At 46.0% G+C, this 544,792-nt stretch overlaps 9 protein-coding genes, 2 long non-coding RNA genes and 4 pseudogenes across 29 annotated transcripts; 8 read left to right on the top strand and 7 right to left on the bottom strand.

Moving 5' to 3' along the window:
- Window positions 1-7,232: 7,232 nt before the first annotated feature.
- On the bottom strand, window positions 7,233-16,696 carry LOC143683723 (uncharacterized). Its single transcript, XR_013175626.1, has 3 exons — window positions 16,559-16,696; window positions 15,368-15,489; window positions 7,233-7,391 (listed from the first exon to the last, which is right to left on the bottom strand). It is a non-coding gene; the product is annotated as an uncharacterized LOC143683723 (long non-coding RNA).
- Window positions 16,697-75,874: 59,178 nt separating this feature from the next.
- COMMD7 (COMM domain containing 7) lies at window positions 75,875-103,329 on the bottom strand. 4 transcript variants are annotated; one of them, XM_077111530.1, is made up of 9 exons: window positions 103,156-103,326; window positions 95,154-95,207; window positions 94,952-95,054; window positions 86,670-86,726; window positions 86,551-86,588; window positions 86,014-86,104; window positions 85,679-85,728; window positions 85,199-85,247; window positions 83,949-84,724 (listed from the first exon to the last, which is right to left on the bottom strand). In XM_077111530.1, exons 1-9 carry the CDS (start codon window positions 103,237-103,239, stop codon window positions 84,648-84,650), a joined length of 603 nt encoding a protein of 200 aa, XP_076967645.1. In that variant the 5' UTR covers window positions 103,240-103,326; the 3' UTR covers window positions 83,949-84,647. The 4 variants fall into 4 exon arrangements, with proteins under 4 accessions (XP_076967638.1, XP_076967629.1, XP_076967645.1 ...); XM_077111535.1 differs by having other exon boundaries at window positions 95,154-95,204; XM_077111523.1 differs by lacking the exons at window positions 83,949-84,724; window positions 85,199-85,247 and adding an exon at window positions 75,875-76,089 and having other exon boundaries at window positions 95,154-95,204; window positions 103,156-103,329.
- A 17,716-nt stretch (window positions 103,330-121,045) lies between these two features.
- On the bottom strand, window positions 121,046-121,916 carry LOC143680185 (small ribosomal subunit protein uS5 pseudogene; annotated as a pseudogene).
- A 9,672-nt stretch (window positions 121,917-131,588) lies between these two features.
- DNMT3B (DNA methyltransferase 3 beta) lies at window positions 131,589-163,369 on the top strand. Of its 6 annotated transcripts, XM_077111452.1 has the most exons (21): window positions 131,705-131,907; window positions 132,824-132,885; window positions 134,372-134,476; window positions 135,425-135,562; window positions 136,244-136,453; window positions 137,522-137,680; window positions 147,840-147,947; window positions 148,922-149,069; window positions 150,683-150,808; window positions 150,934-150,978; window positions 152,129-152,208; window positions 152,511-152,623; window positions 153,116-153,299; window positions 153,894-153,978; window positions 154,631-154,776; window positions 155,094-155,184; window positions 155,509-155,657; window positions 156,100-156,185; window positions 158,917-158,986; window positions 159,726-159,844; window positions 161,732-163,369. In XM_077111452.1, exons 1-21 carry the CDS (start codon window positions 131,751-131,753, stop codon window positions 161,871-161,873), a joined length of 2,523 nt encoding a protein of 840 aa, XP_076967567.1. In that variant the 5' UTR covers window positions 131,705-131,750; the 3' UTR covers window positions 161,874-163,369. The 6 variants fall into 6 exon arrangements, with proteins under 6 accessions (XP_076967553.1, XP_076967595.1, XP_076967560.1 ...); XM_077111438.1 differs by lacking the exon at window positions 135,425-135,562 and having other exon boundaries at window positions 131,589-131,907; XM_077111461.1 differs by lacking the exon at window positions 159,726-159,844 and having other exon boundaries at window positions 131,704-131,907.
- Window positions 136,029-171,778, bottom strand: LOC143642740 (uncharacterized). The gene is made up of 4 exons (XR_013155835.1): window positions 170,985-171,778; window positions 166,849-166,971; window positions 143,170-143,250; window positions 136,029-136,495 (listed from the first exon to the last, which is right to left on the bottom strand). It is a non-coding gene; the product is annotated as an uncharacterized LOC143642740 (long non-coding RNA).
- Window positions 171,530-224,396, top strand: MAPRE1 (microtubule associated protein RP/EB family member 1). Of its 2 annotated transcripts, none has more exons than XM_077111493.1 (8): window positions 171,530-171,663; window positions 179,117-179,240; window positions 195,477-195,622; window positions 198,082-198,289; window positions 200,849-200,970; window positions 205,152-205,304; window positions 207,235-207,326; window positions 223,925-224,396. In XM_077111493.1, exons 2-7 carry the CDS (start codon window positions 179,120-179,122, stop codon window positions 207,322-207,324), a joined length of 840 nt encoding a protein of 279 aa, XP_076967608.1. In that variant the 5' UTR covers window positions 171,530-171,663; window positions 179,117-179,119; the 3' UTR covers window positions 207,325-207,326; window positions 223,925-224,396. The 2 variants fall into 2 exon arrangements, with proteins under 2 accessions (XP_076967608.1, XP_076967613.1); XM_077111498.1 differs by lacking the exon at window positions 171,530-171,663 and adding an exon at window positions 171,870-171,982.
- Window positions 224,397-224,553: 157 nt separating this feature from the next.
- On the top strand, window positions 224,554-369,897 carry EFCAB8 (EF-hand calcium binding domain 8). Of its 6 annotated transcripts, none has more exons than XM_077111428.1 (27): window positions 224,554-233,676; window positions 237,533-237,581; window positions 239,806-239,989; window positions 250,759-250,877; window positions 252,363-252,466; window positions 261,589-261,724; window positions 267,107-267,212; window positions 270,731-270,815; window positions 271,364-271,488; window positions 273,670-273,746; window positions 275,574-275,704; window positions 282,012-282,079; window positions 282,420-282,568; window positions 283,983-284,117; window positions 285,476-285,586; window positions 289,038-289,265; window positions 293,085-293,155; window positions 293,912-294,169; window positions 295,428-295,596; window positions 297,073-297,210; window positions 332,093-332,314; window positions 332,878-333,039; window positions 338,086-338,254; window positions 363,595-363,727; window positions 365,020-365,224; window positions 365,314-365,412; window positions 366,449-369,897. In XM_077111428.1, the coding sequence occupies exons 1-27, from the start codon at window positions 233,588-233,590 to the stop codon at window positions 366,911-366,913; spliced, it is 3,987 nt and encodes a 1,328-aa protein (XP_076967543.1). In that variant the 5' UTR covers window positions 224,554-233,587; the 3' UTR covers window positions 366,914-369,897. The 6 variants fall into 6 exon arrangements, with proteins under 6 accessions (XP_076967543.1, XP_076967516.1, XP_076967524.1 ...); XM_077111401.1 differs by adding an exon at window positions 235,315-235,355 and having other exon boundaries at window positions 233,603-233,676; window positions 237,533-239,989; window positions 293,912-294,116; window positions 295,399-295,596; XM_077111409.1 differs by adding an exon at window positions 235,311-235,355 and having other exon boundaries at window positions 233,605-233,676; window positions 237,533-239,989; window positions 293,912-294,116; window positions 295,399-295,596.
- On the bottom strand, window positions 367,375-371,271 carry LOC143680174 (rho GTPase-activating protein 29 pseudogene; annotated as a pseudogene).
- Window positions 371,272-389,840: 18,569 nt separating this feature from the next.
- SUN5 (Sad1 and UNC84 domain containing 5) lies at window positions 389,841-416,848 on the bottom strand. Of its 5 annotated transcripts, none has more exons than XM_077111357.1 (15): window positions 416,660-416,848; window positions 414,579-414,634; window positions 414,302-414,367; window positions 412,873-412,939; window positions 411,937-412,010; window positions 405,730-405,779; window positions 404,596-404,630; window positions 403,886-403,994; window positions 397,783-397,861; window positions 395,981-396,096; window positions 394,066-394,233; window positions 393,465-393,551; window positions 391,998-392,210; window positions 391,677-391,915; window positions 389,841-389,989 (listed from the first exon to the last, which is right to left on the bottom strand). In XM_077111357.1, the coding sequence occupies exons 1-13, from the start codon at window positions 416,728-416,730 to the stop codon at window positions 392,079-392,081; spliced, it is 1,110 nt and encodes a 369-aa protein (XP_076967472.1). In that variant the 5' UTR covers window positions 416,731-416,848; the 3' UTR covers window positions 389,841-389,989; window positions 391,677-391,915; window positions 391,998-392,078. The 5 variants fall into 5 exon arrangements, with proteins under 5 accessions (XP_076967472.1, XP_076967479.1, XP_076967460.1 ...); XM_077111364.1 differs by having other exon boundaries at window positions 389,841-389,970; XM_077111345.1 differs by lacking the exon at window positions 391,677-391,915 and having other exon boundaries at window positions 389,841-389,970.
- A 2,990-nt stretch (window positions 416,849-419,838) lies between these two features.
- BPIFB2 (BPI fold containing family B member 2) lies at window positions 419,839-438,376 on the top strand. Its single transcript, XM_077160001.1, has 16 exons — window positions 419,839-419,951; window positions 420,699-420,842; window positions 424,552-424,645; window positions 426,312-426,416; window positions 429,335-429,481; window positions 430,583-430,643; window positions 432,286-432,346; window positions 433,684-433,775; window positions 433,923-434,108; window positions 434,314-434,367; window positions 434,847-435,017; window positions 435,576-435,643; window positions 435,824-435,869; window positions 436,736-436,799; window positions 437,297-437,373; window positions 438,032-438,376. The coding sequence occupies exons 2-16, from the start codon at window positions 420,734-420,736 to the stop codon at window positions 438,152-438,154; spliced, it is 1,458 nt and encodes a 485-aa protein (XP_077016116.1). The 5' UTR covers window positions 419,839-419,951; window positions 420,699-420,733; the 3' UTR covers window positions 438,155-438,376.
- A 7,100-nt stretch (window positions 438,377-445,476) lies between these two features.
- Window positions 445,477-457,064, top strand: BPIFB6 (BPI fold containing family B member 6). Its single transcript, XM_077159989.1, has 15 exons — window positions 445,477-445,573; window positions 446,886-446,985; window positions 447,937-448,041; window positions 448,503-448,652; window positions 448,776-448,839; window positions 449,314-449,374; window positions 450,099-450,190; window positions 450,997-451,173; window positions 452,116-452,169; window positions 452,550-452,723; window positions 453,464-453,531; window positions 454,957-455,002; window positions 455,815-455,878; window positions 456,276-456,352; window positions 457,001-457,064. Exons 1-15 carry the CDS (start codon window positions 445,477-445,479, stop codon window positions 457,031-457,033), a joined length of 1,362 nt encoding a protein of 453 aa, XP_077016104.1. The 3' UTR covers window positions 457,034-457,064.
- An 8,627-nt stretch (window positions 457,065-465,691) lies between these two features.
- Window positions 465,692-483,171, top strand: BPIFB3 (BPI fold containing family B member 3). Its single transcript, XM_077159966.1, has 15 exons — window positions 465,692-465,803; window positions 466,801-466,957; window positions 469,218-469,322; window positions 469,634-469,774; window positions 471,134-471,197; window positions 473,064-473,124; window positions 473,904-473,995; window positions 474,127-474,315; window positions 477,119-477,172; window positions 478,592-478,762; window positions 479,523-479,590; window positions 480,767-480,809; window positions 481,404-481,467; window positions 481,978-482,054; window positions 482,885-483,171. Exons 1-15 carry the CDS (start codon window positions 465,692-465,694, stop codon window positions 482,912-482,914), a joined length of 1,428 nt encoding a protein of 475 aa, XP_077016081.1. The 3' UTR covers window positions 482,915-483,171.
- Window positions 475,666-476,680, top strand: LOC143683706 (eukaryotic translation initiation factor 3 subunit M pseudogene; annotated as a pseudogene).
- A 7,679-nt stretch (window positions 483,172-490,850) lies between the features above and the next one.
- BPIFB4 (BPI fold containing family B member 4) lies at window positions 490,851-517,082 on the top strand. The gene is made up of 16 exons (XM_077159959.1): window positions 490,851-490,956; window positions 491,765-491,827; window positions 492,536-493,055; window positions 494,114-494,218; window positions 494,978-495,121; window positions 497,671-497,734; window positions 498,096-498,156; window positions 499,180-499,271; window positions 500,820-501,023; window positions 503,057-503,110; window positions 505,361-505,531; window positions 506,399-506,466; window positions 509,363-509,405; window positions 511,140-511,203; window positions 514,167-514,243; window positions 516,942-517,082. The coding sequence occupies exons 1-16, from the start codon at window positions 490,851-490,853 to the stop codon at window positions 516,963-516,965; spliced, it is 1,860 nt and encodes a 619-aa protein (XP_077016074.1). The 3' UTR covers window positions 516,966-517,082.
- A 3,459-nt stretch (window positions 517,083-520,541) lies between these two features.
- On the bottom strand, window positions 520,542-521,263 carry LOC143683684 (centromere protein H pseudogene; annotated as a pseudogene).
- Between the last annotated feature and the right edge of the window lie 23,529 nt (window positions 521,264-544,792).

Genomic DNA, 544,792 nt, shown 5'->3' with positions numbered 1-544,792 from the left:
GGACGCCCCATCCCTACCCCCTGGAGGACCTAGGCTGGGGATAGGGCAGAGTGGCTCAGGCCCCTACATAGGCCTGGGAGGGATGGTTTCCACTGCCAGGAGCTGGTGCCACTTCCATTGAGCGCTTGTGCCACCACCTGCCATCCCTCCTTCAAAAGTTTCCCCTACTCCTGCCATGCCAGAGAGCTGGGTTCGATTCCCAGTGCCTGCCCATGCAAAAAAAAAAAAAAAAAATCCACCCCTGCAGTCTGCCCAGCCACACCCCCCTGCTGCCAAGGACTTGCCCCACGCCTCCTCACCCCAAAAGCATTCCTCACCCCCCTCAGGTTAGTATGGGGGCTTCCTCTGGTCATTCACAGACCTGGGCCTTTCCCGTTGTGACTCTGACCACGTGCTATCCTGAGTGCCTGGTTACCTGTGTCTACCAGTGCCCAACACAGGGGCTGAGGGTTTGAGAAATAATTACTGAATAAGTGAATAAACAAGTGAATGAATGAGCAGACAAGCGAACAAATGAATGAATGAATGAAGTGGCTCGTTCTCAAAATGCAAGCCTCAGACTACAGTCCATAATGTTTTTCACTACACTACTCTGCCTCCCCCAAATCAACCAGTCTGTGGGCATTTATTGTTCTCCTCCTAACGGGCCCTGCTGCCACATGACCTTGCATGAGCTGCTTAACCTCCCTAAGCCTCAGTTTTCCATGCTGGTAAATGGGGATAATAATTATACCTAACTCACAGGGCTGTTATAAGAATAAGTACTTAATAAATATTAGTTCCTATTATCTTTATGTCCAGACACCACACCTGGTGTTGAGAATACAGCAATAAACAGGAGGGCCCTGGAGCTCAAGGGCTAGCTGGTTTTTAAAAGATTGTGAGCAATGGGGTGCAAGGGTAGTTTGGTGGTTAAAATGCCAGCCTTCCATGTGGGAGACCCGGGTTCGATGATTCCCTGACCATGCACCCAAAAAAGAAAAGGATTGTGGGAAATGGATTGAGACTGAGAAAATAAAAAGGTGCCCTGAGAACACAAGGCAAGGCGGGGAGCATAGGCGCACTTCTGAGGAGCCCTTCCCTAAGGGGCTCCTTGGACAATAAGATGGAAGCATTCTGGGCAAAGAGAAGGAGAAGAAGAGAAGTTTCTCTACCCACCCCACACCCCACCTTTGCCTGTGCTACGGTATCTTCAGAACCACAATCAAATGGAAAACAAATTCTACCCACTGCACAGAGTTCAAGAACTGGGGTCCACCCCCTTAAGCCCAGCATCTTCCTACCCCAGACACTAAAGTCTAAAGAAATAGGGTAAGTTGTTGGGAGATGCCTTCAAATGTCACCTCCTCAGAGGAGCCCTCCTTGATTGCCTCCATCATCACTCTATCCCTTGCCCTGCTTTATTCATCTTCACTGACTCAGCCCCATCTATATTATAATATTTGTTTACTGTTCCTCCCACTCACTGTAATGTTTGTTCCAAAAGGGTAGGGACTTTTGTCTCGTTTGCTGCAGTATCCCCAATGTCCAGGACAGTGCCTGGCGCACAGTAGGTGCTCTACACACATATTTGCTGAATAAATGAATGAATTAATAAATCCTAAATGTGTGTGTGTGCCTAAACTGCAATGGGATCCAGGGAGATTTATGCTGATTTGAAGAGGATATTGAAGAGAAATTTCTTTCTGATATCAATTTCGTCTGTTGCAAGTCCCTTCCCTTTACTGAGTCTCAGATTCCTCATCTGTAAAATGGGGTCAGTACCTACTTTGCAGAATCACTGTGATGCACCAATCAAATATAGTGTAAAGTGCCCGGATGGGGCCTGTCACACAGTAGGTGCTCTGTGAGCAACTGTTGTTACTTTCATGGAGCCCTTGGTGGGCGAGGCACATAGAATGGGATCCCCTAGGCCTGCGTCTTCCTGCAGGACACAGAAGGAGCTGACACTGGATCTGTCCTGTCACCTGAACTTGCCAGTAATTTATTGATGCTGGATGCTGGCACCCAGCAGCCTGCTGGGTCAGCCTAAGGGAGCAGGTGTGGGGGCATCAAGGCCTACCCCTGCCTCACCCAGGCAAGGAAGGGGTAGGAGAGTCAATCTGCCCAGCCCAGGAAAATGGATAGGTCAACCCTTACAAAGCCCCTACTATGTGCCAGACACTGGGGGAATGGGAGAGACTGTGTATAGTCCCTGCCTGGCCTGAGCAAAAGAAGGTGTGACAGGCATAATTCAAATGACAACAAAAATAATGAGAGCTGTATGAGGTCCTACTATGTGCCAGGAACTTTGACCATGTGGTCATAGTGAAGTCTCATAAAGAAAGTCCTTGTGGTTCTTATATGATAGGTCATAAAATTTCATAGGAGCGGTCAAATAACTTGCTTAAGGCCACACAGTAAATGGCAGAGGCAGAATTCAAACCCTGATCCGTCTGGCCCCAAAGCCCAGGTACACCTGTCAGTCTGCCTGCCATGCAGTGGTGGGCTAAGGCCCATGTAAAACCCCGGGGGTTAAAAGTGAGAAGAGGCCCACTGCATTGAAGGCTTCCCGGAGGCCAAACTGTTTAACCAGACTTCAGAGAATGGGGGAAACTAGCAAGGAGAGAGTGTGTTCTCGGCCAGGGAAACAGCCAGAAGAAAAGTTTGGAAGTAAGAAGGGAGAGGTGTGTTTGGAGTGTGGAGGGCATGTACATGTGGGTAAGCAGAGGGCGCTGTGAGGGGGCAGGGGGTACACTGAGGCCTTGCGTGCCTGGGCATGTCAGGCCTCACTGGGTGGACCATGGGGAGCCATGGATGGTTGCTGAGCAATGAAGCCACTGTTTACCGTTGAGTTGTATATTTCTTTTTTCTTTTTTTTCTTTTTAACATGGGCAGGCACCGGGAATCGAACCCGGGTCCTCTGGCATAGCAGGTAAGCATTCTTGCCTGCTGAGCCACCGTGGCCCGCCCAGAGTTGTATATTCTGAGAGGCCAGCCAGTTAGGCCAAAGAGGGCCTGACATCCAAGGCCCTCAGCCATCTACTTCCAGCCTTGCCACCCAACACTCCCCGTCTTCAGCCCGCTGGGCCTGGCAAGAGCAGCTAGCTTGGGAACACCTTCTGCTCATTCCCATCTGGCTCTCTCTTCCCAGAGTGCCCTCTTCTTCTATCTAGACCCTACCCATTGCCTGGCCCATCTCCTCCATGGAACCTACTCCAGCCACACCAGCCGTCAGTGATATGCTTCAGCCTCAGAATCGCCGGGGCCTGAGCTAGACAAGGGTCCGCCCTCCACTCACAGTCGCGGCAGTCACCACCCACAACTGTTGACTGTTGGTTTCACCCACCCGGCAACTTTCCCTCTGGTAACAGAATCCTGAAATCCATTTCAGAAACTGCCCCTTCCCCATATTCAGAACACCGAGCTGGAGCAGTGACCCCAAGCCCACTGAAAACCTCCCATCCCCTTGACCACAGTGACTGCAATTAGATTTCTGGTAACACTGGTGGTGCTCCTGGATCCAGCCATGCCTGAAGCCCCCTTTTATTTTCATTTTGGCTTCTTTGTGCTGGATTTCTTGCAACTTCTTGCAGTCCTTGTCAGATATACCTTCTGTTCAACGTAGGTGGGGCCTCCTCAAATGGAACCCAGATGGCTGTACCAACCTTCCTACTGGACTCCTGGCCTCAAGGCTTTCTCCCACCCCAGCCTAACCCATAAGTTCTCTTCCCTCAATTCTGACATCCGTAATTTCCCAGTGAAGCAGAATAAAGCCCAAACTCTTTGGCGTGGCATCCAAGGGTTTTCACTCTGCACCAGCCAAACTGACTTCCCTCCATTCCCCTGAACGCAAACGTTTTACATGTCTAAGACTTTGTAAGCCCCATTGTGACTGCCCTTCCTCCCTCCACCCACTGCCCAATTCCCTTCCTGGAAAACTCCTACTTATCCTTTAAGAACCCATTTGACTGTTACCCTGTCGTCTGTGGTTCCCTTGGCCCCCAGGCAGGGTGATTGTTTCTCCTCCTAGCACCTGGAGCAGACAAGCTGGCCTCCTCCAGAGCAGTGCCCAGGCAGGGTGGCCAGGCAGGGTGGCTGTTCTCTTCTACCGGGTTGTCTTCTCCCCAGGTGAGTTGCTCCTCAAAGGCAGGAGTGTGTCTTACTGGTTCTTATCTCCCAAAGGGCCTGTAAACAAACAGTTGTCAACTGACTGACTGACAAGGGCTCAAGGTCAGACTGCCTTGAGGACTCCTGACCCATTAGGTAATAACTTTTGCTGGTCATTTTTCAAGTTAACCAGTTACTGAGTTGACTTTATTTCAGGACTTTCATCTGAGCCTTTAACATCCTCATGGGCTCTGTGACCCCCCCTGAAAGGGGGAGAATACCAGAGCGTGGCCTAGGAGCTGGCTCAAGATCATTTTACCCCAGCTGCTCCACCTCAGGAATGGGGAAACTGAGGCCCAGAGTAGCATAAGGACTCATCCAGGCAGCTGACAGCAGGATTGGGGCTGGGGTCCAGCCCCTGCACCCTCAGCTAGTGTTACCTCCATGACACCCCATTGCCTCAGGGTCCTTACTAGGCACTGGTCACTACTTAGCAAAATGTTAAGTGCGAGGGCTCTGGAGTCAGACTGCCTGCCTTGGAGTCTTACCAGCTGTGTGACCTCGGCCAGGTGACTTAACCTCTCTGAGTTTCCATTTCCTCAACTCTAAGATGCTGACAAAAACAGCACCTACGGCACAGGTTGTCGTGAGGGTTCAAGTGAAGTAGCTTCCATGGGCACATTTAGCACAGGGCCTGGCACACAGCGGGGCCTCAAGAAAACACCACCATCATGTCTCTGGCCTCAGCTTTCTCAGGAAACACCGGGCAAACAGAGCTCTCCCTATTCCCATCACATCTGTGGGGAGCTGTGGGTCTCTCTGGAGAAAGATGCCAACTCAGCGCTAGACCCAGGCCGGGCTGACCTCCACGGGGTGTGACGTCGACGCCCAGCCCAGGGCCTGCCTGTCTGGATGTCCAGCTGTCAGACCTTCCTCCGCTCTGGTTTGAAAGGAGACATTTTTGTATTGTTGTTTAGAGGAATTTCCCCCCTGTTTTCGTATGGCTCTATAAATTGGATTTTGCTGAGTGGGTTCTGACAAGCAAGTCGAACATCATGTGTGTGGAGGAAACGCACGGCCGCCTCTGGCCACGGGGGCGGACCTGAGGCCTTGGGTTCTGCCAGCCGCTGGCCCCAGCTCTGGCCCTGGGCAGCTGCTGCCCTGGGAGAGCGTGTGTCCTTGGGGTGATCGGGAAGGGCTTCTTCCCTGAGGAATTGGTTCCAGAGCTTTCCCAGAACCTTCCCCGATGGCCCCAATGGCAAATGGCCTGGCCACCCACCTGCCCCGCCCCAGGAACCACACCCTGGGTTCAGACTCATGGAGAGGGGTGGGGGGCCCCCAGATCGCCTCCCCCCAGCTCAGTCCCCTCCAAGATGGACAGTCAGGGAGCCTTGAGGAGGTTCACAGTGCTTTTCCATGTCTTCAGACGCCCAAATGAGGGGAAGCAGACATATTCAAGCAGGAGAGATCCCAGGTAGACTGCCAGAAGGAATTCTCTACTGCCGGATGGCTAAAATTGAGCTATGTGTGGCTCAGGAACGAGCACTAAAATAGGAATCATAGAGCGGCTGCTGGTGATTACTGTGGGACTTTAGATCAGCACCTCACTCTCTCCATTCCTCAGTATGCTCATTGGCAAAATGGGGATTCTGATTCTTATCTGCCCCAGACAGCTTCAGATGAGACGCAGGGGGCTGGGTCCCACAGCAGGCGCTAAATTAATGTTTGGTTTTCTCTCCCTTCTGTCAGGCCATGTGCCAGATGCAGAAAGAGCCCTGGACGGTTACCCCAGTAACCCTGTGTCTGTCCCTGACTTCCTCTGACCTTGGCCAAGTTCCTCCCCCAACTGAGCCTTGGTTTCTCCATCTGTGCCACGTGGAGTTGAGGTGATGTCCGAGGCCCCTCCTCTCCTGATGCTGTGAAACCCACGGTGGGGTCTGACTCCTGCCCACCTCCCTGGAGGCTTCAGATATACTGACCTTGTTTTGCCTCCTTGAATTTGCTGACTCCCCCTACCCCAGGGCCTTTGCACAGGCTCTCCCCTCCCCTTACCGCACTTCACTTGATTTACTCTAACATCCTTATAACTCCCAGCTCAGTCATCATCTCCTGAACACTGCCCCCCTCCTCTAAATTCAAGCCCTGCTGTCATTCATTTTTATTGCGTCCTTGGTCTCTCCTTTGCATTGCTTTGAGATACTTAACCACCTATGCATTTCACATTTAGGTGGTTTTTTGACTGCTATCTCCCTCTCTTCAGATTGCGAATTATACAAGGAGAGGGACTGGATCTGTCTTAGTCCTGACCATGTTCCCAGTGCCCAGCGCAGGGCCTGGCAGAACAGATGCTCAACAAATAGCTGTTGAATGAATGGCTGATTGAACTTCCCATTCTTTGGGGGCAATTGGGGAAGTAAAGGGCCCCCTCGGCTCCCCAAAGGTCTTCTCTCCGGGCACCCACGTGGAGCAGAGCCAGACTTGGGGAGGAGAAGAGGGGAGGCTTTTGAGGACCCAGCGTGTTCCCTCTCTTCCGACAACCGGTTCTGCCTTCAGAGGTGGGCTGGCAGGTGCATTGGGACCCCCGATGGGTGCGTGCTGTTTGCAGTGCACACCTGCACCTCTGCTCTCCCAGCCGTCCCCAGCGCTCGAGAAGGGCAGGTAGTGTCAGCTCCATTTCCTCAGACAAGGAGGGCAACCCCGAGAGGCATGCCTGCTGGAGGAAGGTCACACAACACGTGCATGGCATGTGCTGGGTTAGGACCCCAGGATTGAAACAGCTGGAAGGGTTTTCTAATCTCCATGTAACAGAGGAGGAGACTGAGGCATAGGGGGAAGAGATTGGCCCTAGGTCCCTCCAGAAGTCAGCAGTGAGATGTGGATGGGAACCTGTGGTTCTTGAACTCCTAGACCTTTCTCCCGCTGGGATGGGGGAGAGGACCCCTGGGTTCGATCCCAGGATTGCCCTGTGCCTTTGGGCGAAGATCACACCACGGGACACACTCTGGGAGAGGATAGCTCCGGGAGGGAGTGCCCTGAGGGTCTGAGGAGCTGCAGAACAGCACCAGGCCAAGTGGGTTTGAATCCCAGCTCTACCACTCACCAGGTGTGTGAATTTGAGTGGACCACTTTACTTCTCTGTGCCTCAGTTTCCTCCTCCGTAAAATGTAGAAAATCCAGTTTGAGTAAGTAGAACAAAGGGACAGAAATATTCCTTGAACTAATAGTTTATGGCACCATTCTCAGCACCGGACATCCAGGAGTGATAGAACAGACGTGGTCTCTGTCCCTCATGGACTCCACACCTAGAAAGAAAGACAGAAGCTAACACAAAAACGTTCCTATAAAGATGATCAGTGATCATTGCAGTCTGTAACAAATTCTGTCAGGAATCTAAGCCAGAGTGACAGCATAAAATGGGACATGGTGGGTGCTGAGGGTTTAAACAGAAGGTCAGGGAGGGCCTCTCTGAGGAGGTGGCACCTGACTGGTAAGAAGCCAGCTGTGCAAAGTCTGGGAGAAGCGAGTACCAGGGAGAGGCACAGCAAGTACAAAGGCCCTGAGGCTGGGGCAAAGTTGAACTCAGGCCAGAGCTGCTGAAGGGTAAAACGAGACTGGAAAAGTGGGCTGGGGCCAGGCCAGACAGGGGTTCTGGGGGCCAAGGCAAGGAGTTGGATTGGAGAAGTCTAGAAATAATCTGATTTAGGTTCTTAAGAGATCCTTCTGGCTGTCAGGGCTGACTGGCCTGCAGGAGAGTGGGATGGAAATGGGGGACCCAAGGTGGGGGGCAAGCTGATGCCTTGTGCCCAAGCCTGGACCCTCCCCAGACTTACAGACCTGCCCACCCACCTGCCAAGTCGACCTACCACTCAGACAGCCGATGGGCATCTCAACAGAACGTGTCAGCAACCCAAGCTCCTGGTTTCCCCCCAAGCCTGTTCCTCCTGCTGCCTTCCACATCTCAGAAAGTGCGACCCTTCTTCCAGGGGTACAGGCCAAACACCTTGAAGTCATCCTTGGCCCCTCGCCTTTCTCACCCCCTACATCTGATCTATCAGCAAACACTTTTGGTTTCACCTTCAAAATATAACCAGAATCTGACCACATCTCACCACCCTCCATTCCATGCCACCACCAGGATTGTCACACCAGCCCGTTCCATGCTCTGCTTGAGAGGGATTTGGCTAAAATCAGATCACGTCCTCCCCCTGCTCTGAAGCCTCCCGTGGCTCCCCATCTCCCTCGGCAGAAAGCCCTAGCCATGGCTCTCAAGGCCGTCTTGATCTGGCCTCCCTTGTCCCCATCTGGTCCTCTGCCCCCCCGCCTCTTGCCCTTGCTCCCTCGGCTGCAACACACTCTCCTTCCTGCCGTTCTTCAAATTCCTCCTGGGTGTCCTTGCCTCAGGGGATTTGCACATGCTGTTCCCTCTGCCTGGAACACCCTTCCACAGATGTCTGCAGGGCCGGCTCCAACACCTCCTTCATGTCAGCCACGTCCCCTTCTCGCTTCTCCTGAACATCCTATTTAAAATTGCAAGCCCCTCCTCCCATCGCACACATCCCTTCTCAGCTTCATTTTCTCCCTAATTTGCATCACTTTCGAATATACTATTTAATCGACTTATTCATGCCGTTTATCCTTAGCCTTCCCTTCCCCTTCTCACCCTCCACTAGGATTTCAGCTTTCGGAGGGCAGCGCTCTTGGAATCGCCAGTGCCGAGATCAGCCCCTGGTGCGTGCTAGATGCTCAGTGACGATGTGCTGCTAAACTCAGTGGAACCTTGCATGATTCTCAAAGCAGCTCTTGGCAGGAGGTCACCTTAGTCTCTGATCACAAAGAAGGAAACTAAGGTCCAGGAAGGGAAACTATTTGCTTGAGGTCAGGAGGTCGCGATGCAGTGGGGCCAGGACTAGGACCCCGACCCGGACTTCCCACCCTGTGGGGCCCAGGCTGGGGGTGGGCTGGGCACAGCAGCTGGGAGCTGGCATGCAGCGGGGAGCCGGGAGGAGGCTGGCAGGGCAGCAGCACCCATCGGCCCCGCTGTGGTCATCCCCGCCCCAAGGAGCCAGGGTGGGTCCGGCTGGAAGAAGTGGCAGCCCCAGCAGATCCACCCACTCCCGGGCAGTGGTGTAAGAGGGGCATTGGGAAAGGCCCGGGGGCGCCGGTCCATTTTACAGTTGCCCTGTACTTGGAGCCCGAACGGCCATGGGGGAGAAAGGAAGTCAGCGGGATCCAAAATAGGCCTGTGTTTTGGGAAGTGAAACTGGGTGCTGGGGACACTTGGCCTGAGGAAGACCTGGGCCTCCCAGGTTGAGGCTGATGGGGTGGAGGGTCTTCCCTGGCCTCATTAGTCTGGGGACGGTGGCTTGCCAGGGCCTAGGGAATGGGTTCAGATACCTGTCATAAAGCATGTGACCCTGGGGTCACTTCAGGGCTCATTTGTAAAATGGGGTGATGTCTGCATGTTTTGGGGAGCTGGGAAGATATGATGAGACGATGTCCCAAAGCCCATGGCTGTTGCTCAAAAACGGTAACAGCTACTTTTGCTCTCTAGTTCCATCTCAGCTGCCTCCTCCAGGAAGCCTCCCAAGATTGGAATCCCATCTGAGTCTTCTTGGTGTCCCCAGGGCCCAGAACAGGGAGGCACTGAACAGGGGAACTGTGGGCAGAGGTAGTTGTACCTTCTTGAGGATCTGGTGTCTGCACCCTGAGAGCCAGCTCTTCAGGGGGCAGGGGGGTCACGGCGTGGGCTGGAATTGTGGCAAGAGAAGAGCTCTGAGGGTAGGTGAGCTATGTTTCCTCTCAACCTCAGACTGCTGATGTGTAAAATAAGGACACTCAGAAAATGGGACCCCCGGCTTCTCTGTCCCAGACCAGTAAAGCACAGGTCACCCGAGATGCCAGGCTGGGGCGAGCCTGGGGCAGGAGGGACCCTTCCGACCATGGTTACTGCACTCTCCGCCTGCTCCTGCCCCGTGGGAAGCAGGCCTCCCCAGGCGTAGCTGAGCACGTGCTGGCTCGTGGGATCAAGAAGTGCCAAATGCTGGCACACCAGGCCGCGGGGGGACCTTACCTCAACCTGTTCACACAGCATGTTAGAGCACAGCTGGTCGGGGGCCTGTCCCTGCTGACTCAGCCCCAGCACTCACTCGTGCCACCTACCCGGGTCACTCAGAGTGTATGTGGGGGTGGGGGGGGATGGGTGTGTCCTAAGTTTCTAGAGCTCCCAAAAGTGAGGACAGGACACCTGCCCTATAGACACAGCCCTCAGGCTCACCCAGGGCCTCTCCCCTCCCTCACAGGCCCCCTCTTAGAGTTTCCTAAGGCCCCTGGGGTCCCCTGAAGGCTAAGTCTTCAACTCCGGAGCTGAGGCTCCTCCAGAAGGGCCCCGAAGGCTCCATGTGGCCCGAGCACACCACCAGGCCGGCTCCCGGACAAGCCGGCTGCTCGAGCACGTGTTTGTGTGGAAGTCCCACTGCCCATCCGACCAGACAGACTTGGAATAATGAGGACAAGCTCCTTAGGTGGCATTTACTGGGTGCTGAACCCCATTCCAAAAGCTTTATCTACGTCATCCCGTTTGAGCTTCATGATGGCTCAGTGAGGTCGGCCCTATGATTAGCCCCATTTTGCAAATGGGAAAATTTGTGCTCATCCCAGACTGAGCTCAGTGTCTTCCCTTCAAAACCTGCTCCTCCTCTCAGTTCCCAGTCCAGGGAGTGGCACCTCCAACCCCCCAGACAGCCGCTTTTGACACCTCCTACTACCTCTCCTCCCACATCTAGCCATGTCTTGTCAAATTGACCTCCTGACTTGGCCACCAACCTGCCTGTGACCTGAGACTAGTAGCTGACCCTCTCTAGACCTTATTTGTCAAGCAAGGTATCAGCCCAGGCTGAGAAGTGCCCTCGGTAGAGATGCCAAGATTCACTGTTACTGCCCAGCTGTGTGACCTTGGGCAGGAGAACCAACCTCTCTGGGCTGCAGTTTCCCCAGCAGTAAAGAAGGGATAATAACACTCACCTCCTAGGCTGTGGCAAGGATGCAGTGACCCCTTCTCTTCTCGCCCACCCTAAGACGTTTCTCCAGCAGCTCTCCCTGCTCTCAGAACTCATCAATGTTTCTCACTCTGCCAGATCAATCCTAACCATGTACAAACTGCTAGTTCTTATTCATCTTAAAAAGACACTTCTCTAAGCCCATATCCTCCTCTAGCTGCTGCCCCATTTCTCTCCGGCCTTTTACAGAAAAACTCCTTGAAATGTTACTTCTCCTGCTGTCTCCAATTTCTCTTCTCTCTTGAGCCCACTCCATTTTGGCTCTCCCCCCACCCTCCCCATGAAACCAAGGTCCCCTGCAATGCTAAATCCAAGGGCCATCTCTCTCTCTCAGCCAACACGACAAGCAAGCTCACTGCCTTTCCCTCTCTACGTGGGACATGACTTCCTGGCATCGTGGGACAGAAATCCTAGAATGAGCTGGGACTCAGCATCAAGGGATTAAGAAAACCTTCTCAACTGAAAGGGGGAAGAGAGAAATGAGACAAAATGTAAGTGTCAATGGCTGAGAGATTCCAAACAGAGTCGAGAGGTTATCCAGGAGTTATTCTTAAGCATTAAGTAGATATCACCTTGCTATTCAAGATGTAATGGAGAGGCTGGAGGGAACTGCCTGAAAATGTAGAGCTGTGTTCCAGTAGCCATGTTTCTTGAAGGTGATTGTATAATGATATGGCTTTCACAATGTGACTGTGTGATTGTGAAAACCTTGTGTCTGATGCTCCTTTTATCTACAGTACAGACAGATGTGTAAAGCATAGGAATTAAAAATAAATAACTAATGGAGGAACAAATGTTAAAATAAATTTAGTAGCTTGAAATGCTAGTGATCAATGAAAGGGAGTGGTAAGGGATATAGAAAAAGATAGGGGAAACAAAGGCTAAATTATATAGGGTAGATGGAAATGCGAGCAGTCAGTGAGAAGGAGGGAAGGGGTATGGTATGTGTGAGGTTTTTTTTTTCTGTTTTCTTTTTCTGAATTGATGCAAATGTTCTAAGAAATGATCATGGTGATGAATATACAACTATGTGATGATATTGTGAATTACTGATTATATACCAAGAATGGAATGATCGTATGGTAAGAATGTTTGTGTTTGTATGTTGTTTTTATTTTTAAAAAATTAAAAGATTAAAAAAAAGAGAGAAGAAAAGAAAAGCAAAAGGAGGCAGCAACAACAAAAATTCAAGGGCCAGCCCTCGGTCCTGTCCTTAACCCACTGGCAGTTTCCAACGCCGTTAGCTGGCTGGGGCCCCCTCAGGTGCCTTCTTCCCCCGGCCATCAGCAGAACCTTCTGGTTTACCTGGTTCCATCTGACTGCTGGGACTTGCCCTTTGATCTGCCCCACCTTTCTCATCCCGTGATGGCAACTCCATTCTTTCCACAGCTCAGGCCAAAGAAAGTGGTTACATCTGAGCTCTGCTCCTCTCCCTCCCACATCCAATCCGTCAGCGTGTCCAGCCAGCTCTAACTATAAGCCCACGCCGCAGCGCCATCCCCTCGGCCTCCCTCGGGCCGGCCTCCACCTTCCCTGGAGCTCCCTCCAGCCCCATCCCTGTTCTCCAGCATCAGACCCTAGAGAACTTGCAGGCCCTGCCCCGCCCTGGCCACTCCCGCCTGCGTCCCACCCCTCCCTGTCCAGCCCTCCCCTGGTTCCTCACCAGGAGTGTCAGGCCCACTGCCGCCTCGGGGTGTCTGCCTTCTGGAATGTTCTTCCCCCACAGCTGGCCCCACGTCCTGCGTTCTAGGTCTTCATGCAAAAGTCTCCTTCTGGGGAGGCCTTCCCGGGTGGCCTAGCCAAACTTCCAACCTGCTGCCGACACCTCGTGTTTTCTCCTTAGCACCCCCACTTCTCACATCCCCTTGGGTGATTTAGTGATCCCTCCCCCAGGCAGGATTTCTGCCCTGCATTGGTGCCCCGTCCTGGCCTGAGCATCTGGTAGGTGAGCAGGCGGATGGGGCAATGGATGGATGGGCGGACGCGCAGGGCTGGCCCCGAGTCTGAGGACCTCGGCCTTCTCCGGCCCCAGGTACCCTGCGGACCTTCCTGGTGGCCCTTCCGCTCTGGCCAGAGCCTTGCCTCTGCTTCTAACTCATCTGCCTGCCTCCCATCCCTCTCTTGGCCCCACCCAGAGCCACCTCCGCTCTCCACAATGGACAGGACAGATGCCAGAGGGGTCTTTTAGAACCCTTGACCCTGCCATGCCCCCCTCCAAGCCCTTCCAATGCCCAAGATGGCATGCAAGGCCCCTGCAGACCAGGGCGGCTGCTCCCGTCTCTTCCTCACCTGCCCCGTCTCGCCACCATCTGACCCCACAGAACGCTGCCCGTCTCTCCAGGTGCCCTGTGTTCCACGACACGTTGGCTCCCAGGCTCCCGGCTACAGTGGGTGTGTTTCCTGCAGGCCCACTGCATGCAGGCCCCATGCGAGCAGCTCTGTGCGCATCCCACAATCCTCCAAGCACCCACCAGGAAAATGCCAGGCTCTTGGAAGCACCTACTATGCGCTGGGCACCATACCGAAGACACACCTAGTGCTGCCTGCTGGAGGCACGTTCTCATGGCAGGGGCAAAAATACCTCCTGCCTGCCCCTTCTCCCCCAGAACCCTGGACCCCTGCCTCTTGCGTCTTCAGGTCTCTGCTCAGACGTCCCCTGCTCTGCGCAGCCTCCCCTGACCACCGAGATTCACACTACCACCTGTCCGCAAATATCCCCACCCCTCTGCTCTGCTTTGTTTTGTTGTCCGCCTCGCCCACCTGACATGCCCTCTGGGAAGCAGAGGCCAGGGCCTGTCTGATTGTCTCTTCTGTCCCCGGCTCTATCCCGGGCACCTAGGGCAGTGCCAGGCACACGGTAAGTGCTGAATAAATGAATGAGCGCTGTGAGTGCTTTGGATAGTAAAGCAGGCTAAAGAGATGCAAAGTGATAGGGCGGCGGCCCCAGGAGGCGGTGGCGTTTGAACAGAGACTCGGGAACTCAAAGGGCGGAGCGTTGGAGGGAGAGCGATCCAGAGAGGAGCAGCCGTTGCAAAGGCCCCCAGATAGGCCTGAGCTGGGGGTTTTCACAAACCAACAAGTGAGGCCAGAGTTGAGTGAATAGGGAAGAGCCGAGAGAGGCAGGGGTTGGAAATGGGGTGTATGTGTGGGGTGGGGGTGGGGGGATCTTACTAAGCCTTTTTCCAGGAGGGTAAACTGAGGCCTAGGGAAGCATAACGACTTGACCAAGGCCCCCAAACCAGGAGGTGGAAGAGGAGGGGCTGGGCTGGAGTCTGCTGGGATTTGGGGCTGGAGACTTGGGGGTGCCCCACCCCCTCCGGCCACTCTCCCAGGCTCACCCAGGCTCTGCTTATTAATCACTCACCCAGCTGGGGCCCTGCTCAGTCAGGAGCCTCTGGAAACTGGCTCAGCCCACTAGCCATGGGGCAAAGCCCAGGGAGCTGGGGCCCCTGCGAGCCAGTGTTCCCTGCGCCCTTGGCTGAGCCACTGGCCCTTGGGGGAGGCCCTATTTGCTGGAGTCAGGCTGACCGGCTGGGACAGGAGATGTCGCCACTGGAATCAGCCAACGACCCGGGACCAAGTGTGAGTCAGACCAGGTCGCCCCCTGCTCAGACTGTTTGCGCAGGGAGAATGAAATGCAAACTCTGCAGGGCCCTCGAGGGGCGCCGCATGATGGGCCAATGCTGGGACCCCAACTTCTGCCCTGCTGCTCCCTCTGCGTTCACCACCCAGGCTTCCTCGCCGTCCCCCAGATGGCCGAGCACATCCGCCCCATCCATGGCCTTTGCCACCCTGCCCACCCCCCAACCCCACTCTCTCTGCCAGGATGCTTGACCCCAACCCTCGCATGGCAGGCTCCAGCTCAGCCCAAATGTCACCACAGCGGGGGCATTTCCAACTACCCTACCCTCTCTCAAGGAGGCTAACCCACCACCTTGCCCTTTCAGGCTCCTTTGTGGCCTGGAACAAAACTGACCACCACCCAATGCTTGTTTACCTGATATGGTCAGCACCCTCCCCCCACAGGCATGAGCCCTCCATGGAGTCTCCTCAGGGCCTCACGCATAGAAGGGAATCCGTAAATATTTGTGGGACAAGAGCATGTGAGCCCAGCCCCCTCCTTATACTGAGGCAGCAACTGAGATTCAGAGAGGGCTAGTCACTTGCCCAAGGTCACAGAGGAAAGAGAGGCAGAGGCAAGGCCAGAGCCTGGCGTGGCTCACCTGACTCTCCGTCCTGCTTCAGTCTGCTCTTCAACCTGCCCCAGAACTCGTACTCGGGGCTCAGCCAGTCTCCCTCCAGCCATTCAGACACTACCTCCACCACTCACCACTGTCTTTTAGTTCTGGGGAGAAGGAAGAAATGGGTTGCATGGGTGGAAGGGGACAAGCAGAGAAGAGCAAGCACCAGAGATAAAGGGGTCCTCGGGAGTTACCTCGAGGCCCAGAGAGGTTGGGTGCTTGGCCTGGGGCCTTGAGGCCCACCGTCCGGCTGTGCCCTTGCCTGCCTGGGCTGGAAGGGGTTAAATTTTGTGCTTGGCTCCTGGCTCACTGTGGACCCTGGCTGGGACAGAACATCTGTCTGTTGCTATGGTTGCCGTACACTTGAAGGGGACGGCTGGATAATTATGGCAAACGCCGCCAAGCAAGTGAGCGGGCTGCCCGGAAGCAGCTCAGGACCCTCGCCCACCCACTGTAGGGGCAGACCACCGACCCTGCTCTGGGGCGTTCCCAGTGGGACCCTGTCCCTAGGCTGTAGCTCCTGGGACGATGGAGGGGAGTCAGCCTGAGCCTGCTGGCCTTTGCATGATAAATGGGCCTGCCACGGAGCTCCTGGGAGACTCTGGGAAAAAGCAGACACTGGCAGCCTCGGGCACCAGTGCTGACAGGCAGTGGGCCTGCGGGCATGGGTGGTGGGCACTGATAATGCCCCAGTGCCTCCGTGTCCTCTTCCCAGGGTGGAGCCCTGTCTTCTGTCCCTGGCCCTACGGGTCCCTGGAACCCAAGTGGCAGCAGGTGGACAGTCTGGCTGTCTGGTCTTGGCCTCTTGGCCCTGCCCACTCACTGGACCGTGAGTTGGCCCATGGGTCCACCCAAGTCTCAGTTTCCTCATCTGCCCCTGGAGACCGAGAACAGCTCCCTGACAGAGCTGATGGAGGTCTTCATGGGGTGAGGCCCAGGACAAGAGTGGCTTTGGGGCAGGAAAGGGTTGTCTGGCCTTGCTCGTCACGCAGCTGGGTGAACCTCCAGCTGTCAGGTGCATGTATAGCCTGCAAAGTGAGGGCCTCTGGAAGGGCTGGGAGTCAGTCAGCACAGGGGCCAAGGGCTTTATTTGTCCTTGGATCTGCCCCCTGCACAGCCAAGCTGTGGGCAGGGCTGAGGGGCTCGCTCTTGGGAGGCCATACTCCCTCCCACCTCTAGGCAGGGAGCGCAGCTGCCTGGAGGCTCTGGGCGGATGCCCAGCCCGGCTGACCCCAGAGGCCAGAGTGATGCCAGCTTCTGTGAGACAGAGACCAGGCGTCCTCCCCAAGGTCACCCTCACAGGTGCTCGGCTCCTCCCCAGACTTCTGCCCCCTCCTCCCAGCACCCTCTCCCCCTAACCCCTCCCCACCCATCTGCCACCTCACTGGCAATTGCAATTGTAATAATAGCCCCCTTGTGTCAGGGGCTGAGCTCCCTCATTCACTCCTTCCAGCAAATGAGGCAGGGGTCTTCTCTAATGCTGTCTTCAGATGGGTGAAACTGAGGCCCAGAGCAGTGAAGGGATCTCCCTGAGCTCACCTGCCCAGTAGCAGGGTAGCACAGAAGCTCGTAACGGGGCCACTCTGGGGTCCTGAATCCTCTGCTGACCCCCCTTGCCAGGAGCTGCCCCTTAAGGGCAGACACGGGTCTCGTTCTGTTTCCCCAGCTCTGTGCAGAGGAGGCACAGATGCAGGTTTATGTTTCCATTCATTCATTCATTCATTCATTCATTCAATATGCACTGAGTCCCAATTACATGCCAGGCCCTTTGCAGGGGACATCTGACCCCAGCGCAGAGATTGATTCAAATGAAGGATCAACGTCCCTGTGGCAGCCACTGTTTCCCTGGCCTCTCCCACTGGCCTGGGGGCAGAGTCCTCAGGCTGAGGAAATGGATGCTCAGAGCGATCAAGGGCCCTGGTCCAGGCCACCCAGCTCTGATGCAGTGGGGCAGCCCCTGGAGCCCAGGGGTTCTGCACCCCCAGAGCGTGGGCCGCAGAGAAGGTCAGCATCTCTGGGTGCCGCAAACGTGGGCTCCAGGGTCTGGCTGCCTGGTGCGGCATCCAGGCTCTCTCCCTTCCTAGGGGGGTGCCCCGGATACAGGAGAGGCCTCTGAAGCTCAGGAGGGGCCTCTGAAGCTCGTTTCCTCCCTGCCCCACCCAGAGACCTGTGGGGCCCTCCCTCAGCTGCCTGACAGGTCAGAGTCAGTGGGCCTCTGCCAGGGGGCCATCAGGTCTGTTCTGTTCCCCAGGGACAGGCTCGCCGACTGGGCAGGGAGGCCTGAGCCCTCCTTAAAAGAGACGGGCACTGGCCACAGCCAAGCTCTGCGGGTTTGACAGGCAGCGCCTGTGAGCCGTGCATCAGCATCCCAGGGCCCTCTGGGCCATCACAGAAGTACTTTCCCAGCCAGGCCCCTCTTGTGCTATTGGGGAAGGGCATAAGGAACAAGGAGTGTAAGGGGCTGTGGGCCCAGGAAAGCTGCTCCCCTCCCAGCTGCAGCGCCTCCGTGGGGGGCTGGGTCCTAAGCAGTGTTTCCAGGAGACCGGCAGAAGGCGCTGCAGGGGGCAGCCAGGGGGCCTGGTCCTCCTGCTGCCTGGCTGGGGACCTCACACGGGAGCTGAGCTCCTCTGGTCTTAATGGCCCTGAGCAATGGTGCCTGGCTCCTGTGACCACTGAGGTCTCTTCCAAACATGCTGAGATCTTCTAACTGAACTCGGACTTCCAGATTCTCAACGACAATGGCTGAATCAGGCCTTTCTTTTCCCTTGGTCGCAACATTGGGTCTGCTACACAGTAAATACTGAGGAATGCAGAATGGAAAAGGGGATGGATGGATGGAGGCATTCCTTCATCATGGCTGGGAGGGTGGATGGATGGATGGATGGATGGGTGGGTAGATGGATGGGTGGGTGGATGGATGGGTGGGTGGATGGATGGATGTAAGGACTCCTGGGCTAGTGGGCCCAGCACAAGGACTGCCTCCTTCCACTTGTATAAGGGGCAACTCAATGGGTGGATGGATTCCTGGCTCCTCCTTTGCTCTCAGCCCTCACATCCCCTCCACTCCAAGACTCACCTCTTCTACCTCTATTTCTCTCCATTCTCCTCTGCCACCCCCCTGGCTAAGGCCATGCCTCTCTCTAGCCTGGTTGACTGCAGCAGCCTTCTCAGTGGGCTCCCTACAGCCTCCTTCGCCCCACTTCAGATCAGTTCCCAAGGGTAGCACAGGGGTCAAGATGTAAATTCGCTCCCACTTTTCCCTGCCTCAAATCTTGCATGCCTCCCCACCCCCACCCCGGAGCAACTTAGCTTCAGCCATGGGATCTCACACAACCAAGCCCCCAAGTATTTCTGGGAATCCTCTTCCTCACCCCTCGTCCCTACCTCCTACTGTCTCCATGCTCTCACATACTCCTAGCATCTGCCCACCTCAGAGGTTTGGCAATTGCTATTTCCTCTACCTGAAACACCCTCCCCTCAACACACGCTCTGGCCCCATAACCAATGCACCCATATTCTACCTACTTCCTACTCCCCTTCAGATCTCAGCTCAGGTGTCCCTTCCTCAAAGAAACCCCCCTTAGCCCCCAGCCTGTACCAGGTACACCTGTCGTATGCTCCCATGGCACCTGAATCTCTATTTTATAGCTCTTCTTATAGTCACAGGCATGTGCTTGCGTGAGTACTAACACCTGCCCCCCCTTGTACCTCTGTGGGAACTGTCTCATTCCCCACTGGGTCCCCAGAACCCAGCACAGGGTCCAGCACTTAGTTGAGGCTCATTGAGAATTTGTTGAATAATTTGTTGAATAAATGAATGAAGCGATGAAAGGATGGGTAGATACGAGGAAGCAGCATAAGGAACCGGAAGGGAAAGGATGAGGTGCTGTTTAGACAGGGTAGTGGGGCCAAGGGAGCCTCTTTGAGGAGGGGACAATTGGGAAGGGGGTGGCTGTGGCCATCCAGGCAGAGGGAAGAGCATTGCGATGACCTGACCTGAGGTCAGCATGTGCCCGGCACCTCCAGAGGACATGGGGTGGCCAGCGCGGCTGAAGTGGAGGGAAGGAGGAGGAGGTGGGGCCAGGGAGGTTGGAGAGGAGGGGAAACAGGGTCAGCAGCGCCTGGGGACTGCGGAAAGATGCTGGCGCTTGTCCCACGTGAGACGGGAGCTGCCCAAGGGTCCTGGGCAGAGCAGCGGCTTCACCTGCTTTTCTCTCCCCCATAGAATATAAGCTCAGTGAGGGCAGGCCCTGCTCCGTCTTGTTTGCCACTGTACAGCAGCTAGCAGTGAGTGCGAGTTTGGAGGGTAAATGAGTGCATCCCACACAGATTCGAGCATCCGATGACAGTGCCAGCCTGTTCCCTTGATATTGGCCATTTCCCAACCAGCAGTCACGGGAATTCTATTTTATTTTAACTTTTTATTCTGAAATACTTTCAAATTTAGAGGATAGTCACAAAAATAATACAAGCCCCTTACAGGGAATGCCGATATACCATTATCCCCACAGATCCTCAGATCTGCCCATTTTAACGTTTTGTCGCATTTGCTGTAACGTTCTAGCTATCTAACCATCATTCTATCAGTCTGTCTGTTTGTGTAACGATCTGTCTGTCTGTTTGCCTATGTATTTATCAATCCATTTTCCAAACATTTGAGTGTAGATTGCACACATTATGTTCCATGAACACTTAATACTGCCATGTACATTTCCTAAGAACAAGGATATTCACTATTGTGTTTTAGTTTGTAAAAGCTGCTGGAATGCAATATTCCAGAAACAGAATGGCTGTGAGAAGGGGGAATTTATTAACTTGCAGGTTCACAGTCCTAAGGCCATAGAAATGTCCAAACTAAGGCATCCAGAGAAAGATATCCTAACTCCGAAGAAAGGGCCAATGAAGTGCAGGGTTTCTCTCTCAGCAGGGAACGCACATGGCGATGTCTGCTCGCTTTCTCTTCCTATTTCATAAGGATTCCCCAGGAGTATTTTCCTTCTGCACCTCCAACTGTCTCTGGCTGTGTGGGCTCTGTTGGCTCTAAAGCTTTTCCAGAACGGGTCCCTCTTTAAAGGACTCCAGTAAGCAACCCCACCTTGAATGGGTGGAGACGTATCTCCATGGAAACTACGAAATCAAATGGTACCACCCACAACCTGGTGGGTCCCATCGCCATGGAAACAATCAAAGAGCTCCCACCCAGCAACATTGAATGAAGATTAATGGATATGGCTCTCCTGGGGTTCACAACAGTTCCAAACCGGCACGCTATGTAACTACCTTAAGTGCAGTTATCAAGTTCAAGAAATTTACCATTGTTATAAAGCTTACAGTCTATATTACATTTTCTTTATATGTCCCAATAATATCCTTTAGAGCCTTCTCTGCTGTCCAGGATCACGTATTGCCTTTAATTGTCATTGTCTTTTTAGTTGTTCTTTCTATCCTTTTCTTTTTTATTATGGGAACATACATATAACATAAACTTTCCCATCTCAACTACTCCCAGGCAGACCATTCAATGAAATTAATTGCCTTCACGATGCTGCAATACCCTCACCGCCTTCCATTACTAAAACTTTCCCATCTCCCTCAACAGAAACCCTACACTCATTATGCCTTAATTCCCTGTTCCCCTCGCCCCCTGCCCTGGCAACCTTTGCCCTAATTTCTGTCTCTACGAACTGCATATTCTCTGATATTTGCTTTGTAGTTACAATGGGGCTTAAATTCAGCATCTTAAATTCATAACAGTCTCGTTTGCTTTGATACCAAGTTAACTTCAACAGTATACCCAAATGACGTTCCCAAACCCCTCTGTCCTCTCCCCTGCTTTGTGTAGTTCTTGTCACAAATGACATGTTTTATACGAGTCCAAAATTTTATGTATTTGAAACTTTTAGATACCGCAGGAAGTAAAATAAAGCAGAGTTACAAACAAACCCAAATTACGATAATCCTGGCATTTATATTGACTCATGTCATTATTCTCGCTGGAGAGCTTGATTTCTTCCCATGGTTTCAATCTGTTGCCTTTGGTCCTTTCCCTTCAACCTACAGAACTCTCTTTAGCATCTCTCGTAGGGCTAGCCTAGTGGTGACACACTCCCTCAGCTTTTATTTATCAGGGGATGTCTTGATCTTTCCCTTATTTTTGAAAGATAGTTTTTCTGGATATAGAATTCTTGGTTGGCAGTTTTTTGCTGGCAGCACTTTAAATATATCATCCCACTACGTTCTTGCTTCTGTGGTTTCTGATGTGAAACTGGCATTTAATGTTATTGGGGCTCTCTTGTACATGACATGCTGCTTGTACATGACATTCTCTTGTGGCTTGCAGAACTCTCTATCTCTGGCATTCAACAGTTTGATTATAACATGGCACGGTGTGGGTCTATTTGGGTTTATCCTGTTTGGAGTTCATTGAGTGTCTCAGATGTGTATATTCATGTCTTTTGTTAAATCTGTGAAGTTGTCAGCTGTTATTTCTTTGAATGTTCTCTCTGTCCCTTTCTCTCTTTCTTTTCCTTCTGGGATGCCCACAATGCATAAATTAGTACACTTAGATAGTGTCCCACAGATTCTTCACGCTCTGTTCTCTTTTTAAAAATTCCTTCCTTTCGCTCCTCAGACTGGATGGTTTCAATTGTCATATCTTCAAACTCACTGATTCTTTTTTCCGCAGCTCCATTCTGCTCTTGAACCCCTCTAGGAGGAATTTTTAATTTCTGTTACGTGGTCTTCAACTCTGTTTTGTTCCTTTTCATAATTCCCATTTCTCTATTGATACTCTTTTTGTGTTCAGTTGTCATTTTCCTGATCTCCTTTGGTAATTTGTCCAGTTTTTCTTTCAGCTCTCTGAGCACATTTGGAGCCATTTTTTAAAGTGTGTGTCTGGTATGTCCCAGGTCTGAGCCTTTTCATCGATGGTTTCTCCTGCTTCAATTTTCTCTTCTGTCTGGGCCACAGCTTCCTATTTCTTTGTATGTTTTGCAATCTTGTACTGAAACCTGGACATTTTGATATTTTAAAGTGTCCTTGCTGGAATTTAGACTCTGAGGCTCCTGTTCCTTAAGCTTGTGTCCAACTCGTGTTAGGACAGGGCTTTACCTTGATTGAATGACAGGAGGAGGGAGGAGGAGGAGGGAGGAGGAGAGAGCGGGGGAGGGGGAGGGGAGGGGGAAGAGGAAGAGGAGGAGGAAGAAGAAACCTCCTTTCCCAGTCCTCGCGGTCTGACCTGGGTGAATGCTCCCCTTCAGGACTTAACCCTACAATGAGTTTATAGAACAGCCCCAGGCCAAAGCATAGGGACCTCTCTGGTCCTTTCTGCACATGTGCCTTGTCTTGGGCGTGGCCCTAGGAATTCCCCGATTTACAGAGATACTAATGTTCCCTCTTCCTTAGAGAAACAGTTTCCTCACAGCTCTGGGGACGTTATAGCCTCCAGCCAGCAGTCCCTGCCCCAGGCAAGCCGACGTGACTGCTCTCCCATAGCAGAGTTCTTTGAGTCTCTACAGCAGGGCAAGTTCAGGGACAGCGAGTCCCTCAGGCCACCACCGTTGTACATGCACCCCGTGTGTACATGAGGATTTCTCTGCTCCTTCCCAACCGGGACCAGGATCTGTGCCCTTCGAGCAAGGGCTGGCCTTGCAGGGAGTGGGAGAGGGCTTGGGAGGGCCAGCCCTGGCACCACGAGATCCCACTGCTTTTCTTTTTTTTTTGGGTGCATGGCCTGGGAATTGAACCCGGGTCTCCTGCATGGAAGGCAGGCATTCTACCACTGACCCACCATGCACCCAAGATCCCACTGCTTTTTGAGAAAGATGTTCCTGTCAGTTCTTGCTAGTTGTTCAAAGCTTTGGTGGAGGGACAGAGCCCTGAATGTCTCACTCCACCATCATGATTGGGACGGGGCTTACAAGAATTCTCTTAAAACCTCAGGCAGGGTGGGTACAAGGGTGGTTCAGTGGTAGAATCCTCGCCTGCCATGCGCGTTCAATTCCCAGCCCATGCACCTCCCCACAACCCCAAAATTCAACAAATGGTGCTGCAGTAATGGGATAGTCACATGGAAAAAGAATGAAACGTGACGCCCACCATAAAACATACAAAACAAACCGAAACAAAACCCCAGGCGGGTCACATTTTCCCTCTGCTGCAAACGCTCTCGTGGCTCCAGGATTACACTCAGAATTAAAGCCGAAGGCTCTGCAGCAGCCCAGGGCATTCCAGCTGGGCTTCCTCACCTCCGCACTGGTGACATCTGGGACTGCGGTCCCCTGGCCTGGGCCCCGGAGGATGTTTCATAGTATCTCCAGCTTTCCCCATAGGATGCTGGAAGCAGTGCCCCCTCACTATCCCCACCCCGCCCGCTGATTATATCCTGGGGGCAAAACTGCTCCGGGGGTGGAGGCGGTGAGCCACCACCCTACCAGATCAGCCCCTACCCAGCCCCTCCGCTCTGACCTCTGCCGGACCCACACGGTTTCCTCCGCTCTCTCAGGTCTCTGCTCAAATGTGACCGTCTCAGCAGGGCCCTCACGCAGCCCCTTTTGAACACCGTTCCCCACCACACAAGCCCCTGCCCCACCATCAGCTTTATTTTCTCCAAAGCTCTGACCAGCACCTGACGTATCTTTGGTTTATTTTGTGCTTTTTTCTGGCCTGACTCCCGCCCTAGGGTGAGTTCATGAGGTAGACATTTGTTTGGATCCCCAATGCCCAGTATGGGGCACAATCTCTATTTTTGTTGAATGAATGTCTGACTGTCTCTGCATCCGGGTCCTCACTCCTTCTTTATGGATAAGAAAATTGGATCAGAGAGGTTTGGTGACTTACCTAAGGTCACTCAGCTGAGTCTGTGATGTGGCCAAAACTAGAACCTAAAGCCTCTGCCTCTAAAAGCAGGTGCATTTGTCTCCATCTGGGCCCCTGACAGACCAGGCCTGGGACAAGGTGGTTAACACAGGGGCCAGCATACCTGGCTCCCAGAAAACAAAGCATCCACTGGATGCTTTGAACCCAGGACATCTGGATATGAAGCAGATATGTGCTCTCCCCGCCAGGCATTACAGTGTGAAGCTGAGGGAAAGGGGTTCTCACTGGGGGGTGGGAGCAAGAATCTTCTGATGATTAATTCATCCTAATTGACAAGGTCTCATTGAATTCCTAAAAAGCCCCAGGCTGGGCGTTTTGGAAAACACGGTTGCAGCGCCTCCCTGGGAAATGTTCTCCTCTATCAGGAATGAGCGCAAACGCTCTTTAAAGAGAAGAGTTGAGCTTACCTGGTAAACATTCCGGTGCGGGGGTGGCGGGGTGGGGGGTTGGGGGAGTTCCTTAGGAGAAGGGGGTGTGATTTCCTGAGGAAGAGAATGCGCTTTTCATAAATTACCAGGAGGAAAATTGTGTGTGTCGGAATAAACTCTGTTAAGAAATATAGCAGGGCTGCCGGATAGTTAATAACTCAGAGCTGTTCCCCAGCACGATGCAGAATTTAAAATATATATCCTTGGGATCGTTGTTTAAAAATACTGCTCACGGCCGGGACCCTTCTTGTAGAATTAGATGGCGGAAGGCAAAGGGCAGGGACCTGGCCCTGGTTGGGGGAGTAGAATTCCAATGCTCCACCTGACTCGGGGTAAGGGACTCCTCCTCTCCTCATCTCAGTTTCCTGCTCTGTAAAATGGGTCCGTTTATCCGCTCGGCCAATGACTACTTACGGCGTACTTGTTAAAATCAGGTGTTGGACAATGTGACTCTGTGATTGTGAAAACCTTGTGTCTGATGCTCCTTTTATCTACCTTGTCAACAGACGAGTAGAACATATGGAATAAAAATAAATAATAGGGGGAACAAATGTTCAAATAAATTTAGTTTGAAATGCTAGTGATCAATGAAAAGGAGGGGTCAGGGGTATGGTAGGTATAATCTTTTTTTTTCTATTTTCGTTTTACTTCTTTTTCTGTTGTCTCTTTATTTCTTTTTCTGAATTGATGCAAATGTTCTAAGAAATGATCATGATGATGAATATGCAACTATGGGATGATATTGTGAATTACTGATTATATATGTAGAATGGAATGATCATATGTTAAGAATGTTTGTGTTTCTTTCTTGTCATATATATTTTTTTAATTTAAAAATTAGTAAAAAAAAAAAATCAGGTGTTGGGGCCAAGCGGGAGCAGGTTCAACTCAGCGCACCCTTCCACGGAGGTGACGAGGAGCACATGCATCTCACTGCAATGGCCATCGGCGCCATCAAGGGCAGTAAAAGAGAATAATACATGGATGGATGGGGTAGGGGCTCTTCAGTTAGGGGAACAAGGCACAGCCTCTCTAAGCAGGAGACAATTGAGTAGAGTGCTGAAAAAGGGGGGTGGGGCATTGAGGGGATTTCTGGAGGCAGAAGGCAGAGGAAGCCGCAGGTGCAAAGGCCCTGGGGCAGGACTGCGCCTGCTGTGTTGGAGGAGCAGCAAGGAGGTCAGTGTGGCTGGAGCAGGACAGACACCGGAGGTGAACTCAGACATGATAGCGGCAGCCCCATCACGTAGAGTCCTGTAGAAGTTTGGGTTTATTTTAAGTATGATGGACAACCACAAGAGGGCTTGTTTGCAAGGGGGTGCCTGGTTATGTTGTATGTTTTTAAAAGACCCTCTGAAAGATCTCCAGGGTAGATAGTTAAGTGAAAAAAAAAGGCTTGGGGCAGACCACATGTGTGGTATGCTACTGTCTGCTTAAAAAAAAAAAGAATATAAAGTTGTGCTTTGGCTTATATATGCATGAAATTACTTCTGGAAGGACAGATGAAAATTGGAGGAAACAGTGCTTGCCTCTGGAGAGACCTGGCTGGCAAGGATGGGGTAGGAGAAATACTTTGCTTTCTCTACACTTTCCCTCGCCCCTTTTGAATTTTGAGCCAAGCAAATTTGTTACTTATTAAAAAAAAATAAATGCATACTTTTTTTGGAAGGAAAAGAAAAAAGGAAGAAAGAAATGAAGGAAAGGCCCCTCTGGCAGCTGCGTGGCTGGTGGGTTAGGATGCGATGGGGCGGGGGAGGGGTGGAGAGGAGACGTGGTTCGGGCGAGAGGGTGGGCCTTGGCTGGTAATTTTAGCTCCACCTTTCAGACAAGGACTGTGAGGCTCAGAGAAGGCAGGAGCTGAGCCCAGACCACACAGCTAGGAAATGGAGGCGGGGCTCAGGTGAGAACCCAGGCCCACCAGGCTGTCACGGCCTCCCTCTTCTTCCTTCTCTGTGTCCTCGGCCTCCCTCTTCTTCCTTCTCTGTGTCCTCGGGTCATCTGCCCAGTGGTGTCTTCCTGGAGGCCCAGTAGGGAGGGATCTGGTTGCCAGTGCTGATGGTAGGCTGTTGCTCACAGTAGGGGCCCATAAATGTTTGCCGAGTGATTCATTCATTCATTCGTGCTACAAATGCCTCGAGGGGCGCTCTGACGCTGGTCGCTGGTCGCTGCGCTAGGCCAGGCCCCTAGGCTGTCCTCAGGGCTGGGAGCAAGACAAAGCCCCCGCCTCCAGGGAGCTCATGTTCTCGGGGTGGGAGGCAGGAGCCGTCAAGATGTGCACACGAAGATGCAAGTGCAAGGGAGAACAACAAAGCAAAACAGAGGGATAGCGAGTGAGGGGGGAGCCCCCCCCCCCGCCCTTTAGTGGGTCCCAAGGGTTTCTCCAGTGATAGAAGCTTTGGTCAGAGACTTTAAAAAGTGTGGGGCTGCGCCCTGCGGGTATCTGGAGAAGAGCAGTCTAGGCAGAGGGAACAGCAAGCACAAAGGTGTGAGGAGGACTTAAGACAGCAAAGAGGGGGGCACAGAGTGAGTGCCGGGAGCTGGCCAGGAGACAGGTGAGAGAGGCAGCTAGGCGAGGCCAGGCCAGGCAGGGTCCTGTGGGACAAAGCAAGGGAGCCAGATTGATCCGAGACAATGGGAAGCCTTTAAAGGGCTCTGGGCAGGCATTTGACATGCTCCGGATTAGACTTAAAATGAACAAAACTGCCCGCACTGTGCTGTTAACCGGGTGGGGACGGTGCTGCTCTAAGCTGCGTAGGCTGCCTTTGCAAGGGATTCTGGGAGGAGAAAATCCCAGCGCAGGAAGGCCAGACGGGCCCGAGAAGGGCGTGCTGGCAAGGGCCTGGGGGTTGTGTCCTAGCTTTGCCATATCCCAGACATAGGCGCTCCAACCCACCTGCTCCTGGAGCCTCAGCTGTCTGCCTGGTCACAGGGGGCCGGGTCCCGGCGGGAGGAGGGCTCCTGGGGCCTGGACACGCTTGGCGCCAGGGTTAGCAGTAGATCAGCAGTGGAGACTGACCGGGAAGGCTGAGGCCCACCAGGAGGCAGCAACGGCCTGCAGGCCAGGAGCCGCGGCCGCCTCTGTGGCCCACCGAGGCCCTGCCCAGGCTCCCAAGCCCCAGGTTTGGCGTCCTGTGCCACCGCCATCTGTGCGCCACGCGGGCCAGGCGTGCCCAGCTCTGGGCTGCCCATCTGGACGCCAAGCTGACAGCACATTCGGCTAGAGCAGGGCATCTCAGAAGCAATGTTTAACAGATTCGTCTGGCTCCTAGTGATTTTCTCGTCTTGTTTTTTTGGCCCATCTCCTCTCCCAGTTGCAGGGAAAGGGAGGGGAGAAAAGAACTCCACTTCCTGAGTGTCTGCTCCGGGCAGGAGCTGGCTGGCCTCGACATTCGTCATCTTATTCTGTCCTCGACCACTTACAGGTGAGGAAACCGGGGACAGGAAAAGAAGGTGACTTCTCCAAGGCCGCCTAAGTGTGAAGTAGCAAAGCCAGGATTTAAGCACAGGTCTGTTGAATTGCAGGCCTCTACTTCCCACCAGATCCCATTTTCCACTGGCACCAGGGGCCTGGAAGAGGCTTGGGGAGGGACGGTAGCAGGGCAACACCGTCATCCCATGATCTGGGCCCCCCTCTGCCCACAGCGGCGCCCTCCTCCCTGTGGGGTGGCCAGACTCCAGCTCAGGTGACGTGACACCTGCAGCCCGAGCCCCACCTGCTGGCCTGCTGCCTACAATAGTCCCAGAGCAGCGGGCAGACCAGGGGTCTCAGTCCACGGGTTCAGTCTCGAGCACCTCAGAGACAGAGGTCAGGAATGCCGCTGCCAGGTTTCCAGAAGCTTCTCCAATTTCTACAGCCCGAGTCGCGTCTAGAATGGATCCAGAACAGCCCGACCCCTGCCCACACCCCTTCACAAATGCCTGCTCCCACGTGCACACTCGAGTGGTGCCTTTGGCCTTGGCTTGCTGGGGGCGTTGGAGAGTCTGGGGCAAACCCACAGCGGTCAGGTGTCCTTGAACCTGAAACTCCCCCTTCGGCCAGTCATCATTTGGGGTGAAGCACTGCCCTGTTCCAACTATTTCTTCTTCTTCTTCTTCTTTTTTTTAAATTTTCCCATAACTTTAGAAGGGAAAGAAAGCTTTTGATACATCAGTGAAATAATAGCTGGCAGGAGAGGAAGAAAGAGCATCAAATTCCTATTAGATGTATTGGGCTTGAACTCTAACCATTACCTGTGTCTTCATGCCAGTACTTTTCTCTACCACCCCTGGCCTCACGTTTGCCTTCCTGCCTCCTTCAGAGGCATCCCTTCCTTTCCTTCCCCAACACCCCCTCCACCTTGGGGGCAAGTCCTATTGTCCCTCACCAGCAGCCTCCAAGTGGGGCTTGCCACATCCACTGTCCTCAGAGGCCACCAGCGCCCACTCTGTCAGGCATAGCTCTGACCCTCTCCTCTTCCACTGAAGGCCCTAGCACGGTTCTCCAGAACCTCCAGGATTGAGTCCTGACACTTTAACTCAGTTTTCAAGGCCCTTCTGTCTAATTTTGCCCTTTACTACTCCCTGGGAGATTGAGAGCATGGGCTCTGGGGTTGCTGTGTGATCTTGGGCAAGTTACTTAACTCATCTGAACCTTCAATTCCTCATCTGTAAAAGAGAAATAGTACCCGTCCCTGCCACCGAGGGGACAGGGTTTCAAATGTGTTGTTTTGATGAGCTCATGCATGTAGCACTGGGCTGGGCATACAGTCAGTGCTCAAAATAGGTCGCTGTCCTTATTTATCACCGCCCCTTGTGAAACAACTAAAAATATCCCCTAACATGCCGTGCTGTTTCCTGTTTCTGAGCCTATGCAGGTGCCGTATCCTCTGCCTTGGCAGCCTAGTGAACTCCTATTGATTCTTCAACACCCAGCTTCTGTCAGCTCTCCTTCCTCAGAAGACACCTGCAGATTGGCTGTGTTGCTGAGCTGCAATTTTCCCATCAATCCCCCACCCCCACCCCACCGGACTGTGGGCTCCCAAGGAACGGGTCTGGCAAATCACTGGACTAAAGCAGCCAGGAAGGGCTGGGGTGAGGAGGGGGTGGGATGAGAGAGGATGGAGGGAAAGATGGGGTAGGAGAGGCTCTGTGGTCCGCCAACAATGCAAAATAAAGCTTGCATTCAATCAATCGTTCGTTCGTTAACTCATTCACTCATTTAACAAACACATATTGAACTCCTTCCATATGTAAAACCACTTGCTAGCTTTCCACAGCTTTTGGAATCACATCCAAAATCTCTCCTCCGTGGCCCAGGAGGCCCTTGGGATCCAACCTCAGGTGAACTTGTCAACCTTGGATTCTCTCTGTCTCCCTCGGTGCTCCAGAAAGCTGGGCGAGCCGTCAGTATGACTTCAGTGCCTCAAGCAAGGCCACGTACTGGAATGTTCTCTTGACCTCCCCAGGCCGGCCCCTTCGAGGGGCCCTCCCTGGTCATTCCGTCTAAATGGGGTCTCCCCCAGGCCCCAGCCCTGGTTCCATTTCAGCACCGTGTCTGTCTCCTTCCTCCTCTCACCCAGCCCACACCCCAGACTGGGAGACAGCACCCGCCTCCTCTCCAGGCTGCGAGCTGCCCGCTTCCCTGCACGTCCATCCCGACCGGTGCCCGGAGAGGCCCCACCTTCAGAAAGCGCCTGGAAGGCCCAGGGAGGCACGAGCCAAAAGGGGCCGTGGGGAGCGTCTAAGTCACTGCCTCGTGTTGTAACAACATAAATATACCAATTCCAACAATAACAGCAGCAAATGCTTGCTGAGCACCTGCCGCGTGCCAGGCGCTGGGCTTTCCATGCACCGTTTTCTTTAATCCCCGCAAAACCCCATAAGAGGTCAGAATGCCATCCCCATTTCACAGAGGGGAAAACTGAGGCTCAGAGAGGTTGACTCGCCTCCCCCCACTTCCACCCCAATCACGGAGCCTGCATGCTTAGCTAATCCCTGGGCACGATGGATGGGGGAGGCAAGCTAGGATCCTGAGGGATGAGCTGGGGTCCCCAGGGGTGAGCGAGGGTCTGGGCTAGCCAGGCAGACGTGGGTTGAGGCTCTACCCTTCTTAGCTGTGTGACCTTAGCCAGAGCACAGACCCTCCGGGACCTCAGTTTCCCCATGTAAGACAGAGATAAACACAGTGCCCTTCATTGGATCGAATGTTGACATGAGGGAAGCTGTGGGGGTGGGGATGAGTGTCACGAGGCAGTGGGGTCCCGGAGGTTCTCTGGATGCTACCCTTGGGCCCAGGGTCTCCCCATAAGCGAATCCCACCCAAAGCCCGTCCTGCCCACAGCTGCTCCGTGCCTGGCTCCAAGGGGTGGGTGGAGTCAGGAGCACCTTTCCTGGGGGCGCCCAGCGGCAGACAAGCGCAGCACTGTGGGTGATTAGACCCCCGGGCCGCGCGGCCCGCAGCCAGGTGGGGACGCCAGCACCGCCCCAGCCGAGCCTGAGCCACAGGGTCCCGGGTGCCCCCAGCCCACCGAGCACCTGCACCCCTTGCCCCTCGGGGCCTGGCAGCAGGAACAGGGCGTCTGCCGGAGTCTCCCCTGGGCCGTGCCAACCCCCCTGTGCCCAGATAAAGCCCCTTTCCCCCCGCCCCCCCCCCCCCCGGCCTCCGGGGAGGGGGCGGGCCGGGGCGGGAGCTGACAAAGGGAGCCAGTGGGGCTGAGCCTGGCGCTGCTGCCACCCCCTCCCGACCTGCCCAGAGCGCCCACGTCCCCCTCCTGCCACTTGGCCGCTCAGCTGGGGCGCCCGGCACCGTTGCTATGGCGGCGGCTCCGGGGAAGCTGCAGCTGGGTAATTATTGTGAACATCCATCCTGCCTCCTGCTCGCCCTGGAGAGCCGGGGAGCCGGCAGCCGGGGCAGGGCCGCCCCTCCTCGCCCGCCGGGGTGGCCGCGCCCTGGCCTGGCACGACGCCCACCGAGGTACGGCAGGGAGGAGGGGCGGCCAGGCGGGGGGCGGGCACGGGGGGGCCAGGAAGCCCCGCTTTTGCCCCCCAGCCCCCCACCTCCGGCCCACCCTCGGAGCTGACCAGCCAGCCCAGGACTCATTTTCTCTTCCTAACTATGAAGGCGCGCCCCGCACAAAACCGGCCCGAGAGCCTCCTTTGTTCAAGCCGAGCCTCTGCTGAGCCCTTCCGGGGGCGGGTGGGGGGTGGGGGGCTCTGACCCCCAGGCCGGCGCCATCCTCAGATGCGGGCATCCCTGGGGTGCGGCCGTGGGCCCCGCCACCTCCCCGGCCCCGGAAGCTCGTCCTGGCCCCGTGTCGAAGCAGAGCCCGGCCTGGCTGAGCGTGAGGTGATACGCACTCCCCACCGCCTGGGGTGGCCGCCACCTGCCCAGGTGTCCGGCGAGATTCCCGGAGCCTTGGGTGGTGCCCAGAGCCCCTGTGGAGAGGCAGGTGAGCCTCGGCCACCGGGGGCTCCCAGACACCTTAGAGAGCCACCTGGCTGGGCGGCTGTGACGTGAGGGCCACATCACTCAGACCGGAGGTGGCTGGGGGAGAGGGGCGTGGGAGTGAGGCTTGACAGAGGTGGGGGGCTGCACCAGGCAACGGGGGGTGGGGGGAGGAACAGCAATGGAGAGGGGGAGGGGCGCGGAGGAGATTCCCATGGGTACGGGCTTGGGGGGCACCTCGGGCAGAAAACGGGGCTCGGGGACCACGGGCGGGCCCTCCTGTCGGCTGGGGGTCAGCAGGCTCTGGAGAGCACAGGGACCCCCCTTTCCTTGGCTTTGGGCCCCACCACCCCTTGGGGCCCCCACGAGCCAGGATGGCACCTGGCATGAGACATCTGCCTGGATCCCCAGTTTCCAAAGATCCCCTGGTGGCCAGGGGACCGTGGGAAGGCAGGAAGCTGGAGGGGTGAGGGCCACGGGCAGGCGGGGGCACCCTGAGGCAGTGGGTTGGAGAAGAAAATGAAGAGGAAGGCTAGGCAGGACTTGTGGGGGGAGAGCGAGGGAGGGCCTGGACTGCATCCCTGGATTTAGGTTCCTGCCCGCACCCCCTCCCCGCACCCTGGTCATCTAGGTACTGACCAATGCCCGCGTGGAGGACAGACACACTGAACAAAGGATGTGTGTTGGAGGCTCGTCTGTTGAAAGCAAGCCCAGCTCGGTCTGTGGCCTGGACGTCAGGGCCTGGGGAGGGGAGCTCTGCTGGAGGCGAGGCAGGCCCGGGCAGGCCGCAGGGCCCTCTGGGGAGGGGCCACCTACCCCGATGGCCTCTGGACCTGACACTCACAGTCACAGCCACAAATCTTCCCAGTGGGCCAGAGTTTTCCGTCAGCACCTCACGCTAGCTTCCCACCGCCTTGGAGCCAGGCGGCCTAGAGGGGCAGCCACTGCAGCCGCGAGGAGAAGCTCTGAGAAGGGAGGTGCCTTGGGGTTTGCCCAGGAAAGGAGCGGGGAAGTGGGGGCGCGTGTTAAGAGCACCCACGATGGGGCAGGAGCCATGCACGCAGCACTCGGGACAGCAACTAGAAAGTGTCAGGAGCAGAGCTGGGACTCCGGGCCCATGTCCTGGTGCAGCGGTTCTCTGCCCTCCTGCGACAGAGGCCACCCGCAGCCCAGGCTGGGCCAGATTCCCCTCCCATCCGTGCATTCTGAGTATGGAAGGTGGAGGGACAGGGCCTGAGACATTCAAATTATTTGAGTCAGAAAGGCCCTTAGAAATTATGCAGTCTGACTGCAACTGCCTTCGCCTTACAGAGGGAAACTGAGGTTCTGGCCAGGCAGGGAATTCCCTTGATCCGCAGTGCTCTTGTCGGGTCGGCCGTCCACAGGACATGCAGGTCCTCACGTGGAACGTGAGGCGGGGTGGGGTGGGGACTCTGGGTGCGAAGTCGGGAGAGAGGGTCTGGGTCGTCCCTGCAGCTAACCTGAGAGACCCCCGAAGGGCAGCCCTGGGGACCCGCAGGTCACGGAGTTAAAGCAACTTGGGCCCAGAGAGCCGAGAAGGGACGCGGAGGGGCGTGCCAGCGCCAGCGCCAGCCACGGCACTCATGGCGTCGCTTGGGGGTGGCGCTGTCGTCGAGAAGGGAGGGGGAGACTGTTGAAAAGTACCCGGCTTGTGGCGAGGCCTCACACAGCCGCCGTTTTATTATGTTCTTGTCCCTTGGCACCATCTCTGTTCTGGTCTTCCCGTGTGTTATTCTCATGTCACCCTCAGAATGACTCTGAAGGAGGCTCTGGTATGATCCTCACCTCAAGACTAAGAAATGGAGGTTCAGAGATGAGAGCATCTGTAGGAGTCCCAGGGCTGGAAACTGCAGAGGAGAGAGCAACCCCACCTCGCTGGCTCCAGGGCCACTGCCTGCCTCCAACCGGAGGCCACAGCAGACACCCCGCAGCGCCCCACAGTGACTTCTCCATTTCCCCCCAGTACCTGCCTGCCTTCTTTCCTTCCTTCCTTCCTCCCCCTCCCTGCTTCTTTCCCTTCCTTCCCACAGGGCATGGGGCATACAGAGCTGAACCACTGGGCCTGGTCCCCCGTGGAGCTCACACTCTGAGCTCCTCATCTGTAACATGGGTGTCACCCACCTTCTGGGGGTCAGAAGAGTGAGTCTGCGGTGGGGAAGGACACACCATGCAGCTGTGCATGAGGTGCCAGTCGTGGGAGATGACAGTGCGACTGGCTGATCAGTTATGACAGTTCCCTGCCTGGCATCGGAGTCCCCAAGTCTCCCGCAGCTTCCAACTTTGCAGCTTCCAGACCAGACTTGACTACTGTCAACATGCCAGGCTCACTCTCCTCCTCGGTTTTTTTTCAGGCAGTTCCTTCCACCTGGAAGGCCCTTCCCCTCTTCCCCCACCTCTCCAGCCTTCACTTATCTCAGGCTTTCCAGACTGTGGTCAATCAATACCGCCTTGCAGCACATGTGTTAGTTCCTCCAGTTGCAAGGCCTGGGCTCAGAGCTGTATAGACCTGACTTTGAACCCTGCCAGCCTCTCCTTCCAAGCCTCCGCTTCCTCACCTTTCGGACGGGGATGTTAGAGTGCCCACTCTGGGATGCCTGCATCAGGCTTGGTGTGATGATGCCCACAGCACAGGGGGTGTTTTAGAAAGGATGGGTGATTATCACGGTTCTATTTCTTTTGGTACCCTCTTTGCTTTCAATCTCCTGACCCCTTCCCTTCTTTGCCTGATGCTGCCTGAGGCCTGACACAGAAGGCACTCAGTAAAGGAACTGCCAGAGGGTGCAAGGCCATCACCAACTGCATCCTTCATGGAGGAATTTCAGATGTGTGGCATGTGGGTGCAGAAGTTTGGAGATGATGGAGAAGTTCCTCCTTTTTGCCCTGAATTCACCCCAGCCTGAAGGCCATATCTTGCACTCACAGGCAGGGCAAACCAAGGTGGCTGGAAAGCTTTTTTTTAGCCTAAGCTGAAAAGCCAATCTAGTGAGCCAACTGAAAGCCAAGGAAGTATGGATTGTGCTGTTCGTTGGGACCCATCACACATGTGAGGCACATTCCCTTCAGCAGTACCAGGGTTTAGCCAGGTCCTATCCTGGAGAAATTATTCCAGCACACAGTGAAGTCTGCCCAAGACTGTTTGTGGAAGCTAAAAAATGGAAACAAAAGTGGAAACAATCAAGAGAGGACTGGGAACAGGCCATGGTGGCTCAGCAGGCAGAGTTCTCGGTTGCCATGCTGGAGACCTGGGTTCGATTCCTAGTGCCTGCCCATGTTAAAAAAAAAAGAGAGAGAGAGAGGGGACTGGGCAAAGAAATGAAGGACAGTCATACATTATGGACTACGATGCAGCTATTAAAAAAGAGGAAGTGGATCTATGTGTACTGGCATGAGGAACTGTCCATGACATGTTGTTAAGTGAAACCTAAAGTATCATGCAGAGCAAAAAATACATAATGTTGCCTAATCTACTCTCAGTGGGGAAAGAACAGTCTCTTCGACAATTGAGGGTGGGACAATTGGATATTCACATGTCAAAGAATGGAAGTGGACCCCTACCTCACACCATATACAACAATCAACTCAAAATGGATCAACAACCAAAATATAAGATAAAACGATAAAACTCTCATGAGAAAACATAGGGGAATATCTTTAGGACTTTGTATTTGGCAATGGATTCTTAAACTTTACACTAAAAGCACAAGCAACAAAAGGAAAAATAGATAAATAGAACCTCATCAAAATTTAAAACCTTTGTGCACAAAGGACATTATCAGTAAAGTGGAAAGACAACATACTGAGTGGGAGAAAATATTTGGAAACCACATATCTGATACAGCTTGAATATCCAGAATATGTAAAAGAACTCCTACCACTCAACAACAACAAATCACCCAGTTTAAAAATGGGCCAAAGACTTGAATAGATGTTTCTTCAAAGAGGATACGCAAATGGCTAAAAAGCACATGAAAATATGTTCAACATCACTAGCTATTAGGGAAATGCAAATTAAAACCACCATGAGATATTTCACATCCACTAGAACGGCTACTATTAAAAACAAAACAACAATGGGTAATTGAAGCTGAAGGGATACAGACTGTGCAACAGGACTAGATACAAAAACTCAAAAATGGACAGCACAATAATACCTAATTGTAAAGTAATCATGTTAAAACACTGAATGAAGCTGCATCTGAGCTATAGGTTTTTGTTTTGTTTTGTTTTGTTTTGTTTTGATTTTACTATTATTACTTTTATTTTTTTCTCTATATTAACATTCTATATCTTTTTCGGTTATGTTGCTAGTTCTTCTAAACCAATGCAAATGTACTAAGAAATGATGATCATGCATCTATGTGATGATGTTAAGAATTAATGATTGCATGTGTAGAATGGTATGATCTCTAAATGTTGGGTTAATTTCTTTTTTTCCGTTAATTAAAAAAAAAAAAAAAGAGAAGGGATAATTGGAGATGAAGGGATACAGACTGTACAACGGGACTGGATATAAAAACTCAGAAATGGACAGCACAATACTACCCAATTGTAATGCAATTATGTTAAAACACTGAATGAAGCTGCATGTGAGGTATAGGTTTTTTGTTTTTGTTTTTTTTTCTTTCTATTATTGTTTTAATTCTTATTCTGTTGTCTTTTTATTTCTTTTTCTAAATCGATGCAAATGTACTAAGAAATGATGAATATGCAACTATGTGATGTTATTAAGAATTACTGATTGTACATGTAGATTGGAATGATTTCTAATTGTTTTGTTAATTCTTTTTTTAATTAATAAAACAAAACAAAACAAAACAAAACAAAACAGAAAACTATAAGTGTTGGAGAGGATGTGGAGAAATAGGAACACTCATTCATTATCAGTGGGAATGTAAAATTGTGCAACCACTGTGGAAGACAGGTTGATAGTTCCTCAGAAAGCTAAGTATAGAATTACCATACGACCTGGCAATCCTGCTACTAGATATATACCCAGAAGAATTGAAAGCAGGGACTCAAACAGATATGTTCCCACCGATGTTCATAGCGGCATTATTCACAATAACCAAAGGATGGAAGCAACTCAAATGTCCATCAACCAATGAATGAATAAACAAAATGTGGTCTATATACACAATGGAATATTATTCAGCCGTAAAAAGGAACGTGTTCCTGATGCATGTGACAACATGGATGAACCCTGAAGACATCATACGGAATGAAATAGATCAGACACAAAAAGACAAATATTGTTATATTCTCATTGATATGAACTAAATATAATAAGCAAATTCACAGAGTTAGAGTCTAGGTTATAGGTTACCAAGAATTTCTATTTAAGTGGATTGTAAAGATTAGGAAATGGATGGTGGTGATGGTAGTACAATATTGTGAGTGCAACTAACAGCACTGAATTATATAAGTAAATGTGATCTAAAGGGGAACTTAGGTCATTTATGTAACTAAAATAAAAATAAAAAGATAAAACATAGGGCTGCACAACACAGTGAGTCCTATTATAGACAATGGACTAAAGTTAATAGTACAAGAATGTTCTTTTATAAATTATAGCAAATGAACAACACTAATACAAGGTGTTTAAGGGTGGTATATGGAAAAAATACTCCTAATGGAAACTATGGATGATAGCTAATAGTACTATTCCAATAGTCTTTTATTCGTTGTAACAAAGGTAACTATTATTTTTTTTTAAGGTACAATTATTAAAAAGTGCTACCATCAGTTGGAACAATGCAAGGTGTTGGGGATGGAGCGATGCATGGGAATCCTGTATTTTATGCATAACTGTTTTGTAAACTCGCAACTTCTCTAAAAAAATAGACAAATAGATAAAGCCAGTGGAAAAAAAAACCCAGGAATATCATCAGGTCTTTGTACTAGAAAATGGATTTTTAGACTTTACATCAAGAGCATAAGAAACAAAAGGAAAAAACAGATAAATGGGACCTTATCAAAATGAAAAACTTTTGTGCATAGAGAACATTATCAAGAAAGTGGAAGGACAACCTACTGGGAAAATATCTGGAAACCGTATATCCGATAAGGGTTTAACCTACAGAATATATAAAGAACTACAAGTCAAAAACAAAAAGACAAACAACCCAATTTAAAAACTGGACAAAAATGAAGTTCTGATGCAACATGGACGAACCCTAAAGACATCACATTGAGTGAAATAATCTAGACACAGAAGGACAGCTATAGTAGGATTCCATATAAATTTGTAGAGACAGAAAATAGACTATAGATTACCAAGGGTGGCAGGAGGGAGAATGGGGAGTTAATGCTTAATGGGTGCAGAGTTTCCATTTGAGGTGATGGAAAAAATTTTGGAAATTGATGATGGTGATGGTAGCACAACATTGTGAATATAATTAATATCCTGAATCATACACTTGAAAGTGGTTAAAATGGGAAATTTTATGTTGAATATATATATGTCAACACAATAAATTTTCCTTAATGGGCAAAGGACTTGAATAAACATTTCTCCAAAGAAAGATACACAAATGGCCAATAAGTCCACGAAAAGATGCTCAATATCATTAGCCACCAGGGAAATGCAAATCAACACCACAATGAAACGCCACTTCACACCTATGAGAATGGCAATTATTAAAAAAAAAAAAAAGGAAAGTAGAAGCGCTGAAGAGGATATAGAGAAACAGGAACGTTTGAACATTGTTAGTAGGATTATGAAATGGGGTAGCTTCTATGGAAAACAGTTCGGCGTTTCCTTGAAAAGTTAAACATAAAATTGCCACATGTCCTGGTAACTCCACTCCTAAATATGTATCCCCCAAAGAATTGGAAGCAGAGACCCAAACGGATCCTTGGGCACCAGAGGTCACAGAGCATTATTGCCAACGGTCGAACGGTGGAAGCGATCCACCAACAGTGAGTGGGTGAGCAAGCTGTGGCACATGCAAACAGGGGAATATTGCTCAGCTGTGAAGAGGAACAAGTTCTGACACACGTGACAACATGCATGAAAGCCTATGCTGGGTGAAATGAGCCAGACACAAAAGGACAACCAGGTATGGCCTGACTTAAATGAAATAACTAGGATATGCAAAATCATGGAGACAGAAAGTAGCTTACAGGTTACCAGGGGCGGGGGTGGAGGCAGCTGAGAGGACATGGGGAGTTAATGTTTGTGGGTGTAGAGCTCCTGTTAGAGGGGATGGGAATGTTTTGGTAATGGACTGGCGGCCGTGGTAACACACATTGCGAATGTAATTAACACCCCGGAATTGTATACTCGCAAGGGGTTAGAATGGGAAATTTTATGGCGTGTAAATCTAACCACGATAAATTTTTTTTTAATACAGAATGCTACCATTTATGTGAGAAGTAAACCTAAACACCATGCACATGTCTAAATGCAGAGACAGGGAGAGGCACAGATACAGCTGATAGAGATGGAGGCATGGGTATGATTGCAGACGATACAGGTAGAGAGATGGATATGGACACGGAGAGTGATGCTATAGGTGTATGCACACAACAGCAAAACATTTGGAAGGACACCCAGGAGCTGACAACAATGGATAGACTGGGATGGGGTTTGGGTGATTCAGGGGAATTCCTTGCGCTTTTATTCACTACACTTTGGTAATGTTCGGGATTTTACAATAAGAATATTTTCTTTAAATATGCATGTGATGCTAGACATTTTTAAAGAAAAGAGCTTAGCTGTGCAGCTGGGAGCTTGAGGCAGGACTGGGCTGGGGAGCTCCTGGCGGCCTCCTGGCGGCAGGGTCTGAGGGGCTCCTTGGTAGCCTCAGATGTTCCTGGGGCCTCTTCCTCCATCCGCTCACGGCTCCCTCTGCCCAAGGCCAGAGCCAACCAGAACAGGCCCCAGCGGCTGCACGTATGACGCCAAGGACCATGCGGTCCAGGCGTGCGTGTAACTGGACCCTCGCCCTGCAAAGTGGGCCCCTCTCTGCCCTGGGAGGCAGGGCTGCAAGGGGACCCTCAGACTGGTAGGCAGAGAGCTGGGGGAGCGACCGTGGAGGCCTCCAGGCCTGTGGAGGGATGCCGCGTGAGGCTGCAGCTGTGTCTTCCCAGCCTGAGTTTGCACCTGAGCCTGATGAAGGCGGCGTTAGAGGAGGTAGGTGGCAGCCCACCTGCGGCCACTGCACGCCCAGTGGGTCAAGGAGGCCATGAGTGGGAGAGGGGAGGGGGCCGTCGTGGAGAACCTCCTGCAGGCTAGCTCCCAAGCCGCATCCTTTATCTACACTGTCACTTTAGCCTTTTAATTTTGCTCTGGGCGGGGTTTTTTTGTTTTTTTTTTCTTTTTGCATGGGCAGGCACCGGGAATCGAACCCGTGTCTCTGGCATGGCAGGCGAGAACTGTACCTGCTGAGCCACTGTGGCCCACCCTCTGGGCGTTTTTTGATACACGAAGCTTAGGGTCATTTTTTGTTTTCTGACTAGGTAATGAAAACCAAGGGTTAAAATAATTCAAATAATGCCCAAGGATTTATAGTGAAAAGCATGACCTTTCCCCACCTTTTCTCCAAGGCACCCAGTTCACTCCTAGAGGTAAGCAGCTGCATGAGCAGGTTTTTTGTGTGTGACGCTTTCCAGAGAGGCTAAGCACGCACAAGCATGTATGTCTATTCTCCCCCCTCTTCTAACATGAACAGAACATCACACAAACCACTGCGCACCTTGTCTTTTTTACTAAAACTATGTAGCGCAGAGCTTCTTCCGTAGTAGTATGTTTTTTTTAATGCCTGGAATTCTATGGCATATAAAAATCCTTAATAATCAAGTAACCAACACTGGAATTCCAGTTCCATGGTTTTCTGCCTTCCGTGTACACTAACTTCCGTTTTGCCCTGGGAGGCGGGAGTGCCGTCCTCCTGTTACAGTGGAGAAAACTGGAATGACCAACCATCTCGGTTTATCGGGGACTGTCCTGGTTTTAGCACTGAATGCCCCACAACGCTGGAAATCCCCAGTCCTGGGCAAACCAGGATGTTAGTCATCCTAAAGGAAACTGAGGCTCAGAGAGGGTGAGGACATTTGTCCAAGGCCCCATGGTTGGCCAGGACAGGTCTGAGAGTGGGACGATGCGAGCAACTGCCCCTAATGAAGTGTTTCCTGTTTCCTCTGTGCCAGCACTGCATTTCACCCTCACAGGAACCCCAAGAGGTAAAGAGTGGGGCATCATGAATGGAACTTGTTGGCATACAAACCCAGATTCCATCTCAGGTGCAGGGCTTGCTTGATGTGTGACCATGGTGGCCAGCTCACCCTCAGCCTCTCCTTCCAGGTCCACAGCAGACATGCAACACACGTGCACTGAATGCAAAATGAATGAATGAGTGAGGTATGAGCATTTATTATCCCCATTTTATAGATGGGGAAATTGAGCACAGAGAGGCTACGTCACTGGTTCAGGGTCACATAGTTCATAGACAGCAGGGTCAGGATTCAAACCCAGACAGAGGCTCCAGTGCCCATGACACTTTTTCCTCTTCTAGAACTTTCTTGTCTCTATCACTTATTGGCACTCCCTGCCTCTATCTCCTTCTATAAATCCCCTAGCTAGCCTCCACCCCTCACCCACATTGCACTGCCCAGCCCCCCTGGTCCCCAGCCTCCTTTCACCAAAGACATGCCTTCCCTGTCTCCCTAATACTGACCTGGGGGGACCTGTCCTGAATCCCACCCCCCACCTTTGTCCCTCTGGACTGGATGTTTGTCTGGGGCCTGATGTCTGAGCCTCAGCTTTCCCCCATAGTCTTTGTTTCATTTGTTCATTCATTTGTCCGACTCCGCATTCTTCTGCTCAACAAACATTTACTGAAACCTAAATGAGCCAGCTCTACCGTGGTGCTGGAAATTCAAAGATAAATCCAGCCTGGGCCTTTTCCTCAGGGACAGGAGAGAGACAAAGAAATGGGACTTATAACCCAGAGAGAGCAGCTCTGACAGAGGGAGCAGCTCTGAGGGAGCAGCTCTGACTGATGGAGCAGCTCTGACAGAGGGAGTAGCTCTGACAGAGGGAGCAGCTCTGACAGAGGGAGCCCAGGCATGGCTGCCTCCCCCCATGGGTTGGGGGTGGGAAGGGCTACTCTTAGGCTGGGGCACTCAGAAAGCTTCCTAGAGGAGGGCATGCTGGAGTATGAAATGATGAGAGAATTAGCCAGGTAGAGAGAAAGGGAAGGTGTGGGAGAAGAGATGGTGTTAAGAGGAAGTGAGAGAGAGATGGGGGTGGGGCTGCGGGTGAGCAGGCAACACTGTGGACTGAGGCCTGGAGGTGGGAGAGTGCACCAGACCTTCCAAAAATGCCAGGAGTTCCTTCAGTGGCCCCTGATCACCCTTGGGTGCAGGCAGCCCACCCCCTTCCCTGGCTACTCAGCCAGCGCCAGCCCAGAAGGGCTACCAAGACTCTCACTTCCAGGCATTTATCAGAAACAAACAAAAACCATCAGTGAGGGTGGGCAACGGTGGCTCAGTGGCAAGAGTTCCTGTCTGCTGTGCCAGAGACCCGGGTTCGAGTCCCAGTGCCTGCCCATGCCAAAAAAACCATCAGTGATGTGGACGGGGCCTTACTTGTGTGTGGAGAATGTTCATTGCTGTGCTATTTATTATAGCAAAAGAGTGGACGCAGCGTTCACAGCCAGCCTTGACAAAGGCCACCTGAGCCAAGACTGCCACAGGCCAGAGGTGTCTACAGCGCTTAGAAGTCAGATTTTCCAAGGCTGTTTAACAGCGTTAGACAAAGCATCTGGTGCACATTTAGTTCAAATTTAAGTAAAAAACAGTAAGACAAGAACTATTTTATTATTCTAAGTTAGTAAATACATGCACACGCACGTATAAATGTAGGTACATACACATAGGAAAATACTAGAGAGAAACATACCGAATCTTCACGGTGGTTTTCTCTAGGGATGGCTGACCTGAGGGTAGCATTTCCTTTTTAAAGGTAATTTCCTGCGTTCTCTGGTTTTCTAACAGCAGACCCGCCTCCCTTCTATTTGCAGAGACGGATTCTAGGAGACTGCATGAGGCCGAGGCGTCCCTTCCCTGCCTCCTCCTGGGCTGAGCCTCCAGCCCACCAGCCACCCTCCCCGAGCACACTGACCCTCCCGCTCCCCAGCCCCGTGGGTCTCCAGCCACTTGCTTTTGCCCTGCTGTTCCTCAGTCTGGGATGCCTTTCCTCGTTTCTCTCCATCTGGCCAAATTCCCGCTTCCTGGGCTCCCTGAGGACTCCGGCACGACCTGGCCCCCAGGACACCTCACCTGACCGCACGCGACCCCTGCCTAAACGCCCTCCACCCCATCTGCTCCACACAGGGCCTGGAACTTGTTTTTACTTTCCCTCTTGAAGATGTCCAAAGCCATGGAAAATAGTACAGTGAACCCCTCTTCCCTTCACCCAGACGTTTCACTGAATACTTTCCCACATTTGCTTCTCCTCTGCAGCTCTCTGTCTTGCTGAACCAGTGCAGACACCTCGACACCCCGGCGGGGCTGGGGATTTGAAAGGGGCGAAGGTGCTCAACGCCCACTGGAATGAGCAAAGGAAGGAACGAGGAAACGGCCTTGTTCTCCTCTCCATCTGTCCCAGCCTAAGGCCTTGCCCAGCAAAGCACTGGTCCTTCTAAAAGGCAAACCCCGCCAAGTCACTCACCTGTCAGAGGCGGGTGGCCCACAGTTCATGCCACCCCTTTGCAGGCACCCAAGACCCATTGTCCCTTCCTGCCTCGCTGCTCACTGGCCCCTGAAGATGGCCTTGTCCCCACTCAGGCCTGTGTCCCCCTCCACGCTGTGGTGGGTTGGACCTCCTTGCCTGGGGGCTCACCACCCCTCCCCACGATGTCACATCCTCAGAGAAGCGGAGGTCTCCGCTGACCTCTCCTCGGCCCCCGGCACCGAAGGCAGCCTCTGTTATGGTGGCCAACTCGCCCTGGCTTGCTTGGGACTTTCCTGGGTTTTGCTCCGCAAGTCCCATGATCTGGGAACTCCCTCGGTGCTGGCCAACCAAAACAGTTGGTCACCCTAGACTCTGGTGCTTCTTCCAAGGTGGGCCTGGTGGGTCCCCACATCACGGCTGGAGGCAGCAGCCTGTGGGCAGCTTGGGACAGGGCCTGCGCCACTCTGTCTTGACCTTCCCACCCCTTGCTAAGCCCAGGCCGTGGGACAGGCCCAGAGAATGTCTGCGGATGCGGTTTCACTGCCTGAATGAATGAATGAGTGAATGAGTGAACACTAACCTCACCTCTTCTGAATCTCTTTTGAGATATCACCTTTTCCATGGGGCCTTCACTGGCCACTCTGTCCAAATGGCAACCCCACCCGGAACCCCTTCCCCCCACCCCTCCCTGCCTTACTCTCCCCACCCCCTGCCCAGCATTTATCACCAACTGACATTCTATGCATGCCGCTCAATCATTTTCTTTAGGGCCTGTCCTCCCTCCAGAGTGTCAGTTCCACCAGGGCAGGGGTTGTGTCTCCTTTGTCCACTGTTTTATCCCCCGTGCCAAGAACAGAAGATGTCCGTTCAGTATTAGTCAAATGAATGAATGAAGGAATGAACCCTGCATTTTCTGGCAAGAGGTAGAGCCTCGTGGCCTTCTTTCCACACATGAGGTCATTTGTTTAATTCAATCAACGGACATTGGCGCCCACTGTGTCACCAAAGCACAGCGCCCAGTCCGATGGCCAGGATAAGGACGCAAAGGGCCAGCAAACTGGTGGGTGGGTGAGGTGAAGGACCCGGCGTTTGGGGGTCCCTGGGGCAGGACTTTGTGCTTTTTGCAACAACTCTGAAAGGCTGAGCCCCCAAGCATTGTTCAGAGTCCTTTACACTTATTTTCTCAGGTAATTCTCACAAATCCTTGACATGCAATTGTCATCCCCTTGTGCAGATAAGAGGCTACAGAGGCTGCGTAATTTGCTCAGGGACCACGGTGAGTACGTGGGGGGCTGGGCTGACTCCAGAGCCCGCAGGTGGCCCCACGCTGACGCAGAGACAGACAGGGACGCCTCGTCGGAGGTCACCCAGCTGGTCAGACGAGGATCAGCCGGTACCTCAGGAGTCTGAAGCTGGCTAATGTCCCGCACGGAGGATGTGCCGAGGGTGACAACGGGAGGAGAATGGAAGGCAGGGGTGGGGTACCGAGGCCCCAGTGCCAGGCAGGTAGGGAGCGGCCGGGACCCGGAGGCAGGGACTTGAGGCCCGGCTGGGGAGACCTGAGCAGGCTTCTCGGCGAAGGTACGCTCCTTCCTCTCCCCTTCTGATAAATGGATAGGGAAACGGTGAGCCACGGTCTCCAGGCCTTCACCTCGGGCCTGGAGATGAGCATGCAAAAAACTGGACGGGTTATACACAAATGTTCATCACAGCATTTGTCACGATAGCCAAAAGGTGGAAGCAAACCAAGCGCCTATCAACAGATGAATGGATGAACAAAACATGGTGCATGCATCTGACGGAATAGTATTCAGCCATGAAAATGAGTGAAGTTCTGATAACTGCAATAACATGCATGAACCTGGAAGACAGCATTTGCAGTAAAATAAGCCAGACACAAAAGGACAGGCACTGTGTGATCTGACATGAAATAACTAGAACATGAGAATTGATAGAGACGGAAAGTAGAGTACAGGCTACCAGGGGCTGGGGGAGGGGAGCTCGGAGTTAATGCTTTGTGGGTACAGGGTTTCTGGTCAGAGCGATGGAAAAATTTTGGTAATGGATGGTGGTGAGGGTAGCGCAATGTTGTGGGTGTAATTAATACCACTGAACTTATTCCAGGAAGTGGTTAAAATGAGAAATTTATGTTGTGTATATGTTGCCGTAATAAAAAAGGACGAAGGGTAAAATGAATTGGGTAGGGAGAAATATTAGTGGTCAATGAGAGGGAGGGGTAGAGGGTATGGTATGTACGAGTTTTTTCTTTTTTACTTCTTTTTCTGGAGTGATGCAAATGTTCTCAAAAATGATCATGGTGATGAATACACAGCTATGTGATGAGATTATGAGCCATTGATTATACACCATGTATGGAATGTATGCGTGTGAAGATATCTCAAAAATATTGAAAAATAAATAAATACATAAATTTTTAAATTAGAAAACAAAAAACAGGTGCACGGGGAGTTCAGTGGTTAGAATGACAGGCTTCCATGTGGGAGACCCGGGTTTGATTTCCAGACCTTGCACCACCACCCCCCAAAAAAAACCTGGGCTGGGCAGCGGCCCCTCTTCTGGGCCACAGGTCTTGGGTTCCTGCGCCCATTGTCCGACCTCTCCCTGGTGATTACGTGTCAGCCGCTGCACTGAGCCACTGAACTGTCCTAACTTACTTAATCCTTGCACCCACAGATGGGGAAATTGAACTCAGAGCAGTGAGGTGACTGCCCAAGGCATCGACCAGGGCAGATTCCAGCCCCAACCGTGGTGCCCCTGAGCCTGTGCCCTAAGCCCTCCCCAGGGCGTGGCCCCCGCTCCCTGCGTGCACCCCGCTGGCCCGAGTGTGCATGACACGGCGTCCGGACCCTGGCCATGGCTCCACAGCCAGAGGAGGGCTCAGCGCACAGTAGAAAGTCCTTCTTATTTGAAATACAGGAGCATATTGCCTTGTGGACACGCCCCCTCCCCCAGGTCTGGGGGAAAGCATGATCCCTCATCTGAACAGAACTAAAGCCTTTTCAAAATGGTCCCTTCCTCGGTGGGTGGAGGAGTGACGAGAACACGGGCTGTCCCCCTGGCAAGCGTAGGAGTGCAACCCATCCATCGTGGGATGTGGGCAGCTGGCAAGTCCCTCCACCTCCTGGAGCCTCAGTTTCCTCATCTGTAATATGGGGTTGATTCTGGCCCCTGTGAGCCAGTCAGTGCCAGGCATGCAGTGGGTGCTCAATAAGGGTGGCTTCTTTCCGATGAGCATCACCCCTTCCAGGGCTCTCCCCCAAGGTCTCTCCCTGAGCCCCTCCTATTTTTAAAATCTGGAAGTTTAAATGATAATGTACTTGAAACATAAAGCAAAGTCCAGAAATGAGCTGCCTCCAGCTTGAACGCCCCACCCAGCATGTACTTGTAATCGGCCCGCGGCCCCGGCTTCCAGAGTGTTCTCTGTGGACGAGGTTCTGTGCTGGGGGCCGCACACATGCGGTCTCCTCCCCTCCTCCCCCGCGGTTCCCCCAGCTCACAGACGGACAGGCCCGGGCTCTGGGAGGGGGTCGCTTACCCAGAGCTCACACACACAGCGAGTCGTGGAAGTAGGTTTTGTTTTCTTACGGAGATATGTATTTATTGATGCGGAAAGATGTTTACAATTTATTATTAAGAGGAAAAAGGAGGACAAAGGGCTATAGAACATGGCTTGGGAGATTATCGTTAACATGTGAATGGTAGGGGTCTCTAGGTGGGGGAATTAGGGCCTTATCATTTTTCTTTTTCTCCTGTTTCTCTGTATTTCCTTTTTTTTTTTTTTTTTTTAACATGGGCAGGCACCGGGAATCGAACTCGGGTCTCAGGCATGGCAGGCGAGCACTCTGCCTGCTGAGCCACCCTGGCCCGCCCTCATTCCTTTTTTTAATGCCAAAGGTATTCCATTGCATGGATAGGCCGCATTCTATCTATCTATTCATCAGCTGATGGACATTTGGTTTGTTTCCGCTTTTTGGCCTTTATGAATAATACTCCTGTGAACATTTGTGTACACGTTTTTGAGTGAACATATGTTTTCAGTTCTCTTAGGCATATACCGAGAGGTGGAATTACTGGGCACATGGTAACTCTCCATACAACCTTTGAAGAACTGGCAGACTTTCCAAAGTGGTTGTCCCATTTGCATCCCACCAACAATGGAGGAGGCTTCCAATTTTTCCATGTCTTCACCAACACTTGTTATTATCTGTCTTTTTTATTCTAGCCATTCTAGTGCATGTGAAGTGGTATCTCTGTGGTTTTGAACTGCATTTCTCTGATGGCTAATGATGTTGAACAGCTTTTCATGCGCTTATTGGCCATTTGCATATCTTCTTTAGAGAAAGGTCTACTCAGGGCCTTTGCCCAATTTTAAACTGGATGAATTATCTTTTTATTACTATGTTGTTGGAAATAAGATTTGAACCCAAGACTGGTGGCTCCTCTACAGTTCACCAACAGGTCCTGCACGCGCACACACACACACACACACACACACACACACACACACACACACACACACACCAAGGCCCACTTCTCTCTTCTCAGGAGGTTACCTGGATCTTGTCCTAACCTCTGAGCAGGTGAGGGCCAGCTGGTGGCTAGTAAGCGTCCATGAATGGACAGATGGATGAACAACTCTGTGTCTAAGAGCTGGTGAGCCAAAGGGGAAGAAAAAACACAGACTGAAAAGTCCACATCCCAGAAGGAGGAAACGGCTGGGTCTCTGCTCCATGAGGTGGAGACAAAGCTCTGAGGGGGACCCAGAGGCCACCATGGCAACTGCTTTTGTGTCCTTGGCAGCGGTGACCCATCTGGCCTGTTTTTACACTACTAACTGTTGGTCCGCCCAAAGCTGGCAAGGGGAGGCCTGGGGAGATTAGCAGGGAACCTGAGAGCAAGTCTGCTGGAGGGGAGACCGTTGTGCAGGCCTGCAGGCAACGGGGCTGGCAGAAGAGAGCAGGTGCGCGGTGGGGCGTGGCCCTGCAGGCGTGCCCCCGCCCTGCCCCCAGAAACCCACTGCTTCATCTCCAAGGGCAGCTGTACCCTGACCATGGTCAAAAACCTCCTGGCTCTGGAGTCTGACTATTGGGTTCGAGCCCCAGCTCCACCTTCTACTTACTCACTCTGTGACTTTGGGCAAGTTACTTCCTCTCTCTGAGCCTCGCCTGTGGAGGGGCCAGACTGCTGGTGGGGAGTTGTGGCCAGCTGGGTGGGAAGGCTCACCCACCGGGCATACCCAGGCTAAGAACACAGAGCCGAGGACTGTCACCCTGGGGCACGGGACCCACAGTCTGCTCTACAGACACTTAAGAGCAGCCGCCTGCAGGAAGGCGCCTACACTGGACCAGAGGCAGCTCCCGGAGCCTCCACAGGGAAGACAGGCTGTGCGGTGGTCACGGGACAGCCCTCGCTCAGGCCTCAGAGCCCAGCTTTACCGCTGACTAGCTGTGAATCCTGGGCAAGGTCTCAGTCTGCTCGTGCCTCAGTTTACCCTTTGGAAAATGGATATGAAAATAGTGATGACCTTATAGGGTGGTAGTGAAGATTAAATGGGTTAATACAGGAAAAACGAGCGGTTAAAATCTTAGCTTTCCAATAAAGTTTAGAGCGCCTCTTAAATCCCTTTAACTTCTTTGGACCCCAGATCACCCCTGGGTTGTGATGGGGCAGAGGAGGGGGAGGGTTTAGACTATTTTCATATTTCCCAAAGTGGGTTCCACAGACCTCTACATTCACAAGCTGCTCCAGAAAAATTTTAAAAAAGGACACCATCATCAAATAGACCCGGCGCAGGGGTAGAAAGAGGCCCCTCTTGGAACTTCGCACCATCCCTAAGGCTGGGACAGCCTGCAGTGAAGAATCCTGCTGGATGCTTAGGTGAGTGTTTCCCACATTTATTTCACCGCGAGCTCCCTTTCTGCCTAACATCAATTTAACATCCTCCTGGCAAGACACGAAGGGTCACAGTTATTTCTAGCTTGTAGCCTCTGGGACTCACGTGAAAATGGGAAGGTTTTCTAAAACTCAGTGTTCCTCGTGTGTGAGAGGCAGTTACAATGCACTTTCACATTCACCCAGGCCTCTGCGAGGTGCACTAGCCCCTGCTCTACAGACCAGAGAGGTTCTGGAAGGGCAAGGCCTTCTCAGGGAGGCCCAGCATCCGTGACAGTCCAGCTGGAACTGGCCCTGGCCCGGCTCCCTTTCCAGCCCCCTGCAGCCGCCTCCAGCTCCCGTAGCCCAGACGGAACACCCAAAACGGAGTCAGCACAGAAGGCGGCGTCTGCCTGTGAGGAGCCTTCTAGAAGCTGTTGTGGGCTTAGCCAGCCCAGCCTCAGGCAAGGGAGGGACGTGGGAGGATGTGGAGCCTCCAGGCCCCTGCAGAGGAGGCCCGATGACCACAGGCTGATTCCAAATAGCCTCTCCCATCTCCTTGTAAATGTCTCAGCGAGTCTAACATTTGACAACAAAATTACATCTCCCGGATGGCCTCCTGAATGCAGGACAAGTGCCAACATTCTCCTCTAGGCCCTGCAGGGTTTGGAAAATGAGATTAACCAGCTAGTCAATGGAGGAGAGTGACATTTATTGAGCACCTATTATATACCATGTATTGTGTAAGCTTTATCTGTATGATGAGATCTCATTTAATTCCGATAATAACCTCATCTTACAGACGAAGAAGCCCTTGGTGAGCTGGCATGCACAGAGCTGCGGCGGAGCTGAGACTCAAACCCCGGGTCCCAGGGTCCTCCCTCCGCTGTGCTATAAGCTTCCGTCTGGCAGTCAGCGCCCCTGAGCGCTCCCCCAGCCCCTGCTCACTGCTGACCCGGGCTCTCAGGTCCTGAGGAAGGGGAGCAGATGGCAGACAAACGGAATCTGGCCCTTAACGTCTGGCCCACATTGTAGATGAACCAACTGGCATTTGTCGGTCGATGTCCCAGAGAATCTGGCAGTTCAGCCCCCAGGAACCTGGTCATCCTTGGCCAGCCACCCCCCAGCCTGTGATGACCCTGCTGGAGTGAAGACCTCCTTGGAGACCTATCCTGAGCTGGCACCCGGGTTGGGCACCTTACCTCTTTGTCCAAACCTGGAGCTAATTTCTGGTGGCTACTGGCTGCAGCCTCCGCCCCAGCGTCCCGCCCCAGCGTCTCACCTGACCTCGCAGGGTGCTGGCGCTCAGCCTGGGGGTGGAGGTGGGGCTGTGCCGGCCATTCAAACCTTTGGAAAACCCCTTTGCCCTCACCTTGGTGACCTCTTCCCCCTCATCATGGGACATCCTCCCCATGTGAGATGCCAAGCCCCTAGAATTTCCAGAATTCCAGAAGACTGTGGGGGTCCAGGTTAGGCAGGGGGTGGAGGCAGGGGCCAGGGCTCTGGCCACCCTTCCCTGGGGAGGCCCCTCACCTGCCCAGGCTGGTCCTGAGGCTGCAGGGAAGGAAGACCTTGAGCTGCCGGCCGCACAGGGACGCCCCCCTGGGGGCGGGGAAAGCAGCAGCCCCAGGCGCCTCCTGTGCCAAAGGCCTCACCCCTCCCTACTCCCATCCGAGTGGGCAGCCAGAGGCTCAGAGATGAGTGGTGAGGTGCTCTGGGCCCCTGGGCGAGGCCTGGCTGGGAGTCACGGTCGGCTCCGGCTGTTTCCCGGATCAGGGTCCTTGTTCCCAGCGCAGTGCGGGGTCAGGGTCTGGGAGCCACATCCCGTAGCGACGGTCATCAACCTCTCAGACCTCAGCGTCCTCATCTATAAAATGCTATTAGAGACCCAGCGTCCAATCTCTGCGGGGAGTGACCGTGCCTGGATTTCCCACGACTGAAAATGGAGGGGGCTTGTCACACACGCGCCAGGTCTGCTGTAAGTGTTGAAGGAGAAAAGCGTGTGCCGCGGGCTTCCCGGCAGGTCTGCCGCTGTGCCCAGGCTCCTGCCGACCGGCCTCCCTCCAGGAGGAAGCACAGGGAACAGGCCTCAGGGCCATCCCTGGGGAGGGAAATGGGGTGGGTGGGAACAAGCGTGCAGGACCCTAACTTGCCCTGTATGTCGTCTTCGTCCCTTTGGGACCGCGTGCTTTGTGGAGTGTTGTTATCATTGTTACTATAACCTGCATGACCATGGTGTGAAGGGGCGCCTGCCCTGACTCACGGGGCCCCGGCGGCCCAGCCAGCCTCGATGACCTGCTCGGCCGCCCCCAGCCCCAGCCCGGCCTCGTCCAGGCCCTGCCTTCCGGTCACATTCTGACCCCCTGCAGGACCCCCATGCTGCCTCGTGGCCCACGAGGGTCCCTCCTTCCCCGCACAGGCCTGTCACTTGCGTGGCTTTGGCCTGTAAGTGGTGGGGACGGTGGCACCTCCCCCACGGGGTCACTGCAGGGTTCCAAATGCGGTGCTGCATGGAAAGGGCAAGAGAGGAGGGCCCCGCCTCCCTCCATCCTCTGAAAGGACAAGATGACTCGGGGGTAGGTGACTGCTCAGGGGAAGGTGGTCACGTCTGGGCATCCGAGCATGAGCACCTCCCAGCCCTGCCCAAGCCCGCTGGGCAGCGCCCCAGCCCCACACACGGCAGGGGCTGGCATTTGGATGCCGTGCATCCACCCCGCCACCCTCCAAGGTTCTCCATGGGGGAGGGGGCTGGTCCTCTCTTCCCCGCAAGGCCCTGATGATGCCTGGCGCAGCCTTGTTGACTGCAGGCCCCTGCCCGCCTGCCTGCCCGCCTGCCTCTTGGACCTCATCTCTGCCCACCATGCCCTTCACCCCTTGCTCACCCATCTGATGTGCCCCAAATACCCCAAACCTATTCCTGTTTCCGGGGCTTCGCACCTGCCATTCCCTCTGCCTGGAAGGAACTTCCCTAATTTTCTTTTTAAGAAGCATTTTATTTTGGAATAATTCTAGATTTACAAAAAGTTGCAAAGATAGTACAGAGAGTTCCTATATATCCTTCACCCATTCTTTCCTAATGTTACCCAATTACCTAACCAGGATACATTTGTCAAAATAAGAATTTAACATTGGTGCATTATTTTCAATCAAACTCCAGGCTTTATTTGGATGAAATTGCATTTTTCCTTTATTTATTTACTTGTTTTCAGCTCCCTCCCCATTGGGATGTAAACTCTGAAAGCAGGGAGGCTCTCTCTCTTATTCACCATCAAATCCCTCATACCTGGCAATAATATTGACTGGATAAAAGAAGGAAATAGCTAATGATTACTGAGGACTTCCTTTGCCAGGTACCGTTCGTTCTAAGCGCTTTAGACGTGGCAAATCATGTAATCCGCACAACAGCCCATGAGGTAGAACTCACGGGGAAACTGAGGCATGGTACAGTTCAGCAGCTCGCCCGGGGCCACACCAATGGCTAAGGGCCTGGCGGATGGGCCCAGCACACCCCTGGGCCACAACATGCCAACTGCCCCCAGGGTGGCAGAACAAACATCGGTCCCCCACACCCTGAGTCCATACCAGGGAGGTGACCGGAGCAGGTGGGCTGACATCCTGCTGCCACACGGGCTCCAGCGCCAGCCGCGAGTTGCCCGAAGTCCCAGAGTCGTGGGGACGCGAGCTTCCTGCCTGCAGCTGTACCCTGAGCTCTGCAGCTGGGGTGGGGGGAGGCGGCCTCCAAGGACCACCGGCCCTGCCCTGCCTCAAGGGGACAGGAGGCACTGTTCCCCTTTGCCAACAGCCTGGGTCTGAGCCTCTGGGATTTGGCTGCCGGCAGGGTGGGGGGTAGGTGGGGATGGAGGGGTGGGCAGGGGCCTGCGAGGCTGGCTGTCTGGGACAGAGAGGAGGAGGAGGAAATGGTTGTCCCTTTCGGATGTGGGGTGGGGTTATTACAGGTGTCTTCCCCAGCACCCAGGGACCCGGCTGGAGAGACCTCCCAGCACCTCCCGAAGGGCAGAGCCGTCTGCGAGCGATGAGAGAGGACGGCAGCCCGCCACCCCACCCCGCCGGGCTCCGCCCGCGGCCGGCCTGCTGCTGCCTGGGCCCTGGTGGGGTTTGCTGGATGCCGTGAACACAAGCACCGGTGCCCAGAATCTCCTTGAGGTTTCAGCCAGGCGTGCCCGCCCCCACCCCCCCGTTCCGGGGAGCAGAATAAGTATGGAAGGGTGACAGGGGACAGCCGTGGGGGGGGGGGCAGCCGCAGCGAGAGCAGCAGGCAGCTCGGCAGAGAGTTGGGGGGCGGGGGTGCCTCGTGCGGGGCTAATTAAACAGTGACTGTGATGAATCGGGGAGAGGCTGCTGCTTGCTAATTAAAGGTGCGGGCGCCTTGCCTGGCAAGGCCGAGGCAGGAGAAGCTCTGGAGCCATGTCGGGGGACAAGGCCGGCCAGGAGAGGGCTGGGGGAGAGCCCCCACCCTGACGGTTCTGGGCATTCCCCCTCCCCCCCCCCCCAACAGGGCCCCTCGGCCCCCTCCCCACTTCCCTATCTCTCCTACCCACCTTGCCTGAGCCTGGGGCCTCTGACTTCCCCACCCCTCCTCCCTACCAACCCAAATCTTTTTATGATAAAGGCCCCAGGGGGGTGGGGAGGAGGAGCCTGCTGGCGCCCGGGCCGGGGCTGGTGGGCAGGCAGCATTCTGAGCCTGCAAGGGCCTCCCTCCCATGCCTCCCGGCCCCACTCTCAAGGCCCGAAGTCGGCTAGACACGTCTGTCTAACCAAGGCAGAGGTTGCTGTTGGGAACGAGACCCCACAACCGCTTTTAGGATCTTAGATTCTGAGACTTGCCAGGGGCTTTAGGCGTCGCCTGATTTGGTAACCTCCTACCCGAGACTTGATGTCAGCCCGGTCCTGCTTCGCCCGGATGGTGTGTGTGAGAGAGAGAAAGAGAGAGATGGGGAGAGAAAGCACCTCTCTGGCCTCAGAGGCCAGTCTTGAAAAGGGAAGATTGGACCAAATGATCTCTGACTTTCCTGTACAGCAGACGGAAAGTCCCCAAAGCTGCCTGCCCCTACCCCATGCCCCTTCCGGGTAATGGCAGAGCTCAGTGGCTAAGGGCATGTGCTGTTGAGGCCAAATACCTGGGTTCAAGTCCTAGCCCCACCACGCAGCAGCTCTGTGACCTAGGGCAGGGCAGGGCAGAGCTGCAGGGCAGAGCTCCAGGCCCGCGGCCCTGGGAGGAGGGAATAACCCAGGGAAGCACGTGGCACGGTGTCTGACCCAGAGCAAAGGCCCCGTCCCTGGCCACTGCTGCTCCCTGAGGGCTCTGTGCACCCCTGAGTGAGAGAAGATGGGGTTCAGGAGCCACATGCTCAACATTTGTTCAGCTTGTCCTGGGTGCAAAACCCTGGATCAACCACTACAGGGGGTAGGGGTGTGTGTGGCAGGGGGACCGGGATGAATTTGAGACTCTGCCTTCAAGAGAATCCCTGTCTGGAAAGGGAAAGGAAACATGCACAAATCAAAAGACAGCACAGCAAAGAAGCCAGGTGACTGGGCTGGGAGACCCACCTTCCTCCGTGGAAGGGGGCTGAGGCTGCCTCCTGGGCAGGAGGTAGGGGGAGAGATGCTGCTTTGTCTCAGAGCTCAATTTGCAAAACAATTTTCTTTTACTTGAAGGTTTGGGGGCAGCAAATTGGGGAAGTTTAGGGGGGTGATTCCTGATAGAGCCTTCTCTGGTGTTCCCAGGGAAATCCTTCACCAAGGGTTTCTTTTGCTTTTAGAATTCTAAGTGGTCCCTGCAAGTCTACGATGCCTTCATCTGTGGTTTTGGGGTCTGTGATCGAGGTATTTGGGAGGCCCCAGGGCCATGGTTTCAGCACCTGCACTGCTCTAGAACCTCCCAGCATGAATCCATCCACGTCCACCCAGGCTGCAAAGTCCCTCTTTCAGGAGCCCAGGCACCCACAGAGATCGGGCAATGGGGTGGGGTGGAGGTGGGGCTTGAGATGCAGTATCAGGAGAGGCCCAGAGACAGTGCCCACAGTTTGAGTTTGAGAAACACAGGCGTTGGCCCTGACTCTGTGATGCCTGGGCCTTGGGCAGCCCACCCAGTGCAGGCACGGATGAGGGCAAGTTTTCTGGCCTTAAGAGTGATGCCTCCACCCTCCCTCCTCGGAGATTGGGGCTCTGCCAAAGGAACAGGCCAGAAAGCCTGGGCAGGTCAAGCCACAAGGAGGCCTGGGCAAGCCAAGCAAGCAGCTCCTGGGAAACACGCCTTGCCGCTGAGCCTCCCTGGGGCCCCTTGCACTCCAGCTGGGCCAAATGCTGGACAGGCGCGCCCTCTGGTGGCTACTCTTGGCAGTGGCGGAGGCAGAAACTGCTGTGGGTGGATCATCAGAGTTGGGGAACGTCAGCGGGGACCACCACTCCCACTGCACAGATGGAAAAACAAAGCCCAAAGGCAGTAAGTGACTTGCTTAAGGTCACACAGCAAGTCAGTGGCTGAGCCAAGAAGGCCTCCCTCTACATCAGTGACTTCCTTTGGCGGATCTCAGGACGGCCCCATACTAGGGGAGGAAGGGCTGAGAGTCTGGGAGGACCCTACTCATTCCCCAAAGAGTGTGGCAGCTGTGTAATGAAACATGCATCGCTCCCCTTCCCAGGGCCTGGATTCCTTACCTCTAAAACCTGGGGTTACTGTGTCAGTGAGGGGAGGGGAAAATGGGTCTCCTAGCCGTGAGGATGTAAACTGGCCAGTCTCACAGGAAGCATTTACATGAACCTGTCTACAGCTAGGATCATACTTAAAAGTCAAAGACTGGATGCTTTTCCCCAAGGTCAGGAACAAAGCAATAGTCTCCGCTTTCTACTCAACATTGCACCAGAGGTTCTAGCCAGGGCAGGTAGGCAAGACAATGGACATCCACACTGAGAAGGAAGATATAAAAATATCTCCTTTTGCAAATGACACAATCTTGTACATAGCAAATTTTAAGAAATTTACTAAAAATCTATTAGAACTAATGAACAAGTTCAGCAAAGTTGCAGAATACAAGGTCAATATGCAAAAATCCTAACTAGTTCTACACACTTGCAATGACCAATTTGAGAATGAAATCAATAAAACAATTCTATTTATAATAGCATCAGAAAGAATAAAATGCTTAGGAATAAATTTAACAAGTACCAAATCCATACCCTGAAACCTGCAAAACGCTGTTGAAAGAAATTAAAGACCTAAATAAGTGGAAAAGCATTCCATGTTCATGGGTCAGAATACTTAATATAATTAAGATGGTAATACGTCCCCAAACTGATCTATACTTCAAGTGTAATCTCCATCAAAATCCCAGCTAGCTATTTTGCAGAAGTTGACAAGCTGCTCTTAAAATTCCTATGAAATGCAAGGGACACTGAATAGCCAAATGCTCTGCCGCTACCCGGAAGGGGCATGGGGCAGGGGCAGGCAGCTTTGGGGACTTTCCATCTGCTGTACAGGAGGGTCAGAGATCATTTGATCCAATCTTCCCTTTTCAAGACTGGCCTCTGAGGCCAGAGAGGTGCCTTCTTGGAAAAGAATAACAGGGTCAGAGAACTCACACTTCTCAATTTCAAAACTTGCTACAAAGCTATGGTAATCAAAACCAGTCTTCGCCTGCCATAGAACTGAGAGTTCAGAAATAAACTTTCACATTTATAGTAAATTAATTTTCAAAGAGCGTGTCAAGATAATTCAAGGGGAACATAGTAGCTTTGCAACAAATAGTTGCTGGGACAACTGGAAATCCAAATGCCAAAGGCATGAACTTGGACCCTTACCTCACACCAAAAGCATAGCAACAAAAGAAAGAATAGACAATGAACTTCATCATAATTAAAATCGTTCATGCTGCAAAGGGCACCATCAGGGAAGTGAAAAAATGGGGGGAAATTGGAGAAAGCTTATACATGTGGAATATTATTTAGTCATTAAAAAGGAAAGAAGTTCTAATACTTTGTTACAACATAGATGAACCTGGAATACATCCTGTTGTGTGAAATAAAACAGACACAAAAAGACAAACACTATATGATCTCACTATAAGAAATAAACAGAATATGCATATTCATAAAGTCAGAAACTAGAACAGAGGTGACCAGGGGCCGAGTGAAGAAGGGGAATGGGGACTTAATGTTTAATTGGCATGGGGTGAAGGAAAAGTTTTGACAATGGAGTATGAGGATGGAGGCACAACTTTGGATATATAGTTAACACCACTGAATCGTACATTCAAAAATGGTGAAAAAAGGAAAATTTTAGGTTGTATGTAAGTTACGCCCCACATACAAACCCATAGAACTGCACAACACAATGACTAAATCCTAGTATAAACAGGGCACTACAGTTAATAGCGTAATTGCAATAATATTGTTTCATGAACTGCAACAAAGGTACTACACTAATGACAAATGTTAATAACAGGGAAAACTGATGTGAGGGAGGGCGTATATAGGAATTCTGTACTTTCTGCATGATGCTTCTGTAAACTTACAACTGCCCCTGTGAAAAAAAAAATTAACATGGGAAAATTTTGCAAATCATATATCTGATAAGGGACTAGAATATATAAAGAACCCTTACAGTTCAATAGTAAAAAGAAAAATAACCCAACTCAACAATGGGCAAAAGTTCTGAATAGACATTTCTCCAAAGAAGATATACAAATGGCCAAGAAGCATGTGAAAATCTGCTCAATATCATTAACTATACGAGAAATCCAAATCAAAACCACAATGAGATACCGCTTTACACTTACTAGGACAGCTATTAAAAAAAAAAAAAGACAGAATAACAAGTGCTGGAGCCGATGTGGAGAAATTAGAACCCTCATCCACTGCTGGTGGGAATGTAAAATGGCACAGTCACTTTAGAGACCACAGTTTGGCAATTCCGCCATGTAGGCAGAAAGCGTACACTTCATGACACTGGAGCAGCAGGGGCAGGTGCATATATGGGAGAAGACAAAGAGTGATTGCCTGCTGGCACCCAGCCCCCAGTGCCTGGCCAAGACCCCAAGGCCTACCCCCACTGCAGCTTACTGGAGATAGCCCCATCAGAGGGGCTGGGGGCAACTGCTGCACAGCCATCCCACATGGGGGCCTTTACTCCAAAGATGCTGGGAGCTTGACGGAGGTCACCCTGCCCATCTGTATGATTCCCTGCTGTGGGCAAGGAAGGGAAGCCCTGGGCAGGTGACAGGGGACCTGGGTTCTCATCCTCTGTTTGCTGTTCTAAGCAACAGATCATCACAGGGCAGGCAACGGTGGCTCAGTGGCAGAGTCTTCACCTGCCATGCCAGAGACTTAGGTTCAATTCCTGGTGCCTGCCCATGCAAAAAAAAAAGACCATCTCACTAGCTAAATGAGCAGCTTCTACAAGCCGGGCACTCAGGCTACAGGAGTTACATGGCTTGTTAGATGTAATTCTCCCGACGGGGGTGATCGTCAGTATTATTTTACAGATGGGTAAACTGAGACCCAGGGAGCCCAGGGACTGGACCAAGGTGCTGGGTAGTGGGAGTACCTGGAGTAACGACTACCTCAAGGCTGGACCCCCACCAGGCCCCTCGTGCGTGTGACCTCAATGAATCCTTCCAGAAACCCAGGGAGGAGGTGGTCCTTGGTTCACACATGAAGACGCAGAGGCTGAGAGAGGGAAGCCAGCTGTCCTACTCTGTCCTGTCCTGCGTGGCAGGGCCGGGAGCCGAGCCAGAGCCTGTGGTCTCAGCCCCACACCAGAGCCACGTGGGCAGGGGCCCGCGCCCATGGGCCGGCTCCTTGGAATAGCAGCAGCGTTGCTGCGGCACAGCGTGGGAGCGCGGGATGGTGGACGGAGCGCTGTCCCATACCTATCTCATTCACTACTCTCTTGAAGCCTGTTGAGCCTCAATCTGATTTCATTTCCCCCCATTTTAAGGCTTGGAAATTGGAGATCCAGAGAACTGAGTGATGGGTCGAGAGGGCACGAGGCATCCATCACCGGTCCCTGCCCCCACCCTGGGCAAAGCTGCCCGTGCAAACGCTCTGCAGGTGACACAGTGAACTCGCTTTCCATCTCCGGGACGATGCACGAGCAGCTCTGCCCAGGAGTGGGCCCAGCTCCCAGCTGAGCCCCCCAGCTTTGGTGTGTGTCCTTCCCAGGTGGGAGAGAGGACACTGAAGGATAGAGTCAAGGACAAGTACCAGGGACAGCTGCCAGGGTCTCAGGGGACCTGTAAGCCTCCTCTGCCTCCTCAGCCAGCCCCAGCCCAGGACTACCCATGCCCCTCCACCCGTCAATCGGCCAGGTGGCTCATGGCACAGACAGAGGGGCTGGCCAGTGCCCACCACCAGCTACTGCAGCAGGCAACCCCCACACCGAGCCTTCCCCAACTGCTCCAGCACCTCACGTCGGCCCTGTCTTACGGAAAAGGCAAAGCAGGCTCGAGGAGGACAAGTGATTTATCCAAAGTCACAGAGCCAGGAAGCCTCAGAGGTTACCTGTGGCCAGTTTTGATCCAGGAGAGAAGGAGGAAGGGACCGCCCAGGGCTGACTCTCTCGGGATGTGACGTACTCATCCATCTGTTCATTCTCCCTTCATTCACACATTCCCAGGCCCTCTCAGTGTGCCAGCCTCTTTGCTGGGCCTTGGAGACTCAGAGGTGAATCAGGCACATCTTCGCTCTCACAGGTCTCACGGCCTAGAAAGACAGAATGGAAAGGGAAACTGAGGCAGACAGCAGCCACCACTTGCCTTGGTCTGCTAGACACTGGGTGTCTACTGGAGGCCAGGCTCAGTGCTGAGCAGAGGGCGCCAAGTGAGTGAGACTCACAAGGCCCCTGCCCTCCTGAACCTCTGAAAGCCCTGCCTTCCTGACCTGAGCCCTGACTCTGTCCCGGGGACCTTCCCCGGGAGGCCTGGGGAATGCAGCAAAGTAAGGGCTCTACCTGAGTCATCCCCACGCCTGGTTCCAAGCTGCTGCACAGGGATCTGGGAAGGGCGGGGAAATCTGGTGAGTGTCTTCCCCTGGGACAAGACCAGGGCCCTGGGGGGGCCAGGGCTGGTAAAAGGGGTTCTCTGGACTCCTACAAGGGCAGCAAGGAGCCAGTCGTTCAGGATGCACCCATTGACTCCCGGGTGAGGACACCCACGTCCTGACCTCAGGCAGTCTCAGAACTAGAAAGGGCTCTGGGTTCCTCTCATGGCCCAAGGCCCCCCAGGCCTGCCCGTGCCTTTGCCCCTTTGCCCCCTCGCCAGCAGTACAGATGCACACGCACTGGCGCTCCCGGGCCAGCCCAGGAGCAGCACCTTGGGAGGTAAATGTGCACAGCTGAGGAACAGAGCGGGGAAGTGAGGTGCTCGGCGTCACACTGTTCACTCATGGCACAGGCAGAGGTGGAACTTGGCGCTGCCCGACTCTTCCCGCCAGCAGCTCACCCCGAGGGGCCTCCCGGCAGGATTAAGAACCGCGGCCCCGATCAGGGGCAGGCACGCCAAGCAGAGGGGACAGCACGAGCCGTGGCACCCAGGGAAACTCCTGACTGACGCCTCCCAGTGTGGTGTCTGTTGTTGTTTAATAACCTTCACCGTCACCCCGAAATGCCCCTCCCGGAGGGAACGGCAGACAGGCCACCAAGAGCAGCAGCGTGGCAGCCGAAAAGGAACAAACGGCCTGATTTATATATTTGAGTGGAATTTTAAAATCTGCTAAATTCCCCTGGTAAAAAAAAAGAGTCAAATAGGAGAGAGAGAAAAAAAAAAGGAGAATGGTTAAATAAATTATTTATGGGATATTATAGAGCCATTAAAGTAATTTAAAGAAAATGTTAATGCTTGGAGAAAATGCACACACTATAATGTAACGTGGAAAAGGCACCGCGAGTGTATGTGATCCCAGTTAATAAACACACACGTATACATATGTATGATCGATGCAGAAAAACAGGAGTGGAAAGAAATACAACAAAATAGCAACAGCAGTTACCTCTGGGTGCTGGGAAGACAGATCATTTTCATTTTCTCCTTTCTACCTTTTTTGTATTTTTTAAATGTTACAACTATGAATTGCTTTTATAATTAGATATTAAATGAAAAATACAAGTTGGGGCGGGGGCTGGGTGGGCAGGGCAGCACAGCCATCCTCTGACTCCTCGCAGGGAGCACAGGGGCCGCTGGGCTCTGCCTCGCTGGGCCAGGCTGCTGGAACACGCGGGGTGCACCAGCCATCGCTGCTCCAGTCCTGCCTTGGGTCCAGATGGGTCACTTGCAAGCCATAAATTTCCTGGAGACCAGGGGACGATTCTCTCAAGGGCTGAGACTTGGAACATCCATCATCCCCCATATGAGAGAAGCCATCTTCTTTGTTCCTTCCTTTTCTTTTGGAGCTGCCGCGTGCAGCGGGGAGGGCTGGAGGAGAGTGGCCTTTGTCACCGTGGCCTCAGGCAGGCTCTCGGCTTCCCTACGAGGGAATGCAGCACCACCCCTGCCACTCCCAGCGTTTCCTACCCTAAAACTCTGAGTTTCTTCTAACCTGGCTCGACTTAGAAAAACCGCTCGAGTTAAATCAAGGGCAGTGTTTGAGAAAGACCTGATATGAAAACCCAGCATTTGTCATCTGAGTTCTGTGCTCTGGAAGAGACTCTATCCTGCCTCAAGGTCATGCTTTCTCCTGCCCTGCCTTGTTGTCACCCACAGGGTGAGAAGCCAGCGAAGGTCTGGAGGCCAAGGGGGGCGGCGGTCCCAGGAAAGGGACCCCCTACCCCCCGGAGCTGGTAGTGGAGCTGGGCCCTCATTTTCTCTCAGCCCCCCTCTAGCCACCGTGGAAGCTTCTGCCCTCTTCCTGGGCTATTTTAGCAATCAGGTCACCCGTTGACTCGCTCTGAGCTTCCGGCTGAAAAAACCCACAGGCCTTTTTCACAAAACTGCTGGTGCCTCCACCTCCTCCCGCTCTCGCCTCAGTCGGGGCTCTGGGAGTGAAAACAGAGAACTTGTCGGCCTTCCCGGGACGTGGGGCCCCTCATCTGGGAACCAAGACCACGCAGGCCCTCTCCCAACCCTAACGCGGGGGGCCCTGCGCACACGGCTGGGGGCGGGGGGTGGCCGGGTCACTAGGATTGTTAGGATGGCCTCCGGACCTGGCTGAGCCCCACACAGGGCTGGGGCTGCGGGACCTACCAGGAGCCCCGAGCCGAGAAGCAGGGCTGAGCTGGGTGCAGGGGCTGCCCCAGCAAAGCCCAGGTGGTCCTTGGGCAGTCACATGGGCGTTTACCGAGGGCCTGACACCCAGCTGCAGCTCGGGGCCTGTTGGCTGACCGCAGGTGCCCAGAACCTCACATAAGTCCCAAAGTCCCTCTCTAAACGCCCGCAGGCTCTGTTCGGAGCTGCCTGAGGATTCTGACCGCCTACTCCTGCTTCAGCTAAACCCCACCCAGCAGAAGGCAGAGCCCTCAGGCTGCGGGGCCGCTGAGGAATGCGGCCAGCTCCCACCGTTCCCTCCCGCAGGCATCGCTGACCTGCCCTTGCTGGCCAGCCTGGAGCCAGGAGCCAGGCAGAAATCAGAGAGTCTCCCGGAGCGCCCGCCCTCCCCAGGGCAGACCTGCGATAAACATGCAAACAAAAGGATTCCAGGCCGGAAACAGGAGTAGCTGAAATGGGGTGATGTGAAGAGCTGTGGCAGAGGGTAGCAGGGTGCTGCCCGAGGCCGGGAAGAGCTCAGCGCGTCCAGTGTGGCTAGAAGGGCGCTGTCCAATGGAAACAGCACATTTTACATTTTCTAACAGCCACAGTATTACTAGTCACAATATTAGACTTTGACAACTGGTATGTGTTTCAATACACGGCTCTTACCAGGGAAGTGGGTCAATCAGCGTTGTTCCAGAAATAATCCACAGAAAGGTGAAAAGAAACAGGTGAAGTTCATTTTAATAACATGGTTTACGGAACCCAATCAATACATCTAAAATACTATCATTTCACCATGTGATCAATATAGAAATTACTAATGAGATTGTTTGGCATCTTTTTCTCATCCCAAGTCTGAGGCCCGGTGGCACTTGACGTGGGCAGCCCCGCTCAGTCCTAACTGGCCACATGCCAAAAGGCTCCGCAGCCGCGTGCGGTTACTGGCCACCATGTAGGACAGTGTGGGTCCAGGCCTGGGAATGAGAAGGGGATGAGGCCAGAGAGGCGGGCAGGAGTCACCTTGGATTTTACTACAACAGCCATGGGAGGGTTTTAAGCGGCAGTGTGAGTGGGCTGCCTTCCATCTTCAGAGCAGTGAGATGGCTGCTGGGAGGGGCACCCGGGCAAGGGCCGCTGGCGACCCGGACCTCATAGGTGGAGGCGGCGGGGCCGCAGGGAATACCGCAGAGGCCACAGAGAGGCAGGGAGACAGGGAGACAGCCCTGCCATCTGCTTTCTTTCCCCTTCTCTGGCCAAAATTCCACCCAGGTTACCCCATCCTTACAATTACTCCCTTCCAAGGAAGAGATAGTCACTGTTTCTATTTAACAAAACCCAAAGGAAATCAACCAGAAAATCTTTGCCAAGAGCCCAGAATTGGAACCTCTATCACTTTCTGCACCTCATAGAATCTCTACATTTCTGGGTAAGAAAAGATAAATCTAGACATAGTACCCTATAGTGATTAGGCAGTCTCTGCCTGGGCTTGAATTCCTTGCTGCTCCTCTTACTAGCTGTGTGACCTTGGGCAAGTTACTTCACCCCTCTGGGCTTCCGTTAACTTATCTGTACATTGGAGGCATCAGGGATATCTATTTCTTGGGGTGACTCAGAGGAGTAAATGGTATTATACAGATAAAATGGCTTATAAAATCCAACACACAGCAGCTGCCCACTCAATCTATTATTATTATTATTACTAACAGACGGGATACCTGAGGACTAGGGAGCCGAAGGGACCTGTCCAAGGTCACAATGCAGGAGAGACAGAGCAAGAAGCAGAATCTAAATTTTCCAACTTCTGGCTCTTCCATAGAACTGCTTCTCAACTGGATTCACTGGTTATTGGGGCATTTATGATGTTCTCGCCAAGTGGCAGGCTCCACACCAGCAGTGTGGGGGAGATGCGAAGATGACACATGCCCAATCTCTACCAAGCCAAGACTCTGCAATTCAGAAGAAAATGCTTTCTCAGTCATTTTGGGCTCCAGGCGAGGAAGGCTCAGTGCAGGCAGAGTCACGTGATGATAAGGGGGTCCTCCAGACAGGGCTGGCTGGAGAGTGGGGGGGACTCTGGGGCCCAGACCTGCCTCTGTCTAGCCTGCTCTGTGACCCTGATTCCGGATCTCAAGGTTCTTGGCTGCATGGAAGGGAGCAAAAGTTAACTGAACACCTACTCTGGACCCAGCCCCTGATTTTAAAACACTCAGTCTGACTAGGGAGGGAAATGGAAGCAGGGAAGGAAACCCAGGCAGCCTGAGGGGAGGGCTCCGAGGCTGTGGGCCTTGTGGGTTATTTTTGGGACAATCCTGATTGACCCACTTCCCTTATAAGAGCCTAAACACATACCAGTTTTTAAAGTATGATTGTCGCTATAATAAAGTTATGAGAGGCTGGTTCACAGGATTTCACAGACCAGTAATATTTGCAAAGAAACTGTGGGGAGCCTTCAAAAAGGACTGGAAAACTGTCATTCTGCCAAGGAAGACCCTTAAAGCAAACAACATAGGATCTTCTGGAAAGGAAATTATAACACCAAAAATTAGGAAAGGCCATCATCTGAGAGATAAAGAACAGCTCTTCAAATTAAATTACTTTATTTTTTTATTTTTTGGGGGGTGGGGAGGAACTAAACCATAGCACCGTCTCTCTCCCCCTACCCCCAGTTTCTCATTGTACCAGGTCTTGTATTGGGAAGGTCAGGGGAGGAGGCATGGCCTTTTCTTTCTCTGACCATCTCCACTCCCTCCTCCTTCTTCCAGACCAAGGGCACTTCCTGTAGTTCCAGAAAAGTGCTTCTCTCCCTCAGTCCTGCCCTTGTGTCTGGCCTTGCTGTCTTCCCACTGCGTTGTGAGCTCTGCAAGGCAGGGACCATGTCCCACCGCTCTGTCTACACTGTGCACGAGCCTGGCGAACACCGCCAAGTGGAAATGGATTCTGAGACAAGGGGAGGTGTCCTGGAGGAGGTAGTGCTGGAGGCAGGCCCTGGAGACCCGAAAGTACTCGAGAAGAGGAGGAAAAAGGACCCAGTGAGTACAACAGGGCAGGAAATGAGTGTCCGTGAACGACGCCTCCTCCAGACCTGAGAGCCCTGGGTAGTCAGAGCGGGGTTACCTCTCCACGTCTCACCTCGCAGCCTTGGGGGAGGGGGGGAGGGAGGAGGGGAGGGGGAGGGGAGTGGGGAGAAGCCCAGGAAGATTTCCTCCTGATAAATCCAGGGCAGGAAGAGGCTGAGCTGGGCCCTCAGAACCACAGTTGAGCTGGACGTTAAAAGGCCTTGTGGTCCTTTCTGAGACAGCCCAGCTGCCCCTTGCCCACTCCTCTCCAGACTGACCTGAGATGTCTCAGCCCCATCTGCCAGCCACAGGGAGAGCACAGGGAGGAAGTGGTCAGCGCTTCAGACCTTGCTGCCAGAGGTGGGCTCAACGGCCACACACTTTCACTTCCTCAGGTGGGACTCCAGGGGACGGGAGGGTCAGGGAGACAGAAACAGCAGCCTCAAAAGCACACATCATCTTCCTGCTTGTTCCTCCATTTAGTCCCCACGCCCTGCTTACAGCCCTGCCACCGTCACCCCCAGCTCCTCGGCTAAAGAGAAGTTCTTACTGAGACCTACAAGGCCCTGGTGACCTGTGCCCACCTGACTGCAAGCTCATCAGGCCCCGTGTCCACCTGGGTTTCCCGTGCCTGCCTTTGGCTCTGCTTGTAATGAAGTTCATTTGTGAATTCTTCAAGTGCACGGCAATGCACCTGCTTTTGTTCACCGTGGCATCCTGACACAGAGCAGGGAGCTGGCCCCAGTAGCCCCTCAGAGCCGTTCGTTGTATTTGGATTTATTCATCTGGTAATCAAGAAATAAAATACAATACACCGCTTTAACAAGGGCAGGGAGGCAGTAGGAGAGTAAGCCAGAAAACCTTCCGTATGTTTAGAACCAACCACCAGGAGGCGCCCTTTAGTCAGGGGCTTGGTCATGTTGGCCCAAAGAACCCGGATTTACCTATACAAATCTTTAGAAGTTTTTTCATGAACTAGGGCAAATGTATGACACTACTACAAAGAGTTAATAATGGAGGGATATATGGGGGGAAAATGTACCTACTGCAAACTACGGAACATAGCTAACAGTAATAATTTTAACATTCTTTCATCAATTGTACCACACCAATTCTATGGTCAATAATGGGGAGGATAAGGGGATGGGAGGGGGGGGTTTCTCTTTTCTTATTTATTTTCTGGAGTAATGAAAATGTTCTAAATTTTATCATAGGGATGTATGCACAACTATGTGATGATAATGTGAGCCAGTGATTGTACACTTCAGATGGTTTGTATGGTGTGCGAATGCATCTCAGTAAAGCTGCGTTAAAAAAAGGTAAAACAAAACATAAGGGTAGAGTTTGAAATCCACATATCAAATAACAAGAGCTTTTAATTTATTTCCCAATAACTTTCCAGTCTCTTACTTCATCTTATCCTCAAAGCTTTTATTAGAGACAATACCTACTTGTTTTGCATTGTCTGCCCTTCTTTCCAAACAACCCCAAATCCGCCCCTAGGGAAGCCCAGTTTAGAGGCTTGCAGAGCTCTGAACGGGTTTGTGTCTGTCCAGTTCTTGGTCTCTCAGAGCTCCTCGGTCAGAACTCAGTTCATTTGAATTTTGAACTTGACTTGTACAGTGTCTTTCTAGGGCCTTGTGAGGAACGGATGGTATAAATCTTATTATTCCTATGAGCAGGTGAGGACACAGGCTTTTAGCAGCCAAGGACATGAAATAGGCAATGGCAGAGATGAATGAGAGAGAAGTTGGGGGCCCGGAATAAATAACATAGTAAATAAAATAAACCCTGACCTCAGACTCCCGGGGCATTCTTTAGCCCTCTCCCTCCACCCGGCTGCCTCTTCTCTCTGCATTTTTGCCTAATTCCACATCTCTAAATCAAAGCTTTCCTTCCCATCTTCTGTGAGCATGCCACTGTCCCTCCCACCCCAGGCACCTGTTTCTGGGTCCCCTGCCCGCCTCGTCTGGGGCCCTCCTCAGAGGCCACAGTGCCTGCAGCCCACCCCACTCCCGACCTGTATTACTGCACCTCCACCTGAAGGAATCAGGCAAGGACTTCTCACCTCCAGAGTGGGGGTTCCTTCCCACCCCCACATCCTCTGCTAAATAACTTGAAAAAGGACACTGAAGTTCAGAGTCTTGTCTGAAGCTACCTAAAGGGTGAATGAATACCTGTGCTGGGATCAGCCCTATCCCCACCCAGTAACAGGAAGTCACGATGCCTCCTCACGTGCCCCTGTCTCCCAGGAAATACTTTTTCGGCAGAGGCATGGATAGGGAGTCGAACACAGGTCTCCTGTATGGCAGGCAAGCATTCTACCATGGAACCCCAGTGCAATACTCTTCTTGAGTTTCTGGGCTAACCACTGGTTTACCTCCTTCTTGTCACCCCCAAAGGCCGAGCACTTCCTACGGCACCTTCCTTTCCAACCAGCATGTTCTCTGTCTGATGCTGAGGACACTCACTTTTCCAATTTCACTGGGGCATCGAGTGCCTGGTGAGAGCCAGAGCGTCACTCCCTGGACTGGGACTCAGAAGCTGAGTCAGCCGTGACCTCTCTCTGGGCCTCGGTTCCTGGTCTAGGGGACCCTGCGGCTGCTGCCTCAGCTCAGACACCCTGTGCTCCTCTCTCCTCTCCTCTCCCAGTGCAGATTTTCATTAAGCTAGTCTTTCAAGGATGAAAAAGAATACAGAAGAATCCTTTCTCCTGGCCTCCTGGCTGTTTACAATGAGAGTTCATGGAACTGGGCTCAGAGTTGTAAAGCTTTGGAAAAGGTGAGGCCTGGAGGGAGACAGGAAAGAAACCCTGGGAGCCTCAATCCTGGTATTCTGCTTCCAGTCTCCTCCCCCCAGGGCGTGACACGAAGGCCTTTTCACAACACAATCCATCCGGGTCCTCTCGCTGCTGGCCCACCTACCCGCCAGGAGCAGCCCTTGGTGTGGTGAGCAAGGCCCCAGGGGATCCGGCATGGACAGCCACCTCTTCAGTTTCTGCTGTCCCCACATCACTCTACCTGGCTGCTCTCAGCACCGGGGGCCCAGCCTATCCCCTATGCCAGGCCCATCTTTCACCTTCCCCACCAGCCTCACCCCCCCAGCTCAGGAGTCGGGTCTTCTGAGAAGCCTTCCTGACCTACTATGGGCAGCTGGCTTTGGGGTCAGGGCTCCAAGTTTTCCTCACGCCTCCCCTCTCCCTCACCACCCTGCCACAGAGGGCTGCAAGGGGAGCAAGGACACCTTGAGACTATAATGATGGCTCAGAAAGTCCCGTTCTTGTTCTGGGTTAGAGGCATAAGGAACTGCCCAAGCTCCCAACACCCTTCCAAAGCTGAGAGGGATCTAGTTTCTCTATGGGATTCCCTGGTTCTGGCCCTTGGCTTAGGAATGAATTGCCTACAACCCGGGGCAATAAGTCACAGCTGTGGCATCACTTGGGTCCCCAGTACACCTGTTCATTTGTTCATTCATGTTTTCAACAAATATTTACTTAGTCCAAAGCTCTGTCCTAGGGAAAGACGGTAAAAAGATAACAAATATTTATTGCTGCAAATAATATTAAGTGTTGAGAAGATGTGGAGCAGGGTGGTCAGGGAAGGTTTCTTGGAGGAGGTGTCATTTGAGCTGAGACTTAACTAAGGAGGAGTTAACCTGAAGGGACCACAGGAGGCCAGGGCAGCCGAGGGAATGATGGAGAGGCTGTCAAGACAAGAGGCAAAGGGTGCACAGGCAGTTCAGTGGTAGAATGCTCACCTGCCATGCAGGAGACCCAGGTTCAATTCCCCACCCATGTACTGACCCCTGCTGCCCCCACCACCCCCCTAAAAAAAGGCAAGAGATGCAGAGGCTCACTCACACAGGACTGTCTGGCAGACAGGGAAACTGAGGTGACTCATAGATGACCCTGCAGCTAGTTAGATGCCTTCTTCCTAACTGCACCCCAATCCAGAGCACCCAACCCTTTGTTTAAATGATTCCCAATTATCTGGTGTGAGCCTTGTGTCCACCCCAGGGTTTCTGTGGGCAGGGGCTGCAACACATCTGTCTCAGGACTCAGGACTACACAATAGGGTGCTTAACAAATGTTTGCTGCAGGATTTGGTGTCCAGATGCTGCAGGCCGATGACTAGGGTACTTTAGGGGCTTGGGGAGCATGTTGGCTGAGCCCAACTCTACTGTTCTCAGACACAGCCCTAGGCCCCAGAGTTCCCCAGAGTTCCCCACATGCTAACTGAGCAGAAAGGCTCAGTCTTGCAGCATTGCATCTCACACCCATCATACTTTCTGGCTCCGCTGCCATCAAAGAAACTAGGGGTCTTGGCAGGGCTGAGGCATCCTCTGCCCCCAGAGAGATCTGAACACAGCTCCTCGCCTTGGTTTTGCCTCCAGTTTTTACCCCTCTAACACCAGAAACAGCTCCAACATCAATGGTGGAAGCTTCCAGAACTCTATCTCAAGTCATCTTTGGCAAATGAGAGTATTACTTAATTGGCTCTTCTACATCCTTCCTAGTGCCTGGAGGAAGAAAACCCAACCCAGAAGCATTTATCTAACAAGCCACATATCAAGTACCTCCCAGGCTGGAGGCCTTGCTAGAAAACTAAGCTGGGGGTGGTACACTGGGGAGTGGCTTTGGTCTGCCTCTGGGGCTCACTTATCAGCTCTCACAGAGAAGCAGAAACCACGAGTTCAGGATGTGGCAGGTGTGATGGGAGAGGAAGTGCGTGATCTTCAGCCTGGTTATTTCCCAAGGGAGGCTGGGTACCATCCCACTTCTCTTGGTGTCAAAAGGCTTCTGAAATGACCACACCACCCCTACTTTCCCAAAGAGGTATCTGAAGCAGAGAGGAAAGCAGAACAGTGCCCTGGGGTTGAGGAGATCCCTGCTCCCCACCTCCTGCTTCAAAGACTTTCAAAACATCCATCCAGACAATAATGGTTGTTTGCTGTGGGCTGAGGGAGTCTTGGAATTCCAGGAAGTGCGGTACTCAGCACCCTGATACTCACCCTGGTACTCAGCACCCTGGTACTCAGTGCCCCGTTGGAGCACTGTGGGGGAACAAAGGAAATGGTCACCGCCTTTGGGGACAGCACCCAGCAAAATGAGAGGCTGGGTGAGGCATAGTGCTGAGGACAATAACAACAGCCACCAGCTGTCACTGATGGAGGCTCATGGTGGGTGCTAAGCACACGCTTTGCTTCGTTTGGCCCTCCAACAGCCCCAGAGTGCACACTGTTCCCATTTCAGAGATGGGAAACCAAGGCATAGAAAGATGAATAACTTTCTCATCTTTCTCAAGGAAGGCTCAGAAGGAGGAAACTGGCACCCTGGTTCCAGAGGAACCAGCCTCAGGAACACTGCCCGGGGCTTCTGGGCATCCTGTCTTTAAGTTTGCCAACTCATCCAAACTGCTGTCAAATAATCTTCACTCTTATTTCCAGCATCACCAGCTACCCTGTAACACCTGTCCAGCTGGTGGGGTGGGGGCCCCTTTGCAGAGCCTGCGCACGAAGACCAGGACAAAGGGAGCAGACTCCACTTGGTAGAAGGAAGAGACCTTGACCCAGATCCACCCCAGCAACGAGATTTTCTAGGTTCTCCAGAGGCTGCCTCCTCCCATCTGCTCTCATCACCGCCTGCTGCCTGCAAATTGCTTCCAAGTGTTGATAATTACAGCAGGCAAATCTAATCAACACCTGAGAGGATGAACCTGGGGGCTCCTGGAGGGGCTGCTGCCATCTCCAAGCGTGTCCCAGAACACTTTGGCACCCATCATCTCCTTGGAGCTCCCAGGACGGAGGTGGGACCTGGGCCATGGCTCCATTCTCTAAGGCCTGGCCAGGCCAGCAAATTGGCTGAGGTTACACAGACCCTTCCAGACAAAGCTGGGGTTAGGGCACAGCTTTTCCACCTCTCAGTTCAGTCCCGTTTCCCAGCAGCTGCCATTCCTTTTAGGAGTGGAGGGAGCCTTAGAGGGTGAGTGAAAAAAGAAATGCAGGAAGCTGCTCTAGGAGGTGGCAGCCTGTCGAGATTCTCCAGGCAATCCAGGGTCCAGTCCCCTTCAAAGCTCTGGGCCTTGGTCAGGAAATCTCAGAAAGAACTCTGGCACTGGCAGGGATATAATTAACGGTGTCTAGTTTAAAGCTTTCATGGTATAGCTGTGGTACAGGGGAACAGGGAAAGGACGTAGTTTGCCCCAGACAACGTAACAGGTAACGCCCAAGTAACTGACTCCCCCGCCCCACATCCCACGCTTCTCTTCAGAGGCCCAATAAGAGGGGATCTTCCTCCAAATTCACCTTCTGAAACACAGGCTTCAGCTCTGAAAGGAAGGGAGGGAGTGATATGTAAGAAACAGCTTTGGGGCCGGACAGACTCGGTTTGAAGTTGTGTGTGTAACCTTGGACAAACAAATGCTGTGTGACCTTGGACAAACAAATTCCCTTCTCTGAGCCTGTCTCCTTATCACAAAATGGGGGAAATAATTGCTTTTTAAGGTTGTAGTAAGAATTCAATGAACTCTCAAGAGCTCCAGGGGACTGATGATGGCATTCCCAGTACTGGTAGGGGGTCCAACATTTCATTCCCTTCCCCTCTCTCCTTCTCTGATGGCAAATACAACTGGGCTGAAAGACCAGGCTTACTTCTTCTACCCAGGCTTTGAGACAGGCCCCAAAACCCTCCCATGTCAGTCACAAGCACAGAGTTTCTTTCTGGAATGATTTCTCTAACCCTACAGAGATGACAGAGCTGGCACTGGAATTCTCTGGGGAGTAACCCCCCAGACACTGGTGTATGGCTGAAGGCAGAATGCAGAATCCCTCTCACTTCTACCTAGCTGGTTCCCTGAGCACTCAACGGATCCCCTCTGGCCCCCTACGTGCCCCCAACCCCAATCCCTACCCCCTGCCCAGGAGCCTCCTGGTTTCCAGGCTTGGCTGCAGAGGCCTGCTCGGTGGGTGAGGTTCTTGGGGAGTGGCCTTAGCCCCCTCCCACAGACACACGTCTGCTGAAATCGGCTCAGGGGTGAGGTGGGCAGTGGAGCTGAAAGCTGCTGACAGCAGGCCTCTGAGGAGGAGGGGGCTGGGAGGAGGAGACGAAGGAGGAGAAGAGGCCGGGTGGGTCCTACACCACCCCCGGCACAACTCACCCCGGACAGAAGAGCTAAGAAAAGCTCTGGGGGAGAAAAACCACCAAAGATGCACGTTTGCCCTCCCCACCGAGCTGAAGGCCCTTCCTTCCCTCGAGCCGGCTGCTCCGGACAGATTAGTATTCAGCTCCGGAAGAGCCGGCCCCGCACAGCAGCCCACGGGAGGCCGGGAGGCTGCTGGCTGAGTCAGCTTCTCTACCTGTCAGGAAATCATTCATAAAAAATGACACCTTCCCAGTGCCCAGTGCCCGGCCTTCCCCCAACCACTGCCCCCAATCCCCCCACTCTGCAGCCCCCTCCCTCCCGCCTCTCCCCCAGCCGCGGCAGCTGCTGCACAGAGCAGACTTCTTTCTCTTTCCCCTGGGATGGAGACGAATGAGACCAACGTGAAAAAAAGGCCAGCTCAGCCTCAGTAACTCAGTATTTACTGGTCGCCTGCCCCGAGGACAGCAGCAAAGTCAAGAAGAGCGAGAGCTACACTCAGTTATGAGCAAACGTCAGTGACACAGCTTCCAAAAGGCTTTCATCGCCGTGCACGTGGTGGTGCCCCCCTTCAGTTTGTGTGTGTATAGCCAGAGTCTCCCAGGGCTCCACACCCAGCCAGACACACGTTCCCGGGGCCGGTCCTCTACAAAGCAAAATTAAGGTCTCCAGGGAAGTGATTTGCCCCAGGTCAAGTGTGTATTCAAACTTTTAGCCCACGCCCCCCAAATACAGATGACATTCCATGTTCTTCTCATTTCCCATCATTCAAATCCTGCTGCCCTCTCGAACCTGGGAGATAAAACATAGGTTGTTCTCCTACGGAAGAATGTAATTCTCTATTACAGCCCTGTGGGTCTGGCCCCTGCCAACCTCTTCTTCAGCCACTCTAGCCTCCTTATTTCTCAACTCATCGAACAGGCTCTCGCCTCAGGGCCTTTGCATGTGCCGCTCCTCTGCCTCTTCTGTATGTCAACCTCTTTATCATCCCCCAGGCCTAGGCTCCTGTCACTCCCTCCGACAGACCTTCCCTGGCTACCTTAAGAAGCAACCTCCCCCCTGCTTTTCTCCCTATCCCTGCATGAAGATGTTTACCCTTCCTAACTTATATTACAAGTAAATTATTTACGTCTTTATCTGTCTACTATCTGTTTCCTCAGGTACAGTAATCCCACAAGGTTGGTTTTGCTCACCATGGTCTCCCCGAACCCTAGCACAATGCCGGGCACAAAGCAGACCTGTGGTAAATGTGTGTAAAGTGAATACCTGAGGGACTGCTGCCTGTGTGGAATCAGAAGTCCTCGGGCAAGCTCTCAAGGCTCTCTGTCCTTTGCTCATACCCCCAAGCCAACCAGGCAAATGGTCAGAGCACAGCTCCTCCATTTGGTTCTTTTCTTTTTTTTGTATGCTGTATGGAGGAGTCACATTTCATTCACGGGATACTGTGTGAGTATCCCGTTATCGGGGTACCATTTGTTGAATTTTGGTTTGGTTGGTTTTTTGTTTGTTTTTTGAGGGAAGTGCATGGGCCAGGAATCGAACCCCGGTCTCCCGCATTGCGGGTGAGAATTCTACCACTGAGCTACCCTTGCACTCCTGCCGCTCATTTCTTTTTATTTGATGTTCATGCGAAAGCAGCTCAGAAGAGCACTGGAGAGTGAGGGTGGAGCTTGGAGTGCGGAGCCCAGGTGCACGGCTACTGTACCCCACCCACCCAGGTAAGCTCCCTGACTGTAAGTGCCCTTCTAGTGCAATATCAAAGCACTCTGTAAAACCCTCCACAAACTGTCATTATTTCTATTCTCTGTGCCTCCATAAGTGGCAGAGTCATCGAATGCTGCTTCACGAGAAAGGCTTCAGCTGCTTCTGGGCCACCCTTTTGATAAATTTCTCATCAGCATTTACTGGGTACCCACTAGGACTGAGACATACATTAAAAGTCAGGAAAAATTATCCAAATTGTAGGATCAAGGATATCAATATTTATATGTATGTTGCTATTACATGGGAAGCCTAAAAATGCAGCCTCTCTGACCACTCCCCCTTCCACCCGAGGTTGATTTCACAGGGCTGGGCTGGCAAAGCAAGCTCCCAGGGTAATTCTGACTGACCCCAAGGACTGAGAAATCACTGGCCTAGGTGACTTATTCCAAACCTTGCCCATGCATTAGAAGTGCCTGAATGGCTTTTGAAAACTCTGATGCTTGGCCCCATTACTATGAGAGACTCTCATTTAAAGGGCCTGAGCTGGTGACCTGATGCTGCTGCTTTACAAACATTCCCCAGATGATCGATTCTGTGGTACAGCGGAGGTAAGACTGGCCCCAGTGCTTGCTTTCTAGACTATTCTAGCTAACCCAAGTCAGAAGACCTGGATCATCTCGTGGGAGGTAGATGTGTGGAGTCAAGACCACCCAACTGCCACGGTCTGCCCCATCAGTGAACACTGACTGTGCCCCTTGCCGTGAGCTGCGCTGAGCACACAGTCCCTGCCCTTGAGGCCTTCACTCCCGGTCCAGCTGGGAGACAGCCAGGATGAGGGCACGGCTAGAAAACAGGACAAACATGCTCCAGTCACTCTTCTGCTTAACATCTGTCCATGACTCCCTTCAGGATCAAATCCAAACTCCTTAGCCTGGTAGGCCCCTGCCATCTCCCCAGACTCCTCTCCTGCCATCCCCTAGCACTCACCCCAGGCCTCCATCACTTTAAACGCCCTCTAGTTTTTCCACAAGTGCCAGGCTCCTTCCCACCTCCCTGCCCCTTCCAAAGCTGCTCCTCCCCAGGAATACCACCACCCTACCTCACCTGCTGGCTTCTGTCCTGGGGGACGTCGTGATGAGCCTGGGCCTCACCTGGCTCTGAGACAGCTGTGGCTCCGTCTGGGCTGCTCCATACATTTTCTGCAGTAGCACTTATCACACTGCACTGGAACCACTATCTGAGAGCCAGGCTCCGTATTCCCAGCACTGACCACAGAGCCCAGGACACAGGAGGTCTGGGGAGCAAAGCAAGGTCAGGGTGTATTTTCAGGTTTTTTCCTGAGAACGGAGAGCCTCAGGTAAGGTAGTCACTGAGTATATAGTACCAACCTGAAGTTCTAGAAGATTGCCAAGGGTGGAAATCCAGGAATTGACAGGTTAGAAATTATCAAGAGATGCCTAATCACATGGTTAAAATGCAGGCTGTACTGTATACCAGCTATGGGCCTTTGGGGGAAGCTACTTAACTTAAGCCTTAGCTTCCTTATCTGTACAATGGGGATAATTAAAATTCTAACTCAGGGTTGCTAAAAACCATCAAATAAGCAAACATATATAAAGCATTTAATGTAGTGCCTAACATAAGGAATAACCTGGTAATGTTGGCAGTTATAACTACCATTACTACTCATGGAACACCAGAGCCGAAAAAGCTTTTAGAGAGCCTCTCAATTCCTGCATCTTTTAGTTAGGGAACTGATACACAGGAAAGAGGAAGGTCTCTCTGGCAACTTCTGTCCAGCCCTCACAAACCCAGAGCAGAACTATGGCAACTGGTTTTCCTTCAGAACCACTAGGGAAAACTTGTAAGAAAACCACTGGGAATCAGCTGATGTACTGGAAGAATTCCAACTTGGAGTTTCTAACGACTTGGAGCCTGACATATTCCTAACATCCCGGCTGTTTCAGACAAAATTACTGGGCATATTTTAGGATCAGCAAAACCCCACAATGACTTTGGCCAAGCACTTTCCCTCTTCTTGTTGAAGCCCAGGGGTATTTTCTAGGAAATTGAGTCCATCTGTTTCTGATTCACTTGTACTTAACTCATCACCAAGCTTTTTGTAAAAGCCCTTTGATGTAAAAGCAGCCTTATTCCATAAGCCTCTCTAAGCCTTTATTTAGTCAACAGTAGGTAAAAGGGACTCTCCAAAGAAGTCATAGGCAGTGTTCTGATTTCCCTCTACACACAGGCCAGGTGAAGGGAAAGTTGGGCCCAAATGGCCTGCCCCATGACCCCTGAACTCCTCCTTTTTGGGCCTCTCAGGGCAAAGCAGACAACTCCCCAGAACCAACCCAGCCTGCAGGGCTCCGCTATATAGCAAGCCTTCCCTAATGACCCCCACCTCTCCTCCCTGGACGCTCTAACTCTAGTGTCCTCCTTGTACATACCCACAGCCTGTCCAGAAAGATTTATGATTTCCTGTGTGTTGCTCAAGTTTCTTAAACTTGATTTTAAGTTCCTCAAGGATGAGAAGCCACCCCTGGCACCATTCCTTGTACACAATTACAAGGACCATTACTTCCAAATCAAAAACCTGCAAAAAGATCTGACAAATGCAAGGATTCTCCAAGGGACAAACGGGTACAATATTTTAAATTGGGGCTGCCTATTCAAAGATACACGGCTGCCATGTACATAGTGAACAGCTCAAAGAACCGCAGATTGAACTGAACTTACCAGGGCATGAAGGGAAGAATCTGTCTCTCCTTTCCTCTGACACTCAGCCCAAACTACTCCACTGCATTTCAAGCCTGCCCTGCTTTGTACAGCAAGATGAAAAAATCGAAGAACCCCCTAAGCTAAGAGAAAAGATAAAACCCTTCACTAATATCAAGGGTGACTAAGTCCCAAGGTGTTCCTGGACTGGGGCAAGCCAGAGTGTTTTAGGGGACATCCCTAACTACAGGATGATTCCAGTACTCCATGGTCTACCAGGGTGCCTCTTCTAGAGGAATAATCTTGGCAGGGTTCCCACCAGGCTAGTCCAAGTCTGTGCTTATTAAAGACATATTTGGGGTCCCTCAAAGGCAGGGGATGGTACAGCTTAATGGTTCTCAAACTTGAGAATCACCCTCAAAGGACTGGCTGAAACACAGATCATTGGGTCCCACCCCAAGGGTTCCTAACTCAGTAGGTCTAGAATGGGGCCCAAGAATTTCTATTTCTAGCAAGTTCCCAGGTTGGTGTTGATGCTGTTAGTCGAGGGACCACACTTTGAGAATCACTGGCCTGGCCATTCACTTAGTCCTGGGGCGAATATTTCAAGGGAGGTGGCTACCTACTGTCAATGAATTTGTCTTTTCTCAGTACTCAGTGTCTTAGTACCCCAAAGTGGGTGATGGTGGTGCCAATGCCCCACTCTGAAGCAAGCACTGGGCTTAGTGCTCAACAGAAACTACCACATTTAATCCTCGCAATTAACCTGTGAGGTAGATACCATCCTCATTTTGCAAATAAATAGCAAAGGTGAAGAGAGTGAAGCATACCTCCCAAGGTCACACTGCTCATCACAGGACCTGGTGCACAGGGGGGAATCAATGCAGTCTCACTGAATGAATGTGTCTGTGAATAGACGTGTCAGAGGCAGAGCTGAACTCAAGCCAGACTCCAAAGTCCAACACTTTCTATCACATTAGTGGGAAGCACTAAATGAGGCAATGCAAGCCCTGGGAAGGAAAGGATTTAAGTCATACTGAATCAGATGTACTGTCAAGATGTTCAGGGTCTGCAATAGAGGTGCGTCAAGGAAAAGAAATGGTTAAAAGCTGGTTCCAAAGGGACTGTGAGAGAGAAGTGGGACCCAGGTCAACCCTGGGGAATTACGGCATCCACAGAGATAAGGCATCTGTAAATGATTCAGGTAATCAGTGGCAAGTTCAGCTGATTTAGTTGAAAACAAAAATTCTGTACAAAAATAACAGATGTTCTTAACATAAATAATAACTAACAAAATCAGAAGGTAGAGGACTATAGTTCATATACCAAAAAATAAAAGGCATACTCATTTATGTAAATGTGAGAATCGAAACATGGACAGCAACAGCTCTGGGGAAGGAGGAGGTTGTGTTTACTTTTCATTTTGTTCAGTTCTATAATGCTTTAGTTTGTATTGAACATTTCTCATGTAGTAGCTCTATAAATATAGCACACTAATATATGCTTATATTGAAAAAATTTAGAAATTACAGATAGGCTGAAGAAAAATGTAAAAACCTGTAATTCCGCTGTCCAGAATAACCAGATATTTTCCTTTATAACCACTTAGATTGTTTCTATGTTAACAATTTTTTTTTTACAAGACTAGGTTCACTTTGATCTTACTGTTTTGTAACCTGAATTTTCTGCCTAAACATCATGACCTTTTCTAATCCTGTCTCTTTGGAGGATTCAATGGCTGCATGCAATTCCATTATATGCAGACACCCTGTTACTATACTGTATATAACTAATCCCATAATAGCTGTTATCAACTTTAGTTTATTTGTAGACCATTATGTGTTAATCCTCATGGGAATCAGCTATGGTTCAAAAGAGTCCCATATGGATCAAGAAACAATGTTTTAATATTCCTTCCGTTTCAACACAGGGTGAGAAAAGAAATATAAATGGAGAGATGTTTCAATGGGGGGTTGATTTTATAAAACTTCCTAATGTATGGAAGTTCTCTTAAAACCTTTCTATTTGTTGTTAAAATAAATTTAGTTTGAAATGCTAGTGATCAATGAAAGGGAGGGGTAAAGGGGTATGGTATGTATAAATTTTTTTTTCTGTTTTCGTTTTATTTCTTTTTCTGAATAGATGCAAATGTTCCAAGAAATGTCATGATGATGAATATGTAACTATGTGATGATATTGTGAATTACTGATTATATATGTAGAATGGAATGATCAAAATAGGAATGTTTGCGTTTGTTAGGTGTTTTTTGGTATTTAAAAAAATAAAATAAAAAAATTTAAAACAATAAAAAAACAAAAACCTTTCTATTTGGAATTTATGGTATGTGAATTATAGCTCAATAAAAAACAAACACAACATCCCTTTCTGATTGGGAGTTAGAAGGCAAGTTTCCAACTATTGTCACATAGCCACAGGCAAGTGTGACACTCATTTTCCTTGGGTGAACATGGTGCTTCAAATGAGATGACAATGTGAACGAATGAATGTTGAAAACTATGGTGCTTTCCTTTATTCATAATCGCCCAAACTGGAGACAACACATGTCAACTAGTGAACAGGATAAAAAAGTGATGTATCTATCCACTGGAATATAACACAGCCATAAAAACAAGGAAACTATTGATGTGTCAACGACATAGGTAAATCAAACAAACATCCTGAGTGAAAGAGGCTAACCACAAAGATTGCACCAAATGATTCCATTCATATGACATTCTGGAAAAGGAAAAATTATGGAGACGGAAATCAGGTCAGTGTCTACCAGGAGTAGGGGTAAGGGGAGGGGACTGATGTATGAGGGAACTTTTTGAGGTGATGGAAATATTTTATATCTTGATTGTGATGGGAGTTACATGATCATAATCATTTGCCAAAACGTATTAAACTGTACAATTTTAAAAGGTGAATTTTACTGTATGTAAATTCTGCCTTAATAAACTCAATCCCCCTCAATAAGCAATGGTGCGGTCCAAATATAAGACATCATCTGTAATAGTTTTCACAGAAATTCTGAAACATCTTTGTGAAACACGACAAGTGTAAAAAAAGACAATCCAGGAAAAGACCAAATATCCTTCAGGAATATATCTGTTGTTATCTGCCTTTTGGAAAGGCCATTCTATGTCCTAGTAATGCCCCTGCGTGAGGCAGCTGGTCCCACCCAGCAGCACCCAACCATTGGGGATTTTCCTTGTCATCACTAGCTTTTTTTTTTTTTTTTAAACATCACCAGAATAAAAAGAAACGACAGTGTCAGAACTGAACAATGAACTGCCCCATCCTTCCCATTCTCTTTTCTGGCCCCCTGCCAACCAGAAGGATCCTTTTTCCCATGGGCAAAGAAAACTGGTATTTCTGGCTGATCTTTTCTTGGCCTAGCCTTAACTTAAAAAATAAGAAGAATGAATATTCTTCCTCAAATCCAAATAAAATATAAAATATGAATAACCTTTAGCCAATGGACTGCAGATTTCTAAAGATAACAGGAACAGTGAATCAATGCAAAAATGAAGTGCTAATAGTAAGAAATAAGAAAGATCCTGCTCCAATCCCCCAGCATTGTAGCAACCCCCCTGCCTAACACTCTACAGGCCCAGATCAATAGCCCTTGTTCAATAGATCACATTTGACAAAATTCCAATACAACAAAGGGATTGGTGTAGCTCCTGGAGTTCACAATGGGATGTGCATTATGAAAATGGGAGTGAGGCTGAAATTTTCTCCTGTGGAGAAATAGGGTTACCCAGCTCATTGGCTCTCCTCCCACAGGATCCCGCAGAAACCGTGCCTGTAGAAGGCGCTCCAACATTTGTGGACTTGGAGCAAGGTGTTCAACTCCTCTTGCAAGATGGCCCCAGAGAGATAGTACAGCAGCCTAGCCATAGGCCTAGCCTAGCCTACGCACGAAATGGGTTTGAGTGTAGGCTATACAAAAATTGACCAATCAACAAAACCAACTTCCCAGCAATTACTGCCTAAAGACAGTTAGGTTTCCTAACAGTCCTGCCACAAAGGCTCATCATCAGCCTGGTTTCATTTCAACAAACAATAGGACCTGTTACAAGGTGGGGGTGGTGGAAGAATAGAGCTGATTAATGCTAAGTGTTAGGCTACTGACCTGAAAAACAAGTCTCTATTTTCAAGAAGCTCACAGGTTAGTGGGGAAGGGAATCCTGGAAACAAATAATTACAATAATGTGATAATTAATAGCTCAGGCATTGTGTTAAGTGACCTTCACAATACCACAGTGAGGTGAGAACTACAAATCTTCAGGAGGGTTAAGGAGCTTGCCCGAGGTCACGGAGCTGGGAAGCAGAGCGGACAGGACCAGATTCCCAGCAGTCTGACACCAGAGCCTGCACTTCTGACCCCTACAGAAGAGGTCGGAATGGGGTTCTATTTAGGTCCAGGGGGCATTTTATATGGCCGGGAGCTGTTAAGGGAGGCTCTCCGAAGTGCCCTAGATGCTCCTTATTGAAGTGTAGGGAAGCAGTACAAGCCCAAAAGTGGGAAGAGGCTGAGGGCCTCATGGTTCGGCGGATGTAAGCAGTCTGGCAGACTAGAAGCTCTGGCTTAGGAGGCTGGCTGGGAGGCAGTGGAGATGGAGTGGGGTGGAAGAAGTAGGCAGGGCCAGACGGTCAAGGACTTGATGTGCTGAGGAGTTTGGACTTTACCCTATATAGACCCATGAACCTTTGGATCTACTCATACTCTGCTTATGAGTCTTGCCCATAAGAATTTTCACTCAAGAAAGAGACTGTAAAGGGATGAGGCTAAAGACTGGGGTAGAGCTATCAGAAGGTCACTGCTGGAGAGTCTGAAACTGGGCAGCACAAGAAGCTCCTTGGTCAGAATCTGTCCGTGGACAGCCGTCACGGTGTAACTCTACGAGCACCCTGAACAAGACCAGCGCTGAAAGGTCTGCCAGGCTGAAGGCCCTTTAGATCTGTCAGGATCCTATTTCTGAATCAAACAAGACCCCAAGAATCACAGGACGGTACTGTCTGACCACTGGCCAGTGACCACAGTTTTTGGCCTTTGGGCCCGTTTCCCCATATCTGTAATCTGAGTGGATTTAACTGGTTTGTATTTTAGTGCCTTCCTGTTTTGTGAATTCTTGTTACATGATATTCTCACGTTCTCAAGCACCTGAGGTCCTTAGAAAGCTCATGAACACATCTGGACATTCTGTCCAAAGGCACCACTTGGCTCTTTTTAGGGACTGGTGGAGAGCAACCGTGCTGGTGGAAGTGTAAGTTGGAACAATCTCTGTAGCGCTCAATTTGGCACTATTTATCAAAATTACAGATGCTGGCCATGGTCCAACCGCACATCAGAATACTCTGCAGCCACAGAAAGGAATGCAGGCTTGTTATATACTGATATGGAAAAGATCTCCAAGATAAGAATCATTTCTATAGCGTGCATTCATTTGTGCAGAAAAATAAAAAAAAGTGAAAACACGTATCTGTATTGCTTGTATGTAAAAAAAGAAAAAAAAAACCCTCTGGAAGGATTCCTACGACACCAATTACAGGGGTTAAGTACTGGAGGGAAGCTAAGTAGGGGGACTGAGAAGTGGGGGCAGGTGGAAGGGACCTTTTTGCTTTATTATTCCTATTTCTTGGATAAATGTACATATTTTTGACCCAGCAGTTCTATCTCCATATATTTACCTTATAAATATACTTTTACACGTACAAAATACAATTTTTTTGTGTAGTCTGCGTAACAGACTAGTTGTGGTATTATAAGAGAAAAACAAGAAAACCAACCTAAACACCCATCAGTAGGAAACTGGTTAAATCACTTTTAGGAAACAGTGTATTTGTTACAAAGAATGAAACAGCTCTATAAGTTCTGATTGGAATGATTTCCAAGTTAGGTGGAAAAATGCAAAGAGTAAGATAGGAAGTGTGTAGTAGGCTCCATTTGCATGGCAACAAAAATCACACTACATGCATATATATATATATTTGCAAATGCATAAAATATCAGCAGAAGAACACAAAATACTTACAGTGGTTGATTCTGGGAATGGGAACTAGTTAACTGGAAATGGGGGTGGGGAGAATTACTTTACACTGTATCTTCTGAATCACTAGCATGTATTTTCTGTTCAAAACTTTTTAAAAATTTTGGAGGGGAGGGGGAGTTAAAGAAAAAAAACCTGCTAGCCAGGCTATAATCATCTGAACACAATGTATTCATAGGCTATGCTTTGTAATGACGTTTTAAACCTGAGGTTCCTCTGATCTGTTCTTACAAACTCTAACTTTGGACCACAGCCAATCTCACTGAAGATCCAGGGCCTTCACCAGGACCGGAAAGATCAATTTTGGAGATAAGAGAACTAGCTCTCTGCAAGGCACATGACTTTTTTATTCATATATAAAGACAACTGGATTCAGACCTTTTCTTCAGAACCTTTTTTATTCATCACTTGCCAACATAGAAGGCCAGCTTCAACCAAATAAACTAGCCTCAAAAGGCCCCCCTTATTATAACACAGTAGGGCAAAATCAGAGCTGGGGACAGAGTTTAGCCTGAATTCTTTTCAGAAAGGACCAATCAGATGTCCCACTAAAAACCGAATAGCAATGCACCAGCACCACCGCGAACGCAGAGTGTGTAGGAAGTCACTGGGACTCCTATAGGTGTCATTTACATAAAGGGTGCCCCTTCCCCAACCATGAATGAGCTCTGGTTTTACTCGGGGTGGAAAGTGGTCTCTGTATCTCTCTAGTGATGGCACCGTTTGCTTACTCTGGAGCTTTCACGGTGAGGTGTCAAAATGACCAACTTATTTTCTCTCCTGAATCACAGAAGCAATAGCCTGTGTGAATATCTTAAAAAGTATCTGGGGCTTAGGTGGTAGCTCTCTTAATAGTGGAATTTACGGTGACTGTACAGGGCTTTTAAAAGGACTTAATTCTGTTGATGTATTTTGTCATTGTCATCTACCTCCCCACCCCTAAAACTTTTGTACCTGGGTGCCCAAGAACCAAGGTAGATAAAATGGAACACCCAGAAGGCCTGAAAATGAAGTGCCTCTCAGAGCTGACATAAAGGGAGGAAAAGGGGACAAAGTAGAGATGTAAGGTGACAGAAATTAGCTGAAATACTCCATGCTGGTTCTGACTCGTTCCATCTCATGCAGGAAGCTGTAGAACTGAGGCAAGGTTAATTCTGGGGAGAGAAAATTCAGCTTCAGGTAAATGTTTCCAACTCCACAGAAACATCCAAGAATTATTTTCTACCTGGAGACTTTTTTTTTTTTTTTAACATCTAAGTAGCTCTTGGAGGATAACAGATCATGGTAAAGAATTGAGAGCCTGGCTTCTAAAAAAAGGGAGTGGGGGTCTAAATGGCATAACTCTGTAGGAAAGAGATGATAGGGCATTACTCAGGATCCTCAATGCGACTTCCACAGCAAGAGCTTCTGAAACCTTGGATCTCAGCTATTCCTTTCTTCCCTTTCCCCCTTCTCAAAAACATTCTTCTTAATAATCCTTGCACAATCTTTTATGAGAGGAAAAGCAACGGAATGGCTATTCCATAGCACAGTTATGACTTTTTTCTGATAAAAGTGATTTGAGGTGGGCTTCATGAGTCTACTGACAGAAAAAGTGAAAAGGCTCTCAAATGAGAATTTGGACTCACCTATATACAAATTTTCAGTTTGGTTTCCTTTTTTAACAACCAACTTTAACTGATTTTAAAAAAAGAAAAGAAAAAATTTAAGTTAAAAATGACAATTGGGAAAGAAATTCTTGATACCCTTTCACTCAAACATCAAAGCATCCGGCTCTAATTTTAAGAGTTATATGGGAACAATCTGCATTGTCCACCACCAAAAAATTCTAGCAATTGCCATGATTATAGGAGCAATCAAACTTTTCATTAATAATATCTGGATTTTATTAATAATAGTAGGCATATCATAAAATATTATTTTATTAATAATAGTGGGCATGTCATAATAATAGTAGGCATGTCAGCGACCACATTTCTCTGAACTATACAAGGCACTTCAGTGGACTACCTATTTAAATGGACTTACATGGACCCAATGCAGATTTAATAATTTTTAACCAAGGCAAAAATCTATCTATTTTCAAAGACCAGGAAGAGAAGACTTACTTGTAAAAAAATACTTCCCACTTTCTCCAATTCGCTGCTCCCAGATGTCACTGTGACACAAAAGAGAAAAAATAAGTGGTTGAGTGAGGACTTACCCTGAAGACCCCAATCTTTCAGCCTGTCCAGAAGATGCGTGAGGGAGAATATGAAGACAGCAAGATGTGCTCTTCAGGACGTCAGCCTATCAAGAGCCACGGATGAAAACAGCAATACAGAGAAGCAGCTGCAGACCCCAACAACTCTGAGGACTAAGGACACATCTTCCCCACAGAGGCGATCAAAAATCTCTGCAACCCAACCTGTTAGCCAAACGACCCAGGACTTCAACTAGTTACCTCCAAATTTCCACTCCATATCTATAAGCTGGTTAATCATCAGAGTCTGACCTATGGCCCAACGAGCAAGGGTGGGACAATTCTGTTTCCACTGGAACAAAAGCAAAAGGCCAAAGTCATACAAATGCCCCCAGACACCTCTCCAAACATAGCAACATTTAATGTTTATAAAGACAGAGAGAAAACTGAACTGAGGACTCATTCTATAGGCACATATCCAGGGGAGGGGGGAGTCTAGAAGGATGGAAGACAATATAAATCTTTTCTGTCATTCTAAGATTTAATCCAAGTTGGAACAAAAACTGTACGACACTTACATTCATTCAAATCAGAAGGAAAAAATAGAGATGCGTTAAACAGTGCTGGTTAAAAGCTGTATGTATGCCATTTTGTAAAACGAAATGAAAAACACTAAGCCAGGGAAATGACGCATAATGTTTGATGGTTTTTGCCTCATTCAGCATTTTCCTTTCTTTTTCTTTTCATGAAATAAAAGTGAGCAATCGTAATTAACTTGATTAAAAGGAATTATGATACCTTTTCAGAAAAGTAAGTGGCTTTGTCCTCGCTAAGACCTATAACAGAACAAATGGAGACATTAACATAATAAAAAGCCCCAGAGGCCTTCATGTGAGCAACCTTGGGAGATGACCTACCCAGAGTTATGAAATCAGCCCGGACCTGTTCAGCTGTGAGACTTCTCTTCAAGGCACCTGGGAAGCAGAAGAGAAACTGGTTAAGAAAGGCAAATCAGTTAGTCAGCAATATGTATATCTCGGGTACAAGAAATGTGACATGGATGATAAAATGAATACACAAAGGCTCAGCAAACTCCATGAAGATTCCAATCTAGCTAGGGAGAAAAGGCACATCCGAACCAATTGAAGAATAAGAGGATGTTTTATTTATTGTACAACACAATTATTTACAGCCCTCCGGACAGTATAGGAATAAGAGACAGCAGAAAAGACTTGCTCTGAGAATGAGTGAGGCTACACATTTCTGGAGCAAAGACAGAGGCTCGACATCAGGTAGGACACAGATGCAACAGCCTAGAACTGCGCTGTGCAGTATGTTGCGACTAGCCACTCGATTATTTAAATTTTAATTAATTGAAATTAAATAATATTTAAAATTCCATTCCTCAGTTGTACTAGCCACTATTTCAAGGTCTCAACAGGCATATGGGGCCAGTGGTCACCCTATAAGTGCAAATTATAGACCATTTTCATCTGCATTCAACAGTTCTACTGTCCTAGAAATTCAGCTTTCACGCAGTACACCAAGAGGGTCTAAACAGCTTGGCCTCTACAACTCACAAGTCACTTCCTGAGAGGCCATCAAACCTTCCCCTCAGAAGCCCTGAGAACACATCCCTACCGGGGCCGCTTTGTTCTGCTCATAGGCTCCAGTTCCTGAAAACAAAGTGTTGCCAGCAATCTGGGCTTCTAAATGTTCAAACTGCAGGCTACAGTCTAGAGTCACAGTTTGGCAGCTGCTTTAAAATTTTCCACTTCTTAGTCTTCCAGAAAATGACTGATTAAAGAATAAGAAGACATTTGCCACCATTAAGGGAGAGGCCTGAACTTATATCCCAAACCCAAGTCCCCACCCCCACCTCACCAGAAAAACAACCCTAAAAGCTGTTGTCCCCTGTAAAATAAACCATGTAAACAAAGGCAGGAAATCTTTTATCTCCAAAATCAGACCGAGCGAGGAAGCCACAGGGAAATTAAAAAGTCGAGACCCCAGGAAACCATGGCCATAAAGGTCCTTCAAGAAGAGGGCTACTTCTTATCCATCCAACTAAATGATGACCACCACGCATCTAGCTCCTTAGTTTATATCCAGTTCAAATCCAATACTTTATCTGATGATCCCCAAATCTTGTAAAGTGGGGATTATTATTGTAATCTTTAATTTACTAGGAAACGTAAGATCAGAAAGATTAAGCTTTTGGATGAGAAGCTGGCAGATGCACACAGTTAGCAACTGCACTGCCAAGAAATCACCCAACAGATAAATGTTCCAAAAAGCACACTGAGAGCTCATAGGAAGCTCGCTAGCAGTGTTCGAAGTATGGATACAAAACCATCAACGGGGGCTGGTTTTGGTGTATCCACCCAGGAAGGAGGCTGGAAGCCAACTTCGATTTTGTTAAAACTTAAGTTAGACCATGTCTCTACTCTAAATAAAACCCTCCAGTGGTTCCTGACACTCATCGTAAAATGCAAACTCTTACAAAGCTCTGTGTGATCTGGCCTCCTCTGGAACTCCTATGTCCTCTCCCTTACTCAGCCCACAGTTCCTAACTCTGGGCATCAGTCCTTGCTGTTCTCTCTGCTGGGAACACCCTTCCTCACATCTTCACCTGGCTCAATCCTTACCCTGATTTAGGCCTCAGTTTGAATCTCACCTACCCCAAAGGATCCCTGACCACTCTATTTCAAACTGTGCCACTTCTCCTTTATACCCTGATGTGGTGTATTTTCAACATTGTGTTTATGACTACCCAATTTTGTATTACATATTTACTGTAAAATTCTTCTCTAGAATGTCAGTTTAATGAGAACAAATTGGTCTGCTTTGCCTATAGCAACTAGAACAGTGCCTGGCACTGTTTAATGACTGGCACTCAATAAATGGACTTGGAATGAAATAATCCAAACAATGGAATACTATGCAGCCCTTAAAAAGAATAAGGTAGATTCTGATGTACCTATGTGCTAAATATAACTAAAAGAATAAAAGAAAAGTAGAGAACAGCCTGCACAGTATGATCCCTTTGGCATGAATAAAAAAGGGTACATAATTTATCCTTATTTATATCTTACTTATATCCTTATCTGATAGCTAAGTTGGCAGATGCAAAAAAAACAAAAAACAAAAAACATTTTTTTTTAACAGATCCACAAAAAAACTTAACAGTGGAAATTTCTGAAGAAAAGGACTGAGTGGGACATCTTTCCTTTTTATTTTCTTCTTCTTTGTCATTTTTGAATTTTCTAACCACGTGTGCTGTATTTTTTTAAATGTGAAGATAGAATTGTGGACCACTGTTTCCTTTCTTATACTTTGTGATTAAATAATAAATGTTACTTAAGAAAAAAAGTTCAACAAATTGCCCAGGGCTACAATGGCTAGTATGTGACAAAGCCAAGCAGGTTCTAGGCCAGAAGGTCCTAAAAACTAAGCTTTTTCTACTCCAGATTATTCTGAGATGCTGCCCTGGTGAAGGAGTGAAAAGCAGTGTCTCAATAGTGACCAAGGAAGGAGGCTACTGAACTGCAAGGCCAAAAGCAAGCTTTCCGTCTTGGGGTTACTTTGGGTAGACGGAAGTCATATTTTAAAAATATATTCACATCATGTTAGCCCTCATGCTCTTAGCTTTTCTTTCAGCTTTTTCCTTTGGTAATTCCTTTGCTGTAATCAAATGCCAGACACAAGATAGGCCTGCAGCCTCGACCCTAAGTCAGACAGAAAGAAATTGTGTAGACTCCAGGTCTGGAGTTACTAGAACATGTCACTTGGGGAAATGTGAGGATGCCCTTCTCTAAACAGATAATCATCTGGGATGATTTCTAAACACCTGAGTAACAATTTTCACTGGAACAGCTGCCTTAGCCAAATCCTCGCTGCCATGAAATAGTATGAGGGATAAGACCAAGGGGTAGGTGAGGATGAGAATTTCAGTTTTGCCAGGAAACAGTTGGAAAATTAGCAAACATCGTTCTTAGCCAATAATCTATGTAACTTATTCAGTGTAATAAGGGAAGCCCAGGGAACAGAATTAAGCCTTGGCAAAAAAAAACTCCCGCAGGACGAAGCCACAAGGCAGAGGACGGAGAGTTGCATTCATTCTATAACTACTGACCCTGACGCCTGACCAGCTGAGTCCACCCTGAGAGGCTCGTTGACAGCAGAGGTCACAGTCACCGCACATGGACTTACTGCGTACCTGCTGTGTGCCAGCACTCTGCTCACCTGTGGGAAACTTCGCTGAACTGAACAGACAACAGTCTCTGCCCTAACAGGGCTTGCATTCTATTAAGGGAGAAAGACCCTAACAATATAACAAATAAGTAAAGCATTTGGAGTATAAGGTGAAAAGTGCTAGAATAAAATCCTTGGGGAGGGAGGAAGGGGAGTCATCATCTCTTCATGAAAAACATACTGAACCTGGAATCTTGCTAGGAGCTTAATAATAAACACAGGCTTAGAGAGTGGCCTTGCCTCCAAATTATCTGTAATCTTGTCTAGGAGAACAACCCATAATGATAATGAGGATAATAATCATAGTAATAGTAGCAGTGCAGCTACCATTTATAGAAGTGAACTGTTTACATTTATTATCTTGTTCAATGTCTATAGCAGTATACGAGGTACAATTATTAACTTCATTTTATATCAGGAGAAACAGATTCTCAAAGAGGCGAAGCAACCTGCTCAAGGTCTCACAGTTGTTAGGTAGCTATACTGACAAGAATACAAGACAACCTAGCAAACAAATGGAAGGTAGGGACCCTATCTGGATCCTGATGAGAACAATCAACCACAAATAAAATGCATGCTATAATCTGGAAAATTTGAACACTGTATATTTTAATTTCCTTTTTTTTTTTTTGGTGGTTGTTTCTTTTTTTTTAATTTTTAATTTTCTTTAAATACCAAAAAACACCAAATGCAAACATTCTTAACTTCTGATCATTCCGTTCTACATATATAATTGGTAATTCACAATTGTGTATATTTTAATTTTAGATGAGATATTTTGTGGTTATGATAAGGGAGAAAAATTATTTATTTTTTAGAGATGATCTAAGGTATTTATTTAGGAACGAAATGATAAGACCTCTGGATCTGCTGTAAAATAATCTACTTTGGAGTGCAGTGGGAAAGAGTGGGGTGGGGTACAAATTAAACAATTTGGCCATGCTGATGCCTGTTGAAACAAGGTGCGTTTTAAGAATTACAATACTAAATAGTGAAAAAATGGCACCAATTTATACAAACCCACAAAATTTTGAGTCAGTCAAGTGAGTGATTAGCCCCAACTCTTTCCCCATACAATCTTAAGCAAGTCAACCCCCCTCTCTAGGCCTCAGTTTATTCATCACTAACCCAGAGATTAAACTGGATGAGCACTTTACAAAGCTTCTACTTGACCCTTCCCAACCCTAAAAAAGAAGAGCAGCAATGTTCACAGATAATGGTTAAGCAGGTTTCTCCACTGAAAGACTTTTAAGGACAATGATATATTAATGTGTGAATAAATCTTCAAGGTTCCAAGACTGGGGGAGGGCAGGGATAGAATTTCCCAACCTTGTCTGACCTCTAAAGCTTTTCATTGATGGAAAAAACAATTTGGGGAAGACTGATCTGGAAGGTTCTTAAGGCCCTTCAACTCTAACAAGTTGTACTTCAAGCTGAGGTCTTAACTGCACAAGCAGAACAAGGATATGGGAAGCAGAGGGGATAAGGATCTAGCGGCCATCACATTTCAGATTAGATAGTGAAAGGTCTCCAATGACAAACTAAGGACCACAAGTTTCATTACGCATGAATAAGTGGTAGAGAGAAGCAGCATAGTCCAAACTGCGTTATAGATAGAGTAGCCTGCAAACTGGAGTCTGAAGAGGGAGAACAGAAATGGGGATCTGAAAAATCTTACTGCTATAATAAGCCAGGAAGGGCTAAGAACTTGTTCTGCAGTGGGACGAAAGGACACACAAGGTCAAGGGATAAGGAAGAGGCCAAGGGGTAAGGAGGAGGCCTAGAGAACTACAAGTTACAATCTCAGATGCTCCGGAGACACGTTGGAAGAAAAGGTGAATTCAAGCAGGAAAACTTCTGCAGGAAGAAAAAATACATCAGAATCCGATGCATTTTTGCAAAACAAAAGAATGAAACAAATAGAAATTACTGTGAGCTAGCTGAGAAGTTTTGCAAACCAGAGACCTCAACTCTAAGACCTGAAAAGCTTTAGGGCATTAAATGATTAAGAGATGCATTCAGATCTTCTCTATTAGAAGAAGGAAATTTTGTTTCATAATTTGATATCAAGCAATAGGGCTGAAAACTAGCTAAACTATCAGAAATTAAAGGTGACAGCTGAGCAAGGATGTGCTTGACATGTATTAACTCACTTATTCCTAACAATACCACCATGTTTTTCAGATAAGAAACAGAAGCTTCAATAGGGTGACTTGTCCAGAGTCAAACAGCTGCATTCGGTGATGTGGCCAAGATTTGAATCTGTCCTTATGAGCCTGCAAAGCCTCTCCCTTGATCGGTGTGTAAGGAGTTCCCCTGTGTTCTCTGCATCTACAGAAAATGAACTGCTATAAACACAGATAATCAATCCTGCTTGAAAAATGTAAGCCCAGTATGCCCTGGGAAGGTCACAGCATCTCCCAAATGCAGTTCAAACCACTCAGTGTGTACCAAGCACCAGCTTTATGTCATCACTTTTACTGGAACCGTGCTAACAAGAGAAATATAAAACCTGGCCCTGATTGCGAGAAACTAACAGAACTATGAGAAAGACATATAAAAGAACACGAACAAAAGAAAACTATAAATGACATTCGCCCAAAATGATAGCTGTCCATAAAAACATTATCTCGGGAGTTAAGAGAAGGGGTGGTCCCTGAGCACTGAAGCAGGAAGCGTAGGCAGGCTTTGTGAAAGACAGTACAGGGGCTGGCACTCGGGGCTGGGAACGACTGAAGGCAGTCTAGAGTGAGGTGGGCAGTAGAGGGGAAAGACAGGAAAGAACAGAGGGAACGACACCAGGTACAGGTCTTCTGAAAGTTAGTGCCCACAACAGCTGCTAGGCAGGCAGGCCTCCCACCTCAGACATGCCCATTACCAAAGGTATACGCCAGAGAAGGAGAATGAAGACTTCTGATTTCCTACTCTGGGCAACTATCCTACAGAAATATTCATGTAAGTGATTACAACGTGTTGTAAGGATGTTCATCACAGCATTGTTTATAAGAATGAAAAGTCGGAACTAAAATGCCGAGCAACAGAAAAGGATTAACTAAGAGAAGATATATTTGTTCTATGGTGTATGCTATAACAATTAAAAGAATGAAGTTGAGCAATGTACACTGGTGTGGAAAGATCTCTATGGCATACCAGGTATGAAAAAATGCAAGTTAGAGAGCAATTTTATAATATTCAGCCATTTATGAAAAGCAAAACTACATGAATGCATATGCGTATGTGTGTAAAAGTCCATGTAAAAATTAAAGATATTCACCGATATTATATTATGATTATCTGTAGGTATGAGAATAGGATGAGTTGGGGAAATGAGAGTAAGAGATTTTCAAATTTGACTCTCCATAGATATGCATTGTTTTAAATGTCGTTTACAATGAAAATTTATTCCTGCATTAAAACAGGCTTCGAGATCCCATCCAACCTGTGATTCAAATACTTTTAACCTGCCATGAGGGCAAAGAACGCAAGAATCAAAAACAAAAAAGAATCAAGACAATTTCACAGCTGGAAGAAACTTCAAGGGTACAAACAAGAAAGAACAAAGACAAGGTTCTTCACCGAGATATGAGTAAGCGCCCCACAGGAACAAACAAACTAAGGTCCTCGCTTGTATTACGCCATTGGGCTGAGAGCTTAGGAAGATCAGCTCATTATTCATTTTTTAAATGTGCAAAACATGTCTGAACCACCACCTGAGCTACTGTTTTACTTCTGCTCAGCCTAATCAACACTTATCTACTCTTTAAGACTGAGCTCAAATGTCACCTCTCTCTTTAAATAAAATTATTTTTAAATTAAATTGTAAAATTAATACTAGCAACATTTAGACAACACATAGCCAAAAATCAACAATTAAAATAATCTGCAGTCTTACCACCCACATATATAACCAGTTAATTTATTTTTACAAAAATGGGACTGTGGTATACAGTTTTGTAAACTACTATTTTTATTCAACAGTATATTATGAAAAGTTTTCCACATCATTTTCTTTAACGTCTTTTAAAAACACCACACAATAGGAAAGATAAGAGCAACCTTTCATTGAGGCACTAGGCAAAGCATTTTATTACATTATCTCAAAACAAGCCCCCACCACCCTAAAAATAGCTTAGATAACCGGGGGTGTGGGCAGAGGCTGGAAAGGAGGGATAGCTGCTAGGGGTTTAGAGAGATATCTGCCCAAAGTCACAATACTGAGCACATGACAGACGGGGATTTAATCCCAGGTCCACCTAACTGATGCATGAGCTTTTGATTACCATGATGTCCCCCTGTAAGGATGTCACTACACCTTGCTTCACCAGTCTCCTGTTCCCGGGCAATGTGATTGCTTTAAATTTTTCTCTAATATAAATAGTGCTATGAAAAACAATCCTACATAGAAGGTTTTGTGACAATCTTCATGCTGAAAACTTTTCCTGGCAGCTCTAGGCAAACTCTGCTTCTCAAACCCTTTGTAGTGAAGGACCCATCTTTATTCAATCCACTGTGAACCGATTATTTTTGTAAAATACAACGAAAACGAATTCCTAAAAATATGAGATGAAAAAAGATACACAACACACAAGTCCCATTTTAAAAATTGGATATAAAAACACAGTCAATTTGCTATAAAAGTTTCTGAATGCATACTCTCAATTTTGGTTTCTGTACATATTGCATAGAAGACAAGATAACAGTTTGGTGACTGACCTCGGATGTCGACTGCACTTTGGGCTGAGCTGCTCTATGCAGCCCCTCTATCACACTGCACTACAATAATCTGATTACCTGTCTTCCACCCTGGACTGTGAGTCCCGCCCGTGTCCGGCTCATTTCTGAATGCTCAGTGCCCTGAGTAGGCTTGTGGACTCTTGACTGAACAAATGCTCAAGCAACTTCCCCAGCCAGTAAGAGAGGTCAGCTGTTAAGAGAAGCTACTCACCATTTGGAACCAGAAGGAGGCTTTTCACGATGCTTCTGAGGGGGCCGAGACTGATCTGATGGGTGGTGGCAAATTCAGAGAGCTGAGCCAGAAACCTTTCCACCTGCAGGGAGGGAAGAGAAAAAACCAGGCCTTCACTTTTGAAGCATCTTGATACCATAGACCCACACTCAGGAATGTTCCTCATCACAAAATGCTTTACCTCTTTTGGCTCAATTAAGAAGTGGAAAAGCACTTCTGTCAGGGCTGAGAACTGCTGTGAAGAGAGCAACACAGAACATCAGTAAAAGTACTATGCCCGGGTCAGTGCCCCACACCCCATCCAGCTACAGACCCTCGAGAGGAAAGAAGCAAAGACACCCACATCAGCATCTCACAAAGAGGCACAGCCATCAACCCTGCCAGCTCTTCTCTTCGCCTCTACCTGCTGTCACAGTGGCGCACTCAAAAGTTCAGGAACTTCTCAACAGCCATAAATTGATTCTACCAAGTTCACTTCAAGAAAATGTTTTATTATTACCCAAGAGCTAGCACAAGGGCTTCAGAAACAAAGTCACTGCATAATGTTGTTATGCTATCAAATGATGTCAGAACTGGGACCCAGACTTAGTGCAATCCCAGATCACAAGCTTACTGGGAACAAGACCAGAACTATACTTCTGTTTCCACCCTACGTTTGCTGTCCTAGCATAGAATTAGCACCAGGTGGAGAACATGTTTTGAATGAAAACTTGTGAGGAAAAGAAGCGGATCTGAGCATGGATTTTGGAGTTGTATTTAGTTTGAACTGTCTCCACTGCCTATAACCAGCTGTGTCACTGGGCAAGTTAGGAATGAATAAGGAGATGGAGCTGTCACTGGACACACATACCAGGCCTGACAAAGGAAGGAGTACACAAAGGTTATAAGGGACATGGAACCTGCATCCCAAATCTGTGGTATTAAACAAAAACAGCAAGGGGAGGTCAGATATTACAGACAAGGCAAGCATTGAGCCCAACCCAGTCATTCAAAGAGAAAACATAATTATGTCCCAGAATACAAAGCATAAATTTAGTTAGAAATAGGATAATTAAATCATGGAGGTAAAACATCATCTGTACTTGTCTCATACTTTTAGATCGCAGTCATACTCAACATTTGAACATTTAGTGACACAAAGATAGTCGTGATCCAGTACACAAAAAGTTTAACATATGTATGAATAATATGTTCCCATTGTTTTAAAGATGTACTTTTAAACATATAGTACTCCTATAAAACATATATATATATATATCTTAATAAGAAAGAAAGGTGTTGATACCTGTTTTGACATCTTAAAATCATGCATGTTCAACATATCTACCACCGGGGTGGATATATCTGTCACTACATTGTCTGGAAAACATTTATGTTTTACTGGGACACCCGGGAGATATATATTTGTGTGTATGTGTCTACACACACATTCCCATGGTTCAAAAAGAGACACACACCCACAGAAAAAAGGCCTTAAAGTGGAAATCACCAAAACATCAGTAGCAGTAATTCTGTAAGGCAGAATTTGGGACGATTTTTATTTTCTTCTGTTTTACCCATCCATATTTTCTGCTTTCGTTTTTTCACAATGAACACATTGCTACTTGTTACTGCTTCCCTTTTGCCTCTCGCTTCTAGTCCCCTCCCTCACAGGTAGTTACTCCTAACTTCTAGCCATTTTATCTTAACTTCTGTTTTTTTTTTTTTTCTCTCTAAATACAAACGGGATCACTCTGAGCTCACTTCTCTGCATCTTGACTTTTTTCCCACTCAAGAGATCAATCCATGTCAGCAGATATAAATCTACCCAGTTCTTTTCACAGCTGCATGGTACTCCATTGCAAAGACAACATAATTTAACTTGTTCCCTAGAGAGGAACATTAGAATGTGTTTGGGGGGTGGGGAGTGACTGTTGCTGTTATTATAAACCATGGTACAGTGAATATCCTCCCATATATTTCTTTGTGCATATGTACAAGTATGTCTGTAGATAAAATTCTTAAAAGGTCTCCTGAGTCAAAGGATATATATGACCCTAAATTCTGAGAAAATGTTGCTATATAGCCTTGCAAAGAGGTTGCGCTGATTTACACTCCCATCAGCCAGTGGCATATAAGCGTCTGTTTTCCCAAAACTTCATCAACATTCCCTGGAAGCATTTTAACCAAAGCTTATCCAGGGATTGTCTTTCTACACTAATTATGGTAATTGGGTACATAACCCTATATAACTGCTGATTCTATATCATTAAAACAAGAAGAGTTAAGACTGGTTTAAGAATGTGTTCTGAAATGTTTTTCAATTTTCCTTTCTTTTTTCTGCTGCAAATCTATGGAATTGCCAGATTTATGGCCAGTTGTATTTCCTATGCTGCCTGAGGCGTTTTTAAAAAAATATTTTTATTGAGAAATCTTCATACACGCACAGTCCAGACACAGTATACAATCAATGGCTCATAATATCATCATATAGTTGTTTATTCATCATCATGATCATTTTTAGAATATTTGCATCACTCCAGAAAAAGAAATGACAAGAAAAAACTCATACATCCTATACCCTGTACCCCTCCCTCTCATTTTTTGAACGACTAAAAATTTTTGTCCACTAGTATGTCAATCTACTCAATTTTTTTTTTTTACCCTTTATTCCCCGTATTATTTATTTTTCCTTATTTTTTTACTCATCTGTCCATACTGCCTGGGACCTTTTAACAAATGGAGTATTTGAGAAGTAAATCCTTAAATTGGTATTCGGGCTCAATTTCTCTCCTCTCCTCCCCAACCTCTTCTTTCAAAAGAAACCTCAAGCTAATCCGGTCTGTTGGCTGTTACTGGCTCTCATCCTTATTTCCACTTTTCCAGACCCTCCTTATCCTTCAAAACCCTGCTCAGATACCACTTTCTTCCCAAATTCCATGAGATTCCCAGAGAGAAGGGGTTCTACCCAGATTCTCCATTCCTGAGGCTCTCTCTGAGAACTCGGCACAGGGGCACTTAGAATTTTCACCTTGATGAGGAACTCAAAGAAGCCTTAGCAAAGAGGATTCTTATTGGCTCTTCATTATCACAGCACCAAAATACAGTCAGTGCGCAGTAAATATCCATTGGAAAAAACTTCCCCACACATAAATAGCACTTTCCCCCATTCTTTTCACCAGTACACACATGAAAGAATGCTTAAGATCAAAGAAATGTAGATGAGAAGAACAAACACCATTTTGACCTATCAGAACAGCAAAAATAAGTTTGACAACACTAGTGTTGGTGACAGAATTTAGAAACAGAATGCTCACACTGCTGACGGCAGGATAAACTGGGCAACCTTTTCTAGGACAACTTGGCAATATGTTGTTGTTGTTTTTTTTCTTTTTTTTGCATGGGCAGGCACCGGGAAACAAACGTGGGTCTCCAGAATAGCAGGTGAGAACTCTGCCTGCTGAGCCACCACGGTCCACCTGGCAATACATATCTAATTTACAAATTATCATATTCCTTGATTTGGTAATTCCACTTCAAGAAGTATACCCTTCAAATGCACTTCGAAAAGTAAGTACATTTACACAAAGCTATTTGTTGAAGCATTACTTTATAAAAACAGAAATCTGAAAGCAATTTAAGTGTCTATTAATAGGGAACTGGTTAAATAAATTATAGTAATGCCCTTCAAGAAATATTATGCTACGCTGCTGTCAAAAAAAAAGCAACCCCCCCCCCAAAAAAAATAACCCACGAAGTAGATCTATTCGTGCTATATGGGGGAAAACATCCACAATACATTAAGTTTTTTAAAATAGCAACATTATAAACATAGAACTACCATATGATCTGACAATTTCACTTTTAAGCATATAACCAAAGGAACTGAAAACAGAGACTCAGGCAGATATTTATCTCCAATGCTCAAAGCAGTACTGATCACGTTAGGTAGAAGCGACCCAAATGTCTCTCAATAGATGAACGGATAAAATGTGTGATTAATATAGACTGGAATATGATTCAGCCATAAGAAGAAGGAAGTTCTGATAAATGCTGCAACATGGATGAAAATATTAGGCCAAGTGCAACAAGTCAGACACAAAAGGACAAATATTTGTATGATTTCACCTCTATGAAATCACTAGAATATGCAAAACCATAGAAACAGAAAGCATATACAGGTTACCAGGGGTAGTGGAGAGGAAGGAAAATGGGGAGTTAATGGTACAGAAATTTTATTTGGGGTGATGGAAAAGTTTCAGTTATGGATGACAGTGATGGTAGTACAACATTGTAAATGTAATTAATGGCTGAATTATATGCTTGGGAGAGGCTGAGATGGGGAATTTCATGTTATATACATGTTACCACAATAAAAACATAAAATCAAGGTAGAGAAATAGTATAGAAAGAATGATCCCTTTTGTGTAAATGTTTAAAAAAAGGATACCTACATATATGTAAGAAACCACTGAAATGGTTATTAAAACAAGCATTTTAATTTTATACCTTTGTATAAATTTGAATTTTTAACAGTATGCGTTGTTTCTAGTTAAGTGAGAGGACTGTGGGCCTTTTATATATATATAAAAGTATATATATGTATTGTTCTAGTTTGCTGGCTGCTGGAATGCAACACAACAGAGATGTGTTGTGGTGTGGCTTTTAATAAAAGGGGATTTATTTAGTTAACGTATAGTTCTTCAGAGGAAAGGCAGCTAACTTTCAACTGAGGTTCTTTCTTACGTGGGAAGGCACAGAACGGTCTCTGCTGGCCTTCTCTCCAGGCCTCTGGGTTCCAGCAGCTTTCCCCAGGGCGATTTCTTTCTGCATCTCCAAAGGCCTGGGCTGAGCTGCAAGTGCTGAGATGAGGTATGCTGAGCCGCTTGGGCTGTGCTACGTTGGGCTCTCTCATTTAAGCACCAGCCAATTAAGTCAAACATCATTCATTGCAGCAGGCACGCCTCCTAGCCAACTCCAGATGTAATCAGCAACAGATGAGGTTCACATGCCATTGGCTCATGATCACAGCAACAGAACTAGGCACCTTCACCCAGCCAAGCTGACTCCTGAATCTAACTACCACGTGTACTTTTGCGAATGTACTCTCTCCTAACCATTCAAAAAATGGCTCCTTTTTAATACTATCTATTCTCAAGGTTCCTTATTACCTAGGACCGACCACAGGCATCATCGTGATATGCTGATGTGAGCACATCAACATAAAACTTAGTACTGAATTGCCTCTCCATTTCATGACCTGTCCTAGCAGATTACAACTTCGCCAGGACAGGAGGCCATGGCCTTGAGCTTCTGGAAACTTTACTGGTTTAGTGGCCATTTAGTATATAGTAGACATTCACATAAACAACCACCGAATGAGTAATAAATGACCATGTGAATGTTAATATAATTTTGTGATTGTTCTTTGAAGCTGAGGTCTCAAACTTCAAAATAATTTTGGTTAATAGAGTGTGTACTCGGAAGTTTGATCCTCAGACAAAAAGGGTAAAGAAAAAAGGCCCAAACAACTCCAGTAATTTGCTTATTAGGAGAAAGCCTTCAATAGCAAAAAATAAAGGTAAAGGAAAAAATATACCTTATACAAACTATGGACTATAGTAATATTTTAATATTCTTTCATCAATTGTAACAAAGGTACGATACCAATGCTGTCAATAGTAGTGGGCATAAAGGGGTATGGGGCTTTTCTTTTTGGAGCAATGAAAATGTTCTAAAATTAATTGTGGTGATGAATCCACAACTCTGATTATACTGACAGTCACTGATCATGTACTTTGGACAGACTGTATGATGTGTGACTAAAACTATCAAAAAAAAAAAGTCAAGCAGGGAAAAACAATTACTTCTTAAAGGGGAATTCATCTCCTTATCTGTATTGTTCGATTTTTTCGTATGTTTGTATTTTTAGTTACTTGAACTAAAAGTGAATTAAAAAGTCAAACTAAATAAATGGTGAGTAAACAAAATAAAAATTAAAATAAAAAAATAAAGGTTTAGAGTGTCTTCAAGGTCAGAAAATCAGTCAAGATCTGATCTTAAAGGAAGTGGTTTATATTTTCCTTGAATACCAAAGTTGAAGGTAACTTTAGGGATTATACAATCCAGTGGTTTTTAAAAGTCATAGTTTTCTTTAGTAGCAGAATTTTTTTTATTCTCCAAATGGAAGTCTTCCAGAGAACTCCAATGCAGAAACCAGTCAAAGATAAGTTATCTGGTTGGAAGATCATCTACGAAGCTCCATTCTGATGTTTTTCACTCACCAGGCTCTCAAGTCAGACTCCCGGGACTGAACTCCTGGTTGCCTAACCTGAATTTATTTCCCTGAATCATTTTTCTCATCTGTAAAATGGGAATAATAATAGCACCTTACCTTTTAGAGTTGTTAAATATAAAGCATTTAAAGCAGTGTCTGGCACTGTGATTCAGTTTCCTCATCTGTAAATGAGGATAAAATAGTTCTTACCTCCTAGGATGGCTGCAAAGGATCCAATGAGTTAATATACAGAAATGTGCTTAAAACTGATAGTGGCTGTCAACAGATGAGTAGAACATTTGGAATAAAAATCAACAATAGGGGGAACAAATGTTAAAATAAATTTAGTTTGAAATTCTAGTGATCAATGAAAGGGAGGGGTAAGAGGTATGGTATGTAAAATTTTTTTTTTCTGTTTTCATTTTTCTGTTGTCTTTTTATTTCTTTTTCTGAACTGATGCAAATGTTCTAAGAAATGATCATGATGATGAATATGCCACTATGTGATGATATTGTGAATTACTGATTGTATATGTAGAACGGAATGAGCATATATTAAGAATGTTTTTGTTTCTTTCTTGCAATCTTTTTAATTAATAAAAAATTAAAAAAAAAACTGATAGTGGCATTATCTGCTAGTGAGCACTTGATAGCCAGTCTATCCAACCTGAAATGTGCAGTAAATATAAAATATACATAAAATGCACATAAATCTGCATTTAGAAGACATGGTAACCAAAAAAGTCTCAATCAATATATTTTATATTGATTATATGTTGAAATGCTAAATTTGTACACACTGGATTAAAGAAAATACATTAAACTCAATTTCCTGCTTCTTTTTAATGTGGCTAATGGAAATATAGATAGCTACTAGAAAATGTAAAATCAGAAACATGGCTCGTGATTTATTTCTACTGGATTCCACAGATTTAGATTAGAACATGCCTAGCACTATAAGCATCATCCCCATTGCTTTAGGAGAAAAGAGGTTTTTATTCAACAAACAGGCTTACTACATTTGAGGGAAGCTGTGGCAGCCTGAGATGAGAAGGCCCCACCTCCTGGGACTTTACAACTCAGTGTGGGAAACAGATGAGCCTCTACAGTGGTGGAGGGAACGTCATTTTAACCTATTTAGGCTGCCGTTGCGGTATGAAAACGGCACCCCAAACCGGCAAAGGACGAGGAGGAAGCCTCCGAGGTGGATTTGGCTGGTACCTGCCAGGGCCACCACGGGTCCTGCACTGTATATGTATATATGTATACATATATATGAGGTTTCTCTCCTCGGGGATTTCCTAGCATTCCCCTTAATTCGGGTCAGGCCCACGTCAGGGCTCATAACACCCTGGATTGGCCATTACTGCCACCCTTGTTCGACGCCCAGATTACCTACCCCCACGCCAGGCTTCCCCAGATGCTCAGACACTCCTCCGTCCCCCCACACCCCTTGACCATCCTAAGAATCTCCGAGTTCCTCCCCGGCCTACCAAATTCCACTGCTCTCCATAACTTCCTGGGCCTCCCTTAGTCTATTCCTTCAGTTCTCCAAACTCCCTAACTTCCTCTTCTAGAACCCCACAAACTCTCCTCGGCCGCAGAAGCCCCTCGGTCTTCCCGGATGTCCCCAGTCTCTGGGTCCCCACAAACCCCGTAGGAAGGCCCAGCCTTCCCTCAGGCCTCTCGAGATCCCTTGTTCCCCCCAAGCCCCTCCGACCCTGAGCCTCTCCACGAAACCACGTCGCACGCACCCAAACGCACACGAGCACCAGCACCCCTCGGCATACTGCCCCGAAACTCCTCTCGGCCCTCCCAGAACCCCCGGACCCGCGCCCTCAACCTCCGCACACCCCGGGAGCCTCTCCCGTCGTCGGCCTGAGGTCCGCGGGCCCAGCGCCCTCCGCGGCCTGAACGCCGAGCCCACCTGCGCACCCAGCTGGTTCAGCTGCTGCATGTCGCTGCCCACGGCCTCGGGCACCGGATCCTGCGTGCAGTGCAGGCGGCCCATGGCGTCCGCCCGGGCTCCCCCGGCGCCGCAGCTCCCGCCGCCTTCCTCCGCTTCCTCCCGCGCCGCCGCCGGCCTCCCCGCGCTTCCGCAGCCGCACTTTCGCCACGGGCCGCGCCGCCGCCGTAGGCGCGCTCCTCCCCTGGCTGTCCCCGGTGCGGGGCGGGGGCGCGCCCTCGCGGAGCCGCGGACACGCGCGGAGCCCTGGGGAGCCGAGTGGTTCGGTCGCGGGGCTCCCCGCCGTGTCTCCCGCTGGGTGACTCAGGCACAGAGCTTGGTCTCTGTGAACCTTAGTTTTACTGTCTGTAAAATGATCCCCGGGGTGGCTGCTTAAATTAATCCCCCTATAAAGTCTAGAACCGAGCCTCGCACGCAGGAAGCGCTTGCTCAATGTCTAGCTGCTGTCATTATCATCATGCAAATATTTGCATTCAGCGAATATTTACTGCTTCCTCTACTAGATGCCGGGCACTGGGGGAATAGAGGAATGAATTGACAGGCCGGAGTGTCCCTAGGAGAGCGTCCATCCGAGTGTCCCTAGAGCTTCCATCAGAGTAGTGCAACAGTCTCGGACACAGGCATCTGTCAGCACCACCTGAGGGCTCTCTAAAACACATCTTGCCGAGCCCCACCTCCATTGGATCTGATTGGAAAGGCCTGGGGTAGAGCCTGAGCAGTAGCCTAATTCCTATGGACCAGGCTTTGAGACCAGCAGGAGTGGAGGAAACTGATGGATCAAAGGTTACACAAAGAAAGATAGTCTGTGATGGTGGGCAGGGGGCATCTCATCACCGCGGCCCTTGAAATGCTTTCACTTCCACGTTTTCACTTTTCAGGAATCTCTCCCAGTGCCCAGGTGCGGCTCACTCACCCAACAGATGAGGAGACTGAGGCAAGCTGTGGCCTGTAAGACTACTGGAGCCCAAGCCCCAAAACTTCAACTAACCCTGAGTTCGACTTTTTTTTTTTTTTTTTGCGGGGAGTGGGGTTGGTGGGGTGGCAGAGTTGTTGCCTAGAAACCTAGGGTGGGGAGAATGTGAAAGGATTGGCTCCCCCTCCCCATGCTTTCTTTTCCACCTCTTCCCCTAAAATCTCCTCTGGAGGGGTATGAACAAAATCTCTTTTACTTAAAGGCCATGCTCACCCCCTTTGATCATTATTTCATTCACACATTCTTTCAACAGATAACACTGAGTGCCTCCTGTGGGCCAGACACCATAATAGGTACTGGGACACAAGTGGCAAACACAGATGGGATTCCTGGCCTCATAGAAGTCAAGAGTTTACTAAGAGACAGACACACACACATGAAATGAAATTTACCCATGTGAAATTATGTCGTGATGCAAAGAGGTACAAGGGACAGTGGGTGCCTGTAAGAGAGTAAACCTTTAGCTCACTAGCCGACGAGAACTGAACTCAGATCCCCTGACTCGCCATCCAGGAATTTTTATTTTACTCATTTTATTTATCTATTTATTTTTTGGGGGGGGGGTAGGCCAGGAATCCAACCCGTGTCTCCCACATGGCAGGCAAGCATCTACCACTGAACCACCCATACACACCTACTCAATTTATTTTAAAATATTTTTTAACCTTTTAAGAAAGATCCCTGTCAGGGCATAATGTTTGTTTTTATCTTTAAATTTTAAGTAAACTTTGTTGAGGTATAATTTACAAACAATAAAATGTACTCATTTTAATAGATTTTGTTTCTAATTATTTTTAACCTTTTTTTTTTTTTTTAATTTCCTTGAGGAAACCACTGGATTTCCTTCATTTCTGCTCCCACAGTGACTGGTGCTAAGACGCTCAGTAAATATTTGTGGACTTGAATTAGTCTACTGACAAAAAAGTAGAAAAAAGAAGGGAAATTGCTTAATATTGCTGCAGAAATAATGTGATTATCTTATAGTCCAGTGTTTTTCTGCATAACAGCGCATGGGAGGTTTCTGTTACTTGTCTTGTTTTTATATATTTAGTGCTCTTCCACTTAGCCAAGCTATATAATCCCTCCTATTTAAAGTGTGTTCCCTGGACCAGCAGTATCCTTATCACTTTGTTAGTGATTTTGTTAGAAATGCAGACTCTCAGGCTGGACCCCAGACCTGCTGCTACACCATCTGCATTTTAATAAGATCCTCAGCTGAATCTTGGGCACATTAAAGTTTGAGGTGAAATAATAATAATCACGATTTTTAAATGCCTACCACGTGCAGGCTTTTACTTTAAGCACCTGAATTCCCACTGTGTATGACATAGTTTGCATTTTCTACCCATTGCCACTCCTAGTACTTCTAGTTTAGTGTTTATCACATTGTGTTATTGCTGTTGTTTGCATATTGTCTCCTCCACTTACAAATTATGCTATCTTGGGCACATGACTCACCACTCTGTGCCCCCCTTTTCTTTTGCATCCTTATAATGGAGAAATAATATAACCTACCTGATAGGATTAAATTAGGTGATGCTTGTAAAGCAAGCGACTGGGCACATGGTAAGTGCACAATAAATGCTTATTAGTAGTAGTAGTCCAAAGTTTCAATCTTATAAAAAGAACGTGGCAGTAAGCATTCTTGTATATAATTTTTCCACATTTGATTATTTCTTTATGAGAAATTCTAAGGAGGTCAAAGATACTATATTCAGCCTTTCTGGGTTCTAAACAGCAGCAGGACGGACAAAATTATGCCTCTCAGAGAGGGCACCCAGAAATTAGCACTTCAGCCTGAACGGGGACCTTGGGGCTGGTTCACTTTGTAATAAATCCCCCTGCTGAGTCTCTTGGAGGACCCTGTTCTGTTTCCAACCCGCACTCCTTTTACCCCAAGAAGAAACCCTAGTCCTCTAAAAGATACATCAAACTCTCGGACAATGCCATTCTTGCCTTCAGTTATAAATGCGATATGAACATTATAAAACGCTGCATAATTTGTCATCAAAATAAATGTCTCACATCATAAAAAGGAAATCTAAGTGCTTAGATGAAGGGCCAAAGGGCCAATGAAACATTTCCTTGGGGACTTCTCTGCCTGGTTTTATGTGTTCTGCTATTCAAACAAACAAAAAACTTCTGAAACTTGCTAAAAAAAGAAAAAAAGTAGACCAGGAGTATGATTGAAAGTGGGAGTCTAGGGTCATATATGTCACTAGAAGGAAAGCTAGGGGATAAAAATCTGGGACTATATAACAACGAAATCTGCTATACATGATGACTATGGCTAATTGTACAAACATAATAAAGTTCTTACATGAACTAGAACGTGGTAATGGTATATGGAAGAAATACACCTATGCAAACTGTGGACTGTAGTTAACAGTAGCATTGTAATATTCTTTCGTCAATTGCAACCGAGGTACTATACCAAGACTAAGCATCCATAATGGAGGGGGGCGGGTTTAAGAGGTATGGGATTTTTTTTTCCCTGGAGCAATGAGAATGTTCTCAAAATGATTATGGTGGTGAATGCACAACTCTGTAACCATACCAACAGCCCTCGATTATACACTTTGGATAGATTGTATGATGTGCAACTAAAGCTGTTAAAAATAAATAAATAAAACCTTAGTTCAACAGCGGCAACAACAAAAAACGCTGCATACCATTCTCCTGGAGAGGATATGATAATGCTCGTGATCGGTTTCCATGGTTGCCTATTTAAGTCTTCACAATTTTTCGACTTTATTAAGAACTTCGCCACTAAAAGCAATAAATAAAAATGCCTTTCCAGTGTCCTCCTTCCCAATCATGAAGGATGAAGTGGCGATCACTGATAATGGGATAAAACTTTTAGCAGGAAATGCAGGTCAGGCCAGGCCTCCCTTCTGGAGACCCACCCCCACTCCCACCCCCGCCCCCAGCAGATCCTATTTCAGCCCTAACAAGGGACCCAGCTCCCTTCTTTCACTTTAAAATGTCTCTGTGAAGGCCAATGGTGCACCCCCTGCAAGTGAAAGGGGTTCATTAAGAAGTAGTTTCTCAGGCGGGGGGGGGTTTCCTGCAGGGAATTTCCCCAAGAGGTCAGGTCCTCCTAAGAGGAAGGAGGCTCAGAAATGCCACAGTTTTTTTTTTTCTTAATTAAACTTTTTATTTTGAGATCATTATAAATTCAACACAGAAGACATAAAATAGAGAGATCCCTTATGCTCTTTAGTTGATTTCCCTTGATGGTAACATCTTGCAAAAATTATAGAGCATTATCATGACCAAGATATTGATACTGATACAGTTAAGGTACTGTATCATTTCCATCATCACAGGGATCTCTTATCATGCCCAAAGGGCAATTTAAAAAAGGACAAACTCCTGGCCCCCTTTATATCAAAATCTGAAAAGAAAAAAAAAATCCATTATAAACGTTTTCATGTTTCCATTTATTAGTCATCATCATCTTCCATAGTCACTTCTTCATTATAAAAACAATGAACAAAAATGCAAACATATAATTGACCTAGACTCTTCAAAAACACATGCTATAAAGGACAATGATGAAGGAAGGCTGAGGAATTGTTTCAGCTTAACAGAAACTAAAAAAAAGGGAAGACAACTAAATGCAACGTGGAATCCTGGCAGGGATAAACAGTATCGCTATAAAAGATGCTATTGGGACAAATGATGAAATATGAAGAAAGACTATGGATTAGATGATATTGTATCAGTGTGCATGTTCTTAGTAAACATTCGCTCAAGTATTTCAGAGTAAAGGGAGATAAAACAGTTCAGGAAGAAAAAAGTGAGTGTCTATACAGAGAGAGAGATGAGAGTGCAAATATGGCAAATGTTAACAATTGGTGAATGTGCATGAAGAGGATACAGGGATATACAGGTGTTCTTTGCACTATTCTACTATTCCTGCAACTCCTCTGTAAATTTACAGAATATATATATATATTTTTTTCAGAATGAATTTTTAAAAGCTTTTTTTTTTTTAAGTTAACCTTTGTTCCCTTCATTCCCATCCCATCCACAAGGGAAACGATTTTCTGCTTTAAGGAGATATATCTTTGAGTGCTCATGCTGGGAGTAGTGACAGCATTTATATGCATTTCCCCCCTTAATCCTCTCAGAAACCCCACCAGGAGGTAGCACCTCTTATCCCCATCCTATAGAAGGGGGGGATGGGATTCAGAGGCGAATGGTGTTATCCAAGGATAAGGGGAGGACTCAGATTGGAACCTCCCAAATTTTGGAAGATTTGGGAAAAAAAATTATAGTCTATAATGGTGTATTAGGCTTTCTTCCTCCCTTTTTTCTATAAACCATAGACTCATATATCCACCATGCACACTATTTTAGCCCTTGCTTTTATCACCTAGCAATCTCTGTTTTAGTACTAACAGATTTGCTAGTTCTTTTTCACAACTGCATAGTATCTCACTGTATGCATGAATTCCATCTAATTTAACCCATTGATGGAGATTTAAAGTTTTCTCAGGGTTACATTATGACAAACAATGGGACTATTCCTATGTATACATAAAACTATGTATACACCTGCGTGTACTTCTAGAATAAATTCTTAGAATGGAATTGCTAGGTCAGTGCAGTTTCTAAACTTTCTGTTTGGGCAGGAGTTGAAGTGAGATTTGTGGATAGATTTGTCCATTTATTCAACATGTCTTCATTGAACACCTATTATGTGCCAGATACATGCTGGGTTCTGGCATAGAGCAGTGAGCCGGACACAGACTTCACTTGTTGTGAGGTTAAATGTCTTCCAGGGGAGATTTTATCAGGAACCTGCTTTATTCCAAAAAGGATTATTGGCAGAGGAAATAACGATGCCTATAATAGGTTAAACACACGCATACCTCCCCCGTCCCCCCTCCCCCACACAGTAAATCAAGACCAAGTAAGATGCAAACTGGCCAACACATCTGGCAACAGAGAGATTATTGGTAAATTTCCAGGTTGGTGCTGAGTTTACTGGAAGCTAGGGGGAGAGGAGTCAATTCCACTTTTAGTTATCTATCCTTATACATGCCAAAATTTACGTAAATAATCCTCTTGTTGGACTTTTGGACAATACCAGTTCTCTGGTTTTGTATAGAATGTGGTGATGATCTTGCTTGCCTGTCCACAAATTTCCCTCCAAAGCTCAGGATTTTTCCTTGAGATGAACCTTTAAAGTGGAATCCCTGGGGTAAAGTTTAAACCTTCTTAAGATCCTTGTGCCTAAACTCCGATGGACATTTAAGCTGTCCGCTCTAGAAATTTGCTTTTTAAAGGGCCCTTTGGCAGTTCCTAGTTTGAGGGTGGGGGTGATAATGTCTCCACCTTTTGGGAATCTCGCCCCTTATTTCAAATTCATGGTAGGAATCACTTTGCCTGAGAAAATGAGGCCTTGGATCTCTATTGTCTGCTTTGTTTTCTTCCTCAGGACGATTATAAAGTGAATGACCAGGCTGGCTCCAATTTAGAACAACTGCAATGCAAATTGCAGCTGGGTGCTGTGATCTCACCCAGGGGTGTAGCCTTGACTGTTTGGTGAAGTTTCATCCTTCTGAGCTTCACGTTTTTCATCGGTTGAGATGGAGGGCTGGTGAGGTTTCCAAGAGATGCATGTCGTCACGTGTGTCCCACGCATGTCATCGCAGAACTCAGCGCAGAGTTTTCCCTGAAACAATGTTAACTGCGGGTGGTGGGGATCATGGTGACAGGGAAACGCAGGTCCCCTGTTACCAGGCAGGGTCCGCGCTCCTTATCCCTCGTGCAATTTTCAGGCCCCTGTGCCCACGCCAGTGCCATTCTTTTCATGCCTCTTTCCTTCCCCAGTCTGCCTCAGGTTCCTGAGCTGACAAAGGGGTCTCTTGGATTGTAAAGCAATTAATTCCCTCCTGTGCACCCCAAACCTCTGCTCAGAAGTCTTGCGCAGGTTGCTATCAGGTAAAAGTAACATTCCTTGTTTAAAAAATTATGGGAACATATATATAACATAAAATTTTCCATTTAAACCATTTTTAGATATACAACCGAGTGGCATTAAATACTTTTACATAGCTGTGCTACCATCACCACCAGCTACAGACAGGTTTGAGGCCATGCTGCAATCTATGTCCCTGCATTAGTTTGCCCTTTTTTGATCAACCCAAATGGACAAATAAATCTAAGCCGGTGCCTATGACTCTTTATCATCCTTTTGTAACTGCTGCATGGAATTCCACAGCATGAATGGACGGTAGTTTATTTAACCATTCCCCTAGTAAGGGACAATTAGGTTGTTCATGACTTTTTCTCATTAGAAACCCGGCGGCAAGGAATATTCCTCTATGTGCCTCCTCATAGGTACATACATTCCTGGTTTTAAGACAATGCAAAATTGTTCCAGATGCTGTATTTTATTATAAAATGTCCAAATACAGCAAAGTTGAAAGAATTTACACAAAACACTCTTCTATCCACCACCTGGAGTCTACCAAGAACATTTTATCACACTTGCTTTATCACATATCTATCCATTTATCCTTCCACCCATCCTACTTTTTGAAGTATTTCAAAGTAAATTGTGTACATCAGTACACTGCCCCCTAAATATTTTAACATGCCTATCACTAACTAGAGTTTAACATTTGTTCGCATTTTTATCTTTGAAGTAAAATGTACATTCACAGAGAGGCACAAATCTTACGGGTACATTTGTTGAATTTTGACAAATATACACCATTGTATAACCTGTAATTCCTATCAAAATACAGATTATCACCATCATTCACAAAGCTCAATTGGTGTCCCTTCCCAGTCCATCCCTGCCCTCACTCCGCTAGGGGCAATTCGTGTTCTATTTTTTTCCAACATAGATTGCTTGTTCTAGAAATATTTTTTTAATAGAGCAAATGTAACCCATGCTGCTCACCCCACATACCTTTTTTTCTACTTCTTCATTCCAAATGCAGAAAAAAAAAAAAAATCCCACCTCCTCTCTGATGCTTAAAGGATGAATTCCATTCCTCCTTGAGCACCAATAAGCAATTAATTTATTCTCTGGATGTATTTTAGCCTTGGGCTTCCTGAGAGCAGCGACCACATCTATACCATATAAGGCACTCACTGTTTGTTCCCCCGAAGCCCTCTCTCATTATTCGCTTATTTAAAGCCTTCCGACAAACCTGCAAGTACCCCTGGACCTTTATTTTTGGAAGCTCAGGCTTAACTCCAGTGGAAGTTAGAAGATAAAGGTCAACAGCTTGCGGTTATAGTCTTCTTTTCAGGAGAACAGGCTGAATGACCTTGGGCTAGTGTCTTCCCCTCTCTGGTAACAGCTTCCTCTCCTGTCAAATGAGGCAGATGCCTGTAGGGTGGAATGAGGCCAAAATCTTGGAGTCATCCTTGACAACTTTCTCTAATGCCCCCATATTGAACCCATCAGCAAATCCGACAGTTCTTCCTCCAAATCATACCCAAAATCTGACCCTCATCACCCTTCTACTGCCACATCTGGTGCAAATTACCATCCTTGCCCCACTAGATTCCTGTTGCAGCCTCCTCCCCGGGCTCCTGGCTTTCCCTTGCTCTCTGTGGTGGAATGTGTGTGTACACACACCAGAAAGTACCACCCAGATGTTGGTGTCCTTACTGACCATGGCTAAGGGCGCTGGTATCTGATACTTGTCTTGACCTTGGGCAGGTCACTCAAGTTCTTTGGCCCCTACTCTGAAAAGTGGGGATGCTAGCACCTGTCTTAGAAAATTACCATAAGGATGAAATGAGAAACCATGTGGAAACTGCTTCGCACAGTGCCTGATACAGAGTCATAATAGTAACTTGTCATTGGTGTTGAGAGACTGCAAGGAAAAGATTTTACTTGTTGGATTTGCTCAGGGTCCAGATTTTGCCAGCTTACTGTTCTGGGATAAACAGTGGGGATAGATCCTTCCAGCCCAGACATGTCTTTATTTGCTCTGCGCAGGGTCGCTGCCCCCCCTCCCCCAAGCTTTGTGAGGTCCATATGCAAAGCATGCTGATAACCCCATCTGTGAGCTGGACTTTGGAAAATGGTTATTGATTATGCTCAGTGATAGTTACACTAATACTAGCATTAGCTGATATTTAATGAGCAATTACTAGGCGCCATGCTAAGCATTTTATCATAGCAAAGTGGTTGAGACCACAGAGTGCCAGCTCCTGGGCACATAACTTGGCTGTATGACCTTGGTTAGTTATTCCCCTTCTGTGGGCCTGGCTTTCCCCATCTGTAAAATGGGGATAATAATCCCTCCTATCCTTAGACTGCCACTAGGAGTCAAAGGCTGCTGTGAGGAATCAATATGTAATATACATAAAATGCTCAAAATAGTGCCTGGCAGGTGGTAGGTTCTCAATGCCATCATTAACATGCTTATTTAATAACACTGAATAATACCTGACCAGCCTCAGTGTTTGTCAGGTTAGGTCCTTCTAAAGCAAATATTTCAATGGTCCACTTCTTAGTTATTAAAAAAAAAAAAAAGGAGAAAAGATTCCCTTCCATGGATCAACTGATACAGAAAGATGTCTGGGTGTTCCTGTTGAAAATGAATGGTCAGGCTCTGTGATTGTGAAAACCTTGTGTCTGATGCTCCTTTTATCTACCATATCAACAGATGAGTAGAACATATGGAATAAAAATAAATAATAGGGGGAACAAATGTCAAAATAAATTTAGTTTGAAATAGTGATAAATGAAAGCGAGGAGTAAGGGGTATGGTATGTTTAATCTTTTTTTTTCTGTTATTGTTTTATTTCTTTTTCTGTTGTCTTTTTATTTCTTTTTCTAAATCAATGCAAATGTTCTAAGAAATGATGAGTATGCAACTATGTGATGATATTAAGAATTACTGATTATATATGTAGAATGGAATATATGTTAATGTTTTTGTTTGTTGTTAATTTTTTAAAATTAATAAATAAAAAAAGATAAAAAGACAAGCCACATTAAAAAAAAAAAGAAAATGAATGGTCAGGAACCCACTTTGCAAGTGAAGGTGGTCTCTAACGACACCGCAATTAAGACTGAGTACTTTACAATGGGGTTCTTTCACATACATGGGCAACCCCCACAATTGCTCAGGAAGTAGGCATTACTATTATTATTATTATTCAATTAGATGGAGGAGATGACTGAAGCGCAAACTCCTTAGCATAGCGCACAGGGAGTGGGGGGCTAGGTTGGGAGTCTCTCCATCAACTGCCTCAGCTTCCTTGTGACCTTGCTAGGCCTCAGCTTCCTTGACTGTAAAATGGGGCCCATCACAGTGTAAACCCAGAGGTGAATTTGGCTTGCCTTAGCCGCCGGGAGCTGATTGGTGATTGAGGAGGGGCAAAGGGACAGGGTTGGCTGATGCTAAGGAGGCAGGGAGAAAGATTGTCTCTGTACCTGCCAAGAGCTGAAGCAGTCGTGAAAGCAGTGCATCATTAGCAATGATAAATTGTTCAGTTTAACAAGCACTTTTATGGTGTTTCTCATGTGCCAGGCACTGTTTTAAATTCTTTGCATATATTAACTCATATGATTCTCATGTAACAGCCGTGTGAGATAATAGGGACTATTATTATCTCCATTTTACAGATGAGGAAATTGAGGCACGGAGAGGTGAAGTCACAAACCTATAAAATTATCTACCATATATTGAGTACCTATTAGGCATCAGACACAGCGCTAAGCACGTTACACATGTAATTAAAAATCAGTTGCTTCTCCAAGAGCTGAAGTCATGCTATAATTGAACACAAATATAATATTTAATCACAATGTAGGTACAAGTCCATCAAGGTTTTGATTTATTACTATGAGGGCTTCTAGGATGTATATATGTGTGGGTGGCTTTTCTTTTTAACCACTTTCATCCAGGTGCTCAAGCCAAAATCCCAAGGTCATCTTGATTTCACTCTTACCCTTAATCCCCAAATCATCAGCAAGACTTGGCTGAACCTCCATGATCTTTCTGAAATCCAGTCACTCCCCCCCCCCCCCCAGCTGCCTGCACTGTGCTCCAGGCCACACTCCTCACTCCTTATCTCTCAGATTAGGACAAGCCTCCTTGCCCCTCAATATGTATGTAAACATCTGAGTCCTATTATGGCTCCAATGAATCCTCATCTCACTCTGCATGAAACCCAGAGACACCCCAACCTCAGTCCTGCATGACCTTCCCCACTCCTACTGCAGCCACACCTGCCCCCTAGCTGCATGCCCACAGACCAGGCAGGTATCTGCCTCAGGTCTTCCCTTGACTGCGTCTTTATCACCTGGATCGCATTCAAAGTTCACCATTACCCCATGGTTGTCTATGATGTCACTCCACTCTATCATCTTCCCAGTGTTGAGTTTACTATACCTGATGTTCACTTATTTGCTCATTTAGATTTACCTTCTGCTACTCCCCCAGCAGCACCTTAGCACCATATCGTGTTCAGAGTTCTTGGCCCCATAGCATGTGCTCAGTCAGGGTGTGATCACCTTGAGCAAGCCCCTCCCTTCTCTGGACAGAGTACCCTTATCTCAAATGGGTCTCCCAATCTTCCTTGCCCTGCCTCCTGATAGGGTGGCTGTGGGGATCACATGAAATGGTAACTGTAAATAAACTCTGTAAATTTTAAAGTTCTGCACCTTGGAAAGATCATGCCATTTCTTTTCCACCCATCCTTCCCACATTCACTCTCATTCCCAAATGACAGAACTGAGACCACCTGCGCAGTTCATGCCCGCTATACCTTTTTCCTGGATTTGGGTTGCCTGCTGTCCCCAGAAATGATCGCTATGTTGCAAAAACCCAGCCTTTTGTAACTGTGCCACAAGGTACAAGTTAAGTGGACTTAAACAACAGAAATTTATTGTCTCCTGGTTCTGGAGGCTAGAAGGCCAAAATCGAAGTGTCAGCAGAGCTACAGCCCTCTTAGAGGGGAGAATCTGTTCCATGTCTCTCCCTGGCTTCTGGTAGGTGGCCAGCAGTCCATGATGTTCCTTTGCTTGTGGTATAACTCATGCTGTCTGTCATTTTTCTTTCTGTCTGTGTGACTGTGTCCAAATTTCCTCTGCTTATAAGGACACTAGCCATATTGGGTTCAACTTGGCCTTCTCAAAATAAGACCTTCAAAGAGCCTATTCACAAAAGAGTGCACATCCTCAGGGGGTGTGGTGTGTTGGGGGGGGACTTGAACATGTCTTTGTGGGGGACAAGATTCGGCCTACCACATAAGTGTTCCATAAATGGTCATTATTATGCTGATGAGTTTTATAAATATGGTGTTTCTCATTTGGCAATTCAAAGGGCTTAACTTCCTGAGTTGGTAACTGAGCTGTCATCTTAAGGAACCTCTTCAAAGATTTTACTTAAAAATAAGCTTGTATTCGTGGAACTGGGGGTTAGTGAGCTAAAAAAAAGTTGTCTAAAAAAGAGAACTCTTTTAGAGACACAATTCAACCCATAACAGCATCTGAATTAGGTGTCCTAAACTTCCCTGGTGGTGGCACAGAAAACTTTTGCCAAATGGCACATTTTGCCTTCTGATTCAGAAAATGGAGGTTTCAGCAGTCCTCCCCACAGCCCTGCCAGTTCATTTTTTTTCCCTACCCATAAAGGCATATCTCAGATGATGGGGACAAGCCACAGGGCCTCCCAAGGATTCCTCTTCTTTCTGCACTAACTGAGTGGAACCTGATTTTGGACATTTGTGCCAGGACATTTGTTCCTGTTGTTCATTCACTTATTAAGGTGTCGGAGCTGAGCCATTTCTCTTTGAAGTCCCCTTAGTCTCCTTCTAGGTTCCTAGGTAGAACAAGAAGCAGTAAGTATAGAAACTTCCGCAGCTTCCAAAGAATTTGCCATTTATTCATTTGCAATTACCTGATAAGAGATACAGAGATTAAGATGTGGTTTAACTCAGACAATTGGACCTCGGGAGGCAGGAAACTTATGCTCATTCATTCAACAAACTTATATTGACCCTTTTGGGTGCTAGACCCTCCTGTGGGAATTGGAGGCATATTGGTTTCTGCCCTTGTGGAGTTTACTGTGTGTGTGTGGGGGCGGGGGGTTAGGGAGAGGAGGGCTATAAATAAGATAAGGAAATACACAAAATCAATTTCAGATCACTTTAAGTGCGATGAAGAGATTGAAATATATTAGGAATGATGATAAGGGGATATAATCAGTTGGGGTGGTCAGGAAAAGCCTCTCCAGATGATGACGTTTGGAAGGGAACTGAATGCTAAGTTGGCAGAGTAGAGATCTGGGCAACAAGGCTGTCCAGCAAAGTGAGCAGTGAGGGGCCGAGGCCTTGAGGCAGTAACATGCTTCCTTCCAGATGGCTGGAGTGAGGTGAGAGGGAAGAGAGGGTAGGGAATATCTGAAAACTCGGCAGCGACTCATAACTCCTATAGGACGTTGTAGGCCACCATGTTAATCTTTCATTTGTTCAATCATTCATTTATTCAACAGATTCACTGAGCATCTGCACGTTAAGACACGCTGGGCCCTACCCTCACAGTTCAATGTATGGAGAGACCTATAATAAGCAGGTAAACAAACAAATAAATATATAAATATAAATACAGTGTGTGATAAGTATTAGGAAGTGCCATTGTTAAATAGTTCCAGGCCCATTTAAGGACGGGGGTAACTGAGACCTGCTAACAGAGTGGAGCTTCTCCCTCAGCTGGTCGATGCCAGCAAGGCTCCAGAATGCAGGAAGCCAGGGCCTGATTACCTTCCCTTCTCTTTCCTCCCCTCCTCTCAAAATGGCTGACAAAGGCTGAGCCTGGAGGAAAGACGGAAGGCTTAGGCAGAGGGTCTGGAGAGGGGTGACTGGTGGGGACACTCTATTGCCCAGGTGACATTGCGACTGGGGTGGGCGTATAAAGGGGAGACTTGGTTGCTGTGTGACTCCAGTGGGGGCCCGACCCTCTCTGAGCCCCCACACTCAGACCGGTGTGTAGCTATAGGTGGCGAGGGTGGGGGGGTGGGGAAAAGGCCCCCGGAGGAGTCTCCAATGTTGGGAGATGTCTGGGAGATTCCGGCAGCGCAGATTATTCCTGTTGGTGGTTTAGCAGGCCCCGGGGAGGACCGGAGGCGGCGCCTGTGGAGGAGGGGCGAAGGGGGAGGCTCCCGGAGTGATTTCAAATTTCCCTCGTCCGCCCCCCCTCGGCTCCCCGGCTCCCGGGGCCGGGCGCTGAGTGGCTGCGGCGGGGGCGCCCCCGGGCAGGGGCGGGGCGAGGGCCGGGCCCGGGTTACAAGGGGACTCGGCACCGCCCCCGGCCCACCCACTCCTGCCGCCCCGTCCGGCCTGCGCGGCTTCCCCGCAGCAGCCGCCCCCCTGGGTCCCGAGGCCGCACCCCGCGTGGCTGCCCCCAGCGCCCCCCGACGGACCCCCGGACCGACTCCCTGGCGGGCGGGAGAGCAGGCGGCCGCGCCCGGCCAGCAGCGCCGGGGCGAAGCGGCCCAAGTAAACGTAGCGCCGAGATCCGCGCCGGAGATTCGCGAGCCCAGCGCCCTGCGCGCCCGCTCGCCCGCCTCCCGCCCGCCTGTCCCGACCCGCGGCTCCACAGCGGGGCCGCGCCCGAGCCAGCCTCTCGGCAGGTGAGCGCCCCATGCCCGGGGGGGCCGGCCGGTCGGGGCTCCCGGGTCTGCAAGGGAGGGAGCCCGGCACGGGGGCGTTGCCCGGGAGCGGCTCCCCTCGGGTTGAGATCAGCCTTGTTCAGGGGGGCGAGCGGAGCGAAGGTCCCCTGCCTCTGGGCTGCTGTGGGGGGAGAGGGCAATCAGGATAAAATGCAGGGGGGCGGGGGGCGGGCGCCCGATTTACGCGGCTGCGAGGGGAGGGGACGCCTCTGCCAACCCGGAGGAGAGTGGTCCACCCTTAGGGTGAGGGCTAGGGCGGCCTTTCTGCGCTCTAGAGTCGAGAGGAGGAGAGGAATGAGCGAAAAGGGGTTTTGCTTGTAGGAGGGGCGCCCTTACCTGGCTTCTTGAAGGGAGCCCCCTTGGCGGGGTGTGTATGTGTCGGGGCTGGTAGAGGGAGTTGTGTCCATGGCGGTCGTCATCCGTCCCTTCCCTTGGACCTGGGGACCGGGTAGGGGTGGGGTTCGGCGAGGTACCGTTTCTTTCTCCCAGGGTTAGGGAGCTAGCAGTGGTGGGTGCAGGAGAGAGCGGGTGGGCCGGGATGTGCGGGCGTGTCGGGGGCGTGAGACTGAGGGCCGGGCTCGCGGGGTTCTCCCTAACTGAGCTACCGAAGGCGAGGCGCAGTGGAGCTACCGGGACGCCCCCTGCGGAGGCGCGGCACCCTCCCAGGGCACCACACCTGGTTCTCGAGGAGCCGGCGCCTCCTCGCCCTGCCATGCCGCCTGCCCCGGGGGCTCACCTTTCATTTTTCCTTTCTTCCGGGATGAATCCGGCCGTGCTTCCCGAACTGGCAAGTCGATTCCTCTACAACCACCGCGTAGGAAACAGGCTCTCAAGCCCTTGTGATCAACTAGAGGGGGGTGGGGGGCTGTTGCCCCATTTTACAGGGGAGAAAGTGGAAGCCGGGAAAGCGCGGATTTAACAAGTTATCCAAGCTGAGCTGCCCTGGGGCCCAGACTTTCTCGCAGTGATCACTTAACCTGAAGGACTGCAAGAGTCCTGCCTGGCTGCCTTAACCCCTGACTTGGAAGAGGGCCCGGCAGGACCCCTGTCATCCCCGCCCCCTCAAATTTGAGATGCATATGAATTATTAGGACAGTATGAACTTTGAACTGCCTCCTGCATTCTGGATGCTTAGGGTTTTGGCCGACTGGTAGTTCCGTGGGGCAGTTCCCTGCTGGGACCCTCGCTTAGGGGCCCTGGATGCTGACCTTGCTTCTGCTCTTCGATAGACCTCTTCAGCTTTTTGCACCCTGGCCCTTGGAAACCAGGTGGAGACTTGAGTTTTCCAGGTTGCGATCATAGTACCTATTTTATAGAGCTGGTATACAGTGAGCACTCAATGAATGTTTGCCATAGTTGGCACTAATCTAGTATAGCTTGCTTAAGGCTGCCCTTTCTGGGGAAACACAGGTCTTGGGCATGTATTTAAATCCTGTCCCAGCAAGTCTTTTTCCCTCTCTGAGCTGTAGCTGTTTAATCTGTGAAATAGGAGCAATCCTAAATCTCAGTGCAAGAATAAAACCAATTTTATGTGTGTGACCTCTCTAATCCTTGGTTTTTCTTAGACGTTCCATGGGTGTAATAGCCACTGCCACATTGGGCTCCTGTTAGGATTCAGTGGGATCGTGACTGGCCCCCAATCAGCACGTGATAAACGCTGATATCTGTATTGATCAGTAGCCACCCTTTTGGGTGGCTGGTAATGAGAGTTGGGGGTGGAGGCACCTCTGCCAGGCCCTTTCCTGACTGACGTGAAGGTGCCTCTGTTCCTCTCCCAATGATGAAAGCTATTCCAAATCATTGTCCTTGACTTGGGAGCTGGCAGGAAGGAACGCCTTTGTTCCCTTTTAAAAGGAGCCATGGTTTTGTTTTATGGGTTGGGGCCATTTTTAGCCCCCACCCCCCACCCCGGCTTGGGGCCTACTGCGAAGATGTAATTGCAGAGGTAAGTCAGATCCATTACCTTTCCCCACTGAGGGTGGAGAGGGCAGTGACAAAGGGGCCTGGCTGGGGCTGCTGCCTGCTCCTTCAAATCATAGGTATAATCTCTACCCTATGCAGAGGTTGGGGGGAGGGGAGCAGAGCCACAGGGGGCAGTGGGAGGAGCAAGGAAGGTGGGGATGGGAAAGGCTGGTTTCTCCTCATTCCCTTCCTCAAGCCATGAGGGGTCTGGGGCCAAGACGTGCATGTCATCCCTCATTGCAGCTCCAAGGACCTGCTCCCGTGGAAGTCCAAAAAAAAACCCTTGAGTTTCCTTTGTCCCAAACTTCCAGGTCCAATTGCCCTGCCTCTGGCTTAGTCACCTTTGTCATCCATCTGGTGTGGTCATTGCCAAATATGAAGCTCCTCCTGGGTGCTGATGGTTCCTGTCCCCCTCCCCCTCCCCACAGCCCTTCTTTATGCTTCCGGCAAAGCTTTTTTTTTTTTTTAATTAGAAATTTAAGGTGAATTTCAGTTTTATGTGGGTCCAGGGCTAGGGAAGTATGGAATTCCTTATTTCTTTTGTAGACCACCTTCTTTAAAGTGGCGTGGATTTGTCCTCCAGAAGGGAAAAACCCAGAGTAGGTCTCAGATGTGGCTGGAGAGAGTGGCTAATTGCAGAGGGAGCCCACACTTAGGACTGCCACTGTGGATTACCTTTCTGAGACACTTGTTGCCATCTGTGAAGTGGGTACAAAAAAGTGACACGATAGGGTTGCTGTAGGTTTTTTGTTTTTTTGTTTTTTCATTTTTTTTCTTTTTGCTAGGAGGTTTGAATGAAGTCCAGGGATCTTTCTGCTTAGCAAGGCTTAGTTGCTCATTCACAAAATAAAAATAGTGGGGGTCTGAAATATCACGAAAAGCCTGTTACCTGTCAGGCCATAGGCAGGTGAGACATGAGAGAAAAGGAGCTCTGGGACTTTGTAATCCAATGCCTGGGTTTACATTCTTGCTTGCCGGGTGACCTTCACTGTCTCCATCTGTGGAACAGGGATGCATTGCTGGACAATTCTAGGAGAGGAGATGTTTAAAACCAGTTGATACAGATTTAAAAATTTGCCCATTATGAAGATTAAATAAATGTTGAAAGGCACTGGCAAATTATTTATTCCTGGGAGAAATAATAATCCCATTAACATTCCTGAGTTTTCCCAGGGAATAAGCAAAGAATGAGAAGTACCAATTTTTTTTGTAGGCAATTGGAATATTTCTTTAAAATGCCACTTTTTAAAAAAACTCAAACATGTCTTTTTCTCATGAAAACCTGTGCGGTGGCCTCCGCGGGGGCCTGGGTCTTCGCAGAGACCCTCGTGTGGGATTTCACAAGGTGGCTGGTGAATACAGGGAGACTTGGTGAACACAGTCTCTTTCCAGAGGTTGGGAAGGAGATGGCTGCAGGACTTGGAGATGGCATCAAAAGTGGCCTTGGCAAAGTTGTCCCTAGCCGAGGTGTGGCAGTTGTCCATGGCAGCCATCAGCAGCAGCTTCTTAGGCACAGGGGCCGAGAGGATGCCAGTGCCCCTGGGGGTGGGGTGAGACACCAGCACCCAGCAACAGTGTCCCTTCCCCTCGCAAGGGACAGAGTGGGGCTTACCAATCTTGTTCCCCCAGTAGCCCCGGGGCACAGGGACGATGGAGAGCTTGACCAGAATGGTGGGTCCCTCCTTGGAGCGCTTCACGCCCAGACCCACGTGGCCGTTGTCCCCGATGGTGACAAAGGCCTTGCACCTGGTCCACAGCCAGCGCGGGTCTGCTTTTTACACAGGCCTAATTTCCAAAACTGCACCCTGGCGGGATGTCTCCAGAGTCGATGGTCTCCGACTCCTGGACGGGCAGAGAGAACACAGAGATCTCTTCCAGGGACCTCATCTTCATGCCCTTGACCCAGCGGCCCAGCCTGGTGACCAGGAGCCGCTCCTTGGCCTTGGCCTTGGCCTTGCCTCAGCGAGCTCCACAGCCTCGGCCCCGGACCCGACCACGGCCGCGACCTCAGCCGGGGACCCCGCCGCCAAAGCCTGCCCCGAAGCCGCCGCCTCCGCTGCCGCCGCCGACCCAGCCAGGGCCCCGAGGCCTCCCGCGCGCCCCGCAGCACCGGCGCCCTCCGCCATTGGGTGCTTTGTTGAAGAAGGTATTCGCTGTTTTTGATATGAGTGAAAACCAAATTTACCATCTTCACATTTCAAGAAGAAAGTAAGAATTACCCATAATCTCACCAGCCCAAGGGAATCGTGAGTTGGCCATTTGGGGCCTACTCAGGTTCTCCCAGAAATGGAGAACTGGGGAGGCCTGGGGAAGGACAGGACCCAAGGAATGTGCAGAGGGCACTGGGGTCGCGGGTGGAGCTGCTTCCCCAGGTGGACGGCCGGTTCTGGGGAGCAGGAGGAAAGGAGAGTCTTTGGAATCCCCAGAACGGGTTCTGTTCTCCTTGTCCTTCCAACCAAGTCACTTAACGTGCAGCGTTTCTTCATTTTTCATTTAAACTGTCTAGTTTGTGGCTGCATCCCTGGGGGCAACTCCTGGTTGAGCTTAGGTGGATGTGCAGGGCAAGGGGTCACACTTTTCTAGAAAATTATCTACCTTTCACAGCCTTTGAATCTGAGAGGGGCTGATATTGACAGGTTTTGAGCAGGAAATGCATTAAAAAAAAATAGCGTTGAAAGGTGGGTGATACAAACAGTGGAAAAAGTTTTTTAATTTTGGGGGAGGGGGGCTGGTGCAGATACGTACAGTGTGTGGGGAGCTAAGTGGGGAGGATGAGAGGCGATTTCTCAAGCTGAATTGGAGGGAAGAGATGCCTTGGATCATGGCCTTCTTTGCGGATTTCTGTTTGTATTCTATAATCAGTTGTTGAGTCTCCCAGTCTGACTGCAATTTTCTTTGACCATTTGTCCTTATGTTCTGCTTTGTGTGGTGTTTTCAGCTTCCAACCTCTCTTGAATGTCTGCCTTTTCTGTTTCTATTCTCCAAATTTCATTTTAATGTCTTCATCTTGCTTTATGGATGTAATTCTTTTATCGCTCTGAGAATAGTAGAGTATTAAGTGTTTTCTGCGATATTCTGTGTGTCTTTTTTTTTTTTTTTGGTCTTTTTGAGCTTTTCTCTCCATATTTGAGAGGTACAAAAACTGTCTGCCAACGTTTTTTGGGGAACGGTAGGAGTCAGGGGCTTGACAAGTGGTGGGCTTCCTGTGGGGCAGTGACTTGAACTTGTACTTGCATCTCCCAACTAGCAAAATCTGAGGGACGTTCTCTCTGCTATCAGATCTGTCTTCCCAAGAGCGGAGAAATCTCTCAGGTATATAGACCTGGCTTCAGGAGAGGGCAGCTGGGATTTTCAGTCTGGCATTGTTTCCTGCCCTCGGCCCAGGTCTGGATTTTCCCCTGTGTAGACAGGTGCTTGCCTTCAGAATAGGCAAGGAAGAGTTGGGGGGAAGGACCTGTGGAGCTGAACTGTTCCTCTCCTTCCCTCCCTGCAGCCCCACCTTCTGAGGTGATGAGGCCTCTGCCTGGGCCTTCCTGGAGGCCAGCAGCATTTGCTTTCTGTTCCAAGTAACCATGCCTGGGACAGAGTTGTGGCTGGGACCCAGGCTTCCACTGGACGGCAGCTCCTGGAGCAACGACCATACCTTCTTGGTCTGTGTTTCAGTAAACCAGGGCAGGCCTGTGGCATCCCAGCGTCATGACTGTGGCATGTGACTTATCTGAAGGAGCAACCGCAAAGCACCGGGCTTTGAACATCATGTAGTAGCATCATTGGAGGAGGTATTGAGAGGCAGCTCCCTGAGGACAGGGCTGTCCGGTTTTTGCCTGCCCGAATTCTTGGTGCTTAACATGGTTCCTGAATCACACATAGCAGGAACTTATCCATCTGATGAATGGATAAAGGAGTGGCTTTTACCCTCTTAATATCATGCTTGTGGTTTGTGGGGAGAGGGTCATTGAAGAAGATGCCACAGAGCCCCTTACAGGCCCACACTCTAGAAAGGACTGAGTGCTTTGTTACTGCTGGATGTGCTGTCCCCCTTTGTCCTCACTGACTCTTTGTACCTCACCAGAGGTGCAACTCCGGTATTAGGCCTTGGCTTCCCCATAGAGCCCTTGGGCAAATTTGCAAATCTCTAGATCCCTAGTGACCTCATCTGTCCTAGGATGTTACATCTCAGCTGTAAATACAGGACAGACTATTGCTCAATATTAAATGCAGTTGTCACCATAACCTGAGGCCACCCAACTAGTAAGGAATGGAATCTGGAGCCAGCCGTGGTCATGGTTTCCTTTAAGCTCCTCTGCCAATACCTGGCTTGAACTGACAACTGGCAGGAGGTTCCAGGTGGGCTGGGTTCAGATGCTCCAGAGTGCCGACTGCCAATTGCTTTGTCTGCATGACCATTTTGAGGTGGACAGACCTGGACGTAGGTCATTGTGGACAGTGTAAGGGGTTTATATAAAATATCCTGGACTCTTTTTTTGCCATGTCCTTATCTGTGAGTCTCTGTTTTAACATTTAAAAAAGGTTTTTTAAAAATTTTGATTATAACATGCTTGTTTTGAAATTTTTGTCTTTCTAATTATAAATAGTACCGGAGGACTTTTTCTAGTTATGGTGGAGATAATCTGAAAGCCTTCCATAGAAATGCTGTCTAAATTGTCTGTGCAAGTTCTCTAGAAAAGAAATCTAAGGGCGAGAAGAGGGAACTGAAAATGTGAGTATACTAAGGAATAGTCAAGACACCAACTAGTCAAGATAACTGAAACTTGTGAAGAAGTTTGTCAGACTTGCCTTAGACGGTATTAACATTTATTATAATGCTACAGCGAACGGAAAAGAGCCCAGAAACAAGCCCATGTATGTATGGGACTAGATAGGAGAAGTGAAGTTAAAGGGTACTAGTAGTCATTATAGGTTTTCCTTATTGGGAAAAATTAGATCCGTACCTTACAACATGCACAAATGAAGTAGGTTGATTAAACCTGAACAGCCAATTTCAAGGAATGAATGTTTCTTGGACAATGTTGTGTTTTCTCTCTCCTTCCTGAGAAATGACTACATGTTAAGGAAAAAAAAAACTGGAGAAACATGGCTTAATGAATATACTAGCATATTAGCAAATGTAATATTGTAAAGTACGGCTGCATTGTAAAGTACTTAAGCAGTCTCTTATTTATATAAATATTTATATACTTAAAAAACAATAGCTTACAGAAAAGTCATGCAGCCTTCCCATATATTGCTGCTTGTGTCTTACCGATGATCATTTATCTGCACCTTGTACTATGGCACTGCAGCAAATAACTGTATGTATGAGGGCTTTATGCTGTGTAGATCACTAGCAGTAGAATTACTGTGTAACAGGCTATGGATTCTTGACATTCTACTGTTGGAGTGCCATCCTAAAGGCTCTTGTCCCCACTGTATTAAGATTTAAGGCATTCTTTGCTGTCTCAACAGCCAGGCAGTGGTCCTGGGTTGCAGCCTCCTGGGAGGGGCTGAGGCTGAGGGTGGCTTTCTGGATTTTTGGCTTCTTTCCCTTACCGTTTGGGAGAGGCCACCTTGGCTCTGCTGTTGCAAAGGGCCTTCCCCACTCCCATTCTCTGCCTACCCTCTCTATTCCTGTACCCTTCCTTCCAAGGGCAGCTGTGTAGAGGAAGGGGGCTGGTTGCTTGCACTTTATATACATTTTGTGTAAATATGGTAAACTGTTTGGGCTCTTTGCTGCTTTTATCCCAATCCTCCATTTTAATTTGTCATATCTTTTCAGATCTTTATGTATGGTCCAGGTTTTATCCTCCTGAAAATTATCTAAAAATTTTCTTTCAATCCACAACAGTTTCACTAGTATGAGCAGTGCTGTAAGAAGCAATCTTAAGTAGTCATTTTTTTGTGCTTTCTAATTTTCCCCTATTTGGATCAATTCTTTTGCTAATTCCTAGTATGACAGACAAGGCTGGCTCTTACTGTTGGCTGATGGTGGTGGATATGGTCAGGACCCAGAGGCACTGGGGAGCTCTACAAACTCCTGAGTCAAAGACAAAGGGATGCACCTCTTAATTCCTTGGTGAGGGCAGCAAAATGGCACATGAGATGGCATAATCTCCAAGGCTCTGGATTGTGTCATCTACTTTGGGGTCCTTGATACCAGCTACCCAATGAATTAGATGGGGCCACTTCAGTTTCACAGATGAGATAACTGAGGTTTGGGGAAAACAGTGAGGGCCTTTTCTCTTTTCCTGTAAATCTGATATCTTCCGGAATTTAGCCAAGTTTGCTTATCAGGTAAAGGCTGGGATCTTTTGCTCTGCCCCCCGGCCAGGTGGGTGGCCTGTTTCTGGCCCCTTTTCTTTTGTACACGCTGTCCCCGCTGCCTGAGTTCCTCCTCTCCCCTTGTCACCTGGGTGGGGTGTCCTTCCCTGAGTTTAACTTTTACAGCTACATTTATCACATTGTTTTAAAGTTGACCTATTGCCTGTCCCCTAGCTTATACCTAAATATCTCTATTAGCTGTGTACCTGAGCCAAGGAATCTGTTTCCTCTGAGCCTTAGCTTACTCATCTTTAAAGTGGGGATAATAGTAGCTTGCTCTGGTTTGTGGTGACGTACATAGAAATCACTCCATCTCAACTCCTGGAACCTCGGGCAGTGACAGCAGCTAAGAAAAACTTGAGCAATTGGAGGGGAGAGTTCAGGAGGCTAGATTCCCCTCTCATAGCCTGTGGAGAAGGAATTTTAAATAGGGAAGGCAGGAGTATCTTTGCCTTTTTACTTCACCAAATTTCTAAGTCCTAGGGAGCTGGGGGTGGGGCAGGGAGGCCAAAAGGAGCCTCTCTTCCATCAAATGCCCTCCTTCCCCCTGCCCTCCTTCTTCCCTCTTACCCCCACCCCCAACTTCTGCCTTGTGAGGTTTAATTAATACAATTAACGTTTACTAGGTGCTGTGAAATAGCTCTGCTGCTGATGCCAGCTTGGAAGAAATGAGTGATGTCAGTTCTCAGGTTTTATAGCTGGGTTGGGGGGTAGTCCTTGAGTCTCCTCCCTGAGTCTAATTGGGGTGCCACCCACCCCCCTGTCTGCCACATTACATTTGAGCATGTCTGACCTGGTTCAGTTGGGGCTTAAGCACCTTGCACTAATGAGGCAGGGCCTCGTGGGAGAACCTAGCGGTGGGACCACCCAACGCTGCTGCCCACTTCTGAGCTGCATGCTGGACCTCAGCCTCTGGGGAAGGGTCAGAGCTCATGCCCTCATCACAAGGTTAGGCACCTGCGTCCTGTGAAAGCAAATATGCAGGAGGTTTATCATGGCAGTCAGTCCTAAAGCTGTCTAGCTCCTGGGATGAATGCTTGGTTCATAGCTTTTGTAATTCTTGCCTGTAATTGGGCACAGCAATTACAGATATGACTGGACTGCCTAGGCACGAGTCTTGGCGCTGCCACTTTGGTGACTTAATTAACTCATTTGAGCCTGCTGAAAGCAGGTTGATAACTGGATGTTCCTCCGGATGGGGTGGGCTCAGATACCTGTACTGCATTCAGCCTAGAGTGGCGACCTGGTCACGATTAGCTGCTATTGATGTTAGGACAGCGGGTGGCAGGTGTACACGCTGGAAAAACCCCTGAGGAAGGTGCTATTTCTCAGGGAATTAGGCTGGCCAGTTTATCCTCCAGTCCTGGAATGATCACACCAGATAAAGCAGTTGGCTTGTGTGGGGGACCATGCCATCTAGGGAATGCCAGTGTTGACTCACTAGAAGCCAAACCAAGGTACCTGGGAAAAAGTGGGGGCTGGAGATTTGTATCTGCCATTCTGCACCAAACTGGCACTTGATCTTCCCAAGAGCATGTAGTTAGCTTTGTGTGTTCTGATTTCACCATACTGGACATGATTTGAGCTGACAGTGTTAGGCAAGAATGTATTATGTTGCTTAACCCGTGCCTCAGTTTCCCCAACTGTGAAAAAGGGGTAATTGGACACCACATTTAGAGATCATGCACAGTAAGTAATAAGCATTGACAAGAAGTTGCTTTTGTCACTGGGTGTGAGGAGGTGTGAGGACGTGTCTGCACGTATATGGGGGGAAAGACCATCCTTTTTCGAGTAGTTTTAGGGGAGAAGGCTGGAGCTGGGGTTTTTACTAAAAAAGAGAAGCTGAGTAATAGAGGCCTGTGGTAGAGAGATGGTAAGGCCCGGTGTGGCCGACGCCGTGGGGCTGGGTTTGTTTCGCCAGAGTGTAGCTGGAGTAGAGGAACTGGTGGGGCTTCCTTCAATGTGGTGCGTTTCCGGAAGCTGGAGAAGCTGGGGAGCCCTGGCAGCAAGGCAGTGAAAGTAGTTAATTTTATCACAAATCCAGAGTGTGACAAATGGTGAAAAAATATACAGAAGGAACTTTTTTTTTTTTTTTTTTATTAATTAAAAAGAATTAACAAAACAATTAGAAATCATTCCAATCTACATGTACAATCAGTAATTCTTAATAACATCACATAGTTGCATATTCATCATTTCTTAGTACATTTGCATCGATTTAGAAAAAGAAATAAAAAGACAACAGAATAAGAATTAAAACAATAATAGAAAGAAAAAAAACAAAAAAAACAAAAACAAAAAACCTATACCTCACATGCAGCTTCATTCAGTGTTTTAACATAATTGCATTACAATTGGGTAGTATTGTGCTGTCCATTTCTGAGTTTTTATATCCAGTCCCGTTGTACAGTCTGTATCCCTTCATCTCCAATTATCCCTTCTCTTTTTTTTTTTTTTTTAATTAACGGAAAAAAAGAAATTAACCCAACATTTAGAGATCATACCATTCTACACATGCAATCATTAATTCTTAACATCATCACATAGATGCATGATCATCATTTCTTAGTACATTTGCATTGGTTTAGAAGAACTAGCAACATAACCGAAAAAGATATAGAATGTTAATATAGAGAAAAAAATAAAAGTAATAATAGTAAAATCAAAACAAAACAACACAAAACAAAACAAAAACCTATAGCTCAGATGCAGCTTCATTCAGTGTTTTAACATGATTACTTTACAATTAGGTATTATTGTGCTGTCCATTTTTGAGTTTTTGTATCTAGTCCTGTTGCAGTCTGTATCCCTTCAGCTTCAATTACCCATTGTCTTACCCTGTTTCTAACTCCTGCTGAACTCTGTTACCAATGACATATTTCAAGTTTATTCTCGAATGTCCGTTCACATCAGTGGGACCATACAGTATTTGTCCTTTAGTTTTTGGCTGGATTCACTCAGCATAATATTCTCTAGGTCCATCCATGAGAAGGAACTTTTTATGAACTCACTTTTAAATTCTAAAACAGGGAGGTGTATTTTACACACACACACACACACACACACACACACACACACACACACACCCTTCCTTCCTGAGCTGACTGCTTTACCTGAATCTAGTCTGCTTCCGGAGCAGGAGTTTTTTCATGAACGTTGATCTGGGAAAGGTGCTTTTTCCCTGGCATGGAGGCACTGCTGAGGCTCTGGAGAAGGCCTGAGTTAATGATTGTCAGCTCTGGGATGCAGGGCCCACCTGGGCCTGCTTAGGAGGGGACACTCCTGTTGGCCTCTTGTGGCTGCAGTTAGGGGTGAGCTGGGGGACTGGGGTGGAACGCTGCCTGAGGAAACCCACCGACGGGAGCCCTGGGACCCAGCTGAGGAAGTCAGGTCCAACATTTTGGCCTCTGACCTGCCACGAGCCCCTGTCCTTACCCTTCCCTCCAGCCTCTTCCCCCAGCCCTGTCCTGTCTCCAGAGGGGGCAGCTGCCTGAGATAAAGCCCTCCTCGTGCCTGGCACCCCACAGGCTGGCCTCCCTTCCATCGCTGGGCTGTCCAGGTTACTTAGTTCACTGGTTTGGCCTGAGGCGAAGTGCTCGAAATTAATTATTACTCTGAACCACGTTCCAGTTTTCCTGGGTTCTGGGTGCTTGGCCTCACAGGAACTGGCCATAGGTCAGCTGGCCCCGTTCTTCCAGGCAAGGGCTTGAAAAGAGGCAGAAGAGCAGCTGGGTGGAGGGGGGTGGGAATAAAGCAGTTTTTAGGGGATAAAAAAACACCCTAATATGTGTTGAACCAAAACCAGTTGAAGGGACTCGTGTACTTCTGTTCCGGGTCATGTAGGGAGATAAATCACTGCTGCGGTGAAGTGCTGTGGATCAGTGTAACTTCATAACCAGACATCCACTTGTAAACCAACGCGCATCTATTAATCATCCAGGAATCTTGTTAAAATTTAGATCTTGATTCAACAGGTTTAGGGGTGGTGCCAGAGGTTCTGTGGTTCTGACCAGCCCCCAGGGTGAACGGGTACGGAGGAGGCTGGAAGCTGGGCTGCCCGGGGGATAGCGGTCTGGTGGCCCTGCCCCACACCGGGGTATGGGTGCTGGAGAGACTGGAATGGGGACGCCAGGGGAGCCCCTTGGAAGTTCCCTTTGAGCGCCAAAGCCCACCTCAGACCGCGTACCACAGCGCCCCCTTGTGGGCGCAGTGCCGCTGCAGCCAGTAGCCCAGCAACCCAAGGACCTGCTTGGAGAAGGAACCCTGGGGAGTCTAAGGAACGCGAGGAGGCTGGCACAGGCCATCTGGGCATGGCCTGAGAGTCCCCGGGATGTCAGTACTGGGGGCACAGAGCCAGCTAGCACTGGGGATGGATGGGGTGGCTGTTGCCGGGAAAGCTTTTCCTGGGCCGGGTTCCAGAACCAGAGGGTGTGGTGCTAATAACCTGTAACTGTTTGGGGGAAGCTGGGTGATGGGGGATTGGGGGCCTTACCCTGAGCCTAGACGCTCATAAACTGAAGGGGGGTCAAATGGCAAGGGCCCGTAACTTTGGGCATTAATGGCTGACACTGGCATTCTATGCCCTGGGATTATCGATCCTAGTGTATTAGGCTGGCCCTATCTTTTAGACAACGTGATCTTGGGGGTCTACCCTGGTCTAGGCATCTGTTCTGTAAAATGGACACAGTTGCATTTGGAGCACTAGTCTAGAGAAGGATGCCTGTCACATGTCGAAGCACCCACGATGTGCCAGTAGTAGCCCTGGCCACTGGCACCAGGCCCTGTGCCACCCAGCCGGTCAGCCACAGACGTGGCCCACGGGTATAGCAGATTTGCCTGGTGACCGTGCAGTTCACAGACGGACAGCAGTGGGGAGACCAAGTCTCAGAGATGGGGGTGAGCTTGGAGCAGATCTGGGGCGTGCCTCTCCTGGTAACTGCCCCAGTCCTGAGCCTGTGCCTCCCCCACCCCTTCCCTTCTTGGGAACTTGGGACTCTGAGCCCCAGCTGGTGAGGGAGGAGGGGAATGAGTGACAGGCCAGCAGACCAATAAGCCCCCGAGGATGGGCTGGGGCGGGGCTTGTGCTGCCATGGAGAGCAGAGAAGCGGTTCTGTGGGGGAGGAGGGGACTGTTGGGAAGAGGACCTGGAGATTGAGGGGAAGGGAGAGAGCAAACAAAGGGGTCAGGAGGGAAAATAATGCACTGGCTTCCTGAGGCCCTGCAGAGGCTGGGCAGAGAGAGGGGGCCAGGGGCCGTGGGGGCCGAGGCTGGAGGCAGGCAGGACGGGGCAGGCGGGTCCTAAATGGCATTGTTTGAAGGGGCCGCTAATTGCACAGAGCAGCCTGAGGCTGAGACCCCAGCCCCAGCCCCCTCCTCTGCCCTGGGCGTGGGTGTCTGAGCCATCAGGGTCGCCTGGCCACATGGAACCAAGTGCTGAGCCTCCGAGTTTGGTGAGGGGGCAAGCTATGGGGGAAGCCTGGGTGGGGTCGCTGGGCAGGAGCATCGCCCTGAGAGCGATTGGGGCATGGCCATCTCTTGGCCTGAGAACATGGAGTCAATGGTGGGAGGTTTGCTGGAGCGCTGCTCTCGTACCCCTGCTTCCCTTCTACCCTACCCAGCCTGGCCCTCACCTGCAGGAAACAATGAAGGGAGACACCGGGCAACTCAACGGAGAGGATGACGCAAGCGGGAGGGAAGACTCCATCATCGCCAACGGGGCCTGCAGTGACCAGTCGTCTGACTCCAAGGACGCCCCCTCGCCCCCCATCCTGGAGGCTATCGGCTCCCCGGAGATCAGAGGTGGCCGGGCCTGTGGGGGGTGGGAGGCGGGGTCAGACGCTGACGGGGTGGACATCCTCCGATGACCACAGCAGAGACAGGAGCCTCCCAGCAGGCTTGGGACATTTAAGGGAGAGATTCTGATCTCTGACAGCCTCTGCCACACACCCCTGGGAAGGGAAGGAACAGGTCCTTTTCTTCTCCCTTCCCAACTCACCTCTACTGGGTGACACTCAAGAGGAGACCCTGAGAGGTGCTGTTGTTGGCCCTCATCCTTTTCCAGTCCTGGTGGGGATTACAGCACAGGCCAAGGTCCTTAAATGCCCTTTTCACTGGGACACCTTTTCCTGTGGAGCTGGGCCTGGGGGTTGTGCCAAGGGGCTTGTGCCAAGGGGGACTCAGGAGGGGAGGGTCTTGAGGCTTGCCTCCTTCTCCCTGTCCAAACCAGGATACAGGGCTCCTACCCATAGTGATTTTCACCCAGCTGGTGTAGAACCCCCATACTGTTGGGCTCCTAGAACCAGGCCATAGATCTTTCTGCAAGGATGAAATCATTCAGTTTGTACCCTGTGCACTCCAACAGTCACAGGCCACACCTGACTCTGAGCCCTTGAGATGCGACTAATGCAGCAGGCGCCTAGTTATTAATTTAAATTTTAATGTGGCTGCTGTACTGGACAGCACAGTTCTGGAATGAGTTTGATGCCTTCCCTGGGTGCCTTCAGTATTTGGGTTCTGTGAAGTCCTGTCGTGCCCTGTTGCCTTATGAGTCAGACCAGGGGAGCAGGGGAGATGAATGACCCTTCCAGATGCCCGTGTGTTTGGTACATGCCTGGCCACAGTCTTGAGGTGGCAGCGGCCCTGCCAGGAGGGAAAGCATGACTGGACCCTTGCCCGGGCAGGGGCCTCAAGACACAGGCTGGGGTTTCCTCCACAGGGCGCAGATCAAGCTCACGACTGTCCAAGAGAGAGGTCTCCAGCCTACTAAGTTATACTCAGGTACGCTCTCCCCCTCCCCTTTTCAGAGTGCCGGGCACTCTTCTCTTCAAAGAGAGAGCCAAGCCCAGGTCGGTGGGTACCATGCAGTGTGGAATGCAGAATTTGTGAACACCGTTCAGCACAACCTCAATTAAGGTGGCATTTGCTGTTATAAAAGTTCTCATTTCTATTTTTTTTTTTTTTTACTTAAGTAAAAACAAATTGTTCCCTGCATATTTGAAATTATTTTCTTCTGAATCTGTGGATCAGTTACATTTATAAATTTCTAATATAACCAACTGACTGTTCCTGAAATAAGCCCAACTTGTTCATGCTATGTTTTGATTTTGATTTACTTCAGCAATTATTCATTAATAGATGGAGGTATGATTTGATTTCTTATATGTCTGGTTTTGATATCAGGTTAAATGCCCTCATTAGATGCATTTTAGAAACATTTTTTGCAACTTGGAGAGAACTTGCACAGCCTTGCCTTGTGTTTTTTTTTTTAAACAGTCACTGCAATTTCTTTAACTGTCAAGGTTTCTATTTCTTGAACAGTTTTTTTCCAAAGTTCTATTTTTCCATGTTGTTTTGTTCCTTACATTGATGCCTTCTATTTCCTAATTAATCTTAGTGGAGGTTTGTCAATTTGATTTAATTTTTTTCAAAGAGCCAGCATTGGACAAAGTCACGAACAAAAGCCATGGAAAGCTTCCTAATATGGCTTCCATCCCCTGGGGGTGGACCAGGCAGGAGACACATGATGGAGAACAGCCGTGAGAATTAAGATAGGATGCTGAGCGGAGTCTCAGGGTGCCTGTTTTGGGATGGTTACCAGTAACAGTAGTGAATGCTCACATTTGAGCATTTGTGTCGTACTGGGCTAAATATGCGTAAATTCTCACCACAGCCCTGTTGCCCTATAAAAAGAGGTACTATTATCCCAATTTTGTAGACAGGGGAATGACTTAAGGCCACACAGTCGGCAAGTAGAGAATCAAGGTCTTAACACCCCAGCTAGACTTCCCGGCCATTCCCTACTGTTTTTTGTGGCCAGTTTGTGTTGGGTTGCTGAGTCCGAGTTGGATTTCTGAGTCTGAGACATGGGGACGGTGCAAGGCTTCATGATGTGTCTCTGGGCCCATGGCATTGCTTCCTGGTCGTTGTGTCTTGAGCTGTTGGCCTGTGTTTTCTCCCAAATGCTGTGAATTGTGAAAATTGGTCTAACAAAGATGTAGAAATGCATCTCTTCAGGAGGCTTATTTTGCATTTGCACATTCCTCAAGTTTTCTGAGTTTTACATTTCAATCCTGTTTTGAATTCATGATCTCATTGTAAGCTGTTATATAATCTTTTTGTAACAAGATGAGCTATCTGGAAATATTCTTAGATCTATTAGGTCTACATTATGAATGGTTTCAATATGACTGACCGTTCATTTTAAATGTTTGGCTAGGTGGCTTTTAAAAAATTATATTTAAGGCCTAATGTTTCATTTTTAAAGGACCTGACAGGCGAGGGAGAAGACGGGGATGATGGGGATGGCTCTGACACTCCAGTGATGCCAAAACTCTTCCGGGAAACCAGGACCCGCTCTGAAAGCCCAGCTGTAAGTTCCCCCGGCATGAGCCTGTAAAAACACGTCATGGCTTGGATCTCCCTGGGGGTGGTTTGAACAGAGAAAATGAACAAATGTTCTGAAATTGGCTTACAGATTGTCATTGCTAGAAGGTTTTATATCATGGAGCAGATTTTAAACTTTCTTAGAAGGACTGTTTTGGAAGTGCCCGAGGGGTAGAGTTTGCAAAGTGGGTGGCCTAGCCACCAGTGAACCATTGGAGTCACTTCCCTCGGTGGATTTCTTGGTCTAAAGAAAGTTTGTGGTTTGGATTTGGGAAAGCAAACACAGTTCATGGTCACCCAGCCTGTTAGAGACCAGGCTGACGCTTGATGTCTGTCCCAAGAATGGTTTATGATCTGACCTCAGGAATCTTGTGGGATATGTATTACCCCCTTTTTACAGATGAGAGAAGATTCCAGTAACCTACCCAAGGTAAAAACTTAACTGTTGGATGCAGGATTTGAACCCAGATCACGCCTTTTGGAGAAAGATCAAAAAACCTGAGGGCTTCTCATCTCTCTTGATCCAGTGCGTTCCTGAAGAATCCAATAATTGGGCCTTAATGCTTCCTTTTGGAAAAAATTTGGTTTATAATAAACAAGGGTTTTATTTTTCAGTCTAATTTGCAGGTACCTGTTCCAGCTGGCCAAACCTCCGACTCTGTGCCAAACCCCCTGACTGGGAGGGTGGGGTCCACTGTGCATTGCCCGTCAGCCCTGCTGCCCACACCACCACCCTAACCCACTAACCAGGGACTTTCTGGGTGGGGTGTTACCAGTCCAGCAAGCCTGGCTACTTACGACCTCCATCACTTACTGTTGACCTGAGGCCACTCGGTCTCCCAGGGGACCTCAGGGCCGGTCCTCCAGGTCTCCTGCCCCAGACCCCATATCTCCAGTCACCTCAGGCCCCGTGCTTACCCTCTCTTGCTTCCAGGTCCGAACCCGAAATAGCAACAGTACGTCCAGCCGGGAGAGGCACAGGCCCTCCCCACGTTCCACCCGAGGCCGGCAGGGCCAGGGCCAGGGCCGCAGTCACGTGGACGAGTCCCCCGTGGAGTTCCCGGCTACCAGGGTTGGTTCCCAGATGCCCAGACCCCACCCCCCATTCCCTAATTGGTGTCGGCAAGGTCTTCCTCCCTCACTGAGTGCCATTTTCTGTGGCCAGTGCATAACCTGCTTCCTTTCTTCACACTTATCTCATTTTCAGGTTCTTGCTTTTCCTTTCTCTCCTGGGTGTTACATAAGCTTGCTTAAGCCTGATGATTTCTTTCCTGGCCTGATCCTGGATGGAACTGTGGTGGGAACACGAGACTTAGAGTTACCTGTTGACCAAGTACTTGCCCCACCACGGAAACAAGCCAACAAGCTTGCAGCCGCTGACTTGAAGACCTGTTTTGCCTCCCTAGTGTCTTTGTCTTAGGCTACCACCCCAGCTGTTGCAGCAACACAGCACTCCTCCTGCAAGGTTGGGTGCCCAGTCGGTGCTTAAAGACACCAGTGGCCCTCTCTGAGCTTGCTGTTGGAGCATTATCCGACATTATGACTTTGTCTTCGGGCTCTGGAAGTTTTTACTATGACTTGCTTCTACTTCCTGCTGAAGGCGTAGTTGTTCATGGAAACCCCGTCTCAGTGGTGTCTGTTCTCCTTGACTTGGTCTTTATTCTCTGTTGGCCTGGGAAGCAGTTGGGGTTCTATTGGTCTGTGTTCACCCACCTGCTTTGCAGTGGCCCAAACTGTGTCCTTCTGCCCACAGTCCCTGAGGCGGCGGGCAGCAGCATCTGCAGGCACTCCCTGGCCGTCCCCTGCCAGCCCCTACCTCACCATCGACCTCACGGATGACGATGTGGCACCCCAGAGCAGCAGTACCCCATACTCACGCCTGGCCCAGGACAGTCAGCAGGAGAGCTTGGAGGCTTCGCAGGTGGATGCAGAGGGCAGAGATTCAGATGGCTCTGAGTATCAGGTATTATGACTGAAGGTTTCCTGCCAAGGGCAGCCAAAAATGCTGGAAATAGGCAAAAGAAAACAGTTGCCCAGAGGTGACTAATTGCTACTCTGGTGTCTGCCACTTTATGTCCCATATTTGAAATCACTGTACACATCTTCCACATGTGGTCCTTCCTTTACCCCTCTGCCTTTCCATACGTAACTCGAGCAGTCATATTCTTGGTTTTCTGAACATTTATACATGGAGATGTATGTACCGTGTAGGTATAGAAACACATGCATACAATTTTACAGACTGCCTTTTTTCACTTAGTAGGGAATTATAGCTGCCTCACATTTTCATGCCTGAGATTGTTATCGTACATTAAATTAATTAACCAATTGAACCTGATTACTTTCCACTCAAGCAGAGCTATAGTAAACCTCCTTACACATATAACTTTTTTTTTTTAACATGGGCAGGCACTGGGACTCGAACCCGGGTCCTCGGGCATGACAGGCAAGCACTCTCAGCACTCTGCTGAGCCACCGTGGCCCACCCCACATGTAACTTTGAAGACTGGGATAGGATCCCTTTACATACTTAGAGTTTTATAACTTAGTGTTTACATGGACATCTCCACAGTTCAAAGCAAGCTTTTCATGATAGTGCTATCTGCATTTGGCCAAAAAAATTTGATGCATTTTAATGGCTTGGGAATTGCGGTTCCCAGTGCCCCATGGTTGGAATTGTCTAGTTCATGTTTTATTCTGTTCTCATCCATTGTGATCTTCCACTTCCAGATGCCAGGTGAGATGTCACGGATGAAATTTAATAACCCAGATATGACAGATTTTGCCCAGCCACTGCCCCTCATTTTGAAACAATTCTCACTCCTCTTACTTTTTCATGCCCCAAATGCTGGAAAGTGGGCAGGCATTTTGAGAGTGACATCGCTTTCCAGTTGTTTGTCTGTCTGAGCAGAAATTCTGGAGTACTTGCTCTGGGCTGGAGGTTGTGGCCATCACTGGGGTGGGCAGCAGTTCTATAACGCTGGGTTGGCGATGTCCTTGGAATTCATGCACCTGGATTTTCTTCCTCCAGGATGGGAAGGAGTTTGGAATCGGGGACCTCGTGTGGGGAAAGATCAAGGGATTCTCTTGGTGGCCCGCCATGGTGGTCTCCTGGAAAGCCACCTCCAAGCGCCAGGCCATGTCTGGCATGAGATGGGTTCAGTGGTTTGGCGATGGCAAGTTCTCAGAGGTGAGTAGAGGGCAGGTAGGACTCATGTGCTCATAGACTGCCAGTTCTTTGCTTCCTCTTTTCTTTTTAGGCCCTTCTCTCTCTTTCTTTATAACATACATCCAAAGCAAAGAAATTAAAAAATCAATAGTTTTCAAAGCACTCCTCAACAAGTAGTTATAGAACAGATCCCAGAGTCTGTCATGGGCCACCATATGATCCTCTCAGATTTTTCCTTCTAGCTGCTCCAGAATATAAGAGGCTAATGTAGCCCCTTCTCTTTTGCACTTGGTGCATGACCTTTTCATTTTTAATATTTTTATTATGAACAACTAACAAACAAATATTCTCGACATACATTCTTGACATGGTTACAATCAATGGTTCACAATATCATTACTTAGTTTTGTATTCATCACCATGATCATTTTTTTTGAACATCTGCACCTCTCCAGCAAAAGAAAGAAAAAAGAAAGAAAAAACACATACATGCCATACTCCTTACCCCTCCCTATAATTGACCACTAATATTTCAGTCTACTCAATTTATTTTAACCTTTGTTCCTCCTATTATTTATTTCTTATCCATATTTTTTACTCATCTATCCATACTGTAGATAAAAGGAGCAACAGACACAAGGTTTTCATAATCACACAGTCACATTGCAAAAGCTATATTATGCAATCATCTTCAAGAGGCATGGCTACTGGAACACAGCTCTACAGTTTCAGGTACTTCCCTCTAGACACTCTAATACACCTTAAATTAAAAAGGGGATATCTATATAATGTGTAAAAATAACCTCCAGGATAACCTCTGAATTCTGAAATCTCTCAGCCACTGATGCTTTATTTTGTCTCATTTTTTTCCTTCCCCCTTTTGGTTGAGAATGTTTGCTCAAATCTCTTAAAAAATTTTTTTTTAATTTAATTTTTTTAAATACCAAAAAACACAAAGCAAATGCAAACATCCCTATTTTGATTATTCCATTCTACATATATAATCAGTAATTTAAAATATCATCACATAGTTCTATATTCATCATCATAATCATTTCTTGGAACACTTACATCTGTTCAGAAAAAGAAATAAACTGAAGACAGAAAAAAAATTCATACATACCATACCCCTTACCCTTCCCTCTCATTGATCACTGGCATTTCTAACTAAATTTATTTTAACATTTGTTCCCCCTATTATTTTCTATTGTCTGTTGACAAGGTAGATAAAAGGAGCATCAGCCACAAGGTTTTCACAATCACACAGTCACATTGTGAAAGCTACATCATTATACAATCATCTTCAAGAAACATGGCTACTGGAACACAGTTCTACATTTTCAGGCAGTTCCCTCCAGCCTCTCCATTACATCTTGAATAACAAGGTGATATCTACTTAGTGCATAAGAATAACCTCCAGGATAACCAACAAAATCTCATGTCCTACTCAAGGTTCCAAGTACTTATGGTGTTCAATCAATGTTTGTTCAATCTCTTGATGAGTCCCAACTCATTCTAGGATTTTGTTGGTTTGTCCAGAGTGATGCCCCGATGAATCCCAGAGTGATTTGATCAGTGAGTGGAAAAGTATTTTCAAAGTCCCCTTCGGGGAATGGTGAGAACGGGGAGAAATTCAACCTCCCCCAGGATTTCTGTCCCATGATGCCAGGGAGGTTTACACCCATGGGAGTCATGACCCAAGTAGGGTGCGGGTGGGAAGGCAGTGAGTTTGCTTGTTGTGTTGGCTGGAGAGAGGCCACATCTGAGCAACAAAAGAGATTCTCTTGGGGGTGACTCTTAGGCCTAATTTTAAGTACGCTTAGCCTGTCCTTTGCAGGATTAAGTTTCATAGGGGTGACCCCCAAGATTGATGGCTCGGCCTATTGATTTGATTCTTCCCACGGTGCATGGCCTTTGAAGATGATGGCATGTTGCTGCTTGCTACAAGTGGATGAGGTCATGCTTTGTGTCTGGGAAGAAGTTAACTTTGAAACAAAATTAACATCTCTAGACACTTAGGGTCTTAGTGGTCTGGTGCTCAGTCTCCTTTCAGTCTGCTGCAAAGTTCTGGATTCCCAGCCACTTGTGCTTCTTGTTTTTATTTCTCCTTGTCAGGAGAACCCACCTGGGCAGAAACCATTAAAAGGTGCTCAGTGGAAGAGACAGGAACTAGGGCGTTCTGAGCATCTCTCAGCCCTGCAGGGAGGTGTTGGGATGAGGTCCTTTGCTGTCTTGGAGATAGCTTTAGGTCCTTTGGTGTCAGTTATAAAATAATCTTGGCAGGGTTTTCAGGAATAGATTTTTTTTTATTCTTTTATAACTTTTTATTTTCAAATACATTCAAAGGTCAATCACAAAAATAATACAAAGCATATACAGAAAACTCCAGCATACACCCCCAGACCCACTGATTTTAACATTTTGCCACATTTACTATATAATTCTAACCCATCAATCTATCAATTTTCCGTAGATATGAGTGCAAGTTGTATGTCATGCTCCTTGAACCACTAACAAGGAAGTGCAGGTATAAAGTTCAAGAAGTGGACCACTGATATAAAACTTACTCTATTCCTTATTTTATACTTTTTGAGTCTTTCCTCCCATGTTAGATCCCATTCAGAATCATGCTACATTTGTCTTTGTAAAAATTGGGAACATGTACAACACAAACCTTCCCATTCTCAGCCGTTCCCATGCATGCCATTCAATAGGATTTCTTACATGCTCAGTATTTTTGGTACCCTCATCATCTTTCCCATGACCTTAAACAGAAACCCTATACCCATCTTGCATTAACTCTCCATTCTCCTTGCCCCTACCCCTGGCAGCCTGTACTCTTTTTTTTTTTTATTATTTATTTATTTATTTATTTATTTATTTATTTATTAATTAAAAAAAGAATTAACAAAACAATTAGAAATCATTCCAATCTACATGTACAATCAGTAATTCTTAATAACATCACATAGTTGCATATTCATCATTTCTTAGTACATTTGCATCGATTTAGAAAAAGAAATAAAAAGACAACAGAATAAGAATTAAAACAATAATAGAAAGAAAAAAAAACAAAAAAAACAAAAACAAAAAACCTATACCTCACATGCAGCTTCATTCAGTGTTTTAACATAATTGCATTACAATTGGGTAGTATTGTGCTGTCCATTTCTGAGTTTTTATATCCAGTCCCGTTGTACAGTCTGTATCCCTTCATCTCCAATTATCCCTTCTCTTTTTTTTTTTTTTTTAATTAACGGAAAAAAAGAAATTAACCCAACATTTAGAGATCATACCATTCTACACATGCAATCATTAATTCTTAACATCATCACATAGATGCATGATCATCATTTCTTAGTACATTTGCATTGGTTTAGAAGAACTAGCAACATAACCGAAAAAGATATAGAATGTTAATATAGAGAAAAAAATAAAAGTAATAATAGTAAAATCAAAACAAAACAAAACAAAAACCTATAGCTCAGATGCAGCTTCATTCAGTGTTTTAACATGATTACTTTACAATTAGGTATTATTGTGCTGTCCATTTTTGAGTTTTTGTATCTAGACCTGTTGCACAGTCTGTATCCCTTCAGCTTCAATTACCCATTGTCTTACCCTGTTTCTAACTCCTGCTGAACTCTGTTACCAATGACATATTTCAAGTTTATTCTCGAATGTCCGTTCACATCAGTGGGACCATACAGTATTTGTCCTTTAGTTTTTGGCTGGATTCACTCAGCATAATATTCTCTAGGTCCATCCATGTTATTACATGGTTCATAAGTTTATCTTGTCTTAAAGCTGCATAATATTCCATCGTATGTATATACCACAGTTTGTTTAGCCACTCTTCTGTTGATGGAGATTTTGGCTGTTTCCATCTCTTTGCAATTGTAAATAATGCTGCTATAAACATTGGTGTGCAAATGTCCGTTTGTGTCTTTGCCCTTAAGTCCTTTGAGTAGATACCTAGCAATGGTATTGCTGGGTCGTATGGCAATTCTATATTCAGCTTTTTGAGGAACCGCCAAACTGCCTTCCACAGTGGTTGCACCCTTTGACATTCCCACCAACAGTGGATAAGTGTGCCTCTTTCTCCGCATCCTCTCCAGCACTTGTCATTTTCTGTTTTGTTGATAATGGCCATTCTGGTGGGTGTGAGATGATATCTCATTGTGGTTTTGATTTGCATTTCTCTAATGGCCAGGGACATTGAGCATCTCTTCATGTGCCTCTTGGCCATCCGTATTTCCTCTTCTGAGAGGTGTCTGTTCAAGTCTTTTTCCCATTTTGTAATTGGGTTGGCTGTCTTTTTGTTGTTGAGATGAACAATCTCTTTATAAATTCTGGATACTAGACCTTTATCTGATATATCATTTCCAAATATTGTCTCCCATTGTGAAGGCTGTCTTTCTATTTTCTTGATGAAGTTCTTTGATGCACAAAAGTGTTTAATTTTGAGGAGTTCCCATTTATTTATTTCCTTCTTCAGTGCTCTTGCTTTAGGTTTAAGGTCCATAAAACCGCCTCTAGTTGTAAGATCCATAAGATATCTCCCAACATTTTCCTCTAACTGTTTTATGGTCTTAGACCTAATGTTTAGATCTTTGATCCATTTTGAGTTAACTTTTGTATAGGGTGTGAGAGATGGGTCTTCTTTCATTCTTTTGCATATGGATATCCAGTTCTCTAGGCACCATTTATTGAAGAGACTGCTCTGTCCCAGGTGAGTTGGCTTGACTGCCTTATCAAAGATCAAATGTCCATAGATGAGAGGGTCTATATCTGAGCACTCTATTCGATTCCATTGGTCGATATATCTATCTTTATGCCAATACAGCAGCCTGTACTCTTAATACCTGTCTCTGAGCTTGCATATTCTCCAATATATTCTTTGTAGCTATTGTGGGGCCTAAATTTATCCTAAATCTGTAACAGCTGTGTTCGCTGAGATACTAATTTACTGTTCTACATAAACTTACTCAGCTTCAATCTATTGTCTAGTGTCCTTTTCTTTCAATCTGCAGAACTCTCTTTAGCATCTCTTGTAGGGCTGAACTAATAGTGCCAGGGAAAGAATTCTGGGCTGTCAGTTTTGTCCCCCACTGCCTTCTTGCCTCCATGGTGTCGGATGAGAAATCTGCACTTAGACAAGCCTCAATAAGATTAAGATGACACATTTCTGTCTTGGTGGCTTTCAGAACTCCCTATCTTTGGATTTAACCGTTATTATTAATTATATGCAGATACAATGCGATGCAGAGTGGGTTTAAACTATTGAACATCTTGGATGTATATACACATTCATTAAATTTGGGGAGGTTTTCAGCCATTACTTTTTAAGGTTTTTAAATTTTAATGGGATAATCATTTCATTTTAATGGGAAAAATGAAATGTGACCCTAACCATACAAAAAAAAAAGCAAAAAATTGTTTTGTTAAACATACATACAGAGCAAAGAAAAAAGCAATAATTTTCAAAGCACAATTCAACAGGTACTTACAGGACAGATCCCAGAGATTGTCATGTGCTACCACTCCAACACTTCAGATTTTTCCTTCTAGCTGCTCCAAAACACTGGAGGCTAGAAGAAATATTAATACAGTGATTCAGCAATAATACTCATTTGTTAAATCCTATTTTCTGTTTTAACTCTTCCTCTTCCTCTGATCCCTTTCCCAACTTATAAGGATCACTAAGCAATACCCTTTCTGCCTTTTTCATGTTGAGAAGGGGTGTCAATGCTATAAATAGGGGGATGGAATTAGTTAATAACCTTGGACAGGCTGGTCCCTTTGGATTTCAGGATTTATCTGACCTAGAAAGCCTCTGGGAATTACAGGTTTCAGGAAAGCAAACTTAGTGTTCTTTAACTCAAGAGTCAACAGGAGTGTTACTGGTTGGGCTTTAAGCACACAATGGCAATTAGCAGTGTCTAACTGAAGCTTGCATAAGAGCAGTCTCCAGAATAGCCTTCTGACTCCATTAGATCTCTTGGCCTTGGATTAGCCATTACTTTAGACATTCTCTTTTTTTCAATTTATTTTATTTTATTATTATTATTTTTAATATATTTTTAAATTTATTTATTAATTATAAAAATTAACAAATGAAATAAAAATTAACAGATAACAGTAATTCACAATATCACCACTTAGTTGCATATTCATCATTTCTTAGAACATTTACATCCATTCAGAAAAAGAAATAAAGACAATAGAAAAAGAGATAAAAAGAAAACAGAAAAAAAAAGATTAATACCTACCGTACCCCTTACCTCTCGCTTTCACTGATCACTAGCATTTCAAACTACATATTTTATTATTATTACTTTTTAAATACCAAAAACCACGTAACAAACACAAACATTCCTCTTTTGATCATTCTGTTCTACATATATAATCAGTAATTCACAGTATCATCAGAGTGGCATATTCATCATCATGATCATTTCTTGGAACATTTGCATCAATTCAGAAAAAAAATAAAGACAACAGAAAAATAAAATGAAAACAGAAAGAAAAAAAATTTTATATACCATACCCCTTACCCCTCTCTTTCATTGATCACCAGCATTTCAAACTGTTTATTTTAACATTTGTTTCCCCTATTATTTATTTTTATTCCATTTGTTCGGCTCGTCTGTTGACAAGGTAGATAAAAGGAGCATCAGATACAAGGTTTTCACAATCACACAGGCACATTGTGAAAGCGATATCATTATACAATCATCTTCAAGAAACATGGCTACTGGAACACAGCTCTGCATTTTCAGGCAGTTCCCTCCAGCCTCGCCATTACATCTTGAATAACAAGGTGATATCTACTTAATATGTAAGAATAACCTCCAGGATAGCCTCTTGGCTCTGAAATTTCTCAGCCATTGACACTTTGTCTCATTTCACTCTTCCCTCTTTTGGTAGAGAAGGTTTTCTCAATTCCTTGATGCTGAGTCTTAACTCATTCTAGGGTTTTTCTCAATCCCTTGATGACTGAGGCTCAGCTCATTCTAGGATTTCTGTCCCACATTGCCAGGAAGGTCCACACCCCTGGGAGTCATGTTCCATGTAGACAGGAGGAGGGTGGTGAGTTTGCTTGTTGTGTTGGCCTCAGAGAGAGGCCACATCTGAGCAACAAAAGAGGTTCTCCTGGGGGTGACTCTTAAGCCTGATTTTAAGTAGACTTGACCTATCCTTTGTGGGGTTAAGTGTCATAGGAACAAACCCCAAGACTGGGGGCTCAGCCTATAGCTTCGGTTGTCCACACTGCTTGTGAGAATATCAAGAATTCAATTTGGGAAGTTGAATTTTCCCCCGTTCTCACCATTCCCTGGAGGGGACTGCACATACCTTTTTATTCACTGTTCAGATCACTCTGGGATTTAAGGGGGCATCACTCTGGACAAACCAACAAAGTCTCATGTCCTACTCAAGGTTCCATGTACTTATGATATTCAATTAAGCTGTGTACATAAGTTATATTAGGAAATGCACTAGTCAAATTATAAATTTTATACCAAATAAACATTTTTTGATTTAGTCTCATACATAGGTTAAAATTTTAAAATATTACCATCTATTTTCAGCACCCTGCAGTAATGACTTTCCTTTGTTATTCCTCATGCAAAAACATTTTTAAAATTTGTACATTTAGTCACTATCATTATATACTCTAGGCATTCCTAGATTATATCATCTCAATCTTTATCGTTTTTGATGGGGCATATAATCCATTAACCTTTAGTGTTTTTACTATACAGGCATGTTCCATCTTATTTCCCTGACTTCCTTTATCTTTGCTCATATTTCCTTCAGCCCTTTGAGCATATTAAGAACCATTTTTTTCAGTGTTTGTCTAGTATATCCTAAGTCTGGTTCTCCTCTTTGATGGTTTCTAATGCTTTAATCTTCCCCTTTTCTTGGATCATCACTTCCTATTGTTTTGTAACCTTTTGTTGAAACCTGCATAATTTGATAATCAAATATTTTGATGGTGGAATTTAGACTGAGGCATTCTAGTCCTTAAGCTTGTATCCAACTAGTGCTATGACAGAACTTTCCTTTAAGGGCAGGAGCTAGAAAAGAAAAGGGAATAATAAGAACCTTTCCCAGCTATTGCAGAGCGACCTGCTGTGGTTTTCAATCTAATGTTTAGAGAATTGCTCCAGGTGAAAGTGTCGGAGCTTTAGATCCTTTTTGGGCATTGGCTTGGCCATTTACAAGGTTTCAGATGTCCCTTTCTTAGGAAGCGGTTTTCTCACAGTCCTGGGTGCTGCAGTACATGTCCTGCATCTGGCGACTCCTTTGCCCCGTGTAGCATGACTTGACTGCTTTCCCGCTGCATTCCACAGAGAGGTCAGTGCGCTGCCCTCTGTCTTCAGGGCCAGTTCTGGGATGGGTGGCAAGTCCTTCATGCCACCACCAGGCATACATGATGCCAGCATGTAAGAGGGGCCCACTGTGCGCATGGGGAACTGGTGACGGGGAGGGGGCTGGCCAGGGTCCCATGAGATCCTTTCCCTTTTTCTTTTTAATTTTTTTAATCACTGAGATCATTTCTTAGAACAGTTGCATCAATTCATAAAAAGAAGAAAGAAAAAAACTCATACATATCATACCCCTAACCCCTCCTCATTGACTGCTAGTATTTCCATCTACCCAATATATTTTAGACTTTTAAACAGCCTTTTTCTTGAAGAGTTTGATGTGCTGTTACTGCAGCTCTTTTAACTATTTTGAGAAAGATATTTCTGTCAGTTCTTAGTGACTGTTCAATGCTGGGGTTCAGAGCCCTGAAGTGTCTTATTCCATCATTTTGGTCCCAGGGCTGGGGTCTTGATTATTGATGGAAGAGGGGCTGCTGGGGGAAGAGATCTGTAGAAGGCCAATGTGAGATTGCCCAAGATTTTGCTTGAAATGGTATTCTCTCTCCTGGAAATGTCATTCCAGCGTTTACTAACCAGAGGCCCGGAGAGGTTTGATGAGCTGGGCTGAGATAATCTAATACATTCCTGGGATTTAGCTTCACGTTTTCAGTGTATTGAGCCAAGAATAATCCAACCTGGAGAGTCTGCAAATGCCCTCTCTGAACAGCAGAGGGCGCCGAGGGACGAGTCTCTTGGTTTCTGGGCAGTCCCCAAAGCCTCTAATTCCAGGGTTGTGGGCAATGACTCCTATGTAATGAAGAAAGGTGAATTGAAGCCTCATGGTTGTGATGGCTTTAGCCCTGTGAGCAATAAAATGTGGCATTGCTAGTCGGCGGCAGTATGGGACTCAGCAGTGGGGGATTGCTGGGTGGAATCCCTGTCTGGATTGGGCCCTGCTCAGCACCTCCATGTGCTGTTGGAGGAGTTGGTGGTGAAACAGCCCCTGCATTTCAGTGCTCAGGAATCTTGCCTTTTAGTAAGGTCCTTCTGGTTCCACGAACAACTGTCCCAGTGTCTTCACAGGTTAAATGGATGTAACACCTCTCTTGGGAGATTGGAGTATGAAATAGTGGGTAACAGGAGAGTGAGCCCTGCGGATGGCACTTGGCACAGCTTTCATTTCTGATGACTTTCCCTGGACCGTGCTTCCATCACTTCTCACTGGAGCCCCATGAGCCTGCCTGTCTTGGGGACTTTGGGGAGGGAGTTCAATGGAAGGCAGGCATGAACAAGTCACAGTGACACAAAATGCTTCCTCTTTGCCATGCACTGTTCTCTAAACACATGAAAATTAACACAGTTAGTAAAAGGCTGACCACAGCCGCTGTTTGTCATGCTCAAGAAGGAGGAAGGAGGCCAGCAGAGGGAAGAACATCTGTCAAACCACCACTAGGAGTATCCACTGTGGATTTCAGGTCTGAGCCTCCAAAGGGCTTTGTTGGTGACTCTGCAATGGGGGATCATTTGCTCTTAACATATGCACAAACACTGGATGCATCCAATTCTCTTTATTCAGCATATCATACTTTCCCATATATCCTCTGTCCTCTCAACCATCTTTCTGGCTGTTTCTATTTTCCTTTTCTTTGGAATGGCCATCTGAACCGTATCCCAAGGAACAGGCTCTCTATGAAAGGGTGTGAGAACCTTCCCTTCTGACAGGTGTTCCTGGGAGAGTCATCTTGTACTTCAGACACATTCTGTTGATGGGTGGTGACAATGTCCTTTTTTTTTTTTTTTTTTTGTAGGTCTCTGCAGACAAGCTGGTGGCACTGGGGCTGTTCAGCCAGCACTTTAACCTGGCCACATTCAATAAGCTGGTCTCTTACAGGAAGGCCACGTACCATGCCCTGGAGGTAACAGTGGAATGGGAAGAGGGCTTGGCCCTGACACCCGGGTACAGCCACTCAAGGGTTAAAGCAAGAGTCCCCCTGAAAGATTGCTCAGGCTACACTGTTGCCAGAGATGGCATAGAGGGGGCAGGTGAATGCTAACGTGGTGGCCTCTAATGGGTCTGACTGGGAAAGAGCCCATAGAAAGGAATGAAAAGATTTGTGGCTTCCCATGACTTTCCGGTGCAAGCCTAGCTTCTGTATGGGTGGCTGATGGTATTGCCAAGGGAAGGAGGAAACTGGGGAAGCAGTAACAATATTCATGTTAATAGCGCTTCCAGAGACCTCAGTCTCCTGCAATTTTAAGCCAAGATAGGACAGCCCCAGAGACCTGCTGCCTTTTCCTTTATCTCTGGGCCATGTTATCCTTTGTAAACCATCAGGCTTTTGTCCCTCCCTCCACCTTGACTTGGAGCTGGAAAGACCCATGCCTTTGTCCGGCATGTAAGATCCAACCTCTGCTAGGTGCTGTTCCTTCTGTTCTGAGTTAGACTTGTGAATCCTCCTGGTGCCTCTACGACAGGGCTTTATGGTTGACACCTTGCTGTCTTCATTGAGAAGATAAAACAAATCTGGTGCTGTCTCTAAGTGCAGAGGTGGTAGGACAGTGCTGGTCCAGGCTTCTCCTATATCTAAAAGTCCCAGAGTTAGATTTGATTCCTGAGCCCTTGGAGAGGGAGCTTTTCACATTCCCTTTAGGGCAGAGACCGTATATGGAGCATGCACAGGAAGGTTTCCCTCCCCAGCTCCTACGTGGTCTCCTCCTGACTCCCTGTCCAGCCCCTCCTCCCTGTTGCATACCACAGCCCCAGACAGCTGTTTCACTGTGAAAGGGCCCCCTGTGATGGGGAATGCAGGCCCCAGCCCAGGGTCCTTGGGTGCGGCCCAGCAAGCACCCACCCCTCCTGTTCATCACAGACTCGCCTTTATCTCGGCAGAAAGCCAGGGTGCGAGCTGGCAAGACCTTTCCCGGTAGCCCTGGAGACTCGTTGGAGGACCAGCTGAAGCCCATGTTGGAGTGGGCCCATGGGGGCTTCAAGCCCACTGGGATCGAGGGCCTTAAACCCAACAACAACAAGCGACAAGGTGGGAATGAGTCCCCAGGGCCATGCGCAACTGCCCCTGCAGGTGGGAGGAGGCTTGGGAGATGCAGCCACCCCTTACTCCTCCCCATCTTCCAGCAACCATAATAACCCTGAGGACCCCCTCTCCCCCCATTATGACCCTATGAGCCCTAGGGCTATGGGAAAACATCTTGTACGGCCTTATCTAGGTTTCCTGGTCACTTTTCCTGCAAAAGGTCAAGTTCATTTAAAGTAGCCTATCCTGGAAACTTGAGTCAGAGTCTAAGATGGAATCATCACTTTTTTTTTAGGGTAAAAATATCAGCCATATTCATTAGAGAAAAACTTGGAAAGCAACTCCTCCATCCAGAAAGAGGCATCGCCGTTGTTAACATTTTAAGCAATCCCCTGTTTGCTTCCATGGAAGCCGTGCGTGGTCTCACCTGAGATTCAGGCTGTGTCTTACAACCTGTACATTTAATGTAGTGTTTCTATTTTGTTTTGTTTTCCCCCAAAAAAGTGATTAATAAGTCGAAGGTGCGCCGTGCAGGCAGTGGAAACTTAGAATCAAGGAAACACGGTATTTCCTTCCCCTCTTTTGTCTATGCACTTTCTCTATGATGCACTTTCTTTCCATGTCTTTGCACATACAGTGATTACTAGGAAAGAATCCAATCTCTGAAACACCCGATCCCCACACACCTCACTCCCCTCCCTCACAGCTGCCCCCGAGGTTAACACTTTTGGGTGCACATCTTTCTAGCTTTTTCTGAACACTAGTTGGATTCTTGCTATCCCCTTTATTTCTCAATATTAATAGACTAAGCACTTTCAAATGTCATTCTGTCACCAAAGAACCTTATGATTTTTAATGGCTGCATAATTGATTTTTCTAGGGGCAGAGGAGAATGGATATAATGGAATAGATGATCTAATGTATAGATAGAAATATACAAAGGAGCCACATGTAATTTAAAATGCATGGAACTAATTAATACATTTAATTTAACCAAATATACCTAGAATATTAGCATTTCAGTCAGTATGAACTTGAGGTAGTTCACTTTTCCTTGTGTATTTTACTTGTAGCACATCAATTCAGATGCTAAACTATTATGGGAAATGTATCATCTATATTCATAAAATTTAGAGTTGAAGTAAATTCACATGTCAACGTTGTCCCAAATGTACTAGAAATTTCCACTAATTTAATCAATTGTCAGTTCTTAATTTAAATTAAACATTAAATGAAAATTGATTTCCTCATTCATAATAGCAGCATTTCAAGTATTACGTAGCTACATGTGGCTATTGGCCAGCAGGAGGGGCTCCTCAGGTCTAGAAGTTTCAGGGTTTTAGCTAGTGATCAAGCTTGGTTGAATGTTCAAGCTGGATCTAGAGGGATAAATTTTCCTTTGTTTAAAGCCATATAAATACGGGTTAAACAGGAGCCCTGGGAGTGAAGGGTTTTAATATGAGTTGTCCCCACTAAGGGGACATCTGACACCCAGTATGGATATCTTGTCATGCCCCAGATGAAGCTGGCACCCAGGCATGGCATAGTCTTGTCTGGTGCTGACCATCTCCTTGGAGCCTCCTACCAAGCCACGATTGCCATCCTGTTTCTTTTCATAGAGAACAAGACTCGAAGACGTACAGCTGATGACTCTGCCGCCTCTGACTACTGCCCCCCACCCAAGCGCCTCAAGACGAATTGCTACAACAACGGCAAAGACCGCGGCGAGGAAGAGCAGAGCCGAGGTAGGGTACCCGCCGCCGTGCATTGTCACCTGGCCTGAGGCTGGCGGGAAGGGAGGGTCACTCAGCTTAGGGATCTGTGAGACTCCCTGAGCCCATCTCACCCCATCTCCCTCTTTTCTAAACAGAGCAAATGGTTTTGGATGTTACCAACAACAAGAGCAGTTTGGAAGGTAATGTCCTCTCCCTTCTCGGTCTTCCCATCTCGTCCTGGGGAAGTGCTTTAGGCCCAGCTGGCCTGCCCTGCCCGGGTTTAACCCAGAGCTCTGTGGCTTGACCTCAGGCTGAAGAGTAGATTGGGATGTTCCTGGTTCCTTGAGTTGTCCCTTCATCTTACTTGCTACATTTCATAGAATGCGCAGCCTAAGTTTCTATGAGATGTTCTGTCCCTAGGAGAAGTGAATGGGCAGGGCAGGATGGAGGAAGAAGCTGGATGCTGTGGTCGAGAGCCAACTCAAAACCAAGGTCAAGGGTTCAGTTTCCCAAACAAGAACTGGAAACAGTTTTGAGGCAAAAGACCGCTCTTTCACCATTGTTACCCTCTAATGGGAACTCAGGTCTACTTTTCTGTCATAGTATTTGAAACTCTGCCCAGATTGTATAACAGAGTTCAGGACATGTGAGGAAGGATTGACTCCCTTGCTTCCTCAGCTCAGCCCAAATGTCCTTTAGTCAAAAATTATTTATTCAGTGCTGGATAAGAAAACGTGGCTCCTGACCCAGAGAGGCCTGGAGAAAGCTAGAGATTTCCCCACTGGTAGCTTTGGTGCATAACCCTCCTGATCCCTCTTTAAGACTCTTACCCACCTGGCTAGGAAATTAGGCATTCTAAAAGTCCTTTCCATCTGGTGGATGATGTGAATCTGTTCTGGCTTGGTGATATGAAAGGAGAGGCTAGCTGTGTTAGTTAAGGACATGGCCAATGAAATTACAGTTATGTGGTTAATGCATGTCCTTTCATGATCAGACACCAAGCAACTGGAGTCACCAAACTGTTCAAAGTCCGTTTTTAAAGGGCTTCAAAGATTTTCGTACCAGGTCCTCACGCAGGCTCTCAAAGTAAATCTGTCTACTGGAAGAGCCCTTGTTCTAGGGCCAGCTCACATCTCCCTCCTGGGAGCTTGCCCTGACTTGTGGCACCTTCTACGCCTTGTTGGCTTTTCCCATCTCTGAAAAGGGCATAGCATATTTTGCAGCATTATTCAGCCATAAGTGGCATAAATTATGAAGTCCTTGCCATGAAGTCCTGGCTGTTAGCCCCCAGGTTTCTGCCGCTCCTGTTAGATTTTGACTGCCATCAGTGCATCCTTGTCTTTCTTACAGATAGCTGCTTGTCCTGTGGTAGGAAAAGCCCCGTCTCCTTCCACCCTCTTTTTGAGGGTGGACTCTGCCAGATATGCCAGGTGAGTTCCCCACCTCCCCTTTTCCCCAAACCTTCCTGCCTTATCCCTTTTTCATGCCTTCCTTCCACTTCCCAGTCAAAGCACCTGTCAACATTAGAGAAGGCTCTGTAGCCCTCCCCGGGCTCTTCCTCTGTAGGGGTGGTGCTGAGGACAGTTCTTAGCGTCCATCACAGAAGGCTCACAGCCTGTGGTCCCTGTCTCTGACACCAGTTCGCCAGGGACGTGATCTATAAGGCCTCAGGCAGCAAGTGAGGGGGGCTTGATAATAGTCCCTGGTCTCCACCTTTGTCTCTGGCTGCCAGGATCGCTTCCTTGAGCTGTTCTACATGTATGACGATGACGGCTACCAGTCCTACTGCACCGTGTGCTGCGAGGGCCGCGAGCTGCTCCTCTGCAGTAACACGAGCTGCTGTCGGTGAGAGTGTGTGGGCCCCAAGGCTACCAAGTTGAAACTGGGATTCCACGGCCCACAGGTCGTCTTTCTGAGCCCTGTTTGATGGAACCCCGGCATGGGAGTTAGGACCTGGAAGCAGGGCCCAGAGGCAGGCAGAGGATCCATATTGTGCCTGGCTGTGGTTCTCATGGCCGTAAAGTCAGATAAGGTTTGGCGCACTATACGCATGTCCATGGGCCTAAAAGGAGGAAGTGCTGGAGGGTCAGGGCAGCCTTGGTTGGAGATTCGCCTGACGTCTGTACGAATTGGGGTTTGGGGTAGAGATCATCTCTGTAAGGGCATCAGCAGGGGTGGACAGCTCGGGGATGTGCAAGGAAAGAAGTTAGTGCTTTTCACATTCCGCAGGACCTTTGGGATGTGGGAAGAAGCACCCGGAGTCCCCCAGTGTTCTAGGCAATAGGTCACTATCTTCCTGGCATGATCATGAACATTCTCCCCTGTCCCTGGATGCAGGTGCTTCTGTGTGGAGTGCTTGGAGGTGCTGGTGGGGGCAGGCACGGCCGCAGACGCCAAGCTGCAGGAGCCCTGGAGCTGCTACATGTGTGTGCCGCAGCGCTGCCACGGCGTCCTGCGGCGCAGGAAGGACTGGAACACGCGCCTGCAGGCCTTCTTCACCAGCGACATGGGGCATGAATACGTAAGCCCTGGGCGGTTTTCCCAGAACCACAGACAAGCTCAGGGCTTCAGTGGTGTGCTCTGAAAGCAAACGTTAATGCAAATAAAGATGCATTATATGGCTGCACATCTCAGCCTCAAAGGTTGGAGAGACTTGGCTAAATGACAACAGTACCTGTGTATAGTTCTTCCCTTCTTTTTGGGCCTTCCTCACTTGTATGGATTTTCAAGGCTTGGTGAAGAAATGGTTGTAGAACCAAGTCGTGATTAGTAGAGCTGAAGAAGAAAGGTGACTTCTGCGCTCCATTTTTCAGTTCCTAGAGGGAGGCTCCAGGACATTTTTGTCTAGCCCATGAGAATGACCAGGGATAATACAGGTTTCTCAAATGTGCATCTATGTCAAAGTCATCTGTGTTCCATTGCTAAGGCTCTTCTGTGCGGAATGTAGGGCTGACAGGTTACCTGTGTTCTCTGGCCCCTCCCCATTGCAGCTTCCGGTAGGGTCGCAGCTGAGAAGTTTCAGAACAGGGTTTGAGTCTGTGTAGGAACAGCCCTTCCTACAGGGGTAGCCTCACATTCCTGCTGCCTGACCTCCAAAAGCCCTCTTTCCTGGCAGGAAGCTCCCAAGTTGTACCCTGCGGTTCCTGCTGCCCGAAGGCGGCCCATCCGAGTCTTGTCCCTGTTTGATGGAATTGCAACCGGTGAGTTTGGAGTTCCCCTGGGAAGGGGCTGCTGTCCCCCTGCTGCTTGATGGGGTGTCACGGTGGTTACATTCTTGTGAGAAAGTCCTAGGGCCTTGTCCAGATGCCTGTATGCTGCCAATGCCTGTATCTCCGTGGTTCTGGCTCCTTTGTTTTTACCTTCTTACCCACCTGCCACATTTTTGATCCTTTGTAAAAGGACGCAACTCATCCTAGGCATGAGTCACAGTCATTTCTACAAGGAATGACTCATAGTAGGAATGAAACTATTTCCCCCCAAACCTTGGGGTTTTTTCCTCCAGCGTTTTGCTCTTCCAATCCTGGGTGCAGTCATGACTGGCCACGTGACTGTTGGTGTGTCACCGTATGGGTGGATGCTGGACGTGTTGGGGCATTGTCTCTGTTTTAAGGGATCCTGCCAGGGGGCTCTACAAGTTGTCACATGAATTTTTTCATGGTGTCCCACAATCCAGAGAGCCTGCCCTGCACCTGAGGGCAGTTTCCTTGCTGGCGGCAGTTGCTCCCTGGGTCACTGCTAAGTGGCTGCAATTACGGGCCTGGTGTGATCCAGGGAGGGGCCCAGGCAGGACAACCCTGAGTAATCCTATTCCTCAGTGCATTTTCTGTCCTGTGCTTCCCCACTCCCCAAAAGGGTACTTGGTTCTGAAAGAACTGGGCATCAAAGTAGAGAAGTATGTCGCCTCTGAAGTGTGCGAAGAGTCCATTGCTGTTGGAACCGTGAAACACGAGGGGAACATCAAATACGTGAATGACGTGCGGAACATCACAAAGAGAAATGTGAGGGCCCCACACCCCGGCTTGCCTCCGCTCTGGGAGCTCTACACTATCCACTCCGTCCTCTTCCCCACCCTACCCCCGGAGATCCCCCATAATGCTCCCATCCCACTTCCAAGTTCTTGCAGTAAGAGCCATGACTTAGGTCTTGGCATCAGGGACATTAGGTTTTCTGGGGCCAGAAATGGAATTGAGGGACTAAAGTGACCGAGCCACATTTTGGAGCAGGTGTTCTCTGAGAGGGTTTTCTAGGTGACACGAAATCTGGGTTTTCCATCCTCACCCCACCCATGCCCTGAGGCTTTATTTTTCTCTCTCAGATTGAAGAATGGGGCCCGTTTGATTTGGTGATTGGTGGCAGCCCGTGCAATGATCTTTCAAATGTGAACCCTGCCAGGAAAGGCCTATATGGTGAGCACCCCTGGTCTCTGGTGACCCAAGAGTCCCCCATGTCACCTGTGTACTGGCCCACATGGTCTTAGCAGGAACTGTGGGCTTCTGACCAGCCTTGGAGTCAATAGCTCAATCTGCCCTCTTGCCAATCCTCAGCACCCTGAAGGAAAGGGTCTAAGAACCATGGATGTCTTTCCAGTCCTTCCGGAGGACAGACCTGGAGGCGCTGGTATAAAAGCAGGTTGACCATTAGGAACCTGTTGGTTTGCTAGGGTGCCTTAGGAATATGGAGAGTTGTGCCAAGGGGATTCAACCCTGCTGTGCTTTCTTTCTCAATCTTAGAGGGCACAGGCCGCCTCTTCTTTGAGTTCTACCACCTGCTGAATTATGCGCGCCCCAAGGAGGGAGATAACCGGCCCTTCTTCTGGATGTTTGAGAATGTTGTAGCCATGAAGGTTGGGGACAAGAGGGACATCTCACGGTTCTTGGAGGTGAGAGGGGACAAATGGGGATGACTGTCATTTACTGCTGCCAAAAACATTACAACTTAAATTCTTGGAGGATCTAGTTTTCACTGTGTGTGAACCTGGCAGATAGGTACTAAGAGATAGTCTCCATATTGCATTTCCACAACGAGGACCTTGATGAAGCCAAATTTCTATCTCAGGAAGCTTTGACCACCTCTGTGTAGCACGTTCTGTAATCTGGTGCATCTCAGGGTATATATACCCTCTCTCAACCTGCAGCTTGATCTGGTCTCCATCAACATGGGAGCACTAGCTGTGTCTTCCAGCCAGTCCATGATGGCAATTGGTCTGTCCCCTAGCTGGTAGGGGCCATCTGTCTACACTCAGGGGATGTCACCTGCCCAGTTCCAGCTCCACTCTGCTATCTGTATTCCACCAGCTTTCCTTTTCTTTCTTCTCCTTGCAGTGTAATCCTGTGATGATCGATGCTATCAAAGTGTCTGCTGCTCACAGGGCCCGCTACTTCTGGGGCAACCTGCCTGGGATGAACAGGTAACAAGGGGATCTGAGTGGGGCAGCCAAGTCACAATGAAGGTAGCAAATGGTGTCAGACCTGAATGCAGAGCCACGTCCAAGCCTTCTCAAGAGTTGGGTCTGAGGGATGGTCAGCATCCACCTGGAAATGTAGCCCACATTCCTCAGATCTGACATTGTTCACGTTCTGTACGTGGCCTGGTTCTTAAAAGCCCCTTGCAGGCTGAGTGCCTAATCCCCAGCTCAAGACCTCAGGAGGCTCTCTTGAGAGTTGTTTGTTGATGCTGCTATGCACTGTCTCCTCCCAGCTGTAGTAGGGATACCCCCTGGGAAGTAGTTGACTACTGAAGTGACACTAGTCCTATGGTGACCAACCTAGCAAAGCTGAGGTGATAAACGAGCTCAAAGCCCATGGATTCCTTGGCTTATTTAACCAAGACTTTTCCAATGCTTTTTCACATATGAAAGATATTGAAAGTCACAAGGCAAGTGGCTTTACTGAGGACTTATGAAGAACATTCTGCTAATTAAGATTCAAGATGTGATAGTAAAGCAACACCCTAGACTGGGAAATAAATTTAAAATTTCCTCCTTTGGAAGGAAGTAATAGAAGCTTCAAAACTTTCTGGCATTTAGAAAGAGTGTGGACAGAGGTGGAGAGGCTGCTGAAATAGCTTGGTGCATTTATTTGTGTTGGATATCTTGCATTTCTACTTAGCTAACCAGCCAGTCAAATAGTGCAGTATCTGGCTGGATTTAAATGGACTTCTTCACTCAACAGACTTGCTCCATGCCAGGCACTGTTGTATATGCTGTTGGTACAGTGGTGGACAAAGCAGACAGAAGTCTTTGCCCTCATAGAGTTGCTACTGGGGTTTGGGGAGACTGTAAATGATGTCAAGCCTTTAGCTGGGGGGAGGGGTTGTGCATTATTGGAAGAGTTGATTGGAAAGATCTCTCATTCAGCAGGTGTCTCAATGAAGGGATCAAGCCATATAGTTAGGAAAAGAACAGAAGGAAGAGGGAAAGGACTAGGTGGTAGGGCATTCACAGCCCAGCTCAGAGAATAGTGCTTGTGGAGTGGTTGGGAGAGAAGGGTAGAGAGCTCAGCGGAACGTGGTGAAATTGTGTGGGACCAGTGGTCATGGCACCACTTAAATATTTGGCATGGGAAGTCATGGGAGGTTTTAAGTAGATAGGATTCATGGTAGTTTCTAGATGTGGATTAGCAGGGACAAGGGCAGAAGTGAGGAGAACTGTAAGCAGGCTGTGTTGTTTAAACAAGGGATGAATGATTACTGTTATGGTCCAGTAGGTACCATGATGTGAGTGGTGGCCCCAGTATGAGAGTCCTGTGGACTTAGCGAAGTGAGCAGTCAGATTCAAGATATATTGATGATAGAGCTTGTAGGATTTGCTGTGTATCAGATGTGGGGTATGAGGGTTCCAGGATGGGTGTATCCAAGCATTGAGCAAGCATCACTCACCCAAATACAGCCTTCACAAGAAAAAACTTTGGCTTGTTTAGATCTTAATCCTAGAATTTGCAAAAGTTGGGGCTCTCGTTTGGAGGTTCCATAGGTCTCTCAGCTCTCTTAGGTCCATAGAAGGCGGGTGTGTGTGTGTGTGTGTGTGTGTGTGTATTGGGTGTCATTTGCAACTTGGACCTCATCTTGGATGAAAGGAATCTTTGACAATCTAGGGACGGGTTTTGTGTGGTTCCATGCCCCTCTTATGAGCTGTTCCGTACTCATGTCTGGCTTCTTTTTTCTTATTTTTTTGGTATGGGCAGGCTCTGGGAATCGAACCCAGGTCTCTGGCACGGCAGGCGAGAATTCTGCCACTGAGCCACCGTTGTACCACCCCCCGGCTTCTTTTTGATGGTCTTGAAATTGCTTACACAGGGGTTGGTGTGGTGTTCGATTCAAAAGGATGACATTTCTGAATTGGATGTGGGGATTTGGGAATTCATTCTTAATCTGATAGATTAAAATGCACTAATGACTCTATTTCCCACGATCAAGAAGGCACTGAGTATCCATGCAGTGAATGGCAATAGAGATGCAAAATTTCATCATTGGATTTTATCTCATCTGTGCATTTGGACTTCTTGCCAGTTTTCTGCTCTGGAACTATGCAACCTCTTCAGTTTCAGTTTCTGTTTGCCTTGCTCTATTTGCTTCTGCATTTGCAAAATAGATTTCAGTGGTGAGGGTTGAAAGTGTCTTTGTGTTGGCCACTTCCTGTCTGTCCTACCTGTACCCACCTTCATTCCTTAGGCTGTATCCCAAGCTATAATAGCTACCAAAATATCATGGATTTGATATACAAGTTATATCAAGGAGATCCACAAAGATCTAACTCCTTTTAAAAAGTAAACATGTATCTCAGAGAGGTGACTCAAAGTTACCCAGCCAGTGAGCACTGGGGCTGGGACCAGATTCTATTCTAATGAGCTACTGTCATTATTCTCTCCTTAACGGAAGCCTGGCTTGGATGAGTGTTACAAGTCATAAAGCATTGCCTTCTGGATATTGGATTGCCCAAGGGGCAAGGCTATCCACTGGCTTGGGCATACAGGCTTGTGCCCAGACCAACATCGTTTTTATCCTGTGTTTGTGGCAATGTCCTGCAGTGGCAAGTTTACTGCCAGTACACTCTCCTTGCAACTTAGGCCCCCACTCCCACCTTGGGAAGAGCCTGGCCCCTTTACAGATGATAGAAAGTAATGGGTTTTGGCTGTTCCCAGGCCTGTGATAGCATCAAAGAATGATAAACTCGAGCTGCAGGACTGCTTGGAATTCAGTAGGACAGCAAAGGTAAGATGTGCTCACAAATGTGCTGCGGCCCTCCGGGAAATGCACTTGGTGACCTTCAAGTGGGGACTTGATGACCTTGGCTGTCTAATTTTTTCCTGCTCCTCTCTCCATGGGCCTCCCTGGTGCTGGGCCTCTTTCCCTAGATAATATGTCCCTCCTCCAGTCCCATCTAGTACAGAGAAGTAGGAGAGGTTCTCGATAAACACTGAGAATTGGCAAGTAGGCTTTAATTTTAATTCTAGACACAGAGACTCATGAGATAATTTCAGCTTATCCTCCCAGGAAGAACAAAGTAATTTGTGTTTTTGTAAAGCAAAAGAAACAAAACTATAATTAATAGATAATTATATTAAAATCTCCATAAACCAAATTTTCAATATTTGAGTCAAGCTACATTTCATTTGTTCAAACTCCAGTTGACCACTCTATCTGGGTGGTTTTAACTTTTTACATAGCCTTCCTTTATCAGTAACTCTAGTGTCTTCTTGGTACCCACGTGATCTTTCATGGTCACATTTTTATCTCATTCTCTCTGAGGCTGGTCCTTGCTGTTTATTAACTTTGTTTTTGGGAAGCACAAAATGTTCCTGTCCTTTTCTCACTCCCTCTGCGAGAGCCCAGCCCTGCCATCCTCTCTCCCATACCTGTGCTCCCTCCCTCTATTTTCCCTTGGGGCTTCTCAGCCTTTACTAAGAACCCTGCAGTGGTGCTTATCCCATGCTATTGTTTTATTCTCCAGTTAAAGAAAGTACAGACAATAACCACCAAGTCGAACTCGATCAAACAGGGGAAAAATCAACTTTTCCCCGTTGTCATGAATGGCAAAGAAGATGTTTTGTGGTGCACTGAGCTAGAAAGGTGAGCAAGGCCGTCCACGGAGAGGGGACAGTACAGATAGGACAGAAAGGGGAACAGCATGTGGCCATCTGCAACAATGGGCAGGTGCTTTCCTTAATTCTTGATCTCACTGACCTATGTTTGCGAAGTGGAAGTAATAAATACCTCTTCAGAGTCAGTCCTTATTTCCTGTCTGAAATGGCAGGAGAAATAATCTGAAACATGAAGTCATTCGGCAGCACCATCTGTCTGTGTTGGCTACACTGCCCTGGCATCTGCCTGCCCCAACTTGCTGGGGCATCAGTGTGTCAGAGGAGTAAGCCAAAGAGAATTCCCCAGACATGCCCCACTGCTCTTTCTTGAAGTATTTCTTCTGTTAAGTTCCGTTCTGCAGCTGAGTCCTGCTTCTCAGTCCATCTTCTCCCTGTTTCCTTTGTTTGGTTTATGTATTTTGATTCAAAGAACCAGTTTTAGTTCTTTTAACCTATTCTGGTTCCAATTTTTTTTCTTTCATGCCTTTTTCATGTTCGTTTTTTTTTTATTACAAATGAAGTTGTCTTACAATTTTGTTTTACAAATTTACCATTTTGACTGTCCTAAAGACTGATGTTGGCTGTATTCTAGATATTTCAGTTCTATAACTGATTTTATTTCATCTTAATAGCTTTCTTAGTATAAAAGTACATTTTGGTTGAAAGAAAAGCCGGTGGGTCACCTTGCCCAACTATTAAGGCTGTGGATTATTCTGCATCTTGAGACCCAAATCTACCATGCTGGGCTGGACCTGTGACATTGTGGTTGGTGCAAATGGCCAGTTCATTATGAAGATGCTAAAGTAAAGCCATAGCCAGGCCACAGATGTTGCATCTTTGGCAAGTTTCTTACTCCGTTCTGCCATTGGCCCATTGGTATGATTTCAGTATTTGGATTGTAAACCTTAAGTAAGACCGAGGTTCAGTGTCTATAGCCTTTGTACCAGGCTCTGGTAGAATCCCATAGAGGTGGCACTTGGTAAATTTGGTTGCTCTCTGCCTAAAGCACAGCTTGGCTCTTAATCCAGCAAACTGGGTTTGAAGAGTGACAGGAAAACTCTTGAGTTGAGGAAAATTCTTGAGTATATCCAGGGTGAATTACCTGGGCATCTGATGTTTGAAAACCTGGTCCCATTTTTGTTGAGTGCCTTTTCTTAAGGAAGTTGCTTAACTTCTCCCTTCATTGTGTTCTTTATTTTATTTTTGTAGGCTTTATTTTTTAGAGCACTTGAAGGTTTATGAAAAATTTTGTAGGAAGTAGAAATACCTCCCCAAGTTTTCCCTATTAATATTTTGCATTAGTGTGACTTGTTACAATTGAAGAACCAACATTATTGTAATTATTGACTAAAGTTCATAATTTATATTAGGGTTCACTCTGTACAGGTTTTTTTGGTAATTTTTATTTTAACTGCTTTCAGGTATACAATTCAGTGGTGTTAATTACATTTACAAAGCAGTGCTACCATTACCCTCATCCGCTTACTCAAACTTCCACCACTGTATTTTGAAAACAGATAAACATCTGGCTTGCTGGCCAGTGATATATTCATTCAGGAGAGGCCCACTGAGCACCAACTGTATTCCACAGGCACTGCAAGCACTGGGGGAACAAAGCAAGTGCCCTCAGAATATGCCTTAATTGTGTGATCATTTGTGGTCAAGTGAGTGGGGGGAATTGACCTCTGGGCATTGGGTTGGGGGTTGGTCAAAAAAGGGCTCATGTGAAGCCTCAGTGGGCCTTGTGGAAGGGAAGGGGACACATCCAGGCATGGCAGGAAGCTGCTACAACCACGGTGAAGATTTGCAGAGCCTCCAAGCAGGCTGGAGTTGGCCTTGCTAACTCCCTGTCTTTTTTACTCTGGTGCCCTCCCAGGATCTTTGGCTTTCCTGTCCACTATACGGATGTGTCCAACATGAGCCGTGGTGCCCGCCAGAAGCTGCTTGGGAGGTCCTGGAGCGTCCCCGTCATCCGACACCTCTTCGCCCCCCTCAAGGACTACTTTGCCTGTGAATAGTGGCTACCCAGGCGTGCTGGGGGCACCGCTGAGAGGGGCCAGAGCCAGAACTCAGGAGTGGGGTCCCTCAGGAGGGGGGATCCCTGGGCTCTGGCCGTCCTTAGCCTAGCTGTATGTGGTCACCATGCATACCTCAGTTTCCCCCACTTGCTCTGTGGGAGCACAACCACCCAACCCTTTCTCTTGCAGGGGGAGGTTTGTGTTGCCAGCACCTCCCAGGCCCCCTCATTGTGCACAGTTCAGACCAGGCCGCTCATATTGGCCAAACACGGTGCTCATTTTTTCTCCTGAAACTTTAAAACTTGAAGTATACGTAGTAAGATTGCTTTGTTTTTTTCCCTCCTGGATTTACCACTCAGAGAAATGATGGCTGAGATACCAAAACCACAGTGCCCAACAGCTCTCCAATACTCAGGTTAATGCTGAAAACCCACCCGAGACAGTTATTGCCAAGACTTTAATTTGTTTTAATGTCTGCTGCTCTACGTTTACAGGAGTGTGCAGTTGGTAGACATGTAGCTAAGGGAGATTTTAAAGGCCCAGGATGTTTTTTGTCTCTAGGGCTAGCCGAAGGTGAAAATGATGTGTATATGTATGTCTCTTAATTTTACCTGGCACATTCCCCTTGCCTCTTTATAAGGGCAGAGTCTGCTCTTGGGGGACTGTTTAGAATATTTTCCACAATGATGACGATATCAGCAGGGATGATGTTGTCATCACATTCAGGGCTTTTTTTCCCCCACTCACCCAAGGGCAGGGCCACCCTTAGTAAATCCCTCCCAGTGACTGCAATAGCTCCCTGGGGAGCTCAGGAAGTGGTGGGCCAAGTTAAAAGCTGCCATGTATTATGTAGTGTGGCTTCTCTATCTCTATCCCCATGTGAGGGGAGTGAAGGAGGGAGCTTAGGTAAGAACTCCTCTCCCAAAAGATGCACAACCCCCCCCAAATCCTCCTACTCAGGCACAGGTCCCCAGATTAGAAGTATGTCACCCCAACCAACTCCTCATCCCTTTTCTATACTCAGAAGCAGTGACAGCCAGGGGCTGAAGCACATTCCTCGCGCTTTACCCTCATCTAAGAGATGGCAGGGAAAAACTGCAATAAAAGCCCGAGCCTCCCTCCAGAGATTTTTAAATCCTTTTTTATTCCATAAGTCGTTTTTTAAAGGAATGGGAGGTCGGACAAGGTGCATTTCAGAAATGCTGTCGTAATGGTTTTTAACGCCTTTTACTCTTCTTACTGGTGCTATTTTGTAGAGTAAGGAACAAGGTTGACAAGATTTTTTTTTAAATACTCTTTTATTTTAATCTCAGACTCCTATTTTTATGTTTAACAGTTTCATAAATTTTTTTTTTTTTATAACTGGAGCCACGTAACAAGTATGGGGAAAAAACTGTGCCTTGTCTCAACAGTTTTGCTAATATTTAGGCTGAAAGATGACAGATGCCTAGAGTTTACCTTATGTTTAATTAAAATCAGTATTTCTCTATGACAGCCTGGTGTCCCTTTTGTTCTTCTTGTTAGATGAGTAGGGCATGCAGGGCATGGTCCAGGTGTAAGGTTCAACAAGCACAGAGTGGGAAAAGTACGTTACACAGAGCCTGTCCTATTGCACACAAGCAGGGGCCCTTAGATTTCAGCATCCAGAGCACAGATTTCTGGACTCCTGGATTTTCGGATTCAATAAGGCTGAGTTGGGGTCGCTTTTTCCAGGGGCCACACTGGGATAGTGAATGGGTTTCCACGGGTTCCAAGTTATTGAAGGTGGCTGGCACGGTTGAATTCATTTAAAGGCCAGATGTCTGGAACATTTATATCTCTTGGGTAGCTAATCAAACAGCCCGAGTTAAGAATCCCAGGGCTGCTTCCCGCAGCTCCCAGTTGTCAGTGTGCACATCAGCCAGTGAGAGGACTGTCTGAATGGGTCCATGGTTTTACCCTGGCTACCAGCATCCTAGCCTCCCTGGGTCAATTCTCTTTCTAATGGAGTGGAACAATTTTACATATTAAATGCCTAACAACAGGTCCTTCTATGGACCTGTTGCCCTTCTAAGCCTAACATGGCAGCTCCCTCTGTTTCATTTTATACTTTACTGAGGGCTACCTATCAACACACCAGTGGTCTTGGTGTAATCCTAATCTCACTACCAGCCTTTGGATGGGGAAAGGGAGCCAAGGGAGATCTCAGGACACTAAAGACGGTGGTGCATGCAGAGGGAGGAAAATGTGCAAGCAGATGTCTTGTGTGTCATTGAAGCACCTGCGTAAATTGGGCAAACTGAGTTATAAATGACCATCTGAACAGCTCAAGGTGAAGTTCCTAAAGTTTCCCATGCAGGAGGTTTTGTACCTTTCTTAACTGGGGGTTGGGGGATGGGGATGGAGAGTGAAAGGATAAGGCACTCAGCTGTTAATAGAAAGGTGCAGCTGGGTAAAGCAGTGCAGGTGAGCATTGTCATGGCAAAAAGTTGGCATTAGCAACCTGGGCCTGTGCTCCTTCCTCTGAGAATAGAGACCCCAGGGGCCTTGTCTACTTAAGTCATGTTAAGTACAGTGCTTCACCTAAATGCCAAAGCAGGATGAAGCAAGATAAACAGCCCCGACCTCGGAACCACAAGAAAGGAGATGGACTAGCCCTCCAGGTGAGGAGCCTTGGGCTTCCTTGCCCATTAGTGTTGCAGGCTGGCATGAAACCTTGGAGGGGCTGTGGGGGCAATTCCTCATGGAGAAAGGCGATTCCTTAAGATGGGGACCAGTCTCAAATGTGAGTGATACTGGGTTCAGTGGCAAGGGGAGAATGCAATGAACATTCTGATCTGGGGGAAGGAGCTGGGCATTTGTCTCAAAGGGAGGGCTTTCCTGAAGTCATCTTCCAGTTGCCTGGGTTTGTGTCTGGCATCTGGTACATAGTTGCCATGTATTTTGGGCAGGTGACTTAACCTCTTGGAGTTTTTAATCTCATCTAAAAGGTGAAGATAATACCTACTTCTTAGGGCTCCTGCAAGAGGACAAGGGCATAATCTGGGCAAATGCTTGGCCTGTTGCCTGGTAGGCAGTAAGTCTTTCTTCCAAGTTAGATGCTGTTCTAGTTTGCTAGCTGCCAGAATGCAACATACCAGAAATGGAATGGCTTTAGAAAGGGGGAATTTAATAAGTTGCTAGTTTACAGTTGTAGGGATGAGAAAATGTCCCAATTAAACCAGGTCTATAGAAATGTCCAATCTAAGGCATCCAGGGTAAGACACCTTGGTTCAAGAAGGCCGATGAAGTTCAGGGTCTCTCTCTCAAGTGGAAGGGCACATGGTGAATACAGTCAGGGTTCCTCTGTCATCTGGAAGGGCACATGGTGAACACAGTGTCATCTGCTAGCTTCTTCTCCTGGGTTCCTGTTTCAGGAAACTCCCCAGGAGGCATTTTCCTTCTTTATCTCCAAAGGTCACTGGCTGGTGGACTCTGCTTCTTGTGGCATGCTGTTCTCTGCACTCTCTGAATCTCTTTCATTCTTCAAAATGTTTCTTTTTTTATAGGACTCCAGAAACTTATCAAGACCCACCCAAATGGGTGGAGGACATGTCAACACCTAATCCAATTTAACAACCAGTCTTGATTAAATCACATCTCCAGGCAGATGATCTGATTACAATTTCAAACATACAGTGTTGTAATAGGGATTATTCTGCCTTTACGAAATGGGATTTTGATTAAAACATGGCTTTTCTAGGGTCTATATATCCTTTCAAACCAGCACAGATGCCATATTTAATAATTTAATACTCAGTTAATAACATTAGTTAATACAGTGTTAATGAGCATGACCACTGGATGCTGGTAATAGTAATACTCAATATAAATGTTTTAATAATTGCCCCAAAATGGAAGGGTAGAGTAAGACGCACCAAATGTTGCACAGCAGCTGGGCAGACTGGGGCTAGTTGCAGCAGCTATGACAAGTGGTGTTGTGTCCCTCACCGCCCCCCACCCCCCTCCATGTGCTGGGAACCTGTTAGGGAGAGTGGATGGCGGTGGCTTTGGTATCAGAGGCCTTGTGCGCAAGGGATCTTGTTTGGAGCTGCAGGAACTGGCCTCTGGGCAGTCCCATGGCTGCAGTTTGAAGTTCACTACTTCATCTCTTTGCAACTGGGATACAGTTTTCCTCCCTAACTTCCTCCCAGCCATATTTCCTCTTATTCCTTTTTCCCTTTGTTCTTTCCCTTTTTCTTTCCTCTCTTCCTTATTTCCTTCCATTTAAATTTATTGATTTTTAAAAAAAAACTCTACAAATAATTTCAGTCTTACAGAAAGTTGCAAGAATGGGACAAAGACTTCTCAAATACACATCATCCAGATTTCTCAAATGTTAACATTTGCTACATTTACTTTGCCATCTAATTTTTCTTCTGAACCATTTGAGAGTAAGTTGCATGTGATACATAATTACAGTACATTTATCACCAGGAAATAGTCAATTCTTTCATTAAGTCTACAGGCCTTATTTAAATTTTGCCTGTTGCTCCAATAACGTCCTTCAGAAAGGACGAGAAACAGATACATATTTTTCCTGGTCCATTATCCATTCCAGAATCCCACCTTGCATTTATTTATTTATTTTTTATTAATAAAAGAAAATTAACAACAAACAAACAAAAGAATAAATATCATTCCATTCTACATAATATAATCAGTAATTCTTAATATCACATAGTTGCATATTCATCATTTCTTAGAACATTTGCATCGATTTAGAAAAAGAAATAAAAAGACAACAGAAGAAGAAATAAAACGATAAGAGAAAAAAGTTCCTTGCATTTATTTTTGATTTTTAAAACTTTTAATTACAAAATATACAAATGGAACACTGCATAATGCCTTGTGCTTCAGGCGTGTAACCTACATGTGCTGTCTGAGCTTTGCTTCATTCTAAGGTCTCAAATGCAAAGCAAATGCAGAAAGAAAGCCCAGGTTAGTGAGAGCTTACCCCGAGTCCTCACACAAGCTGTCCTGTGCTTGCAATACCCTTATCTCCTTGCCAGCTAGGTTCCCACTTCTCACCTCGACGACGCAGGCTGCATTAGGAGCCTTTCCTCTGAGCCCTCCTTACCTGAGGATAGAAGAATCTATGTTAGCACAAATTACTCCGCATTGTAATTTTCTATTTTTGTAGCTGTCTCTTCCATGAGCTCCTCAAAGGCAGCTAAGATCTCCCTATACCATTTTTCAGTTAAGCGCATTCACTTAGGAGACTCAGGCCTTGAAGTCATGGGGTTTTGTCTTGTTTTGGAGGGGAGACTCACAATTTCTATCTGTGGTTTCCAGAGTGCCTCTCACATAATAGTTGCTTAATGACATTAAAAATTTCAAAGGTATTTCTCAGGTTAGAGATTTTCTTTATACATTTTATTTTTTAGAGGACTTTTAGGTTTATAGAGAAACCGCTCAGAAAGATACTTTTTAAAAAAGGCAAAGATTTCCTTTTTACCCCTAGCTATCTTCCCCAGGGAGAACAGTGACCTTTGAATAGGTTACGTGTCCCTCTCTTATCTCTTTGGGAGCTGTTCTGGGAGGGTAGAGGTTTATTTCAGAGGTCCTTGCTTGGAAACCTCTGGCTTCCTGTTTCTGCAGAACCAGGCCCAAACTCTAGTTTTGAGCTGGGTTTTTTTTTTTTTTAAACATTTTTTTATTGTGAAACATATATACAAAAACAAAACACATAGTATATTGTAACAAATAGTTATAGAACAGATTTCAGATTTTGCTATGGGTTACAGTTCCACAATTTTAGGTTTTTCCTTCTGGCTGCTCCAACATACTGGAGACTAAAAGAAGTATAAATTCAATGATTCAGCTGTCATATTCATTTGTTAAATCCTACCATCTCTGTTAAAACTCCTCCTTCTTTGATCTTTGGTCCAATCTTTAGGGTTATTCTAAATTTTTCATTTTGGAAGGGGCTGTCAATAATATGGGATGGGGGATGGAACTAGTTGAAGTTCTGGAGAGGTTGGCCCTCTGGGTTTCAGGACTTATGTGGCCTAGGGATCCATCTGGAGGTTGTAGTTTTCTGGAAAGTAATCATAGTGCATGGAACTTTTGTAGAATCTCAAATGGAGCCCTTGGTGTTCTTTAAGGTTAACAGGAATGGTTTTGGTTGGCGTTCGGCAAACGATGGTAAACAGCAATATCTAGCTGAAGCTTACATAAGAGGAATCTCCAGAATAGCCTCTCAACTCCATTTAAACTCTCAGCCACTGATACCTTATTTTGTTATAATTATTTTCCCCCTTTTGGTCAGGAAGGCACTGTTGATCCCACGGTACCAGGGAGACTTTCAACCCTGGCTTCCATGTCCCATGTAGGAGGGAGTGTAATGATTTTACTTGCAGAGTTGGACTTAGAGAGAGGCCACATCTGAGCAACAAAGGAGGGCCTATGGAAGTAACTCTTAGGCATAACTATAGGTAGGCTTGGCTTCTCTGCTACATAAACAAGTTTCACAAGAGCAAGCCTCAAGATCAAGGACTTGCTGTGATAAGTATTTTCCAAACTGTCCTCTATATGTACAGTTCAATTTAACCACTGATTGCCTTCTTATTTTCTTACTAGTTTGTTTTTGAGATTTAAAAATAAACTTGCGGTTCAAAACCAATATGCCTAGTGAGTACGTGTCCACTAGCCATAACAGGCTAGAAAAGAAACAGGGCAACACAACGGGTAGCAACGGGACTGCTTTGCTTGTGAGGTGATGTAGTATTATTTTTGCAGATTCTTTGCTGGGTTCAATGTGCTGATCCAGACAAGCTGTTTTTCTGCTCCTTTATGGGAAGGTGGTTGTGACTGTATAGCCTGGAAGGGTACCATGAAGGGCTTTTGCATTCTTTTCACTTAAATATTACATATTTAATAATGTTCTCCTTCTAAAGTTCTGAATACAGGCTTGTCCTGCTGGAATTTACTGTGCAGAGTCATAAACTTCCCATTTTGTTAGGATCAGCTAGGCCAGTAGGAATGGACTGGGACCTTGTCTCACACGATGATACCCCAGATGTTGGTCAGCTATATGAACTGCCTATTTCCTATTGCTGGACTTGTTCTGAATTTTAGCTACATGCAAATCTGTAGATTATTCCCTTCTCCATCCTCCAAAATAAAATGTTTTGAAATAGCTTCGAGGATCATTAGGTGAAATGATGGTACTATCCAAAATTCTTGATTTCAAAACATGACAATAGATTCCTTTAACATAGGCTCAAGGTCAAAACAACGTACCTTCTGTTCTAGTTTGCTAACTGCCGGAATGCAAGATACCAGAACCAGAATGGCTTTTTAAAAGGGGAATTTGATAAATTGCTAGTTTACAGTTCTAAGGCCGAGAAAATGTCCAATTAAAACAAATCTATAGAAATGTCCAGTCAAAGGCATCCAGGGAAAGATACCTTGGTTCAAGAAGGCCAGTGAAGTTCAGGGTTTCTCTCTCAAGTGGAAGGGCACATGGCAAACACAGTCAGGGCTTCTCTCTCATCTGGAAGGGCACGTGGCAAACACGGCGTCATCTGCTAGCTTTCTCTCCTGGCTGGTTTCATGAAGCTCCCTGGGACGCATTTTCCTTCTTCATCTCCAAAGGTCGCTGACTTGTGGACTTTCTCATTCGTGGCGCTGCAGCATTCTCTGCTCCCTCTGTATCTCTTTCATTCTCCAAAATGTTTCCTTTTTTATAGGACTCCAGAAATTTATTAAGATCCACCCAAATGGGTGGAGACATGTCATCACCTAATCCAGTTTAACAACCACTCATGATTAAATCACATCATCCAGGGAGATGATCTGATTACAGTTTCAAACATACAGTATTGAATAGGAATTATTCTACTTTTATGAAATGGGATTTTGATTAAAACATGGCTTTTTTAGGGGGCATACTTCCTTTCAAACCAGCACACCTTCTAAGGTTTGACAGACTCACTGTTGACTCCAAGGGTTTTGATCAACACCATAACAAACCTTTTCTCTCTGACATACTCTAATTTTTGTTGTTTAGGGGGAGGGTGTGTGTTTGCAGTGTCCAGTATCAGCGCCTGCCTGAGTTAGGAAAAGCACATTCCTGGTTAAATATGAGGAGATGGGTGTATAAAGGAAACATGAAACAATAGCCCTTATTTTGTCTTAAATTACAGACTAATGTTGATCGCTCTCAGAAATGGATTTTTTCCTCAAAATTAAAACAGCATTTTTTCTTTTGGATTTAATGAAGTATTGCTAGTTGAAGCCAGTTTGACATGTCGAAAGATGTCAGACTGATGAGAGGTATGTAGCCTGATTAAAACCAAACCCTTACCCTTTTTACAGAACAATGAAACATGTCACATGCTCAAAAAAAAAAAGAGCAAGGGCTATTGACTTGGGAGTCCCCAGTATTGAGACAGTATCAGGAGTTTCCCCGGTGGTAAAGCTTAATAGTTCCACATTTTTTCTCTCGTCCCTCAAGGGACTCTGTTTAGGCTCTTCTTGACTTGGGTTTCTCTCTAGATCTCATATCCCATAGGAAAGCCCTCACCCCCATCAAAAATGGCCTTTGGGCAATGCTAACATCAGGAGTCTTATTTTGACCTTAATCAAAAGGGCTGAGATTAACACTAACATTGTGCAGATACTATGTGCTATCATCCTAAGGTATAGGAGAGTTAGGATTTGAATCCAAACTTGCTGGACCTGCCACCTGTGAAAGTCATTTAGGGTTATCTTATTTTTATTTTTTGGGTGCATGGTCCGGGAGTCGAATCTGGGTCTCCCGCAGGATAGACGAGCACTCTACCAATGAACCACCTGCCCATTTAGTTTTAAAGTCTTGAAAACTCAATGTTCTCATGTATAAAATAGGGGTAACACATACTGTCCCAAAGCACTTACCAATATCTTTACTCAATCATCCATGCATCCCATGTGTTCAGTGTAAAGCTAGAGTAAAGCTTTTTACAGCTTCCTCTTGTGGGTTTACTTGCCCTTTCCTATCCCTACTCTTGCTGAGTTAACTCCTCATCTTTTAGGGCAAGTGTCACCTCCAGGAAGCCTTCCCAGGTGAAGTCTAGATGAGGAAATTGGCTGGAAACTTAGATTTACCTTTGATATTCGGCATGACAGTCTATTCGCCTCTGTGAGTCTGCTTTCCTCTTCCATGAAGTGGGTGTAACTCATTCCACATAGAGAATTGATAGATTAGGCATTGGGGACACAGGTGAGAACAGAATTGAGCAGGCCCTTGTTTCCGTGGGAAAACACAACGGTACAAAGTGACTTAAAGAATTCAGAAGAAAATAAATTAACGAGGCTAGAGGGTCATTATAGATAGGGTGATCATAAAATGTGTTTCTGAGGTGACTTTCCTGAGCGCTCATCAATTATATTATCAAAATCCCCAATTTCGTACAAATTCACTGTAACGCCAAACGTTTTTTGGCTACAGCTGAGGACCATTTGTAACCAAATCGCGCCTTCTGGGCGGAGTCACGCTCTCTCATTGGCTGCAGCCGACCACGTGGCTACAGTCTCCCGGCAGTAGGCCTCTCGCCCCTGGGTGACTCATCTGCCTGTCAAGGACTGGGCCCCACCCTCTGCGCGCGTCTGAGTCCCTCTCTATAAAAGGAGCCGGCGGGCGATGACGAGCGTTTACGTCGACGCGTAACGGGGGATGCGTGTGAGGTCATCGCGCGGGAGAGCGGGCGGGGTCGGACGGTTTGAACGAGACGGAGACGGAACCGGAGCCGGGCATAGGCAGTGGTTGCGGCCACGCTGAGAGCCGGTGAGCTAGCTAGCGGACACGGGGTCGCGGTTCTTCGGGTAGCCGGGTGGGCCTCGGGCCGACAGGCGCCGGTGGGTCCTGCGGGCGGTGCTGGGACCACTCCACCGGGCGGTGTGGTTCGGGCCGGGTGGGGGAGGGGCGGGGCCGTGACCCGGCGCGCGCATTCTGGTCCGGGGGGCGCGCACTCCGTTCTGCTGTGGGGCGGGGCCTCGCGCCGGAAGTGGGAAATTCTCCTCGCGGCGTGGGGGCTTCTGGGTTGCGGCCGAGGTGAGGAACCCGGACTGCTGCGGCCGGCGGTCTCAGGGAACCTAGGCCCAGGGTAGGTGTGGAGGGTTTGTGAAGTGGGCGCTGTTGGGACCTCTGGAGACCCCACTGTAGAAGGTGATATCGTCTCATGAGTTTTGGGTTCAGACCTCCTGGGTTCGATTTCCTGCTGGGCGACCTTGGGCGGTGCTTAACCTTCTGGACCTCGGTTTCCTCATCTATAAACGGGGGGTGATGATAATACCTCGTAGAGAAAGCTCTTACCATGGTGCATGACAGAGTAATTCAGCTTTTCGGACTCCTGCCTTCAATATAGATTGAGCTCCTAAGTGTAAGGTACCGCCAAGTGCAGGGCATACATTCGGGAGCAGCAGGGCATGCTCCCTAGGAGTCTGTGTTGTGGTGGAGAGACAGAAAGTAAGAAAATGAATAAATGGACGAGATGATTTCATATAGTAATAAGTAGTAGGGAAACCATACAACGGGTGAGGCGAGAAATGCCTTTCCAGTTCCAGCTTTACAGTTGTTTTCTGGTACTGTGGCAGAGCTTGGTGCCTGTTACAGTTTAGGCATGAGAATTCTGAGTCCTTTCGAGGGGAAGTAACCCAGGCTCTGAGTCAAGCTCTCCGACGGGGTTTCTCTAGCAGTAGTAATAATAGCAGCTATTGGTTAATTAGGTACTTCCCATCTGCCAGGCATTATTGTTAAGTGCTTGGCATGGCATTATACCGTTTAATACGCTATCTCTAAAAGGTATTTTCATTTCATAAATGAGAAGAACAGTAGTGACAGGTGAAGTGACTTTCCTTATGCTGCCCAGCAAGTGGCTGAACCCATCTCTGACTCCAGAGTCCAGGCTGTTAATCCCTGTGTTACATCGTTTTCCTGAGGGCCAGAGCTAGAGAACATGTTTCATTTGTCCTTTATGTGCCTTCTCCTGATGTGTCAAAGTGCTTAGCAGTTTCTGGCACATAAGGAGGCTTAGGAATGATATGCTTTTACAAACACTTTGTGAATTGTTTTCATGTAGATTCTAATTTTTAAAAATTAATTTAAAAAAATGACAAAAACATTCTTAACATATGATCATTCCGGTCTACATATATAATCAGTAATTCACAATATCATCACATAGTTGCATATTCATCATCATGATCATTTCTTAGAACATTTGCATCAATTCAGAAAAAGAAATAAAAGACAACAGAAAAAATTTCGTACATACCATACCTCTTACCCCTCCGTTTCACGGATCACTAGCAATTCAATCTACTAAATGTATTTTAACCTTTGTTCCCACTATTATTTATTTTTATTCTGTATGTTTTACTTGTCTGTTGATAAAGTAGATAAAAGGAGCATCAGACACAAGGTTTTCACAGTCACACAGTCACATTGTGAAAGCTGTATTATTATACAATCATCTTCAAGAAACATGGCTGCTGGAACACAGCTCTGTGTTTTCAGGCAGTTCCCTCCAGCGTCTCCACTACATCTTTTTTTTTTTTTTATTAATTAAAGAAAAAAAAAAGAAATTAACCCAACATTTAGAAATCATTCCATTCTACATATGCAATCAGTAATTCTTAACATCATCACATAGATGCATGATCATCATTTCTTAGTACATTTCTCCACTACATCTTGACAAACAAGGTGATATCTATTTAATGCGTTAAGAATAACCTCCAGGATAATCTCTCGACTCTGGAATCTCTCATTCATTGACACTTTATTTTGTTTCATTTCACTCTTCCCCCTTTTGGTGGAGAAGGTTTTTTCAGTCCCTTGATGCTGAGTCTCAGCTCATTCTAAGATTTCTGTCCCACGTTTCCAGGAAGGTCCACACCCCTGGGAGTCATGTCCCACGTAGACAGGAGGAGGGCTGGGAGTTTGCTTGTTGTATTGGCTGGAGAGACAGGCCACATCTGAACAACAAAATAGATTCTCTTGAGGGTGACACTTAGGCCTGATTTTAATTTAGGCTTGACTTATCCTTTGTGGAGTCAAGTTTCATATGAGCAGACCCCAAGATCGCGGGCTCAACCTATTGCTTTGGTTGTCCCCACTGCTTGTGAGAATATCAAGAATTCTCCTCTTGGGAAAGTTGAATTTCCCCCCTTTCTCACCATTCCCCGAAGGGGACTTTGCAAATACTTTTTTACTCACTATTTAGAGCCCTCTGGGATTCATTGGGGCATCACTGGACAAACCTCCAAAATCTTATGCCCTCCTCAAGGTTCCATGTACTTATGGTGTTCAATTAAACTGTCCACATAAGTTAGATTAGGAACTGCACTAATCAAAATATAAATTTCGTACCAAATAAACATTTTTTGCTTTAGTCTCACATGTAAGTTAAAGTTTTAAAATATCAATTATCATCTGTTTTCAACACCCTGCAGTAATGACATTCCTTTGTTCTTCCTCATGCAAAAACATTTTTAAGTTTGTACATTTAGTCACTATTTTCATGTAGATTCTCGTTTAATCCTCATACCACCTTATGCAGTAGATAGTATTCCCATTTTACAGGTGAACCATTTGGAAACCAAAAAGGTGAGGTTTCTTACCTAGATTCATATAGCTCTTTGTGGTGGCACCTCCTTCCCCTTCTTTTTGTAAGTCCCAATATAGTGCTTTGAAAGCATTAGGGTGTTCATCAGCTGGCACTGAATTAGAATGGGTTTGGAAACCTGCTAGAACTGCAGGAAGAGAGCCCTGGGCAAGCAGTAGGGAGCTCTTTCAGGGTTGTGGAAACATGGATCATGGAGTCTTTTAAGGCTGAGGTTTGTGTGGTTGTCATGGGGTTGCCTATTTTTATTTTATTTTTTGTTAATTTAAAAATTTTTTTTGAATACCAAAAAATACCAAACACAAACATTCTTAACTTTTGATCATTCCATTCTACATATACAATCAGTAATTCACAATATCATCACATAGTTGCATATTCATCATCATGATCATTTCTTGGAACATTTGCATCTATTCAGAAAAAGAAATAAAAAGAAAACAAAAAAATTCATACATTCCATACCCCTTACCTCTCCTTTTCATTGATCACTAGCATTTCAATCTAAATTTATTTTAACATTTGTTCCCCCTATTTATTTTTATTCCATGTTTTATTCGTCTGTTGATATGGTAGGTAAAAGGAGCATCAGACACAAGGTTTGCACAATCACACAGTCACATTGTGAAAGCTATATCATTATATAATCATCTTCAAGAAACGTGGCTACTGGAACACATCTCCACACCTTCAGGCAGTTCCCTCCAGCCTCTCCACTACATCTTGACTAACAGGGTGATATGTTTTTTTTTTTTTCATTTTAACATTTTTCCCCCTATTATTTATTTATTTTTCATCCATGTGTTGTACTCATCTGTCCATACCATAGATAAAAAGAGCATCAGACACAGGTTTTCACAATCACACAGTCACATTGTGAAAGCTATATCATTATACAATCAACTTCAAGAAACATGGCTATTGGAACACAGCTCTACATTTTCAGGCAGTTCCCTCCAGCCTTCTCATTACATCTTGGATAACAAGGTGATATCTACTTAATGTGTAAGAATAAGCTCCAGGATAACCTCTCAACTCTGTAAGGAATCTCTCAGCCATTGACACTTTGTCTCATTTCACTCTTCCCCCTTTTGGTCCAGAAGGTTTTCTCAATCCCCTGATGCTAAGTCTCAGCTCATTCTGGGGATTTTCTCAATCCCTTGATGGTGAGTCTCAGCTCATTCCAGGATTTCTGTCCCACGTTGCCAGGAAGGTCCACACCCCTGGGAGTCATGTTCCATGTAGCCAGGGGGAGGGTGGTGAATTTGCTTGTTGTGTTGGCCTCAGAGAGAAGCCACATCTGAGCAACAAAAGAGGTTCTCTTGGGGGTGACTCTGAGGCCTAATTTTAAGTAGGTGGGGTTAAGTTTCATATGAACAAACCCCAAGATTGGGAGCTCAGCCTATAGCTTTGATTGTCTGTACTGCTTGTGAGAATATCAAGAATTCAACTTGGGGAACTTGAATTTTCGCCCTTGGGTTTTCAATTTTCAGATCAAGTGATGGAATTCTTAGGGAGAAATGTGAGCTATAGCTGTTTTTCTTAGTGGCAGTCTCTATTTTGTCTCCCTGGAAGAGCCAATTAATCTGTTGAGTCATTAGATTTTATTGTATATCCACAAGGTGCCTAACTTCACGTATTTAGTGGCTGCAGATTTCTCAGAGCACACAGGACCATGTGTTAATGTACTGCTAATAAAAGAGTTTTGAATTATGATGAAAGGCTATTAATGTTTTCCTGAGCTGGGGTGTGGTCAGTAGACACACGAGGTTTTACCAGATGCTTTCATTTTATGATAGCATGACACACACAGTACTTGATGTATGAATATTGCCAAAGTAGATATCAAGTGCTTAGCCTGGGACCATGTTTTTTGCTTGAATGTGTCTCTACTTGGTACCTGATAAAAGCATTTTGCTTACTGTGTGCATTTCATTTATTCATGCACTCGAGGGATTTTAATTAAGGGGGACACTTAATCTGATTTGTGGTTCAGATAATTCTCTTTGGCTGCTTTGTGAAGAAGAGATTGAGACTGTAAGACTAATTTGAAAACTTGTAGTAGATTCAGATGAGAGATGATGGGTGGCAGGCACTGTTTTTGGTACTGGGGATATGAGTATTAGGATGCCCTGGACCTTGTTTGTTTAGTATCTATGTGTCAGACATCATGCCAGATATTTTGTATATCTTATAATATTTATCATATTATTATATTATTTATATATTATGTCATTTAAATCTCAGCATGATCCTTTTCAAATAGATGGTATTGGTTTTTTATTTGCTTTTTAACTTGTAAGATAGCTCAAACATGTTGATGATAACTTGCCCAAGGTCACCTCCCTGATGAGTGACAGTCTCACATTCAAACCCAAGTCCTCCTGGCTCTTTGAAACCCTTAGTTCTTTCCTTAGAACTAATTGCCATTTGGTCCAGATCCAGCCTGGTAACAATTTAGAAATGAAGGGAATTACAGTCTAGTGAGAAAATGCCTGTTGCTGAAGTATGAATGAAGTGCTGTGGGAACATAGGAACGATGAATTTTCCAGTGGAGTCAGGAATTAAATTGTGTTGGCCTTTTGTAAGGTATTAAATCGTGTTGGCCTTTTGTATAACTTAGTTTTATTGACTGTTTGGGAGTACAAGAATGTGGATGGTTTGCTTTTTCTGAAAAAAGTTTATATAGATACGTATATCTTTCTTTGATACTGTCCTGCCAACCTGAAGATAAATAGCATTTATTGATTGTCCATTGTGTGGAAGGTACTGTTCCAGTGCTTTTGGAAATGTAAAGACTTAGACCCAGGTGAGTCACTTACCCCTCTTAGACCTCAGTCACCTCTATCTTAGGCTCATAAAAAGGGTATTGGATGTGTGGATCTCAGTTTCTTCCAGCCCTTACATTCTATAGCTGCATGAGTGAAAAGACTTAGAGCAGCCTAGTGTAAGCAGCCTAGTGTAGGAGACAAATGTGGCAAGACCAGCGTGTATACCAGTGTTTTAGGTGATGGGAATTAAGTGCCGTAAGATAGCTAAGGGTTGAAAACTCATGGTTGTTCCAGATTTGCTCTGAGGTCCCTCCCTGCCTGTCCCCCACCCACTGGAAATATTGGTATCTCATGAAATGAGGAAAATGAAAAGTATCAAGGACATAGTTAAATCTTTTTTTAAGGTAGACATAGTGACTGTCCAGGAATTTCATTGAGATCTGGATTAGCCTGTACTTGTCTTATGTTGCTGAGTATTATTTCTACTACAAAACCCTACAAAGGATTCTTTAACAGTTAGAATAATGTCCAGACTCCTTACCATGGCCTGTGAAGCCCTAACATGATTAGGCTCTGCTCACTTCTGTTCCATTTCTTACCACCCTTCCTTTTGTTGCTGGACTATCACCACGGTTCTTCCACATCTCTCTGACTGCTTCGTTGTGATTCTTAAGCTGAAATGTCACCTCAGAGAGGCTTCCTGACCACATCTCCCCACCCCCCAATTGCCTAACTGATCATTGTGAAACATCTGTTTGTTTATTTTGTCTGTGTCAGATTTCCACTTTAGCATGTGAGCTTGCTGTGTACAGACATCTTTTCTCTTGTGTTCATCTCTGTTCCTGGTCTGTAAGAACAGTACTTAAGTATTTAACAGACATTGTTAAACATTTTTTAAGTAAATAAGGAGTAACTGAACTGGTATTTGAAAATGCTGGCACCGACATTTACAGCAATTTAAATTAAATTTGTTGCTGTGTGTTTGTTGTTTTGAATTTGACTGTCTGACATAAAGTTGCGAGGCAGCATTTTCTAGGTGAGCAGAAAGACTAGATGGTAGGTCTGGGCAGGCCTGGGTATGAACCCCCAGGGCTTCTATGTGCTGGCTTTACCATGTCTTGCCTTTCTCTCTTTTCATCTATGAAATGAGGAGAATGAGGTGAATTTCGGAGGGCTGTCATGGTTAAATGTCAAGTGTCTGTGAAGCTCCTGGCTCAGTAGCTGGTCCTTAATAGGTTCTCAGATGCCCTCCCTCTCCAGAAGGCACAGCAGAGAAATTAGTATCAAGGACTCTGGTACTGTGAGGTCATTAACTACTATTAGTACCTTTTTAGTACTTAGGTTATTGAAAAAGCTTACTTTTAAAATTAAAACTGGAGATAGTCTTAAAGAATGGGAATTAGTGAGAACTATAAAGAGAAATTAATGAAGGCCACCATCTAAATAAAATTGCGATAAAAATTTTGATGTCTAAATGGTAGCTTGGACTGACATTTTTCAAACTAAGAACATGTTTCTGCATCACCTTCCCTTCATAAAGCCTCTAATCATCCTTTTAATTAGTATTTCTTATAATATAAAATTTTATATTAATAATATTAAAATGTGGTCTAACCTTTTGGCTTGCTGATATGGGGCAGTTCATTTCAGATCCTGTTTTTGTATGGAAATCCAGTCTTGTGGTTGAAATCCTAGCTTCTTTGGTTTGACCTCTCTGGGAGAAGGTGAGGCTTACAAAGTGTTATTCTCAGTGGTCTGCTTTGGCTGACTCTCCAGGAAAGGTTTGCTCTCACTTGCATACCTTATATAATATGAGCCCTTTTCTTTTCCTCATATGCTGTAGAAGATGGCTGTGAACGTATATTCGACATCAGTGACCAGTGATAACTTAAGTCGACATGACATGCTGGCATGGATCAATGAGTCCCTGCAGTTGAATTTGACAAAGATTGAACAGTTGTGCTCAGGTAAGAGAAATCCACAAGACCACTTTTCTAGGAAAGCCTGCCAGTTCTTTAGGAAAGCTCAGCCCCCATATCTGACTGCAAAATCCACACAGAAAGTTCATGGTTTGTGTTCAGTCTGCATCCTTTCTTCCTCAGCCCTCTCCTATTCCTACTTCTAAAAGGAACTGCTTAACAAAAGTGGGCGTCTGCCCTCCTTGTCCACCATTTCTTGCTGCAGAGACTTCATTCTGAGGCCCTTAGCTTAGCCCCAACTTCTTGGTCTGTGCTCTCTGGCACCCAGATTTGAAGTGTCTTGTTTGGGGACAGTAATTTTATATTACTTGTTCAGTGGCATTCCTTACTCCCAAGAAGCACAAGACTAAAGTCAGACAAATGCCATTTCAGCTGTGATTTTCTTAGGCTACTACGTAACAGCAGAAGCAGTTTGGTAGAGAGGTAATGATTAAAAAAAAAAACCCAACAAAAATGTGTTTTCTTTCTGCTAAAGTAAGTAGTATATACTGTATGGCATTTAGAATGCCAGAAAGGAGAAAAAGAATGGATGTTTGAATGTTTTTCTTTTTATACATATATATTTGTATATATTTCAACCTTTTTCTTCATTTAACACATCGTAGGAATTCTCCAGTGTCATTTAATATTGTGGAAATACTTATTTTTAATGGCTCTAGACTATTTGTTTGTTTTTTTTTTTTTATGTGGGCAGGCACTGGGAATCGAACCCGCGTCCTCTGGCATGGCAGGCAAGCATTCTTGCCTGCTGAGCCACCGTGGCCCGCCCTAGACTATTTCTTTTTGTGGATATGCTGGAGTTGTTTGATTTCCACCCAATTTTTGAATATTAAGGTGATTTCTATTTTTTCCATTTTATGAATAATGACTGGATTGACTATCCTTTAACGTAAATCTAATCTGTGTTTATTTCCTCAGTGATCCCTAGAGGTAGAATTACCAGATCAAAGGCTATGACCTCTAGGCTCTTGCTAAAGGTATTATCAGCTTTTACTTTCTCTAAAGTCTTACCCTAGAATTCTGCTGACTGCCACTGATATCTTGACATGGTAAGCAGAATGTTGGAGTTATCAAAACTGGATCTCCCATAGTTGGGAGATGAAGTCAGGAATATGCCCGAAAAATGATGAGATAGATGTCCTGCTACTACTACTTAAACTCTTGTCTTGTTCTTGGGGTAGAGATTAGAACCTGCAGCCTCATGCTAGCTAATAAGAGTAGCACTCATTTAATTGAACACTTCTATGTCAGGTTTCATGTAAATGCTTTATGAACATCTGTTCATGTAATTCTCACTGTACCTCCATGAAGTATTTATGGTTATTATTTCTTTTTCTTTTTTTTTCTTTTGTTGAGGTAGTTATGGTTATTAACGCCATTTTACACATGAGGAAACAGTCTTAGAGGAATTATATAACAAGACCAGGATTATGCAACTGAGAAAAGAAATGGGATTTAAACCTTCGTTTAAATCAGGAGTCTATGCTCTTCAGCCACTGTACCCTACTGCTGCTCTCAACTTTTCACCTTTCCTGACCAGTGTCATTTGGATTGATTGAAAATTACTGCTATCATTTATATGATTTTTCTTCTGAGCACAGTTCAACACTTCTGTATTTTGTAGTTGGGTCTTAATTTCAGTTGGTCTTTAATCTCAGTTTAACAGACAGAAGGAAGCCACATGTGAAGTTGCATAGTAAAATAGTGGTGTCCAAGAATCGTGCTTATTAAACATTAATTACTTTTTTAAGAGTAGACATGAATTGGTAGCCATGGATCTGTGCTACCTTTTTACCATTTTCTATTATTTTTTCAGTTCCATCTCTATAACCCCATTTGTTTGAGGCTTTTTTTTTTTTTTTTTTTAACATGGGCAGGCACCGGGAATCAAACCCGGGTCCTCGGGCATGGCAGGCAAGCATTCTTACCTGCTGAGCCACCGTGGCCCGCCCAAAATTTGATTTTTTTTTTTTTTTTAACATGGGCAGGCACTGGGAATTGAACCCACGTCCTTTGGCATGGCAGGCGAGCATTCATGCCTGCTGAGCCACCGTGGCCCACCCTGAGGCTTTTAAAACATTCATTTGCCCTGAGAAACTGTGACTGATATAGGAGGTCATCTTCGTTTTCATTTGAGCCAGCTTTTTTATCAGCAATTTTTCCCTGAAATTTACCTATTTCTATAAGTATACTCCAAAATATATTTCACTTAATATAATTCACTTAATTACCTACACATGAAAAAAATGAGATTTTTTTTTCATGTGTTGATAAGTTGTACATGTCTTGATCAGGCTTATCTCATTCAGGCAGGGAGCTATCATGGACAGGATTGGTCTTCATGAGGCTTCAGTTTGCTTGAGCCATCTGACTTTGAGTGAATCCCTAGTGTTTGTTTTCTCATCTGTAAACAGGGGTACCTGGTCTATATGTTGGACTGTTGTATCAACTGTAATAATAAATATATTGTTTCTGTGCCAGACCCAGGAGTGAGTGTAGATCCTCTTTAAGAAGGATCCTTCTTTTACAGATGAGGAGACTGCTTATGCCTGATGAAGCCTGTTTTGCATACAGATCTGTCTGACCACACAGTCCACATTCACTCTGCTGTATATATTTTATCTTTTAAAGAAACATTTGAAAGAGAGTTAATTTTAAACTGTGTGTTGTATATAATCAATTGCAATAATAATTAGCACATTAAAAAAACCTGTGAAGCATAGCAGCTCTGCCTGAAGCATAGCAGCTCTGCCTAAAGCCTACCACTTTTCTTATCCCAGACAACAGTGTTTTTCCCCACCTAGTTCTGATTTGTAAATAAACTTTTATTCATTCATTACTAGTTCTCTAGAGAGCCTTGTAGGACCTCTTTGGAGTATGTAGATAATTGTATTATGTTTCACATTAATGTTTAGAAAACAAGGTCTTGGCTTCCAGTATGAGAATAAATAGGATGAGCCACAGACACTGCCCCTGAACAAGGTCTGATGCTAGGGATTGTTGTCTTAAAGAAGGTGAAGCTCCTCAGCTCCTTGTGTTTACTGAGGTCTGTGTCAAAAGCCTTTAGTACCAGTGCCTGGTCCCTCCTGATCTTATCTCATATAAGGAAAGGCTCAAGCAGACAAGAATTCTCCATCAAGTGCAAGCTTTAAAAGGGTCCCTTAAGAGGGAAAGCTGTGAGGAACTCCATTGTTAATGTGCTGGCTGCCTGTGAAATGTCTGAGTTTTGTCAGCATTGTGGGTTCTCTACAACAGCCCCCACCCCCACGCCATTCTCTCCCAACAGTGAGAAGACCTTTGCTTGGTGAGGATCACTTTCACTGCAAAGTTGGCGTGTTGTTTTCAGATTCGCTATTACATCTGTAGTCCCCTTATTTTGAATGCTAGTCATTAAGGGAAAAACCCTTATCACAGAGAATGATGTTGATGAGGGATTACTTGTGTCAAAAAGTGGAAGCTGGGCGAGATTCTAGCCGACTAAGATGGTGGCTCAAGATATTCCAGGATTGTTGCCTTACAGAATCTTTGAACAACTAGCAAAAACTGGTAGTGCCCTCTTCTTCAAAACTTGAGAAAACAGTTGAAGGGTTGCAGTAATTGGATGAGTACAGAACCAAGAAAATACAACGTTGAAAATGGTAGGAGAAGTTTGTGGTACCCTTTTTGGTCCCCATTTTCATCCCTATCCCCTCCCTGGCTTGTTCCCAAGCTGGCCTGCACTCCTGTTGTGGGTCCTGTTCCCTTTTATGGAACGAGCAGAGTAACCCCTATCTGCATGTCAGTGTCAGTCTTTTGAGTGGCAGCCTTAAAGACTGAACCAGGAAACTCCTCTCTGGCTTGCCCTTCTAAAACTTGCCCTGCCAGCACAAGCAGCTTGCGGACCTCGAGAGCAGTGTAAGAAACAAATCACGGTGGCCTGGGGCAAAAGATTACCAGCTTCAAGACACATAATGTATCCCCTGGGAGGGGAGGCAATCTTGTTTCATAAGGAGTAGAGGGAACATTGGGATGCCTACAAATGGAGAAATTCCTAAACCCACAAATGAGGACAGTCCAGAAAAGATGAAGAAAATCCTGTACTTTGCTTTCTTCTTGGGGTCCTCTTCCTGACTGGTGGAAAACTGAATAAAACTCTGGAGAGCTCAGCCAACACATAGCCAATATGCAGACTGCTAGAGGTCTTTTTTGCTTTGGTTTGTTTATTTTTGTTAGTTCCTGGCACTCAAGGAAATCTCTCTTCTGTCATTAGCTGGGTACAGACTTAAGGAATAGAGGTGCAGAGACTAAACCCCAAGGCCAACACATTAAAATATTAAAATGTTCAGTGTACAGCAAAAGGTTGCAAGACAAAAAAAAAAAAGAAAAAAAAATAAGAAACGATGGCCCATCCAAAGAGGAAGAAAAAAATTCAGAAACCATCAAGAAAGAAGACCAGACTTTGAACATACCAGACAAAGACTTCAAAAAACATTCATGTTCAATATGCTCAAAGTAATAAAGGGAAACGGGAAAAAACTAATGGATATCAGGAAAATGTTGAATAATGTAAGAATCCCAATAGAAGTTTTAAAAAGGAACCAAACAGAAATACTGGACTTGAAAATAATAATAACAAATAAAAATTTCCTGGAGGGTTTAATAAGCATATTAGATCTGGAAGAAGAATCAGTGAACTCTAAGACAAGACAATTCAAATGATTAAGACTGAGGAGCAGAAAGAAAAATGAATGAAAAATATTGAACAGACCCTAAGAGATCTGTGGGACACTATCAAGCATCCTAGTATATACATTATGGGAGACCCAGAAGGAGAAGAAAGAGAGAAAGGGGCAAAAGGAATATTCAAAGAAATATTCAAAGAATGTCTTCCAAACTTAATGGAAGACATTAATATACATACTCAAGAAGCCCACTGAACCCCAAACAGAAAAACCCAGAGAAGTATGCCCAGACATGTAGTAGTCAAACTGTTGAATGCCAAGGTTTAAAAAACAAACTCAAATCAGAGCCCAACCCCACAACTGGAGAAACTAGAAAAACAAGAGCAAAGTGAGCAGAAGCCAGGAAATAAAGATTAGAGCAGAGATTACTGAAGTAATGAAACCAAAAGCTGATTGTTTGAGAAGATCAACAAAATTGACACATTTTTAGCTAGATTGAGAAAGATAAAAAGAGAGAGACACAAATAACTAAAATCAGACCCACAGAAATAAAAAGAACTATAAGAGGATAGTATGAACAACTGTTTGCCAGAAAATTGGATAACCTAGATGAAATGGACAAATTTCTAGAAACAAAAATTACCTACTCTGACTCAAGAAGAAATGGAAGATCTCAATAGACCAAGAGAGCAGGTTAGTATCCAAAAACTTCCCAGTAGAGGAAAGCCTAGAACCAGATAGCTTCATGGTTGAATTTTACCGAACAGACCAAAAAGAACTAATACCAGTCTTGTTAAAACTCGTCCAAAAATTAAGAGGAGGGAAATTTTTGGAGATCACCATCACCCCAATACCAAACCCAGATAAGGATACCACAAGAAAACTACAGACCAGTATCCCTTGTAAATATAGATGCAAATAACCTCCTCCACAAAATATGAGTAAACTGAATCCAAGAGCGTGTTAAGAGAATTATCCGCAATGATAAAGTGGAATTTATCCCAGGTCTGCAACCAATACCAAACCCAGATAAGGATACCACAAGAAAACTACAGACCAGTATCCCTTGTAAATATAGATGCAAATAACCTCCACAAAATATGAGTAAACTGAATCCAAGAGCGTGTTAAGAGAATTATCCGCAATAATAAAGTGGAATTTATCCTAGGTCTGCAAAGGTAGTTCAACATAAGACAGTGATAAGTTAATAAAATGAAGGAAAAACAAAATAACACATGATCACCACCACTGATGTAGAAAAGGTGTTTGAAGAAATCTGCATCCCTTCTTGAGAAAAATACTTGGAAAACTAGGAATAGAAGGAACTTCTCAGTATGATAAAGAGCATCCAAAAAAAAAAAAAATCACAGCTGATATCATACTCAGTGATATAAGACTGAAAGCTTTCCCTCTAAGATCAGGAATAAGACAGGAATACTCATGATCACCACTTATGGGTAAGATAAAGAAGTAAAAGGCATCTGTGGTGCTTTAGAACTGTGTGTACTCCAGAAAATCATGTTGTTGAAGCTGGTCCATTTCTGTGGGTGTGGCCCTATTGTGAGTGGGAACTTTTGATGAGGTTGCTTTGTTGGGGTGTGGTCCAGGGTAGGTCATAATCCTTTTAGTGGAGACCTTTGTAAATGGGATGAATTTATATAGCGAAAGCCATAGAAGCAAGAGGCCGAAAGCAGTGAGATGCAGGAGAGAAAGGAGAGATCAGTTGACACTGCCATGTGCTTTTCTTTATGGCAGAGGATCCAAGGATCTCCAGCAGCTGGTATTTAGTAAGAAGGCATTTTGTTGATTTGGACATTTTCTCAGCCTCAGAACTGTAAGCTAATAAATTTCCATTATAAAGCCAGCAGATGTCATAGTATCTGCTTTCAGCTGCCTAGGAAATTAAAATAGCATTCAAATTGGAAAGGAAGAAATAAAAACTGTCCCTATTTGCAATGGCATGATTCTTTATGTAGAAAACCCTGAAAAATACACAACCAAGCTAGTAGAGCCAGTAAACAAATTGAACGAAGTGGTGGGGTATAAGATAAATGTGCAAAAATCACTAGTGTATACTAGTAATTAATCGTCTGAGAAGAAAATTAAGAAAAAAATTTCATTTATTTTAGCAATTGAGAGAATTAAAATCTAGGTAAAGTTTAACATGGATGTAAAGAGGACCTATATACGGAAAACTAAACATTACTAAAAGAAACTAAAGATGACCTAAGTAAATGGAAGAATGTTCTATGTTTATGGATTGGAAGACTAAATTAAGATGTCAACTGTACCTAAAGTGATTTACAGATTCTGTGAAGTCCCAATCAGAGTTCCAACAACCTTTTTTATTTTTTTATTTTTTATTAACACAACAAACAAACACGAACATTCTTAACATAACGAACATTCCATACTTGGTGTACAATCAACAGCTCGCAGTATCATCACGAAGTTGTATATTCATCACCATGATCATTTCTTAGAACATTTGTATCACTCCAAAAAAAGAAATAAAAAGAAAAAAGAAAAAACTCATGCATAACATACCCCTTACCCCTCACTCTCATTGATCACTAGTATTTCAGTCTACTCAATTTACTTTAACATTTATTTATTTTTAATGTATGTGTTGTACTCATCTATCCATACCATAGGTAAAAGGAGCATCAGCCACAAGGTTTTCACAATCACACAGTCACATTGTGAAAGCTACATCATTATACAATCAACTTCAAGAAACATGGCTACTGGAACACAGCTCTACATTTTCAGGCAGTTCCTTCCAGCCTCTCCATTACATCTTGAATAATAAGGTGATATCTACTTAATGCGTGAGAATAACCTCCAGGATAGCCTCTCGACTCTGTTTGAAATCTCAGCCACTGACACTTTATTTTGTCTCATTTCTCTCTACCCCCTTTTGGTGGAGAAGGTTTTCTCAATCCCTTGATGCTGAGTCCCAGCTCATTCTAGGATTTCTGTTCCATGTTGCCAGGGAGGTTTATACCCCTGGGAGTCATGTTGCACATAGACGGGGGAGGGTAAGTTTGCTTGTTGTGTAGGCTGGAGAGAGAGACCACACCTGAGCAATAAAGGAGGTTCTCTTGGGAGTGATTCTTAGGTCTGATTTTAAGTAGGCTTGACCTATCCTTTGTGGGGACAAGTTTCATATGAACAAACCTCAAGATTGTGGGCTTGGCGTATTGATTTGGTTGTCCCCACTGCTTGCGAGAATATCAGAAATTCTCCAAATGGGGAAGTTGAATTTCCCCCCCTTCTTGCCATTTCCCCAAGGGGACTTTGCATATACTTCTCTATTTACTGTTCAGCTCACTTTGGGATTTATCAGAGCATCATACTGGACAAACATGCAAAATCTCATGCCTTAAGTCAAGGTTCCATGTACTTAGTCCATCCATATAAGTTATATTAGGAAATGCACTAGTCAAAATATACATTTTGTACCACATAAACATTTCTTGCTTTAGTTTTACAGATAAGTTGAAGTTTTAAAATATGAATGACCATCTATTTTCAACACCCTGCAGTAGTGACATTCCTTTGTTCTTCCTCATGCAAAGACATTTTTAAATTTTTACATTTAGTCACTGCCATTGTACACTCTAGGCATTCCCACCTCAGTCTTAATCATCTGTCTTTCATTCTGGTTTCATATGTTCCCCCAACCTTCCTCCCTCTATCCTTCTCACACTCAGCATACTTATATTATTGTGCTTCAATCAGGTAGTATTGTGCTATTCATTTCTGAGTTTTTACAGTCAGTCCCAACAGCCTTTTTCGCAAAAGTGGAAAAGCCAATCATCATATGTATGTGGAAATAATCATCAGATTTACTAGGGGTCCCTAGTAGCCAAAACCATCTTGAAAAAGAAAGAAGTTGTAGGATTCATACCGCTCGATTTTTAAATCTTACCATAAAGCACCAGTATTCAAAAATTATAATACTGATGTAGGGACAGACATACAGAATAATGGAATTGAATTGAGAGTTCAGAAATAAACTGAATTTTTGACAAGGAAACCAGATACCACTCAATAGGAAAAAAATAGTCTCAATAAATGGTGCTGGGACAACTGGATGTCCATATGCAAAAGAATGGCAGACCCTTGCTTCACACCATATACAAAAATCACATCAAAATAACTCAAAGACCTATATATAAAAACCAAAACTATAAATTCCTAGAAGGAGACATAGAGAAGCAGCTTCTGAACCTTGTGTTAGGCAGTGGTTTCTTAGACTTTACACCAAAAGCATGAACAACAAAAGAAAAAAATAGATATAGGACTTCATCAGAATTAAAAACTTGTTTACCAAAGGACCTTATCATGAAAGTAAAGAGCAACCTATAGAATGGGAGAAAATATTTGGAAACTACATCTCTGATAAGGGTTTTAACAGGATATATAAAGAGATTCTATGAGCAACAAAAAGATAACCTGATTTAAAAATGGGCAAAAGACTTGAATAAACATTCCTTCAAAGAAGAGATGCAAATGTCAATAAGCACATAAAAAGATGCTCAACATCATTTGTCATTAGGGAAATGCAAATCAAAATTGTTCTATTTTATATCCACCAGAGTGGCTGCTATTAAAAAAAATGGAAAATAACCAGTATTGCGGAGTGTATGGAGAAACAGGAACACTCGTTCATTGTTGGTGCAAAATGGTACATTCACTGTGGAAAAGTTTGGCAGGTCCTCAGAAAATTAAGTATAGAATTACCATTTGATTCAGCAATCTCACTTCTAGGAATATACCCCAAAGAATTGAAAGCAGGGACTCAAAGATTTGCACACTGTTATTCTTAGTGGCATTATTCACAATTGCTAAAAGATGGAAGCAGCCCACATGTCCATCAGCAGATGAATGTATAGACAGAACGTGCTGTATACATAGAATATTATTCAGCCATGAAAAAGAATGAAATTCTGATGCATGCAACAACATGGATAAACCTTGAAGACGTGTTGAGTGAAATAAGTTAGATGCAAAAGGACAAATATTGTATGACCTCGCTGACATGAGATAATTAGCATAAGCAAATTTATTGAGTCAGGAACTAGAATACAGATTGTCTGGGACTGGGGTTGGGGTTAGGACGGTGAAGTTAATGCTGACTAACTTGATAGAGTTTCTGTTTAGGAAAAAATTTTTGGTAATGGATTGTGCTGATAGCACAGCATGGTGAATGTGCTTATGAACACTGGATTACATTTTGAACGTGGTTAAAAGGGGAAATTTTAGGTTATATACATGTTACTAGAATAAAAATTAAAAACAAAACAGAACCAAAGAGCTGTATAGCACAGTGAATCCTAATGTAAACTATGAACTATAATCGTGTAGTTAAAATAATATTGTTTCATCAGTTGTAACAGGTAACATACTGATACAAATTGTTAATAGGGAAAACTACCTGTGTAAGGATGGGTATATGTTAACTCCATGATTTTTCTGTAACCCTACTTCTCTAATTAAAAAAAAAAAAAAAGATGCTGGTTGCTGTTGGTGGACCATTCCCCTGTTCTCCCAGTTCCATTCCCTGTTCAGGCATCCTGCAGTTTTCCAGGAGCTTAGCAGGGTGCATTGCACACGTAGGGATGCATCACTGACTTCTCAAAGCTCTCTTTCTCTAAATTTTATTCATCCTCATTGAATGTCCTCAGTGACTTCTTTTTTGTCTTTCCCCTCCAGCCTGACTTCCTTCCTCATTCCTGTGCTCCAAGAACAGGAGAGGTGTTCAGATGCCCCCAAACAAATGTTAGATTTCCTTATTCCTCAGTTTATTTTGGGGCCTTGACAGTTCTTGAGGTTATAAAAAACAGCTCGTCCGCTTGTCCTTGCAGCCTGGTTAATGGCCTGCTCCCCCTACACCTCTAACTAGGCTCGCCGTCTTTGATGTGGTGTGGTGTTTTCTGTCATATTTATAATATACTTTTCCACAATCTTAATTACCTAACCCCTGGCTTTGTTTTCTCCTCAGATATGCTCCTTTTTTCCAGGTACTCCTCCATCGTTCTTCTAGTATCTCAGACCTGAGAATCATCTTTTGAAGCTCTTCACAAAAAAGTTCTATTTTGTCTTCTAAAGGGTCTTTTGGATCCAACCCCTTTTTAGTTGGCTTACTGCTTCCCAGTGACATTCTAACTAGTTCAGGCCTTTAGGGCTGCAGACTTTCTCAGGAACTGTTTTCATTAAGTCACTTTGCTGCCCAAGGATCTTCACTTAACTTTTTTCTTCACCCAACTTTTTTGCCGAACTCCTCAAGCATCTCCTTGATTTTTCTTGACTATTTGAAACAAAACGATACAAAAGATGACAACTTATTTTCTTCTGATTATATAGTCCTTTATCAAAAGTTAGTGATAGGGCGGTGCGATGGTGGCTCAGTGGCAGAGTTCTTGCCTGCCATGCCAGAGATCTGGGTTCAATTCCTGATGCCTGCCCATGTTAAAAAAAAAAAAAAAAAGTGATGGTCATTATCATCTGCTTGCTGTTTTTTTTTTTCACCCTAATTATGGCTTCATATATGAGTGCTTATCATAAGGAGGCACTTTTAAAGTGCTTTACATATATAATGATTCTAGGGCAAAGAAAGGTTAAACGATTGCTCTAGATTACTCACTTTAGCTGTACTTTCTTCCATTTTCCTATAGTTAAAAATGTAATTGATACACTTTTTATTTTTTGAATATACAGTTTTTATTTTTTGAATAACAAAACTCAAAATGTTTTAAAATTGATTTTAAAATTGATTCTCCGGGGTATGTGTTCTCTTTTCCCCCTTTTTATACAAATAGTAGCTTATTTCATCACAGTATTCTGGAGAATGTTTCATATCCAAATGTGAAATGCTACTTCATTATCTTTTATGACTGTCGTACCATAACTTGTTTGGGTCAGGCCTCTATCAGTGGACGTTTAGGATGTTTCCAATCTATTGCAATTACAGACTGTTGCAGTAAACAACATTTATAAGTACACGTGTATTGTACAGTTTATTCTCATGTTAAATATTTTAAACCTTTTAATGTGTATGGTAATAACTCTTCACAGCCCTCTATTTCCAAATCTTATTCATCGTTTAAGACCCAATTCAAGCCTTACCTTCTCCCCAAAGCCAGAACTCTTATGTTTAACAGTTCATTTCCTGTGTGTTCGTATTGAAACCCTGGGAGTTTTTAATCTGGGGTCTTCTGAGAGGAGAGCATCTATTCTGTGCAGAATGTTGGCTCTAACTCTCATCTAATTTTCCAAGAGACCCTTGACTGAAAGGTTTGAGAGCCAGTGTACTTGAGAATACTACAGCCTTTTGGAGTAGGGGTTGCATCATGTACATGTTTTGTGTTCTCTGCTTGCAGCATAGACAGAGCCTGGTAGAGAGGAGCCAGGGTAGTAGGTGGAGATTTGGTAGTCTGCATAGTGATACACCCTAAGTCTGTCAGCCTCAGGCCACAGATGACATGGACCTTTTCTGTTGCACATTGTTGGGTCATTGGCTGCCTCAGATAGCCCTGCTGGTACTGTTAACTTTTGTTTTGGTCATGGCCACATGACCTAGTTGAGGCATTATAATATAGGCCAGAAGCTTACAGCCTTTTTCCTTAAAAAATGTTATCTTTTCTCCTGTTACAATTTTATCTTCTTTTTTTGTTTTCTGATTATAAAAGTATTACGGTAGTACATAATTATTTTAAAAATGGAATACCTTAGTACTGCCACTCACAGATTGGACACTATTTGACTATTTTTAGATCTGCAAAAATTAATTTTCATATGGTTTAATCTGGTACATTGTATTTTCTTCTAGTCTTTTTTTATGCGTAAATATTAAGATAGATTTTTTTTACATAAAAGGAAGCCACATATCTATATATTTGTAACTTTTTAAAATTATGAAATAGGACATATATACAAAAAAAAAACCCAATGAATTTCCAAGTACATTTTAACAGGTAGTTATGGAACAGATTTTAAAGTTTGGTATTGGTTACAGTACCATGATTTTTTTCTTTTAGCTGCTCCAGGACACTGGAGACCAAAAGAAGTATCAGTATAATGATTTAGCAGTCATATCATTTGTTAAATTCTATCTTCTCTGTTATACTTCTCCTCCCCCTTTTTTGTGTTAAAAATAGCATATATACAAAACAATAAATTTCGAAGTACATTACAACAATTAGTTGTAGAACAGATTTCAAAGTTTGGTATGGGTTGCAATTCCACAATTTTAGGTTTTTATTTCTAGCTGCTCTAAGGTATGGGAGATTAAAATATAAATAACAGTGATTCCGCACTCTTACTTATTTGTTAAATCTTACTTCTCTATATAACTCCACCATCATGATCTTTCTCCCATCCTTTAGAGGTATTTGGGCTGTTGCCATTCTCACTTTTGCATGTTGGAAGGGCTGTCAGTAATATGGGATGGGGGACGGAACTAGTTGATGTTCTGAAACGGCTGGCCCCTCTGCATTTCAGGACTAATCTGGTCCAGAGACCCATCTGGAGTTTGTAGGTTTCTGGAAAGTTACCTTAGTCGATGGAACCTTTGTAGAATCTTATATAATGCTCTAGGTATTCTTTAGGATTGGCAGGAATGGTTTTGGTTGGTGTTTGCAAGTTATCATAGGTAACAATGTCTAACCGAAGCTTGCATGGGGGTTACTCAGAGGAATAGTCTCTTGACCCTGTTTAAACTCTCTCAGCTACTGATGCCTCATTTGTTACACTTCTTTTCCCCTTTTTGGTCAGGAAGGCATTGTTTTTTTTTTTTTTTTTTATTAATTAACAGAAAAAAAGAAATTAACCCAACATTTAGAAATCATACCATTCTACATATGCAATCATTAATTCTTAACATCATCACATAGATGCATGATCATCATTTCTTAGTACATTTGCATCGGTTTAGAAGAACTAGCAACACGACAGAAAAAGATATAGAATGTTAATATAGAGAAAAAAATAAAAGTAATAATAATAGTAAAAAAAAACCCTATAGCTCAGATGCAGCTTCATTCAGTGTTTTAACATGATTACTTTATAATTAGGTATTATTGTGCTGTCCATTTTTGAGTTTTTGTATCTAGTCCTGTTGCACAGTCTGAGGAAGGCATTGTTGATCCCATGGTGCCAGGACAAGACTCATTGCCCATGCCCTCAAGGAAGCTTTCACCCCTAAATAGGTTTTTGTATCTTGCTTTTTCTTTTTAACATTAAATTTTGAGCTTTTTCCCCCAAAACAAAAAATACAGGTTTGAATGCTTGCAAAATATTTTATCTTGAGGATTGGAATGGTGTAGTGTATGTAATTGAGTGTTCCTCCTGTTAAAGATCTGTCTTGTTCCAGTTTTTCCTGTGAATAAAGTTGTGATAACCATTTTTGTGCATAAACTTGTCCTTTTAAAAATAAAAATCACTTCCTTATGCTGTACACGCATGTGTTTATTAGCCATTTGTATTTCTTCTGTGAATTGTTCAGTTGCTTTTACCCATTTTTATTGGAGTCTAATGTTTTCCTTTATATGTTAATTTTATTTCAGCCAATTCAGAGTACACCTGTATGGCATATTTCTTTTTGCCCTGATCCAGTAACAGCTTCTTTACTCTGTTGTAGGATATTATAAGAAGGAGTATAATGATGTTGGGAAAAGAGCACTGGATTGGGAGGATGTCTGAGGTCTGGTCCTAAGCTTGGTCTCTGGCGTTCATGGACTTGACTAAGTCACTGTACCTTTGGTCCTCTGGTCAGTTTAAAAATTTGTAGTGATTGTTCTAGCTCTCAGATAAAAACTGTCATAGTTCTTTAAACAGGTTTTTTTTTGAGAAGCAGATAATTCATGCTTTTATGTGGTTTTGATCGACTTTGGTAGTACCAAGGATGGCTTGAGAATAAATAAATGCACATTATTTTGCTGTTACAGAAAAATGTCTTTTGTTTAACACAGTGCCATAGGTATGGATACTTAGATTTATCTACTATGTGGGTTTTTCTTTTTTTCTTTTGAAGTTGGTTTGTATGTCTTAGGATCCAGACAGTTTGATATATTATGACTGTTCATTCTTTTTAAAAGCATAACAGTTTCTCCCCTCTTCATGCTGTTAGATTGTTAAAGAATCTGGGTCATCATTCCCTAGAATTTAGAAAGCTATTAAAGTGTCTCTATGGTTAAAAATATAAAAAAAAAAATAAATATTTTTAATCATTGACTGATGCATAGAATACCATCAGTGTTTTTTTATTTTATTATTAAAAATCACCCAGTAATTTTTAATAATTTAAAAATTAAAATTAAATCAAAAAAATTAAATAATTTTTCTTATTAAAAAATCAGACTTCACTTTCTAAGGATCCTTTCTACTAAGAATGTCACCTTGGTCACGGAAGTGCTTTTACTCTTTTTGCACCTTCTTTTCAAAAATGATAATGGCACTCTTTAGGCTGAACTTGGCAGGAAAGTAGTTTGGGCTGGTCTGAAGTAAATTGAATATACATTCTATGGTGGTCTTGAATGCTGCAGAACACCTACCATTTAGTCACTGGATTGTTCTTTTGGTAGTAAGTTCATAGTGAAGCTTGCCCTGTATTCAGAGAGTTTGGTTTGGTAGGTATTAGAAAAATAACATTCCAGGAAATTTTAAGCACTGAGAAAATCCTTTCTTTGGCATGGTGGTGGAAAAAATGGGCTAGTGAGGGAAATGAGAAATTTGGAGAGCAAATGGGATGAAATATCTGAAGTAATTTCTTAAAGTGGTCTTTAAAGTAAAAAAATATATATATATATTTTGTATATATATATAGTAAAAATATATATGTATTTTTAAGGGAGGAACATTGATATACCTTCTATTCAATTTTAACAAATGATAGATTAAGTTTATTTAGTGATATAAGAAATCAGGGAGAGCGGGCCACAGTGGCTAAGTAGGCAGAGTTCTTGCCTGCCATGCCAGAGACCTGTATTTGATTCCTGGTGCCTGCCCATGTAAAAAAAAAAAAAGAAAAGAAAAAAGTCCAGGGAAACAAACATCTTAGTAAAAAGAAAAAAAATTAACCTAGGTGAGAGGATGGATTGTGGAAATACTTGGGAAATATTCCCCTCCATCTGTTCCCACCCCTGAGTGAGAAGTAGGTTATGTTCTTGTGAAAAATCAGAAAATCTTACCTCTGGTTTTCTTTTTTCTATTCTATACATTTACTTTTCTAGTTGTCATTTTATTGACGTGCTGGCTTTTAATAAAGAATAGGAGTTTTAAAATTTCATAGAAGCATTCAATTTCTCTTTATTGTAGTTTTCCTAGTGCAAGTATCTTAAACAATTTATAAGATTAAACCACAATCTTATTATAGATTTTTAAAAATTGACTTTGAATTCGGGTGGTAAAGAAGCTTTTGGGCTTTGTAGGTCTGCTTTATAACTTTTTAAATTGTACTTGAGTTAAATGAATCAGGGGAAAAGTTTAGCCTGTTTATTTAATAGTAGCATGAAATGACTTAGTATGACGTTTATTCTTTTGTTTTTGTTCCATTCAGGGGCTGCCTATTGTCAGTTTATGGATATGCTATTCCCTGGTTCCATTGCCTTGAAGAAGGTGAAGTTCCAAGCTAAGTTAGAACATGAATACATCCAGAACTTCAAAATACTACAAGCAGGTTTTAAGAGAATGGGTGTTGACAAAGTAAGTTTTATTCTTTCATTTAGTTTGTTACTCAGGATACAGATGTTAACCCATAACTTGGGACTTTTTCTTTTCTTTTACCATTTTTAGAGTTAAGATCTTTCCCCCAAATAGCACAAAATTTACTGGGAACAAAATTTCCCTCTGTCCCCTAATTCCCAGGCCCTGTCTTCTTTCTTCATTTTCTGAAGTTGGTAACTATCTAGATAAGTCAACTTGTAAATCTGTTACATGTTTTTTGTTTTTTTTTTTTAATTTTATTGTTTAATCTCTGTTGGTCTGAGATTTAACTCTCTAAATCTCTGAATTTATTTCTGTGAAGCATCCCATATCTAGAAATAAATATTGACAATAGAGAATATTCTAGAAATAGCTGCGCTCTCAGATACTAGGAGAATCCCTAGTTGGTGCTGGGAAGCTCCCTTTTGCCTCTAGGTTTATTTGAAGATACGAGAAACATGGTCCACCAAGTCTCATTGGGGCAAGTATCACTTTTGTTTGAGTAGATAATAGAATGAAAAATTAAGTAACTGTTATTTCCCCTTCATTAAAAGGGTTGATCCTTTTAATAAGGCATTTTTTGGGGGTTGATATTTTTGTAAAGCTTATAATCACCCCTTAATTATCTTGTTGATTTTTCTGGCTTCATTTACTTTGAAGTCATTCTTAACTTTATTTTAGTTGAGTTTTGTCTCTACAATATATTAAAAAAGCCTTTGTATTTTAAGAATACCATTTAGATGCTAGGCATAGTTTAAACTACAGGCATTTTTTTTTTCAGGAAATTAAAATTTATTTTTTTGAATATGGAAAACCTTTATTTTTAATACAATTTTATTGAGATATATTCACACCCCATACAGATCATCTGAAGTATACAATCACTGGCTCATGTATCATCACATAATTATGCATATATCCTTATGATCAGTTTTGGAACATTTTCATTACTCCAGAAAGAAAATAAAACCCAAATCCTCCCATATCCATTATCCCCCCGTTCCCTACCCATTGACCGATAGTAATGGTATGCTACATTTGTTAACTGTTAATGAAAGAATATTAAAATATTATTGTTAACCATGGCCCATAGTTTGCAATAGGTACTTTCCCCCATGTATCCATCTATTATTATTTTTTAACATTTGTTTCCCCTATTATTTATTTGTTTTTAATTCATACGTTTTACTCAGCTGTCCATACTATAGATGAAAGGAGCATCAGACACAAGGTTTACACAATCACATAGTCACATTGCAAAAGCTGTATCATCATACAAGTTATCTTTAAGAAACATGGCTACTGGAACACAGCCCTGCAGTTTCAGGCACTTCCCTCTAGTCTCTCTAATATACCTTAGACTAAAATGGGGAAATCTATATACTGCGTAAGAATAACCTCCAGGATAACCTCTCGACTCTGTTTGAAATCTCTCAGCCACTGCCGCTTTGTTTTGTCTCATTACTCACTTCCCCTGAATATGGAAAACTTTTAAAGTATACAAAAGTAGAGAATGCTCCCTACTTGTAATGATTCCCTGTAGATTATCAACTCACAGCCAATTTTGTTTCATTTATACCCCTGTTCCACCCCTTGTGCTTCTAGTTTTTTGCAAATGTTTCAGCCTCATACTGATTAATTTTTAAAAATCATATTTACTTGCTGAGAGGCATGGCTGTAGTTCAGATTATTACATATTTTTTTTATAACAAATATTGCAACCAGTGTCCTTGAAGAGTTAAAAGATAAATAAACTCTGATTAGCAAGTTAACAGTTTGATGTAATATCTCGTAACACAGTATTCTTTTTTTTTTTGCTTGGGCAGGCACGGGGAAACGAACCGGGATCTCCAGCATGGCAGGCGAGAACTCTGCCTGCTGAGCCACCTTGGCCCGCCCAAACACAGTATTCTTGTACAATAAAAAACTTACACGGTCTTTGAAGTATGCTTTAACATGATTTGAATTATTTGAAAAACATGCCCTTTTGTAGGAATCTGTACTAGACTTGTTTTGGCACTTTGACCCATCTTCAAGACAGAATTTCATTTCAGTTCATTGTAGATGCCTGCGGTTGGTTTGTACTATGAATTTCATACTTTGCAGTAGGCCCTGTGACCATGGAAGTAACATGGGGATTTATTTTTTATAGTGGAGAGACTATTCATATCAACATTCAGAATGTGTCTAGATGTGTATATGTGACTTTTCTACAGATACTTGTTTGGTTTTTGACTTTTCATAAATTTGATAGACTTGGAGAGGACTTGACAGGTGTAGGTACTCTGTAGAAGGCAAACTGAATGAAGCTAGCTTTATAAATTTCTAGGGACTTAGCAGTTCCTACTTCTAAAATATTTTTTTCTCTTTTTTGGCAGGGCTATGTACTGATGCATGTACAAGTTTGCTTGCCAAAAGCCTCTAGCTTTGGACTAAACAGTCTTGATTTTTCTCTGCAGATAATTCCTGTGGACAAATTAGTGAAAGGAAAGTTTCAGGACAATTTTGAATTTGTTCAGTGGTTCAAGAAGTTTTTTGATGCAAACTATGATGGAAAAGACTATGATCCTGTGGCTGCCAGACAAGGTCAAGAGACGGCAGTGGCTCCCTCCCTTGTTGCTTCAGCTCTGAATAAACCAAAGAAACCTCTCAGCTCTAGCAGTTCAGGTAAAAATAAATAAAAATCAGTTTCCAAATAAAATTAATCTAGATATTAATTTATTCATTTATTCAGCATTCTACCAGAATTTATTAAGTAGCCATCCGTTCTGCCTTTAGAGAGCATAATCCCAGCCTGCCTCCTCCTTTCAGGAAAATGTGGCTGTGTGACAAAAGCATGGATTGTGTTTGTTCTTAGATCTCTGTGGCCTGCTGTAACCCATTTCACCTCTGCTCCAGTTTCTTCTGTAAGGATTTCTGTAGAAATTCCTCACATAAATAAAGATCTTTAGCTTGAATACAAGGGCATTTCATAAAACCCTTGGGTGGGAAGTTACAATGAGGCCTGAATTCCCAGGAACTGAAGGAGCTCTCTAGGTCTCAAGGATGCTCTTGCTGTTTGCATCACCATGCTTTCTGTGCTTACTCATGTCCTTCCTGGCATTGGTTGACTTTAACTTATAATTAAGCTAGCAGGGTCTAAAAAGCAGGGGAGGCTGTTTATTGAGACCATCTCTAAAAGATGTTAGTTTGGTTATGTGTTTATGATGTTATGTTCCAAAATGTGTTTGCAGTAGTATATTCATAGACTGTATTTCTCTTTGGGCCAGGTTAGATGCTCGAAAAATGCAAATTCTTCCTTTTCCAGAAGGTGGCAAGAGTATTAGTTAAGATCTCATTGGTGCCTTGAGAGAGGTTGATCAAATAGATAGAGGGAGATACTGGGTTCTTTTTAATTTTTAATAGCACCGTCAAGATATGTAATTCACCCATTTAAAGTGTATAATTCAGTGTTTTTTAGATATTAATTGAGTTGTGCAGCTATCATCACAACTTTAGAACATTTTCATCACCTAGAAAAGAATCCCCATGCCAATTACCAGTTACTTCCAATTTCGCTTCAGGTCTCTTCTCCCATCCCCAGCTCTAGGCAACCACTAGTTCATTTTCTCTCCCTCTTTATATTTCCTGTTCTGGACATGACATTTTATATAAATATGTGGTTTTTGTGACAGACTTTTCATTTTCCATGTTTTCAAAGTTCATGCTGTGGTATATATTAGTAGTACTTCATTCCTTTTTTTTCATTTGCTCTTAAATTTTTATTTTAATAACATATAAACAACTTAAAACTTCCCTTTTAACCACGTTCAGACATATAATTCAGTAGTGTCAGTTACATTCACAGTGTTGGCTGCTATCACCATCATCCATGACCAAAACTACATTCCTTTTTATTGCTGAATAATATTCTATTGTATGGATATTAGCATCTTTTATTTATCTCTTCATTAGTTGATGGGCATTTGGGTTGTTTCTACTTTCTTGGTTGTTATAAATAATACTGCTAAGAATATTCATGTTCACATTTTAGTTTGGACATATATTTTCATTTTTCTTAGGTATATACATAGGGGTGGAATTTGCTGGTTTGTATGGTAACTTTGTGTAACCTTTTGTGGAACTGCCTGAGTGCTTTCCAGAGTGGCTGCACCATTCCGTTTTATGTTCTTACCAGCAGTGTATGAGGGTTTTGTTTTGTCCAGAAATTGAGTAGTTTTATTTCTTAGCTGTTAAAAATGGGGAGCTATGTATGCTGCTGACATTCAGGTTGAGACTTGCATGAAGCACTTAGTTCTCTGGATAAACGTATACTAGGAAGAGCCATTCAGAGGAAATGTGTGTTACTGCGGGTAAAGGGCCTTACTGTTATTGAATTTGGAGTGTCAGGAAGAGCAGAGATTTCTAAGACTGGCATGTAGCACAAGCTTTACAAAATAATTGCTGAATGTATGAATAAAGCTGTGAATACTACATTTACTTTGAAGGTAGGGCATTCTTGATTATTTTAACTTGTAGTTAAGTTGATCCCTTTGCTGTTTTTTGCTTGTCTTCACCTGTCTGGCTGTTATCACTGAGAAAAGTACTAATGAGTTGCATGCTTTTCTTTCCGCCCTTCTAGATTTCTTCTAAAAAGTGAGCAGAGATAGGGCTTTGAAGTTATTTGTGGTAATAGCAAACTCTGACACCCTTATGGCTTCCTTCCCCCTTCCTAATCCAGGAAGCCCAAAGTTATGGGTTAGGCAACATTTTACTTTCTAAATAGAGAACCATGGGTACCCGACAACAGCAGGGCCTGTGATGCGCTCACTGCTGGCATGAATTTTCATTTTAAACGTGAAGTGAGTGCTCACTCAGGCACTCTGTGCAGCTGCCCCATTTGTGGATTTGTTTGGAGCTGGGTGAAAGTAGATCATTGTGTACCAGAACAACTGTACCTCTTGCAGACAATAGTCCTGTTCACTCACTCCAGTGGAGGAAAGCCCCATGGAAAGACTTATTTCCAGCACAAAAGATCATGGCAAAAATTGTTACTTAATTCTACTGTCAGGATTAGAAACTACTTCAGGCAAATGTGAGACTATCTTACATGTTGGGCTCACCATCATTGGTTCCCTTCACTGAATGCCTGTGAAAGGCAGTTTGTCACATTCTCCCCTGTCGTCTTGTGAATTCTTTTTTCCCTTTGAAATTTCTCACTTCAAAAAACCTCTCCTCCTTTCTCAGCTCCACAGAGGCCCATTTCAACACAGAGAACTACTGCAACTCCTAAGGCTGGTCCAGGTGTGGTGAGAAAGAATCCTGGTGTGGGCAATGGGGATGATGAAGCAGCTGAATTGATGCAGCAGGTAGGCAACTCCTGGGTCCAAGACATGAGTCACTTCAGAGGAAAGGACACTTGCTTTGATGGCCATGGGAGGCTTATCTGTGGTCTGCTTGCCAAAGCAGTCTTTGTGATTCTTGAGCACTGCAGAGAGGAGGTGGAGGAGAGTTCAGGCATTTGTGAAGCCTGTTAGTTCGGCAGAAGCCTATGTCTGTTTGGAAACTGGTCAGTAGACTACAATCCTGTTGGATATTTCTGGAGCACTGTGAAGGTTTTGTGGGAATCCAGAGAATGTCTCTTGAACTTTTAGCTCTAACGAAAGATAAAGGGGAATTCTCTTTCTGAATACTACTACTACTACTAATAAATCATATGACAGTCTCTGTGCTGAATCCTGGGGTCACTGGACGTTTGAGTTGGGAGTGAAACTGGTATGAGAAGTCTGTTGCTATTCTGTTCTTACTAGTTCAGTGATTTGAAATGACTTGCTTCATGTTAAGTAATCGTAAGGTATTTATTAGAAGTCTTTTTCGATTAGAACAGATTTTAGACTTTAGAAATTTTTTCCCCCGTCTTTACCATTGTTTTGTTTGCTTGGTTTTGGATGATTTTCATAATTCCAATGTTTAGGGATACACCTTGATTTCATTGAAATTGGGATTGATCCTTTTTATTTGCCTTAAAGTCAAGTCCTAAAAACTGGAGGTAATGACCCTAGTTTAATCCAGAAACTCTTGGGACCCAGATCTGTGCTTCTAGGAGATTGGGAACGCTAGGCCTGTCCAAACTTGTTTTTCTTTAGCTCTCATGTTTCATTTGTGTGTACCCCTATGGTCCTAGGCCCGTTGGGAGTGTTGGTGACTAGATCACTATTTCTATAGTTTGGCTCACTTGAGCATCCTCTGGGTACCTTCACTGGGGGGAGTACAGGAGTCCTGTATAGATTAAGGAGACTTTCTTGTAACTGTGTTTTGAAGAATGGATGTACATAGGAAGCAGTTTCTGAGAAAAATACAAGAGCATAAAGAATTGTTATTGCCAAGGCTAGGGTGTCCACTGAATGATTTTGTGTTCCCCAGGAAAGGATACACAAGGTCTGTAGGATTGCTGCTCTTGGCTCAGCTCTGTGTCCTTTGTGACGGACCACAGGCTTTGAGTTGTGTGGATTTAGGGATTGTCCTGGCTCTGCTGCTTACTTCTACCTGAGGCAAGTCAGGTAACCTCTTAGAACCTATTAACCTTAAATGCAAATTGGGGCTAGTTCTTTGCTCCTAGTAGTTGAGCAGATTTCATGAGCTGATGATGTCAAGTGTCTGGAATTGTGTTTGGTACCAACACCATTGGGATAAATGGGAGTTAGATTTTTAGGGTTTTTATCTGCTATCTTAATAGACCAGAATAGTTTCTGAAGTGTTCTTTAAAAATTCACAGGGACCAAAAGTCTTGTCTATGATATAAAGTATTTTATATAGTATTTTGTTTCTTAACAAAAATAGCTAACATTTCAATTTTACTTTTGCAGCAACCTTGTCAAGTTTTATATATGAGGATGGTGTGGCTCAGAAAGGTCAAATAACTTGAGCTGGGATTTGTGCAGGTATATCTGGTTCCAGTCAGTCACTGCTGAATGGGGAGTTGAGTGGAGGAGGTTGTGTGGCTTATCTAAGGCATTTGGAGAAGGTTCTGCTTTTCCTTGCACCCACTGATGTGGCTCATGGCTACCATGTTGGCCAGTGCAGATCTAAAGCATTCTTACATTTTTTAGGTGTGTACCTGTAACCTTATAAGAGAGGTTTCTAAGAGAAACTTGATTACTAGCAATAGATTTTTTTATAATCTAATAAATTAGCATTTAGAGGAATGGCAGATGAAAGCCAGGGACCTAGTGCATATTTACTGAGTGTTTATTGTGGGTAGGTACAGCAGTTCACTAGGTTTTACATAGTGATAACAAGGAAGACACTTGTTCTTCTGGTTTGAGTTTGTGGTCTTGTTGAAGAAGTCACACTAAAATTTAACACAGTGGCTCTCAGTTGACTTGTGCGTTTTTTTTTTTTTTTTAATTTATTGTACCAACACGAAAATTGTCATTTTATTGTTTTTGAGCATACAATTTAGTGTCATTAATGCATTATCCTTTAACATTTGATTTCTTTTTGTTCGTTTTGGCACGGGGCAGGCAGTGGGAGTTGAATCTGAGTCTCTGGCATGGCAGGTGAGAACTCTGCTACTGAGCCACCGTAGCCCACCAAACATTTGATTCTTAATGTTGTTATTTAGAAATTAATCTATTGCAGAGTATAGATAGTTTGGTAGCAGATGTATGCCTATATGTAGTTACTGCCCAAAAACCAGGAGTTGCTTGGGCAATTACACAGGAAGTCAGAAGGTATTCCTCCCCTGCAGGAATGCTTGAGTGGGATCCAGAAGGTTGGATGTCTTACTTTGGTGCCTTTGTTAGCTATTTTTGTTAAGAAGCAAAATACTGGATTAAATGTTTTATTTCATATACAAGACCAGAGAAGTTTGCAGTGGGTTTGTGAGAGTGGCGCTTAGTAAAACAGGTCCAGATAAACTTCAGTCTAGCATTGTTTTTTGAGTTCGCTTTCCTCCTTTGACATTAATGCCACTAGGCGCATGGTTAGAAGGCCTCTTCTTTGCTTCTTGGATTGTGGAACTAAAGCTTACAGTTAGCTTCCTACAGCTGGGGTTGGCCAGCTTTTTTCATTCTATACCCTTTCATTTCCTTCTTTGGGGCTAGCTGATAGTTTAAGGAAAGGCATCAAGCAGAATTAAAAGCAAGGTTAGGGAGAATAGGGAAAATATAGCTTTACTGGTCACCAGGGAATGGTAGTACTTTACTGACGTTTTATTTTTAAAAGTGATTTATCTTGTTGATAAATGAGTAGTGAAAGATGGTATAGAATCTTGACTGATTTGGTCTGTGTAAGACTTTGATGTTGAACTTTTAGTTAAGTCTTTGACAGATTGATCCTGGTGGTCCCAGTCACCTGCTCTTCCATCCCTGGGTACTTCTTGCCTGCAAATTATGAAGAGGGAGCTTTTTTCACCTGTGGCAGGATTTGATCCTCTTCGTTGTATGTGGCTTCTTTACTGGGCTAAGAGCTTGTTTGCTGTAATTTTAGCACCTTAAGTTCAGAAGGTTGGACTAGTTGATTTTCTTGGTACCTTTTGGCTCTCAGAATTCCTTGCTACCAAGACTGTTCTTATCTGCTGCCCCTTTGATTTCCTGGCTTGACTTTCCATGCTGCTCTGTGGCCCTAGCTTTTGAATCTTGTGAGGGTTTTATTTCTCACTATATGCCATGTAATTTGCTTTCAGTAAGAGTTAAAATTGAATTCCCTTGTCATAGATAGGAATGTATTGGAATGAAGGTGCACCATGATTAAAATACGTAACAGACTGTGAGGTTTGTTATGACTAGATAGAGTTCTGGCCTCAGCACTAAGATTTATTTCTTCATAGCCCTTCTGTGGGAATTATAGCCCTTCAATGGAGATCTTGGAGGATCCTGTAGCAAGCATGGTGAGCTGATGAGATGCTCTTTGGAGCTAGTAGTGGAATGTAATTTCATTTGTTCCCTCCCTCTGCTGCCTTCTCTCCATTTTGAAGACTCTGGGAAAGAGAAAGGTACCAGGATGCTCTCCTCGGAGATTACTGGTTTTTTTAAAGAGTCACCGATAGCCTCCATCCCCAACTGTGGGGAGGGAGGGGTAACCTCTGAGTAATATTAGACACCTTTAGGTAATTTTTTCCGTTCTGGTTTACCATTTCTACCCTACTCAGCTATTCCTCCTTTTCAGTTGCCCTCCACATGTAGTCAGACCTGGACTAGATTTCCCAGGCCCATTAGGGACTCAGTTTGTGATTGTCAACTACCTTGCAAGACTGGACTGTGGATTCTACTTCTGTATTTGTCTTAGGACTCTGCCCCCACCCCATCCCTCTTTTTCTTCCCCTTAATCCTTTTTCAGTTTCTGAGAAATTCCTGCATATTTCAAGATGTAATATGCCCTTACTTGGGAGCTATTATAGTCAAGCTTGCTGTGAACAAGTCCTTTATTTGGGGCTAAAGAAAATAGAGTTTGGTCAAAGACCACATCTCGATTTTGGTTAAAAGTTTGTCTGATATGTTACTGGTATACTAATGGCTAGGTATCTTATCCTTTCTAATGTCTTATATAGGTCAACGTATTGAAACTTACTGTCGAAGACTTGGAGAAGGAGAGAGATTTCTACTTTGGAAAACTAAGAAACATTGAATTGATTTGTCAGGAGAATGAGGGGGAAAATGACCCTGTATTGCAGAGGATTGTGGACATTCTGTATGCCACAGATGTAAGTATTGACATGAGGATGTTTTCATTTTGCAACCTAAGGGAAAGTAGATTATCTGGTTGGTTTGGCATACTTTGTTCTGATGCTTGTTGTGTTCCAGTTTATCATTCATCAAAAGCCTTCATTTTTTTTTTGAATTTTAATAGTTTAAAAATTTTTTTTATTAGTTTTAAATTAAAAAAATGATAACAAAGAAACACAAACATTCTTAATGTATAATCATTCTGTTCTACATATATAATCAGTAATTCACATCATCTCATAGTTGCATATTCATCATCATGATCATTTCTTAGAACATTTACATCAATTCAGAAAAAGAAATAAAAGACAACAGAAAAAGAAATAAAATGAAAACAGAAAAAAAAATTATGCATACCATACCCCTTACCCCTCCCTTTCATTGATCACTAGCATTTCAAAACTAAATTTATTTTAACATTTGTTCCCCCTATTATTTATTTTTATTCCATATGTTCTACTCATCTGTTGACAAGGTAGATAAAAGGAGCACCAGACACAAGGTTTTCAAACCACACAGTCACATTGTGAAACCTATATCATACAGTTATCATCAAGAAACATGGCTACTGGAACACAGCTCTACATTTTCAGGCAGTTCCCTCCAGCCTTTCCATTACGTCTTGACTAACAAGGTGACATCTACTTAATGCGTAAGAATAACCTCCAGGATAACCTCTCGACTCTGGAATCTCTCAGCCATTGACACTTTGTCTCATTTCACTCTTCCCCCTTTTGGTCAAGAAGGTTTTCTCTGTCCCTTGATGCTGAGTCTCAGCTCATTCTAGGGTTTTTCTCAATCCCTTCATGCTGAATCTCAGCTCATTCTAGAAATTCTGTTCTAAGTTGCTAGGAAGGTCCACACTCCTGGGAGTCATATCCCACGTAGACGGGGGACAGTGGTGAGTTTGCTTGTTGTGTTGGCTGGATAAAGACGCCACATCTGAGCAACAAAAGAGACTCTCTTGGGGGTGACTCTTAGGCCTAATTTTAAGTAGGCTTGACCTATCCTTTGTGGGGTTTAGTTTCAAATGAACAAACCCCAAGACTGGGGGCTCAGCTTATAGCTTTGGTTGTCCACACTGCTTGTGAGAATATCAAGAATTCAACTTGGGGGGGTTGAATTTTCCCCTGTTCTCACCATTCCCTGAAGGAGACTTTGCAAATATTTTTTCACTCACTGATCAAATCACTCTGGGATTCATCGGGGCATCACTCTGGACAAACCAACAAAATCTCATCTCCTACTCAAGGTTCCATGTACTTATGTTGTTTAACCAACTATCTACATAAGTTATTTTAGGAGATACACTAGTCAAAATATAAATTTTGTACCAAATAAACATTTTTTGCTTTAGTCTCACACATAAGTTGAAATTTTAAAATATTAGTTACCATCAATTTTCAGCACCCTGCAGTAATGACATTCCTTTGTTCTTCCTCATGCAAAAACATTTTTTAAATTTGTACATTTAGTCACTGTCATTATACACTCTATGCATTCCTAGATTATACCATCTCAATCTCTATCGTCTATTTTTCTTTGTGATTTCATTTATGCCCCCAGCCCTCCTCCCTCTATCATTCCCACATTCGGCTTCATTCAGTGTTTTAACATAATTGTATTACAGTTAGATAGTATTGTGCTGTCCATTTCTGCTTTTTGTATTCAGTCCTGTTGCACAGTCTGTATCCCTTCAGTTCCAGTTACCCAATATCTTACCCTATTTCCATCTCCTGATGGTCTCTGTTACCAAGGAAATATTCCAAGTTTGTTCACTAATGTCAGTTCATATCAGTGAGACCATACAGTATTTTTCCTTTTGTTTTTGGCCAATCTCATTCAGCATAATGTCCTTAAGGTCCATCCATGTTGTTACATACTTCATGACTTTATTCTGTCTTACAGCTGCATAATATTCCATCTTATGTATATGCCACAGTTTGTTTAGCCACCAATTTGTTGATGGACATTTTGGCTGTTTCCATCTCTTGGTAATTGTAAGTAATGCTGCTATAAACATTGGTGTGCAAATGTCCATTTGTGTCCTTGCCCTCATTTCCTTTGAGTAGAGACAGCATACAGATGGGTCCTGTTGTTTTTTTTTTTAATACAGAAGCATTTTTATTTGTTTCAGCCTCAAGGCTGTAATGTTTTAAATCTTAAGTAATAGAAATTGGTTATGAAGGCTTTGCAGTGAGCGTGATAAAATGGGGAAGATATTCCTGTTTCTATTTGGTCATTGTGTTCAGTCAGGCAATGAACCACCCAGCCCCCACTTTTTCTTAAACTCTGTGTTGTGTTTTTTATCAATCTCCCGCTGCCCCCTCTGACCCTCTTTGGACAGTTGCTTGAGCTGGACTTGGCAATTGGTGCCCAATCAGGGATCTGATAGGGGAACTTTTTTTTTTAAACTTTTTTTTATTAAGGGTCCTGTTTTTTAATCCATTCTGCCAGTCTATGTCTTTTGATTCAGGAGTTTAATCCATCAACATTTAGTGTTATTACTGCACGGGTAGTACTTTCTTTTACTGTTTTGCCTTCTGGATTTTATATGTCATATCTAATTTTCCTTCTTTTTGCCTTTACTCATAGTCTTCCTTTCTACACTCTTCTCCACACCTCTCCCATCTGTCTTTTCGTATCTGTCTCTAGTGCTCCCTTTCGTATTTCTTGCAGAACTGGTCTCTTGGTCACAAATTCTTTCAGTGATTTTTTTGTCTGACAATGTTTTAATTTCTCCCTCATTTTTGAAGGATAGTTTTGCTGGATATAGAATTTTTGGTTGGCAGTTTTTCTCTTTTAATAACAAATATATCATCCCACTGTCTTCTCGCCTCCATGGTTTCTGCTGAGAGATCTATGCATAGTTTTATTGGGCTTCCCTTGTATGTGATGGATTGCTTTTCTCTTGCTGCTTTCAAGATTCTCTCTTTCTCTTTGACCTCTGACATTCTGATTAGTAAATGTCTTAGAGTACTTCTATTTGGATCTATTCTCTTTGGGGGTATGCTGCACTTCTTGGATCTGTAATTATAAGTCTTTCATAAGAGTTGGGAAATTTTCAGTGATAATTTCCTCTGTTAGTTTTCCTCCTTCTTTTCCCTTCTCTTCTCCTTCTGAGATACCCACAACACGTATATTTGTACGCTTCATATTGTCCTTCAATTCCCTGAGTCCCTGCTCCTATTTTTCCATTTTTTCCCCTATATTTTCTTTTTCTTGTCGGATTTCAGATGTTCTTTCCTTCAGTTCACTAATCCTATGTTCTGTCTCTCAAAATCTACCATTGTAAGTTTCCATTGTTTTTTTCATCTCCTCTGCTGTGCCTTTCATTCTCATAACTTCTGTGATTTGTTTTTTCAGACTTTTGATTTCTTCTTTTTGTTCATTCCTTACCTTCTTTATATCCTCCTTTGTATTAGTTGGGGTTCTCTAGAGAAACAGAATCAACAGCGAACACTTGCAAATATAAAATTTATAAAACTGTCTCACGTGACCGTAGGAATGCATGGTCCAAAATCCACAGGGTAGGCTGTGAAGCTGATGACTCTGATGGAGGGTCTGGATGAACTCCGCAGGAGAGGCTCACCAGCCGAAGCAGGAATGGAATCTGTCTCCTCTGGGTCCTCCTTAAAAGGCTTCCTGTGATTAAATTTAGCATCACTAATTGTAGGAGACACTCCCTTTTGACTGATTACAAATGGAATTAGCTGTGGATGCAGCTGACGTGATCATGACCTAATCCTATGAAATGTCCTCATTGCAACAGACAGGCCAGCACTTGCCCAATCAGATAAACAGCTGCCACAACTTGGCCAAGTTAACACATGTTCCTAACCATGACAGTCCACCCCTTGTCAACTTGGCACCTATAAATATATCACCTTAAACTATACGTAATTTCCAAATGAAAACAAATAAGCACACATTTTTTTTTCTTTTACCTGATAATACTCAGCTGTCCTGCATATAACTGGAAACACATTAAATCTCTCCAGAATAGGGTGCAAATCCTTAGGCAACATTCATTCTTAAACTTGATATCTTACAACTTAAATAGTATAACATGAACAAAACAGCATTACAGTCCTCGTTTCTGTAACTGATCATGTGGTTGAAGTTCATATTTATCACTACCTTCTTCCAGTACCCATTCCATGTTCCCTTTACCCTCAGCAAGCACTTCAGCTGGCCATGGTTCTTTGCCTGGTGGGGTGACCCAAACCTTCATTCCTGAAGTTTCAGAGCTATTAGTAGTCCTGCCTGGATTGTGTTGTTGCAGTTTTCCATTGATTTTAATCACAGGGCATGGTAGTACTAATAGACGCCCTAGGGGATCTCCTATATTCCAAAAAACCTCTTCTTTACCTCCATTATGTAGTTGCAGTCCTACTTCTTTCTGATAGTCAGGGTCAGTTACCCCAGACAATAATGTAATCCCCTTCTTGGCTTGTTGATCCAGAGGCATAAGTAGCCCAGAGTGACCAGGTGGCAATCTTAACTTCCAGTTCAGTGGTATCATTGTTGTTTCTCCTGGAGGAAGCACACCCCGTTTTGGAACTAAAACCTGCAGACCAGCAGAACTCAGGGTAGCACAGACAGGAAGCAGAAATTTTCCTAGTGGATCACTAGGGGTAATAGTGAGTGGTACCACACCCATTTCCACCCCTTGGTTCCTGGACCCATGGATCCTGGCTGTGGGAGAAACAGCACCATACAGCGGACGCTAATTCAGAGCATACACAGCTTCCTGGAGAACATTACCCCAGCCTTTCAAGTTTTTTTTTTTCTTTTATTATTTCTATAAATTTAGGGAGTTGAATTTAATAAGCTCTAAGTATAAGGATTAAAGCTCTGATTCTGTAGAGTTTTTCAGAAATGAAAAAGGGGGGACAGAGTTAGAAGCTGTGAAATACAAAAAATGTGTACCATTGATCGTGTCAAATTGTACCATTTGATCATGAAACATTGAATACTCTGAAATTGAAATCATGCTCTGTTCCCTTCCACTCTTTGCTTCTTGAAATATTTGTCTATATTTATTGCCTCTCCTTCTTTATCCACTATTAAATTTTAAACTCTTTTAAACCTGGCTGCTTTCTCATTACTTTATGGATTACTCAAGGCAATAGTCTCTTGTCACTTCCTCCTGACTAATTGTCTTTCCTGTCTGTAACAGCATTGACCCTATGGACATTCTTTCCTTTCTTTGTTCTGAGACAATATTTTCTCCTTCTTTCAGTTTTAAGAGCATGAATTATAAGTTTTTTGTTGGTTCATCCTTCTTTTAAGTGGTGGCACTCTCCTGAATTCTATTGGGTAATATTTTTCTCAATCTAAGTAGCCTACCTGAGTTATGTTATTTTCTCTAAAGGCTCAAAATATCACAATTTAATTTATAATTTTAAAATGATTAAATAAAGTTTTCTTCTGAAATTAAGAATCACATATCCAATTGACAGTGGCAACATTCTTCTCAGATGACTGGCAGGGATCTCATTTATCAACCAATTATTTATTTAATACTTTCCACATCTTGACAAATGTACTAGACACTAGGGATAAAACAGCTAATGAAATGCACAAAATATTCATCTTCTTTCACTTGCAACATAAAATAAGCAAAAAGCAAGTATCCAGGAAAGAGGAAAAGTGATATCTATGCTTAGTTCTAAATGACAAGTAGAAGCTAATTGAAGACTCATGGAACCATTTTCTAGTCAGGGGAACAACAAATCCAAAAACTGGAAAGAGTATAGGTTTTAGAACTGTGCATAATTTAATAGGGGTGTAATGAAGAGTGGGAGTTGAGACGTGACAAAAATAATACTTAGAAGGACTGTAGGAAGATGACAGAGTATAGAGTTCCAGAACTTAGTCCTTCTACCAAAATAGCAATTACAGGGGCAATAACTGTCTGAAATAATTATTTTGAAATTGCAGAGGCCAGAAGAACACTGTACAGCATACAAGGAAGAGCTGGAGGAAGAGACTGATAAATTATGTTAAAAAACAGTAAATTGCTCTTTTCACATGGTGGATACAGATGCTCATGCCTTACTCTTATGGCAGGCTGCCATGGAGTCAAGAATCTTACTAGCTCACAGGTGACAGGAAGGGACATAGAAACCCCTGCTCCCAAGAAGGGGTGTAGGTATAGCTGATCACTGTTCATGGCTTTTAGTTGACAAACTTAGATTGCTGGGGACTTTTCTCTGAGGGAGCTATTGTTTAAATGCATCCCAGACAAAGGTAGAAGTAGCCATTGTTTCAACCCAACCTGGAAAAGGTGACAGTAGGCATTGTTTCCAACCATGCTGGAGAGGGATGTGGCAGTGGAGACTTAAAGATGTTGAGCTTCCTCCAGGCTGCAAAGAACAGTTAGTTGAAGTTCTGCCTTTCAAGTTTTTGCCACCTAGTTGGCACCGTAATTAAGTTTTCAAAAGGCCATTCCACTGTTCTGTCGATCCAGCTCCTTCTGGATGATGGGGAACATGGTAAGACCAGAGAATTCCATGAGCATGCGCCCATTCCCGCACTTCATTTGCTGTGAAGTGTGTTCCTTGATCCGAAGCAATGCTGTGTGAAATACCACGACGATGGATAAGGCATTCTGTAAGCCCACGGATGGTAGTTTTGGCAGAAGCATTATGTGCAGGAAAAGCAAACCCATATCCAGAGTATGCGTCTATTCCAGTTAGAACAAATTGCTGCCGCTTCCGTGAAGGAAGTGGTCCAATGTAATCAACCTGCCACCATGTAGCTGGTGGTCACCTCGGGGAATGGTACCATATCGGGGGCTGAGTGTGGGTCTCTGCTGCTGGCAGATGGAGCACTCAGCAGTGGCTGTAGCCAGGTCAGCCTTGGTGAGTGAAAGTCCATGTTGCTGAGCCCATGCATAACCTCCATCCCTACCATCATGACCACTTTGTTCATGAGCCCATTGGGCAATGACAGGAGTTGCTGGGGAAGAGGCTGACTTGTATCCACAGAACGGGTCATCTTATCCACTTGATTATTAAAATCTTCCTCTGCTGAAGTCAGCCTCTGGTGTGCATTCACATGGGACACAAATATCTACATGTTTTTAGCCCACTCAGAAAGGTCTATCCACATACTTCTTCCCCAGACCTCTTTGTCACCAATTTTCCAATTATGGTCTTTCCAAGTCCCTGACCATCCAACCAAACCATTAGCAACAGCCCATGAGTCAGTATACAAACGCACCTCTGGCCAGTTTTCCTTCCAAGCAAAATGAACCACCAGGTGCACTGCTCGAAGTTCTGCCCACTGGGAGGATTTTCCCTCACCAGTGTCCTTCAGGGACACCCCAGAAAGGGGTTGTAATGCTGCAGCTGTCCACTTTCGGGTGATACCTGCATATCGTGCTGAACCATCTGTAAACCAGGCCGAGTTTTCTCTTCCTCAGTCAATTCACTGTAAGGAACTCCCCAAGAGGCCATAGCTCTGGTCTGGGAAAGAGAATGTAATGTGGCAGCAGGAGTGGAAACCATGGGCATTTGTGCCACTTCTTCATGTAACTTACTTGTGCCTTCAGGACCTGCTCTGGCTCTATCTCGTATATACCATTTCCATTTTACAATAGAGCGCTGCCGTGCACGCCCAACTTTATGGCTTGTTGGGTCAGACAACATCCAACTCATGGTAGGCAACTCAGGTCTCATGGTAACTTAGTGGCCCATGGTTAAGCGTTCAGTCTCTACTAAGGCCCAGTAGCAGGCCAAAAGCTGTTTCTCAAAAGGAGAGTAGTTATCTGCAGCAGATGTTTAAGGCTTTGCTCCAAAATCCTAAGGGTCTGCATTGTGATTCTCCTATAGGGGCCTGCCAAAGGCTCCAGACAGCATCTCTGTTTGCCACTGACACTTCCAGCACCATTGGATCTGCTGGATCATACGGCCCAAGTGGCAGAGCAGCTTGTACAGCAGCCTGGACCTGTCGCAGAGCCTCCTCTTGTTCAGGTCCCCACTCAAAATTAGGGGTTTTTCTGGTCACACGATTAATGGGCCAGAGTAGCACACCCAAATGAGGAATATGTTGTTGCCAAAATCCAAAAAGACCAACTAGGCATTGTGCCTGTTTTTTGGTTGTGAGAGGGGCCAGATGCAGGAACTTATCCTTCACCTTAGAAGGGATATCTTGACATGCCCCACACCACTGGACACCTAGACATTTTACTGAGGTGGAAGGCCCCTGTATTTTTGTTGGATTTATCTCCCATCCTCTGACACGCAAATGCCTTACCAGTAAATCTAGAGTAGTTGCTACTTCTTGCTCACTAGGTCCAATCAACATGATATCATCAATATAATGGACCAGTATGATGTCTTTTGGGAGGCAGAAACGATCAAGGTCTCTGTGAACAAGATTATGACATAGGGCTGGAGAGTTGATATACCCCTGAGGTAGGACAGTGAAAGTATATTGCTGACTTTGCCAGCTGAAAGCAAACTTTCTGATGGTCCTTACTAATAGCTATTGAGAAAAAAGCATTTGCCAGATCAATAGCTGCATACCAGGTACCAGGGGATGTATTGATTTGCTCAAGCAATGATACTACATCTGGAACAGGAGCTGCAATTGGAGTTACCACCTGGTTCAGTTTACGATAATCCACTGTCATTCTCCAAGACCCATCTGTTTTCTGCACAGGCCAAATAGGAGAGTTGAATGGGGATGTGGTGGGAATCACCACCCCTGCATCTTTCAAGTCCTTAAGAGTGGCAGTAATCTTTGCAGTCCCTCCAGGAATACGGTATTGCTTCTGATTTACTATTTTGCTTGGTAGGGGCAGTTCTAGTGGCTTCCACTTGGCCTTTCCCACCATGATGGCCCTCACTGCACGAGTTAGAGAGCCAATGTGGGGATTCTGCCAGTTGCTCAGTATGTCTATGCCAATTATACGTTCCGGAACTGGGGAAGTAACTACAGGATGGGTTCGGGGGCCCACTGGACCCATTGTGAGACGAAGCTGAGCTGAAACTCCATTGATCACCTGGCCTCCATAAGCTCCCACTCTGACTGATGGTCCAGAGTGGCGTGTTGGGTCCCCTGGAATTAATGTCACTTCTGAATCAGTGTCTAATCCCTGAAATATCTGATCATTTCCTTTTCCCCAATGCACAGTTTCCCTGGTAAAAGGCCGTCAGTCTCCTTGGGGAAGACTTGGAGGAAGATTAATTTATAAATTTGTGGCAGTGTAATAGGTTTCTCCCCCATAGGAACCTGGCCTCCCCTTCATTCAAGGGGCTCAGAGTCTGTAAACCGTTTCAAGTCTGGAAACTGATTAAGGGGCCGTGACTCTGTGTTTTTGCAATTCAAGTTAGACTTCTCTTCACTTGACCTAGAACTCTTTTGTTTATACAGCTCCAACAAGAATTTAGTGGACTGCCTTTCTATTGTATTTCTAGGTACCCCATGATTTACTAGCCAGTGCCACAAATCTTTGCTTGTCATATAATTTTGATGCCTCCTTTGAGTTTGCTGTCTATTATAATAGACACATCTACCCTGTCTTTGGTGATGAAGTGCTGCCACCTGACTTCTGCCAACTTGGGATCCTGTCATCCCCATTGTGTTTAAGGATTCCAGCTCAGTGACAGCAGTTCCTACAGTAATATCTGACCTACAGAGAAATGCAACCACAGAGCTCTTTAGGGATGATGGTGCTAGTCTCACAAATTTATTTCTCACTGTTCTGGTAAAAGGTGCATCCTCTGGACATTCCTGGGGTGTAAGAGCAGGCTTTGCATGATAAATCCACTCTAACATTCCAATCTGTCTAAGCCTCTGGATCCCCTCATCTACATTATACCAGGGCAGTTCTGGCATTTCAGCCTCAGGTAATGTTGGCCACCTTTTGATCCATGTTTCAACCAACCACCCAAACAAGCTGTTAACACCTTTTCTAAACGCTGTAGCTATAACATTGAATGCAGAATCTCTGCTTAGTGGGACCATATCAATAAATTCAGCCTGATCCAGACTTATATTTCTCCCACACTCTTAAAATCTATTGCCACACATATTCTCCTGATTTCTGTTTATATAAATTGGAAAACTCACACAGTTCTTTTGGAGTGTAACGTACCTCCTTATGTGTGATACTTTGTACCTCACCTTTAGGGGCCTGTTGGGACTTTAGTCTAGTTATAGGTCTGGAAGAAATGAGGGGTGGTGGGGGTGGGTCGTGAAAAGAATTAGAAATATCTTCCAAGCCGATTGCTTCAGGGCCTTCATTTGCAGTTTCACCTGGTGAAACAGGATTAATAACTCGAGGACCAATCCCTTCAGGAGGAGGTTGGGTGGCCAATTCCTCAAGGCAGGCTGGAGGTGGGGCGGCTGTGTCCTCAGGGCAGACTATTACAGGGTTATCTAGAGAAGACTCAGAATGGCCAAGGGTTTCAACCTTGCACCCAACATCATTATCAATCCATATGTCACCATCCCATTTTTCAGGGTCCTACTCCTTTTCAATGCCCTCAGTTTAACGGCAGACACCATGCAAGACTGAGATTTCAGTTTATGTTGTAAAGTTGCTACTGTAACAATAAGATTCTGAGTCTGATTTTCAAAGATCTCAAGTCTATGGCTATAGGAAATAAGATTTTCCTTCAGGATACTCATAGAAACTTCTACATCTTTCACACGGCACTTAAGCTTCTCGTTTGAAGCCTTAAGCCCATCCCTTTCACCCCTTAATGTAGCCAGTGTATCTAACATCAACCAACCAATATCTCTATAACTCTTATTTCTACAAAACTCTGTAAAGGTGTCAAAAGCATTATCCCCCAGAGTCCGGCTTTGTACAAGTGAAGCATTAGAAGAATCGAATGATGATATTTTAACTGTCTCCTTTGCCAGCTCACTCCATGGCTTGGGAGTGTCATTCTGATTAGGGAATCAGAGTCCTTAGTGTCTCTGAGTCCAGTCAGAGTAGAAAACCATTCATAAAAACCCATTTTTTTAATGTACTTTTTTTTATTAATTAAAAAAAAGAAAAATTAACACATTTAGAAATCATTCCATTCTACACATGCACTCAGTAATTCTTAGTATCATCACGTAGATGCATGATCATCATTTCTCAGTACATCTGCATCGATTTAGGAAAAGAACTAGCAAAACAGCAGAAAAAGATATAGAATGTTAATATAGAGAAGAAAATTAAAATAATACTAATAAAAATATATGTATAAAAAAAGGAAAAAGAAAAAAACAAAAACAAAAGATACAAACAAACAAAAACTATATTTCAGGTGCAGCTTCATTCAGTGTTCCAACATAGTTACATTACACTTAGGTATTATTGTGCTGTCCATTTTTGAGTTTTTGTATCCAGTCCTGTTGCACAGTCTGTATCCCTTCAGCTCCAATTACCCATTATCTTACCCTGTTTCTAACTCCCGCTGGTCTCTGTTACCAATGATATATTCCAAGCTGATTCTCGAATGTCAGTTCACATCAGTGAGACCATACAGTATTTGTCCTTTAGTTTTTGGCTAGACTCACTCAGCATAATGTTCTTTAGGTCCATCCATGTTATTACATGCTTCATAAGTTTAGTCTGTCTTAAAGCTGCATAATATTCCATCGTAGGTATACGCCACAGTTTGTTTAGCCACTCGTCTGTTGATGGACATTTTGGCTGTTTCCATCTCTTTGCAATTGTAGATAATGCTGCTATAAACACTGGTGTGCAAATGTCCGTTTGTGTCTTTGCCCTTGAGTCCTTTAAGTAGGTACCTAGCAGTGGTATTGCTAGGTCGTAATCCATTCTGCCATTCTATGTCTTTTGATTGGGAAATTCAGTCCATTAACTTTTAGTGTTATTACTGTTTGGATATTATTTTCCTCTACCATTTTGGCTTTTGTATTATATATATCATAACTGATTTTCCTTCTTTCTACACTTTACTCCATACCTCTCTCTTCTGTCTTTTCGTATCTGACTCTAGTGCTCCCTTTAGTATTTCTTGCAGAGCTGGTCTCTTGGTTACAAATTCTCTCAGTGACTTTTTGTCTATAAATGTTTTAATTTCTCCTTCATTTTTGAAGGACAATTTTGCTGGATATAGAAGTCTTGGTTGGCAGTTTTTCTCTTTTAATAATTTAAATATATCATCCCACTGTCTTCTAGCTTCCATGGTTTCTGCTGAGAAATCTACACATAGTCTTATTGGGTTTCCCTTGTATGTGACAGATTGTTTTTCTCTTGCTGCTTTCAAGATCCTCTCTTTCTCTTTGACCTCTGACATTCTAACTAGTAAGTGTCTTGGAGAACGCCTATTTGGGTCTGTTCTCTTTGGGGTGCGCTGCACTTCTTGGATCTGTAAATTTAGGTCTTTCATAAGAGTTGGGAAATTTTCAGTGATACTTTCTTCCATTAGTTTTTCTCCTCCTTTTCCCTTCTCTTCTCCTTCTGGGACACCCACAACACGTATATTTGTGCGCTTCATATTGTCATTCAGTTCCCTGATCCCCTGCTCAAGTTTTTCCATTCTTTTCCCTATAGTTTCTGTTTCTTTTTGGAATTCAGATGTTCCATCCTCCAGTTCACTAATTGTAGCTTCTGTCTCTTTAGATCTACCATTGTAGGTATCCATTGTTTTTTCCATTTTTTCTTCTTTGTCCTTCACTCCCATAAGTTCTGTGATTTGTTTTTTCAGATTTTCTATTTCTTCTTTTTGTTCAGCCCATGTCTTCTTCATGTCCTCCCTCAATTTATTGATTTGGTTTTTGAAGAGTTTTTCCATTTCTGTTCGTATATTCAGCATTAGTTGTCTCAGCTCCTGTATCTCATTTGAACTATTGGTTTGTTCCTTTGACTGGGCCATATCTTCAATTTTCCGAGCGTCATCCATTATTTTCTGCTGGTGTCTGGGCATTTGATCAGGTTTCCCTGGGTGTGGGACCCGGCTGGTTGAAAGGTTTTTCTGTGAAATCTCTGGGCTCTGTTTTTCTTTTCCTGCCCAGTAGGTGGCGCTCGTGGCGCTCATCTGTCTGCGGGGCCCACCAGTAAAAGATGCTTTGGCTCCTTTAACTTGCCAATCCGAATCTCGCAGTCGGCCCGGGAAACCGGGTGTGGAGGGGGGTCGCCGGCCGCCGCGGCTTGGGGGAGTGCCGGTCCAAATTGCCCAGCTGGCCCGAGATGCCAAGCGTGGTGGGAGGGCCCCGCTATCCAACGTTCCCAGTCAGACCGGGGAGCCACGTGCGTGGAGGGGACCCCAGTCGCCAGCCGCCCTGGCCGGGAAAACACGCGCCCCTCGGGTATCTCACCGCAGCGGATTTTCCCTGCCCATTCAGCCGTTCCAGAATGGGGTACGCTGTCTTTTTGGTCTCTGTCGTGGCTCTGGGAGCTGTTTCGTATTGTTTCTGTTTCTTTAGTTGCTTTTCTGGAGGAGGAACTAATACCCGCGCGTCTTACTAACCCGCCATCTTCTCCGGAAAAAACCAAAACCCATTTTTAAGATTCTGTTTCTTAAGAACCACTGCCGGTACCAAGATGTATTACTTAGGGTTCTCTAGAGAACAGAGTCAACAGGGAACACTTGCAAATATAAAATTTATAAAAGTGTCTCATGTGACCACAGGAACGCAGGGTCCAAAATCCACAGGGCAGGCTGTGAAGCCGATGACTCCAATGGAGGGTCTGGATGAACTCCACAGGAGAGGCTCACCGGCTGAAGCAGGAATGGATTCTGTCTCCTCTGGGTCCTCCTTAAAAGGCTTCCTGTGATTAGATTTAGCATCACTATTTGTAGAAGATACTCCCCTTTGGCTGATTACAAATGGAATTAACTGTGGATGCAGCTGACGTGATCATGACCTAATCCTATGAAATGTCCTCATTGCAACAAGACAGGCCAGCACTTGCCCAATCAGATGAACAGCTACCACAACTTGGCCAAGTTAACCCATGTCCCTAACCATGACATTCTTCAATTCATTGATTTGGTTTTTGATGAGGTTTTCTATCTGTTCGTATATTCTGAATTAATTGTGTCAGCTCCTGTATGTCATTTGAATTGTTGGTTTGTTCCTCTGACTGGGCCATATCTTCAATTTTCCTAGTGTGATTTATTATTTTTTGCTGGTCTAGGCATTTAATTACCTTAATTAGTTTATTCTGGAGATTGCTTTCACTTCTTTCACCTAGAGTTTTCTTGCTGGATGAATTTGTTGTCTATCTGTTCTTTGACATTCAGTTCAGCTTTTTCTGGACCCCTAGCTTAGGTTTTATTTAACAGAGGAGAATTTTTCAGTTCTTGTTTCTTGCCCTGCTTGTATGGTGCCTTTTTCCCCCCACACTTAGGAAGGTCTACTTAGGTATTAAAGACTCCAGCCAGATTTTCCCAGACCAAACTGGCCTCCTATCAGGAGGGAAGAGTCACTTGCATTGGTTTTCCCCGATGGTGAGACCCAGCAGGTTGAAAGACTTTCCTGTGAAGTCTCTGGACTCTGTTTTTCTTACCCTGCCTAGTATGTGGTGCTTGTCTGCCTGCAGGTCCCACCAGCATAAGATGATGCGGTACCTTTAACTTTGGCAGACTCTTCCTGCTGGGAGCGTGGTGGAGACAGAGAGGTTGTAGGCTGGTTTTAATGCCTTCATATTACTAAGCCCTGGTATCTGAATTTCTTGAGGGAGGGAATCCACCTGAGTTGGGCTTCACCCCTTCCCTTGGAAGGCACAGGCTCCAGACAAGCCCTGAAATGAGCTTGTTTCTGCCTATGCTTGGGGCAGTTGCAGCCTGAGAATTCCTGCCGCTGTATTAGCCTTTGTAGAAACACTGCCACAGAATCCTCTGTTTCCTTTTTTTTTTCTTTTTCCATCAGCCCTGCCCTCTCAGCCCCGGGGCAGAAATCAGCTATCTCTGCTTTGACCAGGTTCATATGAGGTAGGGGCCTATTTTTAGTAGTCATAATTCGTTAATTAATTCCACATTGACTTTTTTTTGGCTCAGCCTCTGCTGCTGGTAAAGTCTCTTTCCTTTCCCCTCTGGGAAGCAGCCTGTGGGGGAGGGGCACCGGCCGCTGTGGCTTGGGGAACTCAACAGTTCTTGGGAGGTTTGCAGCCGGTCCAGCTGGTCCAGACTGGGGTACACTGTGTGTCCGGTCACTGATGTGGCCCCAGGAGCTGTTCTGTCCTGTTTCTGGTTATTTAGTAGTTGTTCTGGAAGACGAACTAAAATACGCACATTGTTAAGCCACCGTCTTGGCCCGGAAGTCAAAAGCCTTCGTTTTTGAACCCTCAACGTCAGCCAAAGGGTACTTCTACACAGCTTCCGCCTCTCTTCTGACGTTTGTGAACCTTTGAGGCAGGAATAGGAAAAGGTCATGTGGCTGGCTTGCTTTGCTTCTGTCATTTGTGGCCATTGATAGATAGTGAGTGCTACAAAATGCGTTTAACCAGGTGCACCCCACCTGTCCAGCCAGATGTACTTGGAGAATGAGGCACAAGGACCTTTCTCTGCCTCCTGCCCCACAGCCTTCAGAGTATACATTTGTTAGCCTTTCCAGAAGCTCACCTGGTTCCTATTCCCTCAGAGTGCTTTGTGGTAAAATTTCTTTGAATCCATGTGTACTACACATCGTGATATGTTAGCTGATCTAGGATAACAGATTTTCATGTATTTTTCTCAACAGTTTTTTTAAATTGTGAAAAATAGCCTATATGAAAAAGCAGTAGGCTTCAAAACACTTGCAGAAATTGCTTATAGAACTGATTTCAAAGTTTGGTATGGGTTTCAGTTCCACAGTTTTAGGTTTTTCCTTATGGCTGGTCCAAGACACTGGAGACTAAAAGAAATAGCAAGTAATAATTCAGCAGTCATACTTATTTGTTAAATCCTGTGTTCTCTGTTGTAACTCTTCCTTCTCTGTTGCTCTTTCCCTAGATAGATATTTAGCTATCTGGGGAAAATAGATAGATAGATACATAGCTGGAATATTGGGGATATTTCAGCTATGCCCTTTCTATCTTTATGTTGGAAAGGGCTGTTGATAATATGGGATAGAGGTTGATGTTCTGGAGAGACTGGCCCCTCTGGGTTTCAGGATCTATCTGGCCTATGATGGAAACGCATCTGGAGGTTTTAGGTTTTTAGGAAATAATCTCAGTGCATAGAACTTTTGTAGAATCTCAGATAGAGCCCTAGGTGTTCTTTAGTGTTGGCAGGAATGGTATTGATTGGGGTTTGGCAAATGATGATAAATAGCAATATCTAGCTGAAGCTTGTGTTAAGAATAGCCTCCAAATACCTGGTATTCTCGCAAGCAGAGGGGACAACCAAATCAATAGGCCAAGCCTTCTCAAATCTTGGGGTTTGCCCCTATGAAACTTATTCCTGCAAAGAACAGACTAAGCCTACTAAAATTTAGGCCTACGGGCCACCACCCAGAGAACCTCTTTTGTTGCTCAAATGTGTCCTCTCTCTCTAAGCCAACTCAGCGTGTGAACTCACTGCCTTGCCCTGCTCCGTGGGACATGACTCACGGGGGTGTAAATCTCCGTGGCAGCGTGGAACAGAAACCCTGAAATAAGCCGGGACCTGGCATCAAGAGATTGAGAAAGCCTTCTTAACCAAAAAGGGGAAGAGAGAAATGAGACAAAATAAAGTTTCAGTGGCTGAGAGATTTCAGACAGAGTCAAGGGGTTATCCTGGAGATTATTCTTTTCTTTTTTTCACCTGGGCAGGCACTGGGAATTGAGCCCAGGTCTTAGGCATGGCAGGCGAGAACTCTGCCTGTTGAGCCATTGTGGCCTGCCCAGCCACTGTGACCTGCCCTTGGAGATTATTCTTATGCATTATATAGATAACCCTTTTTAGTTTATGGTGTATTGGCGTGGTTACAGGGAGTTACCTGAAACTATTGCACTATGTTCCAGTAGCCTAGATTCTTGAAGACAGTTGTATAAAGATAAAATATTTACAGTGTGACTGTGATTGTTAGAACCTTGTGTCTGATGCTGCTTATATCCAGGGTATGGATAGTTGAGTAGAAAATATGCATAAAAATAAATAAATAAATAATAGGTGGGGCAAAGGGTAAAATAAATTGAGTAGATGGAATCACTAGTGGTCAGTGAGAGGGAGGGGTGTGGGGTATGATATGTATAAGTGTTTTCTTTGTTGGAGTGATGCAAGTGTTCAAAAAATGATCATGATGAATATACAACTATGTGATGATATTGTGAGCCATTGATTGTACACCATGTATGGAATGTTTTTATGTCAAGAATATATTTTTGTTAAGTTTTTACAATAAAAATATTAAAAATAAAAAAAAAAAGAGTAGTCTCCAGAATAGCCTCTCGACTGTATTTGAATTTTCTCAGCCACTGATACCTTATTTGTTACATTTATTTTCCCCTTTTTGGTCAGGAAGGCATTGTTGATTCCATGGTGTCAGGGCCAGGTTCATCTCTGAAAATCATATCCACACTGCCTGGGAGACTTTCACCCTGAATTTATGCCCTACGTAGAGGGAGATTTCGTTTCTTGATGTGCCCACTGTTTAATGGTCATATTTATTTATAATGCTCCTGCTTACCTAACAAGTTCTGTGTAAGATCAAATTAGAGTATATATCTAAGTATTTTACAGTTTGTGTAGCACTATACAAATATAAGGTAATATTAATGTTATTATCACTGTTCTCTAAACATATCTTACGAATTTTGGGGAAATAAGACACGGCTGAAAAGTTGGTAATTTGCTCAGTAAATCCTTAACTTAGGGTTTGCTCTGTGCTAGATAATGAAAACCGATAATGAAGATAAGGGTTCTCCCAGACAACTTGGTCTAGTCTGAGTATTATTTTAGTGGAGTCACATGTTAGTAAATGCAGCTATAGAGATTATTATTTTTAAAAAGATGGGTGGTGGAAGGAGAAGCCTGATTTTTATGGTGCAATAATATAATCCTTGCAATAAGTACATGCCAGAATACCCTGGAGTGAGCATGAGAAAGCTGTGAATCTGCTCTCTTGGTACGTGCCCAGTTTCCCCATGCCACTAGTATTGCGAGTGTTTTTGGTAACGCGTGGTTCCTAAGTGCATGCCAGCTATTTCTGGAGCTCTGCCAAAGGAATGCATTAAGGAAAATCTGGCTATATAGAACTTAGGGAGTGGAGAAGGTTTAGTACTGAACTCTTTGTGTGACTTTCGGATTTTGAGGGTAAATTTTCTTCCTTCTTTTTAACAACTTTATTTGGATATAACATATAATAAACTGCATATATTTAGATAATGCAGTTTGGTAACTTGATGTGTCAAATCATTGCCATATTCAAGATACTATGTAATCAGTACAATGTACATATCCATCACCCCTAAAAGCTTGGGGGTAATTTTGTTTATGCTTAGTTTTTGCCTTCTGTGAGATGTGATTCCACTGTCTTCAGAAATAAAATAATGGTCACCTGGCCTTGTGTGGTTATATGACAGGTATGTGGTAGAGACAGAAAGAATCTTTGACTTTGAGAGGTTAAATATAAGGAAGATGAGTCCACAGTAGAAACTGATCCTTTATTCAGCCTTGAGTAATAGCTTTCCCTCTCATTTTCTCCTTTTTAGGAAGGCTTTGTGATACCTGATGAAGGGGGCCCACAGGAGGAACAAGAAGAGTATTAACAACTTGGACCAGCAGAGAAGCATCAGAATTCTTCACTCCAAATCATGTGCTTAACTGTAAAATACTCCCTTTTATTATTCTTAGAGGACTCATTGGTTTCTTTTCATAAGCAAAAAGTACCTCTTCTTAAAAAGTGCACTTTGCAGAAGTTTCACTCCTTTTCCATTAAGTATGAGTTAGGAGCTTTTACCTTGTAGCAGAGCAGTATTAACATCTAGTTGGTTCACCTAGGGAGCAAAGAGGCTGACCCTGGGGCTCACCATGTGGTTGCTGGAAATGCTGATTGCTGGAGAAGGTGTTAATGTAACACATTGAAGTGGAGACCTCAGTAGAGAAATGGAAAGACTGAATTGAATTTTAAGCTATGTGAAATCTTGGCAGAGAACATTGTAATAAATAAATGCCTTAAGAGTATTTAAAATATGCTTCCATATTTCAAAATATAAAATGTAACACGACAGATTTTATGTGTTTGACATTGTGCTTGGGAAGGAAGGGTCAGACCTTGGAACCTTTGGAACCTGCTGTTCACAAGGCTTTGCAGGACTGCTTGAATCCTTGTAGGCTTAGACATTGGCCCAAAATGAAAGTTGCTCTGTATAGCCATTTGGTGTCATTCATCAATTTCATCCCTGCTAAAAAGCAAGAGGCATTGTTGCCTGAATGAATACAGGGTGTTTTCAACCCTGAGATATTTGAGTTTAAGAGCTCGATTTTTATTGAGCACTTCTCTGATGATTTTTCCAATTACCCCCCGAATTTCTGTGTATTGTATTTTTTGGGAAATGAGGTGTGTCCTGTTTTTTAATCTTAACAACTACTTTGGGAACTTGCCCACATCTCTGGGATTTGAATGGGGGTTGTGTCCCGTTTTACTGTTTTTTAAGTTTACATATAACATGTTTCTCTTCTCTGCTCCCCTTGTCCTCTGGGGATTCTTCTTTGGCTCCTTAAAGTTTGCTGCTTAGAGTGGAAATACAGCAGGCAGGTGATGATGCTGCAAGTTCTTTCTGGACCTCTGACAAAGGGAGTGATCAGTGAAGGCCATCGCTACCTTGGATCTGCAAGGCTGGGGTGTTTTTGGTACCTGCTGTCCACAGCTCTCCACTGCTATCGGAATACTTTGCCAGTGCACTAATCTCTTTGGAGATAAATTCGTTAGTGTATTACTAAATGTTAATTTTCTTTTGCAGAAAATACAGTATTGTGACTGATTTAATTATTAATATTTAAATATTTCATTCCTTAACTCTCCCTCATTTGCTTTTGCCCACAGCCTAGCCTATTCAGTCCCTTTGACAAAATTCTGCAAAATGTGTGTCACCCACTACTGAGATTGTTCAGCCCCTGATGTATTTGTATTGCTTTGTTTCTGGTGGTAGCTTGTCCTAAAACGTGTGTAGAAAGCAGGTATTTTATGATAAATTGTTGTGTAGTGCATGCTCTGTGTGAAATTCAGAGGAAAACCCAGATTCAGTGATTAACAATGCCAAAAAAATGCAAGTAACTAGCCATTGTTCAAATGACAGTGGTGCTATTTCTCTTTTGTGGCCTTTTAGACTTTTGTTGCCCTAAAATTCCATTTTATTGGGAACCCGTTTTCCACCTGGTCTTTCTTGACAGGGTTTTTTTCTACTTTAAACAGTTTCTAAATAAAATTCTGTATTTCAAGAGTGTCATGTCTTCTGGAATTTGTCTTGCCCTGGGTATATACTTCTAGGTTTAAGTGATAATGGGTACCTGTGCTTTTATCTTAACTTAGGACTGATTTTATCAAATTTGTCACTTTTTCAAGTGTATCTATTTCTTTGACTGTTTCCCTTTGTCTTCATTCTTCACAATACATGTCCTAACTGTCACTGTTTTATATTCTTATATTCCTGAAAAGTTTCCTCTCAGAAGTTCAAGGCTTGGCCCAGCTGCCCTGAAGCCTCATCAGGCTGTTTCTTCCTGAGAAATATAGCAGGACAGTGCTTGGTGGATGACCATGGGAGATATTTATATATTTTCCTGTAGCATGTTTCAAAGACAGCAATCTTATTTTATAAAATCTATAATTGTCACCATAGATTTTTTTTTACCTCCCTTTGAAAATTCTATGCTTTTTGAAGTTAGTTCAAAAGGAGAATGCTACCATTTTCAGTATGAAATAAAGTTAAATGGACAGAAGGTAGTTATTTGTATATGGTCTGTAGAGTACCTACCACAATGATGGATGCTCTGTGAACCCTACTTGATGATTTTGTCTGGGTTGCACCCATGTTACTTCCTCTAGAAGTTAATGCTATGATACCTTCCTTGAAATGTTACGCACCTTCAGAAGAAATTTGACACCATGTGTATTGGTAATCTATAAGAACATACTTAAAGGAGGGCATGGAGTTTGTGGAAATACTGTTAGGGTGACATCATCTGAGAAGTCACCTTGGTAAAAAGTGAAGCTGTTACTACTGTGTGACTTTTGACTTAGGTTCACTGATCAAAATCTTTAGGCTGAGCAGCATTGTCTTTTTTGTATGCTGTATGGGAAGGGTCAATTTCATTCTTTTTCCATGTGACTATGCTGTTATTGTAGCAACATTTATTAAATTTTTTTTTTTGGTGGGTGAGGGGGGTGGGTGAGAAGTGGCTGGAAACAGACTCTGGTCTCCTGCATGGCCGGCAAGAATTCTACCACTAAAGTAGCCTCGCATCCCTGCATAGTCATTTTCATTTTTTTTTTTTTTTAAATGCTGTATCTGGGGTCACATTTCATTATTTTTCGATGTGGGTATCCTGTTTTTGCAGCACCGTTTGTTGAATTTTTGTTTATTTTTTTGTTTTGCTTGTTTTTTTGGAAAGTGCATAGATCGGGAATGGAACCCTGGTCTCCCGCATGGCAGGCAAGAATTCTACCTCTGAACTACCCTTGCACCCCCACGTAGTCTTTTGGTGTGACTAATTCAGATTAGAACACTGGTGAAATAAACTTGAATAGCCTACTTGGTTTACTTGGCTAATTCTGTGTTGCATGGAGATAGGTTCTCTAGCTCTATTTGGGTTTAGGACTCACACGTGATGGCGTTCCTTAAACCCATGGGCCTCAGAAACATCTGGTCAGTAGATTTCCAGAGTCTATCCCCAGAAAAGTCTGCGTCAGCAAATTGGAAATCTGCATTTTAATAGGTACCTTAGGTGACCTGGGCATGATGTTGTCTTCAGACCTGTAATTTAAGGAATATTGTCTTAGGGTTTTCCAAATACCAGCAGCTTCATATTCCAGCAGAGGAAATGCTGAATTTGAGTTCTTGTAGGTCCCTCCTAGCTGTGATTTTTGAGTTAGTGTACCTCTTGTTCTTAACCTGTAAAATGGAGGTTAAAGTTGTCTGAAGCACTCTCACTGAGTGCTTGTTGGGATCAGAAAGTGCTGACAGACAAAAAAAGCAATCCGAACATTAGAAAGCACAGTACAGCTAAGAGGAATTATTTACTTATGGCACAGATTCTTCACATTCAGTCTGAAATTCTGTTTACAGATCAGAAAAAACTTAAGAAAGAATTTTTGTATCCTGAGGATTCAAGGGGGACATTCCTCAACATAGACTTGGCGTATTTTATAAAATAAGTAGCAAGTTCTTTCAGTGTTTCTTTTTCAGCTTGGCAGTAGTAATAAGCCCAGCTCCTTTGTCTTCAGACTATATTTTCATCTTGTTTTACCCTGAGTTAAGTTGAGGTCTAAATACACATTGCACCTTTCTTTCTTTCTTTTTTTAATGAAAACTAAGTAAGTGATTCAGATTCATTGATGTAAAAATGCTCCCATTTTCTTTGACGTTTGCTCTGTAAAATGTAATAAGGTGTTGAAAAGAAAGCAGTTTTCTTCTGCTAGGTGTCTCTAGATATTTGTCTTTAAAGATGGTTTTATAACATTTTAGTTACGAGAAATTTTTTTGTGTCTAATGTTGACAAACATGGTTCATTGCTTAATCTACTAACAAAACCAGAGCTTTTAAGCCTCATCAACCTAATCAGATTAGATTGCTAGTATGTGTGGTGACCCAAATTGTCTTGCTGTCAACAGAAAAAATGAAAGTAATGACTGTGAACCAAGCCAAACCTGAGCCTGTAGAACCTGTGCCTGTAACCAGTGTTGTTGAATCACCAGCCATTTTGCTGGTTGGACACAACTGCTGTTGATTTAAAATTAGAAAAATGCCATACTTTTGAATTCATACATTCAATTTATGAAATTTTAAATGAGATGACTTCATATTTATTTCACTTATTTATCTTCATGACACTTGCTGCTTCTCATTGTTTTCGTGCGAGTTTATAATTGAGTGTGCAGAGTCCTTCACTAAAAGAAAACCCAAGGAAGGATTCTATATTTATACTGAACTTGACTGTAGTTAGAACCATTAAACCTAGATGACTTCAAGCAGGTTGTTTTGTACCTATAGTTTGTGAAGGTCTGTTTTCCCCTAGGTTAATCTGAATTGAAAAGTAATGTTCCCAGTAGTCCTTGAAGTACAGAAGCTGTCTGTCGAATGAGGTTATAGTCAGGTAGCTTTATTAATTTAGTTATCTAGATGAACAGATCTATCAGCACCATTTGTTGTATCCTTTTTGTTTTTTTTGTAGTGCATTGGCCAGAAATCAAACCTGAATCTCCCATATGGCACACGAGAATTCTAACACTGAACTACCCCTACACCTATATTTTTGAAGTTAAAATTTAAATAACCTGCCTTTTCTTTATTTGAGGCTTTAAAGTTCTGAAATGTAAAATGGATAGTCTTCATAGATACATTCCTAAGGGTGGAGAGAGGCAGTTCTTTGTAATGTTATCATTTAAAAGCAAACCAGAGTACCCAGCAAAGCCTACAGTTTTGTAAGTAAACATCAATAGTTTGAAATTCTGCAAGCTGTCTTGCCTTATTTTATTAATTTCTTCTTTAACCTTTTCCTGATTTGCTTTCAATGTGGTTTTTTAATTTTTTTTTTTTTTTTTTTTTTACGTCTGTGGGAACCGTTAGTACAAATAAGAGGCTGGGTGCATGCATGAGGAAGAATGATTTATTCTATTCACAGATGTCTTTAGTTTGCCTTTCAGTTTTGGTGGTAGAATGAGATTCAGTCCATGAGAGTTTGTCTCAGCAAATGGCTTTATGGTTCTTTCTAGTTTCCAGTGGGGCAGAGATGAGTTTCTAAGATGTAGTCTTAACAGATGATCACAGATTGCAGTATAATGATTAAAGTTAAGTCCAAGATCAAGCATATGAGTGGGTTGACTGAATATATGAAGAGAGTATGTGGCTAGAGCCCCTCAAATAAACGAAGGAGTCAGTGCTATCGTGGGCAGACCGATGACCAGGAGTTGAGTCCAGTGCTTTCCTCCATGCCCTGCATCTCAGGTCTGCAGAGCAGGGTTTTTCTTTGACTCAGTGAGGACCTGCATGTGGATGGTTTCCCCAAGATTCCTTCTGGTTCAGAAAAAGTTCCTTCTGTCTATTCCAGAATACTGGAATGAGGAAAAGTGAGAGAGTGCAGAATTCGGGCATATGTTACCTCTGAAGGTTGATATTCATCAATTGAAAGCAGTGTTGGTTCAAAGAAGGCACGTTGTTTCTCATCAGCTATATATGTCTTACATGTAGACTTTTGAAAAAGGTCTCACTAATGTTGAGAAGCCTGTCAGCTCTACAGAACATTTGTGCTTTACTAAATGTACTCTTGTTTTTGACTCTAAAAGAGAAGGCTTTAACAGGAGAAATAACAAGTGGTTCAGCATGTGTGTTTGACTTTTTTCCCCACATGCTGTAAACTACAGGCAGAGTTTTGCTTATATATCTGTCTATGAATCATCACTTGGTGTAAGAATCTAAGTATGTCTATCAGGGTTTATCCTTATGTAAGCTAAAGTGACCTTCAGATTTCTTTCCTCTCTTGCTTCTCAAAAGTAGTATTATCATGCTCATATTTATATTTAACATAATGAGGCCCATTTATATATTTTAAAGTTGTTCTAGTAATCTCAATATCCAGGGTAACCAAAAGAACATCTGGATTTTAGCATCGTATTTAAATTTTCTAACTTGACATTGTTTTTTTTTTGGCATTTTATGTTTTTCTACAAAATATGAGAGTTAAACATGTATAATTATTTATGACTGCTGTTTTTGAAGTTTTAAATCCTACTGGGGAGAATGGAATAAGCTATTTGTAGTGTTTTTGTTTTGTTTTGTTTTGTTTTGTTTTGTTTTGTTTTTGACAATTTGCTATAGGCTATCCCAGCTTGCCCCTGTGTGTACTCCCCTCCTTGCTAACGGAAGGTTGAAAAAGGAAGTTATAATTGTAAGATTCAGTGTAGATTGAAATAAAATACATATTTTTAATTTCCTAAGTACTTTTAACTCTTTGACTTAATATCATCTTCCCCCCCATCATTAGTAAGTGTTTTTTGTTGGGAGATGGGGAGGTGAGATGGGTAAGCAGCTGCCAAACCACATTGAGAATCTGCCTTTTGCATGAGTCATGGTTTTTGAAATCTTCGGCATTTGAGTATGGAGTTCTCTTTGGCAGTGTGGGGTGGTAGGAAATGCATTGTTTTAAATGTCAAGTGAGCTGGATTGTTGACCTCAATTTAATGCCAGCTAAAGGTATGACAGTAGATAATAATGCCCAAGTTCCCTTCCAGTACAACAGTCAGTGGCTTCACTCTTGTTTCTTGCTTGGAAAGGCGAAAAAGAAAAAATCTCTGTGACTATCAAACTGCATCTTAAAATTTTTAACAAATTATATAGAGCTGAAAAAGACAAGTTGTAACATCTTAAAATCCATAGTGTTAAAGCTTGAGAGGACAATTAGTGGCATTGCTGCTAAGTGGGGATACTTAGCCTTCCCTAGAGAAGTTCATTGTATTTATTAATTGCAGTCCGTTCCCACCTGAGTTGCTCCATTCTGGCAGCCATCTCCTCTTCATAGGGATCAGAATTTCTTCAGAATTGGCTAGTGTTGCCTGAATTAGTCCCAAGTAGGAATTTAACTGTTTTGTATTTTTTTAATCTTAAAAATATTTTATTGTGAAATATAACTTGTATATAAAAAGCGATAAATTGCCAAGTACATTGTAACAAGTGATTATAGAACAGATTTCAGAGTTTGTTATGGGTTACAGTTCCTCAGTTTTCCTTTTAGCTGCCCCAAGACTTTGGAGACAAAAGATGTATCAATATGATTCAGCAGTCATACTCAATTGTTAAATCCTATCATCTCTGTTATAACTCTTCCTTTTTTTGTGTGTGTGTGAAAAATAACATATACAAAAAAGCGATAAATTTCAAAACACATCATAGCAATTAGTTGTAGAACAGATTTCAGAGTTTGGTATGGGTTACAATTTCACAATTTTAGGTTTTTACTTGTAGCTGCTCTAAGATACTGAAGACTGAAAGAAATATCAGTATAATGATTCAACAATCATACTTTTCTAAAGTTATTTTTGTGCAGAGGTTTATTTAGGAGATTTTTCTTCTTAATGACCACCCTCCCATTTCAGTTTTTTTTAAACCCATTTTTGACCATCATATTTTCACTCTTTTTAGGTGATGAGAGTTTTCTGAAACTTTGCTTAACTGAAAAGTGGAATGCATCTTAATATTTCTCCTTTTTCCTTCTATGTGTCTTCCCTGGAGGGAAAAATATACGTGTTAACATATTTTAGGCCATATAAATATTGATTAATTTATTAATCAGTGAAGTTAGGTTATAATGAAAAATATATATATCATTTGATTTGTAAATGTATGCTGTTGGAAAAGTGCAGGAGCTGCTTTAATTAGGAGTGGTGACCTTGAATTGGAAAATGAAACTATTGACCAAAATAACTGGAAAACAAGTCATATTTTGGGCTGTTGGCCTTGATTTAAAATACAAAACAAAACCCTGCTAGTGTCTGATTTAAAAAGCCTTCTGCACCCTTTCCCTCCCCCCCAAATTTTATTGTGGTAGCATGTATACAACATAAAATTTTCAATTTAAGCTGCTTTCAAATATACAATTCAGCGGTATTAAGTGCATTCACAATCTTGTGCTGCCATCAATATCATCTATTTCTAAAAGTTTTCCATAACAAACAATAATTCTGTATCCACTAAACATTCACACCCCATTCCACCACCCCCTGCCCCCCTCACCTCTGGTAACCTTCTTTCTACGAATTTGCATGTTCTAGTCACTTCATTTAAGTGAAATCGTAGAGTTACTGTCCTTTTGTGTATGGCTTATTTCATTCAACATGATGTCTTCAAGGTTCATCAACTTTGTGCATTTTTATAGCTGAATAGTATTCCCTTGAATATTCATACCACCTTTTGTTTATTCATTTATCTGTTGTTGGACATTTGGGTTGCTTTCACCTTTTGGCTCTTGTGAGTAAAGCTGCTATGAACATTGCTGTACAAATAGCTGTTCAAGTCCCTACTTTCAATTCTTCTGGAAATAGACCTAAAGTAGATCGCTGGGTGGGTAATATGGTAATTCTCTGTTAAAGATTTGTCAGCTTTTTCCACAGTGACTGTACTATTTTACATTTCCACCAACAATGCACAAGGGATCCTGTTTTTTTGCATCCTTCCTGTTATTTAATAATAGCCATTCTAGTGGGTATTAAGTGGTATCTCATTGTGGTTTTGATTTGCATTTCCCTTAAGTTTGCATCTTTTTTTTACCTTAAGTACTCCACTTTTTGTTTTACAATATGACAAAATCCTATTCATTATCAATGGAATGGGAGTAGAGATTTTTTTCTCTGTGTTACATTGTTCTCTTTGTTGTGTGGGCCTGTGAAATGTCTTGTTTGGTTATCAATTAACATTTGGTAATTTCTAGTTCACCATTAAATGTTATTTAGCTGGGTGTCCTGTGTGCGTGCGGGTGGTTCTCCCTAGCCCTTCAATAAATGTTGATTGGTGCTAAGAGTGTCTTTTAACATTTTTCTATGTCCCTTGTTGAAATTTCCTCAAGAGATTAGCCTTTCACCAACTCATCCTGCCATATTTTGTCTTGGACTAAGATTTGAATAGTATTGAATCAAGTTCAAGCCTGCTCTGGAGTTGGGATTTATAAGACCCTTTCTCACATGCAGTCCTTTTGTGCCCTTCTTTTCAAAGAATTGGAGCTCATGCAGAAGGCTGGGTTAGAAAGCTCCTGTGCCTTTCTCTGTCCCAACTGTGGGAGCCAGTTGGCCTTTTGGTTTTGATGAAGCTTACTTTATCATGAATTCCCTGGCATTTTCCATGTTTTTCATGAGAAGGGGTTCTCTCTGCCTGTACTTGTTATATGGATCATTTTGTATTCATGTCCTGGGTGTTTGTGCTGTAGCTCCTTTCACTGCTGTTAAGTTCAACATCATCAATAAAAAGAATGCCTCAAATCAGATGAAAAATGGCTGTGATTATGGTTTGTGGGATGGATTCTGTTGCTCCATTTGTGTTCTGTGTATGGAATTCTGTCTCATTTCCCTAGTACTAAATGTAGCCAACTGATTGTGCAGTCAGGTAGAAACCCTCAGAGTTCCACAGTGACCTCACAGAGGAGCTGCCTTGGACTCAGGGACAGCTGCCAAGATGTCTCAGTCAAGAGGAAACTCAAAAACCAATAAGTTGCTGCCATGTTTTGCCAGCAGGATTAGCTGGGGAGATCAGGTTGAGTCAGGGTGAGTAGGGTTTTGGGTTAAAGTCCTCAAAAGATTGAAAATGTCAGCCTTAAGATTCATTTACCTGAGCTCAAAGGTTAATGGGAACCAGGAAAGCATCTGTCCTGCATTTCCAGGAGAGCTTAAACTACTTTTTGCTTTAAATCATCCACCCCTACAAATTTTTATAAACCAATAATTCAACAAACCATTTATTCTCTTCTCATTCCTACTATGCTGTGCTAGCAGCTGTTCCCAGCTCTTTGTTTCTAGGCTCAGTGGTACCCTTCTCTTCTGGACTGGTGAGCTTTAGGGAGTAGGTTGAGGCCAGTGGGTGTGACTTCCTCTCATTTTACCTGCTCTACAATTGTTACTATAAGTTTAATTCTGCATCTAAATCTTTTCTTGTTTCTCTCCAGTATTAGAAAAATACTACCTTTCTCTGCCTGTCCATATTTGCTCTTGCACATTTCTTTTGAGTGATTTCTATTGCCATTAGCCACTATCTTTTTCCGTCGATTGCTTTGCCTTGGTGCATGAACATAGGCAGAACTGCTCTGTCTCTCCTGGTTAAAGATGTATTTTTTCCTCTTATAAAACTTGTCATTTTGAAGTGATTTAAAATATGTAGAATAACTGTAAGAGTACTACAAAGAAATTTCCAGTGCTCAAATTGTTGTGAATATTTTGTCACATTTGCTTTATTTTCAATATACATATTTATTGAACCATTTGAGAGTAAATTACAAGCATCATACTTTATCCCTAAATACTTGTATTCTTAAGAACAAGAACATTCTTTTTTAACTGCAGAAAAATTGTCAAAGACAGGAAAAATAACATTAATAAGATGGTATCTAGTGATCTCTTGTCCATATTCAGATCTCACCAATTTTCCCAGTAATGGCCCTTACAGCAGTTTTTTCCCCCAGTGTGTGGTCCAATTCAGAATCAGGCATTGCCATTAGTTGTTGGGTCTCTTTAGTTTCCCTTAATCCGGAACAGTTCTTTGTTTCTTTGTTTTTCATCAGTGACATTTTAAGAATAAATTCCAGTTATCATGATTACATTCAGGTTATACATTTTTGGCAGTAATACCACTGAAGTAGTGTGTCCTGAGTGGTTCCTAGCATGAGACGTAAGATGCCATTTTATTAGTAATGTTAACTTTAATCACTTAATGATGACTTTAAAACAACACCAAAAAATCGACTTGTTTTCTTTGTATGTACTCATGCTTACCTGCTTTATATAGATATGATCACACACTGGCCTTTTATTAATGCAGACTTAAAAAAATTTTTTTTCTTGGCCTGCCTTTTTTGTGACAGTCTCCAGTTCCTCATTTCAGCACTCTAGTACATATCCTCTATTTTTCTCTGTACTCATAATTTTGTATATACTAACTTTCTCCTTTAAACCGAAACAAGAATGGTCTCTAAGCTTTAGAAGGTCCCATTCTATCCCTTCTTTGGCTATGTCCCTACCTATAGAGTGAGGAGTCTAAAGGACTTAGGGGGGCATGGTCACTCAGCCCACATCCTCACATGCCCTGAAAACTTAGGATCTTGGAGTTCCCTGCTAAACTTGCCTTGAACCTGATTCCAGTGTCTGTGTAGTCCTGTTCCCAAGTCCGTCTTTTTTTTTTTTTGAAGATAGGCCTGAGGTGCCAAGGAGCAGTGGAGGCGCAACTTGGATGTGTGAGTTGGGCACCCATAACATACCACAGAACCCTTTATTTATTTATTTATTTGACAGCCAAGTCTTTTATTTGTTCGTTTTGCCAGAGGCTCCTATAACAGGACAGTGGGTGGAGGGTGGGCAGAGGACTGAAGTTTGGTTCTCACACTGCCGAATTCTGGCACTGAACTCTGAGGAGTGTAAGAATTCTACATTTGAACCTAACCTTCCAGGTTGCTATGAAAGTATACTTTTCAGAATGGGAGTATAGAATAGATCTTCTTTAACAGCATATTAGCTTCATTTATGAACATTAAAATAATTAGACATGGTTGTGTGGGCCTGTATTTGTACCCTAGCCCTAGGCCCCATATAAGGAATGGTCCTATTTACAGGTGTGTTTGTGTGTGTGCACATATGTACTTACATGTAGAAACACATACCCATTTGTCATTCTTTTATAAAAATTGACATCATTTTGTGTACCTTTTTCTGCACCTTGCTTTTTTTTTTACTAGTGCCTCATGGAAATCTTTCCCAGTTATCTGCTGAAGTTCAAATTCATCATTTGGGTGCTTGGGTAATTCTGAGCATAGATATACCAATTTAGTTAGCCATTCCTCTACTGATGGCCATTCACTTTATGTTTTTAATTTTTTTGTATGATGAATGTTTGCAGTAGCCACTCTTTGCAGTGATTTTTACATGGATGGGTAATTTAAATTTGCTACTTACTACTGTGTCTGCTCCACTGAAGTGAATATTAAAGATTGCCAGAATCTAATTTGAATTAAAAAAAAAAATCAAACGTTAGAGATGCCTGATTTAGACTATAAATATCCTTTATATTTTCACCTGCCAGGAATAACTGCCGTTAAATCTGGAGTAAAATCCAGACTTCTTGCTATGTGTCAACATGTACATGCATATATTTTCTCTTACCAAATGGAGTTATATTATAAATATACTTCTGCAGCTTTTTTTTTTTAACCAGTAGTCTCTTTTTTTTGGCCTGGGCAGGCTCCAGGAATCAAACCCAGGTCTCCGGCAACCAGTAATCTCTTAATTGCCATATTCAGGGGCCTTCTCTTTTTCTTATCATCTTGGCCCACTCTCAAACTTCCTATCCTCCTAGCTGTCTGACTCATCCTGTCTTGTGTATTTCCTCCTCTCCCTTTCCCCTCAATATTGCCACTCTAGATTTCAGTCCCCATATTTACAGGTGTTTATTTATTTTAGTTCTTATTGGATAGCTCAGTATCACATGCATTAAACCACTTTCCTTCCTTACTTCTGTTTCTGGAAATGGTACTCTCATTTCCCTCAGTTACCCTAGTACTTGGTTTCCAATCTTCTTTCCCTGAACTCTTCTACCTTTGGTCTTTATATCTGAGCTGTTGTCAAGACACTGTTAGTTGCTTTGGCCAATCTTCGGTCTTCCTCCTCCCTTCATCTTATTTACATTGATGTGTTTTCATCATTTTCCTTCATCCTTTCAGACTCTTCGCCAGGTATTTAAGACCTTACTTTCTGTTTCCAGTTTTTTCTTTTCACTGTTCTTTCTGTTTCTTTCCAGGAACCCTCTGGTCAAGCTAAGCTGGCTCATTCAATTTGTTCCCGAGCATGTCTTGGGCTTACTTATTTCCCTGCCTTTCTAGAGTGCTCTCTCAACTCCTGCTTTGTGGGACTCTGAGGACTTTGTGGCTCTCTCAACTCTTGTTTTTGTGTGATGAGGTGAATTGGCTAGTCCTAACAAAATGCTATCTGCATCTCATATATAGGTGCTGCTGACTCAGTAGAAGTATGCCCTTTATGTTCTCAGAGCAGGGCTCAGTGGAATGTACCTCTCCCATACACTTTCATCTGATCCTTGTGCCATAGTGAGGAGAGTTCTGTCAGCTCTCCAGAAGTGCTGTTGTCAACGGCATTGGAGGAAAGAGAAGGGTTCCCTTCCCATCTGGGAAAGGAAGGATTAGATAATAGGCTTGAGATAAGTACTCTGCTGAAGAAGCCTCTGTGGGAAAAAAAGATGCTCACCAAATGCATGTTGGGAGTGTCCATGGACAAGGAAAGAGCAGCTACACCCAGCCCTTGACCCTGACTTTTTTTCCACTTTCTGTGACTTGGCTAATCAGCCTCACATATAGTCCTTACAAAAATTGGCATTAAAGCAACTGTAATCCAATCCCTATTCTAGGTCAAAAGTGTCTTCTGAGAATTTAAGAGAGAGCTCACATTCTCAAAAGGTAAGAAAATATTTATTGTTAAGAGAGGTGGCATTCTAGAGCCATTAAAAATATCACTCATCAAGGTAGAAGTCTGTTTGTCTCTGCACTAAAGCCAGGTAGGTAACTTAAGTGTGAGCTGCAGCAGTCTGGTTTTTCCTTTTAAAGCACTGCATGGCCAAATGCAACAAAACTGAGGCTCTCAATGTACATTCTCTACATGGATTATACTTAGTTTTGTCCAGCTGATTTGTGGTAATGGTGGAATGGCTGTATGAATTATATCAAGCCCAATAGCTTAGTACAAAGTAAATATATCCTTGCCTTCAAAAAGCAAAGTAATCAAAGAGATGGATAATAATAAAGCTGACATTTCTTGTGTAACTGTAGTTTGCTGGGGCTAAATATACTCAGGTCTCATTTAGATTGCATCACAAACCTGCAAGGTAAATGTTGTGGATCTCTGTTTTGCAGGTGAGGAAACTGGCTCAGAGCAGTGGTGTAATATGCTGGGATAAAATAGATTATAAGCAAGGGAACCAGGCAGATTTTTAACCCAGAGCTCTAGGACTCCACAGCTCTGTGCTTTCCCTCATACCTTGCTTTCTACACATATGGACATATATGCATAATTATGCCATGCAATGGCAGTTAGGAACAAAGAACATGGTGGGGCAGTGATGACTTAACTGAAAATTGCGGAAAAGCTTCTTGGATGAGGTGCTATTCAAACTGAACTTTGAAGAATGGGTAGGAGTTTATCTCTGGAGAAGGTGGGCTGTTTTGTGTATAGGAGACAGGTTGAGTAAAAGTGGAATGCAAAAGTGGTTGCTGAGTTTGGGGTAGAGGGGAGCAGTTGGTGTGCTTGGAATATGGTGTGTGCATTGAAACTATAGAAAGATAGGTCAGGACTAGAATGTGAACGGCTTTAAATGCCATTCTCAGGAGTTAAGAGAGGGGGCAAATAGTCATGGAAAGTGTTAGAGCTGGGGTAAAGACATCAGATTTGCTTTCTGGAAAGAAGCTGGTGGCAGTGTTGGGAGATAGATTGGAAGGTAAGGCCAGAATCTGGTCAGGTTGGAAGGGAAGGACAGAATCTGGTCTTAGTTAGAGAAAGATCATTGTACTTATCCCAACTAAAGGCCAGGGTTCAAGTCATAACTTCCTATGGGAGAACAAAGTTTAGATGTAGAAGATAGATTACCCTAAGAATCAACGAATCAACGACACTTATTATTGGATGGGACGAAGAGAGAGAGCCACAGATTGAGGCCCAGGTAGATGATGAGGGCATTAACGAGCTCATTTGTTGGGCTCCACAAAGGCAGGGACTCTTTACGTTATTTGCTTTTGTATCCATAGTGCCTGGCACTCAATATGTGAGTGTGGACCTTGAATTAATGAATGAAAGCTCCTAGTGGAGGAGCATGCGTGCTCTTTTGGTGGGGTCAGGGTGAGGAGAGAGCAATTCCACCTGTACCTTGTCTTCTGACTGTTTGAACTGAAGTCTTCTTGACTGCCCAAGGCCCAAATCAGCGTGTCCCAAAGCAGCACTGCCTGTTTGCCATTCAGTGGAACACTTGGTTATCCACTAATCCTCATTTAGAGTCTTTTGTGGAAGGTAGCCGAATGTGTGAAGCGTGCTGAATGTCAAAATGAGTAGGGGCTGAGGAGAGGAAGCACTGTTCATACTGGAGGGTTGAGAGCTTCTTGGGTGATCTGGGGAGGATAAGTAGAAGTAGAAAGCTGAGGGGATGCTGCTGGTGGGGAGGTGTCTGTATGAACTTTGGCGTGTGTGTGTGGGGTGTAAGTCATAGAGTAACTGATACAGGGGTATCTGGAAATGTTTGGGATATCTGGTTCGAACCAGATCAAATTGGCTAGTTAAGTATCTGGGTTCCTTGGGGTCTTGAATTTTGACAGTTAAGGATTTGAAACAATTGTTGCAGACTTGGACCTTATGGAGACCTGTTACGTGTAAGATAGGACCTTGACTGTGTCCCTTAAGCTCTTAGAGCCTCAGTCATGGCATCTGTAAGAGAGAAACAATGCTTAATCCCCCAAAATCAGGAAAACAGTCTACATTGTGCTTGATCCTTTTAGGTCTAAAAGTGGTTATGAGTTATTTGTTAGTAAATACCATAAGACTACATATACTGTCCTTCCCCATAGAGTCTTTGTTAATAAGATGTTCTTAAAAATGTTCAGCTCAGGAAATTAACTCTCTCAGTCCTGGTTCTTGTAGTTGTCTTCATTTCAGCCATTCAGCCCACATGGACTCCACAAGAACAAGGAGGTTCTTAGCTCCCTGGCACCATCCATCACCCTTAGCCACACAACTGACTTCGAACAAGAATCTGAGCTGTTTACTGAGCTACCACTGACTCTGATGGAGAAAATGTTTGAGGAGGGTGTTGGCTCAACTGGAGGTAAAGCTACATTGTAGGCTCAGTCTCTATTGCTTTTGTACGAAGTGGGAGCCTGTACCTGGAGTGTATGGAGGGTTCAGACTTGGAAAGCATTTTACAGCCAGTGTCTCCTTTAAAGCTTTTTATCATTATATAATTTAAAACTTTTATCATTATATAAGTTTATTGGAGGCTATTTGGGATTTAGAAAAAGGAAAAGTAATCCTAAACCAAACACCCAAACATAACCATCGTTAGCATTTTGGTATATTTTCCTCCAAATATATATATAAATATATATTTTAATTTATTTATTAACAACAAAACAAACAAAAACATTAACATATAATTCCTATATATATATTTTTAATGTATGGTTTATTATCTATTGCTGTGTAACAGTATTCTGACAAACTTAATAGCAATAATAAATACATATTATTTCACAGTTTCTATGGGCCAGAAGTCAGGGCATGGCTTAGCTGGGTTCTCTGCTCAGGTTTTCACAAGGCTGTTACCAAGGAATCAGCTGAATGTGTGGTATCATCTGAGACATGACTGGGGAAGGATTCACTTCCAAGCTCACTCAGGGTGTTGGCACAGTTCATTGCCTTGCTGTTGGGGCATGAGGACTTCGATTTCTTCCTGGCTGTTGGCTGGAGGCCATCCTTAGCTCCTAGAGGCTTCCCGCAGTTCCTTGCCATGTCGGCAGGGGAGAGAAAAACTCCAGCAAGATGGGTGCTACACTGTTAGGTAACAATTATGTAATCTAGTATACAGAATCATGTACATTCTGTTACCTTTGCCATATTCTTTTGGTTAGAAGCAAATTACAGGTTCTTCTAAACTCAAGGGGAGGAGGGGATCACCCAAGAGTGAGTGCCAGTGAACATCACGGGGGCTACTTAAAGAATCTCTTCATCCCAAATGGCTGTGTGTATTTTCATGTGTCTGTAATAAAACTACATACAGAATTTCATAAGGGCTTTTCCATATTGCTAGGTATTCTTTCAAACCACCATTACTAATGGATGCAAATGTTCCACTAATTTACTGAGCTGTTCCTCTATTTTCGACAGTTTTTTTTTTTGTTAACTAGATTTTATTGAATTAAAATAACATTGTGAAGAAACTTTTATGTGTCCAACTTTTTTGCTCTTGAGAGCTGAATTTTTTGCCCTTGGGATGATACTCTTATAGTCAAGTAATAGGAATACTTAAAGGCATTTCTATTCATATACACTAGACCCTGAGCTCTAGAACTGAAGCCATGTGTATTTGCCCCTTCAATTTCTTTTGAATTTTGCAACCACGTTGTGATGTAGGCAGGAAAGATAAACCCAAATTTACAGATGAATAAAATGAGGCCTAGGAGGATGATTTGTGTCTGACCTGAAGATGCCATGGCTCCTGGGTAGATTTCCTTAGTGATGGTGTTTGGTGGCCAGGAGTTGTAACCACTGAGCCTTGGAGGGTGTTCTAAGATCCTCATGTTTATAGGCAGAGTAACAGCACCGAATTTTGTTAAGGAATTTATGTTCATTTTGAATAGATAATATATTCACAGTTCAGAATTCACAAGTTACTCTTCCTGTGACATCCTTTTGGTATACAAAATATGAGAAAATGTTTACCTCCCCCTGTTTGTGCTGCGTCCAGTTCCTCTTTTTTTCATATCCAGTGACAGCCTACTATCCACATTGTTTTATTCCTGAGTTAAAAAAATACATTTTTAACAAATTTCCCCCCTTTTTATTTAACGTCTTATAGATCTTTTCATATATCAGTGTAAAAAGAGCTTCTTCATTTTAAAAACTTGGCCAGGTTTTAAATGGGAGAAAGAAAAACTCACCTTGAGTTGTTGTAGGCTAAAGAGAAAAAGAATTTTCTTTTCAAAAGTCTTTTAAAAAGAGGTAGATTATGAGCAGGGATTCAATCCCATTTCTCAAGGCTTGTGGGAGATACAAGGGTTCTCTTCCCTCTTTTTCAAGCTCACTTATCTGGGCTGCAGTGTTTTTGTCTTTGATGAAGCTCAGTAGTTCTTTTTTTAAAAAAAAAACTTCATTTTTAATCGTGTAGTGTAAAGCTCAGTAGTTCATAAGAAGGAGTTTATATCAATCTCCCAGGGATAATTTGAAAGCATACAAACCCACAGCCTGTCACCTCTGGAAATTCTGGCTTGGAGCCACCTTTGCCAGTGGGCATTTTACCGAACAATGGCAGGTGTGGGAAAGATAAGCAGCGGTTCATTCAGTTCTCACAAAAGCCCTGTGAAGTCAGCAGTGGTGTCCTGATTGTACATGTGTGGAGCCTCAGCCCAGAACGGTGACTTGCCTGTGCTCAGACATAGATCAATAACAGCCCCACTGCATGGAGTTCAAACCTACATGGAGTCCCCTCTGACTGGCTCTACCCACCTTCCCCTACTGCCTCACTCCCAGCCTTTTCGCCTCAGCACACCCATTGCTCCCTCTTACACTGCAGGACCTCTGCACCTTTGTGAATGCTGTTCCCCTGCCTAGAATTGCCACCCTCCCTCACCTCCTGGGAAACTTCTACTTATCCTTTATGATAGAGGGCATGTGTTATTTCCTCTGACAATAGGAGATAAGTGAGGAAATGGAAGGAAGGAAGAGAGGAAGAGGTTTGTTTATTTATTTATTTATTTTATTTTTTAAGAATACTGTATCATTTACTTTTCATTAAGAGAAGGCTGAATGAATCATATAGTTTCTAACTGAAAAGGAATTGTCTTCTGATTAAAAAATTTCTCAGTAGCAAGCTGGGCCAACCAGATAGCAAAACAATGCAATTACTGAATTATGATACATGTTCTTTCTATCTCACTTAACCCACACTCACGCCTTATGTGAGATAATTTGGCAGAATCATTTAGCCAAGGGAGATAACTCTTTACTCCACGTGATTTTTCTTTCCCAGTAAAACATAAAATTTTTTTCTAAGACCTTAATTATATTTCTTTTTGAAATAAAATATGTCTTGGGAGATTTAAGTTTAAGTTCAGATAATAATGTTTAGCAATTGAGATATTTGGTATCATTTAAACATAATTAATTTGGTATCTGGATTTTAAATTGCTTTTTTTGTTTGTTATTTTTATTTATTATTAATTTTTAAAAAAATAAAACAAACTCAAACATTCTTTTTTTTTTTGGAAACATTTATTCGGTGACCAATAAATTGGTGGTGTATTTTGGAGAACCTATATATTATTTTAAAAAATAATATTATTCCTTTAAAAACCAAAATAACTTATCTGAGTACATTACAGCAAATTTTTAGAGAATTTCCACATTAATTATCTGAGCATTAAAAATAATAAAGGTTATTATTGGTTATTAGTTATTCTTGGCTCATATTCATGTACTTTAATCATTTTCTTAGCTGTATCAATCTCTCTAATATCGTGCCCCTGGTGTTTTTCTGAAGAACTTTTTTTTTTTAAATTTTTTTATTCTTAAATTTTCTTTTAAAAATATGACAAGAAACACAAACATTCTTAACATATGCTCATTCCATTCTACATATATAATCAGTAATTCACAATATCATCACTTGGTTGCATATTCATCATTATTATCATTTCTTAGAACATTTACATCAATTCAGAAAAAGAAATAAAAAGACCAGAAAAAAATTCATACATACCATACCCCTTACCCCTTCCTTTCATTGATCACTAGCATTTCAATTTACTAAATTTATTTTAATATTTGTTCCCCCTATTATTTATTTTTATGCTGTATGTTTTACTTGTCTGCTGATAGGTAGATAAAAGGAGCATCAGACACAAGGTTTTCACAGTCATGCAGTCACATTGTGAAAGCTATATCATTATACAGCCATCTTCAAGAAACATGGCAACTGGAATACAGCTCTACATTTTCAGGCACTTCCCTCCAGCCTCTCCATTACATCTTTTTTTTTTTAATTTTAAAAACAATAAAAAATTAAAAAAAAAAATGACAAGCAACACAAACATTCTTAACATATGCTCATTCCGTTCTACATATATAATCAGTAATTCACAATATCATCACATAGTTGCATATTCATCATGATCATTTCTTAGAACATTTGTATCAGTTCAGAAAAAGAAATAGACAGCAGAAAAAAGTTCATACATACCATACCCCTTACCCCTCCTTTTCTTTTTTTAATTAATTTTTTAGTTTATGATACATAACCACATACAAACACAAAGATTCTTGTCATATGATCATTCCGTTCTTGTTATATAACCCATAACTCACACTGTCATCACATAGTTGTATATTCATCATCATGATCGTTTCTTAGAACATCTGCATCAATTCAGAAAAAGCAATAAAAAGACAGAAAAAAATTCATACATACCATACCCCTTACCCCTTCCCTTCACTGATCACCAGCATTTCAATCTACTAAATTTCTTTTAACATTTGTTCCCCCTATTTATTTTTAATCCATGTGTTTTGCTTGTCCATGGATAAGGTAGACAAAAGAAGCTTCAGACACAAGGCTCTCACAACCACACAATCACACTGGGAGAGCCATATCATCATAGAATTATCTTCAAGAAACATGGCCACCAGAGCACAGCTCCACATTTTCAGGCAGTTCCCTCCAGCCTCTCCATTACATCTTGACTAACAAGGTGATCATCTATTTAATGCGTAAGAATAAGCTCCAGGATAACCACTCAACTCTGTTTGGGGGTCTCTCAGCCATTGACACTTTATTTTGTCTCATTTTGCTCCTCCTCCTTTTGTTTGAGAAGGTTTTCTCAATCCCTCAATGCTGAGTCCCAGCTCATTCCATTTCTGTCTCACGTTGGCAGGAAGGTCCGTACCCGTAGGAGTCATGTCTCACGTAGACAGGGGGAGGGCAGTGAGTTTGCTTGCTGTGTTGGCTGGAGAGAGAGGCCACATCTGAGCAACAAAAGAGGTGTTCTTGGGGGTGACTCTTAGGCCTAATTTTAAATAGGCTTGACCTATCCTTTCTGGGGTCAAGCTTCACATAAACCCCAAGATTGGGGGTTCAGCCTATTGTTTTGGTTGTCCCCATTGCTTGTGAGACTATCAAGAATTCTCCACTTGAGGGGGTTGAATTTTCCCCCTTTCTCACTATTCCCCGAAGGGGACTTTGCACATACTTTTTTACTCACTGTTCAAATCACTCAGGGATTTATTGGAGCATCACTGGACAAACCTACAAAATCTTATGCTCTACTCAAGGTTCCATGTACTTATGGTGTTCAATTAAGTTGTTCACATAAGTTAGAAACTGTACTAGTCAAAATATAAATTTGTACCAAATAAACATTTTTTGCTTTAGTCTCACACGTAAGTTAAAATTTTAAAATATTAATTACCATATCTTTTCAACATCCTGCAGTAATGGCATTCCTTTGTTCTTCCTCATGCAGAAACGTTTTTAAATTTGCACATTTAGTCACCATCATTATACACTCTAGGCATTCCTAGATTATACCATTTGAGTCTTTATTGCCTATCTTTCCTTCTGATTTCATTTGTGCCCCCAGACCTGCTCCCTCTATTATTCTTACATTCAGCTTCATTCAGTGTTCTAACATTATTGTATTACAATTAGGTAGTATTGTGCTATCCATTTCTAAATTTTTATACTCGGTCCTGTTGCACAATCTGTGTCCCTTCTACTCCAATTACCCAATATCTACCCTATTTCTATCTCCTAATGGTCTCTGTTACCAACTGAAATTCGAGGAGGAGGTTTTCACTTTACATTCTGCTCCTCTTTGTGCTGTCTGAATATCTAACCTACATACAACTGTCATTTGTTTCTTTCTTTGTAATGTCAAGAGGTGAAATGTCTTAATACTTTTTAAATATATTAACATAAGCATTTTAAAAATTAAATGCTATAGTCAAGATATGTAAGGAGAAAAATGTTGCTTCCTAGCCTCCCCTCTGCTCCCTCAACACATTATACTAGGCCTTCCTAGACACAGTCACAGATGCTTGCTACTAGCCTGTCCCACACCTGACTCTCCAGGGACTACGTGAATCTGTGACAGGAAGGGGCCTTTCATCATTCATTTTGAAGTCTGTGCTGTGGGTGTCCAAGATAGCAAAAGCTTTGGTGTCAGAAGACCCAATGTGCTGTCAGGCAGGTGACACTTCTAGAGCTGCTTGAGAAAGATGAATTTAGTGCTGGTCAGGTCAGGCAGAGCATGGGAAGCTGGGGGATTGGCTGAAAGACTCTTGTCTAAGCTCATGATGTGATGATCCTACAATCATGTAGTTGTGATTATAATGGTGGGCAGGGGGAAGGCTTTTTTTTTTTCAGACTAAATTTATTTTAGCATTTGTTCCCCCTATTATTTGTTTTTATTCCATATGTTCTACTTGTTTGTTGACAAGGGAGATAAAAGGAGCATCAGACACAAGGTTTTCACAATCATGCAGTCACATTTTGAAAGCCATATCATTATTCAATTATCCTCAAGAGGCTTTTTTTTTAATGAAAAAATAAAATTTTGTTTGCTTCTCCATTTACCTTCACTCCAGTTTTCTTCCCCAGAAACATCCACTGTTTTATTTCCAGATCTTTTTCTTACCCATTTACATGCATAAACACACTCATTGCTTTTTACAAAAATGGAATTATATGTACTAGGCTGCAGTTTCCAACTTGCACTTTAGAATCTGAGCGTTTCTTCCATGTTAGCACATCTAGGTCTATCCTCTGTTCATTTGCTTTTAAACTGCTGTACAATAGTCCACAGTTTGGAATGGCTGTACCATAATTTAATCATTCCTTAATTATGGGCGTATTAGAAGACTCCGGGTTTTTGTTTTTTTGCTTTTAAGGTTAAAGCTCAAATCTTACTTTGTATATTTCCCTTTACATGTATGGGCTTTTATGTAGACTTTGTACAGAGATATGAAATTGTTGCCTGACAGGAGGGAAGGCTTTTGGGAACCAGTCAGGCTGCTTGGTTGCCGTTCCCAGCTGTGCCGCTGTGCACCCTTGGGCAAGTCGCTGAGTCTCTCAGTGCCTTTGTGTCCCCACCTTAAAAAAGGGATAATTAAAATTTGTACATTATAGGGTATAGGAAACTTGTGAGGATTTAGGGGAGGGATGGGTGTTGAAAATACCCTTCAGGTTTTTAGCCTGGGTGACTGGGTAGAGGTGATGCCATTGGCAGAGATGGTGAGTTCAGGAAAGGGGAGCATGTTTTGGGATAAAGATAGTAAATTGAATTTTGGAAATCCTGTTTTGGAGGGGCTAATGGAACACTTGATTATAGAGTCTGTTATCTGGGAGAGAAATTCTCTCCCAAGATGTTAAGCTGGGTGAACAGACACAATCATATGGGCTCAAAGCAGAAGGGAAAGAGCCAATGATGAGAAGATCCTGTTACTGGACAAAGGCCATGGATTCTCTTGCCCGACGTACCCAATAACCAATTCCTGAGATGCCAGGGTTTCAAAGAGAGAAAGGGTTTACTACTAGGCATGTAGTAGAAGAGCATATGGCCTAGTGGCCCAAAATCTGTCTCCACAAACTGCAGTAATTCTGATAGTTTTATTAGAGAAAAGATGGGCAGGGTTTAGGATAATGAGCACAGTGGTCCCAGATGATGTAATTAGAGGTGATCTAATTATTGAGCATCTGCAGATTGATTTGCATGCTTAGTCACAGAACATACATAAGAAAATGGCAGAATGAGATGTAGATGACTTGTAGGTTAAAGTCTAAGTTACAGCTCATGTCACATGGTTCCATTTTTGGTTAGATTCATTCTCCCTTATCAAGATAATTTTTGACTTGGGGTGGATTAGGTTTGGGCTGACCCAAGACCCTTCATTAATCAACATTAGGGGCTGTCTTTAGAGATTACAGTACTCGAAAATTGAAAGACTGGATAACTGGGTACAAATGAAGGTTAGTCACAAGGTTTTTACAATCACAGGGGCAGAAGATAAGAGCTATACAATTATTATCAGAGATCAGGGCAACTGGATTACAATGTAGAGATTTCAGGAATTTCTCTCAGTCTATTCTAATATATCAGAAGCAAAAAGGAATATCTGTATAATGATTCAGTAATAGAAGTCATCCTTAAATCTTAATTTCTCGGTTACAACCTGAGACAAATGCAAACTGTGAGGGTGGCGCCAGCTACACTGAATCAGGAAGGAGATGGAGCCTCTCAGGCTAGGCAGGGCTGAAGGTGCCAAGGGTGTCCCAAAAGCCAAGGAAAGGGGAGTGGCCTGTAGGGTCAGCTGTTCAAGTGATGAGGCCCCATTAAACGAAGAAGAAAAAGCACCATCAGATATGGTTCAGAGGTTATTGGTGGTTTTAGTAGAGTGGTATGGCAGAAATCAGGCAGTAGTGTGCGTAAGAGAAGTGATGGGGCTGGGAATGTCCCTGTTTCTGGGTCTTTGGTGCAGGAAGAAATAGGGAAGTGGGTGGTAGAAGGGAAGCAGCTAATAGAAAGATGGAGGTTGAAGATAAAGAGGATGGAATAATGGTGGAACAGCATTGCCAAGGAGGAAAAGGGGCAGAGTGAACCCAGAATGAAGAGGAAGGGTTGGCTGTAATGAGAACCTCCTCATCTTCCGAGATGGAAGGGATGGAAGTCAAGGTAGACAAAGATTAAGGTACACTTGGAGAAGTGGGAAAAGGAAATGAGAGATCCTACCCAATAGAATTAGGGAGTAATATGTGTATATTTTTAAGTTGAGGCATAATTTTCGTACAGTAAAATGCACAGAACTTAAGGGTACAGCTCAATAAATTTTTCATTTATATGTTCATGTAACTACCATCCAGATCAAACTATAAAGCATTTCTACTCCTCATGCCCATTCCTAGTAGCAGTCCTTGCCCAAGAAAGTAATATTTTCACATTCACATTTTGAGAGTTATTAATCATTTGACTGGAGAAGAGTGAACTCTTCCTTTTAGAGATGGTGAACAGGGAAACTGGCTGGCCTCCACAGAGTGCATATCCTTACCAAAACACCTTTGTCTATTCCCTTATTATTCTCAAAATTTTTTTAACAGTGGTTATAAAAAGTGTATTAAAATCACATGGCAGTGAGCAGTACATGCAGTTTCTTCAACAAATATGAAAGGGCTCTCTATTCCTACACTCCATTCAGGAGGAATTTATTCTTTAAATGCTGCACCAAGGCAGTTTTACTCATAGCACTCTCCCAAGGGAGGCCTCTAGAGCTCATGACTCATCTGATGTTATCTGTTAGGGCTTCTGGCCCATCTAATATGTGGAAGGACCATTAAGTTCCACTCAAAATGCAAAAGCTGCTTTCTTCAGATACACAAGATGGATCCTTTTTCAAGCAAGACATGTTTTGCTCAGGCTTTTATTTGTTCCTTAAACCAGCAATTAATAGTAATAATGACTGCTGGAACACTGCACTGGGTGTTTTAGTGTGGAATAGACTTAAGCATGAATTCTGGAGCTGGATTGCTTGGGTTAGCATCAGGCACTGGCACTACTGTATAACCTTGGGCAAGTGACCAGGTCCTCTCTCATCAGGCAATTAATAGGCATAAAGCACAGAGAGCAGGGTCTGGCCCACAGTGTCATCACCATCACATCCTACTGCCCATAGTAACACTAAGGGGACCTCACAGTGGACAAAACATGCTCATCCTTGCACTCCCAGAGCTCACGTTGTAGAGTGAAGACAGAAGATGGACAGATAATTAAATCATGTGTGTCAGGCAATGAGGATGTCAGGAAGAAAAACAGAGCAGTGTAGTAGGGGCAGGTGGCCTCTTTATCCCTGTGGAGGCAAGGCAGGGACCTGATATCTAGGACAGGGATTATGCAGAGCAAAGAGCTTGAGGGAGATTCTCTGAGAAACGATTTTTTGAGAAACAGTGAGGGAAACACTATGGTTGGAGCAGTGAACAAAGGGGTCAGTGGCGGGCTGTGAGGGCTGAGAGGAGCCAGATAATGCTCGGCCTTCAGGCCACTGCAAGGACTCCAGACATTTGGAGGGTATTTTAGAAGTGCTTTTAAAAAATCCTGTGCTTGTAAAAAAAAAAATTAGGCAGGGGTTATTGACATATTTATAGACCGACCCCCTTAGAGTCACAAAACCTAGCATGGGGAGAATATTTTATTCTTGGCTTCTCCACCTCTTCTCTTTCCCTTCAGCCAAATTTTGTATCTGAGAAATTGTCTTTAAAGATACACTTAATCTCGCTCTCTGTATGTCTCAGTTGACTAATGCTGCTTTGTTATTATTTACTTTTTTCTTTGGCGAGTTTTTATCAGTTTCATTTATTTCAGTGTCTGGTCTGTCTTATTTGTTTAGAAATGGGATCTGAACTTTTTTTAGTAGTCTCTCCTTCACCTGCTACTGGCACCAACAGAGTGCTCACACATGGTACTCTGTGTCTGTGGGATGATTGAATGTTGAGTTGATGAGATGCAGAAGTGTAGTGATGATAGAAATTTCTGGAATCATGCCTAGGCTAGTGTGGATGGGGTGGATGTCAGAGAAATGAGTTTAGGAGAGATGGTGCCAAGTGAATGACTGCATTTGAGGGCTTGGCACCCATCTCTTTTCTGCCTCTCCTGTAGTGGTCCTAGCTGACAAACATGGGGGAGGCTGCAAAGAGACTGCCTCTAAAGAGGGTACCCGGCAAACGTGGTCCTCTGTGTCCCCCTCTCAGTATCTAGATACCCAAGAAAGCTGTGGGTGGTGATGGGGGTGAGTGCCTTATGATCAAGTGGATGCTATTCTTTTTTCTGTCTTTTGAAGGCCTGGACTTGGCAACTTTCCTTAAGGCCATGAAGAAGATTATGAGCAATGTGTCAGATGAAATGCTAGAGGCAATATTTCTGAAGATGGACTCAGACTGTGATGGCTTCGTCACTTGGGTGAGGAGGGTGCCTCTTCTGTCTCAGGAGGGAGGCTGGTGGAGTACAGTCCTTGATGGATTGGTTGAGCAAATGGAGGGTTAAAGATGGGGAGGCGTTGCCACTTTGGAAGACCTCCCCATGGATTCTGGCACAAGCTATGGTACTGGCTGGGTAGAGGAAACTCTTGGTACGTGTGAGGGGTTCCTCCTGGGACTGTTACAATCAGGACTTACTGCAGCTCATTCCCCTTCTAGCATGCAGGAAAGTTTATGACAAGTGTCAGTGACCCCTGCATGAGCCCTACTAAGTATGCAGCAGTGAGAAGCAGGAGCGCTCCTCACTTGCCATGTGACCCTCTCCTGCCCACCAGCTTCCAGTCCAGCTTTTAGGATTCAAGCTGGTATCTTGACAGAAATAAAAATGGCCCTCTCCTGGCCTTTTATGGGCACTCAGGAATGGGCAAATCTGTGACTATTATTACACCCAAGAACATCAGAACTTAATAGCATAGTAATAATAATACCTTTGCTTTTTTTCTCATTCTAAATGTTCTACAATGAGCATATTATAGCATTTAAGCATATAAAAAAAAAGTACAAAAATTGGTCTGACATACTGATGCAGCAATAAAGACAATGATAACTAGCATTTTTGTCAGACATTGTCCTAAACACTTAATATATTATTTTACTTAAATGCCACAGGAATCCCATGGAGTAGATGCTATTATCTAACTCTATTCAATAGATTGGGAAACTGTGGCATAGAGGAGTTAAAAAACTTGGCCAGGGTTGCAGAGCTAGTGAGGAGTTGAGCTAGTATTCAAACAGAGAGAATCTTAAGAGCCCATATGTTAACTGCCCTATCTCCTGCCCTTATCCTCTCCCAACTTGGTTTAGGAATGCATTCTGACATTTGGTGATTTTTTTTGGTTCTAAAACATTTCTCTTAACCATGTTTCTAGTACTCTCTGCCCCTCTACACAATGAATGATCCTTCAAAATCCAACTACTTATTTCTTCTTAGAGATTCAAATGGAGGCTTGCTTAGGTTTGGCCATATTTTCATGAGGCTGGTTAGTGGAATATGGGATTGCCTTAGTAGCCCTGGGTTATGAGTACCCCCTGCTGTTAACTTGATATATGAACTGAGGCAACTTACATGTACTTATGTGGGCCTCAGTCTTATCCATAAAACAAAATGAATAAAGAAATTCAAAGGAGATGCTGATGTGGAAATGATCTGAAGATGTATTCCGCATTTACAAAATAAGTCAAGGAGAGAAGCGCTGCTGTGCTGTTTCATGAATGCTTGTAAAATGACCCTTCACATGCTTAATATTCAAGAAGTCTGTCACATGGCTACTTCCCTTGACCAGTGCTTAGGAAGGGGCTGGGGTGAGATGGGAGAGGATATGGGGAACCATGCTTGGGTTCCCATAGCCAAATGCTGAAGCCATTCTGTTAACTCTCTTCCTCCCCTCATCTTTTCTTTCTGAGACAGCAGAAGTATGTGGATTATGTGATGCGTGAGTTCTATGGAAAGGAGTTGATGAGGAAGAGCCAGTACCGCCTGCGCTTCCACCTTCCCATGAGGATTGTCCCCCTGTAAGAATCCTCTTTCCTGGACCTTGAATGGGATGTGTCTGACAACTGCTGGTGTGAGCTGCAGCAAGCACCTCTTGGTGCCTACCAAGTGACTGGCACTTGGCTTGAGTCTTGATGTATTTTAGCTTGTTTCATCCTCACAGCTCTGCAGGCATTCATGAGGATTAAGGCAGATGATTTGTCCCCATTTCATAGATGAGGAAATTGAGGCTCAGAGAGGTCAACTGTCTTGCCCCAGTCACACAACTAGAAAGTGGTAGGGTTGGTCTATTTGTATCTCTCTCCATTCCCATCCCTAGTCCCCTGTAAACTACATAACTTCTGCTTCCTCTGGCAGCCAATCTGTTAACCACCATGTACTGAATGGGTTTGGTGGTTTCATCCATAGGGCCCCATACATTCATATATCTTGGGGATAGGACTTTACTGTGAGGTTTCAGAGAGGAAGAACCATCGCAGGAAACTGTTCCTTGAACTTGCAACCAGGTGTCAGTGGCCTCAACACTGCTGTCCCTCAGGAGTGGTTCCCTCTATTACTCCTGGAGCACTGCGTCTTATCTCTGCCTCACATTCTGCCTGATCTGCCTGTTTGCTTCCTCGTTATGACTCCTACCACCTACTGCATTCACTGGCCTTGGCCTCTTCTTCCTTCTGTGTCTGCCTTGTTTGTCTACACTGTGTGATTCCCCCTCCGGACTCCCTGAGAAAGAGGAGCCCTCCAATAAATCTGACGTCTTGTCTCAGCACAGACCTGTTGCAGCTAGGGTTCTGGGGCTGGACTGCCTCTAGGCCATTAGCTCCTCTCCAGGGGTTGAGCATCAACTCCTGCTTGGAGTAGGTAGCCAGGGCTAGGGAACTTGGTCTGGTGGCGCAATGTGTAATGACCTACATTTGTTGGCATTGGTTAGGAGGGGGCTGTGGGTATATAACAGAGAACATAGTTTATTTTAAAAAACATTCAAGGATAGCTTTTAAAAATTAGCTTGCTTTTACTGAGCCTTGGCCACGCTCACCAAATGTGCTGTCCTTTGACCCAGTCCTCAGAGGCAGAGGGGCTGTCATTCTCTCTATGGCCTCACTGATATGATGTTTCCCTAGGAGCTTTCTTACCTTTTCATAGCTCTCCTACCTGTCGTGTCTGTTCCCTAGTGGCCCTATGAGGTGAGCAATGAATATTATTATTTTTCAAGTCAGAAAATCAGGGCTCCTTGGACATGACAGACGTGCCAAAATTGGAAGTAACAACTAGGGAGTGTATCTGAGAGCATTCATCATGATCCATCCACAGCTGTGGGCTGAGGGGCAGGAGAGTAGAACTGTGTCCAGATAGGCTCCCCCTCTCTTCTGCAGGGATTTCTTCAGCAGTAGAATTTCATGATAATATAGTGTATCCTTATGCCACAGGCCAGATTATGTCAATACCAGCATTTGTAAAGGGCTCTGGAATAGGGGCCAAGGTCAGCTCTAATTCTAGTTCCACTACTGATCCAGGCTATAAACTCCTGGAAAATGGTTATCCCCCAGGACACTTTGAAGGGAGGTCCTGTCCTGCCTGGCCCTGGGGTGTGGGTTGATCAAGTGGGAAATTACGTGTCATGTCATATTGAAAAGTCAAAATGGTGATGACACTTTATAGCCAGATGGCTTAGCCAGCTTTGGGGCAAGAAAGAAACCACTGGAAAGTAGCACTGAATCTTATTGGGAAGGCTGTAAGTTGGCATCTTGCAAAGCCAGGGTGGCCCTAGGAACTGTTTATTGTACTTAGTGCATGACCTTGGAGGTGAAAAACGAGATGCACTGTGCCCTAATTTCTCACTCTTGCCTCGTTCACTTTTTTTTTAAACATATAGAAAACACATTTTTTCAGCCAACGTATAATGATCATTTCACTTCCAGAGCGCCATGCTGATTGTCACAACACCTATATAAGCATACAGTGACTGGAAAAAAATTAAGAAATGAATTGCTTGAGTGCATTTGGGCAGATTATAAAAAATATGTGGTGCTAACTTGTGACATAGAATCAACTACAGGAAATAGTTTAAAGAAATTTTGAAATAAATTTTATACTGGAAGTCTCTCATTCATTAATACATATTTGCCGAGCAACTGTTTTGTTCCAGACATGCTAGGTCCTGGGAATATGGGAGATACATATTGGAAATCTTTCATTCATTCAACACATATTTGCTGAGCAACTATTTTGTTCCAGACATGCTAGGTCCTGGGAATATGGGAGATATATAGGAGTCTTGGACCTGAAGAAGCTCATGGTGAGGAAGGGAGACATAAAGAGGATAATTTCCACAAGGTTTATTAAGGGATATAATAGCAGCATAAACAAAATGGTGAAGAAACATTATGGAGAACTGGTTAAGCTTTATGAAAATTCTGTAGGTTAGTTGACCACAAATATAGTGTGATATTTAACCTCTAGAAATGCTAGAAAAGATTTTTGGGGCTCCCAGGCCCATGCTTTTATTTTGCTAAGGAAGAAACTAGGCACAGAAAGATAAGGCAGCTTGTTCTAGTTTGCGAGCTGCTGGAATGCAACACACCAGAGATGGACTGGCTTTTTTTTTTCCCTTTGATTTTTTCATTTTTAAAAAAAAATTTTTATTAATTAAAAAAAATTACAAGAAAGAAACGCAAACATCCATAATATAAGCTCATTCCGTTCTACATATATAATCAGTAAGTCACAATATTATCACATAGTTGCATATTCATCATGATCATTTCTTAGAACATTTGCATCAATTCAGAAAAAGAAAAAGATAACAGAAAAATAAAAGAAAAAAAAGAATTTTACATACCATACCCCTTACCCCTCCCTTTCATTGATCACTAGCATTCCAAGCGGAATTTATTTTAACATTTGTTCCCCCTATTATTTATTTTTACTCCATATGTTCTACTCGTCTGTTGACAAGGTAGATAAAAGGAGCATCAGACACAAGGTTTTCACAATCACACAGTTACATTGTGAAAGCTGTATCATTATTCAGTCATCCTCAAGAAACATGGCTACTGGAACACAGCTCTACATTTTCAGGCGGTTCCCTCCAGCTTCTCCATTACATCTTGGATAACAAGGTGATATCTACTTAATGCATAAGAATAACCTCCAGGATAACCTCTCGACTCTGTTTGGAATCTCATAGCCATTGACACTTTGTCTCATTTCACTGTTCCCCCTTTTGGTCGAGAAGTTTTTCTCAATCCCTTGATGCTGGGTCTCAGCTCATTCTAGAGTTTTCCTCAATCCCTTGATGCTGAGTCTCAGTTCATTCCAAGATATCTGTCCCACATTGCCAGGAAGGTCCTGGGAATCATGTCCCACGTAGACGAGGGACAGTGGTGAGTTTGCTTGTTGTGTTGGCTGGGTAAAGAGGGCACATCTGAGCAACAAAAGACGTTCTCTTGGGGGTGACTCTTAGGCCTAATTTTAAGTAGGCTTGACCTATCCTTTGTGGGGTTAAGTTTCATATGAACAAACCCAAGACTTGGGGCTCAGCCTATAGTTTTCGTTGTCTGCATGCTTGTGAGAATATCAGTAATTCAACTTGGGGAGGTTGAATTTTCCCCCGTTTTCACCATTCCCAGAAGGGGACTTTGCAAATACTTTTCCACACTGATCAAATCACTCTGGGATTCATCAGGGCATCACTCTGGACAAACCAATAAAATCTAATGTCCTACCCAAGGTTCCACGTACTTATGTTGTTCAACCAACTATCTACGTAAGTTATATTAGGAGATGCACTAGTCAAAATATAAATTTTGTACAAAATAGACATTTTTTGATTTAGTCTCACATATAAGTTGGAATTTTAAAGTATTAATTACCATCTGTTTTCAGCACCCTGCAGTAATGACATTCCTTTGTTCTTCCTCATGCAAAAACATTTTTAAATTTGTACATATAGTCATTATCATTATACACTCTAGGCATTCCTAGATTATACCATCTCAATCTTTATTGTCTATCTTTCTTTGTGATTTCATTTATGCCCCCAGCCCTCCTCCCTCTATCATTTTCACATTCATCTTCATTCAGTGTTTTAACATAATTGTATTATAGTTAGGTAGTGTTGTGCTGTCCTTTTCTGACTTTTTATATTCAGTCCTGTTGCACAATCTGTATCCCTTCAGTTCCAGTTACCCAATATCTTACCCTATTTCTATCTCCTGATGGTCTCTGTTACCAACGAAGTATTCCCAGTTTGTTCACTAATGTCAGTTCATATCAGTGAGACCATACAGTTTTTGTCCTTTTGTTTTTGGCTAATCACACTCAGCATAATGTCCTTGAGGTCCATCCATGTTGTTATATACTTCATAACTTTATTCTGTCTTAAACAGTTGCATAATATTCCATTGTATGTATATGCCACAGTTTGTTTAGCCACCCATCCATTGAAGGACATTTTGGCTGTTTCCATCTCTTGGTAATTGTAAATAATGCTGCTATAAACATTGGTGTGCAAATGTCTGTTTGTGTCCTTGCTCTCATGTTCTTTGAGTAGAGACAGCATATAGATGGGTCTTGTTTTTTAATCTAGTCTGCCATTCTGTGTCTTTTGATTGGGGAGTTTAATCCATTAACATTTATTGTTATTACTGCACAGGTAGTACTTCTATCATTTTGTCTTTTGGATTTTATCTGTTATATCTAATTTTCCTTCTTTTTACCTTTACTCATAGTCTTCCTTTCTACACTCTTTTCCACCCCTCTGTCTTTTTGTATCTGTCTCTAGTGCTCCCTTTAGTATTTCTTGCAGAGCTGGTCTCTTGGTCACAAATTCTCTCAGTGATATTTTGTCTGAAAATGTTTTAATTTCTCCGTCATTTTTGAAGGACAGTTTTGCTGGATATAGAATTCTTGGTTGGCAGTTTTTCTCTTTTAATAATTTAAATATATCGTCCCACTGTCTTCTCGCCTCCATGGTTTCTGCTGAGAAATCTACACACAGTCTTATTGGGCTCCCCTTGTATTGATGGTTTGCTTTTCTCTTGCTGCTTTCAAGATTCTCTCTTTCTCTTTGACCTCTAACATTGTAATCATTAAGTGTCTTGGAGTACATCTGTTTGGATCTATTCTCTTTGGGGTATGCTGCACTTCTTGGATCTGTAATTTTAAGTCTTTCATAAGAGTTGGGAAATTTTCAGTGATAATTTCCTCTATTAGTTTTTCTCCTCCTTTTCCCTTCTCTTCTCCTTCTGGGACACCCACAACATGTATATTCATGCACTTCATATTGTCTTTCAATTCCCTGAGTCCCTGATCATATTTTTCCATTTTTTCCCATATATTTTCTTTTTCTTGCCAGATCCTCCAGTTCAGAAATCCTATGTTCTGTCTCTCGAAATCTACCATTGTAGGTTTCCATCGTTTTTTTCATCTCTTCTACTGTGCCTTTCATTCCCATAAGTTCTGTGATTTGTTTTTTCAGACTTTCAGTTTCTTCTTTTTGTTCATTCCTTGCCTTCTTTATATCCTCCCTCAATTCATTGATTTGGTTTTTGATGAGGTTTTCCATGTCTGTTCGTATATTCTGAATTAAATGTTTCAGCTCCTGTATGTCATTTGAATTGTTGGTTTGTCCTTTGACTGGGCCATATCTTCAATTTTCCTGGTGTGATTTGTTATTTTTTGCTGGTGTCTAGGCATTTAATTACCTTGATTAGTTTATTCTGGAGATTGCTTGCACTTCTTTTACCTAGGGTATTTTGCTGGATGAATTTGTTGTCTCTCTGTTCTTTGACATTCAATTCAGCTTTATCTGGACCTCTAGCTTAAGTTTTGTTTACCAGACAATTTTTCAGTTCTTGTTTTCTTGTTTCTTGCCCTGCTTGTATGTTTTCTTGTTTCTTGCCTATCCGCCCCCCCCCCCCCCACACACTGAGGAGGGTCTACTTAGGTATTATAGACCCCAGCCAGATTTTCCCAGACCAAATTGGCCTCCTATCAGGAGGAAAGAGTCATCTGCGTCGGTTTTCCCTGTGGGTGAAACCCAGCAGGTTGACAGACTTTCCTGTGAAGTCTCTGGGCTCTGTTTTTCTTATCCTGCCCAGTATGTGGTGCTTGTCTGCCTGCAGGTCCCACTAGCATATGATGATGCGGTACCTTTAACTTTGGCTGGGGGCATGGTAGAGACAGAGGAGAGGTTGTAGGCTGGTTTTAATGGCTTCAAATTACCAAACCCTGGTGTCTGAATTTCTTGAGAGAGGGATTCCACCTGAGTCAGGCTTCACCCCTCCCCTGGGGAAGGCACAGGCTCCACAGAAGCCCTCAAATGTGCTTGTTTCTGCCTATGCCTGGGGCAGTTGCAGCCTGAGGAGCCCTGCTGCTGTATCCAAAGGCAATCAAGCCTTTGTAGAAAGACAGCCACAAAAACCTCTGTTTCCTTCTTTTTTTTTTTTCCTTTTTCTGTCAGCCCTGACCCTTGGCTGCTGGGGCAAAAATGAGCAACCTCCACTTTGACCAGGTTCACCTGAGCTGGGGGCCTATTTTTAGTAGTCAGAAGTTGTTAATTAATTCCACAAGTGGCGTTTGGTTGGGCTCAGCCCCTGCTGCTGGTAAAGTCTCTTTTCTTTCCCCTCTGGGAAGGAGCCTGTGGGGGAGGGGTACTGGCCTCCGCAGCTTGGGGAACTCACGGTTCTGGGGGGGCTCGCAGCCAGTCCAGCTGGTCCAGTTTGGGGTACGCTGTGTGTCCAGTCACTGAAGTGGCCCCAGGAGCTGTTCTGTACTGTTTCTGGTTATTTAGTAGTTGTTCTAGAGGACGAACTAAAATGCGCACATTGTTAAGCCACCATGTTGACCCAGAAGTTGACGGACTGGCTTTTAATAAAAGGGGATTTATTTCGTTAGTTCTTCAGAGGAATGGCAGCTAACTTTCTTTTTTTATTTTATTTTATTTTTTAGATTTATTTTTCTAGAAAACGTCTTCCTTTTTTAAAATTTACTTATTAAAAAATTAAGAACAAACAAACAAAAACATTAACATATCATTCCATTCTACATATATAATCAGTAATTCTCAATGTCATCACATAGTTGCATATTCATCATTTCTTAGAACATTTGCATCAATTCAGAAAAAGAAATAAAGACAACAGAAAAAGAAATAAAATGATAACAGAAAAAAAAGATTATACATACCATACCCCTTAACCCTCGCTTTCATTTATCACTAGCATTTCAAACTAAATTTATTTTATTTTATTTTTTTCTTTATTTATTAATTAAAAAAATTAAATAAAACATCAACATATAATCAGTAATTCACAATATCATCACATAGTTGCATATTCATAATTTCTTAGAATATTTGCATTAATTCAGAAAAAGAAATAAAAAGACAATAGAAAAAGAAATAAAACGAACACAGAAAAGAAAAAAAAAGATTATACCTACCATACCCCTTACCCCTTGCTTTCATTGATCACTAGCATTTCAAACTAAATTTATTTTAGCATTTGTTCCCCCTATTATTTATTTTTATTCCATATATTCTACTCGTTTGTTGACAAGGTAGATAAAAGGAGCATCAGACAAAAGGTTTTCACAATCACACAGTCACATTGTGAAAGCTATATCATTATTCAGTTATCCTCAAGAAACATGGCTACTGGAACACAGCTCTACATTTTCATGTTCTTCCCTCCAGCCTCTCCACTACATCTTGAATAACAAGTTGATATCTACTTAATGCATAAGAATAACCTCCATGATAACCTCTCAATTCTGTTTGGAATCTCATAGCCATTGACACTTTGTCTCATTTCACTCTTCCCCCTTTTGGTTGAGAAGGTTTTCTCAATCCCTTGATGCTGAGTCTCAGCTCATTCTAGAGTTTTTCTCAATCCCTTGATGCTGAGTCTTAGCTCATTCCAGGATTATCTGTCCCATGTTGCCAGGAAGGTCCACACCCCTGGGAGTCATGTCCTACGTAGACAGGGGGAGGGTGGTGAGTTTGCTTGTTGTGTTGGCTGGATAGAGAGGCCACATCTGATCAACAAAAGAGGTTCTCTTGGGGGTAACTCTTAGGCCTAAATTTTAAGTAGACTTGACCTATCCTTTGCGGGGTTAAGTTTCATATGAACAAACCCCAAGATTGGGGGCTCAGCCTATAGCTTTGGTTGTACACACTGCTTTTGAGAATATCAAGAATTCAACTTGGGTAGGTTGAATTTCTCCCCATTCTCACCATTCCCTGAAGGGGACTTAAAGGCAGCTAACTTTCAACTGAGGTTCTTTCTTCTGAGCCTTCTCTCCAGGCCTCTGGGTTCCAACAACTTTCCTTGGGGTGATTCCTTTCTGTATCTCCAAAGGCCTGGGCTGAGCTGCGAGTGCTGAGATGAGATAAGCTGAGCTGCTCTGGCTGTGCTATGTTGAGTCTCTCAGTTAAGCACCAGCCAATTAAGTCAAACATCATTCATTGCAGCAGGCATACCTCCTAGCCAAGTGCAGATGTAATCAACAACAGATGAGGTTCACATGCCATTGGCTCATGTCCGCAGCAATATAACTAGGTACTTTCACCTGGCCAAGTTGACAACTGAATCTAACTACCACACAGCTTAACAAAAGCTGGCAAGTCACCAACCCCTTGTTCACTTTTATCTTACTCCTGGGCTCTATTGCCCTCTCCACTCCAGAGCACTAGAACAGTTGCTGGAAACAGTATTACTTCACTGTTTTCAGTCACAAGTTCTACTCCATTTGCTCTTGGTGGGCTATTTTTCTCATAAAAGAGTTGCAAAAGATCTCTGCACTGTTTCCTCTGCCTCATCACATTATGAGGAGAGCTGACGAACTATTTCAGGGTAAATTTACAGCTTTTGGACACCTTTCTCATCCTGGAATCACACTGGGGTCTCTTTTTCTTGGCCATTGCTGATACTCCAATGGAAATCTGCCTGGAGAAAGGGGCAGAATCTCATGTCTCATGTAGCCAGTGACAGTTACTTATTTGCTTGTGTCTGTGCTTGCATGTACATGAAGTTTCTCTTGCTTTTTATCTTTCCTCCTCTATTGTTCTCACTCGAGTACAGGTGCTCCCTATTTTTTGAGTTGTTTTTGTTTGAGCTCTTCTCTCTCTCATCACCTTTCACAGGCATCATGGGTGTGAGATTGTGAAAGTGCAGTTTTTAATCCAACGGTTCAAGAAGATGGGGCATTTCCTGACTATCACCAAAGACGGCATCCTGGAGTTCTGGTCTGAGTCCTTCTTTCGGATTAGCTCCTTTAGGGTGAGTGGGGCCAGTTGATATGGTGCATGCATGGGATCATCAAAGAGTCTCTAACTTAGCAGCCTGGTAGTGAGGGTGACACAGATGCAGAACAGGCTCATTCTCGGGGTTTATCGTCTGCAAAGCCCTCAACTTGGAGTCACAGCACTCCAAGCTTCTGACTTATCATGTGACATTGAGCCTCATGTTTCTCTTCTAAACAGGATTCTACTGTCACTTAGATGGACAACAAATACCCCAAAACCTATTTGTCCAAACAGAGTGTCACTTTAGTCCTCCCTGCCCACCAGGCTTGCTTCTCCTCCTGTGTCCTTGTCTCAGTGAGTGGCATTATTTATCCACCAGAGTTTCCATGGCAGAAATCAGACTCTTTTCCTTTTCTTGTCACATTCAAATCATCACCAAGTCCTGCTGATTCTATTTCCAGAATGGCTTTCAGATCCTTTGTCTGGACCAGACAGGACATCACAATGGTTATGCACATGGGCTCTGGAGCCCAGCACCCAGGTTTGGAATCCTTACCACATCGCATACCAACTCTGTGACCATGGACAGTGACCGTAATTCTCTGTGCCTCAGTTTCCTCATTTGTTAAATGGAGTTAGTAGTAGTACTCCTTCACAGGGCTGTTTGGAGGGTTTAATGATATAATACATGTATAGTGCTTAGAGGAGGTCAAGGCAGATAGCAAGAGCCCTCAAAATGAAAGCTGCCATTATCAGTGTCTTTATATTGTCATCTCCTAGCCAAGTGTAGTGACAAAACACTCAAAAAATTTGATATTGCCAGGCCAGTCCCAAATCCTCCAGCAGATAGGAAGACACAGCTCTCAGAGAAGCAAGACAGCATGAAGGATTTTATAAACCTTGTGTAACTGGATGCACAATTTCATAATTGCATTAGATATCATCCCTTGATTCACCCCAGCTGCTTAGAGAAGGAAGCAAGGCATAAGGAGGTCCAAAGATCCCCTCCTTTTCTCTGAGGGTGTTTGGGAGGCAGGCACATTCCAGCCTGAGCTCTTGGTTTTGGATGCTACATGTTCACCTCAGTACCCGTTGGGCCAAAGTCCAGGAGGATGAAGGATGACAGAGGAAGGCTCCCCAGACCTAGGGATTCTTCCTTAAGGGCTGCTTTGGCAGGTAGATTTTACCCAGAGTTAAGCCACCAAGTGCCAAGCATGAAAAACCACTGTGTGCTCCCTGCAATGCGATGAAAAGCCTTGGCATTTTGTAGGGTATTGGGGGTAGGATTTCATTTGGCAGCTGTGTGATCTTGGACAAGTTACTGACACCCCTTATGCTCTCAGTTTCTCCTTTGAACACTGAGGTTGATGGGAGTTACCCTGCCAGGAGGTCATGTGGGTCAGATCCCAGCCCTTGGTACAAGAAAGGGCCTCAGAGTGCTCTAGGCAATGGGGAGCATTTGGGGAGGCCCCAAGAGGGTAGGCCTCTGATCTTGGTGCTCTGCTTTCTGAGGAAACAGTCTGTTTCCTGCCCCTGTCTTTGTGCTCTCTTCTGATCTTGTGAATATCCATACAGAGAATTGCCTTAAAACATCCCTCTTCCCTGCTTTTTTCTCCAGATTTCATACCTTTCTTCTTTCCCCGGTTCAGAGCCTACTGTTTTTCTGGCATCAGTCAGGGAGCAAAATACACATTCCTTAGTATCTCCCATTCCTCCCCAACCCTAAGCAGAACCCCAACAGAATTCTGTTGGGCTGGCCTCCTTATTTCCCCAGGGTGTAGCAGCTTATTTCTATTTTACTTGTGGCTCTTTCTGCCTGGAGTGCCAGGCCAAATTTTATCTGCATAAATGTCGTGCAATACAGAACCCAGAGTGAGGAAGGGCACTGATATTCACTGAGCTCCTAGATGCTTTAATTTACATTATTCTATCCATTCCTAGCAACCTTGTAGAATGATTACTCATTAGTAAACTTCTCTGATTAGGGATATCTGATCATGGTAAACAAGATTCAGATATATTGAGGGGTGATCAGTAGAAAGTCAGTCTCCGTTCCAAACTCTTAGACCCTAATTCTTCTCCCAGAGGCAACTGCTGAGACCAGTTTTGGGTTGTCTCTTTTATAGATATTTTGTACATATATCCTCCTCTCTCTCTGTCTTTTTTAACTATACCAATGTTAGCATGTAATAATGCTGCTTTCCACTTTAAAAAAAAATATTTTGTTGACAAGTCTTCACACACATATTCCATACATGGTGTACAATCAGTGGCTCACAATATCATCACACAGTTTGTGTATTCACACTATGATCATTTTTTAGAACATTTGCATCACTCCAGAAAAAGAAATAAAAAGTAAAAAGAAAAAATTCATACATTTCATACCCCTTACCCCTCCCTCTCTTTGACCACTAGTATTTTCATATACCCAATTAATTTTATCCTTTAACCCCCCTATTATTTATTTATTTTTTATCCATGTATATTTTTACTTATCTGACCATACTCTGTATAAAAGGAGCATCAGACACAAGTTTTTCATAATCACAGGGTCACATTGTAAAAATTAAATACAGTTGTCTTTAAGCATCAAGGTTACCGGAACACAGCTCAACAGTTTCAGGTACTTCCCTTCAGCCACTTCAGTACACCATAAACTAAAAAGGGATACTTATATAATGCATAAGAATAACCTTCAGGATAACCTTTCGACTCTGTTTGAAATCTCTCAGTCACTGAAACTTTATTTCTCTCTTCCCCCTTTTGGTCAAGAAGGCTTTTTCAATCCCTTGATGCCAGGTCCTGGTTTATCCCAGGAATTCTGTTCCACATTGCCAAGGAGATTTATACCCTTGGGTGTCATGTCCCACCTAGTGGGGAGGGCAGTGAGTTTATTCGCTGTGTTGGCTTAGAGAGAGAGGCCATATCTGAGCAACAAAAGAGGTTCTCTGGGGGTGACTCTTAGGCCTAATTTAACTAGCCTTAGCCTATCTTTGCAGGAGTAAATTTCATAGGGGTGAATCTCAAGATCAAGGGCTCAATTTCCTGATATAACTTATGTAGACAGCTTAATTGAACACCATAAGTACATGGAGCCTTGAGTAGGACATGGGATTTTGTTGATTTGTCCAGAGTGATGCCCAATAAATCCCAGAGTGGTTTGAACAGTGAATAAAAAAGTATTTGCAGAGTTCCCTTCAGGGAATGGTGAGAATGGGGAAAAATTCAACTTCCCCAAGTTGAATTCTTGATATTCTTACAAGCAGTGCGGACAACCAAAGCTATAGGCTGAGCTCCCAGTCTTGGGGTTTGTTCATATGAAACTTAACTCCACAAAGGATAGGTCAAGTCTACTTAAAATTAGACCCAAGAGTCACCCCCAAGAGAACCTCTTTTGTTGATCAAATGTGGCCTCTCTCCACCAACACAGCAAGCAAACTCACCACCCTCCCCCTGTCTACGTGGGACATGACTCTCAGAGGTGTGTACCTTCCTGGCAACGTGGGACAAAAATCCCAGAGTGAGCTGGGATTCAGCATCAAGGGATTGAGAAAAACCCTAGAATGAGCTGAGACTCAGCATCAAGGGAATGAGAAAACCTTCTTGACCAAAAGGGAAAAGAGCGAAATGAGACAAAATAAAGTGTCAATGACTAAGAGATTCCAGACAGAGTCTAGAGGTTATCATGGAGGTTATTCTTATGCATTAAATAGATATCACCTTGTTAGTCAAGATGTAATGGAGAGGCTGGAGGGAACTGCCTGAAAATGTAGAGCAGTGTTCCAGTAGCCATTTTTCTTGAAGATGATTATATAATGATATAGCTTTCACAATGTGACTGTGTGATTGTGAAAACCTTGTGTGTGATACTCCTTTTATCTACCTTGTCAACAGACGAGTAAAACATATGGAATAAAAATAAATAATAGGGGAAACAAATGTTAAAATACATTTAGATTGAAATGCTAATAATCAATGAAAGGGAGGGGTAAGGGGTATGGAATGTATGAATTTTTTTCTGTTGTCTTTTTATTTCTTTTTCTGAATTGATGCAAATGTTCTAAGAAATGATCGTGATGATGAAAATACCACTATGTGATGGTATTGTGAATTACTGATTATATATGTAGAACGGAATGATCATAAGTTAAGAATGTTTGTGTTTGTTATATTTTTTAAAAAAATTTAAAAATTAATAAAAAAAAATTAAGGAAGAGCAATTTTCACCAAATTTAGTAAAGATCAAAACAGACACAAGATTTTTCATCATTTAAACACTTTTTACATAAGTATTATATACAAATGGTTCAAAAATGAGAAAGTATTAAAAGGCATAATGAAAAAAAAGAAAAAAGATCGAGGGCTCAGCCTATTGATTTGGTTGTCCCCACTGCTTGTGAGAATGCCAGAAATTTTCCAAATAGGGAAGTTGAGTATTTCCTCCTTTCTTTCCAGACCCGCAAAATCCCCTTGGATTTTGCAAGTACTTCTTTATTCACTGCACAAATTACTTTGGGATATATGGGGGCATCACATTAACCTGGACAAACCAACAAAATCTCACGCCCTATGGTGTTCAACTAAATTGACCATACCAGTCAAATTAGGTAATATACTACCCTAAATAAAAATTTAGCACTAAATAAACATCTCTCCCTTTGGTCTTATACCAAAGTTGAAGTTTTAAAATATGGACGATACCAACTTTTACCCGGTCTTCTGATTTACCTTAGGCTTGTCCAGATCAGCTTTATTCATATCTCTAGTTGAAGTCTGATCACTTTTTTCAACTTTTTAACAGCTCCTGTATGGGGTACTGCTGATTTTCATAGCTTCAGAGTTCTAACTCTGAGTCTCAGGTGTCACATAAAGACCTGATTAATTTTGTTTTTTCACATAATAATATATCTTGGCAGTTGCTCTTTATTGATATGCACACAGTGAAGCTGTGTCATATACTGTATGGTATTCTGTGTGGATTTACTTAAACTGTCCTTTCCTGATAGACTCCCAGGCCATCTCTGACCTGTTGCTGTCTCAGCAGTGCTCTTCTGTGAGTACAGGTGAACACATTCATAGGTGTACCTTGGAAATGGAATCTCTGGGTCAAAAGCTATGTGCTTTGAAACTTTGATAGATCTTGTCAAACTGCTCTAAAAAGGAGTTGGGAGGATGAGTGTTCTTGAAGCCCATTTTACAGATGTGGGAACTGAGACTCAAGAGAGATTAGGGAATTTATCCAAGGACCCAGAATTAGCTGTTGTTGGTGGTGCTGAGCTCCACGTTAGGTCTGTGCCCAGCTCCAGGGCCTTGTATGGCAGAAGATGGTTCACAGGGACTGCAGTGCTTCTGGCCAGGCTCTTTTGGGCAAACATCCCCAGGCTTCTGTCTCCTCTGCTCTTCCTCTGGTCAGCTCAACCAAATGCAGCAGCACCAGAACCAGCAGATGTGGGTCATTGACATGGTGTGTCTCTACAACCTGAACCTGATGGCAATTGCGTCTTCTGACCAGAAGATAGGTGAGTCCCTGAGACTCCCAAGGCTGCTGTCAGCTACTGGGAGCCCTGCCTTTGTACTTGGAAAGAGACCTGTTAGCCAAGCTAACCATGAGGATGCATTGGGGTCTTCTGGGAGTTTTGCTGGGTGGTGGGGCCTTAGTAATTGGAGGTGGTTAGTGAAGGCCCACTAAGTCATAGGTGTCATGTTGACCACCCAACTGCCTCACTTTGTATCCTAATGCCGAATAGGTAGAGGATGCTCAGTGAACGTTCTCATGAATGTATAAATGTCAAACAGAGATTTATAAGACACAGGTCATAACCAGTCTATCCCCAAATGCTGATTCTAGCTGTGATCTCTGGCCACTCCTAGTCCAGGCTGCCATCATCCCTTACTTGGACAGCAGCAATAGCCTCCTTACTGTTTGCCTCACAGAGCAGTCAGGATGAGCTTTTAAAACGCCCCTTTGCTGCAAGTCTTCAACTCACCTCCATTGCTTTTAGAATGGAGATTGGATCTTTAACATGGTGTGCAAAGTTTAGAAAGGTCTAACCTCTGTTGCCCTTTGCAGCTTCCTCCTCCACCTGCCCCCTTCTTGTTTTACTGAGGCCACTGTGGCTTTCTCTCACGTCCTCTGATGGGACAGTGTGTGGCCTCTGTCTTTGTGCTCCACATCCTTCCCCTTCCCCATAGCTTCTACTTTTCCTTTGGTTATAACTTTAGATGTCACTTCCTTTAGGAAATCCTCCCTGACCACCTCATCTAAGTCAGGTTCTTTTGCTCAAAAGGCCCTAATGAAATTGCCCCTCATCCCTTCAAAACTATTTTTAATGTAGTCATACATTTGTTAGAGTGATAATTTAATGTCTGACTCCTTTTTCAGCTTATAAGCTCTGAAGAAACTGATCACATCTGTTTCTTGCAATTCTTTATCTCAGTATCTGGCACATCCTAGATGCTCAGTTACTTACTATTGAATGGATGGATGGATGAGTGAATGTATGAAACTTCTGACTGAACAAACTTGTAGGGTAGTCAGGGAGAGGAAATTAATATTTTCAGCAGCAGCCAATGATGCAAGGCTGAATGTGAGGAGAGAGCACATGGAATGAGCAGGGACTTATGAGACAGTCCCGGGTTCAGACCCTGCTGCAGTGTGTGACTGTGGTAGTTAGATTCATTTGTCAACTTGGCCAGGTGAACATGCCTAGTTCTGTTGCCGTGGACATGATCCAATGGTATGTGAACCTCATTTGTTGCTCATTACATCTGCAGTCGGCTAAGAGGCGTGCCTGCTGCATGAATGATGTTTGAGTTAATTGGTGCTTAAATGAGAGAGCTCATTTAAGAGAGCTGCTTGGGCTGTGCTAAAGGTAGCACAGCCCAAGCAGCTCAGCATACCTCATCTCAGCTCTCGCAGCTCAGCCCAGCCTTTGGAGATGCAGAAAGAAATCACCCTGGGGAAAGTTGTTGGAACCCAGTGAGAAGGCCAGCAGAGACCATCCTGTGCCTGCCCGCGTAAGAAAGAACCTCAGTGGAAAGTTAGCTGCCTTTCTTCTGAAGAACTAACAAAATAAATCCCCTTTTATTAAAAGCCAATCTGTGTCTGGTGTGTTGCATTCTGGCAGCTAGCAAACTGGAACAATGTCTTTGGGTAATTATTTTAACCACCTTGTGCCTCAGTTTACCCAATGCAAAATGGGGCCAAAGTGTCTCCAGAGTGAGTGTGGTTTAGCGATTAGGTGTGTGAAGCTCCTGGCGTAGTGCCTGGTACATAGTAAGTGCTCAGTCAACATTAACATCATTGTAATGATAAATTGTGGGGTTCTCAGACAGAGAAAGCAGTCATTCAGCAACAAGAGCTAGTGTAGTCAGGGAGGTGTGTGTGCCCCAGTTTGGGCTTCTGTCATAGTACCTGTTTTCTGAGGAAAACAGTGTTGTCCTGTTTGTGTTGTCCTGGGTGCTCTTTTCCTTTATCCTCAGGCAGCTCTAAGAGTTTGGCATTAGAACCCTATTTTATAAATGGTCATTATCATCATTGCTGTCCAGTGGAGCATCTGCCATCTCCCAAGAGCCACTCAGTAGAGGCCAATCAGTGGAAGTGGCACAGTTGTAATCTATGGGCTGTGACCTCAGCCCAGCCAGCCCTCCCCTGAGACCCATAACTCTTCTTGGGAAGCTGGCTATGTAGAGAGGCAGAAGGGAAGACGAGAATCTGCTATTGCAGATGCAGGGAGCAGGGTAGGCAGAGAGGGTGTACTCATTAGATAGAAGCTGGAACTGAGGCGAGATCTGTTGGAAGGAGCCAGATTTTTGAGAGGGTATTAGATTAGAAGCAGTCTCATATGAGGGCATCATGGAGGCTTTGTTGAACAGGATGAAAAGAATGTTTTTGAAAGATTACTCTGGCATAGGCTGGTGCAGAACAGAATAAGGGGAAGAGGCAAGCCTGTAAAAGGCAGTTTCTATACTACGTTTCTCATACTGCATCTGTATAATCCGAGTTCCTTGTGTCTGAACTCTTTGGCCCTGATGAGGAAATGGCTCGGTGCTTAGCCAGAGTCTGGTCACAGTTCCCTGCTCTTGTCTGCTCCTAGCACCTGTAGGGAGACAGAGAGAGAACATGTATGAACTAGCTCAGGGCCCAAGAGGACAGAGGCTGTCAGCTACCCACAGTGCCCAGATCTCAGCATTACTCGTTCATTTGCTTGTTACAGCTATACTTATTCAGCTATCCATGGAGCCCTAGGCTGTGCTAGCCACTGAGGATGCCACAGGGAATCATACAGACATGTTCCCTGCCTTCATGGAATCTACATTATAGGAGGACAGACAAATATCCAAACAACAAAAAATAATTAGGGGTTAAGATAAATGCCATGAAGAAAATTGACAAGGAGCCAAGAGAGAATGATAGCAGATCCCAGTTTAGATAGGAAAGGGCTTTCTGAAGAGGTGACATTTGAGCTGAAACCTGAAAGAGTTGGCATGGGAAGTTCCAAGAGTGTTCTAGTGGAGCCAACAGCAAATGGAAAGGCCCTGAAATAGAAGAACGTGAGGCTTTTGAGGAACTGAAAGATTCCTCAAACCTTTTTGACTAGAGCTTGACTAGAGCTTGGTACACTGGATTGGGAAGGGTTGAGGCAGGGGAGGGTGGAATGGGAGTGGTACATGATGCAAATGTTCTAAAAAATGTTCATGGTGATGAATATACAACTATGTGATAAAAAAAGTAGTGGCATGAGATGGGATTGCAGAGGTTACAGGGCTGAATCACATTAAGTCCTTGCAGGCTGTGGTTGGGAGTAGGGATTTTAGTCCGCTGCAGTGGGAGGCCAGTGAAGAGATTTTAGCAGGGTCCTGGCTTGATGGGTTTACTTTGGAAAAGCTTTCCTTTGGTTCCTGTGGGGAAAGGACTGAAGGGCCAGAGAGGTATCATGGAGAGCAGTGAGGCTGCTCACTATCACTCAGAGATGCCCGAAGTCTGGGGGATTGGATTTCAGGCCCATGTGTACTTTTCCCTCTGTCTCTTTCCTAGAGTTCTTTGATATTAGTAACCGTAAATGTGAGCGGGCCTTCACCTTCACTGACCTGGACAGCTGTGCCCTGGTTATGGACTACTGGTGAGTCACTGAAGATTGGTACCTTGACAGTGGCCACATCACTGGGTGGGGTTGAGCCCACCAGAAAGCCTCTCTATGAGAAACAACCCTAGAAAAATTCCTGCTCTGCTGGTTCTGAGGCATCTCTAGAGTGCTGGTTTGCCTGTGTCCTCTTCACCATAAATCTGTTTCTCTCTAGACCACTCAGACCTTGGAGTCGTTGTCAACTCCACTTTCTTCTCTTCTCTACTGAGTCAACATTAAACCCAGCAGAGGCTTGTCCCTGTGTTTTTCAGTCTATATATAGGGGAGACTTGCCAAAGAGCAGCTGAAGGGCTAGTGATTAATTTATTTAGTTGAAAAAATAAAAGCTGGATTTCTTTTGGATGTGGTTCTGTGCCCCTGAGCCCATGTTTGTCAGCTCAGCAGATGCTGAGGGCAATGCTGAAAGGCCTTGTTGGTACTGCCCTGCTCCCAAAACCATTGGAGGAAGGCAGGGACAGGGGTGGAGGACAGTAGGTGGGTGCACGCAGGTGAGCCCACAGCCTTCTGTTTCCATCTTTTGCCAGGTCTGACTATCACAGAGGTGTTTTCTGCTTCGGGGATACCCAAGGCAACGTCGTGGTCTTCACCTCTGACAATGTGATCCATGGATTGTTCAACCCCTGCATCCTCCCCGGGGCCTCCAAATGGGGTAGCTAAGATGCTTAGTATTCGGGATAGGCTTAGGGGCTGGAAGGAGCCTTGAGGGATGCTGAGATAGCCTTGGCCCATGAAGCGGTCTCCTTTCCCCAGCCTCCCTAGTCTGGAGCCTCTGGAAAGCCTATTCCTTCAGAAGCTCACGCTGCAGTGTGTGGTACATTCTCAGCTCAGCATGGACTGTAGGAGAGAGGGGTTTATGGGTGTTGGCAAAAGGTGAGAAGGGAAACAATTTCTTTGGAGGTGTAGGTTGTGCAGGTAAGGATTGGGGGGCTTCAGGGGTGAAGCTACTTGCATGGGTCCTGCAGCTGGTAAGTCGTGGCTATAATAAGAAATTAGGCAGTCTGCTCCAGGGTCAATCAGCCCCAGAGTCTTCACTTTTAACCACTTGTTGGCTTGCACTCCAAATTCATTAAATTCTGAAGGAAGCTGTTTGGTGCTGCTTTGTTAAGGAGCATTAGATTCTTAGAAGCCAGGGAACTTGGCCCAATGGGAGAAATCATCTGAACTGCTTCTTACTCAGGACCAAGCCTTGCGTTGTTGTGCATGGTGTTGGGCCTCCAGGCCACCAACTTTAAGGACACTGTGCTCTCCTCTACCTAGGACACCAGAGCTGCCCCTCAGATTCCCAGCCAGGGTTTCTGTATAGGATATCCTCCAGAGGGTCCCAAGCCTTGGTGACACCCTTCTGCCACTTGCAGGGCAGAAGATGGATCCTGCCCTGGATGGTAGCAGTGGACTGACACCCTGTTTGGCCCTTGCCTCATTATCCTTTGCCTCCTATAACTGTCCTGGTTGGGCCTGACTCACTCAGCTATCTGGCCCTGGTCACTCTTGAGTCTTCCTGGGAATTGGCATAGGAGATTGTGGTGGTCTTTGACATGAGTGGTAGATGGGAAGCTGAGGGAAGAGATGAAGCTGGAGTATTGGGCAGTTCTTCCATGCCATTTCCTGATTGAAGGCTGGGTTGAGAACAACATGAAGACAAGGTGGTCTCAGTATGTTGAACTGGGAGAAGAGAGACAGATCCAGATATGTACCTTAGTTCTGTGAGACTTGGAGCCAGTTGCTTAACCTCTCTGTGTCTCAATTTCTTATCAAATAACAGATGAACGTACCTAATCTGTGGTTTTTGGTATAAATATACAATGAGAGAGCACAGTATTAAGCACATAGTAAATGCTCAGTGTTTTCCCTGCCCCTCCCTGAGATCTCCCAGCCTAGTGGAAGAGACAGACAGGTAGATAGAAGGTCATACTTCACTTCCTAATGAAGATGCCTCCTGTGCCCATGCACAACCGGCCCCATTTTAGCAAACTTGAGCAAAATTCCTTCCAGCATGGGTTTCCTTTTCAAGGTTCTTCTTGCCCTTGCAAGATAGGGCTGGTGACTTTGCCCAGTAAAATCGATGGCATAAGCCCCTGGATTCCCACCAGCCCTCTGCTTTTCTGGGAACTTCTGTCAGACTTGAGCCCAGACTGTCCCTGCATTTCTCATACACCACCTTAAACTGCTCAGAGGGTCAACTTACGTTTGTCCTCTGACACCATTGACTCCTTGTGTCCAAGCCCTTTAGCTTGTACCAGGAGCCTGAAAGCACTTAGTCTGGAGACTCACTTGCTTTGCCTTGGTGGTTTCAGCAACCAGATAAGCTCCACAAAGATAGGGCCATGTTTAGTGCAGTGCCTGGCACATCATAGGTGCTCTAAGCATACTTATTTTATGATGCATGAATGCAATTTCTATGTCTTGGAACTTGTGTTTGTTGGACAAGGAGCCCATGTAGTTTGAGGCATGATGGCACGCTCGCAAATGATTCTTTTTCAGAATATAGAGCCTAGGACTTCAATTCATTTTTTGCCTCAGCCACGTGGGAGCTCCCTAGTGAAGAATCAGTTTAAATTACAGCAATTAGGGAGAGTGAGGAGCCCTGAATTCCATTTCCAGCCCTGTTAGGAGCTAGCATGGGGACTCTGGACAGCAATGTTAGTCTGCCTGGCTCTTTTTTTCGGGAGTAGGAGGCAACTTCACTGAATCACCAGGAAACTGAGCTTGAATGAGAGTTTGAGAAGTTTTGAGAAGCATTGGAGTTGCAAGCCAATTCAGCATATCTTCTGAGGTTTTGCTTGCCCAGCAAAGGGGAAGGGCTGTGATGTGGATGTTTTTCCCCCTCCAGAAGATCATTGGATCAAAGTTCCTGTGCAGAAGCTCTTAAATGAGAAGTCTGCTTTGCATAGAAGTTACAAACTGAAGGTAAGTTTTCCCTTTCCTTGCCCTATAACCATGGTAATCATCTCTATACATGCACTATTCAACATGTAGGGTAAATTATCTCTACACATGAACCACCTGGGTTAATTAGACCTTGGGGCTTGGTCTTTGAGACGGGGGTGGAGACAGCCATTGTATTCTGTCAGCTCTGTGTGTAGAATACAGTTATATCTCAGGTTTGGCCACTTCTCTCTCACTACCTTTAAAGCTAAACCCTGGGCCTGGCAAACATCACCTCCTTCCTGGTTTCCCCACTTCTTTTCTCCGTGTAGTGCTTTTTCCACTCAGCAGCCAGAGGGATTATGAAATAGAAATACAGTTGTGTCACTTCTTTGTTCAAAATCTCCAAGTACCTTTTCCTCATGTTTGGAGAAGTCTACATTGACCAGCAGGACATGAAATGATCTAGCCCCTGGCTTGCTTCTGGTCTTGTTTTCTGCCTTTCTTCTCCTTATTTACTCTGCTGCAGATATGCAGGCTTCCTTGTTATTCCCCAAACATGCTAAGGCCTCTCCCACCTCTAGGCTTTCACATAACCTTTAGGCGGTAGTACTCTTTCCTGAGGTACCTATAGTCCCCCTCTCTACTTCCTTCAGGTCCCTAAACAACCAGTCCGGAACAGCCCTGCCACCTGCTGCTGCCTTTATCTTCTCAGTGCTTACCACCACCCAATTTTGTACTGTCTATCCATTGATTTATTCCCGTTACCCTCACAAGATTGACAGCTCCTCAAGGACAGGGACTTTGTGGGTTGTGTTCTCTATTTTATCTTCAGTCCTAAAACATGGTACCTGGTGCTTAGTGGCCTTCCAGTACATTTCTTGAATGAATCAGTGAATGAATCTATCACCCAGAGCAGTTCTGAGTTGGGTGGCCCAAGGCTCCTAAATGCTGCTTTTTGAGCAGATTTGATCACTCAGACCCTGTGGCTCTCTCAAAGAGAGTCACACACTAGTGCTCTTCCTTTTTCATCTTCTTTATGACTCTCATTTTGGGTATGGTTTTTCCTCGATGTTGCTCATAATCCTGGTTTGAGGATTTGATGCTTTCATTGTGACTGACACTGGGCTAGGCACTTGGTGAGATGATGTCTGCAGAACCTAGCTAAGTGCCTTGCTTGTAGAAGATTCGGAACAAATGTTTGTCTCTTCAGCTCACTTTCTCATTCTCTCTCCTCCATTCTTGTCCCAGAGAGGAAAATCTCCAGTTTGGGAGGCCAAGCATTGGTTCAGCTCACAGGGCTAGAGTTTGAGAACTCAGAGTCCAGTGAGGCAGGCCACCTGATTTGTGTCTCATCCTTTTGCTTCCCAAGATGCAGCAGATGACTTTCTCATCTACTGCCTGCTCCTCTGGGCATGCCATGTGCTGGCAAGCATGGAGTGCAGCAGTGGGGCCCAGAAGCACATGTCCTCCATAGTGGAGGCTCCCTGTGGACAAGATGGACTGTGAGCTAGGCAGACTCGATTCCATCCTTTCTCCCCCTTGGAATACAGGTGACAGAGAATGATGTTGGTATGGGCCTGACCTGTCTATCCTCTAACTTATAAAATAAGAATTTAAATAATAATAGGCTTGAGTATTTCTAAGCTTTTTTAGTGACATGTGGTGGCTATACTCTGCTGGTCACAGGACCTAGGCTAGGACTGTGGGGCCATATCACTTTGTTAAAGCTGTGGTCACTAGGAGAAGGGCAGTAGACCGGTGAGATCCAGATCCCTCCTGCTCCTAACACCTGCCCATGTTTTGGAAACTGAGCCTAGAATGCTGTTCTTCAGTTAGGTCTCCCACCTTTGCTGTTCTCTTCCCCAGGCTCTCCATCCCAACTGGTGCCAACAGATCAAGTTCATCCCTCAGCTGAACCTGGTGGCCTCCTGTTCAGCCATTGAGAAGTCCTCTCTGGTGCTGACAATATTGCCATCTACCCCCACTGAAAACCTCAAGTAAGGATCACCTCTCTCCAGGCTGAGGGAGTGGGGTTGGGAAGGAGTTAATGGTGTTCCTGCCAAGAAAGGGCCCAGCTCCATGTTAGTAGCATCTTCTGTGGATGGTTTAGTGTCCTGAGGATCACTCTGGGTTCAAGGAAGCGCTCCCTGTCCTGTAGGCCAACAGTAGATGTAGGGGGTAGGGTAGGGTTTCAAGCATCTGCTCTGGAGTCTGGTTTTAATCATTCTGACACTGCTACCAGTGGTGAGAGTATAATAGGCCTCTTTTATCTACCAAATTAGACTCAAAACTCAGCATAGAAGCCAGCACATAGAAGACTATCAAAATATTTTCTGAATGAAGGTATGGTATTTCACCTCTGTGAGCCTCAGTTTCCTCATCTGTAAAAGAGGCATGATAATAACCTTTATCTCAGATTTCTTGAGTGAATGCTATATGTGGTATGTATTCGTATTTGATAACATTTATTCTTTAGAGATGGTTCTTATCTATTTACTTTATTCTGGATTCCTCTACATCAGAGTGAATTTTTCCCTTTTCTTTTTAAAAAATCATTTATTAGGTCATACAAGTACTATGTAAATGCAGTGTCCCTGTAAAGATAAAAGGCTATGTGACCCCCTTATCCAGTCTCTATTGGTTCACCCCTTTGGCTTGTTCATGGAGGCCTGATCAGGGAGAGCCTTGAAGATGAGGTTGGAGAGTTTGGCAGAGCTTTATAGTCACTAACTTGGTGTCAGTCTGGGAATTTCATGTAAATGGAATCAGATAATATGTGGTCTTCTTTCACTTAATATTTCCATAGTTTGTCCATGTTGTAGTATGTATCGGTACTTCATTACTTTTTATTGCTGAATAATGTTCCATTGTAAGGAAATACTGTACTTTACCCATGATGGACACTGGGGTTGATTCCACTTTTTAACTATTAAGAATAATGCTTCCATGAATATTTTTGTGCAAGTTTAAAAAAAAATTTATTGTGAAATATAACATATATACAAAAAAGTGGTACATTTCAAAGTACATTTCAACAAGGAGTTATAGAACAAATACCAAAGTATGGTATGGGTTACAGTTTTATAATTTCAGGTATTTCCTTGTAGCTGCTCTAAGACACTGGAGACTAAAAAGAAATATCATTATAATGATTCAGTAGTCATGCTTATTTGTTAAAATTATCTTCTCTTTTATAACTCTTCCTTCTCCTTTGATCCTTCTCCTGATCTTTAGGGATATTTGGGCAATGACCATTCTAACTTCTTCATGTTGGAAAGGGGTGTTGACATAATGGGATAGGGGGGTACAACTGGTTGATGTTCTTAGAGAGACTGGTGCCTTTGGGTTTCGGGGCTTATCTAGGAACCATTTGGAGATTTTAGGTTTCTGAAAAATAAACTTAGTAAGTGAAACTTTTATAGAGTCTCAGATAGAGTCCTGGATGTTCTTTAGCGTTTACAGGAATGCTGTTGGTTTGAGCTTGGCATATCATGGCAATTAGCAATATCTAGCTGAAGCTTACAGAAGAGTAATCTCCAGAATAGGCTCTCAACTCTATTTGAAATCTGTTAGCCACTGATAACCTTATTTTGTTACATTTCTTTTCTACCTTTTAGTCAGGTAGGCATTGTCAATCCCACAATGCCAGGGCCAGTCTCATCTCTGGGAGTCATTGTCCCATATTGCCAGGGAGATTTACATCCCTTGACATCATGTCCCACTTAGAGGGGAAGGTAATGATTTTACTTCGTGTGCAAGTTTAAAAAAAATTTTTTTTTAATTAAAAATTTTTTTTTAACATAGCCGCATACAAAAACAAACATTCTTACCATATGATCATTCCATTCTTGGTATATAGTCAATAACTCATAATATCATCACATGGTTGCATGTTCATCACCATCACCATAATCATTTCTTAGAACATTTGCATCAATTCAGAAAACGAAATAAAAAGAAAAAAACTCTTACATACCATACCCCTTACCCCTCCCTCTCATTGACTGCTCGTATTTCCATCTACCATATATATATATATACATATATACACACCTTACCACTCCCTTTCAGTGATCACTAGCATTTCAGTGTACTAAATTTATTTTAACATTTGTTCCCCCTATTATTTATTTTTAATCCATATGTTTTATTCATCTGTCCATACCGTAGATAAAAGGAGCATCAGACACAAGGTTTTCACAATCACACAGTCACATTGCGAAGCTCTATCATTATACAATCCTCTTCAAAAAACATGGCTACTGGAACACAGCTCTACATTTTCAGGCATTTCCCTCCAGCCTCTCCAATATATCTTAACTAGAAAGGTGATACCTATATAATGCATAAGAATAACCTCCAGGATAACCTCTTGACTCTGTTTGAAATCTCTCAGCTATTGACACTTTATTTTGTCTCATTTCTCTCTTCCCCTTTTGGTCTAGAAGGTTTTCTCAATCCCTTGATCCTGAGTCCCAGCTCATTCTAGGATTTCTGTCCCGTGTTGCCAGGAAGGTCCACACTCCTGAGAGTTTATGTCCCACGTAGAGAGGGAAAGGGCAATGAGTTTGCTTGTTGTGCTGGCTGAGAGGGAGAGGCCTGTGTGCAAGTTTTTTGCGTGGACATATGTTCTTAGTTCTCTTGAGTATATGCATAGGAATGGAATTGCTGGGTCATATGGTAACTTTATGCTTAACTTATTTTTGGAACTGCCAAACTGTTTTCCAACATGACTGTCCTACTTCATATTCCCATCAGCAGTGTAATAGGGTTCCAATTCCGCCAAATCCTCATCAATGCTTGTTATTGTCTGCTATCTTAAGCATTTTGATTCAGGACCAGGCCACATAGCAGCCAGGAGGCCCATCTGAGAGATCCAGAGCTGTCCTGAGCCTCCTAGCTGGTGCTTGCCTTTCTGGGAAGGCCTCTCCTATCTTTGCAAAGATCAGTCCTTGGCTGCAAGAGAATTACCTCTGCAGTTTTCCTCCTGCCCAACGATGTTGCTCCTTAGACCCTTTGGGTCTGTGACATTTTGCTCCTAACTAGGCTGAATAATGAACTGCAGCTTCAGATGAGTCATCTTGGAGGAGCAGCAGGAGATTTGAGGGCTATCAGGAAAGCAGCTGGGGGAAACTGAGGGCCATTCTGTCCTAGTTGTTTTCCAGAAGGAAACTCAGTCCTAGGATGTTAGTGGTAATTTAGCCCTGCTGATGGGAAACCTGTCTTAAGGAGGAGAGAGAGTGATCTGGAATAGATATCTGACTGGGGTTTTATCCCAGGACTCATTAGCAGTCAAGTACTGATAAAAAGGTATTCTGTGCACATTTCCACACAAGCCTTGGAACTAACTGCGGGTTGGAGGAGGGAGCCTCTGAGAATGTCTGATGCAGTGGGAAGTGCAGTTTCACTTTTGGATTCAGTGCTTTGAATGAAGGCAGTGTGATGGGATTTTGCTTGGAGCTGGTTTGCTGAGGTTTGAATCTCTGCTTTAGTGGTAGTATTACTGCATATCTGTGGTATGTGTTTTATTTCATAAATGATTCTTGTATTATTGGGTCTTGACAGGACAGCAGTGGGTTGTCAGGGGGATCACCTCACCATAGTTTGGTTTGGCCCTGCTGCCTTCTTGATCTCATTTCTTCCATTTTCCCATTCTAGTCAAACTAGTCTCTTCGAAGTTCAGTTACAACCCTGCCCCAGGGCTTTTGCATTGCTCTTCTCTCTGTCTGCCTGCTCATGGAGGGTTTTATCTTTTGTTTTTAACATTTTTTATCATGAAAAGCTTCAAACACCAACACAAAAGTAGAGAAAATAGTATCATTCTTTCATATGTATTACCTTGTCCAAGTTCAAATTTCCTCAAATGTCTCAAAAATGACTTTTTAGTTACTGTGAATCAGATATAAACAATGTTGTAGGATGGTTTGGAGTAGGGGAATGATGGTATCATATAAGAGCATACTCTGGCTGCTCTGTTGAAAGTAGAGTGTACATGGCAGGAGAAGCAGTGGGAATGCCAGTGAGGAGACCATTGAAAGAATTCAAGTTACATGTCTTGGTGGCCTGAAGTCTTCCAGTGGAATGGGGATGGAGGGATTTGAGGTACATTTTGGGGGTCGAGTTGAAAAACATTCCCTTTCTCTCACTCACACACACTTTTCTTGTGTGAATGCAGTACAGCACATTGGTCGTCAGGTGGCATCATCGACTGCATCTGGCAGTTTGGGATCTGATGATCTGGCTTGATCTGAGTAGCTGAGTAGCTGGCCTGACCTGAGTTCTTCAAGCACTTGGGAACCAGTGATGAATTTGGCAGAGGAGCAGGGATTGGCCGAGGTGTAAAGGATACACCTGGCAGCAGGGCCTATTTTGAGTGTAGGGACAGATGGACTTTTCCCACTTCTCTCACTTTAGCTGCCACCACCTAATAGAAGCCACCATCATCTCCCAGTGACCTTCTTGCAGTGGCCCTCTTACCAATCTCACTGTGACCCCTCTGGCAGCTTTTCATTCGCTTCTCTGCACAGTGGTTGTCCTGCGTGACAGCTTTCAGTGGCTCCTCATTACCCCCAGTCTTTGCCACGGTTGTGTGGTCTGGCCCCTATCTGCCTCCCCCACCTCTTCTCATGTGTTCCCTCCTTGCCCATCTGTCCAAGCCACACTGGCCTTGCCAAGGGCTGCTTCTTCCTTCCAAAACTTCGCGTGCGCGTGCACACGTTCCTTCTCATCCTTCAGGTCTCAGCTTAAATGTCCCCTCCTTAGAGAGGCACTGAAAGAAGACTTCCTTCAGTCGTTCTCTATCAGAACAACCTGTTTATTCCCTCACAGGACTTAACCATAATTTGTGAGTATACATTTCCCTGTCTCCCTATTCATTTACTTGCTTACACTTTTTCTCCCTACAGCAAAAGCTCTATGAAGGCAGGAATATCATATCTATACCTGTAAAAGTCAGTAAATATTTATTGAATGAACAAGTGAATCAACCTGAAATAATTTTTATGAACATTTTTGTTACCATTCTTCTAGAGTATTTCTCTGAACATATATATTTGGAGGGAGAGTTTTACAACAAATGAAATACATATGTTTAAAATGTTCTTATTGAGGTTTTGAAATTTAGAGGAATCCTTTTAGCTGTGGGGTAGAGAACAGATTGGAGAGAAAGCAAGATGACAGTGAAAAAACCAGCTGGGAGACTATGATAGTAATGATGGGGCCTGAACTAGACAGGCCAGGGATGTGGTGGGCAGTGGGCAAAGAGATTTGAGGCCCAGCTGGATAATGGTAGTGCAGGAGAGGGAGTCAGCTAGGAGGATTCGCATTGCCATTGACTGAGGGGCTGAAACAGGAAAGAGGAGTTGGTTTAGGGAGCAGTTCACTATAGGGCATGATGCTTTAAAGGGCTGGGGCACCCTAGAACAAGAGGGGGTTTGCTTTGAGTTTTGAAGGAGAATTTAGGTAGAAGGAGCTGGCAGGGTAGGATGTCATAGATAAGAGGGAATGGCATGTGCAAAGGCAGAGAAGTTCCAGAGTTCTCAGGCCTATAAGGGGTGCTGGGCTGTAACCTTCCTAGAACTCCTGCCTGTGTCACCCTGGCCCTCCTGAGCCCCACCCAACCCCGGGCACCTCTTCCTTTCCTGAATTGCTCCTTGCTGAGCTTCCTGGCCCTTTCAGCCACACTCTACCCTGGGTCTGCATCTTAACCCCTACCATTTGCTAGCTGCATAATCATGGGCAAGCTTTTTCACTTCTCCTTCAGTGTTCTCATGCCTGTCGCAGGCTAATGATATTCTTCAGGGTTGTGGGTGGGGTCCACAAAGTGACCCCCAAGACAACACCCAGCACAAGCGTGTCACAGGAGCTTGATTTCTGGAAGGTTTCTTACCTTCCTGCTTACTCTCAGAATCTTTTTCTCTTGATTTCTGTCATGGGCAGGAAGATACCTGTTACTATACAGTTGACATGAAGATCAAGTTAAGTATGCTCTTTGAATAAGCCAAAATGCTTTATACATAGAAGGAATTGCTCCTCATTTTACCTACAGATGAAAGGCATGTGCCTTTTCCATTAACTGTTCATTTTGGGCCAGGATCCACAGCTGCTGCTTTGCCTGCAGAGTTTAGTTCTGATATGGCTGTGTGCTGAGCCCTGAGCAGGGTGTCTGGGCTGCTTATTTCCTTGGATGGAGAAGAGTGACTTGACCTGAGGCCTCCCAGGCAGCCCTACCTCCAGTGCCTCTCCACATCAGTCTCAGTCTCAGAGGCTCCTAGCCCTGCAACTCCCACCCCTTTGATGTTATAGGTCATCAGCACTGAATTTAAGGAGAGGAGTTCTTTGCTTTGAATACTTACCAGACAAGAACTTCCTGGGTAAGTCATCTTTATGTCACCCAGAACTGTTGATCCAGTCAAGCTGAGGTAAAGGCTATGGGGGCTGTGGGGACCATCAGAATTGAGAAGGCCTTGAGGCATCTGATATCTGTGTGGCCTTCTCTTTTGTCCTTCTTGTCCCCTCTTGTGGGCACCAGGGTTGGTGTGATGGCATTGGTTCTGCTTGGGATGGTGATGAAGGTCGTGGGGTAGGGACCAGGGGCAGAGGAGCTCAATGGGGTGACTTTCAGTCTACCAACCCTGCCCTGGGGCCCCAGGCCTGGCCTAGAAGTTTCCCAGTGTAGGTCCCTGGTGGCCAATACTCATTTCTTGACCCTAGTGACTGGTGGCTATGACCCCATCATTCGCCTGTGGAACCCCTTCTCGAAAAGACCTGTGTGGCTGTTGAAGGGGCATCAGACCTCAGTGATGCACATCCTCGTGGACTGCAAGAACTACAGTATCCTCCTCAGTGTCTCCAAAGACAAGGTGCTGGCCCTTGGATCATGTCCCTCATGACTCCCCTTCCCCCAATTCCTGTTTCTGGGGAAAGACCCTGGCTCTGGAGACAATAATCTAGTTTGACCAGTCCAGTGGACCATGAGTTAGTTGGGGGCATGGACCTTAACAACCCCACTAGAGGCCTGAGTCCAAACTGAGCAGTCCTCCAAAGCTGGATTCCTATGTGGTTCAGCCTGGCTTCCCTTTTCTGAGTGAAGGTTTCTTCCCTTCCTGCTTGCTCTCAGAATCTTTTTCTCTTGATTTGTGTCATGGGCAGGAAGATACCTGTTCCTATATAGTTGACATGAAGATCAAGTTAAGTATGCTCATCCAAAACTGGATTGTTAAGGATCTAGAAGAGAGCTAACCAAGGTGAAAGATTAGTGCAGTATGTGGCACACAGTAGGTGGGCATTACATGTGAGCTGCACCTCTACCCTTCTTCTCACAGACCTGAACTTGCACCCTCTTAACTCTGCTTCTAGTGACTGGACATTTCTTAAATCTCCAGTTTCCCCTCAGAGCCTCTGATACTTTCTCCTCTGTGGCTATCAGATCAGAGTATGGTCTCATCTGCTGGATTGCTTGGGGTAATCTGGACTATGTGAGGATGTGAGCCAATGGCTCCAAGTTCCCACCTACAGGGGACAAGAATATGTTTTTAGGGACTTAGTAGATGGAGAATTGGCACCATCTCTTCACTTATGCTATGACATGGAATTCTCACAGGAGCCTGTGAGCTAGGCTTTGTCACTTCTAATGAAAGATTAGATGCTAAAGGGCAGGGGACAGTAATGGATTTGCTGAAATCCTCAGGGTTGATGATTGGCGGGGCCAGCATATAATTTGGAGACTGGTTGACTCCAAGCTCATGCCCTTTCTAGCTCACTGTGGAATCCTTCAAGCAGTGAGGGACCTAGAATGGGCTTCTGTGGGTGCTATCTAGGGAGAGTTCCTGAGGCTTGGATCAGTATATGGGGGCTACTCTGAGAACAAGCAGACCTTTTTTTGTAAGTATGTTGGTAGCCACTCTCTTCTTCTGTCCCAGGCTGGCCTGCCTTAGTGTGAATGGGGGTAGGGTGGGGTGTGTGCGGCTGTAGCACATGAAGATCTAGGGGAGGGGGAGATAATGCCCTGATTGATCCTCATCCTCTGTGCAGAGTATCAGTTGCTCTTCAGGGTAGAGGCCATGAGTAAAGGCTCTGGGGCTGGGGTGCCCCTCACTCACTGTGCCTTGTTTTCCTTATCTGAGCAATAAGAATAGTACTTCTGCTTTGGGCTGTGATCCGTGGCAGAAACACAGAGTGATGTCCAGGGTGCACCAGCCTAGACAGGGAGCATCAGATGTCAGCTGCATCCTTTGAGACCCACTTTTGCATCTTTGCCTGTTTCCCAACCCCCAGAATATCCGTGTGTGGGACATGCAGGACTACATATGTCTTCAGTCCTTCAGCGGGAAGCTTTTTGACCTGGGAAACTGCCCCATTACCAGCACCTATTTCCACAAGAATAACACTCTCATCTGTAGTACCTACTCAGTGAGTACTATCCAAGGAGGGAGGTAGGACCATGGGTTCAGGGTTATGTGGGGTTATGGTGGCTGGGGTTTGATGTCCAGCAAAACCCCCAAAGGATAATCACATCCTGTCCCTCCTACAACCGCTCTTCACTGCCAGTAGGATGAAGTTGCTCGACTCCCATAGCCTCGCCTAGAAGGCCCTCTTCTTTTGGGATTTGCTGAAAGATTGTCTCTAGGCCCCCAGCTTGGCCCCCATAAACCCCTCTAGTGCTGCTCTGTCTTTTCACCACCCGTACACCTTCAGGCTCTCCTGGGAGCCCACCCTGACCCTGAATCTGGGTTAGGAACCCCTCCTCCATGCTCCCTTGGCCCTGTGCCTGCCCTCAGTCACAGCCCTTATCACTCTGTCCTGCCACTTAAGTGACTATCTTTTCTGATAAATCATGAACTTCAGGAAGACAAGGGTCACGCATGAGCAACTTTTCCAAGGAGAGATGGAGAAAATGGACATGAAGATGTTCTGTGAGGCATAACTTGGCTGGTGCCCACCTAATGTCTGTCCTGACTCTAGAGGACAGAAAGATTGGGATGAGCGAGAGGTGCTGGTACCCAGGGTGGTAGATGTGGATGTGGAGCCTGTGACAAGATGGGAGTGTAGGGAACTGGGAGGGCTCAGCAGTCAGCAGAGGGAGAGGCTCTGTTTAGGAAGGGAGAAGAGGTGTCATTTGTGGTTGAGAGGAGGGGGGCAGTCCTTGTGCACTGGCTGGTTCTCCCCCAGATAGCAGGTGTCTTGAGAAGAGGGGCTGGGGAGGTCTTTATCTCCTTGCTGAGGACCAGGCTGACTGCCAGTATTTGTTGAATTAAATAGGCCTTTGAAACTCATTTCAGATCATTAAAAAATATCAATCCCTTGCTCTTTGTCAGGAACTGAGAATATACTAAGTAAATGTGCCATCTCTCAAGGAATTTGAAGTAGAACAACAACAGATAATTTCAGCAGAGAGTGTTAAGTGTTATGATATAGGTATATGCTGGCTGCTTCAGGGAGCACTGAAAAAGGATCCTTAGCCTAGGCTGGTAGGGGAGGAGGGTGGTTAGGGAAAGCTTCCTGGAGCAGGGGCCACCCGATTGAGGTTTTAAGCCTCAGAAGTTATAAGGTGAGAGGGACATTAGGTAGGAATTGGATTTAAGGTTCTAGGAACATTATGGTTTGTGAAGCCCAGCCCTGGGGAGTGGTGGCATGGAATAAGCTAAGGCTATCAGCAGTCCTGACGAGGGGCTGGGAGCCTTACTAGGCTCCATTTATTGGATGTTTCTCTTTGGGTCCTTCCCAGTTCTTCTGACTGCTCAGCTGTCTGCCTCTCTCCTCACTTGCAGATTGGGATCCTAAAAGGGTACTTGGAGTCCCAGGGGCCTCAGAAAGCAGGGGAACCTGCAACTCACAGTGCACCCTTGTGTGCTATTCTCTACAGCAAGATCTTTAAGCAGGTGAGCAGGCAACACTTACCCCAGAGGCTGACTGGAGGTGACATGGGGCAAGACTTTACCTCCCGGGTGCCTATATTTGCATCCATGGAACAGTCAGCTCTGGTTGTGTGGTTGGGGCAGAAATCAGTTGGTTTTGATGGTGGTGCTGGAGTAGCAGGATGTACGTGAGAACTGGCCTTGCAGATAGATTGGCCTGATATCAAATTCCAGCTCCAACACTTGGTCCTGGAATCACCTGACTCCTATGGACCTCGGTGCCGTTGTCTGATTGCCTTAGATCAGTTCTGGAGAGAGGCCATCTTTGTAAATAGGGTGAGATGTAAAACTATCATGCAGGGTACCTGCAAAGTTCCCAGGGTGGGTGCTGTTGCTTGGTTACATTTTCCAGGGAGACCATTGTTTGGCTTTGTCCACTGTGGGAAGGGAGGGAGGGCCAGGCAGAGATCTGGTTCTGAGTGGATTCTCTGGGCTGGGCAGGGCAACTGAGCATCTGGAATTGTTTTCAAGGTGTGGGAGCAGAAAGGGCTGCTAGGGCTTTTGCCCACTTTCCTGGGGACCCCATTTGTGGCCTCAGCTCTGGGCAAGGCAGGCTACATCTGCTGCAGAGGCAGCCTTTGGCTCCATGAAGCTGGATCTCACTTCTCTGGGCTTCCCTCTTTTCATGGCTCTTCAGTGTCTTCAAACAATTAAAAAACTTTTTTTCTCCCCAGTTTTTTAAATTTTCAACAGGAGGGTTGGTCTATAACAGTGTTACCTTACTGCTATTGCATTTTTTTTTTCAAATTTATGTTCATTTATTTTATTTTTGTTTTATTGTTATTTTATTTCAATTTGTTATTAAAAATATTTTAACACACAAAATAAAACGTTAACATAATCTGTAATTCACAAAATCATCATTTAGTTGCGTATTCATCATTTCTTAGAACATTTGCATCCATTCAGAAAAAGAAATAAAAAGACAACATAAAAGGAAATGAAACGAAAACAGGAAAAAAACCCACGATTATACCTACCGTACCCCTTACCCCTGGCTTTCACTGATCACTAGCATTTCAAACAAAATTTATTTTAACATTTGTTCCCCCTATTATTTATTTTTATTCCACACGTTCTACTTGTTTGTTGACAAGGTAGATCAACGGAGCATCAGGCACAAGGTTTTCACAATCACACAGTCACATTGTGACAGCTGTATCATTATACAATCATCCTCAAGAAACATGGCTACTGGAACACAGCTCTACATTTTCAGGGTTCCCTCCAGCCTCTCCATTACATCTTGAAGAACAAGGTGATATCTACTCAATGCATAAGAATAACCTCCAGGATAACCTCTCGACTCTGTTTGGAATCTCTCAGCCATTGACACTTTGTCTCATTTCACTCTTCCCCCTTTGGTTCGAGAAGGTTTTCTCAATCCCTTGGTGCTAAGTCTCAGTTCCTTCTAGGACTTCTGTCCCACGTAGCCAGGAAGGTCCACACCCCTGGGTGTCATATCCCACGTAGACAGGGGGAGGATGGTGAGATGGCTTGTTGTATTGGTTGGAGAGAGACCTGCCCATGTTTGGGGGTTGAAAAGGAAGAAGAGAGCCCACTCCACCTTTCTTCGCAGGAATGAAGAAGGGGCTCAAATGGTCAAGGGGCTGCTTCTAAGTGGCCCTGATGCCTGTCGGCCTTAAGGTCACCCTGCCTGTCTCCAGCTGGTCAGGTGGCTTAGCCGTCCCCAGGGAGACTAGGTCAGTCCAGGCAGCCACTTCCCTCCCACCAGTGACCTGGAGCCTCCCAGCCCCAGGGAAGTTCCAGCCCTGAGCCTTTCCTCCTGCCTGGCATGTCCCTGCCCCTTGATAGGCTCACTTGCACTCCAGATCTTATACTGCCCCCTTGCCCCCCAAAATAAAAGATGTAATTTGGGATGAATTTTGAAGTGCATGATGGTAGTTTGTTTTCACGCTTTTGTCATAACCTTCCAGGGCATGTTAGCCTGCAGTGTATGGGTGTCTTCCCACCAGTATAAGGCACTGAGTTAGAGTCAAGCCAGGACTAGCTCACAATTTTGCATCCTAGTTATCAAAGTAGAGAAGTTGACAGGGATTCTTAATGCCTTTGCCCTCCTTTATGGTCATTCTTTTAATGGAATCATAAGGGAATTTCCTTAGCAGGTGTGGAAATTTTAGGCACATACAGACCAAAATGTTTAATTCTTGGCTATTAGAGGAAGTTGTTCCCAATTTAATGAATTCCCCAGCAGAATATTCCTTTACAATGATAGTTTTACTTGCTGTCTCTAACACTCTTAGAGAGTGTTCTAGTTTGCTAGCTGCCAGAATGCAATATACCAGAAATGGAATGGCTTTTCAAAAGGGAAATTTAATAAGTTGCTCGTTTACAGTTCTAAGGCTGAGAAAATGTCCCAATTAAAACAAGTCTATAGAAATGTCTAATCAAAGGTATCCAGGGAAAGATACCTTGGTTCAACAAGGCCGATGAAGTTCAGGGTTTCTCTCTCAAGTGAGAAGGCACATGGCGAACACAGTCAGGGCTTCTCTCTCGGCTGGACAGGCACATGACGAATACGATGCCATCTGCTAGCTTGGTCTCCTGGCTTCCTGTTTCATGAAGCTCCCCGGGAGGTGTTTTCCTTCTTCATCTCCAAAGGTCGCTGGCTGGTGGACTCTCTGCTTCATGGTGCTGCAGCATTCTCTGCTCTCTCTGAGTCTCCTGCTATTGCATTTTAACAGTTTAATGGCAGCCAAATATTTCATTGGGTGGAGTGACCCTATTTTATTCTCAACATTCTCCTACTTTGGGGAAAGTTAGTTATTTTCCTGTTTTTGTTGTTGTTTTTGCATGATTGATGCTGTGGTAGGTGTCTTTTCAAATTAGGGATTATTTTCTCAGGATAGATTCTGGTATGTGCTATTTCTTAGGTAAAGGGAACTTCACCAAACTGCTTCCTTCTAAAGAGAAGTGTCAGGTTGCACTGCCCCATGATACAGAGGAAGGCCTTTTTACTAGAGTGACTTGAAAGTCTGTTTCTCAAAAAATAGGGGGAAAAAAGGCTAAAATATATTGGATAGATGGAAATACTAACGATCAATGAGAGGGAGGGGTAAGGGGTGTGGTATGTGTGAGTTTTTTTCCTTTTTTCTTTTTATTTCTTTTTCTGAATTGATGCAAATGTTCTAAGAAATGATCATGGTGATGAATATACAACTATGTGATGATATTGTGAGTTATTGATTATATACCAAGAATGAAATGATCATATGGTAAGAATGTTTGGTTTTGTATGTGTTACGTTTAAAAAAAATAATAATAATAATTAAAAAAAAAAAGTCTGTTTCTCATTGCATGAAGGCGGGGGCTGGGTTAGCTTCAGCCATGACTGGCTGGAGAGAGAGGGTACTGGCCTCTCCAGGAGCCCCCAGTTGTCTGTGCTCTCCCACAGGTGGTGAGTGGCAGCCTGAAGGGCATGGTGAGTGTTTGGGACATCGTGACAGGCAGGAGGATGATGCAGTTCTCTGTGGTGAACGCCCAGAATGTGGAGCTGACCGCCATGGCCCTGGATGAGTCGGAGCGGTGCCTGCTCACAGGTTTGCGTGATGGCACAATTACGATGTGGAACTACAATATTGGTGACTGCCTGCTGACCTTCCCCAAACATGACCAGTTGGAGGTTAGTCTGGTTTGTTAGCTGGAGCTAAGGAGGTTCAATTGAGAAGTAAATTACAGCTCCCAGGACCATAGGATGCACTATTAGATGCCTTCCTGAAAGGATGTACTGCAGAGTCATCAAAGAGTTTGGGCTCTGGAGTCAGACTGTGGGCTCAATGCCCCATGAGCCTTTGGTTTCTTAGGCATAAAATGAAGATAGGCAGCACTAAGCTTTCCACAAATGTCAGTTAATATTGTCTTTGGATTTGGTGGCATTTCTTTCTTTCTTTTTTTTTTTTGTTTTAAATTTTTTTAAAAAATACCAAAAAACACCAAATGCAAACATTCTTAACTTTTGATTATTCCGTTCCACATATATAATCAGTAATTCACAATATCATCACATAGTTGCATATTCATCATCATGATCATTTCTTGGAACATTTGCATCTATTCAGAAAAAGAAATAAAAAGACAACAGAAAAAAATTCATACATTCCATACCCCTTACCCCTCCCTTTCATCAATCACTAGCATTTCAATCTAAATTTATTTTAACATTTGTTCCTCCTATTATTTATTTTTATTCCATATGTTTTACTCATCTGTTGATAAGGTAGATAAAAGGAGCATCACAAGATTTTCACAATCACACAGTCACATTGTGAAAGCTATATCATTATACAATCATCTTCAAGAAAAATGGCTACTGGAACACTGCTCTACATTTTCAGGCAGTTCCCTTCAACCTCTCCATTACATCTTGACTAACAAGGTGATATCTATTTAATGCATAAGAATAACCCCCAGGATAACCTCTCGACTCTGTTTGGAATCTCTCAGTCATTGATACTTTATTTTGTCTCATTTCACTCTTCCCCCTTTTGGTTGAGAAGGTTTTCTCAATCCCTTGATGCTGAGTCTCAGCTCATTCTAGGGGTTTTCTCAATCCCTTGATGCTGAATCCCAGCTCATTCTAGGATTTCTGTTCCACTTTGCCAGGAAGGTCCACACCCCTGGGAGTCATGTCCCACATAGACAGGGGAAGAGCAGTGAGCTTGCTTGTTGTGTTGGCTGGAGAGAAAGACCACATCTGAGTAACAAAAGAGGTTCTCTTGGGGGTGACAATTAGGCCTAATTTTAAGTAGGCTTGACCTATCCTTTGTGGGGTTAAGTTTCATATGAACAAACCCCAAGACTGGGGGCTCAGCCTATAGCTTTGGTTGTCTGCACTGCTTGTAAGAATATCAAGAATTCAACTTGGGGAGGTTGAATTTTCCCACTTTCTCACCATTCCCCGAAGGGGACTTTGCAAATACTTTTTTATTCACTTTTCAAATCACTCTGGGATTTATTGGAAAATCACTCTGGACAAACCAACAAAATCCCATGTCCTACTCAAGGTTCCATGTACTTATGGTGTTCAATTAAGCTGTCTACATAAGTTATGTAGGGAAATGCACTAGTCAAAATATAAATTTTCGGATTTGGTAGCATTTCTTATTCCACATGTTGGCACTTTGGATTGCATTTCTAGTGGTGGGGTCAGGTGATTTAGGGTGACCTACTTTTCCCCTGATTTGGGAAATGTCTGACAGGATTATGGGGACAGTCTGTGGATGTTGCATAGAGCAAAATCAGCAGCCCCATTTTGGAATTTGGGCCCATTATTTTGTCCCTGTGACACAATCCTTTATTGATTTATTTTTAAAAATATTTTTAATGAGAAGTCTTCCCACACATGCAGTCCATACATGTTGTACAATCAGTGGCTCACAATATCATGACATAGTTGTGCGTTCATCACTGTGATCATTTTTTAGAACATTTGCATTACTCCAGAGAAAGAAATAAAAAATAAAAACTCATATATATCATACCCCTTACCCCTCCTCTCACTGACCACTAGTATTTCTATCTACCCAATTTATTTTATCCTTTATTCCCCCTATTATTTATTTATTTTTAATCCTTATTTTTTTTTACTTGTCTGTCCATACCCTGGGTAAAAGGAGCATCAGACACAAGTTTTTCATAATCTCATGGTCACATTAAAAAGCTATATTGTTATACAATCATCTTCAAGAATCAAAACTACTGGAATACAGTTCAACAGTTTCAGGTAATTCTCTCCAGCCACTCCAATACACCATAAACTAACAAGGGATATCTATATAATGCATGAGAATAACCTCCAGGATAACCTCTCAACTCTGTTTGAAATCTTTCAGCCACTGAGACTTTGTCTCATTTCTCTCTCCCCCCCCCCCCCTTTTTTTTCTCTTCCCCTTTTTGGTCATGAAGACTTTCTCAATCCCATGATGCCAGGTCCTGGCTCATCTCAATAGTTCTGTCCCGTGTTGTTAGGGCGATTTATATACCCCTGGGAGTCATGTGCCACGTAGCAGAGAGGGCAGTGAGTTCACCTTCTGAGTTGATTTAGAGAGGCCACATTTGAGCAACAAAAGAGTTTCTCTGGGGGTGACTCTTAGGCATAATCATCAATAGGCTTAGCTTCCCCTTACAGGAATAAGTTTTATAGGGGCGAACCTCAAGATCGAGGGTTCAGCCTATTAATTTGGTTGTACCCACTATTTGTGAGAATATCAGTAATTCCCCAAATGGGGAACTTGAGTATTTCCCCTTTCTCCCCAGTCTCTCAAGAGGACTTTGCAAATACTTCTTTATTCACTGTAGAAATTACTCTGGGATATATCAGGACATCACACTAACTTGTACAAACCAACAGGATCTCATACTGTATTCAAGATTCCATGTACTTATGGTATTCAAGTAAATTGACATACAAGTTAAAATAGATAATATGCTACCCAAAATACAAATTTTGCACCAAATAAACATCTCTCCCTTTGGTCTCTCACAGAAGTTGAAGATTTAAAATATGGGCCATATCATCCTTTACCCTCTATTCTGATTTACCTTAGTCCTATCCAGATCAGCTTAATTCATATCTCTAGTTGAAGTCTGATCACTTTTCAACTTTTTAAACAGTTCCTGTATGGGGTACTGCTGACTTTCATAGCTTCAGTGCTCTAACTCTCAGTCTCAGGTGTCACAGAAATACCTGAAGTTTCTGGGAACAACCATGTTATGTACAAATAGCTCAGTATCTCAGAATTTAGAAATAACAATTACAACTCTTGAATATATGTGACTGCTATATAAGAGCTATAATCTAGGCCTTTACAATAGGTTCCAACCTGATAATCCATGCTCTCGACTTCACCAAGTTTGTACATTATAGGTAGTGCATATGAGTGAGGCATCACAATATTTGCCTTTTTGTTTCTGCCATTTCATTCATCATACCTCACAACTTCTGTTCCTTCTTGCAGCTGCTCTGTAAGCCTCTGTATGTATACACCACAGTTCTCCCTTCCTTCCCTCAGTCTTTGTACCCTTAGGCCACCTCCATCCATTGCAAACCTCAAACATTGTTGCCACAAACACCAGTGTGCAAATGTAAACTTTAAAGGACACAATCCTTCAACCAAAGGAGCATTTGGCCAAGAAACTAGAAAAATGAGTACTGGTCCAGTTTCTACTGAGAAACTATTTGACCTTAGCCAGGTCGCTTATCTGTTCTCTAGTTTCCCTCTCTGTATAATGGATACCTCTTCTGTCTCTTTTAAATTCATCAAATGAGATAATGGTATATGAGAGCAACCTGAAATATATATAGTGGTGCCAACTATAGGAAATTCTTAATTGTTATTGAGTGTTTTGATTTCTTGCCTGTTACCTTTAGGAAGACATTTGGGACTCAGAGCCATTTTCTCTGAGGAGATTTAAGAGTTCTATTTCCTTTAATCTTTCTCAGATTAGTGGGATTATCCATATGAACAAAGTATTCTATGTGACAGGATGGAGTAAGAGAATCACTTATTTCATGTGAGTAGTGAAAATGTGTGGTGAGTAGATAGGGGCAGCTCACTGTTCTCTTTACTCCCAATGGCTTCTTCATTTCTTGCTTTCCTGGTGGTTGGGACATCAAGCAGGAAATTAGTGGTGGGAAAGGTTCAGGCTTCATCTGCCCCTCCATTTATTCATACATCATTCATTGAGGCTGATATGCTCTAGCTTTGGGCTAGGTGTGGGTATGGGTATACATAGGAGTGAAGGAGTCCCTGCCCTGGAGTTAAGTTCATTGGGAAAGGCAGTGAATTATGAAGTATGGTAAGCACTGTGAAAAAAAGAAAGCATAGACTCCTATGGAGGGAGGAAATGAAAACTTGATTTGTTTTTGAGAGAAGTTCAGAAAAGGCTCTGCTGAAGATGTTGCAGATGGAGTGAGATATGAAGAGTGGGCAGATGGGATCTCAGTGGGGCAGCAAAGAACTTGGGATGGGATGAGCATTCCAGGTAGAGGGAATATATGTAGAGGCCCTTCCTCTTTAGGCCATAGTTTCCCTTTATAAAAACGTTAATCTTTACCCAAGCAGAGACCCAAGGACAAAGTCTTTCTGGTAGGCATGTAGTAGATGCTTAGTAAGTGAGGTCAGTGGGGCAAGGCTTCCACCCTGCTTTGACATTTGAGAGTGTCCTTGTTTGAGTCTGCTCCCTAGCATCCTAAAGGTCTCAGGGTTCCCCCCAGTAGAGTATTAACCTCTGAGCATTCAACCCCCTTGTCTCTGGCTATGTGCACAGGTTCCACAAGATCAAGCCGGTGCTCTCGTGCTTTCACTGTCCGATCTTCCACAGTGAGGATGTCCTGAGCATGGCCAAGTACCAGAACCAGTTCCTTGGGACCTCCTCCTACAATGGAGATATCCTCTTCTGGAATGTCAGTTGGCTCAAACCAATCTTAAATTTCAATGCCTCCAAGAGCCCCTTGCCCTCACAGCCCAGGAGGGTATGGTCTTCTCACCTTTCTCTCAGTTGTGGGCCAGAATCACACAGAAGGCAGTAGGGGCACCTGGGAAGTAGAGGGGATGGAGGTATCATGTTCTGGAGTGGGGAGGAGAGCCCCAGCTCCAACTCTGAACTTGTGTAAAGTCTTCTTGGTTTATTCCTTGTCCCTCACCAGAACCTTCAATCACTGGGCTCCTGCTGAGCCCTGGTGGTAGAGGGATGCAGGATCAGGACTGGGGTCAGAGGGCTATAGACATGAATAGTTTGTGGACTCTGCCATCAAAGGGCTGTCTTGGGGGGCAGGGCTGGTGGCAATACTTAACATGCATTAGTGAGCACAGTGGTAGCTCCTCACCATGGGGGCATGAGTGAGGAAGCAGATAACTCTTTCAAGGAGAGAGCCTCCTTGGAGGAGACTGGAAGGCTTTAAGGAATTATTTTAGGTTTTTAACAATAAACAATAGTAGCCCTGGGCCTCCACTTTTGTTAGTGCAATCTAGTTAAGTCTCACAGCAATGTTGTGTGATAGCTTCTACAATTATCCTCATTTGACAGATGAGAAAGCTGAGGTACAGAGAGGTTAAGCAGCTTGCCTAAGGACACACAGACAAGAAATGTTAGTCAGGATCTAAATCCAGGCAGTTTGAAACCAGAGCCTGGGATGCTTGCTAGTCCAGTCTTCTCTAGTAGATTACAGACTCCTTGAAGATGGTTTATATTTTAATCCATCACTTTTACCCATTACTACTCGAAGCTCATTATGCTCACTTAGCAGGGATTTACATAGCAGGGATTTACATAATCCATGCAGCCTCTGAATTACCATATTTTAGTAGCCTAAAGCTAGAAAGAGTTTTTATGGGTCACATCATCGCAAGTTTTCAAACCAGATTGGGTAGAGATGCTTGAAGGCTTCTGCAGTAGCAGGGGCAAGGAAACTCCAGTGGGTAGGGCTTCACTCAGCTCAGTTTTTATCTATTTTATATTTTGGAGCTTCCCTTAAGATTAAAAGCAACTTAAAAAATATTTGAAAGCCACTGCCTATTTTACAGATGAGTCCCTCCCAGGATATGTGCCCTGCCTGTGGATACTCAGTACATTAGCAGTCAGCCCAGGGATGGGATTAATAAACTCTGGTTTGAATGCTTCTGAGGTTGTTCAGTTTTTGGGAAGCAAACCGTGAGGTGGCTGAAAGGCCCTAACCTGTTGGCATTGGGTCAGCGAGGCTCTGCAGTTCCTCTGGGACATTGCAAACCTCAAGGGCTGCCCTCACCCTGTTGCAGGTGGAAGAAACAGAGGGCTACCTGTCCAGCAGATGCTTTATGACGGAGGAGAAATGGGCATACAGGCAGCCCCACAAGCTCTCTGGCTCCAGTGCCAGGACTGTGGCCAATGCCAGCCTGAGGCAGAATCTGGTGTCAGCCCCCCCAGTGATGAGACACTCAAGAGAAAACGAATCTGACAGACTTTGGCCAGAGCAGGTGGGAGATAATGCCAGATCAGGTGATCACCCTTATGCTTAGGCCAACCTCATTTGTTTGTTTTCTTATTTGAATGACCTTTTCCCAGAATGCCTTTAGGGCCCATCAACTCACTTGCCTTGAGCACTGCAGGCTTGGCAGAGTACCACCCTGCTTTTGGCCTGACAGCAGCACCTCCCCCTGTATCTAACCCACTCTGCTGCCCTTAGCCTGGGTAGGTCCCTTTCCAGAGCACAGAGTACAGGCTCAAATATCTGGTGCCTGCCCATGCAAAAAACAAAAACTTTTTTAGTCCTGGAAAAGACCATGCTTCTCTCCAAGATTTGAATATAATATCATAACATAACCCTGATACTTCAGACTAAGATAATGAGTGCCTTATAGTAATGTAAATTGTCGACATATTATAGCAGAATTATGTCTTAGCAGATTATATTAGATCTGCCTCTAGATTGCCCTATGCCTGAGAAGTCTTATGTTTTGGGCAGGACCCAAAGGGAACACAGCCCAGAGGATTTAAAACTAGATGTTAGATCCTAGGCTGCTGTCTCAGTCCTCAAGCTCAAGTCACTTGGCTCTGGCCCTGGCCACCCAGGTGCAGAAGTGAGCTATATGGGGCACCTACCTACTCGCAACAGGCCTTACCTTCCCAGACACAGATACCAATGGGAGGCCCAGGTAAGGCAAACCACTTTTCTCCTCCTCTGGGGCCTTCATTTCTGCCCTAGTATTAGCCATTCCAAGGATGATTGACAGTTATGTTTTGAGGAGCATAGAGGGAAAGAGCAGGTAGACCTACTTTCTTCCTCTTTGCAGGAAATGGCTGGGGAGTACAGTGATCCCTCTTGAGGGGTTGTAGAGGAGCCAGTTGGGTGGTTTAAGCAATCAAAGTCTGATTTCCATTCCTGGGAACTAAACACTGCCTTCTCAAAACATGCGAATTCTCAGGCATAGGGCAATCTAGAGGCAGATTTAATATAATCTGCTAAGACATAATTCTGCTATAATATGTCAACAATTTATATTACTATAAGGCACTCATATTATCTTAGTCTGAAGTATCAGGGTTATGTTATGATATTGCATTCAAATCTTGGAGAGAAGCATGGTCTTTTCCAGGATCAAAAAAGTTTTTGTTTTTTGCATGGGCAGGCACCAGGAATCAAACTTGGGCCTCCGGCATGGCAGGAGAGATCTCGGCCTGCTGAGCCACCATGGCCTGCCCCAAAGAATGTTTTTTTCTCCAAAGTAAACCCAGATCTCTGACCTACAGAGCAGAAACTGCTGGTAACTTAAAATGGACCTTTTCTAGCATCAAGTTGTTTTAAGACCCAGAATCTACTGGAGACTTTTTACAGGATGTTGTTAAATACTGAGTGGCTACTCTTTCACTGATTGCTTTGGTTTTCTCTTTCTCTATGGGGTGGGTAGACACCCACTCTCATTGTGACTTGGGAGGCCAATTTTGCTTTCCAGAAACCTCTCAGTGCTGGCGGTTCCAGGAAGCCAAGCATCCGCTATGTCAGACAGTCAGTTCCCGGAGAGGCGGAAAAGATAAAAAAATGTAGCCGGAAGAAGACGGTATTGCAGTACTCCACGGCATCGGTGGAGAAGGTTGGCCTTGCTCAGTTCTTTCTGGGATGTGAGCCAGGGAGGGAGTGATCAGAATAGGGCTGGGAATGCAGTGTCCATAAGCCTGGGGGTCCCTGCGCTTGGGCCTGGGGAAGGGGTGCCAAGTTGCCTAGGGAGGTGAGCAGTGTCCTTCCTGGCTGGTGTTACCTGGGAAGGTATCATATAGGACATGTGAGTGAGGATTAGTCTATTTCTGTTCTTTCTTCTTCCTGTAGGGTTCTAGGGTTTCGGAGACTTGAGGACAAGGGTAACAATGCTGTGCTGGTTTGAAATGATGTATGTACCCTAGAAAAATCATGCTTTAATCCTAATCCCATTTTGTAAAGGCAGCTGCTTCTTCTAATCCCTATTCAGCATTGTATGTTTGAAACTATATTTAGATCATTCCCTGGAGATGTGATTTAATCAAGAGTGGTTGTGAAACTGGATTGAGTGGAGGTGTGTCTCCACCCATTTGGGTGGGTCTTGATTTGTTTCTGAAATTCTATAAAAGAGAAAACATTTTGGAGAATGAGAGCAGAGCAGAATGACGTAGCCATGAGAAGCAGAGTCCACCAGCCAGCGACCTTTGGATATGAAGAAGGAAAACGCCTCCCAGGGAGCATCATGAAACAGGAAGCCAGGAGAGAAAGCTAGCAGATGACACCGTGTTCGCCACATGCCTTTCAAGATGAGAGAGAAACCCTGACTGTGTTTGCCATGTGCCTTCTCACTTGAGTGGGAAACCCTGAACTTCATTGGCCTTCTTGAACCAAGGCATCTTTCCCTGGATACCTTTGATTGGACATATCTGTAGACTTGTTTTAATTGGGACATTTTCTCAGCCTTAGAATTGTAACTCATTTAGCAACTCATTAAATTCCTGTTTTTAAAAGCCATTCCGTTTCTGGTATATTGCATTCTGGCAGCCAGCAAACTGGAACAAATGCCTTCAGAGCTGTCCTGCAGAGGTAGGGTAGAGAGCGAGTGACTGTACATATCCCTTCCACCCCTCACTCCTAGTTTCTGAGTGTTCTTTTCCCTCTTTTAAAAATTACCTTAAAAGTTTTAAGAGCAATTTATGCTAGTTGATAAGCAACAGCAACAGTAATATAGAGATGTGTAAGAAAAAAAATAAAAACCCCCAAATCTCACTCCACCCTACCAGTGGTCTCTGCTATCAGATTGGCTTTAGTCTTCATACTTTTTTATAGACCAGTGATGTAAAATTATAGCTCTATAATGCCATTTGCTTTTTTTTAACTCAAAATACATCCCGAGTATGTTCTCACTTCAATAATTTGGACTTATCTTGTTCTTTTGTTTAGTTATCTCATTCTTTTAAATAATTGTATAGTGTCCATAGTTTGAATGTAGAATAAACATACCAGTCTTCTATTGACAGGCATGTAGTTTAGTTCCAATTTTTAACTTTAACCAACAGAACTGCATTGAATATCCTTGCTCATACATTTTTTTTGTATGCTGTATGGTGGGGTCACATTTCATTATTTTTTCCATGTGAGTATCCTGTTACTGCAGCACTATTTGTTGAATTTTTCTTTGTTGGTTTGTTTTTTGGGAAGTGCAAGGATCGGAAATTGAACCTGAGTCTCCCACATGGCAGGTGAGAATTCTCCCACTGAATTACCCTTTCCCACCCAAACTCATACATTTTTTTTTTTACTTTATTGACTTCAATGCATTTTGGAAGACCCTAGCTTTAGTTTAGTTTTTTTTTTTTTTTAACTTTTTAAAATTATATAATGCAACCTACAAAGCAAAGAAAGGAAAAAGCAGTAATTTTCAAAGCACTCTTCAGCAAGTAGTTCCAAGCTCATACTTTTTTTTTTTTTAAACATAACAACATACAAACACGAACATTCTTACTATATGATCATTCATTCTTGGTATATATTCAAAAACTGACAATATTATCACTGTGATCATTTCTTAGAACATTTGCATCAATTCAGAAAAAGAAATAAAAAGTAAAGAAAAAAACTCATACATACCATACCCCTTACCCCTCCCTCTCATTGACTGCTAGTATTTCCATCTACCCAATATATTTTAGCCTTTGTTTCCCCTATTTTTTTCTATACCCCTTACCACTCCCTTTTATTGATCACTAGCATTTCAGTTTAATAAATTTACTTTAACATTTGTTCCACCATTATTTATTTATTTATTTATTAATTAATTTTTAAATTACAGAAAAGAAACATTCTTAATATGTGATCATTCCATTCTACATATATAATCGGTAATTCACAATATGATCACATAGTTGCATATTCATTATCATGATCATTTCTTAGAACAATTGCATCAATTCAGAAAAAGAAAAAGACAACAGAAAAATAAAACAAAAACAGAAAAAAAAATTACACATACCATACCCCTTAGTCCTCCCTTTCACTGATCACTAGCATTTCAAACTGAATTTATTTTAACATTCATTCCCCTATTATTTATTTTTATTCTATATGTTCTACTCATCTGTTGACAAGGTAGATAAAAAGAGCATCAGACACAAGGTTTTCACAATCACACAGTCACATTGTGAAAGCTATATCATTACCAATCATCATCAAGAAATATGGCTACTGGAACACAGCTCTACATTTTCAGGCAGTTCCCCCCAGCCTCTCCATTTCCTCTTGGATAACAAGGTGATATCTACTTAATACTTAAGAATAAGCTGCAGGATAACCTCTCGACTCTGTTTAGAATGTCTCAGCCATTGACTTTATTTTGTCTCATTTCACTCTTCCCCCTTTTGGTCGAGAAGGTTTTCTCAATCCCTTGATGCTGAGTCTCAGCTCATTCTAGGGGTTTTCTCAATCCCTTGATGCTGAATCCCAGCTCATTCTAGGAATTCTGTCTCACTTTGCCAGGAAGGTCCACACCCCTGGGAGTCATGTCCCATGTAGACAGGGGGAGGGCAGTGAGTTTGCTTGTTGTGTTGGCTGGAGAGAGAGACCACATCTGAGCAACAAAAGAGGTTCTCTTGGGGGTGACAATTAGGCCTAATTTTAAGTAGGCTTGACCTATCCTTTGTGGGGTTAAGTTTCATATGAACAAACCCCAAGACTGGGGGCTCAGCCTATAGCTTTGGTTGTCCACACTGCTTGTGAGAATATCAAGAATTCAACTTGGGGAGGTTGAATTTTTCCCCTTTCTCACCATTCCCCGAAGGGGACTTTGCAAATACTTTTCCACTCACTGATCAAATTACTCTGGGATTCATCGGGGCATCACTCTGGACAAACCAACAAAATCTCATGTCCTACCCAAGGTTCCATGTACTTATGTTGTTCAACCAAGCTATCTACATAAGTTATATTAGGAAATGCACTAGTCAAAATATAAATTTTGTACCAAATAAACATTTTTTGCTTTAGTCTCACACATAGGTTGAAATTTTAAAATATTAATTACCATCTATTTTCAGCACCCTGCAGTAATGACATTCCTTTGTTCTTCCTCATGCAAAAACATTTTTTAAATTTGTACATTTAGTCACTGTCATTATACACTCTAGACAATCCTAGATTATACCATCTCAATCTTTATCGTCTTTCTTTCTGATTTCATTTGTGCCCCCAGCCCTCCTCTCTCTATTATTCTCATATTCAGCTTCATTTAGTGTTTTAACATAATTGTATTACAGTTAGGTAGTATTGTGTTGTCCATTTCTGACTTTTTATATTCAGTCTTGTTGCACAATCTGTATCCCTTCAGTTCCAGTTACCCAATATCTTACCCTATTTCTATCTCCTGATGGTCTCTGTTACCAATGAAATTCTCCAAATTTATTCACTAATGTCAGTTCATATCAGTGAGACCATATAGTATTTATCCTTTTGTTTCTGGCTAATCTCACTCAGCATAATGTCCTTAAGGTCCATCCATGTTGTTACATACTTCATAACTTTATTCTGTCTTACAGCTGCATAATATTCCATCATATGTATAACCACAGTTTGTTTAGCCACCAGTCTGTTGATGGACATTTTGGCTGTTTCCATCTCTTGGTAATTGTAAATAATGCTGCTATAAACATTGGTGTGCAAATGTCTGTTTGTATTCTTGCCCTCATGTCCTTTGAGTAGAGACAGCATATAGATGGGTCCCATTCCCTAATCCATTCTGCCAGTCCATGTCCCCCGATTGGGAAGCTTAATCCATCAACATTCAGTGTTATTACTGCCTGGGCAATACCCTCCTCTACCATTTTGCCTTTTGGCTTTTATATGTCCTTCTAATTTTCCTTCTTTTTACCTTTACTCATAGTCTTCCTTTCTACACTATTCTCCACACCTCTCTCTTCTGCCTTCATATCTGTCTCTAGTGCTTCCTTTAGTATTTCTTGCAGAGCTGGTCTCTTTGTCACAAATTCTCTCAGTGATTTTTTGTCTCAAAATGTTTTAATTTCTCCCTCATTTTGAAGGACAATTTTGCTGGATATAGAATTCTTGGTTGGCAGTTTTTCTCTTTTAATAATTTAAATATATTATCTCACTGTCTTCTCGCCTCCATGGTTTCTGCTGAGAGATCTGCACATAGTCTTATTGGGCTTCCCTTGTATGTGATGGATTGCTTTTCTCTTGCTTCTTTCAAGATTCTCTCTTTCTCTTTGTCCTCTGACATTCTGATTAGTAAATGTCTTGGAGTACATCTATTTGGATCTGTTCTCTTTGGGGTACACTGTACTTCTTGGATCTTTAATTTTAAGTCTTTCAAAAGAGTTGGGAAATTTTCAGTGATAATTTCCTCCATTAGTTTTTCTCCTCCTTTTCCCTTCTGTTCTCCTTCTGGGACACCCACAACACATATATTTGTGCGCTTCATATTGTCCTTCAATTCCCTGAGTCCCTGCTCCTGTTTTTACATTTTTCCCCCGTATTTTCTTTTTCTTGTCGGATTTCAGATGTTCTGTCCTCCAGTTCACTAATCCTATGTTCTGCCTCTCGAAATCTACCATTGTAGGTTTACATTGTTTTTTTTCATCTCTTCTACTGTGCCTTTCATTCCATAAGTTCTGTGATTTGTTTTTTCAGACTTTCAGTTTCTTCTTTTTGTTCATTCATTGCCTTCTTTATATCCTCCCTCAATTCATTAATTTGGTTTTTGATGAGGTTTTCCATGTCTGTTCGTATATTCTGAATTAATTGTTTCAGCTCCTGTATGTCATTTGAATTGTTGGTTTGTTCCTTTGACTGGGCCATATCTTCAATTTTTCTGGTGTGATATGTTATTTTTTGCTGGTGTATAGGCATTTAATTACCTTAATTAGTTTATTCTGGAGATTGCTTTCACTTCTTTCACCTAGGGTTTTCTTGCTGGATGAATTTGTTGTCTCTCTGTTCTTTGACATTCAGTTCAGCTTTTTCTGGACCTCTAGCTTAGGTTTTGTTTAACAGAGAGAATTTTTCAGTTCTTGTTTTCTTGTTTCTTACCCTGCTTGTATGGTGCCCCCCCCACCCACCCAGGAGGGTTTTTGTAGGTATTATAGACCCCAACTGGATTTTCCCAGACCAAACTGGCCTCCTATCAGGAGGAAAGAATCACCTGCGTCGGTTTTCCCTGCGGGTGAGACCCTGCAGGTTGACAGACTTTCCTGTGAAGTCTCTGGGCTCTATTTTTATTATCCTGCCCAGTATGTGGTACTTGTCTGCCTGCAGGTCCCACCACCATACGATGATGCAATATCTTTAACTTTGGCGGACTCTCCCTGCTGGGGGCTTGGTGGAGACAGAGGAGAGGTTGTGGGCTGGTTTTAATGGCTTCAAATTACTAAGCCCTGGTGTCTAAATTCCTTGAGGGAGGGATTCCACCTGAGTTGGGCTAAACCCCTCCCCTGGGGAAGGCACAGGCTCCAGACAAGCCCCCAAAAGAGCTCACTTCTGCCTATACCTGGGGCAGTTGCAGCCTAAGAAGTCCTGCGGCTGAATCCAAAGGCAGTCAACCCTTTGTAGAAACACAGCTACAAAAATCTGTTTCCTTCTTTTTTTCCCCTTTTTCTCTCAGCCCTGCCCCCTTGGCGCTGGTGCAAAAATGAGTGACCTCTGCTTTGACCAGGTTCACCTGAGCTGGGGGCCTATTTTTAGTAGTCAGAATTTGTTGATTAATGCCACAGTTGGTGTTTGGTTGGGCTCAGCCTCTGCTGCTGTTAAAGTCTCTTTCCTTTCCCCTCTGGGAAGCAGCCTGTGGGGGAGGGGCACCGGCCGCTGCAGCTTGGGGAACTCAACAGTTCTTGGGAGGTTTGCAGCGGTCCAGCTGGTCCAGACTGGGGTACACTGTGTGTCCGGTCACTGATGTGGCCCCAGGAGCTGTTCTGTACTGTTTCTGGTTATTTAGTAGTAGTTCTGGAGGATGAACTAAAACGCGCACGTTGCTAAGCTGCCATCTTGGCCTGGAAGCTTATTTATTTTTAATCTACATGTTTTACTCATCTGTCCATACCATAGATAAAAGGAGCATCAGACACAGGGTATTCACAATCTCACGGTTACATTGTGAAAGCTATATCATATGATCATCTTCAAGAAACATGGCTTCAGGATCACAGCCCTACAGTTTCAGACACTTCCCGACAGCCTCTCCAACATACCTTAACTAAAAAGGTAATATCTATATAATGCATAAGAATAACCTTCAGGATAACCTCTCGACTCTGAAATCTCTCAGCCATTGACACTTTATTTTGTCTCATTTCTCTCTTCCCCCTTTTAGTTGAGAAGGTTTTCTCAATCCCTTGATGCTGAGTCCCAGCTCATTCTAGGATTTATGTCCCATGTTGCCAGGAAGGTCCACACCCCTGGGAGTCATGTCCCATGTAGACAGGGGGAGGGCAGTGAGTTTGCTTGTCATGTTAGCTGAGAGAGAGAGGCCCCATCTAAGCAACAAAAACAAAAGATGCTCTCTGGGGGTGACTCATAGGCCTAATTTTATATAGGCTTAGCCTATCCTTTGTGGGGATAAGTTTCATATGAACAAACCCCAAGATTGAGGGCATTCTAACCTCTGAACTACCTGTGCACCTAAAGCTCATACATTTTTAAATGAAATCTTATTGAGCTATATTCACACATCATATAATCCATCCAAAGTATACAATCAGTGGCTTGCAGTATCATCACATAGTTGTGCATCCATCACAGCAGTGAATTTTAGAACATTTTCATTACTCAGAAAACAAAACAAAACGAAAACAAAAAAACAGAGAGAGAAAACCCAGAACATCCCAGACCCTTTATTACCTCTCCCATCATTGACCCCTAGAATTGGTGTGGTACATTTATTACTGTTGATGAAAGAATACTAATATAGTCATGTTAACTATAGTCCATAGTTTACAATAGGTGAGTTTTCCCCCTTATGTCCCTCTATTAATAACTGCTTGTAGTAGTTTTAGACCTTGTCCTAGTTCATGGAAAAAATTTTTGTATTTGTACTGTTACAGTCATCATCCACCACAAGATTTAGTGTGTTACACAGTCCCATGTTTTAACATCTGGCTTTCCTTCTGGTGCATATATGACTGTAAACTTCCCCTGTCAATCATATTCATACACATTCATTACTATTAATTATATTGACAATAATGTGCTACCATCACCTCTATCATTTCCACACATTTAGATTCAACCTAGTTAAGCATTCTGCACATCTTAAGCAACCACTCCCTATTCTCTAGCCTCATTCTATCTCCTGGTAACCTATATATTAAATTCTATGTCTATGAATTTACATATTATATTTAGTTCATATTAATGATATAATACAACATTTGTCCTTTGTGTCTAACTTGTTTCACCTGACATAATATCCTCAAGGTTCATCCATGCTGCTGCATACTTCAGGACCTCATTCCTTCTTACTGCCAAATAATATTCCCTTATATGTGTATACCATATTTTTGTCTATTCATCTGTTGATGGACATTTGGGGTGTTTTCAGGTTTTGGCAATTGTGAATAATGCCACTATGAACATTGGTGTACAAATGTCTGTTTGTGTCCCTGCTTTCAATTCTTCGGGGTATATACTTCTGGGGATTGCCGGATTGTAGGGCAACTCTATACTTAGCTTTCTGAGGAACCGCTGAACCATCTTCTACAGTGACCTCAGTGACACTTTCATGTTCCCACCAGCAGTGAATAAGTGTTCTTTTTTTTCCACATCCTCTCCAATACTTGTAGTTTCCTGTTTGTTCAATAGTGGCTATTCTAATAGGTATGAAATGATGTCTCACTGTGTGTGTGTTTTTTTTGGCTTGAAAAATTGAAATTTATTGGCTCACAGTTTTGAGGCTTGGAAAAAAGTCCAAATCAAGGCATCATCAATGTTTTTTTCCTAAAGACTGGCATTCTGGGCCTGGGTGCTGGTGATCCTTGGTTTGTCACATGGCAGTATACTTAGAGGCGGATCCTGAATCATTTTTCTCTGAATATCTTTTTTTGCATGGGCAGGCACTGGGAATCAAACCGAGGTCTCTGGCATGGCAGGCGAGAACTCGGCCACTGAGCCACCGTTGCCCGTCCAATATCCTCTTTTTTAACTACAAATTTTATTGAGATATATTCAAACACTATATAATCTATCCAAAGTATACAGTCAGTGTCTCACAGTATCATCACATAGTTGTGAAATCATCATCACAATCAATTTTAGAACATTTTCATTACTCCAAAAAGGAAAAACAATTGGGCATGAAAAAGAAACCCCCAAACACCCCATACCCCTTATGCCCCCTAATACTGACTTCTGGTTTTGGTGTGGTACATTTGTTCTCATTGCTGAAAGAATATTAAGATATTACTGTTAACTATAGTCCACAGTTAGCAATAACTCTTTGTAATAATGTTGTACATTTGTACTAGCTCATCAAAGAACTTATGTTCATAGATATCATACGCTGTGTTATACAATCCCATATGTTAACTTCTAGCATTCCTTCTGGTGACATACATGACTCTAAACAACCCCTTTCAACCATATTCACCTACAATTCAGCAGTATTACTTATACTCCCAATTATGAACTCCTGTCACCTCTATCCATTTCCAAACATTTAAATTCAGCCTTGATAAAAATTCTCCCCATTCTCTAGCCTCATTCTATCTCTTTGTAACCTATATTCTAAGTTTTATGAATATGAGTTTACATATTCGTGTGTTCATATTAGTGAAATCATACAGTATTTGTCCTTTTGTGTCTGATATTTCACTCAGCATTATGTCCTCGAGATTCATCCATGTCACGTGCTTCAGGACCTCATTTCCTCTTACTGCTGAGTGATATTCCATTGTATGTATATATATTTTGTTTATCCATTCATTGGTTGATGGACACTTGGATTGTTTCCATCTTTTGGCAGTTGTGAATAATGCTGCAATGAAAATTGATGTGCAAATGCCTGTTCATGTCCTTTTCAGTTCTTTTGGATATATACCAAGTAGCAGAATTGCTGGATCGTAGGGCAATTCGATATTTAGTTTTCTGAGGACTCTCAAGCTACTTTCCATAGTGGCTGTTCCATTTTACATACCTATCAGCAGTAAATAAGAGTTTCTATTTCTCCACATCTTCTCTGGTGCTTGTAGTTTGCTGTTTGTTTAATAGCAGACATTCTAATGGGTGTGAGATATCTCATTGTGGTTTTGATTTGCATTTCCCTAATAGTGAAGATGAGCCTCTTTTCATGTGCTTTTTAGTCATTTGTATTTCCTCTGTGGAGAAATGTCTATTCATGTCTTTTGCCCATTTTTAAAATTGGGTTGTTTGTCTTTTTATTGTTGTAGAATTTATTTGTATATTCTGGAAATCTGTTCTAGTTTGCTAGCTGCTGGAATGCAATATACCAGAAATGGAATGGCTTTTAACAAGGGGAATTTAGTGAGTTGCTAGTTTACAGTCCTAAGGCCGAGAAAATGTCCCAATCAAAACAAGTCTATAGAAATGTCCAGTTTAAGGCATCCAGGGAAAGATACCTTGGTTCAAGAAGGCCAATGAAGTTCAAGGCTTCTCTCTCAAGTGAGAAGGCACATGGTAAACACAGTCAGGGCTTCTCTGTCGGCTGGAAGGGCACATGGCGGATTTAGCGTCATCTGCTAGCTTTCTCTCCTGGCTTCTGGTTTCATGAAGCTCCCTGGAAGGCGTTTTCCTTCTTCATCTCCAAAGGTCTCTGGCTGGTGGACTCTCTGCTTTGTGGTGCTGCGGCATTCTCTACTCTCTCTGAATCTCAACTCCCATTCTCCAAAACGTTTCCTCTTTTATAGGACTCCAATAAACCAATCAAGACCTACCCAAATGGGTGGAGACATATCATCACTTAATCCAGTTTAACAACCACTCTTGACTAAATCACATCATCCAGGGAGACGATTAAATCATAGTTTCAAACATACAGTATTGAACAGGGATTATTCTACTTTTATGAAATGGGATTTTGATTAAAACATGGCTTTTCTAGGGGGCATACATCCTTTCAAACCAGCACAATATCAAACTCTTATCAGATATGTGGTTTCCAAATATTTTTTTCCCATTGAGTTGGCTATCTTTTTATCCTTTTGACAAAGTCATATGAAGCACAGAAGTATTCAGTTTAAGGAGGTCTCATTTTTCTATTTTTTTCCTTCAATACTTATGCTTTGGATGTAAGGTCTAAGAAACTACCACTTATCACTAGATCATGATAAGTTCCACTGACTTCTGACTTTTTGCTTCTCTAATGCCTTTCTCTCTGTGACCTTTTCTGTAAGGTTTCTAGTAATACAATGAAGACCCATCCTGGTTCAGTTGACTGCACCTTAACTAAGAATAACACCTTTAAAAGGTCCTATTTACAGTGAATTCATACCCACATGTTTTTTTTTTTCTGGGTTACATGCCTTAATCTACTGCAAGTGCTCTTAGCACCGTTGTTGAAAATCAATTGACCGTAGATGTATGGTTTTGTTTATGGACTTTCAATTCTATTCCATTGGTCTGCATGTCTGTCCTTGAGTCATTACTATATTGTCTTGATTACCATTGCTTTGTAGTAAAGTTTTGAAACCAAGAAACATGAGTCCACCTACTTGTTTTTCTTTTTCAAGATTGTTTTGACTATTCTGGGTCTCTTGCAATTCTATATATGAGTTTTAGAATCAGCTTGGCAATTTCTACAGAGAAGTCAGTTTTCTGATAGGGATTGCATTGAATCTGTAGGTCTCTTTGGGGCAAATTACTATTTTAACAATATTACGTTTTTTAAGCCGATGAAGATGAGAGGAGGGGTTTTTCAGTTTATTTATATCTTCTTTACTGTGTCATCAATGTTTTGTACTTCTTTTGTTAAATTTACTCCTAAGTAGTTTATTTTTATTTTTATTTATTTATTTATTTATTTTATTAATTCAAAAAAGAATTAACAAAACAATTAGAAATCATTCCAATCTACATGTACAATCAGTAATTCTTAATAACATCACATAGTTGCATATTCATCATTTCTTAGTACATTTGCATCGATTTAGAAAAAGAAATAAAAAGACAACAGAATAAGAATTAAAACAATAGAAAGAAAAAAAACAAAAAAACAAAAACAAAAAACCTATACCTCACATGCAGCTTCATTCAGTGTTTTAACATAATTGCATTACAATTGGGTAGTATTGTGCTGTCCATTTCTGAGTTTTTATATCCAGTCCCGTTGTACAGTCTGTATCCCTTCAGCTCCAATTATCCCTTCTCTCTTTTTTTTTTTTAATTAACGGAAAAAAGAAATTAACCCAACATTTAGAGATCATACCATTCTACATATGCAATCATTAATTCTTAACATCATCACATAGATGCATGATCATCATTTCTTAGTACATATGCATTGGTTTAGAAGAACTAGCAACATAACCGAAAAAGATATAGAATGTTAATATAGAGAAAAAAATAAAAGTAATAATAGTAAAATCAAAACAAAACAAAACAAAACAAAACAAAAACCTATAGCTCAGATGCAGCTTCATTCAGTGTTTTAACATGATTACTTTACAATTAGGTATTATTGTGCTGTCCATTTTTGAGTTTTTGTATCTAGTCCTGTTACACCGTCTGTATCCCTTCAACTCCAATTGGCCATTATCTTACCCTGTTTCTTACCTCCTGCTGGACTCTGTTATCAAGGACATATTCCAAATTTATTCTCGAATGTCTGCTCACATCAGTGGGACCATACAGTATTTGTCCTTTAGTTTTTGGCTAGACTCACTCAGCATAATGTTCTCTAGGTCCATCCATGTTATTACATGCTTCATAAGTTTATCCTGTCTTAAAGCTGCATAGTATTCCATCGTATGTATATACCACAGTTTGTTTAGCCACTCTTCTGTTGATGGAGATTTCGGCTGTTTCCATCTCTTTGCAATTGTAAATAACGCTGCTATAAACATTGGTGTGCAAATGTCCGTTTGTGTCTTTGTCCTTAAGTCCTTTGAGTATATTCCCAGCAATGGTATTGCTGGGTCGTATGGCAATTCTATATTCAGCTTTTTGAGGAACCGCCAAACTGCCTTCCACAGTGGTTGCACCCTTTGACATTCCCACCAACAGTGGATAAGTGTGCCTCTTTCTCCGCATCCTCTCCAGCACTTGTCATTTTCTGTTTTGTTGATAATGGCCATTCTGGTGGGTGTGAGATGATATCTCATTGTGGTTTTGATTTGCATTTCTCTAATGGCCAGGGACATTGAGCATCTCTTCATGTGCCTTTTGGCCATTTGTATTTCCTCTTCTGATAGGTGTCCAAGTCTTTTTCCCATTTTGTAATTGGGTTGGCTGTCTTTTTGTTGTTGAGATGAACAATCTCTTTATAAATTCTGGATACTAGACCTTTATCTGATATATCATTTCCAAATATTGTCTCCCATTGTGAAGGCTGTCTTTCTACTTTCTTGATGAAGTTCTTTGATGCACAAAAGTGTTTAATTTTGAGGAGTTCCCATTTATTTATTTCCTTCTTCAGTGCTCTTGCTTTAGGTTTAAGGTCCATAAAACCGCCTCCAGTTGTAAGATCCATAAGATATCTCCCAACATTTTCCTCTAACTGTTTTATGGTCTTAGACCTAATGTTTAGATCTTTGATCCATTTTGAGTTAACTTTTGTATAGGGTGTGAGAGATGGGTCTTCTTTCATTCTTTTGCGTATGGATATCCAGTTCTCTAGGCACCATTTATTGAAGAGACTGCTCTGTCCCAGGTGAGTTGGCTTGACTGCCTTATCAAAGATCAAATGTCCATAGATGAGAGGGTCTATATCTGAGCACTCTATTCGATTCCATTGGTCGATATATCTATCTTTATGCCAATACCATGCTGTTTTGACCACTGTGGCTTCATAATATGCCTTAAAGTCAGGCAGCGCGAGACCTCCAGCTTCGTTTTTTTTCCTCAAGATGCTTTTAGCAATTCGGGGCACCCTGCCCTTCCAGATAAATTTGCTTATTGGTTTTTCTATTTCTGAAAAATAAGTTGTTGGGATTTTGATTGGTATTGCATTGAATCTGTAAATCAATTTAGGTAGGATTGACATCTTAACTATATTTAGTCTTCCAATCCATGAACACGGTATGCCCTTCCATCTATTTAGGTCTTCTGTGATTTCTTTTAGCAGTTTTTTGTAGTTTTCTTTATATAGGTTTTTTGTCTCTTTGGTTAAATTTATTCCTAGGTATTTTATTCTTTTAGTTGCAATTGTAAATGGGATTCGTTTCTTGATTTCCCCCTCTGCTTGTTCATTACTAGTGTATAGAAATGCTACAGATTTTTGAATGTTGATCTTGTAACCTGCTACTTTGCTGTACTCATTTATTAGCTCTAGTAGTTTTGTTGTGGATTTTTCCGGGTTTTCGACGTATAGTATCATATCGTCTGCAAACAGTGATAGTTTTACTTCTTCCTTTCCAATTTTGATGCCTTGTATTTCTTTTTCTTGCCTAATTGCTCTGGCTAGAACCTCCAACACAATGTTGAATAATAGTGGTGATAGTGGACATCCTTGTCTTGTTCCTGATCTTAGGGGGAAAGTTTTCAATTTTTCCCCATTGAGGATGATATTAGCTGTGGGTTTTTCATATATTCCCTCTATCATTTTAAGGAAGTTCCCTTGTATTCCTATCTTTTGAAGTGTTTTCAACAGGAAAGGATGTTGAATCTTGTCGAATGCCTTCTCTGCATCAATTGAGATGATCATGTGATTTTTCTGCTTTGATTTGTTGATATGGTGTATTACATTAATTGATTTTCTTATGTTGAACCATCCTTGCATACCTGGGATGAATCCTACTTGGTCATGATGTATAATTCTTTTAATGTGTTGTTGGATACGATTTGCTAGAATTTTATTGAGGATTTTTGCATCTATATTCATTAGAGAGATTGGTCTGTAGTTTTCTTTTTTTGTAATATCTTTGCCTGGTTTTGGTATGAGGGTGATGTTGGCTTCATAGAATGAATTAGGCAGTTTTCCCTCCACTTCGATTTTTTTGAAGAGTTTGAGGAGAATTGGTACTAATTCTTTCTGGAACGTTTGGTAGAATTCACATGTGAAGCCATCTGGTCCTGGACTTTTCTTTTTAGGAAGCTTTTGAATGACTAATTCAATTTCTTTACTTGTGATTGGTTTGTTGAGGTCATCTATGTCTTCTTGAGTCAAAGTTGGTTGTTCATATCTTTCCAGGAACCCGTCCATTTCATCTAAATTGTTGTATTTATTAGCGTAAAGTTGTTCATAGTATCCTGTTATTACCTCCTTTATTTCTGTGAGGTCAGTAGTTATGTCTCCTCTTCCATTTCTGATCTTATTTATTTGCATCCTCTCTCTTCTTCTTTTTGTCAATCTTGATAGGGGCCCATCAATCTTATTGATTTTCTCATAGAACCAACTTCTGGTCTTATTGATTTTCTCTACTGTTTTCATATTTTCAATTTCATTTATTTGTGCTCTAATCTTTGTTATTTCTTTCCTTTTGCTTGCTTTGGGATTAGTTTGCTGTTCTTTCTCCAGTTCTTCCAAGTGAACAGTTAATTCCTGCATTTTTGCCTTTTCTTCTTTTCTGATATAGGCATTTAGGGCAATAAATTTCCCTCTTAGCACTGCCTTTGCTGCATCCCATAAGTTTTGATATGTTGTGTTTTCATTTTCATTTGCCTCGAGGTATTTACTAATTTCTCTTGCAATTTCTTCTTTGACCCACTCGTTGTTTAAGAGTGTGTTGTTGAGCCTCCAGGTATTTGTGAATTTTCTGGCATTCCGCCTATTATTGATTTCCAACTTCATTCCTTTATGATCCGAGAAAGTGTTGTGTATGATTTCAATCTTTTTAAATTTGTTAAGACTTGCTTTGTGACCCAGCATATGGTCTATCTTTGAGAATGATCCATGAGCACTTGAGAAAAAGGTGTATCCTGCTGTTGTGGGATGTAATGTCCTATAAATGTCTGTTAAGTCTAGCTCCTTTATAGTAATATTCAGATTCTATTTCTTTATTGATCCTCTGTCTAGATGTTCTGTCCATTGATGAGAGTGGGGAATTGAAGTCTCCAATTATTATGGTATTTGTGTCTATTTCCCTTTTCAGTGTTTGCAGTGTATTCCTCACATATTTTGGGGCATTCTGGTTCGGTGCATAAATATTTATGATTGTTATGTCTTCTTGTTTAATTGTTCCTTTTATTAGTATATAGTGTCCTTCTTTGTCTCTTTTAACTGTTTTACATTTGAAGTCTAACTTGTTGGATATTAGTATAGCCACTCCTGCTATTTTCTGGTTGTTATTTGCATGAAATATCTTTTCCCAACCTTTCACTTTCAACCTATGTTTATCTTTGGGTCTAAGATGTGTTTCCTGTAGACAGCATATAGAAGGATCCTGTTTTTTAATCCATTCTGCCAATCTATGTCTTTTGATTGGGGAATTCAGTCCATTAACATTTAGTGTTATTACTGTTTGGATAATATTTTCCTCTGCCATTTTGCCTTTTGTATTATATATATCATATCTGACTTTCCTTCTTTCTACACTCTTCTCCATACCTCTCTCTTCTGTCTTTTCAGTTCTGACTCTAGTGCTCCCTTTAGTATTTCTTGCAGAGCTGGTCTCTTGGTCGCAAATTCTCTCAGTGACTTTTTGTCTGAGAATGTTTTAATTTCTCCCTCATTTTTGAAGGACAATTTTGCTGGATATAGGAGTCTTGGTTGGCAGTTTTTCTCTTTTAGTAAGTTAAATATATCATCCCACTGTCTTCTAGCCTCCATGGTTTCTGCTGAGAAATCTACACATAGTCTTATTGGGTTTCCCTTGTATGTGATGGCTTGTTTTTCTCTTGCTGCTTTCAAGATCCTCTCTTTCTCTTTGACCTCTGACATTCTAACTAGTAAGTGTCTTGGAGAACGCCTATTTGGGTCTATTCTCTTTGGGGTGCGCTGCACTTCTTGGATCTGTAATTTTAGGACTTTCATAAGAGTTGGGAAATTTTCAGTGAAAATTTCTTCCATTAGTTTTTCTCCTCCTTTTCCCTTCTCTTCTCCTTCTGGGACACCCACAACACGTATATTTGTGCGCTTCATATTGTCCTTGAGTTCCCTGATACCCTGTTCAAATTTTTCCATTCTTTTCCCGATAGTTTCTGTTTGTTTTTGGAATTCAGATGTTCCATCCTCCAAATCACTAATTCTATCTTCTGTCTCTTTGAATCTATCATTGTAGGTATCCATTGTTTTTTCTATCTTTTCTACTTTGTCCTTCACTTCCATAAGTTCTGTGATTTGTTTTTTCAGTTTTTCTATTTCTTCTTTATGTTCAGCCCATGTCTTCTTCATGTCCTCCCTCAATTTATCGATTTCGTTTTTGAAGAGATTTTCCATTTCTGTTCGTATATTCAGCATTAGTTGTCTCAGCTCCTGTATCTCATTTGAACTATTGGTTTGTTCCTTTGACTGGGCCATATTTTCAATTATTTGAGCGTGATCCGTTATCTTCTGTTGGCGTCTGCGCATTTAGACAGATTTCCCTGGGTATTGGATCCAAAAGTTTGGAAGATTTTTCTGTGAAATCTCTGGGTTCTGTTTTTCTTATCCTGCCCAGTAGGTGGTGCTCGTGGCACACGTTTGTCTGTGGGTCCCACCAGTAAAAGGTGCTGTGGGACCTTAAACTTTGGAAAACTCTCGCCGTCTGGGAGGTTCGCTAGCCGAAGCAGCTTGAGCCGGCCCGGGGTCCGAACGCAGGGAGGGTTGCTGGCCGCCGCAGCCCAGGAAAGAGCCCGTCCGAATTTCCTAGTCAGCCCTGGGCGACAAGCGTGGCGGGAGGGCGCCAGCGGCAGCGGCCCGCCCGGGAGAGTGCACGTTCCCCGGGAGTCACGCGTTTGGAAGGGGCCTCCCCCACCCGTCACCGTTCTCTTCGCCTGGGGATTTCTGATCCAGTTCTCTCAGTTGGTCTGGGGGGCCGCGCGTGGTGTGGGCGCCAGCCGCCTTGGTTTCAGGGGACCGCCTCTCCAATTCTCCCAGCCGGCCCGGGAAGGGGGAAGGGAGTGACTCCGGCCGCTTGCCGCCCCTCACGGTGAAGCCCGCGCGCCTCGGTGATCTCACCCGAGCTGCTACTCTCAGCCAGCCAGCCGTTCCAGGATGGGGTACGCTGTCTTTTTTATCTCTGTTGTGGCTTTCGGCGCTTTCTGTATCGTTTCTACTCCCCTAGTAGCTGTCCTGGAGAAGAAACTAAGATCCGCGCGTCTTACTAAGCCGCCATCTTCCAGGAAGTCCAGTTTATTTATTTTTTATTTTATTTATTTTATTTTTTTGATGCCATTGTAAAAGCACTGATTTCCTTAATTTCATTTTTGAATGGTTCATTGCAAGTGTATAGAAATACATTTAGTGTATGGAAATTGAAGGGGAATGGAAAGACAAATGCAATTGACTTTTGCATTTTAATCTTGTTTCCTGCAACTTTGCTGAATTTGGTTATAAGTTCTAATGATTTTTTTGATGGATTCCTTAGAATTTTCTATGTACACAATCAAGTCATCTGTAAATATAGATTATTTTACTTCTTCCTTTCCAATATAGAAGCTTTTTATTTATTTTTCTTCCCTAATTGCCCTGGTTAGAACATCTAGTACAATGTTGAAAAGAAATGCTAAGAATGGATATCCTTGTCTTGTTCCTAATCTTAGGGGGAGAGCATTAAATAAGTCTTTCACCATATTAGATTTTGTCAAATGCTTTTCCTGCATCTATTGAGATGATCATATAATTTTGTTTTTATTCTATTTATAATATATGAATTAATTGATTTTCAAATGTTAAACTACCACTGCAATACTATGATAAATCCCATTTGGTTTTGATGCATAATTCTTTTTTTTTTTTTAAAGAGAGAGGGAGGAAAGGAAGGAAAGACAGAGAAGGAAGGAAGGATGGAAGGAAGGAAGGGAGGAAGAACGGGAAACATTTTTAAACATTTTCTTGTTTTTATTATATTTTGTTTGTTTGCTTGTTTTTTACATGGGCTGGGGCCGGGAATCGAACCGGGGTCCTCCGGCACGGCAGGCAAGCACTCTTGTCCGCTGAGCCACCGCGGCCCGCCCGCATAATTCTTTTTATATGTTGCTGGATTTGTTTTGGTAGTGTTTTGTTGAAGATTTTTGTATGTGTATTCCTAAGTGATATTATTCATAAGTTTTATTTTCTTGAGATGTCTTTGTCTAGTTTTGGTATCAGGGAAAGATTGGATTCATAAAATGACTTGGGAAGTGTTCCTTCCCACTCTATTTTTTGCAAGTTGGTGAATAATTGGTATTTCTCCTTTAAATGTTTGTGAGAACTCAGAAGTGAAGCCATCTGGGCCTGGACTTTGCAGATAGTTTTTTTTTTTTTCCCATATGCTATATGGTGGGGGTCACAATTCATTCTTTTTTCTATATGAATATACTGTTTTTGCAATGGGTAGTTTTTGATTATTAATTCAATCTCTTCATTTATTATAGATGTGTTCAAATTTTTTATTTCTTCTAGATCAGTTTAGGTAGTATGTGTATGTCTAGGAATTTATCCATTTCATATAAGGTATCTACTTTGTTGGCATACAATTGTTTACTATATTCTTTTAAAATTCTGATTTCTGCAAGGGCAGTAACATCCCTCTTTCATTTCTTTTTAAATTGTTATTACTGTTTTTTAAAATTAAGAACCTCTTCACCATCAGTTTATCACCAGTTTTGCAATTGAACTTGCACCGAAGAATTCAGATACGCTCAGTATTTATAGGATCTTGGTTTAAGCTGGTTTTTTTAAATCTGTTTTTTTAAAAAATATTTTTATTGAAAAATCTTCACACACACACAATCCATACATAGTGTACACATGATGGCTCACGATATCATCACATACCCATGCACTCATCACCATGATCACCTCTAGAACATCTGCATCACTCCAGAAAAAGAAACAAAAAGGAAAAACTCATACATCCCATCCCCTATCCCATCCCCCATTGACCACTAAGCATCTCAACCCACCCAATTTCTTTTACGTCCCCCATCCTCCCCAGTATTTATTTATTTTTTTATCCACATTATTTTACTCATTTGTCTACACCCTGGATAAAAGAAGCACCAGACACAAGGCCCCCACAACCACACAGTCACACCATAAAAGCTATGTTGCCACACAGTGGTCTTCAAGAATCAAGGCCACTGGAACACAGCCCAACAGCCTCAGACACTTCCCTCCAGCTACTCCCATACATCGCAAACCATAAAGGGATATCCATATAATATATAAGAACAACCTCCAGGATATCCTCTCAACTCTATTTGAAATCTCTCAGCCACTGAAACTTTATTTTGTCTCATTTCTCTCTTCCCCTTTTTAGTCAAGAAGGTTTTCTCAATCCCATGATGCTAGGTCCCAGCTTAGCCTGTGCTCTGTCCCATGCTGCCATTGAGATTTACACCCCTGGGAGTCATATCCCACATAGTGGGGAGGGCAGTGAGTTTACCTGCAGAGTTGGCTTAGAGAGAGAGACCATATCTGAGCAACAAAAGAGGTTCTCTGGGGGTGACTCTTAGGAACAATTTTAAGTACTTAGCTTATCGTTTGCAGGAATGTTTCATAGGAGTGAGCCTCAAGATTGAGGTCCTCGCCCATCAATTTGATTGTCTCCACTGCCCACGAGAACAACAGGAATTCCCTAAATGGGAAAGTTGAATACTTTCTTCACAGTCCCTCAAGGGGACCCTGCAAACACTATTTTATCCACTGTCTAGACTACTCCAGGAAAAATCAGGGCATCACACCCACCTGGACAAACCAACAAGATCTCACACTCTATTCAAGGCCCCATGTACTTATGGTGCCCAACCAAACTGATCACACAGGTTAAATTAGGTAATGTGCTACCGTAAATACAAATTCCACACCAAATAAACATCTCTTCCCTTGATCTTGCATAAAGGCCGAAGCTCGAAAATATGGGCCAAATCATCCTTTACCTGGCACTCTGATCTACCCTAGTCCCATCCAGATCAGCCTCATCCAAGTACCCAGACAAAGCCTGACCACTCCTCCAGCCTTTCCAACAGTGTTGAATGGGGCAGTGCTGACTCTCACAGCCTCAGTGATAGAACTCCGAGTCTCAGGCAAACAGACATCTGATGCTTCAGGGGAACTACCAGGCTATATACAAATAGCTCAGTATCTCAGAATCCAGTATCTCAGCTCAGTATCTCAGCCACAACTCCTGACCACATGCGACTGCTACAAGAACATCCAACCCAGGACCCTCCACAATAGGCCCCAACCTAACAACCCATGCTCTCAATCTCGACTCAACAAGTCTGTATATTCCAGCTAGTCCATATGAGTGAGGCATGACAACATTTGTCCCATTGTTTCTGCCATTCCATTCGATAAACTGTCCCCAAATTTCCTTCACCTAATTGCATGCCTCACAACTTCATTCCTTCTTGCAGCTGCTCAGTAGTCCGTTGTATGCAAACACCCCAGTTCCCCCTTTTATTCCTCAGTTGTTGTGTCCTTAGACCACCTCCATCCGTTGTGAATGAGGAACACTGCTTCCATAAATACCAGTGTGCAATGTCCTTTCATGTTCCCAGTCTCAGTTCCTCCAAATATATACCTAGCAATGGGATTGCAAGATTGTATGGCAACCCCACCCCTAGCCTCCTGTGGAACCACCACACTGCCATCCAGATACTGTACCTCTCAGCTTCCCTACCAGCAGTGAATAGGTACATCTCTTTCTCCACATTTTCTCTAGCATTTGTTTCTCACTGTTCATTTTTAACCGATTTTATTTGTACACTATACAATCCAACTTAAGTAAATAGACATGCCTTCACCACCATAATCTGTATGAAGACTACCTTTTCTTCTGCATAGAATCCATACCCCTCCCCCATGCCCCCATTTGTTGACTTTTAATTTTGGCATAATGCTTTTGTTACATTCAGTGGAGGCATATTACAATATTACTGTTGACTATAGACCCTAGTTTGCATTGATTGTATCTTTTCCTGAATACTATTCATTTTCAACCCCTTGCAATGTTGACATTTATTTGTTCTCCCTCATTCAAAAACGTTTTTATATTTGTAAATTTAATTACCATCATTGTCCACTCTAGGCATTCCTAACTTCTACCATCTCAGTCTTTATCCTCTACCTTTCCTTCTGGTTTCATACATGCCCCCAGCCCTTCTCCCTCAACTATACTCACATTCAGCTTTATTTAGTACTTGTGTGCTACCATTAGGTAGTATTGTGCTATCCATTTCTGAAATTTTACAATCAGTCCTGTTCTACAATCTGAATTCCTTCAGCACCAAATGCCCAACCCTACCCTCTTTCTCTCTCCTGATAACCTGTGTTCTTAACTTTAACTCTCAAAGTTCACTCATTAATATTAGTTCATATTAGTGAGACCATATAGTAGTTATCCTTTTATTTCTGGCTAATTTCACTCAGCATAATGCCCTCAAGGTTCATCTATGTTGTTTTATGCTTCATGATTTTATTCTCTCTTACAGCTGTGTAGTAGTCCATCGTATGTTTATGCAGCTGCTTGTTTAGCCACTCGCCCATTGATGGACATTTGGCCTGTTTCCATCACTAGCCAATCATAAATAATGCTGCTTATGAACATTGTGTGCACATGTCCATTTGTGTCCTTATCTTCAGTTTCTCTGAATATATACTTGTAAGGGGGGCATATGACAATTCTAGACTTAGCTTCCTGGGGAACCACCAAACTGCCTTCTAGAGCGATTGTACCATTTTGCATTTCCACTGACATTGGATGTGTACCTCTTTTTCCACATCCTCTCCAGCACTTGTTGTTTTCTGTTTTTTTGGTAATAGCCATTTTAGTGGGTGTGAGATGATATCTCATTGTGGTTTTGATTTGCATTTCCCTAATAACCAGTGAAGTTGAGTATCTTTTTATGTGCCTTTTAGCCATTTGTATATCCTCTTCTGAAAAGTATATGTTCTTTTGCCCATTTTTAAATTGGGTTGTTTGTCTTTTTGTTGTTGAGTTGAAGAATCTCTTTATACGTTCTGGATACTAAACCCTTATCTGATATGTGGTTTCCAAATATTGTCTTCCATTGCGCAGGCTGCCTTTTTACTTTCCTGACAAAGTTCTTTGATGCACAAAAATATTTAATTTTGAGGAGATCCCATTTATCTATTTCTTTTTTCAATGCTTGTGCTTTGGGTGAAAGGTCTAGAGAAACCACTTCCTATTACAAAATTTATAAGATATTTCCTTACATTTTCTTCAAACAGTTTTATGGTCTTAATTCTAATGTTTAGATCTTTGATCCATTTTGAGTTGATTTTGGTATAAGGTATGAGACATGGATCCTTGTTCATTCTTTTGTATATGGATATCCAGTTCTTAAAACACCATTTATTGAAGCGGCTGCTCTGTCTCACATTGCCAGGAAGGTCTACATCCCTGGGAGTCATGTCCACATAGAGAGGGGGAGAGCAGTGAGTTTGCTTGTTGTGTTGGCTGAGAGAGAGAGGCCACATCTGAGTACCAAAAGAGAGTCTCTTGGGGGTGAGTCTTAGGTCTAATTTTAAGTAGGTTTAGCCTATCCTTTGTGGGGTTAAGTTTCATATGAACAAACCCCAAGATTGAGGCTCAGCCAACTGGCTTGGTTGTCCCCACTGCTTGTGAGAATATCAAGAGTTCTCCACTTGGGGAAGTTGAATTTCCCCCCTTTCTCACCATTGTCCCAAGAGACTTTGCAAATACTTTTTATTCACTGTTCAAATCTCTCTGGGATTTGTCGAGGCATCACTCTGGACAAACCTACAAAATCTCATGCCCTACTGAAGGTTCCATGTACTTATTGTGTTCAATTAAGCTGTCCACATAAGTTATAATAAGAAATACACTAGTCAAAAAAAAAATTTTGTATCAAATAAACATTTTTTTTCTTTAGTGTCACACATAAGTTAAAGTCTTAAAATATTAATTACCATCTGTTTTCAACACCCTGCATTATTGACATTCCTTTGTTCTTCCTCATGCAAACCATTTTTAAATTTGTACATTTAGTCACTATCATTATACACTCTAAGCATTCCTAGATTATACCATCTCCGTCTTTATTGTCTGTCTTTCCTTCTGACTTCATTTGTGCTCCCAGGCCTACTCCCTCTATCATTTTCACATTCAGCTTCATTCAGTGTTCTAACATTATTGTATTACAGTTAGGTAGTATTGTGCTATCCATTTCTAAATTTTTACAATCAGTGTCATTGCACAATCTGTATCCCTTCAGTTCCAATTACCCAATATCTACCCTATTTCTATCTCCTGATGACCTCTGTTCTTAACTGAAATTTTCCAAGTTCGTTCATTAATGTAGTTCTTATCAGTGAAACCATACAGTATTTCTCCTTTTGTTTCTGGCTAATCTCACTCAGCATAATGTCTTTAAGGTTCATCCATGTTGTTATATTCTTCATAACTTTATTCTGTCTTACAGATGCATAATTTCCATTATATGTATATACCATAGCTTGTTTAGCTGCTTGTCTGTTGATGGACATTTGGGCTGTTTCCATCTCTGGGTAATTGTAAATAATGCTGCTTTAAACATTGGTGTGCAAATGTCCATTTGTGTCGTTGCTCTTGTGTCCTCTGAGTAGATACCCAGCAATGTAGCTTCCTGAGGATGATTTCCTCCATTAGTTTTTCTCCTCCTTTTCCCTTCTCTTCTTCTTCTGGGACACCCACATGTATATTCATGCATTTTGTATTGTCATTCAATTCCTTGAGTCCCTGCTCATATTTTTCCATTCTTTTCCCTATTTTCTTTTGCTTGTCAGATTTTTCAGATGTTCTGTCCTCCAGTTCACTAATTCTGTCTTCTGCCTTTTGAAATCTGACATTGTAGGTTTCCATTGTTTTTTTCACCTCTTCTACACTGTGCCTTTCATTCCCATAAATTCTGTGATTTATTTTTTCAGACTTTTGATTTCTTCTTTTTGTTCATTCCTTGCCTTCTTTATATCCTCCCTCAATTCATTGATTTGGTTTTTGATGAGGCTTTGATGTCTGTTCAAACATTCTGAATTAATTGTTTCAACTCCTGGATCTCATTTGAATTGTTGGTTTGTTCCTTTGACTGGGCCATATCTTCAATTTTCCTAGCATGATTTGTTATTTTTTTGCTGGCATCTAGGCATTTAATTACCTTAATTAGTTTATTCTGGAGATTGTTTTCACTTTTTTTTACCTATGATTTTCTTGCTGGATGACTTTGTTGTCTATCTGTTCTTTGGCATTCAGTTCAGCTTATTCTGGACATCTAGCTTAGGTTTTGTTTAAGAGATCAGAATTTTTCAGTTCTTGTTTTCTTGTTTCTTGCACTGCCTGTGTATGCTTTTTTCCCCCCCTTAGGAGGGTCTACTTAGGTATTATGGGCCCCAGCCAGGTTTTTGCAGACCAAACTGGCCTCCTCTCAGGAGGAAAGAGTCATCTGTGTCAGTTTTCCCTGAGGTTGAGACCCAGCAGTTTGAAAGACTTTCCTATAAAGCCTCTGGACTCTGCATTTTTCCTTTCCTGCCCCGTATTTGGTGCTTTTCTGCTTACATGTCCCACCAGCATAAGGTGATGTGGTACCTTTAACTTCAGCAGACTCCCCTTGCTGGGGGTGTGGTTGAGGTAGAGTAGAAGTTGTAGGCTGGCTTTAATTTCTTCACTTTACCAGACCCTGGGGTCTGAGTTCCTTGAGGGAAGAAATCCACCTGAGTTGGGCCTCACCCCTCTTCGGTGGAAGGCACAGGCTCCAGACAAACATTGAAACAAGCTTAATTCTGCCTATGCCTTGGGCATTTGGAGCCTGAGAAGCCTTGAAGCTGTATTCAGAGAGTAGTCAAGCCATAGAGACACAGCTACAAAAAAGAAAGAGAAAAATCCTTTTCAGAACAGGACCCCCATTCCTTCCAGGGTTTGCCAATCAAGAGCTTAAGTTGGTAGGTTGCTTTGTGTACCTTCAGGTCCTATGTGCCCCTTCCTTTCCTTCAGGGCCCAGACCCTTTCAAGTATTATGTGCTATCCGGTCCAAAAAAATCTGTTTCTTTTTTTCTTTTTCCATCAGTCCTGCCCCCTCTGCACTGGGGCAAAACCCAGCAACCTCGGCTTTGACTGAAGGTTCAGCTGAGCTGGGGGCCTATTTTTAGGAGTCAGAATTTGTTAATTAATTCCACAATTGGAGCTTGGTTGTGCTCAGCCCCTGCTGCTAGTAAAGTCTCTTTCCTTTCCCTTCTGGGAAGCAGCCTGTGGGGGAGGGGTGCTGGCCACCAGAGTTTGGGGAACTCACAGTGCTGGGTGGGCTCACAGCTGGTCCAGCTGCTCGAGACTGGGGTATGTTGTGTGTCCTGTCACTGATGTGGCCCGAGCAGTTGTTCTGTACTGTTCCTGGCTATTTACTAGCTGCTCTGGAGGAGGAACTAAATCCTATCCCTTGCTAAGCTGCCCTCTTGGCCCTCTCAGCTGGCCTACTTCTGATTCTGACCCTCACTCCCGGATCCTATATGCTCTGCCTCCTATCCTTAGCCCTCCTGGACCAGTAAAGTCCCTTTTATCTGCACAGCTGAGCAACGGGAAGAGTAAATCCTTTCAGGATGGTTCCCTAAAGAAGGCTGCAGAGTGGAAATGCTGAGCTCCCGATGTCACCTATTCTCTGCTGGCCCTCAGTGATGGCAGGAGGCCCCAAGAGGGCCCAGAGCTCTCAAGTCACCCAGCCTTTCTTTAGTGAAGGAGGGACAGGGATCAGCTGGGGAGAGAATCCCTGGGCAGTTTTACCTGTTAGGCTTTCCTTCCCATAATTTCCATCATCTCAGAAGACTGGGTAGTATAGCCGAAGAGCACTGGAAAGGAGCAAGGATGTCGATCCAGGCCCAGCTGTGTTCCTTACAGTCTGTGGATGGAGCCACTCCTTTCCACGCTCCCCAGTGTGTGAGGACCAAGTAGATGGAGAGTGGGATATTGCTTCTAAGGGTATAAGGCCTAGTTGTGTATGGGCACCTCCCCTTCTTCTGAGAAGGACCCAAGGGAGACTAGTCACCCACGTGTGGTTGGGAGGCTAGATGATGACCACTGGGACTAGAATGCCCAACTTTATTCCAGCAGCACTTTCCAAAATCATCATGGAAAATGTTTGGGGTTTAGGGGGTGTGCTGATGTGAAAGTATTATGTACCCCAGAAAAGCCTGTTTTTATCCTGATCCAATCTTATGGAGGCAGCTGTTTCTTTGAATCCTAATTCAATATTGTAGGTGGAAACTTTTGATCAGATTATCTCCACAGAGATTGGACGTGCCCAATTCTGGGTGTGATCTTTCGATTAGATAGAGATGTGATTTCAGCTATTCTTGATTAGTTGGTTTTGATTAGTTTACTGGAATCCTTTAAAAGAAACATTTTGAAGAGAGTCAGAAATGACGGAAACTACAAAGCCAAAAGAGAGAGCTGACACAGATGCCATCACTTGAAGAACAGAGACATGGATGTTTGGAGTTTCTTGGAGCCCAGCAAATGACACCATGAGATGTTAAGCAAACCAGAAACTAGAGAGAGTGAAGAGAAGCCAAGAGATAAAAGCCAGCCCTGGAGAAGCAAAGTGAGGAACCCCCACAGAAACAGAGACTGAAAACAAAAGAACCCGGGAGCAAAGGACCAACAAGGGGCCAGCGTGCCTTCCGAACTGACAGAGGTGTTCCAGATGCATTGGCCTTTCTTGAATTAAGGTATCTGCCCTGGATGCCTTAGTTTGGATATTTCCATAGTCTTTAGAACTATAAACTTGTAACTTACTAAATTTCCCTTTATCAAAGCTGTTCCATTTCTGGTATACTGCATTCCAGCAGCTTTCAAACTAGAACAGGGGGCAAGGTGTAGCATGCAAAAGGAACATCCTGATTGTGCCTTTCTTCATTGTGCTTACTCAGCGCATCCATGACATGGTCCGCATATTGATCTGTGCTCCCCACAGGGCCCATGTACCTCACCAGGTCTTTTGCAATGCTTACCACTCACCTTAATCCTGCATGGCTCTAGCTGGTTTGAGGGCTGGCAAGGAAAAGGCTGGGAAGGAAAAGCCTGGGAAGGCAGCTGGTAATGGGAGACCTGGTATGGCACATGGTATTAGTGAATCCTATGCAGCTATGAGGGTCACATTGTAGAATACTTAATGATTTGGAATATGCTTATGCCAAAATAATTTCTAAAATTCCTTTAAAAATGACACACAATGACAACTATAAAAATTGAGAATGCATCTTTGAGATTTATTTCTCCATGCCTATATGCTATATATGCACAGAGGTGTGGTTTTGGTTTTCATATGAAACTGGAAGCATTTGATGCCTTTGTTCAGCTGCTTGCTTATTTTCTCTCTCTTTTTTTTAACCTGGCAATGTATTGTGGACTTTTCCTCTCAGTTCATATAACTCTTCCACTTCATTGTTTTTAATAGCTTCATATAGGGGTTGATCTAGGTTTTCTGGAAATGAAATTTACACAATTTTGGAGATACCCTTTAAGAAAAATAATACAAAATTATGAATACAAAATTAGGTATAAACATGAACTTATTTATAGTGAGAAAATGAATGATATCTGTTTTCAAATTAGAACACCTAATACTTGCAATAGTTACCGCACATTCCTGATTCCTCTGAGGCCCTGGAGAAAGCCTTGAAAGTTGAGCTGGAACTTGGCTTTGAGCTTTATGAACTTCATAGTATATCTGTCTCTTTTGTCTACAGAATATGTTTTTGGATTCACTATAATTTATCTAATGAATGCCCAACTGATGGACACTTAAGTTGTTCCTAGTTTTTCACTATTATAAACAATGGCACAATTGGGGTCATTGTAAATTTCTCTGTGTGGCTGTGCTAGATTTCTGTAAGGCAGAGTCCCAGAAGTCCAAAAAAGGATTGATAGGTCACTAAGTGTTCACAGCTTATGTGCTGAAGTTGATTTCATCTCCAAGAAGGGCTGCTCTCTAGCCCTTCCAGTAGTACATGAGGCTCCCTATGTCCTCATACTAAACCTGTACTGGACATTGTTCTCTTCTTAATTTCTGCCATTCCAGTAGATGGAAGATAGTACCTCTTTTTTTTTTTATTATTTTAAAGAAGGCAGTAGAAAGTTTATTGCCTATGCATGTGAGAAGACATGCAGGCACTCTTGCAAGAAAAGTAGGGTGAGAGACGAGAGGCCCTGACATTGTGGAGCAATCTGCTTTTTATAAATTTTTGTTCCTTTTGTAATTTTTATTAACTATTTTACTTCCCTCGCCTTTTCCTTCATCTGTGGATGCTTGATTATAGATGACCCACTCCGATGGTGGGGGGAGGGGGTCGTTTGGCCCCCAGGTGCTGTTTATTGGTGTTCTTCTCAGAGATATCTTTCTCCTTGAGGCCTGACTGCTCCTTAAAATTTGACCTTTGTTCATCAGCCAGCCCTACTCCAATCTTAACCCTACCTCATTTCCCCTTCAGATATTTCTAGCTCCCTTAATCTTAAGGGAATTGAGGACAATAGTGTGGCTTCTTTTAGGTACTTCAAAGTATTAGTGGGTCACAGATGCTCTTGAGTGGCATCTTTAAAAAAATTTTTTTTGAATATTTGTGAGATTGATGGTTTTTCTATGTTTATTAGATATTTGTATTTCTTCAGTGAAATAAATGTCTATTCATATCCTTTCTCCGTTCTTTTTCTTATTAATTTGTTGAATCTCTTCATATGCTACAGAAGTAAATGCTTTGTCTGTTATATAATACAGATATTTTCACCTCATCTGTGTGGTATCATTCTCCCGTCTTAATTTTTATTAATCATCTTTGTTATTAATTTCCTTTGTGACAATTGAAAAAGACATTGCTTATTCCAGGAGCATAGGAAAACATCGATCATATATTCTTCCAGGTATTTATAATTTTATATATTTTTAGTTAGCTTTTTTCCCTTCTAAGTGATTTTATGTATGATGTCATGTATGAATCTAAGTTTGTCATGGGCTACCATATGATCCTCTCAATTTTTCCTTCTAGCTGCTCCAGAATACAGGAGGCTAGAGGGCTTAAATACTTTTTTTATCATCACAATCAGCTTCTTTTTCCTTATTTTTTTTGTGAACAATAACATATATCCAAAAAGCTATAAATTTCAAAGCACAGCACCACAATTAGTTGTAGAACATATTTCAGACTTTGACGTGGGTTACAATTTCACAATTTTAGGTTTTTACTTCTAGCTGCTCTAAAATACTGGAGACTAAAAGAGATATCCATTTAATGATTCAGCATTCATATTCATTTGTTAAGTCCTATCTTCTATGTATAATTCCACCATCACCTTTGATCTTTCCAAACCTCTCTTTGGGGTTGTTTGGGCTATGGAAATTCTAAATTTTTGATATTGGAAGGGTCCGCAACTAATATGGGGTAGGAGATGGAACTATCTGATATTCTGGAGAGGCTGGGCTAGATTTCAAGACTTATCTGGACCAGGGACTCATCTGGAGCTTGTAGGTTTCTGGAAACTTGCTCTAGTGCCTGGAACCCTTGTGGAATCTTATATATTGCCCTAGGTGTTCTTTATTTTTTCTTTTTTTTTTACATGGGCAGGCACCGGGAATCGAACCCGGGTCCTCTGGCATGGCAGGTGAGCATTCTTGCCTGCTGAGCCACCATGGCCCGCCCCCTAGGTGTTCTTTAGGATTGGCTGGAATGGTCCTGGTTGGGGGTTGGCAGGTTATTACAGGTAGCAAGGGCTACCTGAAGCTTGCAGAAGAGCAACCTCCAGAGTAGCCTCTTGCTCTATTTGAACTCTCTCTGCTACTGATACTTTATTAAGTATACTTCTTTTCCCCCTTTTGGTCAGGATGTAATTGTTGATCTCATGGTGCCAGGTTTGGATTCATCCCTGAGAGTCCTCTCCCACGTCACCAGGGAGACTTTTACCACCTGGATGTCATGTCCCATGTAGGGGGGAGGGCAATGATTTCACTTGCACAGTTGACCTTGGAGAGACTGACGCCACATCTGAGCAACAGCAGAGATCCTTCAGAAATAACTCTTAGGCATGCCTATAGGTAGTCTAAGCTTCTCCGTGTGCTGGTTTGAAAGGATGTATGTCCCCTAGAAAAGCCATGTTTTAATCCTAATCCCATTTTGTAAAGGCAACCATTTCTTCTAATCCCTATTCAGCATTGTATGTTTGAAACTGTAATTAGATCATCTCCCTGGAGGTATGATGTAATCGAGAGTGGTTGTTAAGCTGGATTAGGTGACGACATGTCTCCACCCATTCAGGTGGGTCTTGATTAGTTTCCGAAGTCCTATAAAAGAGGAAACATTTTGGAGATTAGAGATTTGGAAAGAGCAGAGAATGCTGGAGCACCATAAAGCAGAGTCTACCAGCCAGTGACCTTTGGAGATGAAGAAGGAAAATGCCTCCTGGATATCTTTATGAAACAGGAAGCCAGAAGAAGAAGCTAGCAGATGATGCTGTGATCACCATGTGCCCTTCCAGATGAGAGAGGAACCCTGACTGTGTTCACTATGTGCCTTTCCAGGTGAGAGAGAAACTCTGACTGTGTTTGCCATTTGCCCTTCCACTTGAGAAAGAAGCCCTGAACTTCATCAACCTTCTTTTTTTTTTTTTTTAAATTTTTTTATTAATCAAAAAAAAAGAAAAGAAATTAACACAACATTTAGAAATCATTCCATTCTACAAATGCACTCAGTAAATCTTAGTATCATCACATAGATGTATGATCATCATTTCTTAGTACATTTGCATCGATTTAGGAAAAGAACTAGCAAAACAGCAGAAAAAGATATAGAATGTTAATATAGAGAAGAGAATTAAAATAATAATACTAATAATATATATATATATATATAAAGGAAAAAGAAAAAACCAAAAACAAAAGATACAAACACACAAACAAACAAAAAACCGTATTTCAGGTGCAGCTTCATTCAGTGTTCCAACCTAGTTACATTACACTTAGGTATTATTGTGCTGTCCATTTTTGAGTTTTTGTATCTAGTCCTGTTGCACAGTCTGTATCCCTTCAGCTCCAATTACCCATTATCTTACCCTGTTTCTAACTCCTGCTGGTCTCTGTTACCAATGATATATTCCAAGCTGATTCTCCAATGTCGGTTCACATCAGTGGGACCTTACAGTATTTGTCCTTTAGTTTTGGGCTAGACTCACTCAGCATAATGTTCTCTAGGTCCATCCATGTTATTACATGCTTCATAAGTTTAGTCTGTCTTAAAGCTGCATAATATTCCATCGTAGGTATACGCCACAGTTTGTTTAGCCACTCGTCTGTTGATGAACATTTTGGCTGTTTCCATCTCTTTGCAATTGTAGATAATGCTGCTATAAACACTGGTGTGCAAATGTCCGTCTGTGTCTTTGCCCTTAAGTCCCTTGAGTAGATACCTAGCAGTGGTATTGCTGGGTCGTAATCCATTCTGCCATTCTATGTCTTTTGATTGAGAAATTCAGTCCATTAACTTTTAGTATTATTACTGTTTGGATAATATTTTCCTCTACCATTTTGGCTTTTGTATTATATATATCATATCTGATTTTCCTTCTTTCTACACTTTACTCCATACCTCTCTCTTCTGTCTTTTCATATCTGACTCTAGTGCTCCCTTTAGTATTTCTTGCAGAGCTGGTCTCTTGGTCACAAATTCTCTCAGTGACTTTTTGTCTATAAATGTTTTAATTTCTCCTTCATTTTTGAAGGACAGTTTTGCTGGATATAGGAGTCTTGGTTGGCAGTTTTTCTCTTTTAGTAATATAAATATATCATCCCACTGTCTTCTAGCTTCCATGGTTTCTGCTGAGAAATCTGCACATAGTCTTATTGGGTTTCCCTTGTATGTGACAGATTGTTTTTCTCTTGCTGCTTTCAAGATCCTCTCTTTCTCTTTGACCTCTGACACTCTAACTAGTAAGTGTCTTGGAGAACGCCTGTTTGGGTCTATTCTCTTTGGCGTGCGCTGCACTTCTTGGATCTGCAAATTTAGGTCTTTCATAAGAGTTGGGAAATTTTCAGTGAAAATTTCTTCCATTAGTTTTTCTCCTCCTTTTCCCTTCTCTTCTCCTTCTGGGACACCCACAACACGTATATTTGTGCGCTTCATATTGTCATTCAGTTCCCTGATCCCCTGCTCAAGTTTTTCCATTCTTTTCCCTATAGTTTCTGTTTCTTTTTGGAATTCAGATGTTCCATCCTCCAGTTCACTAATTGTAGCTTCTGTCTTTTTAGATCTACCATTGTAGGTATCCATTGTTTTTTCCATTTTTTCTTCTTTGTCCTTCACTCCCATAAGTTCTGTGATTTGTTTTTTCAGATTTTCTATTTCTTCTTTTTGTTCAGCCCATATCTTCTTCATGTCCTCCCTCAATTCATTGATTTGGTTTTTGAAGAGTTTTTCCATTTCTGTTCGTATATTCAGCATTAGTTGTCTCAGCTCCTGTATCTCATTTGAACTATTGGTTTGTTCCTTTGACTGGGCCATATCTTCAATTTTCCGAGCGTCATCCATTATTTTCTGCTGGTGTCTGGGCATTTGATCAGATTTGCCTAGGTGTGGGACCCAGCTGGTTGAAAGCTTTTTCTGTGAAATCTCTGGGCTCTGTTTTTCTTTTCCTGCCCAGTAGGTGGCGCTTGTGGCGCTCGTCTGTCTGCACGGCAGTCGGCCCGGGAAACCGCGCGTGGAGGGGGGGTCGCTGGCTGCTGGCCGCCGTGGCTTGGGAGAGTGCCGGTCCTAATTGCCCAGCTGGCCTGAAACACCAAGCATGACGGGAGGGCCCCGCTATCCAACGTTCCCAGTCAGACCGGGGAGCCACGTGTGTGGAGGGGACCCCAGTCGCCAACCGCCCCGGCCGGGAAAACGCGCACCCCTTGGGTATCTCACCGCAGCAGATTCTCCCTGCCCGTTCAGCTGTTCCAGAATGGGGTACGCTGTCTTTTTGGTCTCTGTCGTGACTCCGGGAGCTGTTTCGTATTGTTTCTGTTTCTTTAGTTGCTTTTCTGGAGGAGGAACTAAGACCCGCGCGTCTTACTAAGCCGCCATCTTCTCCGGAAGTCCCTCATCAACCTTCTTGAACCAAGATATCTTTCTCTGGATGCCTTAGATTGGACATTTCTATATATTTGTTTTAATTGGGACATTTTCTCATCCTTAGAACTGCAAACTAGCAACTTATTAAATTCCCCTTTTTAAAAGCCATTCTGTTTCTAGTATATTGCATTCCAGCAGCTAGCAAACTAGAACACTCCGCTACCTACATAAGCTTCACAAGGGTAAGCGTCATGATCAAGGGCTTTTGCTATTGGTTTTTGATTCAGGGACTCCTAGTTTTGTGACCCTGGCAACTGGGCCAACCAGAAGTAAGTTGAGTATTTTGAACCTACTTCAAAATAGTAGGTTTTTTCTATAAAAATATCTTATTTTTTGTAGTAAAAATAGGATACTTTTTTTTACTATAAAATAATAAGGATAATTCCCCCCCCCCAACATGTTTTTGGGACACATCAGCCACTACACTGTAAAGTTGGGACTTTTCAGGAGTGGGGAAGACCTCCAATTTCCCCTTCCTGGTCTAATTTTCTTTACAACCCTGACTGCTTTTAGCCACATGCAGAGTGCCAGCTGAGCAATTCTCTTCTTAGGCCATGGAGAGTAACTTCCTATTAGGGGCTGCAGGAGTGACATATTGGTTAAAAGTTAGCAGAGGTGGGAATTAGCAAAGAAGATGACCTAAATAAGACATGAACAAGAATTTGATTAAAATGCTTTCATTGTTGATTGGCTGGAAAATATGGGTATTTTGTTGCAGATATACGTAAAGAAGAAAAGCATTGGTTCTCCGAATCATTTTGAGTTGAGATAAAGGTCTTAAAAATCTTGTTTGAGACTTAGGGCAGATCAAAGTTGACTGTGTTCATTTATTCATTCAACAAATATTTGTTGATCACCTACTGAGTGTCAGGTACCATTCTAGTAGCTGAGGATAAAACAGTGAATAAAAAAAGATAAAAATTCCCGCCCTCAAGGAGCTTATATTCCAGTAAAATGGTGCTCATCACCAGCTAGATAAGAAGGATGGCATGAGAATCACCATTTTCTTTGGGAATCAAGGATATGAAAGGAGTGGGTGGGTGTAGTGACTTGTCCCAGGTCCCTCAGCAATAGGTAACAGAAGCCAGGCTGAGCCCTGGCTCATAGTGGGCCCACCTCTCTCTTACAGATAATCTTTCTGCAGACCAGGCCTCGCCTGCCACAGACGGCTGCCCTGCTAAGCAGCTGCATTGATGGCTACATATATGCCTGGTCCATTCATGGGAATGGAGGCCTGCTGGGAAAGTTCCCTGTGGACATCCAAGACAATGGGGATGTGGTTGTGGGTGCCATGGCCACTGACAAAAAGGACTGGCTCCTCATCACAGGGGATTGCCAAGGACACATCAAGGTGAGAAAGAGCTGGCATTAGGCCTGAGGGCTGGCATCAGCCAAGCTTCTGGCCACCATTTTGCCCCATGTGGCCTTTACCTAGCCCCCCTCCTTCTGAATACTGATTTCATTTATAAAACAACAGGAAGTAGGGTAGGTTATCTCAGAAGTCCTCTCCTGTTCTGTGGTACTCATGGAAATGAGTAAGAAGCCGCTTTGTTTTTGGCTTGGTTCAAAAGGCCCCTCTAAGAATCAGTGAATCCTGTGTTCCATCATTTTCTTACAACTCCCTTCTCCCCTTGCTATGCTGTGATCGGCTGTCTCAGGAACTGGTTTTGTGCTTTGTGGTGAAACATGAGTCAGGAGTGTCTTGTCTTTGTTACTTACCCCCACTCTGACTGCTAATCAAGGGGTCTGGCCTGCAAGATCCCTAAGACCCTTTTGGCCCTGAGTCTAAGATATTAGAGATGTGAGTAAGGACCATCCCCAGGGTGAAGAGGAATGGCATGCAAGAATCCTACAGAGTTGAGTTGGGGTTGGGGTCAAGGGGTACTGGGCCACTAACCCACACTTTGTGCTTAGATCTGGGACATCAAGGATTATTGCACACTCACTAATCACCAGCCAACCCAAGCTAGTGGAGAAGAAGCCATCTCTGAAGCAGACAACAAGGTCCAAGTCTTAATTCCTGAACTGCAGCGGCGGTCTGGCCTCTCAGAATACGTGCCCTTGATGGAGAGCAAGGTAGGAAGATACTGGAGGGTTGCTCAGAAAACTACTTTTAATTCCCATTAATGAGTTGGGACCAGGCTTCTCTTACTGAGTTTCTGAGTCCTCTAGTTTCCTGTTCAAGGTTAGCTGTTGTGGAAAAGTCTCTGTAAACCAGAAGTCTCTGTTAACCTGTAAAATACAATATATATATATTGTATTTATATATATATGTATATATAAATATACTATATATACACATACCATTTGCACACTTAAGCATGTACAACCTTTCCTTGGGTAATGAGGACCCCGGAGTCATATATGCTTTAAAAAGATAACTTAAATTTTTATGTATTTCTCAAATCAAATACATTAACATGGTTCAAAACCTTGTAAACCAGGGATGAATCCCACTTGATTGATGTATAGTTCTTTTTTTAAAAAATATTTTTGTTAAGAAGTCTTCATATACATACAGCCCAACCATATTATACAATCAGTGGCTCATAACATCATCATATAGTTGTGTATCCATTACCATGATCAATTTTTAGAACATTTTCATCATTCCAGAAAAAGAAATAAAAAGAAAAACGAGAAAACTCATATATCTCATACTCTTTACCCTCCCTCTCACTGACCACCAATATTTTAATCTACCTAATTTTTTACTCCTTATCCCCCCATTATTTATTTAATTTTTTTCCTTATTTTTTTACTCATCTGTCCATGCTGTGGATAAAAGGAGCATCACACACAGGTTTTCACAATTACATCGCCACATTGTAAAAGCTATATAGTTATACAGTCTTTTTCAAGAATCAAGGCTACTGGAGCACAGCTCAACAGTTTCAGATTACTTCCCTCCAGCCACTCCAATACACCATAAACTAAAAAGGAATATCTATATAATGTATAAGAATGTATAAGAATAACCTCTTGACTCTTGAAATCTCTCAAACTGAAACTTTATTTTGCCTCATTTCTCTCTTCCCCTTTTTGGTCAGGAAAACTTTCTCAGTCCCATGATACTGTTCCCAGCTCATCCTGGGACTCATGTACAATGTTACCAGGAAGATTTGCACTACTTGAAGTCATGGCCCGTGTAAAGGGGAGGGCAGTGGGTTCACCTGCCAAGTTGACTTAGGCCACATCTGAGCAACAAAAGAGGTTCTCTGGGAGGTGACACTTAGTCATAATTATAAGTAAGATTAACTTCTCCTCTGTATGAATAAGCTTGCAGAAGTGAGCCTCAAGATTGAGGGCTCAGCCTATTGTATTGATTGTCTCCACTGTCTGTGAGAACATCAGGAATTCCCCACATGGGGAAGTTGAACATTTCTTCCTTTCTCCCCAGTCCCCCAAGGGGACTTTGAAAACACTTTTTTATTCTCTGCCCAAATTACTCTGGGATATATTGGGGCATCATACTAACTATACAAACCAGCAAGATCTCATGCCCTGTTCAAGATTCCATGTAATTATGGTGTTCAAGTAAACTGACTGTACAAGTTATATTAGATAATGTGTGCTACACAAAGTATAAATTTTGCACCAAATAAACATCTTTCCCTTTGGTCTCATGCAGAAGTTGAAGTTTTAAAATATGGGCCATATCATCCTTTACATTGTGTTTCTGATTTACCTTAGTCCTATCCAGATCATCTTTATTCATATCTTTAGTCAAAGTCTGATCACTTTTTTCAGCTTCCTTAACAGTTGCTGAATGGGGTAATGCTGACTTTCATAGCTTCAGTGCTCTAACACTGAATCTCAGGTGTCACATAAATACCTGAAGTTTCAGGGAATGACTATGTTATATACAAATAGCTCAGTATGTCAGAATTTAGAAATAACATTTACAACTCTTAAATATTTGTGACTTCTGTAAGAGCATACAATCTAGGCCTTTACAATAGACTCCTACCTGATAACCCATGCTCTTGACTTCAATTTTCTGAGTTTGTATATTATAGTCTGTATGAATGAGGCATGGTAATATTTGTCTGTTTCTGACATTTCACTCAACATCGTGTACTTAAGGTTCATTCATCTAGTTGCATACCTCAGAACTTTATTCCTTCTTGTAGCTGCTCAGTAGTCCTTTGTATACAAACATCAGTTCCCTTTTCCATTCCTCAGTCATTGTACCCTTAGGCCACCTTCATCCATTGCAAATTAAATGGTGAACACTGCCACCATAAATACCAGTGTGCAAATGTCCATTCATGTCCCCACTCTCAGTTCCTCCAGGTATTTACTTAGCAGTAGGGGTTGCAAGATCATATGGCAACCCCACCTGGAGTCTCCTGTGGAACCATCACAATGCCGTCCCAAGGAGCTGCACCTCTTAGCTTCCCTACCAATAGGTATATCTCTCCACATTTTCTCTAGTATTTGATTCCCTGTTCATTTTTAACCAATTTTATTTGCACATCATACAATCCAACATAAGTCAATAACCATGCCTTCGCCACCATAATCTATATGAAGACATTTCCTTTTCTTCCACAAGGATCCATAACCCTCCCCCACATCCCCTGCTTGTTGACATTTTGTTTTGGCATAATGCCTTTGCTATATTTGGTGGAAGTATATTACAATGTTATTGTTGACTATAGATCTTAACTTGCATTGATTGTATACCATCCCATTTTCAACACCTTGCACTGTTGACATTCATTTATTCTTCCTCATGCAAAAACATTTTTATATTTGTACATTTAATTACCATCATTGACTACTCTAGATTTTGTGAAATTATACAGTCAAGTCTTTATCTTCTGTCTTTCCCTCTGTTGTCATACGTGCCCCTAACCTTCCTCTTTCAAACATATTCCTGCTCATCTTTGTTCAGTATACTTACAATATTGTACTGCCATGAGAGAGTCTTGTGCTATCCATTTCTGGATCCATACAATCAATCCTATTGAGCATTCTGTACTCCTTCAGCATCAAATGCCTGATCTCTACCTTCTAACTCCTGATATCCTATGTTCTCAACTTTAACTTTTACCACAGCTTGTTTAGCCACTCATCAATAATGGACATTTGGGCTGTTTCCATCTCTTGGCAATAGTAAATAATGCTGCAATAAACATTGGTGTGCAAATGTCCATTTATGTCTTTGCCTTCAGTTCCTCAGAATATATAGCTAGTAATAGGATTGCTGGATCATATGGCAATTCTATATTTCATTTCTGATTTAAATTATTTGTGTCCTTTCTCTTTTTTATCAGTCTAGCTAAAGGTTTGTGATTTTTTAAAATTTATATTTTTATTATGAACAACAAAGAAACATACAAATATTCTTGACATGGTTATAACATTATCACATAGTTGTGTACTCATCACCATGATTTTTTTTAACATTTGCATCTCTCCAGCAAAAGAAAGAAAAAAAGGAAAGTGAAAAACTCATACATGCCATACCCCTTACTCCTCCTACTCACTGACCACTAATATTTCATAGCTACTCAATTTATTTTATAAAGGCTGTTGTTTTACTGACCGTTTTGAAGGATTACCTTTTGATTTTGTTGACTCTCTCAATAGTTTTTCTATTCTCCATTTCATTTATCTCTAGTCTAATCTTTATTGTTTTCCTTCCTTCTGCTGACTTTGAGTTTGGTTTGCTATTCTTTTTCCTTGTTTCTCCAGGTGATGAGATTAGGTTACTTATGAGAGCTTTCTTCCTTTTTAATGTAAGCATTCAGGGCTGTAAAATTTCCTCTCAGCACTGTCTTTGCTGCAGCCCATAAGTTTTGGTATATTTTATTCTCATTTTCATTCATCTCAAGATATTTCCTAATTTTCTTTGTGATTTATTCTTTGACTCATTGGTTGTTTAAGAGTGTATTATTTAACTTCCACGTATTTGTGAATTTTCATGTTCTTTCTCAGACGTGGCCTTTACTCAGTTGTGGTCAGAAAAGATACTTTGTATGATTTCAATCCTTTTAAATTTATCGAGTTCTGTTTTGTGACCTAACGTATGGAATTCTTAGAGAATGACCCATGTGTACCTGAGAAGAATGTGTGCTGGGTCGTTGCCACATGAAGGATTCTTGCATTTGCATTTTGATAGCCAACTGGTAGTTCTTAGATAGCTTTTAAAGACCTGTATGAAAATATTATATTCAGTCTTGTTTTATTATGAAGAGAATTTCAGTGTATTGGAATCTTTTAGGAATTGATTACCAATGCATAGAGTATATAAATATTTATAATATTTATCATAATTATAATAACCATGCTATAATTTCTTTAATGATTACCATGTTTCTGGGATTGTAATAAGTACTTTTATGTATCCTTTGAATTCCTATAATGACTCTGTGGGAGATATTATTTTTCAGAAGAGGAAGATGAATCTGAAGAGCTGGAAGGACTTGCCTAAGCTTACACAGATACCATTAGACTTGGGATTAGACTCAAGTCTGTCTAACTGCAGTATCTGTGTTTCTGAGCACTTGCTCTTAATTTTGTAATGATATCTTTTAAATAAATAGGGATTATTTGAATGTTATGGGAATTTCTATTATCACTAAATATTCTTGAAAATCAGGCTTTATAATGATTAAATAAGATTTTACTTTTCAAAAATTTACATCATTTATTTAACTTATTACCTGATTTGGATTCAATGAAATAACTTCAGGAGGCAAGAAGACCTAGGCCCTTGTCCTGACCCCACAGTTTCTAGTGTGTGGTCTTGGACCATTTACTGACCATCTCTGACTCTCATTTCTCTCCTCTGTAAAATGATGAGAACCATGCATATCCCAAAAGGTGGGTATAGGGTTCAAAATGGAGTAGTGTCTATAAAGGTACTTAGTAAACAATATAACAATATGCACATGCCTTCGTCTGGTTTTACCAAAGAACCTGGTGAGGCTGAAAGAAGTGCCAGGACCTACCTAAGCTCACCAGCAAGTTAATATGGGAAGTTAATAAGCTCATAAGCCTAGAATAATAAGCCTAGAATCCTGGCCCATGTCCCAGGAGCCTTATACCAGGCTCTAATGAGCCTGTGTGGTAGTCTTGGTATAAATAGTTCTCCTGTACTGTTCCCTGTAGGTTGTGGCTGGGCAGACCATTTCCCTGGTTCCTCCAAAGCTCTTGAATTCATGGAAGGGACATTTGGATAGTGTGACAGACATCCTGTTTGTGGACATCTTCCAGCTGGTTATCAGTGCCAGTCAGGACTGGAACGTCAAGGCTTGGAAACTCTCCGGTGATGCTGTTGGTATGTGTCCCGCTGAAGCTCAGCCATGTTGCCTGGCCCTTTTTGGCCCTATCCCTGTTTGAATATAACCTTATACCTTGTGGGGAGGGAACTTCAGGCCACATCTAGGATGTGAATTTGCCGATTGTCGTTCAGCAGTCTGTCTATGCATCCATTCTACTATCCATCCATATCTACTCAACACTGTTTTTATATATATTTTCCTTTTTAAAAATATATTTGTTATCACATAGCATACATAAAGAAAAGTACACAAATCAAGTATTCTGCTTAGTGAATTTTCAGAAAGTAAATATTTACCCATATAGTCAGCATCCATATCAAAAAACAGAACATTATCAACACCCTTGGGGCACTCCTTATTCCGCTCTCCATCACTACCTATCTATCTCCAAAAGTAATTGCTGTCTTGAATTTTAAACACATAGATTGGTTTTGTATGTTTTTGAACTTTGTATAAAATGGTTTCACATAATAGGCTCTCCTTTGTATCTGGCTTCTTTCTCTCAACCTTATTGCATTCCATTATGTTTGTGCTAGTAATCCATTTGTTGAATGTAATAGTTAATTCATTTTCATTGCTCAATGGTATTCTGCTGTGTGATATATTGTAATTTATTTATCTCTGAACTGTTGGTAGGCAGTGAGTTGTTTCTGGTTTGGGGCTATTAAAAGTATGCTTCTATGAACATTCTCATACAAATCTTTTGGTGAACCAAGGTTTACATTTCTATTGGGTGTATCCTAGGAATAGAGTTTCTGAATCATAGAGTATATGTACTGCCACAAGTATTTCAAAGTGGTTACCAGTTTGGACTCTTCTACCAGCAGTATGCAAGAACTCCAATTATCCCATGGTTTGCCAACAATTCGTATTGTTAGTGTTTTAAATTTTAGCTATTTTAGTGGGCATATAGAAGCAGCTCATGTTTTAAAAATAATTTATTTTTTATAATGGCAAAGTATACATAACATTAAAATAATCTTAACCATTTTAAGTGGACAATTTTTTGACATTAAGTACATTGACAATACTGTGTAACTTTCACTATTATCTATTTCCAAACTATTTTTATCATCCCAAACCAAAACTTATATCATTTAACAATAACTCTCCTCTCTACCCCTGGTAACCATTATTCTGCTTTCTGTCTTTATGAATTTGCTTATTCTAAGTATTTCTATGAGAAATCATATAATATTTATTCTTTTGTGTTTGACTTATTTCACTCAACATGATGTCTTCAAGAGTCATCCCTGTGCTGCTCCATAAGAACTTCATTCCTTTCTACCACTAAATAAGATGATAGCACATGGGTGCTTCCACCTGTTGGCTATTTGTGAATAATGCTGTAATAAACACTGTTGTTCAATGATTTGTACATCACTGGTGTATAAATATCTGACTGAGGTCTGCTTTCAGTTATTTGGGGTCTATACCTAGGTGTGGAATTGCTGGGTCATATGGTCTATGTTTAACATTCTGAGGTACTGCTGAACTTTCCACAGTGGTTATACCACTTTACATAGCCACCAACAAGGTATGAGGGCTCCTATTTCTCCACATTCTTGCCAACACTTATTATTTTTAGTTTTTTATATACTCGCCATCTTAGAGGGTGTGATGTGGTATCTCATAGTTTTAATTTGCATTTTCTTTAATGCCTAATTCTGGTGAGAATATTTTAATATATTTATTGGCCATTTGACTATCTTCTTTGGAGAAACATCTATTCAAATCTTTGGCCCATATATATATATTTTTAATTCAGCCTAACAACATACAAACACAAACATTCTTACCATATGATCATTCCATTTTTGCTATATAATCAATAATTCACAATAAATAACATCACATCGTTGTATATATTCATCAACACGATCATTTCTTAGAACATTTGCATCAATTCAGAAAAAGAAATAAAAAGAAAACAGAAAAAAATTCATACATTCCGTACCCCTTACCCTCCTTTCATTGATCACTAGCATTTCAATCTACTAAATTTATTTTACCATTTGTACCCCCTATTGTTTATTTATTTTTAATTCATATGTTTTAATTATCTGTCAATAAGGTGGATAAAAGGAGCATCAGACACAAGGTTTTCACAATCACAGAGTCACATTATGAAACCTATATCATTATACAGTCATCTTCAAGAAACATGGCTACTGGAACACAGCTCTACATTTTCAGGCAGTTCCCTCCAGCCTCTCCATTACACCTTAACTAAAAAGGTGATATCTATATAATGCGTAAGAATAACCTCCAGGATAACCTCTTGACTCTGGAATCTCTCAGTCATTGACACTTTATTTTGTCTCATTTCGCTCTTCCCCCATTTGATCGAGAAGGTTTTCTCAATCCCGTGATGCTGAGTCCCAGCTCATTCTAGGATTTCTGTCTCATGTTGCCAGGAAGGTCAACACCCCTGAGAGTCATGTCACATGTAGAGACAGGGAGGGGCAGTGAGTTTCCTTGTATTGGCTGAGAGAGAAAGGTCACATCTGAGCAACAAAAGAGGTTCTCTGGGGGTGAATTTTAGGTCTAAGTAGGCTTAGCCTATCCTTTGCAGGGTTAAGTTTCATATGAACAACCCTCCAGATTGGGGGCTCTGCCTATTGCTTTGGTTGTCCTCACTGCTTGTGAGAATATCAAGAATTCTCCACTTGGGGAAGTTGAGTTTTCCCCTTCTTGTTTGGCCCATATTTTAACCGGGCTTCTTTTTGTTGTTGAGTTATAGAGATTCTTTATATATTCTAGTTATTGAACTATTATCAGATATATGGTTTCCAAATTTCTTCACCCATTCTTTAGGTTGTCTTTTCACTTTCTTGTTAATATCCTTTGATACACACAAAAGATTTTAATTTTGAGGAAGTTCATTTTTATTTGCTCCTTGTGCTTTTACTGTAAAATGTAAAATTCCATTGTCTACTACAAGGTCCTAATGAATTTTCCCTATGTTTTCTTGTAAGAGTTTTAAATATTAACTCTTATATTTAGGTCAATGATCCTTTTTTTTAAAATATGCTGTATGGAGAGGTCACATTTCATTATTTTTCCATGTGAGTATCAGAACCATTTGTTGAATTTATTTGTTTGGTTTTGTTTGTTTTGCTTGTTTGTTTTTTTTGGTTTGTTTTTTTGGGAAGTACATGGACTGGGAGTCAGACCGGGTCTCTCACATGGCAGGCGAGAATTCTACCATTGAACAACCCTTGTACCCTCAGTCACTGATCCATTTTTAGTTAATTTTTGTTTATGGTGAGAAGTAGGAGTCCACCTTCATTCTTTTACATAGGGATTTCCAGTTGTTCCAGCACCACTCCATTGAATAGACTTGGCACCCTTGTTGAAAATCACTTGGCCAAAGATGTGTGGATATAACTCCGGACTCTTGATTCTATTCCATTGGTCTGTAGGTCTGTCTTTTTACTAGTAGCACACTATTTTAATTACTGTAACTTTTGATAGCAAGTTTTGAAATCAGGAAATGGAGTCTTCCAATTGTGTTTTTCTTTTACGAGTTTGTTTTGGTTGTATGGGACCCCTTAATATTTCATATGAATCTGAGGATTAGCTTTTCCATTTCTGCAAGAAAGGCTGCTAGAATTTTGTTAGAGATTGTAGTGAATTTTTAGATTGCTTTAGGCAGTATTAACATCTGACATGGTCAGGTTCAAGTATCAACTTGGCCAGGTGGTGGTGCCCAGTTGTCTAGTCGGACAGGTGCTGGCTTGTCTGTTGCTTTGAGGACATTTCATGGACTTAAATCATGACCACATTGGCAGCAACCACAGCTGATTGTATCAGCTAAGGCGAGTGTCTTCTGCAATGAGTGATGCTTAATTTAATCACCAGAGGGCTTTTAAGGAGGACTCAGGAGAGATAATCACTCTTCCTGCTTCAGCTAGCCAGCCTTTCCCGAGAGTTCATTGAGGACCTTCATTGGAGCTGCCAGCTTGTGGCCTGCCCTACAGACCTTGGACTCTTATATCCCATATCCCCATGGTTGCCTAGCCAGCCTCTCCTGAGAGTTCATTGAGGACCTTCATTGGAGCTTCCAGCTCACAGCTTGCTCTACAGACCTTGGACACTACATCCCCATGGTTACATGAGACACTTATATAAATTTTGTATTTACAGATCTCTCCTGTTGATTCTATTTCTCTAGAGAACCTAAGTAATGCAACATCTTCACAATGTTAATTCTTCCAATCCACGGACATGGGATATCTTTCTACTTACTTAGATTTACTTTCAGCAATGTTTTGCAATTTTTAATGTACAAGTCTTTTACCTCCATGGTTAAATTCATTCCTAGGTATTTTATTCTTTTAAGAGCTATTGTAAATGGAATCGTTCCTTATTGATGTATAAGAACCCAACTGATTCTGTGTGTTTACCTTATATGCTGCAACTTTGCTGAATTTGTTTATTATTCTAGTAGCTTTCTTGTGGGTCTTTGGGAGTTTCTATATATAGGATCATGTCATCTGTGAATAGGGCTAATTTAACTTCTTCCTGTCCAATGTGGATGTCTTTTATTTTTTCCTCTTGCTGATTGCCCTGACTAGACCTTCCAGCACAATTTTGAATAACAGTGATGATAGTGGACTTCCTTGCTGTGTTCCTGTTCTTAGGTGGTAAGTTTTCAGTCTTTCACCATTATATATATTTGCTGTAGGTTTTTCATAATGCCCTTTGAGAAAGTTCCCTTCTATTCCTAGTTTTCTGAGTGTTCTTATCATGAGAGTATGCTGGATTTTGTTAAATACTTTTCTGGCATCAATTGAAATGATCATATGTTTTTTTTTTTCTACTTCATTCTATTAATGTGATATATTACATTGATTTTCTTATATTGAACTTTCCTTACATGCCTGGAATAAATCTTATTGATCATTGTGTATAATCCTTTCAATTTGCTGTTGGATTTGGTGTATCAGTATTTTGTTGAGGATTTTTTGTATCTATATTCATCACAGTAATGCTCTGTAATTTTCTTTTCTTGTGTGTATTTATCTGGTTTTTGTATCAGGGGACTGGGGGCTACAAAAAATGTTAGGAAATAATGCCTCTTCTATTTTTTTTGAAAGAGTTTGAGAAGGATTGGTGTTAGATCTGCTTTAAATGTTTATTAGAATTCAGCAGAGAATCATCTGGTCCTGGAGTTTTCTTTGTTGAGAAGTTTTAAATTGCTGATTTAATCTCTTTATTTGCTAGAGCTTTGTTGAGATTTTCTGTTTCTTCTTGCGTCAGATTAGATAATGTGTAGTTTTAAAAAGGTTCATACACACAAGAATGGATTAAGTATAAGAACATGTGTGTCTGGAGTACATAGCTCCAAGCCACCACATTCTACCCTTTGAACTCCCAAGACACCTGTTTTTTCCACATACAAGCACATGCATTCGAACATAACTTCCCAAAAGCCTAAGTTGTTCAGTAAAAATGTTAAGTACAAAGTCTTTTCAAAATTGGTTATGGGTGTGGTCCATTCTGGGCTTTGTTTGTAGACTTGTAATACCTACAAAACAAGTTATCTGCTTCCAATATACAATGGAGGGACAGGCATAGGATAAATATTCCCATTCTAGAAGGGAGAAGTTGGAAGAAATACAGGGGTCACAGGTCCCAAACAGTTCTGAAACCTAGCAGGGCAAATTCTATGAGATCTCAAGTTCTAAGAGTTATCTGTGGATCAATGTTTTATCCTCTGGGCCTGATGGAGTGGCAGCCCTACCCCTTGCAAGCATGTGAAGAGTGGCCATGCTCTCCCCAGACTCTGGGGTGAAGGCTCCACTCCCTCTGAGCATCAGCAGGGCATCCAGTCTCTCCATTAATGCTGGACACAGGCCCTACCCTCCACAAGTACTGGGGTGGCAGCCAGGCTCTCTGCAAATGCTGGGGCACAGGCTCTACCATCTCTGAGCATTGGGAGTGGGGGGTGACACTTTTCTTGAACAACAGGGTATAGCACTGAAGCAGATCGTCTGTCCCTTCTAAACGCAGGGGTGTACCTGCCGTTTCCACACACGTTGGTGGGCCTGCTCTTTGGTCCAGAATTTTGATTCCATAGTTCTGTCCTTGAAGTCATTCTCCCTTTAATTTGCCACTTCTCTGTTCCTTTCAATCAAGGTTGGCCATGGTTCTACTCATCCAAATTTCACATAAACCTTGTCAGCTTTGTATGCAGTTCTTAGGGGTCCAAACCATTATACAATAGAACTTTCAACAGATCTTTCCAACATAACTGCATTTCCAATGCTGACTTCCACTGAAATGGCTGACTGGATGCATTTCAGTTAAACCCTTATTCTCTGGGAAACTCACTTTCCAGAAGCTCAAGGAGGTCCCTGGTAGAGCTGCTTCTGGCCCTAGTCTCAAAGCATACTATTTGGGTAGGCTGAGAATTTTCCAAGCAATCAATATCTGGTTTCTTTATGCATAAGAGTTCATTTTTCAGCTTATCACTTTCTTCTCTCATTTCACCATAAGCTGCAAGGAGAAACCAAGCTGTACCTTCCACACTTAGCTAGGAAATTTACTGAGCTAAATGTCCGAGTGCATCTCTTTCAAGTTCTGCCGTCCACTCAATATCAGAACTGTTTTGCCAAGTTCTCTGCCACTTTTTAAAAAATTTGCCTCTCTTTCAGTTTTCAATAACATATTCATCGTTTTCTTCTAAGGCATTGCTGGAAGTACCAATAACATCCATATTTTCACCAACATTCTGTTCATAATGAATTATGTATTCTCTAAGGTATTACAAACTTATCTCTACAGTGTTACAAACTTATCTTCTAAGGTGTTACTCATTTTTGAGTTCATACAGTTCTTTCGTGTCTCTACTCATTATCAAATTCCAGAACTGTTTCCTTATTTTAGATATTTGCAATAGCAGCATCCCACTTTCTGGCACCAAAAACTGTTCTAGTTTCCTGACTGTTAAAGCAAAAGGGTTGGCTTAGACAACGGGAATTTATTGGCTCACAATTCTGATACTAGTAGATGTTCCAAATCAAGGATTCATCAAGGTGATGCTTTTTACCAGAAACTTTGGCATTCTGGGGCTGGCTGCCGATGATCCTTGGCAGTGGATATAGTGGCCTCTCCTGGCTTCTTGGTTCTGTTGACTTGCAGATTCTGACTGCTTCCTGTGCTTTCTCTCTCTCTTTGGACTTCCCTGTAAAGCTTTCAGTAATTGATTAAGACTCATCCTGATTCATTTGAGTCATATCTTAACTGAAGTAACCTCACCAAAAGTCCTATTTACAAGGGTTCATACCCACAGGGAATGGATTAAATTTAAGAACATCTTTTTCTGGGATCCATAGCTTAAGCCACTACTACTACTAGTGAGGTTGAATATTTGTTTATGTATTTATTGATCGTTTGATTATTTGGCCATATTCTTTTGTTAAGTGCTTGTTCAAGTTGCCCAATGAGTAGTCCTTTCCTTTTGTATTTGTATTTTCTGGATATGAATCCTTTGTCAATATATAGTTTATATGTATCGTCCATTCTGTGGCTTGCTTTTTATTCTCAGTGATTTTTTTTTGATGAACAGAAATTGTTAATTTTATTGTAATACATTTTATCGATATTGCACAAAGGTTTGTGTTTTTTTGTATTCTTTTAAGATATCTTTCACTGCCCTGTAAATATAATCCCGTGTTATCTTTTAGAAACTTCATTGTTTTAATAATAAGGTTTATTGAAGCATAATTTACATACAGGAAGATTTACCTTTTGAAAGTATACAGTTCTTTGAATTTTGATAAGTACATAACTTATAATTAACTACCATTACAGTCGAGACATAGAACATCATTCTAGAATGTTCCTATATCTCTCCTTGTAGAATACCTCTATCAATTCTCCTAACTTCTGGCAGCCACTGATTTGTTTTCTGTCTCTATAGTTTTGCCTTTTCCAGAATGTCAGATAAATGGAATCATATAGTATTTAACCTTTTAATTCTGGTCACTTTCACTTAGCATAATGAATTCAAGATTCATCTATGTTATTGTATGTATCAGCAATTTATGACTTTTAGTGCTGAATATGATTCCATAGTGAGGTTATCTCATAGCTTGTTAATCTGTTCATCGGTTGAAGGACATTGGGGTAATTTCAATTTGGGTGATTATGAATAAAACCACTATGAATATTGCTTTCATTTCTCATGGATAAATGTCTAGTTATGGAATTACTTGGTTGTTTGTAAGTGTTTTTACTTTATAAGTAAGCATCAAACTGGTGTTCCAAGGTAGCTTTACCATTTTGCATTCCCATCAACAGCATAAAAGTGTTCTAGTTGCTCAGCATCCTCTTGAGCAAACCATAATTATAGATTTCATACTCCTCTCAAAAGATGATAGAACAAGTACACAGAAGATCTTTAACAATATAGAAGATTTGAATAGTGCTGTCAGCCAATTTTACATAATTGGCATTTATAGACACCCTTTACCTAACCACAGACTATACTGTCTTTGCAAGTGCACATAAAATATTTATCAAGCAGACCACATTCCGGGTCATAAAGCAAGTCTCCGTAAATTTAAAAGAATTTAAGTCATACAAGCTATGTTCTCTGACCCCAGGGGAATTGAATCAGAAATCAATAACAGAAAGGTCTTTGGAAAATCCCTGAACACTTGGAAATGAAATAACATACTTCTAGATATTCTATGGGTCGAAAAAAGAATCCTGAATGGAATTAGATAATAATTTTAATCGAATGAAAATGAAAACATTTAAAAATTTATGGTGTGCCACCAACGCTGTAGTTAAGAGGAAATTTATAGCACTGAAATCCTATCTTAGAATGAAGAAAGTTAAAATAATTAACCTCAGCTCCCACTTAACAACTAGAAAAAAAGAGCAAATTGAAGCCAAAGCAACTCATGAGGCAAGTTGATACCAAAACTGGACAAAAACATTACAAGGAAAGAAAGAAAAGTTAAGATATTTACTTTTGCATAGATGTAAAAATACTTAAAACTTTAGCAAAAAACCCCAGCAATACGTAAAAGGAATAATAAATATATGAGGTCCAAGTGGAGTTCATCCCAGATATGCAAAGTTGGTTTAACATTGAAAATGAATCAATGTAATTCACTAAAAATAGAAAAATCCCATGATTATCTCAAGAGATGCAGAAAAAGCATTTGACAGATTCCACAGCCATTCCTTGTACCCAGCAAAATAGAATTAGAAGAGAAAATTCTCAGCCTAACAAGGGAGTTTATTAAAAATCTGCGGCTAATTTGCTACTCAGTGGTGAAAGACTGAATACTTTCCCCCTAAAATCAGGAACAAGACAAGGATGTCTGCTTTTGTCACTTCTATCAGAACAGTACTGTTGGTTTAGATGGGGTGATTGGGTAAGAAAAAGAAATAAAAAACCTTCAGATCAGGAAGGGAGAAATAAGCTGTCTCTATTTGCAGATGACAGGATTATATAAAGAAATTATTGGAATCTAGGGAAAAAAAAGAGCGTATAAGTGAAGTTAGCAAAGGAAACCAATATTATACACACACACACAAACCCACTGTATTTTGCATACTAACAGTGAACAATCAGAACTTTAAATAAAAATACACTAAAATAGCCTAGAAAAAGGTGAACTATTTAGAGATAAATCTAATAAAAAACATGAAAGTCTGTAAGTAGACAGAAAATCTACTGTAAACAATTATAGTAGTTTGGAGCTATATACCCCAGAAAAACATGTTCTTAAACTTAATTGATCCCTTGGATATAAACCCATTATGAGTGATAAGGTTAAAGTGTGGCCCACTTCTATTAGGATGGGTCTAATCCAGTTCCTGGAGTCCTTTATAAGCAGAGTGAAATTCAGGCAGATAGAGAAAATGCCACAGAGAGAGCAGCCAGAAGCAGAAGTCGGTGGAACCAAGGAGAGAAGATAGAGGTCTGGAGGGGCCGCCTGTGACAGAAAATCTCAGGACCAAAAATCTCCTTCAGCCTGCTCTAGAATGCCATAGCCTTCTGGGAGAAAACATTGCCTTGATAATGCTTTGATTTGGAGTTTTCCTAGCCTCAAATCTGGAGTCAACAAATTCTTATTGTTTAAGCCAACCCATTGAATGGTATTTGCTTGAGCAGCCAAGGAAAATTAAAACACTAACCTATAAGTAAGCAGAAAGCTACAAAACATTGCTGAGAGAAATTAAAGAACACCTAAATAAACGGAGTGATCTATCACGTTCATGGGTGGAAGACGCTCTGTTTTTAAGAATACAGTTCTCCCCCAACTGCATAGATTCAGTGCAATCCCAATTAAAATCTAAGAAAGAGATTAGTGCAAATTGACATGCTGATTCTAAAATTCACACAGAATAGCCAAAACAGCTTTGAACAAAGAAGACAGGAAGCAGGTGGGCCATGGTGGCTCAGTAGGTAAGAGTGCTTGCCTGCCATGCCCGAGGACCCAGGCTCGATTCCTGGTGCCTGCCCATGTAAAAAAAAAAAAAAAAGACAGAAATGAAGGGTTAACACCACCTAATTAGGGACTTATTATGAAGCTGTAGTACTTAAGACAGTTTGGTATGGCATAAAAATAAGCAAATAGATGAGTGGAATAGCATAAAAGTTCAGAAATATACCTACACATATATGGACAACTGCTTTTTAAAAATATTTAAATATTAAAAAATATTAAATTTTTTTTGAGAAATCTTCACACACATAAAGTCCATATATGGTATATAACCAGTAGCTCACAATATCATCACATAGTTTTGTATTCTTCAGCACAATCATTTTTAGAACATTTGCATCACTCCAGAAAAAGAAAGAAAAAGAATAAAACCTCATATGTCCCATATTCCTTACCTCTTCCTCTCATTGACTACCAGTATTTCAATCTATCCAATTTTTTATCCTTTATCCTCCCCTATTTTTTATCCTTATTTTTTTACTCATCTGTCCATACCCTGGATAAAAGGAGCATCATACACAAGGTTTTCACAATCACATGTTCACATTGTATGCTGGTTTGAAAGGATGTACGTACCCTAGAAAAGCAATGTTTTAATCCTAATCCCATTTTGTGAAGGCAGCCATTTCTTCTAATCCCGATTCAGCACTGTATGTTTGAAACTGTAATTAGATCATCTTCCTGGAGATGTGACTCAATCAAGAGTGGTTGTTAAACTGGATTAGGTTGAGATGTGCCTCCATCCATTTGGGTGGGTTTTGATTAGTTTATGGGAATCCTATAAAAGAGGAAACATTTTGGAGAAAGCAGGAGATTCAGAGAGAGCAGAACAGGACAACATAGCCACAAGAAACAGAGTCCACCAGCCAGCGACCTTTGAAGATGAAGAAGCAAAATGCCTCCCGGGGAGTTTCATGAAACAGGAAGCCAGGAGAGGAAACTAGCAGATGATGCCATGTTTGCCACATGCCCTTCCAGATGAGAGAGAAACCCTGACTGTGTTCACCATGTGCCTTTCCAGATGAGAGAGAAACTCTGACTGTGTTTGCCATGTACCCTTCCACTTGAGAGAGAAATCCTGAACTTCATCGGCTTTCTTGAACCAAGATATCTTTCTCTGGAGGGCTTAGATTGGACATCTCTATAGATTTGTTTTAATTGGGACATTATCTCAGCCTTAGAACTGTAAACTAGTAACTTATTAAATTTCCTTTTTTAAAAGCCATTCAATTTCTGGTATATTGCATTCCTGAAACTAGCAAACTAGAACACATTGTAAAAGCTACATAGCTGTACAATCATCTTCAAGAATCAAGGCAATAGAATAAAAAAGCTCAAGAGTTGAGGGTACTTCCCTCCAGCTACTCTAATAAACCATTAGCTAAAAAGGAATATCTATATAATGCAAAAGAATAACCTCTGGGATAACCTCTCGACTGTTTGAAATCTCTCAGCCATTGAAACTTTATTTTGTCTCATTTCTCTTTTCCCTCTTTTGGTCAAGAAGGCTTTCTCAATCCCATTATGCCAGTTTGCAGCACATCCCAGGAGGCATGTCCCACATTGCCGAGAAGATTTATACCTCTTAGAGTAATGTCCCACATAGGAGGAAGGTCAGTGAGTTCACCTGATAAGTTGCTTAGAGAGGCCACAACTGAGCAACGAAAGAGGTTCTCTGGAGGTGGCTCTTGGGCATAGTCATCAGTAGGCTTAGCTTCTCTTTTGCAGGAATAATTTTCATAGGGGTGAGCCCAAGATCAAAGGCTCAAGCTATTGAATTGGTTGTCCCCACTTCTTACAAGAATGCCAAGAATTCCCCAGATGGGGAAGTTGAATATTTCCTCCTTTCTCCTCAGTACCCCCAGGGGACTTTGCAAATACTTTTTTGTTCTCTGCCCAAATTACTCTGGGATATATCAGGGCATCACACTAACCTATACAAACCACCAGGATCTCATGCCCTATTCAAGATTCCATGTAATTATGGTGTTCAAATAAACTGATCATACAAATTAAATTAGATAATATGCTACCAGAAATATAAAGTTTGCACCAAATAGACATCCCTTCCTTTGGTCTCACATAGAAGTTGAAGTTTTAAAATATGAACCATATTATCCTTTACCCTCTATTCTGATTTACCTTAGTCCTATCCAAATCAGCTTCATTCATGTCTCTAGTTGATGTCTGATCACTTTTTCATCTTTTTTAACAGTTGGATAATGCTGACTTTCATAGCTTCAGTGCTCTAACTCAGAATGTCAGGTTTCACATACATGCCTGAAGTTTCAGAGGCCAACCAGGTTATGCACAAAGAGCTCAGCATCTCAGAATTTAGAAATAATAGTAACAACCCCTGAGTATATGTGACTATTGTAAGAGCTTACAATCTAGGAAACTTTACAATAGATTGCTACCTGATAACCGATGGTCTCCACTTCAATTCTCCAAGTTTGTACTTTGTAGTTAGTCCATATGAGTGAGGCACGATAATATTTGTCTTTTTGTTTCTGCCATTTCATCCAACATATGTACAACTGCTTTTTAACAAAGGTGCAAAGGCAATTCAAAAGATATTTTTGAAAAGTCAACTTTGATTCATTCCTCACAGCATATATGAAAATCAATTTAAAATGGTTCATAGATCTAAATATAAAACTCAAAAACTTCTAGAAAAAACCATGGGACAAAACTTTTGGATTAGAAACATATAGCCATATAAAGACTATTTATGAACATTCATAGCATTTTTTTTTAATTATAGCCAAAAAATAGAAAGAACTTAAATGTCTGTTATCAGGTAAATGAATGAACTGTGGTATATCCATGCAATGGAATACTATCAACAATAAAACAGAATGAAGAGGTGATACATATCATAACATGGATAGATCTCAAAATAATTATGCTGAGCGAAAAGAGCTAGACAAAAATTGTGCATACTGCACTATTCCATTTATTTAAAATTATAGGAAGTACAAATTAAGGTATGATAACATCAGATCAGTGGTTGTCTAGGGGTATGTCTGTGTTGTCTGGTTATGGAGATGTGATGTGGGGCTAGAGGGAGAGACCACAAAGGGGCATGAGGAAACTTTTGGGGGAAATTGGATGTTCTAGTTTGCTAGCTGCCAGAATGCAATATACCAGGAACAGAATGGCTTTTTAAAAGGGGAATTTAATAAGTTGCTAGTTTACAGTTCTAAGGCCGAGAAAATGTCCCAATTAAAACAAGTCTATAGAATTGTCCAATCAAAGGCATCCAGAGAAAGATACCTTGGTTCAAGAAGGCCAATGAAGTTCAGAGTTTCTCTCTCAAGTGAGAAGGCACATGGCCAACAGGGTCATGGTTTCTCTCTCAAGTAGAAAGGCACATGGCAGACATAGTCAGGGCTTCTCTCTCAGCTGAAAGGGCACTTGGTGAACACGGCATCATCTGCTAGCTTTCTCTCCTGGCTTCCTGTTTCATGGCGCTCCAAAGGTCGCTGGCTGGTGGGCTCTCTGCTTCTCGTGGCTATGTCATTCTGCTCTCAGAATCTCTCGGTCTCCAAAATGTTTCCTCTTTTATAGGACTCCAGTAAACCAATCAAGACCTACCCAAACGGGCGGAGACACATCTCTCCCCTAATCCACCTTAACAACCACTCTTGATTGGGTTACATCTCCAGGGAGATGATCTAATAATATACATTATTGAATACGGATTATTCTGCCTTTACGAAATGGGATTTTGATTAAAAGGTGTCTTTTCTAGGGTACATACATCATTTCAAACCAGCACAGTGGACATATACAGGTTACTGTATGTTAATTATACTTCAACAGAACTGCTAAAAATAGGCATTTTCCTAGGGTTGTCATATCATATTTTGGTTTTAATTAGCATTTCCCTAATGGCTACTGATGTTGACCATCTTTTTTATGTATTGATTAACCATCCATATATTTTCTTTGATGAAATGTCTGTTAAAATCTTTTGTTGATTTTTTATTATTTTCTTATTGAGTTGTGAGAATTCTTTATATATTCAAGATATAAGTGCTCTATCAGTGTGCCAGTTTGAAAATATTATGTACCCCAGAAAAGCCATGTTTAATCCTGTTTCAGTTTTGTGGAGTCAGCTATTTCTTCTAATCTTATTCAACACTGTAAATTGGAAGCTTTTGATTAGATTATCGCCACGGAGATGTGATACCCGACTGTGGGTGTGATCTTTTGATTAGAAGAAGATATGACTCCACCAATTCCAGGTGGGTCTTGACTAGTTTACTAGAATCCTTTAAAAGAAGAATTATTTTGGAGAGAGGAACGTTGGAGCCTAGAGAAATGATAGAAGCCTCCGAGCTGACAGAAACTGTATAGCTGAGCTGACACAGATGCAGACACGTGGTGAACAGAGACATAGATGTTTGGAGATGTTTGGAGATGCTTGGAGCCCAGCAGACATTGTCATGTGCCCTCCCAGCTGAGAAAGAAACCCTAAACTTCCTCGGCCTTTCTTGAGTGAAGGTACCCTATTGTTAGGGCATTTATTTAGACATTTTCACGGCCTTAGAACCATAAACTTGCAACTTATTAAATTTCTCTTTTGTAAAAGCCATTCTAGTTCTGGTGTATCACATTCCAGCAGCTTACAATCATATATATAATCTTGGAAATATTTCTACCATTCTATGGCTTATTTTTTATTCTCTCATGGGTGTATTTTGAAAAGCAGAAGTTTTAAATTTTAATGAAGTCCAATTCATTAATTTTTTCTTAAAGGGGTCACACTTTTGGTGTTATATACAAAAAAATCTTTGCCTAATCAAAAGTCACAAAGATTTTCTCCTATGATTTCTTCTAGGAGTTCCAGAGTTTTAGCTCTTACATTTAGGTCTATCATCCATTTTGAGTTAATTTTTAGATGAAGTGTGAAGTTTGAATATAAGTTCATTTTTTGCATGTAGATATTTAATTGTTCCACTTATTTCTAGTACCATTTATTATCCTTTCTCCTTTGCATTACCTTTGTACTTTTGTCAAAATCAATTTCTTACTGGCCATTCATATATCTATTTCTGTGAAGTGTGACTTTGAATCTTTTGTTCATTTTGGAAATTTAGTTGCTTATATTTTATTAATGATTTTTAGAAATTCCTCATTTTGAATATGACTCTTTTGATAGATATATGTATTGTAAGTGCTTTTTCCAGTCTATGTTTACCTATTCATTTTCCTAATGGCATCTTTTGATGAGCCAAAGTTAAAAATTTTGATTATGTATATTTACCAAGTGTTTTCTAAATGGTGAGTACTTTTTGTGTGTGTATTGTCTTAAGAAATTTTTGCTTGTATAAATGTTACAAAGATATCCTCCTATGTTTTCCTGTAGAAACATTATGGTTTTTGGCTTTTTATGATAGATCTGTGATCCATCCCAGTGAACTGTTATGTAGGGTGAATGTATTCTATTCTCAGATAGCTGAGAGTTGTTTTTTTACCAAGATTAATCGTTGAATTCTGTCAAATGATTTTTTTTTCTGTTTCTTATATGATGATTACACGGGTTTTTCCCTTTATTCTATTAATGTGGCTAAATCACTAGTTTGATTTTTTGAATGTTAATTAAACCTTGCATTCCTGGAGTAAACTCTACTTAGTCAAGATGTATTATTCTTTTAATATAGTTGAATTCTATTTGGTAAAATTTTGTTTAGAATCTTTGCATCTATGTTCATGAGGGCTGTTTGATCTGTAGTTTTTGGTTTATTTTTCCCTCCTAGTAAAGTCTTTGGTTTTAGTATCAAGTTAATGCAGGCCTTAGAATGATTCGGGAAGTATGCTGGTTTGAAAGAATTTATGTACTCTAGAAAAGCCATGTTTTAATCCTAATCAGTCCCACAATGTGGGAGCAGCCATTTCTTTTAATCCCTTTTCAGCACTGTATGTTGGAAACTTGATTAGATTACCTCTGGGGAGTTGCGGCTCGCTCAATTGTGGATGTTAAATTTTGAATAGAGGGAGATGTGACTCCACTCATTCCATGTGGGTCTTGATTAGTTCACTGGAATCCTTTAAAAGAGGGAGCATTTTGGAGAGACTCCCTTTTTGAGAATGAGGAGAGCCAGAGCCCATGCAACCAGAGAGGAAGAAGGAATATGCCCCTGGGCGAGCTTCATGAAGGAAGAGGCCTGGAGAGAAAGCTACTGACGTCTCCATGTTTGCCATGTGTCTTTCCAGTTGAGAGGGAAGCACTGATCTTCATCAGCCTTCTTGAACCAAAGTATCTTTCCCTGATGCCTTAGATTGGACATTTTTATAGCCTTGCTTTAATTGGGACATTTTCTCAGCCTTTGAACTATAAACTTGCAACCTATTAAATTCTCCTTTTTAAAAATTCTGTGTCTGGTATATTCTGGTACATTCCAGCAGCTAGCAAACTAGAACAGGAAGTATTCCCTACTCTTTAATTTTCTGAAAGAATTTGTGTAGAATTTGTATTATTTCTTCCTTAAATGTTTGGTGTAATTCATTGATTAAGTGATCTAAGCCTAGAGTTTAGCTTTTTAATTGATTCTTTTTATATTATTATTTTAGAGGTTAACTTAGAGATTGTGATATGCTCTCTTGACCAGGTTCCACTTTCTATGTAAGAGCCTTGCATTCTCCCAGTGCTGCTTTTTGTACTATTGTTCTCATATATTTTACATCTACATACAATATGCCTTCCACAAAATATTGTTATTAATGTTGCTTTAAGCAGTCAAGTTACTTTTATGTTTATCCACATATTTACCATTCTGATGCTCTTTATAGCATCCTATACCTCACAACTTTTATGAATTCACTTATTAGCTCTAGGAAATTTGTTGTGGATTTTTTAGGATTTTCTGTATATAGGGTCATGCCTTCTACAAATAGGAAAAGTGTTATTTCTTCCTTTCTAACTTGAATGCCTTTTATTTCTTTTTTCTTTTTGCCTAATTGCTCTGACTGGAACTTCCAGTATAATGTTGAATAACAGTGGTTACAGTGGGCATTCTTATCTTATTCCTGGCTTCAGGGAGAAAGCTTTTGGTCTTTCACTATTGAGTATAACATGAGCTGGGGGCTTTTCATATATGCCTTTTACCATGTTGAGAAAGTGTCCTTCTAGTCCTAATTTTATGAGTGTTTTTATCAAGAAAGAATGGTGGATTTCTCGAAAGGCTTTTTCTGCATCAATTGACATAATCAAGTGTTTTTCTTTCCTTTGTTCTATTTATGTGGCCTATTATATTAATTTTTTCTCGTGTTGAACCATGCTTACATTCCTGGGATAAGTCACTACTTGATCATGGTATTTAAGTCATTTAATGTGCTTTTGGATTTGATTTGCTAGGTTATTTTTGCATCTAGTATCATAAGGGATGTTGCTCTGTAGTTTTCTTTTTTGTGATTTGGTAGTAGGATGATGCTGGCCTCATACAATGAGTTAGGAAGTGTTCCCTTCTTTTCAGTTTTTTGGAACAATTTGAGAAGGATTGGTGTTAATTCTTCTTTGAATGTTTGGTAACATTCACCAGTGAATCCATCTGGTCCTGGGCTTTTCTTTGTTGGGCGGTTTTTGGTTATGGATTGAATGTCTTCAATTATATTTCTTCTTGAATCTGTGTAGGTAGTTTGTGTGTTCCTAGGAATGTATCCATTTCATCTAGGTTATCTAATTTATTGAAATGCAAATGTGTATAGTATCCTCATGTAGTCTTTTTTATTTCTGTGGGGTTGGTAGTAATGTATACCCTTTCATTTCTGATTTTAGTTATCTGCACCCTCGTTCATCCCTTGTCAGACTAGCTAAAGATTTGTCCATTTTTCTTTTCAAAGAGTCAGCTTTTGGTTTTGTTGATTAATGTTTTAATTTTATATTTCATTTATCTCTAATCTTTTTATTTCATTTCTTCAGCTCATTTTGGTTTTAGTTTGCTCTTCTTTTTTATAGTTCCAGGTGGGAGGTTAGGTTATTGATTTTGAGACATTTCTTCCTTTATCTTTTTTTTGGGGGGGGGGCGGTACATGGGCTGGGAATTGAGATATTTCCCCTTTTTTAATGTAAGAATTTAGAGCTACAAATTTCCCTCTGAGCACTGCTTTTGCAGCAGTCTGTAGGTTTTGGTATGTTGTGTTTCTGTTTTTATTTGCCTCAAGATATTTCCTAATTTCCCTTGTGATTTCTTCTTTGACCCATTGGTTGTTTAGGAGTTGAATTTCCACATATTTGTGAATTTTCCAACCCTCTCTCTGTTATTGATATGTAGCTTCATTCCATTTTGGTTGGAGAAGATGATGTCAATATTTTAAAATTTATTGGGACTTGTTTTGTGAGCTTATCCTGGAGAATGGCCCATGTGCACTAAGGAAGGATGTGCATTCTGCCCTTGTTGGGTAAAGTGTTCTATATATGCCTATTAGGTCTTGTTGGTCTATATTCAAGTTTTCTATTTTCTTGTTGATATTTTGTCTAGATGTTCTATCATTATTGAAATTGGTAGATTAAGGTCGCCTACTATTAATGTAGAACCCTACATTTCTTCCTTCAAATTCATCAATATTTGCTTCATTTATTTTGGGACTCTGTGACTAGGTGCATATGTATTTATAATTGTCATGTGCTCTTGTTTAATTGACCCCTTTATCAGGATATAGAACCCTTATTTGCCCCTTGTAACAGTTTTCTGACTTAAAGTCTTTTATTTGATAGAGTATAGCTAACCAGCTCTCCTTTGGTTTCTATTTGCATAGTATGTTTTTTTCAATTCTTTCATTTTCGATGTATTTGTATTTTTGAATTTAAGGTGAGTCTACTATAAACAGCATACAGTTGGGTTATGCTTTTTTTAATTCATTCTGCCAATCTCTGACTTTTGATTGGGGAATTTAATACAATTACATTTCAAATAACTACTGATAATGCAGGGCTTTCTTCTGCGTTTTGCTATTTGCTTGTTTGTTTGTTTGTTTTGGGGGGTAAGTCTTAAACCTTTTTGTCCCTGAATTCTTCCATTACTGTCTACTTTTGTATTTAGTTGATCTTTTGTAGTGATCTATTTAGAATCCTTTCCCATTCCTTTTGTGCATATTTTTTTCCAAATATATTCTTTGTAGTCACCAGACTTTAATTTAGTATCTTCAATCTATAATGATCTCAATCTCATTTTATTTGACACCAAATACACAAATTGTTCTTTACTTCTTTTTGCTAAGCCACCAGAATACAATATTCCAGAAATGGATTGGCTTTTATAAAGAAGATTTGTAAAGTTACAAGTTACAATTTTAAGGCCATGAAAATGTACAAGTTAAGGCACCAGCAAGAGGATACATTCTTAGAGGAAAGGCAGCCTCCAGCTCCCTCTGTCTCATGGGAAGGCATATGGCAACATCTGAAGTCCTTGATTCCATTTCATTGCTTTCAACTTCTGATTCCAGTGGCTTTCTCTCTAAGCATCTGTGGACTTTCACTTAGCTTCTTTGGGGTAGAATCTTAATTTCATCTCTTAGCTTCTCTTGGTTCTTTCCAGGTTCTGGCCATTCCTCTGAGTCCTTGTTTAGCATCTGGGGTATTTCTGTCTGTCTCCAAGCATCTGAACTGTCTGTAATCTGCGTCAACTCTTTTAAGGACTCCAGTAAACTAAGATCCACCTTGAATAGGTGGGATTACAACTCCATGGAAACAATCTAATCAAGAGGTTCCACCCTACAGTAGGTCTGCCCCCGCGAGATTGGAATAAGATTGAAAGAACATGGCTTTTCTGGGGTACATAATAGTTTCAAACCAGCACACCCTCCATTCTCCACATTAACTTTTTTTTTTTTTTCATGGGCAGGCATCAGGAATCGAACCCGGGTCTCCAGCATGGCAGGCGAGAACTCTGCCTGCTGAGCCACGATGGCCTGCCCCATTCCCCACCTTTATGTTGTTCATGACCAAATTACATCTTTATAATTGTGTATCCAAAACCATAGATTTATCATTACTTTCTGTATGTTTTTGTTTTAGATCTTGTAAGAAGTAAAAAGTGGAGTTAAAGATCAACCATTTAATAGTACTGGCATCTATATATTTACCCTTGTAGTTACCTTTCCTGGAGATCTTTATTTCTCACATGGCTTTGATCTACTGTCTGGTGTCTTTTCCTTGCAACCTGAAAAACTCGCTTTAGAATTCCTTGTAGTCTAGTGGTGATGAATTTTGTTTATCTGGAAATGTTTTAATTTCTCCCTCATTTTTTCCCCTTCATTTTTGAAAGACAGTTTTATCTGATATAGAATTCTTGGTTGACAATTTTTTTCTTTTAGCCCTTAAATATGTCATACTGCTGCCCTTTTGGCTCTATGGTTTCTGATGAGAATTTTTCAGTGATGATTTCCTCCATTAGTTTTTTTCCCTTCTCTTCTCCTTCTGAGACACTCACTACACATATATTCATGTGCTTCATGTTGTCATTTGATTTCCTGAGTTCCTGCTCATATTTTTCCATTCTTTTCCCTATATTTTCTTTTGCTTTTTGGATTTCAGATGTCCTGTCCTCCAGTTCACTAATCCTAGCTTCTCCCTCTTGAAATCTGACACTGTAGGTTTCCGTTGTTTTTTTCATCTCTTCTACTGTGCCTTTCATTCCCATAAGTTCTGTGATTTGTTTTTCAAATTTTTGATGTCTTCTTTTTGTTCATTCCTTGCCTTCTTTATATCCTCCCTCAATTCATTGATTTGATTTTTGATGAGGTTTTCCATGTCTGTCTGAACATTCTGAATTAATTATTTCAACTCTTGTATCTCATTTGAATTGTTCGTTTGTTCCTTTGACTGGGCCATATCTTCAGTTTTCCTAGCATGATTCATTATTTTTTGTTGGCATCTGGGCATTTAATTATCTTAATTAGTTTATTCTGGAGATTGTTTTCATTTTTTTTTACCTAGGATTTTCTTGCTGGATGACTTTGTTGTCTATCTGTTCTTTGACATTCAGGTCAGCTTATTCTAGACCTCTAGCTTAGGTTTTGTTTAACAGATTAGGTTTTTTTAGTTCTTGTTTTCTTGTTTCTTGCCCTGTCTGTATGGTGCCTTTTTTTTTTCTCACCCCTTAGAAGGGTCTACTTAGGTATTATAGACCCCAGTCAGATTCTCCCAAACCAAATTGGCCTCCTCTCAGGAGGAAACAGTCACCTGCATCAGTTTTCCCTGAGGGTGAGACCCAGTAGATTGAAAGACTTTCCCATGAAGCCTCTGGACTCTGTGTTTTTCCTTTCCTGTCCAGTATGTGGTGCTTGTCTGCCTGAAGGTCCCACCAGCATAAGGTAATGCAGTACCTTTAACTTCAGCAGACTCTCTCTACTGGGGGTGTGGTTGAGACAGAGGAGAGGGTAGTTTGGCTTTAATTGCTTCAGTTTTCCAGACTCTGGGGTCTGAATTCCTTGAGGGAGGGATTCCGCCTGAGTTGGGCCCCACCCCTCTCCTGGGGAAGGCACAGCCTCCAGATAAACTCTCAAAGGAGCTTAATTCTGCCCATGCCTGGAGTAGTTGGAGCCTGAGAAGCCCTGCAGCTGCATCCAAAGAGCAGTCAAGACATAGAAACACAGCCACAAAAAAGAAAAAATAAATCCTTTTCAGAGCAGGACCCCCTTCCTTGGGTTTGTCAATCAAGAGCTTAAGTTGGTACATTGCTCTGTGCATCTCCAGGTCCTGTGTGTCCCCACCTTTCCTTCAAGGCCCAGACCTTTTCAAGTATTTTGTGCTGTCTGATCCAAAAAACTTCCTTTTTTTTTTTCTTTCTTTTTCTCACAGCCCTGCCCCCTCTCTGATTAGAAATCGACATTTAATCTTATTGAGGCCCTTTGTACATGATGCATTGCTTCTCTCTTGTGGTTTTCAGCAGCTTTTCTTTGTTCATGGCATTTTACAGTTTGATTATGATGAGTCTCAGTGTGGACATTTTGAGTTTCTCCTACTTGGATATGTATATTTGTGTCTTTCATTAAATTGGGGGATGGGAGATTTCAGCTATTATTTCTTAGAATATTCTTTCTCTGTGACCCCCTCTTCTTCTTTTAGGACTCCTGTGAACTATATGCTTGACGCTGTCATGCAGGTCTCTTAGACTCTGTTCACTTTTTTTCATTCTTTTTTCTTTCAACTTCTCAGATTGAATATTTTCAATTGCCTGTGGTTATTTTTTTCTGCCAGCTCGAATCTGCTGTTGAATCCCTGTAGGGAATTTTAACTTTTAGTTATTAGAATCCTCAGCTCTATTTGGTTCCTTTATATGATTTCTCTCTCTTTATTGAAGTTCTCCTTTTGTTCATGTATCATTTTCCTGATTTCCTTTAGTTTTTCTTCTGCATTTTCCTTTGGCTCTTTGAGTACATTTAAGACAGGTTTCTTTTTTAAGTCATTGTTTGGTAAATTCAAAGTCTGGGCTTCCTCATTGATGGTTTCTGATGCTTTATCTTGCTCCCTTGAATGGATAATCATTTTCTGTTTCCTTCCACAATCTTTTTTTCTTTTTTCTTTTGCATGGGCAGGCACCAGGAAATGAACCCAGGTCTCTGGCATGACAGGAAGAAATCTGCCTGCTGAGCCAGTGGCCCACCTTCCTTCCATAATCTTTTGTTTCATTCTAGACATCTTAATATTTTAATGTTTTAACTCTGGAATTTAGTCATTAACGTATCTGTTCCTTAAGCTTGTATCCAACTAGTGTTATGCAGACATTCCTTTGAATACTAAGAAGTAACAAAAAAAAGAGAGAGAGAGAAAACAAACAAAAAGAAGACAACATCTTTCCCAGTCTTTTCGGATTGTTCTGTATGGGTGCTCTCCATCAGAGATTAGCCAGCCTATGAAGCTAAAGAATGATCAGAGGCAAAATTATAGGGTCCTTTCTGGTCTTTCTGAATATATGTTTCTCTTGGGCATGTGTGTGTGACCTTAGGAATTCACCCATTTATACAAATTTGAATACTTTTCTTCCCCAGGAAAGAGACCCTCCTACCTGCTCCCAGGTGCTATATTGTATACATTAAAACTGTGAATTCTTTGTCCCAGGCAGCTACAATTTGATTGTTTTCTCACAGTGCTTCAGCTGCCTTGTGAGCTGCTTCTGCATTCTTGGATGACAAACCAGAGACCAGTGTCCTGGTTCAGTTTTCAGTTTGCCACTAGACCTATTGGTATAGGTATACATACACACCAGTATGTACACAAGGGTCACTCTGCTTCCTCCTGAACTGGGATCAGGGGCCTGCATTAGGCATGTAGGAGGGCTCTACACTGAGCAGGAGATAGGAGGGGAAAGTGCCAGCAAGGGCACTACAAGGTTTTTCTAACATTTTTAAGTAGTCCTTTTCCTGATTTGGTACTCATCTACTTACTGCAACACTTTGACTGTTTTCTGGGACTCTGAGAAAGATGGTTCTGCCAGTTTTTGCTTAGTTTTAAAAGATTCTGTGGGGTTAGAGAACCCTGGAGCCTCTCATTCTGCTGTCTTCATGATGTCACTCCTCCAGCCAATTTTTAATTTCAGATGTACATTTTGTTCTAGAATGTTTGTTTGATTGTTTTCTGTAGAGTCTGATCCTCTGTTGTAATTCTCTTTCTTTTCACCCATTTGTCTTATATTTTCCTTAATTTTATTTAACATTATTTATAATAGTTATGCTTAAGTCCTTTTTTTGCTATTCCCAATATCTGAATCTTCTGTGAGTCTACTTCTAATGCTCGTTTCTCCTTTTTATTATTGGTTATATTTTCCTACCTTTTCACATGTCTTATACATAAAAAATAATTTTCTGGACTTTGTATTAAAAATAACTGTAGAGACTGAAATTGAAGGTATTTTCCTATAGAGCATTTGCTGTTTCCTCTGTACAGGGATGATCACCTCAATTCAGTGAGGAAGTGAGCTGGGTCAGAACTTGATTGCATTAGTTGAACTCAGTTCACCTCCTGTCTTCAGTTGTTTCATGAATGACTGGTGTTGTGTGTTTGTCGTAGGCTTCTCCCTCTAGTGGAATTCTGTCTCCCAATGATTTCAAACTGCCTTTCTTGCCCAGTTCCCAGAACCCAAGCCTCCCCAGTGCTCAGAAAATGTCTTGTGGGGAAAATGATAGTGCATTTGGGACTGCACTTGATTTAATTCATCATGTCAGCTAGCATGACCATCATGAGCTCTGCTGGTTTCTCTTCTCTCCAGTAGATTGTTCTACCTAAGCCAAGCCTGATTCTCATTTAGCCTGTGATCAGATTCAGGACATGCCTTCAGAAAAGAAAACAGCTCCTGATTGCAAGTCTTCTAAGAAGGAATCTTTCCTCTCAGTAGTTGTAGTTCATCTAGTCTCCTTTGCTTCTATAGCTCTCCAGTGGCTTAAAAAATATGATCATGTAAATTATTTATTGATAGCCAGGGAGTATCTTATTCATTATACTCTGCCTAGAAGTAGGACTCTTTTTTCTCTGTTCTCACTACCTACTTCCTACTCCTCCCTGCCCAAACCTCTCACCTGATGGATACCATTGCTATTTTATACATGAGTGACTCGAAGCTGAACTGAGGCTTATTCAGTAACTGTCACCCAGTAATCTCCCCATCTCAGCCCCCACTTTGGCAGAAGGCTTTAGGTTTGATCTCCAAGCATACTCTGAGTCTCCTGCCTGATTCCTGCAGCTATTTACTGAGTACCTAATTTAATACCTCCCGTATGATGGGCCCTCAACATTTTAACTAGGTATAAGGGGCTGCTGGCTGACTCTTGAGGGTAGAGGCAGAGGGCAGAGGATTCAGAGCAGGGGGATATTCCAGTCCAATCCTTTTTACTGAGTAGTATGTCTGGTTAAATCTCAGGGACATTTGGCTTGAATGTTTGGAGAAGGCTACAGGATCCCTGGAGGGATGGTGATGTTAAACAAGAAGCTACTTTAGCAGACAAGGCTGACTCCAGTGATGCCATAAAAAAGCCCTCCAAGCCAACGCTTCAGTGAGTTATCACAGCCTATCTAGTCTTCTCTGGTCTTAGGAAGGGGATGTTGAAGACTCCCCAGGTCCCAGGCAGCCTGTACCTGCCTTGAGTAATGCTGGGCATGGTGGGTGTGGGTGGGTGTGGGTGTTGGGGGTGAGAGGGGTGGGGGAAAGCATTGGGAAATCTAAAGGGTCGAGGCTTGCAGGCAACTTCACTCCACAACTGGTAGCGTATGGCCTAAGGGCCTGAGGCCCTGTTCTTGCCTACCTGAGCTGAAAGATTGATCATTAAAGGGGAAAAGTACAAAAACCTCAAATCCTCAAACAGGGCCCTGCCTCAAGGCCAGACTCAGATTTGCCAGGGTAGGTTACCCCACAGAGGCCATTTCTAAGTGACCAGAGGCCCCTGACAGGAGAGTGTCCAGGCCCCTGCCCAGGGCTCTAGTCCTTAGCAGACACTGCATTATTTCTCTGATTCATGGGGAAAAGCAGGCTGCTGGCTATCTTTTCCTTCCCCTATAGGTTCCTTCCCCAACCACACTCTACCCTCATTCCTGACCAAGTCTTAAATAATTTTGGTTCATTCAAAAAAATGTTGTTTGAGGTCCCACTGACTTCCAGGCCCTGTTCTAGGTTCTAGAGACCCCAAACAATCCAGATAAAAGTCCTACCTCAGAAAAATCACAGTCTACTTGGGAACATGTAAATTCATGACTTCAGTACTATGTGATAAGTCATGGGAGTACTAAGAACAAGGATGACTCAGAGGACAATCCACTTGATTGGGTGGATCACTGCAAAAGGCTTTATAGAGAGGAGATTCTGGACTTAGGTTTTGAGGTATATGTAGAAGTTCACCAGGCACACAAAGAATCTTTGTGGCTCCTGAGCTCCCTATTAAGGCAAATACTTTGACACTCCTGCAGGGGATATAAAACAAATTGGAAACAGGGTTTCTCTGGGAGGGGGCATATGTTTAAATATTCTACATTGGGTGGTTCAGATAAGATCACAGTGGTGTGATAGGGGATATCAGGCCTCCATGGAGAAAAGCACGTGGTAGGGACACAGGACTTGCTGGGACTAGCTTAATCTGGGCTTTGCTTATGCTAATTGAACATTTTGAGCAAAATGTTGAGCCCCGGGCAATCGGCCATTGGTGAAGGGTTAAAAAGTAAGAGAGGATCAGGCCTAGGAGAGGGAAATTCTCTTGAGGTTCTTGAGAGGGCCACCCCACCTCTCAGGGAATGTGTGTGTGTGTGTTTGTATGTGAGTATGTGGCAGCTTGTAAAGGAAAGCCCTTCATGGCAGGGAGGAGCGGGATCTTGCTGAGGTCCTGGCCTACCAGCGGCGGGAACAGGTGGCATTGATGAGTCTCCTGTATGGAAAGGCAGATGTGGAGGCTGAAGCTTGGGCCAAAGTGCAGAAGATGGCCCTGATGTCACCGTGGGCAGGAAAACACTCCTTGGAGGACATTGAGAGCAGCTGGCTCAAGTGGGAATCCAAGGGCAAGCTGGTGAGACTGACAGTGGGGAACTGGAGGACAGGGAGAGGGACATCCAACCCTCAGCCCTGAGTCTTCACTCTTGCCCATGACTTCTGCAGGTGAGTAAAGTCTTGGGAGCAGCATATAAGTACAAGGAACGGTCGCGGAGTCCTGAGTTTCTATCAACCAATGTGCAGTATGCCTGGATGAAGTATCAGGTGAGGCAGGATGAAGCTGGCTTCCTGAGGCTCTGGAGCTGAAGGCCAAAGGGTCTTATCTTCCTCAATGGTCACCTTGTGCCCACATGGCCCCCAAGTGGGAGTGATGTCAATATCCATCCTTTAACAGGATCTGAGCCACAGACAGTTCTAGGATTTGGGTAGTCTACCTAGTTTCTTTGATAAGGCCCTTGATGAAGCTATAGACTCAGGTTTTGTCTTTGAGGACTTACCTTGGTGGACTTGTGGGAGGAAGTCCTTTTTGGGTCTAGTATCCATCCATAGCCTTCAAAACATTTTCCATAGTCTGTAGTTAATATGCTTGTTAGTACAGTTACTGCGCATGTTCCCATGACTGGGCTACTCAAGAGCAGACACAGGATTTCATAGGGCTGGGCCCATAGTTAAGTAAGAGAGAGGGAGTGAATGGAGGTAGGTGTGTGTGTGTATGGTGGGGGTGGGGAGGATGGCCTTCTTTGGGACATGAAAGAAGAAGCAGGGGACTGTGGAAAGAGACTTGAGTCCTACCCTGCCTCTTGCTTGGGCTCATTCCAGTCCTTTCCCTCATCTGCCACAAGGGGATTAGAGGAACTCTTTCCCCCTTAAGTTGGGCATTAGGAACAAGTGAGATAATGCCAAAGATCACTTCCCTGCAGGACTCCTCTGACCCAGGCCAGAGAGAGGCTAGTGCGAGAGGAATTGCTCACCCCAGTCCGCAACTTGGTGAGTGTCAACAGGAAAGACAGGAGCCTGTGCAGGAGGTCGTAGCCCCAAGCCCCACTTGGACCATTTGGCAAGCATGTGCAGTGACAGGGCTGGATGTCTTGCCTGGTGCCGAGTTGGGAGAGCAGGTCCCGCAGGCTGTGGTTACTAGCAGTGACCACGGTGCTCTGGAGCCTTCTTTACTTGGAAAGATCTCAGGGCTTCACAGAGGGAGAGGTCCAATTTCCTTTCTACAGACCTGCCCATGGCCCTGGGGACCCTCAGCTCCAACAGGCGTTTCCTCCACCATGCTCCCCTGCTCTGTCCCCCACAGATCTCACCTCAAATCTACCAAAACCTGCACTTCAGTGATCTGAAGCCCACCCAGCAGCTTGACTTCTCCACCATACACAGGGTCCCAGACGAGAAGGTGCGGCGCATCCGCATGGTTACCCGCAATGTCCAGAAGGGCCTGGAGGGCAACAGGGAGCAGGCCGGGCTCGATGCTGCTGCCATCATGCCTGCTGCACCCTCCACGCCTTCCTCCTTGCTCTCCCTCTCAGTCTCCGCCTCCAGGTTCCTGGACTCCAGCTCATCCACCTCCCCAAGGCTCCAGTCCTCCTTCTCCTCACTGAGGCCCGGGTCAGCCTCTATGGCCCATTCTATCCCCTTGGTCCCATCCCAGGTGTCTGAGTACATCTTGCAGAGGTCCGTAACTCCCAAGCCCCTCATCCCTTCCCTCAGGCACCACTCAGGGCTTGTGTCTTCCGGGAAGAGGAGCTCCCATGTCAAGTTCTGAGGTGCCCTTGCCCTTCTCTGCAGTCCAGTTGCAGGCCCAGCAGGGCCAATGGGGGCTCTGAGTGTGGCTGGTTTATTCCCTCCTAGGCCCCAGGGGCTGTGGACCTTCCTCTGGCTGCCCCAGTCCTGCGTCTCTAGTGAAGCTGACCTGTCTTCTCTTTGGCTCCTCACCAAAGACCAGGAGAATAAAATATATTTTCTCAGAAGTTGGAGTCCCATAAACCATGAGTTTGGTCTGCGTCACTCTCTCTGCTGGGCCAGGGAGCCTGTGTCTCTGAGGTTGGAGCCATTTCCCCTGGCAGGTACAGATGGGGTACAGACAGGAGACCAAGGGGCAGCTGCTTGTCATTCAGGCTCTCAGGGCCAGGTACTTCTCAGGCCTCGTGGGGATGTGGTAGGTGGGCCATGCTATGGGGGCGTGTGGCTTAGAAATTTAGTTCAGTCTCACAGGAAGAGCAAGGCTCAATAGCTCTCTGGTGGTGGTGGTTGCTGTTTGTCTCCTGCCCCTGCTGTCTGTCCATCTTCCTTCACTGTCAGGCACTCCACTGCAGGGCACCCTGTGTTTGGAAAAGATTCTGTCCTTTCGGCAAGGGAGACTCAAAATATGGTAGAGAGCACCTGTCGTGCCTAAACCACTATCTTAGTTTCCTGAAGCTGCCATATCAAAGTATCACAAACTGTGACTTAAAACAACAAATTTATTTTCTCATAGTTCTAGAGGCCAGAAGTCCAAATCAAGGTGTCAGCAGGGCTCTGCTCCCTCTGAAATCTGAACACAAAGATCTATTCTAACCTTTCTCCTGGCTTCTGGTGGTAGCAGTGCTTGAAGTTCCTTGGGTTATGTATTGCTCAGTCTCTGCCTCTGTCATCACATGATGTTCTTTCCTCTTATGTCTGTCTGTGTCTCCTCTCCCCCCTTATAAGGACACCAGTCCTATTGAATTAAAGACCCACCCTGTATAACCTCATTTAAACTTGCCTAATTCCATCTATACTGGCCCCATTTTCAAATAGGGTAACTTTCTGAAGTATTGGGAATCAGGACTTTGACATAACTTTTTGGGGGGCACAATTCAACCCATAATAGTCACCATCCAGCTTTGGAGCCACTTGTCCTCTGTGAGCTTATGGTTCCCCACCTGGCCCTGTCATATTCCAGCCCAGAAACACCCATCCAGGCCTCTGCTGGGCCACCAGCTCTTGGACACCTCAATATCCTGTTTCTAGTGGGAACTTCTGGGCCCTTCACATACTACCTGCCTCCTAGAGAGCCAGAGCAGCCTGCTGCTTCTGCACTGTGCTGGCTTTGGTGCCGTGTGTCCTTAGGCGTGTCTGTAGCCAATACAACAACCCCACAGAGCCTCCTGCCCAGCCCAAGACTCATCCTGAGGAACATAATGTGACTTCTCCACCTCCACTGCCATCCCTTTCATACTTCACAGGGGTAGCGGGACAGGGCTGCCTTCTTCTTCGTCAGGGAATTCCTCTGTATCACCCATCACTTCTGCCTCCTTCTTGAAGCCACTGTCTCTCTGTCCAAGGAGAAAACTCTATGATCTGAAAAAAAAAAGTTCTAAACTGATAGGAAACAAAAGCTAATGGAGAGTAAAGCCCAACTGGTGAGAAACTATCAAATGTTTTAAAACCATCTAAAGCCAACTGAGGCATAACTGACCTATATGAAATTTAGAAAAAGTTTAAGTGCATTCTCTTTGTGCAATTGAATTGACTACCATAAGTAAAACCTGGTGATTAATTAAAAATGCAGTAAAGTACAGATTTGCAAACCAAATCCCCTCCAGTACACTCAGAGTCACTAAACATCCCAAATGTCCAGGATCTTATAAAGGAAGGACCTGTTACATCTGCACTGTTAGAACATGTGTCCTCGTCAATTTAACAAGTTTCAGGAAGGCACATAATATCTTCTAAAGAGTCCAAAGGTCCAAATCCAGAAGTTGGAGAACTATTTTTCAACTGTTTATTTATATTCCCATGAACTTTTTATTCTTCGATTGTATCTGTGGCCTTTGCAAATACACTTGCAAGGCAAGACTCTTGGCCTGGGTCATAGAGTTTGGCGTCATCATGCGGAGACTGTGTGCTGGTTTGAAAGGGTGTGTGTCCCCTAGAAAAGCCATGTTTTAATCAAAACCCCATTTCGTCAAGGCAGAATAATCCCTATTCAATACTGTATGTTTGAATCTGTAATTAGGTTATCTCCCTGGAGATGTAACCCAATCAAGCGTGATTGTTAAGCTGGATTAGGGGAGATGTGTCTCCGCCCATTTGGGTAGGTCTTGATGGGTTTATTGGAGTCCTATAAAAGTGGAAACATTTTAGAGAATGAGAGATTCTGATAGAGCAGAGAATGCTGCAGCACCACGAAGCAGAGTCCACTAGCCAGTGACCTTTGGAGATGAAGAAGGAAAACGCCTCCCGGGGAGCTTCATGAAACTGAAAGCCAGGAGAGAAAGCTAGCAGATGATGCTGAGTTCGCCATGTGCCCTTCCAGCCAAGAGATAAGCCCTGACTGTGTTCGCCATGGACCTTCTCACATGAAAGAGTAACCCTAAACTTCATTGGCCTTCTTGAACCAAGGTATCTTTCCCTGGTTGCCTTTGATTGGACATTTCTATAGACTTGTTTAATTGGGACGTTTTCTCAGCCTTAGAACTGTATACTAGCAACTTGTTAAATTCCCCTTTTTAAAAGCCATTCATTTCTGGTATATTGCATACTGGTAGCTAGCAAACTAGAACAGACTGTAAATTACTTGCATGGGAGGCAGCCTGCAGGTGCTGCATGAACTTGGAGAAGTTCATCCAGACATATATGAATGACTTCTTTAAAACAGTCTGACAGGTAGAAAAGGTTAATTGTTACAGCTTTAAGGGTAAGATTACACTGGAAAATAAGTTTCCGGAGTTGTGTTAAAATGTTTATTTTGGCATTTTCTAGATCATTTTGTTTTTCTTCAATATTTGTCACATATACTTTGTAGAGTTCATTTGCTTCTTCTACTTTTTTAAAAAATAAATTTATTAATTAAAGAAAATTTAACAAATGAAATAAAACATTAACATATATAATCAATAATTCACATCATCACTTAGTTGTATATTCATTATTTCTTAGAACATTTGCATCAATTTAGAAAAAGAAATAAAAAGACAATAGAAAAAGAAATAAAATGAAAACAGAAAAAAAAGTTTATACTTACCATACTCCTTTGCTTCTTCTACTTTTTGAAGAGCCTCCTCTTCCAGCCTTTGCTTTTTTCTAGTTGCTTAAGATTTTTTACTAATCTTCCACTTGAAAATAGATGCTCCTCTTCTGCATGAAACGTGGAAGATTTTGCTGTGTCCTACTCATCTTGACGTTGCATACATAACAGTTTTTCCTTTTTAAGAGCAGTTTCTGTTTCAAGCATTTTGTTTTGCTCTTGTTTCCAAAGTTCTTTTATTTATTTCCTTTGTTTTTCCATTTCATTTTTTTTTCCAAGTAAAGGTTGCACAAATGTGTTGGCTTAGAGAGCAGCAATTGTTTGTTGTAAAAGACGACTGCTCTCTATATCATTAAGAAGAGCATTGATAAATAGAGTCTGCAGTGGCATAAACTCCTGTAGTCTAATGCCTCTGCTAACCTTACAATATTTCTAGTGGACTCCAATTCCAAATGAAGCTTTTTCTCAACCTGTGAAACTACTGATATATTTTAACCATGTTTTGGCATGTGACAAAGCCAATTCTGTAGAGCCAGTGTTCTTTAATAGCACGCTGTGTAGTTTTATAGGAGAAAAATGAGCTTTTTCATTGGATGAGTCCACTGATTCCACAGAAACGTTTCCAAAAGACTTACTTTCCCGAGACATAGGCAGTCGCAGCAATGAACCACTGCCTACATCTCTCATAAGGAAACTTGTAAGGATATTCCCAAATGTAAATGCCAATGTTTCGATAGAAGAAAAAACTCCTTGGAAGAGATCGTTTTTGTTTTCTTTGTTGACTTCTGTGAAGTTCACAGCTTTTACTTTTGCAGGAAGCATTTCTGTAGCATTTTGAAGATAAACAGAATTGAGGTTCTGATGTTTATTCATTACAGATTTTAAAACTTGGAGAAGTTCATCCAGACATATATGAATGACTTCTTTAAAACAGTCTGACAGAATAGCTTCTTTCAAATATAGTAATGTGGGAGAACTTCCTGATATCATTCGCCAACTCCCTGATGTAATCCGGATCAGTAGTGAAGTTGGAATTTACGGATTTGAGCCCCATTTCAGGAGGTATCAGTAGAGTGTTGGCCTGATGCCCAAACACGTTTTTTCTTTGTCTTTTTCTGTTTATGCACAATCATCCTTCAGATAAGTTAGAAAAACCGAAATCCATAGCACTCTATCCCAGTCCCAGGCACCTTGCCGACCCCATCCCCCAAGGCTCCTACAGCCGCCGTGACAGCCAGCCACTCACTCCATTTTACAGGGGGGAGAACTGAAGTTCAGGGAGGCAAAAGTTTTCACAGCTAGAAATTGGTTTGAACCCAGGTTTTTGCAAGTCAGAGTCCTCTGCTCCTTTATCTCTGGTGGAAAACTCAGGAATTGGGGAGAGTTGGGATCTGTTCAATCTGTTGATGAAGAAAGCAGTGGCAGGGTCAAGGCCAGGCCCAGCAACCCTGTCCTCAGCTGGGAGGTGAAAGGATAATTTTGGGGCTCCCTAAAGAAAGCTGGATGTGGGGGAGGAGCAAGGTGGGGTGGGAATGTGGCATTTACCAGGCCTCAGGGGATTTTCTTAAAGACCTCTTTAAGTTAAGATGCTGCCTCAACCAGGAGGATATATGCCATCCCCTTTAGAGACCTGAGTTTTTCTGACTTAGGGGCAGTCTGGATGGACACCAGGGGTCAGGACAGGCCAACGCAGGAAAAGCTTCTGCCTAACTCAAGGACTCTGAGCCTTCCCTTCAGCTCTCTAGTCCCAGTTTACAATAACGTCCACTGGCATTTGCATGCCGTTTTATTTTTGGTACATTGTAGGCACTTAATGGTAGAGTCAACTGCTTCAGCCTCCACAGCCCCCACAGCTCATCAGCTCCACCTTCCACTTCTAACCCCAGCTCCCATTCCCTTCTCTTTCAGGCCAGAGATTCAGGTGCCTGTCTCCTCCATTCTATCTGTTCTCTGCCTTTTGCACCACTGTTCTTAAAAATGACTCAGGTTTAGCCTTTTCTGATCCTAAAATAGCACATACCAAGTATAGAAAATTAGGAAAATACAGAAAAGCATAAAAGTCAATAAAAACCACCGAGATTCTATCGCCTAGACATCATTTTGGGGCATTTTTTTGTAGACATTTTCCCATGACTTTATGTGCATTTCTGCACACTCACTCACTTATACCTTCACACACGCAATCATGCACTCAACATTCACACACACTTTCACTGACAGTCATACACTTATATTCTCACACTCACATCTTCACTCATATCCTCTCATTCACACTTTTTCATACTCTTGTACACACACACCATAGCTTTGGCATTCAAGCTCTGAGTCCAGCATTCCTCGTGTGATGAGTAAACACCTGGCACTGCAAATCCCCCTAGGTCTGGCCTGTAATGGCTGCATTCAGCCCCTCCCCAGGCCATTCTCTCCAGGATCTGGAGCCACTGCCAAGTCACTCTTGAAAGGAGCAGGAAGACACATGGCCCCTGTTTGTCCCCTAACAACTATCAGACAAAGGAACAAACAGCCATTTGTCTCCAGTGAAGCAGAAACTTCCTGAGCCCAGCAGGGCTGAGAGGTCATGACCCTGGGCGGGCAGACCAAGGAGGTTGTCCCTCTGTCAGGAGCTGAGGCATGAGGGCACCAAGGGGATACAGGGATGGCTTTGTTCTAGAAGCCATCTGTAACTTTATTTTCTGGCACCACTTCCCAAATCAATCATTTGTTCAACTCTTACTGAGCACCTGCTGTGTGTTGGGCGTTGTCCCAATACACTGGGGATCCTGAATGAAGAGCACCAGACCCTTTCCTGCTGGAAACAGATATTCCTTCATTGTGTGGGTGTGTCTTCTCATTAATCCCACAGATTGTTTTTATTGAGTACAAACTCTGTGCCAAGGACTGGGCATCCAGGGGTAAGGCAGTCAGCACTCATGGGACAGAGGGTGTGCAGATGCAGTGGGAATCAGGCTTCCTGGGGAGGGAGTCTTTGCATTTGCTAGTCACACTGTCAGAGAAGCACTTACCCCAGTAGAAGGGTCTTTTCTTCATGCTCTGCTTAAATATCCCCTCAAATGTCCCATCATCCCCCTACATTCTGTAGCCCCTGCCCCGCTTTATTCTCTTTATCCTCCAGCATGTCAGCTCCCCAAGAACAGGGCCAGGCCTGTCTTATTTGTAGTTCCCACACTTAGCACGATGCCTGGCACATAGCAGGTTTTAAGTATTTATTTGTCCAATAATAATGACCGTTAGCTCAAAGTTGACCTTTCTTAGGAAATTTGATATTAACCCACTTGGTTTGGGTTAGCCTCTGTTTTCCCTCCTCTGGCTGCATGTCCTTAATTCACCTGCCCTTGTCTGGATTTGTGTTTGTCACTCTCCAATGGGGGATGCAGACCCTGGCTGTGAGCACCAAGTTTTTGGTGGGACTGCTGGGGACAGGGCAGCAGACAAATGCTATGGGGTCCTGACTGGCTCTGGGTTTCTGGGCTTCTTTCTGGATTCTGTCCACGGTGGGGTCTGGAAGTGTGAGTAAGTCTTGAAGTAACAGGTAGTGGGGAATAAGGGATGGCCCTTCAGTGGAGGGGAACTGCACTGGCAAAGGTCTGGGAATGGAGGAATGAAGGTGGTCAAAAGGGGGCATTTCTAGCCCTCCCATCCCCGGTGTCTCTGTCCTGGCTGGTCTTTGGTGTGGGACCCAGGTTGGGGATCATGCATCTCTGAAGGTCTGACTGGTAAGTAGGGCCCTGGCAAGTGGCTTCTGGGTATTCCGTGTAGTTGTGGCCTGCTTAATCTTGCCTTCAGGGATGTAGAGTCAGCACCCTGTGCTCTGGGAGCGAGGTGGAGATCCAGAAGTGCACGTCTACCTTGTCCTGGTCCCCAAGGGCATGCTTCTCATTCCTATCTTTCATGCAGGTCCCCAAAGCCACAGCCCTGGGGTTCAGAGAAGGTTGATGGCCTGCCCATGGTTGCAAGGGGGCCTTGTATGGCTAGTGGAGCATGCACTTCATGACAGCTGATTCCAGACCAGTTCTGGTAGGCCTTTTTGAGCAATAGGGGGAGGGCCTCCAGCAAAGGAGGAGCATACAGTACAGCATACAGTAGCCCCTAGGAGGCAACTGGCTTGGCATTTTGAGGACAGGGATGAGGCCAGTATGGCTCAGCAGAGTGAACAGAGCGAGTGGAGGAGACCGGGTGAAAATTCCTGAGGGGCATTCGTGCAGGGCTTTCACTGTAAGGACCTGGGCATCTTCATGTGAGCAGTGGGAAGCCTCTGGGCACTCATAAGGCTGGTGTGACTGCATCAGCATCCTGAGAAACTCCCTCTGGCTGCCAAGTGGAGATCCAGGAGGAGGCGCCCGGGTGGCCTAGACTAGAGGACACTAATACCTGCTGGCCAGGAGGGGCCCTTGGCGGGGTGGAGTGGCTCTGAAGTACACAGGAGAAGAGCTCTGGGGCTGCTCTGGACTGCTTTTCCTTCAAACATTTTTTTTTTTTAACTTCAAGATCGTTTTCTAAACAAATTTCTTCAATTCTAAGGTACACACATATATGTATATATTTTTAACATGTATTTTAAAATTGAACTTTTTTTAGAAGCACAAAAATCCTACATATTAAATAAGTCCGATAGGTTATATATTTTTAGAAAGCAATTTGAAAAGGTTTCTGAAATTGGGATGTGTCTCACAATTGATGTGTACATCCAATGATTTTTTTCCCCCTTGAAAAGCTAGTATTAAATTGGTGTGTCCTAGAATGAAGACAAGGTAGCTAGGGAATTCTGCTGGGGAGGGAGTACCCTCTCATGGAGTCATAGCCCCTTCAAAGATGCCAAGGAGGGGATTCCTTCCCTAAGAGGAAGTTGGGCTTATGGTGGGAAGTGTGGGTGAATGGGGAACCCCTAGTTCTTTGTCTTGGAGTCTGTTGGGAGGTGGGACAAGGGGTTGAAGAAACCTTCCTACTTGCCACATGTTTTACACACTTTTTCTCACAAAGACCCCATGAGGTAGGCCGTTCTCTCCTTTTGCAGGTGAGAAAACAGGTTCAGGAAGAGTGGTACAATGCCTGGCATCACCCAGCCTGGAGATGTCAAAGCTGGACTTCTAACCAGGGTTGTCATGTGTTCTGCTATTCTCAGGGCTAGATGCTCAGGATTTGGGGTGCTGCATTTTGGGTAGGGGGTCCCTTGAACCTGGGAACTGGAAGAAAAGTTGTGGGAAATTTACTTGTGACAAGAGAACCCTAATTCCTGGGGCAGGCCAAAGTCAAAGGAAGTAGGAGAGTCCTCTCACCTCAAAATGCTGTTCACCCTCCAGTGTGCTAGGTGACCTTGGGGAAGTCGCTTGCCCTCTCTGAGAAAGCACCTGTCCATCCCCTGACCCCTGGGTAGGACATACCCTGAGGCAACAGGGCATATATCGAGTGGGTTGGGAGGTAGCCTTAGTGGATGGAGACTCTATCCCATGAGACCCTTCCTGAAGCAGACGGAGTAGCTGGGCTTGGTCCCAAGTCCTGGTCTCTGGTTCAAGAAGATGGGGAGGAAACCACTCTCCTCTCTGGCCCCTCCAGCCTTAATTTTCTCCTCACTCATGTCACCATAGGAGACAGTAGAACTGGAAGGAAACTCTTCTTCCAACTCAACATCATTACTACTTAACATAGAATTAAGGAATATTAAAGTTGACAGGACCCTTTAAAATTTATTTGGTCTGTAGGCTTGGGCAAAGAGGTGGCATGTGTACCACCTCCCTCTTACCCGTTGTCCAAGGCAGACGTGTATAATGCATTGTGCACTTTCTTGCTGAGCCTGAATATGGCCTCAGAATCCTTTTTCAGGTGGACACTTCCAATCAATCCCAGTGGGAAGCCATCATGCTGTCAGCCCCCAAGAGGCCACTCTGCTCTGAAGTCAGTTCATAAGTGTCTTGGTTTGGGTTCCCCAGAAGCAGGCCCAAAGATGAGGGCTGAAGCATAACTAGGTTGAAAGGCGATTCCAGGAAGCACTAATAGCAGAACGGGGAGGAGAGTCAGGAAGCCAGTTAACAAAGGGCCACTAGTGAGCACCTAACCACTGCAGGCAACTGGAGCTCAGACTTGCTGGGGCACCTGAGGGTGGGGGCTGGCAGGTCTCCACTATCTCCTGCCAGTCACTGGCTGAGGCTTCTGGGCCGTGTTGATTTATTAACATTGCAGATGGGCAAAGCAGGCTTTGGTAGCCAGCTCTCAGGCAGGAAACGAACACAGGGACTGTAGTTGGGAATCAGGCAGTGTACTGACGTGGTGGTATGAGCAGGCATAGGCAGCATCTCCTCAGTGGACTGAGCTGCCTGGGATCTGGCCTCTATTAAGTGGGCCTCTACTGCCTTCGGATCCTTAAGACGGCAGTCTGGAAGAGCCTTGGCCTAAAGCTGGGAGTACTACCACAGAGACCCCATTTCCCTTCCCCTCCAGTGGGATGGCCCTCAACCCTGATTTTCTTCCCAGGAGGTGGAGCCTCCAGCCCTTGGGAGGAGCGACTCAGGTGGGGTCCAGGGCCTGCCCAGCAACCAATGTCATGGTTGTTCCCACTGTGAGGGGCCCAACTGGCTCTGCCTGCCTAGTCTGCAGGGACTGGATCATGGAGGGCAGAGTGCTGGAGAAGAAGCTAAAAGTATGCAGCTGCCCAGCATCGGGCAAGGTAGTGGGCTCCTCAGAAACCTGATTTCCTTTGTGGAGTCAGTTGTTCCCTCTGCCCTCTGGGGCCAGGCTGGTCTTCCTGGGCTCAGTCCTAGCAGCAGGCAGTCTACAGATCCTGGAATGGCTGGCCAGGGCCACAACTACCAGGCAGTGACACCTCCAGGACTCAGCCTTTTGACCCTTGGCCCCTCCTTTGCTTCCCTTACATCATCTCCTCCCATCCCAATGGCTTCCCATACCCCAGGGTTTGCCACCGTTTCCTAGGAGCCCTACCTGACCATCTGAGCTCCCCAGCTCTGGCCACCCTGGTTTGCCTGGGTGTGCTGGTTTGAATCTGTGGTGGACCCCAGAAAAGCCATGTCCTTTAATCCTCATTCGGTATTGCTAAGTGAGAGCATTTTGGTTGTTCCCATGGAGATGTGATCCACCCAATTGTGGGTGGTAACTTTTGATTAGATGGTTACCATCTAATCAAAAGAAGGTGCATCGGCCTTCTTGCAGGGTTGTCCCAGTGCCCTGTGGGCATGCCCTGTTCTCTAGCCAGGACCCACCTGCCCCTCTGTGTCCTCCTTCCCACATATTGTCTTTTTGTTTCTTTGTTCCTTTCTGTCTCTGTATTTTTGTTTCAATCTCTTTTCCTCTCTGTGTTTGGCTTTGGGTATTTTTCTCTGTCTCAGTCTCTGCCTCTCTTCCCTGAATCTCTCTCCTCTCAGACATCCTGGGGATTCCAAACCCTGCTTACTACCACATATGGTGACCAACTTGTCCTAGTTTACCTGGAATTTGTTAAAACAGAAAGTCACACATCCCAGGTGTTCTAGTTTGCTGCCTGCTAGAATGCAAGATACCAGAAACAGAATGACTTTTAAAAAAGGAAATTTAATAAGTTGCTAGTTTACAGTTCTAAGGCCGAGAAAATGTCCCAATTCAAACAAGTCTATAGAAATGTCCAATCAAAGGCACCCAGGGAGAGATACCTTGGTTCAAGAAGGCCGATGAAGTTCATGTTTCTCTTTCAGCTGGAAGGGCACATGGTGAACATGGCAGCATCTGCTGGCTTTCTCATGGCTCTACAAAAAAGGACTCTCTCCAAAATATTTCCTCTTTTAAAGGATTCCAGCAAGCAACTCCACCTTCAATGGGTGGAGACACACCTCTATGGTAACCATCTAATCAAAAGTTACCACCCACAATTGGGTGGATCACGTCTCCATGGGAACAATCAAAATGCTCACACCCAGCAATACTGAATAAGGATTAAAGGACATGGCTTTTCTGGGGTCCACCATAGATTCAAACCAACAAACCCAGGCAAACCAGGTCAGTTCATTAACCCTATTGCTGTGTGATCCCAGGTATGAGAGCCCTACCCTTCCCTGGGCCCTGCTCTGCATGTTGTCTGAGGAGTGGCCCTGGGTGTCAGGCTGTAGGTTGGGTGGGTGACTTGCTTACAGTACTGGGGCTCTGGGTGTGCTTGGCACTGCCCAGCACACACTGGCAGGGAGTTCTGTCTTCATGAACCATGCCCTGGGGCTCAGTCTTACCGTGAGTGTCTCAGTGGGTTGGAGGGTGGGTGGCAGGGTAGGGGTCCCAGAGCATCTGACCTGTCTGGTCTGCCCGCTGCACTTCCCCCTCCCCACACATCAGTGCTCCCCCCTGATGTCGAAGACCACAGCCATTCCCTTCTGGCTTTGTCCCCTGGCAATGGCCCTGCCACCACTCAAAGGATATGTGCTTAGCCTGGACATCTGCCACGCCTTCCTGTCAACCATGTTCTCTACCATGGTCAACATTCCCCCAAAGACCCTTCCTTGCACAGAGGAGATGGTGAGTGGGCTGGTCTCACATTCTAGCTCCGCACCTCTCCCTTCCCTCCGCCCCAGCAATCACAATCCAACCAAAAACAAGTTTGCTGCAGCTTCATATTTGCTGCAGCTTCATCCTTCTAGACTTTGGCTTGGGTCACAGAGTCAGCCAGAATGGCCTTTGAGCTCCCCTAAAACTTCTCAGCCACAACTTAGAATGAGGAATGCTTTAAGCCCTCACTCAGTGCCAATCTGCTTTATCTTTGCATGGAGTTTCAACCACTTTGGATATGGATTTTCCAAGTTCAGAGTACATTAGACTGGTGATGCAATATAGCTGTTAAGAGCATGGACTCAGAGGGCCTGAGTTTGAACACTGGCTCTATTTGTTACTGGGGCATGTTCTTTAAGTTTTAGCTTCTTGATCTGTAAAATAGTTCAATAATATCACCGCAAATAATGAGATATTGTGAGAATTCAATGGATCAAGCAGTGCCTGGCATGGAAAAGTCACAACTTTTTATTGAGTGGTTATTCTGTGCCGGCATGACCACACTTAACCCTTGCAAACAGGGGCTCAGAGAGATTGGGTAGCTGGCCTAAAGTCACACAGCTTGGAGGTAGCCATGCTCCTAACCAGTCTACTGTGTTGATAAACACATTATTTTGATTCTCTGAAGATACCTAATGCCCAGTAATTATGAGCTATTGTCATTATTTTTACAGGCACCAAGCTAGAGGGAGGGACAGGAGGCTTAAAGAAGAGAGGTGACTTGACTGCAGAGTACAAACACATTCAAAGCAAACCCAGAACTCAGGTGTGTTAGCTGGCTTAGGAGGGAGGGGGTTAATAGTTCCTCCATGTGGCCGAAGGAGCCAAGTCCTTTTTGGAAGAGGGCAGAAAATTGACATGGGAGATGCAGCCATGAAATGGTGCCTGCTGATGCCCCTCTGACGGGTGCTGAGAACTTCAGCCTCTTGATGTGGCCTCATGGCTCCTCATGTGACCTCATGGCTTTGGTCTCATCTGGGCCTTCAAACAGCTCCCATCAGACAAAATGACTGTTCCATTTCATGGATTACAAAACTGAGACTCAGAGGGTACCTGTAATTTGCCCAGTGACTGACCTCCACATCTCCAGGCTGGAATGCTCACACACCCTGGTATAACTCATTACTGCTGAGGCCAAAGCAGAGTTTGACCAGTAGGGCCTGTCCTGTCCAGTTTTCAGAGTTCCTGAATCCTTATCCAGAAAAGTCCTGAGTAGGCCTGGGTTTGTGCCTGCTTCTGCTACAGAAATGCTGGGTGCTCTCAGGCAAGCCTTGCTCTGCTCTTTTTTTTTTTAAATGTTCTTTTTTAATCTCACAGGTTCCATGGGTGAGGAGGCTGAGTTTTTGTTTTTTGTTTTTTTAAATACATGGGTAGGCACTGGGAATCGAACCTGGGTCCTCTGGCATAGCAGGCAAGCATTCCTGCCAGCTGAGCCACCATGGCTCACCCTTGCTCTGCTCTTAAGCCAGCTTGCCATCCATATGGTGTGGGGTGAGAGTGAGATCATTTTCGCCAGAGCAAGGACTTTACACTGTTCATGGTATGAGGTGATTTTAGGTGGTACAAGGGAGTAATGTTCAGTAACAATTGACACGGTGAGAACAAATATTTCCTTTTTCTCTTAAGAGATTTATGTAGGATTGGGATTGTTTCTTACATGTTTCACCAGTGAAATCATTATGATTTGAAATTCAGTACTATAAGAGATCACTTCATGTTTTCTATTTCCTCTTAAATCAGTTTTAGTCATTTATGTCTTACAGAAATTTGCCCATTTCATCTCAGTTGTTGAGTTTTTTGGCCCTGAAATGGTTCATAATATTTCCTTGTTTTCTTTTTAATGCCAGTAGGATCTGTAGTGGTGACTCTTTCATTCTGATATTCTCTTTTTTTCTCTTGTTCAAAACAGCTAGATGTATCAATTTTCACTTTTTCTTTAATTCTTCTGATGAAATTGAAGAGAAAATCTGTATTTGGTCTTTCTTCAAAAACAGTTATTTGAAAGTTCAAATAGAGTTGAGAGGCTAGTCTGGAGGTCACTTGTACACAAGCTTCAGTTAGATATTGCTGCCTATCATAGCTTGCCACCCCCCAACCAAACCCATTCCTGCCAATCCTTAACAACACTTAGGTCATTATATAAGATTCTATAAATGTTCCATGTGCTAGGGTAACTTTCCAGAAACCTACAGCCTCCAGATGGGTTCCTGGACTAAATAAGTCCTGAAATGCAGTGGAACTAGCCTCTCCAGAACATCAGCTAGTTCCATCCTCTATCCCATATTATCGACAGCCTCTTCCAACATGAAAGAGTTAGAATGGCCATAGCCCAATTACCCCTAAAGAGTGGGAGAAAGATCAAAAGTGATGGTGGAGTTATACAGAGACGGTCGGGTTTAACAAATGAGTATGATTGATTGCTGAATCATTATGTTGTTATTTTGTTTAGTCTCCAGTGTCTTAGAGCAGCTAGAAAAATCTAAAATTGTGAAATTGTAACCTGTACCAAACTCTGAAATCTGTTCTACAACTAATTGTTGCAATGTGCTTTGATATTTGTATATATGTTATTTTTCATTAAAAAAGGTTGATTGTGATGATGAATACACAGCTGTATGATGCTATTGTACACTTTGTATGATTACACTGATTGTATACTTTGTATGATTACATATGTGAATAATATATATCAATAAAAAAAAATCTTAGGGTGGAAACCTTTTGATTAGATTATCCTGCAGAGATGTGACACACCCAGTTGTGGGTGTGACCTTTTGGTTAGATGGAGTTGTGGCTCCACCCATTCAAGATGGGTCTTGATTAGTTTATTAGAGTCCTTTAAAAGGGGGAACACTTTGGAGAAACCACAGATGTAGACACTTGGAGAACAGTTGCTTCAGAGCTGACCGAGACACAGCTGTTTGGAGATGCTTGGAGTGCTGACGGGAGAGCAGATGACTACATGTGGACATTTGGAGATGCAGCATGTGGCAGATGTTCCATGTGCCTTCCCTTGAGATGCTAAACAATCCAGAACCCAGAATTGTGTCCCAGAGGAGCCAAGTGAAGGCCCACAGATGCTTAGGGAGTAAACCAAAGAAAACAAGGTAAAAGCAATGGAGCTCAGGAGCAAGGGCCCAGCAGATGCCAGCACTTGATATACCCAGCTGACAGAAGTGTTCCTGACCCATCAACCGTTCTTGAGTGAAGGTAACCTCTTGTTGGTCCCATTTCACAACCTTAGAACTGTAAGCTTGTAATAAAAAACTTTTAAAAACAGAAAAAAAAAAACCCAAAACAAACAAACAGAACCCCCCAACTAAATGCCTTTTCAACCAGGCAGAGACCAGGCATAGGCCTACGTCAGGGCCTTAAGCATCTGACTATAAACTGATTACATTTGGGGGGAAGTTTATTAAAATTTCAGTTGCTTTTTTTTTTTTTAGAGATTCTGGTTTTCCATTCACACTAGTCATGTACAGTTCTCTTTAAACACAAATGTAAGGACAAAAAAAAAAATACTCGATTTAAAGAAAACCATTAAGTTATTGAGGGTAGAGATTCACTGACCTGCCCAAAGGAATGGCTGTGGTGGGGCACACGGAGTTGGATGGCCTCCTGGATCAGGGTCAGGGTTCCTGCACCCAGTTACCCCCTACCTTCCTGGCCAGAGAGGCTCCCTGCTCAACTTCCAAGGACACAGAGTGCCCAGAGAAATGGCAGGTTGTGGGTTTGAGCCAGATGGGCTGTGGACCTTGAAGACAGCAATACACGTCTGTCCCTGACGGTTCCTGACAGACGGCTGACTGTGGCTCATTCAAGAAAATCATCTTTAGGATGCACCCTGCCTTGGTCCTGGAGTTTTGTCTGGTCAACAGGAGCAAATGAAAGATTTCTGTGTAGCAGTGTTGGGAGAGGCTGTCCCAAGTGGGGGGGTCCCCAAAAGTTTCAATGTCAGGGGAAGAAAGCCCACCTATTCTTTTGGACTGAATATGTTACATAGACACTCATTTTTTTCAGATGAGGAAATCGGGGCTCACTGGAGTTACTTGGTTTTGTTGAACTCTGAGGAGTTAGAGGTGTTGGGACCCAGCAGTGGATCCAGTAAGGAACCTGTAATTAGTAGTGTCAGAAGAATGTGGGCTCTGGGGCTGGACCAGTTTGGGTTTGAATCCCAGCTTCTCTACTCATTTCCTATGTGGCCCTGGTAAATGTTCATGCCTCTTGGAGCTTCAGTTTTCACATCTGTAACTGGAGATAAATGCAGGGCTCTATGGCCAGTGGTGTTCTCTGGCAGGAAGATGTGGCCCGACAGTGAGACCTCTGGCCTCCTTTGGCAGTTGATGGCCCATGGTGGCCCTTGTGCCTGCCGTTGGTGTGCTAAGGCTGATACCGCTGGGCCCTCCCGAGGTGCTGCTTGAGGATGGCCAGTTGATGGAGAAGATGAGAGTCCTGATGGAGCTGCCCCTGAGCTGGCCCAGGGGCTCCCGTTCCCACTGCTGGGACTCAAAGTGATTGGGGCTTGGTGGGGCCACCCCCTGCCTTTCTGTTCCTCCCTCCACCATCCCTGTCCCAGGGACTCATAGGAAAGGTGCTGCTTGACTCTTCCCCACTGAGGTGTGAGCAACGGAGAGCAGCACAGACCAGGGACAGAGCTTTAGGCCAAAGGAACAAATGACTGCACCAGCAGTGCCTACGGGGAGGTGCATTTCTAGGCAGGGATCAGAGTCAAGAAATGCCAGGGAGGAGGCAGGGCAGCCCCTGGGAACCCCTCTTTGCCTTACTCCACACTCCCTTGCAGAACTGGGTCTTCAAAGCCATGTTTGGGGTCTATGGATGCAAACTCAGGGTCACTATGAACATGGAGAGGTGAATGGGGTGGCTTAGAGCACAGCATCTCCAGACCTATCTTCCTACCCCTGCCCCAAGAAGCTGGGACTGAGGAGCCATATCCCCCAACAAGCCTGGGATAGAGGGTCCCTCCCTCCACACGGCAGGGCAGAAGGGGGCCCCATGCTGATGCCACTCACAGGGCCAGAGGGGTTGCCCCAGGTCCTCCCGTGTGACTCAAGAGCCCAGGCTCTGGACCCTGCTGGATCTGCATCACAGTCCTGAGTTGCTGTGTGACAGGGTGAGTTACTGCCCTGCTCTGGCCACCATGGTCGCATCTGCCCAGAAGGGGGCAGCAGTGGCATCTACCTCCTGGGGCAGGGAGATCACTCAGGTCATGGGCTTGGCACATCACAGTCACTCCAGAGTCACCTGACATTATTGGCAATGGCATTACCAGAAGCTTCCTGTCTCTCTGCCCCCCATTCCTCGAGGGACATGAGGGAAGGACTCCCAAGCCTAGCAAAGCCAGTGCCTGCTCCCTCCTTTCTCCCAGGCCACGTGGTCATCTCAGTGGAAACTGAAGACTCAGAGAGGTTAAGACTTATTACCCTCCCTCACACAGTGAGCCCAGGCAATTCTGAGGCACAGCCCATGGCATTATAGATGCCTCTGTTGCAGGGTTAGGGGTGGGGGCACATTGGTGGGGGGTGGAAGGTCCCCTCCTATCCTCCTTCCCTATTATCACAGATGCCAGGGGACAGGTCTGCTGATCAACAAGCTGCTTCTGGTACTCAGCACTCAGGGCAAGCTCCCGACCTTACTTCCCGGGCCCTCCGGTCTGGTCCGCAGCACTGCCCTCCTCCTCAGGATCCTGGCCTGAGGGCCTCAGCCCTGCCTGACTCCTGTACTATCCATGCCAGTCTCAGGATGCCCACACGGTGCTCAGCCATCCACTTGGGGGTCTACGCCAGAGTGGAAGAGTTGGCAGTGGAGATACCAGGTGCAGCCTGTCCTGCATGAGATGGGCCATGCAGCTGGGAGGTGGTGGAGTTGAAATGGACAGTGATCCCTGGTGCATTTTGCAGTCTGCAGGGAGCACTTCCCACTGCAGTGTCGGGGCCTCATGCCCTGTGGTCCTGTCCACGGCAGAGCTGTTTCCATCTTCCAATCCCACAGTGGCCTCTCATCTCAGGAAGGGGAGCTTCATTAGCCCGAGAGCAGACCCTGGGCCTGAGAACCCCCAGAGATCAGCTGACCTCCCCGGGCTAATGAGGTCAGGGGAAGAATCCTTTTTTGATGGGTGACGAGAAGGGTGGCAGGCGTGGGCCTGATTTCAGCCTTTCTGAATGAAGGCAGCTGAGCCACAAAGCAGCCCAACAGAAGGCTTTGATTCTTTTTAAAAAAACATAATTTAGCCTTCTATCTCATATTAAATTTAATATAAACACACTATTTATATACTTCCTAGGTAAATCTTATCTTCCCCTGTCCCCAAATCTCTAAAAAATGCTCACTCTTTGTCCCTCCTATCACTTTCCATCCTGCTGGCTTGGGTGTGGCATGTCTAGAGCATTTTGGGGGAGCAGTCGGGTGTCGTAGATTACTTGGACATAGTGGTCAGGGTAGGATCTCATTTTCTGCCTTGATGTCTTTGTGCTTTCTACTTTTGGCAGCACTAATGGGGTTGATGTTTCTTTCTCAACGTGCAGAGCTGGTTTTACTTGGGAGCTGGGGAGTCCTCATGTTTCTGCCCCCCACACCCCCAGACAGAGCAGGCACTGGCTTGGGTAGTACTCAGCCTTTCCTGACAAGTTTGGAGACAGAAATGTTGACAAGGCAGACAAAATCCAAATAACCCCAGAGACCTTCATACATGGGCGACGGAGCGAGAGGTGGTTAGATGAGCCGGGGCTGTCAGGGCCCTCAGGACAGGGCAGGCTGGGCAGGCTCCACCTGCATACCCCCAACCCTGGCAGGCGCCAGGGACTCTGCTCAATGTGCCAGGCACCAGCTGACTGGCTCCATCGCGCAGACATTGTCCATGGGCATTCTCTGCCTCTCAGCCTGCCCCACTTGCAGGCGCTAGGGCCCTCTCTTTCTTAGACCAGTCATGGCAGGTCCCTTTCTTTAGTTGAGAAGGGGGGCCTTCTGCCTTGCCAAAGGATTTTCCTACCTCTCACCAACCAGCTGAGACCAACAGGGCAGGAGATGGCGTGTCCACTGTGTAGGGGGGACGCTGGGGCCCAGGACAGCATTTGGCTGGACCCCCAGGCTCCATTCCCCTTGCTCCCCTCCCCACCCATTTGAGTATGGGCTCTTCTCCAGGGAACACTGCTGGTGGGCATGTGATCCCAATCCCAGACTTGGCGAGGACCTCCAAGAAGCCTTCCCTCGGGATTGGGGAAGGCCAAGCTGTGCCAGCCCTCTGCAAATAAATGTCTGTTTGTCCTCTGATTCCAAGAGTCCAAGCCTGTGCTGGGCCCACAACCCAGGCAGTTCACAGTGCCAGCACCCCCTCCTGTGAGTGTGCTGTTCACTCACTGGGCTTGTATTTATTGAGCACCTACTGTTTGCCTGGCTCTGTGCTAGGCACTGGGGACAGGGAGGGAGATAAGGCCAACAGGGTCATTGGCCTCAAGGACCTCACACACAGTAAACAGGAATAATAATCAAATAATTTCCAACAGTGCTAAGTGCTTGGACACTAATAAAGCAGGAGCTGGTATGGACAAAAGATGGGGGAGGGAGGTAGTAGGGTGTTAATTATGACAAAGCCATCAGGGAAGGACTCTCTGAGGAGGTGTAGTGTGAGCAGAGGCCTGGAGGACTTGGAGGAACCAGCTGGGTGAACGTTTTGGGGGAGAGGGCTCCAGACAGGGGGACAGCTGGTGCAAAGGCCTTGAAGTGAGAGTGGGCTTAGGGTGTCCAAGAGGCAGTGTGGGGGCTGGAGCAGAGAGCACTGTGGGGGTGGAGGTGCAGGCGGTAGATGAGGTCTGCGAGGGAAGCTGGGCCTTGCAGTCCATACAAAGGCGTCTGGACCTTGCTTTGGTGAGACAGGCACTGGCGCAGGGTTTGGAGCAGGGCAGCCATGTGGTCTGAAGGGAAGAGGGTTTCAGTGCTCGTCCAGGAGAGGAGGAGTGGCTGTGGAACAGGGCGCAGGGACTCAGGAGGTCAGGTTCAGGACCTGCTCAGGAGGTGGAGGTGACAGGATGCGCCGATTTGCAGGAGTGGAAGTACGGAGAATGGAGGCGCTACACTCAGCTCCCAGGGGACCTGTGTCCCTGAGTGCTTTTCATACAAAACTCATTGACTGAAATCCTGGCAAGGTGTGTGGTGTTTTCCCCCATCTTACAGAAGAGAGTAGAGGCTCAGAGAAGGGGAGGGGCTTACCCAGGTCACCCAGTAGTTGGAAGCCAGAGCCAGATCGGCAGCCCTGAGCCCGGCCTGCCCCTCCCACAGCACTCCCTGAATGCCCTCCTGGTTCTGCCCCATGCCTGCTGGGTGACCATGGGCTCGTATCCAAACCTCGCTGAGCTTTGACTGGAAAGCAAAGCATCCCTTCCCGGTGACTTGGAAATGCCCAGTTCCCTATGGATGGCACTCACACATGGTAGAGACCTGAGGATCCTTCAAGAAGAAGGAGGAAGTAACCACTTCCAAAATGAGGTTAGAAAACTCACAGAATCCTGATCCTCAAACAACCCCACCCCACTAGAGCTTGGACACTTTCTGAGGCAGGGGACTCCGTCCCTCCACAGCTGGATTGTTAGAAAGCCCTTCCTTGGGTGGCACCCACTTCGACCTCCTGCTCTGGCTCAGCTCTGCCAAGGAGGGCAGCACAGGATGGGGCACCAGGCTGAGCAGTCACAGTCTCTTGGCTGCTTGTAGGGGCCATGGGAAAGCCCCAGCCATGTCAACCCCCAGGGGCCCCGACACCTGCCTCGTCCTCTCCAAGGACCCACAGAGGCTGACCCCTGTCCCTACAAGCCCTTCCTTTCTCAGATGCCCACCAGCAGAGACTCTAGAACTAGAAAGTCCAGCATTGGATTCTGGCTCTGTCCCTTATGAGCTGTGTGGTTCCCTCACGTGCTGCTGCGAGGAGTGAACATGCAGACACGTGGTGTGTGCATCTAGCTGGGGCTTGGCAGGGCAGGCTCTGGGTGAAGGGCACTTGATATTTTTGTTTTTGCTGCTGGTCCTCTCTGCAAAGGCCAGGGTATCAGAACCTCCTGGACGGCCCCTGGCAGGTCTATGCTAATTGGAAAGGGCTGTCCCAGGAACTTCCCTCCTGCCCTAGAGGGGTCTTCAGGAGGTAATGCCCTCGTTTGACTGCACACTGGTTGCTGGCTGGTGACACGGACGGTGGAAACATTAGAGGGTAGGAGGGTCACTGGGGAGCTCTGCTATTCTGAGGCTTGGAGGTGGACCAAATCTTCCCACTTCCCACCCCAGACCCACCTCCAGCCCTGAGGGGCTCAGAGGACTCAGGGCAGTGAGGAGGGCAAGAAGCTCACCGGCCTTGGGGGCAGGAGGCATGCCCAGGACTCTCCTTCCTCAGGTCAGACCCCTGCCATGCCCCAGGTAACTGCCCCAGGCCTAGTGCCTGAGAATTTAACAGTGTAGGAAGGTTTCTGCTGGCTGTTGGGGGGCAAGAGCAGCTTCTGTGTGTCCATAGATCCACCGATTGTGGGGTGTTCTTGGGGACCCCAGAGTCTGGACCAGCCTTCTTGGCCATCTAGAGCTTCCGATGAAGCTCTGGGCCCCCTAGTCTGGAAGAAGGGTGAAGGGAGTCCCCGAGTGTGGCTCCTTGGCTGTGACTGTGACAGATGTGTGACCAGCAGCCTCGGCCACTACTCTCCAGGGCTGAGCCAGCCAGTGCCCTGGGAGGGAGCTGAGACCTAGAAGATGATGGTCGTGGGACTTCCCCCAGGCTTGGGTGCGTAGGAACTTGAGCTGATTTGACTCGGAGAAATAAAGACTGATATTTCCCTCTCCTTGTGTGTGAAGCAGTCACAGCCGTAAGCACAGTCAGCAGGGCCTTTCCTGCCTGAGTCCTCAGGGCCCCCTCCCCGTGGCAGGGAGGTGAGGACTGGCATCTCCTGGGTGCACGTGGGATAACTGAGGCTCAGGGTCACTAGTGGGTGAGCATAGGGCAGAGTTGGGGCCCAGGGCTTTCTCTCATCACCGAGGCCATCTCCTAAAATCTGCTCAGGGGTCTCTGGGCCTTGAGCCCAAGAAAGCAGAGGCCCCGCCCACCCACCCCAGTCCTGCCTGGCCTGGAGTCCAGGGATTTAATAGATTAGCTAAAATCCTGGGGTTTGTGTGAGGCTTACCGGAGGCGCCACTCTGGGGGCCCGGGGGCGTGGTTTGGCACTCTGTACCTCCGGCTGTGTCGTAGTCGCCTCTGAGCGCTGACCCCTCCCTGGCCTCTGCTCCAGCCCCATGGGTGGCCTGAATGGTGGGCAGGCTGCCAGCCTCGTGCAGGGTAGGTCTGGAGTGGAGGCGGGCGGGGGCGAGGCACAGGGGCAGCCTCTGTTCTCCTGCTGGATGCTGCCCCAGATATGAGCCCTTCCTTGTCCGAGCAGTCCTGCCAGGCTACTCAGGGCTCTGCTGTGGGACTTGGGTGAGACCCTGGCTCCCTCAGTGCCTCAGTTTCCTTGTCTGTGCAAAGGGGCTATTCAAATGCACTGTGAACTGGAGTGTTCACCCCAAGTGACTACTGATCTGGGGGATAGGGGGTGTGGGGGTGTGTGTGGAGGGGGCAGGGCGGGGTGGGAGCATCATGCTGCTCGCAGGCTGGGTTGCAGCCCAGGACCCCTGCCCCTCCACGCACAGTCCGCAGTCACCCCACCTGAACGCAGTTAGAATCCGAGATGATGTGGGAAGGACAGGAGCAGAAGGAGCAAGTGCCTCAGGGCCTGGCAGGTCTGGGTTAGGGTCACTGGTCCACCAGGACTTGCTGTGTGACCTTGGGAAGTCGTTCCACCTCTCTGTGCCTCAGTTCCCTCATATCTGTGGGGATGCTCTTTCCCTGTAGTGAGGATGAGATGAGGTGATGGGTGTGAAGTCACCTGTGAGTTAAAGAACGCTCACAGGCAATACAAACGTCCAACTAGTACACCTGGGAGAATGGGTTTCCCCTCAAGAGGAAATCCATGGAGGGGGCTAGTGCCACATGAATGCCAAACAGCAGACCTTCCCCCCAGGGTAGCTCTAACTGTGGAAATGTCAGTGACAGGAAAAGATCCTATTTATAATAGCCCCAAGCAGGTAAAACACTCAGGATTAAACCTGACAAGAACAGCGAAGAATTCATATGAAAAAAGTGATGACCCTTTATTGAAGGATGTTGAAGAACAACCTGAAGAATTGGAGAGACGCGTTTATGTTCCAGAAGAGAAGAGTGGCCAACATATCAGCTCTCCATACACTAGTCCATAAAGCCAAGGCAAGTCCAGTGTCATCTGAAAAATGCACCCTGAGCTGGAGGGGGGGAGAAGGGGTATTTTGGAACTTTCTGCTCAGTTTTGCTATAAATCTAAAACTGCTCTAAAAAAGTCATTTTTTTAAATGCACCCTGACAAGCTGATTCCAAAGTTTGCTTGGAAAAGTAAGGTATAAGAGCAGCCAAGAAGTTTTTGAAACAGAGAAATAGGAAGTGCTTGCATATACCAAAATGTATTGCAGAGCTACAGTAACTCGAAAAGTGCAGTGTTGGTACAGGATGCAGTAGAGAGTTTAGTGACATGGAAATGAGCCCAGAAATTGTGCATCAACAGTGTTTCTAAGATACAGGGGAAAAGATGGTACCATACCATGGCCTATGGATAGCTGTTTAGCAAAGTAAATTAGAGCCCTACCTCCCACCACGCACAAAAATAAATTCCAGATGCATTAAAGCATTTGTATACATCTATATTTCATGTATATGCTTATATATATGTATATACATACACATACACAGATATTAAAGGGTATATGTGTATGTATACAAATATAATATGTAATATATATAATAATATGTAATATTATACAAACATAATATGTAGGTATATATATATTATAAAATCAGTAGAACAGAATAGAGTAGATTTCTATTGACTTGGAACTGGGGATGTCCTTCCTGAAGCTATGAAGGAAAAAATGGATTTGACTAACGTTTTACGTTTAACGTTTTTAAAAAATCAGGTAAACAAAGGACACTTTAAACAAAGTTAAAAGACAAAAGACTGGAAAAAATTCTTGCAGCACATATAACAGCGGAGGATTGAGATTTGGGGGAAGTGGGGTATCCGTGGATTTGCTTTTCTTCAGCCTTGTTATAGTTTGGCTTTTTAATAATAATAACAGTAATAAATATGGTTCACATAAAGACTACTGAAATAATGCTAGGCGACGTGTGCATGGCTCCTGGGCCCTCTGATTGCTGGGAGGGGAGCAGGGGTACAGGGGCCTGGGATGATCTTGTGGAACCCTTTGGGGGGCAGGCCTTGCAGCCGGTTGCTGCCGGGTCCCGGGGGCTGCTGTGGAGACCTGGCAGCCCTTAGGCCAGAGGTCAGAGGGGCAGGTGCTGCCCACCTGGCCAGCCCTCCTGGGAGACAAGTACACTTCTGATTAATCTACCCTCCTAAAGCCCAGTGGGACCCTCACAAGCATCTCCACCTCCCTGCAGGCTCCAGCCCCTGTGCCTAGTCCAGCTTGCCTGGCTCTGCTCTGCCCTGGGATCTGCTCAGGGCAGCGCCACCCTTCCCCAGGGGCCTGGGCTTCCCCTCGCCTGTCTGGGACTGGAGGTTGACAGTGAGCTCAGAAATCCTTCACCCAGCACCTGCTGTTGTGTAGCTCTCCTGTGCTGAGAGCTTTGTTGATGTTAGTTCTCCAGGTGGAGGGAGCGTTAACAGAGAATTGCACCAAGAGCCACAGTAGATACTGACACATCTCTAGCACATCTATAAACTCTCAAGTTTATAGGTACTAGAACAGGTGGGACTTAGCTGTGACATCATGCAGGTGAAATATGAGTTAGCCAAAGCTGAAGGAACAGAAACTTTTACACTTGAAACAACTGAGGTCCAGAGAGGGTGTGTGCCCTGCCTAATGTCACACAGCAAATTGTTCGAATGATGTAAAACTCTGTGGCGGGTAGGATGAGTCTTCTCACCTTCCACCTCACCTGATGCTCTTAGCAGCCATAATTCCATCCCTATGGCACAGATGGGGAAGTCAAGGCCTGGAGAGGACCGGGTCTTGCCCGAAGTCCCAATAGGTCAGGGGCAGAGTTTGACTTGAAGCCAGGGAGGTGTCTCAGGAACAGGGGTCAGATTGCCTGGCTTTAAATCCTGGCTCTGTCATTTGCTGGCTGCATCCGCTCTGGCAAGTCACTTTGTCATGCGGAGCCTTCATTTTCTCCACCTGTGAAATGGGCACGGGTGGGCCTTCTAGCATGTGCTCGGCAATTTCTAACTGTGACCTGGACGTCAAACATCTAGCCCACCTGCACTCTTCGGATGCAAAGACACAGACTTCGGCTGGGGAATGAACAATAAACTTCAATCTCTCTCGGGGTGGGGGGAGTCTAGTTAGACTGGTCTCGGGGTGGGGCCACAGAGCCGTGGACGCGCACGCGGTACAGGCAGGTGAAGCGTGGGTTCCCCCAGTTACTGGAGATCTTCACCTTGACAGCGCCAAAAGGCCGAGCAGGACGGTTCTGGAAGAGAAAGTCATAGATGTGGGGGACAGGTCATGCCTTGGCCCTCACTCTGCCTGGCCAGAGGGTTTGGGGAAATGGAAGGGGATCCTCCCATTTCACAGGTGGGAAAACTGAGGCCCGAGAGGGGAATGGCCTATCCTAAGACCACACAGCAAGTGAGTGCTTGGGGCCTGGGATAGAGGGTGCTGGGGTCTGAGGGATCCCAGCCTCAGGGCCCTGCTATGTATGTGCTGGGGAGCCTGGGCAAGCCGCTGGCCCTCTCTGGGCCTCAGTTTCTCCCACTGTAAGATGGGAAAGGTGATATCTGCTTTTCAGGGCTTCTGCATAAAACAAAGATCTTGGGGCTAGATGATTTAGCAGTCCTGGGCACATAGCAGATGCATTATGAGTGCAGCCCCAATCCCCCAGCTCTCGAGAGGGGATGGACCTGTGTTTAGTCCACTCTCTGCTCAGCACAGGATGGGGGTAGTGGAACTTGGCCTGCATGATCTCACTGGATGCTTCCAACCTCCCAGGAAATTACAGAAGGGCAAACAGGCATAAAGAGGAAGGGAATGGCCCAAGATCACACAATATTTATGTTTGGGCTGGGATTGGAGCCAGCAGTCAGGGCAGCTTCCTGGAAGGGGTGGCACTCAAGCCAAACTTTGTAGACCTTCCCAGCTAACTTCCACTTATCCCTCTGTCAGGCACATCCAGGAGGCCTCCCCTGACCTCCTTGACTCCAAATCTAAATCCAGGAGGCCTCCCCTGACCTCCCCTGACTCAATCAGGCTGTCAGCCTGATTCCTGAGTCTGGACACTGACCCCACTGAGTCTCCACATTGTTCCAGCAGCAGCCCCTCTACTCCTGGCTCTGTCCCCAGCTCCCTCTCTCCCAGGCCTCAGTTTCCCCACCTGTCACTAGAGTTGCATAGGTGCTAATTATGGGTCCTCACAGTATCGAGGCTCTAAATTTGGAGCCACCAGTAACCACCCCTGTGGGCCCCTCCTGCTCAACTGCTGTCCTTGGGAGGGAATGCAGCAAAAGGGCTCCTGGGAAAATCAGGAAAAATGGAGGGTTGCTGGTCCTGCTCTTGGTCCTGGTGGTGGCTCTCTCTCTGAGCCTCAGTTTCCTCACCTGTTAAGTGGGTCAGTAATCATTGTACCCCTCCCAGGGCTGTTGGGGGTCGAAGCGAGGTCCCCCGGGTAAAATCCTACATGCAGTGCACATTCAGTAGGTGCTCAATATGGGCAGTTTTGCTCAGGTACCTGGAGTGAGAACATCTGAATGGTGTTTTCTGGCTGAAACTGAAATGCCCCCAGGAAGACCTCCTCCCTGGGGTAGCCTTCCATGCCCTGCAGAAAAAGAACCAAGGAGAAGATGTCAGAGGTAGGCAGGGTCTTCAGGAGTCTCCTCTCTCCAGCTGAGACTTGTACACCTCCAAGGATGGGGAGCTCCCTACCTCTTTCACCATGGTTCCATTGCAGCACAGAGCAATGGATAGGAAAGAGCACTCGACTGGGAGTCAGAAGGCTGAGGGTCTCTTTCTAACTCTGCCACTGACTTGAGAGATTTGGTTGTTTCCCTGACCTTCTCTGGGCCTCAGTTACCTTATTAGTGAAATGAAAGTTCAATGGTCTGTGAAGACTCTTTTGGCTCTGACAAGCTTGGGTCCAAATGGAATAGCCATTCATCTCCTATCACTGGAGGCTGAGATCCGAACCCCACCCTGGCCATTCCCAGGCTTACTGAAGCTTCATTCAGCCCCTCTGGCCTGCACGGGCCGGGCACACCCTGTCGCAGTGCCTGCAGCACCACTGGGAGGATGTGCCTCTACTTAGACGCTGCTCTTTGCCGGGGCATGCTCACATAGACCACGAAGTCCTTGGGGGCCGTGTCCAGGCTGCCTGACAGCGAGATGGTCTTGGGGATGTGCTGCAGCGTAACGTTGGACAGGAAGACCTTCTGGGCCAGACGGATGGTCACCTGGCCGCGGTCACCCGCAAAGGCCCAGCAGTTGCCTGGTGTCACGTTGGGCTGGAAGAGGCAGGTGCAGTGGGGGCCACGCTGAGTGGGTGAGGGGCTTGTACGTCCCAACCAGGCTCACCTAGACCTCCCCAGCCCTCCTGGGTGAGCCAGGTCCTTCCTGTCTACAAAGCTTGGCTTGAGTGCCACCCCTTCCAGGGAGCTGCCCTGACTGCCTGGGGCAGGGATGACCCTTCCCTCCAGCCCAGTGCAGTGAGGATAGGGCGTCTGCTCAGGGCCTCCCAGCCTCAAGCCTTTCCCCTGACCCGTTTGTATGCTCCTTCACACATTTGTGTATTGCTCATTCATTCATTTTTTCCCTTCCATCACTCTTTACATGATTTTACAGCCACCCTAGGATACAGGCACCACAATCATTCATATTTTCTGGATGAGGAAACTGAAAAACAGAGAAGGGAAGTGACTTGTTCAGGGCCAGCCAGACCTGGAATTATAACCCAGGCAATTTGACTTCAGAGCTTCTTATTGATGCCATAATCTCCTGCCTTGAAAAGGGAAACTGGAGGCCCAGAGAGAAAGAACTTTGGCCGAAATTACACAGCAAGGATATTCATTCAGCAGGTTCTGAGTGTCCTGGAGACAGAGTGGGGGTGGTTCTCTGCTGGAACAGTAGGTGCTAGTATGAGGGTGCAGGGGGATGGGTCAGGGGAGGCCTCCTGGATTTGCCTGACAGGGAGAGTGGGAGTTAGCTGGGAAGGTGAGGCAGGGAAGGGTATTCCAAGCCAAGGGAATGGCATGCATAAGGCCCAGTGGTGAGTTGGCCCTGATCATGTGGAGAACTGGAGGGAGCCTGGTCAGGAGACAGGGCCAAGGTGCAGAGTCTTTGCTGGGCTGGCTCTCACCTCCGCTCCAAACCTGGCTGCAGCCAGCACTTTTTGACCCTGGGCTGGCTGCTCCCTGGTCTGGGTCTGCCCACCACCCATTCCCTGGCCACCCTGCTCGGCTGTGGCCCTCTGTTCCCTCCGCCTGCCGTGCCCTTGTCCCTCCTCTCTGTCTGATGAACCCATGCTCAGCCATGGCCTCCTCTACCAGGAAGTCTCCTGGTCCCTGCCAGGCAAGGCCATTGCCCAGCACCTGAGTGTCATCATCTTGGAGCTCACTGAAGGCAAGGCCCATGGACTAGTCATGCATGGCTTTGGCATCGCCCAGGATGAGCTGCTCAGCTGGTGCCTGCTGAATGAGGGTACTTGTTCTGGGACCAGGCAGACCCTTTCTCCTCTCTGGGCCTCAGATTCCTCATCTGTGAGGCAGGATTCGAGATGGTGAAGGCTCAGTTTTGTATCCAGTGTCCAGTTTTGTGGCCACAGGCAAGTGACTTGGGCCTGTCGAGACCATTCTCCTCTGTAAGCTGCGACTCTCAAGGGCCCACGCCCAGGGTGGTCCTGAGGATTCCCTGACCCTCAAGTGTCGGGGGTTGGGTGGTGGGGACCCTCCAGTGTTAAAGCAGGTTGTCCCTGCCTGTCTCTGCCTTCTGCTTCTGCCCCAGCCCCACTAGGGGCCTCTACCCTCTGTTCCCGCCCCTGCCCCTGCCCACTGAGCCTGGCTGGCCCTTGCCCCTACCTTCTCCCTGCCCCCAACTCTGTCAACTGTCCCCTCCCCTCTGCCCCCTGCTCCTACCCCTACCTGACCTTAGGTCCCTGTCCCCTGACAGCCACTCCCAACCCCTGCTTCCATTACTCTCCCTGTTCCCTGTCCCTGCCCACTGCCCCCTACCCTTGCCTCCCACCACCACCCCTGCCTCGAGGATCACGTCCGGAGGCTGTGCATAGTTCCACAGTCGGATCCAGTTCCAGTAGGAGCGAGCCTTGTCATGGTTGTATGTGGGTGACGTGTGTTCAAAGTCGATGGTGGCCCCTGCATGGGAGGTGGGGGAGGGGGGTCTCAGCCAAGCAACTCGAGCTCCAGCCCACTGCCCTGATTTCTGTCTGGTGGAAGGAGACCTCACTGATCAGTTGCTCGTGTGTGTCAGGTGAGCACCTTGGATGGGTCATTGGCCCTCTCTGACCCTCAGTGTTCTCTGGGAAATGGAAATAACATGATAATGACAATAGTAGCGTAGTAGCATCCCCTTCATAGGGCTGTGGTGCTGCTGAAGGGAGTTAATGCACCAAAATACTTTTCAGCAGTGCCAGGCACAGAGTCAGTGCTCACCATATGTTAGCCTCTCCTCCTTCTGGTTGTTCCCATTTTACAGAGGAGGAAACCCCCATCCTGAGGGATTAAGGTCACTCAGGGGTTGGGGCTTGTGCCAGTTTGAAACTATGATGTGCCCTAGAAAAGCCATGGTTTAGTCCTGATCCAGTCTTGTAGGGGCAGCCATTTCTTTTCATCCCGATTCAATCCTGTAACTTGGAAACTTTTGATTAGATTATCCCCACAGAGATGTGGTGCAGCCAATTGTGGGTGTGGCCTTTTGATTAGATGGAGGTGTGACTGCCCATTCAAGGTGGGTCTTGATTAGTTTACTGGAGTCCTTTAAAAGAGAGGACATTTTGGAGAGAGTCAGAGCTACAGAAATGACAGAGCTGACAGAAACTTCAGAGCACAGCCGACACAGATGTCGACACTTGGAGAACAGAAACAGATGTTTGGAGATGCTTGGAGCCCGGCAGAGTAACACAGCCCAGGAGCAAAGGACCATCGGCTGTCAGCCACGTGACTACCCAGCTGACAGAGGTGTTCCTGACCCTTCGACCCTTCCTGAATTAAGTTATTTTTTCCTGGATGCCTTAGTTTGGACATTTTTATAGGCTTAGAACTGTAAACGTGTAACTTATTAAATCCCCCTTTCTAAAAGCCATTCCAGTTCTGGTATATCTCAATCTGGCAGCTTGCTAGCTAAAACAGGAATGATACCCTCTGACCCCACATCTCACCATTTCCCTTCCCGAGCCAAGCCTCAGGGTGCCCATGTCATCTGTGTTGCCTGGGGAGGGCTCTGAGGGGAGTCACCATGGCTGGGTCAACCCGCCCGCCCCCCAGCCCCTCTTGCTCCAGCCCTCCAGACATCTCAGGACTTCTTTCGCATCTGTTCCCTCCGTAAGAATGCTTATCCCTCCTCATCCACCAGGTCTCAACCCCAAGGCCCCCGCACTGGGGGACCTCCCTCTGCCCAGGCCCCCTCTGTCGCAGCCGCCTGCTTTATTTTTCCCAAAGCACCGATTTCCAACCATACCCGTGCTTCTGAGGGCTGCGTCCCCCAGCCCCGAGGGCCAGGCGGGCTCTGCCCCGCTCCCCGCTGTATCCTGCAGCCGGCTGGGTTTGGAGAGTGGGTGAGCGGGCAGGGGCGGGCGGAGGGGCCAGGGCTGGGCCAGGGGGCCGGGGGATGGGCACTGCCTTGGCCCCCACCCGTCCCCCAACCATTAGAGAAAACAGAAAATCATAGCAAGAAAACCAGATGGGGGGCAGAGGTGAGCTCTGAGGGTGAACTTCCCGAGCGGAGGGTGTGCATGACCAGGGCTGAAACCCACCCTCTGAAGAGTTTCTGAGGAAACTCGAGGTGGACAGACAGGGGTGCTGAAGGTGGGGGTTGGCACTCACCTATTGATTTCAGGGCAAAGTCCGGCTTTTCGATGTAATCTCCTTGTATCATCCTCATTATTTTCTGGGCCATTTTTTGCTGAGAAGGTAGAAAACAAGGCGGGGCACAAGTGTGCTCCTGCCGATCCCAATGCGCATGCGACCGCCCCCCGCCCCCCCCCCCCCCCCCCCCGCTTTCTCCCCCCACCCCCCCAGCCTTGCAGGCGCCCGGGGCTGGGCCACCAACCGCAACTGCGCAGAGCCCCTGCCCGCGGCTCACACGAGGGGGCCCAGGGAGGTGAAGGGCCCGGCCGCTGGAGCCAGACCGACCTTTACTGCTGTGCAGCCTCGGGCAAGTTACTGCCTCGCTCTGAGTCTTGGTTTTCTTGTCTGTAAAATAGGGACAATAGCATCCACCTCCCAGGGCTCAGAGCGGGAATTATAAAGCCCCTACTGTGTGTTGGGACTGTTCTCAGAGTCACATATGTTCACTCCTGTCCCCTTAGAGCAACCCTAGGAGGTAGGCTCTATCATTCTATCCTATTCCACCCCATTGTAAAGATGAGCATGCTGAGGCAGGAAGTGGTAACTCATCCAAGGTCTCACAGCTGGCAAGAGGCAGAGTCAGGCAGTTGGTTTCCAGAGTTCAGGCTCTTAGCTCTTCTTCCAGAGAAAACTGCAAGCCCCCAGCACAGTGCCTGTCCACCGTGGGCACTCAGTAAATGCCAGCCGTTCTGTTTATTAGATTCTTTGCAGCATGGCAGGTTGTACTTTCCAAAGTGGCCACAACAGTATGTTCCTCCACGTTTTTCTTTCCATGTTGCTTCGACCTTCTTCTCCTTGACAGCTGGGGTCTGAGTTCCTTCTCCTTCAATCTGGACAGGCATGGGACTGTGGGGCAATGATGCTGGGTGATCTTGGGACTAAGTCATGAAAGATGACTCAGCCCTGCCTGGTTCTCTTGAATTCTCTCTGGAGCCCAGCTGCTGTGCTGTGAGGGAGTCCAGGCCACACCGAGAGTCCCATGTAGGTGATCTGGCCAACAGCCTTCACCGAGTTCCCAGCACCTGCCTCCAGACACGTGAGTGAAGACACCTCCAGAGCTAATGATCACCGACACTTCTGGGCTGAGGCCCCAGGTATCACAGAGCAGAGTTAAACCAACTCTTCTGCTCCCCATCTGAATTCCTGACCCCACAGCATGCCTGAGCATAATTGAATGGTTCTTTTACACCACTCAGTTTTGGGGTGGATGTTATGTAGGAAAGGCAACTACTAGAACAACAGCTAGGTTGCTGCAGGTCAGCGATTGTGAGTCTATTTTGTTGATATGGAAACCAAGGCTCAGAGAGGTTGATGACTTGTCTGAGGTTGCACAGCCATAGTCTTTGCCTTGTTTGCTGGGAAAATCTCACTTATTCCTCCTTAAAACCGGTCCACTAACTCCTGATGGAGCCTACCCTCTCTCTGGCCCAAGACTGGGTGGGGGCTTCTCCTCTGGGATCCACAGATGAGGGGCAGGGACTGGATCTAGTCTTTCCCTGATTCTTGGTTCCCCCAGCACAAAGCTTAGCACAGGAGGTGCTTAAAAAATGCATATTTATTAGGGTATGCCTTTGGACTCCAAAGCCAGCAAGCATTTAATTGGTTTTTACCATCTGATAGGTATGATTTTAAGAATTGACATAAATTACATTTAATCCTTAACAACCTCTTTTTCTATATGAGGAAACTGAGGCACAAAGACGTTAAGTAAATTGGCCAAAGTCTCATAGTCTATAGGTGGTAGAGATGAGATTCAAACCCAGGCAGCCTGGCTCGCGATCCAGTGCTTATAAACACTGTGCTTCCAGTCCTTTCACTTCAGCTGCCCCTTGCAAGACCCCCCCACCTGCCGGCCTCTGCCCACCTTCCTCGTGAAGAGGCACCTACAAAGTGTAGGGGTGACTTTGTCAGAGTGACTGATACGCCCTCCTCTCCTAGGCCTGTCTGATCAGCCCCTGACAGGTGCTGAAGGGCCAGTGGCAACCTGGGATTTTGAAACAATAAAATGTAAAGGGGAGTTTTAGAAAATTTTGCTGAATTTTGCTCAGTGGAATCCCCCTTTGTGAACTCCTTTAAAAACAGTTTCTAGGTAGAGATGGTGGATTAAATACATCATTTTTTTTTTTTTACTTCAAATAAGTTGCCTTTAATGGAATGTTGACAAGATAACTTAGAATTAAGGAGCAACTTTTTTTTACCCTAACAACTTGGAATAATGTTTTTAACATTTTTTTGTTGTGAAATATAGCATAGGTACAAGAAAGGAATGCATTTCAAATACATTTTAACAGGTATTTATAGAACAGAATTCAACTTTTAGTATGGGTTATAGTTTCACAATTTCAGGTTTTTCCTTCTAGCTGCTTCAAGACACTGGAGACTAAAAAGAAATATCAATATGATGATTCAGAAATCCAACTTATTTGTTAAATCATAACTTCTCTGTTATAACTCCTCCTCCTTTGATCCTCTCCCAATCTTTAGGGATAGTTGGGTTGTGCCTGTTTTAACTCTATAAATGTTGAAAAGGGGTGTTGACAGTATAGGGTGGGGGATGGAACTGGTTGATGTTCTTGGTGAGACTGGGTTTCAGGATTTACCTGCTGGCCTAAGAATCATCTGAAGTTTTAGGTTTCTGAAAAGTAAACTTAGTTCGTGCAACTTTTATAGAATTTCGGATAAAGCCTTGAATGTTCTTTATGGTTAATAGGAATTATGTTGGTTGAGGGTTGGGAAACTGTGGTGATTAGCAATATCTAGCTGAGGCTTGCTTAAGTGTAGCCTCCAGAATAGCTTCTCGATTATTTTGAAGTCTCTTTGCCACGGATACCTTATTTTGCTATATTTCTTTTCCCGCTTTTGGTAAGGAAAGCATTGTCCATTCCATGGTGCCAGGGCCAGGCTCATTTCTGGGAGTCATATCCCATATTGTCAGGCAGACTCACCCCGACATCATGTACCATGTAGGTTGGAGGGTAATGATTTTTTTTTTTATTAATTAACGGAAAAAAAGAAATTAACCCAACATTTAGAAATCATACCATTCTACATATGCAATCAGTAATTTTAACATCATCACATAGATGCATGATCATCGTTTCTTAGTACATTTGCATCGGTTTAGAAGAACTAGCAACACAACCGAAAAAGATATAGAAGGTTAATATAGAGAAAAAAATAAAAGTAATAATAGTAAAAACAAAACAAAACAAAACAAAAACCTATAGCTCGGATGCAGCTTCATTCAGTGTTTTAACATGATTACTTTACAATTAGGTATTATTGTGCTGTCCATTTTTGAGTTTTTGTATCTAGTCCTGTTGCACAGTCTGTATCCCTTCAGCTTCAATTACCCATTATCTTACCCTGTTTCTAACTCCTGCTGGACTCTGTTACCACTGACATATTCCAAGTTTATTCTCGAATGTCGAGTCACATCATTGGGACCATACAGTATAAACACATCATTTTGTTTTGCTCTCTCCTAACAGTCCACTGAAATTATAGCAAAGAGACTTAAAACTGGTTTAACCGGGAATTTTTATATATAATAACATATATATATATTGCTACAGTGAAGAAAAAAAACAATAAACCACTACAGAATTGTAAAACAAGATTCATCAACGGTGGCACCATTGGCACCTCATTGTGGGGGATTGTCCTATGCATTGTAGGGTGCTGAGCAGCGTCCCTGGCTGCTGCCCCCAGAGGCGAGTGGCATCCCCCAACACAGTTGTGACAACCACGAATCCCTCCAGACATTGCCAAATGTCCCCTGGAAGGCACCATCACCCTTGGTTGGTAACCACTGGTTTAGAAGAACTGAGAAAGCTGAATCCTAAGCAGGCAATCCTCAAAAGGCTCAGAATTGGTGGCCCCAGTGCCTCTGGAATTGGGGTGCAGGAGAACTGGATGAAAGCCATTTAAGAAGTAGGAACACCCACCCTGCCACCTCAAGACACTTTCACCGCCACCCTCCTCCCCTGAAAAGCCAGGTGACTGCTCTCATTTCCTAAAGAAGACTGGATGTTTATTCTCCAGAGAGGATGAAAAACAGAGGGCCACTGTAGGCGCAGGTGAAGATTTCTTAATAAGACACCAAAAGTGCTGACCATAAAAGAAAAGACGGATGCATTAGCCTCAATTAAAACAGGAACTTCTGTTCATCACTGAAAGTGGAAAGGCACACTGCAGACTGAGAGAAAGTAGTCAACAAAGGATGTGTATCCAGAATATGTATGAACTCCTTCAAACCAATAAGAAAAAGACAACCTGGATTTTTAAAAAACAGGCCAATAGAGTAAAAAATCCAGATAGTCCATAAATATATGAATACATGAAAAGATAGTCAATAGTACTAAAAATCAAGGCAATGCAGATTAAAACCTCAATGAGATAACTTGTTGCCTCATTGAAATTAAATGAAATGAATGGCTGAAATTAAAGGGCTGATAATACCAAGTGTTGATGAGGATGTGGGACAACTGGAATTTGCATACACTTGGTGGAAGTTAAACGGGAAAACCATTTGGCAGCATCCAGTAAAATGAATGTAATTATACCACATAATCTAGCAATTCCACTCCTAGATATATACCCGAGAGAAGTAAGTATATATAGTCACAAAATGACAAAAGAATGATTACAGCAGTTTTATTCATTCAGAGTCCCAACTTATAAACAGGCCAAACATCCATCATCTGTAGAATGTATAAATAATGGTATAGCCATACATTAGAATGCTATTCAGCCTTAAAAAGGGGGGGATAATTACTGATATACACAACAACATGAGTGAATCTCACAGTCACTATTCTCAGTGAAAGAAAACTGACATAAAAAGAACATACCGTAGGATTCCATTTTTATGGAAAGGATGGGCAATATAGATGAAATATTGGAGAACTTCACCATAGAATTAGAATATATGAAAAACAATCCCGAGTGGATTCTAGAACTAAATAATGCTATATTTGAAATGAGGAACTAATGAATGCATTTAACAGTACATTGGACAGAGCAGAATATAGGTTTACTAGTGAACCCGAAGAGAAGTCAGTAGAAAATATCAGAACTTAAGAACATAGGAAAAAAGAATGAAAAAAATCCCAAACAAACCAGATAATAGTGTAGGAGTCTTGCAGAGCACACTCAAAAGGTTTGAACATGCATGAAATTGGAGTCCCAGAAGGAAAAGAGAGAGATAATATGGGAAGCAGCAGCTATTTTAAGAGTTAATAGCTGAGAATTTTCCAATACTATTGAAAGACACCAATGCACAGATTCACTAAGCTCAGCAAACTCCCAAGCAGGTTAAATAGAGGTCACGCGAGACAAAATGACCTATCTTACAAGCTTCCGGGGATAAAACACAGACCCCAAAGAAGTAAGAGTGGCATTAGACTTCTCAACTATAACAGTAGAAACTGGAATACTTTCTTTAGAATTATAAATAATTAAATTATTAGAACTGTGTGTTGGTTAGATTCAGTTGTCAACTTGGCCAGGTGAGCATACCTAGTCTTGTTGCTGCGGACATAAGCCAATGGTACGTGAACCTCATCTGTTGCTAATTACATCTGCAGTCAGCTGGGAGGCGTATCTGCTGCAATGAGTGACGTTTGACTTAATTGGCTGGTGCTTAAATGAGAGAGCGCAATGTTGCACAGCCAAGCAGCTTGGCATTCCTCATCTCAGCACTAGCAGCTCAGCCCAGGCCTTTGGAGATGCAGAAAGAAGTTACCCCGAGGAAAGTTGTTGGAACCCAGGGGACTGGAGAGAAGACCAGCAGAGACCATCCTGTGCCTTCCACATAAGAAAGAACCTCAGTGGAAAGTCAGCTGCCTTTCCTCTGAAGAACCAACAAAATAAATCTCTGGTGTGTTGCATTCCGGCAGCTAGCAAACTATAACAAGCTGTTATCTCTTAAAACATTTTTTTCCCCAGGAAATTATTGAGAAATGTGCTCTAGCACAATGAGGGGAAAAACCACAAAGACGATTTGGGAATACAGGAAACAGACTATCAAACTAAGGGAGAAATTAACTTGTCCGGAGGCCGAAGGGCAGCACCTCACCTCATCTGACATGGCCTCCACTTCCTGGAGCTTGGCAATGAGCTGGTTCATGTGTCCTCGGAGGTCCTGGATTTCCCCAGTGTGGTGCCGCACCTTCTCCTGGTAGATCCTTCCCAAGAAGGAGTGAAACATGGACCGACTGATTTGCGAGGCTGCTATTGTCACCCTCAACTTCTCTCTTTGCTAGTCAGCCCTCAAAGAACTAGTTTCACATTCTATCACTCCCTTGAGTCATCCCTGGACCACCCAGAAGATTGGTTCTTATCTTCCAAAGCATTATTCATTACTCATGCACTCCCTCCCACCTGAAATATCCTTAAATATCATTCCTTCCAGATATTCCTGAGCATTTTACCTGCAATTAAGGATGCTGCCAAAAGATGAGTGTCTTGGTTAACATTTCTCCTCAGCCATCCTTTGCTGAGCATTGACTAAGGAACAGGAACTATTCAAGGAACTTTACACCTTCCTTTGTGCCCAGAATTACCCAGAGCAAGGTGGGTATTGTGCTCCGTTTCATAAATGAGGAGTCTAAAGCTCAGAGAGGTGAAGTTAATTGCATAAGATCAGCCGGTTAGAAAGTGTGGGAGCTCAGATTTGAACTCAGGCTGGTCTGACTGCAGAACCCCATCTTAGCCAATACATTCCAGATCTTGGCTCTGGCTCTAGTTTTTGAGTGATAATAGGACTACTCAGCAGACTCCTCTTACCTCAAGCTCTGTAGTGGACCATTTATGCTGTCATCCTGTTGGGGTGTTGAGGAAATCAATGGATCTTCTTCAGAGAGGTTAATGTAGGCCCAACAGAGCCTCATCCATCCATCCACCAAAAACCATAACTCCATCCAAAACCCATCAATCAGTCCATGTCTTCCCTTCTACTTTCCCATCCATCCACCCACCTACTATCCGTCCAAATTCCAGTTTATCCTCCTTTTTATCCAACCTCTCATCCATTCCCTCTCCCTCATCCAGCCACCCTTCCCCATCCATCTAGCCACGCTTCCCCATCCATTCACCAATCCACCCTCAAACCATCCACCCTCTTATCCATCCATCCACCCATCCTTCCTTCCTTCTATCCTTTTTGCCTCCACTCATACTCCCATCTGGCCATCCAGTCATCCAAAATTGCTTAGTGAAAACCCTTATGCCTCGCTCTGAGCTGGACATTGCTGGGATGAATCAGATCTGGCTCCTGCCTCCAAGGAGCTATGAGTCCAGAAAACCGCCTTCATGATTACAGAAAATTATGGGAGAAGAAAGAGGAATGCAGCTGTATTTGCTTGGGTTCTTCTAGAGGGGGTGACGTTTTAGCTGGATCTTGAAGTATGTGAAGGAGTTCATTAGGTAAAGAGGAGTAAAGGGAGGGACAGGTTTCTCAGATGCCCTTTCCCTATAAAAAATCCCTGAGATTTTTTTTCAGTCCTTAGACAGGGAGCTCTAACTATTGATTTCTTCCTTCTTCCTCTCCAGAAACCACAAAGCAAATGGTCTCATCTCATTTGAGCAGAAGAACAAACTTCCTTGAACAGAGATAGTAATGTGTTCCCTGTCCTTACCGTCCCACTTTAGGTCATGGAGAGACGGATCTTTCCTCTGGGGTGATTGACAGGGGAGGCACCCTGGAGGAGGTACTATTACATCTGACCCTTGGAAGTCAGGTTTTGGCAGGGGGATGGGTTTTGAGTGGATGGCATGACAAAGGCAGAGGTTTGGAGCTGAGATGAGCAGGAACTGATTCGGGACTAAATGTGGTGAGACTGAGGGGAACCATGGAGGTGACCTTGACTGGAAAGGGTGGGGTCAGTCAATGGTGGGGCCTGAAGTGGGACACGCACTCACCTGCCAGACTTCCATTTTCGACGGTAAGTGCATAGAAAGTACCCAGAATCCTGAAAGGCAATGAGAGTGAACCATTTAACATGGAAGGCTTAGAGTGTAGACTCTGGAGTTAAAACATCTGGGTTTAAAACACAGCTTTCCCATTTACTCACCTTGAGCAACTTTGGGAGAAGTCATTTAATTTCTCTATATCTCAGTTTCCTCCTCTATAAAATGGGTAATATCCACTTTATGATCAAATAAGATCATGCATGGACAGTGCCTCACTTAAACCAGTCAGTGCCACCTCCTCCTACTCTATCCCAACACTACTGGGGTTCGCCCGTGAGGTGAAAAAGGGGGATGGCTTCCCTTGCATTTTTTGGCCTCTGTAGTATCCGAAATTCTCTACCATTCAAGTCACTATTTAAAAGCCTTTAAACTTATTTGTTGTCCATGATAAACACATTCAACAAACTAGGAATGAAGGGAACTTCTTCAACTGATAAAGACCATCTATGAAAAACCAGTAGATAGCATCATATTTAATGGTGAAAGATTGATTATTTCCCCTTAAGACTAGAACAAGACAAGGACGTCTGCTCTTGTCATTTCTGTTTAACATTGTTCTGAAGGTTCTAGACAGTTCATTAGATAAGAAAAGAAATAAAAGGCATCCCGATCGGACGGGAAGGAATGAACTGTATGTAGAATCTTAAGTACGTGGAATCTCAGTATGCAGAATCTTAGGATATCTAAGACTGGGTGTGTCTTGCTCAGTGTCAGAAATAAAAAATGAGGTTAGCAAGGTTGCAGAATACAAGATCAATATATAAAAATCAATTGTATTTCTATCCACTAGCAACAAAGAACCTGAAAATGAAATTTAAAAAAGAATCCCACTTACAATAGCATAAAAAGAATAAAATACTTAGGAATAAATTTAACAAAAGAAGTGCAAAATTTGTACTCTGAAGACTACAAAACACCATCAAAAGACATTAAAGAAAACATGGAGATATCCATCAATAATGGGAAGACATCCCATGTCGCATGGATTAGAAGACAATATTATTTACACGGCAAGACTCTCCAAGTTGACCTACAGCTTCAGTGCAATCCCTGTCAAAATCTCAATGGATTCTTTGTAGAAACTGACAAGCTGATCCTAAATTTCATATGTAAATGTAAAGAGACCTGTAATAGCCAAAACAATGTTAAAAATAAGAACAAAGCTGGAGGACTCACACTTTCCGGTTTCAACACGTCCTACAAAACTGTAGTAATTGAGACTGTGTGGTAGTGGCGTAAGGACAGACACGGTTCACGGAACAGAACCGAAAGTCTAGAATTCCATCCTCACATGGTAGGTCAACAGATTTTTTTCTTCTTCTTCACAAAGGCCATTTATGAGGTGACAAATTTACAATTCTAAGGCCATGAAAATGTCCCAAGGTGATGCCTCGACTCTGAAGAAAGGCCACCAGCATCTGGGACGTCTGTCAGCTGGGAAGGCACGTGGCTGGCGACTGCTTGTCCTTGCTCCAGGTTCCGTTGCCTTCAGCTTCTGATGCCAGTGGCCTGCTGTCCTGCGGGTGTTCTCTTAGTGTCTCTGTGATCTTTCTCTCTCTAAGCGTCTGTGGGTCCTCTCCTGGCTTCTCCATGGCAAACTCGGGATTTCATCTCTCAGCTTGTTCTCTCTCCAGGTTCTGGCTCTTTCAGTTTCTGTGGGTCCTTGCTTCGCATCTCCCAGGCATTTCATCTGAACTTCTCTAAACTCTCTTTGCTCTCTTAAAGGACTCCAGTAATTGGATCAAGACCCACCTTGAATGGGCGGGTCCACATCTCCATGGAAACAATTTAATTGAAAGGTCCCACCCATAACAGGTCTGCCCCCCCAAGAATGGTTTAGAAGAACATGGCTTTTCTGGGGTACATTACAGTTTCATACCAGCATACCAAGTAATTTTTAAAAATTCCAAGCAGCATATTCTCAAAGAGAATATAAACTAGACACATCATAGTCAAACTGACAAAAATCAAAGAAATAGACAGTCTTGAAGGCAGCAAAGGGAAATGCTTCATAATGGACAAGTATTTTTCAAAAAGATGAATAGCTGACTTTTTTATAGGAGTCCTTAGGCCCAGAAGACAGCAGAGTGACATATTCAAGCTGTTGGAGAAACAGTTAGCAAAGAATTGTGTGTTCAGAATAATTAACCATCAAGGGTAAAAAAATGAAATTTGAATATTCCCATATAAACAAATTGAGAATTTTTTTAAACATAAGTTCCTTATGTGAAATAAAAAAGTTATTCAAGCTAAAATGAAAATATTTTAAATAACAACTGGAATCCAAAACGTTCTGTCAAATTTGGATTAAGAAGACAGCAACATAAATCCTTAATTACAAGACTCTGCCAATTAGTTTAAAGTACAAAGTCGAAATTTGTATGAAAATAGTGATGAAAAGCAGGGGGAATGGAATTAAAAATCAATACAGTTTCAGTATAATATTGAATATTAATTAGTTTAAATCTGAGCTGGGTTAAAATTTGATATTAATTTTAAACCCAAAGTAAACCACTAACAAAATAACTTAAAATAAATGTAATATAAAAAATAACTATAGTCAACAATCTTAGAAATTTGGAACATATTTTGTATTGCTTTTATTCGTGTATCTATAGTCTATCATTATGAAATCATCAGTTTTCATTTTCATAATTTTCTAAGGAACAAGCTAGTAATTATTTTGTTTTTATTGTGATCATTATCATAGTATTAACATCAAGATCTCGGGTAAGGAAGGAAGACCATTTAATTTATTTCTTGCTTTAGAGAAAGTTTTTGATATCTTTTCACATCCTACTCAGGCACAATTTGAAATCACAAGAGTATGATTTTAGTTTCAAAGTGTGGAAATATATACATTTTACTCATGTGTAGTCATGATTTTTTTTTTAATTCATGATGTTTTGTTCATGAAATTTGTAAGATCGCCCCATGGTTCTACAGAAATATTCAAGACTCCAGGCAGGACAATACTACGTAACAAAGAAATTATAGTATTAGAATTGGAAAGGAAAAAAGTCCTCCATTTCTCAGAGATGAAACAATTGCCAGCCCCTCCAAAGAAATCAAGAGAGTCTATTGGCAAAGTCTTTGGAATTAATGAGAGGACTTAGAATGATCGCTGCAATAGGTTAATATACAATTATCCTGTATTTTTATATAATTTGTCAGATAAAATGTACTATATATAAGATACATTTTTCATTGCCATCCCCAAAATTCTATAAATGGAGGTTTTGAAGAATATTCAATATTTAGACAATCATTATGTGAATCACAACAAATAGTAACTAAAAAATCGGAGGCATACCACAATAAATTAATGGAAGACATGTTATTGAACTGGTTCAAGGCATTTCTAAGACATTTTCAACATCATTTTAGGAAACCTGAAAAGTTGCTCCTGCAAATGCTGGGAAAGAGCAGAATACTCATTAAACAAGCTACCTGGGGACATCACGAGAAGGAAGAGAAAGCATGCAGGAAGCAGAGGGAGGAGTCCACAAGAGCATGGGAAGGTGAGTGGAAGGAGAAGCCTGAGAGACGATGGACCTCTAGTTGTTAGCGTGCAGACGTGTCTTCACAGAGCTTCATAAGACACGTCAGGAGAGAAGACGAGTCCGTCCTGTCATGCGTACGCCGCACCCCCTGCTCTCTGACCCTTCTCCTGCCTGGTCTCTCCTGCTATGGATGGAGTGGACCTGTGGGTGGTGAATACAGAATCCGAAGTCCACACTGACCCTCAGCCAGTCACCTCCTCCCAGGAGGGTCAGTGGGGGATGCCCATGCACCCTCCCCGTCTTTGTACACATGTGTCTCCCACATGCAAACCAGGCCCCGGGCTCCTGGGTGAAAACGCAGCCCTCTGCCTGCTACTCGAGCCGGAATATTCATCTTCCAGGAGAGATGTTCCCGTTATATTCGTGGGTTCATAAAACCCCACTGGAGGTGGGGCAGCCTCTGTGTTCATTCAGAGTGAGGCTGACAGCACCTACCATCCTCGACAGCTGCAGCCCAGGGTCCCTGGAGGGGTTGACTTGCAGTCAGCAGCCGTGGGGCAGATCAAGACTCTTGTGTGGGATGTTTCCAGGGGATAGTCCCCGTTGGGGGCAGCCGGGCTGGCGCGATCCCTGTCGCAGGGCCTGTGCTGGCTGGGCCACCCCTCACCCCACCACGGTCCCTGGGCACCTCCGTCCTGCGGGTAGCCCCAGCTGAGCCGAAAATCCTGTGCCAGAGACGCCGAGGGTGGGCAGGGAGGGTGGTATGCTCCTGGCTCCCATTACGAAGATCACCCGCCATGCCAGAGATTTTAGAGGTCAAAGACTTGCGTACAACAGTTCCAAATAACCAAAAGACCCCTGGATGACCTTGGCCGTTGTGGGAGATGGGCCTCCACAGCTGAGTAGACCCTTCAGTCCCGGCGGGTGTGGATGGTTCTCCCCGCATGGCTGGTGAGAGCGAGAGCCACGGTCAATAGACAACTCAGTGGGGTAAAGAGTAGTCTCTTCAACACATGATGCTGAGGAACTGGATATCCATGTGCAAAAGAAAGAAGCTGGGCCCCTAAATCAACCACACCCAAAAATTAACTCTGAACAGATCAAAGACCTAAATATCAGAGCCAAAAATATAAACACTCAGAAGAAAACACAGGAGTAAATGTTCAGGAGCTGGAGTTAGGCGACAGTTTCTTAGATAGGGCACTGAGAATACAAGCAACAAAAGAAAACACGGATAAATTGAACTTCATCAAAATTAAAAATTTTTGTGTCCAAAGGACGCCATCAAGAAAGTGAAAAGATCATGCACAGAATGAGAAAAAATGTTTACAAATCATATTCCTAACAAGGAACTGGTGTTAAGACTGTAAAAAGGACTCTCACAAGTCAAGAATAAAAAGACAACCCAATTTAAAAAATGAAGAAAGGACTTGAATAGACGTTTCTCCAGAGAGGAAATACAAGTGGCAAATAAGTACATGAAAAGATGCTCAGCATCATTAGTCATCAGGGAAATGCAAATCAAAACCACAAAGAAATACCACTTCATACCCACTGGGATGGCTGTAATCGAAAAAGACAGATAATAACAAGTGCTGACGAGGCTGTGGAGAAATTGCAACCTTCATGCATTGCTGGTGGGAATGTAAAAACGGTGCAGCTACTACAGAAAAGTTTGACAGTTTCCATATAATTAAATATAGTTACCATGTGATGCAGCAATTCTACCCTAGGTATACATTCAAGAAAATTGAAAGCATATGTACATAGTGGCGTTATTAATAATAACCAAGAAGTGAAACAACCCAAATACCCATTAAATGATGAGTGGATAAACAAATATGGTCTATCTATACAAGGAATATTTCCAACGTAAAAAGGAATGAAGTGCTACGACATGGTTGAACTTTGAAACACTATAGGACGTGGAAGAGACCAGACAGAAAAGCCCACGTATTGCTTATCATTTTAATGAATTGTCCAGAATCGGCTTATCCATAGAGACAGAAAGTAGATTAGTGGTTGGTTAGGGTTTGAGGGGGAGGGATCAGGAATGGCTGCCAGGGGCTGGTGGTGAAAATATTCTGGAATTCGAGAGTGGTGAGGAATGTACAACCTTGTGACTGTACAATCACCACCAAATTGTACACTTTAAAAGGGTGAACTTTAGGGTATAGGAATTTCAGCAAAGCTGCAAAATTTCCTGGGGCTCACTACTCATTACCCTATGCAGAGCTGATTCTCCCTGTCTTAGCCCTGGTCTCCCACCCCACCCTGCCCCAAGATCAGGATGGCTCAATAGAGGGAAAAGGAGACTCCTTTGCTCGAGAAAGCAAAGCTGTGAGGTAGGAGGCAGTGATAGTGGCTGGAAAGAGGCCACAGATACCCAGAAGGAGGGAGTAATAATTATTATAACATAGTTTGGGAGAGCTATACAGTTTTAAAGCACTTTTTAAGGTTTCAACTTTTTTTCTTGGTCTTCCTCTCATTTAATCCTCCCAGCAATACCCGTTAGACAGATGGGGAAACTGAGGTTTATAGAGGGGCAGGGTCTTGCCCAGTGTCACATAGCTAGTCAGTGCCCGAGCCCTTGCTCTTGCCCACCCCAATTTGGCTGGTGCGCAGGGGTACCAAGACCTGAGCCGGCAGGGACCTGGGGACACACCAAACCCACAGAGGACCAGAATGCCTGTCTTCTCCATCATCATCTGGAAAAACAGCTTGAATCTGGAAGGCAGAGAAGCAGTTGTCAAGGAAAGGCAGGGCTTTGTACAGACTATCACGTCCTGGTCTGGCCCTCACTCCTTTCCCTGTCCCTGCCCTGAAGGTCACATTCCTTTCTGGGCAGTGATGCCCTCTCCAAGATGCTGAGCACCTTCCGTGGTTCCCCAGTGTCCCAGAGGAGAGAAAGCTCACACTGGGGCATTTCGGGCCATCAGAGATGAACTCTCAGAGTTCATCCACCTCTTCCTCACCCCCTTTCTCCATCCACGTACTGTCTCTCTCCCTTCTTCTCTCCCCAGTGAGCTCATCCTTCAGGGTTTGGCTCAAATGTCCCTTCCTCCTAAGACTTCCCGAGTCAGCACTCTCAGCTGTGAGCTTTGGTGTTCCTTTCCCACCTGACTGGGTGGGGGCCATGGCTGGGATGAGTAGGCATTCAGGAAACATTTAAAATTTAAGCTTTAAGTGAATGAATGACATGGCTAGCTTCGCAGGAATTCAGAGGGATTGAAATGGGCAGGAGGTGTAAACACAGGAGATGGCGCTGGCCTTGCAGGCCAGAAGACCAGCGTGTGCAGAGGTATGGAGTTGGGAGTGGGAATGGACCCTTGCCTTGCTGGCCCAGTGGGTCCACAAACAGAGGCAGAATGAGGGCAGGTTGGGGGGGGTAGGATCTCAGAGGGCAGCAGGCTGAGGAGCTGGAGCAATGGGGAGCCACAGTAGGTTCTGGGGTGAGAGGGTCTGATGAAAGTCATGTATGGGATAACCCATCTAGCCTGAGGACCAAAGGGGAGGTTCAAAGCAGTGAGGGGTTGCCTTGGTCTCCAGCTGTCTGTTCTCACACACATACACACCTGCCCCTGCCTACCTGCATGTGTTGAATGGAACTTGTTGGGTCCAAGTCCTCAGGGTGCAGGCCAGGGAGGTGATCCAAGCTGCAGAGGAGTCAAGAGAGCAGTGAGTAGGTGCACCCTCAGCCTCGCACCCACTAGGAGGTTCACTGATTCCCCTGGGGCTGGAGGAAGGCCCTGGAGCTGGGAGACCCTCCCACTTCGCTGCTCAAGTCCAGGACAGCCCCGTGCTCTGCTGATGGGTAAGGCCAGCTTGGAGTGAGCACAGGTCCCATAGGTGAGCAGTTCTTGCAGCTGCCAATCAATAGACATATAATAATGACTCAGAGCACAAAAAGGCTGGGGTGTGCTAAAACCCACTCCCCTAGATACTGAAAACTTCTCAAGGGCAGGGTCCTTGTCTGGTTCATTGCCCAGCATGGGGCCAGACAAAAAGTAGCAGTTCATGGAAGTAGTTAAAATGGAAATTTTTAGGTTGTAAATATGTTACTAGAATAAAAACTTGGAAAAAACTGTAGAACTCTACAACATAAACAGTGGGCTCTAATGTAAATTGTGGACTACAATTAATAGCATGGTTACAATATTATTGTTTCATTAATTGTGACAAAAATGTAAAATATTAATAATAGGGAAACCAGTACATGCGAAGGGGGTGTAGGGGAACTCTGTTCTTTCTGTGTGATTTTTCTGTAAACCTGTAACTTCTATAATTAAAAAAGTAGAGGTGCAGGGATATTTGTTAAAAAAAATGGATGGATGGAAGGGGGATTGGATGTATGTATTAATGGGAGTGGATGGATGGATGGATGGATGGATGGATGGATGGATGGATGGATGGGTGGGTGGATGGATGGATGGATGGACGGGAGGAGATGGATGGATGGATGCATGGATGGATGGATGGATGGATGAGAGAATGGAAGCCTAGCTAACTTGGAAGATGTATGAATAGGTGGATGGATGAGGGGATGGGAGAATGAGAAGATGGAAGAATGAGAGGGTGGATGGATAGATGAATGGATGGATGGAGGGAGAAATGAATGGCTATCATAACATAGATAAGTGGGTAAGTGCACACATGGTTGGACAAATGATTGAATGGATGAATAAGTGAATGGGTGGGCAGATGAACATAAAAATGGGAGACCTATCTTTAGGGTATGGTCATAACCATGTCCTTGAAGTGAGGGTAAATTGCATCAAACCTTTCCCATGTCTTCACCTTTGCCACCTGACCCACTGTAGGGCAGGTCTGACAATGAGCTCCTTCTCTAAATAGCAACTCTTTCTCTTTGCAACCTCTGAAGGGAATCTGGCTGGAATGATACCTCCAATGAAGAGACTTCCAGAGCTCAACTCTCCCTACCACCTCTGCAGCCCTGATGCTGGACCCTCTCCCCCGGCCACGTGGATGGCTAAGACAGCTCTTCAGTACATACGTACATGTACATCCGAGCATGCAGTGAATCAGGACTGGGGCATTGACAGAAGACAGGAAGTTTTCAGGATCTGCAGAGAGCAGAAGAACCATCACGTCACTGCACTGGGGGTCGTAACGCCTGCAGAGACCTGGGAGCAGCCCAGAACTTGGTGCGGGCGTCCATACACCTCTGCCACTGTGCTGGGTGACCCTGGATTGTGCCCTGGCCACTTCTGAGCCTCAGCCCCTCAGCCGCCCATGCAGAGTCACCCCAGGCTCCCCTCTGCCCTGCTGGCTCACTTGTGTTCGGCGAGGACTCCTCTGCCATCCTGCAGTAGTTCCGGCCTCGAGGGACCCTGGGGATGGCAAAATCCACAGTCACTCTCTACCATATAGAAGGAAAGTTAGGGTCAGTGGGTGTGAGTTGGTGTCCCCCCATTTCAGATGGAGAAGCTGAGTTACAGAGAGATTTGCCCAAGACCACCAGCCAGTGGTGGTCAGGAATAGACTTAGGCCAGGCTGTCCCCCAGTACAGGTCTCATTTGAGGAAAGGACACAGTGCTGTGTCAGCCATCAGGAGTTGTCACCAAAAGCCAGCCCTCCCCCTTGTTGGTAGAAACCCAATATGGTTCTCTTGTCCACTCCTACCCCCTGTGATTTTAGAGAATCCTGACTGGTCTATGTCCAGCATGGTATGCTTAATCTCCTGTCTGCGATTGGTTGAAGGATGAAGGAAGTCTGCAGGGGTAGCTGTTGGGTAGGGAGGTGGGCTCAGGGATATGTAACTTGGGGAGATGCTTTCCTTACTGCTGAAAATGAGTCCCAAGGAAGCAATGTCCACTCTTCTCCCACCCTCTCCAGGCATGTTCCTGGCGATGCCTGGAACTGAGGTCGCCGTCTTGCAACCATGAGAGTGAGGAGCAGAAAGGGATGGCTGGGAGCTGGGCGTTGTGTGGCACTGAAAACCCACACAATTAATGCACTCCATAGCCGTGGGACCTCTGGGTGTGTGTGATAAATTTTCTTCATTTCTTAAGGCAGTGGTCTCCAAACATTTTTCGTTATACCTCCAAAGTGTCTATGTTTATTTATTAAGAAATTATATATATGCTCTGTGCTGGTTTGAAATGATGTGTGCCCCCTAGAGAAGCCATGTTTAAATCCTAATCCCATTTTGTAAAGGCAGCCGTTTCTTCTAATCCCTATTCAGCATTGTATGTTTGAAACTGTAACTAGATCATCTCCCTGGAGACGTGATGTAATCGAGAGTGGTTGATAAACTAGATTAGGTGACGACATGTCTCCACCCATTCAGGTGGGTCTTGATTAGTTTCTGGAGTCCTATAAAAGAGGAAACATTTTGGAGATAAGAGATTTGGAGAGAGCAGAGAATGCTGCAGCACCATGAAGCAGAGAGTCCACGAGCCAGTGATCTTTGGAAATGAAGAAGGAAAACTCCTCCTGGGGAGCTTCATGAAACAGGAAACCAGGAGAAGAAACTAGCAGATGACGCCATGTTCATCATGTGCCCTTCCAGATGAGAGAGGAACCCTGACTGTGTTCACCATGTGCCTTCAAACTTGAGAGAGAAACCCTGAACTTCGTCGTGCTTCTTAAACCAAGGTATTTTTCCCTGGATGCCTTAGATTGGACATTTCTATAGACTTAATTGGGACATTTTCTCGGCCTTAGAACTGTAAACTAGCAACTTATTAAATTCCCTTTTAAAAGCCATTCCATTTCTGGTATATTGCATTCTGGTAGCTAGTAAACTAGAACATGCCCCAATGGGCTAATATATTACTTACCTTTCCCAAATGTATAGATTTATTTAATCATTCCCAAGGAATATAAATTAAAAGAAATTAAAATATAAATACATTAAAATATAAAAAGAAATTAAAATATAAATTAAAAATTGTATGTACAAGGAGTCCTAGTAATTTCTCCCCTCACCCCCGTGGGTTTTCTGGCATGCCCCTTGGGATGCACCCCGCTTTGGGGGCTCAGGGGTAGGTGTGACTTTGAGTTGGAATTTCTGCCACCTGTACCTGGAGGCCTCCTGACAGGCACAGAAGGTGGAAATACTCATTTCCTTGTTTAATGTCTGTCGCCCTCACTGGCCTGTGAGCTCTGGGAGGGCAGGGAGCCCAGCTGCCTCATGCGACACTGTGCTTCCAGCACTGAGCAGTGCCTGGTAAACAGTAGGCGCTCCAAACACAGGTGCTGCAAGGACGATTGCTCGGCCACTTCCTAGCGGGAGACTTTGGGAAAGCCACCTCTGACATCAGGAGCCACATCTGTAAATGCTGGTGCTAATGCCCGCTCAGCAGCTTACAAACTGTAAAGAGCTGGGCAAAGGGAGGGCCTGCTGTGCTCACCTTCGGGTCCTGTGGACCAGGTCCTCAGGCAGGGTCCCCGGGTCTCCCCGGCTCCTTGTAGACCGTGGCATGGGTGCCCTTCTCTGGGAACAGGGGGCAGCGGGAGCAGCTCTCGGGGCGTTGGCGAGGAGAAAGTGACTCCAGCTGCTGCTGCCTGTGGCTGTCCCCTGGAAGGTGCCATGTGGAACCTGCCTGGGGCGGGTGGGGCTGTGAGCACTGTGATCTCACAGAGCAGCGGGGTGGGAGGTCAGACCAGCCTCCAGCGTGGCTCTGAACCCTTCCCTCAGAGGAGCCCACTGTGACCACTTCCCACTTTTAAGATAGGGAAACTGAGGCCTTGAGGTGGGAGGAGCCATGCATGCCAGGGTCTCGGGGCAGGGCAGGGATGGGGGCTGAGGCTCCAGAATCCAGATCAGGCTTTTTCTCGCCCCTCTGCCTGGCCCCCACCCCAAGCTTCCCAGACTGACCACTGCAGTTTGCACGTGAACGCGTTTTGTAATGCGGAGCTGCTAGCTGGTGGGCCATTTAGCATAAAACAGAATAACATTCACGTGTGGAGGTTTTAATAAAGAGTTCTGCTTTTTACTGGGAAAAAATAAAACATAACAGAGTGGAAATGTTCAGCCAATTTTTTTTTTGGGGGGGGGAGGGTAGCCCTACCTGTGGAGAGCCTGGCTGATTGGAGCGTGAAACTAAAAGGAAAGGCACTTTTGTTCCCTGGTGGCACTTGCCCAAATTGCAGGTTAAGTACCCGTGGTCCAAAGAATAATGTAAACTGGTCCGTTTACATGACGAACTGGAATTAACGGTGTGGGTGGAATTAAGGTTGCTAACCAGCTGACCTTGACATGGGGAGGGATCCTGAATTATCCAGGTGGGCCCAAGGTAATCACGAAGGTCCTTATAAGAGCGAGAGGGAGGCAGAAGAGAGAGAGATGCAGCATGGAGGCACTCAGTCTAATGCTGCTGGCTTTGAAGACAAGGAATGGGACTGTGGGCCAGGGGAAAACAGCAACCTCTTGATTCTGGAAAAGGCAAGGAAACACCCTCCCCTAGGTGGAGAAGGGAACACAGCCTTGCTGACACCTTGACTCTAGCCCAGTGGGGCCCCTGCCAAACTTCTGACCTACGAAGCTGTATGATAACAACTTTGGGTTGTTGTAAGCCTCTGAGTTTTGGTAATTTGTTGCAGCTGCTATAGAAAATTAAAACAGCCCCATAGAATACTGAAGGTGGTGGAGGGGGCACCCCGAAGTTCAGCCACTATGACTGTCACAAGGGCATTTCAATTGTGAGCAGAGCCCATCTCGGGGGGACGGGTTTGAAGTGGCTGGCAGCACATCTTGCACGTGGCAGGCGCTGACCAGATAGTGCTAAGCCCTTGCTGCAGGGGAGCTGCCGGGCTCTGGGCTCTAGGGAGGGACTGGTGAGATTCTCGCTGCTTTGTGTCCGTGGCTGTCACCTAAATGTCCCCTGGGCTGGAAGCATCGAGGAAGAGGAAGTGTTCATGCTGAGCGCAAACACCAAGAGTGGCTTTGGTCAATATTTGCTTTTCTCTCCACCAAGTCTGCTCTTTGTCTCAGCCATGCTGAGGGACAGGAGAGCCTGGTCTCAGACATCGATGGACAAACTGAGGCCAGGGGTAGGATGGAGAGGAAGCTTGCACCTGGCCCTTCTCATTCCTTGATGCCTGTGGGGTTGGAGAAGGGGAGCCCTGGCTGGGAGGTAGGGCTAGTTCAGGTGAGCTTCGGCCTCTCCGGGTAGGGTTTGACAGTGTCTGTCTCCATGTTAGCTCTGTGGCCACTGATGGGAGCCCAGTCCAGGCCTGGGCTCTGGGACTGGTATTTGGGCTGGTCTGAGTCACTGGGAGCCACTGGGAGCCACTGGGAACCACAGAGGGCTCTGGAGACCCCTTGTATCTGTGCTCTAGCTAAGTTGTACAGAGGCACAGAGGGGCTGTCCCCACAGCTACACCATCACTTCCTGAGCACACGTATGTGCATGCATGCACAAACTCACATACATACCTAAATAGCCAGGGAACAGTCCACTATACACACATACACAAACACACATGCACCATACACACACAGGTCCACACGTACATCAGTACAGCAAGCCCACATGTGTATGCATGGACACTAAAGTCCCCACATTTCTACTCCTGTAGGTACGTGTGAACAGGCAGGTAACACCATACTCCACGACGTCAACACGTCCACTTCATGCACACACTGACCCGCAAACACACATTTTCCTCTGGTGCCGATAATTATGACCCAATGCACATGCGTACAGATGAATGCACACACACAACCACACACATGCATATAAGCATTCCCTGCCACACAAACACACACGGAAATGCATGCATCCCTGATAAACGTGTGCATAATTACATGCGTGCCCTCACACTCAAGCACATGTATATATGAACCACTTCATGGGCACACACAGTTCCTTGGGCTTCCAATAGCCAAGCAGGAGCCTGGGGTCTGTGATGTGGAGAGAGATGATGGGTTAAATCCATTGTGAGGGACTGTGCGTCTGGAGAGAGGCTCGGGTGTGAGGCAGCAGGCCTGACTGCCCCGGATCACCCAGTTTCCTGCCTGTCCCCTTTGTGTCAGGGCTCGGTCTGTACCCAGCGACAGGGCTCAGCATATGACCCAACTTAGAGCTCAACCTGTGATAAGTCAAGACCCAGGGTGTGCCCAGGGTTAGGGACCAGTGTCTGCCTGGGATGAGAACTCGGTTCATGATCAGGGTCAAAGCTAAGTCTATGCAAGGATCAGGACTCAGTCTGTGCCCAGGTTAGGGCTCCGTCAGCGACTGGGGTTGGAGGCCCCCTACCCCTCCTAACAGGCTCATATTTCTGGAAGAGTTTGGGGGCACCAGGCCTAAAGATCATTGCAGCCATCCCCCTGCCTTTGGGTGCGCTCTTCCTCTTGGGTCTTTGGCTGGGCTTGGATGGGGTAATGAGGGACACTTCTGGGAACAGCCCTCCTTCCAGGGATCTCCTGGCCCTTGGGCTCCAAAGCCACCCCACCCCAGGCCCCCGCGGCAGTTGGCAGCTGGCCTGGCTACGTGGCAGCCCCACCACACGTGTGGGATGAGACATTTTGGCACAGGCCATATTTGCAGGGAAAACACTTGCAACCACACACACAAGCCTGCCCCACCCCAAGTCCCTTACCCCACACCAGGCAGCTTCATAAGGCAGCTCCTGGCCTGCCTGAGTTGGAGGACGGCTTAGCTGGGGCTGAGAGACCACCTGCCTCAGGGATCAGCTGAGGTAGGAATGGGGGTGCAGCAGGCACCCCTCCAGGAAGGAGCCTCAACTTCTCCATCCACTCACTGAGGACGCTGCGTCCTTCTGCACAAGGATTCCCCCACCTCCGCCTGGTCTTGCTGTGGGGCTGTGGATGCGTGCCTGCTCCCTGGGCCTCCATTAGCCCAGCTGAGCAGTGGCCCCCTGGTCCCGCCTTGTTTCCTCTCCCCAGGCTGGGCTCAGGGTGTCTGCCCACGAGGCTGTGCCAGGTCCGGAGGTGCCTACCTTCTGGGACATTCTATACCTGGCATGGTCCGGGATGGGGACAGGAGCCACGCTGGGTCCTCCCCTGTTGGGTTCAGCCAGCTGGACACCAGGCTGCTTGGCACACTGGCTCGGCTTCTGCCTCGGGTGACACGGCCCTACACCTCGGGGTGCTTGTCCTGGGCACTCCCCTTGAGGCAGGCAGCTGTGCTCGGGCTCTCCTCCTGGAAGTCCCGAGTCCTCTGACTCGGCGTGGGTCCTGCGCTTGGCCCCAGTTTGCAGGACCGCTTGTTTCTTCCCTGGGTCTTGGGAGCCGTTTCCAGACCCCATGCCTCCCGGGAGGCTGGCAGAGCAGGCAGGGGAGGCGCTTCTTCCCGAGGCCCAGATGCAAACGCTGATGTGCAGGCGGCCTGGGGTAGGGCTGGACCCCGCAGGCTGCGGTGGGGTTGGAGCGGCCCAGGGGCCAGCCGTCCTGGACAAGCTCCCTGATACTCGCCTCCATCCCAGCCCACAGATCTTTTGGGGCAGCTTCCTGAGCAGCCATGGCTGGGGCACGTGGGCTGGGCTTACTGCTGCTGCTGCTGCTGCCTACAGCTGGTGCCTCCGTGCCCGGCACCGTGGTCAGACTCAACAAGGAAGTGCTGCGCTACGGTAAGAGATGAGCCACTGGGCCTGCCCTGCATGTGCCTGTGCAGGAGAGTGTGCACACGTGTGTGTGTGTGTACGTTGTAAGTGTGCATGTGTATCTGTGAGCTTAAAAGCCTCAGAGCTCTGGGATTTTTGCCTCATCTACTGCCGGTCCCTGGCACCCAGATGGTACCTGACGCCCAGTCCTGCTTGACAAGTATTTGTTGAATGAATGAATGAATGAATGAATGGGAGTATATGACAAATGTCCCTAATGTTCATGTGTCTTTGTGGTGTGGTCAGAGGTTGGCTATTTTACTGGCACGTCTCTCCATGAATATGAAAATCCACGGAGCTGCACTCTGTGCACGCAGGGGGTTTGGACGAGGGCCTGTGCAGGAGTCCACGGGTGCGTGCCTGGGTGTGTGCACAGGTGTGACCGTGCAGCTGGATGCACACGTGTGTCCTGCTCAGGTGCTTGAGAAGGGTTGGCCGAGTGCAGAAGGAGTGTGTGGGTACCTGGCGTGTGCCCGTGGCTGTGTGCACACGTGTGCTTGGAGAGAGGCATGTCCGCAGCACTTAGGAGCACCCTAAAGTTAGATCCCTGCTGTGCCCCTCCCAAGGGAGGCCTCCGGTCTACAGCTCTGCTAGATCCTTCTAGTCCTGCCCATCCCCTGGGGAAGGGACAATGAGGAAATACAGGCCCAGGAGGGACAGAGGTGGCCAAGGTCCAGGCCCTCAGCACAGACCCTCAGGGTTCCCGCCCAGGGGTCCAGTGGAGCTGGGTCAGGGATGGCTCCCCTGAGGCCAGATCGATCTCAGACTGTGAGGGACTTGGGTCAGACGGCCAAAGGGACTTTGATGGCCCAGGCCATGAAACCCTGAGACCGGGACTCAGGGAGGCAGCAGGGTCCCCTCCCAGGACGCAGAGCCTTCTGGGACCTTGGATCCCGGTGGACGAGCAGGTGATAAAAGGGGTCAGTGACCCGCGCCAGAGCACGGCTGGCACAAGGCACACAGGTGTCCTCTCACCTGCTCCCCTCCTGCTGCCACCGGCCTGCGCGAGCCTCCTCTGTGCCCAGAGAGCCCCCCTGGGCAGTCTACCTGTGCTTGTTCTTGCAGAAATCTGGCACGAAGCCCATGCCGTACATACCATTTCCAAAGGCAAACGGGGTTTCTGACTATATCCTCCCCACCCCACCCCCAAGTCCCAGAGTTCAGGCCCTGGGTGAGGGGAGCACTGTAGAGAGAGTCCAGAGGCTTGGGTGTGACTCAGCCCAGCTGCAGTGGTCAGGATGGAGAGGGGCGTCTTTACGTGTAATGTCAGGGGAAACTGAGGCCCAAAGAGGTGCTGGGATGTCTCAAGTTCCCACCAGGAGTCCAAGCAGACGTTAGGGTTCTTGACTCCATTTTTGTGCTCCTTTCCCAGTACCACTGCCTCTCTCTTTTTTTTCTTTTTAATTAAAAAAATTTTTTTTGCATGGGCAGGCACTGGGAATCGAACCCGGGTTTTCAGCACAGCAGGCGAGAACTCTACCTGCTGAGCCACTGTGGCTTGCCCTTTTTTTTTTATTAATTAAAAATTTTAAAAAATATGACAATAAAGAAACATTCTTAACATATGATCATTCCGTTCTACATATATAATCACTAATCACAATATCATCACACAGTTGCATATTCATCATCATGATCATTTCTTAGAACGTTTGCATCAATTCATAAAAAGAAATAAAAAGACAACCGAAAAAAATTCATACATATCATACCCCTTACCCCTCCGTTTCTTTTTTTTAATTTTTTTTTATTTGATACTGACCACATACAAACATAAACATTCTTATCATATGATCATTCCGTTCTTGTTATATAATCAATAACTCACACTATCATCACAGTTGTATATTCATCATCATGATCATTTCTTAGAATATCTGCATCAATTCAGAAAAAGCAATAAAAAGAAGACAGAAAAAAAATTCATACATACCATACCCCTTACCCCTTCCCTTCACCGATCACCAGCATTCAATCTACTAAATTTATTTTAACATTTGTTCCCCCATTGTTTATTTATTTTTAATCCATATGTTTTACTTGTCCGGCGAGAAGGTAGACAAAAGGAGCATCAGACACAAGGCTCTCACAACCACACAGTCACACTGCGACAGCCACATCATCATACAATTATCTTCAAGAAACATGGCCACCAGAGCACAGCTCCGCATTTTCAGGCAGTTCCCTCCGGCCTCTCCATTACAACTTAACTAAAAAGGTGATATCTATTTAATGCGTAAGAATAACCTCCAGGATAACCTCTTGACTCTGTTTGGAATCTCTCAGCCACTGATGCTTTATTTTGTCTCATTTTGCTCTTCCCCCTTTTGGTTGAGAAGTTTTTCTCAGTCCCTTGATGCTGAGTCTCAGCTCATTCTAGAATTTCTGTCCCACGTTGCCAGGAAGGTCCACACCCCTGGGAGTCATGTCCCACGTAGACAGGGGGAGGGCCCACTGCCTCTCATTTTAATTCAACTCACATTCAATTAGCCTCTCCCTTGGACCCGGAGCTCAGGTGAGTAAGAAATCTCAGATCTGACTTCCCCCTGCCAGGTTTCCTCACCTGGGATAATAACAGTATTTACACCATAGGTGACTTGTCAGGAAAAGTAAAGTACTCAGAACAGTACCCAGCACAAAGGAAGCATTTTATAAGTGACAGCCCTTATTGTCACAAAAATAAATAGCAATAATAGCTAATATGGATTGCACACAAAGTCTTTACAATGCCCCATGCGACAGGTCTCATTATCATTATTGCAAATTTACAGAAGAATGTATTAATTTCCTAGGGCTACCAAAGCAAAGTCTCATTAATTGGATGGTTTAAAGCAGTAGAAATGTGCTGTCTCACAGCTCAGGAGGCTGGAAGTCTGAAATCGGTGTGGGCAGGGCCGTGCTCCCTCGAAAGGCTCTAGGGTGGATCCTCCCTTGCCTCTTGCTGGCTTCTGGTGGTTGCTGGCTAGCTTTGGCATCCCTTGGCTTGTAGCTGCATCACTTCAATTTCCACCTCTGTCCTCATTATAGCTGTCGTCCCTTTGTGTGTGTGTGTCTGTGTGTCTCTATCTAAATTTGCCTCTTATAAAGACACCACCATTGCTTTAGGGCCACCCTAACCCAATGTGACCTCATCTGAACTTGGTTACATCTGCAAAGAACTTATTTCCAAATAATGTACTGGGGGTTAGGACTTGAACAGATCTTTTTTGGGGGGTGCACAATTCAACCCAGGACAGTGGGGAAGTTGAGGCACAAAGCAGCAGCATCGTTAGTGAGCAGAGGGGTTGGGATTTGCACCCAGAATCTGGGGACTACAAGGGAGCACTCCACAGCTAACCATGGCTGACTGGGAAATGATCCTTCTGCTTGGGGACTTGCAAAAGGTTCGCTGGAGGAGGAGGCATCTGACTTGAAAAAGGGCAAGTATTTTATTATTTTTGACAAGCAGGATTGTGAGCAGCAGAAGCAAGGGTACACCTTGAAGAGGGTCTGGAATGGGTGGCATGTCCAAGGAAGGCTTGGTGTGGTGCCAATTCACCTACCCTGGGTGCCTGTGTGCAAGCCCCTTCTGGTCTCTGAGTACCCTCCCACCCAAGGTGTAGGGCAGATGTCAGGAGAGTGGCCTTGTTCGTGGCTCCCGAAGACAGTCTGACCTTACCCTACCCTGAACCCACAGTGTCCAAAATGGGGAAAGCCCCTCTCCAGTCGGCCCTGCAGGTCACTGTCCCACATTTCCTGAGCCAGAGTGGAGAGGTGCTTCAACCCAACAGGTGAGTGCTCCCACCCTCCAGGTAAAGTGCTCCTGCCAGGTGAGTGCTCCTACCCACTAGCAGAAATGTTTCAGCCCACCAGGTGAGTACTCCTGCCTGCTAGGTGGAGTGCTCCCCCACCAGATGAGTGCTCCCACTCACTAGGCAAAATGCTCCAGCCCACCAGGTGAGTACTCCCACCTGCTAGGTGTGTGCTCCTCTTACCATTTAGACGAGTGTTTCCTCCATCATGTGAGATTCTTTCAGCCACCAGATGAGTGGTCATTGGGATTCAGGAGTGGAGACCTGGGGGCCTGGTGCCTCTGAATTAATGGATTTCTGACCCTAGGTGCCAAGACTATGGCTTCTGGGTCCCCAGGACTGGCAGGAGTCTTGACTAATTCCTCCAGGAGCTAAAGCCTGACTTCAGACACCAGCCTGAACCTGATTTACCCCCACATCCCCGTGTAATGCACAGACACAAAAGCATAGGGTGGTGAGGACATCTCCAACACATGCCCTCAGGGCTGGGTTGATTGTCCCCGTAAGGGAATGCAGGCTCACTGTGCCAAATCTCTGTATTGCCAAGAGAAGCCAGACATACATATTTATTGTTTAAATGGAACATCTATCAAATATTGATCGGTGGCAGCTAATTAAGAAACATTTAATGTACGGTGTGTGGATATATCTCAGTAATATTGCATTAAAAGAAAAAACTAAGACAAAACAAAACATTAAAATCCTGGGTGAGGCAAAAATATGTGTAGGGGCTGTAGGTGGCTTGGGGGCCTCAGTTTGAGGTCCCTTTGGCCGGGCCAGGGTGCTGCTCAGGTGTGTTTCCTTATGGGAACGCCACGACCTCCCAGCCACAGAAGGCTCCTAACTGGCCGTGGTCTGGCCACTCTATGGGCAGCACGGGGCTGTGCGCAAACAGCGCCGAGGGTACTTGTTTCCTGATTGGGGGTGGGGGTGGGCGCACATCCAGGATTGCTGTCAAGTGGAAAGAAGCAGGTTTTAGATCATCTTGTGCTCAGAGAAGAGCCCTGGAAAATATTCACCCATGTACTAACAGTACTGTTTGAGAGCCGGGTTTGGATGCTTTAAAACACACCATTAGTGCTGCCTGAATTTCCCCCCCCCCGAACAACTATACAGAAAAAAAAAAAAAAGGCTTTCATTTAGGAGAGAAAAAGAGGTTAAATTAGCTGGAGAGTGCTTCACAGTATCAGAATAGGCAGTTTTAGAGGGAGTGAATTCCCCATGGCTGGAAGGCTACAAGCCAAGGCTGTAGTCTCTGATGCTGTGAGGGATTTCTGCCCTCTATGGACTTTTAAAGCCTTTTTTTTCCCCCTGACTGCCCGGCTTTCCACACTCCTCACTGGAGCAGAAACTAAACTGTCCTCACCCTACAGCCCCGAGCACTCATCTCGTCCGAGTCCTGCCCTACGCTGGGCCCTCCCCTCCCCCACCTGCCATCTTTCCCTTAGCACCTGGCTGTCTGACCTCGGCTTCCATGCCCCCTGGGATGGAGACACACCACCGCTCCCTCAACCCATGGGTCTAATTGTCAAGAACTCCTTCTTTATAATATCTACCATGCGGATCTGTGGCCCAGAGCTCCCAGCCCAGAGCTGGTTCCATGGTCTAAGGGGGACCCCCCTGTAACCTTGATTCCTGCCTGCAGGATTCAGATTCTGAATGTCCATGTGCCCCACCTCCACCTGGACTTCATTGCTGGTTTTGGGGTACGCTTGTTGGCTGCAACCAATTTTACTTTCAAGGTCTTCCGGTAAGTGGGTCTCCTTGTTGGGGGCAGGGCCGAGTTTCAGGGACATTCCAAGTGACAGAGCGAGGGGATGGGGCTCAGCAACTCCTCTGGGGCCTGCACCCAGGCCTCTGACCCCCTGTCCAGTTCTCCCGGAGAGGAGCGAGGCAGTGGGAGAATTTCAGCTGGGCAACTGGGCGGAGTCATTCCACTTCCCCAAGCCCCAGCTTCCCCATCTGCAAAATGGGCTGAAACCTTGCAGAGCGAGGATGAGGGTTGCAGTGAGTGGATTTATTGGTGCCATTATAATTTCTGTACCCCTTTCACAGAGCCAGGCTTACAGCAGATGCTCTTCAGACGCAGCCAGCAGAATCATTTCTCTGCCTCTGGCACTTTATTTTATTGTATTTTATTTACTGAGAAAAATCTTCACACACATACTTTCTATACATGGTGCGCAATCAGTGGCTCACAATATCATCACATGGTTTTGTATTCATCACCATGATCATTTCTTAGAACATTTGCATCACCCCAGAAAAAGAAATAAAAAGAAAAAACAAAACTCATACGTCCCATTCCCCTTACCCCTTCCCCCCGTTGTCCACTAGTGTTTCCATCTACCCAATTTATTTGATTCTTCCCCCCATTATTTATTTATTTATTTATATCCATATTTTTTACTCATCTGTCCATACTCTGGATAAAAGGAGCATCGGACAAGTTTCTCACAATCACACAGTCACATTGTAAATGTTTTATCTCTATACAATCGTCTTCAAGAATCATGGCTACTGGAACACAGCTCAACAGTTTCAGGGACTTCCCTCCAGCCACTCCAATACACCATAAACTAACAAGGGATATCTATATAATGCATAAGAATGACCTCCAGGATAACCTCTCAACTCTGTTTGAAATCTCTCAGCCACTGACACTTTATTTTTTTCTCTCTTCCCCCTCTTGGTCAAGAAGACTTTCTCAATCTCTTGGTGCCGGGTCCTGGCTTATCCCAGGCTTTCTGTCCCACATTGCCGGGAGATTTACACCCCTGGGAGTCATGTCCCATGTAGGGGGGAGAAGGCAGTGAGTTCACATGCTGAGTTGACTTAGAGAGAGAGGCCACATCTGAGCAATAAAAGAGGTTCTCTGGGGAGTGACTCTTTTTTTTAGCTTTATAAAATGTGTTTTATTTTTATTTTTTTGTGCCCCCTATTATTTATTTATTTTTAATCCATATGTTTTACTCATCTGTCCATACTGTAGATAAAAGGAGCATCAGACACAAGGTTTCCATAGTCACACAGTCACGTTGTGAAAGCTATATCATTATACAATCATCTTCAAGAAACATGGCCACTGGAACACAGCTCTACAGTTTCAGGCACTTTCCTCTAACCTAATACACTTTAAACTAAAAAGGAGATATCTATGCAATGCGTAGGAATATTCTCCAGGATAACCTCTTGACTCTGAAATCTCTCAACCACTGACACTTTACTTTGTCTCGATTCTCTCTTCCCCCTTTTGGTGGAGGTTTTCTCAATCCCTTGATGATAAGTCCCAGCTCATTCTAGATTTCTGTTCCACATAGCCAGGGAGGTTTACACACCTGTGAGTCATGTCCCACGTAGAATGGGGGAAGGCAGTGAGTTTGCTTGCCATGTTGGCTGAGAGAGAGAGGCCACATCTGAGCCACAAGAGGTTCTCTGGGGGTGACTCTTAGGCCTAATTTTAAGTAGGCTTAGCCTATCCTTTGCAGGGATGTTTCATATGAACGAACCCCAAGATTGAGGGCTCCACCTATTGCTTTGGTTGTCCACACTGCTTGTGAGAATATCAGGAATTCTCCAAATGGGGAAGTTGAATTTTCCCCCTTTCTTGCCATTCCCCCAAGGGGACTTTGCAAATACTTTTGTCTTCACTGTTCAAATCACTTTGGGATTTATCAGGACTTCACAATGGACAAACCTACAAAATCTCATGCTCTATTCAAGGATCCGTGTATTTATTCTGGTGATGACTCTTAGGCCTAATTTTAAGTAGGCTTAGCCTATCCTTTGCAGGAATAAGTTTCATAGGGGTGAACCCCAAGATTGAGAGCTCAGTCTATTGATTTGGCTGTCCTCACTGCTTGCAAGAATATCAGAAATTTTCCAAATGGGGAAGTTGAACACCTCCCCCTTTCTCCCCATTCCCCCAAGGGACCCTGCAAATACTTTATTCACTGACCGACTGCTCTGGCATTTATCAGGGCATCACACTAACCTGGACAAACCAACAAAATCTCATTCCCTATTCAAGAGTACAAGTACGTATGGTGTTCAGCTAAACTGACCATAAAAGTCAAATTTGAAAATGCACTACCCAATACATAAATTTTGCACCAAATAAATCTCTCACCCTCTAGTCTCATCCAGAAGTAAAGGTTTTAAAATATCGGCCATATCATCCTTTACCCAGTTTTCTGGTATACCTTAGTCTTATCCACACCAACTTCATTCATATCTCTAGTTGAAGTCTGATCCCTTTTTCAAATTTTTAAACAGTTCCTGAACCAGGCACTTTAGATGTTACTACAATTTAATCTTCAAATTGTGAGCTGGACTTCAGGGGATCTTTCAATTCCCGTGGCCCAGGCTCTGAGCTGGATCTTTTATATAATTGTGTCATAGAAAACTCAGCACAGCCCTGTGAGGTAGGTGCCACCAGTCTTAGGCCCATTTTACAGAAGGGGAAACTGAGGCCCGGTAAGGGGAATGACCAGCTTGGGGTCTCACAGCAAGGGGAGTGGGCAGAGCTCCCCCCTGTCTGCTGCAATCTCTGTGACCCTGGGTGGGGAGCGGGGTTGGGGAGGAGGTCTGGCCTGGGGGGTTGCCTGTGTCAGCCAGTGGACCCTCGCTGGGCTGTGCCTCTGGGGCTCAGGACTGACTTCCTTGCAGCGACCCGGAGCCCCTAGAGCTGATGCTGCCTGTGGTGCTGCTGGCTGATGCCCACGTGACCCAGGGGCCCATTGAGACCCCCGTAATCAGCATCTCCTCCTGCTACTCATTCTTTGGCAACACCAGCATGTTTGATGGTGGCAAAAGGTGGGTGTGCCTGGTGGGGGCTGGTCTGCAGACTCTTGGTTGGTGATTCCTGGAAGCCCAGATGTTAAGGCTGCAGACCTCACTCAAGACTTCCTCCAATCTCTACAACAGACCTAAGAAACCCTCATTACCTTGCCTGGCTTATGGCTGAGGACATTGAGGCTCAGAGAGGGAGAGGGACTTGCCTAGGTCACAGAGCGAGTACGTGGCTGAGTCTCAGTCTATCCGCGTGACCATGCACACCAACCATTGACATTATTCTGCCCATGAAGGGATTTGGGGACTGGGCCAGCTTAGGGACCTTGGAGGGCTGCCTCCTCCCAGCAGAGATGTAAAGTGGTCGAGCATTTTGCAGACATAGAGCATGCATCGTTTGGACAAAGATGGGACTTTTCCTCCCCAGAAGGGTGTTTGTGTGGCAATCCATTCAAACTCGTGCTCAATAATTATCATGTGTATCTCATGAGCCCTCGTGGGCTCCTGGGTGAGGGCTGTGCCCGGCTTATTGTCGCCTTTAAAAACACTTATGCCAGCCACCCCCTTTCCCACCCACGGCTGACTCTGTGGGTCTGAGCTGCAGCTTGGATCAACATTTTAGCAAACCAAGGCTCAGGAGGTTGCTAAGGACCCCCGCTGAGAAACACGGACTTAGCTCAGTTATCTTGTTGTCCAGAGGGGAAACTGAGGCCCAGTGCAAGAAAGGCTCTTTAGGAGATATATCGCGGAGAGCTGGAGCCCAAGCAGGAAACAGATTCCACAGATCCCACTTCCAGGGGATCTGGCCGGCCTGAGAACATGGCTGGTCTGGCCTTTGCAGTGTCCTCTCTGTCCCCCCAAGTCTGGCCTCACTTATGTTCTTGGCCACTTCCCAAACCTGGTACACATGACCCCTTCTTTGAGGTATGGTTTCCTCATCTGTCAGGTGGGGACAATTATGTTGCCGACACCACGTCTGGCACGTGGCAGGGGAGCAAACGGGACTCGCAGGGCCCCTGGCTGAGGGTGGAGACTTCTCTCCCAGGCTGTGTCTTTGCTGCTGAGACTGGGGACCTGACTTGTCTGACCTGGCGACTCAGGAACCATTCCCCGTCTCTCCCTTAGCCCCTCCCCTGCATGGCTGGTCTTGCTGCGGAAGCACATTAAAGCTGTCTTGATGAACAAGGTAAAAGACTTGAGAGATATTTTCAGAAGGGAGGGAGGGCGTTGCTTAACCCGGAAGACATGGTGGGTGAGTGACAGGAGTGCAGGCCTAGGGGCAGAGGCTAGGGCCTTTCCCTAGTGCAGGCCCTTTGTGGTTCTCCTCGGGTCCCCTGAGTGAGGGCAGGGAAGAGGCTGGTGCAGGGGTCCAGGGGAGTGATGGGGAGACCAGACAAGGGCAGAGCTTGTGGGACTAGAAGGGAGGGAGGGTCATCCTCTCGGGCCAGCCTCATTCCATACCAGGGCGGGGGGAGGCATGGAGTGCTCTCAGTGCTTCCGGGGACCCTGGGGTTTGTGGAAAGGAGACAATATGAGAGGGGACAAGAGCATGGGCGCTGGAGTCAGCTGGGTGGCCTGGGTTCAAATCCTGGCTCCCCTGCTTCCCAGCTGTGCACCTTGGCCAAGTCGCTTAAGTTGCCTCTAATGCAAAAAGAGTAAAAGTACCTCCCTCACAGGGTGGTTGTGGGGACTAAATGCATTTGTGACGTGTGTAGAGCAGCGTCTGGCGGCACAAGTGCTGCTGTCACAGTCTTAATTTCAGCTGCTATCATCATCGGCAGTGTGGCTGACTTGGGGACAGACAGTGTCCCAGAGGCCAGGTTCCCAGTGCCCAGGGGCAGCTGGTTCTCCCTCCCGGTCCCCCCACCCCCGCCTTTATAGGGCAGTAGCAGAGGCCAAATGGACTCACTGTGTGCCCCCCGCACCCTAGGGGGCTTCAGCACTCCCACCCTGCAGATGAGGAACTGAGGCTCAGGGGTGGGCTAGAGGCAGGTGCATCTGTCCTGGGGGTCCTGCAGACTGCCTGGGGGGCCCCTGGCCCAACCTGTTGGTCTGGCCTCTCCCTCTCCCTGCTCCCCTCCAGCCAGCCTCCTCTGGCCAAGGGGCTGCAGGGTGGCTCTGCAAGGGAGGGCTGGCTCTGTCCTCTGCCTCCTGGCCTCTCCTGGCCTCTCCTGGCCTCTCCTGGCCTAAGCTCATCAGCCTGGCCTGGACCAGGCTGTGATGGCCCCTGGCCTTCTGGACTCCTTCTGACCCTTCTCCCATCACGCCTACCATGCTGACGCACAGTCCTCTTCTCAGCTGCCCACACGCCCCACAGAACCTCCAATCTCCCTGGCCTGGCCTGGCCTGCTGATCACTGCCCGCCGCCCACCCACTTACCTGGCAGCCCTCCGGCCCTGATGCAGGCAGGGAGTCTGCCCTCGCTCAGCCACCCCTCTGTGCTCCCTCCGCCCCTGCTCCTCCTTCCATGATGTGTGCTCCCTCCGCCCCTGCTCCTCCTTCCATGATGGTGCTCCCTCCGTCCCTGCTCCTCCTTCCATGATGGTGCTGCCTCCGCCCCTGCTCCTCCTTCCATGATGGTGCTCCCTCCGCCCCTGCTCCTCCTTCCATGATGGTGCTCCCTCCGCCCCTGCTCCTCTTTCCATGATGTGGGCTCCTTCTGCCCCCTCCAGGCTTGGGGCTTCTCCTCTGTCTCCTCAGTGCCAGTAGGTGGTTGGGGGAAGGAAGGGGTTCCAGGCCACGGAGTGTGGGCGGGGGGAGACATCCAGACAGATGCCCTCCAGCCCTGAGGGCCACCCTAACCCAGCTTCCTCTCTGTCCTGCCGCAGCTGTGCCTGAGTATCTCCAACCTGGTGCAGGGTCTCAACGTCCACCTGGGCACCTTAATTGGTGAGACCTGGGAGCCCAGGGGGGGAGGGGCGGGGCCTCTGAGACTCCCCACTGGGCCAGAGCCACCCCTGGGAGGACAATCAGAGAACATCCGACCTGCACGCGCCTCAACTTTGCAGTCAGTGGTGGAATCTGGGACTCTCCCAGTTCTAGAGTGTTCGAGTCTTTGATTCTAGAATCTGTGTACCTTAGATCGAACATTTTAAAAAGAAAATCTTTGAATTATAAGTCTTGAAGACTTCGCCCCTCCGAGAATGGAGACGCTTGTCACCATTGCATCTTAGAATCTAGAATTACTCACGTTTTCCAAACTATGGGATTGTAGAAACCAGATTCTCACAATTGGGAGGGACTGCAGTTGTCTCAGTGGAACCCTTGGGATGGTTTTTGCACAATCCCCGGGAGGCGGGCGCCGTGAGCTGGGTACAGACCTCCTTAGAGGCAGCCTGGCCAAGGCTGCTGTGTCGGGGGCTGCGGCTCAGCCCTGCTGTCATGGGAGATGTCCTGTGGGATACAGGGTGGGGCCTCCTTGAGCTCACTGTATTTATTTCTGTGCAAGCTCAGAGCCATAACCACCCCATCCAGCCCAGGGGTTCAAGGAGTATTAGTGCTGATTTCTGATTCTTGATAGTGATAGAAAGTTTTCTTTTGCAGTCAATTTAAGAAAAGGGAAGTTGACTTAAGGAAAAATATTAAACACGTACAGAAGGTGTGAGGTGGCTGCAAGGGGGTGGGGTCCTGTGTCTGGGCCCTCAGGGGCCTCAGGACGAGTGCTGCAGTCCCTGCAGGAGCCACTGCCTTTGGACTGGCCCGGGGAGACAGTCCTGACCAAGTCCGACCTCACTAAACTCTGTGTGTGTGTGCATGTGTATACACGCGAGTGAGTGTGCATGTGTGCTTGTGTAAAACGGGCTGAGAACACCACGGGATTGTGGTGAGAATTGAATGAGACAATGTGGGTCAAATGTCTGAACCTCGATAAACATGAGCTCCCTTCCTTCTTCTCCTGTCCCTACTAGTCTTTGGTAGAGGGTTTTTGAGCCTGGAGTGGAGCTTTCTTCCTTCAATTTGGCGTCTCCCGCCTTTTACTGACCTGGGAAATCAGAACCCCAGCCCGTTAGAATTGTCTGAGCTAAGAGTCAAATGGTTATAAATGGCCGTATCTTGGGTGTGTGCATTTTACAACCTAACTTTGCAAACTCAGAGGTCTTTTTGTGCCTCTTTCGTTTTTGGGCTGGTTCTGGCTGATCGCGGGAGTGAGATGATGGCCCTGTCTGGGTGGGTGAGGCCCTGGTGGGTCATGTTAGTGATTTCTTCTCCATCCGGGGTTCCTTTAGGCCTCAACCCTGTCGGCCCTGAGTCTCAGATTCGCTATTCCCTCATCAGCGCCCCCAATATCACTGAGGACTCCATTTCTCTGGATATCAACGTAAGTGCCTCCTTGTCAGCCCAGATCTGGGGCCTTGCTGCTTCTGGAATCCTCAGTGTCCCAGAAGCTTCCTGAAGGAGCAGGGAAGCTAGGAGGAGAGGAGTCTGGGACACAGGCTGCTCTTCTCCCTCTCGCCACCCCCCACAGGCCGTCCTCTTCCTCCTGGGCAAACCCATCGTCCTGCCTGTGAGTGCCACCCGCTTCGCGTTGCCGGAACACGTGGGCACCGAGGGTGCCATGGTCACCGTGGGCCTCTCCCAGGACCTCTTTGACTCCGCCTTCCTACTGCTGCAGAAGGCGGGGGCCCTCAACCTGGACATCACGGGGCAGCTGGTGAGGGCCGGGCCTGCAGCCCGGGGCAGCTGGAGCCAGACGCCCCCCTGGCCCGGCCTCGGGGGACCCCACTGAGGAAGATGGTGGTGGAACAGCTGGAGCTTTGGGGCCCCGGTGGGGGTGGTTGGGGGGTTAAGTGGGAGTTATGGGGAGGGCCAGGGGTGCAGCCGCCCTGACACCTGTCGTGGGGTGGGGGGCATTTCAGGATTCGGAAGCCAACCCACTGAACACCTCTGCGCTGGGCCAGCTCATCCCCGAGGTGGGTGACGTTTCTGGTCATTCCAGGGGTTGAGACGTGGGGCTGGGGAAGGCGAATCTCCAGGCTGTAGGATCGCGACCGCCTCATGTCTGTCCCAGGGGGAGAAAGTGCATCAAATCTGCTCCTCCTTCGTCCCAGGGATGCCGCCTCCTACTAGCTGCTATTCTCCTCTGTTCGCGCCTTTCCCAACAGTGCCTTCTGCCTGGGCGTCTTTTCTCTTTCCTGTCTCTTAACCATCTTCAAGACCCTCAGGAAAGACCAGCCCCCCTAGGCTAGTCCTGGGGCCTCCTCTGAGCCCCCAGGGCTCCGGAGCCTCCCTCGGCATCCCCGAGGACAGGGTCTGGGCTGGACCCACCTCTGCGGTCCGGATGTGGGCAGCACGATGTCGGCTTGGTGTGATCAGCAGTTGAGGAGTGACCGCCTGGAGTCATTTTCGCCTGGCGGGACCCTCTTCCCTCTCTCCCGCTCTGCTTTCCCAGGTGGCCAGGCAGTTCCCCAACCCCATGCCTGTGGTGCTCAAGGTGCGGCTGGGCGCCACCCCCGTGGCCACGCTCCAGACCAACGACGCCACCCTGCAGCTGCAGCCCTTCGTGGAGGTCCTGGCTGCGGCCTCCAACTCCGCTTTCCAGTCCCTCTTCACCCTGGATGTGGTGAGTGAGCCGGGCCGGGCGGAGATGCCTGGAAGCGCTGGGCGGTCCCCGGGAGACCTCTTTGCTCCTGCGCTCTCCTCCTTGGCTTTGCTCTAGCCGCACTGCTCTCCCTGCTGTTCCTTGAACATGTCAGTATGTCCCTGACTCAGGGCCTTTGCACATCCATACCTTCTGCTTACAACACTCTTCCTCTGGCTCTTGGCATGGCTGGCTCCTCCTCATCTTTCAGGGTCAGCTTAAGTGTCACTTCCTCAGGGAAGCCTCATTGGAACACCCTGAGTAAGCTGGGCCCCCGGCGGCCCTCTCCACACCACCTCTCTGCCTTGGCCCTGCCTGGATCTGGTTATTGCTGACCTCCCCTGCTGGCCTGTGGAGGGTTCCCAAGGGTAGAGACTGGGCCTGTCTGGTATGGCAGGGCCTGGTACACAGTGGATGCCCAACAAACACCCATGGCCTGGATGAATGGGGCGGGGTGTGGAAGGCCAGAGGTAGCTGGTGGCCAGCTGAAGGCTCCCGTGTGCTCTGTTCCCTCTGACCCTGGCCTCCTCATGTGCCCAGGTGGTTAACCTGAGCCTCAAGCTGTCTGTGTCCAGCATGAAGCTGCAAGGGTCTACGTCCATGCTGGGGTGAGTGAGGACTCCTGGGCCCAGCAGCCTCAGTGTGTTCTTCTGTGCAATGGGCCTGAAGCCACCCTCAGTCACTGAACCAGAGTTTCAGCAGGCGGAAAAGCCTGGGACACAGTGGGGGCAGTCTCGGGGCGGGGGAGGCACTGGGCACAGTCCTGGATGCTCCTGCTTCTCTTGCAGAGACGTCCAGCTCACCGTGGCCTCCTCCAACATGGGCTTCATTGATGTGAGTCTGGGGCTGGGTCCCCAGAGGCTCCTGTGCTGGGAGTGTGGGGCCTTGAGCCTGGGGAACGTGTGAGGGCGCCTGTATGTGCCACCATAATCGGGGCTTCCTCCTGGGCATCTGGGGGGCAGGGGTCCATCAGCTGGCCCTCCCATCTGACCGTCTTCCTGCCCCCAGGCTGGCTGGCTGCTGGTCACCAGGTCGCTCAGCTCAGTTTGGGGTGGGTTCAGGCAGTCAGCCCATCTGTCACTCAGCCTTAGCTCAAGTCCCCGAGTCCCCCAGCCCATCGGTCAACTGGACAAGTCCACAGTTGGTGGCGTGTCAGCTGTTCCTTCGCTCCTTGTGACTTGGCTGGGCCAGCAGCCACCACGCACCCACCTGTCGGTGGGACTGTTGGTCAATACACTCCACCAGTCCATTCACCTGTCAGTCAGTCTGTCCACCGAGCAGCATCACCAGGTCAGGTGGTCACCTGGTGTCAGGTGTCTAGAAGGTCAACTGCATGGGTGGGTGGAGGAGTGTCAGCCAGCCAGCCTGCCTGCCAGTCCGCCTGCTGACCACACAGTGAGTGAGCGTCTGTCAGTCAGTCCTGCTGTGCGTCTGCCGGCTGATGCCAGCGCTCATCACTCAGCCTCCCCTTAGGCCAGCATTTCTTGGGTGCCTGATGCCCAGAATGCTGACCCTGCCCCGGGGTGTAGCTGGGGACTGCTGGACCCAGGACATGATAAGCTGCCCTCCCCCGTCAGCCTGTACCTCTGCCATCTGTCTGTCTGTCTGTGTGCTCATGGGTGTGTCTAACTGTCCATCTCTCCTGGCGTCTTGGCTGGGTGGGCCTATGGGCTCCCATGTCCCTGGCTCGGTGGCTGCAGATGGATCAAGCACACGTACTCATGGGCACCGTGTTTGAAAAGCCCCTGCTGGACCACCTCAATGGTGAGCCCTGCCCCCCAGCGTGGCCCCTCTGCCCCCTGACCTCTCCGGTGTGGCCCCTCTGCCCCCTGACCAGCCCCTGGCATGACCCCCTTGCCCCCTGCCCCCCCAGTGTGGCCCCTCTGCCCCCCACTGGCGTGGCCCCTGTGCTCCCTGCCCCTCCCTGGCATGGCCCCTCTGCCCCCTGCCCCCCGTGTGGCCCCTCTGCCCATCCCCTCCCAGGCCCTCCCACCACCCAGCTAAGGGGCCAAGGGGACGGCCCCTGGAGCTGCCCGTGCTGGTGCCTGGGCTTGGCCATTTAGCAGCTCATGCTCTTGGCCAAGCCTCTTTCCCCCTCTAGGCCTCAGTCTCCTCTTCTGTAGAATGGGTCCAAGGGTAATGGGCCTGAGGACAGTGGCTCCAGCCCCCGTGCCATGAGGGCGCCGTGAGAGGAGCAGCATGGGAGCTCCCGGGAGCGGTTTCTGCCCCGCCTCTGAGCACGCCTCCTTTCCCTCCCGCAGCTCTCCTGGGCATGGGGGTTGCCCTCCCCAACCTGGTCAACCTCCACTACACCACCTCTGAGGTCTCCGTCTATGAGGTGAGGGCCTTTGGGTGCGGCCAGAGGGGTCTCCCCGACCCTAGGACGGGGGCCGGGCTTGGCGAGGTGAGGTCCCCTCTCCCTCCCTGCTGGTGCCAGCTGTGGGGCCTCGGGGAGAGCCAGGCCCGCGGGGCCCCTGCTCCTGCCGAGACCGCACTGCAGATCCTGAACTGCAGCAAAGAGGAGCAGCAGGGATAGCAAGTGGCGCCGGTGTTTCCTCCTTCACCCTAGTTCCCATCAGATGTCACACTGCACACAGGCCACACTCGGGATGCGGGGATCCCCCTGGGAATGCACGGGGGAGCAGTGGGCCCCACTGGGGAGACTTAGGGGAGAAGTTCCTTGATGGCTGTGGACACCCAGTTACAGAACAGCCACGATAGCACCCACGTAGGGAGCCGTGCTGAGTGCCAGCCCGTGCCGGGGGCTTCTCCTGTGGGGTCTCACTGAATCCTCACAGTAGCCTTGTGAGGTGGGTGCTGTCACCACCACAAATGGCAGAGCAGAAAGCTGAGACCAGAGAGGCAGACGACTCTCCCCAGGACACACAGCAAGATTGGTAGAGCGTGGCCTCAGGGCTGAGGCCGGTGGGTGGCTGTGAGTCCTGCCTGTCCTCGGACGGTCCCTGACCTGGTCCGTGGTTTTCTTTGCCCTTCAGGGTTACATCGTGGTATCCAGTGGACTCGTCTACCAGAGCGGAGGCGGGACCCCTGGGAGGGCTGAGGGTGGGCCAGCTTGCTCTTTGGGGGGCCCTTGCACCTCAAGCCACTCGGAGAACTGAGGCGTCACCAGCAAGTCTGGATGGCCCAGCTGGGCTGCCTGGTCAACCCGGAGTGCCTGGGTCTCCCTCTCTCACTTCCCTGGCCCTCCTCCCCCTGCCCCTCTTTCCTTCCTCTTCCCCCTCTTCTTTTGCCACCCCCACCCCCCACTTGTGGGGAGCAGACTGCTCCTCTAGACTGTAAAGACTTGTCCCCTCTTGGGGACCTCTTGGATTAAACTTCTCTTGAGCTGCAACTTCCAGGTAGGCCCGGCGAACTCTTTGTGTTCCTGAGGCCAGTTCCCTACGGGTAGCCCCTGGGTCTCATCTGTCCCTGGAGTCACCGAAGCTGTCTGGGACAAGAAGAAGATGTGACCATATCTCTGTTGACCACACCTGCTGATTCTGTCACCTCCTTGCCTGTGGGGAGCTCATGGGGACCCTGGTGAGCACCACGGATGAGCTGGAAGCCATGAACTCCAGGCCCCATGCCTTCCCCCTTTACAGGGTCATGTCCCATCTTATTATAAGATCCTCCTAAGACTCCCGTGAGTCGGGGAGGCAGGGCCTGGAGTTCCATTTTACAGGTGTGAGGACTGAGGCCCAGTAACAGAGGAATGTGCCAGAGGTCCAGAGCTGGCTGGGGCCAGAACCCCGGGACCGTGATCTTCCAGAATCCGGATGAAAGATGTCCAGACCCCTCTTTCACTCACCAGCACCCCATCCTCACCTGGGGTTTGTCTTGGGGGCACAACCTTAGGGGACAGGCAGCTTCTTCATCTCTAAGGAGTCAGGGTCAGCTTCCTGCTCTGTTCCTCTGGCCTCACTGAACATGTCTGATTCCTCTTCCCTCTGAAAGCTCTTCGAACCCAGTGAATCACACATGACAAGATGGCCTAGGGAAGACCCAGGGATGGCAAGTGAAAACCACATGATTTTCTCCCCCGATAAGCTAATCTCTTAGCCAGAGATTGTAGTCCTTCTTGCCCAGATATACAGGATTCATGTTCTGTTTATGTTTCCTTTTGGGAGTAAAAGGTGCCTGGATTTCCACCATCAGTAAGCAAAGTCTTTGGAATAGTGTAATACTAGCTTCTTCCCCCGTAAGGGTTACAGGTTCATCCCTAAAATCTCAGTGTGACTGTCCGGGGACCTGGACCAAGCCTGGGACATTAGTGATGGGGAGATAGAGCTCAAAGAGTGGAAAGCCCAGACTATAAAATCCAACTTCGTGATCTTTCTCAAGATGGCTTGTCATTTATTTCATTTGATTTCTTAGTTAATTATTGGGACCTAATATAGATTCAGCCCAAGAACAGGTAGTCTGGTGTACTGGGGAGATAAAACAGCTTAAGGCTCATTCCCAGGTCATAAAGGAAGTTAATAGCCTAGAAAAAGCTCATGAGCTCAATATGTAGGATCATCCATCAGTCAGTCCGTCCATGTGTCCTTTTATCCACTCACCTATCATTCCATCCGTCCATACATACATCTACACATATATACATCCACCCACCTTCATCCAACCATCCATCCATCCGCCCACCCACCCATCCACCCATCCACCCATCCACCCATCCATCCATTGCCCACCCACCCATCCACCCATCCACCCATCCATCCATTGCCCACCCACCCATCCACCCATCCATCCATCCATCCATCCATCCATCCATCCATCCAATCACTTTTTCCAATCAGTTGGGCTTTGTTGGTACCCATGATACATCTGGTTCTATAACATGTGCTCTTTTAAGGAGAGGGCACAAAGGTATTTAAGCAAAAATCTCTTCCCAGAAGGAAGCCCATGGCCTGCTCCAAAACAGCTGATCAATCTCTACAGGGTGCCATTCAGCCACTCAGTAGTTTAAACAGGGAAAGTTTAATATAAAGTATTAATAACTGTGATAAAAGAGTAAACTATAATACATAAGGAAACTCTATATGGTACCCTAGGGCTGAGGAAGAGAACCCAAGGAAGGACAAACTTGGAAGGGGTTCAGACCTCATTGGCTGAGGTGTTCCTCAGTCTAACGGATAGCAGAGAAGTTTGCTAGTTTGACCAAACCAGAGCTGGCCTAGAGTTGCTGGGCAAACAAGGGGCCACTCTTTGGCATGTAGGCTGGAGAGCAGGCTGTCAGTAAACCAGTGACACAGCTGGAGTCTGGGTACCCGTGGGAGCAGAAGGCTGCCAGAGCCTGCAGGCAGCTCACACGTGGGGTGGGTGGGAAGAGCCTGTTGAAGGAACAGTTCTGGGACCCAGGCTACTGTATGCAGGCCCCATGGGGACACTTGCAGAGGACATCCAGGCACTGGCATGGGCAGAGGACGTTCAGAGTGGACAGGCCAGGGGGTAGGGGGAAAGGACTATGGAAAAATTATCTCCAGGCTGCAAGGTTGCAGAGGGGTCATGGCTGGGCCTGTGGCTGGGACAGGCTTCACCAGAGGTTGTCACATCCATCCACTGCCCCTGACCTGTGCCGGAAAGTGCAGGAAGCCTCGTACTCTTGCAGGGCCCCTCCGGTGCCTTCTACTGATGAAGGCTCGCACCATGCTCACTGTAAAGGATACACGCTTCAGTGGATTCCGTTGCTTATCTGTTGCGATATAGAATATAAAATGAAGAGTGCATTTGTTGTTGAGAGACAATGAATTGCTGATGACACAATGGGGCAGAAAAGAGAAAGCACTGCCCTCCCAGGTCTGGCTCCTTTACAAATATCCCACTCCCCTCCCTCCCTGGCCCACTCTTAGCCCTGAATACAGACCCTGCGCCCTGCACTCGGAACCCTTTGCCTGAACTGTTTACCCTTCCTTGACCAGCTCAAATGCTATTCCCCAACCATATGGTGGGGGGTGGGGGGTGGGGGGTGGGGGGGCGGTGGCGGAGGGGAGCACTGTTTCCCCATTCAGGCCTACGAGCCTCTCTGTGTGTTTCTCCCCTCATGACTCTAATGTCCTCCTATCTCAGACTCCAGCTATTTACGTCTGTCCTCCCCTTCCTCCCAGGCCTCCCTAACTAACTTCTGATTCCCCTCTCTGACCCTCCGCAGAGCACAGCACACAGCAGATGCTCAATAAATGTGTGGTGCATGCACTGCACGTACAGGGGTCACTGGCGCTCTGCCCCAGGCCCGTCCTGAGCTGCAGGCGGGTCACAGGGAGCCCCGTCCCCGGCGGAAGTGGTGTCACTAGACGTAGAGACCCCTTGCTGCGTCTCCAGAGGTCCGTAGAGGGAAAACGATGACACCGAGCTCCCCTTCATGCCGGAGAGGGCGGGAAGGGAAGGGGCGATTAGGGACAGGCTCCCTGGCGGACAGAGCCTCCAGCCGGCACTGGAAGGACAGCAAGTCTGGAGGAGCGGCAGGCAGGGAACTGGAAGGCATGGGGGAAACCGAGGTCAGAGTGATGGACAGAAGCCCCCGGGGGTGGGCCCTGACAGGTCTTACCCTGGGCTCTGGGGTCCCGTAGATCCAGGTCCAATCCCAGCAGTGCCACTCGCTGAAAAGCCTTGGTCAAGTGGCTTGACGTCTTTGAGCCTCAGTTTCTGTATCTGTAAAATGGAGAAAACTGCAGAGGTGCCTACCTTATAGGGTAGTTGTAAGGATGGAATGGGCTGCTGCAATCGAACGCTGAGCGCCCTGCCTGGCCCAGGTGACGTGCATAGAAAACGGGAACAATCATTGCTATTACTACCAGCATTGTGGAGTCCCGCCCCCTTATCACTAAGAAGATAAAACCGTCCCCAGGGAGGTGAGAGAGTCACCAAGGCCACACATCTTGGGGGGTCAGTCGCCAGGGTTGGGACCCGGATTCCTAAACCCACTCAAAGGGGTTTCTCCAACCTCCTGCCACCCATTTGCCACCCCCTCATACCTAGGGCGGCCCCGGGGGAGGGGAGGGAGGGTCAGGCGGCCCGAGCCGGAAGCTCCCTGGGGGGGCTTTGCGGCCATGTGGAAAATGAGCCCTGTCTGTCCTTCTGTCTGTCGGGGCGGGCTGGCTGGGATAAAACGATGCTATCTGTGGCTCCCGCCCCCGGCCTGGCTCCTCCAGCCCCGGCCTGAGGTCAGTGTGGAGACGGGCTATGCCAGCCGGCTTCTGCTCTTCCCCATCACAGCCTGGCTTTGACCAGGCCAAGAGAGCTGCGGCAGGTCCCTGAGGGCCCTAGGCTTCCTGTGGAGTGGACGAGGGGAACCCCAGCCCCCCTGCACCCCCACCCCCCACCCCAGGCTAAAAGACCCTCAAGGCGCCCCCAGGGGTTGAGGGCAGAGCCCAGGCCGGCGGCCCGAGGCCTGGCTTCCAGCACCATCCCCGGGCCAGCCCACCGCGTGCCCCAGGGCTCCCTCCTGTCTTTGTGGCCTGCCCCCACCTCCAGTTTGGACCCTGAGAGAAAGTCCCCGTAACTGGCATTTGGCACCTGCAGACTTCTTCCCCAGAAGGGTCCCTCTGAGACTAACTTGCTCGGCCACTGGTTCCTCGAGCTCCCCCAGTGAGTCCCAGAAGGGGCAGGAGTCCCAACTGGTCCAGCCAACACCTCCAGGCCTCTGCGCTTGTGCCCCCCACCCCCATCGGAATGTCTTTCTGCAGCCTTCTAGATCCGGTTTCTGCTCATCGCCTCGAGTCGCTCCAATGTTCCCTGGGCAGGGGCCCCGCCCTCCCGCTCAGTCCCACCCCAGGCTCGCTGGCTCCTCAGCCCCTGTGTCCCCAGAGGGGCTTTGTGCGTGGGACCCGCCTGGTACTCACCTCCCCTGCAGGCTCCGGGAGCCCCCTCAGGACAGGAATCCCAACGGTTTTATTCACTGTTGGATCCCCAGCACCTTGCACAGACTGGGCACACAGTAGGCACTCAATAAGTATTTGCTGAAGGAACAAAGAAGTGCCTACTGTGTGCCCAGCCCTTTGGGTGGTGTGGGTCTAGGATAGCAGACAGCATGAACCCTGATGCCCCCTCCAGCACCCACACCCCCTCCCCAGCCCTGGCCCAGTCACCCTGGGCTCCCCCGGCTGCCGTCGTCCTCGGTGCTGTTTACGTTGGAACAGACTGAAGCATCACGTGAGCATCGGGGCTCCTGTTCTTCAGGCCTCTAGATAATTATCTGGGCCTGATTAAACCCTCAATTATCCAAGCAGCTAATCAGGCTCCCAAATATAAGGGTTTCCTCAGCCCAGGGCCGGGAGGCAGGGGTCAGTCATCGGCAGGACTCTCCTGGGCTCAGCAAGGTAAGGACAGGCCCCGCCTGTGGGCCTCTCCCCAGAGGGTGTCCTCTCCGGCCTTATTATTTTACCCATGAGAAAACTGAGGTCCAGAGAGGGAAGGGACTTGCATGAGGTCGCACAGCAATGGGTGGCAGCGCCAGGACTCAGATCTATGTCTCAGCCCCAGCTCGGTGCTCCCCCAACTTTGCAATCTTCAGGTGCTATAGGGTTTAGGAAAGATCAAGGAGATGGCAATACACAGGGCCTCCTGGGTCTCCACCTGAGGCAGAGGGAGACCTGGGACGAGAAGGCAGCAGGGCCTGCTTTGCAGAGGCTCAGAGCTGAGCTGGGGAGGCAGGGGTGGGGTGGGATGTCTGGGAGAATTTACCAAGGGAAGAGGGGGTGGGAGGGACTCCAGGTTCAGGGAAGAGTGTGAGCAAAAGAGGGGGTGAGGGCAGTGGGGTGCTCACCTGGGGTTGGGTATGGATATAAGGTCAGGTTCAAACTGGGGGCCTCAGCAGATGGGGGGCAGCTGGAGATTGAGGGGAGGCTTCCTGGTGGAGGAGGCAAGGGCTGAATTAGAACGTGAGGGATGAGCCCGTGATGGGTGAGTGGAGGGAGGTACAGCTTAGGCAAAAGCACAATCAGAAGCAAAACCCTGGCACTAGCCACTAGTCCCAGAAATGCCCGCACAGCGACGTTATCCTAAGCCACCTACTGTACCAAGGGGGCAAAAAACCCTGCCCGAGTGACCTTAACACCTGGCATCAGTTCTCGCTGGACAGCAGGGAGATGGGGGGGTGCTCAGTCCCTGGGGCTCGGTCTCCCATCTGTGAGATGAGCTGGGGCACAGAAGTCCACAGTCCCTTGGGGGACTTAAAGAGACTTGGCATGTGTGTGGCATATGCCCGTGACATGTGTGGATCCACAGGGGTTGAGGAAATGCTAAGGTTAACTATTTTCAAGCTCAGACAAATATTTGAGAATTTGAATGGCATGAGAGAGACAAAGGGCACACTTTGATTTAGCAAATACTGATCACTGGCTGGAATATTCTCCCCTGGCTCTTTTTACACCCGCTCCTTCTCATCCTTTAGTGTTCAGCCTAAATAGCTCCTCCTTAGAGAAGCCTTCTCTGCCCAGCCTCCCCCTCCATGCACATGCACCCTCTCCCATCCTGCTGCTGCTTCTCTGTTGCTCCCTCTAGATTTTAGGGTTCAGCAGAAGCATGACAGTTTCTGCCTTGTAGCCTGGTCTGCCTGGCACATAGTGGGTACCTGATAAATGGGAGATGAATGAATGATTGAATGAATGCAGGCACAGGCTTTTGGCTCAGTGGAGTCCTCGGGGGCCTGAGCCAGCTGCAGATAAGAGCCCAGCTGCAACCCCCCTCCTCTGTGCCAACACAGGCTGGGCTCCCACGGGCCTCTCTTGGAGTCTTTGCCTTTTCAGTGAAAGCTCAAACCCGAAATAAACACTTGGCCTCTGGTTGGTAGAATTTCAGGACTTGTTAAGTAGGAGGGACGGATTTCTGGGGGGGTCAAGGACGGCGTGGGGTTGGGTGGGAGGTCCGGGTTCGATTCTGCTTCTCCTAGGCCATGAGAAGCGGGGTGTGCACCCCAGCTTCTCTATTCATGAGGCAATGTCTAAAGAGTCCCCTTAAGGGACTGTGGGTTGAGATTTCTGGGCCCCGCCGGGAGGTGAGGCTGGCGGGAGGTAGGGATGCCACTGGGTGTGGTGTCAGGGTCGGGGGAGCAGAGGGTTCCCTCATTCCCACGCTACAGTGGGAGCTTCCTGAGTCAGCGCCGAGCTGGAATCCCCTCTGTGGTCCTGGCTTGAACCCATGAAAAAACTGCAGCTGAACCTCCCACCAGCCCCATAATGCAGGTCGGTCAGAGCTCCTCACACCCAGGGCACTGATGGGAAACTGAGGCTTAGAGAGGGAAGGATCCCGTGTTTCATCTGGGTGCACCCTGCACCCTCTGGAGAAGACAGTCCTGACGTCTGCTGAACGGGCTGGCGTTCCAAAGGCTCCTGGACTCTGAGAGCACCCAGGGGGCTGAGCCCGCTCTGGGGCGTGGGAGTTCCCCAGGTGAAGCAGGGCCTGGTGGGCTGCACCCAATCCAGTCCCCTCTGGCAGAGGTGGAGCCATGCTGCGGATCCTGTGTCTGACCCTCTGCGGGCTGCTGGCGGGCACGCGCGCCGACCCCGGGGCCCTGCTGCGGCTGGGCATGGACATCATGAACCGCGGTGAGCTGCAGGCCTGCGTGTGGGTTGCAGGGAAGCGGCTGCGGGGGGGGGGGCACTGACCACTCACGTTTGCATGACCTTAGCATCCTATGGGTCTCACGAGAAACATAGGAGCTTTATTATTATTATTATTACTCTCCCATTTTACAAAGGGGGAAACTGAGGCCCAGAGAAGATGGGGTGATTTACCAAAGTTCTCCCCAAAGACTAGAAGCAGAGTTGGAAATCCTGCTCCCCTGGAGGTTTACCTTGACCCTGAGGGCTGGGGATGGTGGCTACAAGTGGGCTCTGGGGCTCACAGACCAAGGTTCAAATCTTAGCTCGGTCAGGGACTTGCTGTCTGAGCTCAGGTGAGTCACTTGACTTGCCCTCTCTGTGTTGCTCTTTGCTTATCTCTAGCTATAAAATGTAAGCAAATGTCAAATGGGGTCACTAGTCCTTCCCCAGCATGATCAGATGACACCTGGGGGATCCTTAGTAAAGTTTATTTTCCACTGTGACCCCGGATGCAAAGGGCAAATGACAGTTCTATCAGTTCAGTGTTGTCCACCTCCCTGGGAATGAGTGCTGTGACTGGACCGGCAGGGTTTCCAGCAGGGTGTCATCTGGGTTGGGGTCTCCAGGTTTGGGGAATCAGAATCTCTAAGTTTCAGGCCCAGAATCTGCATTTTAACATGTTCCCAAATGATTCCCCTAATCGCCCAGGTTTGGGAGTTGCTGGCACACAGGATAAAGTCAACACTCTAGCTGGGCCTCCGCGGTATGTCCCTGGCTCATAGCTCATTTCTCTGTCATGTCTCTCCCCACCATCCTCCAGCCACACTGAATTTATCACTCTCCCCCTCGCCATGCCGCATTCTTCTCCCATTTCCCTTCTTTGCACTTTCTATGCCTTCTGCCTAGAATGATCCCCTTTCTCTCTTGCTGCCTGGTGAATTCCTATTCCTCCTTCAAGGACCAAGTGATATGTCACCTCCTCCTGGAAGCCTTCCCTGTGTTTCCCTTCCTGTCCTGGGACACTCACGTGATTCCTACTGTGCCTGCGCTCACGCTATTATGGCTCTGGTCCTGCATTATTGTCCTTGCAGGTGCCTCTGTCTCCCCTGTTCGGCTGGAGGAGGGCAGGGGCTGGACAGACTCATTCCTGGGTCCCTGGCATTGCCCAGCCAAGACGAGGCGCAGAGATGGGGGCTACAGGGGGGTGCCACCTGTAAGTGGCGTGGGCCTGGGAGGCCTGGGAGATTGGCACCGGTAGGCAGGGAAGCAGTGGGGAGCCCAGCTGAGTGTCTCTCGGTCCCCGCCTCTCCAGAGGTCCAGAGTGCCATGGATGAGAGTCACATCCTGGAGAAGATGGCAGCCGAGGCGGGCAAGAAGCGGCCCGGGATGAAACCCATCAAGGGCATCACCGAGTGAGCAGGAGGGGCTGCGGGGGGAGCGGCTGGGGCAGGAGGTGGCAGGGGAGGCCGTGCCCGGGACGTGAGGACGCCAGGTGAGAAAGCGGGTGTGGGGTGCTGGGCCCTCTCCCCCGCCTGGTCACCTTCGTGCTGCGTGACCTGCAGCAGGTCACCGCTCCTGCCAGGATGCCCTGGGGACAATCCCTGCCCTGCTTGTAAGCTGGTTTTTGTGAGGAGGGAGTGAGGCTGAAAAGCCAAACCCCAACTGCCTGCGGGCAGCTGGGGCTCGCCGAATGGGTGTGACACTGATTGGAAAGCGGAGTTGGAAAGGTATCAGCAGTCACCTAATGTCAGGCAAGCCGGTTCCCTTCCAAGTGCCAACTGGGGCTGACTGGTGGGGCCTGTGGGAAAGACATGCTGGGGAGGATTCGGAGGCACAGCCCAGGGCCCAGCACGGCAAGCGGAGGTGCCTGGGTCACCTCCATCTAGACTGGTGGTTCTCAACCACGGGTGATTTTGCCGGCAATGGCCAGAGACATTTTGGGCTGTCACAGCTTGGGGGACTGGGGTTCGATGCTGGCATCTAGTGGGCAGAAGGTTCTGGGGGATGCTACTCTGCATCCTCTAACGCACAGGACGGCCCCTCCCAACAAGGAATTCTCCTGCCCAAACTGGCACTAGTGTCACTGTTAAGAAACCCTGATCTAAACTCACCTCGCTATTTTGCCGGTGGGGAAACTGAGGCTCATGGTGAGCATCACACATGGTGAATGCTTTCTGTGTACAAATCAGTTTGTGTCCAGCCTCTACTTAAGGTCTCATGACGGCCCCACGAGGTGGACGTATCCCCGTGGCACAGGTTGGGGGTCTACCCAAGGCTTCCCACTGGGGAGGGGAGGAGGAGTGGGGGAGGGCCCAGCCTTCCCTGCCTGGTTCTCATGGCTATGGGGGCCTGTCTCCTCCCAGTCTGAAGGTGAAGGATGTCAAACTGCCGGTCATCACCCTGAGCTTCGTCCCCGGGGTGGGCATCTTTCAGTGCGTGTCCACGGGCATGACCATCACGGGCAAGAGGTGAGCAGGGGCTGGCAGGGACGAGGGAGGTGGGGAATGGCCTCCCTGGACCACCCTTTCATGCACATTTATTGAGCAAGTACCGCGTACCACGGGGTGCTGTGGTCTGAGATGGAAACACTTGGCTCCTGACTTTTGTGGGAACCAGACCCGATCACAGGTAACCACGGAGTGTGTGACTGATGTGGGACAGAGCCATACAGTGGGGGCCAGGGAGGATTAGAAAAGGTTTCCTGGAGGTGGTGACAGTTCAGTAGAGTTTTGAAGGATTCACCAAGGCAAGCGGGGAGGAGAAAGGCTGGCTGTGTGACCTTGCACAGACCCCGTCCCCTTCTCTGTCCTGTTGGAGGCCCTCCACCCCCCCCCCCCCTCAGGGCTGCCAAGACAGGGGATGAGAGGAGGCAGGGATGGTGGTGGTGCTGGCGGAGATGTCCACATTGCCTGCCTGTCCCCTCCTTTAGCTTCATGGGGGGGAACATGGAGATCATCGTGGCCTTGAATATCACAGCCACCAATCGGCTGCTGCAGGACGAGTCGTCGGGACTCCCCATGTTCAAGAGTGAGGGCTGTGAGGTCATCCTGGTCAGTGTGAAGACCAACCTGCCCAGCAAGTGAGGGGCTCTGCAGTTGGGGCCTGCTCAAGCAGGGGAGGGGGCTGGTCCACCCCCACTCCCCACCCCCCACCCCCACAGTCCCGCCTTCCGGTTCACCCGGCCTCCTGTGCTTGTGTCCAGCATGCTGCCCAAGGTCGTCAATAAGTTCCTGGACAGCACTCTGCACAAAGTCCTCCCCGGCCTGGTGAGTGGCCCGGCCGGCCCCCACCCCTCATTCCTGGGCTCGCTTAGGCCAGGACTGGCCAGTGCGTTCTATCTTGGGGGCTGAGTCGGATGGACAGAAAGTATCTAGATGGTGTGCTGGGGAAAAGGATTCTGGGACTGGGCCTGGCTGCGTGGGAGAAAGTGCCCTGCCCATCTGGCGCTGTCTGCCGTGAGCACGGGGGGCTGGCGGTGGGGAATGACAGCCTGCACAGCACATCTTGCCGAAGCTGCCGAGACGGCCATGCCCCGGGGAATGAGTCCCCACTGATTCTGCAGGCTGAGTCAGCAGATACGGACGCGCGTGTGAGTTCTGCCATTTGACGGGCTGGGTGCCTGGGGCCTCAGTGTCCCTCCCAGTCCCTGTCCCTCTAGGCTCCGTGGAGGACCCTTCAGCTGTGAGGAGCATGGCCCTTCACGCAGGGCCCGCTCAGCCCAGGGCCTTCTCTGCTTCTAGATGTGTCCAGCCATTGATGCCGTCCTGGTGTATGTGAACAAGAAGTGGGCCAACCTGAACGGTGAGTGTCACCCCACCAGCTGGGGACACTAGGATGGCTAGACATTGACGTCCCACTCTCCATTCAAGTGCCTGTTCCCAGCCCAGCCTGGGGACTAAAAGGTGGTCTGAGGTCATTGACACGTCCATCCCCTCACTGCCCAGGTGGGAAAACTGAGGCTCGAAGGGACTCTGGGGTCCTCCCTGTCTCAACCCTCCATCCCCTGTTGCATCCATCACCCAAGGTCTACAAGAACAACTGCTGTTCTGGGCTCACCCACAAACCTGACACCCTGAATTGCAATCCTGATAGTGGTGATATCTGACTCTCCCTCGCTGGGGTCTGCTGTCCCATCATCTCAGGATCTGCAGGGCTCCCCAGTGTGGGAGAGAAGAAAGTACAGTGGCTGGGACTCAGGAAAATCAGCTCACATTCCCAGTAGTGTGACCTGAGACACGTCACTTCCCTCCTCTGAGCGTCAGTTTGCTCACGTGTAAACCAGAGCTGATGGTCCTGCCCTCGCCGGTCCTGAGACCTGAGCTACGATAGCCCGTGGCAAAGTCTCAAGCTCTGAGCCTGCATCCAGGGTGGGCACTATTGCCTCCATTTTACAGATGAGGTTACTGAGGTCCAAAGATGCTAAGTCACACAGCAGCCATTCTCGGGTGGCAGTCAGTTGGGGTTAGCTTCTCTGGGATGTCCCCGGGGTTTGTCCCCCCTGAATGGAATCCTCCTGTTTGCACAGCCCCCATGCCTCTGGGCCAGGCAGGCACTGTCAAATATGTCCTGACATCCACACCGACCACCACAGCCAGCTACATCCGAGTGGACTTCAGTGTAAGCACCAGGAGTGGCCAGGGGCTTGGGTCTCAGGCTCAGTGGCCTGGGCGGGGGTCTGCCGGTGGCTGGTCTGGGTCTCTGGCAGGTGGGAGGGTCCCTCAGGCCACAATAAACCCAGGCCTACCCTGAGAGTTTTCTCTGATGCTGGGGCCTTCTCCCTCGTTCTGCTCTAAACATGAGCCCTTAAGTCCCTGAGCTGATTCTGGGGCTGCTGACTTCACATTCAGCCCTTCTCCCCAAGCTGCTTGCATCTCCCAGTGAGTGGCCCAGGCAGACGGTCCTGCTGTGATATAGATGGGAGCACCCAGGCCCGGGAGGAGGCAGGGCTTGGTCCCACAGTGAGTTGGTGGCAGAGTTGGGCCTTCACCTAGGTTTCCAGGGCCTCAAGTAAATGCATGAGTTTTATCTTCCAGGAATGGAAAGAAAAATTATAAGTCCGTATGAAGTCTCTCCAGTGTGGTTTTTACACGCTCCGTGCTGTTTTCCACTTGCCTCTGAGAATAGAACAGAAAACACATTCTGGATAAAATGAAGGGTCCAACCAGTTAGAGCCAGATAAACCGAGGTTACCTAAGCAATCCTATGGGGAGCTGCCGGTGGTTTGGTGATTGGCTTCCTTATTCTCTCAGGCCTTTGCCTTCCCATCTGTACACTGGGCCACTACAGCCTGCTCTGGCTCTAACATTTAATGACCTGCTGATTTGGGGCTTGGTTTGAGCCCCATTAGGGTGGGGGACTGAGACCCATCCCAGGCCACAGTCTTCATGGCCAAGGCTGAGTGTCTCCATCCTGCCTGTCCCCAGCCTATGGTGCAGAAGCAAGGAGGTGACCCCATTGAGCTTCCTGAGGCTGGGGTGGTCTCGGAGGTCCCTGAGGGCTACGCAGAAGGCTCATCACAACTGGTGCTCTCGGCTGCCTTCCTCACTGCTGAGCTGGGCCTCCTGCAGAAGTCCTTGGATGTAACTGTGAAGGACACGCTGGTGAGCTGCCCAGTCCCCCCAACCCATCAAATCTGTTCCCCACCTCTCCCCCATCCCCACAGTGACAGTCTCTGTCTGGCTTGTCCATTCTGAGAATTATCTTGAGGTTGTTGGGCAACACCAGTACGGAAAGATGGCAGGACCAGTTTGGGATTCTAACATAAGTTCATCCTATTATTCGTCATCCTTCCACCTAACTGTCCATACAACCAGCTATTTATTTATCAACCTACACCTCTCAGGCGCCTATTTTGCCACCCATCCACCTTCCCTTTACCCAACTGTCATCCACCTGCTTATCTATCTCTCCACTGTGTATTCATGCCCTAGGCTCTAGCCTTCCAACTATCATCCATTCATCCCTTCAGATCATCCCCACAATACCCAGGGCAGGGTGTGATACTGTTGAATGAATGAATCCATGCACCTGCCATCTGTCATCCAAACACCCATATACTGACCCACCTGCCCACCCAACTCCCCATTATCCATCCTCCTGGGCATCTTCTCTTTCGGCTGCCCATCGGTCTGTCCTCCCAGCCCAATCTCCACTGATGCATCCATTCCTCCTGCATACATCCTTCCACCCATTCGCCCCCTCATCCATTCAGTCATTCTCTACTCCTCTTACCCATCCATTCACCCTCCCCCACTCATCCATCGACCCACCCACCCATCCTCCCATCCATCTGTCCACTTTCCCATTCAACAATATTTTCACAGCGTTTGACCTCATGCTGAGAGCTGAGGGCATAGGAATGGGTCAGCCACCATCTTGGCCATCCAAGAGCTCATGATCTAGCTCAGAACACAGTTATGCACAGAGGGCTGAGCGTTGTAACGAAGGCGCCTCAAAGGATACACCTTATTGAGTCAGCGATGTTTGTTAGAAAGGGTCAGGGAAGCTTTCAGTAATTCTAACCTTGACTTTACATTTTGCAGATTGGTGAGCTGCCCCCACAAACCACGGGAACACTGGCTGGCTTCATCCCTGAAGTGAGTGCCCCAGCCACCCGTGATCACCTTGAGCTGCTCTGCCTGCTCTCCTCCAGTCACACGGATGAGGGGCTTGGCCTTTTCAACACCATATTTCCCTTGCCCGATGTGGCAGCATCCTGACTTCTGCATAAAGTACTCTGAGTCTAGTGTGGAAACAGGTCAGCTCTTGCACACTATATTTTAAACATCCAATACGGAAATTGCCAGAATGTATGTTTTGTTCCTTTTATTTATTGATAGACTTATTCCCAGCCTTTGCACATCATCCTCCCTATGTCCCAGGTAAAAATCGCCTGTTTCATGAAGGACTCCTGGTTTCAACTGAAGCCCCCAGGCGGGGGGAGCCGGCCCTAAGGGGAGGTTCTGGAATTTTGTAGGTGGCTGAGGCTTATCCAAAGTCGAAGCCCTTGGTGACCAAGATCAAGATAAACAAGCCCCCCAAGGTCACTATGAAGACAGACAAGAGTCTGCTCCACCTCCATGGCACCATAGAGATGCTTGCTGCTCGGCGGCGGGGCAAGGCTCCTGGGTCCCTATTTCTCCTGGAAGTCGTGAGTGTGGAAACTGCTTCCCATTTACTCCCAACCTAGTGGATGTTCAAGGCTGGCAGAGACATTTTAGTTGATGGCCAAATAAAGGATGGCGAGTTCTTGGTTCATTTAAGTTGTGTGGTCCTAACCTCCCAGGCACTGTTACCTGAGGTCCGGTCCATACCTCAGCCACCGAACCTTTGTATGACTGGAAAGATCAACAAACAGGGGGTCATGGTTTAGTCCTTTCTTTCTCTCTCCTTCCTCCCCTCCCATGTTCATTAGCACCTATGAGGGCAGCGAAGGGTTCACAGAGGAGACTATGGGAGCCCAAAGAGGCACCATATCCAGTGTGTGGGGAAATCACAGAAGACATTCCAGCAGGAGTCATGCCCGAGCTAGTGTCTGAAGGGCGAACAGGAGCTGACCACGGGAGGGGGCTGATGTTGGGGTGCTGGGGACGGAGGGCACTCTAGGCAGAGATTACAGCATATGCAAAGGCCTGCAGCAGTAACACGGTGTGCAGGGACCTACAGGTGATACCAGGTATTTGGGGGATCCTGCCCTGGCCAGGTGCAGGGATGGAAGAGGACCTGGGGAGACTCCTGGTTTCAACCCCTGAGGTTGGAATGGGTAGAGACAAGACCAAAGCCAGGGGCCCATCTGACCCCTGTTTCGTCCTGGCAGTGGTGGTGGTACCTGGAAGGTACCAGCCCTGACTGGGGTACCCATCGCCTTCTCCCCGCTCCTCTCCACCCCAGCACTTCAACGTGAAAATCCAGTACACAGCGAAGGCAGACAGGCTGCAGATGGCCACCTCTCTGGACAGGTAGGAGCCTCTGCCCCACACTGACATCCCTGTGGGCATTACCAACACCCGCTGGGCTTCCTGCTCCAGGCTCTCCCCTTGATCCATCCTGCATGGCCCATGCTTCCTGGTTGCTGTGGTCACTACTTCTGCTCTAGAACTCTCAATGGCTCCCCACAGTCTGCACTGTGATCTCTTCTCAAATCTCAGCATGGCATTAGAGACCCTTCTCCAGGTTTCCCAGCCCTGCTCTCACTATTCCGCTAGGCTCTTGAACAGTGAGTCTGCTCACGGACCCACGTCTCCTTTTCCACTCATGGGCCTTTGCCACCTGTCAGCCAGGACCCACCTCCTCCAGGAAGCCCTTCCTATACCAATAGGAGCTAACATTTGCAGAGCTCTCTCTTTATTTGTCAGGCACTGGCTACGTACATTATATTCATTACCCTACTTTGTCCTTACACTCTGGGAAAAGAATCCTATTAACAACCCAACTTTATATTCAGTCACTCACTAATCCTTGCATTTGCCTAAATCATTGATCTGATGTCTTTTTAAGTCAGGAGTCTTTCAGTTGCAAGAGACAATTTTAACAGGCTTAGGCCCCAAAGGGAATCCTTTGGGATAGGTCTACCTTCAGGCTTGGCTGGATGCAGGGACACAAGGTCCTCAAGAACCTGTCTCCCTCCCCGCCTTGCCTTCGCTGTCCGCTTTGCTGGCTGAATCCTCAGGCACTCTCTCCCCACACAGCGGTAAAGCGACATCAGCAATGACGGGCCTTTCATCCAATGGCTTTAGCAACATTAATAAGGCTGCTTCTCAATGGTCCAGCTTGAGTCACCTGCTCGACTCTAAGCCAATCACTATGACCAGAAGATGGACTGCTCTGATTGGCCAGGCCTGGGTCATGTGCTCCCCTTTGGGTTCAACCCCACCGATGCCTTCTAATGGGAGTGGAAAGTGGAACGTCTGTCACTGAAAAAGAGAATAGAGGCTGGGAGGGTACAGCCCATAGGTGACCATCACATGACCAGTTCTGGTGCCAAATGCACTAGTGCCTACTGGAGGCTCTGCAGTGGCAGTCAGATGAGGGGCCCCAACATTTTCCCCCCTGCAAGGATGTTGGACTGACCAGTTGGGCTTCAATCTCTGCCTACCTGGCCTGGGACAGGAGCAGCAGAGTGGCTGGGGTCCCAGCGGGAAGAGTCAGGAGGCACGGGAGAGCCTAATGGTTTGAGCTGTGGGAAACAGAATGAGCTGAAATGAAAAGGCTGAGTGCCCCGTCATAGGAAGCATGCAAAGAGTAGCTTATGAGCACCCGGTTTGGAGGCTGTGGAGAGGACTTCTACTTCGGGGAGGGGTTGTGGGTGCTTGGGACCCCCTTTCTCCAGGGCTGGGGGCAATGGCTCTGACTACACTTATCCCCACCTCCTGTGACTTCCACAGTTTACTGAGCCTGTCCCGCAAGTCCTCATCGATTGGCGCCTTCAACGTAAGTGTCCCAAGTGCTTCTGCCTGGTCTGACTTGAGGGCAAGACTGGGCTCTTCTATCTTGGGTCTGCAGGAAAGGGATCCCAGCTGAAGTCAGGGTAAATAGAGCATGGTCACTGTGGGGCTTGGAGCACCTGACTTGCTGTGTGACTTTTGGAAAGTCCCTTAACCTCTCTGAGTCCCTTTTCCTTTTCTAGATAGGATCTGGACATCTTCCTGGATTGGTTTTTAGAATATTGCCATGGGCAGTGGCAGCCTGGGCTGGCCTTCACTGGCCAAGCTATTCTTTTTATTCATTAGTCTCTGGCCCCTGCAGATGCTAACCACAGCCACAGCACCAACGACAGCACTTCTTGAGTCCTTCCTCTGTGCTATGCATGCCACAGAAATTCATTCAATCCTCACAGAAGCCCTGTGAGCAGGTGTTTTATACTCACTTTCACAGATGGGGAAACTGAGGTTCAGAAGAGAAGGTGAAAGGATGAATGATCAAAGCCACTGAGTCTTCACTAGGAATGGGAGTGGGTTGCACAGTTACATACTGTCTTCTGAGTTCCTGTCCCTGTGCCATAACGCACAGCCCTGCCTGTCGTCTGAGCAGGGACCTTGTGGTGGTGAAGGACACAGGCCTGGGGTCAGCCAGAGCCGGGCCCAGGGACCAGTTTGGATGCGAGCTGGACAAATTATTTGATGTTTCCAGTATTCTTTCCTGGGCCCCCTGGGCCCAGTTGGAGTGCCCCCCCCCCCCGAAAATTGTTGAATTGGATGACGGAATGTGAGAAATTCCTCTCTTTCACTCCCTCTGTCCCTTAGGAGAAGGACCTGGCTGGCTTCATCACTGATTTTCTCCAAGAGGCTTACATCCCAGTTGTGAACGGTGAGGACGCTGGCTTGGGCCCCACTTTAAGCAGGGACGGGGGCCAGCTGGGTGGTCTCAGGGCCTCATCACCACCTGCTGCTGGGGGTGCGGGGGCTGCCTGGGAGCAGATGGTCACTGCTGACTCTGAGGTCAGTGTGGGCTTATGGTCACCTGCCTGGGACGAAGCCCCCTCCTGCAATTTGGACTCTGCCGCTTAACCCCAGACCAGTGTTGATCTCGAGCCAGACCTGGGATGGGGGACACCTGGCGACCCGGTTGGGCGCTCTCTGCCTGTGGAACTGGTGGATACCAGGACTCGATCACGGCACTATTTCCCACAGTCCCGCCCAGGCAGCGCCTCCTTCCTCACCTGTGGTGTGGGGGGGACCGAGGTGACTCTTACCCTGTTTCTCAGATGTGCTCTCGGTCGGGCTCCCGCTCCCGGACTTTCTGGGCATGAATTACAACCTGGCTGAGCTGGCCATAGTAGAGGTGAGGCGAGGGCCTGGGGTGGGTGGGGCATGCCAGTCAATTCTTTAGGCCAACAGATAGGTGGTGAGCAATTGCTCATGGCCGCCCATGAGCCCGAGCGGGTGGGGCTGGGGAGAGGATGAGGCCATCAGTATAATTCTGCCAATCCCATGAGCAAGACCCCGCCCCTTGGAACCCGAAGCCCACCTTGGCCAGGGGGTCCTAGGAGGAGAGCTGAACTCTTGTTACTGTTTTGCTCTGCCACCTGGAGCAAACTGCTTCATCTCTCTGTGCCTCCATTTTTCTGTGTTTAAATTGGGGTGACAATATGAAACTTCATGGAGCTGTTGTGAGGAGTCACTAAGACAATTCACTTAAAAGCATACAGTAAGCACTCAATAAGTGTTAGCAATTCATTGCATGCCAAGCCCCTGTGCTTGGCATTTTAAAGGTGGAATTTTCTCGTTTATCTTTCCATTTTGGGAGTTAGTGGTACTTGTCCCCATTTGAGGAAACTGAGGCTCAGAGAGGTGATGGGGCCTCCCCAGGGCCAGCTCAAGCCTTGCCCTTGAGCACCCCGTTGGCTCCCATCCTGCCCATCCCTGTGCTGGGCGGCCCTGTCATTGCCTGCCTGGCCCCACCCCGCCGTGGCCCTTTGCCTCCTTCTAGAACGCCCTGGTGCTGGATTTGAGCCTGGACTGACCACGGCCGGGGCCGCCCGCCAGCTGCCCACACAACACCAGTCGACTGCGCCCTGCGGAGGGGCCCCTGGGTGGAGCTGGGCGGGCTGCCCCCTCCCACCCACCGCTGCTTCCTTTGCCAACGAGTGGCTGGTGGGGCCTGGGTGGGGCCTTGTCAATAAACCAGAGAAAGGTCTTTCCAGATAGATACCTCATGCTCCGGCCTCTTTATTTGTGCCGAATTATGGCTTTTCTTCCCCTTTAGTGGGTTTTGGGGTCTGAACTGGAGGGCAGCTGGTCACAGGCTCAAGCACGTATTGAGCACCTGCTGACTACCTGCTCAGGACTTTTACCTGCCTCATTTAATGGGTTAACATATTAACCCAGTGTGTGGAGGGCAACTGTTGAGGCCAGCAGAGATGGGGGCCGGGGTTTTCTGTGTCCGTGTTGGCATGGGGGGCCGGGGTGGGAGGTAAGTGCACGGCCATGTGTTAGCGTGCCTGTGTGAGTGTGAGGCAGTGTAGAGACTGGCCTAGGAGCCGGCCTTCGGCGGGGTCTGTGCACATGCGTGTGTCGGCTGTGGAGGTCTGCGTAGTGTGTGAAAAGGCCTCTGGCTGTGCGTCCACATCTCTGTGTGTCTTTCTGCTCCTGTGGTCTGTGCCCCCCCACACGTGAGGATCTGCTCCCCGACATTTCCCAGATCTGTCCCCTTCCCCTCTCCAAATAGGAGTTGCACTGATGCTATTCTTTGAATTGACTTGAAAAGTACTTGTCCTCGGATAGCTGGTAGGCAGTTAAAAATAATGGTGTGCATATTTATAGACATAAATGTACATTGTTTGTAGTGATATTATATGGATCTAAATCCCCCAAAATAAATATACCAAACACTAATTTCTAATTTCTATAAAGACCTAGTTTCTTCTTTATCCTGTTTATTGTAAAAAATTGAGAAAATAATATCTACAATCTTGAATACTTTAAGGCTTTCACATGTATAAACACACGTGTATGAGAACTGCTGGGTGTGTGAGGACATTTTACTATACAGTTTGGAGCCAGAGGCTGTTAGTGCCGAAAGGAACACGAGGCCTCATCAGTCTAACTCCCTCCATTTGCGCACACGCCACACCTGCTTGTCCAGACTGCCTGGCGTGCTGGGCGCTGATTCTTAGGTAAGCATTGCCCCAGGAGAGGGAAAGCAGATGGAAACCTGATGAAAAATTTTAGGGGAGGGAAGTAACACTGTAGAAAAGCAGATATGCCTGGAGACCTGTGTTCTGTGACCAACTCAACCGCTAAGTGGCTTAAAAATCTTAAAACAGTCATTTAACTTCAAAAAAAAAAAAAAAAGAGTAAATGGATTTTTGCAAATAAGTTCAAATTCATTAAAAATAAACGTATTATAAATCGATCGTGAAAATCAGTATCGTTTGCTATAATTAAGACAGAAATCCATAATTTTGAAAAGAAATGCCTGGCAGGGCTCCCCTGTGATCAGCTGGCGCTCCGGCTCTGGAGGTGACTGAGGCAGTGGCCGTATGTCCATGTGTCTGTTATGCGTCTGTCTGTCTGTCAATGCAGAGGCCGGGTCAGGGGCCAGTGCTCCTGAGCCTGCGGGACCCTGGCAGGTGGGCCCCCCCCCAGCCTGGCCCAGGCCCCCCCCAGGCCGCACAGGAGGGAGGGCCTTGCTTCCCCTTGCTCCCCTCCCTCCTTTGTCCTGGATGCCAAGGCCACCCCCCTTCGGCCCTAATCCCGTCATCTGCCCGGGCTGTGGGACAATGGCAGCCTTGAGGCAGGCTTGGCAGGTCCAGGCGCCTGGATAACGATCAACCAGCATGGTTGGCGCCTGGGCATGCCAGAGACGCCCCTTCCCTCCTCTCCCGTCCCTCCCCTCTCCTCCTCTCCCCTTGCATGTTCACATGGCACACTTACGGCCACCTGTGGCCCCACCCTTGCCCTCCCCAGTGGGGAAATCAAGGCACAAAACTGTTAGAGTTGGAAGGCCTGGGTTCCCGCCCCGGCTCATCCAGGGACACACTGTGTGGCCTTGGGTTAAACGCAGCTCCCCTCTGAGTCTCGGTTTTCTCATCCATACAAGGGAAGAGGGGTTGGACGCTCTGACCTCTAGTCTGATTTTTTTTTTTTTTTGCATGGGCAGGCACTGGGAATCGAATCCTTTCGTCTCAGGCCATTTTGCAGATGGAGAAACTGAGGTGCTCACTGTGAAGTGAGTCACCCGATAGTGACAAGCTCGGAGTTGAGCCCAGGAATTCTGGCTCCAGGGTCTAGAGGTGTTTCTCCTGATTAAGTCCCTCCCCTGCCCTAATCCCTTCCTTGGCTTCTGTTGTGCTGTCTGTCAGCTCCTGGTGGCTGTGAGACATGCTGGTCCCCAGTCCCTCCACTACCAGCCCCTGGAGTCACAGTTGCCAGAGGCTGGGCCCAGAGATACATGTTTTAATGAATCCCATCCCACAGCAGGCCCAGGCCTGGGCTGGTCAGTGCATCAGGGGTAGGCAGTGCCCAGCAGGGGCAGAGTCTCTTCTGGGGTAGAATCTGGAAGGAAGTGGGGGAGATGAGCCAGACCAGAAACCAGGTAGCATTTTTCCCCTCCCAAGAGGCCAGGCCGGACAGGAGATAGACGGCAAGTGTCAGAGTCAGACAGTCTCGCTGGACTCCTGCGTGGCCTTGGACACAGTAAGCACCCAATAAGTACTAGGTTTGGTTTTCGCTCTCTGTATTAGTCAGTGCTCTCCAGAGAAACAGAATCACCCACAAGCTAAAAACTCTGATCAAGGTGATACTGAAGCCCTTAGTCCTAATTCCCCTGATGAAGCTGGCTAACTGGAAATTTAAGCCAGAGTCAATGCTGAAGTTGTGGCAAAAATCCTTCTTCTGACTTCTAAAAGTTTCGGTTCTAGTTTTTAAAACCTCCATCTGATTGGACGAGAAGACTCCCCATGTTGTTGAGGGCAATCTCCTTTGTTGATTGAAGATGCAATCAATTTATTGTAGATGCAAATCCCATCTATGAAATTACCCTCACAATGACAAGCAGGCCAGTGCTTGACCAAACAACTGCACTCAATAACCTTGCCAGGTGATGGCCTCCCACTTCCCCTCCCCCTCCCCTATCACTCCCCCTGCCCCACTTCCCCTCCCCATCTCCTTCCAGACATGCTGGCCTCCTTGTTATTCCCGGCGCCCCCACCCTTTGCCAGGAATGCCCCTCCCCACGCTCACCTGGCTCACTACCCCGCCTCCTTCAGGGCAAAAGTCGCCCCTGCTGGCACAGGAGGCCTCCCCTGACCAGCATATTGAAAACTGTGCCCGCTTCTCCTCACTCCTGAGCCCCTTCCCTCCTCCTCAGCTCCGACTTACTGTATAACGTGCTTATTTACTCTCTCTGGAGCAGTGCTGTATGAGACAATGGCCACACGAGGCCACTGAGACCTTGAAACGTGGTGACTCCAAGGGGGTGCGAGGGCAGTTCACTGTCAAAATTCTCACCTGCCATACCGGAGACCCAGGCTCGATTCCCAGCCCGTGCACTTCCCGCAAACAAACAACAACAACCACAAAAACTCAACAAAAATGGTGCTGCGATAGCGGGATACTCACATGGAAAAAGAATGAAATGTGACCCCACTGTACAGCATACAAAAAAAAATGTGGTGAGTTCAAATGAGGTGTGTTGTAAGTAGATTCTGAAGGCTTAGCGTAAGAAAGAAGATGTAGGGAAACTCATTAGTAACTTTATATTGATTACATGTTAAATGATAATATTTTGGACCTATTGGGTTAAATAAAATACACTATTAAAATTAATTTCACCTCAGGAACAAGACAAGGATGTCCACTATCACCACTATTATTTAACATTGTGTTGGAAGTTCTAGCCAGAGCAATTAGGCAAGAAAAAGAAATACAAGGCATCAAAATAGGAAAGGAAGAAGTAAAACTATCATTGTTTGCAGACGATATGATACTATATGTAGAAAACCCAGAAAAATCCACAACAAAATTACTAGAGCTAATAAATGAGTACAGCAAAGTAGCAGGCTACAAGATCAACATTCAAAAATCTGTAGCTTTTCTATACAGTAGTAATGAACAAGCTGAGGCGGAAATCAAGAAACGAATCCCATTTACAATCGCAACTAAAAGAATAAAATACCTAGGAATAAATTTAACCAAAGAGACAAAAAACCTATACAAGGAAAACTACAAAAAACTGTTAAAAGAAATCACAGAAGACCTAAATAGATGGAAGGGCATACCGTGTTCATGGATTGGAAGACTAAATATAGTCAAGATGTCAATCCTACCTAAATTGATTTACAGATTCAATGCAATACCAATCAAAATCCCAACAACTTATTTTTCAGAAATAGAAAAACCAATAAGCAAATTTATCTGGAAGGGCAGGGTGCCCCGAATTGCTAAAAACATCTTGAGGAAAAAAAACGAAGCTGGAGGTCTCGCGCTGCCTGACTTTAAGGCATATTATGAAGCCACAGTGATCAAAACAGCATGGTATTGGCATAAAGATAGATATATCGACCAATGGAATCGAATAGAGTGCTCAGATATAGACCCTCTCATCTATGGACATTTGATCTTTGATAAGGCAGTCAAGCCAACTCACCTGGGGCAGAACAGTCTCTTCAATAAATGGTGCCTAGAGAACTGGATATCCATATGCAAAAGAATGAAAGAAGACCCATCTCTCACACCCTATACAAAAGTTAACTCAAAATGGATCAAAGATCTAAACATTAGGTCTAAGACCATAAAACAGTTAGAGGAAAATGTTGGGAGATATCTTATGGATCTTACAACTGGAGGTGGTTTTATGGACCTTAAACCTAAAGCAAGAACACTGAAGAAGGAAATAAATAAATGGGAGCTCCTCAAAATTAAACACTTTTGTGCATCAAAGAACTTCATCAAGAAAGTAGAAAGACAGCCTACACAATGGGAGACAATATTTGGAAACGACATATCAGATAAAGGTCTAGTATCCAGAATTTATAAAGAGATTGTTCAACTCAACAACAAAAAGACAGCCAACCCAATTACAAAATGGGAAAAAGACTTAAACAGACACCTACCAGAAGAAGAAATACGGATGGCCAAGAGGCACATGAAGAGATGCTCAATGTCCCTGGCCATTAGAGAAATGCAAATCAAAACCACAATGAGATATCATCTCACACCCACCAGAATGGCCATTATCAACAAAACAGAAAATGACAAGTGCTGGAGAGGATGCGGAGAAAGAGGCACACTTATCCACTGTTGGTGGGAATGTCAAAGGGTGCAACCACTGTGGAAGGCAGTTTGGCGGTTCCTCAAAAAGCTGAATATAGAATTGCCATACGACCCAGCAATACCATTGCTAGGTATCTACTCAAAGGACTTAAGGGCAAAGACACAAACGGACATTTGCACACCAATGTTTATAGCAGCGTTATTTACAATTGCAAAGAGATGGAAACAGCCAAAATCTCCATCAACAGAAGAGTGGCTAAACAAACTGTGGTATATACATACGATGGAATATTATGCAGCTTTAAGACAAGATAAACTTATGAACCATGTAATAACATGGATGGACCTAGAGAATATTATGCTGAGTGAATCCAGCCAAAAACTAAAGGACAAATACTGTATGGTCCCACTGATGTGAACGGACATTCGAGAATAAACTTGAAATATGTCATTGGTAACAGAGTTCAGCAGGAGTTAGAAACAGGGTAAGACAATGGGTAATTGAAGCTGAAGGGATACAGACTGTGCAACAGGACTAGATACAAAAACTCAAAAATGGACAGCACAATAATACCTAATTGTAAAGTAATCATGTTAAAATACTGAATGAAGCTGCATCTGAGCTATAGGGTTTTTTTTGTTTTTGTTTGCTTGTTGGTTTGTTTGTTGTTGTTGTTTTTTACTATTATTACTACTTTTATTTCTTTTCTTTATATTAACATTTTATATCTTTTTCTGTTGTGTTGCTAGTTCCTCTAAACCGATACAAATGTACTAAGAAACAATGATCATGCATCTATGTGATGATGTTAAGAATTACTGAGTGCATATGTAGAATGGTATGATTTCTAAATGTTGTGTTAATTTCTTTTTTTTTCTTTCCGTTAATTAAAAAAAAATTAATTTCACCTGTTTCTTTTGATTTTTTTTTTAAATGTGGCTACTAGAAAAATTAAAATTGCATTCTATTTCTATAGATCAGCTTCTCGAGGGCAGGGATTTGTCTCTCTTGTTCATTGTTGTATCCCAGCACCTAGCGAATAGAAGATGTCCAGTAAATACTTGTTACAGAGAGAACGAAGGATGGGTGGATGGATGGATTTCTCTTTACCATCACAGGGATCAGCCTCTGGAAGGGGACAAAAGGAGCTTTCTCCAGTTCCCTGGGGACACTGGGCCTTGGGAGATGGGGGTGGAGCTGGTACCCCCCTCCCCAAGTCTGCCCAGATTTCCCTTCTCCAGATTCCCTGCCGACTCCATGCAAGACTTGGGACTGGGGAAACACAGCAGCCTTAAACGCCTTCCTTCCTCCCTGGGCTTCAGAGGGGGAGTGGGGCAGGGTGGATCTGTGCCATTAGGATGGCTGTTGGGGAACTGTGGAGGGAGCCCCAATAGATGGGGCTGACCGGGCAGGCAGATGAACCTGACCCCAGCTCCCAGCTCTGGAGGAAGCAGCTGCTTCTGCAGTCCCCATGCCTTCACTCCCACCTCTGGCACCCACCCCAGCCCCCTCACTCCCCTGCCACTTTCCCCCCAGAAGGAAGGCTTAGCCCAGGCCCGCAGGGAAAACCACAATTTGCCTCTGACATGACATGTTGACGGGTTTCTGGCGGCCGTGCCCCCTTTGTGTCCCCAGAGCCGCTGGGAGCATATAAGGGCCTCCGCCAGGCCTGGGTGGGTGGAGGAGCCGACAGGAGGTTGGGAGCCCCCACCCACCCCTCGTGTTGCTGCAGGAGCGGGTAAGGCAGCCTGAGGCACACCCAGACTTGTCCCGCTTTCCTGTCCTTGACCCCACAACTTTCCTGCAGCTCCTATCAGAATAATGGACATAGAAAGAATTCACCCCTTGCAGGGGACTAGGGGTACTTTGAGGGTGACAGAAGGGAAAAGCCCATTTTACAGATGGGAAAATCAAGGCCTAGAGAAGATCAAAGGCTTGCTGTAAATTCATGGCAGATCTGGGTGGGCTGGGGACAGAATTACCCTATGAATAGGGCTCAAGGGTGCTATTTCTCTCTAACCCACGGACAATGCCAACTGTCCCCCTATTGTGGAGATATTTAGTTCTGTGAGAAACTTGGAAGTTGCAGGGAGCCACTTTGGGGCAAGTTTGCAGGGGGATAAGACAGACACAGTGAAGGCTGCTGCTGGTTCATATAGGGCCACCTTTGTGCAAAAGAGGGTAAGGGGCCCTTTCTGGGCAGACATAAGGCAGGTGGTTGCTGAATCAAGTGTGGCTGGATTTGGGGCCTGCATGCCCCCTTAGCAGGTGCCTGCTGCCACAACAGAATACACAACCATGCATAGAGGCCTTAGATACAGTCCCTGCTTTCCCTGAGCTAACAGAGATGATAAAGAAGGACAAAAACAAAAAATGCATAGTTTCGAATTGTGATAAGAACCTTAAAAGAAATACTCTGGGTGATGTTTAATGGCCGAGGACTTCTTTAGACAAGGTGGTGGAAGGAAGCCTTTCTGTAGAGGTGACATTTATTCATAACCTGAAAGATAAAGAATCAGTCATGCAATGAACAAGAACCTTCCTAACAGAAGGAACTGCAGGTGCAAAGGCCCTGAGGTGGGAAAGCGCTTGGCATGTTTAAGGAAGAACAGGAGATTAAAGTGGCAAGCAGGGGCCTTGTAGGTAATGGCAAGGAGTCTGGGTTTTATTCCAAGAGCGGAGGGGAGCCACTGAAGGGTTTAAGCAGCGCTGACATGAAAGGATAGCTGGATATCTGATGGCGTGAGCAGAAATGGAATTCCTTAAAGAAAAAAATCCCATGAAACTAGTAAATTAGTCACGCCTTTTGGCTTATAAGGCCTCCCAACTCATGTCCCATTTCTTTCTCCAACCATGTTCAGGGTGGAGATGAGGGAGAAGGAAAGAGACGGGACCTGCTAAGTCTGAGTGTGGGGCGTTCCCAAGCAGCCTCGCCTTCTGAAATGGCCTTAGGAGCCAACAGGATAGCAGGTCCAGGGAATAAAGATCCGCCCTGCAGTCCTGAAAGGCGAGGCGCTCTGGATTTCTCCCTCCAGAAACCAGCTGTAGCCACTGAGGATTGACACTTTGAAGTCAGATGAACTCAGCCTCGAATTCTGACCCTGTCACTGATTAGCTCTCACAGCCTCAGTTTTCCCCTCTGTGAAATGGGATCCAATGAGAGAGAGGCTTGGAAAGTGCCTTGTAGACTACAGGGCGCTTTAGAAGCCGTGCTGTGCGGCACACGTGTGAGCTGCTGCCACTGGGATGAAGAGGGCTTTCCTGGTCGTGAAGCTGCACTTGGGCTGTGCTGGGTGGGCCGGAGGGCACCAGCTTGGTGGTGGGGAATGGGGAGGGGAGAAGCGGAGGCCCGAGGAGGAACCTCAGATTGCCTGCTTCTGCCCCTTGCAAGGTGTGCAGCTGACGATGTTGGGGGTGTGGTCCCTGCTTCTCCTCTGGGGTCTGGGGACTCCATGCCAGGGGCTGCTGGAGACGGTGGGCACACTCGCTCGGATTGACAAGGATGAGCTCGGCAAAGGTGAGCCCAAGGAGGGCAGCTTGTCAGGCAACCAGCTGCATGGAAATGACCCCACAGACAGCCTTAGAGGATGGGCTTTAAAGGAACAGATGAGAGCAGGATGCAATTCCCATCTGCTTAAAGGGCATATTTTCCTGGGGCCCGGGGCCTGTCTTCAAGGGGTTAAAGATTTGCTTTGTAGTCTCCAATGGGTGATTAATCCACTTTCTTCTGGGAGGCATGGGTTGAGGCCACCTGGCTCAGGGATGGGGCCGGGATGGAGTTGAGGGGGCAAAAGGGAGGGTGCTGCCTGGACCAGTGTCTCTGCTCCACATTTCTGGGGGGGGGGGGGGGGAACTCTACTCGGCATTTGGTGCTACAGGAGCCAATGGTTCAGCGGGACAGTCTCAGGGGCAGAGTAGAGCAGTTGTGAATAGGACATGCCCCAGGGAGGCCACTGTGGCCTGCTCTAACCCCCTCTGCCTCCACGGGTGACCCCCTCTGTCCTGCCCTTCTCCCGAGTGGCACGGAGTTAGGCTTGGGTGCCCAGGAACAGTGGCAGTGGCCTCCTCTACCTTACTCATGCCGCTAGTGGCTGCCATGCCCCCGTTCTTTGGGTCTACCCCTGCTTTAGGTGCTGCAAGGTGCCCGGGGGTCAGAGGCCCTAGTCATACTACTGACCCCAAACCTGATTTGCTGTGTGACTTGGGCAAGTGCCTGACTTCTCTGAGCTTCAGCTTCCCCATCTGTAATATGAAGGGGTTGTCATGGGATTCATCCATTCATTCTACAAACTGGCTGAGCCTGCCCAGGTGCCAGGCAGAGCAAGTGACTGCGGGCTCTGTGGTAGGAGTAGGAGGCTGTTCTGGCTCAGCAGGCACCCCCACTTGAGTGGAATGTCTGGACTGATTCCATTAAAAATGGGGTCCACCCAGGCTCAGAGGATTGGGGCAGTTGCCGGTGTCCTGGAGGTGGGAAAACGGTTCCTAGCACTTTTCCATCCCTGCCTTATTTGCAGCCATCCAGAACTCACTGGTCGGGGGGCCCATTCTGCAGAACGTGCTGGGGACAGTTACGTCTGTGAACCAGGGCGTCCTGGGCTCAGGAGGGCTGCTTGGAGGAGGCGGCCTGCTGGGCTATGGAGGGGTTTTTGGCATCGTCCAGGAGCTCTCTGGGTGAGTCCTTCCAGTGGGGCCTCTCAGTGGCTACCCACTTCACACCCTATAGGAAGGCTGGCCTTGTCTTTGCCTCAAGGAATAGACGGCAAACGCACTCTAATTTCTTGGCAGCTAGTGAGGGTGGTAAGGGAAGCACTAGACGGGAACCCCAGGATCTAGGTCTGAAATAACGAGTGTACTGTGTGCCCAGCAGGACAGAAGCAGCCACAAACCACTAAGGTTGAGGGTTTCAGGTCTGGGATCACTTCCACTTGATCACTGTGTGACCTGGGGCAAGTTGCTTAGGCTCTCTGGGCTAATCCGGGCATTAGCATGGCCCTTCCCTCACCTCCTTCAGGTCTCTGCTCAAAAGAGCCCTACCCTGGCCAGGCCCTCCTGTTCCCTGTCCTGCCTTCCCATCCTCTGTGGTCTACCTCACTCTCCTGCACAGCATATTATATATATATATATATATTTTTTTTTTTTTTTTACATGGGCAGGCACCGGGAACCGAACCCGGGTCCTTGGGCATGGCAGGCAAGCACTCTTACCTGCTGAGCCACCGTGGCCCGCCCACCTGCACACCATATATTTTACTGACTTGTTTCTTGTCTCTCTGCTAGAGTATAAACCCCAGGAGGGGCAGGAATTTTGTCTGGCTCGTTCACTGCTGTGTCCCCACATCCTAAACAGTGCTCGACACCCAGAAGGTGCTCAAAACATATTTTTGAATGAAGAAATGAAAATACATAGTAGCTAATTCTATAACTCGATGACCACTGAACCAAGGTTTTCTGTGTGTTTGGCACTAGCCTACGCATTTTAAAGGAATTCTCCCACTGAATCCAGGAGGATAACTATTTCACAGATGGGGAAATTGAGGATAGGGCTGTGAAGTGACCTGCCCAAGCTTACCCAGCTGGGGAGAGGGCTAGGAGGAAGGGGTCCACGTGTTTAATGATAGGTCATGCTGTTCGCCCAAGGTGGGCGGAACCAGTCCATGGCTGACGGTGAATCAGGAGGTCAAACAACAGGGCCCAGGGAAGGCCAAAGACCAGCAGCCAGGGCACGGGGCAGGGCCATTGTGCAGGAGGAAATGGGATGATGGCAGCAGCAGGGGGAATGGATGTCCACCCCCAAAAGAGAACATGGGAGTACGAAAAGGGGCCCGGGGAAGGCTGACGCTGCCTGAGGTTCACAACGTACCACCCTGTGGTAGGTCTAGTTGATGTCCCAATTTCACAGATGGGGAAACTGAGAAACAGCAGCAACGTGAACTGCCCAAGGTCACACAGTGAGTTAGTGACAGAGCCGGACTTGAACCCATGATGTGTGGCCTTTACTGATTGCACTACTAACAGCTGCCTTGTGGGGCTGTTCCAGGATTGTGAGTTTATCTGTGTCAAGCAGTCGCTTACAGAGCCCGGCAAACACAAGTGCTTGATGATATTAACAATGTTTATTATTATTTGTATTATAAATTATTTGATCCAATTCCCTCGCTGAGTGAGGCTAGGGCCCCAGACATGAATAGACCTCACCCTTGCCACAAAGAGCACCCAGTGAGTGGGTAGCAGAGCCCACTGCAACCATCCAATGAGCTCAAGGCAGTGATGGAGGCAGCTGGGGCAGGATGTGGGAGCTGCCGGGGGGTTGGCAGAGCTCTGACCCAGTGGGAGAACCAGGAAGGAGGCTTCCTGGAGGAGAGGGTCCCTTCGCTGAAATCAGGAGAGTAGGGAGCAGTTCAAGGGAAGGGTTTTCCAGATACAGAGAACAGCCTGAGCAAAGGCTCAGAGGACAGAGTAAGTAACGAGCATTATGTGGGGCTGTGTTTGAGAACTCCCTTCGATTGTGCGTGTGTGTTTCTGTGTGCGTGTACGTGTGTGTGAGCCTGGGGGCTGGCGGGTTTGGAGAGATCCAGGCCAGAGACTGAACCAGGGCTGTGTCCAAAGGGATGGGATGGGTAGAAAACTAAGGCACTGAGCCTCCACTGATGACGTGACCCACACTGAGCAGGCGACGCACCCGCTCTGCACCTGGTTATCTCACCTTGTCTTTGCAACATCCCTACGAGGTGGGTACTAGGATTGGCCCCATTTCACAGATGAGGAAACTGCTTCCCAGAGAGATGAAGTAACTGGCCTGAGTGCCCACAGTTGAATCTGTGAGTTAGAGGTTCTGGGGCCCACCTGGCCTGGAAGGCTGCCAGCCCTTTGGGGCAGGCCCTGGGGGGTGTCTGGAAGTGAGCGGCCTTCCCCCCACCCCGGCCCCCATCCAGGCTGAAGATTGAGGAGATCACACTACCAAAGGTGTCGCTGAAGCTGCTGCCAGGGTTTGGGGTGCAGCTGGGCCTGCACACCAAGGTGGGCCTGCACGGCTCAGGGTGAGTGTGCCCTGGAGACCTCCACCCACTGCTCCCCACGCCCCCCACGGCCCCACTGGAGACTCTTACCCTACTGTTCCAAGCCCCGCCCCGCTGCCCACTGCGGAAGGCCAGCCTCCCAGGCTCATCCACTCAGTCTCCCCACAGATCCCTGTCCCATTCCCGGGCCTCACCCAAAGGGGTTCGGGATGGGCGCACAGGGCCCTCCTAAGTAGGACTGGGAGGCAGGAGGTGGGGGGAGGGGCCAAGGGGGGAGCCCTGGGGCAAGGGGTACCAGCGGCCTGGCCTGCCCCCACCGTCCGCTCTCGTAGCCCCCTGGGGGACCTCCTGCAGCTGGCGGCCGAGGTGAACGTGTCGTCGCGGGTGGCGCTGGGCGTGAGCTCGCAGGGCACTCCCATCCTCATCCTCAAGAGCTGCAACACGCTCCTGGGCCACATCAGCCTGCTGTCAGGGTGAGTCTGCGGGCCTCGAGCCCGCGCTGGGCGGCCACGACACGTCCGACCCGCTCTGCGTGAGCGCGCCTGCGCACCTGGGCGTCTCCGGGGTCTCGCCGCAGAGCCGGATGGGCGGGGCCTGAGCCCACCCGCTCCCCGCCGGCTCCCCGACCGGTTCAGCCGGCTGCCCGCAGGCGCAGACCGAGGCCTGCGGCTGACAAAGACTCCCGGCCCTGCAGCAGCCGGTGCCGCGCACCCCTGGGCGCCCGCTTCTCAGGTCCCGAAGCCTGGCGCCCCCCCCCCCCCCCCCCCCCCCGTCCTCAGTGTCCCCGCCTGTGTACTGAGGGCCTGGATGAGATGATCTGGAAGGCTCTGAGTGCCCCTGCTTGCCGGATGCCTTTGAGTCCTTACACAGGCACTGCCCCTACAGTTCTATTGAATCATCATTCCCGTGGGACCCCTGCCATCCAGAGAGGACAAAGGGCTTACCCAAGGTCACATGCACAGGCTGAGTCAGGGATGGAAATGGGGCTGGCCTTGGGATTAGGTCGGAGGCTTTCCCCCCGGTACTCTGTGCCCACCTCCAGCCGCACCTACCCCTCCGTTCCGTGACACGCTGTCTCCCGTGTCTATATTCCAGGCCAAATCCTTCCCCTTCCCCTGTTCTTTGCTGGGGGGCCCTGGTTAGTGATGGGCTTGTATTAGCTCCCAGGAATGGGGTTACCCAGGTTAAACCCTCCATAAGCACCTTAATAAAGGAATTCTGGGCAGGGTCTTGGGGTCCTTTAAATTCCAGTGCCTCAGTTCTATTCCTGCGAGCTAAAGGGGACCTTGGAGGGAGACTGCAGGGAATGGTATGGGATCCTGAGGTTGTGGGCCTCTAATTGGCACCCCCTCTCCCCCCACGATGGCCCCCAAACAGACCTGAGCCCGTCTACAGGTACTTCTCATCCTTATCCTGTCCCTTCATTGGTTCGTTCATTCGTCCAACTAATATTTATTGAAGCCCCCACTTTGAACCAAGTACTATTCGAGGCCTAAACATCACTTGTCTGTAAATATTGGGGGAGACAAAAGGTCCAGGCACTTATTGAGCACTGACTGTATACAGATGCACAGACAATCCCATTTAATCTCGACTGTAACAGCTCTAGGAGGTGGGTATGGTGCAGACAAGGAAACCGAAGATCCGGTGGGGAAGGGACTTGCCCAGGCTCCCATGGTGAGGGGGAGGGGGATTTAAACCTGGGTCTCCGGAGTCCCACTAAGGGAGGAAAGGGGAGAAACTCCGGACCCCCAGTGCCCTCCCTGCCCCATGGTCCGGGCTGCCGCCTTCCCGCAACACTGCCAGGCCCTCACGCGTCTCGCTTCGCCCAGGCTGCTGCCGGCGTCACTTTTTGGGGTCGTGGAACAGACGCTCTTCAAGGTGCTGCCGGGACTGGTGAGTGTGGGGGCTTCGGACCAGGGGTCCTCTTCCCCCAGGGCCGTCCCCGCCCCCCACCCAGTTTTATGTAAAGCCGGGCGCCGGTCGGGATTAGGCGGCACTTCCCTCCCACGCCCACCGGATAATCCCAGCCTGGCCTGGATCCTGTGTCCTTGGTGGGCGGGTGGGCGGGCATGGCAGCTCCGCAGACCTCCCCACTTCGCAGCCCCACACAGCCTGGTCCCCAGCTCCCAATTTCCAACCCCTTTTCTTTCTTACCCCCTGCTCTATTTTTGCCACTTGCATTATTATTGCCTTTATGTATTTTTTTTAATTGACTGGTTGAATGATTTTTAACTGAGCCCTTTTCTTATCAATCGCATGCACATTTTAATTTTTTTGTATGCTGTATGGCGGGGTCATATTCATTATCTTTCCACGTGAATATCCCGTTATTGCAACACCACTTGTTGAATTTTTCTTTGTTTGTTTGTTTTGTTTTGGGGAAGTACATGGGCTGGGAATCCAACCCGTGTCTCCCACATGGTAGATGAGCACTGCAAGTTTTTGTTTTTTCACATGGACATTTTTAATACACCATAAACTAAACACATAATGATTAAACTGTTCAAGGGCCCAGACCCCACCTCAGGGCATCCCAGCTGCCTCCACACTCGGGAAAAGCTGTTGACCCAAGCGCCCCCCACTCCCGAGGTGCAGAGCAGGCAAAGGGCAGGCAGGCCTCCTGAACCCTTGTCCTGGTTGTGTCTCCCTTGTGGGTCCTTGGGTGCAATGTGTGTGTGTGTGTGTGGGGGGGGTGTTGGCTGGAGGGCCCTGGGGTTAGCACAATCGTCCTGGGCCTGAAGAAGCCAACTCAGAAAAGAAGCTCAGTGGGAGAAGTGGGCCGACCTTAGGGGCATGGTGCCTTTACACTGCAGCCCCTAACCGGAGTCCCTGGGAGGATTGGCCAGAAGACAGGTTTCATGTGGTTCAAAAAGGTTTTTCAAATGAGTTAATTGCCAACATTTAGAAATTGGAGATTTCTCTTAATAATCGGATTTCTGGCTTGTCTTGCTCAATCAGCCAAGGCTGCCCTGTACCTCCTTCCTGCGGATCACACACGGCTGGCGCCGAGAGGGGCTGCCCCCCCCCCCCCGCCACCCACAGAGCCTTTCTGACCTCCTTCTCTCATTTCTGTGGCATGCCTGCCCCCGAGGCCCTGGAGTTTGGGGCTCCGAGTTTGATCCGAGCTCCCTGCGTTGATGGGCTGTGGGCAGCAGGTTCTGTGATTCCCAGACTCGGGATTCTGGAAGTTGAACTCTTGGTTCTCACAACGCAGGAAATTTACAGCAAAATGGTGGTGGTTTGTTTCACAGCCATCCCGGCCCAGACCTGACTCTCTGGGTAGAGGGGAGGTGACACCTCTCTTGCAGGATCGTGGTTCTAGGAATTCCAGGGAATCAGAGCACTCTAGCTCCCCAGTGTCCACAAGGGCATGGCGGGAGAGGGCTGAGACTCCAGACAAAGGCGCCTCAGCTGCAGGCTTTGCCCCCAGGCCCCAACTGCTCTGAAATGTGTCTGCCCTCTCCCCCCACCAGCATTCTCTGGGGTTTCCTGATGGGGCTGATGTGGCACTGGGAAGCAGGGCTCAGAGGGCTTGGCACTCCGCACCACCACCCCCCACTCCAGCCTCCGAGACCCTAAGACAAAGCCCCAGACTCCAGCCTCTCCGCTGCCTTCCCCCTTGTTTGTGTCCCATGAGTCTTTCCATCCCACCTTGCCTTGGTCTCTGGGGCCACACAGCAAGTCATTTAAAGAAAACGCAGTGGCCCTCTGTGTCCAGCTGGGGTTCACTTTTGTATTTCCGGTCTCCTCCGGCCGCAGCTGTGCCCCGTGGTGGACAGTGTGCTGGGCGTGGTCAATGAGCTCCTGGGGACTGGGCTGAGTAAGTTGGGGCCCAACCCCCTCCTCCTTGCCCCCATCTCCTATCCCTCCCTTCAGTTACCCCAAGGGAGCAGGGATCCCAAGGGTAATAGTGGGAAGGGGCAAAATTCTGGGATTTTTCCTTCCTCCTCAGACTGTGGGCTGCCGTTTTGAGAAGGCCCAATGGTGGAGGCCCGGGCTGGGGCTGCTTCAGCGGGGCGGGAAGCCTCAGAGACCCCCAGGCCCCGCCGGTTTGGGCCAACATTTGCTGAGCTCCTGGGGTGTGTCTGGCACTGTCAGAAGCGTGAGGCAGCTATTATTAATGTTGCCACCTGACAGGCAAGATGACGAGGGCCCAGCTGAAGTAAGGAACCCACAATCCCATAGCCACAGGGGACCCCAGTCTCCCTAAGCCGTTCAGAGACACGGATGTCTTTTCTGTGTTCCCAAAAGGGCTTTGAAAAGGGTTAAAAAGCGTGACCAGCGCAAGCGTAGAAGACTTGGTGCAGATATATCTCTGTGAGTGGCGTGGGTGAGAGAGGCAGGGCAGCGGGCTCCGGAAGACAGGCAGGCCTGGGTGTGAAACCTGCCTTTGCTGCTCTGAGGCTTGTGTGTCCTTGGGCTGGTGGCTTCCCCTGTCTGAGCCTCAGTTTCCTTCTCTGTAAAATGGGGATTAGAGTAGTGTCCAAGTGAATGTTTAGTACAGTGCTGAAGGAACTCAATAAATGGAAGTGGGGGGCCTTTGTTATTGGGGGCAGGGCTCACAGCATCTCTCCCTCCTCCCCTTGCCTCCCCGTGCAGGCCTGGTGCCCCTTGGGGCTCTCGGGTCTGTGGAATTCTCTCTGGCCACACTACCTCTCATCTCCAACCAGTATATAGAGCTGGACGTCAACGTGAGTGTCTGCGGGGGCCCTGCCTGCAGCTGGGGGTGGAGGTGGGATGCTGATGGAGGCTGCTGCTGGGTCACGGTTGGGCAGGTGAGCAGCCCTGAGACCCTCCCGTGCCCTGTCCCCTGCGCCTGCAGCCTATTGTGAAGAGTGTGGCTGGTGACATCATCGACTTCCCCAAGCCCCCCAAGCCTCCCAAGCCTGTCAAGATTCCGCCCAAGGAGGACCACACATCCCAAGTGACGGTGCCAGTGTACCTCTTCAGCACCATGTTTGGGCTCCTGCAGACCAGCGGTGCCCTTGACATAGATATCACCTCTGAGCTGGTGAGTGTGGCGGTCGGGGGAGCTCGAGTGGGGGCTCCGTGCCCTGCTGTGCCTGGGTGATGCCAGTCCTGACCTAGTCACATCATCCCTGTAAAGCTTTGCCGGGCCCTCTTCCCTGTGATAGGAGAGAGTTGGGCAAGTTGATAGCATATGCACTGCTGTTGCCTACTCCTGTACTGTGGCAGACATTACCAATCAATCACCACCCTTTGCTTGGTTGACCCCAGGTGGGACCTCTCAATCCTTCTCAACATGGCACTCCAGGAGGTCACTTTCATAGGTTAAAACTGACAGATGAAATGAAGCCAATTTGCCATCCCTTACTAGATGAACCCTCCAAGAATTAAGACTCAACTATATACTAAAGTGTGAATGTTTAGCATTGCCATGGCTTTTTCAAGAGCAGATTTGAGTTGGAGAGAAGAAAACCAGGATTGGACAGTACCAAAGGTCACTTAGCCATTCATTCTGAGGGACCTGAGACACCTCCTTCCCCCTGCTTCCATTCTGGCCTCTCTCACCTCTGCAGCTGCCTGAAGGCCCAGGCCCCCTCAGAGGCCCCATCCAGAGGCATTTTCTTATTCTCAGCCCTTTCCAAAGCCAGGGAGCTCTGAGCTCCTGGACACCCACCTACAATTCAAGTCCAAGGGAGCAGAGGTTGATGACTTACTTCCTGCAGGCAGGGTCCCAAGAGAGCTCTGAAGGCCTCTGGGATGTTGGCTTAGGGCCCTGAGCTGGGAGGTGGGCGTCAAAGCCAGGCACAGGTTGCAAGGAGAGAATGTGTGCAGACAGCCTGTGGGCATGGGGGCATGTGCATGAATACGGTGGTGAGAAAGAGGGACCTCAGAGGCTGCATCCTGGGAGTCCTGAAAGGAGAGAGTAAGTCTGTGGGTTTATCCTGAGAAGTCAACATGCAGTTCAGGGGTGTCAAATGCCAGGGCCGTGGGGGGCCAGGCAGGTTGCAGAACGGGGGAAGCAGACCTGATGGGACTGGGGTGAACTGGGGAGCTTCTGTTCCCTCTCTCAGGTGACTGCCACTCGGTGTGGCCCAGTGTGGCCAGATTTCCCAACTTATAAGTCAGAAAGTAGCAAATTTATATGGATGCTTATGAACTTCAAATTTATATGAATTTTTGCCCTGTCAGTACTAGAAATGAATTTATAGTTTTGAAAATACTGTTTGGATCAAAAGTAAAAATGCCTGAGGTCTGCTGTGGTCCCTGGGCCCTTGGATTGTAAACTCTGGCAGAATGGTTAAAAAGTTCTGGAGTTAAGGAAAGCCACAGAAGCTGCGAAAGGAAGCCATGGAAGCCAGAAGCTGGAAGCAATGAAACCCGAAAGAGAAAGGCTGCTGAGCTTCGAGCTTATCTGGAATGAATCTAAAGGAGCTGAAATTTCAGAAGTGAACTCAGGAAGTGGACTCCATGCAAACTTCGCTCAGATTGCAGAAGCCTGTGGGGTGTGTGTCTGAAAGAAGATGATGAAGATGTTGAAAGTGTGATGGACAGCGTGGTGTCCGTCCTCTTCGTCCTGGAGCCAGGCAAGCAAGAAAGCCTATCTGTAAAGCTGGTCGGGAGGAGAGCGCCCATCTCTGCGGCTGCAGGGGATTGCAGCCTCGTTAAAGTGGCAGCATCCCGTGGGGCTACCCAGTACATTCCGGCTGCGCTGGATCAAGTTAGAATATAGATTTCTAACTGGAACCTCGCCATTGGAAAAAACAAAACAAAAAAACCACAGCCTTTTAAGGCTACTTTATGAGGCACTTGTGGATTGGAGGAAAAGTGATGCTGCTTCGAAAGTCATGGCGGAATCACCTGGAAGTGGCACTGAGGACGGGGCTTCTCAGGCTCGAGTCGGTGCTCACAGGAGTATTGTGTGAGCCCTGAAAGATCCAAACGTTTCTTTTTGGCCACCTTCTTACTTTAAAACCACTCAGGTTTTTAGAAGGCGAGCTTATTCATGATCTTTTAACCATTTTTGCTGAGTGCTAAATTGGCATCATTAGTCAAGTTTTGTTAGAATAATTAAGACTCCATTGATTTACTTGGGTGATTACATGAACAAAATATGGCAGAAACTTACTTGTATGGGAATAGCAGTAGAAAATAAGGAAATTTCTTTTGACGCAACGCAGCCAGAACTTCTGATTGGAGCGGATGATGTTGAAGCATTTTTTCTTGATGCAGTAAGAAGAGAAATAGTCCACTGCGAAATCGATGAGACCTAGAGGAAAGTAGGCGTCAGTCATAGGATACATTGGACATTCAGGAAACAGCATTAGCAACAACTGTATGGCACACTTAACGCCTGAAAGCAAACCTTGAACCAAGTGAAAGACAACCTTCTGAGTCTTTCTGATACCTGAAATTTTATGCATATTGTTTTGTTCTTTTTGAAAAAAAAATCTAAACCATAGTAAATCATTATAAGTTGAACTCTGAAAAAAAAGTTCTGGAATTAGCCTGCTCAGTTTCAAATTCTGGTGCCAGCACTTACCAGCTGTATGATCCTGTGCAGCAGCCTCATTTTTTCCATTTGTAAAATGGGGGTAATCACCGCACCCTCCTCTTTAAGCTATTGTGAAGGTGAAATGAGTAAAGGCACACAGAGCCCTTAGAATGTTGACTGGCATGTCTTAAGTGCTCAGAAATCGATGACTGATAGAGCAAACATGGGTGTTTGCAGTGGTGTGTGTATGCAATTGGGAGTGTGTGTGGATAAACCTGCCTTGTGTGTGCTGAGGGATTCCTGTCCTGTCCCTGTGTTTACCTCCTCCCCTTCTCCCGTTTGATCTTGGTCCCAGGTTCCCAGCAACATCCCACTGACAACCACAGACCTGGCAGCTTTGGTCCCTGAGGTGAGTGACTCTCTCATGTCAGATAATTGTGAACTTTGGTCACTGCAGCTCTTTCCTGCTTCTACCTGAATACAATTCCAAAATCTTTTTCAAGACAACTCTCGAGGCAGCTGCGATTGAATATTGAGTCCAAATTCATACTAAAGTGTGAATGAATAACACTATCTCCTTTTCTGATAGCAGATTTTGCTTGGAGAGGAAAGGACCAGGGTTTGGCTGCCCCAGAAGTCAACTGGGGACTCACCCTGTGGTTGTTGATTCTCTATCAGGGATTCTTTACAGGTTACTGTGCTGCCTCCCTTCAACTGCCTTACTTCATCTTGATCTTGATCTTCTCTGTCTCTGGAGAAAAGACTCAGGGCACTGGCCTTGAGGAAGGGCGAGAAGGGAGAAGAGTTAGAGAGCTTTGCCTAGTCGGCATCAGTATGTGACTGCCAGGGCTGGGCTCAGCTGTCTCTTCTGTTCAATGGGGGCTGGACTAGCCACTTCCCAGCTGTGTCCCTTTAGTTCAGGAGACAGGGCTCGTCTTGGGAGGCTGGGCTGGCATCGCAGTGTGTGAGTCCCATGGCACCAGCTCTGGGGCTGGTCTGTGATTCCAGATTCTGTGGACATATGAGAGTAGAATCCAGTGATTCCCTCTCTTTATGATCCAGCAACTCTGGGAGCCTGGACTTGAGAAATTGGTTCTCAAATTCCACGACTCGTGTCCTGAGGACCATGATACTGTGACTCTAAACTTTTATGATCTTATAACTTCCACTTCTGTAATTCTATGATATCGTGATTACGAGACTCAGAATTTCCTGATTGTGTAATTCATTCAGCCAGTCAAATGATATTCCTTGAGCATCTGCTACATACCAGGCACTGGGTAGGAGCTGGGTGGAGGGAATGGAGCAGCGAAGACAGGTTAGGAATGGGGGTAGAGCTTTTAGGAAGGATCCTCTGTGACGTCCTCACTGGGGAGGCGACGTTTGAGCAGAGGCCTGGAGGAAGGAAGGGAGGGGGTCAGCTAGGGAAGAGCACTCCAGGAAGAGGGAACAGCAAGTGCAAAGGCCCCATTGCTTCATTTTCGGAAATGAAGCAATGAGGGGGAAGTGGCGGCAGGTGAGATTGAGAGGAGAGGACGGCAAGGGACAGATGGCACAGGGCGTTGTGGGCCTCAGCGAGGACATTGACTCTGAGGCAAACAGAGAGGCTAAGATTTGATGGTTCCATGGTTTGGGGTCTCCCCACCAGAATAGCAGCCTTGTGGGGCAGGGAGCAGGCCCGTGGGGTTCATACTGTAACCTCAGTGCTCTGCATGGTGCTGCAGCACAGTGGGTACTCAAGGAGGGTTTGTTGATTGACTGACTGATTCGATTACTGGGGTATCTAAGGTGCCTCATGCTCCTCTGCTGTGTTCCTGCCTCTCTCCAGGTGCTGGGGAAGTTGCCCCCCAACCAGCACCTCCTGCTCTCGCTGCGGGTGAAGGAAGCACCCACGGTCACTCTGCAGAAAAAGAAGGCCACGGTCTCCATCCCAGCTGCCATCCACGTGAAGTTCTATGGCCCTAAAGGGGCCCCTGAAGCCCTCTTTGAGCTGAACGGAGTGAGTGGCCGGGGGCTGGGGGCCTGACACAGGGGCTCTGAGCAGGGATGACCGTCTCCAGGCTGATGATTTCAGGGTGGGAGGCCCCGTGGTGGCACAGCACGAGAAGTCTCCCGCCCCTACCCTGCCCCCACCCCCGCCCTCATCATCAGGGCTGAGATCTGAGCCCCCCCGAGATTCCTGCCTGCTCCCTCACTGCGCTCAGCTCGAGGCCTGCCCACTCTTCTTCCTCGGGGCCTCAGGAGTTGCTCCCCACCCACCAGCCCCTGGTGCTCCTGTCTCTTGGCCAACCCTCCAGCTTCCTCCTGGCCCCCCACTTGCAAGCTGCCCTCCTTATCTCACTCTCCACTGGTTTTCCCAAACACGTGTAGACAGAGGCAGGTCCCTCCCCTCCTCACTCTCTGCCCTGGCTCCCCACTACCCAGCTCCTGAGGTTGGCATTTGAAGCCCTCCTGCCTCATCCTCTGCCTTTCCCGCTGGGTCGAGGTTCTCCTCCCAGCGTTTCCAGCCCACAGCGTCCTCTCCTATGACACTGCTCACCTTCAGTTTTAATGCGCTGGTTCCTGAAACCAGAATCTTCATGTTACTGCCCCTGTGTCCCGCCCGGAGCCTAACACACGGTGGGGCCTCAGTTAGGGCCCACGGAGGGAGTGGATGATAGTGGACGTTCCCTTGTCAGCCACCTCTTTGCAAGGCAGACCCATCCTTTGAGCTCATTCCACAGAATTTGGGGTAACCCCTGACTTGTTGTCCCATGCAGGTTATCACTCTAAATGCCCAGCTGACTTCTTCGGCGACCAAGCTGCACATCTCCCTGTCCCTGGAACGGTAACGAGGGATGGTGGGCTTACCTTTAGGAGCAAATGTTAGGGACTGGCAGGAACCACCTCCTTGTTTTTGAATATCAGATAAGTTCCAGGTGTTTTACCGGCATCACCCTTGTCTTCAGGACCTGACTGGGGGTGGGGGGCAGTGCTAACCCATTACAGACGCCTCAGCTGGGACCCAGAGCTGGGCTTTTTCCACTGCACCCCTTTACCACTCAAAACCTGGCCTGGAGATAAGCCTGCTGCAGGGATATGGAGTCCAAGTTCCTGAATTATCAGCCCCAGATGCTAACCGCTGAGATAACTGTCCTTGCATATTGCAGAATGCCTTGTAATTCATGCAGCTTGCTATTTCTCTAGTCTCTCCCCTCCACCCCTGTAATAATTAGGCCTCACCATCTTAATAACCAAAGCAATGATGTTGATGCCAAGCCTCCCGTACACATACATGGCACTTTACAGTTTGCAAGGCACGTGCATATCCAGGCACCATATCCACAGTCTGGGCCCAGTGGTCTCCTGCAGGTCCCTCTCCTGGATGCAGGGGCTTTCCGGAGGTCACTGGGGTGTGCTTGTTCAGAGCTGTAGGCACCCGGTGCTCACCTGACCCCATCTCAGTGTCCCTCTCGGGTGCCTCAGGCTCCTACTGCCCCCACGTAGTTCTACCACCGCCCCATTTCCACCCCAGGCAGAAGCCTTGCCCGCTGCCTGGGCTCACCTCCCCCGCCTGGTGGCAGTCCATGCCTCAGCCTCAGAGGTAGAGGTGGGTATCCGGGCTCTGGCCCCAGACCTGCACTTGGGCCAGCTGTGCTCCAGCAGCAAGTTGTTGCCATTAGTAAGCACCTGCTGAATGCAGGGAGTCCTATGTCCAGCGCTCAGTCAGAGATCCTGCCACTTGCCCAGAGTAGAACAGCAGAGGGCGAGAAGGGAGCCGTGAGACAGAGGCTCAAAGTCCCTGGGGTGGGTATGATGTCTCAGAAGAAGGTTAGACCCTTCAAGATCCATTTTACAGGCAGGAAATCTGGTCTCTGAGTCGAGGCAGAGTTGGACCTGTAGACCTGCTTGCTGGTCCCAGCGCACTGGGGTGGGGGCAGGCTGGGAGTGGGGCTCAGTGCTGGGTGAGGGTGAGGGTGGTGGGACCCAGAGCCCCTCAACATCTCTCTCCTCTCCCCACCAGGTTCAGTGTCAAGCTGGCCTCTTCCTTTGCACATGCCTTTGACGTAAGTCCCGAGAGGGTGAGCAGCAGATGTCAGGGGTGTGTGTGTAAATGGTGGCCGTCTCAGGACAGTGACTGTTGTGATCTCCCAAGGTGATGAAACCTCGCAAAGCTGTCAACGTCTAGAAGCTCACAAAGGTCCAAAGTTCTGGAACTTCACACAAATAATAAAGTCCTCCAACTCAGAAAGTTCTAAAATTTCAAAGTTTCACAGAACCCCAAGGTTCCAGCTTCTCACAGAGTTCTGAGGTTCTGAATTCTCAGAACGTCTCAGGTTCTAGAATATTCGAAGGATTCCTAAACTGGCAGGGTTCTAAGGTTTGACCTCACAGAGTTCTACTAGAGCTGGGTGTATCTTCTTCCCTCTTATTCAGGCACCGCTCCCCATATCACCCCAGGCTACGCAGACCTTTCCAAGCTCATGGGGCCGAGGGTGAAAATGGCCTAAATCTGAGGTTCTCCTTTGGATTGTAGGTGGATAGCTGAGTCCTCAGGTTTGGGGGAGGCTGGGGCAGCTGGGCCTCTGAATTTCCCTCTGGGACGGGGAGAGCTGCTTCCCATGAAGCCGCATCTCCCAGCCCTACCTGTACTGTTGCAGGCATCCCGTTTAGAAGAATGGCTCAGTGACGTGATCCGGGCGACCTATGTGCCAAAGCTCAACGGTACGGTTGGCCTGTGCTGTCTGAATTTGGGACTGTCTAATCTGTCGCCTCTCTCCATTGTTCTGATAGCAACACCAGAGCCAGAGAAGGACTGATCATCCTGTTTCTAAGATGCAGAAATCAATGCACCAATGTTTCTATTCAAACATTGATTAGCACCTACATCATGAAGGGCACTGGGACCTGGTATCTGATCTGAGCTGGGTCCTGTCCTCAAGCTCACAATCCAGTGGGAAATAGTCATATAAATAAATGATTTGGATACAGATGACTCAAGTTGTACAAGGGGATGAAGGAACCACAAGGAGGCTCTGCTGAGATGAGCTAGGGATGACAGCACAGAAAAGGGGCATTGTCGTTTGGGTTTACGGATAAGTAAGAGTTTGCCTGTGGGAAGACTGAGTTTCCAAGAAGAGAAACAGCTGCTTGTGAAAAGTGGTAGAAATAGGGTCACCAAGTCCTACCCCGGGTACCCACATAACTTTGCATTCAACCATTCCCTCTTTCTAGTGGAACTGAATGTTGGAATTCCTCTGCCTAAAGTTCTCAATGTCAGTTTTGCCAATGCAGTTCTGGAGATCATAGAGGTGAGTTTCCCAGGCAGATGTGGCTTAGGTGGGACTTAAGCCTGTTTCTGGAGAGCCCTGCTTGAAGGCCTGAGGGCTGTTTTCCTCATCCTCTGGCTTGTCCCTGCATCATTTTCTAAATTGCCTAGATAACTCCACATCACTTAATTTGATGGCACACAGATGGCACACAGTGTGTTGCTCATCTCCCATACAGATATGTCATGGCAGCTATTGCCAGTCAGTCACAGAGTTCTATTCCTCTGACTTCAGACACACGCTCCAGCCCACAGGACCTCAGATCCACAGTTTCTGTAGCCCAGGGTAGCAGATACATAAGCTGACTCTCCCTCAGCCTGTGCCTGTGTCAGACAGAGCTCATCAATCATGGCGCTTGTTCTTGCTGAGCACAGACCTGGCCTCGCGATCCTTCTCAACCCAGAACAAATTTGAGTCGTACGATGAATGGCCCAGGAGGTGCGTGGAGCAGAGAGTTCTGTGCCACCTTCTCGGTTAAGGACCAGAGCTGAGGAAGGTCACACTCCTGCCCCAAGTCACACAGTTCATTAGCACTGAAATTAGAAATGAAACTTGGACCTGCATGTCTCAACTTAAGTCCTAAAGTCAGCAACCTGCCTCACACTGGCTGTCATTTATTCATCACCATTTATTCATTCACCCGTTTATTCATTTACGAGATATTTAATGCATGCCTGTTGTGTTCCAGGTGTAGTGCTCACCCGGTGGGGGGGTGGGGGGACATGGAGATGGCCGCAGGGGCGGGGATGTGGCAGGGCCGGCAGGCACACCAGGACACAGAGGGCCTAACAGAGAGTCATTGCTCCTTGCAGAATGCTGTTGTGCTGACCGTGGCATCCTGAGGCTGAGAGAACGCTGCCATCCCTCCCTGTTGATGACAGAGTCTGTCCATCTGCCCACTTTGCCTCGGTTTCCCCACAGTCCCTAGCCTGTATTAGTGACAGCATCAGCATCCCCTATCCATGCAGTTCTACCCAACATGCTGGCCCTGTCCTCGGTCTGGGGTGGGGACTGCAGGGCAAGCCACAAGGCTCTGCTTCAAAGAGGACTCTGGGGTCTCAGTGGTGAGTCCTGAGCTTTCAATAAACGACTCCCCATTCTCAGCACCTCCCGGCTGGTTTGTTCCCCAGTCACACAGGGGCTCCCAGACAGGAGCTCCTGGGAGGAGAAGGGATTTGAGCCTGTCATTGCAGCTTTGAGTCCCTCACTTGGCTGGCTGGCCTGGGCAGCCTCTGTGCCTTGTCCCGCCTTTCTCCCCTCCTCTGCCTAGAGCACTCTCTGTGTTTCTTTCTTTCTCTCAGCTACCCCACTTCTCTAAATCCTTCTATTTTTTGCATTCGGTTTCTCTTGTCTTTCTCAGTCTGTCTCTTTCCGTCTCTGACTTCGGGTTGTTTCACGGAAAATGACATCTGAGCTGAATTTTGAAGGATGATAGGAGTTTGCCAGCATGAAAAGGAGACAGCATCCCAGGATGCAAGGATGAGTGACACCCAGTACTGCCGGGAGGGCTTCCCACTTGCTGCACATCAGATGGGAACAAACCTCAAGACAGACCTAAGGACGAAGCTATATCAAATCCTCTTAGCGTGGCTGGAGAAATGGAAGCCACAGAGGAGCTGACTGGTCCAGGCCCCACAGTGGCAGGGTTGGAACAGTAATCTAGGAATTCTGCCTCTTGTCCCTGGGCCACTTCCCCACTGCTTGGGATGGGCCTTCTTGGTTTTCAGGAATGGCCCTAAGTTGGCACTTATAAGTGGGCTTGAGTGAAGAGGTGTCAATGACACCTTTGGTAACTAGTTCATAGGATTTGGGCTTGGGGGACAGGCAGAGGAGTGTTGGAGCCCATCTCGTGGTTTGTCCACCAAAAGGAATGGCCCTGAGACCATTCTTCCATTTTACTCACTCATCCATCCATCCATCCATCCATCCATCCATCCATCCATCCATCCATTCACTTTCTGAGTTGGAGGACTTTATTATTTGTGTGAAGTTCCAGAACTTTGGACCTTTGTGAGCTTCTAGACGTTGACAGCTTTGCGAGGTTTCATCACCTTGGGAGATCACAACAGTCACTGTCCTGAGACGGCCACCATTTACACACACACCCCTGACATCTGCTGCTCACCCTCTCAGGACTTACGTCAAAGGCATGTGCAAAGGAAGAGGCCAGCTTGACACTGAACCTGGTGGGGAGAGGAGAGAGATGTTGAGGGGCTCTGGGTCCCACCACCCTCACCCTCACCCATCGACTCTCCCATCCACTTGTCCAATCCCTCCTTCCCCACATTCACCCAGCCATCTATTCCATCCATTTGTCCATCTATTCATCCATCCTTCCATCCTTCCTCCATCCACCTGTCTATCCACCCATACATACATCCTCCTTTCCTTCCTTACTTCATCCCTCCCAACCATCCTCCCATCCTACATTTAGTGGTATCTACTACATGCTAGACCCAGTGCTGAGTGGCATGTTGGGGTTTAACTTCAACTCTTTATTCACTTCCAGGTATCTACTGACTCTTTATCCAGGATAGCTCAAGAGCTAGCTGCCTGTGTGCAAATCCCATCCTGGCTGCTGACTAGCCATGTGGCCTTGGGCAAGTTATTTAATCTCTCTGAGCTTTGATTTTTTTCATCAGTGACATGGGGGTGATGGTAATGAGCTTTTGAGGGTTAAATCAGCACTCAAGATAGTGACTCACTCATAAGAAGCACTCACATAGCTATCATTACTGCACTATTCTACGTCCTGACCATGCCTCCATCTGTTCTCTCCTCTCCATGCCTTGGCCCTTCCCAGTGCACCCCCTCATCTCTCGTGAAGACCACACCTCCCCTGGCCTCCCACCCTCCTCTTTTCCATCCCATCCTCCTCCAGCCTGTCCTTGACCTCCCATGGCCATCTGATACTGCCACTGACGGCCCTTCAGTGGCTGGAGTCTCATTGCCAACAGGAGATCTTCCAGACACCTGGGGTTGGCAATCAAGGCTGCCCATGCCTTGGCCTCAGCTGATTCCTCCTGGAGCACAGAGTGGGAGCACGATTGTCACCGCTCCTCAGGCTCCTCATCTGGGAAATGGGGATGACATGTGCTCCCCCATAGGTGTTTGAGGATTGAATGAGTCAGCCCTCATAAAGTACTGAGAAGAGTACTTTAAAGTGCATGCTAAATGCTCAATAATGTGGAGCCAGGCTGCCTTTTCCTGGAACTCTCGTCACCCCACCCCTTCCCCCAAGTGTGCCTGGCACACTCTTACCCTCCTTGACACATGGGGCATGTGCAGTCCCCACTGGTGGAGCCTCTCAGCCCCTCTTGCACTCACTGCCGTGGGCAGGCTCCAGGCTTGCACTCACCAGTTTGTGTGGTCAGTGCCTCTCCCATGCAAGCAAAGGCTCAGGGGCAGCACCTGCCCCATCGTGTTGTGTCCTGTGTCTGTGCAAAACAGGGGAGCAGCTAACCTCTGCTAAGCACCTGTTCTACACCAGACATGACATTAGATACTTATCCCTTAGCTCACTTGATTTTCACAGGACCGGAAATGATGGGTCTCATCACCCTATTTTGCATACGTAGAGACTGAGGATTGGAGAAATGGGACTGTGCAGCTCCCAAGTGGCAAAGCCAGGATTTGAACCTGATCCTTCTAATCGTGGTTCCTTCTGCCCTAATTCCTAGGCTTTCACTGACCGCTGTAAATGATGATACTTGCACTTACTAAGTGCTCAGCTCCTTGAATCAACCCTGATTTTCTAAAAAATGCTTTTTTTTTTTTTAATTTTTAGCTCTATTGTGTGTAGGTTTTTTTTGGGTGGGGTGGTGGTGCATGGTCCTGGAATCGAACCCAGGTCTCCACATGGAACGCGACCATTCTACCACTGAATTACCCATGCACCCTGTAAGAACTGTTTTTACTCTCCTTCTGCATTTGAGGAAACTGAGGCTCAGAGAGGTTAAGTGTCCAGACCACACAGCTAGGAAGTGCCAAGGTCAAGATGTGAACCCAGGTCTGCCTGACTCGAGAGCCTGGGCTCTGAACCTGTGCACAGAGGTGGGGTGGGGATATGAGACGATGTTAAGGGCACCCCAGCAGGCTGACACTCCAAGAGGGAGAGCAGGGCCGAGTGAAGGGCTGGGTGTTAGGGCCGGGTCTGTTTCTCAAATCCTGAAGCCCCCCCTGTATGGCTCCTATGTGGCCCCCTGCGTGGCTCCTTCCAGGGAACCCGGATGTCCCTCCAGCCTCCCTCACCTGCTGCCTCTGGCTATGAACAAAGGTGTCTTTGGACGCTAAGCCAGGGTGATCTCCTTGGTGCCAGGGCTGGACTAATCCTCCCAGGGCGGCGTGGGGCCCCTGAGGACAGGGTGACGGTGAGGGGAGGTGGGGCAGGTGGGCCTCAGGGCCACCAGGGCCTGGCTAGTCCCAGGACTGCAGGCCAGATAGAGCCTTGGGTGCTGGCAATCAACACCCTGTGGTGTGCCACCCTCTGCAGCTCACAGCACGCCTTGGTCCCCACTCCTTCAAGGGGCAAGGAAGGCACAATTGTCCTCTTCGCATTTTATTTCAATTTAGGAAGGTAGTATATTTGTTTAACACGCATTTATATCACACTTACGAAGTGCCAGGCAATGGGGAGTCCCAAAGGTGTCAAACGAGGGAGGACCAGGAGTCCCTTTAACTCAGATCATTATCATCATTTTGAGATGGCATTTCTAATCTCCCCATTTTACAGAGAGGCAAACGGAGGCACTGAGCAGGAAAGCCATTGGTGCAAATACATACTCACAGCAGGTGGGGCAGAAGGTACTCGTACCCAGTGGCTGCCTTCACTAGGAGGGCCGGGCAGGAGGGGCTGATGCTTTCTTGGGCCCCCACTCCACCCCCAGCCCCGCACTGTGGAGGCTCCAGGTGCATCCCAGATATTTCCCATGCAATCCCTGCAACCCTGCCGGGGAGGCGTGATTATGTCTATTTTGCAGTTGGCCAGACTGAGGCCTGAGGAGACATGCTTGTTCTCAGCTAAAAGGACAGAGGGGATATGGGAACGCAGGTGCACAGTGACTCCGGGGGTCTCTGCCCCTGAAGCCCCCCAGCCCCATGGAGATGAATAAGACAGCCCAGGGCTGAAGCAGAAGCCGTTTCCTCATGCTCCTCTTGTCCCTCGCACTTCTGTCCCCCAGAACCAGCCAGGACCCGGGGACTGAGGATGAAACTGCCATCTCCTGGGCACCCACCTGGAATGCTGAGGGAAGAGGGCTGGGCTGGACACGGGGGACAGAGGCAGCCACTGGCAGGTCTTGGAGGGGGCAGTGACGGCCTACGGGAGGTGGGAGTAGGCCTGGAAAGTGGTGGGAGGGAAGTCTCCAGGGTGATAGAAATGCTTTGTGTGCCAGACCCTGTCCTCAGTGCTTTGCAGAATCGAGTCACTTGATTCTCACCACACTGGGGTAGGGGCTGGGATGGTGCAATCACCAGCTCACAGCCAAGAGGATGGCGAGACCTGGGAGCAGAATCCAAATCTTGTAGCCTGTTCCAGAGCCCATGTGCGAAACATCACAGCAATGCTTCCTCTGCAGACAGGGAAACTGAGTCCCAGAGAAGGGCTGGCCTGGCAGCAAAGAAGGAGAAGCCGGTGGTGATGTTGGCAGAGCTTGGCAGGACTCAACCTCGGCCACGCCTGCCCTTAGCCCCTTCAAGGCCACATCCGTTTGATCCCAGCCCAACTTCAGAGCAGGCCCTGGTGGGGAGACACACACCCCTGCCTCAGGAATTCACAGGGGTGGCATCAGTTAAACATGGAGGTGGGACCTAGGCTGGGGCTGGAGGTGGGGGGAGCCTCCAGTCCAGTGGAGGGTAAGGGCCCTCATTTGTCTGCTGGCCCAGCTGTTGGGGTGCAGCCTGGTTTGTCCAGAGTATTGACACCTCAGTGTAGGGTCCAGAGGAAGGGGAGGGGGTGGGGGTTAACAAGGAAAGCTTTCTGGAGGAGCTGGCATTTCTGCACGGTTTCGATCAGTGGAGTTGGGAGAAGGGCATTCTGGATGAGAGGGCAGCACACGCAAGGCCCGGAGGCAGGGAGGCCTGGGAAGGGGGTGGAAGGAGCTCCACCCGGAATGCTGAGGGAAGGGGGCTGGGCTGGGCCCGGGGACAGAGGCAGCCATGGGCAGGTCTCGGAAGGGGCAGTGACGGCCTACGGGAGGTGGGAGCAGAGCTGCGAAGAGGCAGGAGGGAAGTTTCTAGAGTGATAGAAATGCTCAGGATTGTGAGATGGGTGCGGGCTCCATCACTGTATAGAGTTGTCAGAACTCAGCCAGTGACATTAAAGACCTGTGCATTTCATGATATGTAAACATTACATCTAAAGGAAAGAATCATAAACGATATTGAACTGAAGTGATGGCGTGCGTGTTGAAGTGTTGAGGGGAAAGTGTACTGACGTCTGCGACTCAATTGGAAATACATTTAAAGAGGTGGGTTCATGGATAGATAGATGATTAAGCAAGGATAACAGAATATTGGTGGGTACAAGGTAAAAGCTAATGGATATTCTCTGTACAATTTTTCCACCTTTTCTGTATGGGTGAAAATGTCATAGTGAGATTGGGACAAGGGGTAGCCCTCTGTAGATCAGAAGAGCCCCTCTGCTTGTTCTCTGCACACAAGGCCCATGTTTGAGGAGTCATACCCATCTCCATCTCTCCTAATCCTCAAATCAGCACGATGAAGCAGATATTCTACACATTTTACAGATGGAAATAGTGTGAGGCTCAGAGAGGGGAGGTGGCTGGTCCAAGGTCACACAGTAAGTCAGAGGTTGAGAGTAGCTTGAACCTGGGCCAAACCAATCCTGAGTCCAGTTCTGGGCATATCCTGTCTGCCCAGACTCTCCAGAATGGGTAAGAGCTGGAAACCTGATGCAGTGGGGGGTGTTTCTGGTTCTTCAATCTAGGGACTGAGCTGGGGTCTCCAGGAATGTGCCCAGCCCAGGGGCCGATAAACTCAGGCTCATGTGACACCAACCGGGGCTCTGGGAATTAGCTGCAAACCACAAACCCTTGTGGTTTTGAGGCTTGTGCCTGATCTGCATGGCAAATCTGAATTCTGGTCTCTCATAATTACATGGTGTTTCTTTCTCTGGGTCCAGGCTCAGACTCCACCTGCTATAAAAGCCTGGCCTGTGGGCAAACTCAGCCAAATCAGAGGACCCGGTGAACGGGACCTCTCAGGACAGAGCTGCAGGGACCCACTGGGGGTAAGGAGGAGCCCCTTGGACAGCAGTGGGAGGCTCAGCCCTGGGGAGGTGTTTGGTGCCTGAAGGGAAGCTAAGAGAGTCCCGGACTGGAGACTGCCAGGCCGATCCCTCTGCAAGCCTCACTTGTCTTGTCTGTAACATGGGCATCGTCACAAGAACCTCCCTGGGGTCAGTCAAAAGGACCCAAGCCAGGTGGCTTCCATGCATGGGCAGAGCTGCACCCACTTTCCCAGGGACTTTTGCTCTCTCCCTGAGATGCTTCAACTGCTTTCTGATGCCCCAGATCTTTCTACTGGTGATTATTTTCTTACTTAAAAGTGGTGATTCCTGTTTAAACAAAGCACCCTCAGGGTAGTGAGAATGAGATGAGATGAGGAAGCCAGGAAAATAATTATTACACCTATTAGTCCTTCATATTCTAGTATAAATGAGTGTGTCCAATCTTTTTGGGGGAGCAGATGGGGGTGAGGAAGAAGCTTAGGAATTTTATGAATTTCAGGGGAAGTAGGAGCAGGGAAGAGAAGAGGGTGCATATATGGTGGAGGCCGAAGCCAACGATATCAGTTTGGCCCTAATAGGAGACCATGTCCTGGTTGTTTTCCTGAAACTGGTATATGGGTAGATCAGGCCAGTGGAGTCAGAGAGGGGTGAGGGCTTGGAGGCAGAAAAGCAGAGTTCCCAGGCTGGCCCACTCATCCCTAAATACCTGCTTTACCACCTCAAGCTCGTAATACCCTCTACCCACTTCTTGGGATATGAAATAATAGTCCCAAAACAATAACAATTGCTGCTATTTATCGAATGTCTAATATGTACAAGATACGTTATGTTACGATTAAGAAGCAGAGGCTCAAAAAGGTGAAATCTCTTGCTAAGGATTAGAATCCAAATAGCTCTGATCCAGAGCTCTTCATCTTAATTGCATGGGATAGAACTGTCTCCTCCAAAGAGGTAGGAAAGGGCATTTGCTGGCTGGATGGCTGGATGGGAGGGTGGCTAGATGGATGTGTGGATGGACTGATGGAAGGATGGGTGGATAGTTGGATAGATGGACAAATGACTGGCTGGCTGGCTTATGGAGAGATGGGAAGATGGGTGGATGGGTAAATGGATGAAGGAAGGGGAGAATGGAAGGTCAAATGAGTAGGTGTGTGGGTGGATGGCTGTGTGGATAGGTAGATGCTGGAGAGATTTCCCCAGAACCTGCTTGCTACCACTTTGCTATTTCAGATGGAAATACCCATTACCTCCCTTCCCTGAAGCCCTCTTTGGAAATTTCAGCTTGAAAGATTATCAGACACCCATGCTCTAGGAAAGTATGAAAATGATGTCTGCTTCATCAGTCCCAGGATTCATTTCAGTTTGAAAATCTCAGCAGGTGGCATCAAGAATCCTGGGCCCCACGCCATTGTGTCACCTCCATTTGTTTCCCCGTCTCTGGGTGATATGACCCTCAGCAGGGTGCTGCTCGGGGTGGTGACAGCCAGGCATGGGGTGCACTGTCTCCCCAGCAGGGAAGCAGCACCAGCATGTGGAGAGTGTGGTGCCTGGCTGCCCTGTCTGTGGCAGCCGTGTGCGGCATCCGCCAAGAGACAAACACCGTCCTCAGAGTTACCAAAGACGTACTGAGCAATGGTGAGTCCGTCCCTGTGGGAAAATGGGCATGGGGTGGGGAAGGCAGTCCACACAACGCTGAAGTTCCCGAGGACCCTCTTTTCAGGCCCCACACTGGATGGCTGGGTGGCATCTCCTCTCTGGTTCTGCTTCCCCTTTGCCTTCTGGCTGCCATTCCCCAAGCACCTGCTATGTGCCAGGCTGGAGATTTTACACTTATGTCTCTCAAGATAGTAGAGCGAGTCATTTAAGATGTTGGACTCTGGAGTCAACTTTCCTGGGGTTCAATTATTCCTGGCTGCGAGGCCTTGAGTTCATGACTTGAGTTACCTGAGCCTCAATTTCCTCATCTGCAAAATGGGTGCAATTATGGTCCTTATCGCAGAAGACTGTTGTAAGAATTAAATAAGATCAGATGGTCTTTGAGTACCTCATAGGGCACAATTTTTATTTTTTATCCCTCAAATGAGGACAATAATTGTGGCTTTGGCTATTCCCCGGAAATCAGTTGAGATAATGCAGGAGGAAATAGGCTTTTAAAACATAAATTATGGAGATCTTGGAAGAGAGGATGATGAAGAAAATCCACCAAGATCTGATTGAATGATGTTGAAATCGAACTTAAGTGAGGCCAAGTCAAACCCAGCAGCAAACGAGCTCATCTCGGACTCCAGGGCTGGACGGGGCTGGCCCGAGGAGTCTTCTTGTTTGACCTTTGCGTCTTACCTAGTGAGGCCCAGAGAGCTGAGAGGTGGCCCCTGGGTGGTGGCAGGGGGGCTGGAGATGGGAGAGGGAGGGAGCCCTGGCTGACAGCTTTGCCTCTCTGCAGCCATTTCAGGCACCCTGCAGCAAAGCGACGCTCTGCGCTCGGCCCTCAGAGAGGTGCCCATGGGTAAAGCTGGTGGTGATGGTGGTGGGCCTCTCCTGGGGGGTCTGCTTGGTGGAAGTGGAAGTGGAGGTGGCGGGGGAGGTGGTCTTCTGGGGGGCCTGCTTGGTGGTGGGGATGGAGGGGGTGGTGGCGACCTGTTGGGTGGAGTTGGAGGAGGCTTGTTGAGTGGCAGTGGCAGCCGCGGTGGTGGCGGGCTGTTGGGTGGCAGCGGTGGTGGTGGGCTGTTGGGTGGTAGCGGTGGTGGCGGGCTGTTGGGTGGCAGTGGTGGCGGGCTGTTGGGTGGTAGCAGTGGTGGCGGGCTGTTGGGTGGCAGTGGTAGTGGTGGGCTGTTGGGTGGCAGCGGTGGTGGGCTGTTGGGTGGTAGCAGTGGTGGTGAGCCATTGAGTAGTGGTGGCATTGGTGGTGGGCTGACATGTGGCAGAGGTGACGGTGACCGTGGTCGCGGTGGTGGGTTATTGGGTGGCAGAGGTGGCGGTGACAGTGGTCGCGGTGGTGGGTTATTGGGTGGTGGTGGTGGATTGCTGGGTGGCAGTGGTGGTGGTCTCTTGGGTGGTGGTGGTGGATTGTTGGGTGGCAGAGGTGGCGGTGACAGTGGTCACGGTGGTGGCCTATTGGGTGGTGGTGGTGGATTGCTGGGTGGCAGTGGTGGTGGTCTCTTGGGCAGTGGCCGACACCATTACAATGACGACAGACGCGTTGAATTCCCCCGAGGTGTCGGTGGTGTTCCTTACAACGACTTCCATGTCCGGGAGCCCCCCCCCAAATATACCAATGGCAAACAGCTTGGCGGTAATTACAAGTATGGTCACATCAACACCAACGACAACACTGCTCAGTTGGGGGGGAAATACCGATACGGTGAGATCCTTGAGTCTGACGGAAGCATCAGGGACCTCCGAAATGGCAACTACCGCAGTGCCGAGAATGCATATGGCGGCCACAGGGGCCATGGGCAGTATAGGTCCGCCGAAGACACGGCACGCTTGGGCAGGCTTCACCGGCGGGAGCTGCGACCTGGAGAGATCCCACCCGGTGTGGCCACTGGGGCGCTGGGCCCAGGCGGCGTGCTGGGCACTGGGGGAATACTGGCGAATAACGGCATCCTGTCAGGCCAAGGGGGCCTGCTCGGCGGGGGAGGTCTCCTTGGAGATGGAGGACTTCTTGGAGGAGGGGGCGTCCTTGGTGTGCTCGGCGAGGGCGGCATCCTCAGCACCGTCCAGGGCATCACGGGGTAAGGAGGGACTGGGCTCTCCCTACTGAGCCCCCTGCCCAACCTCCAGCCAGGGGTCACCATGCCCGAGGCCTGGGGCTGGGGAAGGAAAACCTCTAGGGCCCCATACCCCTCAGGCCTTGGTGCTGGGCTGGACATCTTGGAGGTCCCGAGTTAAATGGTTTGGGGTCTTGGCAGTGAAACAAGCCTGTATTTGAGTCCCAGCTCAAACTTTTATATTTGTTGTGTAACTTTGGGCCATTCAGTTCATCTCTTTGAGTTTCTGTTTCCTTATCTGCAGAATGGTCATAGTAAAATAATTTAAGTGGAAAATGCCCAAGGATTTAAAGTCTTAAATATATATCATAATTTCAGCTATGCCCAACCTCTTCCTTACATTCATTCCTTAATTTAGCAAATATTTACAGCTCCTGTATGTGTGGGGTACTCTGTTGGTACTGAGGACATGTCCTAATGGCTGCCCAAGAAAAGACAAATCCTCTGACCTCGTGTCGCTTGCAGGCTGGTGGAGTAAATAGGGGCATTAATAAAGAAGCTGCAGTCATAAAAATTACCACCGTGATAAGGAGAAGCTCATGGGGCAATGAGAGTGTGTGTGATGGGGGAGCTCACCTACCTGGGAGGTCAGGGGAGGCTTCCTGGAGGAAGAGGACCTTGAGCTGAAATCCGAAGAATGTGCTAGAAGTGACCAGGCAGAGGGGCAGGGCCAGGCAGAAGGAATGGCACCTTCATGCAGAAAAAGAATTCAAAGGCAAGGAGATGTATTCCAAGCAAATTTAAAGGGTTCAAAGGAAATGTAAACCGTAGGTCCCTGGGCAGTGGGGTACGGGTTGTGACAATTTTTGCTTTAACTTTTCTGTTTTCCAAGTTCTGTCCAGGAAGCTCAGGTCCCTTTGAGTCCAGAGGAATGAATGTGGAGCAGAGTGTGTGAGTGTGTGTGTGTGTGTGTGGGTGTGCATGTGTTGCACACACATGCTCCAGGCAAGTGGGGGGCAGTGGGGGTAGGGGGTGGGGCCGCGAGGGCGGGGCTCCTCACTGCACTCCCGCCCCCTGTGCAGCCTGCGCATTGTGGAGCTGACCCTCCCTCGGGTGTCCGTGCGGCTCCTGCCGGGCGTGGGTGTCTACCTGAGCTTGTACACCCGCGTGGCCATCAACGGGAAGAGGTATGTGCCCTCAGCGCTAGAGGGGTCCCCAGCACCCTGTGTCCTTGCAGGGAGATCTTGGGCATGTCATTTCCCGTGCTCTACACCCCGGTCTCTTTATCCCTTAAACGGGATTCTTATGGCCTTATAGGTGACCAGCACACACTTCATCAGTTTAGACTCACGGTCGTCTCGTGGTCCCCGGCAGCAGCTGAAGGTGGTTAAGAGCTGGGAGGCTGGAGACAGGAGGCAGCCTGGGTTCCGATCCTGACTCTCTCACTTCCAGCTGCATGGCCTTGGGTCGCCCCTGCAGAGGGGATAATATGACCACCTCCTTTTCCAGAAGGCTATATAGCCGTGGGGGGGGGGCAGGCTAGCCAAATGCCTCCTGAGGCGTGCCTGCCACATAGCACATGTTGTTGGAGGACCACACAGGATGGACTGTTATGTAGATTTAGGTCCATGAGATGAGGTCATGTCTACAAAGCTAGGGTTTGGATGGTCACTTTGGAAGCCAGAGTTGATGTACAGCGTTCATTTGTTGACCCCTGTTCCCAGCCTTTGAAGCTCTCCTAGAATGGGGGGAGGAAGATTGGCTCACCAGTGACTTGCGGGATGAGGGAAGCCATCCTAGTTTGGCTCCCTAGGGAAGAGCAAGGAGAAGAGCAGGCGGGAGGGTCAGCAAGGCCAAAGCCTGGGACAGGCAAACCCAAGCAGGGCTGAGCTGCCCGGCGGTTGGGGTGGGTGTCATTGTCTCCCTGGCCCCTTGACCTCCTCTAGTCTCATTGGCTTCCTGGACATCGCGGTAGAGGTGAACATCACGGCCAAGGTCCGGCTGACCATGGACCGCACGGGCTACCCACGGCTGGTCATCGAGAGATGTGACACCCTCCTGGGAGGCATCAAAGTCAGACTGCTGCGAGGGTGAGTGCCAGCGGGCAGTGGATCACCTTGGCCATTGGTGGAGTGGTCTGCCTTGGATAAACAAACTGGCGCCATGCACCTACCCCTGGGCGGTAGGGTGGGCAGAGCAGTGACTCAGCAAGAATTGTGAGGATTCACACTGAACCATCTGCGCTCTCACTTCTGGCCCGGGCCGAGTTTGTGCATGACGGGGCTCTGGGGGCTCTGCCTTTAAACCGAGGCTGCGAGGCTTCTGCCATCCTGAAAAGGAGTCTGATGACACAAGCTTCCACTTCAAAAAAGACCTCCATCCATGATGGTTAGAGCATAGGCTCTGCAAGCCGACTAGGGTTCAAATCTCAGAGACACCATTTCCTGGCTGTGTGACTCCAGGCAGCCCAGGTGCCCTCTTGGAGCTTCAGTTTCTTCATCTGTGAAGTGAGAGTAATTATTTTTCCCTTGGGAAAACAGTACAGATCCTGGCTCACTTTGAATGTTTATGAATATGTCTCCAACTGGAGCTGTGTGTCCATTGATACCCCAACTCCCAGCGAAGTTTCCCAACTGGTTCTGTCCAACTTGACCTTGGTCAGAGGTCATTTTTTTCTATCACAGCCTCCCCACGAAGTGACCAAGTCCCCACCCTCTGTCCGGGGAAGCTTCAGGCATTGCGTATCGTCCAGCACACTTTTCCCCAGCCGTGGTCTCGGACCAGGGCACACTCGAGACATCTCAGAGCTGAGTCCCTTTCTCATCGTTCCTGACCTTCTTGGGAGATCCTTCTCCGGTCTCTCTCTTGAAGGCCTCTGGCTCCCCACTCCTTCCCTCCTGTCTTCTCAATTCCTTGACCTAATCCCCAGCTCTCATCTTATCTAGACTTTGGGAGCAGAAAAACTCCCTGTGCGGCTTGAATCCAAGTCTTCCTGATTCAGGTTGGCTTCCCCTTCAGAAGGGCAGAGGCGGGGAAAACGGGCCCCAGGGACCCCAGGGAGGGAAAGAGGGGGACGGAAACACATAGGAGCACACGGATGTTTAAATTTACATTTTTCACTAGGAAATATATTTAGTAATACATGAAGCTTGGGAAGCCTCGTCCTACCCCATTCCCCACTCCCCTCTTTCCAGCAAGCTCACCACAGTTATTTGTTTCTTGGTTCTCCTTTCAGCTCCTTTACATGAATGCCAGCAAACCTGAATGTGGCTTTTCATTCTCCACCCTCCTTACACTAACGGGCACATACTCTCACATTTGGCACTTTGCTTTTTCCATCGATCCTATTTGGAGATTTTTCTGTATCTGGACATTGAGAGCTTCCTTGTTTAATTTTTTACCACTGCGAAATATTCCACTGTCTCAGTGCGCCATTATTTATTTGCCTAATCCCATTTTAGACGTGTTAGACAACATTTCAATTGTCTACAATGAAAACCTTATACATGAGTCATTTCATGTGTGGCTGAGGAGTCTGGTGGGTAATTTCCCTCAAAGGGAAAAGCAGTCTGTGCCCTGAACATAAATAGATTAACTTCAAGCTCTTCCCCAGCACACATGTGACACGCACATGTGACACACATGTGACACGCACATGTGACACGCACATGCACATGCCCACAACTGCGTGTCCTCAACGGTCTCATCATCCAAGGAGAATTGGAACCAGGATAAGATCCCTTAAGGTGTCCAAAATGCAGAGTGAGCTTTGGAGGAAATTTTCTAATTAGGACTTTATCTCAAGAAATAACCGGCACAATATTGGATAGTCAGCTATCACCTCGGAGGGAGGGGACAGGCAGTGCTCCCGCGGGAACGGCTGCGTAGGGAGAGACCAGTTTTTCCTACAGGGTCATGATGTCAGCGATACTTTAGTGTTAGGATGGCCACGCTCCCCTCACCCCCATCTCTGCAGGGCCTCTGCAAACAAGTCCTTGGATGGCAAGTCCATCACCTGCCCATCTCTGTATCTGTTCCGTGCACAGTCACCTGCTCTGCACCTCCCCCTTAGCCGCTGGTTAAGAGTGTGAGTTAAGAGCTGGAACTTGCTCTGGGTCCCTTCTCTGGACCTCAGTTTCCTCATCTGTCACATGGATCGCGTCTCTGCACCTTTCTAGCACCAATGACCTGTTCTGTCTTGTGGGCCACATGAAGGCAGCTTGTTGGCCAATATTCCTTCTTCTCTCTTCCACTAACAATTACTGAGCACCTACTATGTTGCAGACACTGGGTTAGCTGCTTGGGCAAAGTAATACATTTGCTTTCCCTTGGGGAAGTTTATGCAGCACTGCAGGGGGCAGCCCATTAGAGTGTCAGGTGAGCAGGAGGGAACCAGGCTGAGATGACCTCTGCAGTCAAATGTCAGTAGCATCACTAGCTTGGGCCTGGCCCCTGGAAGAGCTTAAGAAACGTTTGTTGAATGAATGAATGAAATGCCAAACAATTTGCCTGGGAGGCCTGTCCAGTCAGGTCCAGGTGAACATCTTTCAGAACAAATTTCCAGTGCTCAAGGGCTCTCACTGTTCAGAAGGCCCCATGAAGACTTCTCGGTGAGCCCCTCCCTCTTCTCTCTCCTCAGCCTTCTCCCCAACCTTGTCGACAATTTGGTGAACCGAGTCCTGGCCAATGTGCTCCCTGACTTGGTAAGAACCCGTTCCGGGCAGGGGCAGGGAGCCCGGGGCATTGCCCGGCCCTGGGGCCACCGTCCTACCTCCCCCCACCGTGAGGGAAACTCAGGGGGTCGGAGGGGACCAGGGGGCCGGGGCACCCTCTCGGGGGTCTGGGGAGGACCCTGAGGAACATGGAGTGGGGCAGAATAGTGAAGGGATGGGGAGGTGGGGCTGGAGAGCTGCACAGTCTGGGGCTTGAATCCCAGCTTGGGCTCCGGTAACATCGGGACTGCGGTACAGCCGTGGGGGGCGCAGAGCTGCAGGCGGTGGCCAGACCCGGCCCAGCCTGCAGCCCCGGCGGCGCCACCGGAACCTCAGTCCTTTCTCCCTCCAGCTGTGCCCCATTGTGGACGTGGTGCTGGGCCTTGTCAACGACCAGCTGGGTCTCGTGGACTGTGAGTGTCCCCTGCTCTGGCTTCATTCCATGTCTAGTCACGCCTGCGCGGGTCACAGAGCTGCACGGCGGTGGGGGGTGGGGGTGGGCCCGGCCTGGAAGGGGAAGACCTGCCCTCCCTCCCTCCCAGTGCCCCGTGCCTTCGGCTGCTCTCATCCTCCAGACGTCCCCCAGGTCCCGGCGGGAGGTGCTTCCCACCTGGATCCCGGAGGCTGCAGCCCCGGACTGGGATTTTGGAGGAATTGGGTTTGAGCCTTGCCTCTGTCCTGGCAGCCCTTAAACTCTCCCCAGTTTCCTCATCTCTAAAACGAAGGGTCTGGCTTCAAAGCACAGAAGGGTTGGGAGCGTGAGTGACAGGAGGCGCAGTGGAAGCTATCCAGGGCAGGAGCATCACCCCACCCCCAGGATTTCCAGAATGCTCCTGAAGGCAAACCTGCCCCAGACAGTTGTGCAGTTTGTGCACTGCACAATTCCAGGACCTCCTGTCACGTAGACCATGATGCTGTACACAACCTGGACAAGCATGTAGGACAACCCTCTCTGATGATGGTCCCATTCCTCTGGGACTCTGGGTGGTTTGAGGTTGGCTGTCCCAAGCAGAGACGACTCTGTCCCTTGTGGCTGGGTTTAAGGGAGGAACAGTTTGTTCCTCGCTGAGCAGAACAGGGAAATGCCAGTTCCAATTAAGCACCATGTTGTGTAACCCCAAACTTGCTCCCTGGTGCACAGCACTTAACAGCTTACAAAGTTCATCAACACTCAGGATCTCGTTGTCTCACCCCCTCCAAATAGCCCAAGGGGTTATTTTAAGCCTGGGTTACAGAGCAGGAAATTCAGGGCCAGACAGGTGCACGGACTCACCAGAGGTCATGCAACAAGGGAGAGGCAGAGCTGGGATTTGAATCCAGAGCTCTTGCCCTTTCCACCGCACCTAGAGCCTTGGGCTCCTAGCCACAGGGTACCACGAAGGAAAGCACCGGGGAGGGGGAGAGGGACCTCCTGTGACCCCCACCTTTGCCTGCAGCTCTGATCCCTCTGGGAATATTGGGAAGTGTCCAGTACACCTTCTCCAGCCTCCCGCTTGTGACCGGGGAATTCCTGGAGCTGGACCTCAACGTGAGTGCTGGGCTGCGTGGCAGGGGAAGGCGCGCCTCCTCCCCAGAGGCGGTGGGGCAGGTGCTGGTCTCCTCAGCTTCTTCGGAATGCCTGAGAAGCAACTTGTGAACAGGAACCTCCGCTGATCAGATGAAGACCTGCTAGAAACCATGTTAGGAAACAATCACATCCAGCATTTACCAAGGGCTTCCTGGGTGCCAGGGACCACCCTAAGGGCTTTGTGTGGATTAACTCTGCCCATCCTCATGGCAGCCACGCGAGGTCAGTACTCTTACTGAGTCCTTTTGACAGATCTGGAAACAGGCACAGAGAAGTAAAGCCACTATTAATGGAAACACAGCTAATACATATGGACCTACGATCTAACTCCAGGCAGTTTAACCTCTGGCTAGTAGAGCTGCTTCTCTGGCGTTGGGTTTGCTAGAATGAGCCTGACCAGTGCTGGGCTAGTAAGCATTTAACAATTGGCTCACTGTGATTAAAAGAAAAGGGGGAAAAGGCCCTGAGCTGTAACATTTGTCAGTTTCCATGGTGTGCATGCTCCTACCATGGTTGATTTGAAGCTCCCAATAAGCCATCACTGAATGTGGAACTGGGCTGGCATACGCCCGAATGAGCTGACTCCTGTAGACCCCTGAATCTGCCCCTAGTTGTGCATGAGCACACGCACGCACGCACATACCCGGAGGCTGCACAAACTTGGATACCTGCCCACTGCACCATCATGTAGAGATGCAGGTGCACACATGTTCCCGTGTACACAGGCACATCTTTGCACACGCATGTATGTGTACCTAGTATATTCAGATACCCATTCAAAAGGTATTTATTGGATACCTGCTGTGTGCCTCACTCTGAGTTGACTACTGGAGAAACAGTAATGAATGAGACAAAGTCACTGCCCTGATAGAACTTCTAATCTGTTGGAGGGGGCAGGCCACCCAAAAATCACCCAAATATAAACTTATAGACCCTGAGTGCTGTGAAAGATGGTCAAGGCTTTCAGAGCCTAAAGCAAGGGAATATGATCTACCCAAGGAAAGTCAAGGAGGGCTTCCTGGAGGAGGTGACCCTTGAGCACAGACCTGCCAGGTGTGTGGGACTTAAAAGAATATGGAGAGGGAGCAGCATGCGCAAAGACCATGGTACAAAGAGGGATAAGGTCCTGTAAGGGACTGACAAGGAGCTGGTGGTTGGACTGCAGAGGATGAGGGGCTGGAGAGGCCTGAGAGGCCCCTGGGGGCAGAACACTCAGTACTTAGTTGGCCATGAATAAGAGCTTGTCATTAGAATAGATAAGCAAGTGTGTATTGTGCATTCACGTAAACGTGCTAATTCATTTATCTAAAATGATGATATGCCATGGCCATAATTACAAATGATTATGAAGCAGAATCTGCAAGAGGTGCTATCCCACTGCAGAGGAAGTCACCTTGGCCCAGGCAGGGAGGGCTGCCTGGGAGCAGATTTGTGGCAGCCTCCAGCCTCCTTTTCCTCGTCTTCTCCCTGCGTCCCTGCTCACAAGTCCTCTCCTCTCTGCTTCCCCAGACCCTGGTTGGGGAGGCTGGAGGAGACCTCATCGACTACCCACTGGGGCGGCCAGCTGTGGATCTCAGGCAAAAGATGCCAGAATTGCCCCCCATGGGTGACAACACAAACTCCCAACTGGCCATTTCTGCCAACTTCCTGGGCTCGGTGTTGACTCTCCTGCAGAAGCAAGGGGCACTGGATATCGACATCACTGATGGCATGGTGAGGCGTGGCCCTGGTGGGACAGCAGGGGGGAGGGCAGCTGTGCACCATACAGCGCCTTATGGGTCCTTTTCAGTCCCCGTGCTGCGGGAGAATTCCTTTAAAGACAGAACCAGAGTCAGTCCCCTTGACTCACCTCCAATGCATGGGCGTATATTGATGAAGTTAGTGTTCCCCACGTGTGGTGCCCAGGGGGGTTTCAGGTCTTTTAAAGACACGGCTTTAAATGACATCAAATCATATGATGAGAAATCAGAACAGCTTTATTGAGATAAAACTGAGATACAATCAACTGCACATATCTAGAGTATTCAACTTGATAAGTTTTGACATACGTACACACCCTTGAAATTAATACCACAGTCAATATAATGAACAAATCCATCACCCCAAAGTCCTCTCGTGCCCTTTTGTAATCCATCCCACCTGTCTCTCCCCCCACCCCCAGGCAGCCACGTTGACAGTGCGACAACATGGACGAATTGCAACCTAATTAAGCTGAGCAAAAGAAGCCAGACGATTCTATTTAACTATGTTGTGATGCTTTTTAACAAGCAATATATATTCATATATATGTATCTCAATATAAATTTTTAGAATCCTTTCACTTAATAAGCATTGATGCCAAGTAACTAAAAGATACATAAGAATGACATATTGTCCTTAGGTGTATCCCGCAGTTATTTTCTTCCCAACCCTTCTCTTTTGAGAAACGTCATGCCTTCAGAAAAGTTGCAAAACAGCTCAATGAACACCCCAGATTCACCAGTTTTATATTTTGCTACATATGCTTCATGTCTGTCTTATCCATCCATTCCACCCACCCACCCACCCACCCATCCATTCCACCCACCCACCCACCCACCCACCCATCCATTTCATCCACCCACCCACCCACCCACCCATCCATCCCACCCACCCACCCACCCATCCATTCCACCCACCCACCCACCCACCCATCCATTCCACCCACCCACCCACCCACCCATCCATTCCATCCACCCACCCACCCACCCACCCACCCATCCATCCCACCCACCCACCCACCCACCCATCCATCCCACCCACCCACCCACCCACCCATCCATCCCACCCACCCACCCACCCATCCATCCCATCCACCCACCCACCCACCCACCCATCCATCCCACCCACCCACCCACCCATCCATCCCACCCATCCACCCACCCACCCATCCATCCATCCCACCCACCCACCCACCCACCCACCCACCCATCCCATACCTCATCTGTGTGTTGTTTGGGGGCATCTGTCATGTTAGGGACTTCAGTATGCATCTCCTAAGAACAAGGTGTTCTCTAAGAAGCACCATTCAATTATGTTGAGCTTTGATTCATAAAGAGGAGAGCTCCTATTTGGTTCCAGGACAAAGTTAATCCTCTCTTGCTCTTTTCCTGTCTTCCTTTTAATTAAGCAAGTAAAAGGCCTCGTAACGACATCAAACCCTCCACAGACGTCTGTCTATCCACGTAGAAAAGTGATGGCACTGTTTAGATTTGAATGCATTTGTTTTTACGATTGCCATCTCTTTCTGTCAAGTAATACTGGCATTCCGTTTTTAACACTTGAGGCTTTAAAAAATAAGTCGATTTAAAGATGACATTAAGCCAATAACAGTAAAGGTGGTTCAGGGATATGACTGTGTCATGATTCTAATGGATACTGGGTTATGCACATAACACTTGCCGATGCTCTCCTTATTTTACAGAGAATTACATTTTTTTTGGAGAAGAAAGATTCAGGAAGGCCTGGGATCCAGGCCTTGCCTCCTTGCAAATCATGCCTGTGGGGCACATACGCGGCTGGCCCAGGCCATTTACCACTGAATGGCTACTGTGGGCCTCGTGGCTGCTGTTGGATGAGCAGAGTCTCCCAAGGGGTCTTGGCACCTAAGGGAGAGAAGATGCTCCCTACGAGTCTTAGAGCACGTAGGAGGCTAATCGCTGCGTCAGCACATCCTCTCTGTCCCTAGAGCCTCAGGAATTCACACCACCCTTTTTCTTGTCCTACAGTTTGAAGAACTTCCTCCACTTACCACCTCCACGCTGGGGGCCCTGATTCCCAAGGTAGGTGAGGGCAGGTGGGGCCCATTGTCTTCTGTCTCCCCCTCTTTCCAGTTGTCCCAGAAACCAGGTTGGAAGGGAAGGAGCTCAGCACTATGATGGGTTGCCCTCTCCCCCATTTTGGAGAGGAGTGATAGAGCTTTGGAGGCCGGACCCCTCTGACAAGGGGGCATGGAAGGTTGAAGTGTAGCGATCCTGTGCTCTAGCAGTGCACCAGTCTGGCCTGCACATGTCTCGTCCTGGCCTGGACACTCCCTTGCTGTGTGACATTGGGCAAGAGACTTAACATCTCTGAGCTTTAGTTTCCTCATCCGACAAAAAAAAAAGGCTACAAGCACCTCCTCCACAGGTTTATTTCTGAGGGTGAAGGAGATAATGCATGTAAAGCAGGTGGCTCAGGGCCAGGCCTGTGTCAGGTGCACAGTTGTATCGACAGGAAGAGCCAGCTGTCTGGAGCTGACAGACCTGAATTTGAATCCCAACTCAGCATGTCCCAGCCCTATTATCTTAGGCAAGGGACGCTGAAAAGAGGTCTGTACCCAGCCAGCTTTACAAAGACGTAAAGAATTACTGCGATGTACAGCCATTTTAGACAATTTTCATCTCTTTTCTACCTGTGCTATCTAGTTGTGTGAACTCAAAAAGGCAGGGGAGGAGAGTGTGAGAAGTCCCCCCCGCCACTCCTCTTCCCAAGAGCCACGCAAACACCAAATCCAACAGAGGGTTGCCATCGCCCTCGTGTGGTCGAGAGCTCGCCAACTAATGTCCTGTTCAGTGGCTGCTCCAGAAGGCGGGTGGACTCCCCAATCAACGGGCCCATTTACCTACCACACCGCCTCCATGCGCACCACATGTCACAGTTTATGAAGTGCTTTGAGGAACCACTTTCTCATTTGCTTCTAACCATCTCCCCATCCACAGGCCCATAAGGGAAGAATGCCCCTATTTTACAGATGGGAAAACTGAGGCTCAAAGAGGTCACAGAATGGCAGGGACTTAGGCCTCAAGTAGGGCTGGGTCTTCAGCAGGAGGGGATTCAGGCTAGACACAGGGGGATGCGCCCTGGAGACCCAGGCTGCGGCAGTCACTGGGAGAGGCTCGCCCACCCCGAGGCCCCTGCTGCTGCAGGGAGAGTATGTGGGGGAGCCTCCTGAGAAGGAAGGCGTTGCTAATTCGTGGACACACTGCGTGGTTGGGTGGGGCTGGTTGGGACTGAGAGCCCTCTGGAGAAGCACCCTATAAATCCCCTTTCGAAAAGCCCATTCTCTGAGTAACTGACTTGTTGAAAGCCAGTTTGCCAAAGGGTTAATTTACTTATTAATTGGTTAATTGGCTGCTAATTGACCACATCTGCCCATTGACCCAGAGCTTGTTCTGAAGACTCTTCACCTTAAATGTGCTCAAGAAAATGCGTAGAGGTTTCTTAGGAAAGCTACAGCATTGCAGACGGATTGGTTTCCATTCAAACAGATTTCTTTCTATTCTTCTTAAAAGTAACTTTGCGGTTTTGCCCATATATTAATATTCATTTAATATATTTAAGGAAAGTATTCCTTAAAATAAAATTGGGGGGGTAATTGTTATTTAGTCAATATGGCAAACTGGTCATTTGGTGATTTTTCCCTTTAGGAAATTAGTTTTTGGTGACTTAATTTGTATTAAAAGGGCTCAGGCCTCTGACTCTGGGCCTCAGGAGACTCTCAGCAAGTCCAGGCAGGGGGCTCAGCCTGTGTCCTCCTCTGGGATTTCCCGACAAGATACCTGGAGTCGTGGCCTCCTTCATTCTCGGAAGGACGTCCAGACACAGCAGCAGGGAAGGAAAAGCCTTCTGAGCCCCATAGGCCTGGGTTGATCTCAGCTCTCCTGCTGGTCTTGGACAGCCTCAGTTTTTCATCTGTTACATGGAGAAAAAAATACCCGATGGAGATGACCCCATGTGATGATTCAGTGTCCCCAGGAGACCCCACATGGACCAGGACCAGATTTTGAGCAGGTTGTGTGTTAGGCCCTGAGCTCGGAGCTTTGCCATCACAATACCCTATGTGCGACACTCAGAAAAGGCAGCACCTTGCCCAGATCCTCCAGGAGGTGGGTGGCTCTCCATGTGGAATGTAGGGCTCCAGCCGTGCTGTTGAATCTGAAGGTGCCTGAGTGCGAGCCTCCCGTGCCGCGGGGAGAGGTTAGCCGATGACCCCCCGGCCGCCACCCCCCCCCCCAGGACCCCCCTCACCCCAGCCTGGTGCCCATCCACAGGTGTTCCAGCAGTACCCCGAGTCCCGCCCACTAACCATCAAGATCCAGGTACCGAATCCGCCGTCGGTGACGCTGCAGAAGGACGAGGCGGTGGTGAAGGTGTTTGCCACGGCCGAGGTCATGGTCTCCCAGCCCAACGACGTGGAGACCACCATCTGCCTCATCGACGTGGTGGGTGTCTGCGGTGAGGACGCCCTCGGTTGGGCCTCCGGACAGGGCCACGTGGCCTCCTCGGGCCGCACCACCCTTCCGCGGCCCCAGCCGGGTTCCTCAAGCCTGGCCTGGGGGGCCGGATGAGCTGGTTCCAATCTAGCCTTTCCCACCCCTGGCTGTGTGGCTTTGGGCGAGGCACTCCCTCTCTGGGCCTCATCTGCTTCTGATCCCTAGGGATGGCGGCGGGACACTCATTCATAAGAGGCTTACAGCAGCACTGGCACACAGTAGGGCTCGAAAGGTGTTGCCTGTTGTCACTTCTACACGTGCAGATCATGGTGTCTGCCGCTTTCCTTTCTTCATAAGGTCGATTTTGGGTTTTGTTTTGTTTTGTTTTTGAAGGGGAGTAGACAAAGAGATCGTCCTACGATAAGGCTCCTGTTTGCAGAGGGGACAGGGTCTGGACCATTTCATGCTCTCTCCTGGGGGCGGGGCTGTTGTGATTGGCAGTGGCGGGGCCCAATCCCATCTGCAGTGGTTCCTCTGAAATAGGTTTCCTGGGCTGCAAGCTACCCCTCCCTGCCGCGTGGTTCTCAGAGGACCGCGGCAAACACTCCGCGGGCTGGTCGTTGGGATTCTGCGACATTTGTCTTTCCAAGAACAAACAATAGTTAAAAGTTAGTGATTCATTCATTCTAACTCCTTCCCTCCTGAGAAGAATTTCTTTTAAAAATCCTCCATCATACGGTGGGTGTTACTGGAGGGGAGTCTGACCAGGGTTTCGGAAAAGCACCTCGCCAGCACCCGGCCCCTGGCGAGCCCTCGGCCAATGGTGGCCAATCCTTGGCGGTGGTGACTCTCCCCTCTCCTTCCCTTTCCCTCCAGGACACAGAACTCTTGGCCATGTTTTCTGTGGAGGGGGATAAGCTCATGATCGACGCCAAGCTGGACAAGTAAGGGGGGTTCGCTGCCTGGGCTCCTACTCCTTCCAGAGGGTCTTTGGTGCCCCCGTGACTGGCACCCGCTCACACAGGGGGCACTTACGGGTCTCCCGGCGAGGCTCTCAGGGGCTGGGCAAATCCAGGAGGCTGCAAAGGTGCCAAGACTGGTGGTGGGCGAAGCCAGGAGAGCTCGTGGGAAGGACCCACCCCCCTGCAGACAGCACATCCATGGTAGTGAGAGGGTGCTAATGTGCCAGGCTCTGCTCTGGGTGCTTTATCTGCATTGCTTTGTTCAGTCCTCCCAGCAGTCCTTGAAATCAGGGCTATTCTTCTTCCATTTTAAAGGGGAGGAAATTAGCACTCAGAGAGGTGAATTTACTTTCTCAAGGCCACACAGCACGTTGGTAGAGGACTGTGAACCAACGCAGACCTGTCTGCACCTGGAGCTGTGTTGAGGGGTAACAGCATAGGTCTTGGAGCCAAGCAGTATGTGTTCCAATCCTGATGTGACCATGGACTGCTGTGTGACCCTGGCCAAGTGATTTGGCCTCTCTGAGTCTTAATTTTCCCATCTGAAAATGGGGATAATAGTCACTATCTCATAATGTTCATAAAAATAATTTATCTAGCATATGCTTTCTATGCACTGGTCATTAAGATAAACCCTGAATGTGTTAATTCACTCACTTCTTTTTAAAAAAAATTGGATTTATAATTGTTTCTATGCAATTAGAAATCCAATTAAAATTGTTTCTAATTGTTTATTTCTTTGCAAATGTCTTGATTTTGTTACAGCGATTTAAAATGTTGGCTATCTGGAAAGGCACTGCCTTTTAAAAAAAATTAATTATTTTTTAAATAAGAAGTTGTGGGTTTACAAAACAATCACGCACAAAATACAGGATTCCCATATGCTACCCGATAATTAACACCTTGCATCGGTGTGGATCATTTGTTACAGCTGATCATGGCACATTTTTATAATTGTACTATTAACTGTAGTCCATGGTTTCACATAGAGTTCACTGTTTGTGTTGTGCAGTTCTACGGATTTTTAAAAATTTATTCCATTAATATAATTTCCCCTTTTTAACCACATTCAAATATATAATTCAGTGATGTTAATTACATACACAGTGTTGAACTACCATCACCACCATCATTACCAAAACGTTTCCATTGTCCCAAATAGAAACTCTGTACATTTTAAACCTTAATTTAATTCTCAATGTCTGCCTAAGGAAGTACCACTATTTTCCCATTTCAAGATTTAAAAAGATCATATGAAAAATTTTCAGCATTGCTTAGTTCATTGTAAGGTCTTCTTATGACAAATACTTATGAGACCAAACAGTCAGTCAGAGTGTCCTAGTTTGCTAGGGGCCAGAATGTGATAAACCAGAAGTGGAATGGCTTTTAAAAGGGGAATTTAATAATGTTGCAAGTTAACAGCTTTTAGGCCATGGAAATGTCCCAATTAAAGCAAGTCTATAGAAATGTCCAATCTAAGGCATCCAGGGAAAGATACCTTGGTTCAAGAAGGCTGATAAAGTTCAGGGTTTCTCTCTCAAGTGAGAAGGCACATGGTGAACACGGTTGGGGGTTCTCTCTTGGCTGGAAGGACATGTGGTGAACATGGCATCATCTGTTAGCTTCCTCTCCAGCTCCCTGGGAGGTGTTTTCCTTCTTCATCTTCAAAAGTCACTGGCTTGTGGACTTTCTGTTTCTTAGTTCTGTGGTGAACGTGGTTCTGTCGTTCTCTCTGCTCTCTCTGAATCTGCAACTTTCTCCAAAATGTTTCCTCTTTCATAGGATTCCAATAAAGTAATCAAGATCCACCTGGAATGGGTGGAGACACGCCTCCACCTAACCCAGCTTCACAACCACTCTTGATTGGGTCCGATCTCCAGGGAGATGATCCTATGACAGTTTCAAAAATACAGTACTATACAGGGATTAGAAGAAACGGCTGCTTTTACAAAATGAAATTACGACTAAAACCTGGCTTTTCTAGGGCACATATATCCTGTCAAACCGGTGCACCGAGGCTGGGGAGAGCCGTGCAGGAGTTCCCAAGGCAGTGGCCTTGGACCTGAGGCTGGGGAGAGAGAAGGGCCAGCCCTGTGAAAGGCTGGGGGATTCCAGCACGGGGAGCAGTGGGGGAAAACGCTGAGTAGAGGAAAGGGGCTTGGGTTTTGGGGGAGTGGAAAGACCAAGAGGAAGAGAAGGCTGAAAGTGGGCGTTGGGAAAGAATAAAAACTATCCCGGGCAGAGAGTCTTCTCCCCCAGAAGGCTCTGTTGCTTCTCTCCTGCTGGAGCCAAGCGCATCCTTTTGAATGGTGCCAAATGATTTTCTACTCTGCAGATGGGTCTGGCCTGCCCCCTTCAGGTAGGACTGTGGGTTTGCAGGTGAGACCCGGGTGCAGGGAGAGCCTCAGGCCTCCTTTCTCACAACAGTGTGGCCAGTGGCTGAGAGCGCAGGTTCAGGGGCGAGCCCTGGCGTGGCTGCTGTAAGGACTTTATTATGATTGCTAATGTATGCATGGCACATGCTTTGGTGCAGGCGTGGGTCTAAGTATGAATTACCTCAGTCCTTGCAGACACCCACTTTGCAGATGGGGAGACCGAGGCGTGGCAAGGTTAAATCATTTGGCCAAGGTCATGCAGCTGGTAGGTAGCAAAGCTATGATCTGAGTCATACGCATATGTAGATGAAGCTTTCTTAGCGTTGTGTCAAGTACATAGTTAGGGCTCAATACGTGCAAACAGCGTTGTGCTTATTAACTCCCCCAAATCAAGAGAGAGCTTCCCGAGCACGTGGTAGGGGCTTCTGAGAGTTTCCTGAAATGCAAGCACCTCAAGACCCTCAGGCAGTCTTTTTCTGATGGGCCGTTTTCTTTATCTGCAGGACTAGCCTCAACCTCAGGACCTCAAACGTGGGCAACTTTGACGTAAGTACCAAGCCCCTGGCCCCAAGTGCGAGCTCTTCTGGGAAAGGAAGCCAGAATCATCTCTGGGAATCCTGGCAAGGCGGGTGGGGACAGGGGAGATTGTGGGAATTCTGAAGTGTTGGCAGCAGCGCTGTCAGGCCCGAGGGGAAACTGAAGCACACAGAGTGAGGGAGGGCCAGAGTACAGACTCAGGACTCTTTCTGCTGTGCCTTTGGCGCTTCCTCATTATAACTGCTGCCCCAGGTGGGGGTCACTTGGTCCAAATCTCTCCACTCCAAGCTGGGGAGGTGGTGGGGCAGCCAAGTCCCATGGGACCCCTTCCTTCCTGGAGTGAGGAGGCTCAGCTTTGCCTCTGACTCCCGTGTCACCTTGGGCAGCACCAACCCACTCTGGCTTGTGTCCTCATCTGCTAAATGAATGGATTTGGATTCATTTCTAGCTGTCCTTCTTATCCCCAGGTCTTAGATTTGTGCTTTTCTAAGACTCCATCAATATGAGACTCACATTCTAGGATTTGGTTATGTTTCACCTCTTGGTTCATCCTTGGGTCTCCCACCCCACTCAAGGCTTCAGAAACTCCCCACTTTTCTTTTACGAATTGCCAACTAAACAGACACTTGCTTTCTGGAGTAAGTCCACAGGTGTATAGGAAAGAGTAAAATCCAATTTGTGGCTCATTTTTGAGCTTTTCTAACCCAAATAACTATAGCCCCTAGAATTGATATCACCAGCTTCATTTTATAGGTGGAGAAAAGAGTGCTCAGAGAGGGACAAAAACTTGCCCAAGTTGGAACAAGTTGGGACTAGAACTGAAATTTCTGGATTCCGAGTGGAGAAAGTAGCTAACACTAACTGTAAAATCAATGCATATTTATGGAGCTTCAGAGAAAGTGCACCAGGCACTAAATTAAACTCTTTTTTTTTTGTTAAGCAATCTTTTCTCATTTAATCCTCACAACAGCCTTATGATGTAGGTACTATGATTAGCTCCATTTTCCAAATAAGGAAGCTAAACTCAGGGAGGCTAATGACTTGTCCCCAGTCACCGAGGTAAATAAGGTAATGCTGGGATTTGAGTCTATGGCTATTACCATCGTGAGGGTCTATAGGGCAGGTATGTTACATACAGAGAGCTTACATTTGATTTTTACAGTCACCCTATGGAGTAAAGACTACTCACTCCAAAGTTTAGAGTAGTTTAGGGCAGTAACATATGAAAAGGTGCAAAGCCAAGCATTCTCTGTGATCTGCCTATAGGCCTCAAGGTGTTCTTGCAAGCTGGGATTACTGGCCCATTTTAAAGCTGAGAAAGTTGAGGGTCAGAGAGGTGAAAGAACCTGCCCCAAGGCCATGGAGGCTACGCAAAACCTGGCACGTTGGCTACAGGACCCATGGGCCTTCCCTGCCAACATCAGAGCAGGCCACCATAGACCCCATGCTTTGGGCCTCCCAGAGAGAGAGACTAAGCATCACTCAGCTGCTGCCTTACCATGGGCCCTGGACCAGCCCTCGCCCCTCAGCCTTCCCATTTAGCCAATGGCAGGTAGACCAGATGCCCCAAGGGGCCATCCACCTGAATGGTTCTGGAGTCACAGATGCTCTGATTTCAGATACTCCTAGATTTCCCCCAAGCAGCCCCACACCTTTGTCTTGGGCCACAGGATTGGGGTCAAGGGGCCCCTCCCATTGGAGGGACCCCGCTGCCTGGGTTCAGCTCCCATTCTTCCTTTGCAGGTTGGTCTCATGGAGGTGCTGGTGGGGAAGATTTTCGACCTGGCGTTTATGCCCGCGATGAACGGTGAGCGCACACACCAGCCCTCCCTGAGCAGGGCTGCCCGGGGGGCATGTTCACGGCACAGCCCTTTTGCCTCAATAAGTTATTCTCAGGACTTCATTGTAAGCCTGTTTAGTTAAACCTTCGAGTGGGAATTGTGCTCCCGAGGGTTCATCAGTTTCCTTATTTGCTGCTTCTGCTCTATTTTGTTTGGCTGATTCTTTTGTTTTTAAATATTTTGATTTAGATATAAAATTCTGATTATATGTGAAAATGATGTGTGTGAAAATTTTAGGAAGTCCGAAAAGTTTGAAAAAGTCTCTCACCTCCCAGAGGCCGTTAACTTCAGCGTCTGAGTATATTTTCTTCTGAGTGATCATTTCTTCTTGTTTTCGTACAGTCAAGATATTTCATGACTTATTTTTTAAATGTATTGTTTTTAATTATGTGGGGACGGGGGCTACATGAATGCATTCTTATTGCACAAAATCCAATCAGGGTACATAAAGCTAAAGTTTCCCTTTTCAACATTTCCAACCTCCTAACCCAAAATCCTCCCCATCGGCCATCACGTTATCAGTTAGAGTATTTTCTTGCCCAGTTTTTTTTTCTTAAATTTTTTTGTTAGAGAATTTGTAGGTTTACAGACCAATGATGCATAAACACAGGATCCCCATACATTTCCCCACCAGGAACATCTTACGTTGGTGTGGAATATTTGTTCCAATTGATGACAGCACTTTTTTATAACTGTATCATTATTATTTTCCAGTAGTTTTCTTTTTAAATGCAATTTTATTGATATATTCATATACCATATAATCATCCACAGTATATGGTGTCTTACAGTATCATCATATAGTTGTGCATTCATCACCACAATTTTAGAACATTGTCATTACTCCAAAAAATACATATCAGAATAAAAATAAAAATGAAAAAGAACACCCCAAACATCCCATGCCCCTTATCTCCCCCCCATTACTTATTTATTTATTGTCCTTATTTTTTACTTATCTGTCTATACACTGGTTAAAGGGAGCATTAGACCCAAGGTTTTCACAATCACTTGGTCACCCTGTAAAAACTGTATAGTTTTATAATCACCTTCAAGAATCAAGCATTATAGATATTTCCTTCTAGCTATTCTAACACATTAGAAACTAAACAGGAATATCTATATAGTGCATAAGAATAACCTTGAAACGACCCCTCAGTGCTATTTGAAATTTCTTAGACACCGAAATTTTAATTTGTTTCATTTCTTTTCCCTTTTTGGTCAAGAAGGTCTTCTCAGTCCCATGATGCCAGGGCCAGGCTCATCCCTGAGAGTCCTGGTCACACACTTCCAGGGAGATTTACAGCCCTGGGAGTCGTGTCCCATGTGGGGGGTAAGGTGATGAATGCATTTGCAGAGTTGGCTTAGAGAGAGAGGCCACATCCGAGCAACAAAAGGGGTTCTCTGTGGGTGACTCTTAGGCATAATCATAAGTAGGCTTAGCTTCTCCTTGTGAGAACATCAGAAATTCCCAAGGTGGGGAAGTTTAATATCTTTTCTTTTTTTGTATCAAATAAACATTTTTTGCTTTAGTCTCAGACATAAGTTGAAATTTTTAAATATTAATTACCATCTATTTTCAGCACCTTACTGTAATGACATTCCTTTGTTCTTCCTCATTCTTGCCCAGTTTTTAAATTGAAATCGACTGATCATGCTTGATCCTTTCTATAGAGTCAGCAGGAATATTACCAGGAAGGTGACCTGTCGGAGTGGGGGGTGCTGTCTGGAGGCGGTGAGAGCTGGCAGAGCGGCTGAGTCATACCATTATCACTGGAAACCTCGGTCCCTGACCCCTCCTGCTTCTCAGCCTCAAACCACACCCCCAACTTGCCCACTTTATGGAAGGGAGAAGGGGAGGAGGGGCTGGTGTCCCGCTGATGCCATCAGCTATAGCAGCCTGAGTTTTACTGAACAGCCTCCAGGTTCATTTGGAGAGATCTTACTGTCAACCAGACCCGGATAGGGGGAAGCATCCCACTGGGGACTGGGCAGGGTCCCAAAGTCCATGCTTGTTCCCCAGTGGGAGAGAATCATGTCAGAAGCTATGCTGGGCTGACCTGGGAGGCAAAAGATGGAAACTCTCATCCCAGCCTGGCCACTAAGAGTTGGTGTAAACTTGGAGAAAGTCCCTTAATTTTGCTGAGACACAGTTTACCCTTCTGGAAAGTGAGAGATTGGACTAGCTCCATGATTCCCAAAATGGGTTCCATAGAACACTCATCCTGTAAGACACCCTGAGAAAAGGGTTCCATGGGCAAGCAAGTTTGGCATATGCTGAGAATGTTCCTTTTGGGAAGATTCACAGTGTCCTTAGTGCTTGCTCTAAAAGCTCTGCTGGAACAAGTCTGTTTAACTCTACTTAATCCAGCCCCACCCCCTCACCCCCTCACCCCTTTCCTTCCCTCTCTGCCTCCCTTCCTCTCTTCCTCCTTTCTTTCTCTCTAGAACATTAACGAGCAGGTCTCCTTGGGCCTTGATCCTCTAAAAACAAACAGCACATCCCACAACAATCACTTGTTGGGGTCCCATGTGTATCCTTCAGATCCTCCACTCGGCAAACACCGTCTTCTCTTCTTTGCCCAGCTGAGGGCTGGGTCAGGCTGTGGCCACCGTCCGTGTCATGAGGAGCTCACAGTCTGATGGGGGAGGCCAGTGCAGAAGGAAGAATTGCTATTGTGTCATTTCTCCAGTGGGAGAGTTCAGGAGTGCAGCGGTGGCCCCAAGGTGCTAGGCCTGGGGTCAGGGAATCTCACCACGGAGGTAACGTGGGCTCAGAACTCACTAGGGAGGTGAGGGGTAGCTCCCTGCAGAAGGAGATGCACGGAACAAAGCCCCGAGGCCTGAAAAGTATCTTCCAGTGTCATTGTACAAACAGGTGGCTTCCCATGTGGCTGGGCTGAACATGCCTGTCTGGTTTCTTTCACAGCCGTGCTGGGCTCTGGAGTCCCTCTCCCCAAAATTCTCAACATCGACTTCAGCAATGCGGACATCGATGTCCTGGAGGTAAGGAGAGTCAGAGCGCAGGTCTGCTTTCCCCTCTGTGCCTTTTGCCTGGCACCCTTGGCAACTGCAAGCCTGTCAGGACAGAAATCCAGAGGAGGAGAGGGGAAGGGAAGGAGGGACGGGAAGTAGGAGGAATGGGACTCTTCCTGCAAAGCACGGGACAGAGGGACAAAGAAACAAAGCTGTCAAATTTCCTCAGAGGAAGACTTTTGCATCCATGAGCTCATTTGATCCTCACAGAAGCTGTCATTTCCCCCATCTTACAGTGGGGAAAGTGAGATTCAGAGCAGTAAGGAGCTTGCCCAAAGTGGGAAGTTAATTCATTGGGAAAAAATTTTATTGAGAACCTACTCTGTGCCAGACACTGTAACAGGGAGGCTGAGCATACAGCAGTGAATGAGACATGCCCAATTTAGCCCAGTGGGGAGACTGGTCTTTGGGTAAATATTCCACAAGTTATTGCCTACTTACAATCGTGGCAGGTGCCTTGAAGTTCAGGTACAGGGGCTCTTGCTTTTACTATCTGGGAAATACAGGAAAGAAACAAAACTGAACAAGCACATGTGTATCCTCCTAGATACATATGCAACCCAGAAATTACTACTTGAAGCATTTTTCACTCCAGTTTTTCTGGAGTTTTATTTTTAAACATGACTCACTCAGGGAGTCAGCACAGTGTTGGTTAAAGAACGAGGGCAGTGGGGCCCGGCATCCTGGGTCCAAATCCTGCCTCTGCAGTTTCCAGCTAGGTGGACTTGAGCAAGCTACTTAACTTCTCTGAGCCTCAGTTCTCTCCTCTGTGAAAAAGGGGCTACTCATGGCACCCATCCCTAGGGATGCTTTTAGGGTAAAATGAGATTCTGTGTGCAAAGCACCTTGCACAGTCCCTGGCATGTAGCAACCATTCTCGAAGTGTGTATCATCATTATAATCAACATCTTGATGCCTAAAACTGTTTTGGGATTCGGGATTTAGTTCCTTGAAACAGGTTCCCAGAAATGGAATGAACGGGCTTTTGCCCCAAGTTGACAGTTTCAAAAGGTTGTGCCCATTTGCCCGGCCACCAGCTGTGTGTGGAGCCTGGCTCAAGTGCCCCTACCAGGACTGGCCCTCAGCTCGGGGAGTGGCCGCCCCTCCAATTGAGGGCACCAGATGAGGGAAGTGGGCACTGGCCCTGGATGGGCAGGGTGGGCAGGTCTCAAACACAGGCTCTGGGACAGTCCCCAGGAGTTCCCATCCTGGCCCCACCTCTTGAGCTCCTGGCAGACCTCAGCCCTGCTCTAGGCCTCAGTTTCCTCATCTGAAAATGAGGAAATGATCCTCACCTCAAGTACTGTGCCCATGCATTTGGGCCTGCCACAGCCCTGGCTGAGTTGTGTCCTCAAATCATAGGTGAAGGGCCCCAGGACCAGAGAGGGGAGGTCACTTGCTCAAGGTGGGGCTGGGTGTGTGTTGAGATGATATGAGCAGCTCAAACCAGGGGTTCTCAACTGGGGCTGCACTGCCCCCAAAAAGGGCTTTTACAAATTTGGTGGGGGCAAATTTCTATTGTAGTTGCATTTGAGTATTTTCATACCAAAACGCATTAATGTAAAATGGGGCGTTGGGTGGAGAACCACTCCTTTAAAGAAAGCTTAGTACCTGGGCTCCTAGACCTATAAATCCTTATTATTATGGATATTATTATATGGATCTATCCATTTTTTATAACTTTTTATTCTGAAATAATTTTAGATGTACAAAAAGCTGCAAAAAATAGCACAGAGTTCCAGAATACTCTCTACCCAGCTTCCCTTCATGTTAACGTCTCATCATAACCATGGAATGGTGATGAAAACCAGAAAACTCATGTTGACTCAAAACTATTAACTAATCTACATGGCCTGTTTGGGAGAATGTCCCTCATTTTGGGTTTGTTTGATGTTTCCTCATGATTAGATTGAGGTGAGGCATTTTGGGAAAGAATCCCACAAAAGTGATGCTTGCAGCGGCCCAGTTGGCCGGGTCTCACTCCTGAAATGTTCACTTTTGCTGCCTGGTTGAGGTGGTTCCTGCCAGGTTTCTCCACCTGCCCCTTACAGGTAATGTGTGTCTAGTGGGGAGGTGCTTTGATGCTGTGCAAAGGTCTCGCTTCTTATCATACCTCCTTCTACTAATTTTGGCATTTGTTAATGATTCTTGTCTGCAGCAGTAACTGCTGGGATTTTACCTAATGATGTTTTACTATTTCTACAATTCCTTTTACATTTATTAATTGAAACTTCATAAGGAAGAGCCGTCCCTTCTCCCCTATTTATCAGTTATTTATTTTATCTGTGTAGACTCATGGGCATTCCTTTTGTTTTATTGGTTTTAATCCATCACTCTCATCATTTATGTTGCTGCAGATTTTTGTTGTTTATTTTTGAATTACGAAACTGGGTTTTGGAAAAATGTGGAAAGGGGCCAAGGCCCACTTCTCTTATTTTGAGACAGCAGGAGATGAAGAGAAATGATTTGCCCAGGTCCTTTGTGCAAGGCAAGCTAATGACACTGCCAGGGTGAACCTCGGGCCCGTGAGGCCTCACCCGGCCCCGTCTAACCCCAGTCGCTCAGAGTTGTTGCTTCGCAGAAACCTGACTTGCCCCGTCCAGCGGCAGCCTTGTGTCTGGCCGAGGCTGCACCCTCACTAACCGGGTTCTCTCCTCTGCCCTCCAAGGACCTCCTGGTGCTGAGCGCGTGAGTGCCAGAGGCAGAGACACTGCCACAGCCTCGGGAGGAGCCAACGCCGGCCCTGGACAGGCTCGGCCCAGACGCAGCCCTAGGCCCCAGCGCCTTCAGCCCTCCATGCCAGTCCCTCCCCAGCCCTCTGACCCTCCTCCCAACTAGACCCCACCCTGAGACAGGACCCGGCCGCTGTCCTGGCTGGCCAACAACCCCGTGCCCGCTCAGCCCTGGGCCGGGGACAGGAGGGGCCCTCAGGGACTGAGGCCTTGCAGACGCCACGGCCAACTCCTTGCTGTATGTGCTTTTGGCTTTCAATAAAAGTTTCCGCTTCCCCTGCAGTCGGTGGGGTGAGTCTCCTTGAAGCACCCTCCGTTGGGGTCTGGGTGCTTCTCTCCTTCCCTGGCTGTTCTGGGACACCTGGCAGCTGTTGCTACAACCGGACAGGAAGACAGTTCAGTCCATGCCCGAAACACATCAGCTACTTTGAGGACCCCAAGAATGAGCAGGAGGGGCTGTAACAGCCCTCTTGGCTTTCCTTCCCCTTGGCTGTCCCTTTGCCCCCCACCCCCCACCGACCCCGACCCCCCAACATCTCAGCACATGGGGAAGGCCAGGACCCAGGAGCCACAAATCCCAAACCATCAGACTTCACACTGCCAGGATTGCCTTGTGCATAATTCCAGTTGGCAGCGGTCTCCTCTCTGTTCTCAGTGTTCAGTTGCCCCCCCTTCCCCCTTTCTTTCTGTTTTCCCAGCTTGTGACTTGCTCAGGTCCAGAAGGCTGGATGTGTGTATCCCAGGTCCCAGGTCAGAGGTGAACGGGTAGGAAAACCCCCCTGAGAAACCCTTTCTGCCCCGCCCTCCTGAGAGCTCATGGCTGGGTACTCACTACCCATGGAGCCCTGCTTGAGGCTTTGGGACTTGATCTCATTTCACCCTCAGGGCAGCCCCATGCGGTAGGTCCCCGGATGGTCCCTACTTCACAGAGGGGGATACCAAGGCCCCGAGAAATGCAGTGACTTGCCCAACATCACAGAGCTGGAAAGTGGCAGAGCTGGGGTTTGAACCTGAGAGCTTAGCTCCAGGGCCCCAACCACTGACAGCACTGCTGCTACTCCTAAGTTGCAGGGGGTTGCCTCAGGCTGTATTTGGCTCCAAAGTATACAGTCCCTAGGGGAAAGAGAGCACAGAGAACCATGCACCAGCTCTCACACGCTTCTACGGGTAGAGAGACACCTCATTTCTGCTCACATTTCATTGGCCAAAGCAAGTCGGATGATCCTGCCTGGCCTCAAAGGGGAGGAAAGTGTAATCCTTTCCTGCACCCAGGTAGGAAGGAAAACCAGAAATACTGGTGAGCACAAGTAATGCTTTCTACACCCTCCATGTCTCCCTGGGTAGGTGGAGACTGGAGATGTAGCTGAGGGGCAGTGTGGCTCCCGCTGCCAAGGAGAGCTTGCACAGTACCGGACAACTTGTACCCTTACATTGAAGCCAGGGTGGTACAGATCCAGCAGCCAGAAAATGGGCATGCCTGGGTTTCTAGAAATAAAATGAACATGCCTTTAGTTTCTAGAAATAAAACCCAATGTCTGTGCATTCAGTGCAATCTAGACTCCAGCCATGCTCTCATCCACTCAGAGAGCTGCTCTCTCAATCCCATCCCAAGGCCTCGGGGACCCTTATCTGCTGGACAGCAAGGAAAATAGTCCATCTCTTCATAGGAAAGCAACCACACAGTAATCTACAGAGAACTTTTCCTGCCGAAACGACAGCTTTGTATATCGTGAATCTCAACCTTGGCATCAGGAGGTCATTAAAAAAGCAAGAATTTTGCAGTCAGGAGATGAGGTTCAAATCACAACTCCATCACTTAGTGGCTGTGTGACTTTGGCAAGGCCCTTAGCCTTTCTGAATCTCAGTTTCCCATCTGTAAACTGGATAACTGTAAACTGGATAACAATAATATCTACTTTACCACACAAGCGTGAGAATAAAATGAGATTCTCACACACACACACACATGCACACAAGGTGCTTAGCACAGCGAAGGTACACAATAAGTGCTCAATATGTGCTAGCTGTGGTTGATAAGTGTCAGCTAATTCCTAAAGTGTGAGTCTTGGGAGGCTTTGCCCCTGACAACCCAAGGACAAGTAGAGCACTTGGCATGTGTCTTGGCCAGGAGAGTGCCCAGCGGACCCTTCCAGAGCAGAGAGAGGGGCAGTTCCCAGGCTTTCCCGCCACTATGTTTAGAGCTACAGGGCACATTTCTAGCAATTATAGGAGAGTTATTTGATCCCAGTTCCTAGCCTTGTAAGGTTCAGAACTATTGAAGTCCTTTTTCCAAAATTAAGACAGGTTTTTCCTCCCCATGATTTTTAAAAACAGACTTTTTCATGTCTTGCTTGTTTTCTTTCATTTCAACATAAGGGAGCTCAAATCTTGGGTTGTCTGGTTCAATACTGGATACCTGGTGACGTCGTTCATTCATTCATTCATTCACTCTTGATGCCTATCAGTGTTTGAGGCATGGAGAACTCCATAATTGAAAACAGAGCAGGGTTCCTGCCCAATGAAGCTTTGAGTTAGAACGAGACAGACAATAAATAAATAAATGAATAAAGGGGCAATTTTGAGTTTGTCTTCAAGGCCACAAAGGGAAGAAACAGGGAGATATATCAGGAGGCAAGTGGGTGGAGGTACAATTGGGTGCTCAAGGAAGGCCCCTCTTGAGACCCCTCTGGGAGCCTTCACAGTCACCCCCTTTCCCCTCTGGACACCCAGGCTCTCTAGTAAGATCCACACTGTTTCCCTTGTGGGGAGGGGCAAGAGGAAGAGGGTGGGGCTTCCTGAACTGCCTGCCCTGGGAAGGGTGAGAGGGGAGGATGTCTCGCCTTACGGGGTGGTTCCTGTGGATGGAGCCCAGGACCCGATTCCTCGGCTATTGGGACCTTGTTATTTACAGACCCGTCGCCTGCAAATACTCAGGAATTCACCCGTTTGTCTCTATCTCTACCCCTCCGCATCATTTCTCCCCAGACAACCGCTCAGTCTCCTTACTGACTTCTTCTCTTCCACTCTTGTCCCTACTATGTATTCCCCACTCAGTGGCCTCAGGGTTGGGTTTTTAAAAATGCAAATCCAATCCCTTCCTTCCCCTGTGTCAAGCCCTTCCACGGCTTCTCGTGGCACCCAGAATGAGCCACTGCCCACAGTGCCCACAAGTCTCTGCGGGCCGGCGGCCCCTTCCCCCAGGCCCCCACCTTTCTGGCCCCAGGTCCCCACCCCCACCCCCACCCCATCCTCTGCGGAGGTGAGTGGAGAAGCCCTCCACAGGACCTTCCTCTTCTCTCTGGAGGACCCGAGGCCCCACTCCATTCAAACACCTCCTTCAACCTGCTTAATTTATTCTGCTATTCAACTTTTTTTTTAAACGAGAAATTCTTTATTATAGTATTAATTCAAGCAAAAAAAGAAAGAAAAAAAGGCAGTATTAGAATTGTCCCCAAAACCCTGAAAATACATTTCACTTTGCTATTTAAATGATGTATCAAAAACAAAAACAAAAAAATGACTATGAAGAATTCTTATTAAATCATGAATAGATTCTTCTCATGTTGCAGAACAGTTTCCTTAAGGGCAGAATCTTCTGCCCACTTGGTTTTACTCCCCCAAATGAGGTCCTGGAACACATGTTGAATACCTGTCGTAACCTGTATCTCCAGCTGTAGGTTTTGTCGTATGGCCTTTATCTTGTCTGAATTTTCCGCACTGTCCAAATCACCTGTTTGTTCTTTTCAGTCTGTGTTTCTAAAAGTTTACTTTCTGAAGCTTGTTTTCACTGCAATCTCTTCTTTCTAACATCAAACAGTTATTCCTCTAAATCCCAAGATTTCTGTTGTGATTTCATTATTAACTTATTTAACTTTAATACATGTTTCATGTTGTCCATGAGCAAACTAGTTTTGGTGTCAGTTTTCTCTAGGTTTCTTTTAAGTGCAGATGAAAGCTGCATCCTTTCTAATGCAAGACTTTTCATTTCAAAAGCAATTTTTGACTCTTCAATTTCATTTTCCAGGTCTTCAATTTTAGCCTCAATTTGCTCTGGAGTTTTTTCTTCATTTGCATCAACCATTGATTTATATTCCAAAAGTTGTTGTTTTGTTTGGGCTCTCAGTCTGAGCAGCAGGGTCTTGCGGTCCTCGCTGCGCGCCGCCTCGGCGCCGGCGACCTGCAGCTGCCCGCCTTTCCCTCCTTCCACGCCCGAGTCCGCCGGCTCGGCGACGGCTCCCCCTTCCGGCTGCTTCTCCATTGCCGGCTGGCGCCGAGAGCCGCCACGTGCGAGGGGAGAAGAGCAAGCGGACGGGCCGCGGTGCGCCGCGCCTCAGAAGAGATTCCCTGCTCTTCAACTTGTAGAGGGTTTCTGAAACTAGTTTTCCTTTGAAGTTATGGGCTATGAGTCACTAATTGCTCTTTCCATCAGCTGTGAAGTCTCAAAAATCACAGGACATGCCCAGGAATTCTTGCAAACTGAAAAAAAAAAAGGTAAAATTTGAGAAGGAAGAGAAGGAGGGAGAGATGGGGCTGGACCCGTCAGAATTTGGGAGGAGTGGCATGGAGCTGAAGGTCCAAAGGCTACGAGATGGGTTAGGATGGTTGAACTTCAGATGCTAGCCGAGGAGTGAGGCGAGACCGGCTTGGTACTGCAGACTCAGGAGAGGGCTCTCTACACCGGCCGATGATTTGAGCCCGGCCACGCTGCTCCCTCCATTCCCAGCGAAGGGGGATGCCACCATCACCACATTCTGAATTGGCATTGACAAAACCAAGTGATTCACTGTTTAAATTTGTTCACCCCCATTTAATAGATGTGGAAACTGAGGCCCAGTGAAGTGACATGATTTGCCCCAAATCTCACAGCTGGTAACTGGACCAGTTGGTATTGAACCTCGAGTCTCTTTGGGAGCAAAGTTGATGCTCCTTAATCACAATTTGGAATTTAGGAATAGAGTAAGGGGTGGGTGATGGGGGTGCATATCACCAGGCCACATTTTAGAACTGCTTTATTAGGATGTAATTCACACACCATACAGTTCACCCTTTTAAAGTATAAAATTCAATGGTTTTTAGTATATTCATAGAATAGTGAAACCATCACCACAACCCAATTTTAGAACATAATTTAGAAAATTATTGCCTTTAATTCTTTTTATTTCTGTAAAGTCAGCAGTGATATTCCCCTCATTTAATCCTAATTTTAGTAATTTAAGTCTTCTCTCCTTTTTTCTTGGTTATTCTAGTAAAAGGTTTGTCAGTTTTGTTGATTTTTTTTTGAAGAACCAACTTCTGGTTCTGCTGATTTTTGCTGTTAAGTTTCTGTTCTCCATCTCATTTATTTCCACTCTGATCTTTATTATTTCCTTCTTTCTCCCTGCTTTGGGTTTATTTACTCCTTTCCTCCAGTTTCTTAAGATGGAAGGCTAGGTTATTGATTTGAAGGCTAGGTTATTCTATTTTTTTTTTTTTTTGTAACTGTATGGCAGGGATCACATTTCATTCTTTTCCCATGTGCATATCCCGTTATTGCAACACCATTTGTTCAATTTTTTTGTTGTAGTTTGTTTGTTTTGGGGAAGTGCATGGCCAGGAATTGAACCCGGGTCTCCAGCATGGCAGGTGAGAATTCTACCACTGAACTACCCTTGCGCCTTCTATTCTATTTTAATGTAGGCATTGATAGACAAAAATTTCCCTGTAGGCACTGCTGTGGCTGCATACCTGATCATTTTTTAAAAGTTGGTAGTTTAATTTGCTTTTAGGGCCACATGAGGGCCTGAGCATCTAAATGTCTGTGGCATCAAAATGGCAACTCATCAGAGCCTGGTCACAATGTCGTGAAGCCCTGAGAGTGACCCTACTGCCTTCTGAAGTGGTCTCTCCATTCCTGCCTGGCTTTACTGCCCTGGCTGTCAATCCCATGCCTCAAATCTCAGTTGTGGTCTGAATGTTGAAAGAATATTCTTCTAGTGCAGCCCTCCCATTTTCCAGATGAGGCATGTGAGGTTCTGAGAGGAGAAGGTCATCCCCCAAATGGAAGCTCAACACAGGGATGCTGGTTTGTTTAATACAGTTCCACTGAGGCTAGCAATTCCTAGGAAACACTCTGTTTCAGTCTTGTATCACTAACCACCCCAAATATTAGTGTCTTGAATAAAGCAACAATTTATTATTTATTCTTCTTCTGTGGATTCACTGAGCAGTTCTTCTACTTCATATGGTGTTGACTTGTGGCTGGGATGGCTAGAAGGTCCGACATGGCCTCACTCGTGTGGCTGGTAGGTCTGGGCACTGACTGGGGGCGTCAGCTGGGGCTGTTGGCCTGGGGAACTCAGTTTTCCTCCAGGGCCTCCACACATGGCAGCTTGGGCTTCCTCACAGCATGGCGGTGGGTGCTCCACAGGGTGGAAGGTGAAAGCTGCAAAGTTCTTAAGGCCCAGTCTTGGAAGCTATATAGTGTTACCTCTTGTGCTTGTTCGAAAGGATTATGTACCCTAGAAAAGCCATGTTTTAATACTGATCCCAATCTTGTGGTAGCAACCCTTTCTTTTAACCCCTATTCAATAATGTAGGTAGGAATCTTTTGATGAGATTACCTCCATGGAGCTGTGACACGCCCAATTGTGGGTATTATCTTTTTGGTTAGATAGAGATGTGACTCCACCCATTCCAGGTAGGTCTTGATTAGTTTATTGGAATCCTTTAAAAGAGGAAGCGTTTTGGAGAGAGTCCTTTCCAGAACCCTGAGAGGAGAGCCACAAGAAACTGGAGAGCCCACACAGCAGAGACCCTTGGAGATGAAGAAGGAAAATGCCCATGGAGGAACTTCGTGAAAGAAGAAGCCCAGAGAGAAAGTCGCAGACATCTCCATGTTTACCATATTCCTTTCCAGTTGAGAGAGAAACCCTGAACATCATCGGCCTTTCTTGAGTAAAGGTACCTCTTGTTGGTGTCTTAACTTGGACATTTTTATAGACTTGCTTTAATTGGGACATTTTCATGGCCTTAGAACTGTACACTTGCAACCTAATACATTCTCCCTTTATAAAACCTATTCCATATCTGGTATATCACATCCAGCAGCTAGCAAACGAGAACAACACTGTTGCTTCTTATGGAATCGGATTGCAAAGGATATTAAGGAATGATGAGAAAGAAAGACAGACGGGATCAGGGGGTCTGAAGATCAGCCATAACAAACAACAGACAACTTTATTCTTAACCAGACCCTGCTTATATACTGCAGGGTGACAAAAGACATGCATGTATTTCCTGAGGGAACAGAATGCTTATCTTTCTTCATACTTAATGTAACCATTTGGGGTAAACAAACATCCTCTTCCTCCCAGACTGTTCTACATAAAGCAGAGAATAATCTCCACAGTTTACTGCCACCACCCTGACGCCAGCTGCTCCCAACAAATTCTGCAGATCTTGTTTTAACCCTTGCTCCTACACACCACTACTGTGTTATTTGGGTCAGAACAACTCATAAAGCCATCTCCAGATTCAAGGAGAAAGAAAATAGACTCCAGCCTGTGATGCGATGAGTGACAAAGAATGGGTGGTCATCTTTAATGTGCCACCAGCCCTAGGACGTCACGGGGAGGTAAGCAGATCTGAAGGCACAAGGAAGTTCATTCCAGTGAGGTTTGTGAAAGTGAGAATTCAGGAAAATCCTAGATACCCAGCAGAAGTTCATGGTTAAAAGAATTATATGTTATATACCAGTGGAATATGATAGGACTGTGAAAAAAGACATGGAAAGGATATTCATAATATTTTGGTACATGGAAATGGAGTTTATATATAATATAATCTCATTTCTGTTTCGGAAAATTTTACCCAAATTTACATGCATATGCATAGCAAAGCTTCTGGAAGAAGATAGACCAGAATTTTTTATAACAGCTCTCTCAGAGGGTGATGTTAATGTCTTTTCTTCTCTCTTTATCTTTGCAAATCTACATTTTCTTTCTTTTTTTTTATTAATTAAAAAAATTAACTAACAAAACATTTAGAAATCATTCCATTCTACATACACAATCAGTAATTCTTAATATCATCACATAGTTGCATATTCATCATTTCTTAGTACATTTGCATCGATTTAGAAAAAGAAATAAAACAATAATAGAGAGAGAGAGAGAAAAAACTATACGTACCATACCCCCTACCCCTCGCCTTTACCTACCACTATTTCAAACTGAATTTATTTTAACATCTGTTCCCCTGTTATTTATTTTTATTCCATATGTTCTACTCTTCTGTTGATACAGTAGCTAAAAGGAGCATCAGACATAAGGTTTTCACATTTACAGAGTCTCGTTGTGAAAGCTATATCATTGTTCAATCATCATCAGGAAACATGGCTATTGGAACACAGCTCTACATTTTCAGGCAATTCCCTTCAGCCTCTCCACTACATCTTGAACAACAAGGTGATATCTACTTAATGCGTAAGAATAACCTCCAGGATAACCTCTCGACTCTGTTTGAATCTCTCAGTCATTGACACTTTGCCTCATTTTACTATTTCCCCTTTTGGTCGAGAAGGTTCTCTCAATCCCTTGATGTTAATTCTCAGCTCATTCTAGGGTTCTTCTCAGTCCTTTGATGCTGAGTCTCAGCTCATTCCAGGATCTTTGTCCCATGTTCCCAGGAAGGTCCACACGCCTGGGAATCATGTCCCACGCAGAGAGGGGGAGGGTGGTGAGACTGCTCATCATATTGGCTGGAGAGAGAGGCCACATCTGAGCAACAAAAGAGGCTCTCTTGGGGGTGACCCTTAGGCCTAAATTTTAAGTAGACTTGACCTATCTTTTGTGGGTTTAAGTTTCATGTGAACAACCCCCAAGACTGGGGGCTCAGCCTACAGCTTTGGTTGTCCACACTGCTTGTGAGAATATCAAGAATTCAACTTGGGGAGGTTGAATTTCTCCCCACTCTCACCATTCCCCGAAGGGGGCTTGCAAATACTTTTCCAGTCACTGATCTACATTTTCTTTAAAAACTTTTCGTGGAAATGGACTTTTTTGCCTACAAAAAGAGATTCCAGAGAACACTCTGGGAAGAGCAGCCAAGCTTTGCTTCCAAGGTCTTCCCTTCCTCCAAACTGCCTGGATTGCTTGGCGTCTGTCAGGTGTCCAGGGAGAAGGTTGGGCCCTGCCAGTGCCTACCTGTAGAGCCTAATTATCCCAGGCCTCAGGTGGGCCATTGCACTAGCTTTCAACTGATGCCACTGCAATCTTGCCAGGCTGTGCTGTGCCCTGGTCCCATCAGGGTTGGTGTGCCAAAGCTCCGTCACCAGTTCCAGCTTGGGGAGCCCCCAGTGAAGCAGACAGCTCTGACTTAGGAGCACTGTGAACTGGACTAGGTGCTGAGAGGCACCAGATAAGCCCTTGACTCCCAGGCTGAGCCCATCTTGTCTGCAGAGCCTTAGCCCTTCTCTGCTAACTTAGGAAGGAAGTCCTTCAAATCAACACTCTGGCATCATCATCACCATCAAAACAATGGCCAATTATTAAGCACTTATTATGTGCTGGGTGCTGGACTAGGGGCTCACAACTTCGATGGAGGTGTGAATTTTATCCTTTCCATTATATAGTTGAGGAAACTGAGGTTCAGAGAGGCTAACTATATGGGATTGTCAGGAGGTTTCAACATAGTGTGAGCATTTAATTTCTCATCCAAATGGGACAGTCTTAAGAGTGGAAGGGTACAGTAATAATTACACTGGACAGCAGGCATATGCCACGATTCATCTGTCCAACAGGTGTGTGTGGTCACCCTAAACATCCAGTGGGTGGGTGTCTAGTCCAGAGCCAGGCACAGCGAAGACACTCATTTATCCCAACTTGGCAAAAACTGTGTGTGTGTGTGTCTGTGTCTGTGTGTGTGTGTGTGAAGCTGAGATGGTTCATAAGAGGGACCTCAATATTATTGTTGTATTTCCTTACTAAAATGACTTTATGAATTCATGCACTCTCAAGAATGTGTAAGAACATGCTTTCTGAAAGAGGTAGTGAAACAAAATGTCTGCTGCATCGAGTCCAGGCCTGCCTGCATAGCCTGATGAAATGTCTACTTTCCAGATAAGAGAAATCAGCCCTGAGCCAGAGCTTATAGCACCGCTCCTGTCCATTCCCATGGTAACTCCCACCCTGCAAATTCTGCTTCTGTACATTCCGCTTGCTAACCTATATAATCTGGAGACAAAGGATATTCGGCGCTCAGACTTTGGACAGAAGTCCTCTGAGCCTGCCAGCAATAAAAAGCTTGTTCACATCTCTGAGGCTCCGGTGCTTTCTCGTGTGGTGTTTGGAGTTTTTCCCTACTTCATTTCTGGTGCATTGGCCCGGAAGCCCTGCGCCCCAAGGAAGAGATACCCTTGTGTCCCCTCCCTGACTCCAGGGAGGCCCGAGCTGTGGACTGATCCCAGTCATCCCTGGGCACCCCCAGAACCTTTCCTTCCAGTTCAGGAACATCCGATTGGATGAAACACTGGCTTCCCCGGACTCAGGAGGGCCCTGAGCAGCCCTGGGAGCTGAACCCGAGCCTCGCCCGTCAGCCTGGTAAGAACGGCTGCGCAATCAGGCAGAGAGGAGACTGAGCACCTCGTAAACCAGGCCGAGCACCCTTCAGACAGAGGAGAAGCCAAAGGAGAAACTCCCAGTAGTTAGATACATTCTGGTTTTGGGAGGCAACATAGCTCATCATGTTGAGTGCCTGAGTGTAAATGAGACGTGGCGCTGTGTCACCCACAAAGCAAATCGTGTGTCCCGATCTGCAGTTCTGTGGGTCCTCACCCGGCTCTTAAGGCAGCCCTCTCAACAAGAGAGTCTGGGTTGGGGGTTTATACCAGCCTGCCTCATGCCAAGGGAACCCTAAATTCCCGCGAGGGAAGCGGTCAGAGACAGACCCAGCGATTGTCTTTTTTTATTCCATTATTTTGTCTGGCGCCCTGGGAGGGTCACTATGGGTGGTACTGAAAACAAAACCCCTTTAGCCTACCTTCTTAAGTATTTTTAAAAAGGGTTTACTGGAGACTGGGGAATGAAGCTCAAGCCCCAGGAGCTGCGCAAATCTTGCCAATTGGACTGGCCCACTTCTGGAGTTGGATAGCAACTCCAAAAAGTTAGATTCAAGCCGTCTGGAATGTTGTCATGGGACAGCCTGGCCACCCTGACCAGTACCCGTACATTGACTCCTGGCTCTGACTTGTTCAAAATTCACCACCGCAAAAGTCCGGGGAGCCCGCGCTGACCTGGGCATTCCACTCCCCCAGAGTGGCTGCTGCAAAGCAATGAGCACCACTAAACTTCCAACCCCGGAGAGCCCTCTGCTGCCCACAGGAAAAATCATCTACCCACCTTCAGGCTGCTAAGATAAAGGGACGGAGGGGCCACCCTCCCTGCGGCCAACAGAGACTCTTTACACCCCTTCATCAATCCCTGACCCCAGAAAAACCTCTGGTCCTCCCCGCTGCCAGTTAAGACCCATCACCCCTGCCTTACTCAGCTCCGGCTTCTGACCCCTGCCTCAAGCACCAGCTGTGGTTTCAGAAAGCACCGTCAGCATCCCCAATGCCCTCTCCTGGAAACTCCACCTCATCAGGGACCCCAGCCAGCTCTCTGCTATCACGTCCCAGCTCTCCTGGTCCCAGCCCGCCTGGACCCCCTCCAGAAATCCCCAAACATGGAACCTCCAATCCCAAGTTGGCAAAACCTGCGGCACCTCAGGAGCTCTGCACCTGCCCCTGCAAGAAACTCTAGGGCCAGTTTACTACGATCCAGGCGGCCAGCTGCAGGGAGGCCAGCCCCTGTTCGTCTGCCAGCCTCTTTCAACCACTGGCCTCATCGACTGGAAAAACCACACTCCCTCCTGCACTGAGAAGCCCATGGCTATGATCGATCTGCTCCAGTGGATTATACACACCCACCGACTGATGTGGCAGGATTGCCGTCAGCTCTGCATCGCCCTCTTCAACACAGAAGAGCGCAGATGAATTTCACAAGCCGCCCTGAAGTGGTTAGAAGAAAATGCTCCCAAGGGGACGGTGAACGCATCCCAGTATGCTCAGAACTCCTTCCCAGGTGCTGACCCATGGTGGGTCCCAAACACCGAACCTGGCAGGGACAGTTTGAATCTCTACAAAGATGTGCCTATTCAAGGCATGTAAAAGGGGGCCAGAAAACCAATAAATATGTCAAAAACCACTGAAGACCTGTCAAAGGCAGATGAAGCCCCCAGCCAGTTCCACGAGCGCCCTGTGAAGCCTTTAGACTATACACTCCTTTGACCCCAAGGCTCCAGAAAACCAGAAACTCGTTAACTCTGCGTTTGTTGGGCAAGCCCAACCCGACATCCAGAAAAAGCTGCAGAAATTAGAAGGGTTTTCTGGGATGACTATATCCTAGCTCCTTGAGGTCGCTGCCAAAGTCTACATGAACCGAGCCAGGGGGCACATAGAGAAGCAGATCACTGAATAAAGGAAAAGGCAGACCTGTCCCCTGCGGAGCTCGCCTAGGACACTAAAAAGCCCCCATTCTCAAAACCCAGAAACTTCAAGTGACCAGGGCCAAGAAATAAGACACCCACTTATTGGGAGCTGCCCAAAGAAGGTAGGAGAGCACCTCCACCAGGAAGGAACCAGCGTGCTTATTGTAAGGAAGAGGGATGCTGGAAAGCAGAATGCACTGACAAAAGATGGGAAAGGGGGGACAACACCCACTAGCCGCAGAGAAGCCAGAGCCACTGATTTGTAGGTCTAGCAGGTCTTGAAGACAACCCAGACTAAAACCGACCATGCCTTCAATATTGCTCAAGTGCAGGGGCCCTACACAAAGAAAGAGGACTCATCGATGCTGGGGGAAAGGAAACAAAGCGTGGCCTGGAAATCACGGCCCTCCTGGAAGCAGCAGGGGACCCGGTGAAGGTTCCCATCATCCACTGCCTGGGGCACCAGTCAGAAAACACAACAGTAGCCCCAGGGAAGCATCTGGCTGATAAAGAAGCCACGGCAGCAGCCTTAAGGGGAGCCCATTCCCCCTTAACAGCTGCCCTTCTACCAGAACCTATAAGTGGCATACAGCCAAAATACTCTGAGACTGAATGAACCTGGTTGGGCCAAAAAATTGGCACTTCGGTGTTTGGGTCCCACCATGGATGGTGGAAATTCGAGAATGGTCAGTTAGCAATCCCAGAAGCACTCGGCCCACCAGTCTTCTCGCAAGTTCATGAAAACAGTTACAATGGTAAAACAGTCCCAAAGCAGTTTCTCCAATAGTACTTTGACATTCCTTGGCTGCATCAACCCGCCTGAGCAGTCTGTGCTAAATGTGTAACTTGTGCTCAAAACAACCCCCGACAAGGGCCGAAACCCCCACCCCCACCCTGGGAATTCAAGCCATGGGGCAGATGCCATCCCATAGCATCCAGGCAGATTCGCAGAGCTTACCCCAGCAAAGGGATGCCACTTCCTACTAATTGGAGACTGCACCTTCTCAGGATGGGTGGAAGCCATTCCGACTCACCCAGAAAAGGCCCAGGAAGTAGTTTGGCTCTTGTGCAAAGAAATCATCTCGTGGTTTGGCCTGCTGAGCTCCCTGGGCTCCAACAATCAACCTGCATTTGTGGCCCAAATTATACAAAATCTCAGCAAAACCCTCCACATAAAGTGGAATCTCCACACAGCAAATAGGCCACAGAGTTCAGGAAAAAGGGCGTGAATGAACTGCACCCTGAAATCACATCTAAAGAAACTGTCAGGAAACTGGTCTAAAATAGATTGATGTGTTCCCTATAGCCTTGTTAAGAGTAAGATACAGTCTCACAGAACAGACCAGATTTTCACCTCTTGAAGTTTCGTTTGGATGGTCTCCACCACTGATAAAAGAACTCCAAGGAACTATTACACAATTTGGGGAATTAACCTTAAGAAAGTAACTCCAGGCCCTAAGCTCCACTCTGTCTCGACTGTGCAGCTGGGTAAATGAAAGATTCCCACTACAATTAACACCCCCATGCACTCTTGTAACCCCAGGATCATATTAGTCTGGGTACAAGATTGGAAAAATCAGGCATTTACACCCACCTGGTTCCAGCCCTATGTAGTCCTGCTTTCTATCCCTGCAGCTGATGAAGCTGCCGAGATTGTCCCCTGGACCCACCACTCCCAGTTGAAACCTGGAAACGGCTCAGCCTCATCTTGGAAGTGCCAAACTAGCCCAGAAAACCTGCTGCGTCTGACCCTGCATAAAGCGCCCACCCGCCCTGCCCCAGCCACCCTGGAGCTGGCAGGTGTACATAGCGGAAGCTTGAGGAAATCATCGGACTCTGAGCCTTGCTTCACTTACTCCGGGCTCACTGATCTATACACAACCGAAAATTGAGGAATCACCATATGAGCACCCGGCCTGCGGGATCTGTAGCCTGGCTTTCCTTATCCTCATCTCCGTGTTTGTTCTCCATTTGGCTGTATTAGCTCTCCTAAAAGTAGGCCACCTACCATTCTTTCCGGAAACTAATTTTACTTTAATTTGGTGGCATTATCCACCTTTCCTATATAATCCTCCTTTCCTGTATAAGTTGCAGGATGCTGTTTTTGTCCCCAATTTACAAGTTAAACTGCATCATTCAGCTCCAGGCAGCAGTCGAACTAATCACAAACGAAACTGCCTGTCCTTTAAATCTGTGGGCACAGCGACAAACCAAACTTAGAACAGCCATCTATCAGAACTGACTGGCTTTTGACTACCTGATAGCAAAGGAAGGTGGAGTATGTGGAAAGTTCAACCTTTCTAACTGTTGCCTGCAGTTAGAGGACCAAGGAAAGGTAATAGAGGAAATCGCCAATTGCGTGAGAACCTAGCCAATGTCCCGGTTCAGACCTGGAACAGCTGGAACCCCAAGAACCTGTTTGGGGGTGGTTCTCAACCTTTGAAGGGTTCAAAACTCTGATTGGAAGTGTTTTAGTGCTGCTTAGTATATGTCTTACCTTCCCCGCCTCCTCCCTTGTTTACTAAAAAGTGGAAGTCAACTATAGAAGCCTCGTAGACAGCAAAACTGCCTCCCACCTACTTCACTTCAGTGGTCTGCACCCTTAACCATCATAAATATGAATGAGTCCCCACAAGCGAAAGTGGGGCTACATCTCTGGAATATAATGTGATGGATGAGATCATCGAAAGAGAGGATGAGGTAGTTCATAAGGGGGACGTCAGTATTATTGATGTATTTCCTTACTAAAATGACAGTATGAATTCGTGTACCCTCAAGAATGTGTAAGAACATACTTTCTGAAAAAGGTAGTGAAACAAAATGTCTGCTGCATCGTGTCCAGGCCTGTTTGCAAAGCCAGATGATTTGTCTACTTTCCAGATAAGAGAAATCAGCCCTGAGCCAGAACTTACAGCACCGTCCCTTCCGTTCCCATGGTAACTCCCGCCCTGCAAGTTCTGCTTCTTTGTACTTCCCGCTTCCTAACCCATATGATCTAGAGACAAAGGGTATTTGGTGCTCAGACTTTGGACAGAAGTCCTCTGAGCCTGCTGGCAATAAAAAGCTTGCTCACTTCTCAGAGGCTCTGGTGCTTTCTCATGTGGTGTTTGGAGTTTTTCCCTACTTTAAAGACACTAATAGAAGGCCTTGAGCAGAATGAAAATTACTGCTGGTTTCATCCAAGGCTGTAGGAGCTGAAGGATCTTTTGCTGCTGGGGAGGCCACTGGCTGCTCTGAAATCCCCTCAGAGCCCCCCCCCATCTCTGACCTTTCTGCCTCACCTTTAATGCCTGCCACTCCCCCCTTCCAGTGGTCTACCACTCCCCCTGGGGCCTCGGGCCTCGGGTTTTCTCCTTTCTGGCTCTCTGTGACTGTTGGGGAATCTCCTTTGCAGGGCATTACAGTTGAGCATTCTGGACAGTGTACCTGCTGGCCTGGTACTGTTCTCCTCTCAGATGTCCAGGTGAATTAAAAACCCAGCCTATCACTGGCAGAGAGGGTCAGTCCACGCTCTGACCCTCTCTTCATTCGGTCACAGGCATTGATGAGCATCAGCTCCAAGTTAGGGTCTGAAGGGTCTTGCTGGGGACAGAGGTGACTCATCAACGGTCCTGGTGGCTGGAGCCTCAGGGTTCGGTGGGGAGATGGACACTTAAGACACTTAGGATAAGGTCACCTAAGCTCAGTCAAGCACCCAGGAGGAAATAGTGTTTCTTACAATGGCGTTGCAGGTGCAAAGGACCCGCTTACTCCTTCCCTCCAGAAGTAAGCACTGAGCCGGCAGTGTGCATTCACATCGCGGAGCAGGGCAGAGGGCAATTCTGATGGAGCTCCCGGGCTGGTGGCATGCCATCCCAAACATGGTGCCAGGAAAGGAATCAGGAGAAACCTGACTTGTTTTAGTGAAACAGGTACCCAGAGTGGATTGGGAAAAGGGGAGCAATCGAGCATAGGCTTGCCACTTAGTTGTTGATGTTTTAAAACATTTTGCTGTTTCAAGGTTTCAAGGCCTTTGGAGGACTCAAAGTGAAGTTGCTGTCCTTAAGGACTCCTACATCATCGGGGTCGCGGGGGGCTTGTTGGCCTCTGGGTGCTGGCTGAGGACCGGCGAGGCTCGGGTGGCGCAGGCAGTGCAGTGGGGGGCCGAATGGGCAGTGGGGGCACCGCGGGCAGCAGAGTTGAGCGGAGCTGTGAGGGCGCTAGACCAAGCCCCACATTACGCGAGGCTACCCCACCGCAGCAGTGCGGGAGTCCGGGGGTGCCCCGGCTGGGGCCCTCGGAGGGGGTGCGCTCAGCATTAGCTGCAATGGCAGCGATTTCCTGGTGGACGGCGTGGGAGGTGACCCGGCCGAGGCTCCCCGCTGCGCACTGCAGCGAGGGTGTGTTTGGTGCTGCAGGTGGCGCTTAGCCCGCGCACGGCCGGCGGGCTTTACGAGGGCCTCGTGGGGGGCGGGGGCAGGAGGAGGAGGGGTGCTCGCGGGGTCTGGGTGGGGCTTGTTTGCAGGGAACATGCAGGTGGATAACCTCAGCGGCAGCTTCTTTGTCCCGAGCTGGCCATGGGGGTTAGGAGGAGGCTTTATAACTAGGGACAGCAATGGCAGCACTGCCCGGCGTCGTGCATAGCGAGGAGAATTGAGGTTTGAAAGACACCCGAGTTCAGGGTGTCTCTGTGGACCAGACAGGCTGGTGGGAGGAATGGAGGAGGCTTGTTGAGGGGAGCAGGCAGTGAGTCCTCAGGGGGCCCTGACGTTGTGGGTGGTAGTAGGGGTCTTATAGGTGATAACAGGCAGCTGACAGAGCACGAGGAGGGCCAAGGAGCGTGTGTGTGTATGCATGTGTGTGTGTGTGTGTGTGACTTTGCCGGGTGAGTGGGGGGTGGGTCGTCATCTCTCTCGTCTGTGGGGACATTTGGTGGGACTTACACTGGGGTGGGGGTGGGGCGTCTCCTGGGCGGGTGTCAGCTAGAAAGCAGCGAGCCAGGCTCACCAGGCGGTGCCCACCCCCCAGCCCCCCTCCAGCCTCAGGAACGTTTCTGCTCCGAGTGTGGCCCTCCCCTGTCAGCAGCAGCACAGCCTAAGGGAACCTCCTCCTTGAGTACCAACTTCCTAAGACCTCCCCTCCACCCTGTTCAGCCCTGTGCTGCTGGCCATGGTTTTCTCAAAGCCACTTGGGAATTCCTGGAGCAGGCAGCACCCACAGCCCCCACCCATGGGCTCCTCGGGTAAGAAGAAACTTGAGCCTTCTGGCATTAAGGGGTTGGTGTTTTGGGTCAGGCTAAGCATGAGGGGGAGAAGCAAACTTCTGAGTGGAAACCCAGTAGTTCAGGTCAGGTCTGACAAGACAGGAGGAAGGAAAGGAGGAAGGGACAGCAGCCACTGCTTATTAAATGCCTGTTTAAGTGCCAGGAGTGGTGCCAGGCTTTTCCCACCCATTATCTTGTGAAATCCTCACAGCCACCCTGGCAGGTAAAGGATATTCTCCTCATTTCACAGCTGAAGGTGTGAGGCTCAGAGGCTAAGCAATTTCCCAAGCTCTCACAGCAAGCATGTGGAAAAACCGGGACTCAACATGAGTTTGTCTTTTAGAATCTACTCTCCTTCAGTCTAAAACAGAGAGTCTCAGGTACAGAAGTAGGATGGCCCACAGAGTTTGGGGAAGAGAAAATGGATAGGTCCAATCAGAGCAGCTGAGCAGCAGGAGATGGGGCTGGAAATGGATTTGGTATCAGATCATAGAGGCCTGGAAGGTTGGCTGAAGTCTGGGTTTTCTCCTATAAGCAGTGGGGAGCTCTGGAAGGTTCTTGAGGAGGAGAGGAACCCGATGTTGCTATTGGATAAGCTGGAAGTAGACGCGGTAGCCAGGAATGGGAAGGGCTGGCGCCTCAGTCAGGGCCTTGGAGGAAGAGAGGAGACCGCCAGAGAGGTCAGGGCAAGTGGACGGCAGCATTTCATTTTCCCAGGACTTCCCTATGCAGAGAGGGTGCCCACCGAGTCTGCACCCTGAACCTACGAGGTGTCCCCATTGCTCTGAGCCCAGGAATTGAGGGTCATCCCATACCCCCAGCTACTGCCTTCTTCCCCTATACCCTCAAGGTTCATTGATTGGATGCAGGTACTTGCCAATGGTGCCTGTGCTCATTTTCTAACAATTTAATTTCCACTGTGCACATGATCTTAAAGTAGAGCCAGTGTCTGTGGTTCAATGGCACAATCAACCTAAAAGCCCCCGGCGTGGGGTGCTGGATATTTAGAAGGTGCTTAAGAAATGCACATCCCCACCCCCTTGCACATGTTTAACCTATTCTGTTTTTGAAATGGGGAAACATAAGCCCAAGGAGGCAAAGGGAAGCACTAGGAGTAGCAGGGTAGAGTCAGGACCGGGTCTCCTAAGCCCACATCAAAACTCTTTCCACATCATCACCCTGTCTCAGGGCCCAGACAACAGAGTCATCAGGGCAACCCGTGAAATGCAGAGTCCCAGGCCCTCACTTCTCGGGATGGGGAACTGGAGTAATGAACTTCACAGGTGGATCTGGTGCAGCTGAACTGGAGGACATGCTTTGAGAAACATTGCTTGAGTCCACCCTCCCCATTTTGCAGTAGGGAAATTCAGGCTCGGAGAGAAGCAGGAGCACACAGCAGGTGACCGCTGAGTTTAGAACCCAGGCATTTGCTGCTCAATCCTTGTTCTAGTTTACTGGCTGCCGGAATGCAACACACCAGAAATGGGTCGGCTTTTAATAAAAGGGGATTTATTTTGTTAGTTCTTCAGAGGAAAGGCAGCTAACTTTCAACTGAGGTTCTTTCTTACACAGGAAGGCAACTGGTGATCTCTGCTGGCCTTCTCTCCAGGCTTCTCGGTTCCAACAACTTTCCCCGGGGTGATTTCTTTCTACATCTCCAAAGGCCTGGGCTGAGCTGTGAGTGCTGAGATGAGGTATGCTGAGCTGCTTGGGCTGTGCTACGTTGCGCTCTCTCATTTGAGCACCAGCCAATTAAGTCAAACGTCATTCATTGCAGCAGGCACGCCTCCTAGCCAACTGCAGATGTAATTAGCAACAGCTGAGCTTCACGTGCCATTGGCTCATGTCCACAGCAACAGAACTAGGTGCCTTCACCTGGCCAAGTTGACAACTGACTCTGACTACCACAGCCCTGAACTGACGGGGGCCTCACCTATGTGTGAGATTGTACCAAGAGATCCCACAAATCCCATGAGTCTGTACCATTCCCCTACACCAGATTATGAGCCCTTTGACACAGAATCAGCTCAGCTGCCAACTCCTAGCCCCAGCCACCTTCCAGGCAAGAGGTGACTCGGGAAAGAACAATGACAGAAGCGGGCATGGCCAAGGTTTGATAAAAACAAGCCAAGGAGTTTTCCTGGGGCAGCTGTGGAGGCCCAGATCTAAGGAGCTCTTGTACTGAGCCCTGAGCTGACCCTCCGGGGCCCTCCCTCCCTCCTGCCCCACCTGAATGTTGACATCTCACCTGTTGACCTATGCCATTTATCTGCCCACCACGGAATTTGTGTTTCGCTCCCAGGTACCCTCTGTACCATTTTGAGCCACCCTCCTACCCCCACCTCCTACATCCCTCCTACATCCCTTAGCCCAGTCCTGCTACAACTGTCTCCCGGGCCCTGCCCCTGCCCCTGGTGGCTCAACTCCATCGTGGGTCACAGATCTGATTCTTCGTTCAACACTTGTTTGTTGAGCACCTACTACCCACCAGGATTCAAAGATGAGTAAGACAGTCTCTTCTCTCTACAGTGTGAGGGGCCAAGTTTGGCCTTGGAAATATTTGCCAAGGCTGTGAGTGGACCTCGGACCCCATGCAGCCATGAACCTCTGGGGTGCTGTCACCTTTCTCAGCCCCTGCCAGGGAGCTAGGTGCAGTCTGCAGTGTGCCTTCCCAGATCTGGGCCAATGCCCAGCCCCACTGGAGAGTTACAAAGCATGTTGTTGCTGAGATCTCACCTTGACCTTCATCTCAGGACTGTGGGGCAAAGCAGGGATCAGGATTCCCATTTCATGGGTGGGAGAACTGAGGCCTGGGGAGGGGCTGACTTGCCCAGACTACCGCGAGGAGGGCAGGGCAGCCTCCTGATCTCGGCTGCAGGGCTCTTGGCACTAATGACGGAGCTTCCTCTGGACTGGGGGTTGTGATAAGCCGTCACCGGAGTCCTTGGTGGGTACGGTCATTCACTCTGCTTTACAGAGGAGGAAGCCGAGGCTCAGAGAGGCAGCTCAGGTGAGCTAACCCAGGGCCCAGGGCAGAGCTCAGATTCAAAGGCAGGCTAGGCTGGCCTGGCTCCAGAGTGCAGGCACTTAACTGAAGCTGCCCAGATGATGGGATGAAATTTAGACTCAGCCCAACGTGGCCTCCTACAGGGATCTGGAAGAAACTGGAGGGGGTAGGGGTAGGCTGCAAATCCACTTTCCACGTTGCCCCAGGGTGTTAAAGCTGAACACTTTAATCAAACAAGGTGTTCTGGGCAGTCGGATAGAAAAGTAGATGAGAACACTGGGTTGCAGGAGGGTAGGGATTCTGTGTCCCTGGAGGTCCCTCTTAGACAGCCCTGGGTTAATGCCGCTAATAATGGCACCAGGTGGCAAAGGATTAGTAAAGAGAAAAGTCTAGGCTATAATCACTACCATGGCTAAGCCCTCTGGCCAGGCCCTTCATTTCCTTATCTCGTTTACTGCTCACAAGATCCTAGGGCTAGTTTCCTCCCCATTTTACAAATGAGGAGACCCAGGCTTAGCCAAGTTATGTAATCGTAAAGCACCTATTAGAACAGTGTTTGCACATTTCTCTGAACAGTTTTCACCGTATATACCAAGAACGGTTCCTCCCGGCGTTCCAGTACATAAATGGCAGCAGTAGTCATAGACACCTCTTCTGTGGAAAGCCAAATGGAGGCCACTGGGCCGGTTTCCTGGGCATCTGAGAAGCATCTGTACTCCCTTCATTGGAAGCCCTGGAGCTTTGTGTCCCCGGGACAGGCACTGGTAAGGACTCTGGGGAAAGAGAGAAAAATCTTTCTACTCTAAAGCAGAAAAAGGAGCATTTGTAGAAGGGAAGGTGGGAGAGAAGGAGCAGCTTTAGAAAGAAGGTGATTGGGAAAGAGGGCAGAGGAACACTGAAAACCTGGAAATGGACTCCCTCGACTGATCCGTATATGTGAACCCCTGGAACATTTTCTTATGTTCCTGCTCCCCTGACAGGGCTCACCCCACGGTGTGGGAGATGCCTCTGTGGACTCTGGGTTTGAACCCCGAGTCTTCCATTCCTTAGCACTGCCATCGGCTGCATGGGGTCCGAGGCCCACTCACAGCCTTGGCAAATATTTCCAAGGCCAAACTTGGCCCCTCACACTGTAGAGAGAAGAGACTGTCTTACTCATCTTTGAATCCTGGTGGGTAGTAGGTGCTCAATAAAGCATGGTCTCCCACACCGTGGGGTGAGCCCTGTCAGGGGAGCAGGAACATAAGAAAATGTTCCAGGGGTTCACATATACGGATCAGTCGAGGGAGTCCATTTCCAGGTTTTCAGTGTTCCTCTGCCCTCTTTCCCAATCACCTTTCTTTCTAAAGCTGCTCCTTCTCTCCCACCTTCCCTTCTACAAATGCTCCTTTTTCTGCTTTAGAGTAGAAAGATTTTTCTCTCTTTCCCCAGAGTCCTTACCAGTGCCTGTCCCGGGGACACAAAGCTCCAGGGCTTCCAATGAAGGGAGTACAGATGCTTCTCAGATGCCCAGGAAACCGGCCCAGTGGCCTCCATTTGGCTTTCCACAGAGGAGGTGTCTATGACTACTGCTGCCATTTATGTACTGGAACGCCGGGAGGAACCGTTCTTGGTATATACGGTGAAAGCTGTTCAGAGAAATGTGCAAACAACTGTTCTAATTAAAACTCCTTCCATCCCATCAGCTTGTTTGCCTGGACAACTAAGTTGAATGTTTTTTACAGGCGTTAGACATCTAAAAATGAAAATTAAGTCTCTGGTGGATGCTAAACACTACCTCCTCATTCTAGCAACAAGTACATTAACCCGCAAATAAAATAATGAATTGGAAAAAAGCCCCGTGCATCTCAATAAGACGTCTGTTTTCCAAATCAACATTACTTTGTGTTTAATCATAAAGATTTGTTTTGATAAATGAACATCTCTGACAATTGTAAAAATTATTTTAAATATTTAGTGCCTTGTGATTTTCAGAAATTAATGAATATACATATGTGTGGTGTAGAAGACTGCACCTCTCTCCTAGCCTGTCCAGTGTCATCTCTTGTTCTTTTCCGCCATTGTTAACTTCCCACCAGCTCTGCTGACTGCCTCACTATTCTTCGAAACCTCCAGACACGCTCCTCCAGTCTTTATATTAAGCCACCCTCTCAGTCAGGCCTTCTATTAACTCTGCAACTAAAATTTCTCCCTCCTTCTCTCCAACCCTTTATTCCCCCTGCCTTGCCTCTTTTTCCCCCTTAGCACCAATCACCATTTTGGATGAGCTCCGTGAGGGCAGGGGGGTTTGTTTAGTTCACCGCAGGATTCCTAACGCTGAACCTGGTTATGGTAGCTGTTCAATAAGTTGTAGTTGAATGAATATATATGAACATACATATATGTCATTTCAAAATTTCACTATTTACAATCATCTGGAAAATGATACATTTTGCATCTACATATACTGAAAATTTTGAGAGATAAATTTTGAGTGTGGGTCGTGCCTTACCACTATACATGCATTGGAGTGGCTAAAATGAAAAAGATGGAAAATGACAAGAGTTGGCGGGTACAGTGGTGTTGGCAAGTATAATGTTGTAAAGTAACCGGAACTTTCATATGTTGCTTGTGGGTGTGTAAGATGGTGCATCTTTGGAACGTAGTTTGGCAACATCTCCTAAAGGTGAGTTCCCACAAACCCTCTGCTACAGCAATTCTACTCCTAGGTATGTACCCCAGAGCAGCATGCACACTTGTTCACCAAAAGGCATGCACCAGAATCACCCCAAAATCCCCCCAAACTACAAACTAACCAAATGCTTATCAATACTAGACTGGATAAATACATTGCGGTCATTTACACAAAATAGAAAACTCTACAGCCCTAAGAGTGAACAATGGTTGAATCTCACAAATAATGATGAGTGAATGAACCCAGGTACAGTTCATGATTCCACTTATGTAGCATTAACAACAGATAAAACTAATCTGTGTTGTTAGAAGTTACCCTTGGGGGAGGGTCAGAGACTGGGAAGGGTTTATGGGGGCTTCTGGGTGCTGGTGACATCATGTTCTTTGTCTGGATGCTGTTTACATAGTAAGGCTCTCTATACAAATTCCTCCAGCTGTACACTTGGGATTTGTGCACTTTTTGTACATATGTTAAACTTCAATAGAAAAGGTGTGTGGGGGGGGTGCATGACTTTTCAAAATTCTATTACTGCATGCAAAACAAAAAGATTTGAAGTTTCTTCAGGTAGAGGCTGCTGTGACCAAAAATAATAACATGTCTCAATATGGATGTAAAATGACCCCTCTGCATAATTCCCCACAGCTCTGTGAAAATCCGGAATAAGGGAGAGCCCACTAAAGCTCCAATGTCCAAGCTCTGGGGAAAGCTGGCTGGAGGTGTGGGTGATGGCCAGCCTGGTTTGCTCCAACCCCAGCAAATAAGCCTCTGGCTGACCCGCAGACTCGGGTCTCCAGCCCCAATGTGCCTGCTTTATAGATGGTGTGAAATGGGGCATTTGGAGTGGAAGGGACTTTACCAGATGGCCACCCCGGTGTTGTCACCTCTGACTCAGCATGTCTGCGTGGCTCTGTCCGTCCAGCCTGGAATCACCCCACATGGGCTGGGCTGTTTTTCTTCCTGTTTTGCTTGCTGAATGAGGTGTGAAATGCACAAAGACCCTCCAGGCAGAACTGGAGGCCTCTCCACAGCGGTTCACACCCCCTCCCTGACCGGCCACCTTGTGACTGGCCCCCCAAGGGCACTGGGTACAGGCTCGGTGCCTAGGAGGAAGGAGGGAACGGGCTAGGACAGGCCTGCTGGGGCCAGCCAGCACTGGCTTTCTGCATGACCATGCTGAGCCCCTGGGCCTCTCGGGCTGCAGCCTTCTCCTATTCTGTCCCCGAGAGTCACAGGCTGTGAGAATCATCCTCTCACATAGGCAACAAAAGCCCCTTCAGTGGGGTCTGCTCTTTACAGTTTGCAAGCCATCAAGGAATGAGAGTCATGGTGGGGGGTATGGAAGACTCAGAGATTGGAAGGGACCTATCCAGGGTCATGCAAATGGCCAGGGACAGACCTGGGACCTGCCCCTAAAGCTCTGCTCCTTTTCCAACTCCAGATCCAGCCTGGGATGCCCTGGGGGATACGTGGTGCTCCTGGGGGGCGAGGAGCAAGCCAGTACCTTTACTGGTGTTTCCAAAGGGGGGGGTGGCACTTCTCTTGACCAGAATTGGAATTCTCCCAGGAATACTGGGACCCCTTAGGAATGTTGACAATTCCCTGAAACTCCCCCAGGAGTAGTGCAATGCCCTCCTTAGGCATAGGCAACACACACACAGGCACACATGGACAAGGTAGCAACATTCTCCTGGAACACTGGTATTTCTGAGGAAACAGCATGCTGTCATTAGAATTCCTTTAGAAACAAAGAAAAAGCCTTTCAGAAATCGAAGAGTTTCATAAGGAAAGATGAGCACTGGTGTAGAACATTTGTTAAAATTGATGAAGCAACATTATAATTATACTATTAACTATAATCCATAATTTACGTTAGAGTCCACTATTTGTGTCGTAGAGCCCTGGGTTGTTATTTTATTTTAATTTTTATTCTGGTAGTGTGTAACCCAAAACTTCCCTTTTAACCACATTTAAATGTACAATTCAGTGTTATCAATTACATTCACAATGTCATGCTACCAACACCACCATCTAAATGCAGGCAGGCACACATACCATAATGTGCACACAGACACACAACACAAACAGACACACAACACAAACAGACACACTGAAACTGACAGGTGCACACACATAGATTCACAGAGATAAGCACACACAAGATGCCTACAGACACACACATAAAGCCACATGCAGTCACAGAGGCAACACACACACAGGCACACATGGACAAGCACACACAGATACACACATATACACACACACACTCAGACATGATACAAATGTGGATTTGTGGCTGCTTCAGGAAGACTCAGTTCCTTGCTAAGCTGCTGGCCCAAGTGACCTTGTGATCTCATCTGCCTCAGGCCTCCAGGGCTAACCCCTTCCCCTGCCCTCCCCTCTTCTGTCCTGGTGCCAACCAGATGTGGCCAGTGTGCCAGGAGCCCTGCTCTGGTCTCTGAAGGTGTCTGCCCACTCCCTCTGTCCCTGGCCCAGCCCCCAGCCAACCTGCTATTTAAGCTCCTCTCAGCTTCCAGCCCTCACTCCAGGACAGGTGGAGGAGAGCCATGCGTCCAGGGTGCATGGGCCGTGTCCAGGTAAGGGCCCTGCACACCCCACTCTCAGAGGCCTGGAGAGTAGCCAAGTGGTGGTAAAGAAGGCGCCGGACACTTGGGTTCTCATCCTGGCTCTGTCACTGGCCTGCTGGGGGATGCCGGGGTCCTCAGTTTTTAGATCTGCAAAATGGGGGGAGAGGACTCAACCTTTTGTATATTTTGTCTCCCAAACAGCCGACACCCTCCCTGAGGAAAACCCAAAGTTCACTTGTCCCGAGACCCAAAATGTGTTAGCTCATGGGCATTCTGTTTTTATTTGTGGTCAATTCTAAGGACCCAGATGATGCCATTAATATTGTTGGCACCAAGTTTCTTGTTATATACAGTCAGAAATTTAAAATTCTGTCAGTAGCAAAAAATTGTAATAGTTCTGCTGAACAGGGGTGTTTTAGTTTGCTAAAGCTGCTGGAATGCAATGTACCAGAAATTGAATGGTTTTTAAAAGGAGAATTTAAGTTGCATGTTAACAGTTCTAAGCCTGTGAAAATGCCCAAATTAAGGCAAGCTTATAAAAATGTCCAAACTAAAGCATCCAGGGAAAGATACCTTGGCTCAAGAAGACCAATGAGGTTTGGGGCTTCTCTCTCAGCTGGAAAGTCTGCTAGCTTTCTCTGCAGGCTTCTTCAAAAGCTTCCCCAGACACAATTTTTTAATTTATCTCCAAAGGTCTCTGGATGTGTGGGCTCTGTTGGTTCTAAAGCTTTTTCCAAAATGGTTCCCTTTTAAAGGGCTCCAGTGAGCAACCCCACCTTGAATGGGTGGAGACACTTTTCCATGGAAACCATCTAATCAAAATTACCACCCACAATTGGGTGGGTCACATCTCCATGGAAATAATCAAAAAGCTCCCACTCAGCAATACTGAATGAGGATTAAAGGACTTGGCTTTTCTGGGGTCCATAATAGCCTCAAACCTGCACAAGGGGGAAGAAAGGGGCACGAGGATTTGAGAAAATGCCGGGAAGCAAGTGCTGAGCCTGCCACTTCGAAAGGGTCAGTGTGTGGCCGCTGTGGTTACGGCTGCTGTAGCTGCTGATCTGTGGCCCCTCTGTGAGGTGCTCTGCTTTTTGCTGCTTCATCACAGGTCCTGGGTGGGAAGGGAGCACAGTCATCTGCAGAACTGGGCCCACTCTGCAAGGCTCGCCTGGGCCAAGAGCCGTCTACTGTGGAGATGGTTAAGTTGGGTGCTTGCAAACAACAAAAACAGTTGCAGTGGTTCCATTTCTCTGTCCAGTCTATGAGGAGACCATTTCCAGCCTACTTTGTCTCCAGGTTCCATGGAGAGGGCTATAATGACTTCTGTATTTTAGATGCCGTCCATTCTAGGACATGTCACTCTTTGGTACGTAGTTGCGAGAAAGAAAACACACTGCTAATTAAGTCCATTGATTGTAAGATGCAGCCTGGTTTCAGAGAGAGTAAAATGAGAAAAGAATATATATATGTTTTTGAGCTGATGAGGTGCCGTGGTGAAAAGTACCACGGTGTAAGAGATAGGATGAGCTTCTCAGCCTTCGGGGGCAAGGAAGGCTCCTCCCCCTCTTCTTCATTCCTTCTTTCTTTCTTCACTCCATGTTTTTTTTTTTTTAGTATTTTTTTATTAATTAAAAAAAAATTAACTAACACAACATTTAGAAATCATTCCATTCTACATATGCAATCAGTAATTCTTAATATCATCACTCCATGTGTTTTAAGCTGGTTTTAGTTGCATCCAGTAAAGCCTATGACTCAGTGACTTTTAACTC

Source organism: Tamandua tetradactyla, chromosome 1, assembly GCF_023851605.1.
Source record: "Tamandua tetradactyla isolate mTamTet1 chromosome 1, mTamTet1.pri, whole genome shotgun sequence".
NCBI lineage: Eukaryota > Metazoa > Chordata > Mammalia > Pilosa > Myrmecophagidae > Tamandua > Tamandua tetradactyla.
Note: the sequence above shows the minus strand (reverse complement) of the source record. Positions and strands in the feature narration are given on the sequence as shown.

Bases quoted from the DNA above. Each gene is read 5' to 3' on its own strand.
- BPIFB2 (XM_077160001.1), top strand. From the start codon at position 420,734: ATGGCTGGGGCACGTGGGCTGGGCTTACTGCTGCTGCTGCTGCTGCCT. The intron at 435,018-435,575 runs GTGAGTGAGCCG...TCATGTGCCCAG, and splicing joins CCCTCTTCACCCTGGATGTG to GTGGTTAACCTGAGCCTCAA. The intron at 435,644-435,823 runs GTGAGTGAGGAC...CTTCTCTTGCAG, and splicing joins GGGTCTACGTCCATGCTGGG to AGACGTCCAGCTCACCGTGG.
- DNMT3B (XM_077111452.1), top strand. From the start codon at position 131,751: ATGAAGGGAGACACCGGGCAACTCAACGGAGAGGATGACGCAAGCGGG. The intron at 155,658-156,099 runs GTGAGAGGGGAC...TTCTCCTTGCAG, and splicing joins ACATCTCACGGTTCTTGGAG to TGTAATCCTGTGATGATCGA. The intron at 158,987-159,725 runs GTAAGATGTGCT...TTTATTCTCCAG, and splicing joins AATTCAGTAGGACAGCAAAG to TTAAAGAAAGTACAGACAAT.
- BPIFB4 (XM_077159959.1), top strand. From the start codon at position 490,851: ATGTGGAGAGTGTGGTGCCTGGCTGCCCTGTCTGTGGCAGCCGTGTGC. The intron at 493,056-494,113 runs GTAAGGAGGGAC...CCCCCTGTGCAG, and splicing joins ACCGTCCAGGGCATCACGGG to CCTGCGCATTGTGGAGCTGA. The intron at 499,272-500,819 runs GTGAGTGCTGGG...CTGCTTCCCCAG, and splicing joins TCCTGGAGCTGGACCTCAAC to ACCCTGGTTGGGGAGGCTGG.
- BPIFB3 (XM_077159966.1), top strand. From the start codon at position 465,692: ATGTTGGGGGTGTGGTCCCTGCTTCTCCTCTGGGGTCTGGGGACTCCA. The intron at 473,996-474,126 runs GTGAGTGTCTGC...CTGCGCCTGCAG, and splicing joins ATATAGAGCTGGACGTCAAC to CCTATTGTGAAGAGTGTGGC. The intron at 477,173-478,591 runs GTGAGTGACTCT...GCCTCTCTCCAG, and splicing joins TGGCAGCTTTGGTCCCTGAG to GTGCTGGGGAAGTTGCCCCC.
- MAPRE1 (XM_077111493.1), top strand. From the start codon at position 179,120: ATGGCTGTGAACGTATATTCGACATCAGTGACCAGTGATAACTTAAGT. The intron at 179,241-195,476 runs GTAAGAGAAATC...TGTTCCATTCAG, and splicing joins GATTGAACAGTTGTGCTCAG to GGGCTGCCTATTGTCAGTTT. The intron at 198,290-200,848 runs GTAAAAATAAAT...CTCCTTTCTCAG, and splicing joins TCTCAGCTCTAGCAGTTCAG to CTCCACAGAGGCCCATTTCA.
- SUN5 (XM_077111357.1), bottom strand. From the start codon at position 416,730: ATGCCACGGTCTACAAGGAGCCGGGGAGACCCGGGGACCCTGCCTGAG. The intron at 412,011-412,872 runs GTAGGCAGGGGC...TCTGCCTTCCAG, and splicing joins GTTCCATTCAACACATGCAG to ATTCAAGCTGTTTTTCCAGA. The intron at 394,234-395,980 runs GCAGGGGTGGTG...TGCCTCTTCCAG, and splicing joins CTCCGGACGTGATCCTCGAG to CCCAACGTGACACCAGGCAA.
- EFCAB8 (XM_077111428.1), top strand. From the start codon at position 233,588: ATGTCTCAGTCAAGAGGAAACTCAAAAACCAATAAGTTGCTGCCATGT. The intron at 282,080-282,419 runs GTAAGTCATCTT...TCTTGACCCTAG, and splicing joins ACCAGACAAGAACTTCCTGG to TGACTGGTGGCTATGACCCC. The intron at 365,225-365,313 runs GTGAGACTGACA...TGACTTCTGCAG, and splicing joins GGGAATCCAAGGGCAAGCTG to GTGAGTAAAGTCTTGGGAGC.
- COMMD7 (XM_077111514.1), bottom strand. From the start codon at position 103,239: ATGGGCCGCCTGCACTGCACGCAGGATCCGGTGCCCGAGGCCGTGGGC. The intron at 86,105-86,550 runs GTATCATAATTC...CTTTTGTTCCAG, and splicing joins CCACTTACTTTTCTGAAAAG to TGGAAACAGAATTGTCCCAC. The intron at 85,729-86,013 runs GTAACTAGTTGA...TTTGTGTCACAG, and splicing joins TATGGAGTGGAAATTTGGAG to TGACATCTGGGAGCAGCGAA.
- BPIFB6 (XM_077159989.1), top strand. From the start codon at position 445,477: ATGCTGCGGATCCTGTGTCTGACCCTCTGCGGGCTGCTGGCGGGCACG. The intron at 445,574-446,885 runs GCGGTGAGCTGC...CCGCCTCTCCAG, and splicing joins GGGCATGGACATCATGAACC to AGGTCCAGAGTGCCATGGAT. The intron at 453,532-454,956 runs GTAGGAGCCTCT...TGACTTCCACAG, and splicing joins ATGGCCACCTCTCTGGACAG to TTTACTGAGCCTGTCCCGCA.